General features: G+C 39.1%; 35 protein-coding genes, 7 long non-coding RNA genes and 3 pseudogenes across 74 annotated transcripts in view; 21 read left to right on the top strand and 24 right to left on the bottom strand.

Annotated features, from left to right (window-relative positions):
- LOC146521468 (uncharacterized) overlaps positions 1–3,792 on the bottom strand; it is a 5,820-nt gene extending 2,028 nt beyond the window's left edge. The window contains exons 1-2 of the mRNA XM_085147190.1: positions 3,576–3,792; positions 1–3,358 (exon numbers count right to left, since the gene is read on the bottom strand). The exon at positions 1–3,358 is cut by the window's left edge and continues 1,942 nt beyond it. Coding sequence (XP_085003316.1) covers positions 1–2,672 — 2,672 coding nt within the window. The 5' untranslated portion in view covers positions 2,673–3,358; positions 3,576–3,792. The remainder of the gene's footprint in view (positions 3,359–3,575) is intronic.
- Positions 1–17,312, top strand: part of LOC146521467 (outer mitochondrial transmembrane helix translocase-like) — a 35,135-nt gene extending 17,823 nt beyond the window's left edge. For 2 of the 3 annotated variants that reach the window (XM_085155066.1, XM_085155065.1), the window contains 7 exons: positions 10,619–10,819; positions 12,392–12,498; positions 13,908–13,997; positions 14,373–14,423; positions 15,839–15,963; positions 16,284–16,382; positions 16,495–17,312. In XM_085155066.1, coding sequence (XP_085011192.1) covers positions 10,619–10,819; positions 12,392–12,498; positions 13,908–13,997; positions 14,373–14,423; positions 15,839–15,963; positions 16,284–16,382; positions 16,495–16,657 — 836 coding nt within the window. In that variant the 3' untranslated portion in view covers positions 16,658–17,312. The remainder of the gene's footprint in view (positions 1–10,618; positions 10,820–12,391; positions 12,499–13,907; positions 13,998–14,372; positions 14,424–15,838; positions 15,964–16,283; positions 16,383–16,494) is intronic. The other variant, XM_085155067.1, reaches the window with a different exon arrangement.
- Positions 1–103,731, bottom strand: part of LOC146521463 (programmed cell death 1 ligand 1-like) — a 283,173-nt gene extending 179,442 nt beyond the window's left edge. The window contains exons 1-4 of one of the 4 annotated variants that reach the window (XM_085155109.1): positions 103,312–103,731; positions 100,859–101,212; positions 100,206–100,565; positions 95,777–99,972 (exon numbers count right to left, since the gene is read on the bottom strand). In XM_085155109.1, coding sequence (XP_085011235.1) covers positions 99,791–99,972; positions 100,206–100,565; positions 100,859–101,212; positions 103,312–103,384 — 969 coding nt within the window. In that variant the 5' untranslated portion in view covers positions 103,385–103,731 and the 3' untranslated portion in view covers positions 95,777–99,790. Of the gene's footprint in view, positions 1–62,946; positions 64,056–64,293; positions 64,660–65,091; positions 65,960–95,776; positions 99,973–100,205; positions 100,566–100,858; positions 101,213–103,311 lie in introns of those variants that run through there. The other 3 variants (XM_085155108.1, XM_085155111.1, XM_085155110.1) reach the window with 3 other exon arrangements.
- On the top strand, positions 37,950–119,758 carry LOC146521460 (uncharacterized). Its single transcript, XM_085154926.1, has 13 exons — positions 37,950–40,007; positions 40,092–40,193; positions 40,589–40,702; positions 42,163–42,241; positions 42,404–42,608; positions 42,756–44,559; positions 47,376–47,549; positions 48,534–48,707; positions 48,976–49,149; positions 49,466–49,639; positions 51,245–51,291; positions 51,475–55,941; positions 119,501–119,758. The coding sequence occupies exons 1-12, from the start codon at positions 39,919–39,921 to the stop codon at positions 52,005–52,007; spliced, it is 3,669 nt and encodes a 1,222-aa protein (XP_085011052.1). The 5' UTR covers positions 37,950–39,918; the 3' UTR covers positions 52,008–55,941; positions 119,501–119,758.
- On the bottom strand, positions 60,720–62,584 carry LOC146521466 (uncharacterized). Its single transcript, XR_014873427.1, has 2 exons — positions 62,203–62,584; positions 60,720–61,427 (listed from the first exon to the last, which is right to left on the bottom strand). It is a non-coding gene; the product is annotated as an uncharacterized LOC146521466 (long non-coding RNA).
- Positions 70,356–87,169, top strand: LOC146521465 (outer mitochondrial transmembrane helix translocase-like). Its single transcript, XM_085155100.1, has 11 exons — positions 70,356–71,934; positions 74,555–74,693; positions 75,819–75,914; positions 76,071–76,191; positions 78,022–78,222; positions 79,387–79,493; positions 80,277–80,366; positions 80,882–80,932; positions 82,478–82,602; positions 82,920–83,044; positions 85,061–87,169. The coding sequence occupies exons 2-10, from the start codon at positions 74,571–74,573 to the stop codon at positions 83,041–83,043; spliced, it is 1,038 nt and encodes a 345-aa protein (XP_085011226.1). The 5' UTR covers positions 70,356–71,934; positions 74,555–74,570; the 3' UTR covers position 83,044; positions 85,061–87,169.
- Positions 87,539–88,972, bottom strand: LOC146521464 (uncharacterized). The gene is made up of 2 exons (XM_085155388.1): positions 88,687–88,972; positions 87,539–88,069 (listed from the first exon to the last, which is right to left on the bottom strand). The coding sequence occupies exons 1-2, from the start codon at positions 88,790–88,792 to the stop codon at positions 87,834–87,836; spliced, it is 342 nt and encodes a 113-aa protein (XP_085011514.1). The 5' UTR covers positions 88,793–88,972; the 3' UTR covers positions 87,539–87,833.
- On the bottom strand, positions 103,862–111,066 carry LOC146521462 (low affinity immunoglobulin gamma Fc region receptor III-like). Its single transcript, XM_085155102.1, has 8 exons — positions 110,859–111,066; positions 110,463–110,498; positions 109,683–109,943; positions 109,358–109,603; positions 109,082–109,273; positions 108,536–108,619; positions 106,924–107,007; positions 103,862–105,938 (listed from the first exon to the last, which is right to left on the bottom strand). Exons 1-8 carry the CDS (start codon positions 110,887–110,889, stop codon positions 105,853–105,855), a joined length of 1,020 nt encoding a protein of 339 aa, XP_085011228.1. The 5' UTR covers positions 110,890–111,066; the 3' UTR covers positions 103,862–105,852.
- Positions 111,458–114,738, bottom strand: LOC146521461 (uncharacterized). The gene has a single exon (XM_085155198.1). The coding sequence runs from the start codon at positions 112,329–112,331 to the stop codon at positions 111,582–111,584; it is 750 nt and encodes a 249-aa protein (XP_085011324.1). The 5' UTR covers positions 112,332–114,738; the 3' UTR covers positions 111,458–111,581.
- On the top strand, positions 114,827–136,219 carry LOC146521458 (uncharacterized). Its single transcript, XM_085149052.1, has 6 exons — positions 114,827–114,975; positions 118,412–118,750; positions 119,765–119,927; positions 134,486–134,613; positions 135,304–135,663; positions 135,902–136,219. The coding sequence occupies exons 1-6, from the start codon at positions 114,918–114,920 to the stop codon at positions 136,039–136,041; spliced, it is 1,188 nt and encodes a 395-aa protein (XP_085005178.1). The 5' UTR covers positions 114,827–114,917; the 3' UTR covers positions 136,042–136,219.
- Positions 128,566–130,470, bottom strand: LOC146521459 (lysozyme C-like). The gene is made up of 4 exons (XM_085155379.1): positions 130,253–130,470; positions 129,080–129,238; positions 128,830–128,905; positions 128,566–128,751 (listed from the first exon to the last, which is right to left on the bottom strand). The coding sequence occupies exons 1-4, from the start codon at positions 130,380–130,382 to the stop codon at positions 128,685–128,687; spliced, it is 432 nt and encodes a 143-aa protein (XP_085011505.1). The 5' UTR covers positions 130,383–130,470; the 3' UTR covers positions 128,566–128,684.
- A 7,186-nt stretch (positions 136,220–143,405) lies between the features above and the next one.
- On the top strand, positions 143,406–166,411 carry LOC146521457 (NACHT, LRR and PYD domains-containing protein 3-like). 3 transcript variants are annotated; one of them, XM_085154919.1, is made up of 14 exons: positions 143,406–144,036; positions 144,121–144,222; positions 144,579–144,701; positions 144,797–144,910; positions 146,608–146,686; positions 146,850–147,054; positions 147,201–149,004; positions 151,149–151,322; positions 151,596–151,784; positions 152,055–152,228; positions 152,397–152,570; positions 152,887–153,060; positions 164,814–164,860; positions 165,029–166,411. In XM_085154919.1, the coding sequence occupies exons 1-14, from the start codon at positions 143,948–143,950 to the stop codon at positions 165,568–165,570; spliced, it is 3,990 nt and encodes a 1,329-aa protein (XP_085011045.1). In that variant the 5' UTR covers positions 143,406–143,947; the 3' UTR covers positions 165,571–166,411. The 3 variants fall into 3 exon arrangements, with proteins under 3 accessions (XP_085011045.1, XP_085011043.1, XP_085011044.1); XM_085154917.1 differs by lacking the exon at positions 151,596–151,784 and having other exon boundaries at positions 143,408–144,036; XM_085154918.1 differs by lacking the exons at positions 144,579–144,701; positions 151,596–151,784 and having other exon boundaries at positions 143,409–144,036.
- Positions 166,412–171,518: 5,107 nt separating this feature from the next.
- On the top strand, positions 171,519–173,927 carry LOC146521456 (programmed cell death 1 ligand 1-like). The gene is made up of 2 exons (XM_085155399.1): positions 171,519–171,980; positions 172,693–173,927. Exons 1-2 carry the CDS (start codon positions 171,920–171,922, stop codon positions 173,058–173,060), a joined length of 429 nt encoding a protein of 142 aa, XP_085011525.1. The 5' UTR covers positions 171,519–171,919; the 3' UTR covers positions 173,061–173,927.
- A 5,846-nt stretch (positions 173,928–179,773) lies between these two features.
- Positions 179,774–195,702, top strand: LOC146521455 (protein NLRC3-like). 4 transcript variants are annotated; one of them, XM_085154937.1, is made up of 12 exons: positions 179,957–180,066; positions 180,151–180,252; positions 180,609–180,731; positions 180,827–180,940; positions 182,646–182,724; positions 182,888–183,092; positions 183,240–185,040; positions 189,525–189,698; positions 189,974–190,147; positions 190,416–190,589; positions 193,093–193,139; positions 193,291–195,702. In XM_085154937.1, exons 1-12 carry the CDS (start codon positions 179,978–179,980, stop codon positions 193,818–193,820), a joined length of 3,612 nt encoding a protein of 1,203 aa, XP_085011063.1. In that variant the 5' UTR covers positions 179,957–179,977; the 3' UTR covers positions 193,821–195,702. The 4 variants fall into 4 exon arrangements, with proteins under 4 accessions (XP_085011060.1, XP_085011061.1, XP_085011062.1 ...); XM_085154934.1 differs by lacking the exon at positions 180,609–180,731 and having other exon boundaries at positions 179,774–180,066; positions 193,291–195,700; XM_085154935.1 differs by lacking the exons at positions 180,609–180,731; positions 180,827–180,940 and having other exon boundaries at positions 179,775–180,066; positions 193,291–195,697.
- A 9,977-nt stretch (positions 195,703–205,679) lies between these two features.
- Positions 205,680–208,881, top strand: LOC146521454 (programmed cell death 1 ligand 1-like). The gene is made up of 3 exons (XM_085155381.1): positions 205,680–205,871; positions 206,236–206,363; positions 207,108–208,881. Exons 2-3 carry the CDS (start codon positions 206,303–206,305, stop codon positions 207,473–207,475), a joined length of 429 nt encoding a protein of 142 aa, XP_085011507.1. The 5' UTR covers positions 205,680–205,871; positions 206,236–206,302; the 3' UTR covers positions 207,476–208,881.
- Positions 208,882–212,890: 4,009 nt separating this feature from the next.
- On the top strand, positions 212,891–231,896 carry LOC146521453 (NACHT, LRR and PYD domains-containing protein 3-like). The gene is made up of 13 exons (XM_085154929.1): positions 212,891–213,024; positions 216,279–216,416; positions 216,501–216,602; positions 216,960–217,082; positions 217,178–217,291; positions 218,970–219,048; positions 219,211–219,415; positions 219,563–221,363; positions 227,483–227,656; positions 227,935–228,108; positions 228,377–228,550; positions 231,093–231,139; positions 231,291–231,896. Exons 2-13 carry the CDS (start codon positions 216,328–216,330, stop codon positions 231,818–231,820), a joined length of 3,612 nt encoding a protein of 1,203 aa, XP_085011055.1. The 5' UTR covers positions 212,891–213,024; positions 216,279–216,327; the 3' UTR covers positions 231,821–231,896.
- A 9,434-nt stretch (positions 231,897–241,330) lies between these two features.
- Positions 241,331–245,010, bottom strand: LOC146521452 (uncharacterized). The gene is made up of 3 exons (XM_085155400.1): positions 244,246–245,010; positions 243,839–244,159; positions 241,331–243,082 (listed from the first exon to the last, which is right to left on the bottom strand). Exons 1-3 carry the CDS (start codon positions 244,726–244,728, stop codon positions 243,032–243,034), a joined length of 855 nt encoding a protein of 284 aa, XP_085011526.1. The 5' UTR covers positions 244,729–245,010; the 3' UTR covers positions 241,331–243,031.
- A 15,565-nt stretch (positions 245,011–260,575) lies between these two features.
- On the top strand, positions 260,576–266,241 carry LOC146521451 (B-cell receptor CD22-like). The gene is made up of 5 exons (XM_085155392.1): positions 260,576–260,645; positions 260,795–261,058; positions 261,138–261,646; positions 261,805–261,880; positions 264,663–266,241. The coding sequence occupies exons 2-3, from the start codon at positions 261,037–261,039 to the stop codon at positions 261,467–261,469; spliced, it is 354 nt and encodes a 117-aa protein (XP_085011518.1). The 5' UTR covers positions 260,576–260,645; positions 260,795–261,036; the 3' UTR covers positions 261,470–261,646; positions 261,805–261,880; positions 264,663–266,241.
- Positions 266,242–276,936: 10,695 nt separating this feature from the next.
- On the top strand, positions 276,937–281,953 carry LOC146521450 (Fc receptor-like protein 1). The gene is made up of 5 exons (XM_085149026.1): positions 276,937–277,018; positions 280,770–281,045; positions 281,125–281,370; positions 281,457–281,648; positions 281,763–281,953. The coding sequence occupies exons 1-5, from the start codon at positions 276,937–276,939 to the stop codon at positions 281,897–281,899; spliced, it is 933 nt and encodes a 310-aa protein (XP_085005152.1). The 3' UTR covers positions 281,900–281,953.
- A 6,665-nt stretch (positions 281,954–288,618) lies between these two features.
- LOC146521449 (ICOS ligand-like) lies at positions 288,619–290,170 on the bottom strand. Its single transcript, XM_085155376.1, has 2 exons — positions 290,045–290,170; positions 288,619–289,491 (listed from the first exon to the last, which is right to left on the bottom strand). Exons 1-2 carry the CDS (start codon positions 290,139–290,141, stop codon positions 289,145–289,147), a joined length of 444 nt encoding a protein of 147 aa, XP_085011502.1. The 5' UTR covers positions 290,142–290,170; the 3' UTR covers positions 288,619–289,144.
- Positions 290,171–299,147: 8,977 nt separating this feature from the next.
- On the top strand, positions 299,148–309,402 carry LOC146521448 (uncharacterized; the record flags this gene model as incomplete). Its single annotated transcript, XM_085149015.1, has 5 exons — positions 299,148–299,427; positions 299,507–299,752; positions 299,838–300,055; positions 300,144–300,165; positions 308,867–309,402. Coding segments are annotated over 5 exons (1,302 nt in total), but the record flags the coding sequence as incomplete, so codon positions are not given.
- A 1,853-nt stretch (positions 309,403–311,255) lies between these two features.
- On the top strand, positions 311,256–314,698 carry LOC146521447 (uncharacterized). The gene is made up of 3 exons (XR_014873417.1): positions 311,256–311,450; positions 313,505–313,849; positions 314,246–314,698. It is a non-coding gene; the product is annotated as an uncharacterized LOC146521447 (long non-coding RNA).
- An 8,451-nt stretch (positions 314,699–323,149) lies between these two features.
- LOC146521443 (CXADR-like membrane protein) lies at positions 323,150–336,304 on the bottom strand. 4 transcript variants are annotated; one of them, XR_014873336.1, is made up of 5 exons: positions 336,133–336,304; positions 329,208–329,561; positions 328,740–329,099; positions 324,927–326,131; positions 323,150–324,848 (listed from the first exon to the last, which is right to left on the bottom strand). XR_014873336.1 is itself a non-coding variant. In XM_085155140.1 (5 exons), the coding sequence occupies exons 1-5, from the start codon at positions 336,203–336,205 to the stop codon at positions 324,176–324,178; spliced, it is 849 nt and encodes a 282-aa protein (XP_085011266.1). In that variant the 5' UTR covers positions 336,206–336,303; the 3' UTR covers positions 323,150–324,175. The 4 variants fall into 4 exon arrangements, 3 of the variants coding, with proteins under 3 accessions (XP_085011266.1, XP_085011265.1, XP_085011267.1); XM_085155140.1 differs by having other exon boundaries at positions 323,150–324,193; positions 326,088–326,131; positions 336,133–336,303; XM_085155139.1 differs by having other exon boundaries at positions 323,150–326,131.
- LOC146521446 (uncharacterized) lies at positions 327,082–331,449 on the top strand. Its single transcript, XR_014873400.1, has 2 exons — positions 327,082–327,565; positions 327,981–331,449. It is a non-coding gene; the product is annotated as an uncharacterized LOC146521446 (long non-coding RNA).
- LOC146521445 (uncharacterized) lies at positions 332,993–335,034 on the top strand. Of its 3 annotated transcripts, none has more exons than XR_014873382.1 (3): positions 332,993–333,188; positions 333,803–334,343; positions 334,716–335,034. It is a non-coding gene; the product is annotated as an uncharacterized LOC146521445 (long non-coding RNA). The 3 variants fall into 3 exon arrangements; XR_014873383.1 differs by lacking the exon at positions 332,993–333,188 and having other exon boundaries at positions 333,741–334,011; positions 334,175–334,343; XR_014873381.1 differs by lacking the exon at positions 332,993–333,188 and having other exon boundaries at positions 333,725–334,343.
- Positions 335,177–335,912, bottom strand: LOC146521444 (uncharacterized). The gene is made up of 2 exons (XR_014873439.1): positions 335,800–335,912; positions 335,177–335,732 (listed from the first exon to the last, which is right to left on the bottom strand). It is a non-coding gene; the product is annotated as an uncharacterized LOC146521444 (long non-coding RNA).
- Positions 336,305–336,559: 255 nt separating the features above from the next.
- LOC146521442 (Fc receptor-like protein 4) lies at positions 336,560–342,871 on the top strand. Of its 3 annotated transcripts, XM_085155166.1 has the most exons (6): positions 336,560–338,171; positions 340,757–340,792; positions 341,270–341,530; positions 341,610–341,855; positions 341,930–342,109; positions 342,194–342,871. In XM_085155166.1, exons 1-6 carry the CDS (start codon positions 338,141–338,143, stop codon positions 342,295–342,297), a joined length of 858 nt encoding a protein of 285 aa, XP_085011292.1. In that variant the 5' UTR covers positions 336,560–338,140; the 3' UTR covers positions 342,298–342,871. The 3 variants fall into 3 exon arrangements, with proteins under 3 accessions (XP_085011292.1, XP_085011290.1, XP_085011291.1); XM_085155164.1 differs by lacking the exons at positions 336,560–338,171; positions 340,757–340,792 and having other exon boundaries at positions 341,060–341,530; positions 341,912–342,109; XM_085155165.1 differs by lacking the exons at positions 336,560–338,171; positions 340,757–340,792 and having other exon boundaries at positions 341,116–341,530.
- A 1,118-nt stretch (positions 342,872–343,989) lies between these two features.
- LOC146521438 (uncharacterized) lies at positions 343,990–407,240 on the bottom strand. Of its 2 annotated transcripts, none has more exons than XM_085155271.1 (3): positions 407,032–407,240; positions 346,152–346,499; positions 343,990–346,028 (listed from the first exon to the last, which is right to left on the bottom strand). In XM_085155271.1, the coding sequence occupies exons 1-3, from the start codon at positions 407,081–407,083 to the stop codon at positions 345,859–345,861; spliced, it is 570 nt and encodes a 189-aa protein (XP_085011397.1). In that variant the 5' UTR covers positions 407,084–407,240; the 3' UTR covers positions 343,990–345,858. The 2 variants fall into 2 exon arrangements, with proteins under 2 accessions (XP_085011397.1, XP_085011396.1); XM_085155270.1 differs by lacking the exon at positions 407,032–407,240 and adding an exon at positions 349,595–349,857.
- Positions 357,360–364,902, bottom strand: LOC146521441 (uncharacterized). Its single transcript, XM_085154928.1, has 2 exons — positions 363,932–364,902; positions 357,360–363,255 (listed from the first exon to the last, which is right to left on the bottom strand). Exon 2 carries the CDS (start codon positions 363,230–363,232, stop codon positions 359,591–359,593), a length of 3,642 nt encoding a protein of 1,213 aa, XP_085011054.1. The 5' UTR covers positions 363,233–363,255; positions 363,932–364,902; the 3' UTR covers positions 357,360–359,590.
- On the top strand, positions 369,827–374,043 carry LOC146521440 (uncharacterized). The gene is made up of 2 exons (XR_014873429.1): positions 369,827–373,190; positions 373,278–374,043. It is a non-coding gene; the product is annotated as an uncharacterized LOC146521440 (long non-coding RNA).
- LOC146521439 (interferon-induced protein 44-like) lies at positions 381,083–391,043 on the top strand. Of its 2 annotated transcripts, none has more exons than XM_085155098.1 (8): positions 381,083–381,143; positions 381,235–381,276; positions 381,490–381,523; positions 381,657–381,852; positions 382,467–382,622; positions 382,740–382,911; positions 389,448–389,548; positions 389,649–391,043. In XM_085155098.1, the coding sequence occupies exons 2-8, from the start codon at positions 381,237–381,239 to the stop codon at positions 389,823–389,825; spliced, it is 876 nt and encodes a 291-aa protein (XP_085011224.1). In that variant the 5' UTR covers positions 381,083–381,143; positions 381,235–381,236; the 3' UTR covers positions 389,826–391,043. The 2 variants fall into 2 exon arrangements, with proteins under 2 accessions (XP_085011224.1, XP_085011225.1); XM_085155099.1 differs by having other exon boundaries at positions 381,084–381,143; positions 381,660–381,852.
- A 4,115-nt stretch (positions 407,241–411,355) lies between the features above and the next one.
- Positions 411,356–466,448, bottom strand: LOC146521432 (butyrophilin subfamily 2 member A1-like). 3 transcript variants are annotated; one of them, XM_085155341.1, is made up of 3 exons: positions 465,027–466,448; positions 413,608–413,955; positions 411,356–413,510 (listed from the first exon to the last, which is right to left on the bottom strand). In XM_085155341.1, exons 1-3 carry the CDS (start codon positions 465,100–465,102, stop codon positions 413,398–413,400), a joined length of 537 nt encoding a protein of 178 aa, XP_085011467.1. In that variant the 5' UTR covers positions 465,103–466,448; the 3' UTR covers positions 411,356–413,397. The 3 variants fall into 3 exon arrangements, with proteins under 3 accessions (XP_085011467.1, XP_085011468.1, XP_085011466.1); XM_085155342.1 differs by lacking the exon at positions 465,027–466,448 and adding an exon at positions 420,587–420,665; XM_085155340.1 differs by lacking the exon at positions 465,027–466,448 and adding an exon at positions 414,961–415,760.
- Positions 420,794–421,393, top strand: LOC146521437 (coxsackievirus and adenovirus receptor homolog). The gene has a single exon (XM_085155309.1). It carries the CDS (start codon positions 420,794–420,796, stop codon positions 421,391–421,393), a length of 600 nt encoding a protein of 199 aa, XP_085011435.1.
- Positions 423,389–424,850, top strand: LOC146521436 (coxsackievirus and adenovirus receptor homolog). The gene has a single exon (XM_085155302.1). The coding sequence runs from the start codon at positions 423,404–423,406 to the stop codon at positions 424,007–424,009; it is 606 nt and encodes a 201-aa protein (XP_085011428.1). The 5' UTR covers positions 423,389–423,403; the 3' UTR covers positions 424,010–424,850.
- On the bottom strand, positions 429,206–439,101 carry LOC146521435 (sialoadhesin-like). Of its 3 annotated transcripts, XM_085154974.1 has the most exons (12): positions 438,019–439,101; positions 436,910–436,981; positions 435,194–435,289; positions 435,054–435,086; positions 434,012–434,293; positions 433,573–433,839; positions 432,430–432,735; positions 432,075–432,335; positions 431,210–431,458; positions 430,968–431,030; positions 429,995–430,046; positions 429,206–429,875 (listed from the first exon to the last, which is right to left on the bottom strand). In XM_085154974.1, exons 2-12 carry the CDS (start codon positions 436,953–436,955, stop codon positions 429,827–429,829), a joined length of 1,704 nt encoding a protein of 567 aa, XP_085011100.1. In that variant the 5' UTR covers positions 436,956–436,981; positions 438,019–439,101; the 3' UTR covers positions 429,206–429,826. The 3 variants fall into 3 exon arrangements, with proteins under 3 accessions (XP_085011100.1, XP_085011098.1, XP_085011101.1); XM_085154972.1 differs by lacking the exon at positions 438,019–439,101 and having other exon boundaries at positions 436,910–438,007; XM_085154975.1 differs by lacking the exons at positions 433,573–433,839; positions 438,019–439,101 and having other exon boundaries at positions 436,910–438,008.
- Positions 443,589–447,037, bottom strand: LOC146521434 (low affinity immunoglobulin gamma Fc region receptor II-like). Its single transcript, XM_085147082.1, has 4 exons — positions 446,972–447,037; positions 444,324–444,612; positions 443,999–444,244; positions 443,589–443,930 (listed from the first exon to the last, which is right to left on the bottom strand). Exons 1-4 carry the CDS (start codon positions 447,035–447,037, stop codon positions 443,683–443,685), a joined length of 849 nt encoding a protein of 282 aa, XP_085003208.1. The 3' UTR covers positions 443,589–443,682.
- Positions 450,980–455,929, bottom strand: LOC146521433 (desmocollin 2-like protein; annotated as a pseudogene). The gene is made up of 13 exons (XR_014873319.1): positions 455,537–455,929; positions 455,284–455,374; positions 454,967–455,175; positions 454,762–454,872; positions 454,337–454,492; positions 453,930–454,074; positions 453,687–453,841; positions 453,401–453,535; positions 453,120–453,290; positions 452,865–452,974; positions 452,729–452,796; positions 452,443–452,558; positions 450,980–452,042 (listed from the first exon to the last, which is right to left on the bottom strand). The product of XR_014873319.1 is annotated as a desmocollin 2-like protein (transcript).
- A 1,909-nt stretch (positions 466,449–468,357) lies between the features above and the next one.
- Positions 468,358–471,804, bottom strand: LOC146521431 (nuclear factor 7, brain-like). Its single transcript, XM_085155035.1, has one exon. The coding sequence runs from the start codon at positions 469,825–469,827 to the stop codon at positions 468,436–468,438; it is 1,392 nt and encodes a 463-aa protein (XP_085011161.1). The 5' UTR covers positions 469,828–471,804; the 3' UTR covers positions 468,358–468,435.
- Positions 471,805–475,216: 3,412 nt separating this feature from the next.
- On the bottom strand, positions 475,217–484,435 carry LOC146521430 (desmocollin 2-like protein). 4 transcript variants are annotated; one of them, XM_085154983.1, is made up of 14 exons: positions 481,790–484,435; positions 481,563–481,653; positions 481,248–481,456; positions 481,047–481,154; positions 480,740–480,892; positions 480,313–480,457; positions 480,070–480,224; positions 479,805–479,939; positions 479,456–479,641; positions 479,121–479,311; positions 477,460–477,543; positions 477,301–477,368; positions 477,026–477,141; positions 475,217–476,205 (listed from the first exon to the last, which is right to left on the bottom strand). In XM_085154983.1, the coding sequence occupies exons 1-14, from the start codon at positions 481,826–481,828 to the stop codon at positions 476,194–476,196; spliced, it is 1,692 nt and encodes a 563-aa protein (XP_085011109.1). In that variant the 5' UTR covers positions 481,829–484,435; the 3' UTR covers positions 475,217–476,193. The 4 variants fall into 4 exon arrangements, 3 of the variants coding, with proteins under 3 accessions (XP_085011109.1, XP_085011110.1, XP_085011111.1); XM_085154984.1 differs by lacking the exon at positions 477,460–477,543; XR_014873315.1 differs by lacking the exons at positions 475,217–476,205; positions 477,301–477,368 and having other exon boundaries at positions 477,030–477,141; positions 477,369–477,543.
- A 61-nt stretch (positions 484,436–484,496) lies between these two features.
- LOC146521429 (desmocollin 2-like protein) lies at positions 484,497–492,937 on the bottom strand (annotated as a pseudogene). Its single transcript, XR_014873317.1, has 12 exons — positions 491,689–492,937; positions 491,462–491,552; positions 491,124–491,350; positions 490,941–491,045; positions 490,395–490,679; positions 490,152–490,306; positions 489,895–490,029; positions 489,544–489,729; positions 489,269–489,399; positions 489,133–489,200; positions 488,819–488,934; positions 484,497–488,312 (listed from the first exon to the last, which is right to left on the bottom strand). The product of XR_014873317.1 is annotated as a desmocollin 2-like protein (transcript).
- A 32,355-nt stretch (positions 492,938–525,292) lies between these two features.
- Positions 525,293–527,270, bottom strand: LOC146521428 (uncharacterized). Its single transcript, XM_085155248.1, has 6 exons — positions 527,203–527,270; positions 526,454–526,501; positions 526,178–526,355; positions 525,988–526,086; positions 525,825–525,902; positions 525,293–525,650 (listed from the first exon to the last, which is right to left on the bottom strand). The coding sequence occupies exons 1-6, from the start codon at positions 527,238–527,240 to the stop codon at positions 525,429–525,431; spliced, it is 663 nt and encodes a 220-aa protein (XP_085011374.1). The 5' UTR covers positions 527,241–527,270; the 3' UTR covers positions 525,293–525,428.
- Positions 527,271–527,452: 182 nt separating this feature from the next.
- LOC146521427 (uncharacterized) lies at positions 527,453–529,204 on the bottom strand. The gene is made up of 3 exons (XR_014873430.1): positions 528,147–529,204; positions 527,973–528,020; positions 527,453–527,589 (listed from the first exon to the last, which is right to left on the bottom strand). It is a non-coding gene; the product is annotated as an uncharacterized LOC146521427 (long non-coding RNA).
- A 1,722-nt stretch (positions 529,205–530,926) lies between these two features.
- Positions 530,927–534,583, top strand: LOC146521426 (heat shock 70 kDa protein 12A-like). Of its 3 annotated transcripts, none has more exons than XM_085154976.1 (4): positions 530,927–531,230; positions 531,643–531,867; positions 531,942–532,113; positions 533,476–534,578. In XM_085154976.1, the coding sequence occupies exons 1-4, from the start codon at positions 530,949–530,951 to the stop codon at positions 534,549–534,551; spliced, it is 1,755 nt and encodes a 584-aa protein (XP_085011102.1). In that variant the 5' UTR covers positions 530,927–530,948; the 3' UTR covers positions 534,552–534,578. The 3 variants fall into 3 exon arrangements, with proteins under 3 accessions (XP_085011102.1, XP_085011104.1, XP_085011103.1); XM_085154978.1 differs by having other exon boundaries at positions 531,118–531,230; positions 531,630–531,867; positions 533,476–534,583; XM_085154977.1 differs by having other exon boundaries at positions 531,122–531,234; positions 531,646–531,867; positions 533,476–534,583.
- A 9,826-nt stretch (positions 534,584–544,409) lies between these two features.
- LOC146521425 (uncharacterized) lies at positions 544,410–556,613 on the bottom strand (annotated as a pseudogene). The gene is made up of 3 exons (XR_014873316.1): positions 556,353–556,613; positions 550,031–550,078; positions 544,410–548,671 (listed from the first exon to the last, which is right to left on the bottom strand). The product of XR_014873316.1 is annotated as an uncharacterized LOC146521425 (transcript).
- Positions 556,614–563,010: 6,397 nt separating this feature from the next.
- LOC146521424 (polyunsaturated fatty acid lipoxygenase ALOX15B-like) lies at positions 563,011–573,230 on the bottom strand. Of its 2 annotated transcripts, none has more exons than XM_085154967.1 (15): positions 573,133–573,230; positions 572,801–572,963; positions 571,777–571,975; positions 571,553–571,631; positions 570,909–571,025; positions 570,716–570,819; positions 569,947–570,113; positions 569,634–569,774; positions 567,138–567,341; positions 566,855–566,941; positions 566,601–566,770; positions 566,008–566,129; positions 565,795–565,895; positions 564,267–564,437; positions 563,011–563,996 (listed from the first exon to the last, which is right to left on the bottom strand). In XM_085154967.1, the coding sequence occupies exons 2-15, from the start codon at positions 572,936–572,938 to the stop codon at positions 563,817–563,819; spliced, it is 1,980 nt and encodes a 659-aa protein (XP_085011093.1). In that variant the 5' UTR covers positions 572,939–572,963; positions 573,133–573,230; the 3' UTR covers positions 563,011–563,816. The 2 variants fall into 2 exon arrangements, with proteins under 2 accessions (XP_085011093.1, XP_085011094.1); XM_085154968.1 differs by having other exon boundaries at positions 572,801–572,945; positions 573,133–573,188.
- Positions 573,231–576,716: the final 3,486 nt, after the last annotated feature.

Raw genomic sequence — 576,716 nt, 5'->3', positions numbered from 1 at the left:
CTCTCAGCAAAATCTGATTCCAGGGCTTTTAGAACATCTGTCGCTGATGGAACAGGCAACTCTTTTACTCTGAGCCGATGCACAAAGCTCTGGTTTCCTTGTCTGTCTAGGTGGGGGTTTGATGAGCCAATTATACTCCATCCTAGTTCTGACCTTTGTGCGAAGGGTTCATGCTTGTCACCTATGATGACTTCAAGAGGAGCCAGCGCAGATGGACAGTCATATCCAATCAGGAGCCCTACATCACAATCTTGGAGAGGTGGCAACTTATTTGCCAAGCTTCTGAGATGAGGCCACAGTAATGCTGTCTCCTTCGTTGGGATGTACGACTTATCAACTGGGATAAAGTCGCGGCTATAAGCCTGTTGCAGTTGGATACAACTCTCAGAGTGGAGTCCTCTAACTTGTAAACCATAAACACTCTTACTCGAGATGACTGTGTCAATAGCCGTCATGGTACTGAGTTTCAGTTTTACTGGTTGGACATCCACATTCAGCTTATCAAGTATGTCGTCCAAGACAAATGTTGAGTCACTTTGTGTGTCTAGCAATGCATAGGTGAGTATTTCTCTGTGTGGCTCTTGTACAGAAGACACAAAGACTGGGACAATACTTGAGGTAGCCGAAACGCGTTGTGTTGATGTATGAGACATGACCTTGTGTGTTTCCTGGTTTATAGGTTCTTCCGTGGGAGTGGAGCTATTTGTTACTGCTTCTGCAGGGTTTTGCTTCCTGTTTTCGTGCAGGCAGGTTGGATGACGACGTTCACAAATGTTGCACGTGTGTCGCCTTTTGCAATCTTTGGTGATATGACCTTTTCTTAAACATCCAAAGCAGAGCCGGTTTTCATGGATGAATGCCTTTTTATCTTCAACACTCTTAGCTGCAAAGATGGGACACTTTGAGATTCCATGAGTTTCATTTCTACAAACAGAACAAGGTGATTTTGGTTTACTAATGTTTGTGTCTTGTTTCTCTTGAGCGGAACTCTTTGGTTGCATGTTTGTGTTGAAGACTTTGGCTCTCTTTGGGATTCGATCATCTACAGGTTTGAAATTCATCAACAGTGGAGAAGCTATCGGGTTGCAAGCTATCCGTGCTTCTCTACTCAGGAAGTCTGTGAAGCATGCAAGATTTGGATATGTGCCAGATTTGTCAAGTTCATCTACAACAATTCGACTCCACTTGCGCACGATCCATTCTGGCAGTTTTTTGAGCAATTTGTGATTTTCTTCACAATCGTTTAGGATAGCTAGTCCTTTGACGTGTGGGATTGCTTCAGAGCATCCTTTGAGGAAATCGGCAAACTCTCGTAGCGCTAGTGGGTCATTTGCGCTGATTTTTGGCCATCTCATGAGTTTATCACGAAATGCTTTCTGTACAATGAATGGGTTCCCATATCTGTCCTCTAAGACCTTCCATGCTCCCTTGTATGCATTTTCTGAATCTTGGTAAAAGAAACCTTCTACCGCTTTGCGTGCTTCTCCTGAGAGATAATTTTTCAGATAAAACATCTTCTCGCTTGCTGGAAGGGGTTTTCGGTCAATCAGATTCATGAATGACATTTTCCAATCGGTAAACTGCAAAGGGTCCCCACTGAATGTGGCAGGCTCAGGGACTGGCAAGCGATTCATACTTAATGAGCTAGCGATTGCTTGTGCTAAGCTGACAGACTCCTGGGTCATTGTCATTTCTGGAATTGCTTGGTGGGGTTGGAATGATGCGGCATTTGGATTAATCTGAGGTTCAATTTGCCTTCTGTAGCAAGCAGAGCTAATTTTACTATCAATTTCCCCGTTGTGGTTCTCAAACCCTTCAAGGCTGTTGTACGCCTTCACGCGAGCTATTGCTATAGCAACTTCTTTGTCTGCTTGTAACTGCTGTAGTTTTGCTCTTTCTTGTTCCAACTGTTGTTGCATTTCCACCTCTTTTAGTTTAATTTCTGACAACATTTTTGCCTCTTTGAGTTTCCATTCACTTTCTAACTTGTGAAGATGTGCTTGCTGTGCTCTAATTTCTTCCATAGCCTTTGATTGCTCCAGCTTGGCAGCAAGCTCTGCTTCTGCATCTACTCTACTGCTGCGGGTACAGGATGAACCAGAGTGATGGCTCAATTGCTCTGACAACTCTATAGAGCTTGCAGTTTCCGTTATGCTGTCGCCAAAAACAGACCCATATTCGTTCTTGCTTAACACTTCTCTTACTCTTTCTTTCTCAAGATGGTTATTATATTCCTCATGAACAGTCTTTAGACGGTCACTTATGAGGTTACATACCTCCTTTGTTAGCGTAACACAGGCGTCCATTTTGTTGACAATGTCAGGTGTGGTGTTACTGTTACGCAGGATAGGTTCATACTGTGAACTTACAGCGTCGTGCTTTGCTTCAATGTTTTGTTGCAGTTTATTGAGGTCTTCTGCTGAGCAGAGGGATTTTAGTTTTGTTCTAGTTTCCCTTGCTACGAGCTTCCAAGAGTCATAAGTCTTGTTGAATGATTTTTCACGTTTTCTGATATCGTGCTTTTGCATCTCTAGGCCTTTCTCTGTTAATTTTCTCTCACGTGAGCTAGATTTGCATGGTGCGTTTGTAGGGTTGCTTGTTTCTTCTTCTGGTGAGCTGGATTCACATGGTGCCCTTGTGGGGTTGTCTGTTTGCTCTTCTGGTAGTGACATTTTGTTTCCGTAGCTGCCTTAAGTCGATTATAGCTTTGATTGCCTTACTGCCTGACTATACTTTTAAGCTGTAGTTAATCTTTACCACAGAGTAACGCTGTGTCAAACATTTACTGATTATGGACATTCAAAGGTATGTTTAGTATAAGACAGCAACAACAAATGTTCATAAATTAGTTAATAAGCTTCACCTTTTAAACCTTTTCATAAACAGACATCTTGTGAATTATTATTCAACAAAAAACACATTTTGCTCACCAAGAAACATTAACCAGATTCAAGAATATTATGTGTTGGAAGTCCATAAATTATGGCCTCGTAATATTATTTAAAGAGTTTCTAGTTATGCATTAAGCTTGTGCATGGGTGTAAGCAGTCCCGTGTTTCTTCTTGATAGTCAATGTCTCGTTCAGTATCTGGGGTCCTGAGCTTTAGTATGCGGTTCTTTCTAACCTTGCGAGTGCAGTTTGTGGATGCGAGTGGAATCAGCTGGCTGGTAACAGGTTGGTAGCTGGATCTCTGATGAAATGGTGTCAAGTTCTCTGCAGGGATGGCAGGTCTCTTGCAGTCAAGGAGTTTTCACTGTAGCTGCCCACTTGGAATTACCACTCGTGACGCAGAGAGCTTCGACTGATGCAACTTTATTCTCTCCTCTTTAAACCACCGACAATATGGCACCGTGAAAACTATAAAGATGCACAAACAAATACCATTTAACATTTAAGTAAAAAGTGCAGAAATGTTCACATTTTACCATAGAAAATTATTTTGATTAACTCAAATAGTAACATTGACATAAATCAATAGTTTTTAAACTATTTATGTTACAGCATTTAAAATGAATTAACAACAACCTTTCTGTTTCTTAAATACGTAAACAATCATTTGCATCATTAAACCAACCTCTTTCTGCTTCCAAGGGTGCTAATCATGCTGAACCAGCTAGCCAACCTCCTCCATGCACATCTCTTAGCCAGTCTTTCCACACCACAAACAAATGACATGCATATACAATAAAAAACGAATTCCACCACATTAAGTAAACTTTCAAAGTTATAGCATGTGACAGATAAATAAAATACATAGTTTGCACAAGTATTTTCAAAAAATAAACTTTTTTACTCACTCTGAAGCAACGTGTTTGTCGTTTCGCTGAGAACAGAACAGGAAGTCTGACACAATAAAAGAGGAAGTGCCAATGTACTCTTCAAAATAAAAGCGCAAAGTAAAGTGGTTTTGCCGGCATTTACAAATACCAGTTAAGCAATACGGATTTTTTCAGGTTTCTTCAAATCAGGCATCATCTACATAACTTTATACCCAAGAGAACAGATCTTTTTTTCTCTTCCTGTTTTGAATATATTTGTCAAGCCTTACCATGCAGATCCTGGCCTCAAGGTAATTTCTAGACCTTACAAGGGTTTACAAGAGGTTAAGAAGTTGAACACTATCTACATTAAACAAAAGTGGGAAAGGGAAACAAATATAGCAATTTCAAATGATATCTGGTATCAGCAGTGTGCTTTTCAGTGGAGAATTTCTAGTTCTAATATATGGAGATGTTTTGGTTGGAAGAGTCTTTGTAGGTTTTTTATTACACCTGCACAAAGTAAACATTATTCTAATTACTCTAGTTGCTGGAGAAACTGTGGGGCCCAAGGAATAAAACACTTCCACTTGTTTTGGTCTTGTCCAGTGACCAACACTTTTTGGGTATCGATTCACTCTGAGTTACAGACCATTTTTAGTATGTAACTCCCCTTTAATTGGGATTAATTTTTGTTTGGATATTTATACTCAGTAAATATAGATAAAAAGTCCAAGCTGTTACATGGTATTCTGAGTCTGGCTGCCCGAAAGACTATTACTAAGAAATGGCTAAGTGCGAAAATTCCATCACTAAATGACTGGCACGAGATTGTCTATGGGTTGTTTAAAATGGAAAGAATTACCTTCTCTAACAGATTTCAATATGACACATTTATTGAGATTTGGGATAAATAGAAATATTATCTTTTGTCAAGGAGACCAGATTTTGTTTGAATTTGTGTAACTCTGTACGCCATATTTTTGAATTGCTATGTGTATATATGTGTATGTGTGTATATGTGTATGCATATGTGTGTATGTGATGTATATGTGTGTATACATATATATTAAACCTCTCGAGGCAGGCGTTGCCGATTTGCAACAGTTAAAAACTAACAACCTGATTACCCCACATACATATTTTATGAGTTTTTTTTACTCAGAAGTACCACTGCAGGAATTTTTTTGTTCATTAGCAACAAAACGTAATTTGAGCCTGAGAGGGTTAACTACATGGTACACCCGCTTGTTTCTTTTTGATTACTTGTTTTTTTTTTTGTTTTTATAGGTTGTCTTATAATATGTTCCTTATTTAAAAAATGTATTTTCTTTGTCTCTGGGAAATTCTAAAAAATTAAAAAAAAAAAAAAAAAGAGAGACCCCGCCAACTCAGAGACCAATCACTGTGACCAAAGCAAGACCACGCAGCGCTCTTTGTCTTTTACTTGCAGCAAGGGAAGTCCAGTCAGGGTCTTAGAGCTGTTCACCCTTCACCTGAACTCAGCTGACTTCGAACCTGACTTCCCTTGTTGCCTCTGTTATTGACAACAGCAGTTACACAAATATCTCGTTAGTCATGTGAAAGTTAAGGCACACGTATACGAGCGTGTGTGTGTGTGTGTGTGTGTGTGTGTGTGTGTGTGACATTTCCTGTCACACCATGTATGGCGTGACCTTTTAACGACATCTCCAGTCACTCCATATATGGCGTGACCTATTAATGAACCAACATGCACCAACAGAAGTGAGCAGTCTTGCTAAACTTATAAAAACAGGAACTTGTGTTTTATTATGTGTAATGGAAAATTACAGTGAAGAGGCTACTCACAACATCTTATGCATGCAGTAGAAGCTACAGCCTAATATGGAAAAAACATTTTATCAGTACACATGCAAGCAATGGTTATATATTTTTTTTACACAAATGACAATTTCAAAAGAATCAGCTCTAACAATAACCATCTCACAGATGTAAAATTATGTACAGCTAATTTCCATATAATTGATATTCATTTAGACTATTTTCTTTAATTGTTCTTTCTAAGTTAAGCTCACTATCTTTACTACCTGTTTTTTTTGTAAGGCGGGTTATCTGCTATAAAAAGCCAGACCAGGAAAATCTCCCTCATGTTTTACATGTTTTATCCTCAGTTACTTTGACACAAAGGCATCTGCTGTTATGTTTACACCTCTGATGAAGTGTCAGCTTTGTTTTTATATATAGATATAAAATTTTGGATATGTACTGAAAAGTGATCAGAATTCAAAATTTTCTAACTGAGTCAAAATTGAACTGAATCGAATCCAGTGATGGGAATAACAGCGTTACAAGTAACAGCGTTACTAACGTTATTTTGAGAACTTTTGAGACTGTTGCAGTTAAGGTGCGCTTGGGTGAGAGTGTGTTTGGGTTCACCATATTGTTTAGTGATGGGATTTCCCGCTCTTTTTGGGGAACTGGATCTTTCGGCTCAGCTCACTAATAAGAGCCGGCTCTTTCGGCTCCCAACCGGCTCTTCAGGTTGTTTTGTTGCTTTAATTAATTTATTATTAACAATAATATAAAATTATGTGCAAAAAGAATTACTAATGTAAAAAAAAAGTGGTTTTATTTATATATGTTTATATATACAGTGGGGCAAAAAAGTATTTAGTCAGCCACCGATTGTGCAAGTTCCCCCACTTAAAATGATGACAGAGGTCAGTAATTTGCACCAGAGGTACACTTCAACTGTGAGAGACAGAATGTGAAAAAAAAATCCATGAATTCACATGGTAGGATTTGTAAAGAATTTATTCGTAAATCAGGGTGGAAAATAAGTATTTGGTCAATAACAAAAATACAACTCAATACTTTGTAACATAACCTTTGTTGGCAATAACAGAGGTCAAACGTTTACTATAGGTCTTTACCAGGTTTGCACACACAGTAGCTGGTATTTTGGCCCAGTCCTCCATGCAGATCTTCTCAAGAGCAGTGATGTTTTGGGGCTGTCGCCGAGCAACACGGACTTTCAACTCCCGCCACAGATTTTCTATGGGGTTGAGGTCTGGAGACTGGCTAGGCCACTCCAGGACTTTCAAATGCTTCTTACGGAGCCACTCCTTTGTTGCCCGGGCGGTGTGTTTTGGATCATTGTCATGTTGGAAGACCCAGCCTCGTTTCATCTTCAAAGTTCTCACTGATGGAAGGAGGTTTTGGCTCAAAATCTCACGATACTTGGCCCCATTCATTCTGTCCTTAACACGGATCAGTCGTCCTGTCCCCTTGGCAGAAAAACAGCCCCATAGCATGATGTTTCCACCCCCATGCTTCACAGTAGGTATGGTGTTCTTGGGATGCAACTCAGTATTCTTCTTCCTCCAAACACGACGAGTTGAGTTTATACCAAAAAGTTCTACTTTGGTTTCATCTGACCACATGACATTCTCCCAATCCTCTGCTGTATCATCCATGTGCTCTCTGGCAAACTTCAGACGGGCCTGGACATGCACTGGCTTCAGCAGCGGAACACGTCTGGCACTGCGGGATTTGATTCCCTGCCGTTGTAGTGTGTTACTGATGGTGACCTTTGTTACTTTGGTCCCAGCTCTCTGCAGGTCATTCACCAGGTCCCCCCGTGTGGTTCTGGGATCTTTGCTCACCGTTCTCATGATCATTTTGACCCCACGGGATGAGATCTTGCGTGGAGCCCCAGATCGAGGGAGATTATCAGTGGTCTTGTATGTCTTCCATTTTCTGATGATTGCTCCCACAGTTGATTTTTTCACACCAAGCTGCTTGCCTATTGTAGATTCACTCTTCCCAGTCTGGTGCAGGTCTACAATTCTTTTCCTGGTGTCCTTCGAAAGCTCTTTGGTCTTGGCCATGGCGGAGTTTGGAGTCTGACTGGTTGAGACTGTGGACAGGTGTCTTTTATACAGATGATGAGGTCAAACAGGTGCCATTCATACAGGTAACGAGTGGGGGACAGAAAAGCTTCTTACAGAAGACGTTACAGGTCTGTGAGAGCCAGGGATTTTCCTTGTTTGAGGTGACCAAATACTTATTTTCCACCCTGATTTACGAATAAATTCTTTACAAATCCAACCATGTGAATTCATGGATTTTTTTTTCACATTCTGTCTCTCACAGTTGAAGTGTACCTCTGGTGCAAATTACTGACCTCTGTCATCATTTTAAGTGGGGGAACTTGCACAATCGGTGGCTGACTAAATACTTTTTTGCCCCACTGTAAATATATGATTTGGCCCCTAGAGACAAAACGCATACAAACTCGAAAACAGATTTCTAGCTTTAACTGAACTTCCAAAACAGAGCTACCTAGATCACTTAAATTACACAATTGGAAGCATATGTGTATGGTTTGTGTATTTATACACAAGCACTCATATATATTCAAATAATAAAAAAAAAAAAAGTTCATTTACCTGTTACTACCACACACCAAATCCGTACTTCCTGGCTTGTGAAGCCACTAGGTAACAAAAGCTCAACACTGCGCCTAGCATCCTGGAACACTTCTGTTGACTTTTGTACATGTTTTGGAGTTCGAAGTGAAGCAGAAAAAAAGTGTGAGAGAGAGGGGGAGAGAAAGAAAAGACAAAAAAACGACCGGCTCGCGTCATTCACTTCAAAGATCCGGCTCTAAGACCCGTTTCGTAGCGACCAACACATCACTAATATTGTTTGATTATCTAGGTTGGTATTAGTATCAGTACTGAATGAACAGTATTGAACACTATTAGTGTTACATATTAGTTTACCACTGAACCAAAGTGATTTTACTTGTTTTTATTTGTTTTTTTTTATTTACTAACTAAAGAGAAACTGTTGCATTTTAAATGATTTGCTTGTCTTCTGGTTTATTTACATAGCTCTTATTTTGGGTCATAAGAATCAACAAGGGAAGATCATAAGTAAACTAAATATAGAGACTCAGGCCAGATACATGCAACGGGTGTTACATAAGAAGGAAGGAAAGAAGGAAGAGGTAAAGGATATTTGCTGAAAAGAAGAAGGAGAGAATTTAAATTATACATGCTTCCCTTAGGCAGTGTCATTAGAAGACATACATTTTCACTGCTATGCAGATGACACGCAGCTCTATCTATCCATGAAGCCAGATAACACACACCAATTAGTTAAACTGCAGGAATGTCTTAAAGACATAAAGACCTGGATGGCCACCAACTTTCTTCTTCTTAATTCAGATAAAACTGAGGTTATTGTACTCGGCCCTGAAAATATTAGAAATATGGTATCTAACCAGATTCTTACTCTGGATGGCATTACCTTGGCCTCCAGTAATGCTGTGAGGAACCTTGGAGTCATTTTTGACCAGGATATGTCCTTCAACGCACATATTAAACAAATATGTAAGACTGCGTTCTTCCTTTTGCACAACATCTCTAAAGTTAGAAATATCCTGTCTCAGAGTGACGCTGAAAAACTAGTTCATGCATTTATTACTTCCGGGCTGGACGACTGTAATTCATTATTATCAGGATGTCCTAAAAACTCGCTGAAAAGCCTTCAGCTAATCCAAAATGCTGCAGCAAGAGTACTGGCAGGGACTAGAAAGAGAGAGAATATTTCTCCTGTTTTGGCTTCCCTTCATTGGCTTCCTGTTAAATCCAGAATTGAATTCAAAATCCTGCTCCTCACATACAAGGTCTTAAATAATCAGGCCCCATCTTATCTTAATGAGCTTGTAGTACCATATCACCCTATTAGAGCACTTCGCTCTCGTTCTGCAGGCCTACTTGTTGTTCCTAGAGTATTTAAAAGTAGAATGGGAGGGAGAGCCTTCAGTTTTCAGGCCCCTCTTCTGTGGAACCAGCTTCCAGTTTGGATTCGGGAGACAGACACTATCTCTACTTTTAAGATTAGGCTTCAAACTTTCCTTTTTGCTAAAGCATATAGTTAGGGCTGGACCAGGTGACCCTGAATCCTCCCTTAGTTATGCTGCAATAGATGTAGGCTGCCGGGGATTCCCATGATGCATTGAGTTTTTCCTTTCCAGTCACCTTTCTCACTCACTATGTGTTAATAGACCTCTCTGTATTGAATCATATCTGTTATTAACCTCTGTCTCTCTTCCACAGCATGTCTTTATCCTGTTTTCCTTCTCTCACCCGCAGCAGATGGCCGTCCCTCCCTGAGCCTGGTTCTGCTGGAGGTTTCTTCCTGTTAAAAGGGAGTTTTTCCTTCCCACTGTCGCCAAAGTGCTTGCTCATAGGGGGTCATATGATTGTTGGGCTTTTCTCTGTATCTACTGTACAATATAAAGCGCCTTCAGGCGACTTTTGTTGTGATTTGGAGCTATATAAATAAAATTGAATTGAATTGAATTGAAGAAAGAAAGGTTGGAAACAGAGGGAAAAGAAGGATGCTAGGAAGGGGTCAAAAAGAAGTTTAGTAGAAAGAGCAAGGGAAACGTGTATTTAGAAAATTTAACCAGAAGTAAAATCAGTGTAGAAAACTCATAAAAATATATAATTTCAAGCTCATGTGCTGCCCTATAGTCATTACAGATTTATTATGGGAAAAGGGATGTTTTTGTATTTTTTTGTTGGGTAGTTTGCTTTTTAACAATCAGCAAAATAATATAAAATAAAGTAAGCTTTAAAATAAATAGGGGTAGCCAATCATATTTCTTTGGGGTCTTTAGCAACTGACCTTAAATCTTAAATAATATTTAAGATTTAAGGGGGGAAAAAAGAAGGAAGTAGTGCAGGGAAAATGTTAAGGAAGGAAGAAGGAAAGAAAAATCAGAAATAAAAAAAAATGAAAAATGGGAAGAAGTGACAAACAATATTTTAACCAGTGCATATTCCCATTGTCTTCACAACAGGTGTGCTGCTGTATGGACCCCCAGGATGTGGTAAAACACTCATTGCCAAGGCGACAGCAAAAGAGGCAGGCTTTACTTTCATCAACTTGAAGCCGAGCACGCTGACAGACAAATATTACGGAGAGTCCCAGAGACTGACAGATGCTGTGTTCTCATTGGCATCCAAATTAGCCCCAACGATCATCTTCATTGACGAGATAGGTGAACAGGACACGCACACACACATTAAGTTGACTAAAAGAAACCAAATTTCAGTTGACTACAATCTGATAACATTTAGTGGCAATATTTCCATACTCTACCTTAAAATTTTGAAATAAGAAAATTTTAAACAATGGTATGTGCTTTTTAAATAAACAAAATAGAATATATAAATTAAAAATATAAAGAAACCGATTTTGCTTTTAGTGAACTTGGTCTGCACAACCAGTGCAACGAGAGATGTGAATGTGTTTTAATATTTGGCCTTAATTATATGCATTTTGACAAGTACCATAGAAAATACGTATGGGTGGGTTTTGATGATCGATTTATCAATTAAAATCGATTCTAGCTTGGATGACGTGATATCGATTCATTAAAATCCTGAATTGATTTTTTAATATAAATTTATTTTGCCGAAATGCCAGAATCTCAGGTTAAACCTTCCAAAATTTCAACAACCACCAAACAGCTAAAACAGTAAATGAGAGCAGGTACACGGATTCTGCACAAAGACATAAACACGGATCAGAATCAGTGAGATGTGGCTTTTCTCACCCGACGGCACGGACACGGTCGGGGCTGAAAGCCGACAGCTCGCTGATTCTGATGTTTCGGCGGGTCCGCGCTTTGTGTTCACACCGTTTTTGCGTTTCATCTTGAAGCTGCAGGTTTTATCTCTCTTTAAACAATATTGACTGAACCAGCCGCAAAAGATGATCCAAACTACGCTTCACATAAACATCGTCATGAACTCACTGACTGAACTCACATAGTCATGAATTCCTTTTTACTTTTGCTGATTTGCTTCTACCATGATAAAATCACACTTCATGCGCAGCTCTCTTTCTCTCTCTCACACACACAGTGTACTTCAAGAACAGTTTCCCGTCTAATAATCTGTTTAATTCTGCATTATTCACTTGCTTGTTACGCACAAGTCTACCGTTGTTTACAGCGCTGTCGGTCACTGTTTTTTTCCTTACTTACTTCCGAAAAGAAAACCTAATTTCTGCCGTTCAATACTAAACAAATTTAATCCTTTTAAAATTATGCAAAATTGCAAAACACTTTGCTGTGTCTCTAATAAAACCTCTGTAACTTTGCTCTGCTTCACTTCTGCAGAATCAGCTAATGTTCATATGGTGATCAATGGTTTTCTTTCGTTTTTGATGTGCTGCAGAATATTTTTATAAAATCCCAGGCCAGGAAAATCACCTTCATGTTTTTCTGTGTTTTATCCTCAACTACTTTGACACAAAGGCATCTGCTGTGATGCTCACACCTTTGATAAAGTATCGCACGGGTCAGCTTTCTTTTTATAGATATAAAAATATGGAAATGTACTGATATGTGATCAGAATTATAATATTTCTGAATGTCTGAGGCAAAATTTCCCCGATTCAAATCGAATTGAATCGAATCGTGGATTGAATCGATTCTAGAAATCAGTGACGATACCCAGCCCTAACAATACGCAGGCAAAAAATGTAAACGGAAATTTACACTAAACATTTTCAAACAATGAAATCTGAACTGAAATAATAAAACTATTCTGCGTTTTTTGAACAGATTCATTTCTGAGGAATCGATCCAGCACCGATCATGAAACCACAGCTATGATGAAAGCTCAGTTTATGAGTTTGTGGGATGGACTAGAAACAGACCACCAGTGCCAGGTATGCACACGTCGGAATAGCTAGTATGGAGTCTCAAGAGATTCACTGACTTGTGGATGTGTTATGGAGAGGAATTTGTCTCAAAAGGGTTGCAAATGCGTACAGTGTGATCCACAAGCATAAATTGATTTACAAATGTTTACAGGGATTTGTGTGTAACGTTTGAGGACACGTGAGCGCATGCTTCAATCCACACGCAAATAAGAAGCAATCTGACCACACGTAAAACTATTTTACAAATGCCTACATCTAAACCTGATTAAAAATAGATCATCACCAGTGGATGTCCAAGTTTTACACTGGGACTTGGAAAGAAGCTTACATTTCTGGATCTGTGCAAAGCTGGCAGTGTTAAATTTGTCTCAAAACCCTACCTCATGCAACATGATCTGTGCATATCAGGTGATTCTTCCACAAGTATTTAAGGTTTTATAGGTGAGCAAAATAGATGGTACGTGTAGTTTTAGACATGTTTGTACATCATCACTGATTTCTACCACTAATTCAGTTCGGATTCAAAAGGTCCCGATTCAGGCCAATCAAGTCAATTCAATTTTGACTCAATCAAAAATATTATAGCTATGATCATTTATCTTCAATTCAATTCAATTCAATTTTATTCATATAGCGCCAAATCAAAACAAAAGTCGCCTCAAGGCGCTTTATATTGTGAAGTAGATTGTACAATAATAGATACAGAGAAAAACCCAACAATCATATGACCCCCTATGAGCAAGCACTTTGGCGACAGTGGGAAGGAAAAACTGGAAGAAACCTCCGGCAGAACCAGGCTCAGGGAGGGACGGCCATCTGCTGCGGGTGAGAGAAAGAAAACAGGATAAAAGACATGCTGTGGAAGAGAGACAGAGATTAATAACAGATATGATTCAATACAGAGAGGTCTATTAACACATAGTGAGTGAGAAAGGTGACTGGAAAGGAAAAACTCAATGCATCATGGGAATCCTCAGCAGCCTACGTCTAACGTAAAGCACAGTTTTGATCTACTTTTGCTCCTAGTTCAGTTAATTTTGGTCAGAAATTGATAAAACCCACTGTTTGAGAATCTGATATGGAATCTGTTTACCTGCTCTTTAATTGTTTGCTGTTTTAACTGTTTGGTGGTTGTTAAAATAGTGTAATGTGAGCTTTAAGATGAGATTCTGGCATATCGGATTATTCAAATTAAAATTGATTAGAATTGGGCATTGATTTTATTTCTTTTTTTAAAACCCACTCCTATTTTCAACCCTTTTGAGACATATTTCTCTCTCCATAATGTATGTACTATATGTGAATCCTTAACATAAACAATCAGATGATCGATATACTGTTCTTAGTTTTAAGATGTTTGCCCCTAGAAGTTTCAGCCTCTGTATGTAAAGCTGATTGAAAGTGTACTTTGTCAGGTGATCATTATGGGAGCCACCAATCGTCCTGAGGACATAGACCCTGCCATCTTGAGGAGGATGCCCACCAAGATCCACATCAAGCTGCCTGTATGTCCTTTTCAAAATAAGTCTGAGGGTTTTTTAAACAAAAGAAAGAAAGAAAGAAAGAAAGAAAAAACATGGAAACTGACACCGCAATATACCTTCTGCATTGGTCGCTTTGCTTGGCATGGAAACATCATCACACAGTCATTTCTATTTTTGCCTGCTGTTAAAGCACAGGACTCTCAAGTATTCTCCTGAATGGCAGCTGTACCACTCAGATAATATCACCACATTAGAAGTGATAAGGCAGAGAAGACACCAAACCCAAAGAAAAGCATTGCTACATTTTTTTTTCCCAAGAAGTTTTGTGCTTGTCTAATGATATATCAATAAAATGACAGCAACAGAAATTGTCTGACAGTGTGTTTTTTCATGCAGAACTTTGAGCAGCGCAAGCAGATACTCAGACTGATCCTGAAAAATGAGACGGTAGGTTCACAGCAGAAGGGAAGAAGATGTAACTGGGATATTAATCCTTTTGATCTTACATTATTTTATCAACATGGTTCTTCTTCTCCTCTTTTAATACAGTTAGCACAGGAAGTCGAAGAAAACAGTAAAGAGTGAAGTAAGAGTGAAGAAAAAGAAACAGCTTTAGTGAAGGTTACAAATGATCTTCTTATGACCTCTGACAGTGGACTCATCTCTGTGCTTGTCCTGCTAGACCTTAGTGCAGCGTTCGATTCTGTTGACCATAATATTCTATTAGAGCGATTAGACCATGCTGTAGGTATTACAGGTATTGCGCTGCAGTGGTTTGTATCATATCTGTCTAATAAACTCCAATTTTTTTCATGTAAATGGAGAGTCCTCTTCACACAAGAAAGTTAATTATGGAGTTCCACAGGGTTCAGTGCTAGGACTAATTCTGTTTACATTATGTATGCTTCCCTTAGGCAGTATCATCAGAAGGCATAGCATATGCCTATCTGCTATGTAGATGACACACAGACACTACTACTACTTTTAAGATTAGGCTTAAAACTTTCCTTTTTGCTAAAGCATATATTTAGGGCTGGACCAGTTGACCCTGAATCCTCCCTTAGTTATGCTGCAATAGACATAGGCTGCCGGGGGATTCCCATGATGCATTGAGTTTTTCTTCTTTAATCAGCTTTCTCACTCACTATGTGTTAACAGACCTCTCTGCATTGAATCATACTTGTTATTAGTTTCTGGCTCTCTTTCACAGCATGTGTTTCTTGTTTTCCTCCTCCCTGTTGTTGTGAATTGGCACGGTATAAATGAATTGAATTGAATTGAATTGAAAAAAAAAAAAAGCCATTGAGGGGAAAATGAAAAGGGTCAAGAAATGGAAAACCAGGTATTATAGGGATACAAGGGAGAAAAAGATAGGGGGAGTTGAAGAAAACAAGGAAGCATTAAGGAAGCAACAATGGAAAAATAAGAAAGGGATACAGAGGGAAATATTGGAAAAAGGAATAATGAAAGGGAGAAGAGACTAAAAGGATTAAGAAAAAGACTAAAACAGGGTAGCAGGGAGGAGGGGAGTAAGGAAAAAGGAGAGAATACTGGAAAAAGAAGCTAGGAAAAGGAGAGGTATACAATGAAGGAAGGAAAAATGACATCTATGAAAACGGAGAACAGGGAAAGAGAAATAATAGTAATTAAGGAAAATTAAATGATGGTGTAGGCTCAGTGGTGGAGGGAAATGAAATTAAACCAGTTCTTTCGATTCTTCTACTACACTTATGCAGAGCTATTTCAAATACAGGACAAGAGCTGTCATGTAAAATTCACTTTGTCACACTCTTCTGACAATCAATTCAAGCTCACACCGCTTGATCAGATTTTTTGGAAGTTGATTGATCCCTCATTTGTAGGTGGATCCACTGATTAACCTCAGCCACATCGCCAGGGAAACTGAGGGGTTCTCAGGAAGTGACCTCAAAGAGATTTGTCGTGAGGCAGCAATACTGTGTTTCCGAGAATTCATGGATTCTGACACGTAGGTGTTTGGTATTTCCAAGTTAGAGTGGGTGCAGTGACAGGACGTTTCATATTTTAAAATGCACATAGGTATTATCAATTATTAATAAAATAAACATTCAGAACTGATGATATTAGTTAACTTTTTCATGTTCATTAGGACAAATCATGCACACACTTGCCAGTTAGGTGAAATGTTTTTTTTTTCTTTTTCTTGTGAATCTGACACACCTGTTACTCTCCCAGTGTGGAGGCAGCTTTTATGATTGAACTGAGTGATGCAGATTTGGTATTTGAGTTCAGAAGTTCACTTGCTCTTTGCTGATTTCTTTCTCTCAGCCTTTCAAATCACCGCATCCGTCCAATTAGTCAGAATGACCTCCAAAGAGCTACAAGGAGAATGCAGGAGTCCAGGATTCCTGGTGGCCACGGCACAGTGTTGGATATAATAATTTTTTACCTACATAATATTTCAAAGCATATACATCATTTATACCAAATTTTTGTTGCCTTCCGCTAATCTTTGCTGAATGTTTGATTTCTCCCTCAGTTTTTCAGATGACCCTATTCGTCAGATCAATCAGGATGACCTCCAATCCAACACCACAGGAAGATATGGCATGCTGATGTTGTACATAATCATATTTCAAATCATCATAGTCATTATTTATTTAATTTTTAGGCACACTGAAAAAAATCATCTGTTGAATTAACTTGAATATGTACATCAATTGCACACAATAAGTGTTGGAATTGATATTTTTTGTATTGTCATTTGTGCTTAGAAACATATAATCATTTATGCTTAGATCAGGGCTCTAGATCTAGATCTAGGTCGCATTTGCGACCAATTTGGTTGCAAATGCGACCAAATTTTTCAGTGGTGCAACTAAAGATAAATATTTGGTCGCACCTCTGCGGGTTATAAAAAAATAAATCTCTGCAACTCTCCGTGTGGTCAACAACAGACACATATTATGCCCTATCGTGGACTAAACCAATCAGAGATAGTCAGGGGCGGGACCTCTCTGATTGGCCATGGTCCAGTTGGAAGTGCAGGTGGATTCCACACAAAGACGTAAACACAGAGCGGACCCAACGCATCAGAATCAGCTTTGTCTTTCTCGGCTTTCTCACCCGACGGCCCGAACACGGACACGCTGTCGGAGCTCAGCGATCCTGATGCGTCGGGTCCGCTCTGTGTTTACGTCTTTTTTGCGCTAGATTCTGAGCTGCAGGTTTTGTCTCTCTCCAACCAAAATTCACCGAGCCAGCAGCAAAAGAAGCAGCAAACTACGCTTCACATTTGATCAATGTCGTCATGAATTCCCTCTGACTTTTGCTGTTTTGCTTCCACCACGATAAAAATCACACTTTATGCACAGCTCTCTCTCTCTCTGTACTTCAAGAACAGTTTCCCGTCTCAAATCTCTGTTTTCTGCATTATTACTTCGCTTATTACCCACAGTTTCCCGTCTCAAATCTCTGTTTTCTGCATTATTACTTCGCTTATTACCCACCAGTCTACCGTTGTTTACAGCGCTGTCTTTTTCTTTTTTCACTTAAATGACCTCGGACAAGAAAGACTAATTTCTGCTGTTCAATACTGAAGAAATTTAAACTTCTTAAAATTATGCAAAATTGCAGAATATTTTTAAGGTTATCTGCTATAAAAAGCCAGACCAGGAAAATCTCCTTCATGTTTTCCTGTGTTTTATTCTCAGTTACTTTCACACAAAGGCATCTGCTGTGATGTTCACAATTCTGATGAAGTCTCATGTGTATCAGTACTGATAAATAATCAGAATTATAATATTTCTGACTGTCTGAGGCTAAATTGAATCAAATCAGAACTTTGAGAACCGGTATCGAATGGATTATAGAAATCAGTGATGATACCCAGCCCAAGTGAGCAGCCTAGGCCTGACAGCAGTGGATGTAGCTGTGGGTAATAAGAAAAGATGAAAAGAACTATTGATAACTTTTTTGTTAAGTTAAGGCCTGATCTGTCTGAAATTCATAGCCAGTGCTCTGACACGGTGCCATCAATCTTTGAACGCTGAATAAGCAGCAGTGTATCCAGGAAACACATTATATGCTGCAATAAATGCACTGCCCAAGTGTCCCCTCTCCCCACTGCCTTTCAGCAACAGACAGCGGCAAACAGGTCGTCAGACGAGGCCGAGATGATGATTAAGTTTAACATTTTCTACAATATTGACAAAGCACTTTAAGCACAAGTTTGTTAGTTAATAATTTAGAAATGAATATTGTCTGTATGGACTTCCCCCCCAAAGAAAGTGCACATGTAAAACTGCGGTGTTAAGCGATGCGGTTGAAAAATTTGAGTGCGCCTAACTTTTGTGCCGGTACGCCTAAATTTGTAAAGTTAGGCGTACCGGTGCACCCATGTCAAAAAGTTAGTCTAGAGCCCTGTAGATATATAATCATTTGTGTGCTGATAAAATATCTTGTCCTTATTAGGTCTGATAAGAGTCTGTGTGCACTTGTGTGACATGAGTGGAAGCAGCCTGGACGTTATAATTTCCATTATAGCTGTAGAAACCAGACTGTCTTGTTCGTTATCTCAAAGTGTAAGACTTCACACCTTTAAATGACAATTGAGAGGTCATATGTCTATGTATAGTATGGCTCGACACACACACCCACACACACAGAATACGGACACTGATGTTGTTCGGATATGCGTGCTTAGGAATGTCACGTGTATTTGTAATTGCATATTCTTGAATGATTGCTTGCTGACAATAAAAAGGGTAGCGAAGGAATCAGTCGAAGTTGGTTGAGTTCAGGTGAAGGAATCTTTTCCTCAGCTTTGACTGACTTCCCTCACGAGCCACAAAGACAAAGAGCTCTGTCTTGCCTTGTTTTGCTGTGCAGTTAGTGGTTAGTGTTCCAGCGGGGTTTGTGCCTACACTGTTAGAAAAAACATCTTAAAAAAAACAGTAATATTCTGGCAGCTGGGGCGCCAAAATAATACCGTAAAATAACAGAAAATAACTTGCTCATAAAAATACAGTTATTTCCAGTAATGAAAATACAATTTGTTGCCTTCATTTTACATGGGATTTTGCCTTTTCCAAGTGCTTTTAGACATTAAATTAGGAACATTTTAACGTGATTAAACAATGACATTACCTATAAACAAGGTCAATAAATGTGGCAATATGAATAATAATGCTTAAATTTATAGAAATATGCAGTTAACAGTTGGGTTAAATAACATTATTTGATGTAAAAAAGTTTTCATATTCAATTATATTTGATGTAATACTACATTATACAGCACAAAATAATTTGACTTTTAAAACAAACAAAAAACTAGATATTGGCTTCAAAATTACAATTCACTGTTAATTTTACATAATATCACATGTAAATTTAGATTTTAAGTGTAATTTAACATAAATTTCCTGAATATTTACTGGACTTTGAGAATTAAGTTTGAATTAAGTGTGCTCCCTGTAAGATTGTGGGCTTTATCGGTCACAAAACACCCAAAGAACCCGTATTAAACAAAACCTCTGATTATAATTACATCAAGATTATGTTAATTCTTGATCATATGTTGTATATGAGCCGTTTGTAGATGTTTATTTTACTTATAAGACATGAGACATTGTTTCAAACATTAACATGGATTTTACTGACAAAAAGATGACCCTTCCTGGAACAATCCAAGAACAACTAAAACGTATGCATAAACAAAGGCACGTAGAAAAAAGAATGTAATGCAAATGCACATTTGAGCACAAAAGAAGGGGACACTGCCACCTCGAACGTTCATCTGCCTCCCCACATCTGGAGCAACGAAAAGGGGTATATTTGAGGCACATAACCTGCAGGTTTAGCAGTAGCTCTAGCTTTCTGAAAGTCTCACATCCAGGCATCTGTCGAATGAAAAACAACTTCATTAAGAAGTTGGGACTGGACTGTGTTTTGTTACATTTACAGTGAATCTAAGTGTAGATTGAGCTTGCTTTTGAGTGCGTGTTTGGACATACAGGTCATTGTGGAACAGAAGGGTGATGCAAAGATGTTTGGTTAACCAGTGAGTCTATTGCAAATGCTGTTTCAGGGTAGTGAAACATCTGTGAACATCTACTACTCAAAGGTCTATTTCTATAACTTGACATGAGCATGAATCAAGGATATTTCAGTGACAGCCATCTGAAATGGAAATATTAGTTATTTGTTGATTTATCAATCTACAAATCATCTCAACACTCAAGCATCGCTCATTCTTATGTGTTTTAGCTGCAAATGAAAGGAGATCTGATGATTTGATTTGGATTGCATAACTTTAGATTTCACTGTCTCATCATTCTTATAAAATTGACTGGTGCCGCCTTACCATTGCGAGAATTCCAAGGTTGCTGCCTGGGCTATTGGATAAGAAATGTTTGTGCAGTAGTAAGAGCCAAACATCAGGATAAGTGTGTCGCTGAAGATAGTGATATGGCCATTCACAATTGCCTGGTCCACAGATAACATGAAGTGCTCGGCTGCCAAAGTAGAGTTTCTTGTTGTGTACATGAACAAGAGACAAGGGGACAAAAAAAAGTCCACACATGACTCAAACAACTAACTGCAATGTTACAACTGATGTATATCAATTACATACATTGGCATGCAGTTTGGGCCCTACGGTCAACTACAAGGTGTCCAAACCTTTGCTGTGGGCCTTTCCCTTTTCTCTTTAGCAAAATATGAAAATGATTATATTTAAAATTAAATTAAATGTCATCTATAATCTTAAGCCATTTGAAGATTATTTCATCTTCTACTTGCTTAACTGTTCACATGAACTGAAATTTTGACCATGGGTGCCCAAACATTAACATTAAAGCACCACAACTGTGACAGGTGTAATCTTTTGACATCCGTAAATGCAGCAAAATACTCACCTTTATAGCTTACTGAATAAATCTCAGAACTCACGCTACTAATCTGCAGGGGAAGAAACAAAACGTTATGAATCATGAAACCTGCCAAAATCCAAATACATGTCTGTAATGTACGTTTAAATGTAGTCAAATAATTCGCCTCAGCTGCTTTAGCCCTACTTCCTTTCCACAAAATAGAAGGAAATACTAGCTTACATGTCCATTACATTTTACAGGGCAAAGCTAGCACAGTGGGCTGCTTCTATTTCCTATTTCTCTCACTTCATCACGCAGCACATCTTGGCACGCACACGCTCTCTACAAGAGTGCAGGTGTGTTGCTAGAGTGGAAAAGCTCGCCTATTAGCTCTTAAGTTGCATACTTAATTTCACATTAAGACAAATGCATCAGTGGCAGCTGTCGCCGCAGGCCCCCTAACGGGTATTAGCGGTATAGAAACTATCCGCGTAGCAACTGCTGTGTTTACACGGTCACAGAAAGCTGGAAGTTAACAAATTAGCGACCAACAACTCTGCTAGCCAGCAAGATAGCGGCTGGTCTAGCTGTATACTAACTGCACCTTATACTGACACACGACATCCTTTGCCTTCATAGCTAGGGATTCCATGCCTTTTACCGTCTCCGTAAACTATGAGCCATAGTGGTCAAGCAATTCCAAGTTAAATCTACAGCGCGCTTTCCATTAGAGATGCGTGAATCATGAACGAATCGTTCAATACTCGAGAACCACTTTACTGACTCAAGAATCATGATTCACAAGCCCAACTGACTCACTGACTCATCCCTTTTGCTCTTAGCAAACTAATTTCATTAGTAGAAATATATCTAGCTTATAATTAAAACTGTGAAAAAAAACAAAAGCCAGTTTCAACAGTACATTTCTGAATGTATTTTTACAATCTAAATATGTACAAAAAACATATTGTTGTTTAACTTTGTTTAACTTACCGGTATCAAATCACATCTTAAGTGTGATTTCATAGCAATATTAACACCGTCACTCTCCGTCAGTGATTTAATTGGAATGTTTACGTTTTCTTTTCTCTCTTCTCGTTTTTTTTTTTTTTTTTCCTCTCTTTTCCCCCTCTTGTTTTTATGCTGCTCACCCTCGTCCTTGGTTTCTTTCTTTATTTCTTTCACTGCTTCGATCACCTGCTTCCACACTCTTCCACAAACAACATCATTTATTTCGACACTTACTCACTGCACGATCACGCACAGTCATGCGCTCAACGGCAGCACATTTACATCAGTCAGACAGCGCACACAGACCTACAGGATACACACACTTAAGCCAAGCATACTCATATTAGTAAATATGCAAACACATAGTCAGACTCGGGGAGCATCTCGCCACACATTTTTTCTCTCTCTCCCTCTCCTTATTCATGAACAAGTGATATATTCTCTCCACCTGTCTAAGCGACACACACAGAGTACACCCCTAGTTATGCACAGACATCTATGGGTGCACTAAGATTCGTTACATGGAATGTAAATGGAGCTGGCTCCAGAGAAAAGAGGTTAAAAATATTTAACCAACTCAAAAAACTACAGGCAGATGTTGTCCTTTTACAAGAGACCCACAGACCTCTTAGAGGTTCGAATGAACTTAAAACACCTGAGTTTCCTAATGTGTTCTCAGCCTGTTATAATTCTAGACAAAGGGGAGTAGCAATTTTAATTCATAAAAAAATTAATTTCACAGTACTCGATACAGTTATAGATCCAGAGGGCAGATTCTTAATCATTAAACTATCTATACTTGATAAAAATCTATGTATTGTAAGTGTATATGGTCCAAATGTTGATGATCCCTCATTCTTTCACGGTTTTTTCAGTGCACTCTCTGAACACTTAGATGGCACACTTGTGCTTGGAGGCGACCTCAACCTTGGACTGAATGAAGAAATGGATAGGCTCAATACAGCAGGAACTCAGCGTAATTGGCAGTCCACAAATATAATCAAACAGTATATGAGCGACTTTGGTCTTTGCGATGCATGGCGCTCCCTTCACCCCACCAGTAAGGAATATACTTTTTTCTCACATGTTTATCACTCCTACTCTCGTCTGGATTATTTTTTGGTCAGCAGCTCACTGCTGAGCGACATTTCAGACATTGAGATTCATCCTATAGCTGTCAGCGATCATGCTCCTGTATCTCTAACACTAATGCACAAGAATAATACTATGCCAAGTAAAAACTGGAGATTTAATACATCACTGCTTAATGATGAAGACTTTATTAAATATTTTAAAAAAGAGTGGACTTCATATTTAGACTTTAATGACACTCCCGGAACATCAGCTTCTGTTTTATGGGAAGCAGGGAAAGCTGTGATGAGAGGTAAAATAATTTCTTTCTCATCACATAAAAAGAAAAAAGAAAACAAAAATATTCAGGAATTAGAAAAAAACATCAAATCACTAGAAGAAGCCTACGCGTCCCACCAAGATCAGGAAACATTGAACAAAATACGCAAAACAAAACTAGAATTAAATGAGATAATTGATAGAAAAACAAAATTCTTAGTACAAAGACTACGCTTACAAAATTATGAACATAGTAATAAATCCGGTAAATTTCTAGCAAACCAGTTAAAAATAAATAAAGAAAAAACAACTATATGTGCTGTTCAAGATTCATCTGGGAACACAATATATGAACCGAAACAAATAAACAACATTTTCAGGGATTTCTATAAAACGTTGTATTCACCACAAATAAACCCATCTAAAAAGGAAATTGATCAATTTTTAGACAACATAACTCTCCCAAAATTATTAGAATCTCAAGCAATGGCACTGGATTCGCCACTGACATCAGGTGAACTCCAGGAAGCCCTGATAAATATGTCCAATAATAAGGCTCCAGGTCCAGACGGCTTTCCTGCAGAATTCTACAAAGAATTCTGGACGATTCTAGCACCAGTTTTTTACAGAACGTTGTTAGAAATCAAAGAAAAGGGCAGACTTCCATCAAATATGAATTCTGCAAACATTAATCTCCTGCTAAAACCAGGCAAAGACCCTGTATATCCCTCAAGCTATCGTCCAATATCCCTTATTAATGTAGACCTCAAAATAATCTGCAAAGCTCTCTCGAAGAGACTAGAGAAAATAACCCCCCTCTTAATTCATCCTGACCAAACTGGTTTCATAAAAGGTAGGCACTCATCAACAAATACACGTAGATTACTTAATTTGATAGACTACTCATACAGTAAAAACCTTGAAACTACAATATTTTCCTTAGATGCAGAAAAAGCGTTTGACAGAGTTAACTGGAAATTTCTATTTGCAACTTTACACAAATTTGGTTTTGGATCTTCTTTCATCAACTGGTTAAAAATATTATATAATTCCCCAACAGCTTGTGTCAGAACAAATGACCAGACATCCTCCAGCTTATGTCTCCTGAGGGGCACCAGGCAGGGATGCCCACTCTCCCCTTCACTGTTTGCAATTTTTATCGAACCACTAGCAGCAGCAATTAGACAGAATTCAGCAATTAAGGGCATAAAATGCAAGAACGTAGAACATAAAATCAGCCTTTATGCTGATGATGTGTTACTCTTTCTCCAAAATTCACAAACCAATATCACTGGGGTGATTGAATTGATAAACTCTTTTGCAAGAATATCAGATTACTCAATTAACTGGTCAAAATCTACAGTCCTTCCTATTAATTGCTGCTTCCATAATTCCTCTTCTACTCCACTGCAATCGGGAAATATAAAATATTTAGGTATTAATATTTCTCCCAAGCTTGCAGATCTAACTAAATTAAACCATACCCCACTTTTAAAGAAAGTAGAAGGTGATCTGGCTAGATGGAAATGTCTACCCATATCACTCATGGGAAGGGTTGCTGCTATAAAAATGATGGTATTACCAAAAATAAATTATTTATTCTCAATGATCCCAACTAAACCGCCGCAAGATTGGTTCAGATCTCTAGATTCATATATGTCCAAATTCCTTTGGAAAAATAAGCCCCCACGTATAAGCTTAAAAACACTACAAAAGACCAAGGATAAAGGAGGATTAGAACTACCTAACTTTCAGCACTACTTCTTAGCCAACAGGCTTCAGTTTATCTCAGGATGGCTAAAACATACCCTCTTAGATGAACCTTGGCTAGATGTAGAACAAGCACTTTGCAATAATCTAGAGATTTCAGATCTACCATTTATCAGCTCAAACATCCAACGACATGAATGCTTCAAAAGCATCAACATCAGCTCTTCTCTGACAGCATGGTGGGAGTTTCTGAAGTTGACAGAGTCTTCATTAATCCCATGCAAACGTACACCTATCTGGAACAACCCTGACATATTACAAAACAATAATATGATAAACTTTTCAGATTGGAATGGTAAAGGAATCAAATATGTAGAACATATACTAGAAGGAACAGAATTTATTTCATTTGACAGACTAGTTACACAATATGGGATCAACAAGAAAAGATTTTTAGAATATCAACAAATTAAATCCATAATAAAAAAGAAATTTAAACTGGGTCAAGTTGAACTACAAACACCACCAAGTGTGGTTCAATTTTTTACTCTTAAAACCCCCAAATTACTATCCAAAATATACAGAATGCTTTCTAAAACAGATGAATCAATATCACTTCCTATTGCAAAATGGGAAGCGGATTTATCAGTTAACTTAGACCAAAACTTCTGGTCTCAGATTTGCTTAAAAACCTTTCATCTAATCAGAAATCCCAGTCTTCAATTAATTCAATACAAAATACTACATAGAGTGCACTATACAGGTCATCGGATGTTCAAGATGGGCTTTGCATCTACCAACAACTGCTCACACTGCCAAACCAATTCACCGGACAATTATATCCACGCTCTTTGGTTCTGTCCACCAGTTCAGAAGTTTTGGCGCGAGATATGTGAAGACTTATCAAAGTGTCTGAAATGTAACATTCCAACTTCCCCCTTAGTGTGTTTGTTGGGCAGCTTAGATAATGTCACTTCAGAAAAGAATATAGCCCATATGGTTTTCACTGCTCTATGCATAGCCAAGAAAACAGTCCTCATGAACTGGAAAAATAAAAACAATCTTAATTCTAACCAATATAGAAATTATCTATTAGATTACATTAGTCTTGATACAGCCTCTGCCACCACATCAGATCAATCGCTCTGGGCTCCTCTGATCAGCTCCATCACCTAGTGGGGGTGGGGGGTCATATTTTGGTCTCGCCTTCACTGTTGTGATTGGTGTGGGGGTAGGGTCGGGCTTGGGGCGTCGGGGGGTTCCCCAGGAGCATCTTCCTTGGGGGGCTCAACCCGGGGTAGCGGTCATGGCCAATTAGGGGCTCTGTTGGCTCTTAGGTGACGGCTTCCTCGTGGCTACGTGCAGCGGGGCTAGGGGAGGGTCTGTGCTGACGGACGGGGGTTACTGACCTGGTAGCCTGGCTGCCCCTGGGTGGGTCCGGGACGGGCGTGAGGTTCTGGGGGCGCTCCGGCTCTGGCCTGGGGCCCTGGCCGGGCCTCGGGGGCCTGGGTCCTGGTTGGTGTGTTGCCGGGGTTGTGGGCCGGTGGGTATATGGGGGCCCGCCACTGGCGCAGGGTGCCGCCGGTGCGCCGAGCCAGCTGGGGGGCTCTTCAACTGGTGGGGGGGGGTTGTCACATCTTGCAGGGGCTTTCCTCTCTCAGGAACTCTCTCTGCAAGAGGGGGAGATACAGGAGAGGTGGAGGAAGATCTCAGCCTGGGCGTCTATTGTCTTATGTAGTCTGGAAGATGAGTGGATGATGGGGTGGGTGCAGTTTTCTCTGTTGTGGGGTTGAGTGGACTGCCCCGGGCTCTGTGGGGCCGGGCGGCGCCGCTGCGCTGGGCCCCGGTTCGGATGGGCCTGGGCCCCCCTTCCCTGGTGGGTCGCGGAGTATGGGGGTGCCTACTGGGGTCAGCGGGGGAGCTGGCCCCAGGGAGGGGTCACTTGCTCCTCCCTTCCTTCCCTCCCCATCTCCAGCTGCCTCCCTCTTCCCGCTCCACCACAACCACCCACACATGCAGGGCCTTGGAGTGGGGGTGTGTCACCAGGGTGCAGAGGAGGTAACCCCCCCCCCTCTGTCCCCTTCTGGCTACCTCTGCCTCAATTTTATCCCGCAACTTAGACATTCACATTACTCACATTCTCATTACACATAAATATAGGATCTTGGGGGTGGGCACGCTACACGGAATCCCAATTACCATCAGGGTGTACACCTCACCCCCGGCGTCGTTGCCCACCTCTCAATTTTAAATACACGTAGACATTGAGGGCTAGCAGGAGGGACTATGCGCTTACCTGCTGCTCTCTGGCAGGTAGCTCCATGCCCTCCTGGGTTTTAAACGCACCTTAGAACACACATACATCAACACTACAATGAGCGGGTGGAGGGAGGTTAGGAGTCTTCTCTCACCCTCGTTCTCTGCTTTCTGCTGGAGCAGGGGGGCTGGGAGGAGGAGTTGGCCGTCCGACTGGGGTCCGGAGTGTGGGGCCTCCCTGCTGCTGCGGAGTCGGGGCGGTCTGCTTCTCCCCACTGCAGGGAAAAGGGTAACACAACCTGGGTCTGGGTGCAGTTCCCCCCTCCAGGGGCAAGGGTACCTAGACCCGGTTCGTAGAGTACGCTTGGGGAGTGTGATTGTGTGTACAGCGTCTCTTTATGTCTGTCTCCACGTTGGTTGAGTGTGGAGTAAGTGCATATGAGAGCATGAGGGTGGGAATGGATGTTTGTATCTGTGTGTGCCTGTATGTCTGTGTCTGTATGTCAGGTTGGGTATCAGATGCCACCTCTCTGAGGACAGCTCAGGCCCTCCAAGGTTTGGAGGCCTATCTCCCCCCACCACTTCCCCTGCCGGGGGCGGACTCCCTCAGACGTCGGTGCGTTGGTGGTTCTTTGTGTCCGGGGGTGGGCGTCCGGGTACACACCGGCTCACTCCTTGGCGGCTGCTTATCGGGGCCTGGAGCCTGGGGCTCGCTTGGGCCACTTCGGAGGTGGGGTGCCCCCGGCCTCTCGGCCTGGGGCTCGGTCACTCAGGCACAGCTGGCTGCCGGCGGAGCTCACGGGCACGTCACTGCAGCCCCCCCTGGCTTCTGCTCCGTGGCTGCTGGGTGACCCCTCATCTGGGACTCTCCTCAGCTCTTTCTGGGACAGTGGCACGGCTGCCCCTCTGTTGGTCTTCCTTGGTCTCTTGTGTTCTGGGGGCCTCTGGATGTCTGGGGTTTTGATCTCCTCCATACCTGCTTCATGCCCTGGAGGACGGGGCAGTGGCCCCCCACACCCTCTAGCAGATCATTACATGAGGGAACCTTTTAAGAAAACAAGCGCGTCCATGCTCACAGGTGTACACACGGGTGATCACACACACAAACTACACCCTTTTTGGCTCCTACCTCAATGCACACTGTGCTGTCGATCTTACGTGCTGCACAATAATGTTTAATATTTAGTATTTACTGTCATATTCCCATATATCATTGTGATGTGGTTTATTGTATTACTCTCGTTTTCTTCTGCTTGTTTTCTTTTTTCTTTCTCAACAGGTGATCCAGGTGATCGATATATGTATTTTTTTTTTTTTTTTTTTTTTTTTTTTCTTCTGCTTATTCTGTTGGTTTTTGTTTTTTGCCCTTCTCCCCCGTCCCTCTTCTCAACTGTTTTTCTTCCCCTCTTTCTTTCTCCCTTTTCTTTCCCCCAGTCAAGTCTGTCCCGTATTCAGCAAGTGAAAATAAAATAAAGAATAAAAGGTGAATCAAATGGACCATTACGGCAAAGCTGGGATGGTCAATTTGGTAAAGAAAATCCGTTGGGCATCTTTCTTCGCCTTTAGACAATAATTCTGATGGCAAAAGAACCAAACGGGACAGGCAAAAAAAAAAAAAAAAAAAAAAAAAAAAAAAAAAAAAAAAAACATATTTAAAAAACATATTTAAAAAACAAGTAAATTGTGTTTTATTACATTTACAGTGATGTTGTGTTATTTTACATTTGACATGTAAAATCACATTCTACTTATGTCAATGTAATGATATTTTAGAAAAAACAGTATCAACTGTAAAATATACAGTAAGATATTTTTATATTACTTTTTTACAGTGTTGATAAACCCAACATAAATTGGTCCTTCGATTGCCGGATTCCAAAATCTACATTCACCGAGGAGGTTGTTACGTCCCCTGGCTAGTCTAGGGGGTTGAAGGGACGAACATAAAGGTGGATAGTGAAGGAGGAGCCAAGATGGTAACTTTAAAAGGTTTATTTAATGCTGGTGATGAGACTTGGGTTCAGACTGAGGTATAACTTCAAGGAGAGCCAAGGCCAACATAACAAACAAAACATCCCTGATGTAAAAACAAAAGAAACTTACCTAACTCCAAAGAAAACAAAATATACAACCTACCTAACAACACATAAACAGGAGAAAACAGCGTGTCAAAACAAAAGGCAGCTCTCCCTACAAGCAGTCTGAACATGAAAACAATGCACATACACGTCACAAAGGCATGCAAGCCTGCACAGATATGGCAACCAAAATGGCCAGAGGACACAGAAACACAGCTCCACAGGCCTTAAGTAGTGCTCCGCTGATTAACAATTAGCTGGACTTAGAGCAGCATCCAATCAGGACAGAGGAGGTGGAGCCTAGACAAAACAAAGAGTTAGTAGGGAGAAGGGACATCCTCCTTGGGGATGTAACAAGGGGAACGATGTGCCCAAGTCTGACGTCAGCAAGGACGCATAGGAGCACCTGCAGAAAAGTCCTGCCAGTAAATTCGTGGGCAGGCCGGTGATATAGTGTCTGTTTTCTTCTCCTCGATGAATACTACGGGATCAGAGGCCAATACTGTGCACGAAACAACACAAAGTAAGTTGAAAGAAGGTGACTCTATAACCATGCGAGTGAACAAAGGTTTGAGGAGAGCATGACGGCTCCGTAGCTGCACGGTTTCTCGCGAGCACGAGTGCGTCGGTCGCGCAGTGTGTGTAAAAAGAATTTGTGTGTGCGTGTGTAAAAAAGATTTGTGTGTGGACTTAGCCAAAAAATATGTGTGAAACTCACTCAAGTTTCAAATTACAAGTACAAATTTTGACCCCATTTTTCTTCCTTTCATCTGATTGGCCACTGTCATGTCAATCACAAATTTAACTATCCAATCAGAGAATAGATGATTTAATTTAATCAAAAGGCTAAATTAAACTACAGTTTAACTGCAGTGCAGGCTATTCAAACTGATAATAGCAAGAATAACAGCTATAAAGTGGTTTTAATAATGAAACGTAGGTAGAATGAAAACCATGCCTAGAATGACTAAGATGAAACAAAGTAAACAACTGACACAAACACATATTACATGAAATAGAGAGATGTATAAGGCATATTAAGGTTGTGTCTCCTACTTGGGAAAGGATGAAACTGCAGATCACCTGCAGCCCGTGGTGGATACAAAATAAATATAAATAAAATACTCTAATACATTATTTCTGTTATATAAATCTATAATAGCAAAATTAACAAAATAATAATATCATGAAGGGGCACCTTAGTCGGTTATGAGGTGAGGTGGATAATTGCTAAAAGTAGTCTGCATCAAGCTCATGGTAGCTTGATGCAGACTTGATGGTAGTAACATGACATATGAGATGAAGTACATGATGAAAATAACTAAACTAATCAAGAACATAGAGTCACTTCACCTGCTTGAAAATCTGTCATCTTATTATGAGACATTGTTAAAATATAGGATAAACCTATACAAACAATTAATGTGCTAAACCCTGTGAAGCTGAATTAAATCGATGATCACTTTTAAGCAGTTACACAGAGACGTTTTTAATTTTCAGAGCAGGAACTGCATGAGAACACATCAGAGGAAGGGAAACAGAGCTAATATAGCCTATTTAGCTCAAGAATGCAGCTGTCTGTGAGCATTTTTTAACACTAAACAAGAGTGCAGTTTTTTCTCTCTCACTGATTTGTCTGCAGCAGCAGCTTTTACTTGTATCCTGACTCATGTGTGTGAAGCTTTCATGGCTTTGTAGTAGTCCATATGTAAAATCATCCACTCAGTTTTTGGTGCACTGACCAATGTAACTGTGAATCAGATGTTGCCATTGCCAACACTTTTAGGTGAACATGCTCATACTTAGTTAAGGCAAACTGAGTTGAGTCACCAAGCTGATATTATTTCTTTTGAATGGAAAAATAAATCATGAGTTATGTAAACTATTATTATCTTTAATAACCTATATTTTTTAGCACTCAGTCTGAAGGTGAAATGCTTTATGTTTGTAGCATAACTGATAAAAGGGACCAATAAAACAGTGTATGCAATTTAACACTGTCTGAATACCTCGAAAGAATAGGGCAATAAACCAGATTAATGATTTACAGTAAAGGTCAAGATAGAAATGTAAATCAATTTACTGCTGATTGTATACAGAAACTGCCTTATAAAAGTATTTTCTATATGTATTGAGCTATGACTATGTCATCTGTTACACCTGTGTTTTCTCTTGAGGTAGAGTTCAACAACAGCAACTTTTTTGTTTGTTTGTTTTCTTGGGTTGGAAAGATAGATAAATCAATACATAAATTTGGGATCATACCTGTGGATCACAGTAGCACATAGTAATTAGCCGTAGGCTTTGAAGCACAAGTTTATGCTAAAGTTCAAAGAGAACAAAGAAGAACAGCACCTTGAGTTGTCTTCCTTCCTGGGTTATTTTGGTGGCTGTTGTTCTCTGTGTCATGTGCTGAGTTTTTATGCATTTTGTCTAACTCTTTCTTTGATAAGTTGTCTGAGTAACAATAATTGTTACTTGTGACTGCTGCAGAACACTGATATGTCCCAAAGCTTTAGGATGAAGGCATGAAAAACCACACTTTTATTTAACACCAATAAAAAAAACTTAAATAAGTAATTTATGAAATATATTGTGCACTCGCTAAAATAACTGATGAAACTAACTGTGCTGATGGCAGCGTCACTACACAGAAGTGCAAACCAGGAAGTTAAAATATACATTTAAAATACAGTTAAAAGTAATTTAGTAAAATATCTGTGTTTTATCCTCTTTTTTAACAGTTTTTATAATAATAATGTATTTACTTTTATTTTACCAGGAGGTCCCATTGAGACTGTATGTTTTAGATGATGATAAATGTCTAACATCTCCACAATAAAATGAAAACAGATGTTTTATTGTTATGCCATGATATATCCTGATGCTAATATAATTAGATAGATTGTTAAAGCTCCCTGTTAACTAATGCAAACATGAATTAAACCAGTGGTTCACACGCGCCCATATTTTGCTCCATTGCGGTTTATTTCACACCTCAAACATTTAGTAAGCAATTAAGCAAATACAAGTAATCTGCAATAAATTACAGGTAGTAATAAAATAAACTACTAACTCTTTTACGCTACATTCGCACCTACATTCACATTTTTGAAAACGCAGCTGTTTCGTCCACATGTAAACGGGTGTAGACGAAAACTGAGATTTTTTAAAACTCCTTTTTTTGCATTTACGTGTGGACAAGGTATACAGAGTTCGTCACGCAACGTCAAAGGTATGTGCCTTTTTTCACATCACGCTGTGCGCCACGTTATTGTTTACATGAGATGAATTGGTAGAGACAAAATACCTGCAGATAGTTAATCTGACTATCTGCAGGTTTTACACGCTTACATACACACACGCAGTTACTGTCCCTCCATTTACAAAGGCAGAGGCGTCAAGGTGTGATTATTTTATGTGTAGTTGTTTTTCCCCCTGTGTAATAATATTCAACATTGCAATCAAATCAAAAAATGCCTCTCTGTGCAAAATGGGTTTAAAAACATAAACAGCTGTGGGATACTGTTCGTCCGTGATTTTAACCGGGGGACAAATCATGGCAGGATCAGCCTGATATTATTTGTATCCCGCTGTAACTTTCCTGTATAAAGAGCTAACATCTCTAAAATGTCAGCAGTAGCTAGTCATTACAAGAAGTGTTTGTGGTCTAAAAATCAAGAATGTGGGATACTGTTTGTGATTTGAAGAACCCAGCATGTGCTCCCGACGAAGGGAAAACCAATTCTGCAGGGCAGACCTACCTTGGCGCTTGTGCGGGTGAAGCCAAAGGGAAGATATGCTTCACCATATTTTCCAGTCTTTGGCTTAGAATGAAGTTGGTTTGGAAACATATTCGCTATTCTTCATCTCCTGCTTTGCGTTTCTGTGGGTGCCCTGTGCTAGCAGTGTCCAAGCGTTTAGTCCCCCCCCCCTTTTCATACTGCGACCCCCTGCCATGGCTCTGCGCCCTCCTAGGCGGTGGGCCCCACACTTTGGGAAGGTCTGAATTAAACAATGCAAACAAATGTGTACTTAACAATCCCACCCTTCAAAATAAATAGGAAGAAAAAAGTGTGTAACACAATCCTAAACATTTCTGTTCACTGCTGTTCAAAATGATAACTGTTGATTTCATGTTAACACTAAGTTATTGTTTGAACTATTATGATGAAGTAAAGTTCAAAATTTGACCTTTGCACTAGTTTTTTTGGGGCTTTACAACATTAGTCGAAAAACAACTCAAATAAAGGAAACTCAAACCTGACATGAAGGGAGGTGGAGAGAGTTTGTAACCATATCTGTTCAAACATGAACCTGGAAAGTCCCAGACTTTGACCTGGGAGTCTCCACCGTTTGACCTTAGAACTGAAGAAGCTTCTCGGATGAGAGGTGAAACGTCTTCAAGCAACTTAAAGAAGTCCAGACGCTTTTCTTTGCAAGCTCCTTTGACTACGATGAATTGGATGACTGAGAACCTTCACAGACATAGTGCTTGTGTTATTACGAAACAAGAAGAGTTCCCAGATGGTACAGTGGACACATGTGTGACTCCTGTGATTAAAGCATCTTTCTTTCAGCTTAACGAGTGAACCGTCAGCTCGTTCAAACACACGTTAAAGTCCGTTTGGTCCGTTACTTGATACTTGATACTGTTCATCTGGACGTAGCGTTTTGTGGGAGAAACATTTCGTCACTCATCCAAGTGACTTCTCCAGTCTCAGCTGACTGAACGTTTCCCTAAATCTTATAAACAGTACATTTGCACAATGACTGAAACCAGCCCACTGAAGGAACAATGGGCTGGGAGGTCAGTTCCTTAATCATAATTATGCAAATTCTCATGACCATTGATCAAAACCCACTGATCAATGGCCATGAGTACCATTCACAGAGAGTTGGGTGCAATCACTGCAATCACAGTATTGTAAGATGGAGAAAGATGTACCCTTAGGCCCCCTACTCGATTCAGAGATGGTCTTTCCCTTATTACGTATATTGCCTCCTTGACTCTGCCCTCAAACCATCGTTCCTCCCTGTCCAGGATGTGTACATCCTCATCCTTGAAAGAGTGTCCACTGGCCTGTAGGTGTAAATAGACTGCAGAGTCCTGGCCTGACGAAGTAGCTCTTCTATGTTGTGCCATCCGCTTCGCCAGAGGTTGTTTGGTTTTCCCGATGTATAAATCCCGGCAATCCTCCTGGCACTTAACAGCTACACTACGTTACTCTGTTTGTGTCGGGGGACCTGATACTTGGGGTGGAACAATTTTTGGCGCAGCGTGTTTTGGGGTTAGGGTTAGGGTTAGGGTTAGCCACAGAAACCTGGTGTTTAGAAAAAATGCATCTCAACTGCTCCGATACTCCTGACAGATATGGGCAGTAACGCGTTACTTGGAACAACTGAGGTCAAGGTCACCAGTGTTTGAACTTGTATGAAATTTTTTGTACATATCGAGTTATTGTATTCATTAAGTTGTGTGTCACATTAGTTCAAGCTCAGTGAGTTCACAGAGTTCATTTAACCAAGTTTTATAGTTCCTCTAAATATTAACACGAAGCCTAAACACACAGTGTATTAAAAACTACCTCTGCTTCCTTTGATTGGCTGTTGTTGATGACTTGAGATTTTCTGTGACTGTACGTGATGTCATTTCTAACATCTCCTCCATCAGCTGAAATGAGCCAGAATGAAAAGCGTAATAATTTATTGTGTCATACTGTGAGAAACATATTAGTGAATATTACATCAAAATAATTGACTTTGTAAAACCAAGTCTGAGTCTCACCTTCAGGTTTCCTGTGAACACATGGTCTCCCTAACAGAACCAGTAACACCAGTAAGAACCCTCAGATCGATTTAAGAAATGACAACACAGAGAGAGCAGTGGAGGACAGTGATGGAGGAGAAGTGGATGAAGATGGAGGTGTTGATGTAGGTGGAGGTGTGGATGTAGGTGGAGGTGTGGTGGTGTGTTTGTCTAAAGTAAAGCAAACACAGTCATTAAGTTGTCGTCACATTGTGAATGTTGAAAGCTGCAGAAACACAGACAGGTGAGTGTGTCACCTGTGACAGTGATCCAGCTGGATGGAGACTCTCCATGACCGCTGATGTCACACTTGTAGAGGCCTTCATCAGACCTGGAAACATGCTGGATGGTCATGTGACCTGTAGGCTGCTTCCTGATGAGGGAGCCATCTTTATAGAAAGCAGCTGGGAGGTTGGAGGGAGTGGTCTTTGTTTTACAGAGCAGAGTGACGTCATCTCCCTCCATCACAGGGAGGACAGGACTCTGCAGGATCACTGATCCACCTCAACACAGAGAAGCAAACAAACAAAACAGCCAGTCAGACAAAGTGATTGGTTGTCACTGGCTGGTAGGGCTGGAAATACAACCAGCCAGTGACTCCCTGGGGAGTGGGATGGAGGGAAAAGGTGTGAGTCACTGAAAACAAGGGAAACAGGTGGGGGTTTTTTTCAACCCTACTGACGAAAATTGTCTCCAAAAGAAAACTCCCTGTGGTGGAAGGCTATTAGACCCTGGAGCTGGACCATAAACAGTCACTATGAGACCTCAATAACAGAGTCAACGATTGTTTCTAAAATATGTGGCCCATTGCGCATGGTCAATATTGCCCACATGCAAAAAAACAAAACATTTTCGGACTTAAATTCATGAGACTATAATCAGTGTATTGATTGATATTGTTTATGTCTGGAGGTGTTTTTACCAGAAGTGACCACAGTATGACAGGTAACAGCTGTGGCGTCACCTGGCATTTAAAAACGTGTTGTTACGTTACGTTACGTTACGTTACATTATGTTACGTTACATTACGTTATGACTTTAAAGTGCAACAACAGGCTGTCCTCTGAGTCTGCACAACTGAAAGTTTCAAATCTCTGCATCTGTTTTGTATCTAAAATGGAGGAAATGTGACTATTTGTCACCTGCTCAACCACCACAATTTGTGGTCATATTGTTGATTTCGTTATGGTGTTATACACTCACTGACCACTTTATTAGGAACACCTGTTGAAAATGTTGAACTCTCCTTTTTCTTTAAGTGTAAAACACACATTTCAGTGCAAGTAAAACATCTTCATGTTCTCAGTCCCAAATAAAGTAAAATAACATTTTCAAGGATAAAAGACAAGCAGGAAAACACCAGCTTATTGCAGGCACACCTTCTGGTTATTTATCGAAATAATTTACAAAATCAATTAGTCGTGTCTGTCTGGAGGTCTTTTTTAAGCTCAGTTTTCAGCACCAAGGACATAGGGCAGCACCCTGAGCTTCAGCACCACTGAACCCACAGACTGCCGAGCTGACTCAGAGGTTAGACAGCAACACACACGGATACTCACAAGCTTTAAAACAAAGTTAAACATGTTTAAAACCCTCTAAGATTTCTTCATAACCAAATTGAACTCATTTATTATTAAAAATTCCACTCTCCTGCTGCTCAACCTGCTGTACGTAAGGGCTAAAACAGACAAACAAGAAAGGAAGAGGTATGGACAAGCCTGCACAGACTCTGGTAAATCACAAGACTTGGGGTGCATTTTTCTGGGGGTGGACATAGTAAGCAATAATCCAACCATCTTGATCTCAGGGTGGGAATTGTGTTGGATTTACTTACTCACACCTTGGTGGCTGAAATCAGTGTTTAAATGCAGGAGCATATAAATGACGTGAGTGCACATCATCATCATCATCATCATCATTATTATTACTATTATTATTATTATTATTAGTAGTAGTAGTAGTAGTATTCATACATACATCTTCTTCAGGTTATCTGGGTCCGGGTCGTGGGGGCAGCAATAGGCAGAGAATCATGAAACTCTGTCTCTCCAGCCACCTCCTCGTTTACACAGCAAAAACAACAAATAGTTATAAGTGCAGTTATGTAATTCCATTAAATGTCCGTAAACAAACACAAGATGCTTCGTTAACACAGAGCCATGGCCAACCAAGGAAGCGATACATTTTCTAAAAGCTGAGATCTCACAGATTACAAAACTTCAATTTTCTTGACACTCCAACAAAAATTCACCAAACCAGCTGCAAAAGCAGTTAACGTTATTCTACTGGCACAAATGAGTAAAAAGATGTGTTAGTCTTGCAAATTGGCCAATAGAAGCTGAAACAAATATTTGTAGGCATGTAAATAAAGTAAAATCATTTATGCTGTTAAATACCTAAGAAATTTCAACTGACAGATGGTGCCAAAATGTCCCAAATGGCAAAATGACTGGCTATCTATTCATTAAAAGTGATGTCAATTTCCACTGTTTCACTTCAGCAGCATCAATATTTGCACAGACAATGTTCATATGTTGATTCCTGGATTTCTGGACTTAAATGTGAAGCAAATCATATTTTCAAAGTGGTTTTAAATAAAATAAACAAAACCAAAAATAAATTGTGTGCAGAAAAAAATCGAGAAACTCAAATGTCCCAGCCTCAGTAACTTTGACACAATAATATCTGCTGTAATATTTACAACTCTGATGAACTCTCACCAGTGTTAACTTTATTTTGATACCAAGATTGTTTACACAGAGTTTGTAATTACAGAGAAATACTAATTTTGGACATGTGACTTTCGAGCAGGAAGCTCAGAAAGCCCCTTCGTGCTTAACATGTTTTAAACTCAGCCTGAGCAGTCAGACGGCATATTTGTAAATCAGTACATGAAGGTGTGGCACTCTCACAGTGTTCAGGTGTTATGTTACGCCTCCTTCCAGGGAACAGCTCACCTGTGTGTCCGTGGTTAGTGTCCAGGTGTGGAGTGGAGCTTGTTGTTTGTGTGTGTTTGAAGAAACTGTAAGTTTGCTTTGGTTCCTTATTTAACAGTTTGACAGTTTTTTTCTGCTCTGTGATGTTTGGACCTGATGTTCAGCTATTATATGAAGACAAACTTTAGATCACTCTTGTGTTTGAATACAAATGCACATGAGTATAGATTATTGATTGGCTGGAATCAAACAGTTTGATGAACATTCATTCATGTGACAGTTTCAGCTGCTGCTTACAAATCTGATAACATGGAGAATTTGACGGGCACTGACGAGCAAGATGTTTGTCTTCTAAATGATATGACCACCATTATTTACAGTCAAACTGATGCGATCAGTTTAGCTGCAGGGCAGGTGTGACACAACTATGTTGCACAGCCTCATTGTTCAGGTGTGAGTCAGTGTGAGAGTGTAAATGATGTGTATGTTCTTTAGGGCAGAGTTTTAAGAAGCTGCAGTTAAAAAGAATTCTGTTTGTACATACTGTACAACCAAAAGCTGCATTTAGATAAAGGAAAAGTTGTTAGTTGAGCTCTTCATTCATGTGATTTGTTTTCATTAAACTGACATTTTTTTGTGCTTCAGCTGGAGACACTTTTGTTTTGAAAGTGTTTGGAGTATTTGTTGTTTCTAAAACATGAGCTGGAGTAAATATGATCAGGAATGCTTCTATCCTCCTTTTTGTCTTATTTATATCCTCTCTTTGTGAAAATCTCCCTCCTCTCCTTCCCGCCCCTCTTTCGATCAAAAGTGAAGCACTGACTTGTTCAAGATAGCAGCTCATTTCTGTTTAAATACAACATGCAGCAAATTTGGACTCAAATACTTGGCGTCAACTGAGCACAACGGCATCATGTATAAGTTCTATCTCATGGTACTTTATGTAGCAGTGATACCTGCAGTAAGCAGGACTGAGCCTAAAGGGGGCATGGGGTGTTCTTGACTATATTTATTTCAAGCATTTAGTTACCTTATTTGTAGGGCTGTCAAAGTTAATGCATTAACACGGATTAATCCTTCATCATGATTAATGCAATTAACATTTTTAATGCAATTAACCCATCTGGAGCACAAAATGGACAACCTTTGGACAAACTGCCAAAATGTGTTGACATTTCAGGGATTTTGAGTCATTCTGCGCGCCAAATGGACTAATTGCATTACAGTTTTGGTTCAGGGGTTACCACCATGACAGGCACCAACCATCTTTTGGCCGCAGCTCAGTGGCACGGCTTCAGCAGTAGAGGTGTTGAACATGGTCCATTGACTCAATGTCTCAGTCTCCCTAGGAATGCTGTTGAAGCTCTGCCGAAGGTGTGTGTTGAAGATGTTGTGGACTGGGGTCTCTGCTAGGCGTTCCCAGCCCACCCTCACTACACTACACTGATCAACATATTCACTTTATATTCACTGTGCCTTACAAGAACGTGTGTACAGCATATGAAAAGCTTGAATCTTTGCCTTTTTCACCCTAAATGTGAAACTCAAAAAAAGTATTTTTTTTGTTATGTATCATCCACCCGGCTCATACTCAGTTTTTAATCTGATTTAGTTGTGAGTTCAGAATAATCATACTAGGCGATTTTAACATCTATGTAGATCCTAGAAATGACAGCCTAAACACTGCATTTAATTCATTATTGTAATCAATTGGCTTTTGCCAAAATGAGCGCGCCCACCACTTTAATTTAACTATGAGTTTTACACCCAATGCCTTTTCCTGCACTAAATTCAAAGGTGAGTTTCCAAACATATTAAATGAGTACTACACAGTGGAGTCACCTGATCTTGACAGTTGATGTGCACATGAATGATGTATGTTTCCTCTGCAGGTGAAGGTAGAAAGTGTGTGTGAGCTGATGTGGATGTGAATTCAGCAGCATGGATCAGTGTGAGGACAGAGAGGAGGGAGTCCCTCCCTCTAAAACCGCTCTGTGTGGGGAACATGAGAGCCAGGCCGAAGTTCAGAGGTGAGATGACCATCTCTAACTGTCCATGACTTTTCTTCATGTCACAGCTCAGCACTCACATCACTGCTCCATCATTATCCACAGGAACCAACCTGGACCTCCACCCAGCTGCGTGTCTTTAAAGAGTGACCGGTCTCATGATCATTTCGTTAATTTTAAAGACCAGCAGGCGTCTGCTGCAGAGAGGTGAGCTATTAGTGACATGAACTCCTTGGTGTCAGTTTGGTGTCGTCATGTTGTTTCCTGGCCTCTAAACTGCATCTCAAAGAAGGTCGCTGAGTGAGGAATTCCTTTATTCTATAAAAAAATATCCAACATGTACTGCCAACATGTACCATCAATAGTCCTGTACAGTGTAAATGACTGTGTTTACCTCTGGGTGGCGCTGGGTGGTAGACCTGAATCTGGGCCGCCACCCAGCTGTATGAACACTGTGTTGAATTATGTCATTAATAGATTTCAACAAAAACAGTCATCAAGAAAGATCTAACTTAAAGTCACTATTATAATGTCTAAAATTCTGTCAGCATTTTATTTTATGTGATGAGTCCTTGATTAAAGATTTGTGCTTTAATTATCAGGATCCTTCAGAAACTCAAAACTGAACCTGGGCCCAGCTGTGCGTCCTTAAGGAGTGACCAGTGTAAAAGTGAACCCATTAATTTTAAACTCCAGCAGGAATCTGCTGCAGAGAGGTGAGTTGTTAGTAACATTAACTCTTTGACAACAGATTGATGTTGATGTTGTTATAAACTGCAGTGCAAACATGTCATTCCCTCAATCCTGTTTAAACTGTTTCTTAAAAACAAGCCTTTGGTTTGTCATTGTCCACTTTTTGCCACTTTTCTGAAAATCCATCCAATGAAAATTAAACTATAATAAAAAAAGAAAAAACTAAAGAGAAAGTTCCCTTTTTTACTTTGTGCCTTTTGAAGATCAGTTCATTTTCTGCTCGCTGAACTGTTGACAGAAAGAGAAATATGAAGTTTTTTGTTGTAAATGTTTGGAGACTTCCAGCATCCATCTGTCCACACAGGCTGTGCTGTTTGACTTGCTGAGTTACGTTAGCTGGTGGCTGCTGCAGATAAACAGCTTAAAGTTAGACAAACTTTTAAGGTGGGCAGGAAACCGAGAAAGCTCTAGAGTAAGATGGCCCAGCTGTCAAAGGCAGCATGTGGTAGTAATGACAACCTCTGTAAAGCTGCTTTGTGTATGTGAGCTTTAGTTAAAAGCATTTGGGGGTTTTAATGTTGTGCATTCAGATCAGAGTCATGTTCAGTTGTTGACCCTTGTAGCTCTAAATGAGGCTAGCCAGCAGCTAATGTAGCTCATGCTCAGTGTTGTTGTTTGAGTCTCTAACTGTGCAGCTCTGCTTTTGCAGTCTATGGGGTTTGTGGTACTTGAAGGGTTCAGTTTTAGTGATTGTGTTTGGGTTTTTATGCCAATTTTGATTTCTAGTTGGAGTTGTTAGCTGTAGTCATTTTGAGGCCTATTCCTGCTACAACTGCAGCTCCACATTATTCAGTGTGACACTGCTGCATCCTTTAGGCTCATATACAATCAGCTGCAAATTTATGACCAGGAGGAAATGAGGGTGTGGATAAGGCATTCACAAGCATTGGTCTGACACTGGCAATTTTTTCTAATCTTTACGAAGAAAGACTGAACTAGAGTTGGTTGAAATTCAGATGCTAGATCATGTTCAGATTTCTATCAGACTGCTATAGGTTGGTTGGGAGTTCTCCAACATGTAGGGTGATACAGCTTAAAATGTGATCACAACCAAACACAAGAATTTAAAATTCAGTGTTATTCAAAACAAACTTGAAGACATTTAAGGAATAAAGATTTTGGAGTTTTTTCAAGACTAAACAGAACATAGTGTCACTAATCATGATATGAATGGTAGGACACTTGAATCTGATTTGTATATTTGATTTTCTGTTCATCATTTTATTATCTGAAAGGAAAACTCATACAAGTACAAATGCAAATAAGGCCCATTGCAGAAATGACTATGCCCACATCTTTCACCCACAAATTCCAACAACCAACAGATGATCTAATTCATGTCAAGATGTGTGTGTGTGTTGTTTTTTTGTTTTTATGGTGAACGCTTTTTTTTGTGGATTAAATCTTCATGGCTCCTCCACAGAGTGGACCAGGAGAGCTCAGAGGTTCCCAGTGGCCAGTCTGCCCAGCAGCATCAAACAAACCTGGACTCCATATTTAAGGTCTGTAAATGTACAACAACTACTTTTACATCTATTCTGTTCACAGTCATCTCCATGCTGCTCTTTGTAGATCAGTGGGTTGTCAGTGTGTCCAACACAGATTTGATGTGTGGCTCCATGATTTCAGTCCGGTTGGGTCATTCATAAAGTATTCTGTTGCAGATGCTGGAGGACAACATCATCACTTTTGTGAGGAACGAGCTGCAGAAGATCCAGAAGGTTCTGAGTCCAGATGACCCAGAATGCTTAGAGAGTCAAAGGGAGGAAGATGAACAGAGGAGGAGCAGCAGAGAGGCATTTGTGAAGATCACAGTGGACTTCCTGAGGAGAATGGAGCAGGAGGAGCTGGCTGACCATCTGCAGAGAAGTAAAAGGATTTCTCTAAAGATTTAAGCAGCTGTCTATAACATTAACATTAACTAAAATTTCAAGAGATAAACCAACATGTATTTAAAAAGACCAAGTTCTGATATGGACTATGTAAAAGATGAACTGATATTTTTTCTTTATTCAGAAAGCCTTGCTGAAGTTTGTCATTGTAAACTCAAATCTACTCTGAAGAAGAAGTTCCAGTGTGTGTTTGAGGGGATCGCTAAAGCAGGAAACCCAACCCTTCTGAATCAGATCTACACAGAGCTCTACATCACAGAGGGAGTGACTGCAGAGGTCAATGATGAACATGAGGTCAGACAGATTGAAACAGCATCCAGGAAACCAGACAGACCAGAAACAACAATCAGACAAGAAGACATCTTTAAAGCCTCACCTGGAAGAGATAAACCAATCAGAACAGTGCTGACAAAGGGAGTGGCTGGCATTGGAAAAACAGTCTTAACACAAAAATACACCTTGGACTGGGCTGAAGACAAAGCCAACCAGGACATCCAGTTCATATTTCCATTCACTTTCAGAGAGCTGAATGTGCTGAAAGAGGTAAAGTTCAGCTTGGTGGAACTTGTTCATCACTTCTTTACTGAAACCAAAGAAGCAGGAATCTGCAGCTTGGAAGACTTCCATGTTGTTTTCATCTTTGATGGTCTGGATGAGTGTCGACTTCCTCTGGACTTCCACAAAACTACAATCCTAACTGACCCTAGGAAGTCCACCTCAGTGGATGTGCTGCTGACAAACCTTATCAGGGGGAAACTACTTCCTTCTGCTCACCTCTGGATAACCACACGACCTGCAGCAGCCAGTCAGATCCCTCCACAGTGTGTTGACATCCTGACAGAGGTCAGAGGGTTCACTGACCCACAGAAGGAGGAGTACTTCAGGAAGAGATTTAGCGATGAGGAGGAGGCCAGCAGGATCGTCTCCCACATCAAGACATCACGAAGCCTCCACATCATGTGCCACATCCCAGTCTTCTGCTGGATCACTGCTACAGTTCTGGAGGATGTGCTGAAAACCAGAGAGGAAGGACAGCTGCCCAAGACCCTGACTGAGATGTACATCCACTTCCTGGTGGTTCAGGCCAAAGTGAAGAAGGTCAAGTATGATGAAGGAGCTGAGACAGATCCACACTGGAGTCCAGAGAACAGGAAGATGATTGAGTCTCTGGGGAAACTGGCTTTTGATCAGCTGCAGAAAGGAAACCTGATCTTCTATGAATCAAACCTGACAGAGTGTGGCATCGATATCAGAGCAGCCTCAGTGTACTCAGGAGTGTTCACACAGGTCTTTAAAGAGGAGGGAGGACTGTACCAGGACAAGGTGTTCTGCTTCATCCATCTGAGTGTTCAAGAGTTTCTGGCTGCTCTTCATGTCCATCTGACCTTCATCAACTCTGGACTCAATCTGCTAGAAGAAGAACAGACAACCTCCAAGAAGTCTAATTTTTTTGGGAAAAAGAGAAATTTAAAATCTTTCTACCGGAATGCTGTGGACAAGGCCTTACAGAGCCCATATGGACACCTGGACTTGTTTCTCCGCTTCCTCCTGGGTCTTTCACTGCAGACCAATCAGACTCTCCTACGGGGCCTGCTGACACAGACAGGAAGTAACTCATGGACCAATCAGAAAACACTCCTGTACATCAAGAAGAAGCTCAGTGAGAAACTGAGTGCAGAGAAGAGCATCAATTTGTTCCACTGTCTGAATGAACTGAATGATCGTTCTCTAGTGGAGGAGATCCAACAGTCCCTGAGTTCAGGAAGTCTCTACACAGATAAACTGTCTCCTGCTCATTGCTCAGCTCTGGTCTTCATTTTACTGTCATCAGAAAAAGATCTGGATGTGTTTGACCTGAAGAAATACTCTGCTTCAGAGAAGGCTCTTTTGAGGCTGCTGCCAGTGGTGAAAGCCTCCAACAAAGCTCTGTGAGTCATGTGTTTTGTCCTCCCCCCCCCCCCCCCTTGATTCCTTAAATTCTACTTGACAAGAAAAGAAAATCATCATGTGCAACCTTAGCCTTAAAAAATGAATTGACTTATTGTCAACAGCTGCAGACAAATTTCTTTCTTTTCTGGTTTGTTCTTTTTTTGTATATTTTTCACACTTAAATGTTTTGCGTCATTAAACGAATTGTAATATTAAACAAATATAACTCAAGTAAATGCATAATGCATTTTTAAAATTATGATAGCTTTTATTTTTAATAAATTATATTGGACCTTGTTGGCCCTATATGCAAAAAGTAATCCAAGAAGCACTCTTGAAAACTGGCAATGGCGCTTTCACATTACTGTGGAGGAATTCTGGTTCCTTCTTTGAAGAGATTTTTTTAGCCATTAATTGTTTAAGGACACATCCAAAGAAAAAGTGAGGTAAGTGACAGAAGTGATGGAAAGGAAAATGCTGTAGGTGACATCAGACACATGGGAGTTAGCGGAAAACAAAACAGAATTTTTGCTCAGAATTAAACAAACATTTTTTTAAGCTTCAGTTTTACGTAAGTATACCAAAAAAATTGGCAAATAATTGACCATGTCTGCTTAATCATCTCCTACACGCTGGAGGACGGTGCGGAGAATGTGAGCACTCTCCAAGATTACATTACAGATGCTTCAAAGAGATAATTATGAAGAAGGGTCAATGATGAAGAGCTCTCTAACCGAGAATGAAGAAATGAATGGAGAAAATGAAAAAAATAAAATAAAAGAGACTGTCAGAGATATCCAGCCCATAGTATGAGAGAAAACCTTGTTTTTTCATGTATCCGCACACAATAGGACAACTGTTAAAAACTGTATAAAGACCCATCTGAAGCTTCTGAAGGACACTGTGGAGAACATCAGCTTTGTTCATCATATAGGAACCAAGAAAACTGGTGGCTGGAGACCATGTCCTATTGGAGCGAAATACTGTAATTTCAAACAGGAACAGGCTAAGAGTCACAACAGGGAGCTGAAGGAACATATTTCCATATCCAGGTGGAGGTAATCAGGCTAATGAACTTCTTTCCGCTTTTAGTGATGCTGGGAATTTGGCTGTTGAATATAGATAGTGGCTTCAGTGGAAAACGGATCAGTCATGGAAAACATCAGTGCTGAACTGGAAATATTGTGTGTTAGATATGTGTAAGTTAAATAAACTGAAACGAAAGAGTCACCTGATCCTTGTTTGGGGTCCAAATCATTAACAGACAAACAAACACAAGCCACTGTTCTAGCGACATTTAAAATGAATGTTCTTATATGTGGATATCAGGTCCTTATAGAGCAAAATCAGGTAAAAAGATAATTCTTTGTTTTTACATTCATCAGGTCCCAATCAGCCCAAATAGCAAAGAGAAATTAAAAATGCATGCCATGAAAAAGTTTGGGTCTTAGTCGGTTAACCAGCTTAAAAAACTACCACTGATGTAGATTGCCTAATACTAAGAGAAAGATCATTCCAAAGCTTTGAGGCCACAATAGAGAATGTTTGGTCTCTTCTAAGATTCAGCCACGATTTAGAAACTGAGAGCAACAGCTGCTCAGCTGACCGGAGTGAATGAGGAGGGACATAGTGCTTCAGCAGATCGCACAAATATACAGGCTCCAGACCAATTAAGGATTTAAAAACTAGTAAAATGATGTTAAAATAGATCCTAAATTAAATTGGAAGCCAGTCTAAGGAAGCCAGAACCAGAATAATATCCTCAAATTTTCTTTTACCAGTTAAAAACCATGCCGCAGCATTCTGCTCCAGTTCAGGCATGACAGAGTGCCCTGGCCAGTCCATATTAAAAGGGAGTTGCAGTGTGAGGTTATAAAAGCATGGATGAGAGTTTCCAAGTCATGCCTGGAAAGGCAGGTAAGGCTTAACCTTTGACAGATGTCTGAATCTGTCCACAGGACAACTGTTAGTCGTGTACTGTACAAATCTGGCATATATGGAAAAATGGCAAGAGGAAAGCCATTGTTCACAGAAAGACATGAAGGGTCCTGTTTGCAGTTTGCCAATATACATGTAGGGGACACAGCAAACACGTGGAAGATCTATATAAATAAAATTGAATTGAAATTGAATTGAAATGAATGTGGAAGAAGAAGGTGCTCTGGTCAGACGAGACCAAAGTTGAACTTTGGGCCTAAATGCACATCATCCCCACTGTGAAACATGGTGGTGGCAGCATGATGCTTTGGGGATGCTTTTCTTCAACAGGGACAGGAAGCTGATCAGAGGTAATAGGGAGATGGATGGAAATAAATACAAGAAAACCTGTTGGATGAAGAATATTTTAATGAAAATTAACCTCATTACGTAGTACTAAAATGAACATTTAAGTTAGACAGAAATGGTGATATGATTTATACAAATCAAATACATAAAAATCATGTGGGAATTTCTAAGCCTAGAAGTTCTGACAGTCCCTCAGACAGAGAATGATCTGGGTTCTACATGTGAGTCCAGTATATTAAATAAATGATGACTTTGAAATGTATCTGGCACAATGATCAAGATCAGATGTTAGGTTAAGGAAAGTAAACAGCAGTACATTGTGTCTGTGCGAGCAGGTACTTAACTAGCGTCACAAAATATACCAGCTACTTGCTGGTTTCCATTGAGAGCGTAAAATTGGTTTCATTTTTTCTATTTGTTTCCAACTTAGATTAACTATGAATTGTACTGCATAATAGATTTAGTTTTTTTTATTTAGATTAGACATTAGAATTGTTTGAAGTTATTTTTTTATTTGTTTGTTTTCCAGGCTCAGTGAATGTTTCCTCTCAGAGAGAAGCTGTGAACCTTTATCCTCAGTTCTCAGCTCCCAGTCGTCTAATCTGAGCATGCTGGATGCAAGCAACAACAACCTGCAGGATTCAGGGGTGAAGCTTCTGTCTGTTGGACTGCAGAGTCCACATTGTACACTGGAAACTCTGAGGTCAGATTAAAGGATAGTTGTTTTTCATCAAATTATAATAAAAGAATTGGGACTCAGCTAAAAAAGGTCAAATTAATCTATTTGGTTTTGTAATTCAATAATTTGTATTATTTCTCTTTCGAGTAAATTGCAAAATTTATAATGTGTAAAATTAGATGATCGCAATTCTAGCTGCCTCTGAAACGAAAACGAGTATGGCTAATTGTACTAATTTTTTCACTGAACTATTGGTACATTTTGCATGTAGTGTCTTTGTTTTCTTTATTTTTCAAGACTGGGTGGCTGTTTCCTCTCAGAGAGAAGCTGTGAATATCTGTCCTCAGTTCTTAGCTCTCCGTTCTCTGGGATGAGAGTGCTGGACCTGAATAACAACAACCTACAGGATTCAGGAGTGAAGCTTCTGTCAGCTGCAGCTTCTCACCCCAACCGGTTACAGCAGATTGCCGCCCCTCCCTGAGCCTGATTCTGTCGGAGGTTTCTTCCTGTTAAAAGGGAGTTTTTACTTCCCACTGTCGCCAAAGTGCTGCTCATATGGGGTCATATGATTGTTGGGTTTTTCTCGGTATCTATTATTGTACGATCTACTGTACAATATAACGCGCTTTGAGGCAACTGCTGTTGTGATTTGGCGCTATATAAATAAAATTGAATTGAATTGAATTGCATTGCCAAATCCAAGTTGTACTTGCTACATACTCTGAGGTCAGATCGAAGAATGTTTTATTTTTCATCAAATTATATAAGTTGCAGTTTTATAAAAAGCACAGCAAATAATGGTCACCATCAGCCACCCATTGGTGTAGTTTAGTATTTTTCACATGTTCTAAATTATACTAAATTAACACATTTTTGTCTTTAAAATGAAGCAGTAATAATTCAAGCCTGTCCTGAAATAATAGTAACTGTTATCAAATCTAGTAAGTCGTCATTGCACCATCAATACACTTTAATTTCAGTGTTTTTGTTTATGCATTCATTTTTCAGATTGAGTGCCTGTAACCTCTCAGAGACAAGCTGTGAAGCTCTGTCCACAGTCCTCAGCTCCCAGTCGCCTAGTTTGAGAGAGCTGGATGCAAACAACAACAACCTGCAGGATTCAGGAGTGAAGCTTCTTTCTGTTGGACTACAGAGTCCACATTGTACACTGGAAACTTTGAGGTCAAATCAAGGACTGTTTATTTTTAATTAATGAAATTATTTACAGTAAAAAAAACATCATAGCTACTAATGATCAGTTTCGTCCTTTGTATTTTAGTATTTGTCTTTATTTATTAATCACATTAAATTGCCACAGTTCTGATGTGTTTGAAATAAGGGAATAACAATCCCAGCTAGATATGAAACCTTATTATTATTATAAAATTCCCAACTCTTCAGTACTCTATCTCTTTAAACCCATTTTTGGTCTTTTGCTCTTTATTTCTAGACTGATTGGCTGTAACCTTACAAAGAAAAGCTGTGAAAGTCTGTCTTCAATTCTTAGCTCCCAGCCCTGCAGTCTAAGAGTGCTGGATCTGAGTGATAACAACCTGCATGACTCAGGAGTGGAGATTCTGTCTGCTGGTGTGAGAAGTCCATACTGTAAACTTGAAACTCTCAGGTCAGGATTAAATCGCTTCCACTCAGTATAATATAGAATGTGTATTGCATTACTGAATAAATTACTAATGCTTATAGAATTGTCAGATGTTTTCTTTTCCCTTGGTTGGATTATTAGACACTGAACTGTCTGTAAAGCTTTACCAAGCCAAACAAAAACAGCAGTGTGCTCCAGCAGATGTGACATTTTTTTGTTGCAAGCTGCCACGTGACAGGACATTGTATGAGCATTATGGTTCCTTTAGTTTTTGTCTTCATCTTTCACATCCTTCCCTCCTATGAAGTGTTCAAAGATAGATTGTTTTGTGTGTCTGAAGTCTGTCAGGTTGCCTGATCACAGAAGAAGGCTGTACTTCTCTGGCCACAGCTCTGAGCTCCAACCCCTCCTATCTGAGAGAGCTGGACCTGAGCTACAATCATCTAGGAAACTCAGGAATTAAGCTATTGTCGGCTGGACGGAAGAATCCACGCTGGAGACTGGACATTCTCAGGTATGGAGAGAATGTCTGATAGAGGCAGAAGAGCTGGAAGCATTTCCTGTGTCCTTCACTCTTTTTTGTTTTCAAATGGATGTGACATGAATAATAACACTGAAGAAATATTTTCAGGAACAGAAACACTAATCTATCTGAATGATTAAGATATTAATGTAGGGGAGTTTCCAAGGAGATGTTTTTCACCAGCAATAACTGTCTTTTGCTCTTCACATATTCACAATTTGCATAGATATCTGCATGCTTACCAGTTCAGTCATTTTTAAGAAAAATCCTCTTCTGTTCGACCTGATTCAAATTAGATTAATCTCTCTACAGAAGCATGCCTCTGACGAGGTCAGTCTAGCTTTGTAAAAAGACTGGAAGCAGGGGGAGTTGCTTACCTAGCTTGACCGAAAGTTTAAAAATTAATCATTTGTAAAATGTTAATAAATCTTACTCTAGTAGAACATAACAAGAACAGCATAACAGCATGATAAGTGTTATTGTAAATTTAATTAAGATAAAGAGTGATGGTGAAGATGGACTACATACACAGGAACCTGATTGTGAAATGCTCTGAATTAAATGCTGAGGATTTTGGTGAGTAAGTGATGTAAAGAAGCCTTGAGTGGCCAAAAGGCAAAACTCCAAAATCAGGAAACACAAAGTAGGAACAATTCAATTCAATTCAATTCAGTTTTATTTATGTAGCACCAAATCACAACAACAGTCGCCTTAAGGTGCTTTATATTGTAAGGTAGACCCTACAATAATACAAAATACAAAAACCCAACAATCATATGACCCCTATGAGCAAGCATAGTTGGGGTGAGAGAAAACAGGATAAAGACATGCTGTGGAAGAGAGACAGATATTAATAACAAGTGTCATTCAGCTAAAACAAAGGCTCTCCATCAGAACTTATTGTTTCGGAGGAAAACACGAACACAGTGTACAGTCGAGTCTTAATAGCTTACTTACAACTCAGGCACTCTTTTCGGCTGCAGTGGTTATTATTATTTTTACATGCTTCATACATGCTATGCCTGTAACACTCTGCCTATTGCCTGAATAATAATTTTGAATAATAATTTTTAAAATTATTTCTTCACATCATTATGTGGGCCACAATTAGAGGTGACATGGGCCGCGAGATTGAGACACACATTAGAGCCTCTTAATGTGTGTTTTGTTTGGGTTTCCACCAGCGTGGAATTACCAAAAATAGAGAGGGCATAGCCTAACATATGAAACAGGAAAAGACCACAATGTGATCCATTTATTTCAACAAAGTAATGAATACCAGCTTTTTAAATGGTAACTGTAACAGAATATGTTTACTCATATTTTGTATTTTAAATACGTAACGCCAGTACATGTATTGCGTTACTCCCCAACACTGTTCTTAACTAATATACATCCTACAAAATGTGACAAAATTAAGATACATTTACAGATCCAGAATCAGTCCAAATAATCATGTAAGGATTGAAGTGTGTTTGTGACAATCTTGAACTGCTCGTTCATCGGTGTCTAACAGTATGTGTATGAGAGCCGTGTAATGTCCATGTGTTCATGCTGAAAGAGACTGTGCTGGTCTGATCCCCCTCCTCCCTTCAGGGTGGAGCCTGCTGGAGTCCGATGGTTGAGACCAGGTCTGAGGAAGTGTAAGTGTGTTTTTATGTGATTCATGTGATTCATAAAAACAAAGCGGCACACATTCAGCCATCTTCAAACTGTCACATCACTCATTCACATCTCCTATGTCAGGAGTCATCATCAAAGTGTCAATCAATGAACAGATGATGGATCAATAACTGCAGCTGGATTGTGTTTGTCCTCTCCATCAGATTCCTGTCAACTCACAATCAACACAAACACAGTACACACAAACCTCAAACTGTCTGACAACAACAGGAAGGTGACACATGCTGAGGAGGTTCAATCATATCCTGATCATCCAGACAGATTTGATGTTTATGAACAGCTGCTGTGTAGAGATGGTCTGACTGGTCGCTGTTACTGGGAGGTCGAGTGGACAGGAGACGTTGAGATATCGGTGAGTTCCAGAAAAATCAGAAGGAAAGGAGACAGTACTGACTGTTTGTTTGGATGGAATGATCAGTCCTGGAGTCTCATCTGCTCTGATGATCGTCCTCGTTCTGTCAGGCAAAATAAGACAGAAAGATCCATCTCCTCCTCCTCCTACTCTGTCTCTAACAGAGTAGCGGTGTATGTGAACTGTCCTGCTGGCACTCTGTCCTTCTACAGAGTCTCCTCTGACACTCTGATCCACCTCCACACCTTCAACACCACATTCACTGAAACTCTCTATCCTGGGTTTTGGTTCAGATCTCCTGGTTCATCAGTGTGTCTGTGCTGAGTGGAGTGTAAAGAAAGCCCCCCTATTGGAGAAACACTCTGACTGTTGAGTAGAAAAGGACATTCACAGATCGGTCCCAAAACTACTCCTTTGTTGTAAGCATGATGCTGCTTCACTTTACAGATGGTATTGGCCAGGTGAGTGGTGCCTGGTTTCCACCAGATGTGACTCTTGGTATTGAGGCCAAGAGTCACAATGAGGTCATCCAATCAGTGAATGATTTTTGACATCTTTTGCAAGTCATTCAGTTCTCTTTTGACAAACTGTAGACAGGCTATCATGTGTCTTTTACTGTGGTTGGCTTCCATCTGACCACTCTACCATACAGGCCTTGTTGGTGGAGAGCTTCAGAAATAGTTGTCCTTCTGGAAATCTCTTTTCTCTCCATAGAGCAAGGCTGAAGCTCTGTCAGAGTGACCATTGGATTCTTAGTCTCCTACACTCAGCTCATCTTCTACCATTGCTCACATTGGTTTGGCAGCCAGCTCTAGGAAGAATCCTTCCAGACTTCTATTCACAGATGATGACCACCGCTGTGCTCTCTGGGTCCTTCAGGGCTGCAGAAATTTTCCTTTACTCTTCCCGAGATTTTTTCCTAGATACAGTTCTGTCTCAGTGGACTCTTATCAAGTTGGGAAAGATCTGAGAGATGATAAATAGATGCACCAAAACAGGATGCATGTGAGCTCAATTTTTAGTGCCACAGCAAAGGCTTTACAAACTCGCCTGTGAACAATTAAACGAATCCATTTTGTAATAAGGCTGTAACATGACAATATGTGGAACAAGTGAAGTGCCACTCTGTGGAATGATGATGAACTTCAGTTAAAGCTTACTTCAAATCTCAAAGGTTGATGTTGGACAGCAACAGACAATTAAATAATCAATAAAATATATTCATGTGCTTAAACTCAGACTTTTCCTATTGTCTAATCATATTTGACTCAGAGGGTTTTTTTTTTGTTTTTTTTTAACAGTCACCATCAGCTCACAGTGAAGCAGATCAAAAGTAGATACAAGCACCAACATGTTTGCTTGTCCCACAAAATAAAAAAGCAAAACACACACACAAAAATCATGCTTTATTTATATTAATTAAGTGGATCAAAACACATCAAAAACATCACTCACCACAGGCCATAGTTAACAATGACCATTTTCAAATGTCACAAAAGAACAATACAAGGCTGCCAAATCTCTCATTTGCTGTTGAACAATTCATTTCACATATCCCACATTATAATCTTATCAAAGGTGCAGTGTTCTACTAAAAGTTACAAAACAAGCTTATATAGAGATTACAAGCAATTCTAGAATCAAACTTTTTCAGAGACTCAGCCATAAGGTCATGTATACACTGTCTTACCATTAATGGTAATTCAATATGGAACTTGCAAATGAATCCAACCTTAACCACATAGAGGCAGTCCACCAAATCATCAAGCAATGTAACACTGGCAATCCATACACCTGGACAAGAAACTCTGGCTAGTTCTAAAACTGGATTGTGGCAAAGAAATGCAGAATAAATGCAGTTTATGTCCTCGTCATGTAACCCACAACCTGATCTTTATCCTCTCAAGAATATTTGAGGGTGCCTCAGAGTTTCCCCAACCAGTCTTTAAGTGTTTTATGGAACTGAAGAAAGCATTTGACCGTGTCCATCGAGGTATCCCAACTGCTGTGGGAGTATGGCGTGTCAGCGTTCTGTTCATAGTTTTTATGGAATATTTAAGTGTAGCCAGTGCTGAAGGGTCTTCATTTTGGTGCCCTGAAGATATCAGTATATCTTTTGCTCATTATCTCTTTGTCTTGTGTGTTTTTGTGGCAGCTTTAAGTCACAGTGCTTTACTTTGACAAAAAATTCAAAATGAAATAAAATTCAAAGATTTGTAAATTATATCTAGCAGTACACGTGACACTGAGGTTTCCTCCCACAAAGACATGTCAATGGAAAATGGAACCATGGTTCTGAGGTCTTGCTCTATTTTGAGTTTTAGAGGCTTTTTTAATACAAACTTGATTGAAACGTGTGTCTTGTATAAAAATTGAAGATGAGCAGATGTGTAAGAGAGAGATAGGTTCATGGGTTTGTCGGCTGTTTGTGTGGAGTTGTTCTTTATGTTCACCTCAAATCAACCTGAGTGTCATTTCTCTTTAGTTCTGATCTCACTGCTGACGTCACTCTGCTCTGTAAAACAAAGACCACTCCCTTGACTCTGATCTCTCAGGTTGGACCTTCGATTAGGATAATACATTCTACAATCTTAATAAAAATGTATATATATTTTATTAATATCCATCCATCCACTTGCTTCCGCTTATCCTTTTCAGGGTTTCCCCGTGACCTTTTTAATGTTTTTTGTATAATTATGTGTGTGCAATTTCTTTAGCGCAGCATACTGATCCCATGGATGATTAATATATCTTTTCTTGCCATGAGCTGAAACCACTGCAGTAACAGGTTGAGGAATCAGCCAGTCGATGTCAAAGCAGCAGGAAAAGAGCCGTGCTCACGTCTCACACACAGCTCACATGTGCAGCAATTACCAGGCTTTTAGGCAGGCTTATTAATATTTTTTGTTAATTTTGGATTATTTTAGAAATTAAAGTAAAATCTGGAGAAGATGACATCACGCAGAGTGCCATCAAAATATCAAGTCATCAAAAACAATCAAAAAAAGAAACGGTAGTACAGTCTTTCATTTATGAGGTCAAAGATCTTTCATTAACAATGTTCGTAAATATGTTTTTATTGTGAGGACATGCGCTAATATACAAAGCCAACAGTTTAGCCCCCCTGTTATTGCAGCAAAGATGTAGATCCGTGTTTTTATTGTTTTTCTTGGATTATTGTGTTTAGAACATAAACTAATGTTGTACAGTTTAAAAGTCTGTTACTAATTTAACCCTTTAAAACCAGTTGGAGCAGGCACGCTCTGTTTTGCGTAACTATTTTTAAATCCCGGTAGCTCTGCAACGTTTTCTTTTTGTTTTGCTTTGTTTATTTGTCTCTTTTAATTCTATGTTGTTGTACTTTTTTAACATGTTCAAAATAAAGATTCAATCAATCAATCAATCAATCAAACCACGTGAGCTAGCGCAATAATTTTTTTTGCATATGAAACCTGAGGAGTTGTACTTACATCTTATGCCATCAGCTTGTCCTAGGTCACAGTTTCCTCCCACATATAGCTTTGCAAAAACTGCATAAAAAGCACTTGCAGCAACAAAAACATAATATTCCAGAAACACGCTTTGCCAATCCGATCAGCTGTTCAGAACACTTCCTACATTGGATAAGATGTCAGCGCGAACTATCGCATGTCCGCCATGACCTGCCCGAAACCGGAAGTGACGTCATTTTCGCGGAAATGTAGTTTTTTACCACCCAGGCCTCAATGAGCCTATACTGGTGTTTTTAAAAGTTATGTTTGACTTTATGACTTTGTGTGTCGTTTCTAGGACTCATATTGCACAGCTGGAAATAGTTTATTTTGATGCATATGCTGCTTTTTTGCAAATTTGCACTATAATATTTATTTTCGTTTTTCCTGCAGTATATAAAAATTGGTGTATTTCAAAAATAAAACTATGAAGGTACTTAAAATAAATTTCCAGTGGTGGGAAACTATTTTGTGCAACTTTTTTGTATTTACAGTTTTGAGGGATAAGCCTCTTAAATTTCTCTAACTAGAAATATATGTTTAAAAAAAAACAAAACGATTTTCAATTTTTTTGTAGTTTATTGCACTTTTTTGCAACTTATGTAATTACTATGCACTTAATGCATACATATTATTAAAATCAAGGCTGTAATGGTTGTATTGATGTATAGCAACTTGAAATGCTCCCAAAAATGGCACTACAGCATGTAAAAATATAATATAAGCTCTGGCGGACTTGGTTCTATGGTAGGTCTTAAAGGGTTAATGTTCTGTTGTAGATGTGCAATACATAACTTCACAGTTCATACATAGTAGAAGCATAAAGTATTATATATGCAACATATATATTTCATTCAAATCAGGCACACCTGCATTTTTTGGTACCTATTTCTCTTTAACAAACAAAAGCTCAGCCTCAGGTCCAGATGTATGGTGTGTTGAGAACATTAGAAGTGTCATAACAGAGCAATAGCAGCCCTGATTAGGCCAGCACATGTCTAACGTCTTTTTTTCTTGGTACACATTATTTTATTCTCTCTATGAACCATTTAAAGAAACAGACTGAACATTGTTTTTTAATATAATTAATAATCTTGAGTTGTTTTATTTAAGTTCTGCATGTAAAGCCACAGCATCAACTTCAGTTGGTTTGGCTAATAACAGTGTTCATGTTGTGAGAACCTTTTTTTTACTTATGTTTTCTTGTTTTCTGCAGGATCTCCCTTGCTTTTCTCACATGGTTCTGTGGGTTTCAAAAAGCTCTCAAATGAAAAACTTGATATGTTACAGTTTGGGTGTGGCTAACCAACACATGACACTCTTCAGTGCAGAAAACAATGAACATTGAACCACAGGTGCAGACTAAAAACAGCAGGGGCATCATTCAGTGGCTGTATGATGCACAGGAAAGCTTCAGTACAGGATATGTGTGTGTTTGAAACTGAAGAGTTTGATCTCTTTATTTCTGCACTCACTTAGAAACCAGTGAGCAGCAACTGACATAGTAAATAAATGAATTTTTTATTGATAATCTTTTTGAAATTATCAAAGTAAAAATAAAATAAAAAAACATCCCAAGTAGCTAGTATTGCTTTTCCTGCATATTAAATATCCGAGTGAAGCTTTAAATTGTCTTGAATGAACCAGTGTCTGTTTCAATCTTCTAATAATCCTGGGTGTTACATCAGAGAACCTGCATTATAAATGTAAATATAAACACTTTTACTAGTTTGTCATTGAATTTATTTGTGTTAAAGTTAGGTTTCATGTAACTCATAAGAGAAAGAAGGATTTTCAGAAGTTGAAGATGTTGTGTTACAAATCAGTTCTGTTATAGGATGGCAGTCCTAACAAACTCCAAGGTGATGTAGGACAGTGGGCTGGGTGCATAGTTAAAGGTCTTAGGAGTCCAGCACATGGAGAGGTGGAGGTTTTGTTTCAGGCACCAACTGAATGAGCAGACACTTCCCTTACTTGTGTAGGCCACCAAAACACTCCCTGTAGAGATTACATGACTGAAACTTGGTGAAATATAATCCTGGCATTTCGTTTAACGATTCGATTCTTTATCGATTCTCTTATCGATTCTTTTTAAAAAAGGTCGATTAGCTTAGAACTTTGTTTTATATCTTCTCTTTGAACAAGATAGAAATTTAGGAGTAACATGGCCTTACAAACCCAGCAGTGAGATCTTAAGAGATCCACAGCCTACGGCTCTTCAATGGGGTGTCACAGGGTCCCCAGGAAAAAAAAATTGTAAATGTAAAATAATAAAATAAATATTCTTCTGTAGCAATAACAAAGTATAACATCAATTATTCTGTAGCAATTACACAAGAATATCCAGTAATGTCCCTGCCTACAATTAAACACATTCACTTACCAAAAATCGGAGGCATCTACTGTGGTAAATGGGCCACATTTAAAAAAGCCTTTGACCACAAACTTAGTCACTGCTCGGTGACATTCGTCTATCCTGGCCTGAAAGGAGACGCTACCGGTAGACTGCAGCGACAACTGCCAGCATCTGAGCCAGACTCTGTCTGTCTGTCTCATCATGGTCACTTAAATGCACAGTAATGGCAGGTTTTGTAATAAGGCAGATCGCACTAACATAATATGCACTGTTAGTTGATTATTTACCTGCCGCATTAACGGGAGAGGACGTGCAAACATTACCACTGCTGCTGGGTTGAGATTCACGAGTCCGGAGCGGAATTTAAAACACGACATTCATTTAAGGTTATCGCGTGTTTTGTGAGCAAATGCTTTTGCATATTCGTAGTGTTTCCTCCCTTAAATGAAATATCTACTTTGCAAGTATTGCAAGTTGCCCTGTTGTCATCTGTTCTCGTAAAGTATAACCAAACTTTTGAGCCTTTGAGCCGCTTAGGCGACATGTTTCCTGCCAGGTAAATGACGCTCCACAACGTGGCGACGTCATTCGGGGCGACTGGAATCGATAAGGGAATCGTTTGCAAAAATGGAAAACAATTCCAAGGAATTGAAACAGTGGGAACGGGTTCTCAACAAGAACTGGTTTTCGATACCCATCCCTATTCACAGACCATTAAATTGGTCTTCCTGTTTACACAGACAGGAGGTTGGTAGGATAACCTACTGGAGGCACCTATAAGGTGAAAAATGTTAGTAATAGACTTGAGCATTTAGAGGTGCCGGGCTCTTTATTATAAATGAAAATGCATAAATACATATTAGTACATAGATGTGTCTCATACTGTTGTATGCACGTCTAACATCTCATTTTAAACTAGAAGAACTGCTGCTGCTCCCATCCTCAGGCAGTTCTCCCCTCATCAGCCTCCACCTTTGCTGCTGTATTTTGCTGTAATGCTCACATTTAGAGGCGATCAAGTCAGACAAAGCAGAGTGCTGAATTGCCCAATAAGGAGATGCATCACAGCTACTAATTTAAACAGGGTGTTTCACATTGTATTATATTTATTTCAGTATACTAGCAAAATAGTTTTGGGATAGTCCACATACCATGAAGAGGCCAACTTTGAGTGGGTTTAGAGACTGATGAACTTCTTACAAAGTTCACCAAACAGTGAAAAGTGTATAAGGTTGTTTAGACAAGAAGGATGTCAGTGTCTAACATGTCTTAATAACACCTTTTTCTGAACTCTTTTTTGTTTAAAATGTGTTTTAAAAAAACAAAACCATTTGATCTGTAGTTATGAAAATGTATGTTATTCAAAAACATACACTGCATTATGTTCAAATACTAGCTTGCTAGCCGGTTCTCTTCAGTAGTAAAGTCTAAAGTCTCTAAAGTCTCAAGTAAGATTTTTATTTTTATTTTATGTTATTTTATTTTTAATACAGTTATGTAATGTTCAATTATGCCCAGAATGGCATCTCTTCGTAGTCATCCACACCAATATGCACATTAAAATTCTTTGTGTCAGTGACCTGGAGTAACCCTCTTTTGAGCTGAGGCCATATCTCTGGGCCAATCACAGTTGTTCTAGAATCAGGCTCTCTGCCCTCGGCCAATCAGCACTTCTGTATTTTTTTCTCTGTTTTTTTTTTTTCAGTCTTCTTGATCAGTGTTTTTATCACTGGCAGCACTAGTTGCCATGTTTTGGGTTTTGCCATTCATGAAATTCTTTTTTCTCCTAAAGCTGTCCTGAGGAGTTTCCATGTTTTTTAGATTACCATGACTTGGATGACTGACAACCTACACGGACATATTTCTCCTAAAGCTTTTGTCTTTGTGTCTTTTGAGTGTTTTTTTTTTTTTTTTAATTATTGTATGGTGTAAGCTAGTCGTTCATTCACAAAGTAAACATTACAAGGAGAACTCCCTCATCCCCAAGTCGATTGCTGATAATATTGTGATCAGTCTACAGAAACATATATATATATATATATATATATATATATATATATATTATAAATCATATACTTGCTGGTCCTCTGAGCAACACGAATCTTTGAAAAATATATATTATGAGCTCAGACAGGCCTAAATCTTGATTTTTAAGAAGTGAAAAACAAATAAAACTATAAGATATCCATTGTCAAACAAACAATTTACTCTAGAGCAGTCCTGAAAGTCCTGGATGAAGAAGTAGCATCAGTGAGTGGTTCAAAAGCAGCTGAGTGTTTTTATTTTTTTAAAACCAACTGTTATTTTATACTCTGTGCACAATGACAGCTAAAAAACCCGTAATGATCAGAGAGGACAACAGATTTACTCTGAAGCTCAGCCATCAGTGAGTCATTGTTGAACTTCTTTCTCAAACACTAAAGTCAGGCTCCATTTCTTTCTGTATATTTGAGATTAAAAATAATTTTGATGGTGAAATGACTCATCACAGTCACATTCTCACCACAAACCCAAGTTTGATTTAACAGTGGGGCCCTTTGTTTTTATCACGCGTTCATTCAAAGAGAGCACAGTGTCAGAGGTCAGGGATTAAAGGTTTGGAGGAGGAGAGTGAGGAAAGGGTCAAGGTTAAGCTTAAAAGTGCCATTGAGACTACTTCAGCTAGACAGAGAAGGGACATGTATAAACCTGCAAATGAATTCAGCTTAAATGCTGATGTTAATGTCCCTCAGTGAGGTTTACCAAGTGATTACTTTCCTTTAGTGATGTGTAGATGAGGCCTCGTGAAGCATTTCAGCACATTCCCCAAACTGTATCGACACTGTGTCGACACAGTTTTGCTGTTTTGCTCCATACTGACACCTGCTGGACCTTAAATATCATTACAGGCAACTTACTTGAGACTCACAACAGACACTGATTCAATGACCTAGTCATACTTGTACACTGTAAGGTATTGTACTGTCCATGGAATCATTTTATATCTTCTATATTACACATATTGTAGACATCTTTAAAATATATTATGAATGACATTAAGTGAAAATTAAATAAAAGTATTGTGAATGTAATATTACCCATTTAAATGTAATTGACTCAGAGTTTATTATAAATTTCTATTCAGAAAAACAGGTTTATCCAATGTTTTTGCATTCAGTCTATTGCGTTTTTTTTTTTTTCTTTACACCATTTCCCCAGCTTTGGAAAACTCACAGGAACAGATGAAGCTGGGGAACACAAAAACTGTAAATCCAGGTGGAAAAGGTTCAGATAAGATGTCTTCCTATTCCCTCAGTACGTTACACTCTCTCTCCACAATACTAAGGGGTTGGCAGTCCTTTATAATAATATTCAGGACTGCCTGGTCCAGAGCAGTCTTCCTAGATGCTTGATTTGAAAATAATAAAACACATATTAATTAAAAGAAATGATGATAAAGCTGTTCAGTGTCTATATAGGCCGACCTGTGTTCATTCTCGGTGTGTTTGTCTCCTCATTTTCATGTTTGGCTCTGTAATGCCTAAACACTGAGGAGGTGCTTTTGTTTGTGTAAGAAAGCTCCGCAGAACAGATGCAACATTTAACCTGCATAAAATGAAATAAATCATTTACACTGCAGGTCACATTGCTGTTTTTCCTGTTCTGATAGATTACACTGAAACAAAGACAGACAAACTATTACCTTATTTGCAGTTAAAAGATCAAAATGATCCCACACAGCAGAAACATTTATTTTTCTTTCGGGCTCCATTTTGATATGGAGAGATGTTTATTTTTATTTTAACTTTGGGAGAGTAATTTCGTGTTTTTTTGGTGGCGACTCATTCCGTTGGCAGATACGGATGCGGTACCTTTTAAACACAGTTTGGCGCGTTGGCAATGAGCGATAGTGATGTGCTCATCGATCCTGAAATATCGATTCCTCCGATACCAATCATTTATGTTCTAGAATCGATTCTCACATTAAAAATATCGATATTTTAGTAATTTAGGGTACATTTGTAGTTTATCATTAACAGGAACACAGTGGAAAGAAACTATAACATTCGGATTGTCTACATTCGAAGGAACTACTTCCTCTTCCGCCTTTCATAGTCATGTGTGAAATAAGGCTGTATAAATGTGTCGCAGCCCCTTGGCGCACGCACTCACAAGAATGGCTGAGCGTAATTGGAGTCATGTGCGGACGTAGTTTACCTCCACAAACAGCTGAGACATGGTTTGCGATACATGTGGCAAAAAAGTGAGGTGTTGTGGCAACACCACTGACCTTGTCAAACACCTCAGAGTAAATCATATCACAGAATATGACGTGCCTATGTTGAGGCGAACTGAAGAGGAGTGGACAGGTTCTGCTAGGGACAGACGTCTCTCACGGAGTCCTTTAGTGCAGCAGGCAGGCAAGGTGTTCAAATAGTGCAAAACTTCAGTTTTTTTATTTCTATATGATGAACTCTGTATTATTAAGTGATAAGAATAAGTAATCTGATGTCCTGTAATCATTATGATGCTATAATTTGAGATACAATAAATTAAATGCGTTTTTGTACAAAGTATCAGTATCGGATCAGTATCGTCGATACCACCCTGAATTTTACTTGGTATCGGATCGGAAAGGAAATCAGTGGTATCGCACATCACTAATGAGCGATACAGCAGCTGTATCGATCACGTGACTTTTTCTTAAAGCGACGCACGCACCGATACAGGCATCGCTAGGTGAGCTTGATACAAGCGTTGGTGCGTCATTGTTGCAGGACCCATCACTACTTTCCTTTGAGCGCCTGAATAGGAACTGAGAGGGAAGTTATCTGTAAAACATAAGAGCATGGTACATCACACTTTCTTTAATCATTCTTTTGAAATATATAAAAATGTTACAGTATCTCTTTTTAACTTTTTAATCCTTAATGTGTTTTGATGGAAATAAGTCACCGTTTCCACTTCATGATCCACTTCTTGATGATTCATGATGAAAAGGCAAGACAGTTATACTGAGTAAACATTTGCACAGAAGGACTGTTGCTTATGAGAATGGCATGTCTTTGTAGTGTTTGTAGGTTCTCATTGATGCCGTCATTCAAAACTCAGTGTCAATGACCTGGAGTATAGCCTCACCTCTTTTGAGGTGAGGCTATACCTCTCAGCCAATCAGAGTGTGAATCGGAAACCCAGCCTCCACTTCCTCAGTCAGGTTCTCTGGCTCGTTTTTCATTCAGTGTTTTATGCCTTGGCTTTCTTTATTCTGGTGCACTAACTAAAACGACCCTTGTTCTGATATAAAAGTATCAATATATATATTTACACTAATATAATAATAATAAAAATATTTAACTTGCAACGACACAGATATTAAATCAAATTAAATGTGGACACTTTATGAGCACAAAAACAGAAAAGAAAGGTTGGAGATTGATTTTCTTTAATTTATAGGTTTTATTATATAGGATTTATAAAACAACAATAACAGTCATATCAAGGCATGTGATTTTTGTGGTATAAAAACACTTGTGGAGTAAAAACAGGGATGTGAAGGGGGAGAGCTCTGGTAGAAATAGCATCAACAGATCAGAAAGCTTCTGATAAAAGAAGGTTCATGAGTACAGAAAAAGTTCTGAGTCATCTTCATCATTGCTAACATTACATTCAAAGTGGACATGTGCAGAGGAGGGAATGGGAATATACTGGCGCCAAAGATGTTGAATATGGAGCTGTCAGAGAGGAGGAAAAGACCTCAGAGAAGATTCATGGATGTAGTTTAGGGGGGCATGCAGCAGGAGATGGAGGTAGATGATCCGCTGTGGTGAACAGGAGCAGCTTAAAGAAGGAGATGCTGATGTGCTCTTTAACAGTACAAGTAGTGCTTAGAAAACATCTATAAATAATAGCTACATACAATAAACTTTCAATACTCTGAATTTAAACTATTTAAACTGTAAGTACAGCTCCACCTCACAGCATTCTTTTTCAAATATGAGGATTTCCAGCTGGTGTTCATGAAGCTCATCGAGCAGACAGTTTTTTTTTTGACTGTTTTTCAGCTATTTTACAAATAATGCTGGTATTGAATGTTCAAATTTTAAATCTGAAAATGTTTGCTGGACAGATCGTTGATGTTTTGCACCAAAGAGAAAAGAAAAGTTAAGCAGTTATTTAAATTTTCTTTTCGGATCAATAAATCCTCAGTTTAAGGTCTTTAGCGTGCCTTAAAGAACAGGTTGAAGTCTTTCACAAAGCTGCTGAACACCAAATACACAATGTGATGGATAATTCCAGTCAACACTGAGAGGTTGAAACGCCATTAAGGTGTAAAAACCTCTGAGGCATTTCAAACATGCTACAATGTATTAGGATAATTTCTCTGTTGTCGTTTTCTGTACATCAAAAAACCAACAAGAGCAGTAACAAGAAGCAAAGCAGAAACTAACAGACCAACTTTCAGTATAAAAGATCCATCCTCCTTCCCTCCATCCTTCTTCCCTCCATCCTCCTTCCCTCCATCCTCTGTGTCTCCTCCTGGCTGTCCTGCAGGTGAGAAACAGGTGTGAGGTGTCAGCTGTCAGGTAGGTGATGAGTGAAGAACAGAACAGAATCCATTTCCTCTTCAAACTGCTGTCAGACATTATCTACTGCACTCTGATCACATCACTCAGACCAGCTGCTTTCTACAAAGTCTCATCAACAACATCTTTAGAAACAAACATCAACAACCAGGAAGCAGCTTCACCTCTGATCACACACACACTCAACTCTGCTCACTCACCTGGAGGATCAACAGCTCTCAGGTAGATGATGCTGATGGGGTCAGTCTTCAGATGAGCTCTCTTCCTGCGGCTTGTTCTTCTCTGGACAACACGACACTCGTATGTTCCAGTGTCATTTATCGTCACGCTCGTCAGAATCAAAGACACGTCTCCATCCTTCATCTGTCTGTCCTGCAGATCCACCCGGTTCTTAAAAGATGGATGCTGGTCCTCAGGATCAAACTGCCCATCCCGGTAGGAAAGGACATATTCATCTTCTATATCAGCTCTGCTCCACTCTACAACTATAACGGAGATGCCCTTGTCTGGAGCTTGACATGGCAGAGTGACATTCCCTCCAGACTCAGCTGGGATGACTTTCTGGTCTGAAAGCGGGAACACCATACAAGCAGAGAGGTTAAAGGGATCAAGTGTTCACTTCTACAGCAGAAAATCACAGTGAGGATCAGAGAGAGAGAGAGCACTAGTCTCTGGTTTATAGTGGTTGAATCCTTTAAACCTGACCATCAGACCTAATGCTGACCAAAATCTCCTATACTAAGTACAGAACACAGATGAATGACACTGAGCTCCAAAATAGCTCCTGAAATCTGCAGTAAAACTAATGTAAAAAATACATATTTCAGGCCAAACGAAGTAGTTTCATGAACCTTAATGAAGACTTTTTTTTAGTATGCACTCTAGATATAAGAATGTGTAAAAACAATACAGACAGGAAAGTGTTACGAAGTTTCCTGTCTTTAAACGCCTTTGTGACAGTGTCTTAGAAATATATATATATTTTAAAAAGATATTACCTTTGTTTTCAGCTGTTGCGTGTGAAAAGAGTTGATAAGCACACAGCAGGAAAATCCACACTTGAAATGATCTTCGAGTCATTGTGTGAATGGATTAAAAGCCTCTTGAGGAGTCTTTGTAATGCTGATGCAAAGATGTAGAAGTCAGAGTGTGACTCTATGTTTTGGTATTGTAGTGTTATTAAAGTTCACACACGCTGATCATCAGATGATGTGCTGATTGGTCAAACCCCGTTTGCCTGAAGCTGCTGATGTTAGTGGGCGTGGCTTCCATTTTTTGTACGTGTGGTGTGTTTCTGTGTGATGCCCTCTGGGTCCTGGATTACATCACACACAGTTCACGTTTTATCGCTTGTCTGGACGTCGAGTAAACACCGGCGGTGCACGCGCGGAAATAGCGGAAGTGGGAAACTGATGAAGAGTGAGGCTAGGCTAAAGAATACAACCACTCCACACCAATGACTGTAGAAAACACACGCACACAAAACGTAAACTCGAAGGACTGGAGCTGCTGATCGCTGATCGAACAACTTTAATCTCAGCTGCAGTGGTTTAGTAGAAACCTGCTAATCCCAGACACCACCGTAGAGCTAACGGACAGAGCTAGCTACCGACAGGACAGTAGTTTAGAGGAGTTGGTTATGCTACTGTCTACCGTCGACACAGCGAAGAGTGTACCAGCCGCGGGATCGTAGCCAAACATGGATCCCAAGGCTCTGGTAGTAGTATGGTCAATACCACCCGTTGCTAATGCTATCTCCGAGTCGTTGTATCAGCACGCAGCCGTCATAAACAATCTTCTAAGCATGACTTAGACCAGGTGTCATCAGTGACAGTGAAGGGCCTGCACTGGACCAGACACAGTTTGATAAGTAGATTTGACAACTTTTTAAAATACGTGACACTCTGGCGTGCCAGGAGAACAATGCACAGTACAAATATGCACTGAATGTTCATATTCTTATTACCAAAATGTTGGTATTAATTAAAATCAATACCTCATCTAAAACCAGGGGCGATTTTAGTCAGCAGAAAAGTCAGTTACTTCATTCAAACGCTGAAAATCTTTCAAAATCAATAATTAAATGATGGAGCTGACCTGTTAAATGAATATGATGTAAATAAATAAGTTTTACTCCATCAGTACAACATTCATGCAGACTGTGTGAACATATGTATCTTCAACACGTTCTCACTCCCAAAGTGTAACATTTTACGCTAGGTGACAAATCATCAACATATTACGTTTTCGGCTACCCACCACGTTCCTAAATGAGGACCTCGGAAAAATGAGGAAATGTGAGAACCGTCTGGACTCAATCTACACATGTTTGCTCTTTTTCTTCAAATCGCTTAGAAACACGCTATTTAACGTCATTAAAGTCTTGGTTAAGGTCAGGAATAAGGTTATGGTTAGGGATAAGGTTAGGTTTAGGGCTAGAATACAGGGCTGGAACGTTTATTACCGCGGTAGCGTCATTGCACTGCATTTCAGCCGTAACCCGCCACGTACCATAAAAACGCTGAAGGTCTCCTTTCGCGTTCCTCAGGAACGCCGCGGGACGTGACAAAACTATGGCAACGCCGGTGTTGTGCCAAAGTAGGTATCCCCGACAGAATTTGTTTCCCCTGTGCTGGGAGCACGCAGGAAGTACTGATGTTTTCATTTTGTGAAAAAGTGAAAAATTAGTATCGTTACATTACCATTCAGTTTGAGGGTCACAACAGAAAATTATATATTTATTGCTCACGGGGTATCAGATGAGATTATTTTAATAAACCATTAACGTTTTGGCTGATAACTATTTTTATTCTCCTGTAACTTTACTATATAAAGAGCTAAATCCTCCAAAGTTTCAGGAGTAATGCGTCATAATAAGAAGTGTTTGTGAACAAAAAATCAGCAATGTGGGATACTGTTTGTCTGTGATTTACACAGGGGGAACAAATTGTGACAGGATCAGCCTGATATTATTTGTATCCCACTATAACTTCATTGTATAATGAGCTAACATCTCAAAAATGTCAGGAGTAGTTAGTCATAATAAAAAGTGTTTGTAAACTAAAAATCAACAATGTGGGATACTATTTGTCCGTGATTTGGACAGTCCAGTGTGTGCTCCCGACGCAGGGGAAACAAATTCTGTCAGGGATACCTAGTTTGGCACGACACCGGCATGTTACGTCTCGGGAGTGAGAATGGGCGTTGAATTAGCAACAGCAAAACATGGAAGAGCTGAGTTTGTGTCTCACAAACAGATTTTAGAGATTTTTACTTTGTTATAAGACTGGTGTAAAAAACCACTGTGACGCGTTCACTGACATGTTCTCCTTCTTTCACTTTGCTGTATATAAAGAGAACAGAGAGGCTCTGCTTTGTGCTTCTATTCTCCTCCTGTGTGTTTGTGTGTGCAGAGTTTCTACCAGAGCCAAATGTCATCGACTCCTCACTGAAGTCGTCCACCAGTCCAACCACTGGAATCCAGCTGCTGCTCTCTAACTGGTCCACACAGCAGCTCAGACCTGACACATTCACTGTAAACACACTGGTTTATATTCTGTTTGTTCTCCTCATGAAGTTAAGTACAAGCAGAGCTGAGAGTCGTCTGCTTATCAAACAGCTACACATTTTATAGGAACAGGTTATATGGACAGAAATCTAAAACCTGTGAATCTGAAGTTCAGGAACAGATTTTCCTGCATCTACAGGATGGATCACAAATTACAGTAAAATATTATTTAAAACATCTGCTTCATGACTAAAGTGTTCAGCAGCAAGTTTCCATAAAGAGTAAAGTAAAAAGTGACTCAAATTTCTAAAGCGAGTCAGAACAGACACCATGTTTAAGAAAATCTTTAATGTGCTCATTTAAAGTTTAGAAAAGAATTTCGTACTTTTAATGAATGTGATGTTTGCCTGTAAGCTCTTAAAACTGTCTGTTTCACTGTGCAATGTAATAAACGAAATTAACATGATTTAATTTTTTACATGTGAAGCAGCAGTACAGGTCATTTGTAATCATGTGGTCATGTGGATTTGTTACACACCTTAGTATCATACAAATTCACATTTCAACGTCAAACTGTTATTTTAATAAATGCAAATCATGTTTTTATGTAAACAAAATTCTTTGCAGCACTAATAAACTTCCTTTATGTACAATGTGTTTTCTCACATGAACTCCTGTGATGCATTTTCCTGACATTAAGCTGACATTAAACACCTCAAAAACACTTCTGTTTTAACATTCATTATTTTTTTAATAATTACTATGACACTGGCCTTGAACTATAATGCTGTATTGTGACACATGAACAATAGACTAAACCAGAACTGTTTCTGCAGTATGTAGCCCACTGCACATGCTCATTAGTGTTTGTCTTCACTGAACTTTAAATCACGATGTCACATAAAAACACATCACACTTTCACAAACCTCCATGGATTTAAATTCATAACACTGTAATAAGTCTATTGATTTGGTGTGTTTACATTGGAAGATGTGGTAACAGGTGTGAAGGCACCTGACAGCAGCTGATAGTTCAAATAGTATTTTCTTCTTTAAAGCCTGTTCTTTAATCAGAAGCTGATTTAGCAAAAAAGTTAGTTCTGGATTTAGTTTCAAGTTAGTGCACTGAAGCTCACCCCCTCTTAACCTTCTGACCAATTGTTAATGGAATAAACTGTTCTGTGGCTGCCCTCTACTGGCACTGGCGTGCTACAACACTCTTCAACTCTGAGTCTTCACCACTGAAAATGTAAAAACTCCACTTTATGAATGTGCATCAGCTGTTTTGCATCTGATTTGGAGGAAACTTCATACTAACAAATACAAGTTTTATAAAATGTCTTCTGTAAATCTTTATAGGTTTGTTCACACCTGCTGTTCACAGGTGGTCTCACATCAAGTCCAACCTGCTCAGTGACATCACACAGGATCAGGAGTGCTCAGCTCTTTAAAATAAAAGCCTGCTACACATGAATTTTATAGACACTGAATGCAACAACAAATAAAAGCACAAATTTTTTGATCTATCCATAGTAATGTACATTATTGCCCACTTTATTAGGTACACTTTGCTAGTACTGAGTTGCACTCCCTTTTGCCTTCAGAACTGCCGACCAATGATCAATCCAACATCAAAATATAGTAGAAAGATAGTCTGAAAATATAAGAAATTATTAAACAGAAAAAAACTTCAGTTTACCAGTTGCTGCCCTCTACTGTCCATGAGTCAGAGGGCAGCAAAATACCAAAAAAACAACAACAAAACTCTACAGCCCTCCTCTCGATACAAAGAAACATCAATGTAATATAACTGCATCACTCTACTATTTTATTTGACTGAACGCACAAATATAAACAGTATTTGTGGAATATTAACATTTTCACATAGACGATAAGAATATAAGAGACGATGTATACAACAAATACAACTCTAAGCAGCTGTACCACACTTTAGACCTGACCTGCACTGCTCTAGAAGAACAGCTATTGGACAATAAATAAAAATATAAAAAGCCAGAGAAAAAGCTCAACATTAAACCATTAAAATCCCCCTTTACTGAAGGCATTTACAGCAGAATCTGGAAAGTTGGACCAGCAGCGGGAAACTCGGAGATTGCAGAAGCAGGTTGGTATGAACGTCTGTTCTGTGGATTACGTTTTCTGTTGATCACGAAACTAGCAACAACAACCAGAAGTGCAGCAGAAACTGACAGACCAACGATCACACATGTCATCCAGGGAAGGACGGATGTTGTTTTGCTTTGCTGTGTTTTAATGTGAAGTGTGCTTATTTATTTTTTATATTGCATGTTTTCGTTATATCTTGTGGAGTGTTTTATTTATACTGCATGGTTTGGTTGCATCTGTCAATTTGTCCTGGAGAGACTCCGCCCTTTTTCCCATCCATCCAGCCATCCATCCATTCACTTCCGCTTATCCTTTTCAGGGTCGCGGGGGGCGCTGGAGCCTATCCAAGCTGTCATAGGGCGAGAGGCGGGGTACACCCTGGACAGGTCGCCAGTCTGTCGCAGGGTCAACACACAGGGACAGACAACCATTCGCACTCACACTCATTCGCACATTCACACCAAGTGACAATTTGGATTATCCAATTAACCTATCCCCACAAGCTGCATGTCTTTGGATGGTGGGAGGAAGCCGGAGTGCCCGGAGGGAACCCACGCAAACACGGGGAGAACATGCAAACTCTACACAGAAAGTCAGGACCTTCTTGCTGTGCGGCAACAGTGCTAACCACCGTGTTGCCTTTTTCCCCGTTTTACTAATTTGACACACCTGAGAGGAAAGGGAGTGGTAATTTACAGAGAGTGCTCAGTGACACATAAGACTGGTGGAGCTTGGCGTTGAGGTGTGGGGAAGGTACAGCGCCAGCGACGCGGAGTGAGCGGTTCGACTGCTGCAGCAACAGGAGGCCAGATTACGCGTTTGCGGGAAATTAGAGGCGGCGGACGGGCTGGTGCCGATTGGCGGTTATAAAGAAGCGGCGGGCAGAGTTGAGAGCTCTGCCCACCCGGGATAAGTCTTTTGACTTGTCCCCTTTAATGAATTATAGCTGCCTAAAAGAGTAGTGACTGCCGCTGCCTTCCTTTCTTTAGCGCACCGGGGCGCAGAACGCGGGGAGGAAGGCGAGGACGGCGCCGGGTTTTCCTTTGCACCGTTTCACTGGATTTTTAATTCTTAGTGACTCTTATACCGTGACGGACGCCACTGGACTTTTAATGTTGTGTTTTATTGATTTTTATTGTGTTGTCCCCTGGCCAGGGTTGTTTTAATTCATTTTATGTTTTTAACTATTTAAATATAATAAATTATATTTTAACTATACAGTTTTTAATTCGTGTGCTTTCCCTTGGCGACTCCGCTGCTCTGTCCGTTTGGAGGAAGGTTTCCCTCCTTTAAAAACACTGTGGAAATAAAATCACTCTGATCACATCACTCAGACCAGCTGCTTTCTACAAAGTCTCATCAACAACAAAGCAAATAAAACGAAATAATGCTTAACGGGGCATGCAGCCTCCATCTCCCCATATCCTGCTCTCTGTTGTTAAGAAGCAGCTGTTTTTAAGAATAACATTTTCCATGTCTAAAAATGTGGCTTTTTTTTTTTTTTTTTTTTTTCAGAAAAAGTGCACTTTTTGTCTAAAATTAAAAAGGGCACAAAATAATGAATTCATTTAATGGTTTTCATTTCTATCACACACATTATATTCCATTGCAATATGTTCATGGTAATTATTTTGGGTCATATGATTATTACCGAGGGAGAAGGAGCTGAGTCATGATGGACTGAAAACTGAACTGAAAATCAGTGCAAACAAGTTATTATAGAGGAAGAATAAATTTGGACATTCAATTTTTTTTTTTTTTTACTTAGACAAAAATTAGATGGTAAAACTATTGTTATACTTTGTTTATATTCCTTGATTCACTTTATTCCTCCCGTGTGTTATGTTGTTGTTGTTGAGTCCGTGTCACTTTGAAAAGTGTTCTTGCGTTTTGTTTCTGTTTTATGTTGGTTGTCTGTTGTGCTTTGTATTTAGTTTTACTTTCCTCGTCTCGTTCCTTTGATTCGGTTTAGTTCCCTTGCTATGTTTTCCCGCTGATAAACGAGCAAAAGTAAACCGGCGAACAGCACGAAAGACAGTCTCCTCCTCTCACCACGAAATGCAAATAAGACGAAAGTTGCCGCTTCCCATGCAGTTTGGCACCACCGCAACTCAGCTGTGTCACCACGTGATTTCTCCTAAAACGATTTCTGCTCCTTTACTCTACCTGACTTGTTTGTTGCCGTCGTCGTGTTTTCCTTCTGTAGGTGAGATTTATTTATTTTTTATGAAACAGAAAATATATTTAAATTTTGTTTAAAGTGGTAGCCTATACATTTTTTTAAATATTGATTCAGTATATATGAGTATGTGGATAATGGATGCTTGTGTGGCGGGTTTATGAAGCGCAGGTACTCCGAGATGTGATTCAAAACACGTTGTCACGTTGGCTGATTTAAAGTTTTTGTGCGTTTGACTCCAGCTTCAGGATTTTTTTTTTTCTCAAAGTCCCCCCTGTCTCATATTCCTACTCACTTTGTTTGTGGATGAGGATAGATATGGACTTAGGAAAAGAGGAGAACCTGAGAACGACCTTACAGTTTGACTACACTGTTACTTCGCCACAGCTTGTTGTCTTGGTTTAGCTATAGTGAAGAGAGTCAGTGCCAGTTTTGTGACTGACAGTTAGTTTGAACTAGATCTTAGCTTTATGGAATATGTATTTGTAAAAGTTTCACTTTCAGAATAGCAATCTGTCTCTAACAGGGAATGAAATGTTATAAAAATGCCAATACTTGAGAATTTGTTGTTTGAAAATAATCGTTAATTATGTGAGGATCGTAAGGACTGAATCTCATGAAGATTTTCCCATAAGTCTGTCCAAATGTTGCATTTTTCCAGCTATAAATGAAGTGTTTCTTCAATCTTTGTTGTCCATTCACATAGTACGATATTGAAGGACTGTTGTGTGTTTTTTTTTTTTTTTTTTTTTTCTTCAAACGATGCCAAAGGAAAAATAGCAGTAACAAAGTGACAAAGACTATTACGGTAATTTATTAAAATTACTCGCAACCATGAACTACTCAGACGTTAGCATTCTGTAATGCCAGATGTTTAAGTACTTAGTTACTGTATTTAAGTAGAATTTACAAGGACTTCTGGGATGATTTTCATCTCTTAACCCAATTTTGATCTCAGTTGTCATCCTGGTTAATTATGTTTCACTTTCTTTCCAATGTAAGAAAGTAGAGCTATTTCTTTTTGATTATTATATTATTTTTCTCTGCTCATCTTCAACTTAACTGATTCAGCTCAGTGCCTTTATTAGAATCAAAACTTAGACAAAAACGTTTGGTATTTCTATATACTAATACTATTTTATTATTAACATTTATAGAGCACACTGTTCAGTTAGGTTTGCACAAAAATTGCAGGCGACTTGATGAAACTGTGATTTGGCGCTCTCCATATCTCTCCACAAATAATTGAATTGAATAGAAACGTCCTCCAAGTAGTTAATATGTAAATTAGCTAATTAACGTAAGTTAATATTCAGTTAATATGCGATCCTTTTGAGTAAATTCTCATTATTTTTGAGGAACGACTGGTGGGGTACTCCGGCTTCCTCCCACCGTCCAAAGACATGCAACTTGTGGGCATGGGTTAATTGGATAATCCAAATTCCCACTAGGTGTGAATGTGCGAGTGAAAGTAAGTGCGAATGGTTGTCCCTGTGTGTTGGCACTGCGACGGACTGGCGACCTGTCAAGGGTGTACCCCGCCTCTCGCCCTATGACAGCTGGGATAGGCTCCAGCGCCCCCCGCGACCCTGAAAGAAAGGATAAGCGGAAGTGAATGGATGGATTGGTGGGGCTCACTTCTAAGCACTCAGTGTGAGGAGAGAAGAGTTTTTGGTAATGTCCCCACAGTTTTGAGCCATCCACGTAAACTATCGATTACACACTTCTTCTGATTGATTCTCTCCTCCTAAAAATTAAAACTCCTTGTAGCATCTATCACAACCACAACAAGCACAAGATATGATTTTTCAATTCATGACATTTCCAGTAAATTGTGTGCCATAGACTTTCACATTTGTGCTACTCATTCTCCTCCGGAAAGGGAAACTACTACAAAAGGATATGAATAAGACCAGCCTCAAATTCTCCTGTTCATAACTTGCTGTCACGAAACTGGCACTGTGTCTCTTTAGTAAATCTAAAAGCTTTTTAATGTCAAAATAATTTAAATCTGGACCTAAACATTACTTTAAAATTCAAACCTTTCCAATAAAATATATTTTTCACGGGATATTCTCATTTTAGAAGACACCGGAGTAAAGATATGGAATTTGTAGTCCATGTTTTGCATATTGTAAGTTCAACATAGCCAACATTCAGCATCACATTGTTAGTGATGTTCCAAATTTCAGAGCATTGCTCTTCTCTTTTCTTAATATCAATCTTCCCATCAGCCTTTACTTGACCTCAATGACATTTCCATCAAGATCAAGGAAAAGAGGTTAGGAAGAGGAGATAAGAGGGATGTTTGGAACGCAGCCAGTGTTTTGAAAAATTTGTACTTTGTCAGCTCAACACTGTCAAAATGTCAGTATCAAGTATCCCATCCCCAATTCTGAGTGAGCTTTAGATATTTTTGATTGTTTGCATTGTCTCAGTTTCTTCCTCAGCTTTCTAAAACTCTAGATGATTGGATATTTTTTTTAGACTTCTGTCCTTCATAAAACATTTGTATCCACACAGTAATAACAAGCAGTGAGTCAGAGAGTGTTACGAGGTGGTGAGTTGTTATACTCCTGCTGTTTGTATTCATCTTCTTGATAGCATTTTATACATTAATCCCTGTGTAAACCTGTTTGTGTCTCAGAATCTGTGACGTGACAATGGGACTGAGCTTTGTGCGAGCTGGAGGCATCGCTCTTTTTCTCGGCCTAGGCCAAGGTCTAGGCCAGGGTCTAGGCGTAGGTCTAGGCCTAAGCCTAGGCATCATATACCAGTTATACCAGGTAAGGAATCAGCAGGAGAAGCCTCACAGGCAGGTGAGAGGGGAATCAAGATTTATTGCAACAGGTTTTGTCTTCAGATGTTTTTTCTTGTCTCACCTTAATGTGGATTAATTCTGATTCTTTCTCATGATTTAATCTCAGATTTGCTGATGTGCAGATATTACCTGATAATTTCAGAGAATATATTAATTTTGCCTTTCTTTTCATTTATAAAGATAATGACATTTTTAGAATTATACTTTAAAAATATTTTGATTAATAACTATACAGAACAAGCTTTTGTGCAAACAAGAAAGAAGACAAGAGATTAATGATATAATTTTCCACAGTCAGCAGATGCTCTGAGTAAATCAGTCTGAGCACAAATACCCAAACTGAATGGATTGAAGCTGCTCATAATCAGATCTGCCAGGCAGGTTTTACCGTAGGATGAACATTTCTAACAGGATGTAACCAAAAATCTGTAGGTTCCCGAAATCTGTCTTATCTCCTTTTCCTAACCTTTTTTTTTTCTTTCACCTCGATGAACGCATCAGATGTAAAGGAAGAGGGTAGGAGAATTTGTGAGGACGTAGGCAGTGAGTCCTGCACTGAGTCTGTCGGTTTGATGCTGTGACTGTAGTGATGTGGACACTGTACTGGTCCGTAGTGGTGAAAAGAGAGCTGAGCGTAAAAGCAGAATTTTCAGTTTACTGGCCGATCTACGTCCCTACTTCACCCATGGTGACGAGCTTTGGATAGTGACCAAAAGAACGAAATTGCGGATAAAAGCAGCAACAATGAGCTTTCTTTCTCCGAAGGCTGGCTGGCCTCTCCATTAGAGATGGGGTGAGGAGTTCGGCCATCCGGGAGAAGCTTATTGCTTATTCTCGACTATAATTCTGTCTTTTCTTTATGGTACATTTTAACTATCATCCTGTAGACTATGGCACAACTGCTCTTCCAGTTACTTTTCTTTCCAATCTTCTTAGATTGCCATGACCCAGATGACAGATAACCTACACATACATCTTTAATCCTGAATGTTTCATTTGAGAAAATTGTCTCCTGCTGATGAGGACAGTATGATCCTGACATAGAGCAAAGGCTGAGCCTTTGATTTGTTTCTGCTTTTGTGTTTTTCAGACAACGAGGACAGGTCAAAATAAATCTAAAAATGTTAAACTCTCGGTGTATGAACAGCGCATTGTCACCCACCGGGTTGACCCGCGGACCATGCAGGTAATGCCACTTTACATGTTGTTTAAACTGAAGCTGTAAATATAAACCACAAAGACCTGACAGCACCCAGTACTGACAGAAACAGGAAGTGTGGGGTTTATTTTCGTGCATCAGCACTTGCAGCCAATATCCATCCAGATTTCTTCCTGTGTGCAGATCACATGGAGGGATATCGCAGGTCTGGAGGAGGTGATCAACGAGCTAAAGGAGAAAATGATCTTCCCCGTTCAGAACAGACATCTGTTCAGGGAATCCCGGCTGCTGCAGCCACCCAAAGGTCAGCAGTCATTCACTTTTTTGTTGTTGTTGAGGATTCCCATTAGCATCAGCCTTTGCCTTAGTTATTCTTAGATGGGATACAAAATTGCCTTAATCAGGACACCCACAGAAACTTTAATCAAAATCTACAAAGGATGCACAGCTTTTAACCATTACATTACATCTGTATTAGATATAATCGATCAACAATAGCCATTTCTTGTTTGCTGTAATTTCTATTTTCATTATACTACCATTTAAATTCTTTTACTTTAGTCTGTTTGTAATTGGTTGATTCTCTTCTTGTTTCCCTGTATGTGTGTCCAGAGAAATGGAAGTTTTTGTCACTGTTTATTTAAGGCATACTCATTGTGAATGAGTTTTCAGTTTCCGACAGAGTTTAATGCACCTTATGCTATTGTTTGCTTGTGTGTATTGATTGTGAAAGTATTTGTTTAACAAATAATTAAACTTTCTTTAGTACTCTGGTAACTATAATTGATAGTTTCATTATATCATAGCTTAGCAAATTAGTGTGTCTTGCATGTTGCGTGTTTGCTGTGTACAACTCTTAATACTGTAGGTGCTCTGAAAAAAGCCTCAAATAACAAGTACTTGACTCCCTGATATATGCAGTAAAGGACTAGGGCTCCTGAATGCAGCGTAATCTGTAATAAGAGAACCAGAAGTAAGTTCAGCTAAGAACCCTGGGTGTGTGAATAAGACACAAACAAGAGAAATAGAGCTCATAAATGTATATTTTATAGTGGTGTGGACTTTGTCACTTTGTTAAGGCATATGTTCAGACAGAGGAAAAAAATAAAACTATTACAAACAACAAAAAACATAATAATAATAATAATAATGAAGTTTTTCTCGATTGCTTAAACACTACAACCAATCTTGTGAACCCAAATTTCAAAACCTTAATCCCACTTTCCAAAAAGCATACCCATTTCCCTGAACTATAAACACTATGCCACTGCTTTACCACATGAGTCAGATGTGGTGAACTGTTACTGTAAAACTCTACACACAAATTTGTACATTTGTCAGTGCTGACACCATGTTGTCACTTAGAAAGCACTAGCATTCAGTAATGTTAACTCAAATCAGCACAGCTTTAGCTCAGTTACTACACAATTACAAAGTCAAAATGTATCACACACCAATCAGAAAATTTGATGGACAAAAGGGCCAAAGTCAGCTCATTCAGGTTTGAAACAATGGATCCAAAGACATGCAAAGGAAGAGGTCGAGGAGGAGAAGGAGGTCTAGGACACCAGGGAGAAGGAGGTGGAGGAACATAATTTCATGTTTTTCTGTTTTATCCTCAGTTACTTTGACACAAAGGCTTCTGCTGTGATTCTCACACCCCTGATGAAAACTCACAAGTGTCAGCTTTGTTTTTATGTAGATATATAAAAATATATATATTTCTTAAATCTGTATCTGTAACTTATTGTTAAATAGTCTAGTCTGTTACTGTCTTGGAGCAGCTGCAACCCACATATTTTCCTTAGGGATTAATAAAGTATTCTGATATGTACTAATAAATAATCAGAATTATAATATCTCTCACTGTCTGATTCAACCTGAAATGAATTGAATCTAATCAAACTGAATCAGGAAATGGGATAAATCGGGACCTTGTGAATCAAAATCAAATCAGTCATAGAAATCAGAGCTGATACCAAGCCATATGTGTCCACTGTGTGTGAGAGAGAGATGAGCTTTTGCCATCGATGGGACATTTGAGTCCGTAGGCGAGCAACAAGCTGTTACTTTCATGGTAGTTTGATTTCTAGCAATCAGCAAAATAATACAAAATCCCACTGTCTTCACACAGGTGTGCTGCTGTATGGACCCCCAGGATGTGGTAAAACACTCATCGCCAAGGCAACAGCAAAAGAGGCGGGCTTTGCTTTCATCAACTTGAAGCCGAACACGCTGACAGATAAATGGTACGGAGAGTCCCAGAAACTGACTGCTGCTGTGTTCTCACTGGCCTCCAAACTAGGCCCAACAATCATCTTCATCGACGAGATAGGTGAGCAACACACACACACACACACACACACACACACACACACACACACACACACACACACACACACACACACACACACACACATATACAGTTTATCTCTCTCTGTTAAAGTGGAAATCATTTTGACAAATTAAGTTTGAAAAATAGTTTTTGTTTTTTGTTAAACTGTGTGTTTTGCTTACAATGCCCACTTTATGTCATGAATCGACTGTGTAGTGCAGTAAGGAAAGGATCCAAATGCAGGCCTGTAGGCAGGATGTTAACTCAAAACAGCTTTATTATATACAGTTTTATTAGCTGAAACGAAAATAACCCATCCTTCAAATCCAGGGAAATGAAGGACGCATTTGTCGGCTGCATTTGGAGCGGCTGCATTTGGAGCGGCCTTTGAATTAGGACAGGCTTCATCGCTGGCTTTGAAGTAATCAGCCCTCAAATGTGGCCTCAGGAGGATGCGGCCTAGGTTTTGGGACACAGCTACAGGGACATAGGGCCTTCGCAATAAAACAGGAAATAGAGGAACATGCTGGAGAGGAGAGGGAGCGATGGGACACGAGCGAGAGGAGACATGACGGGGAAACATAGAATGGAACACAAGGAAGGAAACAAGTTGCTCCTAGAGACTCACACAACATATATAAAGACAGACAGAGATGGAGAGCAGCAAAGACAAATAAATAAATAATATATAATCAAGGAGCTAAACAGAAAAACCTTGGCAATATAGGAATTAACTCAAGACTAACTAAAGAAACTTAACCATAAAGTATAACACAAAATAACATGAAAATACAAAAACACAAAACACTGGTTAAAATGAGCCAGGACCATGACACTGTAGGATTATACAATTTAATTGGGAAAGGAAAGAAAACAAAATCCACTTGACTACAACCTGCTAACATTTAGTGGCGATATTTTCCATGTACTACCTTAAAATTTAGAATTTTCTTAAACATAAATTAAACATATAAAGAAACTGATTCTGCTTTCAGTGAATTTGGTCTGCACAAACGGTTCAAAGAGAGATGTGAATGTATTTTAATATTTGGTCTTAACTGTATACATTTTGACAAATACCATAGAAGCAAAAAAAGAGACGAAACATTTTCAAACAATGAAATCCTAACTGAGATGATAAAACTATTCTGTGTGTTTGAACAGATTCCTTTCTGAGGAGTCGATCCAGCAGAGATCATGAAGTCACAGCTATGATGAAGGCTCAGTTTATGAGTTTGTGGGATGGACTCGAAACAGACCACCAGTGCCAGGTATAACTTAGGTTCAATATGGAGTCTTGAGAGACTCACTGAGCTGTGGATGTATTATGGAGAGGAATTTGTCTCAAAAGGGTTGCAAATGCATACAGGGTGATCCGCAAGCATAAATTGATTCACAAATGTTTACAGGAATTTCTGTGTAACGTTTGAGGACTCACTTCCATAGGCCATAAAACAAAACTGTAGTTTTTAGCCATTTTTGCTCCTAGTTCAGTTAAATTTGCATCAACTTTTTGCAGTTTCAGAATAAGATGTTTGCTTTCATGCCAACGGCGTGTACGAGTAAATGATTTGCGTTTTATGTTTACATCTTTTTAGAGAATCAATCAATTTACCTGCTCTTTAATCGTTTGCTCTTCTAACAGTTTGGAGGTTGTTAAAATAGTTTTGTGAGCTTTAAGATGAGATTCTGGCAAAATACATTTATATTTAAAAATTGATTTTAGGATTTAATGAATCAGTATTGGATTATTCAAATTAAAATCAATTATCCATCCATCTATTTGCTTCCACTTATCTTTTTCAGGGTTGCGGGGGGCTTTGGAGCCAGATGTCAGCTGACTCCACACAGAAAGACCCTGACCTAAAATTGATTAGAATTGGGATTTTTTTTTTTTAAAAACCACCCCTATTTGCAACCCTTTTGAACCCAATTTCTCTCCATAATCTATGCAATATATGTGAATCCTGAACATAAACGATCAGATGATCAATAAAATGTTTCTTCGCAGTTTCGGTCTGTATGTAAATCTGATTAAAAGTTTACTTTGTCAGGTGATCATTATGGGAGCCACCAATCGTCCTGAGGACATAGACCCTGCCATCTTGAGGAGGATGCCCACCAAGATCCACATCAAGCTGCCTGTATGTCCTTTTCAAAATAAGTCTGACTGTTTTTTTTAAAAACAAACAAAAAGGATACTGAACGCAGCAGTATACCCTCTGCATTGGTCGGTTTGCGTGCCGTGGCAACATCATCACACATTCATTTCTATTTATCCTGTTAAGGCACAGGATGCTGCGGTATTCTCCTGAATGGCAGGTGTCACCACTCAGATAATAACACCACATTAGAAGGAATAAAGCAGTGAAGACGTCAAACATAAAGAAAAGCATCCCAAGAAGTCTTGTGTTTCTCCAATGATATATCATTAAAATGCAGCAAAAACTGACAAAGCTCTAACACGCATGTCTTCATCTGCGGTGGTGGCCGTGAAACAATGTGCTAGGTTACAAAAACAGAGTGGTGCATGACCAGCTGAAGTGATACCGTAAAGGCGGCATGCACCAGCATATGAGACATAATCTATGGCTCACACCACCGTCAGACAGGGGTGTGTGAGGATAAAACTAGTCTGACAGTGTGTTTGTTTCTGCAGAACATTGAGCAGCGCAAGCAGATACTCAGACTGATCCTGGAGAATGAGACGGTAAGTTCACAGCAGAAGGAAAAAAGTCATGTGACTGAGATATTAATCCTTATGATCTTACATTATTTTACCAACATGGTTCTTCTTCTGCTCTTTTAATGTATTTAGTACATGAAGCCAAAGAAACATTAAATCCACAATAATAAAAATGAGTGAAGAAAAGGAAAGCTTTAGTGAAGGTTACAAATGATCTTCTTATGGCCTCTGACAGTGGACTCATCTCTGTGCTTGTCCTGCTAGACCTTAGTGCAGCGTTCGATACTGTTGACCATAATATCCTATTAGAGCGATTAGAGCACAATGTAGGCATTACAGGTACTGTGCTGCAGTGGTTTGTATCATATCTATCTAATAGACTCCAATTTGTGCATGTAAATGGAGAGTCCTCTTCACACACTGAGGTTAATTATGGAGTTCCACAGGGTTCAGTGCTAGGACCAATTCTGTTTACATTATACATGCTTCCCTTAGGCAGCATCATTAGAAGACATAGCATACATTTTCACTGCTATGCAGATGACACCCAGCTCTATCTGTCCATGAAGCCAGATAACACACACCAATTAGTTAAACTGCAGGAATGTCTTAAAGACATAAAGACCTGGATGGCCTTTAATTTCCTGGCAGAGCCTTCAGTTTTCAGACCCCTTTTCTATTAAACCTTCCAGTTTGGATTCGGGAAACAGACACAATCTCTACTTTTAAGATTAGGCTTCAAACGTTTCTTTTTTGCTAATGCATATAGTTAGGGCTGTATCAGGTGACCCTGAATCCTCCCTTAGTTATGCTGCAGTAGGTGTAGGCTGCTGGGGGATTCCCATGATACATTGAGATTGTCTTCTTCTTCTCACTTAATATGAGAAATTAGGGGTGGGCCTAAAGTCAACACACCTGAATTAAATGAATTAGCTCATTACCAGGCCTCTGGAGGACTTCAAGACACTTTTCCACTCTTAACAGATCAGTTAAGACTGGCATTAAAAAATCACGCTGACTAAAAGAGTTGTTCTCTCATTCTTTTACTGAAGGTAACCATTTCTGACAATTTCAGTTCCTTTTGCAGATTATTCCAGGAGACAGAGGCAGCGTATTTCAAAGCCTAACTCCCAATTGTGTTTTTATTTGTGGGACAATCAATCGTATGATATTGTGAGAACAAGGGCTGTATTGTTATGATTTTTACGCATATAAACACATAAATAAGAGGGAGAGATTTATAGATAAAGACCAACCAATGGGAAAATCTGCAAATATGAGAGAAGAACATGTAGCAGCAGCATACACAGAACAATAATGTAGACGATTTCCATAACCCCTTTAGTTAGTGGGCAGGTGCATTCAGAAAAAGCAGCTCACCATAATCCAATAAAGGTAAAGAAGTTGCACAAATCAAGTGTTTCTCACTTGGAAGGAGAAAAAAGATTGATTTCTAAACTTAGTTTTAGTTTTAACTTAGACACAAACCTTTGCATGTGAGTTTTAAATGGCAAATTCGGATTTACAATGATTCCTAGATTCATTGATAGATTGATTCTGCCTCTGTAGGTGGATCCACTGACTAACCTCAGCCACATCGCCAGGGAAACTGAGGGTTTCTCAGGAAGTGACCTCAAAGAGATTTGTCGTGAGGCAGCACTGCTGTGTGTCCGAGAAATTATGGATTCTGACACGTAGGTGTTTGGTATTTCCAGGTCAGAGTGGGTACAGTGACAGGACGTTAAATGTTTTAAAATGGACATATTGATCAAAGTCAATATTTTGACAAATGGGTATTATCAATTACTAATAAAATAAATATTCTGATGATATTCACTTTTTCATGCTAATTAGGACAAATACAACACACCTGAAAATCATCTTTTTTTTCCCTTTTCACTCTCTCAGTGTGCAGGCATTTTTTATGATTGAACTGAATGATGCAGAGCTACTCTTATAAAGTTCAGAAGTTCACTTGCTGTTTGCTAAACGTCTGATTTCTTTCTCTCAGCCTTTCAGATGACTGCATCCGTCCAATTAGTCAGGATGACCTCCAGAAGGCCACAACAAAGATGAAGGAGTCCAAGAGTCTGGGTGTCCTGACACTGGATGAGACATTGTCATACTATTCATAATGTAATAACTGAAACAACACATAGAAATGAATAAATAAACAAGGGGAACCTAGACTATATAGCTGCTCTTGCAAAAGTAAAATGTGTTTGGAACAACAGCATTCAGATCCCAATTCTGATTCCAAAAGCTTCCAGACAGGAGAGGGTTTAAAAAAAAAAAGATTTTCTAGATATGGCGTTTGGCAGCCCTTTCCTTTGTAGGCAGTGCCTAACTAATGTCATTCAACCTGACCTGCAAGTCTGGAAAATCAACCCAGTCAGCTCAAGAACTGGTTAGCAGAAATCTAATCATTAGCGTACACATGAACACGAATTGTCATGTTTTCCAGGTCAGTCAGCATGAATCTGTGAGCAATATATTTAAATAGGAAGCACGCACAGTATGTACCTAACGTTTCTTGACTTTTGCTTAATACTGCATATATACTTATATATATAAATATATAAGATGGGGCGCACCATAATAAAGGGCCAGGAGTGACAAAATAAATAATGAATTAAATGTTTCATTAATTAATTATAATTTGATTTAATTAATGACACATTAAATTAATTAATAAATTATTTATTTAATTAATTAATAAATTATTAACATTTGACACCAATGACGTCAGACTTTAAGACCGCATTGTTTTAGCCGAGAATTTGGTGGCGTAGTGTTCTGCCTTTTATAACTTAAATTGGATAGTATAGTCGTAAACTGCCCTAGAGCTCCCTCTAGTGGCCGCTTTGTAATATGGGTTTGGTTACTTTGGGAAGGAAAAAAAAATGAGAACGTGAAGAAGAAATACAAGATGGCGGAAAGTGATACCGTAATGTTATTGTTCTAAGCTGATACGGACCTTAAAATGTTGTTGCCTTAGACAAGATATGTCTGTAAGTATGAGTGTAGACAAAATAATTATTATCTTTTGTTTTGTGTAAAAATGGTTCGATAATTTGTACATTTGAAAGTTTTATCTTGTTAGCTTGTACTAAGAGTGTAACAAGCTAGTTTTCAATGTTGGTTAGCTAATACAGTATTTTGTACTTTAAGTTTTACGATGGTCAAAGTGAAGGCAATGGTCAGAGGCCATTCTTCAATAAATCAGCGCAAAAAGGAAATAAGTCTGGTTATTGGAGCATCGTTATCTCGCTGTCTAGCTGGTGAAACTAAGACACTCAGGGCGAGGACAGCATACGTAGTCTTCACATGTCAGGTTGTCAACAGTTTGTTTGCTCCGCTGTTTTTAGCAATGTTGCTAGCTTCGCTAACAGTCAGCTGACAGAGTGTACCGAGCCCACAGCCCCAAATTTCCGCCTGGTCACATGTCTGTGTTTCTGTAACATAAATAACAAGCTGACAATTTCCTACTGACACCGGCGATCAGCTCGACGACCCTCAGTTTACCTGCATACATCCTGTTCACCTGTCAGCTGTTTAACACCTGCTGCTAATTCAGAAATCAAGCCCACGTTACCTGGTGATAGTCACAGTTTAACGTGGGCAGCTGCAGCTTGATATACTGTAATGTTGGTGCAATATTGTGCACAAATTATATAAATGTAATTTGTTTTCTGAGCGCAGAGCTGCTGGAAGTTGTGTTTCCTTCAGAGTGATTGATCAGGGTTAAAGTTGACAAACAGGATTTAGAAGGAGGAGATGGACATTTAGAAAACTACAGAGCACTTTATAAGCGAACCCACTTTATCAGCGGCTGATGTCCAATCACCGGCACAGCTTTAAAACCTTTATCTCTCAGTGTTTAAACACTGGACTTCATTCACTCAGGTTCTGTCTGTCGGGTCACGTTTACTTCACTGTTTTATTTACAACTGAGCAAATTTGTTTTTGCTCAGATTAAAGTTACGTTTCATAACAGCATAGTTTTACTGAAGTTTAATGTCTCACTGGAGCACATGTTAGCCTGAACCATTTACTTTTCTTTATTATAACATGTTCATTTATGCTGGATTTCTTTTTAAACTGTGAATTTTGAATTTAAATTAACATTAAAAACTTTTTTTTTTATACAAGGAGGAAAGAGAAAGTGCAATTCCACTGAGAGGATCAGCATCTGAACCAGCATGTTGATCATGAAGACTCCAGCCTGTAAATGATTAAATCATCTCTTTTTAATATTTATTCAACTGTATTCTAAGCACCAGCTGTCTGTTAGAATTTTTGGAGTTTACTCAAAAATAAAATCAGAGTAACATCTGATTATGTGTGGGGTGGATTTATTTATTTGGTCCTTTAATTGTAAAACACTTGCTACAGACTATGAAACACATCACAGACTTCTGGATCTTAAAAGAAAACTAATACTGCTCATGAATGAGACTAACAGAAACAGCATTAGTGAAGGTTACAAATGATCTTATGGCGTCTGACAGTGGACTCATCTCTGCTTGTCCTGATAGACAGTGCAGCGAACAATACTGTTGACCATAATATTTTATTAAAGTGATTACATGCTATAGGTATAACAGGTACTGTGCTGCAGTTGTTTATATTATTGTCTCGTATCAAATGGAAAAACCCTCTTTTCCACTTCATACGAGACCATTGACCAATTGAACAATCAAACAACTGAATGTGACATGAGCTACGCTACATTAGTTTGACTTCCTTGTCCATTGGAAAGTCACAGCAAAATATGGAGAGTGTCCTCGGCGACCAGAACAAGAACATCACATCAAGAAGGCCCTGAGTAAATGTGGTTATCCCAGCTGGACTTTAGTCAAAGCTTTGATATTTGTGAAAGGCAAGAAGAGCGACCTCGTCAGGCCAGGACTCTGCAGTCTATTTACACCTACAGGTCAGTGGACACTCTTTCAATGATGAGGATGTAACATCCTGGACAGGGAGGAACGCTGGTTTGAGCGCAGAGTCAAGGAGGTTATTTACGTGAAAAGGGAAAGACCATCTCTGAATCGAGGAGGGGGCCTAAGGGTCCATCTGTCACCCTCTTACAATGCTGTGATTGCAGCCATTCCCCAACTCTCTGTGAATGGTACTCATGGCCATTGATCAGTGAGCTTTGATCAGTGGTTGTTGATCAATGGTCATGAGAATTTGTATATTAATAATCAAGGAACTGACCTCACAGCCCATTGTTCCTTCAGTGGGCTGGTTTCTGTCATTGTGCAAATGTACTGTTTATAAGATTGGGGAAACCTGCAGTCAGCTGAGACTGAAGAAGTCACTTGGATTAGTGACAAAAAATTTCTCCCACTGAAAACGTTACATCCAGAGAAGAGAATCAACTTTTTGAGGAGCGGCTGTTTGGTTTCTCCAAGGTAGAGGTCTGAGCATTCCTCGCCACACTGTACAGCATGTACTACGTTGTTAAGTTTGCGTTTGGGAGTTTTGCAAGAACAAACCAGTTTTTGTCTGAGTGTGTTGCTGAGTCTCAAGTACACTGGGATGTCATGCTTGGAGAAGATTCTCCTTAGTTTCTCTGATAAACTTGCTACACAAGGGATGATAATATTGTTCCATTTGTCCTTGTGTTTCTCCTTAGTTCATGTCTGACCTTCTTTTCTGTGTATCTTTGCTGATTTGACTTTTTATCATTTGTTTCAGTTTTTTTCTCTTCATATGTTTATGTTTGTGATAAATTTCATTTTAACTATAGTTCACAAAGCCCTCAACAATTTTTACTTTAGTGCAAATGAAACAAAAAAAACAACCCAGTGTTCCTACACTCACAAAAACTTTGAGTCTTTCATTTGGAAGCCCTGAGGTGCACAACACAGCCTCCTCACTTACCCCTAGATCTGAACTTATCAACTGAGCATTAATGTTCACTCACAGTGACCGCTGTGTTTTATAAATCATCCAGCAGGTGGCAGCACAGGAGCTTCCAGCATCACATGATGTTGGAAATGTCTCAGGAGGTCTAGATTAAAGGCTTGGTGACAATGGAGTGTTAAAAGCTGTGCTGTTGTTGTTAATACTTGAGGTCACATGAGGCTGGTGCTTTCATCGTCTTAATCACAGAAGAAAAAAAATACTGAGGTTTCAGAAAAGCTGCCAGCTGGTCCATTTGGGAGCAAGATGTTGGGATGAATTTGTCTGTTTACAGTTTTCTACAAACCAAAAGAGCAGCAATCACAACAATGAGTACAAGAAGTAAAAAGGAATGAGGCCAGTGTATGTACAGGCAATTCCCGTCACCAATAACTCAGACTGCCCTAAACCTTTAGTAATTAGTATTTCACTTCTTGGATCTGGACTATATGATGTCATGTCAGGAACAAAAGCCCACTCACTTGAGGTGCAGGCAATCAGAAGAATGATTACCTGAAAACAGATGAACTGACTGGCTGCACTAAGCTCCTGTATAAAATAAAACAATACTTCTATTTTGGAAGTTGTGTAAATGCTGCTGCATCCGGGCATGTGTGCATAGATGCAAGTTTTAACTCAGCAGATAACAAAAATTTTCATTGATCAGTGTTTTCATTCATATTTCTCTCTCAAAAAATCTTGAAAGTAAAACTGCTGACAGATCATCTGCAGAGGAATGGCTTATTTGAAGAGTTTCAGTCAGGCTTCAGAGCTCATCACAGCACAGAAACAGCTTTAGTGAAGGTTACAAATGATCTTCTTATGGCCTCTGACAGTGGACCTGAAGAGAGAACCTGCCCTTACATGTTATAATGGAAAACTAATCTTTCAGCTCTGTGGTGCGTATGATTCATGTGTTCATATTTATGGTGACAACTTTAACTTAGGAGCAACCAGGTGGTATCAACTTTCGTGTAAAGATGACGTCCGTCTAACTTAGATGAAGCTGAGGGGGTTACTCACTGAGCGTGTTCATGAGTCCTCCTCCGCTCTCGTGGTGGTGGCTGTTGGAGTCGGTGCTGGTGATGATAGGCATGCTGTGGTTGACTGAGGGTGCCGCGGAAGTACGTTCATCTTCTGAATCGCTGCTGCTGGAGCTGTTGTCGCTGCTGGAGGACGACGAGCTGTTAGAGTCTGAGGAGCTGTCACTGCTGCTCATCTGATCCATGACTCGAGCCTCGGCCATCAGTTCTGGGGGGAAAAAAAAGACAAGGGTGTTAAAATGATCTTGGTTCCCTTTCCAATTTCAAGGGTGGAACATCACCTGTATGTCCCAAGTGTAAAATAAATACAGGCAGTCTTTTATTCCACCTTTTGTCCAGCCCCAGAAATGCAGAAATATCCAAAACAAATATATCAGAAAATGTTCTAATGTCCTCTGCCAGGGAAAGCATGCTACTTTAGTGTATCTCCATAAAACTCTGACAAGCTACAGGTTTATTTTGGATCACATCCAACGTGACTTCATAACTAGAATATGTGTTTGTGAATATGTCTGATATTTCTAGGGATCGGAATCAAGAACTGGTTCTTCTAGAGAATCGGTTCCCAGTAGAGTCCTGGAAATCCTAAGTCTGCCTGTGTATCAATCCCGCTTATCGGCTCTTGCACTCTTGCTACAATCGGCTGATTTCAGTTTGTGTGTTGGAGGAGAAAAATAATGGCGCAGTCTGCAGTGTGGATATGGACATTACTTAGCTAGCCAAGAACTGAGAGTGATGTTAAAGCTGAATGCTCACCCACACTTATAAAAATGATACAGATGTGGATGTCATCAGTTAAACACACCAAGTCTGACTCCATGTTACCTCTCTCGATGTCATCCATTGGGGATGCTGGGGAAGTCTTCTCTTTTGGTGGAGAACTTTTAGTGCTGGCTGGGGTTTTGTTACTGCTGCTGTTATTACTCCTCATCTGCTGGCCCAGACGACTGGTCTGCTGCTCCAGTCGAGAATGAATCTTACTGCTACCCTCAGCCCTTAAAATCCACAAGAACAGGCAAACACGGACACGCAGGAGCTTTTAATACTTTGACAGGACTGTAAAACATGAGCTGTTTCTTTCAGCTCTCTGTAGTTACATCATCAAGTTTTTTTTCTTTTTTAAAAAAATGTTGACAACTAACCTTTCATTAGGGCTGCCACAAACAATTATTTTGATCATCGACTAATCACCGATTATTTTTGCGATTAGTCGACTAATCAGATCATGCATCCATTGGACGTACAACGTACAGCTTAATGCACCTGCAGCATCTGCTCTTACATAACTATCATTAGCTTACAGCTTTAAGATTTTAAGGTGTGTGCTAACTAAAAATAAAGACAAGATGATAAGTGGAGTTTAATAAACTCAGCCGTCTGCTCCTTGCTATCTAGCTTGACGTTTATTCAGCTGTGTAAAAACTATAACTTTAATCTCAGCCAAACCGATTTACTCAGGAATAAATAAAATACTGAAAAAAGACAAACAATAACATTTTTAAGTTATCTAAGTGACTTATATATCATGTTTAACCTAAGCAGAAAAAGACGGCGGTGGGTAAAGAAAGAAAAAAAGAAAAAAAGAAAGAATAAAAAGAAAAAAAGAAGAAAAAAAAAGAAAAGAGCAGAAAGAAGAGACGAAAGAAAAAAAAGAAAGAAAGAAAAAAAAAAAAAAAAAAGACAGTGGACCTGATAGGTTCATAGCATAAACCTATTCGCTGGAATGTTCAAGACAATTCAACTACACAGCAAAAAGCATTGACCACCAAGCAGAGCTCTTTATGATTCTCGTATACGAGGGAGACCAACTGGACAAACGCCGTTCCTTCGCTTGACCCCAGTTGTTCTCGTCCGCTCCCCCGTAACACTGATCTTTTATTGAGGTTACATGAGTATACATAGGTTCATTAACATATGACGTCTACATACAAACAAAGAGTACCTTGCCTGTGCGTTGTGTAAGTGTGTGTGTGTTATCAGTAAGAGCAGATATAACCTCTCTCCTGTCCTTAAGTTGTGTGTGCATGGCAGAGTGCTCTGGGAGGCACACTGAGTCTCCACAGACTACTAAAGATCAAACCTCTACCAACATGACATTGATTATAAAACTCTAAGCATATATGAGTAGATATTTCTAAGCATAAATGACAATCAACAATACAAATCTAACAGGACCCATAATATCAGGTTGTATTTTACTCACATGTGAAGCAACAGTTTAAGAAATGCATTAATAGTCTTCTAGTTTTCTGCTTCTAAGTTCAGCTAAATGAAATATATTTTCAAACCAGATAGTTACTCAGCTGTCAAGTTAAGATGAGATATGGACCATAGACAGGTCAATATTATCACAGGGCATTTGATAAGCATGAAATTCAGCTAAATCTTGTGATAAAGTCACTAAAGATGCAACCGGGAGGTTGTCATAGTGAGCAGTCTGGCAGGCAAGGGTAGGACCCAAACGCAGGAGTCAAAGAAAAGATTAATTTAAAGAGGCAGCTTTTGTTTGCTTTGATAATTAACTAAAACAAAGTAAAAAAACAAACAAACAAACTGCACACCAGTGATAGCCCATTTGAAGATAAAGCTCCGGTGCACACACTGCTTCAGAAAAACTGTGCCGAGCCGTGGCTCGTCCAAACAGAGTCACCTGACATCTGAAGCTTCATTCGGCACGTCACTGCTTCAGTACCCGATTCACTGGTTTATAAGGAATTAAATCATTGGTGGTATTTGTGTGAGAGATAGCGAAACCAGTGTGTCACATAATTAGAGACATGGAGTCAGGAAGAGAGGCCTGTTCCTAAATAAAAAACATCAGAATTCTGCTCCCAGGTCTAAAATGTACATACGAAATAGACTATAAATATAGTTATAAAAGTTATAGTATATCATATATAAATGTACCTTTTGGGTCAGCAACCTTTCTGATGATGAGTGCCATCTAAAATTTCCTCAGAGGTCACTGTGCTATATGATTGCATTAGCAATAAATTTAATAACGCTCTATATTAACAATTACACACTATATAGAATAACTTCATAGAATTCCATTTGATAACTATTCAGCCGTCAGCGAATAGTTATCAGCTGTTTAGAAAGAAAAAAAATACTTTTTATCCATAACAGCAAATGAACTGTACAACAGAAAATGCAAATGTTATTTATGGTCTCCTCACAACAATGATAAGAAAATAAACTGGGCCAATGTGACATGTTAGAGACACATGTTAATATGATCTCTGGTCTCCCACTCAGAGACACAGGTCTCCAAGTGTCCAGCATTCAGATGGCTACCTGAGGACACTCTTCATGTGAGAGAAAATCTGCTCACACAGATATGTAGAGCCAAATACTGTCAATAAGGCCTCTGCAATGTTCTGAAGACAGTTAAACTTGTCAGGTAGTGATGTCCATCAGGTGAAAATGCAGCTCCATGAGCACGCACAGCTGTGGATTCCAGCTGTGTTCGTCTTCTTACAAACCTTGACCCCCACAGAGTCGAGCTTTCCAGTTCAATCAGCTGCATTTCGAAGTCCTCTGTGTCCAGACAGTTAAAGAGAGACAAATCCAGCTGCTCATTAAAGCTTTCTGGTTTGATGAGAAAAGAAAACATTGGTCCACCTGAAAGTCCCGAAAACACATTGTGAATTCTGTCTCGAGTCTATGGATTTCCGTGGTGCTGATGCTGCGCTGAGCGGACAGCATTTGAAGTGTCGGAATGTGGAAATTTCAACATCGCTTGAAAAAACTGCCAGCTAGCAACATCCCTCTCACCAGTAGGCTAAGTGATTTTAGCCAATTACAAGTTGAATATTGTAGTTGGGGTTGTTAGCTAAGATACCGTCATTAAGAAGCGGCACAACTAATGTGTCTATGTGAGCTAATTTGCAATGTTCACCACTGGTCCGGCCATTTATTTTGTAATGCACCTTCTCAGATTAATTTACTGCCTGTCATGCCATCAGGTAACCCTTCCCCCGTTCTATAAGGTTGTGATGTACATTGCTATAGTTTTTTTATTAGTAAAAAAACATCAAAAAGTCACAAGCACATGGAGAACACACAAGGAAGGTTTCCGTCAATGATTTATTATTAAAATTGATATAACATATGCCCCCCCCACCACCACCACCACCACCACCACCACCACCACATGTTTAAAACACCATATAAAACCAGTATCAAACAGAACTGTCACATGATATCAAACACAAGCTGTCAATTGAGCTCTGTAGAGTGGGCAATCATAATCAAGCAGTTCATTATAATTTGTAGAATCAAGCTGTTCTTCATCTATTTGGACACCAGATGTCACCAGAGAGGATTGTGTTGAAAAGCTTCAAGTAATGAACCATTTTTCAATGCAAGCGTCAATGCTTCAGAAAATTTAATTCAGTAAAAACTACAAAACACCTAAAAGAGCAAACAAAAGATATACTTGAACTAAGACACTGGCAACTAAAGCACTCGTTACTGGACATGACCAAGAAACCATGCAACAGACTCTAAGACACAGCTACCACGGAGGAACACAGAGAGACTGAAGAGTTAAATACACATGCAGTAAGTGGTAAGTGAAGCTGGAGGATGAACATCAACTTTTTTCCACTCGATAAAAGTTAACGTGAGGGTTTCTGGTGGTTAGAGACAAATGCAATCGCATAGCAGGATGCTACACACGGACAAAATTTCAGTCAGGAGACCAACTGAGATAATCCATCCACAATACCAGGTTAGTTATTAATGTAGCATCCAGTCGAACTGAGAGGGCCAGAACTGATGGTTGTTGAATGACCTTTATTATTCCTTGCCGTGTATCAGACAACAAACCAACGTAAGAGCTAGACAAACAAATAAAACAATTACCATGTTATTTATGTAACACTATTTTAACCGCTCATTACGCTGGTCTAACCGTTTTCTATTAAACTATATAATACATATTATGCATTTCAGATTGCTCAAATTAAATCATGTACATTACAAACCTTGTTCCCCTGTCAACTGTAGCTAGAACCATTAATTTTTGGTACAATTTAACCATGTTCTTCTCTCCCTTTTCTTCGTTAGCCTTAGTTTTCCGTTTTCTTCCGTCTTTTTTGTACATCAAGTTGGTTACCGTTACATCATTCACTTCCGATCGCACAGGAAGTTACCTGTGGAGTGGAGTGGAGGAAGCGCAGTTTTTGCTTTCCCCATATTGTCACCCGGCATAATTTGCAGATGATAATGCTTGCAGCCACTGCCATATGCTTTCGACCAAAACAGGAGCAGCTTGATGACACCATCAACATGCACTATTGCGGTAGAATGGTATAGTCAAAATCTCTAACGTTGGCCAAATTTATATCGTTTCTACCAAATACCGTTTATACCGCCCACCCCTACTCAGGCCCACTCACAGATACAAGCGACGGATGTTACATCAAAAGGAAACAAAGAAGGGAGACGTAAAGGATATTTGGATATTTGCTGGAAAAAAGGAAGAAAGAGGAAAGAAAGAAAAGGTTGGAAGCAGGGCCTGAAGAAGGACACTAGGAAAAGGTAAAAAAGAAGTTTAGTAGAAAGAGAGCAAGGGATACATGTAGAAAATGTAAATAGATGTAAAATCAGTGTAGAAAACTAATAAAAATATATGATTTTCCAGCACATGTGCAGCCCTATAGTTATTACAGATTTATCATAGGAAAAGTGATTTTTTTGGCGTTTTTATTGTTGGGTAGTTTTATTTCTAACAATCAGCAACATAAGATAAAATAATTAAAGATAAGCTTTAAAACAAATAGGGGCATCCAATCATTTTACTTTGGGGTCTTTAGCTGTCCATGTCAGGAACTGCCTGTAAATAAGATTTAATATAATAGCTAGTATGTTGCCGTTCCTCCTGGGAAGAGGGTGGCATGCTTCGACAGAGTTACAGTCCAGGTCAATCCCTTTGGATCGCAGGAAAGCAGCCACCTGTTGTTCCGTGTAGCTAATGTCAAGCTCTCCAGGTTCCTCATTGCTGTCAGCGGTCACCGCCTGAGCGTATGACCGGGGTTTAATATGGAGTCCAGTGATGATGACGTCGTTTATCCTGGAGTATTGTTCCAGGTCGGCGACCTTACTTTCCAGGTATGCAATCTTTTTATCTTTTTCGGCATTTTGGATGCGGAGGAGCTTTACCTCCTCCACAATTTCAATGATATATTTCTGCTGCAACCTGATAGTGGAAATTTCCTCCATTATGAAGTCAAGAGACTTTTTAATGTCCTCGACTTCCTCAGCTGTCGGTGTCCTCTTCGGCCCCATTTTATCTGGAACACTTCTCTGGCATGTGACTGTTTATCTGTTTGAACAGATGCCACATGGTCCACAAGCATCTCCCATCAGGTGAAGAAGGCCCAGCAGTGAGTATACTTTCTTGAAGAGAGGGAAGGTAGTCAGAACGGAGGGGATCAAACTACCAGAAGGCAACATTGCAGACATAGAGGACATTTACAAGTACCTGGGGATCCTGCAGGCAAATGGGAACCATGAAGAGGCCGCTAGGAAAGCTGCAACCACCAAGTACCTGCAGAGGGTCAGACAAGTCCTGAGGAGTCAGCTGAACGGTAAGAACAAGATCCGGGCTATCAACACCTACGCCCTGCCCGTGATCAGGTACCTTGCTGGGGTAATAGGCTGGCCAAAGGAGGAGATAGAAGCCACTGACATCAAACAAGAAAGCTCCTTACCATGCATGGAGGGTTTCACCCCAAGTCCAGCACCCTGAGGCTGTATGCTAAGCGGAAGGAAGGGGGCCGGGGACTGGTGAGTGTCAGCACCACAGTCCAGGATGAGACAACGAACATCCAAGAATACATCACGAAGATGGCCCCAACTAACAGCGTGCTCAGTGAATACCTCAGGCAGCAGAAACCCAAGAAAGAGGAGGGAGACGAGGAACCATCATGGAAGGACAGGCCCCTGCACGGTATGTACCACCGGCAGATAGAGGAGGTGGCTGATATCCAGAAATCCTACCAGTGGCTGGACAAAGCTGGACTGAAAGACAGCACAGAGGCACTAATCATGGCATCACAAGAACAAGCTCTGAATACAAGATCCATAGAGGCTGGGGTCTATCACACCAGGCAAGACCCCAGGTGCAGGCTGTGTAAAGATGCCCCAGAGACAATCCAGCACATAACAGCAGGGTGCAAGATGATAGCAGGCAAGGCATACATGGAACGCCATAACCAAGTGGCCGGCATAGTGTACAGGAACATCTGTGCCGAGTATAACCTGGAAGTCACGAGGTCAAATTGGGAAATGCCCCCAAGGGTGGTGGAGAATGACCGAGCTAAGATCCTGTGGGACTTCCAGATACAGACGGACAAAATGGTGGTGGCTAACCAACTGGACATAGTGGTGGTAGACAAACAGAAGAAGACGGCCGTAGTGATCGATGTAGCGGTTCTGAATGACAGCAACATCAGAAAGAAGGAACACGAGAAGCTCGAGAAATACCAAGGGCTCAGAGAAGAGCTCAAGAGGATGTGGAGGGTGAAGGTAACGGTGGTCCCCGTGGTAATCGGAGCACTCGGTGCAGTGACTCCCAAGCTAGGCGAGTGGCTCCAGCAGATCCCGGGAACAACAGCGGAGATCTCTGTCCAGAAGAGCGCAGTCCTGGGAACAGCTAAGATACAGCGCAGGACCCTCAAGCTCCCACTGCGCTGTTCCTAGGACCCGAGCTTGAAGGATTGACCGCCCACAGGGGCGAGTGGGGAATTTATTTATTTATTTATTTTTATACATACATATATGTGTGTGTGTGTGTGTGTGTGTGTGTGTGCACAACTATTGAATGCTGAATGCTTTTTAAATGTTTCAGAAATCAAACAAACACATTATTACCAGATTAAAGCAATGAAAATCCTGTCTAAGTTCTTTCTGTATTTCAAATACATCAGTCAAAATAATGCACAGTGATTGATTTTTAAAAATCTGTTAGACTTTTTTTTTATTAAACATATAGAACCACACACACTCAGTTAACACAAATTTCCTGCATTCAGATTTCCGTCTTTCTAATATAATTCATATAAGGTTCTCACAGTTTCATACTTACTCTTAGCAATGTCAGCTAGGGTCCCTAGCCCATAGGCTGATGCTACCATGAAGTATTCTTAGCTGTCTTTTACACCTAAATACAGGTAAGTAGTGCATACAATTAGAAGTATTTAATAGAAATTTGTGATTATTAGATTAGTGTGTAAGAGAAGGAGGACGGATCTGTTGACACTTTCTGCTGTGCTTGTTGTCGTTGCTGCTTTTTTTGTTGTTGGGTTTTTTTTGATGTACAGAAGATATGAACAACAGAGTGGAGATTCACATCATCCTCCTGCTGAACTGCAGATTCAAATGTCTGAGATCTTTCTAAGGCTGAAGTCTGAATCTTCTGCTGCTGAACACAGAGACAGAAAAATCTAAAAACAGACAGCTGTCACTAACGCCCCACAAGGATCCCTGATTTCACTGACACTTCAATCTGAAAAAAAAAGCTTCTTTATTTTTCCTCGTGGCTACAAACAAGCCAATAGCATTATCCGGTGATCAAGATTAAAGCAGCAGCAGCATTACTGACATGTCTCTCAGTGTTCCAGTAAATTGAATATGTTTCCTGCTTCTGTTTGATTGGCTCTTGCTGCATAGGAACACTGAGGACTCTTTCTAATTTGTGCCTCCTTATCTCATCCGTCCTCCTGCCTGTTACCTGAACATCAATCGTTCTCGAGGTCAGAGTTGTTTTTTTTTAACCTCTAGATTAAAAAAGAGTAATAGCTCGAAACCGTGAGGGGAGAAGTCATTTTCAATCCATGGGTTTTTTTTTTCCCATTCTTATAGTTGATCAGACTTCACCATTTCTGCGTGTGAAGATTCAAGTTTCTCTGCTGTCTGCCACATTGACTCATGTTATTTATCTAATTAAAGTAGCCCAGAACATGAAACACAAGCTGGGCTGAAACTATTTATATTGTAGTTGTAATTTAATGTTATTTAATTACAACAGTTTAAATGAAGCTCTGAGACGCTGATGTCTCGTTCTGTTGAGACTGTTTCCTTGACTCCTCTCTCCTTGTGTCCTTTCTGAGCTCTTCAGTGGGCCTTAGACACACTGGAAGAGGGGTTTGTGCAGTCTGATTCTCTGATAACAAACATCACAGTGTGATAAGTTTCAGCATCCAGCGTGTGCTATATGCCCTCTGGTTTAGAAAAGGGACGTAAGCGAGAAAAAGCCTTTTACTGAGTTCAAATACAATTTCTAAATAAATATTGGTCTGATAATGAATAACATGATAACCTGAAGCAAAGCTCAGAGGGTTTGCTGTGTGTTCTTTGGCGATGGTTCAGCAGGATTGCTGTAAGATGATGCAAAAATAAATCTCTGTTAAACAGTCAACAGTCCAGTTTTTTTTATTCCTTTGGTTCTTCAAAGCAGTGAGTTAGTGCATTATATTCACAGGGAGCTTAAAATCAAACAAATAACAGAATTAAACCAGGGAACAAATGAGGTGACACTTCTGCACCAGGCTGAACCCCATAACAGTCGGGTAGTGGTTGATGTAACATTCACAGAAAACGAAAACAGGTTAAGACAGACAGTGCATGAGGGAAACTGCTTTGTAAGTCATAAAATCAGCATATAGCTCCCCCCCCCCCCCCTTCTTCCTTGCACACTTTTCTCCGGAAAACTGGGCAAAAAAAAAAAAGACACCTGGAGGAGAGGTGAGAAACAAACAACAAAATAAATTAAATATAAGTGAAAACCAGCATTTTTACTCTGATACCTGATAGGGTTTCATGTCTGACTTGACAAAAAGACAAACACATGCACAAACAGCAACAGTATTTTTATAAAGATCACAGGATTTATGGCTTCACAGTCTTATAAAACACTCAAGCCAAAGAAAAAAAACATAAATTACTTTGACAAATTGTTGGTTTGCAAACACACACACACAAAAACAAAGTTTCACAAATGTAAAATCTACAACACAGGTTGTTTGTAACACTTCTGATCCCATTTTCCACTGAAAGAAGTTCAAGTACCTGCTGAATGAAATAAATAAACCAATTTGAAAAATACTATGACGTAAGTGGTACTGAGATGTTCCATTTTGTAGAATTTTCCAGTCATGCTGGATTAACTTCAGTTTACATAAAACAAAATTAGTCTTTTTTAGCAAAATTTTACACAGTAAAGACACAAATAACTCTTAATAATGATCTTTACTGTGTAAAGTTTAAAAAGTTATAATATGTTATAAATATTATTTTAAAAAGTTGTTCATGACAGTCAACATGACTGTAAGGTCATGTGTGTCACTTGGAGGTATTTTTCACATCTGTAGCGTTGTCAAAGATGCATCCCCATGCCAAACAAGAAAAAGAGCTTTAAGACTAGGGATGGGTACCATTATCCGGTGCCACGATGGCACCGGTTCTGACATAAACGGTAGTAAGCAGACCGAAAAGCAGCGCACATTTCGGTGCTTTTTTTTTCCTGAGCTGTGATACACTTTAGATTCTAGCCAATCATTTTACGTTTCCGAGGATAGTAGGCGGGTCCAGGTACGTACGTTCTTTTAGAGCAGAGCTACAGATTAAAAATGCCCAAGGCGAAGCGGTCAAAAGTCTGGCTGTACTTCACAGCAAAAGATGCAAACTCAGCAAACTGCAACAAGTGCTTTAAGGTAATACTGTGATACTGTGCAAAGCAGGTAACACCTCAAATCCGATGAAACACCTGGCGACGCATAGCGTTTTTTTTAAAGCCGAAAAATGCGCCGTATTTGATAGCTTGCTGCGAGACCTCACACCGAGCACATCTACCGCGGGTGTGGTGCCTGTTATCGGACCGGAGTTAGCAACATCCCGCAAAAACACAAGGGGTAGAGTCCTGGCCCCTAGCCCTGCCACTGTAGCAGAAATGATGAGGATGATGATGCAGCAGCAGCCGTTCTTCTCTGCGTGAGTAGCTTAATGTTGTTCGTGTGTAATTTACGTTGAGTAGGCTAACCACGTTATTACATTAATGCAAGGTGAACTAGCAAACACCGTCGTAGTTATATGCGGCTGTCTTCTTGTTTGATGGCAGATACTCCCTTCACCCTGGCCAAAAAGGCTAAAATGACCAAAGACCAAAACATGAGAGGTTTTTGGACAAAGTTTGTGTTTTTTCCATTGTTTAAGCACTGCTTCCAACCAAGAATGATACCATATATGCCCTATAGCTGCAGAAAAGGCTAACATTGTTATCTTTTTACAAAAAAAAAACAGCTGAACGTGAGAGGTTTTTAGACCAATTTTGTGTTCTCCATTCTTTAAGTACCGGTTTGAGCACCGTTTAAGCACCGGCACCGTTTCAAAAGTACCGGTTTGGCACCGGTATCGGATAAAACCTAAACGATACCCATCCCTATTTAAGACTGTCAACCACTGCATTGCATCCTAAACCATCACTTTTATCTAAAATATAGATCCATTATATGATGCACAATAGAAGTGATGCATTTTAATTAGCCATTAATTAACCCTCCCCATGTATTTAGACTTTAAGGGGATCTCTGAAAAGCAGAAATCACACATTCCGCACCATTTGCTCTTCTTCTTTTAGAGATCAAATCATTACATACAAGAATAAAGTCACTACCAGTCCCACAAACCCTCCATGTCCTCCTGGCTGACCTGCAGGTGAGAAGAAGGTGTGAGGTGTCAGCTGGTGGTGAGTGAAGAACAGAATCCCCAATAAATCCCAGAAATAAATTCCCTTTAGAAAAACCCTGAAAACCAAATTTCATGATTCCTCAGATCATCTGTTTGTTCCTGTGCTGAGTGACACGATTGGAAATTAGAGAAACAGCAGGAAACTCAGAGCTCAGTTGGAAAACTCTGAGATGTTTCAAACGTGGTGCATTTCAACAGGAGGTTGGTATGAATCCTGATTTTGGTTGCTAATTTTTCTGTAGATCAAAAAAACAGCAACAGCAGCAACAAGAAGCACAGCGGGAACTACCAGACCAACTTTCAGTCCAACAAATGTGCTGGTCTCTCCTCCATCCTCTGTGTCTCTTCCTCCTTGACCTGCAGGTGAGAAACAGGTGTGAGGTGTCAGCTGTCAGGTAGGTGATGAGTGAAGAACAGAACAGAATCCATTTCCTCTTCAAACTGCTGTCAGACATTATCTACTGCACTCTGATCACATCACTCAGACCAGCTGCTTTCTACAAAGTCTCATCAACAACATCTTTAGAAACAAACATCAACAACCAGGAAGCAGCTTCACCTCTGATCACACACACACCCAACTAACTCACCTGGAGGATCAACTTTCAGGTTGATGATGCTGATGAGGTCACCACCCTGATAAGCTCTCTTCTTGCGGTTTGCTCCCATCTTGAAGACCCGACACTCATATGTTCCAGCGTCATTAATCATCACATCCCTCAGAATCAAAGACACGTCTCCATCCTTCATCTGTCTGTCCTGCAGATCCACCCGGTTCTTAAAAGATGGATGCTGGTTGGCTGAATCAAAGTGTCCATCCCGGTACACAAGGACATATTCTGGCTTCAGGTCAGCTCTGCACCACTTTACAACGTTGGTGTTGTTGTTTGGAACTTGGCATGGCAGAGTGATGTTCTTCTGTCCAGGCTTAGCTGAGATGGTTTTCTGGCCTGAAAGATGAAAAACACAGAACAGAGAGGTTAAAGATTTACCTCTTCAACAGCCAATCAGTATGAAGAGCTACAGAGACACATATCAATGAGCTTGAACACAAATTGAAAACAGTTTTAGTTCCATTTCCTCTTCAAACTGCTGTCAGACATTATCTACTGCACTCTGATCACATCACTCAGACCAGCTGCTTTCTACAAAGTCTCATCAACAACATCTTTAGAAACAAACATCAATAACCAGGAAGCAGCTTCACCTCTGATCACACACACACTCAACTCTACTCACTCACCTGGAGGATCAACAACACTCAGTGTGATGCTGCTGACTTTCCATAAGCGTGTTTCTTCCATGAAGACACGACATTTGTATGTTCCATTATCATGAATCGTCACATTGCTCAGAATCAAAGACGCGTCTGCATCCTTCATCTGTCTGTCCTGCAGATCCACCCGGTTCTTAAAAGATTGATGCTGGTTGTCTGGATCAACCATCTTGTTCCGATAAACAAAGATGTCTTCTGCCTTCAGGCCATCTCTGCTCCACTGTAGAACCCTGATGTTGTTGTTTGGAGCTCGGCATGGCAGAGTGACGTTCTGTGCAGCTTCAGCTGTGACAATTGTCGTGTCTGAAAGAGGACACAACACTGAGCAGAGAGGTTAAAGGGATCCAGGTATAACTGTTCACACTGGTCAAACCACCACACAAGTATTAAATGTTCCTTAATATCATAGTTTTACATCTAGTTCCTAATAAACTGAACAACATATGTTATTCTTGACAGTGTTTTCCAATCATGGCAGATGGTAAATTAGTGCTGTTTATCTAAAACAGTTCAATTAAAAAATAACAAATTATTTTTTCAATATAACTTTATACGACTTCTTAAATGCACACAGTAGCGGTTTTTGATACGGGCGACACAGGCGGTTGCCCGGGGCGGCATCGTGGTGGGGGGCGGCATCACGGGCATCGGCAAACCGCCTGTTTAGACAAAGTGAATCTGTGAACTAAGGTGTAGGTCTATTAGGTTAGGTTATGGTGATCCTGGAGTTGGGGGATTTGTGTTCATACTGCAGTCCAAAATTAAAACCAATGGAAGATGGACAAGAAAACTTCAAAGCCATCAGCTGCTCAGTTTAGAAAAAATAGAAAAGAAGAGGAAGAGAAACGAGCAAAAGATACAGGTAAGCAGATGTGTGATTGGATAATGGCAGGTCATCCTGAAACAATCAGAATCAGAATACTTTATTACTAAGGAAATTATGTGAGTTACAGTTGCTCCAACAAAAAGGGTAAAAATAGTAACAGTAACAGACTAAACTCCAAACATTATGTTACAGATTTTAATATTAATTAGTCATTGTCAAGTGTTGATTTGTCCTGTTCTCATTGTATGACGAATTATGATGGCTGTTTGGTAGCCGTTTGCATACTATGCATACTCTCCCTCTCTTCATCTCTTCGTGTGTGTGTTTCTCTGGTGAATTTCGACAACAGTTTTATGTTAATGTACAATCCTTAATATGTTTTATATGTGTGTGTGTGTGTGTGTGGGGGGGGTCAGAGGGAGTGTTCGCCCGGGGCGCCAAAAAGGCTAGGACCGCCACTGAATGCACAGAAACAAATGAATGTAATACACTCCATTTCCACAACAATGCTGACATCAGCAAGTTTTAGTATAGCTCATGAAGTTCTCAGACGACACCGCCATTGTGGGTCGCATGTCGGAGGTAAATGAACTGGAGTACAGGGGGGTCATCAATGACTTTGTCAGCTGTGTGTGAACAGAACCATCTTTGCATCAATGCCAGCAAGACGAAGGAGCTGGTGATTGACTTCAGTAAGAAGCCATCCCCTATTACACCAGTGAACATCCAGGGTTTGGGCATTGAAACGGTGGAGGAGTACAAATACCTGGATGTTCACCTCAATAGCAAACTGGACTGGTCCACGAACACAAATGCACTCTATAAAAAGGGTCTAAGTCGAGACTGACTGTATGAGACTGTACAAGCAGCTCGTTCAGCAGTAGAATTTTTACACCCACAGTGTAGGAAGGAGCGCTACTACAGGTCACTTACTTACTTACTTACTCTGTAACACAGTTTAACATGGTTATCTTACTCATCACCTGTTTAACTGACATATAATATGTTTTTAATTGCTGCTACTCATTCACAGCTTGTTTTACAATGTATATTTCACCAGGAGCATCCATACACCCCCCACACTTGTGTACATGTCTCTGAACATTTTTATCTGTGCATATGAATTTCAGTTGCTTGTGTATATAAGATCACTTTGTGTCTTCCTTCTATATTTTATATTCCTCTTCCTATAAGGAATTAAATTTCTCATTCGTGGGATAATAAAGGTTTATTCTATTCTATGTCCAGCAGGGGTCGTTTTAATGGCTCTAATGACTCACTTTCATCCTGTGCTATACTGTGCAATAAAGCTCTTTTCCTTAAGATTAGGAGAACAGAACAGCCACGAAGATGGTTTCTGTTCTCTTCACAGGAAGCATCATTACTATTTGAATGTACCACTAATAAGTGATCACTTTTATTCTCTGATCAGCAAATGAATGAATGAATAGACGTCAGTAACCTCCTGGCTGGTTATGTAGGTAAAATATGTCAAGTGCTCACTAATAAAAGCAGCAGAAAGCAGCAACAAAAGAGCAGAAAGCAAACGAAGAAGCATGTCATTAAGTAAGAAAGGATTATTAGCACATCTCACCTGCAGAAGTAAACTTCAGGAGGAAGATAGAAAACAAAATCCACAAGTGTGACGCAGTTATCAAAACAGCCATTCCTGAGCATAGATCCGCCGATCACGGCGATGGTTTTTTCGTTTTCTATAAATGATGTTCCAAATTTGTTTTTAATCGGCTAATCTATTGCTAAATTCAGATTTTTACTTAAACGTCTAGCATCTAGAGCTAATGCTGGAATGAATGAAGGGAAGAAAGTCCGTGTTACTTCTTCCGTCAGCCAAGACAGGGGGTGGGACTATAACTTGAATGAAATTGGGTGCTGTTTGATTTTCTACATTCTACATTTTCTACAAGGAATATACAGTCCTACAGTGAATCACAGGTAAACTCTACAGATTTTAATCAGAACCTTGTATAAATGCCATCTTCAGCTTGTCCCAGAACCGTCCATGTTGTTGTCTTAGAGCAGAGCTTCCCAAAGTGTGGGGCATTTTTCTTGTAAAACAAAGGGGGGAGGGGGGAGGCAGCAAAAAAAGTTTGGGAACCGCTGAACAGACTGAGCTTTAACAGGTGAACAGCTTTTATCTTTGTTGTAAGTTCTGGTTAAAAAAAGAGGTTTTATGTCTGAGTTTATTAGAAGTCAGCACATAGCTGTGAGGAAGCCTTTTTAACCTTAAGCACAAATCAGATTGTTATCACTAATTGCTCTGGTAATGAATAACCTGATGACCTGAAGCAAAGCAAAGAGGGTTTGCTGTGTGTTATCTGGCGCTGATTCAGCAGGTTTGTTGTGAAAAGAGGAAAAAATAAATCGCTGTTAAACAGTCAACAGTCTATTTTTTTTTTTTATTATTTTTGTTCTTTACAGTAGAGGGTTAGTGCATCATATTCACAGTAAGATTAAAATCAAACCAAGAACAAGAATTAAACCAGGGAACAAATGAGGCAAAAGTTCTGCATCGGGCTAAACACCATAACAGTCGGGCAGTGTTTGATGTATCATTCACAGAAAATGGTCAGTTAAGTGGAGTGAAGAACACAAAAGACTCCCAAACTTCCTCTTTAAACTTTCCCTCTGCCCTCTTCATTCTGATTTTTCCATTTGTGGTTTTTTTTCCAGAAATAAAAAGAAGAAGAAATAAATGTCCTTTAGAAAAACCCCGAAAATCTGGACATGTTTAACAATAATCATAACTACTGTCATCATTTTCAGTTTGTCCCGAGTGAAAACACTGGAGTAACTGGAGCAGCAGTAAAGCATTTAAACAGGAGGTTGGTATGAATCCTGATTTTACCCTTTATGGTTTCTATGGATCAAAAAACAACAACAGCAGCAACAAGAATCACAGCAGGAACTACCAGACCAGCTATTACTCCAACAGATCGGCTCTTCTCTTGTCCATTTTCAGCTGTGATCGTTTTCTGGTCTGTCTACAGCAGCCAATCAGATTTTACTGGAATTATTAAACCACCACACACTGAGCACAGCTAAATATAAAGTACTGTTTGCTTTGATGAGCATGAAATGTATGGTTAAAGATGATCATACACAGAAATACTGATTTGGACTTCTGGTTTTACTGTTAGACAGTTAATTAAACATAAGTTATGACTTGGATGTTCATTATATTCAGCACCTTTTGTATTTGTTTCAGACCAAATTCACATGCCTACAAGTTTTTGAACTGCACACCTGTAAGCTTGTGTTTGCATTGCTTTGCTGTTGTGTTGAAGAATGACAGTACAGAAGACAGACATTTATTTAAGAGTCCCATGTGTGCTGACCAAACATCATTGCTATCCAAGGCCTATACGGGGCCTGAGTGAATTACAAAGCCAACATCGATGACACTGACTTTCACTCCTCAGCGGAAAAAAAGAATGAAAAGTTTCACAATCTGTCCTTATGTTTCTGCTGCCTCACGTGAACAGACTGAGCTTCAAGAGACAAACAACTTTGTCTTTGTTAAAGAAGTTTTACTAACACATGTTCTTAGTAATTTGTAAGTCAGCATATAACTAATAAGACGCCTGATTTATAAGCCTGTGTTTAAACACAGCTGAAGGTAACACACATCAGATTGTGGTCATTGAATGTTCTGATAATAAATAATGGTGCCACCACCTACAGCAAAGCTCGACGGTTGGCTGTTTGGGAGTCGATCGGCAGGTTAACCATTAGAAGAGACAGACAGACAGCAGCTGAGAGGTGGAGGTTTAATTGCTGTTAAACCTCCACTTGAACAAAAGTTGAAAGGCCAGTCTGACATTCATGTCTGTCTTCACAGCAGTGGATTACTGCAACATATTTACAGGGCAGACTGAAGACTTATTAGAAGAATATATAAAGATAACAAAAGAAAAGAAAAACAACTGGGTATCTCCAACTTGAAAATGATAACTGAATTTAAATGTTTTCAGATCATTATTAGAGTCGGTACCATTCACTGCTTCACTCCCATCATTGGTCCATGGCAGCTGTAAGACTGTAAACATGCACAGGATATGATTAAATAAATAATATAGAGAGGAGAGCAGGGATGTGTTTGGCAGCCAGCTGGACGTCACTGGTCAGACTGGTCACACTGTGGTGTAGGTGTGTGGCTCAGCTTCAGTGAGGAGTAGATGACCGCTGGCTCTGGTGGAAGATCTGAACAAAAACACACAGATTAGAGAAAGTTTAGATGTGTCAGTCTGCCCCAGGGCAGCTGTGGCTACAACTGTAGCTTGCCTCCACCACTGTGTGAATGAGTGTATGAATGGGTGGATGACTGGGTGTGTAAAGCGCTTTGGGGTCCCTAGGTGGGACTAGTAAAAGCGCTATACAAATACAGACCATTTACCATGTCAGGAGTCAAACTACCTCTCCTCTCTGTCCTGTAATAATATTATTCTAGTCTTAATGATCACACCTGATTACACCACTTTCACAGTGATACACAATGGTTAAAAAAAACTATATTTACATAAAACACTTTTTCTCTCAGACCCTGATTTCTCTCCAGCAGCTGTAGATTTCGTGTGTTTAACCTCTTCATATATTTCTAATATTATAATTCATCTTCTGTTATGGTTAGTGATGGGTTTGTCTGGCACAGACCCATCACTGGAACGAGACAATTCTACTAATATGGCAAAAGCAAGACGCAAGTCACCAGAGCTCTTTGTGTCGCTCGTGCACGAGGGAGAGAACTGTGACGAGTGCCGTTCCTTCCGCTCAAACCCCAGTCACTCTCGTCTGCTCCCTTGTAGCACTGCTCTTTATTGTGCTTACATGAATATTCATAGGTTCATTAACATATGACGTCTTACACAGTCATACATGTGAACAAAGAGTACCTTGTCTGTGTGTCGTGTAGGTATGTGTGTGTGTGTCTCTCATGACCTTAAGATGCGTGTGCATGCCAGAGTGCTCTGGGAGGCACACAGAGGCTTTGCAGACTGCTAAGGATCAGTCATCCTATCAATATGCAATCAATTATATAATTCTAAGAATATATGGTTATATATTTCTAAGCATAAATGACAATCCACAATATAAACCTTACAGTAAGACTGATCTGACTTGTGGAGCTGATAACCACCTTCATGTGACCTCACTTCTTTCAGTCAGTATCAAAGTAGAGCAGCTGTACCTCTGTGCCTGCCGTTTGTCCTGATGGTGATTTCTCCATAACTGACGTCATCTGTTGATGAATAAACTGCATGTGGATCAGTCTCTGCAAAACAAAACAAAGTCATGTGACTCACATGAAACTCACCATTTAGGATGAGATAAAAATGGAGTTTTCATGAATTAGAGCTGCAAACATGAGGAGACGGCACGTCCTCCCTTTAACCTGAGGTGACTTTAACACCTCTGCTGAGTTTACCTCTCAAAACAGGAAGTTTAATGACCACAGAGCTGCTTGCGTGTCAACACGATGTAACACTCACATTTTGCAGCTTGTAAAGAAAACCCGTTGCTAAGCCGTGAAACCAAAAAATCCAAGTAATATAAAGTAAGAGGCTTTGATCATCTGATCATCACAGAGCTGAACTGTTCTGTGTTCAAATGCTGCACAGAAAACCGAATGTTTCCGCTTGCCATGAGTCCAGTGGACAAACTTAAGGTGTTGGTATTATGTTAACAGGACTGTCTTTTACATTTCAGATTTTAATGTACACATTGGTCTGTAAGAAGTTGATGTATTATTTATGGCTAGTTATGACATTATTTCCTAGTTTTCGTTGGTGTTCTTATATTTTTTATTTTGGATAATCAGGAAAAGCTAAATTCAAGGTGCTACCCCCAATAAGCTAGCACTCTGACTGTTTTACTTTATCATTAACATAAATTGGTTGCATCATGAAGAGTCTATTATCATGTATATATAGTAATATAAGTTTAGATTTTAGTGGATTTTTCCAGTTGTACACTAGCGATAGTTCTTAATTAAACTTTTCAAAGAAAAACTTGTGGATTTGTAGAAATATCAAAGCGCTAACTAGCTTTTTAAGCTCTGCACCATAGACCTGTAAATCATGCAAAGGCGATCATGGCTCAAAGAGTTGGCAGTTCGTCTTGTAACCGGAAGGTTGCCGGTTCGAGCCCCGGCTCGGACAGTCTCGTTCGTTGTGTCCTTGGGCAAGACACTTCACCTACTGCTTACTGGTGTTGGCCAGAGGGGCCGATGGTGCGATATGGAAGCCTCGCTTCTGTCAGTCTGCCCTGACTGTCGGGCAGCCGTGGCTACAACTGTAGCTGCCTCCACCAGTGTGTGAATGAATAGTGGAATTGTAAAGCGCTTTGAGGGCCCCGAAAAGCGCTATATAAATGCAATCCATTATTACAGCTTTATTACTAAAGCTGACCTGACTGTACATACAGAAAAAAAGATTTGAAGCTTCCAAACCTCAATGACAGACCAGTGTTGTAGGATGGTCAGCTCCAGTTATGACATCCACAAACCTCCAAATCATTCACATGTTATTAATTCAAATTTCAATACAAACACAATAAACTCTTCATTCTGAGAATCAATGTTCACACATGAAAGTGTTACAGCATTTTGTCTGTTCACCAGTAAAATGTTGAAATGTGTTTCCATGTTATTACTTATAATCACTTCTGATTTAGACAAATATGACAGCTTTAAAACAACAGTTATTTCAACATCAGTGATATTTGGAGCTTTATTGTTCAATATTCTGATTTCCGGTGAGCCTCTCTGCCTTAAAATGAATCTAGCAGGAAACGTTCTGTACCTTTAGTCCTCTTTGACCCATATTGGTCATCTGCTGCTGTTCTTCTCACTGATGAGTAGGTGGCTGCTGCTGGAGGATCTCTATCTGCAAAACCAAATAATTCAGTCATAACAGAACTGATGCTGCTGCAATTCCAACATTTGGAACATTAAGATTTATAAATCTATATTCTAATATATTATATATCAATACAAATAGTAACAACATGTAAAAGGATTTCTTTTCTTTTTTAAGTCAGAAAACAGGAAACTGGACGGCAGCATGTTTTTCACATCGAAACTCTTCAACCACAAAGTCTCATGTGTAGCATCACAGTTCACACACAGGAAAACAACAAAAACGTTTACATTTTTGTATATGTTTTTGTATATTTATTAAATGTATACATTTTAAATATATAATGATTCATGTGAAATGGTGAAGTCTAGAATTGTATACAGTTGCTAACTTAATTTAACTTTCAATTAAAATGCAAAGGTTCTCACAAACACAACAAAATTTCCTGTGCATTCTGTGACAATTTAACAGAAGTAATGTGTGTCTCACCTTCAGGTTTCCTCTGAACACATCGTCTCACCAGTACAACCAGCCCAACAAGCAGCAGCCCAAATATGGAGGGAACATACACCATCACAGAGAAAGGAGGAGAGGATCTCTGAGGTGGTGGAGGAGGAGAGGAAAACGAGGAAGAGAGGGCGTGAGTGGAGGCTGATGGAGGAGGAGGAGAGGTGGAGGAACCTGCAAGTACAGAGAGAAACCAGGCTTTGTAATCAGTTTGAGTCACTTTGGGTTTAAAATCTGCAAAATAATCAAAAGACTCACCTGTGACAGTGATCCAGCTGGATGGAGACTCTCCATGACCGCTGATGTCACACTTGTAGAGGCCTTCATCAGACCTGGAAACATGCTGGATGGTCATGTGACCTGTAGGCTGCTTCCTGATGAGGGAGCCATCTTTATAGAAAGCAGCTGTGATGTTGGAGGGAGTGGTCTTTGTTTTACAGAGCAGAGTGACGTCATCTCCCTCCATCACAGGGAGGACAGGACTCTGCAGGATCACTGATCCACCTCAACACAGAGACAAACTACAGCATTTCATCCATTTACACACAGCTTCATCAACACTAACTCCACACACTCAGCTTACCAGCGACTGTCAGGTTAACCATGTTACTGATGGGACCCTCTCTGGACTCACACCAGTAAACTCCACTGTCCAACAGGACGATACTGCTCATGGTACAGGAAGAACCAGTTAATTGTCCCCACTCCTCACACTGAGCCCTTTTTTTTGTGCTTGTGTTTCTTCTCAGAGTCCATCCAGCAGAGCTGTCGTCCTCCTCACAGCTCAGAGAAACAGAATCTTTTTTTAAAAATTGAGAGCTGCTGGGACTCACAGTCAGACGAGCTGTGGGAGAATTTATATTTTTGAACAATAACGTAAAAAATAAATTCTTCCTTAACAAATATTCTATTTGTTAAAAAAAAAAAAACTATAGGTAGGTAGATTCTGTTGTCTTGATGTAGCTCTTCAGTTCACGCCGTATGACATATAGCATTTTGACGTGGGGCTTCTTTCAGTTTGAAACTTTGGGTTCTCTGTGTTCACGCTTATATGACAAACTGAGGAACTTCTTCTACTGTAGTGTTATCTTGACTGGTTGAAACCATTAATATTATTAATAAGGAACAGGAGCAGTATTTTCACTTTCCGAACCACACATTTTTCTAAGGATCTTCTGAATTTTAGAGCAATTTTGCTCACTTCTCTGGACCATTTATTAAAGCTTGACCTCCATAGCAGACACATCTGAGTCTAATCCATCTCTATTCTAGCTCTAGATTTGCTCAGCTTGTGTTAGTTAAAGGTTTTTGGTCTTGCTTTATTGATCCTTATGTTAGTTGGTCACAGAATAAGTTCACTAACCTTGATTTGTTGTGTCACAAAGCAGAAACATCTGAACTGAGGAGAAAACAAAATGATTCATCATGTTTTAGTGATTTATTTTTTTTGCTTTGAACAACAAATGTCAGTTTGTATTAGCTGTGTGCTTTGGAGGAAGAACTGAAAATGCCCTTTGACACAATTCATTGCTGTTTGTCTGCAGCACTAAACGGAAAATCTGAAACCTGAACCTCTAAAATCATCAGAAAACAGCTTAGTTAAAAGACCTTAGTTGGCCATGTGTACTTCTCTGTGCATTATTAAACCACCTTGGTCAGTAAGTAAAAGTAAATATATCTTCCTTTATCTCAGTGCCACTCATTATTAGATTTACTTCAATAAACACATTAAGATTTCAAGACAGCACGTGTTACTTACGGAGGAGCCACTGAAGAGCTGTTTGTCCCATCGTGCCTCACGAAGGTGTGAGATTGTTGTTGTTCCACTGCAGCACTTTAACCTTCCTTCCTCTCACAGCACAGTTTACAGGGTCTGTGGTTTGTCTGCGGCAGTTCTAGAGGGGAAAATGTTTTCTAACTTTTTAGTTTTAAGCTGAGATATGACTCATGAGGTCAAGTAAAGCAATGAACAACAAAGAATGAAAAATACCAGCAGGGAGGCTCACTTTAGACTCACTTGTCTAAAGTGATTTATTTTTTTTTTAAATAAATAAATAATTTAAAGAAAAGCATCTCATAAATGCTCTATCCAATTAAAACTTAAGGTTATGTATATAACCCCGGTTCTCTGAGTAGCATGAGTGAGTGTCTCACTATGGGAACGCCTCCTGCGTGACCTCATCAGAAGCTCAAATACCATTACGCCAGCCCTTACAGGCTGGCTAGGTGACGCCCATGTCAGGAGGGGCCAGTGCCTCCCTATATAATAGGCTGACATAGCGTCAGATGTCATTCAAAACAAGCCCACCTCTTCCTCGCTTCCATAGCAAGGAGGGTGGTCTGGTGAGACACTCACTCATGCTACTCAGAGAACCTTAAGTTCTCTTTCATAGCATTCGTTTCGTGTCTCACTATGGGAGAAATACTGACTCCCGGATTGCCAGACATGCCTGTTAAGAAGACAACTGTCCCCAACAGCACTTCACAGGGGAGAGGCCCCCACCCGGGAAGAACCTGCACTGAGGACTGAATGTGCTAGGTTAGGTGCTGTCACATCTAACCTGTAAAACCTAGCAAATGTATGAGGTGAGGTCCAGCATGTAGCTGCACACACCTCCTGAATAGAAACTCCCCTAAAGAGAGCCCATGAGGTTGCCAGACCTCTAGTGGAATGCGCACGTAAGCCAGCAGGGGGCTGAAGGCCCCTGCTAGTATAGGCCAGGGCAATTGCTCCTACTATCCAATGGGAGAGGCGCTGTTTAGACACAGGCTTTCCCATATGTGGTTTAGCCCAGGACACGAACAGCTGGTCACTTTGTCTGACACTCTGGGTTCGGTCCATGTAAATGCGCAAAGCACGGACTGGACACAAGGTATGCAGCCGCTGTTGCTCCTCTGAGGAGAAAGGCGGTGGGCAAAAGGCCGGCAGTTCTATAGGGGAACATGTGCCGACAACCTTCGGGACAAAGGCAGGGTTGAGCCGCATACTGACCCTCGTATTATCCGAGGAGAACTGAATGCATGACTGATGCACTGAGAGAGCGTGGATCTCTCCCACACGTTTAGCAGAAGCTAAAGTAATTAATAGAGCCATCTTCAAGGACAGAAATTTTAACTCAACCTGTTCCAGGGGTTCAAATGGGCAACAGGAGAGCGCAGCCAATACTGTGGGAAGGTCCCACGATGGAGCCAACGGCCTACACGTAGGCAATTTACTCCGTGCACCCTTCATGAAACGGCATATTAAGGGATGCTGGCCAACAGTCTTTCCCTCAAAACCAATATGGCAGGCTGAAATTGCTTCCAAATACACCTTGATGGTGGAGAAGGCTTTACCCTTATCAATCAGTGCCTGAAGAAACAACAGAATCACAGCCACAGAGCACTGAAAAGGGATGGCCTGTGATTCTAAGCACCAGCTTTCAAACACACGCCACTTGTGCTCATATAGCGTCCTAGTAGACGATGCTCTAGAACACTGAATAGTGTCGATAACACTATGAGGGAGCCCTACCGTGTTCAGGTTAAACCACTCACGGGCCAAGCCCAAGCCCAGGGCCACTGGGGAAAAGCATAGAGGAGGGTTCTCGGCCACTCGTGAGCTAGAGCATCCACCCCGAGTGGAGCTCTCTGATCGTGCAGCGAGTAAAACAGGGGACACTGAGCATTCTCCCTGGATGCATAAACGTCCACGGTTGCCTGACAGAATCGCAGCCAGATCTGCTTCACCACCTCTGGGTGAAGCTTCCAGTCCCCATACACTTTTTGGCTCTTTTCCTCATCTCCTCACCTTATCTATCACTCTCCACTTGCTGTCCATCTGAGAACACACCTGAACACGCATTCAGCTATTATTTAATTATCCACACTTCAAAACTCTTGCACCTAATTGATAATAAAGTAATAATTGAAAATGTTATAGAACCATCCTTACGTGGCATGTCTGTCAGTTTTATATCATGTTTTTTTATATATCATGAGTAATAATTAAAAAAAAAAAATCTGAACACATTAAAACACACACACACAGAAACATTTTATACCTTTTCTAGAATACTGTATATGCTATGGCAACACATTTGCATCACGGTGCTAAAAAAAATACATTAATATAAAATAATGTATATAAAATCATTTTTGTTACACTTCCCACTCTGTGCAGGCAGAAAGTTTATTAAATGTTTAAACTGAAGATACAATAGTTCTGCAGCTGTAAAATTTTGTCATCTTTGAAATATAAATCAATATAATCGGTTTCTTAATGTATTTTCTTTAAAATACTGTAAAAATACCATAACTGTAATATAGTTATGTGGATATGCATATTAGATCGTTTTTAGTCAGATATAAGTCCATATAAGTCCTGAAAACCAGGAAACGCCCTGTAACTTACTTTAAAACTGTTCCCTAAAACAGATTGGACAGAGCTACAGACCCATGACACCCTTACCATGACCACCACACCTGTGCAGGTAATAAAAGGACAGGTAATGTTTATCGCGCTGTTACACACACAGCACGCTCATTTATTTCAATTCATCAGTTCTCACCACACAACTTACCAACGTGTCCATAATAAGCTAATACTGCTGTGTGCTATAGACTACAGTGTACGCTGTACACCTACTTACTGCTTTTGTTGCATCAATGTGTGCCTCTGAGTTCATTTCTGTTTCTCCTACAGCGAAGAGACAACAAGAAAATGCACGCGCTCTTTGCGAGCTCGTTCCCGTCTCGTAATCAGCGCGTTCTGCCGTCAAGGGCGATCATTGGTTAATGGTAGCCATGTGTTTGATACAAGTCAGATCGTTTTATTTAGCAAAACTGTGATTAATAGTAAAATATTATTGTTGAGGGGCACAGACAGGACTCCACACGCACACACACATGTTTTTTAAACAACAGCCTAAAGAAAGGGGCAGTTTGGACACCCATCGGGAAAGGGGCAGGTGCTAAAGCCCCCCCGCACGTGGCTGTTATGGAGAGAGAGCGAGGCTGACATGCTAAAAGCTGCTATTCTGACCTAAATATATGCATTAGTTGTTTAAAAAAAATTTAATAATGTGTTTTTCAAAATGAAATTAATTTTTTCGATTATTAAAACACATAAACGCGTGTTTTCTGCGTTGACCTTACCTGTATGCAGAGAGAAAACGGCACAAACTCTAAGAGCGGTTACATAAAACATGTTTATTTTAATATCATTTCGTTGTTTCTGCCTGTCATCAAGTAGATTTTGGTATCTTTGCCTTCTTCAGTACATGACCCTCTTTTGATTGCACTAAGTATGGTGGTTTTAACCCACTGATAATGCTTTTTTGGTTAGTATGTTTAATTGTTGTATTTTAAAATATAAAATTTAAAGACCATTGTTGGTTGTAATCTAGTTCAAACCAAACTACTCCACTGGATTTAGCTACACTTTGGACAGTGTTTGCATGGTCAGATGCAGGAATTGTACTTCCCCCCCAAAAAAAAGAAATTTACGTCCTCAGAAATGAGGCACAAAAATAACGCCATAGAGCAGCAACACCTGAACATCATCATTGTACCCATCAGGTAAAACATAGGCTACGTTTGTTTTGCTTTGTCCCCACCTGATGACAGCGATATAGTATGATGTGATCCCATAGTAGATTCTTGTTGAATGTGTGTTGTTGTCCAGTTTGGTTCTCTGTTCCCCTTTTTGACTTTGAGCACCCGCCCTCTTCAAACATGTCTGCACCGCCCTGCCAAAGACACACCTCCATTTGCATTTCAAAACAAACAGCTTCTTTCAGTTGGTGCAGATCAACAGTTGCGCAGCTTTCTTGCAGATATGTTGTCCATTGAAGTTTTCCTGTCCCTTCCGATCTTGGTGGGATGTAGATTAGAAGGTGAGTTTGTTTGGGAGACGGTAAGACGAAAAAAGACGAACTCGTGACTGTGTTTTTTAATCAGAATGTAAACATTGATAATGTCATCGTGCATATTGCAATGTTTGCAAGTTAGGACGGAAACAGATGGTGCATGTATGTCTGTGAAGGTTTCAAGCAACCTTTCTTTGCATGATCCTTAAGCTGGGCAGACACTGTGCGATTTTTTCAGTCCAGCATTAGACAGTTGGTGCATGTGTTATTATGCGTGGAATAAAATGTCAGCGAGTTTAAGACTTATTTGACATGCAATGCAGAGCAACATGCAAACTCCCATGTCTCTTAAACACAAGTGAAACATTTGGGCGTGTTTTGTAGTGTAGTTTCAAGCAGATGCAGTTTTTACAGTGTTATGTGGGGAGATTGTCAGGCAGCTGTTTCTGCAGACAGTCAGAGAAAGTCATGCTCACAGTTTAAGGAGCAATATTTTTTCAGTTTCATTTTAAGGTGGCATCGCTCTAACCCCGCAACAGTTTGATCTGATGGGTTCCGCAAAAGCTCTGGCAACAACGCATAAGTCTAGTAGGTACTTCCGTATTTTTAAAAACGCGGCACGCGGCACGCATACTTGGTTGGCTGTAGCTCAGGTGGCAGAGCAGGTCAGCCACTAATCAGAAGGTCAGTGGTTCAATCCCAGGTTGCCTCCTGGCTGCGTGCCAAATATCCTTGGGCAAGATACTAACCCCATGTTTGCCTACTGGTGGTGGTCAGAGGGCCCAGTGGTGGCGCCAGTGTCCGGCAGCCTCGCCTCTGTCAGTGCTCCCCAGGGCAGCTGTGGCTACAACGTAGCTGCCATTGCCAGTGTGTGAATATATGTGTGTGTGAATGGGTGGATGACTGAATGTAGTGTAAAGCGCTTTGGGGTCCTTAGGGACTGAGTAAAGCGCTATACAAATCCAGGCCATTTACCATTTACTTTTTGTAAATGCTTGCTGGTAAAGATAATTAAAACAGTGAATAAAATGTGATTTATTTGAAACAGCCCTGAGTTACTGAAAACATTTCCTCTGGAAACTCTGTATTTAATGAATATCATTTTATGTTTAGGTATTAAAGTGTTTTTTTTTTTTAGCTTGATGCCTCAGTTGCATCTTGGAATCTACAAGGTACTCAATTACATTTGCACAGCAAGAGTTACAGTGGTATAGGCAAGCTGTAATCAAAGAAAAAGAGGCCAGTGCAAGAGAGAGACATGCAGAGACATGCAAGAGTGCGCCTGTGTGCCAAAATAGGGATGTTTGCTAATAACTAAATGGCATGTGCCTCTTACTCTATAATGAATTGTAACAGTTACAAGTGATTGCTGAAATAAAGTTAAATAATAAACAGACTATGTTTTTTCTTTTTCTTTTTTTTACACTCTTACAGCATTTATGTCAGCAGTAGTTCCAAATGGTTTGCTGTTTTTTGATTTTCTTGTTTTTTAAAAAACAATTGAGATCATAATAAAATGCTTATTAGACCTGTCAGTTTTCCTAAAACATTTTGCTTGTGCAATGCAACAGTCTGTCATGCACCGTTTTCTGCACAGTTCTGCATGGAGGTTTTATGAGATCAGTATAATTCCCCAAAGACTCAAAGTCAGAACAGAGAGATGACTTTATTAAAACAGCACAGGTTATCAATAACATCACATGACACACTGTAAAAGTGTTCCCTCTTCTTCAGGGGGCTTATTGATCTTGTGTGTAAATTTGAACAGCTTTTGTTTAGAAGCCAAATAACACATCAGGCATAAAGAATGAAAGCATCTGACGAAATAGCAGCAGGTGAGACCTATAATAACATCAAGAGGAAAAAGAGTTCACCAGGTGCTTACCAGGGGAAATGAATCTGCACCACAAATGCTAGGATCAAAGTACAACAGGAAAGAAATACATTAACCCCATTTTCCACATACTTGTGAGAAATAGGTCATCTGTCAAATAGGATCTGAGTACTTGCCGATACTGACTACAAAAACCGATACTTCTACCACACACACACACAAATGCAATGAATTGGAAGACAGGTTTTATTTTATTCTCTGCCGATAAAAAATAAAATCTTAATAAAATGACCACAAAAAAATTTCAAGTGAAAAATAAGCACTTCTGTTAAATTATTGCAGAGTCTCCACATTGTAATTTAACAAAATATCACTGAACTATTGGCACTGTCTCGAGCTTTCAGAATAATAAATAAACACTTCTGTTTATTTATTATATTTCATATCACAGCTCAAGTATGCTGAGAAGAATCCTATGTTTTCCACAACCGGCATTGGCTGGTCATCTAGAGCATAGGTGTCAAACTCTGGCCCGTGGGCCAAATTTGGCCCGCAGCCTAATTACATTTGGCCCGCGAAGCCATAACAAATTACTATTAGAGCTGGCCTACTGGTATTATACAGCTAATATATATATTGTTTAGTATTAAGCTTTGCTTGTTCCATATTCAGTTTCCCAGCAAAACTTATTTGAGTCCATAAGAAAAGATTCATTCTTATATCTGGAGGAAGATTTTTTTTCAATAAATATTAATGTTAGCCCGCGACTTTGTTCCAGTTTTGAATTTTGGCCCACTGTGTATTTGAGTTTGACACCCCTGATCTAGAGCGATAAAATGAGTCAGAGTCTCTGTTATTTTAACTGCTTGTGGATTTTCTCTTGACATTTTTCTTCGCTTTTCCAAAACCTGAGTTAAAGTTGGCTGTTCCACACTGCTGACATTTTGTTTAGCCTAGCTACAGCAGCCTCCAGTTTTTCTTTTATTATCTGGAGCTGCCAGTCTGACTCGTCTAACCCTGTGCCTGTTTAGCGCGAGATGTCCCCCTAGTGGCCAATCTAAAAAACTACAACAGAAATGACAAGCCACCCTCTGATTGATGAAATAAGTTGGTATCGGTTAACTTTTACGAGTATGAGTACACACACATACAAACATTACATCTTTGAACATATTTGTGGGTGTTTTCTTGTTTGTTTGTTCTACTTGAACACTAAAAGAGCCTTCCAATGAGATGACAGTGCCAGCAGTTGCCCACAGCTCATTTCGGTTTGAGACACCTGGTTTGGAGCAACATGCACATTCTTGCTGGCTTTCTTCATACATTAATCATTAAAGTCTTTGACAGAGTTGCTTCTTTTTACTCTGCCATACATGGTCGCAGGTTTGAGTGGCTCTTGTGAGAAAGTTGTTTTGACAGAATAAGTGGAGGAGAGATGTCATGCTCAAAAAGCTCATGCAGTATAGCAAACAATAGCAGAGGATTTCAAACATCAGAGCTAATCAGAAATATTTCAGTCAAGAGTTTTCTAAATTATTAACACTTTAATCTGCAGTACATCTTAAAGATGTGCAGTAACACATTATTGATGTTTGTTTTTTCTGTTCTCTTTGTGTTTATATCCCCCAGAGCTCAAAGTGAGGCCTGGAGAAGATTCCCTTCTTCAGTGTCAGAGTCCCAGAGGTGACGTCATCATCCTGCTGGAGTGGAGAAGATCTGATCTCAAGTCAGACACCTATGTGTTCTTCTGCCGAAACCAGCGTCCATATGAAGACTACCAGCATGAGTTCTTCAAAGGCCGAGTGGAGCTGAGAGATCCAACCATGAAGGACGGAGACGTTTCAGTGATTCTGAAGAACGTCAGCACCAGCGACACGGGAACATACGAGTGTGAGATTACAGTCAGGAACACAGAAGGTGTCGTGACTGAGACTAAGCACTCTGTCAACCTCACAGTCACAACCTCAGGTGAGTTTGTAGATATATATTCGACTTACAGTGTCCGATCTGTGTGTGATTCTGTGTTTGTAAGGGTGTTGGCGGTGAACTACTCCCAAGCTTAGCCTCTTGGTGGTGAGAAATTGGTCATTAAAAATTGTACCAGCTCTGTCTGATAACTTGTTTCACATTATTATTATTATTGTTATTGTTATTATTATTATTATTAGTAGTAGTAGCTGACTGTAGACATGGGGAGGACACAGTCCAGTGTACTCCTAGTGCCAGTGCCAAGCTCAGAATATTTGAGAGGGTTGTGTCAGGAATTAGACATAAAATATGTGACAAATCAAACATGTAAATCATCAACAATGAGTTTATCATACTGGATCGATTTGGGTTAACACTGACTGCCCTGGTGCTTTTGGCCAAAAAGGTGAAAATGTGCTACTTTTGGCCAAAGACAAAGGAAGAGATGAGGGGGATGGTGTGTTAGGAGGCAGTGAGAGAGAAGGAAAGGCAAGAGTGTGGAGATGAGTGTAGGGACTATGACTGGTAACGAAACAGAGTAGGGTGACATGATGGAGAGAAGGACGGTAGATATACTCTGTAGGAAGGAGACCAGGTGAAAGGAAAGCCAGGCGCAGGTGTATTCAAACGTTTCTACTGTGGTGTAGTCAGAAAGAGAAAGTTGGAGTAGGGGCAATTGTTAATAAAGAAGTTCAAAGGTCATCCAAGGACATGATTGTAAGTCATTACCTTAAAATAAATATGTTTAAGAAACTCAGGAGAAGAACAAAATAAATTCACCTTAGCTGCCGTCGCATATGAGAGGTGAAAGAGTGTTTGAGTGATGAGCTTGAATGACCACAGCAGGTCCACACAATAGTTATTAGCCAAAAATCAGCAGATACAATCAATATGTATTATTCTGATTGTTCTGCATTACTCCCAGCAGCTATATAACTGTTTGAAAATGTGAAAGATGAAGTATTTTCAGCATACTCAGTGGTTAGACTCCTCACACCTGTTTCTACTCTGCAGGTTTCACAAATGAAGACACCAAGGATGGAGGAGACAAGGATGGAAGAGACAGGGATAAGTTGCTTCCTGTCATAATACTTTTTTTAGTTTTTGCTTTCCTTATAATAATAATAATTACTGTTATTTGCATAAGTATCCACAGAAAACAGCACAGAAATTATCTGTAGCTAACAACAATTGTTAAACAGCTGATGTAAATGCCTAAAGTCTGCGTACTCCTGAATGATTGGAGGTTCTGCTGTTCCATAAAAATGTGAATGTGTTTTAAAAGGTGTGATTTTATTAGAACTGCGTGCAGCATCTCTCTTTTCTCACCTTTTAATCACAGATGAGACTTAAATCTCTGTGTTAGTGATCAGAAAATATCAACAAGGCTGCTGTGGATACCATTGTGCATCTTGCACATTATTTTCTTTTCTTTTGTTCAAGGCTTTCTATCCATCCCTGGTGTTAGATTACGAAATTAAAATTGTAAATAAACAAACAAACGAATGGAAAAACCTCTATAAATATAATTAAGAAATCATTTCCTTTACTAAAAAAAAATATATATATATTTGAATTAATAATTAACACGAATAAGATCATATAATCTAATTTGATTATAGTATAACTTAATATTTATTTAAAAATACAAGTCTTAATATGAATGTGTTATTACAGAATAACATACATTATATATATTATACATTATACATTATACATATATAATTACAGAATTATATACAGTATGAATTATGAAATCGTCTATGATTTATGAAAAATATCAAAAACCTGAAATCTCATATAAATTTGGATGATTTTGACATTAAAGATCATCTACTTTGGTACCTCTGGGCTTTTCAGTGCAGCAGTTGTTTTTTGCTTTATTTTGTCCTTTGTACTGGATGCTCTGTGAAAACCTGTTAATGCTCTCTGAGCAGGGACAAGCTGGCACCCCCTACAGTTTAGACTGATCAGATCAAAGATCAGCAGCTATGAAATCACCTACTACCCAATGAGTTTTTGCTGTCCCCTACCTGTCACAGGTAGGGGACAGCAAGAGGGTCTAAAGAGTTTTAATATGTGTCTGATGTCTTTGTGTTTTCATGATCAGTTTCAGCAATGAATGTAAATTCTTAGATGCAATTTTGTAGCTTTATTTTTTTTTCTGTTGGCAGCAACAGATGTTTGAAGTCTGTTTTTATATTTAATCTTGACTCTCAAACTCTTAAACAGCTGAAAGAATAAAATCTAAAACTGTCAGGAGCAGGTTAAGCCTGAACTTACTAAATCCACGCAATGAAGCACAAACTGTGTGTGGCAATGTCACAGGAGTGTGTGTGTGTGTGTGTGTAGTCATTTGGTGATTTATAAATGTAATTGTTCTAATTCTAATTTGTGGAATCAGAGGAGTGTCATCATGGCTAATGTGTGGCTTAACAAGCTGCTCATATAAAACGTGTTCCCCGAGCAGAGAATCTATATATGTAGTGCTTCCAGATTATTTGAAGCTGACATCCAGAACATAACGTCCTCCTGACAGTTTTATTTTTTTTATCCTCTCCCCTGGATTTTAAATAAAACAACAGAATCCAAATCCAAATTTGATATGAACCCAGCAAGTATTGTGCAGGTGTCCTGTTTTTGTTTAAGATGTTAATGCTTATAGAACAATAAAAAGATGTAAAATTTTAAAGTTGTTTGCTGCAAAAAGGAAAAAAAAAGATCAACAAGTAAAGTTGAGTTTAAGAATTTAAATTTATTGCTGATGCTCATTGTTACCATGGCGATTTACTCCAGTAAGAAGCGAGCCACCCATGTAGTACAGAAAACCCAGGTTGACCCTGAAGTTACCTGAATATAAGGCAAAATCCTGCCTTGTATGTTTGCTCCTCACTTTGTGGCCTTCAGAGTTTGAAACACAACCTGCGAGCATTTTATTTTTATTTTATTTTATTTTTTTGTCTTTGTAATTAAAATGTTGATGTTTCACTACATTGTTGTTTCCGTGTTAAACTTCTCTGTTGGTCAGTGGTGGGGTGGTGGCCATTTATCATCCTTTTGATTGTCAGGACATTTATGGACCACGTTTTTTTAATGGCCAACAAACCTCCCTGACAAATATCAAGCACAGAGTGACATGTAAGATTGGACTTGTGTGTCACAATGTCATGTATCATAGAGTAATGCTGTGATGATCGTAGCATCTGTATGTTTGTATGTTTGAGGGGTTGATAATGTGATTGTTTTAGTAGAGATGTTTTTATCCTTTTATCTTTTGTGCATTTGTCTTAAGTAACTTTTAAAAAGTTAAAAATGGTTTCATAATTATAGGGGACAAAAGCCTGATTTAAACCTGATTTTGTCATAAGGTCAATCTGTTTTCTTACCACGTTAATTACACCGTGCATGGTCTGTTCCTCACTCGTAGTGTGCAGTGGCCCGCAAGCCAACCTGTAACTGTCCCTGAGACAGTTAGATAAATGTGTTTTTATAAATAATAAAAAATGTAGCTTTAATTAAAATCTTTTTTAAAGATATGTGATTAAAAATTAAGGTTTTGTTAAAAGTAGTATAAAGTGCAAAGTTTGTTTGAGGTAGAATTTGTGATGGTCACATGACCACAGTTAGCTGAGAGCACAACCCTGGCATTGTGGGCGAGAACTAGCATGGATACAGAGCTACATGCGGCTACAGCCGCAACAGTAATGCTATTCTGCATGCGGTCTAAGAGGCACACACAGTAATGATTTTCATGTATGTTGTATATAAAGTTTCTAATTTACATTAGAAATATGAGGATACTTTTAGTAATATCTTTTATTTTTGTATTTTTCTGTTATGCCAGCTCAAGACTGCTTACAGACTGTGAAAAGGTCTGAGATATTTTCTTTGTGAACTTTGTGTTTTCTTTAGTTTTCATGCTGTCGAAAATAGTAGTAGTTGATGAGTCCAAGTGTGAGAAGAAAGGAGATGTGCTGCCACCTCCTGGCTGTAGTTGAAAAGTGGACATTTTATTCTCTTATTCTCTTGAATTGATCATGAATTAATCATATTCTACAAAAAATATGTTTAGACAAAAAAAAAATGAAATTTTGACTATTAATGTAGATTTTCCTTTCTCCTCTTGAACTTTGACAAAGACAGAAATGATCACCATCTGTTTTTAGCCTCTGATGTACCCGCAGTCCTAACCCTGTGACATCAGAACATGTAATTATTATAGTCTATTTTATAGTCAATAAAACAGTTTGTTTAAAGGTTTGCTGCATTTTGTATAAGTTCATACTAAAATTTAAAAATACAAAACACTAAACCTATCCTGTTATATGTGTATGCAAAAAATACACAGCACCCAAAATATTTCACAGTTCAACAATACTGATCTTTTTATTTAGCAGAACTGTAAATCTAAGGATTAAAAGTAATATTCAAAAAGTAATTTAAAATGCAATTTTATGCAGATTTCAAAAACTCTTTGGTTCTGAAAAAAGTGCAATATCAGCACAAAATAATGTTTATATTCACAACAAGTTGTAGAATGGTCACTTTTTATAATTAAAGCTGAACATAAATAGACATCCAGGGTGGAAAGCAGTACAAATAAATGCAAACACAGCTTCATGACACTCATCTTTTATCAAGATGGATGTCAGTGTACGCTGTTTCCATCACATTTAACCTGAGATTGAATTTTGTGTAATTTCTATACAAAACTTCAACAAGTATGAAAAAGTATTTTTCATAAATATATATTTTTTTCTTTTGAACCACGAAACTGTTAAGCATGCAGCACTGCGTTTTGCAAAGTAAAACTTGAGTCTATGCATCAGACTTAGCAATGACAGATGTCCCAGCTCCATATATCAGTTGTTAAGCTTAACGTGGGAATGCTTTACAAACATTCAGAGATGAACTTACACTTGCTTTACTTTTCTGGGATAGCTTGCTTGGAGATGAAATTGGCGGCATGTAGCGAGGCTCCAAATGCTTTCAGTCTGAAGTAACTACAGACCGCCGACAGGTCTCGAACGCAATAGCTGCTCTATGACATGTCATGTCAAGTTATGTGAGGCGCTTTTGTAATATTTAACCCTTTCACGCATAGTGGACTCAAAGGTTGTTTTTTAGTATTTGTGTCAGTGTTGATGATATGCTTGCACATAAACCACTACATTGGACATTTGTTATATTTGTTACATATATAAAAAATGGAGTTCAAAAATCTTTTTTTTTTTCATGTCTAAAGATGAATTAAAAAAAGGTTGTCGTAATTCATGGATGAAAGGGTTAATGGATAGGCTTACATTTTTCTCCCCGATATCCGATCCAGTAACTTAGGCCAGGATCGGATTGATACCAATACTATATATTAGATCGGTCTATTCCTAGTTGAAACACGGTGTCAGGTTTATATTGTTGAATTGTCATTTATGCTTAGAAACATACAATCATATATGCTTAGAGGTATATAATCAATTGTATAATGATAGAGGTCTGATCCTTAGTAGTCTGCAAAGACACTGTGTGCGTCCCAGAGCACTTTGGCATACACACACATCCTAAAGTCATGAGAGAGGTCATACCTTCTCTCTCTGATTTATGCTATGGGAGGACACCTACTCTGTATCTGTTTAATTATAAGGGCCCTTTGTTTAGGTGGACTGCTGGACTCCTGGCACCGGCTTTTTAAGGAGGCGTTCACAAGGTCATATCTTAATACACACACACACACATACACACACACACACACACATACCTACACGACACACAGACAAGGTATTCTTTGTTCACATGTATGCCTGTGTAAGATGTCATATGTTAATGATAATAATAATAATAATATTCATGTAACCACAATAAAGAGCAGTGCTACGAGGGAGCAGACTGAGAGTGACTGGGGTTCGAGCGGCAGGAACAGCGCTTGTCACAGACGTCTCCCTCGTGCACGAGATCACACAAAGAGCTCTGCCTGGTGTCCAATGCTTTTTGCTGTTGTAGTAGAGTTGTCTTGGCTGTTCCAGCAATAGGTTTGTGCTTGACAGACCTCTCACATGGAACATTAAGAGGCAGCTGTACATCTGACACTGGACATCAGCTACATCACCTTGGTGTAATTTGCCCTCTGATGGCAGCATATTACTGTGTACCTGTGTTGCCGAAGGGCTTGCGGCACTGTTCAGCAATTTTCTTCTGCTTGTAGCACATAGCCAGCTGGTAGTTGAAGGAAGGTAACTGATCGCCCCTTCTCAGTCCTCGTTTAAAGACATCAATATGGGGCGATCGTGGCTCAAGAGTTGGGCGTTCGTCTTGTAATCGGAAGGCTGCCGGTTCGAGCCCCGGCTTGGACAGTCTCGGTCGTTGTGTCCTTGGGCAAGACACTTCACCCGCTGCCTACTGGTGGTGGTCAGAGGGCCCGGTGGCGCCAGTGTCCGGCAGCCTCGCCTCTGTCAGTGCGCCCCAGGGTGGCTGTGGCTACAATGTAGCTGCCATCACCAGTATGTGAATGTGTGTGTGAATGGGTGGGTGACTGGATATGTAAAGCGCTATATAAATACAGGCCATTTATCATTTACAATAGCCTCATCCAGTTGATTCTGAAACACATTTAAAAACACCAATGAGATACATACTAATACACACACACATAAGTTAAAAAACATATATATATGCACACACAAACACACACACACATTTATCGACCAGGAGTCACACCATAGAGGTTTCCCATGATGACTCGAACGACATGGTGAAATTTAAGACTGCCTTCACAGAGGACCTATCATAATGTGTAGCTACACTCAACCATCAGTGCCTCAAGATAGCGTATGTGCTTGACTTACGCTGTAAGGATTTAAAGTGTCTTGCAAGGACCTAGCGAGAAGAAGTTTGGACCAGCCTTGAGGCCCTGTTGCAGGAACAGTGTAAGGATGCTACCACAAAGGAACCAGCAAGGATAAAGAGCCTCCTCGATTCATTATCTTCAGACTCTGATTCAAATGAGGAAGTCCTGATAACAGGGCCCTGAGTTTGTACAAAGCAGCATCAGCCAGACAGACTGCCCGCTGCAGTGGTGGTCCTGGCCCACAAATATTTGTTTAGTCCTGCCACTTATGTCTCATGTGAGAGACTGTTCTCACTTTTAGAGCACATAGTAACAAAACATGTTTGATGATCACTCGGTTTTAGCCTGATGTACAAAATCATTTTAGCTAAGGTTACTCAGAGTTTAAAGGTGAAGCTGGTCATTTTTGTCATTATTACTCAAAGACAATACTATTTGAAAATGTACTTAAAGTACCTAAAATAGCACTTTATTTTTGAGTCTACCCAATTTTGTCCATAGATATTATTTTTTTCTGTTTTGAATTGAGATGCAGTTTAAATGCTTGTGTTAAGTTTCTGTGCAGCACGGTGGCACAGCAAGAAGGTCCTGAGTTCAATTCCACCATTGTCTTTCTGTGTGGAGTTTGCATGTTCTCCCCGTCTTTGCGAGGGTTCTCCCCGGATACTCCGGCTTCCCCCCACAGCCCAACAACATGCAGTTGGTGGGGATAGGTTAATTGATCAATCTGAATTGCCCATAGTTGTGTATGTCTCTGTGTGCTAGCCCGGCGACAGTGTCATGGTTCTAGCTCATTTTGACTCAGCATTTTCATTTGCTTGTATTTTGGTGTTTTTTTCTATATTGTGGTTTATTTTCTGATTCTTTAGTTGTCCTGTTTTGAATATTATAATCCTAAGTTATTCTGGTTAAGACATTTGTTAGGTTTAGTTCAGTGTCTAGTCAGTGCCTGTCATATTTCATTTTTTATTTTGCAGGTCTGTGTCTTATGTTAGTGTATTCAGTTTTGCTTCCCCTTGTCTTGTCATGTCCAACTAATCCCAGCTGTGTTTCCCTCCTGTCTCTTATTCCCTGATTACCCCAGTATGTTTTAAGCCCTGTGTTTTCCCCTGCCTGTTGTCTTGTCCTCCACATTAGCTGTGTCTTCATGTTTTGTCAGGTTATGTCATGAACTCCCAGTTTAGATCATGTTTCTTGTGCTGATGTATTGTGTTTCTAATTTCGTTTTCTGCCAGTGAATAAATACTGCCGCATTTAAGTTAAATATTCCATCTCTGAGTCTTGCTGTTCTTGAAGCAAAGGGCAAATACACCTGCACCCAGTGTTTACAGAACAAATCTGAAATGTACTCAACATGTCCCCTGCTGCTGTGGTAACACCCCTAAGCAGCTTGTTTTGTGTTTCTACCTGAGTGCGAGCATCTGGTAGCCAGGCCTTAATCCATCAGACCAACACGTTCTCACTCCCAACTCGTCAAATGTGTGACGCATGGTCAGGCTCCCTCTGCTTCACTTATTGACGGGCAGGGTACCCCCCTCCCATGGTTACCAAACCCAGACAGGTAAACAAAGCAGATTGATTGGATGGACTCTAAAGTTTTGCAAAGTTTAGTTTTTTGCAAAGCATTCAAAGCTTTATTATTTACTTTACATCAGAAGAGTATAGTTTACCAAATTACAAAACTAGCACAAGACAATAAGCCAATGGAGAAAATATTTATTGAGACTATAGATCAGTTTAGCAGTACAATGCTCAAAGTTTTATTTATTTATTTTATTTTATTTTTTGCACTCAGGCAACCCATGACCTGTTAACCTTCAGAAAGCATGCAGGTTTGAGGTGTTTAGCATGAATTTATTTTTTAGACCTGTAGGCTGTCCATCTATATTTTTACTGTGCAACTGATACCCTTTTAAGAGCCTACTGATAAAACGCCCCCCCCCCACACACACACACACACTCACCTCTCTTCTTTTATGTGCTTGCTGCTCTGTGTGTGAGTGTTGAGACCTAATTGGTGTTTAGACCCCAGTGATTACAATTAACATTTTAGTCAGAATGTGTCATAATAAGACAAGATTAATTTTCTTGCAGTAAAGTGAATGAAAACCAGACTCATAAATGTCCATTTATTGCTTAATTTATATTCTTCAGCTAACCAATAAATGAATCTGCAACTCACCACTAATGCCGAACGTGCTTGAATGTAAGATTTTCTGAATAGTACATTCTTCTTATTTTAATTTAATTGTTGTTATTGTTCTTGTGACTGCAATTAAAAGTAATCTGGGCAAAGCTGTAAATAAAAAAAAAAAATGAGCACAAACCAGAAGTGGTTTTAAGACTAGATGGCCAAAATAATATTGACACAAACATTTCTATCCCCAATGTAGCACATAATGTTTTAAGAGTCATTCGATGATTAGTGAATAATATGTAGTTGCCTCACCGTTAAATGGTAAAAGCACACCTGCACCTTTTAACTCTAGGCAAGCAGAAAATGTTATGTTTCATTGAATTAAGCTGCTTTCCCCTGTTATTGGCAAAAATACTCAGCTGAAAATGATGCGGCTGCCCAGGCTTGCTTTTACATCAAAGTGGAAAAGCAAGCAGTATTGAACTGTGGTTAAAAAAACATAGAGCTGTACAAACAAAGCATATTGATCCAGCATAAAAAGATCCCCAAAGTTTGTAAAAGTTCTAACTAGATAAGTGGACCCAAATACACACAAGGGAAGGGTTAGGTAAGAATAGAAATACAAGCAATGGTGGATTTAGAGTTTTAAAAAAAATAAAGCTGAACAAACAAAACACGTTGTTTGGGCTAAGTTCTGCAAAGTTTCTTGTCTGTTTTTACTTAAGAAAACATCTAATCAAGGACACAAAGCATGCCATATTTACTTATTTATTTAGAACACATGAGACCACATTTTCTAAATTTTTTAAATGAGGAATGAAAAACACTGAAAGAGTAGAGATTTTAACTGATTTTTAATCATTTGGGTCACCCGAAATATTTTCGTTTAAAAGTAGAAACAGAGGAGGATGGAGACAATTTACTATGTCGATGACACCCTTCTGTTTATGTGTTGATTAAAGACGACATCCGGACAAATAGGAGGTGAGATTCTTGCCTTGACAGTGTTTGCGCCAGGCATACCTAAAACCAGATTCAAAGGTCAGTCCAATGAACACAGAACTATCAGTGCATCCCAATCATATAATGATCTGTTCTTACCAGGCTGCGATGCCTTGTTGCGTAACGATACGTTTGGCACAATTGATCGCAGAGGTGACATTATCTGTCAAAAGCTCTGTGGCCGAAGGGGGAAAGAAAAAGGTTAACACTGTGGAATAATAAGGACAACATCTGGGAAAAGTGATTCATAATATATATATATATAAATTATATATATATATATATATATATAATTTATATATTATTTGCAAGATTTTACTGCTGAACATAACCTCAGATCATCACTGACCATCGCAGTCGATGTCGCATCCATTTGCTGATTGAATGCTGCGGTCATTGCACCACCAGCGGCTATTTATCTGAAAGATGCCGAAGTCAGTGGATCCATTACGGTTACGATTTGTTGCCTTTGTGTTATAGTTTGACTCATGTTTGGTCAGGCAAACCCCTGCAGACAGAACAGAAGAGATGGAAATGCAGATCGCCTGAAAGATAAAGGACAAGAGTCCTTTGCACATCCTCAACTAACTACTTCTCACATACTGACACTTTGTTAGAGTCCCTTCCCACAAAGTGTCAGCATGTGAGTATGTAATTTTTTATTTTAATCATATTCCTTATTGACATGCATCAAAAATGATTCATTGGTTCAGATCACACAGATGTCAAAAGCAAGAACAAAACACCTTCACCCCAACTCACTGACTCGCTTACTCTGGAATCTTTTGCACACCATACAAGTGAGCTGTGACGCAGACTGCAAGTTTACAGAGTGGAATATTTTGTAATAAAGAAACCTTCCTCTGTCTGAATTCTTGGCTCTACCTGAGCTGTGAGATACATCTATAACGCCGACGTTAACTCTAAAAAGCAGTGGAATAAAAAGTTGCATCATGATGGTTAGTGGAGGAAAGATTTGTAAGAAGTATGTAAGGATTGATGGAGCTGGTCAGAAAGATGACTTTATGGTCTATGTTTCTATCTCACATTCAATCACTTTTGCTCATGAAACCATGTACAACTTTTTGATCTGATCATTTATAAAATAAACAAACTTGGATTACAAAACAGAGACATTTCTCTTCAGGGTCTTACCAAAAACTCAGAAATTGTTACTGTTGTATTTTCTTTCAAACTGACTTTATGACAACCAGCACCATACATGACATTAATTGAACTCTTACTGATGCCAGAGAACCACTCAGGGAAAAAGCTACGGTAGCATTTTACCTCCTAAACAAACATAGTTTCAAAAACAAAAAGATTTTCGCTTTTACATGGTTGGCCTTACAGTTTTTTCTCATATATAACCTCCAGTTACTTGTGCCAAATATCCATATAAATGGGTAGAGATGAGCCTACTCCTGACTTGTATCCTAGCCAGTTCAATTGTGAACTGCTTATTTTGGTGACCATCCAGGGTTGATCACCTTAGATTGTTTAAGTAAAAGGCTGTACTCACAGTTAGCCAGGCTGACACCACCATAGCCATCCATATCGTTTGCCTTCAGCTCACGGGCCCAGGCACACTTCTCAAAGACTTTAGCACTGGCCACAGTTATCAAAAGCAAGAAAACAAACACACTCCTCATGATGATGTCTGTGCTGTTTCACAGTTGCTGCTGAATATTCTTATTGCTGAAATAGCTCAGCTGAAAAAGCTGTGACTGTCTGGGTTCAGATCAGAGGATCCAAATGCGCAATAAATGATGGGTTACGTAAAAAAGCTGGGTTCATGATTACACAATCCAGAGAGACAAATAAAACCCACTGATTGGGATGAAATGTATTCCAAAGTTCAGGAAAGTTAACAAACAATAAATAAAACCCAATGAAGGCACTGAACCCAAAGAAACACTAAATGAAAAGTCAAAATTACTCATATTCAAGATGCTGCTCCACAGGGTGCACTAATGACAGCTCACTGTGACAGCAAGAATAGGAAAAGGGTTTGTAAGGTGTAGCAGAATTATAACAATGTAATGGCCAGGTATTACATGCTTTTCATTAGAAAACAGATGCCATGGGCCACATTAAAATCAACATGTGATGTTATGAAATAAAAAATGATAAAAACAGGCTCACAGAAAAGGTGACTCATGGAATAAGAGGCCAACAGGGTGTGTGCTTGAGCACCATCTGGGGTCTGTCTGTGCATGTGCCAGCCCACTTTGCTCCTTGAGGTGATGGTCAACTTGTAATACTGGCACACTTTGCAAGGAAAATCAAAAAAAGTTGTTGGACTCCATCTTTACTCTGTAGGTGTAGTGCAACTGAGCTACATCCTTGAGAAAAAAATTATGGACTATTGAGGATAGATAGGTGCCTAGTTTATACTTTATGTATTTGGTTTTGGGGTTTAGTGTAAATTTCTAGTAGTAAAGCATAAGCATGGTAAAGATGACCACTCACAGTTGGTATTCTCATTAAAAATGAAAATCAGTGTTTGATTAGTAATCAGGTTTAGATTGTGTTAGCTTTGTTTCTATTTTTGTTAATGTGTGTTATGCCACAAAATGAGCTATATCACTTATGTTTTGGTCTTAAATAGTATGACCATGTATCAACTGTTTTATATTGTTTCTATAATTTCTAATGTGTAATTAGATTGGCATACATTAATGTATTTTCTTTTTTTTACTTATGTTTCAGCACAACTTCATGCCCAGCTAATCTAAGGAACTTGGAAAGAAAAGCGTCAGAACTTCTTTAAGTTTCATTTCACCTCTCATCCGAGAAGGTTCTTCAATTCTAAGAACAATTGATGGAGAGTCCCAGATTGAAGCCCTATCAGAGTGTTCCCAAACTTTGATAAAGGCAGAGGATGATTACAATCTTTACCTAAACCATATTAGGAAACAGATCCAGGTCAATGCCTCAGCCTCTGTATCACCTCTCTTTTGAGAGATTTACCATGTTTGCTACATTGTTGTGCTTCATTTCACTCATTTTACAGCATCCAGTTTGGGTTAGTTGAGATCTAGGACAGATGATATACGAATCATTTTGGGATGTTTTAAGGGTGAAATGTCCTGCAGGATAATTAAAACATTAATATTGTTTCCCCAGTTATAGCAAGTTCAAATTTATCTAAAAAAACTAACAAAACTGTTGATCAAAGTTTAGTTACCTAACACACGCAGAGACTGTGACGAAACATGTTTCAACATATTTGCTCAAATTGACCCGCACTTAAAATAAACAGCACACTGAATATGATAAACACAAAGTGGCTGCACTCAAATCTGCTGCACTTTCTACTTAATGGGAATCCATTCTATCTGTGATAAGTATGGTTTATGTTAAAGCAACGGCTGGTCATCTCAACAGGCCTTTGAAGGCTGATGGGTAAAAAGGGGATGTTTCATGCCTTGTATGACATTCCTCTTTCTGCATACAAAGATTCCTATGAATATGGTTGGTGTGGAATCACGATTTTTTTCAAGGAGACCAAGAAGAACAAAGAGGGTCAACAGGAGTAAGTGTAGAAAATCAGTGCAGATTATAGGTAAATGGGCTCATAGACATCTATGATATGAAAAGCTGCTACAATAAAACTTAGAATCTTACTTAAGTATTAATAAAAATGTTTTATCATCTATAATGTAAATTTCATGCATTCTTCTGAATCATATCAACAATATTATTGGATTATAATTATTTATTTTTGTGTGTATCATTTTAATGTTTAATGTTTAATGTTAACCCCTGTCTCTCTTCCACAGCATGTCTTTATCCTGTCTTCCTTCTCTCACCCCAACCGGTCGCAGCAGATGGCCCCGCCCCTCCCTGAGCCTGGTTCTGCCGGAGGTTTCTTCCTGTTAAAAGGGAGTTTTTCCTTCCCACTGTCGCCAAAGTGCTTGCTCATAGGGGGTCATATGATTGTTGGGTTTTTCTCTGTATCTATGAAGCGCCTTGAGGCGACTTTTGTTGTGATTTTGTGCTATATAAATAAAATTGAATTGAATTGAATCACGTGTCAGTGTATCAATTTATTAGCAGAGGTCAAACTGGCAAAAAGGAGGCGGAGAGGCAGGAACATAATTGGTCAACTTGCCATTGTGGAAGTCCCTGGCCAGCGTGGTGGCAATGTCACCCTTTGTGCATCCACAGGTAACTGGGGGGTTCTCCACCATCATGGAAACATAACAGAGTAAATACAGATTTTGATCATCAGCATTGTGTCACTGCAACACACACAATTTGTTTGTTTTCCTCAACACATCAGAGTTTAAGAGTTTCAAACATCAGAATAAAATTCTTCTGAGTTCATCCACAACCAGCTTTGTTCTTTTATCAGTGGTACACTGTATAAGCTGTGTTTGATGGAAATGTAATGATACAAGTTACAAATGACAGCATGTGCATCAGCTGAAAAACCAACACTTACCGTTCTCTTACATCCCCTGTGTGGTCTTAAAGGAAATCACTTTAAGTTTTTAATTTCTTTTTCAGCTTTCCATTGTTCCTAATATAATATTTGTTTTTCTTTTCTAATGTATTTATGAGAATATTTAAGTTAATGATTCAGTACAATGTTTCAATTTGACCTCATGGTGGCAGTGTTGTCACACTGGTAAGGTTACGACTGGAACACAGACGAATCTAATAGTGAGCATTGAAGTAAATTTAAATTTAAATTACAGTCTTCAAACCAGAAGTAGTTATCTCTGTTTCCATATGTAATGATCCTTAAAAATATAACCAATCATGAGAATAATGACAAAAAATAATGTAAGAATATAAATAAATAAATGTGTAAATAAAATATATACATAAAAATAAATAAATAAAATATAGATGACAAACTGTTAATAATAAGAGCATCCACAACAGTTATATTCAAAGGCAAAGGAAGGAAATAATTATTATTTATGTTTTTATTATTATCATTGTTGGCAGAATGCTTTTGCCTCAAATCAAGAAGATCCTGTGTTTGAATCCACCATCTTTCAGTGCCTGCACGTTCTCTGTGGGCACTTCAGATTCCTCCACTGTCCAAGACGTCCACTTATTCCATCTAAAGTGTTTGTTTGATGACCACAGTTTCTTTTTCTTTTTTTTAAATTTATGTTGACTCACTGCCAGCACAGAGAAAGGAAGTGAAAATTTAGTGGTTCCTCTTGGTTCCACCTCTTCTCTCTTTGGCTGTTTCATCACATGTTGTACCATCTTTAAATATCTTTTTGTTTTTGTCTGTTATTGACCCAATGAAATATAACTGTCAAACATTCACATTAGGCTGTTTGGTATATAGAACACTTTAACCTCAGACACTTTTTGAAGAAATCTTTGTGTGGAGTGTTTGAGAGTGTCAGAGATCCTTCAGAACAACAGTAAGTGTTTAAAATTACGTCTTTCAGTCTTTTAGGTAATCTGGCAGGTTGACTGAAGTCTGTGAGCTTCAGTCGATTAACACAAACATAAAAAAAAAAAATCACCTCAACCAAGTGTAAATGTACTCAGTTACTCTCCTCTACTCTGATTACAGTCATGTCTGTTTTCTCTGTGTCTGTTTCTGCTTTCTTTGTCTCTCACTATAAATATGTCTGTTTTGTTCTGTGGAGATCAAGAACTGAACCTGTTCTGCTCTTTAATGATGACGCACTTTCTGATCTTCCTGCTGTCCAGCCTATCCTTAAATTTAATCTCATGTAGTCAGATTTTAAAGTCACATTCTATTATTCTGTCACAGGAGATACCAAAGGTTCAGATTTTATGAAAATCAACGTGTCGGATCAGCAGACCTGGACAACATGGACATGTCTGCTGTAACTGCATCGGCTTTGCTGTTTGTCGGTGTCTTCATGTTTGTCTCTGCAGGTGAGATTTATAAGGATGTTTTTATTAAGAGAAATAAACAGTGTCTGCGTTGTTTAAATGTTACTTCTCAAATGTTTATTTTCATATTTCATATTCAGTTTGTTTATGTCTTTGAGGGCATCACGAGTTGTTGTTTGTGTGAACATAAGTGCTTGGTCTGCAATTTGAACCACAGAGACAAAGAACTGTAATGTGTGTGTCAGTGTGATGTGTTGTAGTTCCAATTGTTTTATAATTTAATTATACAGCTACAAATCTTTTTGGTTACAGTGTAAATTTAAGCTGCCTGCATAAAAACAATCCTATTTTTTGTAGATATTGTCATAATATTCAGATGTGCTGATGGGTGGAGGTGGGGTTGCAGTTGCACTGTAATGCATTGGCAGCATTTGCCCTCATGGTGACAATCACAATGAACACTTCATATTTTCTCCCTCTTTTATTTTCACCTACCTCCACCTCTGGAGGCCCGGCAACTCCACCTTATTGCCTCTGGATAACTCAGTATCATAGGCACACTCAATGTCATTAACTGATCCCATGTGTAAAAGACAAAGCCTCACAATAAAGTCATTAATAATTAGGATTCTTGATTAGTGAAAATACACAGCAATAAGGTAACCACAAAAGATCAATAATACAATACAAATAATTCAATAACCTCTCTACTCTGAATTGTTCCTCTTTCAGAGCTGAAAACTATCACAGCTGAGTCTGGACAGGACGTCACACTGACATGTAGAGCTCCGAATGACAACATCATAGTTACAGAGTGGAGCAGAGCCGATCTGGAGATGGAACATGTCCTCTTGTACCGAGATGAACAGTTTGAACCAGATGGTCAGCATCCATCTTTTAAGAACCGGGTGGATCTGCAGGACAGACAGATGAAGGATGGAGACGTGTCTCTGATTCTGAAGAATGTGACGATTAATGACACTGGAACATATGAATGTCGCATCATCAATGGAAGACCAAACCGTGGACGGGTTGCCCTTTTGAAGAACGAACCCATTTGCATCCTTTACCTGAGTGTTGTTGATCCTCCAGGTGAGTGAGTAGAGTTGAGTGTGTGTGTGATCAGAGGTGAAGCTGCTTCCTGGTTGTTGATGTTTGTTTCTAAAGATGTTGTTGATGAGACTTTGTAGAAAGCAGCTGGTCTGAGTGATGTGATCAGAGTGCAGTAGATAATGTCTGACAGCAGTTTGAAGAGGAAATGGATTCTGTTCTGTTCTTCACTCATCACCTACCTGACAGCTGACACCTCACACCTGTTTCTCACCTGCAGGTCAGACAGGAGGAGACACAGAGGATGGATCTGTTGGACTGATAGTTAGTCTGTCTGCGTGTATCTGTCTTGCTGCTCTGGTTCTAGGTTTCTATAGCTACAGGAAACATAAACAACAAAAAGTGGGTATGGTAAAATGATATCAGCAGGAGATATTCTCGGAAAATGTAAAAAACAAAAAAGAAAAGAAAATTCCTGTCAAAGTAAATACTGTGTTGTTTGTTTACTTTTAACCAACATCATTTGGCATAAAACTAAAAGCTTTACAAATCAAGAAATTATTAAAATTCAGTAATCAAAATAGTCAGTATTCTAAATTCAATCGAAGAAAAGAAAAATCCAATAGCGTGATGGTGATTTTCCAGCAGATGTCTTCACTTTCTCTCATTCTGCTGCATCCAGTTAGATGTGTTCAAAGATGCTGGTATGTTTGAAGAATAAAAAACACAATTTTATCGTTAAACCAAACAACATCAGATTAATTTTTGTTTGTTTTTGAACATAGCAGACAGAGATCTCCCCGTGACTCCTCTCATAACCTTCAGCAGAGCAGCTAGAATCCCTGCATTCTCTGCAGTTTTTGTTGTTGTTTCCATTTCTGAAAGCGCTTCAGTTGAATTTCAGTTGAATTTCATACCACATGATAATATTAATCTGCTCTCACAGTTCATTGATTCAAGATCAGTTTATTTTTTTAAAAAAAGATGTTCCTGCAAGTGTTTCACAATAAAAGACTTGTTAAGAAATGAAGCCTTTTTGTACCAGAGTTAGAGGGCTTTTAATTTGTAATCAAGACATACTGAAAAAAATATCATAAATAAAATGAAGTAAAATATTTTCCTTTTCACTATACAGTGGAATAAATAAGTTCTTCCTTAGAGTTTATATTAGACGTATTACAGCCGGATCAGGAAGCAGAGACATTCTTCAGCAATCTCCAAAAGTTGATTCTGTTCATCTGGACGTAGCGTTTTCTGGGAGAAACGTTTCATCACTCATCCAAGTGACTTCTTCAGTCTCAGCTGACTGCAGGTTTCCCCAACCTTATAAACAGTACATTTGCATAATGACTGAAACCAGCCCACTGAAGGAACAATGGGCTGTGAGGTCAGTTCCTAATTAATTAATTCCTCATAATTATGCAAGTGAAGAGGGATGTAACGTCGTACGAGACCATGGTTTAATCTGCCTCCATAATGACATCTTGAAATGTTTCTCCCACTTAAAACGCTACGTCCAGATGAACAGAATCAACTTTTGGAGATTTATTTTCCTGGATTATTGAGCATGCATCAAGACACTCTTCAGCAATCATAGTTTGATTATTCTCCATCCTGAGCACATGTTCACATGACCTTTAATCTCTTTTAAGTTAATTAAAATGTATCCAATATTAAATGTAACACTGCCATTTTATTAGGAACAACACATCAGTGGAATAAATTGTATAGAGCGCTTTGAGTACTCCGGGAGAGTAGAAAAGCGCTATATAAGAATCAGTCCATTTACCATTTACCATCATGTTTTTCATACACAGTATGCTCACTTATAAAACATTGCTAAAAGTTAAACATCGTATTTAAACGGAAACATCTCCCTCTAGTGGCCATATTTAAACATGTGTGAGGATGGTGTTAATGTAAAATGTGAATCATAGTGTTCCAGTCAGTCATCAGTGTGTCTCTGCACAGCTGTAATTAAAATGTGTTCAGAGGGCCTCAGTGTCTGAATGGTTCCAGTTCAGCTCCATAACAGCAGCGTCCCTGGTTTGATTCCTGTGTTTCACATCATATCTGCCTCTCTCACTGAGGGGGACGTAGCTACATGGACATGGATTTGTTCATTAAACCAAACTACAGATCACTGAGAGCAGAGGATAATTTTTCCATGGTTCTTTTTATATATGTGAACTAACAAATGTTTTAATTCTGAAAAATGAAGAATTAAGAAAAAAAAAGTGCTGTGTGAGTATAGGTATTGTTTTTTAAGTTATTTGATGACTTTTATCTATACAATAAATAAAGTTCACATTTATCATGATCACAGTAACAACTTTCCTAGAATCCTTCCTCTGTTTTAGATATTTAATTCATATTATTGTTTAATTTGGTTCATTTTAATCAGATCAAGATGTTGGAGAAGATGTCATCACTGACATCATGTGCAGTGTCATCAACATATCAAACGGTCAGCTACAGCCAATCAGTGTTTTCATATTTTTTTTATAATGTGAGGATATCTGTAAATTTATCCTCACATAATGTATCTTTGAAAAGATTTAAAATATTATAATATTAGTTTCTCCCTCTCCCTTCCCCTGCTTGAGGGGCGTGGGAATAATGAGGAAAATAGGAATGAACCAGCGATTTTAAAATCAAACACTAAAATGGCACCATGGAAACTGGGAGCTCAAAAGGTTTTAACATTAAACGGAAAACGGGAATTTCACCAAGAGAATATCTAGTTTGAATCTTAAGACAGAGTTGTGGTTCAGTGTAAAAATAAAAAGGTTTTATTATTTAAAAAGCTATTTTATTTATTTTATTGTTTTATTTGGGTAATTTTTATCAGATCAAGATGTTGGAGAAGTTCTGATGATCACTGTCATCAATATATCAATATATCAAACTTTCAGCAACAGCCAGTCAGACAAAGTGATTGGTTGTCACTGGATGGTAGGGCTGGAGGGAAAAGGTGTTTTTTTTTTCAACCCTACTGTCTCCAAAAGAAAACTCACTAGGCTATTAGACCCTGGAGCTGGACCATAAACAGTAACTATGAGACCTCAATAACAGACTCAACAACAATTGTTTCTAAAATATGTGGCCCATTGCACATGGTCAGTATTGCCCACATGCAAAAGACCCAAAACATTTTCGGACTTAAATTCATGAGACTATAATCAGTGTATTGGTTGATATTGTTTATGTCTGGAGGTGTTTTTACCAGACGTGACCACAGTATGAAAGGTAACAGCTGTGTCGTCACCTGGCATTTAAAAACCGTGTTGTTTTGTTGTGTTATGTTATGTTATGTTATGTTATGTTATGTTATGTTGCTGGCCACTTTATTAGGAACACCTGTTAAAAACGTTGAACTATCCGTTTTCTTCAAGTGTAAAACACACATTTCAGGGCAAGTAAAACAGCTTCATGTTCTCAGTCCCAAATAAAGTAAAATAACATTTTCAAGGATAAAAGACAAGCAGGAAAACACCAGCTTATTGCAGGCACACCTTTTGGTTATTCATCAAAAGAATTCACAAAATCAATTAGTCGTGTCTGTCTGGAGGTCTTTCTTAAGCTCAGTTTTCAGCACCAAGGACATAGGGCAGCACCCTGAGTTTCAGCACCACTAAGTCCACAGACTGGGGAGCTGACTCAGAGGTTTCTCACACAGGAAACAGCCTCCAGCAGCAGCACAAACAGCAACACACACGGCTACTCACAAGCTTTAAAACAAAGTTAAAACCCTCTAAGATTTCTTCATAACCAAATTGAACTCAGTTATTATTAACGATGATGTTCCACTCTCCTGCTGCTCAACCTGCTGTACCTAAGGGCTAAAACAGACAAACAAGAAGGGAAGAGGTATGGACAAGCCTGCACAGACTCTGGTAAATCACAAGACTTGGGGTGCGTTTTTCTGGGGGTGGACATAGTAAGCAATGATCCAAACATCTTGATCTCAGGGTGGGAATTGTGTTGGATTTACTCACTCACACCTTGGTGGCTGAAATCAGTTTTCAGTTCAGTTTCAGTTTTCAGTTTTATTTGTCATATGCAAGTTGGCACGGGGTCAACATTGCAATGAAATGTGTTTGACGAGCAGCAGTCACTCAGCAGCATGATACAGTAGGAGAAAATATAATAAAATATAATAAAATAAAATAAAATAATAAAAAAAATAGAAAAATAGTAAGGAGCAAAATATTAGAGAGTCATGGTAAAAGAGAAAAGATGACTAAATATATATGTATCTATAAATATAAATATATGTACACTAGTGATTAAATAAGAAAGTCTTGACGAGAAATATGACGGGGGGGCAGATGGGATATTGCACAGGAATGAGCAGCAGAAAATTACAGTATTGCACTTTTAAATATAAATATCAATAACAATAAAGTGAAGTGACCAGTGCAGATTAAACAGAGATCTTGTGAAGCTGCAGGGTAGCTTCTGAGTGCTGTGTTGTGTGTGTTTAAGTGTTGTGGTTGAGGTGTCGTATGGCTTTGTGGTAAAAACTGCAGTTTGGGAAATGAAAAATATGGTATTGTGCCATTTTAATCCTTCGACATTTGTTTGATTTTATTTCTCATTTCTCAGGTCTATGTAACGGATTCAAAAGGGAGAAGATTCCGTTTAATCAGCTGCAACACAAGCTCAGTAATGGAAGTATCGGAAAGTGTGGTATCCACACAAACCTCTGAATCTTAGCTAAAAGCGCATTTAACCCTAACCCAACCACCAAACACAGCGAAAACAACAAATAGTTAAAAGTGCTGTTGTTGTTCCATTAAATGCCCATAAACAAACACAAAGAGCTTTGTTAACACAGAGTCATGGCCAACCAAGGAAGCAATACATTTTCTAAAAGCTGAGACCAAACCAGATTTATTCTCTTGGCTCAAATGATTAAAAAGAGGTATCAGTCATGCAAATCGGCCAATAGAAGCTGAAACAAACATATTAGGCATGTAAATAAAGTAAAATCATTTCTGCTGTTCAATACCTAAGACATTTCAACAGATGGTGCTAAAATGTCCCAAATGGCAAAATGCCTGCCTTCATTAAAAGTGATGTCAATTTCCACTGTTTCACTTCAGCAGCATCAATATTTGCACAGACAATGTTCATATGTTGATTCCTGGATTTCTGGACTTAAATGTGAAGCGAATCATATTTTGAAAGTGGTTATAAACAAAATAAACAAAACCAAAAATAAATTAGATGAGGAAAAAATCAAGATACTCAAATGTCCCAGCCTCAGTAACTTTGACACAATAAAATCTGCTGTAATATTTACACCTCTGATGAACTCTCACCAGTGTTAACTTTATTTTGATACCAAGATTGTTTACACAAAGTTTGTAATTGCAGAGAAATACTCATTTTGGACATGTGACTTTCGAGCAGGAAGCTCAGAAAGCCCCTTCGTGCTTAACATGTTTTAAACTCAGCCTGAGCAGTCAGACGGCATATTTGTAAATCAGTATGAAGGTGTGGCACTCTCACAGTGTTCAGGTGTTATGTTACGCCTCCTTACAGGGAGCAACTCACCTGTGTGTCCGTGTCCGTGTCCAGGTGTGGAGTGGAGCTTGTTGTTCGTGTGTGTTTGAAGAAACTGTAAGTTTGCTTTGGTTCCTTCTTTAATACTTTGACTGTTTTTCTGCTCTGTGATGTTTGGACCTGATGTTCAGCTATTATATCAAGACAAACTTTAGATCACTCTTGTGTTTGAAGACAAATCCACATGAGTATAGATTATTGATTGGCTGGAATCAAACAGTTTGATGAACATTCATTCATGTGACAGTTTCAGCTGCTGCTTACAAATCTAATAACATGGATAATTTGGTCCCACACTGACGGGCACTGACGAGGAAGATGCTTGCCTTCTAAATCATATGACCACTACTATTTACAGTAAAACTGATGCGATCAGTTTAGCTGCAGGGCAGGTGTGACACAACTATGCTGCTAAGCCTCATTGTTCAGGAGTGAGTCAGTGTGAGAGATAAAATGATACGTTTGTTCATTAGGGCAGAGTTTTGAGAAGCTGCAGTTAAAATAAAGAAGATTTGTTTTCATTAAACTGACATTTTTTGTGCTTCAGCTGGAGACACTTTTGTTTTGAAAGTGTTTGGAGTATTTGCTGTTTCTGAAACATGAGCTGGAGTAAATATGATCAGGAATAGTTCTATCCTCCTTTGTCTCTTATTTACATCCTCTGTTTATGAAAATCTCCCTCCTCTCCTTCCCGCCCCTTTTTCCTTCAGAAGTAAGGCGCTGATTTGTTCAAGATAGCAGCTCATTTCTTTTTAAATACAACATACAGCAAATTTGGTCATCAACCAAGCACAATGTGTAAGTTCTACCTCGTGGTACTTTATGTAGCAGTGATATCTGCAGTAAGCAGGACTGAGCCTAAAGGGGGCATGGGGTGTTCTTGACTATATTTATTTCAAGTATTTAGTTACATTATTTTTAGGGCTGTCAAACTTCATGCATTAACACAGATTAATCCTTCATTATGATTAATGCAATTGAAATTTAAAATGCAATTAACCCATCTGGAGCCAGAATGGACAACCTTTGGACAAACTGCAGAAATGTGGTGACATTTCAGGGATTTTGAGTCATTCTGTGCTCCAAATGGACTAATTGCATTTACATTTTCAGTTCAGTTTGGTTTCTCACAAGCGGCAAGAGCTTTCCTTATAAAACGCTGCTGTTGGGTCTGCGTTTCCACAGGCCCCGCTAGTTTAGAAACTTATTCTCGTTAACGACAGAAACAAGGTGAACATCTTTTACTTGCTAGCAAGGCAAGGCTGGTCGGAACCCAAGCTCTTGGAGCTGAACGCTCCTCACTTGTCTCTTAACCAACTTCATCTAAGTAGCCTTCCTCACAGCCTTTTATTTCCATGACACAGTTTACACAACAGTTACTGTACAGCACCACCCACTGTAAACCCCCCCCCCATGCTTACAAAAGACGAGGCACTGTGTGTGCACTTGTAAGCACGTGCGTGTATGTGTATGCATGTGTGAGAACGTGTGTGTGTGTGTGTGTGTGTCTGTGTGAGTATGAGAATGTGTTTGGGTGTGCGTTTGTGTGACCTCCTGCTCACCAAAAGTGTAATAAAAGCAGGAAGCTTACCACACAAGAAACAGAACTTTCAGATAGGATGTGCCTATAAAACACTTCAGCCTCCCCACCAACAGAGTGGCTGGAGAGGTGGTCAGAGACAAAGGAATGTCTTTGATCCTATAGTTTGAACTATGACTTACAAATTTAAGTAACACAACGACAACATTTAACAATTTGACTCCAACAGGTGCTTTTACCGTTTCTTCCAGCAGTAAATATAAACAACGATAGTATTCAGGAAGAAAAATTATTACATATATGTTTTTATTATAACTCTGGTTTTACATGGCCACATTTTACACAACTTAAAAACTGGTATATAGTTTACAGTCCACACTTTTTCCCTCAAATTTTCCGTCTGTCCTGCTCACATCTCCAATGGTTGTCATTAGCATGTCTTTGCAAGCTTTGCTAGCTACAACAACAGTGTCGGCACATGAGGATGCTGTAATAGCTTGTCAATGGTGTTGATTAGCTGCGGATATACAAATGTGAATTACAGTCACCGGTCACTTACTGACTCAAACTACAAAATAGCACAAAATGAATTGTTATGTATTTATTTTAATTTCAATTCAGGTTGGATTTTTTGTTGTTGTTGTGTGCAACGCAGATTTTCTGTGCACGCGCACAGCTTACAGGGAACATTGCTGCTAGGCATTCCCAGCACACCCTCACTACACTACACTGATCAACATATTCACCTTATATTCGCTATGCCTTACAAAAACTTGGATACAGCATACGAAAAGCTTGAATCTTTGCCTCTTGCACCCTAAATGTGAAAGTCAAAAAAACGATTTTATTTGTTATGTATCATGCACCCAGCTAATGCTCAGTTTTTAATCTGATTTAGTGGTGAGTTCAGATAGAGTAATCATACTAGGTGATGTTAACATCCATGTAGATGCCAGAAATGACAGCCTAAACACTGCAATTAATTTATTATTCTGCCAAAATGAGCGGGCCCACCACTTTAATTTAACTATGAGTTTTACACCTGATGCCTTCCTTACACTAAATCCTAAGGTGAGTTTCCAAACATATCAAATGAGTACTACACAGTGGAGTCACCTGATCTTGACAGTTGATGTGCACATGAATGATTTGTGTTTCCTCTGCAGGTGAAGGTAGAAAGTGTGTGTGAACTGATGTGGATGTGAATTCAGCAGCATGGATCAGTGTGAGGACAGAGAGGAGAGAGTACCTCCCTCTGAAACTACTCTGTGTGGGGAACATGAGAGCCAGACCAAAGCTCAGAGGTGAGATGACCATCTTTAACTATCCATGACTTTTCTCCATGTCACAGCTCAGCACTCACATCGCTGCTCCATCATTATCCACAGGAACCAACCTGGACCTCCACCCAGCTGTGTGTCCTTAAAGAGTGACCGGTCTAATGAACATTTCATTAATTTTAAAGACCAGCAGGTGTCTGCTGCAGAGAGGTGAGCTATTAGCGACATAAACTCCTTGATGTCAGTTTGGTGTCTGATTTGATGTTGTTTCCTGGTCTCTAAACTGCATCTCAAAGCAGGTCACTGAGTGAGGAATTGCTTTATTCTATAAAAATGTCCAGCATGTACTCTTGCTGCTCATAGGATCATCAATAGTCCTGCACAGTGTAAATTGCTGTGTTTACCTCTGGGTGGCACTCTGTTTTTACCCTACCATCACTAGTTTAGAGTTTCCTTCTGCTCATGCTCAGCCTGAAAATCAGTTTCTCTTTGGCATGATGAAGGTATTCTAAGTCTTCATCATCTTCTGTGGCTGCAAATGAAAAACAGTTTTTCTCCACTCACAGGCTCAATGGGAGACCATCTGGACCTGGACCTGAACCTGAATCTGGACCGGCACCCAGCTGTATGAACACCACGTTGAATCATGTCATTCATAAATTTCAACAAAAACAGTCATCAAGAAAGATGTAACTTAAAGTCACTATTATAATGTCTAAAATTCTGTCAGCATTTTATTTTGTGTGATGAGTCCTTGATTAAAGATTTGTGCTTCAATTGTCAGGATCCTTCAGAAACTGAAAATTGAACCTGGACCCAGTTGTGTGTCCTTAAGGAGTGACCTGTCTAAAAGTCAACCCATTAATTTTAAACTGCAGGAGGAATCTGCTGCAGAGAGGTGAGTTGTTGGTAACATTAACTCTTTGAGAACAGATTTAACTGCTTGATGTTGTTATAAACTGCAGTGCAACCATGTCATCCCCTCAATCCCGTTTAAACTGTCTCTTAAAAACAAGCATTTGGTTTCTAAACTCCTGAAAATCCACTTCAGCAAACAGGAAATAAAGCTCGTGCTTATGTTTTCTTCCATCAGTCATGTTGTGCTGTATGTTGTAGGACGTTAGAGGAGTTAACACTAACTTTGCTGCACAGATTTCACTTTTACTCATAAAACTCAGAGCATCATAATGACTCAAACACTGGTTATTATTTTAACTTTCAAAAACTAAAGTCAATCTCCCTTTTTTTCACATTTCTGAAAATCCATCAAATAAAAATCAAACTGTAATCTGCTAAAAAAAGGAAAAGATAAAAATAAAGTTTCCTTGTCTTTGTTTGTGCCTCTTGAAGATCAGTTCTACTTCTGCTCACTGAACTGTTGACAGAAAGAGAAATTTGAAGCTTTTTGTTGTAAATGTTTGGAGACTATCATCATCCATGTGTCCACACAGGCTGTGCTGTCTGACTTGCTGAGTTACGTTAGCTGGTGGCTGCTGCAGAGTCCACTGCAGATAAACAGCTTAAAGTTAGACAAACTTTTAAGGTGGGCAGGAAACTGAGAAAGCTCTAGAGTAAGATGGCCGACGTGTCAAACAGCTAAGGCAGCATGTGGTAGTAATGACAACCTCTGTAAAGCTGCTTTGTGTATGTGAGCTTTAGTTAAAAGCATTTGGGAATTTTAATGTTGTGCATTCAGATCAGAGTCATGTTCAGTTGCTGACCCTTGTAGCTCTAAATGAGGCTAGCCAGAAGCTAATGTAGCTCTTGCTCAGTGTAATTGTTTGAGTCTGTAACTGTGCAGCTCTGCTTTTGTAGCCTGTGGGGTTTGTGGTACTTGAAGGGTTCAGTTGTACTGATTGTGTTTTGGTTTGCGTGCCAGTTTTGATTTCTAGTTGGAGTTGTTAGCTGTAGTCATTTTGAGGCCTACTCCTGCTACAACTGCAGCTCCACATTATTCAGTGTGACACAGTTTCATACTGACCTTGGATGCAACACTGCTGCATCATTTAGGCTCATTTACAATCAGCTGCAAATGTCTGATCAGGAGGAAATGACGGTGTGCATAAGGCATTTACAAGCACTGGTCTGACACTGGCAATTTTTATAATCTTTATGAAGAAAGACTGAACTAGAGTTGGTTGAAATTCAGATGTTAGATATTGTTCAGATTTCTATCAGACTGCTCTAGGTTGGCTGGGAGTTCTCCAACATGTAAGATGATACAGCTTAAAATGTGATCAGTGTTATCCAAAACAAACTTGAAGTTAAGGAATAAAGATTTTGGAGTTTTTTCAATACTAAACAGAACATACTGTCATTAATCATGACATGAATGGTAGGACACTTGAATATGATTTGTATATTTGATTTTTTGTTCATAATTTTATTATCTGAAAGGGAAACTCATACAAGTACAAATGCAAATAAGGCCCTGTGCAGAAATGACTATGCCCACACCTTTCACCTAAAAATTCCAACAACCAACAGATGATCTAATTCATGTCAAGATGTGTGTGTTTTTTGTTTGTTTGTTTGTTTGTTTGTTTTATGGTGAAGGCTTTTTATGTGGATCAAATCTTAATGGCTCCTCCACAGAGTGGACCAGGAGAGCTCAGAGGTTCCCAGTGGTCAGTCTGCCCAGCAGCATCAAACAAACCTGGACTCCATATTTATGGTCTGTACATGTACACCAAATACCTTTACATCTACTCTGTTCACAGTCATCTCCATTCTGCTCTTTGTAGACCAGTGAATTTTTCAGTGTGTCCAACACAGATTTGATGTGTGGCTCCATGATTTCAGTCTGATTGGGTCATTCATAAAGTTTTCTGTTGCAGCTGCTGGAGGACAACATCATCACTTTTGTGAGGAATGAGCTGCAGAAGATCCAGAAGGTTCTGAGTCCAGATTACGCAGAATGCTTAGAGAGTCAGAGGGAGGAGGATGAACAGAGGAGGAGCAGCAGCGAGGCATTTGTGAAGATCACAGTGGACTTCCTGAGGAGAATGAAGCAGGAGGAGCTGGCTGACCATCTGCAGAGAAGTAAAAGGATTTCTCTAAAGATTTAAGCTGCTGGTTATAACATTAACATTAACTAAAATTTCAAGAGATAACCCACATGTATTTGAAAAGACCAAGTTCTGATATGGACTATGTAAAAGATGAATTGATATTCTTTCTTTATTCAGAAAGCCTTGCTGAAGTTTGTCATCTTAAACTTAAATCTGAGCTGAAGAAGAAGTTCCAGTGTGTGTTTGAGGGGATCGCTAAAGCAGGAAACCAAACCCCTCTGAATCAGATCTACACAGAGCTCTACATCACAGATGGAGGGACTGCAGAGGTCAATGATGAACATGAGATCAGACAGATTGAAACAGCATCCAGGAAACCAGACAGACCAGAAACAACAATCAGACAAGAAGACATCTTTAAAGCCTCACCTGGAAGAGATGAACCAACCAGAACAGTGCTGACAAAGGGAGTGGCTGGCATTGGGAAAACAGTCCTAACACAGAAATACACCTTGGACTGGGCTGAAGACAAAGTAAACCAGGACATCCAGTTCATATTTCCATTCACTTTCAGAGAGCTGAATGTGCTGAAAGAGGAAACGTTCAGCTTGGTGGAACTTGTTCATCACTTCTTTACTGAAACCAAAGAAGCAGGAATCTGCAGCTTGGAAGACTTCCATGTTCTGTTCATTTTTGATGGTCTGGATGAGTGTCGACTTCCTCTGGACTTCCATAAAACTACAATCCTAACTGACCCTAGGAAGTCCACCTCAGTGGATGTGCTGCTGACAAACCTTATCAGGGGGAAACTGCTTCCCTCTGCTCACCTCTGGATAACCACACGACCTGCAGCAGCCAGTCAGATCCCTCCTAAATGTGTTGGCATGGTGACAGAGGTCAGAGGGTTCACTGACACACAGAAGGAGGAGTACTTCAGGAAGAGATTCAGAGATGAGGAGCAGGCCAGCAGGATCATCTCCCACATCAAGACATCACGAAGCCTCCACATCATGTGCCACATCCCAGTCTTCTGCTGGATCACTGCTACAGTTCTGGAGGATGTGCTGAAAACCAGAGAGGGAGGACAGCTGCCCAAGACCATGACTGATATGTACATCCACTTTCTAGTGGTTCAGGCCAAAGTGAAGAAGGGCAAGTATGATGGAGGAGCTGAAACAGATCCACACTGGAGTCCAGAGAACAGGAAGATGATTGAGTGTCTGGGAAAACTGGCTTTTGATCAGCTGCATAAAGGAAACCTGATCTTCTATGAATCAGACCTGACAGAGTGTGGCATCGATATCAAAGCCGCCTCAGTGTACTCAGGAGTGTTCACCCAGATCTTTAAAGAGGAGAGAGGACTGTACCAGGACAACGTGTTCTGCTTCATCCATCTGAGTGTTCAAGAGTTTCTGGCTGCTCTTCATGTCCATCTGACCTTCATCAACTTTGGCATCAATCTGCTGGAAGAACAACAAACAACCTCCAAGAAGTCTAATTTATTTGGAAAAAAAAGAAATTTTAAATCTTTCTACCAGAGTGCTGTGGACAAGGCCTTACAGAGCCCATGTGGACAGCTGGACTTGTTCCTCCGCTTCCTCCTGGGTCTTTGTCTTCAGACCAATCAGACTCTACTATGGGGCCTGCTGACAAAGACAAGCAGTAACTCACAGACCAATCAGGAAAAAGTCCAGTACATCAAGAAGAAGCTCAGTGAGAATCTGTCTGCAGAGAAAAGCATCAATTTGTTCCACTGTCTGAATGAACTGAATGATCGTTCTCTAGTGGAGGAGATCCAACAGTCCCTGAGTTCAGGAAGTCTCTCCACAGATAAACTGTCTCCTGCTCAGTGGTCAGCTCTGGTCTTCATCTTACTGTCATCAGAAAAAGATCTGGATGTGTTTGACCTGAAGAAATACTCTGCTTCAGAGGAGGCTCTTCTGAGGCTGCTGCCAGTGGTCAAAGCCTCCAACAAAGCTCTGTGAGTCATGTGTTTTGCTTTTTTCCCTTCATCCCTTAAATTCTACTTGACAAGAAAAAAACAACATGTGCAATCTTATCCTTAAAAAATAGATTTTAATGATTGTCAACAGCTGCAGACAGATTTCTTTCTTTTTTGGTTTATTTTTTTTATATTTTTCACACTTAAATATTTTGCGTCATTAAACAAATTGCAATATTAGACAAAAATAACTTAAGTGAATACAAAATGCATTTTTTTAAAGTATGATGGCTTTTATTTCCTAATAAAATATTTTAAAACCGTTTTGGCCCAATATGCAAAAAGTAATCCAAGAAGCACTCTTGAAAACTGGCAATGGCGCTTTCACATTACTGTGGAGGAATTTTGAATCAATCTTCTTTGCAGCCATTAATTGTTTAAGGACACATCCAAAGAAAAAGTGAGGTATGTGACAGAAGTGATAGAAAATAAAATGCTGTAGGTTACGTCAGACCCCAGAGAGTTCGCGGGAAACAAAACAGAATTTTAGCTCAGAATTAAACACTCTCCAAGATTACAGCGACCGATGCTTCACAGAGATAGTTATGAAGAAGGGTGAATGATGAAGAACTCCTTCAAGTCTCTAACCTAGAATGAAGAAAATGAAAAAAATAAAAAAAATAAAAGAGACTGTCATAGATATCCAGCCCATAGTGTGAGAGAAAACCTTGTGTTTTCATATAAATGCACACAGTAATTATTTTACGTGTAGTTGTTTTTTCCTTGTGCAGGTGAAAACCAAAGGGAAGATATGCTTCACCATATTTTCTAGTCTTTGGCTTGGAAGGAAGTTGGTTTGGAAACATATTTGGCGATGCTTCATCTCCTGCTTTGTGTTTGTGTGGAAGCGCTGTCAAAAAACTGTCCATTATGCTAGCAGTGTCCAAGTGTCCTTTTTTTCTTTCTTTCTTTTTTTAAAAAAAATCATACCACGCTCCCCCCTGCGATGACTCTGACAAACACACACAAGCCACTCTTTTATCAAAATTTAAAATAATTGTTCTCATATGTGGATATCAGACTTTGTAGAGCAAAATCAGGTAAAAAGATAATTCTGTTTTTACATTCATCAGGTCCCAATCAGCCCAAATAGCAAAGAGAAATTAAAAATGCATGCCATGAAAGAGTTTGGGTCTTAGCAGGTTAACCAGCTTGAAAAACTACCACTGATGTAGATTGCCTAATATGAAGAGAAAGATCATTCAAAAGCTTTGGGGCCACAATAGAGAATGTTTGGTATCTTCTAAGATTCAGCCACGATTTAGAAACTGAGAGCAACAGCTGCTCAGCTGACCAGAGTGAACGAGGGGGGACATAGGGCTTCAGCAGATCGAACAAATATACAGGCGCCAGACCAATTAAGGACTTAAAAACCAGTAAAGGGATCTTAAAATAGATTCTAAATTCAATTGGAAGCCAGTCTAAGGAGGCCAGAACCAGAATAATATGCTCAAATTTTCTTTTACCAGTTAAAATCCATGCCACAGAATTCAGCTCCAGTTGCAGGCATGACAGAGTGCCCTGGCCAGCCCATATAAAAAGGTGTGTAAAGGTTCAAGGGGCATAAATATTTTTTTCAAGGCACTGTATAACATAAACATGTTGTTAAGTTGATCATGTTTATATTCTAACAGAAAATAAAGAATATTTTAATAAAAATGAACCTCATTATGTAGGACTAAAAAGGAACATTTAAGTTAGACAGAAATGGTGATTTTATTTGCACAGATCAAATACATAAAAATCATGTGAAACTTTGTAAGCCTAGAAGTTCTGACAGTCCCTCAGACAGAGAATGATCTGGGTTTTGCACCAGAGTCCAGTATATTAAATAAATGGCATCAAACTGTATCTGGCGCAATGATCAAGATCAGATGTTATATGAAGGAAAGTAAACAGCAGTGCATTGTGTCTGTGCGAGCAGGTACTTAACTAGCATCACAAAATATACCAGCTACTTGCTGGTTTCCATTGAGAGCGTTACATTGGCTTCATCTGAGCAATTTTTATATTTGTTCCCAACTTAACTATGAATTGTACTGCATAATAGATTTTGTTTTTTTTTATTTAGGTTAGACATTAAAATAGTTTGAAGTTATTTTTTTTATTTGTTTGTTTTCCAGGCTCAGTGAATGTTTCCTCTCAGAGAGAAGCTGTGAAGCTCTGTCCTCAGTCCTCAGCTCCCAGTCGTCTAGTTTGAGAGAGCTGGATGCAAGCAACAACAACCTGCAGGATTCAGGGGTGAAGCTTCTGTCTGTTGGACTGCAGAGTCCACATTGTACACTGGAAACTCTGAGGTCAGATTAAAGGATAGTAGTTTTTCATCAAATTATAATGAAACAATTAAAACTCAGCTAATAAAGGTCAAATTAATGTATTTGGTTTTGTAATTCAGTAATTTGTATTATTTCTCTTTCAAGTAAATTGCCAAATTTCTAATGTTTAAAATTAGATGATCGCAATTCTAGCTGCCTCTGAAACGTGAATGAATATGGCTAATTGTACTAATTTTTTCACTGAACTATTGGTACATTTTGCATCCAGTCTTTTTCATTTCTTTATTTTTCAAGACTGGGTGGCTGTTTCCTCTCAGAGAGAAGCTGTGAATATCTGTCCTCAGTTCTTAGCACTCCGTTCTCTAGTATGAGAGTGCTGGACCTGAATTACAACAAACTCCAGGATTCTGGAGTGAAGCTTCTGTCAGCTGCACTGACAAATCCAAGTTGTATCCTGCAAACTCTGAGGACAGATCAAAGAATGTTTTATTTTTCATCAAATTAAATAATTTGCAGTTTTACAAAAAGCACAGCAAATAATGGTCACCAACAGCAATCCATTAGTGTAGTTTACTATTTTTCACAAGTTTTGAATAATACTATATTAACACATTTCTGATGTGTTTAAAATAAAGCAGTAATAATTCAAGCCTTTCTTGAAATAATAGTAACTGTTATCAAATCTAGTAAGTTGTCATTGCACCATCAATACATTTTAATTTCAGTGTTTTTGTTTTTGTGTTCATTTTTCAGACTGAGTGTTTGTAACCTCTCAGAGAGAAGCTGTGAAGCTCTGTCCTCAGTCCTCAGCTCCCAGTCGTCTAGTTTGAGAGACCTGGATGCCAACAACAACAACCTGCAGGATTCAGGAGTGAAGCTTCTTTCTGTTGGACTGCAGAGTCCACATTGTACACTGGAAACTTTGAGGTCAAATCAAGGACTGTTTATTTTTTTTATCAAATGAAATTATTTACAGTAAAAAAAAATCATAGCTACTAATGATCAGTTTCCTCATTGTATTATAAAACTCCCAACTCTTCAGTACTCTATCAATTCACTTTAAACCCATTTTTTGGTCATTTGCTTTATTTCTAGACTGTTTGGCTGTAACCTCACAAAGAAAAGCTGTGAAAGTCTGTCTTCAATTCTTAGCTCCCAGCCCTGCAGTCTAAGAGTGCTGGATCTGAGTTATAACAACCTGCAAGACTCAGGAGTGGATATTCTGTCTGCTGGAGTGAGAAGTCCATACTGTAAACTAGAAACTCTCAGGTCAGGATTAAATCGCTCCCACTCAGTATCATTTAGAATGTGTATGACATTACTGAATGAGTTACTAATGCTTATAGAATTGTCAGATATTTTAGTTTCCTTTGGTTGGATTATTAGACACTGAACTGTCTGTAAAGCTTTACCAAGGCAAGTAAAAACAGAAGTGTGCTCCGGCAGATGTGATATGGTTTTGGTGCAAGCTGCCACGTGACAGGACATTGTATGAGCATTATGGATCCTTTAGTTTTAGTCTTCATCTTTCACATCCTTCCCTCCTATGAAGTGTTCAAAGATAGATTGTTTTGTGTGTCTGCAGTCTGTCAGGCTGCCTGATCACAGAAGAAGGCTGTACTTCTCTGGCCACAGCTCTGAGATCCAACCCCTCCTATCTGAGAGAGCTGGACCTGAGCTACAATCATCCAGGAAAAATTAGTATGAAGCTGTTGTCGGCTGGACTGAAGGATCCACGCTGGAGACTGGACATTCTCAGGTATGGAGAGAATGTCTGATAGAGGCGGAAGAGCTGGAAACATTTCCTGTGTCCTTCACTCTTTGTTTGTTTTTATATGGATGTGACATGAATAATAACACTAAAGAAATCTTTTCAGGAACAGAAACACTAATCTATCACAATGATTAAGATATTAATGTAGGGGAGTTTCCAAAGAGACATTTTTCACAGGATAACTGTCTTTTGTTCTTCACACATTCACAATTTGCATCAATATCTGCATGTTTAATAGTTCAGTCATTTTAAAGAAAAATCATCTTCTGTTTGACCGGATTCAAATTAGATTAATTAATTAATTAATTAGATTAATCTCTCTATAGAAACATGCCTCTGACAAGATAAGCCTAACTTCATAAAAAGACTGGAAGCAGGGCAAATTGTTTCCCTAGCTTGACCAAAAGTTGAAAAACTAATCATTAGTAAATTGTTAATAAAGCTAACTCTAGTAGAACCTAACAAGAACAGCATAACGCTAAGTGTTATTGTAAATTTAATTAACATAAGGAAGACAGGATAAAGACATGCTGTGGAAGAGAGACAGAGATAAATAACAGATATGATTCAATGCAGAGAGGCCTATTAGCATATAGTGAGTGAGAAAGGTGACTGGAAAGGGAAAAACTCAATGCATCATGGGAATCCCCCAGCAGCCCACAGAAGAGGGACCTGATAACTGAAGGCTGTCCCTCCCATTCTACTTTTAACAACAAGTAACAACAAGTAGGCCTGCAGTGCGAGAGTGAAGTGCTCTAATAGGGTGATATGGTACTACAAGGTCATTAAGATAAGATGGGGCCTGATTATTTAAGACCTTGTATGTGAGGAGCAGGATTTTGAATTCAATTCTGGATTTAACAGGAAGCCAATGAAGGGAAGCCAAAACAGGAGAAATCTGCTCTCTCTTTCTAGTCCCTGTCAGTACTCTTGCTGCAGCATTTTGGATTAACAGAAGGCTTTTGAGAGTTAAAGAGAGAGAGAGTGAGATTTTGTACATCCCGATAATAATGAATTGCAGTAGTCCAGCCTGGAAGTAATAAATGCATGAACTAGTTTTTCAGTGTCACTCTGAGACAGGATATTTCTAATTTAAGAGATATTATGCAAATGGAAGAAAGCAGGCTTACATATGTGTTTTACTTGGCGGGGCAAACTTTTTGTGTCAGCCTCGGTGACTATGTGTCGTCCTCCGCTCCCCTCTTGTGTGTCCCACAGGGCTCAGTTCTAGGCCCCCTCCTCTTCTCTTTATATCTGCTTCCTCTTGGTTCTGTACTGAGAAAGCACGGCATTGGTTTCCACTTTTATGCTGATGACTGTCAGATCTATGTCCCTCTAAAGAAAAAAGGCAGATACCTTACACAGCCATTACTTCAGTGTCTCGATGACACTAAGGCTTGGATGTCTGTTAACTTTTTAAAATTCTATGATAAAAAGACAGAGGTGATGGTTTTTGGTAGCCCCACTGAGACCCCCAATGTGTATGTAGATTCCCTGGCCCAGTATGTTACGCCAACTGTCACAAACCTGGGGGTCAAAGTGGACTGTGATCTGAAGTTTAATAATCAAATTAAGGCAGTGGTAAAATCTAGCTTCTTTCACCTAAGGCAGCTGGCAAAAATAAAGCCAATTCTTTCACGGCAGCACTTTGAGACAGTGATCCACGCCTTTGTTAGCACTCGGCTGGATTACTGTAATGCACTTTATTTTGGGGTCAGCGCATCATATATTAGTCATCTACAGAGGGTGCAAAATGCCGCAGCTCGTCTTTTAACTGGCACTCGAAAGTTTGAGCACATTTCCCCTATTTTAGCTTCACTTCACTGGTTGCCCATTTCTTTTAGGATTCATTTTAAAATTCTTTTACTTTTAAAGCTTTCCATGGCCTCGCCCCATCGTATCTCTCTGAGCTGCTACAGCCTTATACACCCACCTGCTCTCTCAGGAGCAGCTGATCATCTGCTCCTGAAGATATCCAGGACTTGGCGTAAACTTAGAGGAGATCGTACTTTTGCAGTAAAAGCTCCAAAACTGTGGAACGAGCTTCCTTTAGAGATTAGACAGGCCAGTTCTTTATCTGATTTTAAGTCACTCTTGAAAACCCACCTCTTTACCCTGGCTTTTGACACCACATGAGATGTTGGTTTTATTTTTATTTTTATTTCAGTTGATTTTAGGTGATTCGATGCTGTTTTATCTTCTTTTTGTTTTAATATAGGGCTGTTTTAATTTTATGTTTTATGTGTTTTATTTATTTATTTTGCTGTTTTCTGTTATTCTATTGTTTTAACTTATTTTCTGTACAGCGCTTTGTTCCTGTGCTGGGTATTTTAAAGTGCTTCATAAATAAAATTGGATTAGATTTGATTGGGATATGTGCATTGTTTTTGGGGAGGTAGCAGGAGGAGAGAAGCTGCAGAGAGGCGTGTAAGACTGCAACTCTGCTTCCTGGTCCCAACTCTGGATAGTCATATTTTGGGGGGGTTAATAAATTTGTCCATATTTCTAGAAATGAGAGCTGCTCCATCCAAAGTGGGATGGATGCCATCTCTCATAACAAGACCAGGTTTCCTCTAGAAGGTTTGCCAATCTATGAAGCCCACATCGTTTCTGGGACACCACTCAGACAGCCAGCAATTTAAGGAGAACATGCGGCTAAGCATGTCACTCCTGGTCTGATTGGGGAGGGGACCAGAGAAAACTACAGTGTCCGACATTTTTTTTGGCAAAGTTACACATGATTCAATATTGATTTTAGTGACCTCCGATTGACTTAACCGGGTGTCATTACTGCCGGCATGAATTACGATTTTACTGAATTTACGTTTACCCTTAGCCAGCAGTTTTAAATTTCCCTCAGTGTTACCTGCTCTGGCCCCTGGGAGACAATTGACTATGGTTGCTGGCAGGGCTGGACTGGGACAAAAAATCGGCACGGGCATTTTGACTAGAGACTGGCCCACCAAAAATGTGATGTCATTCAGGGGTAAAACCGCAAAGGATTCTGGGAACTTGTGGCAAGCAGTACTAGCGCATGCAGGCTTTCAATTGAACTCAGTTACACAGCGATAAAAAGAAACACAAAAATTGGCAAGAAACTGTTGTATTATTAACTGCAATAGCCGGTGTTGTGCCAAAAAGTGATTGTCTGGCAAAAACTGATTGCTCGTATTTAAATTGCTATAAGTCACTTGTTGGGCTATAATATGTGAAACATATGTCAAATGCATCCGTCATGGATGACATAAAGTCATATTGAGCTACAAACAACATTAGTGTAACAAGGTAGAAGCCGCAATCAGTCTTTGGCAGTGACTTTTATATAACCTTTATTTATGCCGTTAAAAAAAAGTCTAATTAACATTAAAAATGTCTTTTGTAAGAAGTAGTTGGACAGCAGAAATGGCTCAAATATTACAATAGTTCTGTAAAAATATTTAATGTGGGGATAAAGGACCGGATTGGTTATAATGTAAGTACAATAACACAGAGTTGTAAAGATACTTGAAAAAACAGATAATTTTTTAATTCCATATATAGCCCCTTTGTAAATGCTGTTCACCGAAGTCTATTTACCAACATAGATATTACACATAAAAAATACACGCAAACATTGGAAATCAGCTTTTGGCAGGCAATCACTTTTTGCCACTACACCTGTTGCATGACAGCCACGGGAAGCCGACGGGTAAAGAGATCGGTTGTTATCGGATTATGTCGTGGAAATTGTTTAAGCCATGTTTCCGAAGTAACAAAGCCGATGGATGGCCTATAAAATTGCTAAACAAGGGGGAGGGTGCATCCGACCTCCTCGGCTGTAATTGGTCCAGCCCAGAGTCGATCATGACCAATTGGCCAATCCAACACCTTTCATTCATACCCTTCCAAAAAAAAAAAAAAAAAAATCGATCGGCCCATAAAAACAAAAAATCGCCAGCGGCCCACCGGGCAAATGCCTGGTATGCCCGATGGCCAGTCCAGCTATGGTTGCTGGTGTCTCTGGCTCAGACATTGCCAAAGTGTGGGGCCCGCCCCCTAGGTGTGTGTGTGTGGGGGGGGTGCAGAGCCATTGCGGGGGGGTGCGGAAAAGGGGGAGAAAAAAACAAAACGCTTGGACACTGCTAGCACGGGGCGGCCACAGAAACGCAAAGCAGGAGATGAAGCATAGCTGAATATGTTTCCAAACCAACTTGATTTTAAGCCAAAGACTAGAAAATATGGTGAAGCAGATTTTTAGTTCACAAACACTTGTTGTAATGACTAACTACTCCTGACAATTTGGAGATGTTAGCTCTTTATACAGTAAAGTTACAGTGGGATACAAACAATATCAGGCTGACTCTGCCACGATTTGTTCCCCCTGTCTAAATCACGGATTAACAGTATCTCACAGTTGTTTATGTTTTTCAACCCATTTTGCACAGAGAGGCATTTTTTGAAAAATGTATTGATAGCAATGTTGAATATTATTACACAGGAAAAAAAAACTACACGTAAAATAATCACATCGTGACGCCTCTGCCTTTGTAAATAGAGGGACAGTAACTGCGTGTGTGTATAAGCCTGTAAAAACCAAAGACAGTCAGATTAACAGTATTTTGTCTCTATCTGCCATTCTGCAATTCATCTCATGTAAACAATAAGGTGCGCACAGCGTGGTGTGAAAAAAGGCACATACCTTTGACGTTGTGTGACGAACTCTGTATTCCTCGTCCACAGGTAAATGCAAAAAAGGAGTTTTAAAAAATCTCAGTTTTCGGTGATTCGAAACACCGTTTACGTGTGGACGAAACAGCTGCGTTGTCAAAAATACTCGTGTAGGTGTGGATGTAACATAAAAGAGTTAGTCGTTTATTTTATTACTACCTGTAATTTATTGCAGATTACTTGCATTTGCTTAATTGTTTATTAAATGTTTGAGGTGTGAAATAAACCGAAATGGAGCAAAATAAGGGTATGTATGGTTGGAGGATGTGTTTGTGCATGTGCGCGTGAACATGCGGGAGGGGGGGGGGGGGGGGGTGCAACAGTTTTCTTGTAAAACAAAGGGGGCCCAGCAAAAAAAGTTTGGGAACCACTGCTCTAGCTTCACATGTGTCAGAACAGAATTGGCAGTTACCAGAGTTTGATCCCCGGAGGGTGTGTCACCAAGTAGGGAAAAAGACTATGCTTCCTGCTCACCGTCACCCAGCCGTCCTCTTTCCCCAGCTAGCGGGGCCTACGCTACCTTCAGCTGCACCAGCTACAGAGACCTGGTTAGCTAAGGGTGTATCAAGGGTGTGAAGCCGAGTCTCCAATTGAGTAATCCTGGCCTCCAGAGCTGCAAATAGGCTACATTTATTACAAGTATCATTACCGCTAAAGGAGGCCAAGGAGTAACTAAAAATGTGACACAATGAGCAGGAAAGTGCAGGAGGGACAGGTGAAGAGGCCATGCTGCAAGGCTACAAGCTAAGCTAGTGAAACAGTAAAGACAATTAATAAATTGAGTAAATTAGTGAGTGAGTGCACAGAGAGTGTGCTTCGGATGAAGCATGTGAAGATTACACTATGAAATAAGTTATCTAAAAGTTTTTAATTAAATTGCTTTGCAGATAAGCTACACAAAAACACCACTGTGTGTTGGAACAGGAAGTGATACTCTACCGCAGAGAGAGTGAACACCAAGTGACAGAACACAGGACAATATATACACTGCAAGATAACTATGAAAAAAAAAATAGTGCAATTAAATTACACAGATACAAAACGGATAAACTGACTCTGACTGTTTGGAGGGTGGAAGTCTGTTTGTAGTTGAAATCAAATCCACAAACATTGATTTACACAGTCTTGAACTCACAGGAATCTGCCTGATTATCACTGTACGCTACAACACACAAAATGAAAGCTGTTGAACTCCACAGCTAGTTCCACAATGAAGAAGTGCAACTGCTCACTATGTGTGCAATTCCAGTCTATTAAAGAAACAGTACATAGAAATTGAATGAATGGGAAAATACTACTTAACAATAAATGTTACACACGTCTGCCACACCAGATGTGACAGACAAATTTTAAAGGAAAATGAAATTCCCCATTATCTTTTGCTTATCCATACCCATAATAAATAACAAAACAATTCTTAACCAGTGTTGGGAAGGTTACTTTTAAAATTTCCACTACAGATTACAGGATACATGCCTCCAAGTGTATTTTGTAACATATTCCATTACGTTACTCAATGGGAGTAATGTATTCTGAATACTTTGGATTACTTAATATATTATCATGCTTTTTACAACTACATGAATGTACTATTATTGTGTGATTTATTACTATTACTGAAGCTTACTCGCCATACCAATACCAATTAGATTTTTAAATCTTAATAAAAAATGAGTAACAGCAGGTGGACATTAGGTAAGGCTGCACTTTTAGCAGCGATCTTGTATAGAAAGCTATTCCGCGCGTATATCAAACAGGTCCGCGGTTCCGAACTGTAGTAAAGGGACCTCTGGCTAATATGTCGGGTTTCATGTCGGGCTCGTAGCTGAAAACTAGCTTTACTTTGTTGTCTGGGTCAACTTTGCTAACGAGAGACAGAGAGAGGCGTTGAAAGGCTGCTCCAATGGAGCTTATTGTTTCGGAGGAAAACACAACACACAGTGTAAAATTAAATCAAATCAATTTATTTATATAGCACTTTTCACAGGATAAAAACCACAAAGTGCTTCACAGTAATATAAAACAGAAATACATAAAATACATTAATAATAATACACACAGCACAAATCCAATTAAAAGCCAATCTAAATAAATGAGTCTTAAGTTGCTTTTTAAAAGAATAAATACAATCAAGGCAACGTAATGATGGAGCGAGAGCATTCCACAACCTGGGAGCCACCGCTCTAAAAGATCTATCACCTCTTGTTTTGAAATATGTTCGAGGGACTACCAACAGCCTTTGATTAGAAGATCTCAGGCTGCGAGAGGGAGCGTGGGGTTCTAAAAGATCAGAAATGTAAGCAGGGGCATCACAATTCAAAGCTTTAAAAGTCAGTACCAAGATTTTAAAATTAATTCTGAAATGTACTGGAAGCCAGTGTAATGAACGTAACACTGGTGTAATGTGCTCTCTTTTTCGTGTCTTAGTTAAAAGCCTTGCAGCAGCATTCTGGACTACCTGGAGACGGTCAAGATTCCTTTTGCTCAAACAAAGAAAAAGGCTGTTACAATAATCTAAGCTAGAAGAAATAAAAGCATGAATAACCATTTCTAACTCAGATTTAGACAGCAAAGTTCGCAGTTTGGAGATGTTTCTTAGATGAAAGAGGCAATTCCTAATTAACTGGCGAGAGTGTTGTTCTAGGGACGTGGCAGAATCAAACATCACGCCAAGGTACCTGAGGCTTAGGTGAACAGATGAGCCAAGAGAACCAAGATGCTGTTTGATTAGAGATATTTGGTTGTCGGGGGCAATAATTAATCTTTCTGACTTCTCAGAGTTCAACTATAAGTAGTTTTCACCAAGCCACTGCTCAATGGAAGCTAAACATTTAATTAAAGAAGACAGTTTATGGACTTCCATCGGCTTAAAAGAGCAATAGAGCTGAATATCATCAGCATAGAAGTGATAAGACACCTCAGGGAACTGCCTAATTATAAGTCCTAGAGGTAATATGTACAAAAGAAAAAGAATAGGACCCAGAACTGAACCCTGCGGTACCCCACAAGTCAGATCCTTAGAATGTGACATAAACCGATTCGCAAAAACACTAAAAGATCTGTTGGAGAGGTATGACTGAAACCACTTCAAAGCCAGACCGGACACACCGACTACGTCCCAGAGCCTGTTAATCAGAATGGTATGGTCAATGGTGTCAAAGGCAGATGTCAAGTCCAACAAAACCATGACCAAGGATGCTGTGGAGTCAGCTGACATCATAATGTCACTAGAGACTTTAAGTAATGCAGTTTCTGTTGAGTGACTTTTACGGAAACCTGACTGAAATTTGTCATAAATTTCAGTTTTTCTAAAAAAGTGGTAAGTGGATCTGCAACTACTTTTTCCAGAATTTTCGATGATAAGGGAAACTTAGAGATAGGCCTATAATTCTTAAGCTGAGTTGGATCCAAACTGCTCTTTTTTAATATTGTCTCAACAACAGCATGCTTACAGAACATAGGGACCACACCTGTTAAAAGAGAGGCATTGCATATCTCTACAATAGAGGGGCCAATGACAGAGAGAACATTTTTAAACAGCCCAGCAGGTAGAATGTCATTTGCACAAGTGGTAATTTTCATTTTATCCAGCAGGAGTGAAAGGTCATGTATGGTCATTGGGTTAAACACTGACAGTAAATGAGGGGGAGATGGCCCAGAGACACAAACAGATGGTATTGAAGAACCAATGCTCATACGGACATGATCAACTTTATTCACAAAGAAATTCAGAAACTCATCACTCTCAGATATAAATGTCACAGGTACTCGGTGGACCACGGGGGAAACAATAGAGTTTATGGAGTCAAACAGTACCTTGGAATTTCTCTTGCTTGATGATATTAACTGAGAAAAATATCCTGATCTGGCTGTTTTTATGGTTTCATGTAAGGAAACCCAAAGTTCCCTAAGGTGGAGCCTGTGAACTTCGAGTTTGGTTGATTTCCAAAGGCGTTCTACTTTTCTACAGATTCTTTTGACCCTCCTTACATCATCATTTATCCACGGATGAGCTCTTTTTGGGGCAGCAATGACAGATTTCAAAATCTGAATTTAAAATCTCCAAGCAGTGATTATTAAAACACTGTGTAGCAACATCAGCATCAGTGCAGCCACTGATCACATGAGGGTCCAACATATTAGAAAACTTCAAAGCAACATCCTGATTTATGAACCGCTTATGGAACATGAGATTAGAAGGTGGTGCGTACAGTGGGAAGCTAAGACTAAAAGTAACACAGGAATGGTCACTCACTTGTACGTCTTTAACACAGACATTAGTCATGTCTAAGCCAAGAGAAAATACAAGGTCCAAGGTGTGGCCTTTAACATGGGTGGGTCCAGAGACATGCTGAATAAAACTAAAAGAGTCTGTAATGGATAAAAAGTCAGAGGCCATGATACAGCTAAGATCATCCACGTGGAGGTTGAAATCCCCAATCATTAAGACTTTCTCCAGTTTAATAATGGAAGATAAAAAGTCTGTAAAATCTTTAATAAAAACACCAGCGTGGCCGGGAGGGTGGTAAATTAAAACACAATAAAATATATCTGAAGAACCAACCTTAAGAAGTTGTGACTCAAAGGAAGGGAAAAACTCAGAGTCCATAGTCCTGCAAGCGACTGTCTCGGTGAACAGTGACTAGACCACCACCACGACGGTCCAAACGCGGAGTCCCAATGAAGCGACAGCCGACCGGGCAGAGCTCATTAAGGTGGATAAATTCATTCTCCCGCTGCCAAGATTCCGTGAGAAACATGAAGTCCAGACTATTACTGCTAAAAAAAGTCATTCAGTACAAATGATTTGTTGGCTATGGAGCGAGCATTCAGGAGAGCGATCTGAAGCAGAGGTGACAGGCTGACGTCATCAACAGCTGATTGACAGGGAATTGACAGCAGACGGGGAATTGACTTTCAAAGGAAAGAGGACGTAGTCTCCCGGTACCTCTAGCTGTGGAACTGTGGTCTTGTAGAATGATAGGCCAAAGTGAAAACATCCCGCATCTCCAGACAAGACGCCGATCCAGGTAATCGTTCTGTTCGCCCGTGATGAAAAGCCGGGTAGGTGGTAACCGATCGGCCTTATCCGCGTCCTGGAGGGGAACCGGTACCAAATACCGGAGACGTTCTCTACCATGGAGCGGAAGAAATCCCCTCTGTCGGGCGGGTTTCCTTTTAGCCTGGACACCAGACCTACAGCCCCTTCTAGACGATCTCCTTAACCTTGTTTTTGCTCCTGGGTTATTGTTTGGAGCTAAGAACAGGTACCGGTAGTCAGGAGAGGGAGGAGGGCAGACAAACGGCGGAGGAAAAGCCTGGTGGTAGCTCTGCCAGCTGTCAAAAGTATATGCCATACATATTTTGATACTCAACAATGTATGTGAACTGTAGATCCGAGTAGCAATTAGACCTTCATGATATATCACAGATGAGATGACAAGATAAAAAACAATATACTGAAGCAGTCGACAAAAACACGGAGCAGCAACAGCGGCCAAGCCGAACACAGGCGCCATGTTGCAAGCCTCTTCTCAGTCGAGTCTTAATAGCTTACTTACAACTGGGTTCGTCAGGCACTCTTCTTGGCTGCAGTGGTTATTATTATATTTACATGCTTCATATGCCTGTAACACTCTGCCTAGTGCCTTCATATTAAATAATAATTTTTGAAAATATTTCTTCACATCATTATGAGATGCGAGATTGAGACACACATTAGAGCCTCTTAATGTGTGTTTTGTTTGGGTTTCCACCGGCGTGGAATTACCAAAAATAGAGAGGGCATAGCCTAACATATGAAACAGGAAAAGACCGCCGTGTAATCCATTTATTTCAACAAAGTAACTGTATTCTGAATACCAGCTTTTTTAATGGTAACTGTAACGGAATATAGTTACTCATATTTTGTATTTTAAATACGTAATGCAGGTACATGTATTCCGTTACTCCCCAACACTGTTCTTAACTAATATACATCCTACTGTCGGGATGAGAAAATTATTTTACTGTTATTATTCATAACCATTATTATTACGGTTGCATCACTTATGATTTATCATTATCACTTCATTAGAGCATTTCTGGAAACTGTTAATGTTACATTAAAGTCTGTATTTCAGGTGTTAGCTGAATTACATAATAATCTTTCATTGCAGGGGCAGCTGTAATCATGTCATACACATATTGCATTTTTGTGCTAATTAAAGAGTTGAAGCTCGGTCAAGTTAATTAATGGTCTGAAGCTTCGGCTGACGCGATGTTCGACCGATCTATTGAGTAAAGTGACCCACAGCTAATGAAGGATTGCCTACATGCTTACAATTCACCACATATTATATAGAAATAGAATAAAGGCCTGTGTGCCCTCATGTTGCACTGGAGTCTGCCTGGTAACACATGACTCAAACGGAGTCAGGCAGTATGCTTCTGAAATGTCTTTGTTTGTCAAGTAAGGTCATGCACTGAGGTCAGGACACACACAGAGTGCCTGCGCACATACATATGTACTATGTTTTGCTCAAAACTGCAAGTTGTACCTGCATACGTGACAGTTTAATTCCACAGATAAGTGAAGTGAAATAACAGGAAGCATCTGGCGATAGTGAAGGAACAAAGGAAGGAACTGATCTTTTTTAGAATATGTCCTAGGATCTCTGGAAACTTACTGGAACTTATGCTTGTTGATTATCTGCTTGTGACGCACTATTTTAGTATATATATGACACCCCATTTATTGTTCGAAGAAGATCGATGCTGTGTGAGTGATCGTGCTCGGCTTCCCATATGTGTTTTAATAAAATCATTGTTTGACGCACTATGGACCTCCAGTCGTCAAAATCTGAGTAAATTAAGATAAATTTACAGATCCAGAATCAGTCCAGATAATCACGTAAAGATTGAAGTATATTTGTGACAATGTTGGACTGCTCCTTTATCAGTGTCTAACAGTATGTGTATGACAGCCATGTAATGTCCATGTGTTCATGCGTTAAGAGACTGTGCTGGTCTGATCCCCCTCCTCCTTTCAGGGTGGAGCCTGCTGGAGTCCGATGGTTGAAGCCAGGTCTGAGGAAGTGTAAGTGTGTTTTTAATGTGATTCATGAAAACAAAGCAGCACACATATAAGCATCTTCAAACTGTCACATCACTCATTCACATCTCTGATGTCAGGAGTCATCATCAAAGTGTCAATCAATTACTGGATCAGTAACTGCAGCTGGATTGTGTTTGTTCTCTCCATCAGATTCCTGTCAACTCACAATCAACACAAACACAGTACACACAAACCTTAAACTGTCTGACAACAACAGGAAGGTGACACATGCTGAGGAGGTTCAGTCATATCCTGATCATCCAGACAGATTTGATGTTTATGAACAGCTGCTGTGTAGAGATGGTCTGACTGGTCGCTGTTACTGGGAGGTCGAGTGGAGAGGAGACGTTGAGATATCAGTGAGTTCCAGGAAAATCAGAAGGAAAGGAGACAGTACTGACTGTTTGTTTGGATGGAATGATCAGTCCTGGTGTCTCATCTGCTCTGATGATCGTCCTTGTTCTGTCAGGCAAAATAAGACAGAAAAATCCATCTCCTCTTCCTCCTCCTCCTCTTCCTCTGTCTCTAACAGAGTAGCGGTGTATGTGGACTGTCCTGCTGGCACTCTGTCCTTCTACAGAGTCTCCTCTGACACTCTGATCCACCTCCACACCTTCAACACCACATTCACTGAAACTCTCTATCCTGGGTTTTGGTTCAGGTCTCCTGGTTCGTCAGTGTGTCTGTGCTGAGTTGAGTGTAAAGAAAGTCCTCCTGTTGGAGAAACACTCTGACTGTTGAGTAGAAAAGAGCGTGTGCAAACAGGGTGTAACTATTGCAGTGTTTACAGTGTGTTAGATGGAGGAGTTGTACAGGGAGATGGCGACAGGCAGGAATGATTTCCTGTGTCGTTCAGTGATGCTTTTTGGTAATCTCAGTCACTGAACATGCTCCTGTGAGTAGCCAGCATGTCATGCAGCAGGTGGGAGGTGTTATCCAACATTGTCTTTATCTTGGACAACATCCGCCCCTCAGACACCACCCTAACGGAGTCCAGCGCCATCCCCACAACATTACTGGCCTCAACCTGCTGCTCCAGCATGCAACAGCATAGAGGATAGTACTGGCCACAACAGAGATACAACAAGATAAGTGTTTGAGCAGTTATGATATCAGGGACAATCTAGACATGTGTGACAATACTGAACATGTCACATGACACACCTTAGATGTCATGTGATCCACTCTCAGTGCAGAGTGAGATTGGATCACATCCACTCTCACTCTGCACTTTCATCCATGACTTCAACATGTTGAAATGAGCTTTGAAGAAACATTCAGTGAAGTAAAGTTTCCTTCACAGGACTCATGTGAGCACCAGATGAACTTTACAAAGAATCAGTGGGTTTATCTTCTGTTTGAGATCAACTTTTGTCACTTAGAGCCATCTTAAGTCCATTTTTTTCACTTCTCACTCACTAACATCTCATATGATTTCAGATCCCTGCTGTCCCCCACCTGCCCTGTAGTTGGCCTCAATTTGTTTCCACTGTAAAAACAAACAAACAAACAAACAAAAAACAACAACAACAACAAACAGAATGAAATGACCTGAAATCACTTCAATCTGACGTTTAATGAAAACAGTTCAAAGTCAGCAAATCAAATGTTCAAACCGGAAATTTCTCTAATTGTTGAAAAGTTATTTTTTGATTTTTGATGCCAGCAACATGTTTCAAATATTTGGCTCAGGGCTAACAAAAGGCTGCATCCTCATTGGCCGACCTGCCCATGAACCCTTAATATAACCCAGACACTACCATATGCATGTTTGGATATTAACCCACATAGCAGACAGGTCTGGCCTGGATCTGGTGTCAAGCCAGCACTGCTGGCTGACTTCTGGCATGATAAGTGATATGTCATCTAGATATGGGCCAGACCTGGTGTAGATGGACCGTTTATGTGATGGCATGTCACATCTGGCTCGATATTGGTTTGGTTTATGTGGCCCAGGCTCATAGAAAACAGGTCTGGCCCAAATCCAAGCTGGCACTTATGACTGACTGGTGTCATGGCAGGGTGCCACATCAGGCAATGAGGCACTATTCATGTTCCTATTTTCCTATTTTAGTTAGAAGACCCAAATGCCATGTTGCAATACTATATTACTTTTTTGAGAAGAGATTTATTACCAGATATAAACCAGAGTGAATCCCCTCACAGCTCGTGGTGTATCGTTGGTGTTTTGTGTATTTGATAGTGACAGAGATTTGAAATTTAATGAACTGCTTCTTCATCCATGCAGTCTGGCATAAAAGGTAGATTTCCATCTCTACAGGAACATTTTGACATAATCACGCCCAACAAAACTGTCAGTGATGTTACTACTAATGTTTTATGTTTGCAATGCGATGTACTGTAATAATAAGGGATGATGAATAAGGAAAATGTGTTCGGTGATAATCTATGACAGATGTATTAAATTTTACCTGGAGTACAGCTTGTTACCTGCAGTGAAATGGCAGCACTTACAGCCTCTAGTATTTTTGAGTGTGATGCTTTAAACTTGGTACACCAATTTTTTTTTTGGCTCCCTCTCCCATCATTCCTTGCTGAACCTCTTAAGGTCCATCAGGTTAATTGGGAGCATTAGTGCACAGCCACGGAATCTCAGTGAGGTTTTTACCTGGATAAGTAAACGATTAATATAAATAAATAAAAAAAAAAAAAAAAAAAAAAAAAAAAAATATATATATATATATATATATATATATATATATATATATATATATATATATGTGATAAGTGGTGCCTGGTTTCCTCCTGATGTGACTCTTGGTATTGAGGCTAAGAGTCGCATTGAGGTCATCCAGTCAGTGAATGTTTTTGACATCTTTTGCAAGTCATTCAGTTCCCTTTTGACAAACTGTAGACAGGCTATCATGTGTCTTTTACTGAGGTGTGGCTTCCATCTGACCACTCTACCATACAGGCCTTGTTGGTGGAGAGCTTCAGAAATAGTTGTCCTTCTGGAAATCTCTTTTCTCTCCACAGAGCAAGGCAGGAGCTCTGTCAGAGTGACCATTGGATTCTTGGTCACCTACACTCAGCTCAGCTTCTGCCATTGGTCACATTGGTTTGGCAGCCAGCTCTAGGAAGAATCCTTCCAGACTTCTTCTATTCACAGATGATGGCAACCGCTGTGCTCTCTGGGTCTTTCAGTGCTGCAGAAATTTTTCTTTACTCTTCCCCAGATTTTTTCCTAGATACAGTTCTGTCTCAGAAGTCTACATATACTGTAATTCTCTGGACTTCATGGCTTGGTTTGTGCTCTGGCATGCACAGTCAACTATGGGACATTATCAAATCATAACTTATGCAAAATCATCACCAATCAAATGAATTTTCCACAAGTGGACTTTTATCAAGTTGAGAAAGATCTGCGAGATAATCAATAGATGCACCAGGATACATGTGAGCTTTGAGTTTTTAGTGGCACAGCAAAGGCTTTACATACTCGCCTGTGAACAATTACATGAATCTATTTTGTAATAAGGCTGTAACATGACAATATGTGGAACAAGTGAAGTGCTTTGAATACTTTCTGGTTGCTCTGTGTTTTTTGTTTATTGTTTTATCATGTTTAAAATGTTTAAAATTATGTTTTTATATATATGTCAGGTTAAAGTATAAGAATGTACAGAATACATTTGTCAGCAAAATTCAGTCTGTGACCAACAAATATTTAAGTATTGTGTGACTAAAAAGACAAGTACATGTACAGCAAACATATTAAATATGTGTTTATCATTTCCTCAACCTGCGTTTTATAGTTATCTCTGTGTTACAGTGGCACTCTGTAGAATGATGATGAACTTCAGTTAAAGCTTACTTCAAATCTGAAAGGTTGATGTTGGACAGCAACAGACAATTAAATAATCAAAAAAATATATTCATGTGTTTAAACTCAGACTTTCCTATTGTCTAATCATATTTGACTCAGAGGTTGTTTTGTAACGGTCACCATCAGCTCACAGTGAAGCAGATCAAAAGTAGATACAAGCACCAACATGTGTGTTTGTCCCACAAAATAAAAAAGCAAAACACACACACAAAAATCATGCTTTATTAATATTAATTAAGTGGATCAAAGCACATCAAAAATATAACTCACCAAAGGGCATAGTTATCAATGACCATTTTTAAATGTCACAAAAGAACAAAATGAGGCTGCCAAATCTCTCCTTTGCTGTTTATTGTCCATGTTGAATGATTAATTTCACATATCCCACATAACAATTTTATCAAAAGTGCAGTGTTCTACTAAAAGTTACAAAACAAACTTATTTAGAGATTACAAGCAATTCTAGGATCAAACTTTTTCAGGGACGCAGCCATAAGGTCATGTATTAACTGTCTTACCATTAATGGTAAGACAGTGAATAATTCAATATGGAACTGCAGCAAGAGTACTGACAGGGATTAGAAAGAGAGAGCATATTTCTCCTGTTTTGGCTTCCCTTCATTGGCTTCCTGTTAAATCCAGAATTGAATTCAAAATCCTGCTCCTCACATACAAGGTCTTAAATAATCAGGCCCCATCTTATCTTAATGACCTTGTAGTACCATATCACCCTATTAGAGCACTTCGCTCCCACTCTGCAGGCCTACTTGTTGTTCCTAGAGTATTTAAAAGTAGAATGGGAGGCAGAGCCTTCAGTTTTCAGGCCCCTCTTCTGTGGAACCAGCTTCCAGTTTGGATTCAGGAGACAGACACTATCTCTACTTTTAAGATTAGGCTTAAAACGTTCCTTTTTGCTAAAGCATATAGTTAGGGCTGGACCAGGTGACCCTGAATCCTCCCTTAGTTATGCTGCAATAGACGTAGGCTGCCGGGGGATACCCATGATGCATTAAGTTTGTCCATTCCAATCACCTTTCTCACTCACTATGTGTTAATAGACCTCTCTGCATTGAATCATATCTGTTATTAACCTCTGTCTCTCTTCCACAGCATGTCTTTCATCCTGTCTTCCTTCTCTCACCCCAATCGGTCGCAGCAGATGGCCGCCCCTCCCTGAGCCTAGTTCTGCCAGAGGTTTCTTCCTGTTAAAAGGGAGTTTTTCCTTCCCAGTGTCGCCAAAGTGCTTGCTCATAGGGGGTCATATGATTGTTGGGTTTTCCTCTGTATCTTTTATTGTACGATCTACTGTACAATATAAAGCACCTTGAGGCGACTGTTTGTTGTGATTTTGTGCTATATAAATAAAATTGAATTGAATTGAATTTATGTGTCAGTGTATCAATTTATTAGCAGAGGTCAAACTGGCAAAAAGGAGGCAGAGAGGCAGGAACATAATTGGTCAACATGCCATTGTGGAAGTCCCTGGCCATCATGGTGGCAATGTCACCTTTTGTGCAGCCACAGGTAACTGGGGGGTTCTCCACCATCATGGAAACATAACAGAGTAAATACAGATTTTGATCATCAGCATTGTGTCACTGCAACACACACAATTTGTTTGTTTTCCTCAACATGTCAGAGTTTAAGAGTGTCAAACATCAGAATAAAATTATTCTGAGTTGATCCACAACCAGCTTTGTTCTTTTATCAGCGGTACACTGTATAAGCTGTGTTTGATGGAAATGTAATGATACAAGTTACAAATGACAGCATGTGCATCAGCTGAAAAACCAACACTTACCGTTCTCTTACATCCCCTGTGTGTTCTTAAAGGAAATCACTTTAAGGTTTTAATTTCTTTTTCAGCTTTCCATTGTTCCTAATATAATATTTGTTTTTCTTTTCTAATGTATTTATGAGAATATTTAAATTAATGATTCAGTACAATGTTTCAATTTGACCTCATGGTTGGTTGTCACACTGGTAAGGTTACGACTGGAACACAGACGAATCTAATAGTGAGCATTGAAGTAAATTTAGAGATTACAGTCTTCAAACCAGAAGTAGTTATCTCTATTTTCATATGTCATGATCCTTAAAAATATAACCAATCATGAGAATAATGACAAAAATAATGTAAGAATATAAATAAATAAATGTGTAAATAAAATATATACATAAAAATAAATAAATAAAATATAGATGACAAACTGTTAATAATAAGAGCATCCACAACAGTTATATTCAAAGGCAAAGGAAGGAAATAATTATTATTTATGTTTTTATTATTATCATTGTTGGCAGAATGCTTTTGCCTCAAATCAAGAAGATCCTGTGTTTGAATCCACCATCTTTCAGTGCCTGCATGTTCTCTGTGGGCACTTCAGATTCCTCCACTGTCCAAGACGTCCACTTATTCCATCTAAAGTGTTTGTTTGATGACCACAGTTTCTTTTTCTTTTTTTTAAATTTATGTTGACTCACTGCCAGCACAGAGAAAGGAAGTGAAAATTTAGTGGTTCCTCTTGGTTCCACCTCCTCTCTCTTTGGCTGTTCCATCACATGTTGTACCATCTTTAAATATCTTTTTGTTTTTGTCTGTTATTGACCCAATGAAATATAACTGTCAAACATTCACATTAGGCTGTTTGGTATATAGAACACTTTAACCTCAGACACTTTTTGAAGAAATCTTTGTGTGGATTTTTTTCCATCCTGATCGTCAGAAGAGTGTTTGAGAGTGTCAGAGATCCTTCAGAACAACAGTAAGTGTTTAAAATTACGTCTTTCAGTCTTTTAGGTAATCTGACAGGTTGACTGAAGTCTGTAAGCTTCAGTCGATTAACACAAACATAAAAAAAAAAATCACCTCAACCAAGTGTAAATGTACTCAGTTACTCTCCTCTACTCTGATTACAGTCATGTCTGTTTTCTCTGTGTCTGTTTCTGCTTTCTTTGTCTCTCACTATAAATATGTCTGTTTTGTTCTGTGGAGATCATTCAAGAACTGAACCTGTTCTGCTCTTTAATGATGACGCACTTTCTGATCTTCCTGCTGTCCAGCCTATCCTTAAATTTAATCTCATGTAGTCAGATTTTAAAGTCACGTTCTATTATTCTGTCACAGGAGATACCAAAGGTTCAGATTTTATGAAAATCAACGTGTCGGATCAGCAGACCTGGACAACACGGAAATGTCTGCTGTAACTGCATCGGCTTTGCTGTTTGTTGGTGTCTTCATGTTTGTCTCTGCAGGTGAGATTTATAAGGATGTTTTTATTAAGAGAAATAAACAGTGTCTGTGTTGTTTAAATGTTACTTCTCAAATGTTTATTTTCATATTTCATATTCAGTTTGTTTATGTCTTTGAGGGCATCACGATGTTGTTTGTGTGAACATAAGTGCTTGGTCTGCAATTTGAACCACAGAGACAAAGAACTGTAATGTGTGTGTCAGTGTGATGTGTTGTAGTTCCAATTGTCAGTATACAGCTACAAATCTTTTTGGTTACAGTATAAATTTAAGCTATGATACAGCAGCTGCCTGCATAATAACAATCCTATTTTTTGTAGATATTGTCATAATATTCAGATGTGCTGATGGGTGGAGGTGGGGTTACAGTTGCACTGTAATGCATTGGCAGCATTTGCCCTCGTGGTGACAATCACAATGAACACTTCATATTTTCTCCCTCTTTTATTTCCACCTACCTCCACCTCTGGAGGCCCGGCAACTCCACCTTATTGCCTCTGGATAACTCAGTATCATAGGCACACTCAATGCCATTAACTGATCCCATGTGTAAAAGACAAAGCCTCCCAATAAAGTCATTAATAATTAGGATTCTTGATTAGTGAAAGTCACTCAGCATAGCAATAAGGTAACCACAAAAGATCAATAATACAATACATTAAAATAATACAAATAATTCAATAACCTCTCTGCTCTGAATTGTTTCCTCTTTCAGAGCTAAAAACTATGACAGCTGAGTCTGGACAGGACGTCACACTGACATGTAGAGCTCCGAATGACAACATCATAGTTACAGAGTGGAGCAGAGCCGATCTGGAGATGGAACATGTCCTCTTGTACCGAGATGAACAGTTTGATCCAGAAGAGCAGCATCCATCTTTTAAGAACCGGGTGGATCTGCAGGACAGACAGATGAAGGATGGAGACGTGTCTCTGATTCTGAAGAATGTGACGATTAATGACACTGGAACATACGAATGTCGCGTCATCAATGGAAGACCAAACCGTGGACGGGTTGCCCTTTTGAAGAACGAACCCATTTGCATCCTTTACCTGAGTGTTGTTGATCCTCCAGGTGAGTGAGTAGAGTTGAGTGTGTGTGTGATCAGAGGTGAAGCTGCTTCCTGGTTGTTGATGTTTGTTTCTAAAGATGTTGTTGATGAGACTTTGTAGAAAGCAGCTGGTCTGAGTGATGTGATCAGAGTGCAGTAGATAATGTCTGACAGCAGTTTGAAGAGGAAATGGATTCTGTTCTGTTCTTCACTCATCACCTACCTGACAGCTGACACCTCACACCTGTTTCTCACCTGCAGGTCAGACAGGAGGACACACAGAGGATGGATCTTTTGGACTGATAGTTAGTCTGTCTGCTTGTATCTGTCTTGCTGCTCTGGTTCTAGGTTTCTATAGCTACAGGAAACATAAACAACAAAAAGTGGGTATGGTAAAATGATATCAGCAGGAGATATTCTCGGAAAATGTAAAAAACAAAAAAGAAAAGAAAATTCCTGTCAAAGTAAATACTGTGTTGTTTGTTTACTTTTAACCAACATCATTTGGCATAAAACTAAAAGCTTTACAAATCAAGAAATTATTAAAATTCAGTAATCAAAATAGTCAGTATTCTAAATTCAATCGAAGAAAAGAAAAATCCAAAAGAGTGATGGTGATTTTCCAGCAGATGTCTTCACTTTCTCTCATTCTGCTGCATCCAGTTAGATGTGTTCAAAGATGCTGGTATGTTTGAAGAATAAAAAACACAATTTTATCGTTAAACCAAACAACATCAGATTAATTTTTGTTTGTTTTTGAACATAGCAGACAGAGATCTCCCCGTGACTCCTCTCATAACCTTCAGCAGAGCAGCTAGAATCCCTGCATTCTCTGCAGTTTTTGTTGTTGTTGTTTCCGCTTCTGAAAGCGCTTCAGTTGAATTTCAGTTGAATTTCAGTTGAAGAAGATCAAGATGTTGGAGAAGTTCTGATGATCACTGTCATCAACATATCAATATATCAAACCTTCAGCAACAGCCAGTCAGACAAAGTGATTGGTTGTCACTGGCTGGTAGGGCTGGAGGGAAAAGGTGTTTTTTTTTTCAACCCTACTGTCTCCAAAAGAAAACTCACTAGGCTATTAGACCCTGGAGCTGGACCATAAACAGTCACTATGAGACCTCAATAACAGAGTCAACAACAATTGTTTCTAAAATATGTGGCCCATTGCACATGGTCAGTATTGCCCACATGCAAAAGACCCAAAACATTTTCGGACTTAAATTCATGAGACTATAATCAGTGTATTGGTTGATATTGTTTATGTCTGGAGGTGTTTTTACCAGAAGTGACCACAGTATGACAGGTAACAGCTGTGGCGTCACCTGGCATTTAAAAACCGTGTTGTTTTGTTATGTTATGTTATGTTATGTTATGTTATGTTTTGTTATGTTATGTTATGTTATGTTATGTTTTGTTATGTTATGTTATGTTATGTTATGTTATGTTATGTTATGTTATGTTATGTTTTGTTATGTTATGTTATGTTATGTTATGTTATGTTATGTTATGTTATGTTATGTTATGTTTTGTTATGTTATGTTATGTTATGTTATGTTATGTTATGTTATGTTATGTTATGTTATGATATGATATGATATGATATGTTATGTTATGTTATGTTATGTTATGTTATGTTATGTTATGTTTTGTTATGTTATGTTGCTGGCCACTTTATTAGGAACACCTGTTAAAAACGTTGAACTCTCCTTTTTCTTTAAGTGTAAAACACACATTTCAGTGCAAGTAAAACATCTTCATGTTCTCAGTCCCAAATAAAGTAAAATAACATTTTCAAGGATAAAAGACAAGCAGGAAAACACCAGCTTATTGCAGGCACACCTTTTGGTTATTCATCAAAAGAATTCACAAAATCAATTAGTCGTGTCTGTCTGGAGGTCTTTTTTAAGCTCAGTTTTCAGCACCAAGGACATAGAGCAGCACCCTGAATTTCAGCACCACTAAGTCCACAGACTGGGGAGATGACTCAGAGGTTTCTACACACAGGAAACAGCCTCCAGCAGCAGCACAGATAGCAACACACACGGCTACTCACAAGCTTTAAAACAAAGTTAAAACCCGCTAAGATTTCTTCATAACCAAATTGAACTCAGTTATTATTAACGATGATGTTCCACTCTCCTGCTGCTCAACCTGTTGTACCTAAAGGCTAAATCAGACAAACAAGAAGGGAAGAGGTATGGACAAGCCTGCACAGACTCTGGTAAGTCACAAGACTTGGGGTGCATTTTTCTGGGGGTGGACATAGTAAGCAACGATCCAACCATCTTGATCTCAGGGTGGGAATTGTGTTGGATTTACTCACTCACACCCTGGTGGCTGAAATCAGTGTTTAAATGCAAGATCATATAAATGACAAGTGCAGTGCATTATTAGTATTATTTTTATCATTATTATCCATACATACATCTTCTTCAGGTTATCTGGGTCCGGGTCGTGGGGGCAGCAGCCTAAGCAGAGAAGCTCAGAACTCTCTCTCCTTGTTTAACTGACAGCACTTTAAAGTCTGAAGGACGTCTTGTTTTGCTGAATCCTGCTCTTGATGGGACAAATTGTGCATGTGCAGTTTGGGAAATAAAAAATATGGTATTGTGCCATTTTAATCCTTCGACATTTGTTTGATTTTATTTCTCATTTCTCACGTCTATGTAACAGATTCAAAAGGGAGAAGATTCGGTATAATCAGCTGCAATAAAAGCTCAGTAATGGAAGTATCGGAAAGTGGGGTATCCACACAAACCTCTGAATCTCAGCTAAAAGTGCATTTAAACCATTTGTACAACCACCAAACACAGCGAAAACAACAAACAGTTAAAAGTGCTGTTGTTGTTCCATTAAATGCCCATAGACAAACACAAAGAGCTTTGTTAACACAGAGTCATGGCCAACCAAGGAAGTAATACATTTTCTAAAAGCTGAGACCAAACCAAGTTTATTCTCTTGGCTCAAATGATTAAAAAGAGGTATCAGTCATGCAAATCGGCAAGTAGAAGCTGAAACAAACATATTAGGCATGTAAATAAAGTAAAATTATTTCTGCTGTTCAATACCTAAGACATTTCAACAGATGGTGCTAAAATGTCCCAAATGGCAAAATGCCTGCCTTCATTAAAAGTGATGTCAATTTCCACTGTTTCACTTCAGCAGCATCAATATTTGCACAGACAATGTTCATATGTTGATTCCTGGATTTCTGGACTTAAATGTGAAGCGAATCATATTTTCAAAGTCGTTATAAACAAAATAAACAAAACCAAAAATAAATTAGATGAGGAAAAAATCAAGATACTCAAATGTCCCAGCCTCAGTAACTTTGACACAATAAAATCTGCTGTAATATTTACACCTCTGATGAACTCTCACCAGTGTTAACTTTATTTTGATACCAAGATTGTTTACACAAAGTTTGTAATTGCAGAGAAATACTCATTTTGGACATGTGACTTTCAAGCAGGAAGCTCAGAAAGTCCCTTCGTGCTTAACATGTTTTAAAGTCAGCCTGAGCAGTCAGACGGCATATTTGTAAATCAGTACATGAAGGTGTGGCACTCTCACAGTGTTCAGGTGTTATGTTATGCCTCCTTCCAGGGAGCAACTCAACTGTGTGTCCGTGTCCGTGTCCAGGTGTGGAGTGGAGCTTGTTGTTCGTGTGTGTTTGAAGAAATTGTAAGTTTGCTTTGGTTCCTTCTTTAACACTTTGACTGTTTTTCTGCTCTGTGATGTTTGGACCTGATGTTCCGCTATTATATCAAGACAAACTTTAGATCACTCTTGTGTTTGAAGACAAATGCACATGAGTATAGATTATTGATTGGCTGGAATCAAACAGTTTGATGAACATTCATTCATGTGACAGTTTCAGCTGCTGCTTACAAATCTAATAACATGGAGAATTTGGTCCCACACTGATGGGCACTGACGAGGAAGATGCTTGCCTTCTAAATCATATGACCACTACTATTTACAGTAAAACTGATGCGATCAGTTTAGCTGCAGGGCAGGTGTGACACAACTAAGCCTCATTGTTCAGGAGTGAGTCAGTGTGAGAGAGTAAATGATGCATGTTAAGAGATATATTCTAAAACACTTCCTCAGCAGAGGATCAGAGAGGAGAAACACACAGATTTTCTTGCTAGCAAGGGCAGCCTCCTGAGCTCACACACCAAGAGTGAGGCTCCAAGATTCGCAAATGAGAAACTGCCCTGGTCTTTATTTATACTTCAGTGGGTGCTTGTGGTGTGTGTGTGTGTGTGTGTGTCAGAGTGTGACCCCATAAACGACTTCCCTTGACCTGCTGGTCTGGAAAGTCCAACAGTTCATTTATATGTAAAAAAAGGCACTTAGACTAAAACAGATATAACTACGTTAATCCTACCGTAAAACAATAAAACAAGGTACAACCTTTCCCATGCTCCTAGGATGTGGGGGTGAACGCCAGAACACCCTGGAATGTTACAGACCTCCTAGGATGAGACATTCTTTCAACATGCCACCAACTATATACTTCTAAACACAAGTGATTACATGCAGTATTCTACCATATGCAAACTTATATCATTAAAAGATTATACTGACTACTAAGTACAATTTTCCATTAACAATGCATTTGTTCATTAGGGCAGAGTTTTGAGAAGCTGCAGTTAAAATAAAGAAGATTTGTTTTCATTAAACTGACATTTTTTGTGCTTCAGCTGGAGACACTTTTGTTTTGAAAGTGTTTGGAGTATTTGCTGTTTCTGAAACATGAGCTGGAGTAAATATGATCAGGAATGCTTCTATCCTCCCTTGTCTCTTATTTACATCCTCTGTTTATGAAAATCTCCCTCCTCTCCTTCCTGCCCCTTTTTCCTTCAGAAGTAAGGCGCTGATTTGTTCAAGATAGCAGCTCATTTCTTTTTAAATACAACATACAGCAAATTTGGTCATCAACCAAGCACAATGTGTAACTTCTACCTCGTGGTACTTTATGTAGCAGTGATATCTGCAGTAAGCAGGACTGAGCCTAACGGGGGCATGGGGTGTTCTTGACTATATTTATTTCAAGTGTTTAGTTACATTATTTTTAGGGCTGCCAAAGTTAATGCATTAACACAGATTAATCCTTCATCATGATTAATGCAATTAAAATTTAAAATGCAATTAACCCATCTGGAGCACAAAATGGACAACCTTTGGACAAACTGCAGAAATGTGGTGACATTTCAGGGATTTTGAGTCATTCTGTGCTCCAAATGGACTAATTGCATTTAAATTTTCGGTTCAGTTTGGTTGCTCACAGGCGGAAAGAGCTTTCCTTATAAAACGCTGCTGTTGGGTCTGCGTTTCCACAGGCCCCGCTAGCTTAGAAACTTATTCTCGTTAACGACAGAAACAAGATGAACATCCTTTACTTGCTAGCAAGGCAAGGCTGGTGGGAACCCAAGCTCTTTGAGCTGAACGCTCCTCACTTGTCTCCTAACCAACTTAATCTAAGTAGCCTTCCTCACAGCCTTTTATTTCCATGACACAGTTTACACAACAGTTACAGTACACACAAGCACCTCCCACTGTAACCCCCCCCTATGCTTACAAAAGACGAGGCACTGTGTGTGCACTTGTAAGAACGTGCGTGTATGTGTATGCATGTTTGAGAACGTGTGTGTGTGTGTGTCTGTGTGAGTATGAGAATGTGTTTGGGTGTGCGTTTGTGTGACCTCCTGCTCACCAAAAGTGTAATAAAAGCAGGAAGCTTACCACACAAGAAACAGAACTTTCAGATAGGATGTGCCTATAAAACACTTCAGCCTCCCCACCAACAGAGTGGCTGGAGAGGTGGTCAGAGACAAAGGAATGTCTTTGATCCTATAGTTTGAACTATGACTTACAAATTTAAGTAACGCAATGACAATATTTAACAATTTGACTCCAACAGGTACTTTTAACATTTCTTCCAGCAGTAAATATAAACAACGATAGTATTCAGGAAGAAAAATTATTACATATATGTTTTTATTATAACTCTGGTTTTACATGGCCACATTTTACACAACTACAAAACTGGTATATAGTTTACAGTCCACACTTTTTCCGTCAAATTTTCCGTCTGTCGCTCACATCTCCAATGGTTGTCATTAGCGTGTCTTTGCTAGCTTCGCTAGCTACAACACCAGTGTCGGCACATGAGGACGCTGTAATAGCTTGTCAATGGTGTTGATTAGCTGTGGATATACAAATGTGAATTACAGTCACCAGTCACTTACTAACTCACACTACAAAATAGCATAAAATGAATTGTTATGTATTTATTTTAATTTCAATTCAGGTTGGATTTTTTGTTGTTGTGGTGTGCAACGCAGATTTTCTGTGCGCGTACACCGTGTCAGCAGTGCGCAATTGTGCAGGTGCACAGCTTAGAGGGAACATCGCTGCTTGGCGTTCCCAGCACACCCTCACTACACTACACTGATCAACATATTCACTTTATATTCACTATGCCTTACAAAAACTTGGATACAGCATACGAAAAGCTTGAATCTTTGCCTTTTGCACCCTAACTGTGAAACTCAAAAAAATTATTTTATTTGTTATGTATCATGCACCCAGCTCATGCTCAGTTTTTAATCTGATTTAGTGGTGAGTTCAGATAGAATAAGCATACTAGGTGATGTTAACATCCATGCAGATGCTAGAAATGACAGCCTAAACACTGCAATTAATTTATTATTCTGCTAAAATGAGCAAGCCCACCACTTTAATTTAACTATGAGTTTTACACCTGATGCCTTCCTTACACTAAATCCTAAGGTGAGTTTCCAAACATATTAAATGAGTACTACACAGTGGAGTCACCTGATCTTGACAGTTGATGTGCACATGAATGATGTATGTTTCCTCTGCAGGTGAAGATAGAAAGTGTGTGTGAGCTGATGTGGATGTGAATTCAGCAGCATGGATCAGTGTGAGGACAGAGAGGAGAGAGTACCTCCCTCTGAAACTGCTCTGTGTGGGGAACATGAGAGCCAGACCAAAGCTCAGAGGTGAGATGACCACCTTTAACTGTCCATGACTTTTCTCCATGTCACAGCTCAGCACTCACATCGCTGCTCCATCATTATCCACAGGAACCAACCTGGACCTCCACCCAGCTGTGTGTCCTTAAAGAGTGACCAGTCTAATGAACGTTTCATTACTTTTAAAGACCAGCAGGCGTCTGCTGCAGAGAGGTGAGTTATTAGTGACATGAACTCCTTGATGTCAGTTTGGTGTCTGATTTGATGTTGTTTCCTGGTCTCTAAACTGCATCTCAAAGCAGGTCACTGAGTGAGGAATTGCTTTATTCTATAAAAATGTCCAGCATGTACTCTTGCTGCTCATTGGACCATCAATAGTCCTGCACAGTGTAAATTGCTGTGTTTACCTCTGGGTGGCCCTCTGTTATTACACTACCATCACTAGTTTAGAGTTTCCGTCTGCTCATGCTCAGCCTGCAAATCAGTTTCTCTTTGGCATGATGAAGGTATTCTAAGTCTTCATCAGCTTCTGTGGCTGCAAATGAAAAACAGTTTTTCTTCACTCACAGGCTCAATGGGAGACCATCTGGACCTGGACCTGAACCTGAATCTGGACCGGCACCCAGCTGTATGAACACCACGTTGAATCATGTCATTAACAGATTTCAACAAAAACAGTCATCAAGAAAGATGTAACTTAAAGTCACTATTATAATGTCTAAAATTCTGTCAGCATTTTATTTTATGTGATGAATCCTTGATTAAAGATTTGTGCTTTAATTGTCAGGATCCTTCAGAAACTCAAAACTGAACCTGGACCCAGTTGTGTGTCTTTAGGGAGTGACCGGTCTATAAGTCAACCCATGAATTTTAAACTCCAGCAGGAATCGTCTACAGAGAGGTGAGCTGTTAGTAACATGAACTCTTTGAGAACAGATTTAACTGCTTGATCTTGTTGGATATAAACTTCAGTGCAACCATGTCATTCCCTCAATCCCGTTTAAACTGTCTCTTAAAAACAAGCCTTTGGTTTCTAAGCTCCTGAAAATCCACTTCAGCAAACAGGAAATAAAGCTCGTGCTTATGTTTTCTTCCATCAGTCATGTTGTGCTGTATGTTGTAGGACGTTAGAGGAGGTAACACTAACTTTGCTGCAATGATTTTACTTTACTCATAAAACTAAAAGCATCAAAATGACTCGAACACTGGTTATTATTTTAACTTTTAAAAACTAAAGTCAATCTCCACTTTTTGCCGTGTTTTGGAAAATCCATCAAATAAAAATCAAACTATAATCTGCTAAAAAAAAAGGAAAAGCTAAAGAGAAAGTTTCCTCTCTTTGTTTGTGCCTTTTGAAGATCAGTTCATCTTCTGCTCACTGAACTGTTAACAGAAAGAGAAATTTGAAGTTTTTTGTTGTAAATGTTTGGAGACTTCCAGCATCCATCTGTCCACACAGGCTGTGCTGTTTGACTTGCTGAGTTACGTTAGCTGGTGGCTGCTGCAGAGTCCACTGCAGATAAACAGCTTAAAGTTAGACAAACTTTTAAGGTGGGCAGGAAACTGAGAAAGCTCTAGTGTATGATGGCCCAGCTGTCAAAGGCAGCATGTGGTAGTAATGACAACCTCTGTAAAGCTGCTTGGTGTATGTGAGCTTTAGTTAAAAGCATTTGGAGATTTTAATGTTGTGCATTCAGATCAGAGTCATGTTCAGTTGTTGACCATTGTAACTCTAAATGAGGCTAGCCAGCAGCTAATGTAGCTCATGCTCAGTGTTGTTGTTTGAGTCTCTAACTGTGCAGCTCTGCTTTTGCAGCCTGTGGGGTTTGTGGTACTTGAAGGGTTCAGTTGTACTGATTGTGTTTTGGTTTGTGTGCCAGTTATGATTTGTAGTTGGAGTTGTTAGCTGTAGTCATTTTGAGGCCTATTCCTGCTACAACTGCAGCTCCACATTATTCAGTGTGACACTGCTGCATCCTTTAGGCTCATATACAATCAGCTGCAAATTTATGACCAGGAGGAAATGAGGGTGTGGATAAGGCATTCACAAGCATTGGTCTGACACTGGCAATTTTTTCTAATCTTTACGAAGAAAGACTGAACTAGAGTTGGTTGAAATTCAGATGCTAGATCATGTTCAGATTTCTATCAGACTGCTATAGGTTGGTTGGGAGTTCTCCAACGTGTAAGATGATACAGCTTAAAATATGATTACAATCAAACAAAAGGATTTAAAATTCAGTGTTATCCAAAACAAACTTGAAGACATTTAAGGAACAAAGGAATAAAGTTTTTTCAAGACTAAACAGAACATACTGTCATTAATCGTGATATGAATGGTAGGACACTTGAATCTGATTTGTATATTTGATTCTCTGTTCATCATTTTATTATCTGAAAGAGAAACTCATACAAGTACAAATGCAAATAAGGCCCATTGCAGAAATGACTATGCCCACATCTTTCACCCACAAATTCCAACAACCAACAGATGATCTAATTCATGTCAAGATGTGTGTGGTTTTTGTTTTGTTTTTTTGTTTGTTTGTTTGTTTTTATGGTGAAGGCTTTTTTTTGTGGATTAAATCTTCATGGCTCCTCCACAGAGTGGACCAGGAGAGCTCAGAGGTTCCCAGTGGTCAGTCTGCCCAGCAGCATCAAACACACCTGGACTCCATATTTATGGTGTGTACATGTACACCAACTACCTTTACATCTACTCTGTTCACAGTCATCTCCATGCTGCTCTTTGTAGACCAGTGAATTTTTCAGTGTGTCCAACACAGATTTGATGTGTGGCTCCATGATTTCAGTCCGATTGGGTCATTCATAAAGTATTCTGTTGCAGCTGCTGGAGGAAAACATCATCACTTTTGTGAGGAACGAGCTGCAGAAGATCCAGAAGGTTCTGAGTCCAGATGACCCAGAATGCTTAGAGAGTCAGAGGGAGGAAGATGAACAGAGGAGGAGCAGCAGCGAGGCATTTGTGAAGATCACAGTGGACTTCCTGAGGAGAATGAAGCAGGAGGAGCTGGCTGACCATCTGCAGAGAAGTAAAAGGATTTCTCTAAAGATTTAAGCAGCTGTCTATAACATTAACATTAACTAAAATTTCAAGAGATGAACCAACATGTATTTAAAAACACCACGTTCTGATATGGACTATGTAAAAGATGAACTGATATTTTTTCTTTATTCAGAAAGCCTTGCTGAAGTTTGTCATTGTAAACTCAAATCTACTCTGAAGAAGAAGTTCCAGTGTGTGTTTGAGGGGATCGCTAAAGCAGGAAACCCAACCCTTCTGAATCAGATCTACACAGAGCTCTACATCACAGAGGGAGTGACTGCAGAGGTCAATGATGAACATGAGGTCAGACAGATTGAAACAGTATCCAGGAAACCAGACAGACCAGAAACAACAATCAGACAAGAAGACATCTTTAAAGCTTCACCTGGAAAAGATGAACCAATGAGAACAGTGCTGACAAAGGGAGTGTCTGGCATTGGGAAAACAGTCTTAACACAGAAATACACCTTGGACTGGGCTGAAGAAAAAGACAACCAGGACATCCAGTTCATATTTCCATTCACCTTCAGAGAACTGAATGTGCTGAAAGAGGTAAAGTTCAGCCTGGTGGAACTTGTTCATCACTTCTTTACTGAAACCAAAGAAGCAGGAATTTGCAGCTTTGAAGACTTCCAGGTTGTTTTCATCTTTGATGGTCTGGATGAGTGTCGACTTCCTCTGGACTTCCACAAAACTACAATCCTAACTGACCCTAGGAAGTCCACCTCAGTGGATGTGCTGCTGACAAATCTCATCAGGGGGAAACTGCTTCCCTCTGCTCATCTCTGGATAACCACACGACCTGCAGCAGCCAATCAGATCCCTCCTGAATGTGTTGGCATGGTGACAGAGGTCAGAGGGTTCACTGACACACAGAAGGAGGAGTACTTCAGGAAGAGATTCAGAGATGAGGAGCAGGCCAGCAGGATCATCTCCCACATCAAGACATCACGAAGCCTCCATATCATGTGCCACATCCCAGTCTTCTGCTGGATCACTGCTACAGTTCTGGAGGATGTGCTGAAAACCAGAAAGGAAGGACAGCTGCCCAAGACCCTGACTGACATGTACATCCACTTCCTGGTGGTTCAGGCCAAAGTGAAGAAGGTCAAGTATGATGGAAGAGCTGAGACAGATCCACACTGGAGTCAAGAGAGCAAGAACACAATTGAGTCTCTGGGGAAACTGGCTTTTGATCAGCTGCAGAAAGGAAACCTGATCTTCTATGAATCAGACCTGACAGAGTGTGGCATCGATATCACAGCAGCCTCAGTGTACTCAGGAGTGTTCACACAGACCTTTAAAGAGGAGAGAGGACTGTACCAGGACAAGGTGTTCTGCTTCATCCATCTGAGTGTTCAGGAGTTTCTAGCTGCTCTTCATGTCCATCTGACCTTCATCAACTCTGGACTAAATCTGCTGGAAGAACAAACAACCTCCAAGAAGTCTGATTTATTTGGAAAAAAGAGAAATTTAAGATCTTTCTACCGAAATGCTGTGGACAAGGCCTTACAGAGCCCATATGGACAGCTGGACTTGTTCCTCCGCTTCCTCCTGGGTCTTTGTCTTAAGTCCAATCAGACTCTCCTACGGGGCCTGCTGACAAAGACAAGAAGTAACTCACGGACCAATCGGAAAACACTTCAGTACATCAAGACGAAGCTCAGCGAGAAACTGAGTTTAGATAAGAGCATCAATCTGTTCCACTGTTTGAATGAACTGAATGATCGTTCTATAGTAGAGGAGATCCAACAGTCCCTGAGTTCAGGAAGTCTCTCCACAGATGAACTGTCTCCTGCTCAGTGGTCAGCTCTGGTCTTCATCTTACTGTCATCAGAGAAAGATCTGGATGTGTTTGACCTGAAGAAATACTCTGCTTCAGAGGACGCTCTTCTGAGGCTGCTGCCAGTGATCAAAGCCTCCAACAAAGCTCTGTGAGTCATGTGTTTTGCTTTTTTTCCCTTCATCCCTTAAATTCTGTTTTGCGTCATTAAACGAATTGTAATATTAGACAAACATAACTCAAGTGAATACAAAATGCATTTTTTAAATTATGATGGCTTTTATTTCCTAAAAAAATATATTAAACCTTGTTGGCCCTATATGCAAAAAGTAATCCAACATGCACTCTAGAAAACTGGCAATGGTGCTTTCACATTACTGTGGAGGAATTTTGAATCAATCTTTTTCACAGAGTTTTTTTTTTTTTCATTTAGCCATTAATTGTTTAAGGACACATTCAAAGAAAAAGTGAAGTAAGTGACAGAAGTGAATGAAAGGAAAATGCTGTAGGGGACATCAGACACATGAGAGTTTTCGGAAAACAAAACAGAATTTTACCTCAGAATTAAAAAAAACATTTTTAAGCTTCAGTTTTACGTAAGTATACCAAAAAATGAATGAAATGACAAATAATTGACCATTTCTGCTTAATCACCTCCTACACCCTGGAGGTCAGTGAGGAGAATTTGGACACTCTCCAAGATTATATCAGCCGATGCTTCAAAAAGAAAGTTATGAAGAAGGGTGAATGATGAAGAAATCTGTCGAGTCTTTAACTGAGAATGAAAAAATGAATGAAGAAAATGAAAAAAGAAAATTAAAAGAGACTGTCATAGATATCCAGCCCATAGTATGCGAGAAAACCTTGTGTTTTCATGTATCCGCACACCTTAGGACAACAGTTAAAAACTTTATTAAGACTCATCTGAAGCTTCCAAAAGACACTGTGGAGAACATCAGCTTTGATCGAGCCCATTGTCTAGAACCAGGAAAACTGGTGGCTGGAGACCATGTCCTATTGGAGTGAAATACTGTTAATACCGCGGAAGCACTAGCTGGTAGTCGGGCCGTACGCGTGTCTTAATGCAGTTGAACATAATCCACACAGTCCGCTTGTGGTCGAAAAACAAACAGGCAAACATTTATTTCCACAGTGATCCACAAATACAGTGGTCCGTTTGAATGCTCATGTACACTACAAACACGGTAAGAAACTGTTTTTCTCCACAGCTAGTTAAAGCCCCCGTTGCTCCACACTGTCCGTCGCAAACGCTCCCCCCGTGCACAGTTACCGTGTCTTAAAGGAACAGTATGTAAAAATTAAATAAGGCAAGAAAAAATACAATTTAACTGTAAATCTTGCACTAAACAAATTATAAAGTAAAAACTAAAATTCCCCATTATCTTACACTTATCCTTATCCAAAATGATTCAAATTATTAACAAATATACACTAAGAGATGATTATACCTTTATCCTATACAACTGTAATTTCAAACAGGAACAGATTATAAGTCATGGCAGGGAGCTGAAGGAAATGATTTTAGCATGAGGTGGTGCAGCGGGCTCAAGGGCCAGTACCAGGGAAGCTGGGATCCAGGTGGAGGCAATCAGGCTAATTAACTCCTTTCTGCTTTTAGTGATGCCGGGAATTGGGCTGTTGGGAATTGGGCTGTTGAATATGGATAGTGGGTTCAGTGGAAAACTGATCAGTCATGGAAAATGTCAGTGCTGAACTGGAAATATTGTGTTCAAGTTAAATAAACTGAAACGAAAGAGTCACCTGATCATTAATCATTCACAGACAAACACACACAAGCCACTGTTTTATCGAAATTTAAAATAATTGTTCTCATATGTGGATATCAGGCCCTTGTAGAGCAAAATTAGGTAAAAAGATCATTCATTGTTTTTACATTCATCAGGTCCCAATCAGCCCAAATAGTAAAGAAAACCTAAAAATGCATGCCATGAAGAGTTTGGGTCTTATTAAGTTAACCAGCTTAAAAAAACTACCACTGATGTAGATTGCCTAATATGAAGAGAAAGATTATTCCAAAGCTTTGGGGCCACAATAGAGAATGTTTGGTCTCTTCTAGGGCTACGTTCGAACTGCAGGTCTTAATACTCAATTCCGATTTTTTGATCAAATCCGATTTTTTGTCTGCTTGTTCACACTCCAAATAAAATGTGACAGCAAATGCGCTGCTGTGTGAACCCTCAAAGAAGACGTCATACACATTGTGCTCTGTTTAGATCCAGACCAAACAGTATTATTTGACTGATGGCCGTTAATATAAAGACTTGTTTCAGACTTTACATTTCACAATTTTGCTTTAAGTAAAAGAGTTATTTACATATGGTCTAATAATTATTTTTATTCCTGATTTACAGAGGAGCGATGCTTCAAGGGATAGTTGCAGTTTTCTGTCAGAATCTGCAGATTATACAGTACAAATAAAATGTTCACATTTCTCCAACATTGTCTTCCCAACACTTTTACTAACATCTACACTTGATGGCCAGGAAGCGTTTGCGATGTCTTTGCGCTGATAATTGGCGTCTGTCTTGTGTCAATGACGTAAAAGACGGATTTAATGCTATTCTATTCTAAAACATCAGATATGTATCGGATTCAGTACCACATACGAAAGTGACCCAGATCGGATTTGAAAATATCTGATTTGTGCTGTTCACACTGTCATACCGTGATGGGATATGGGTCGGAGAGGGTCAAAAAAGTTGGATTTGATGTTTGATCGTAGCCTAAAATTCAGCCATGATTTAGTAACTGAAAGCAATAGCTGCTCAGCTGACCGGAGTGAAGATCAGACACAAATACAGGCTCCAGACCAATTAAGGATTTAAAAACCAGTAAAAGGATTTCAAAATAGACTCTAAATTCAACTGGAAGCCAGTTTAAGGTGGTCAGAACCAGAATAATATGCTCAAATTTTCTTTTACCAGTTAAAAACCATGTTGCAGCATTCTGCTCCAGTTGCAGGCATGACAGAGTGTTCTGGCACTCATTTAAATGGGAGTTTCAGTAGTCCAAGTGTGAGGTTATAAAAGCAGGGATGAGAGTTTCCAAGTCACGCCTGGAAAGAAATGGCTTAACCTTTGACATATGTGTCTGTGAAGGTTCTCAGTGATCCAGGTCATCATAGTCTAAGGCTACATCCACACTAATGCATTTTTGTTTGAAAATGCATCGTTTTCTCTCTGTTTTGACCTCCTGTCCACACTGAGATGCAGCGTTTTGAAAACGTTTTCGAAAACGAATACATTTGAAGACAGTGCGTTTGCATCACAGTGTGGACAGTGAAAATGGAGACTTTCAAAAACGACGACGGATTTTAGCAATGTGATGTAGTCTTGTGACCAATTAAACAAAAATAGCGGAGGGCATTATACAGCAGTTATTTTTTTTTTTGCTCTCAATTTTGACAGCTCATTTAAAGATTAATATCAGTCTGTACATTCTCCAGATAGCTTTTCTTCAAATTATTTAACTCTTACTCGCTTTTGCACCTTTGTACTTTTGTGTTACTCGCAGCAACAACTTAACCTCATTGTTAGTCCATTTAAAAAAACATTTTGCCGCGACGTTTCAACGAGCCTCAAAGTAAATGAACCGCTGACAGAAATGAGGCAGACTGAATCTTCTTGCACTTCACGCATGCGCAGTACTGGAATGTAAGCATTTTCAGCCGTTTCAATGTGGGCCCACAACTCTGTGAAAACGACTGAAAATGCTAGTGTGGATGCAGTGCGTTTTCAGACGAAAACACCTTTTTCAAATCTATCCGGGACAGTGTGGACGTAGCCTAAGGAGTCTAAGAAAAGCGTCTTTCCAATGTGTGAAAATTAGTGTAGGTCATCCGTTTTCACACCTTTGCTCGTGTGATTAGTTAGAAGATCATTAGACTTTGACAGATGTCCAAATCTGTCCACAGGACAACTGTTAGTCATGTACTGCACAAATATGGTGTATATGGAAGAATGGCAAGAGGAAAGCCATTGTTGACAGAAAGACATGAAAGGTCATTTTTGCAGTTTGCCAGGAACCATGTGGGGGACACAGCAAACATGTGAAAGAACAAGATGCTCTGCTCAGGCGAGACCAAAGTTGAACTTTGGGCCTAAATGCACACCATCCCCACTGTGAAACTCTGGGACTGTGAAATTTCTCTTTCAAGTAAATTGCTAAATTTCTAATGTGTAAAATTAGATAATCCCAATTCTAGCTGCCTCTGAAACAACAATGAATATGGCTAAATATACTATTTTTTTCACTGAACTATTGGTACATTTTGCATCCAGTCTTTTTGCTTTCTTCATTTTTCAAGACTGGGTTTTCTCTCAGAGAGAAGCTGTGAATATTTACAATTTTATAAAAAAGCACAGCAAATTATGGTCACCATTGGCCATCCATTGGTGTAGTTTAGTATTTTTAGTATTTTTCACAAATTCTAAATTATATTAAATTAACAAATTTCTGTTGTATTTAAAATAAAGCAGCAATAATTCAAGCCGGTCCTGAAATAATAGTAACTATTATCAAATCTAGTAAGTCATCATTGCACCATCAATACACTTTAATTTCAGTGTTTTTGTTTATGCGTTCATTTTTCAGACTGAGTGCCTGTAACCTGTCAGAGACAAGCTGTGAAGCTCTGTCCTCAGTCCTCAGCTCCCAGTCGTCTAGTTTGAGAGAGCTGGATGCAAACAACAACAACCTGCAGGATTCAGGAGTGAAGCTTCTTTCTGTTGGACTACAGAGTCCACAGTCTACACTGGAAACTTTGAGGTCAAATTAAGGACTGTTTATTTTTTTATCAAATGAAATTATTTACAGTAAAAAATAAATCATAGCTACTAATGATCAGTTTCATAATTTGTATTTTAGTATTTGTCTTTATTTATCAATCACATTAAATTTGCACAGTTCTGATGTGTTTGAAATAAGGAAATAACAATTCAAGCTAGATATGAAACTTATTATTATTATAAAATTCCCAACTTCAGTACTCTATCAATTCACTTTAAACCCATTTTTTTTGCTCTTTTGCTCTTTATTTCTAGACTGACTGGCTGTAACCTCACAAAGAAAAGCTGTGAAAGTCTGTCTTCAATTCTTAGCTCCCAGCCCTGCAGTCTAAGAGTGCTGGATCTGAGTGATAACAACCTGCATGACTCAGGAGTAGAGATTCTGTCTGCTGGAGTGAGAAGTCCATACTGTAAACTAGAAACTCTCAGGTCAGGATTAAATCGCTCCTACTCAGTATCATTTAGCATGTGTATTACATTACTGAATGAATTACTAATGCTTATAGAATTGTCAGATATTTTAGTTTCCCTTGGCTGGATTATTAGATTCTGAACTGTCTGTAAAGCTTCACCAAGCCAAGCAAAAACAGCAGTGTGCTCCAGCAGATGTAACATCATTTTGGTGCAAGCTGTCACGTGACAGGACATTCTGGACATTATGATTCCTTCAAAGATGGATTGTTTTGTGTGTCTGCAGTCTGTCAGGCTGCCTGATCACAGAGGAAGGCTGTACTTCTCTGGCCACAGCTCTGAGCTCCAACCCCTCCTATCTGAGAGAGCTGGACCTGAGCTACAATCATCCAGGAAACTCGGGAATGAAGCTATTGTCGGCTGGACGGAAGAATCCAGGCTGGAGACTGGACGTTCTCAGGTATGGAGAGAATGTCTGATAGAGGCAGAAGAGCTGGAAGCATTTCCTGTGTCCTTCACTCTTTTTTGTTTTCAAATGGATGTGACATGAATAATAACACTGAAGAAATATTTTCAGGAACAGAAACACTAATCTATCTGAATGATTAAGATATTAATGTAGGGGAGTTTCCAAGGAGATGTTTTTCACCAGCATGCATGTTTATGTGCATGTGCTTCGAGATTTCTGGTAGTTAGAATGACTCAGGGGTGTTGATTCATTTAAACTAACATAGTCATCCTGCTGCAACCAGGTTTCTGTAAGGCAGTAAATCGATTTGTCGATCAATTAAGTCATGTACTAACAGAGACTTGGAGGAGAGAGACCTAATATTTAATAATCCACATTTCACTGTTTTACTCTTTGGTTCAGATGTGGATACTGTATTGCTCTTTCTTTGTAATTGTTTATGTTTAAGTTGTTTGTTGCTGGTTTTTAGTTTGTTTTTTGTGTTTTGGGAGCTGACTCAGTCTCAATGGAGATGGGTCTTTGGGGGCATAACAGGAGGAGAGAAGCTGCAGAGAGGTGTGTAAGACTGCAACTCTGTTTCCTGGTCCCAACTCTGGATAGTCATATTTTGGGGGGGTTAATAAATTTGTCCATATTTCTAGAAATGAGAGCTGCTCCATCCAAAGTGGGATGGATGCCGTCTCTCCTAACAAGACCAGGTTTCCTCCAGAAGGTTTGCCAATTATCTATGAAGCCCACATCGTTTCTGGGACACCACTCAGACAGCCAGCAATTTAAGGAGAACATGCGGCTAAACATGTCACTCCTGGTCTGATTGGGGAGAGGACCAGAGAAAACTACAGAGTCCGACATTGTTTTGGCAAAATTGCACACCGATTCAATATTGATTTTAGTGACCTCCGATTGGGTGTCATTACTGCCGATGTGAATTATGATTTTACTGAATTTACGTTTACCCTTAGCCAGCAGTTTTAAATTTCCTTCAATGTCGCCTGCTCTGGCCCCTGGAAGACAATTGACTATGGTTGCCGGTGTCTCTAGCTTCACATGTAGGAGAACAGAATCACCAATTACCAGGGTTTGACCCCCGGCGGGTGTGTCGCCGAGTGGGGAAAAACGGTTAGACACATGAACAGGTTGGTGGTGTACCTGGGGCTTCTGTTTAGGACTATGCTTCCTCCTCACCGTCACCCAGCCGCCCTCTTTCCCCAGCTGCTTGGGGTCTGCCGGGAAACAGCTAGCGGGGCCTATGCTATCTTCGGCTGCACCAGCTACAGGGGCCTGGCTAGCTATAGGTGAATGAAGGGTGCAGGGTGAAGGGTAAAACATATTTTAAAGGAAATTGAAATTCCCCATTATTTCATGTTTATCCATACCCATAGTAAATAACAAAACAATTCTTAACCAGTGTTGGGAAGATCAATTTCAATTCAATTTTATTTATATAGTGCCAGGTTACTTTTAAAATGTATTCCACTACAGATTAAGGGATACATGCCCCAAAATGTGTTTTGTAGCGTATATTGTTATGTTACTCAATGAGAGTAATGTATTATAAATACTTTGTATTATTTAATATAATATCATGCTTTTTACTACTACGTGAATGTACTATTACTGTGTGATTTATTAATATTACTGAAGGTTACTCACCATACCACCACCAACTAGATTTTTAAATCTTAATATAAAATGAGTAACAGTAGGGCGGACATTAGGTAAGGCTGCTTTTAGCAGTGATCTCGTATAAGAAAACTATTCCGTGCGTATATAAAACAGGTCTGTGGCTACAAACCATAGTAAAGGGACCTCTGTCTAATATGTCGGGTTTTGTGTTGGACTCGTAGCTTTACTTTGTTGTCTGGGTCAACTTTGCTAGTGAGAGACAGAGAGAGGCGTTGAAAGGCTGCTCCAATGGAACTTATTGTTTCAGAGGAAAACACGAACACAGTGTACAGTCAAGTCTTAATAGCTTACTTACAACTGGGCTCCTCAGGCACTCTTCTTGGCTCCAGTGGTTATTATTATATTCACATGCTTCTTACATGCTATGCCTCTAAAACTCTGCCTATTGCCTTAATAATAATTTTGAATAATAATTAAAAAAATATATTTCTTCACATCATTATGTGGGCCGCAAGTAGAGGTGACATGGGCCGCAAGATTGAGACACAGGCATTAGAGGCTCTTAATGTGTGTTTTGTTTGGGTTTCCACCGGCGGCGCGGATAGCCTAACATATGAAAAAGGAAAAGACTGCTGTGTAATCCATTTATTTCAACAAAGTAACTGTATTCTGAATACCACCTTTTTAAATGGTAACTATAACGGAATATAGATACTCATATTTTGTATTTTAAATACGTCACGCCAGTACATATATTCTGTTATGTTGAACCTTTATCAGTGTCGAACAGTATGTGTATGAGAGCCATGAACACCATGTGTTCATGCTGAAAGAGACTGTGCTGGTCTGATCCCCCTCCACCTTTCAGGGTGGAGCCTGCTGGAGTCCAATGGTTGAAACCAGGTCTGAGGAAGTGTAAGTGTGTTTTTAATGTGATTCATGAAAACAAAGCAGCACACATATAAACATCTTCAAACTGTCGCATCACTCATTCACCAAAGTGTCAATCAATGAACAGTTGATGGATCAATAACTGCAGCTGGATTGTGTTTGTTCTCTCCATCAGATTCCTGTCAACTCACAATCGACACAAACACAGTACACACAAACCTCAAACTGTCTGACAACAACAGGAAGGTGACACATGCTGAGGAGGTTCAGTCATATCCTGATCATCCAGACAGATTTGATGTTTATGAACAGCTGCTGTGTAGAGATGGTCTGACTGGTCGCTGTTACTGGGAGGTTGAGTGGACAGGAGACGTTGAGATATCAGTGAGTTCCAGGAAAATCAGAAGGAAAGGAGACAGTACTGACTGTTTGTTTGGATGGAATGATCAGTCCTGGTGTCTCATCTGCTCTGATGATAGTCCTTGTTCTGTCAGGCACAATAAGACAGAAAAATCCTCCTCTTCCTCCTACTCTGTCTCTAACAGAGTAGCGGTGTTTGTGGACTGTCCTGCTGGCACTCTGTCCTTCTACAGATTCTTCTCTGACACTCTGATCCACCTCCACACCTTCAACACCACATTCACTGAAACTCTCTATCCTGGGTTTTGGTTCAGGTCTCCTGGTTCGTCAGTGTGTCTGTGCTGAGTTGAGTGTAAAGAAAGTCCTCCTGTTGGAGAAACACTCTGACTGTTGAGTAGAAAAGAACGTGCTCCTGTGAGTAGCCAACATGTCGTGGAGTGGGTGGGAGGTATTATCCAACATTGTCTTTATCTTGGACAACATCCGCCTCTCAGACAGCACCCTAAGGGAGTCCAGCTCCATCCCCACAACATTACTGGCCTCAACCTGTTGCCCCAGCATGCAACAGCATAGAGGGTAGTACTGGCCACAACAGAGATACAACAAGATAAGTGTTTGAGCAGTTATGATATCAGGGACAATCTAGACATGTGTGACAATACTGAACATGTCACATGACACACCTTAGACGTCATGTGATCCAATCTCACTTTGCACTTTCATTCATGACTTCAACATGTTGAAATGAGCTTTGAAGAAACATTGAGTGAAGTAAAGTTTTCATCACAGGATTCATGTGAGCACCAGATTAACTTTACAAAGAATCAGTGGATTTATCTTCTGTTTTAGATCAACTTTTGTCACTTAGAGCCATCTTAAGTCAATTTTTTCCACTTCTCACTCACTAAAATCTCATATGATTTCAGATCCCTGCTATCCCCCACCTGCCCTGTAGGTGGCCTCAATGTGTCCCCACTGTAAAAAAATAAACAAAAAACAACAACAACAAACAGAATGAAATGACCTGAAATCACTTCAATCTGATGTTTAATGAAAACAGTTCAAAGTTAGCAGATCAAATGTTCAAATCAGAAATTTCTCTAAGTGTTGAAAAGTTATTTTTTGATGCTAGCAACATGTTTCAAATATTGGACTTAGGGCTAACAAAAGGCTGCATCCTCATTGGCCGACCTGCCCATGAACCCTTAATATAACCCAGACACTACCATATGCATGTTTGGATATTAACCCACATAGCAGACAGGTCTGGCCTGGATCTGGTGTCAAGCCGGCACTGCTGGCTGACCTCTGGCATGGTAAGTGGTATGTCATCCAGATATGGGCAGGCCTGGTGTAGATGGCACCGTTTATGTGATGGCATGTCACATCTGGCCCGATTGTGGTTTGGTGTACGTGGCCCAGGCTCATAGAAAACAGGTCTGGTCCAGATCCGGCATCAAGCTGGCATTTCTGACTGTCTGGTGTCATGGCAGGGTGTATGTCAACCAGATGTGGGCCAGGTCTGCCAATGATGGCACTATTTATGTTCCTATTTTCCTATTTTAGTTAGAAGACCCAAATGCCATGTTGCAATACTACTTCACTTTTTTGAGAAGATATTTATTACCAGATATAAACCAGAGTGGATCCCCTCACAGCTCGAGGTGTATCGTTGGTGTTTTGTGTATTTGATAGTGACAGCCAGCTGTTTGGCAGCCAGCTCTAGGAAGAATCCTTCCAGACTTCTTCTATTCACAGATGATGGCAACCGCTGTGCTCTCTGGGTCCTTCAGGGCTGCAGAAATTTTTCTTTACTCTTCCCCAGATTTTTTCCTAGATACAATTCTGTCTCTATATATACTGGAATTCCTTGGACTTCATGGCTTGGTTTGTGCTCTGGCATGCACAGTCAACTATGGGACATTATCAAATCATAATTTATACAAAATCATCGCCAATCAAATGAATTTTTCACAGGTGGACTCTAATCAATTTGGGAAATATCTGAGAGATGATCGTTAGATGCACCAAAACAGGATACATGTGAGCTCAATATTTTGTGCCACAATAAAGGCTGTACATACTCACCTGTGAACAATTAAATGAATGAATTTTGTAATAAGGCTGTAACATGACAATATGTGAAACAAGTGAAGTGCCATGAATACTTTCTGGATGCTCTGTGTGGTTTTGTTTATTGTTTTATCACTTTTAAAAAGTTTAACCTGACATCTATAATAATTTTAAAGTAAAAGAATGTACAGAATACAATTGTCAGCAAAATTTAGTCTGTGATCAACAAATATTTAAATATTGTGAGACTAACAAGAAAAATACATGTACAGCAAATATATTAAATATCTGTTTATCATTTCCTCAACCTGCATTTTATGGTTATCTCTGTGTTGCAGCGCCACTCTGTGGAATGATGGTGAACTTCAGTTAAAGCTTTCTTTAAATCTCAGAGGTTGATGTTGGACTGCAACAGGAAATTAAATCATCAATAAAATATGTGCATGTGTTTAAACTCAGACTTTTCCGATTGTCTAATCATATTTAACTCAGAGTTTTGTTTTTGTTTTGTTTTTTCAGTCACCATCAGCTCACAGTGAAGCAGATCAAAAGTAGATGCAAGCACCAACATGTGTGTTTGTCCCGCAAAATAAAAAAGCAAAACACACACACACAAACCACACTTTATTTATATTTATTTCATAAGCCAACGAAGGATTTTCAGAAGTTGAAGATTTTGTGTTACAAATCAGTTCTGTTATAGGATGGCAGTCCTAACAAACTCCAAGGTGATGTAGGACAGTGGGCACAGGGCATAGTTAAAGGTCTTAGGAGTCCAGCACATGGAGAGGTGGAGGTTTTGTTTCAGGCACCAACTGAATGAGCAGACACTTCCCTTACTTGTGTAGGCCACCAAAACACTCCCTGTAGAGATTACATGACTGAAACTTGGGTGAAATATAATCCTGGCATTGTGTGTGCAGTGAATTACTTGAGAGTTGACTGTGGAAGGAACATATACACTGTTAGCAAGGTCTCTTGTAGGCTCACAGTCATCTTGCTGGGCTTCACAGACCATTAAATTGGTCTCCCTGTTTACAGAGACCGGAGGTTGGTAGGATGACCTACTGGAAGCACCTATAAGGTGAAAAATTTTAGAGCATCTGGCCTCATTTAGAGGTGCCGAGCTCTTTATTATAAATTAAAATGCTTAAATACATATTAGTACATAAATGTGTGCTTGTGTCCCATACTGTTGTATGCATGTCTAACATCTCATTTTAAACTAGAAGAACTGCTGCTGCTCCCATCCTCAGGCAGTTCTCCCCTCATCAGTCTCCACCTTTGCTGCTGTATTTTGCTGTAATGCTCACATTTAGAGGCGATCAAGTCAGACAAAGCAGAGTGCTGCATTGCCCAATAAGGAGATGCATCACAGCTACTAATTTAAACAGGGTGTTTCACATTGTATTATTATTTATTTCAGTATACTAGCAAAATAGTTTTGGGATAGTCCACATACCATGGAGAGGCCAACTTTGAGTGGGTTTAGAGACTGATGAACTTCTTACAAAGTTCACCAAACAGTGAAAAGTGTATAAGGTTGTTTAGACAAGAAGGATGTCAGTGTCTAACATGTCTTAATAACACCTTTTTCTGAACTCTTTTTTGTTTAAAATGTGTTTTAAAAAAACAAAACCATTTGATCTGTAGTTATGAAAATGTATGTTATTCAAAAACATACACTGCATTATGTTCAAATACTAGCTTGCTAGCCAGTTCTCTTCAGTAGTAAAGACTAAAGTCTCTAAGGACTCAAGTAAGATTTTTAATTTTATTTTATGTTATTTAATTTTTAATACAGTTATGTAATGTTCAATTATGCCCAGAAATAGCCATTTCCATTCCTGCAGTGTGGAAAACTTGTTTTCCGACGATGTTTGCTAACCTACAATCCGTCCTGCTCTGTAGTAAAATCACTGACATTTGACCGTCGTGTTGCTCCCATTGAAATGTATACAGCCTATTTAAAATCTAAAACTTATAACTGTCCGCAGCCTGCTGTTGTTACCACTGTCCTGTTTGAAATGGATACTAACTAGCTAACTGACTGAATGCCCATTAACCTCATAACTCCTGTTGTGTGTGTGTGTGTGTGTGTGTGTGTGCGTTTGTGTACAGAGAGACAGCCAGGTTCATAATGGATATAAGGAAGTTTTTTCAAAAAAGGAGCCACATTCAGGTAAAAGTGTAAAATCAAATGATCTGTCAATCAAGGATAATGTTGGATCAGTGTTTCAATATTTATATCTTTTATTAATGTTCATGTGGTTTGGTTATTTGCCTTTTGGTTGAAAGTACACTGAGAGAGGACTTTTCATTAGTGATCTTAATAATATTTTTTTCATATTAATGTAATTTTTCATCTAATTGTATACAATCTATTTGTGTATGATTGTCAGTCCAAAGAGGGAGAGAGGAAAGAGGGGAGAGGAAGAACCAGGTAAGAAAACAGACAGGGAACAGTGACAGGCAGAAACTGTTAAACTGGCAAAGAAAAAAACCCTGATTTTACTCATACTCATATAACATTATAATTGATTGGGGAGATGAAAATTAATGATATATTTTTATGTGTTTCAGCCACAACTCTACTAAAACCTCAGCCAGTAATAGGTAGGCCAACTTTTGGACAGTCCAGTTGTCTGTATGACTGCCGCAGTACGTACATCACATTTGCACACTATCAGAAAGAGCCAAACAGTCCTGGTGGAGTGAGGAGCTGTAAAGAGAAGCAGAAGCTCTGTTTATATTCTAAAAATGTTTTAAGCTTGTTTCAAAGATTCTGTACTGCAGCTTTAAATGTTTTCCAAAAGCACACATACACTTAACTTATCAGTGTTTCTCAAACGTTTTACAGTGTGAGAAAATGTCAAGCTCTCCCAAGGACCACTATGAAAGCATGAAACTCATAAATCTTACAACACAAAATTAGTCTTATTGAATTAGTAAAATTAGTGTCTGCAGTAAAGATTTTTTCATACATTGTATACATTCTACCACACGCAAAGTTGCCTCCATTTTTATCATTTTTTTTTTAATATTTTGTAATAATTTATTCTGTTTTGGGATCATTTCTTTATGTATCTGTATTATATTATACATTCACATTAAAAGTGAATCTCTGTCCAAAAAAATGCACTCAGTTTACTTTTTACTCACTATGAGCATCATTCATTATTCTCCCCCAGTAATTAAGGTTAGGATATGTATTTTTTAAATTCCAATCCATTCTTCTTTTGCAGCATTTAAATAACCTTGATCAGATTTGATGGTTTTGTTACAGACTTTTCAAAAAAGTGTTTTGCTTTTCTTTCACAAATGTGGGATTAAATTGTGTTAAAATGTACAAAACAGTGATGTCATGTTTTGTGTCGAGGACCCAGGCACAGAGAGACTTTATGAATTTAAGAATCTTATGATTTAATAAAGAAATTTGCAGACTTGCACAGAGATGGCAAAACTTTGATGACTGATAACGGAGATGAGGACAACAGACGACGAGGACAGGGAGGAACAGGGGTTTAAATGCACCAAGGAGACAGTCATAGAGAACTCAGGACAACTGGAGATATTTAAGGATGCAGGGAAGAAGTCTTATCGTGATGTGTAACGTTTATCTTGCCTGACTGGGCATCTCTCTGGGTGCTTAGCACCTCCAAAGCTCTGATCCTAGAATCGTCCCTGGTGCTGTACCAGCATCTTCCACTTCATCAGATGAGGAATTGGCTTCTCTTTTAATTAATTCTTCTGAAAAATGTTCCCATCGTCCACCATCTATCATTTCAGTCAGCAGTCAGCTTTTCTTTTGCTTTTGTCCTTAGAAGCTGTTTCCTCACCATCCCCTACTCTTCCAGAATCACTTTGTAATATGTCCTGTACCTAATTTTTGTTCAGTCACAATCCCATGTGTATCTACAGATTCTCTTAAAGGAAATGTTGGTCCACAGCATTAAGCCAAATATTATTATACATGGCAAAAACATGTAAATGCTGCAGTCAAGCACCTGTGATTTGCAAGTGCATTCTTCCTACTAAAAAAATGTGGTGATAAAAATCACAATAATAGCAATGTAGGCACGTCGTTTTCCAGAAGCAAAACTTTTGATTAAGGTCTTCACTGCTGATCTTATCCATTATATCCTGTTTATACTCTTCTGATGTACAGAACTAACAGAAGATTGTACAGTTCCTGTACTGAATAAGTGGGGGCTGAGAAAGACACGACACGACAAATGCTCCGAACTGGCTTAAAGGTGTGTCTGTGCAGGGATGTCATTCATTAAACCAAAAGTTGCGCAAAAGAAATTTGAAAGTATCCTAAACTCCATGAATCATTTTCACCTATTTAACTTTTTGACTCTAATTTTAATATGTATTATTTCTAATTTAATTTCTAATAAATTCAAATAAAAGAAAATGCACATATTTGACTCAGTTTAAAGAATGAATTTAGGAGCAAAAATGTGATTACCTTATCTTTATTTTCTTGCTTAAGGCATGTAAGAACATGAATGTTCTGGTGTACAGACTTTATCTTTTTAAAGTTAAGTTAAGGTTCTTATTTTAAGTCTGTTATATTTAGTGGGAAAACTTTTGCAAATAAAAAAATCTTATCATTTTCCTTTTCTTTTATTCACACTGAATGAAAGATTAAGATCTGTGTTGGCATATGTTTACAATTCTGTATTAAATTTAGTGCATGAAGAGAGCAGGCTGGCTCGTTAAGGAAGCTTTTGAGATCCGTGACCTGACTGAGTGGGTTATAGTGTTAGTGGATTTAAACATGTCATCTATCAGTGAGCAGCATTACTGTTGTGAAGAAGTTTGTTTTAACCTAAACAATGTTTTTCTAAACCTAACCAAAACCTAGTACCAGAGTTCTTCCAGAATGAATTTAAAATTAATTATAAAGGTATGTGCATGTGAAGCATCGTCTCTTTGCTAAGCCTAAAACACATGGAAAATGAGCTCATGTAGTTATTTTTTTGACATTTTTGTGTCCATCTTCCAACTCACGCCTTTGTTCTTCATCTGTCTCTGAGTTTAAAATTGCACGAAAGGGGAGCTTTCAGCAATAAAAATCCCCACCTGCAGACTTTATTCTCAACAAATATTAGTCATGCAACTCTTTCACTTTCTTTTTTTATCGAACGTATTCTGGAAAACATCTGAGCTTTGTAAGATTCCACGGTCTTTGTTTCGACTTGTTCCCTTATCGTTATATCTATCTCAGATGTGTCGTGTCACATGTCGGCAACTTTCACACACTATGTGAATCCCTGCTTTGAAACTTGTGGTCTTTGTTGCTGTGGCTCCTCCACTTCCACTTTGCAGTTATTCATGGACTTGGGTAAACTATGATAGTACCACACTCAAATTCAGTGGGGAGCCTATACAGTGGCTTGCAAAAGTATTCGGCCCCCTTAAACTTTCCCACATTTTGTCACATTACAGCCACAAACATGAATACATTTTATTGTCTATCTCAGAGTTTTCTGTTGACCAAGAGTCAACAGAAAAACAAATATCAAAACCAAAAGATAAAAAATGCATCACATTCGAAACCAAAACCACTGCAGAAAGGATCCAACATTAAAAGAAAATAAATAAATAAAATTATATATATATAAACAGAACTGTACTGTGGATATACATTTTACTGATACTGTCTTTTACTCAATGCATACAAAAGGTCTACACCATGAAAACAAAGTAGAACGATATTAACAAAAATGAATTATATTCATTTAACAATAATAAAAAAATTCCTCCATCCTCAGATTAACATCAAGACTGCCTGTTTGTGCTCAGGAGCAGAAACATTAAAATGTCTACATTCAACATAAGCAGCATTCATTAACAAAACATAAAAATAATAATAATAATCTGTACCACAAAGGTAGATGTTAGACTACAATGACTGATCTCCAAAACATTGTTATAAAAGTACTTTAATTTAAAGACTTTGTCTGATCTTGAAAATAAATGTGTTTTATGTTGAGTTAATTTCTATCAGTGTTCTGTTTTTAGGTCTGTGGATGTGATTCATGTCTGACTGCAGTCATGACATTTGACAAGTTTCACATTTTGACATGAAGCAAAAATCAGACTTTAGAGGAACATTTTAATCAACACTGACACCACAGAATCTCTTCTCTTTATTGGACACAACAGTACAGAAGAAAATATGACTTATCACTTGATTGATTGATGAAGAATTGATGTGTTTGTGAAAACTCAAACCAACCTTTTCTCTTTAGTTCTGATCTCACTGCTGAGCTGCACAACAAACCAAGGTCAGTAACCTTCTTCTGTCACAGTTTAAACCTGATAAATGCTCACTGATATGACCTGATTGGGTTTATGTTTCACAATGTAAAGTACAACAGATCATCAGTTTTTCATTTTAACCCTCACAGCTCGTCTGACTGTGAGTCCCAGCAGCTCTCAGTTCTTTAGAGGAGATTTTGTGACTCTGAGCTGTGAGGAGGACGACAGCTCTGCTGGATGGACTCTGAGGAGAAACACAAGCATAGAAACAAGGACTCAGTGTGGAGATGGGTGGGGAGAAGGAGCTGGTTCTTCATGTAACATCAGATACATCCTCCCATGGGAGAGTGGAGTTTACTGGTGTGAGTCCAGAGAGGGTCCCATCAGTAACATGGTTAACCTGACAGTCACTGGTAAGCTGAGTGTGTGGAGTTAGTGTTGATGAAGCTGTGTGTAAATGGATGAAATGCTGTAGTTTGTCTCTGTGTTGAGGTGGATCAGTGATCCTGCAGAGTCCTGTCCTCCCTGTGATGGAGGGAGATGACGTCACTCTGCTCTGTAAAACAAAGACCACTCCCTCCAACCTCCCAGCTGCTTTCTATAAAGATGGCTCCCTCATCAGGAAGCAGCCTACAGGTCACATGACCATCCAGCATGTTTCCAGGTCTGATGAAGGCCTCTACAAGTGTGACATCAGCGGTCATGGAGAGTCTCCATCCAGCTGGTTCACTGTCACAGGTGACACACTCACCTGTCTGTGTTTCTGCAGCTTTCAACATTCACAATGTGACGACAACTTAATGACTGTGTTTGCATTATTTTAGGGGAACACACCACCACACCTCCACCTACATCCACACCTCCTCCTGGTTCCACCTGTGTCTCTCAATCACTCTTTTCTCTTGTTCTCACTGTGTCAGTTATTAGTTCAGTCTGTGTTTTGGTTCTACTGGTGTTACTGGTTCTGCTAGTGAGACTACAAGTTCAAAGGAAATCTGAACGTGAGCCTGAGCCATTTCTCTTTCAGGTTTTGTTTCTCAGAGTGATATTATGTGAATTATTTTAATGTGATATTCATAAATCATTTAAACACATTCCCACAGTATGATTATGAAACAGTGAATTATTTTGTTGTTTATTTTGGTTCTTTTTATCTGACAGGGGAGAAGTTGGAGATGATGACATCACGTACAGTGACAGAAAAAGTTGAAGTCAACAACAGCCAATGAGAAGAAGCAGAGATAATTTTTAATGCGCTGTGTGTTGAGAGGTCATGTTGATATTCAGAGGAAATATAAAACAGAACTCACTGAGCTTAAACTAATGTGTTAAACATGATTAAACTTTGTGAAACATTCCTTGTAAAATATGTATTGTCCACTTTCATCTTTGTTAAAGATTGAGGAATAACTCCTTGAGTCTGCTTAGCTTGAACCCAAAACACTTTCCCTTATACATGGCTTTTCAACTTAGAAAAAAAAAAAATCTAAATACATCACTTTTATTCTGACCCTCCCAAAACTGTGGAGAATCTAAGTTTGATTCATTCATTTATATTTAAACAGTTTATGATCCAGAGTAACATGAATGGGATGCCAAGCTTCCACTTTAACAGCTTTTTAATCACAAAAACCACACACATACTGAGCATCTTACTTCCTGTCGTCTATGATGGTTTATTTTGTATCCTTTCCACTGTTTTTTTTTTTTAGTTTTTCCTTCCTTGCCTCCTTTCCTTGTGTCTTGGTTCCTCTCACCAGAGATACAACCAGAGAAAGTAACGAAGAAACACAAGGAGAGAGAAGCTGAGATGTTAGACTTTAACACAATCAGACAAACTCACTTCAGAGCCTGATTTTAATTTGACATCAGTTATTTACTTTGAATTCTAACCACTCAGCCTGAAAAGCTTAGGATATAGTTGTCAGCCCACCAGGTGGTCAGGTTTTGGGCAAGATGCCCAACTTTATGAGCACGATAACTCAAGGAGGTCATGTAAGATTTCTTAATCCTATACCATAGGTTTAGTTAGTGAGAAAGAATATCACATAGGCTTCTCATTAGCTGCATCTACTGATAATCTCTGACAATCTGGAATTTGGCAACTTTGACACAATGCATACATGATTTATTTTGCAGGTTTTTCAGTTGTGCAGTATAATATGTAGCTATACTAGCAGCACTGTTTCAATCTTTGACAAAATAACATTCAGAACTTTTTACCAGTTTACATTCAGTGAATTTCCAAAATGATAATAATCCTCTTGCTGGAACTGGATGATGTCATGCCAGTGTGAAGGCGGGCTGGAAAGGTGGACCCAAGAGCGGGACTCACGGAGGCACAGGTGAACTCAAAACCCTTTATTCTTCATTAGCTTTATTCTGGGATTGCAGACTGAACAACGAACTAGTGATGTGTCCTGTGTGTCAAAGCTTTAAAGCCTGTGTCGGGTAATCTCGGGATCTTTTTCCCACAGCTAGAACAAAACATTCCGCCATTCTTCTTCAAACGAAATGCGCTACAGGCAGAGTAACTTCCGGTTCCAAAGACGAACAGCGCGGACATCCAATCAGTGATGTTTCCTGTTGCCGACTGGTACCTACCCTTTCCGGTTTTCTTAGTGTAATTGTGCTTCTCAATTTGTTTTTGTGGTTCTCAATTTTGTTTTTGTGCTTCTTAATTTGATTTTGTGATTCTCAGTTTTGTTTTTGTGCTTCTCAATTTTGTTTTTGTGTTTCTCAATTTTGTTGTTGTGTTTAGCAATTTGTTGGTGTGATTTGCACTTCAGGGCCACCGTAGTACACTGTATAAGCTGTGTTTGATGGAAATGTAAAGATACAGGTTACAAATGACAGCATGTGCATCAGCTGAAAAACCAACACTTACGGTTCTCTTACATCCCCTGTGTGGTCTTAAAGGAAATCACTTTAAGCTTTTAATTTTTTTTTCAGCTTTCCACTGTTCCTAATATAACATATAATTTGTTTTTCTTTTCTAATGTATTTATGAGAATATTTAAGTCAATGATTCAGTACAATGTTTCAAATTGACCTCATGGTGGCAGTGTTGTCACACTGGTAAGGTTACGACTGGAACACAGACGAATCTAATAGTGACCATTGAAGTAAATTTAGAGATTACAGTCTTCAAACCAGAAGTAGTTATCTCTATTTTCATATGTCATGATCCTTAAAAATATAACCAATCATGAGAATAATGACAAAAAATAATGTAAGAATATAAATAAATAAATGTATAAATAAAATATATACATAAATAAATAAATAAAATATAGATGATACACCTTTATTGTTTGGGCATTCACTCAGATAACAAAGCACGATACAACAGCAGTGAATGATATTGTTGCAGACTGATACTGATACAGTCAGAGGCTGCTCATGTGATAAAAAACTCACATGGACACTTTTAATAGGAACACCTGATCTGGTCACAAACAGAAAGCACTCAACAGCAGCTCTGCACTGGATGTTTGGAAACATTTACAAACTGTTAATAATAAGAGCATCCACAACAGTTATATTCAAAGGCAAATGAAGGAAATAATAATTATTTATGTTTTTATTATTATCATTGTTGGGAGAAAGCTTTTGCCTCAAATCAAGAAGATCCTGTGTTTGAATCCACCATCTTTCAGTGCCTGCATGTTCCTGTGGGTACTTCAGATTCCTATCTGTCCAAGACATCCAACTTATTCCATCTAAAGTGTTTGTTTGATGACCACAGTTTCTTCTTCTTTTTTAAAATTTATGTTGATTCACTGCCAGCACAGAGAAAGGAAGTGAAAATTTAGTGGTTCCTCTTGGTTCCACCTCCTCTTTGGCTGTTTCATCACATCTTTAAATATCTTTATGTTTTTGTCTGTTATTGACCCAATGAAATATAACTGTCAAACATTCACATTAGGCTGTTTGGTATATAGAACACTTTAACCTCAGACACTTTTTGAAGAAATCTTTGTGTGGATTTTTTTCCATCCTGATCGTCAGAAGAGTGTTTGAGGGTGTCAGAGATCCTTCAGAACAACAGTAAGTGTTTAAAATTACGTCTTTCAGTCTTTTAGGTAATCTGACAGGTTGACTGAAGTCTGTGAGCTTCAGTCGATTAACACAAACATAAAAAAAAAAAAATCACCTCAACCAAGTGTAAATGTACTCAGTTACTCTCCTCTACTCTGATTACAGTCATGTCTGTTTTCTGTGTGTCTGTTTCTGCTTTCTTTGTCTCTCACTATAAATATGTTTGTTTTGTTCTGTGGTGATCATTCAAGAACTGAACCTGTTCTGCTCTTTAATGATGACGCACTTTCTGATCTTCCTGCTGTCCAGCCTATCCTTAAATTTAATCTCATGTAGTCAGATTTTAAAGTCACGTTCTATTATTCTGTCACAGGAGATACCAAAGGTTCAGATTTTATGAAAATCAACGTGTCGGATCAGCAGACCTGGACAACACGGAAATGTCTGCTGTAACTGCATCGGCTTTGCTGTTTATTGGTGTCTTCATGTTTGTCTCTGCAGGTGAGATTTATAAGGATGTTTTTATTAAGAGAAATAAATACTGCTAAAATAAACATCTCAGATGTTTATTTTATAAACATCTCAGAATAAACATCTCAGATGTTTATTTTCATATTTCATATTCAGTTTGTTTATGTCTTTGAGGGCATCACGAGTTGTTGTTTGTGTGAACATAAGTGCTTGGTCTGCAATTTGAACCACAGAGACAAAGAACTGTAATGTGTGTGTCAGTGTGATGTGTTGTAGTTTCAGGAGTCAGTATACAGCTACAAATCTTTTTGGTTACAGTATAAATTTAAGCTATGATACAGCAGCTGCCTGCATAATAACAATCTTATTTTTTGTAGATATTGTCATAATATTCAGATGTGCTGATGGGTGGAGGTGGGGTTGCAGTTGCACTGTAATGCATTGGCAGCATTTGCCCTCATGGTGACAATCACAATGAACACTTCATATTTTCTCCCTCTTTTATTTTCACCTACCTCCACCTCTGGAGGCCTGGCAACTCCACCTTATTGCCTCTGGATAACTCAGTACCATAGGCACACTCATTAACTGATCCCATGTGTAAAAGACAAAGCCTCCCAATAAAGTCATTAATAATTAGGGTTCTTGATTAGTGAAAAATACACAGTCACTCAGCATAGCAATAAGGTAACCACAAAAGATCAATAATACAATACATTAAAATAATACAAATAATTCAATAACCTCTCTGCTCTGAATTGTTTCCTCTTTCAGAGCAGAAAACTATGACAGCTGAGTCTGGACAGGACGTCACACTGACATGTAGAGCTCCGAATGACAACATCATAGTTACAGAGTGGAGCAGAGCCGATCTGGAGATGGAACATGTCCTCTTGTACCGAGATGAACAGTTTGATCCAGAAGAGCAGCATCCATCTTTTAAGAACCGGGTGGATCTGCAGGACAGACAGATGAAGGATGGAGACGTGTCTCTGATTCTGAAGAATGTAACGATTAATGACACTGGAACATACGAATGTCGCGTCATCAATGGAAGACCAAACCGTGGACGGGTTGCCCTTTTGAAGAACGAACCCATTTGCATCCTTTACCTGAGTGTTGTTGATCCTCCAGGTGAGTGAGTAGAGTTGAGTGTGTGTGTGATCAGAGGTGAAGCTGCTTCCTGGTTGTTGATGTTTGTTTCTAAAGATGTTGTTGATGAGACTTTGTAGAAAGCAGCTGGTCTGAGTGATGTGATCAGAGTGCAGTAGATAATGTCTGACAGCAGTTTGAAGAGGAAATGGATTCTGTTCTGTTCTTCACTCATCACCTACCTGACAGCTGACACCTCACACCTGTTTCTCACCTGCAGGTCACACAGGAGGAGACACAGAGGATGGATCTTTTGGACTGATAGTTAGTCTGTCTGCTTGTATCTGTCTTGCTGCTCTGGTTCTAGGTTTCTATAGCTACAGGAAACATAAACAACAAAAAGCGGGTATGGTAAAATGATATCAGCAGGAGATATTCTCGGAAAATGTAAAAAACAAAAAAGAAAAGAAAATTCCTGTCAAAGTAAATACTGTGTTGTTTGTTTACTTTTAACCAACATCATTTGGCATAAAACTAAAAGCTTTACAAATCAAGAAATCATTAAAATTCAGTAATCAAAATAGTCAGTATTCTAAATTCAATCGAAGAAAAGAAAAATCCAAAAGAGTGATGGTGATTTTCCAGCAGATGTCTTCACTTTCTCTCATTCTGCTGCATCCAGTTAGATGTGTTCAAAGATGCTGGTATGTTTGAAGAATAAAAAACACAATTTTATCGTTAAACCAAACAACATCAGATTAATTTTTGTTTGTTTTTGAACATAGCAGACAGAGATCTCCCCGTGACTCCTCTCATAACCTTCAGCAGAGCAGCTAGAATCCCTGCATTCTCTGCAGTTTTTGTTGTTGTTTCCATTTCTGAAAGCGCTTCAGTTGAATTTCAGTTGAATTTCATACCACATGATAATATTAATCTGCTCTCACAGTTCATTGATTCAAGATCAGTTTATTTTTTTTAAAAAAGATGTTCCTGCAAGTGTTTCACAATAAAAGACTTGTTAAGAAATGAAGCCTTTCTGTACCAGAGTTAGAGGGCTTTTAATTTGTAATCAAGACATACTGAAAAAAATATCATAAATAAAATGAAGTAAAATATTTTCCTTTTCACTATACAGTGGAATAAATAAGTTCTTCCTTAGAGTTTATATTAGACGTATTACAGCCTGATCAGGAAGCAGAGACACTCTTCAGCAATCTCCAGAAGTTGATTCTGTTCATCTGGACGTAGCGTTTTCTGGGAGAAACGTTTCATCACTCATCCAAGTGACTTCTTCAGTCTCAGCTGACTGCAGGTTTCCCCAATCTTATAAACAGTACATTTGCATAATGACTGAAACCAGCCCACTGAAGGAACAATGGGATGTGAGGTCAGTTCCTTAATCATAATTATGCAAGTGAAAAGGGATGTAACGTCGTACGAGACCATGGTTTAATCTGCCTCCATAATGACATCTTGAAATGTTTCTCCCACTTAAAACGCTACGTCCAGATGAACAGAATCAACTTTTGGAGATTTACTTACCTGGATGATTGAGCATGCATCAAGACACTCTTCGGCAATCATAGTTTGATTATTCTCCATCCTGAGCACATGTTCACGTGACTTTTAATCTCTTTTAAGTTAATTAAAATGTATCCAATATTAAATGTAACACTGCCATTTTATTAGGAACAACACATCATGTTTTTCATACACAGTATGCTCACTTATAAAACATTGCTAAAAGTTAAACATCGTATTTAAACGGAAACATCTCCCTCTATTGGCCATATATAAACCATGTGTAAGGATGGTGTTAATGTAAAATGTGAATCATAGTGTTCCAGTCAGTCATCAGTGTGTCTCTGCACAGCTGTAATTAAAATGTGTTCAGAGGGCCTCAGTGTCTGAATGGTTCCAGTTCAGCTCCATAACAGCAGCGTCCCTGGTTTGATTCCTGTGTTTCAGCTCATATCTGCCTCTCTCACTGAGGGGGACGTAACTACATGGACATGGATTTGTTCATTAAACCAAACTACAGATCAGTGAGAGCAGAGGATAATTTTTCCATGCTTCTTTTCATATATGTGACCTAACAAATGTGTTAATTCCGAAAAATGAAGAATTAAGAAAAAAAAAAGTGCTGTGTGACTATAGGTATTGTTTTTTAAGTTATTTGATGACTTGTATCTATACAATGAACAAAGTTCATATTCATCACGATCACAATAACAACTTTCCTAGAATTAATCTCTGTTTTAGATATTTAATTCATATTATTGTTTAATTTGGTTCATTTTAATCAGATCAAGATGTTGGAGAAGATGATGTCATCACTGACATCATGTGCAGTGTCATCAACATATCAAACGGTCAGCTACAGCTAATCAGTGTTTTCATATTTTTTTTATAATGTGAGGATATCTGTAAATATATCCTCACATAATGTATCTTTGAAAAGATTTAAAATATTATAATATTAGTTTCTCCCTCTCCCTTCCCCTGCTTGAGGGGCGTGGGAATAATGAGGAAAATAGGAATGAACCAGCGATTTTAAAATCAAACACTAAAATTGCACCATGGAAACTGGGAGCTCAAAAGGTTTTAACATTAAACGGAAAACCTGAATATCTAGTTTGAATCTTAAGACAGAGTTGTGGTTCAGTGTAAAAATAAAAAATATTATTAACAGTTATTTTATTTATTTTATTATTTTATTTGGGTAATTTTTATCAGATCAAGATGTTGGAGAAGTTCTGATGATCACTGTCATCAACATATCAATATCAACTTTCAGCAACAGCCAATCAGAAAAAGTGATTGGTTGTCACTGGCTGGTAGGGCTGGAAACGCAACCAACCAGTGACCCCTGGGGAGTGGGATGGAGGGAAAAGGTGTGAGTCACTGAAAATGAGGGAAACAGGTGTTTTTTCAACCCTACTGACAAAATTGTCTTCAAAAGAAAACTCCCTGTGGTAGAAGGCTATTAGACCCTGGAGCTGGACCATAAACAGTCACTATGAGACCTCAATAAAAGTTATATATTATATAATATTAAATAATAATAATAACTCAACAACGATTGTTTCTAAAATATGTGGCCCATTGCGGATGGTCAATATTGCCCACATGCAAAAGACCCAAAACATTTTCGGACTTAAATTCATGAGACTATAATCAGTGTATTGATTGATATTGTTTATGTCTGGAGGTGTTTTCACCAGAAGTGACCACAGTATGACAGGTAACAGCTGTGGCGTCACCTGGCATTTAAAAACCGTGTTGTTATTTTATGTTATGTTATGTTATGTTATGTTATGTTGCTGGCCACTTTATTAGGAACACCTGTTAAAAACGTTGAACTATCCTTTTTCTTTAAGTGTAAAACACACATTTCAGTGCAAGTAAAACATCTTCATGTTCTCAGTCCCAAATAAAGTAAAATAACATTTTAACAAAGACAAGCAGGAAAACACCAACTTATTGCAGGCACACCTTTTGGTTATTCATCAAAAGAATTCACAAAATCAATTAGTCGTGTCTGTCTGGAGGTCTTTTTTAAGCTCAGTTTTCAGCACCAAGGACATAGAGCAGCACCCTGAGTTTCAGCACCACTAAGTCCACAGACTGGGGAGCTGACTCAGAGGTTTCTCACACAGGAAACAGCCTCCAGCAGCAGCACAGACAGCAACACACACGGCTACTCACAAGCTTTAAAACAAAGTTAAAACCCTCTAAGATTTCTTCATAACCAAATTGAACTCATTTATTATTAAAAATTCCACTCTCCTGCTGCTCAACCTGTTGTACCTAAGGGCTAAAACAGACAAACAAGAAGGGAAGAGGTATGGACAAGCCTGCACAGACTCTGGTAAATCACAAGACTTGGGGTGCGTTTTTCTGGGGGTGGACATAGTAAGCAACGATCCAAACATCTTGATCTCAGGGTGGGAATTGTGTTGGATTTACTCACACCTTGGTGGCTGAAATCAGTTTTCAGTTCAGTTTCAGTTTTCAGTTTTATTTGTCATATGCAAGTTGGCACGGGGTCAACATTGCAATGAAATGTGTTTGACGAGCAGCAGTCACTCAGCAGCATGATACAGTAGGAGAAAATATAATAAAATATAATAAAATAAAATAAAATAATAAAAAAAATAGAAAAATAGTAAGGAGCTAAATATTAGAGCGACATGGTAAAAGAGAAAAGATGACTAAATATATATGTATCTATAAATATAAATATATGTACACTAGTGATTAAATAAGAAAATCTTGAAAAGAAATATGACGGGAGGGCAGATGGGATATTGCACAGGAATGAGCAGCAGAAAATTACAGTATTGCACTTTTAAATATAAATATCAATAACAATAAAGTGAAGTGACCAGTGCAGATTAAACAGAGATCTTGTGAAGCTGCAGGGTAGCTTCTGAGTGCTGTGTTGTGTGTGTTTAAGTGTTGTGGTTGAGGTGTCGTATGGCTTTGTGGTAAAAACTGCAGTTTGGGAAATGAAAAATATGGTATTGTGCCATTTTAATCCTTCGACATTTGTTTGATTTTATTTCTCATTTCTCACGTCTATGTAACGGATTCAAAAGGGAGAAGATTCTGTTTAATCAGCTGCAACACAAGCTCAGTAATGGAAGTATCGGAAAGTGTGGTATCCACACAAACCTCTGAATCTTAGCTAAAAGCGCATTTAACCCTAACCCAACCACCAAACACAGCGAAAACAACAAATAGTTAAAAGTGCTGTTGTTGTTCCATTAAATGCCCATAAACAAACACAAAGAGCTTTGTTAACACAGAGTCATGGCCAACCAAGGAAGCAATACATTTTCTAAAAGCTGAGACCAAACCAGATTTATTCTCTTGGCTCAAATGATTAAAAAGAGGTATCAGTCATGCAAATCGGCCAATAGAAGCTGAAACAAACATATTAGGCATGTAAATAAAGTAAAATCATTTCTGCTGTTCAATACCTAAGACATTTCAACAGATGGTGCTAAAATGTCCCAAATGGCAAAATGCCTGCCTTCATTAAAAGTGATGTCAATTTCCACTGTTTCACTTCAGCAGCATCAATATTTGCACAGACAATGTTCATATGTTGATTCCTGGATTTCTGGACTTAAATGTGAAGCGAATCATATTTTGAAAGTGGTTATAAACAAAATAAACAAAACCAAAAATAAATTAGATGAGGAAAAAATCAAGATACTCAAATGTCCCAGCCTCAGTAACTTTGACACAATAAAATCTGCTGTAATATTTACACCTCTGATGAACTCTCACCAGTGTTAACTTTATTTTGATACCAAGATTGTTTACACAAAGTTTGTAATTGCAGAGAAATACTCATTTTGGACATGTGACTTTCGAGCAGGAAGCTCAGAAAGCCCCTTCGTGCTTAACATGTTTTAAACTCAGCCTGAGCAGTCAGACGGCATATTTGTAAATCAGTATGAAGGTGTGGCACTCTCACAGTGTTCAGGTGTTATGTTACGCCTCCTTACAGGGAGCAACTCACCTGTGTGTCCGTGTCCGTGTCCAGGTGTGGAGTGGAGCTTGTTGTTCGTGTGTGTTTGAAGAAACTGTAAGTTTGCTTTGGTTCCTTCTTTAATACTTTGACTGTTTTTCTGCTCTGTGATGTTTGGACCTGATGTTCAGCTATTATATCAAGACAAACTTTAGATCACTCTTGTGTTTGAATACAAATGCACATGAGTATAGATTATTGATTGGCTGGAATCAAACAGTTTGATGAACATTCATTCATGTGACAGTTTCAGCTGCTGCTTACAAATCTAATAACATGGATAATTTGGTCCCACACTGACGGGCACTGACGAGGAAGATGCTTGCCTTCTAAATCATATGACCACTACTATTTACAGTAAAACTGATGCGATCAGTTTAGCTGCAGGGCAGGTGTGACACAACTATGCTGCTAAGCCTCATTGTTCAGGAGTGAGTCAGTGTGAGAGAGTAAATGATGCATGTTAAGAGATATATTCTAAAACACTTCCTCAGCAGAGGATCAGAGAGGAGAAACACACAGATTTTCTTGCTAGCAAGGGCAGCCTCCTGAGCTCACACACCAAGAGTGAGGCTCCAAGATTCGCAAATGAGAAACTGCCCCGGTCTTTATTTATACTTCAGTGGGTGCTTGTGGTGTGTGTGTGTGTGTGTGTGTGTGTGTGTGTGTGTCAGAGTGTGACCCCATAAACGACTTCCCTTGACCTGCTGGTCTGGAAAGTCCAACAGTTCATTTATATGTAAAAAAAGGCACTTAGACTAAAACAGATATAACTACGTTAATCCTACCGTAAAACAATAAAACAAGGTACAACCTTTCCCATGCTCCTAGGATGTGGGGGTGAACGCCAGAACACCCTGGAATGTTACAGACCTCCTAGGATGAGACATTCTTTCAATATGCCACCAACTATATACTTCTAAACACAAGTGATTACATGCAGTATTCTACCATATGCAAACTTATATCATCAAAAGATTATACTGACTACTAAGTACAATTTTCCATTAACAATGCATTTGTTCATTAGGGCAGAGTTTTGAGAAGCTGCAGTTAAAATAAAGAAGATTTGTTTTCATTAAACTGACATGTTTTGTGCTTCAGCTGGAGACACTTTTGTTTTGAAAGTGTTTGGAGTATTTGCTGTTTCTGAAACATGAGCTGGAGTAAATATGATCAGGAATGCTTCTATCCTCCCTTGTCTCTTATTTACATCCTCTTTTTATGAAAATCTCCCTCCTCTCCTTCCCGCCCCTTTTTCCTTCAGAACTAAGGCGCTGATTTGTTCAAGATAGCAGCTCATTTCTCTTTAAATACAACATACAGCAAATTTGGTCATCAACCAAGCACAATGTGTAAGTTCTACCTCGTGGTTCTTTATGTAGCAGTGATATCTGCAGTAAGCAGGACTGAGCCTAAAGGGGGCATGGGGTGTTCTTGACTATATTTATTTCAAGTGTTTAGTTACATTATTTTTAGGGGTGTCAAAGTTCATTCATTAACACAGATTAATCCTTCATCATGATTAATGCAATTAAAATTTAAAATGCAATTAACCCATCTGGAGCCAGAATGGACAACCTTTGGACAAACTGCAGAAATGTGATGACATTTCAGGGATTTTGAGTCATTCTGTCCTCCAAATGGACTAATTGCATTTACATTTTCAGTTCAGTTTGGTTTCTCACAGGCGGCAAGAGCTTTCCTTATAAAACGCTGCTGTTGGGTCTGCGTTTCCACAGGCCCCGCTAGTTTAGAAACTTATTCTCGTTAACGACAGAAACAAGGTGAACATCTTTTACTTGCTAGCAAGGCAAGGCTGGTGGGAACCCAAGCTCTTGGAGCTGAATGCTCCTCACTTGTCTCTTAACCAACTTCATCTAAGTAGCCTTCCTCACAGCCTTTTATTTCCATGACACAGTTTACACAACAGTTACAGTACACACAAGCACCACCCACTGTAACCCCCCCATGCTTACAAAAGACGAGGCACTGTGTGTGCACTTGTAAGCACGTGCGTGTATGTGTATGCATGTGTGAGAACATGTGTGTGTGTGTCTGTGTGAGTATGAGAATGTGTTTGGGTGTGCGTATGTGTGACCTCCTGCTCACCAAAAGTGTAATAAAAGCAGGAAGCTTACCACACAAGAAACAGAACTTTCAGATAGGATATAGTAAAACACTTCAGCCTCCCTACCAACAGAGTGGATGGAGAGGTGGTCAGAGACAAAGGAATGTCTTTGATCCTATAGTTTGAACTATGACTTACAAATTTAAGTAACACAATGACAATATTTAACAATTTGACTCCAACAGGTACTTTTAACATTTCTTCCGGCAGTAAATATAAACAACGATAGTATTCAGGAAGAAAAAATATTACATATATTTTTTTATTATAACTCTGGTTTTACATGGCCACATTTTACACAACTACAAAACTGGTATATAGTTTACAGTCCACACTTTTTCCGTCAAATTTTCCATCTGTCGCTCACATCTCCAATGGTTGTCATTAGCGTGTCTTTGCTAACTTTGCTAGCTACTACACCAGTGTCGGCACATGAGGACGCTGTAATAGCTTGTCAATGGTGTTGATTAGCTGCGGATATACAAATGTGAATTGCATCATTGGCTGGAGCAGTAAGTCACCGGTCACTTACTGACTCACACTACAAAATAGCATAAAATGAATTGTTATGTATTTATTTTAATTTCAATTCAGGTTGGATTTTTTGTTGTTGTGGTGTGCAACGCAGATTTTCTGTGCACGTGTCAGCAGTGCGCGATTGTGCACGCGCACAGCTTAGAGGGAACATTGCTGCTTGGCGTTCCCAGCACACCCTCACTACACTACACTGATCAACATATTCACTTTATATTCACTATGCCTTACAAAAACTTGGATACAGCATACGAAAAGCTTGAATCTTTGCCTTTTGTACCCTAACTGTGAAACTCAAAAAAATTATTTTTTTTGTTATGTATCATGCACCCAGCTCATGCTCAGTTTTTAATCTGATTTAGTGGTGAGTTCAGATAGAATAATCATACTAGGTGATGTTAACATCCATGTAGATGCTAGAAATGACAGCCTAAACACTGCAATTAATTTATTATTGAAATCAATTGACTTCTGCCAAAATGAGCGCGCCCACCACTTGAATTTAACTATGAGATTTACACCCGATGCCTTTCCTTACACTAAATCCTAAGGTGAGTTTCCAAACATATCAAATGTGCACTCCACAGTGGAGTCACCTAATCTTGACAGTTGATGTGCACATGAATGATTTGTGTTTCCTCTGCAGGTGAAGGTAGAAAGTGTGTGTGAGCTGATGTGGATGTGAATTCAGCAGCATGGATCAGTGTGAGGACAGAGAGGAGAGAGTCCCTCCCTCTGAAACTGCTCTGTGTGGGGAACATGAGAGCCAGACCAAAGCTCAGAGGTGAGATGACCACCTCTAACTGTCCACGACTTTTCTTCATGTCACAGCTCAGCACTCACATCACTGCTCCATCATTATTCACAGGAACCAACCTGGACCTCCACCCAGCTCTGTGTCTTTAAAGAGTGACTGGTCACATGAACGTTTCTTTGATTTTAAAGACCAGCAGGCGTCTGCTGCAGAGAGGTGAGTTATTAGCGACATAAACTCCTTGATGTCAGTTTGGTGTCTGATTTGATGTTGTTTCCTGGTCTCTAAACTGCATCTCAAAGCAGGTCACTGAGTGAGGAATTCCTTTATTCTATAAAAAATGTCCAACATGTACTCCTGCTGCTCATTGGACCATCAATAGTCCTGCATAGTGTAAATGACTGTGTTTACCTCTGGGTGGCCCTCTGTTTTTACCCTACCATCACTAGTTTAGAGTTTCCTTCTGCTCATGCTCAGCCTGAAAATCAGTTTCTCTTTGGCATGATGAGGGTATTCTAAGTCTTCATCAGCTTCTGTGGCTGCAAATGAAAAACAGTTTTTCTTCACTCACAGGCTCAATGGGAGACCATCTGGACCTGGACCTGAACCTGAATCTGGACCGGCACCCAGCTGTATGAACACCACGTTGAATCATGTCATTAACAGATTTCAACAAAAACAGTCATCAAGAAAGATGTAACTTAAAGTCACTATTATAATGTCTAAAATTCTGTCAGCATTTAATATTATGTGATGCGTCCTTGATTAAAGATTTGTGCTTCAATTGTCAGGATCCTTCAGAAACTCAAAACTGAACCTGGACCCAGCTGTGTGTCCTTAAGGAGTGACCTGTCTAAAAGTCTACCCATGAATTTTAAACTCCAGCAGGAATCGTCTACAGAGAGGTGAGCTGTTAGTAACATGAACTCTTTGAGAACAGATTTAACTGTTTGATCTTGTTGGATATAAACTGCAGTGCAAACATGTCATTCCCTCAATCCCATTTAAACTGTCTCTTAAAAACAAGCCTTTGGTTTCTAAGCTCCTGAAAATCCACTTCAACAAACAGGAAATAAAACTCGTGCTTATGTTTTCTTCCATCAGTCATGTTGTGCTGTATGTTGTAGGACGTTAGAGGAGGTAACACTAACTTTGCTGCAATGATTTTACTTTTACTCATAAAACTCAGAGCATTAAAATGACTCAAACACTGGTTATTATTTTAACTTTTAAAAACTAAAGTCAATCTCCCTTTTTTCCACATTTCTGAAAATCCATCAAATAAAAATCAAACTGTAGTCTGCTAAAAAAAAAAAAAGGAAAAGCTAAAATGAAAGTTTCCTGTCTTCCTTTGTGCCTTTTGAAGATCAGTTCATCTTCTGCTCACTGAACTGTTGACAGAATGAGAAATTTGAAGCTTTTCGTTGTAAATGTTTGGAGACTATCAGCATCCATCTGTCCACACAGGCTGTGCTGTTTGACTTGCTGAGTTATGTTAGCTGGTGGCTGCTGCAGATAAACAGCTTAAAGTTAGACAAACTTTTAAGGTGGGCAGGAAACTGAGAAAGCTCTAGAGTAAGATGGCCCAGCTGTCAAAGGCAGCATGTGGTAGTAATGACAACCTCTGTAAAGCTGCTTTGTGTATGTGAGCTTTAGTTAAAGTCATTTGGGGTTTTTAATGTTGTGCATTCAGATCAGAGTCATGTTCAGTTGTTGACCCTTGTAGCTCTAAATAAGGCTAGCCAGCAGCTAATGTAGCTCTTGCTCAGTGTTGTTGTTTGAGTCTGTAACTGTGCAGCTCTGCTTTTGCAGCCTGTGGGGTTTGTGGTACTTGAAGGGTTCAGTTGTACTGATTGTGTTTTGGTTTGTGTGCCAGTTTTGATTTCTATTTGGTGTTGTTAGCTGTAGTCATTTTGAGGCCTACTCCTGCTACAACTGCAGCTCCACATTATTCAGTATGACACAGTTTCATACTGAACTTAGATGCGACACTGCTGCATCATTTAGGCTCATATACAACCAGCTGCAAATTTATGACCAGGAGGAAATGAGGGTGTGCATAAGGCATTCACAAGCATTGGTCTGACACTGGCAATTTTTTCTAATCTTTATGAAGAAAGACTGAACTAGAGTTGGCTGAATTTCAGATGCTGATCATGTTCAGATTTCTATCAGACTGCTCTAGGTTGGTTGGGAGTTCTCCAACATGTAAGATGATACAGCTTAAAATATAATTACAATCAAACACAAGGATTTAAAATTCAGTGTTATCTAAAACAAACTTGAAGACATTTAAAAAGAACATGCTGTCATTAATCATGATATGAATGGTAGGACACTTGAATCTGATTTGTATATTTGATTTTCCGTTCATCATTTTATTATCTGAAAGGGAAACTCATACAAGTACAAATGCAAATAAGGCTCATTGCAGAAATGACTATGCCCACACCTTCCATCCACAAATTCCAACAACCAACAGATGATCTAATTCATGTCAAGATGTGTTTTGTTTTTGTTTGTTTGTTTGTTTTCATGGTGAAGGATTTTTTTGTGGATTAAATCTTCATGGCTCCTCCACAGAGTGGACCAGGAGAGCTCGGAGGTTCCCAGTAATCAGTCTGCCCAGCAGCATCAAACAAACCTGGACTCTATATTTAAGGTCTGTAAATGTACAACAACTACTTTTACATCTATTCTGTTCACAGTCATCTCCATGCTGCTCTTTGTAGATCAGTGGGTTGTCAGTGTGTCCAACACAGATTTGATGTGTGGCTCCATGATTTCAGTCCGATTGGGTCATTCATAAAGTATTCTGTTGCAGATGCTGGAGGACAACATCATCACTTTTGTGAGAAACGAGCTGCAGAAGATCCAGAAGGTTCTGAGTCCAGATGACCCAGAATGCTTAGAGAGTCAGAGGGAGGAAGATGAACAGAGGAGGAGCAGCAGAGAGGCATTTGTGAAGATCACAGTGGACTTCCTGAGGAGAATGAAGCAGGAGGAGCTGGCTGACCATCTGCAGAGAAGTAAAAGGATTTCTCTAAAGATTTAGGCTGCTGGTTATAACATTAACATTAACTAAAATTTCAAGAGATGAACCAACATGTATTTAAAAAGACCACGTTCTGATATGGACTATGTAAAAGATGAACTGATATTTTTTCTTTATTCAGAAAGCCTTACTGAAGTTTGTCATTGTAAACTCAAATCTACTCTGAAGAAAAAGTTCCAGTGTGTGTTTGAGGGGATTGCTAAAGCAGGAAACCCAACCCTTCTGAATCAGATCTACACAGATCTCTACATCACAGAGGGAGGGACTGCAGAGGTCAATGATGAACATGAGGTCAGACAGATTGAAACAGCATCCAGGAAACCAGACAAACCAGAAACAACAATCAGACAAGAAGACATCTTTAAAGCTTCACCTGGAAAAGATGAACCAATCAGAACAGTGCTGACAAAGGGAGTGTCTGGCATTGGGAAAACAGTCTTAACACAGAAATACACCCTGGACTGGGCTGAAGACAAAGACAACCAGGACATCCAGTTCATATTTCCATTCACTTTCAGAGAGCTGAATGTGCTGAAAGAGGTAAAGTTCAGCTTGGTGGAACTTGTTCATCACTTCTTTACTGAAACCAAAGAAGCAGGAATTTGCAGCTTTGAAGACTTCCAGGTTGTTTTCATCTTTGATGGTCTGGATGAGTGTCGACTTCCTCTGGACTTCCATAAAACTACAATCCTAACTGACCCTAGAAAGTCCACCTCAGTGGATGTGCTGCTGACAAATCTCATCAGGGGGAAACTGCTTCCCTCTGCTCATCTCTGGATAACCACACGACCTGCAGCAGCCAATCAGATCCCTCCTGAATGTGTTGGCATGGTGACAGAGGTCAGAGGGTTCACTGACACACAGAAGGAGGAGTACTTCAGGAAGAGGTTCAGAGATGAGGAGCAGGCCAGCAGGATCATCTCCCACATCAAGACATCACGAAGCCTCCACATCATGTGCCACATCCCAGTCTTCTGCTGGATCACTGCTACAGTTCTGGAGGATGTGCTGAAAACCAGAAAGGAAGGACAGCTGCCCAAGACCCTGACTGAGATGTACATCCACTTCCTGGTGGTTCAGGCCAAAGTGAAGAAGGTCAAGTATGATGGAAGAGCTGAGACAGATCCACACTGGAGTCCAGAGAGCAAGAAGACAATTGAGTCTCTGGGGAAACTGGCTTTTGATCAGCTGCAGAAAGGAAACCTGATCTTCTATGAATCAGACCTGACAGAGTGTGGCATCGATATCAGAGCAGCCTCAGTGTACTCAGGAGTGTTCACACAGACCTTTAAAGAGGAGAGAGGACTGTACCAGGACAAGGTGTTCTGCTTCATCCATCTGAGTGTTCAGGAGTTTCTAGCTGCTCTTCATGTCCATCTGACCTTCATCAACTCTGGACTAAATCTGCTGGAAGAACAAACAACCTCCAAGAAGTCTGATTTATTTGGAAAAAAAAGAAATTTTAAATATTTCTACCGGAGTGCTGTGGACAAGGCCTTACAGAGCCCATATGGACAGCTGGATTTGTTCCTCCGCTTCCTCCTGGGTCTTTGTCTTAAGTCCAATCAGACTCTCCTACGGGGCCTGCTGACAAAGACAAGAAGTAACTCACGGACCAATCGGAAAACACTTCAGTACATCAAGACGAAGCTCAGCGAGAAACTGAGTTTAGATAAGAGCATCAATCTGTTCCACTGTCTGAATGAACTGAATGATCGTTCTATAGTAGAGGAGATCCAACAGTCCCTGAGTTCAGGAAGTCTCTCCACAGATGAACTGTCTCCTGCTCAGTGGTCAGCTCTGGTCTTCATCTTACTGTCATCAGAGAAAGATCTGGATGTGTTTGACCTGAAGAAATACTCTGCTTCAGAGGAGGCTCTTCTGAGGCTGCTGCCAGTGATCAAAGCCTCCAACAAAGCTCTGTGAGTCATGTGTTTTGCTTTTTTTCCCTTCATTAGTGATGTGCGGATCGATCCTGAAATATCGATTCCTCCGATACCAGTCATTTATGTTCTAGAATCGATTCTCACATTAAAATATCGATATTTTAGTAATTTAGGGTTAATTTGTAGTTTATCATTAACAGGAACACATTGGAAAGAAACTATAACATTCGGATTGTCTACATTCAAAGGAACTACTTCCTCTTCCGCCTTTCATAGTCATGTGCGAAATACGGCTGTATAAATGTCTCGCAGCCCTTTGGCGCGCGCACTCACAACAATGGCTGAGCGTAATTGTGCGGACGTATTTTACCTCTGCAAACAGCTGAGTCATGGTTTGCGATACATGTGGCAAAAAAGTGCTCCAAGAGTGAGGTGTTGTGGCCATACTTCCCCAACCTTGAGACCTCAGAATTAGGGAGACATTCAAAAGGGCTGTGGGGGGGGGGGGGGGGGGGGGGGGGGGGGGTGATAAATATATTTTACAGTGTTTATTTATCGGATAAAATACGTTAAATGTCACCGTTAGTATTGGGTGGCCCGGAAACAGCGGGGGTGTCCAAATTCAGAGGCTGCTTCCACCTGAGGACCCAGCCTTCGTGGTCTAAAGAAAGCCGGGTAGTACGTCACAAGCTCCCTCGGTGGAGTGAAACTGCCGTCTGCTCCTTGCTATCTAAAATATAACCGGGCGCTGGCGTAAACCCTCGACCGTCCCACACTTTCTTTAATTAGTTTTCTGTTTGATGTTTATTCAGCTGTGTGAAAACCCCGGAGGAACCCACCCGATGGATTAATAAAGTTAAATTTAATTTAATCTAATCTAATAAATTTAATCTCAGCCAAACCGATTTACTCACGAACAAATAAAACACTGAAAAAGCCAAACAATAACATTTTTACCTTATCAAAGTGACTTATATATCATGTTTAACCCGAGTAGCGAATTGGCTGGGCCGCGCTATGAATTCTGCAATATGGTTTTTCAATTTTGTTGTCCAGGTGGAAATTCGGGAGAATGGTGGCTCCGGGATTCTCCCGGAAAAATCGGGAGGGTTGGCATGTATGGTTGTGGCAACATCACTAACCTTGTCAAACACCTCAGAGTAAATCATATCACAGAATATGAGGCGCGTATGTTGAGGTGAACTGAAGAGGAGGAGAGGGACAGATGCTGCTAGGCCGAGACAGACGTCTCTCACAGAGTCCTTTAGTGCTGCAGGCAGGCAACGTGTTCAAATAGCGCACAACTTCAGTTTTTTATTTCTGTACGATGAACTCTGCATTATTAAGTGATAAGAACAAGTAATCTGATGTCCTGTAATCATTATGATGCTATAATTTGAGATACAATAAATAAAATAAGTTTTTGTACAAAGTATCGGTATCGGATCAGTATCGTCGATACCACCCTGAATATTACTTGGTATCGGATCGGAAAGGAAATCAGTGGTATCGCACATCACTACCCTTCATCCCTTAAATTCTGTTTTGCGTCATTAAACGAATTGTAATATTAGACAAACATAACTCAAGTGAATACAAAATGCATTTTTTAAATTATGATGGCTTTTATTTCCTAAAAAAATATATTAAACCTTGTTGGCCCTATATGCAAAAAGTAATCCAACATGCGCTCTAGAAAACTGGCAATGGTGCTTTCACATTACTGTGGAGGAATTTTGAATCAATCTTTTTCACAGAGTTTTTTTTTTTTTTTTTTCATTTAGCCATTAATTGTTTAAGGACACATTCAAAGAAAAAGTGAAGTAAGTGACAGAAGTGATGGAAAGGAAAATGCTGTAGGTGACATCAGACACATGAGAGTTAGCGGAAAACAAACAGAATTTTAGCTCAGAATTAAACAAACATTTTTTTAAGCTTCAGTTTTACGTAAGTATACCAAAAAATGAATGAAATGACAAATAATTGACCATTTCCTCCTACACCCTGGAGGTCAGTGAGGAGAATTTGGACACTCTCCAAGATTATATCAGCCGATGCTTCAAAAAGAAAGTTATGAAGAAGGGTGAATGATGAAGAAATTTGTCGAGTCTTTAACTGAGAATAAAGAAATGAATGAAGAAAATGAAAAAAGAAAATTAAAAGAGACTGTCATAGATATCCAGCCCATAGTATGAGAGAAAACCTTGTGTTTTCATGTATCCGCACACCATAGGACAACAGTTAAAAACTTTATTAAGACCCATCTGAAGCTTCCAAAGGACACTGTGGAGAACATCAGCTTTGATCGAGCCCATTGTCTAGAACCAGGAAAACTGGTGGCTGGAGACCATGTCCTATTGGAGTGAAATACTGTTAATACCGCGGAAGCACTAGCTGGTAGTCGGGCCGTACGCGTGTCTTAGTGCAGTTGAACATAATCCACACAGTCCGCTTGTGGTCGAAAAACAAACAGGCAAACATTTATTTCCACAGTGATCCACAAATACAGTGATCCGTTTGAATGCTCATGTACACTACAAAAACGGTAAGAAACTGTTTTTCTCCACAGCTAGTTAAAGCCCCCGTTGCTCCACACTGTCCGTTGCAAACGCTCCCCCCGTGCACAGTTACCGTGTCTTAAAGGAACAGTATGTAAAAATTAAATAAGGCAAGAGAAAATACAATTTAACTGTAAATCTTGCACTAAACAAATTATAAAGTAAAAACTGAAATTCCCCATTATCTTACACTTATCCTTATCCAAAATGATTCAAATTATTAACAAATATACACTCTGTGCAATCTGAGTAAACTAAGAGATGATTATACCTTTATCCTATACAACTGTAATTTCAAACAGGAACAGATTATAAGTCATGGCAGGGAGCTGAAGGAAATGATTTTAGCATGAGGTGGTGCAGCGGGCTCAAGGGCCAGTACCAGGGAAGCTGGGATCCAGGTGGAGGCAATCAGGCTAATTAACTCCTTTCTGCTTTTAGTGATGCCGGGAATTGGGCTGTTGGGAATTGGGCTGTTGAATATGGATAGTGGGTTCAGTGGAAAACTGATCAGTCATGGAAAATGTCAGTGCTGAACTGGAAATATTGTGTTCAAGTTAAATAAACTGAAACGAAAGAGTCACCTGATCATCAATCATTCACAGACAAACACACACAAGCCACTGTTTTATCGAAATTTAAAATAATTGTTCTCATATGTGGATATCAGGCCCTTGTAGAGCAAAATTAGGTAAAAAGAACATTCATTGTTTTTACATTCATCAGGTCTCAATCAGCCCAAATAGTAAAGAAAACCTAAAAATGCATGCCATGAAAAGTTTGGGTCTTATTAAGTTAACCAGCTTAAAAAAACTACCACTGATGTAGATTGCCTAATATGAAGAGAAAGATTATTCCAAAGCTTTGGGGCCACAATAGAGAATGTTTGGTCTCTTCTAGGGCTACGTTCGAACTGCAGGTCTTAATACTCAATTCCGATTTTTTGATCAAATCCGATTTTTTGTCTGCTTGTTCACACTCCAAATAAAATGTGACAGCAAATGCGCTGCTGTGTGAACCCTCAAAGAAGACGTCATACACATTGTGCTCTGTTTAGATCCAGACCAAACAGTATTATTTGACTGATGGCCGTTAATATAAAGACTTGTTTCAGACTTTACATTTCACAATTTTGCTTTAAGTAAAAGAGTTATTTACATATGGTCTAATAATTATTTTTATTCCTGATTTACAGAGGAGCGATGCTTCAAGGGATAGTTGCAGTTTTCTGTCAGAATCTGCAGATTATACAGTACAAATAAAATGTTCACATTTCTCCAACATTGTCTTCCCAACACTTTTACTAACATCTACACTTGATGGCCAGGAAGCGTTTGCGATGTCTTTGCGCTGATAATTGGCGTCTGTCTTGTGTCAATGACGTAAAAGACGGATTTAATGCTATTCTATTCTAAAACATCAGATATGTATCGGATTCAGTACCACATATGAAAGTGACCAAGATCGGATTTGAAAATATCTGATTTGTGCTGTTCACACTGTCATACCGTGATGGGATATGGGTCGGAGAGGGTCAAAAAAGTTGGATTTGATGTTTGAACGTAGCCTAAAATTCAGCCATGATTTAGTAACTGAGAGCAATAGCTGCTCAGCTGACCGGAGTGAAGATCAGACACATATACAGGCTCCAGACCAATTAAGGATTTAAAAACCAGTAAAAGGATTTCAAAATAGATTCTAAATTCAACTGGAAGCCAGTTTAAGGACGCCAGAAACAGAATAATATGCTCAAATTTTCCTTTACCAGTTTAAAACCATGTTGCAGCATTCTGCTCCAGTTGCAGGAATGACAGAGTGCTCTGGCACTCTATTAAATGGGAGTTGCAGTAGTCCAAGCATGAGGTTATAAAAGCAGGGATGAGCGTTTCCAAGTCACGCCTGGAAAGAAATGGCTTAACCTTTGACATATGTGTCTGTGAAGGTTCTCAGTGATCCAGGTCATCATAGTCTAAGGCTACATCCACACTAATGCATTTTTGTTTGAAAATGCATCGTTTTCTCTCTGTTTTGACCTCCTGTCCACACTGAGATGCAGCGTTTTGAAAACGTTCTCGAAAACGAATACATTTGAAGACAGTGCATTTGCGTCACAGTGTGGACAGTGAAAATGGAGACTTTCGAAAACGACAACGGATTTTAGCCATGTGATGTAGTCTTGTGACCAATTAAACAAAGATAGTGGAGGGCATTATACAGCAGTTGTTTTTTTTTTTTGCTCTCAATTTTGACAGCTCATTTAAAGATTAATATCAGTCTGTACATTCTCCAGATAGCTTTTCTTCAAATTAATTAACTCTTACTCGCTTTTGCACCTTTGTACTTTTGTGTTACTCGCAGCAACAACTTAACCTCATTGTTAGTCCATTTAAAAAAACATTTTGCCGCGACATTTCAACGAGCCTCAAAGTAAATGAACCGCTGACAGAAATGGGGCAGACTGAATCTTCTTGCACTTCACGTATGCGCAGTACTGGAATGTAAGCATTTTCAGCCGTTTCAATGTGGGCCCACAACTCTGTGAAAACGACTGAAAATGCTAGTGTGGATGCAGTGCGTTTTCAGATGAAAACCCCTTTTTCAAATCTATCCGGGACAGTGTGGACGTAGCCTAAGGAGCCTAAGAAAAGCGTCTTTCCAATGTGTGAAAATTAGTGTAGGTCATCCGTTTTCACACCTTTGCTCATGTGATTAGTTAGAGGATCATTAGGGGGTTCTTTTGTCCCTCTTGGAGGGAACTCCCACAGGGTTTAAATCTGGGACTCTCCACCATTTGACCCCAGAACTGAAGAAGCTTCTTGGATGAGAGGTGAAACGTCTTCAAGCAAATTTCAAGAAGTCCAGACGCTTTTCTTTCCAAGCACCTTAGACTTTGACAGATGTCCAAATCTGTCCACAGGACAACTGTTAGTCATGTACTGCGCAAATATGGTGTATATGGAAGAATGGCAAGAGGAAAGCCATTGTTGACAGAAAGACATGAAAGGTCATTTTTGCAGTTTGCCAGGAACCATGTGGGGGAGACAGCAAAAATGTGAAAGAAGAAGATGCTCTGCTCAGGCGAGACCAAAGTTGAACTTTGGGCCTAAATTCACACCATCCCCACTGTGAAACTCTGGGACTGTGAAATTTCTCTTTCAAGTAAATTGCTAAATTTCTAATGTGTAAAATTAGATAATCCCAATTCTAGCTGCCTCTGAAACAACAATGAATATGGCTAAATATACTATTTTTTTCACTGAACTATTGGTACATTTTGCATCCAGTCTTTTTGCTTTCTTTATTTTTCAAGACTGGGTTTTCTCTCAGAGAGAAGCTGTGAATATTTACAATTTTATAAAAAAGCACAGCAAATTATGGTCACCATTGGCCATCCATTGGTGTAGTTTAGTATTTTTAGTATTTTTCACAAGTTCTAAATTATATTAAATTAACAAATTTCTGTTGTATTTAAAATAAAGCAGCAATAATTCAAGCCGGTCCTGAAATAATAGTAACTATTATCAAATCTAATAAGTCATCATTGCACCATCAATACACTTTAATTTCAGTGTTTTTGTTTATGCGTTCATTTTTCAGACTGAGTGCCTGTAACCTGTCAGAGACAAGCTGTGAAGCTCTGTCCTCAGTCCTCAGCTCCCAGTTGTCTAGTTTGAGAGAGCTGGATGCAAACAACAACAACCTGCAGGATTCAGGAGTGAAGCTTCTTTCTGTTGGACTACAGAGTCCACATTCTACACTGGAAACTTTGAGGTCAAATCAAGGACTGTTTATTTTTTTATCAAATGAAATTATTTACAGTAAAAAATAAATCATAACTACTAATGATCAGTTTCATCATTTGTATTTTAGTATTTGTCTTTATTTATCAATCACATTAAATTGGCACAGTTCTGATGTGTTTGAAATAAGGAAATAACAATTCCAGCTAGATATGAAACTTATTATTATTATAAAATTTCCAACTCTTCAGTACTCTATCAATTTACTTTAAACCCATTTTTTTTTGCTCTTTTGCTCTTTATTTCTAGACTGACTGGCTGTAACCTCACAAAGAAAAGCTGTGAAAGTCTGTCTTCAATTCTTAGCTCCCAGCCCTGCAGTCTAAGAGTGCTGGATCTGAGTGATAACAACCTGCATGACTCAGGAGTAGAGATTCTGTCTGCTGGAGTGAGAAGTCCATACTGCAAACTAGAAACTCTCAGGTCAGGATTAAATCGCTCCTACTCAGTATCATTTAGCATGTGTATTACATTACTGAATGAATTACTAATGCTTATAGAATTGTCAGATATTTTAGTTTCCCTTGGCTGGATTATTAGACTCTGAACTGTCTGTAAAGCTTCACCAAGCCAAGCAAAAACAGCAGTGTGCTCCAGCAGATGTAACATCATTTTGGTGCAAGTTGTCACGTGACAGGACATTCTGGACATTATGATTCCTTCAAAGATGGATTGTTTTGTGTGTCTGCAGTCTGTCAGGCTGCCTGATCACAGAGGAAGGCTGTACTTCTCTGGCCACAGCTCTGAGCTCCAACCCTTCCTATCTGAGAGAGCTGGACCTGAGCTACAATCATCCAGGAAACTCGGGAATGAAGCTATTGTCGGCTGGACGGAAGAATCCACGCTGGAGACTGGACGTTCTCAGGTATGGAGAGAATGTCTGATAGAGGCAGAAGAGCTGGAAGCATTTCCTGTGTCCTTCACTCTTTTTTGTTTTCAAATGGATGTGACATGAATAATAACACTGAAGAAATATTTTCAGGAACAGAAACACTAATCTATCTGAATGATTAAGATATTAATGTAGGGGAGTTTCCAAGGAGATGTTTTTCACCAGCATGCATGTTTATGTGCATGTGCTTCGAGATTTCTGGTAGTTAGAATGACTCAGGGGTGTTGATTCATTTAAACTAACATAGTCATCCTGCTGCAACCAGGTTTCTGTAAGGCAGAGTAAATCGATTTGTCGATCAATTATTAAGTCATGTACTAACAGAGACTTGGAGGAGAGAGACCTAATATTTAATAATCCACATTTCACTGTTTTACTCTTTGGTTCAGATGTGGATACTGTATTGTTCTTTCTTTGTAATTGTTTATGTTTAAGTTGTTTGTTGCTGGTTTTTAGTTTGTTTTTTGTCTTTTTGGGAGCTGACTCAGTCTCAATGGAGATGGGTCTTTGGGGGCATAACAGGAGGAGAGAAGCTGCAGAGAGGTGTGTAAGACTGCCACTCTGTTTCCTGGTCCCAACTCTGGATAGTCATATTTTGGGGGGGTTAATAAATTTGTCCATATTTCTAGAAATGAGAGCTGCTCCATCCAAAGTGGGATGGATGCCGTCTCTCCTAACAAGACCAGGTTTCCTCCAGAAGGTTTGCCAATTATCTATGAAGCCCACATCGTTTCTGGGACACCACTCAGACAGCCAGCAATTTAAGGAGAACATGCGGCTAAACATGTCACTCCTGGTCTGATTGGGGAGGGGACCAGAGAAAACTACAGAGTCCGACATTGTTTTGGCAAAATTGCACACCGATTCAATATTGATTTTAGTGACCTCCGATTGGGTGTCATTACTGCCGATGTGAATTATGATTTTACTGAATTTACGTTTACCCTTAGCCAGCAGTTTTAAATTTCCTTCAATGTTGCCTGCTCTGGCCCCTGGAAGACAATTGACTATGGTTGCCGGTGTCTCTAGCTTCACATGTAGGAGAACAGAATCACCAATTACCAGGGTTTGACCCCCGGCGGGTGTGTCGCCGAGTGGGGAAAAACGGTTAGACACATGAACAGGTTGGTGGTGTACCTGGGGCTTCTGTTTAGGACTATGCTTCCTCCTCACCGTCACCCAGCCGCCCTCTTTCCCCAGCTGCTTGGGGTCTGCCGGGAAACAGCTAGCGGGGCCTATGCTATCTTCGGCTGCACCAGCTACAGGGGCCTGGCTAGCTATAGGTGAATGAAGGGTGCGAAGACGAGTCTCCAGTTTAGTACTTAACAATAAATATTACAAAAAAAACATATTTTAAAGGAAAATGAAATTCCCCATTATTTCATGTTTATCCATACCCATAGTAAATAACAAAACAATTCTTAACCAGTGTTGGGAAGATCAATTTCAATTCAATTTTATTTATATAGCGCCAGGTTACTTTTAAAATGTATTCCACTACAGATTAAGGGATACATGCCCCAAAATGTGTTTTGTAGCGTATATTGTTATGTTACTTAATGAGAGTAATGTATTATAAATACTTTGTATTATTTAATATAATATCATGCTTTTTACTACTACGTGAATGTACTATTACTGTGTGATTTATTAATATTACTGAAGGTTACCCACCATACCACCACCAACTAGATTTTTAAATCTTAATATAAAATGAGTAACAGTAGGGCGGACATTAGGTAAGGCTGCTTTTAGCAGCGATCTCGTATAAGAAAACTATTCCGTGCGTATATAAAACAGGTCTGTGGCTACAAACCATAGTAAAGGGACCTCTGTCTAATATGTCGGGTTTTGTGTTGGACTCGTAGCTTTACTTTGTTGTCTGGGTCAACTTTGCTAGTGAGAGACAGAGAGAGGCGTTGAAAGGCTGCTCCAACGGAACTTATTGTTTCAGAGGAAAACACGAACACAGTGTACAGTCGAGTCTTAATAGCTTACTTACAACTGGGCTCCTCAGGCAGTCTTCTTGGCTCCAGTGGTTATTATTATATTCACATGCTTCTTACATGCTATGCCTGTAACACTCTGCCTATTGCCTTAATAATAATTTTGAATAATAATTAAAAAAATATATTTCTTCACATCATTATGTGGGCCGCAAGTAGAGGTGACATGGGCCGCAAGATTGAGACACAGGCATTAGAGGCTCTTAATGTGTGTTTTGTTTGGGTTTCCACCGGCGGTGCGGATAGCCTAACATATGAAAAAGGAAAAGACCGCTGTGTAATCCATTTATTTCAACAAAGTAACTGTATTCTGAATACCACCTTTTTAAATGGTAACTATAACGGAATATAGATACTCATATTTTGTATTTTAAATACGTCATGCCAGTACATATATTCTGTTATGTTGAACCTTTATCAGTGTCGAACAGTATGTGTATGAGAGCCATGAACACCATGTGTTCATGCTGAAAGAGACTGTGCTGGTCTGATCCCCCTCCACCTTTCAGGGTGGAGCCTGCTGGAGTCCAATGGTTGAAACCAGGTCTGAGGAAGTGTAAGTGTGTTTTTAATGTGATTCATGAAAACAAAGCAGCACACATATAAGCATCTTCAAACTGTCGCATCACTCATTCACTAAAGTGTCAATCAATGAACAGTTGATGGATCAATAACTGCAGCTGGATTGTGTTTGTTCTCTCCATCAGATTCCTGTCAACTCACAATCGACACAAACACAGTACACACAAACCTCAAACTGTCTTACAACAACAGGAAGGTGACACATGCTGAGGAGGTTCAGTCATATCCTGATCATCCAGACAGATTTGATGTTTATAAACAGCTGCTGTGTAGAGATGGTCTGACTGGTCGCTGTTACTGGGAGGTTGAGTGGACAGGAGACGTTGAGATATCAGTGAGTTCCAGGAAAATCAGAAGGAAAGGAGACAGTACTGACTGTTTGTTTGGATGGAATGATCAGTCCTGGTGTCTCATCTGCTCTGATGATCGTCCTTGTTCTGTCAGGCACAATAAGACAGAAAGATCCTCCTCTTCCTCCTACTCTGTCTCTAACAGAGTAGCGGTGTTTGTGGACTGTCCTGCTGGCACTCTGTCCTTCTACAGAGTCTCCTCTGACACTCTGATCCACCTCCACACCTTCAACACCACATTCACTGAAACTCTCTATCCTGGGTTTTGGTTCAGGTCTCCTGGTTCGTCAGTGTGTCTGTGCTGAGTTGAGTGTAAAGAAAGTCCTCCTGTTGGAGAAACACTCTGACTGTTGAGCAGAAAAGAACGTGCTCCTGTGAGTAGCCAACATGTCGTGGAGTGGGTGGGAGGTATTAACCAACATTGTCTTTATCTTGGACAACATCCGCCTCTCAGACAGCACCCTAAGGGAGTCCAGCTCCATCCCCACAACATTACTGGCCTCAACCTGTTGCCCCAGCATGCAACAGCATAGAGGATAGTACTGGCCACAACAGAGATACAACAAGATAAGTGTTTGAGCAGTTATGATATCAGGGACAATCTAGACATGTGTGACAATACTGAACATGTCACATGACACACCTTAGACGTCATGTGATCCAATCTCACTTTGCACTTTCATTCATGACTTCAACATGTTGAAATGAGCTTTGAAGAAACATTGAGTGAAGTAAAGTTTTCATCACAGGATTCATGTGAGCACCAGATGAACTTTACAAAGAATCAGTGGATTTATCTTCTGTTTTAGATCAACTTTTATCATTTAGAGACATCTTAAGTCAATTTTTTCCACTTCTCACTCACTAAAATCTCATATGATTTCAGATCCCTGCTATCCCCCACCTGCCCTGTAGGTGGCCTCAATGTGTCCCCACTGTAAAAAAAAATAAACAAAAAACAACAACAACAACAAACAGAATGAAATGACATGAAATCACTTCAATCTGATGTTTAATGAAAACAGTTCAAAGTTAGCAGATCAAATGTTCAAATCAGAAATTTCTCTAAGTGTTGAAAAGTTATTTTTTGATGCCAGCAACATGTTTCAAATATTGGACTTAGGGCTAACAAAAGGCTGCATCCTCATTGGCCGACCTGCCCATGAACCTTTAATGTAACCCAGACACTACCATATGCATGTTTGGATATTAACCCACATAGCAGACAGGTCTGGCCTGGATCTGGTGTCAAGCCGGCACTGCTGGCTGACTTCTGGCATGGTAAGTGGTATGTCGGATGGTATGCCTTCCGGATGGACCGTTTATGTGATGGCATGTCACATCTGGCCCGATTGTGGTTTGGTGTATGTGGCCCAGGCTCATAGAAAACAGGTCTGGTCCAGATCCGGCATCAAGCTGGCACGTCTGACTGTCTGGTGTCATGGCAGGGTGTTTGTCAACCAGATGTGGGCCAGGTCTGCCAATGATGGCACTATTTATGTTCCTATTTTCCTATTTTAGTTAGAAGACCCAAATGCCATGTTGCAATACTACTTCACTTTTTTGAGAAGATATTTATTACCAGATATAAACCAGAGTGGATCCCCTCACAGCTCGTGGCGTATCGTTGGTGTTTTGTGTATTTGATAGTGACAGCCAGCTGTTTGGCAGCCAGCTCTAGGAAGAATCCTTCCAGACTTCTTCTATTCACAGATGATGGCAACCACTGTGCTCTCTGGGTCCTTCAGGGCTGCAGACATTTTTCTTTACTCTCCCCCAGATTTTTTCCTAGATACAATTCTGTCTCTATATATACTGTAATTCCTTGGACTTCATGGCTTGGTTTGTGCTCTGGCATGCACAGTCAACTATGAGACATTATCAAATCATAATTTATACAAAATCATCACCAATCAAATGAATTTTTCACAGGTGGACTCTAATCAATTTGGGAAATATCTGAGAGATGATTGTTAGATGCACCAAAACAGGATACATGTGAGCTCAATATTTTGTGCCACAATAAAGGCTGTACATACTCACCTGTGAACAATTAAATGAATCCATTTTGTAATAAGGCTGTAACATGACAATATGTGAAACAAGTGAAGTGCCATTAATACTTTCTGGATGCTCTGTGTGGTTTTGTTTATTGTTTTATCACTTTTAAAAAGTTTAAAATTATTATAGATGTCAGGTTAAAGTATAAGAATGTACAGAATACAATTGTCAGCAAAATTTAGTCTGTGATCAACAAATATTTAAATATTGTGAGACTAACAAGAAAAATACATGTACAGCAAATATATTAAATATCTGTTTATCATTTCCTCAACCTGCATTTTATGGTTATCTCTGTGTTGCAGCGCCACTCCGTGGAATGATGGTGAACTTCAGTTAAAGCTTTCTTTAAATCTCAGAGGTTGATGTTTGACTGCAACAGGAAATTAAATCATCAATAAAATATGTTCATGTGTTTAAACTCAGACTTTTCCGATTGTCTAATCATATTTAACTCAGAGTTTTGTTTTTGTTTTGTTTTTTCGGTCACCATCAGCTCACAGTGAAGCAGATCAAAAGTAGACACAACCACCAACATGTGTGTTTGTCCCGCAAAATAAAAAAGCAAAACACACACACACACACAAACCACACTTTATTTATATTTATTTCATAAGCCAACGAAGGATTTTCAGAAGTTGAAGATTTTGTGTTACAAATCAGTTCTGTTATAGGATGGCAGTCCTAACAAACTCCAAGGTGATGTAGGACAGTGGGCACAGGGCATAGTTAAAGGTCTTAGGAGTCCAGCACATGGAGAGGTGGAGGTTTTGTTTCAGGCACCAACTGAACGAGCAGACACTTCCCTTACTTGTGTAGACCACCAAAACACTCCCTGTAGAAATTATATAACTGAGACTTGGGTGAAATATGATCCTGGCATTGTGTGTGCAGTGAATTACTTGAGAGTTGACTGTGGAAGGAACATATATACTGTTAGCAAGGTCACTTGTAGGCTCACAGTCATCTTGTTGGGCTTCACAGACCATTGAATTGGTCTCCCTGTTTACAGAGACCGGAGGTTGGTAGGATGACCTACTGGAAGCACCTATAAGGTGAAAAATTTTAGAGCATCTGGCCTCATTTAGAGGTGCCGGGTTCTTTATTATAAATTAAAATGCATAAATACATATTAGTACATAGATGTGTCCCATACTGTTGTATGCATGTCTAACATCTCATTTTAAACTAGAAGAACTGCTGCTGCTCCCATCCTCAGGCAGTTCTCCCCTCATCAGTCTCCACCTTTGCTGCTGTATTTTGCTGTAATGCTCACATTTAGAGGCGATCAAGTCAGACAAAGCAGAGTGTTTTTTTCAAGTCCACTCAGCCTTAAAAGCTTGGGATATAGTTGTCAGCCCACCAGGTGGTCAGGTGTTGGGCAAGATGCCCAACTTTATGAGCACGATAACTCAAGGAGGTCATGTAAGATTTCTTAATCCTATACCATAGGTTTAGTTAGTGAGAAAGAATATCACATAGGCTTCTCATTAGCTGCATCTACTGATAATCTCTGACAATCTGGAATTTGGCAACTTTGACACAATTCATTCATGATTTATTTTGCAGGTTTTTCAGTTGTGCAGTATAATATGTAGCTATACTAGCAGCACTGTTTCAATCTTTGACAAAATAACGTTCAGAACTTTTTACCAGTTTACATTCAGTGAATTTCCAAAATGATAATAATCCTCTTGCTGGAACTGGATGATGTCATGCCAGTGTGAAGGCGGGCTGGAAAGGAGGACCCAAGAGCGGGACTCACGGAGGCACAGGTGAACTCAAAACCCTGGGCTTTATTCTGGGATTGCAGACTGAACAACGAACTAGTGATGTGTCCTGTGTGTCGAAGCTTTAAAGCCTGTGTCGGGTAATCTCGGGGGCGTTTTTGTGAAGCACATATCGAGGCTCGCTTTGATTACGCAGTGACATTCGAGGCCTCGCGGGCAGTCCGTACCACGTGACTGATTCAGGAACTGGTTTGCCGGTTTGCGCCAGATTCGAAATAAAATGGGCAGCAAAACACAGCTGATTCCTCCATCACATTGTGTTGTGGAATTGGATTACGTACGTGCTACATAGTTACTTGAGCATTTCCTCCCTCGATGGAACCAGCAAGGAAAAGAAAATTTTCCCCGGTCTGGCAACATTTCGATCTCATCTCTCCTAATAAGGTATACACACAGTAATAAATATCACAAATGATAAGTACCATAATATAAATAAATGACACCACAGATCCTATAATCGTATTTCTGTCTTTTGGTTTATTAAAAGGTGAAGTGTTTGCTGTGCTCTAAAGAACTTGGATACAGCAACAACACCTCATCTATGCTGAGGCATTACAGAGCCCTGCATGAGAACAAGGAGACTAACCAAGGTGGACCAAGCTCAGGTGAGTTTTTGTAGGTTTTAAGGATACAGTCATTTGATACATTTATATTCCCCATGTCATTTGTTTATATTTGGGTTGTAATTACTGATATCTGTAATTTTTTTTTTTTATCAGGGGAGAGGAATGATGTGGATGAGGCCTTGCTCAACATGGTAATAGAGGATTTCCAGCCCTTCACTATTGTGGAGAACAGTGGGTTTAGGAAGCTTGTTTAAGCTTTGAACCCTAACTATGTTCTCCCCACAAGGCAGGTGTGTATCTTAAAATATGAAGCATGTTTCCATTTTGCCTTTATTTCCATATTAAGTACTGTACTTTCTTTTGTTTAGGCTTTGAAAGCTATGGTGGATCAAAGATACAAAGAGTCCAAACAAAAAGAAAAACTGACTGTGGCCAAGGTGTCTGCAGTTAGTTTGACATCTGATATGTGGACCTCCATTAACACAGAGGCTTACCTAGCCGTCACCTGCCATTTCATTGACTCTAACACTGCATTGCATTATGTAGTGTTAGGTGTTCAGCACTTCCCTCAAGCACATACTGCTATCAATTTGTCACAAGTAACAGAAGCGCTCATGTCAGAGTGGGGCATTACAGACAAAGTTACATGATGGGGCAGCAAACATGGGTGCTTGTGCTAAGGAGCTTAGTTTGCGTCACAGTAATTGTGTGGCGCATACATTGAATCTAATGGTCAAAAAGCTCTTGATCAAGTAGTAGTACAACTGCTAATGTTTGTTCCATTATTGCATTGCTGCTTTAAGGTGCTGCTGTAGTAACACAGCTTGAATTAATCAGTTTGTGTTGGCTGTTTTCTTAGGAGAGGCTGACAGAGGTGCAGGAGGAAATGGGCCGACCTGCACTGAAGTTAATTCAAGAGTTGGATACATGTTGGAACAGCACAGTCCAAATGCTTCAATGTGTTCATGAGCTCAGGGAACCTATTGGAGCATCGTTAGCTGGCCTGCACACTGATATTTGCCCACTATCCTCTGAACAGTATGAGCTTATGGTAAATGGCCTGTATTTGTATAGTGCTTTACTCGTCCCTAAGGACCCCAAAGCGCTTTACACATTCAGTCATCCACCCATTCACACACACATTTACACACTGGTGATGCCAAGCTACATTGTAGCCACAGTCACCCTGGGGCGCACTGACAGAGGCGAGGCTGCCGGACACTGGCGCAACTGGGCCCTCTGACCACTCTGACCAGTAGGCAACGGGTGAAGTGTTGAAGTGAAGCTTATGGCAGAATGTCTCAAAATACTCTGTAGAGGAAATGGGAGTTGTCCTAACTCCAGAGAGCTCCACCATGGTTGAGTGTCTAAGGAGACAATTAAAGGAGAAGCTCTACACATTGCAGTCAATGAGCATCATGTCACTGGCAACATTGCTGGAGGTTAAGAAAAACAGGCTTCTTAAGCGCCAATAAAGCAATGGATGCCGAGAAGAGACTCATTTTTAAATGTGCTGCTATTTTCCGGCACTTGGCTCCCTCATCAGCAGCCTCATCATCAAAAGCTTCTCAGCCTGTGACTCAATGTATATGAGCACATTTTGATTGTTATATTGTATTTAGTTACTTACATTCTGTTTGTTTTAGGTAGCAAACTGTGACATCGTTTGGATACCACTGTTATGGAGACAAAGACCCCAAATGCTACTGGTGTTGCAACAGCTGAAGTGCAGAAATACCTCCATGAACCAAACATCGACTGGAGAATCCGCTGGAGTACTGGGGTGGACACAAATTTCTTTATTCAAACTTGTATAAACTTGCTGTGGTTTTTCTTGCAACCCCTGCTTCATCTGTGCCCTGTGAAAGGCAGTAGAAATCCTCTCAAAAAAGAGGAACCGACTTAATCCCAGCACTGTGGAAAAGCTGCTATTTTTGAATAAAAAACAAATGAGAACTTCTCCCTAGTGTCATAAGCACTGTTATAAAGTCACAAGCACATTCACATCACAACCCCCCCCCCCCTTGTTTCCATGTACATTCCTGTGTTAAGCTGCCAATGCATTATACACAAACATTAATATAATATTAAATATAACTAATATTTAGAGTTTAGTTATTTGTGTCATGAACATCAGTAATTTCTCTATTTATTCAACTTGAGGCACCACACACTAGTTTGTGTCATTATCCAGATGTACATAAGCATGATTACACAGTTACACAATCATACCAAAACTCTGTCCGGATAGTTTCCAGTTTCTCTTTTGTATCAGACATCTTGAGACAATATCCATAAAAAATAAATAACCATAAAAACAACATATTTATTCAGTTTATAGGTTTACACATCACATCATTATAATCACTGAGCCTGTTTCAGTTGAATCATCCACTTCATGGCGCAGTAGAGCAAATGAATCATCACAATGCTTTGAACCATGAGGCGACTACTTGGATGGAAAGCCTCAGTTCATCATGAGGCTTCATCTCACCATCACTACAAAGAACTAACTAAACTGGAAAGCAAATAAACGAGCCAGCAGGCAAACAGAACACACAGGGTGGTATGAGGATGCACAGACATTAACAACACAATAGAGAGCAAAGTTAACACAGGGCTTATATACACAGGGGAGTAATCAGGGAATGGGAAACAGGAGGGAGACACAGCTGGGAGGGATTAGGGCTAACGAGACAGAAGGCAAGTAAAACTGAACACACTGACATGAGACATGAACCTTCAAAGTAAAACAGGAAACAAGAAACAATTTACAAAGACACAGCCTTGACACTGAACTAAATCTAGAATAAGATAAGATAACCTTTATTAGTCCCACACGTGGGAAATTTGTTTTGTCACAGCAGGAAGTGGACAGTGCAAAAGTTAGAATACAATAAGAATAAATACAGTACACAACTGTACAGAATAGAATAAAAATAAATAAAATACTATATGCAGTAGAATAAAATAGAATAAAATATACAATAGGATAAAAATAGAATACAAATGCTGTATACAACTGAGTAAAAATACAACAATGCCTTTGTTGTGGAGTCTGACAGCAGTGGGGAGGAAAGACCTGCGAAATCTCTCCGTCCCACACCGTGGGTGCCGTAGCCTGCCACTAAAGGAGCTGCTCTGAATAATAATCAAAATAGATCCAGAACATTAATCATAATACAGAAATATACCAAAATGATGATCGAAACGATGGGGAGGGCTCAGACTGTGCTTATTGAACACAATATGGATAAGATCTTGGAGAAGCTCACAGCTCTTCAATGGGAAATTGATAGACCTGGTGACCAGTGACAGACACTCACTCTAAACAAAAACAACCATCATCCTCATGCGTCCTTCTGTGCGTCCTTCTGTGTGTGTTTTACTGTCCAGACGGTCATCCAGTTGTTGTCCACTCAACCCTGAGAACTGAAGACATCATTGATGGATAAACAGCTGTCTGACCGAACAGGCCCAGAGGTACAGCTGCTCTTTATTCACTAAAGAGTTTCACCTGTAATACAAATCAGGTGGAGGGTGGCGGAAGGGAGGGACGTCTCTTTTCACACCTCTGAATATGTGAAAATTACATATTTGCATAACTTAAAAATTACAAATACAGATATCAGTGTCACAGCAAACATCACCCTAACCTGATCTGGAAATGAATTGAATTGCAATATCAAGGCAGGAGAAAAAGCTCTTCACTTCTTCCACCTCCTCACCAAAGGTGGAAGCTGCTCTGTTTTGGTTCTCACCTCTCCACCTAATCTAAAATCAGACTCAATGTAATGTATGTGAATCAGCACCTGAAATCTAAAGCTTACCTTTGATTTGAGATCATGTTCCTGTGGAAAGTTGAATGAGAAACTTAAACAAGTAAAGTAAGTTTTGTCTCTCATCCCTGTTGAATTGATGATGTTTTTGAGCTTCTCCACCTCATAGCTGCAGATCACCCAAAAGTATGTGCAAAGATTCACTGAACCTCATCAATCTCTTTACATGCTGTTCTTACATAAGAAACTTTACTCACGGTTATATATCTGTAAAAGACAAATTCACTGGGATGCAGCACTCAAAACTAGAGTACCTAATCCTTCCTTTTTTCTGGTTGAGGGGCTTCAGTCACTCTAGATTTTGCAAAGATGCAGATGAGGCTGAGACACAGGAGCTGATGTGCATTCAAAGCTGTCCCCAAGCAGCTTCCAGTGTGTTTTTGTATGAGTGTAGCTTACTAGTAAAGTGAGATACAAATGCACAGGGATAAAGAGCATAGCATTGTTGAGAAACAAAGAAAAATCAAAAAAGAGAAAATCCATATTTCCATGTTTCGTCGACATCTCCCAAAGAAAGTGGATTATTATTATTATTGGAACACCCTTTCGTGCATAAAAGCTCGAGGGTGGATAATTTTAAAAGGTGGTTATTTTTTATGAAAAGGTGCTTGCTCTAGGGACATTTTTTAAAGGAAAGTTTCATTGTATTGCTTATTTTTTTCTTTCTTTAACAAGAAAGGTGGATTTAAAAATAATCCACCAAACAGTTTCAGAATCGATGTAGAAAAAAAAGATCCAGACATAAAGAAAGAAAGCGGGGATTCACTTTCTGCAAATGAAAAAACAAAACAAAAAACATTACTTCTCTGAGAGGAGCGATGAAGGGAGTGAAGAGGAAGTTTGAGCTTTCTACCACAAAAAACAGGATCTGAAAAAGTGAATCTAGCAATTTCGTGATTTTAAAAAACAGAACTATATAGCGAAGAAGACAAAGTAGAAAGATGTTAACAAAAATGAAAAATCTTGGCTGTTTAACAACAATCCAAAAATTCCTCCCTCCCCAAATTAAGATAACAGTGTTTAAGTTCTGCTTGATTCTGCTCAGAAGCAGAACAAATTAAATGTCTACAGATAACATCAGCAGCATTCATTAATAATACAGAAATATCAAAATAATAATCTGTACCAAACTGTATGTTGCACTATTCTTTCTACACAAAGGTAAATGTAAGACTGGAATCATTGATTTCAGACACATTGTTCTAAAAACGATTGAAGTTAAAGTTTAATATTAGTAGCAGACCTGCCCGGTGTCTCCATTTGTAAGTGTGCAGTACTGTGTCAGCTGCAGATGGTTTTTCTTTCAGCTGCTCGTTAATGCTTTCATCATTACTCAGACTTTGTTGATGGTGTTGATTTAGCTCAACAACTTTGATGAACAAAGATCAACTAGGGTTTGTTTAGGTATCTTTTAGAAATCCTCTGGTTCTGATAGTCCTAAACTCTCTGGTGAGCTACAAAGGTGCTGAGGCAGGTGCAACCCAGTACCAGCAAGGTATTCCTAATGCAGTGGCCAGCTGGTGTTTGCATGGCGTATAAAGACATCAGTCACAGATATATAAGGTAACCTAAGATTAGCATGTTAAGAATGAGATATAAATGAGAAATATATCAAGTGGAAGTCTGCTGCCATCTACTGGTAATGCAGGAGCGGAGCTGCTGATTTGAATGACAACAAGAAATTTGGAAATGATTTAAAAGTGTCCAAAATATAATATAAAAGGGTAATAATTAAATGAAGTTAAAGTTACTAATAGTGTTAGGTATTATTGATCTTTATTATTATATTCTTATTTATTATCTGCTATTATTATTTTACACCAAAACATATAGCATACTTAAGGTAATAGGGAAATACGGAACCGTAGGAAAATATTATTGTTCTAATGACCATGACATTAGATTGTACTTAAAACTACTTATTATATTACTTATGGTGCATCTCCTTTCAAGTAATATACTTGTAATGTCAAGCGAATTGCCTTGGAATGACATTTAATTGCAGTGTAATTGCAACTTGTTTTTTTTTTTGTTTTTTTTTAAGTATAAAATGTACATGAATCACTCTCAGTCAGGAGCTTGATGCAAGATCTTGACTCATGGGTATGTTTGCATTTGATCTGAAGGCAATTAGGACCACAGTCAAACAAACACAACCAAAAACATAATGACGGTAAAGTAATGGTTAAGCAGAAACACTTTAAGGTCATGGAGTAGCCAGTCCCCAGACGTCACTGCTGTAAAAAATCTGTTGATGGAGCTGAACCATTGAGACGCCAAACGGCAGCCAAGAAACCTAAAGAAGTAAAACAGTTTTTATAAAGAGAAGTGGGCCTAAGAAATGCCTCACCATCTGCTTGAAGAACAAACAAAAATGACTCAATTGTTTTTCTTCTTTTTTCTTGGATTTCTCACCACACGTAAGCAAAAATAAAATAAGAGGATCAAATAATTATTCCCCCCACTGTATACAGTATAAGGGCACATTTGTATAAACACATGAATGAGAGAGTAGGAAGGAGAATGAAAATTTCATTTTTATTCCCTTCTTTAGTTTTTTTTAATTAATTTTGTAAATTTACTGATTATTTATTCAGAAATAGTACTACAAGCATTAAACATAATGCATAACCTTATATTTAATGCTTGTAGTATTATAACCGGTACCTATAATTATAAAAAAAATAATAATTGCCATAAGTATAATAACTTTTATACCAATATTGTTATTACGATATAAATTGCATGAAATCAATAAATCTATACACTAACATCAGAATTAAACAGGTGCTGGGGTGAGTACAGAATATTAAGATGCAGTTAGTGGAAAGAATCCAGTGTTTACATCTGCATGCATGTGTTTGTAAGTTTATACAGTTTGAAGTCAAATGACAGCTGAACATGAAAAAAAAATTAAAAGAGTGCAAAGCTATACACAGTCATGTGGCAGTTAATGGCTTTACTTCCCAGGAAGAAAGATCTTCTTTTAAATCCAATGGCTGGCTGAGGTCTTTCTGTGTGGGGTCTGCATAGTTCTCTCTAGGCTAATGGCATCAGTGGTTGATTGTAGGTATGAATTTTTGTCTGGCTGTGGCTCTGAAACAGACTGATAACCTGTCCATGGTGTACCCTGCCTATTGCACTACAGCATTTGGGTCATGCTCCAGTAATAATATCTTCATGGTACATTTCTAAACATGAACAGGGGAAAAAAGAAAAAGAGAAAACAATAACTTCTTTGTGAATCTATCTTGTCAGGCTTAAAATTCCTCCAGTAAGTGTTGGTGCTCAGAGTTGGACGATCCTATGTCCTGCAAAGAAAAAAAAAAGAAATATGAATACAGTTGCACAATTAAATTAAACAAGATGATTTTGCATTTATGTAATCTAGATTTTGGTTTAGTTTATACTTTCTGTTGTAGATTCAGTTTACACTATATATGCTTCCCCTGGGAAGTATCATTAAATGGGATTTCATACATTTTCAGTACTATGCAGGTGATACCCAGCTTTATCCATCACAATGCTTCATATTGTAAGATAAAGAGTCGATAATAGTGACTGCAAACACAGATTACAAGTTTGTCAAGCTTATAAACAAACTGATTGTAGAGTCTAAGCCTACGCTTGAAACCACTGAGGTGTTCATTGGTAGGGGTGAGGAGATGCCACTGGTATGCATGAACTTGTTAAACTTGTTACAGTCCAGTAACTTCACCCGCACTTATCTTGTCTGTTTAGAATCTTTATTCCATTAGTATGCTTTTTCAATACTAATAATTCCAGCAGTCACAAACTGTTTGCTTCCTCCCAAACAACACCTGCCGCTAATTACTTGTGTGTATCTTAAATAGCTTCCCATAGACGCCCCATATCGTAAAACACAAAAAGTGACCCATAGCGGCATACATAAGGTACCAACCCCCAAACCATGGCTCCTACACTGATGAACAGAGAGAATATAAGAGACAAACATTTAATTCAGTTTGCTTCATAAACACCAGGTCCAACAGCAGTCACCTCCAGTTGTTTATGTAATAAAGACTCTACTGTTTTAGCGTGTTTACCTGTAATTGTGCTGCACCAGCATCTTCCACTTCATCAGATGGTGAATTGGCTTCTCTTTTAATTAGTTCTTCTGCAGCATTGAAAAACTGTTCCCATTGTTCACCATCTATCATTTCAGTCATTAAAACAGTCAGCTTTTCTTTTGCTTTTGTCCTTAGAAGCTCTCTGCGCACCATCCCCTCCTCTTCCAGAATCACTTTGTAATACGTTGTTTTACTGTCCAAGCAATTTGATGTTCTTTTACAGCATTTTCCACATCTAAAATAAGACATGAAAGATGCTAAAACAACGACAAGCAAGAGCAAAGTGTAGCCAATCGTCTGAAAAAGAAACACAATTTTTTGATAACATATTAATATCACAGTTTTAAGCACAGGATGTGTTAAAAGACAGGAAAAACACTGACCTTGGACTTGTTGTTCAGTTCAGTGATGTGTAATCGCTCCTCAAAAGTCAGCTTCCACTTGTCTTTGCAAGGTAACAGTGCCTCTTCGGTTCTGTTAGAGAGATTGCTCAGACAGCAGACATACCAGTCTCCACTGAAAAACAGATATGCAGCCCAGAGCAAACTAACTAAAACTGCCTTTAAAAAGTGACGGATGAAAGAACAGCAAAATTTGCGCCATTTGCCGAATGTCTGGCATTTACCAAATTTTTGACTAACACCATCACTCGTGTATTTACAGATTCTCTTGAAGGAACTGTTGGTCCACAGCATTAAGCCAAATATTATAATAAAAGGCAGAACCAAGTAAATGCTGCAGTCAAGCACCTGTGATTTACAAGTGCATTCAAAGTTTCTGCTAATCAAAATTGTGGTAATAAAAATCACAATAATAGCGATGTAGGGTCGTTTTCCAGAAGCAAAATTTGTGATTAAGGTCTCCATTGCGGAGCTTATCTGCTGTATCCTGCTTAAGATCTCTGAAAATGTACAGAACAGGAGATTGCACAGTTCCTGTTTTCCTGTTAACTTCTGCCAGGTTCAGCCCCACTGAATATTTATGACGCTAAGAAAGCTGAACATGACAGGACATGACATTTCACAATAAGAAGCTCTTTCAAACACTCAGGACTGGCATAAGGTTGTGTCTGAGCAGGGATGTCATTAATTAAAGCAAAGTTGAGCAAAAGAGATATCAAAGTATCCTAAAATAAATTAATCATTTTCACCTATTTAACTTTTCTACTCTAATTTGAATATATATTATTTTTAATGAAAAAAGATGCACATTCTTGACACAGTTTAAAGCATTAATTTAGGAACACAAATGTGATTTTCTTAACTTTATTTTCTTGCTTAAGGCATGTTACAGCAGGAGTGCTCTGGTGTACAGATTTTATCTTTATAAAGTTATGTGTTTTTTTAGATTCTTAAATCTAATCTATTTACTCTGAAAACTTTTGCAAATAAAAAAATCTTGGTTTTTTTTGTTTTTTTCATTCACACTGAAAAAAAGCTTAAGATTTGTGTTGGCATATGTTTACAATTCTGTATTAGATGGTCTAAGCCTGCTCTTGTCCTTTAGTGCATGAACAGAGCAGGTTATGAGCCATGCAGCCAGAACTGCTGGCATGGCTCATTAAGGAAGCCTTAAACATAATCCTTTGACATGACCTGTAACAATGGGTTATACTGTTAGTGAGTGGGATTTAAATTCAATTCAATTCAATTTTATTTATATAGCGCCAAATCACAACAAAAGTTGCCTCAAGGCGTTTTATATTGTACAGTAGATACAGAGAAAAACCCAACAATCATATGACCCCCTATGAGCAAGCACTTTGGCGACAGTTGGGAGGAAAAACTCCCTTTTAACAGGAAGAACCCTCCGGCAGAACCAGGCTCAGGGAGGGGCGGCCATCTGCTGCGACCGGTTGGGGTGAGAGAAGGAAGACAGGATAAAAGACATGCTGTGGAAGAGAGACAGAGGTTAATAACAGATATGATTCAATGCAGAGAAGTCTGTTAACACATAGTGAGTGAGAAAGGTGACTGGAAAGGGAAAACTTAATGCATCATGGGAATCCCCGGCAGCCTACGTCTATTGCTCCATAACTAAGGGAGGATTCACGGTGACCTGGTCCAGCCCTAACTATATGCTTTAGCAAAAAGGAACGTTTGAAGCCTAATCTTAAAAGTAGAGATAGTGTCTGTCTCCTGAATCCAAACTGGAAGCTGGTTCCACAGAAGAGGGGCCTGAAAACTGAAGGCTCTCCCTCCCATTCTACTTTTAAATACTCTAGGAACAACAAGTAGGCCTGCAGAGCGAGAGCGAAGTGCTCTAATAGGGTGATATGGTACTACAAGGTCATTAAGATAAGATGGGGCCTGATTATTTAAGACCTTGTATGTGAGGAGCAGGATTTTGAATTCAATTCTGGATTTAACAGGAAGCCAATGAAGGGAAGCCAATACAGGAGAAATCTGCTCTCTCTTTCTAGTCCCTGTCAGTACTCTTGCTGCAGCATTTTGGATTAACTGAAGGCTTTTCAGGGAGTTTTTGGACATCCTGATAATAATGAATTGCAGTAGTCCAGCCTGGAAGTAATAAATGCATGAACTAGTTTTTCAGCGTCACTCTGAGACAGGATATTTCTAACTTTAGAGATGTTGAGCAAATGGAAGAACGCAGTCTTACATATTTGTTTAATATGTGCGTTGAAGGACATATCCTGGTCAAAAATGACTCCAAGGTTCCTCACAGTGTTACTGGAGGCCAAGGTAATGCCATCCAGAGTAAGAATCTGCTTACCATACCATATTTCTAAGATTTTCAGGGCTGAGTACAATAACCTCAGTTTGATCTGAATTAAGAAGCAGAAAGTTAGCGACCATCCAGGTCTTTATGTCTTTAAGACATTGCTGCAGTTTAACTAATTGGTGTGTGATATCTGGCTTCATGGACAGATAGAGCTGGGTGTCATCTGCATAGCAGTGAAAATGTATGCTGTGTCTTCTAATGATGCTGCCTAAGGGAAGCATGTATAATGTAAACAGAATTGGTCCTAGCACTGAACCCTGTGGAACTCCATAATTAACCTCAGTGTGTGAAGAGGACTCTCCATTTACATGCACAAATTGGAGTCTATTAGATAGATATGATACAAACCACTGCAGTGCAATACCTGTAATACCTACAGCATGTTCTAATCACTCTAATAGGATATTATGGTCAACAGTATCGAATGCAGCACTAAGGTCTAGCAGGACAAGCACAGAGATGAGTCCACTGTCAGAGGCCATAAGAAGATCATTTGTAACCTTCACTAAAGCTGTTTCTGTGCTGTGATGAACTCTGAAACCTGACTGAAACTCTTCAAATAAACCATTCCTCTGCAGATGATCTGTTAGCTGTTTGACAACTACTCTTTCAAGGATTTTTGATATGAAAGGAAGGTTTTGAGATTGGCCTATAATTAGCTAAGACTGCTGGGTCTAGAGATGGCTTTTTGAGTAAAGGTTTAACTACAGCCAGCTTGAAGGCCTGTGATACATAGCCGATTATTAGAGATAGGTTGATCATATTTAAAATTGAAGAATTAATCAATGGCAGGACTTTGAGCAGTTTTGTAGGAATGGGGTCTAAAAGACACGTTGATGGTTTGGAGGAAGTAATTATTGTCGCGCTGACCTAGTAGGTGTGGCTGTTGCTCTTCTCTTCCTCCTCCTGCCCACTACCTGCTCTGTGCTGCTGCTTGTGCATGGCTGCTGATTTAGACCTTGTGCAATCTACAGCTAAGCTGTGTGCACCGCTCCGCCAGGTGAGCTGAATTAGAGCAATCAAGGGCTGGCGTGCCTAGTAGGCCTTAAAATGCATGCAGCAGTCATTTGACCTGAGTGCGACATACTGAGAGGACAGCAAACAAGCAATCCACTTTCCACTGTGAGGAAGACTTTGAACTAGATGGGCTATCGGTAAGCTCTTGGACTCGTATTTGCTGCTTATATGTTTGGGAACTATGGAAGCTCAATTGTGGAGATGTATTTATGTTTGGGAAGTAGTTACTGCATTTAAGTTTAAAAAATTGACATTTAATTTAATTAATACTACTCTCTATTAGAATATTTGCAAACTCTAAAATGTATACTTTGTAAAATTTAATTGTTTATAAAAAGTGTAAATGCATGGTAGACACATTTTGTGTATTTAAGAACCAGTTTATTCCATCTTCCTTGTTTGAAATTACTCAGCTCTGTAATTAAAAAACCAATGAATGTAAAACTAACTTAAACTGGGTTAAATGATAGTCTAGACTAAAGTATTTTGCATTAGCTATGTTAAATGGCTTTACTGAAGTGTATATATTTTTGTTATTTCATTTGTATTCTGTATAATGCATTTAATTTACCTGAATGATTAATGAAATGTTCTTTGTTTTGTGTTGAAAGGTTTTTCACCTACCTACCTACCTACCTACCAGCTATCAAAATAAATTTGAGTGAAATTCAAAGTCTGGTCTTTTTCAAGTGTGGGCACCTCACAGACAGAGAACACTTGACATTATTGAAGTTAACTCAGAAAGATCGATTGGAGAAAAAGAGTCTAACTTAACATCAATGGAACTAAGAGTAGCTGTAGATAATATTACATCTGTGGGATGATTATTGGTAATTTTATCTCTAATGATAAAAATTTTATTTGTGAAGAAGTTCATGAAGTCATTACTAGTTAACGTTAAAGGGATGGTTGGCTCAAAACAGCTCTGACTTTTTGTCAGCCTGGCTACAGTGCTGAAGAGAAACCTGGGGTTGTTCTTATTTTCTTCAATCAGTGATGAGTAGTAAGCTGTTCTGGCTTTGCGGAGGGCTTTCTTATAAAGCAACAAACTATTTCTCCAGGCTAAATGATGATCCTCTAAATTTGTAACACGCCATTTCCTCTCCAGATTACGAGTCATCTGCTTTAGGGTACGTGTTTGAGAATTATACCACGGGGTCAGGTACTTCTGATTAGAGACCTTAGTTTTCACTGGAGCTACAGTATCCAGAGTCGTACGTAGTGAGGAGGTAATTATTAACAAGATAATCGACCTCTGTTGGGGTAGCGTTCAGATAGCTGCTCTGCTCTGTGTTGGTAAAGGGCATTGACGATGATAACAGTGGCTGGATTATATTCTTAAACTTAGTTACAGCGCTTTCAGAAAGACATCTACTTTGATAAAGTCCACTCTCCACTGCTGTGTAATCAATTATTGTAAATGTTATCAAGAAATGATCAGACACGAGAGGGTTTTCAGGAAACACTGTTAAATGTTCAGTTTCTATGCCATATGTTAAAACAAGATCTAGAGTGTGATTAAAGTGGTGGGTGGGTTCTTTTACATTTTGAGAGAAACCAATTGAGTCTAATAACAGATTAAATGCCATGTTGAGGCTGTCATTTTTAGCATCTACATGGATGTTAAAATCACCCACAATTATTTTATCTGAGCTCAGAACTAAATTAGATATAAAGTCTGAGAAATCAGACAAACTCTGTGTAAGGCCCAGGTGGACGATAGATGATAACAAGTAAGACTGGTTTCTGAGTTTTACAGCTGGGGTGGACAATGCTAAGCATCAGGCTTTCAAATGAATTAAAAGTCTGTCTTGGTCTTTCATTGATTAATGGGCTGGTGTGAAAAATTGCTGCCACACCGCCCCCTCGACCTGTGCTTCGAGATTTCTGGTAGTTAGAATGACTCGGGGGTGTTGATTCATTTAAACTAACATAATCATCCTGCTGCAACCAGGTTTCTGTAAGGCAGAGTAAATCAATTTGTGGATCAATTATTAAGTCATGTACTAACAGAGACTTGGAGGAGAGAGACCTAATATTTAATAATCCACATTTCACTGTTTTACTCTTTGGTTCAGATGTGGATACTGTATTGTTCTGTCTTTGTAATTGTTTATGTTTAAGTTGTTTGATGCTAGTTTTTAGTTTGTTTTTTGTCTTTTTGGAAGCAGACACAGTCTCTATGGAGATGGGTTTTTGGGGGGGTAGCAGGAGGAGAGAAGCTGCAGAGAGGCGTGTAAGACTGCAATTGTTCTTTCTAACTGACAGATGTGTGATCTGTCAGTGAACAGCATTACTGTTGTGAAGAAGTTTGTTTTAAATTAAACTATTTTCTAAATCTAAATAAAATCTAGTGCCAGAGTTCTTCCAGAATGGAAGTAAAAAGAAAAAATAAATATAAAACAAAAAGGTTGCATGTGAACAATGATTTCTTTGTTGATAAGCCTAACACAAGGAAAATGAGTACATGTAGTTATTTTTTTTGACAGTATGCCCATCATTCCAACTCACGCCTTTGTTCTTCATCTGTCTCTGAGTTTAACGTTGCATTAAATGGGAGCTTTCAACGATAGAGAGCCACACCTGCAGGCTTCAAAAAATATTAATGATGCAACTCTTTCACTTTCTTTTTTTAATCAAACGGTTTCTGGAAAACATCCAAGCTTTGAAAGATTCCACTGTCTTTGTTTCGACTTGTTCACTTGTTCTCTTATCGTTATATCTCTCTCAGAGTTTTCTGTTGACCGAGAGTCAACATAAAAACAAATAAAAAAACCCAAACCAAAACATAATAAATGCAACACATTTGAACACTGCAGGAAAGATCCAACATTAATGTATGGGTTCATCTGACCAAAAAAATACTGATAAACAAGCAAAACAAACATCTTCTTAGTCTTCATGATCTTTATGTCATGGCTCCCATTTTCCCTAACCATGCTTAATGCTAGAGGAAGTTTGGAACCGTTCTTGAGTGTTGGCAACTTTCACACAATATGTGCGTCAGCGTTTGGCATCCCTGCTGTGAAACTTGTGGTCTTTGTTGCTGTGGCTCCTCTACTTCCACTTTGCAGTTAATCGTGGGTAAACTATGAAAGTACCACACTCAAATTCAGTGAGGAGCCTCTAGATATGGTCACTTAGAATTGCTGCTTCCAGCTTGCTGGTGGTTTCCAGCTGCTGGGAGTCTCCCCTCCAATTGTAGAGTGTTACCAAGAGATTTTCTTTGAAGTGTCCCGAAGAAAGCTGAGCATGTTGTTTCACGTTGCTCTTGCTCTTGATGAGATGAGATGAGATGAGATAGCCTTTATTTGTCAGTTGCAGGTCTTTTGCCCACAACCGAGATGACAGACCTTGCCGACCGTACATACAATACACAAACATCACATTGGGGAGACGGGTCAGGCTAGGTAGCGAGGAAAAAAAACATCGAAATGTGTAACACAAAAGGATAATACAGGAATGCACAGATATCAACACACCATAGCACAATAAACACAGACAAGCAACATGGGAAAGAGTTCCAGTGTTTACATCTGATCTGGGACCGCTGCAATCTTTCGACTGCGCCTCCAACTGACCCAATGTCCACATCAGAGGGGAGGTAAGCGTTGGAGGTGGCGTTGGATCTGGGGTAGGGAGGGTGATGCGTCGGTGAGTGCTTATCAGTATCAGTATATGTATGTGTGTGCGTTTCCATAGTTCAGCTGAGACAGTGTCCTTCGCCCTGCCAGGCTAAGTAAACATTCTTCCAGCCAACCCAGGTGGCTTTGCATGGAATGGGAAGGAACAGACTAAACACAGTCGTTATCAGGGTGTTTTGTTCAGCTCCGGCCTTGCAGCTGGCGCCGAGAGGGTATCCACATGAAGTGATGTTATTTTTTTACTTTAGTGCGAACAGCTCATATGAATTTCAAAGAGGTTCTACAGTCCAACACTGGTCTCTTAATCTCCCGTTGGAGAGCCGCGAGCTTCGCCATACTTGCGTTCTGTGATGTTGTCATTTCTTGTGCTCAAGGAGCCGATTTCAGAGAACTCACGGCAGTGTGCCTCCCCGAGATGTCATCCAATTTTGCGCCCAGAGATGTTATTCCGGGCTAGCCCTTCCGAGATGTATCCAGTCTGCAGTCAGAGATCTTATTCTGAGTATTCACAGCAGCCGTAGCCTCTCCAAGATCTTATCCGTGCTGACTCAATGAGCCCATTTTGAGAAACTCACGCCTCTCCCATCGTTCCAATCCCAGCGGGAAGCCTTGTGGGGGTTTGAACAGCCGGTTCCGCTTTCTTAATTCTTCGATAAGTCAGGGCCAAGCCAGCTCTTGGCGAAGGCGGTCGGACTTTTCTACTCTCCCTTCCATTATCTTTCCTGCTTAGGGTCTTGTGTCCTTGTCTAGTCTTGTCTATTTTGTTTACTTTTTTTTTACTCTTTCCCTGGAACACTCTCTCACAGTCTGTTCTCAAAAACAAACTGATAACAGACTGTGCATAGACTGTTTCTCCCCCCCTCCCCTTCCAAACATCTTTGATGTTTATTCCCTCCCGATGCAGACGGTGGATCAAAGGGGGCCAGCGCATTGCTGCAGGCCCAGATGTACTGTCTACACTGACTGTCTCTCACCTTTTACCCATCCCTATTGCTTGTAATGTGTTTCTATGGTGTATTAAGAGGTTTTTCATGTGCTATGTGCAGAGGTGTTTTTTTCTGTTCTCAAACTGATCTCCTTGTTTGAGCTCAGTCTGGGGGGAGTTATTTTTTTCTCCTTATCTTTCCTCATGTGGTGCATTTTCCATTGTTATACCTCTCTGACCTGTCTTCCCCATGTGATGTTTTTGTGTAATGTATGTATGGTCGGAGGGTAAGACGGCGCCGCCATTGCGTGCAATAGGTCGGCAGCCTTAACATGAAATTTCCCCTTGTGGGACTAATATAGGTATCTTATCTTATCTTATACCTGGTGGACCGGTCTCTAGTCAAAATGCCTGGGCCAATTTTTTGTCCCAGGCCAGCCCTCATACGGACCCAGTACTGGTAATTTTTCTTAAGAGGATGAGGCATTATTTCTGTACCATTCTTTAATTCCAGAGGTTTTTAGGGGTTTTTTTTGCACTTGTTGACTTGTAAAAGCCTATATGACATATTTTATTTCATAATTCATTAACCGAACTGAGAAGGCATCGTTTAAATATGTTAAATATGTTTCTTTAAGCAAGTTCTTCATAACTGAGCTAAGTGTCCTCTTTTTTGGAAATCAAAATATGGTCACCCTAGTCATACCCTCAACAAGCTGTGTGTTTTGCCTCTGTGTTCCCAGTCTCTCGTCTTCAGGTTCCAAATGTTTGTTATTGGCTTTGTGTTTTCAGTTTAGGGTTGTTATTGTGAGATATGTTTGGAGTTTCTGCCACACCACAACAAAGCTGCCTCTTTCCACCCAGTGTTTGGGTCCTCTTCTCCTGCCTGCACACAGCACACCATGACACTTAACACACCATAATAACTTTAATGTTGGCCATATTACATTTACATTACAAAAGTGAGATGACTTTAGTCTCATAAACAACATTAGCTAATTGTTATTTACTAGCTAATCTTAAAATGACTCTTCAGTACAGAAATGAAGCCCAACAATCATGTTTTACAGTCCTGTGGTCTCAGCCTCAGATACTCAACTAATCAAAGTGATGATTAGTAATTAATGACTTTTTTAAAGTAACTTACCCAACACTGAGTGGCACAAACAAATAAACAAAAAACAAAAAGAGAGGTTAGTACGCCCTTAACAATATTTGTCTCTTATGTATAATACATCTGTATATACACTGTCAAAGATACTCGTCTTTGAGTGAAGATTTAAGGTGATAGGAAATATAAATAACTGCAACTTGAATCTTTGACCCAGAGTTCAAGCTCACTGCTGTAATATAGAATAGAGTAGAATAGAATTCAACTTTATTATCATTGCACATGCACAGGTACAGGGCAACGAAATGCAGTTTGCATCCATCCAGAAGTGCTTTAGCCATGATATAGATATATTACAATATATATTAGCAATAATATAGATATGTAAGTATATTACAGAAATGGGTCTATTATGGTATGTTAAAATGTACACAAACAACATATTTCCTTCACTGTCCTTTTGCCCCATCATCAAGTATGTAGCTGAAACCTCCATGGTTGGGTTCATCTTTGATGAAGATGAGAAAGTGTACAGGGCGGAGATAGGGAATTTGACCTGCTGGTGCTCACAAAATAACCTGAAGCTGGACGTCCTTAAAACAAAAGAACTCATAATGGACTTCAGGAGACACAGACAAGTCCACTCCTCTCCTATAATAAATGGTGAACACATCTCCCACAGCTTCTTCTCTTCTTCTCCTGAGCCATTTGGAGTGTTAACAAACACTATCCCCCCACACCCTACAACTATTTCGTTCTGTGCCTCTCGCTTAGTTTTGTGTATATCCCTCCTGATTGTATACATTTCTCCTGTTTGTTATTTATTCCTGCTGTCTAAAATGTTATTTTATTCCACAGTTGGTGTGGAACACCTACTATTTTGTTGGACATGTGCACTGACAATAAATAAAATAATATATTCTTATATTCTAGTCACTTATTCAGTTATTAATGCTGGGGAGCAGACCTGCTCTCTCTCATCTATGAGGTTGGCAAGGGCGTAGATTTGGCATGGACGGAGGGGACATGTCCCCACCAATATCCAGCGATTATTGAATTGTCCCCACCAATAATTTGATCTCTTCGAGTAAAGAAAAACAAAACCTATAGAAAGAAAAAAACGATCTGTTAGCGTCTCATTCAGCGAGCGGTGCAGAAAGAGTTAAATTAGTTCATGTGACAAATATGGCCAATGTGATTGGCTGTGCCTTTCAGGGAGCTCTGTTTAGTTTCAGCAGTGGCAAAGGAGGAGGAGGATGGCAGCAAAAAGGAAGAACCTGGATATAAGAAATTGTTTTTCAAAGAAACCTGTAAGTCACTTAAAGTCAAATTCACTCATATAATGTGTCCGTCACAATAACGTTACAGGCTATGCTAGGACATACATGCCAACACTCCCGATTTTTCCGGGGAATCCCGAATTTCAGTGCCCCTCCCGAAAATCTCCCGGGGCGACCATTCTCCCCAATTTCTCCCGATTTTCCACCCGGACAACAAAACTGAAAACCATATCCCAGACTGGCCCAGCCAATTCCTGTTTCCAACAATGGCTACTATTACTGCAGCTACTTAGTTTTAATATTACTCTTATTACTCTTTCTAGGTCGCAAAATAAACTTTTAACACATTTTCAGGCGAGAATGTAGCTGTGTAAACGTCAAATAACTTAAGCATGTTATTGTTTGGCCTTTTTCAGTGCTTTAGTTGTGTTTTATTTGTTGGTGAGTAAATCGTTTTGGCTGAGATTAAAGTTATTAGATTAAATAAAACTTTATTAATCCCTCGGGAGGATTCCTCTGGGGTTCTCAAACAGCTGAATAGACTGCTGTGTGAAAACAGCACTTTATTCGACCATCTACGCCAGCGTCCGGTTATGTTTTAGACAGCAAGGAGCAGACGGCAGGTGACGTAATTCTGAAGGCTAGACCGTCCAATTTCACAGTCGCTCATTTCCGGTCTACCGGGCTTTCGGAGGACCCGGCCCACTTAGACCACAAAGGTGCTCAGGTGGACGCAGCCTCTGAATTTGGACACCCCCGGCCTGTTTCCGGTTGGACAATAATAACGGTGACATTTAACTTATTTTATCCGATAAATAAACACTGTAAGATTCAAGTTTTTTGTATATATATGTACACGTATACCTCCCCCCAGCGCCTTTGAATGTCTCCCTAATTCTGAGGTCTCAAGGTTGGCAAGTATGTGCTAGGCTTGGTCTACATCAGTCTAAAATTGTATGTAACCATGAATAATGTGATGCCATGTCCACCAGGAGAGACTGGACAATATAGATGTAAAACAAATATGCCAGCAGTTCATTTCAGCTAACGAGAGGAGCAGGCATGTGTTTGTTGTGTGGGGCATGTAGTCCATGTCTGTTGCTGTAACAGTAGTTCATGTTTAGAATAAAACATCCCAGCTCATTGATCTGATAGAGGGCAGTAGTGCCTAAAATGTTGCATAATGTTGCTGAGAGATCTTAGATGAATAGTTTTATGGACAAAACCCACCAGGTCATTCAGTGTTCCCTTAGTGCTAATGTATAAGAGATGTTGGTGTACTTTAACTGAAGTAATGTTGTTAAGTCCTTAAAGTCATATTCTTTTATTGTCATGACTGTATTTGAAGCTATTTTTATTTTTGTATAATTCCTGATTTATATGGAATATGACTGAAGTTAACTAAATTCAAAAATACTTAGTCAGTCATTTGTTTAATAGTAATTTAACATTATATAATTTACATATAAAACTATGAATTGTAATTTCAAATGGTTTAAAAGCACGTAGAATAGCATATGTAGACAAGTATATTTCTCATTTTTTTTAAATCAAGAAGCAAAGACGAAAAGGAAAAATAAAGAAACAGGGTGGAGTTCGGTGGTTGAATCATCCGTCCCCACCAATGCCAAAACCAAATCTACGCCCTTGATCTAGTTCCAGACAAACCTGTCGATCCAGTTCCAGACAAAGCAGCAGTAACCACAGGAATTTAGCTCCAGGCAACAGCAGATGAAAAACACACAGATACAAACTGCAGCACTGAGGTATGAAAAACACTTGATCACTTTTATTCAAGGGCGTAGATTTGGCATGGACGGAAGGGACATGTCCCCACCAATATTCAGCGATCTATCTACAGTGCTGGGGCCAGTATAGAAAGTATACAGCTCATTAATTTCACACAGTTACACTCAAAAGACACACAACAGCTTTTCCACTCTATATTATGTTGACTGAAATTAAATCGTGTATACTAAATGAATATATAAGATGAGATAACCTTTATTAGTCCCACACGTGGGAAATTTGTTTTGTCACAGCAGGAAGTGGACAGTGCAAAAGTTATGAAGCAAAAATTAGAATACAATAAGAATAAATACAGTACACAACTGTACATAATAGAATAAAATAAAATACTATATACAGTAGAATAAAATAGAATAAAATATACAATAAGATAAAAATAGAATACAAATGCTGTATACAACTGAGTAAAAATACAACGATGCCAGAAAAGATTATTGCACATTTGTGGATGTGTGTGTTTGATCAGTTAAAGTCTTTGTTGTGGAGTCTGACAGCAATGGGGAGGAAAGACCTGCGAAATCTCTCCGTCCCACACCGTGGGTGCCGCAGCCACTGAAGGAGCTGCTCAGTGCTGTCAGAGTCTCCTGCATGGGGTGGGAGATGTTGTCCAACAGGGATGACAGCTTAGCCACCATTCTCCTGTCACTCACCACCTCCACTGGGTCCAGAGGGCATCCTAGAACAGAGCTGGCCCTTCGGATCAGCCTGTTCAGTCTCTTCCTGTCCCCAGCAGAGATGCTGCCGCCCCAGCAGACCACACCATAAAAGATAGCAGAGGCCACCACAGAGTCATAGAAGGTCTTCAGGAGTGGGCCCTTCACTCCAAAAGACCTGAGTCTCCGCAGCAGGTACAGCCTGCTCTGCCCTTTCCTGTAGAGGGCGTCTGAGTTATGAGTCCAGTCCAGTCTGTTGTTCAAATGAACACCAAGGTACCTGTAGCTGTCCACAGCCTCAATGTCCATACCTTGGATGTTCAGTGGTTGCAGTGGAGGATGTTTGTGCCTGCAGAAGTCTACCACCAGCTCCTTGGTTTTACTGGCGTTGATCTGGAGGTAGTTCAGCTGGCACCAGTCCACAAAGTCTTGAGTCAGTCCTCTGTACTCCTTGTCGTCCCCATCAGTGATGAGGCCGACTATTACAGAGTCATCAGAGAACTTCTGCAGGAAGCACTGGGTGGAGTTGTGGGAGAAGTCTGCAGTGTAGATGGTGAAGAGGAACGGAGCCAGAACCGTTCCCTGTGGGGCCCCGTACTGCAGACGACCATATAAGGTAACCTAAGATTAGTAGGTTAAGAATGAGATGAAATATATCGAGTTAATTATATCAATCTCTTAACACTTATTCAAACTCTTAACTGAAAATAATTTTATTCAGATCTATAGCTCATATTTATTCCAATCACAGAGCCCTCCGTCACTCCCCTGGTTTAAATGAACACAACATGAGTCATTACAGCTGAAATTATTAGTGGCAGCGTGCATGTGTGCTACTCTGTTTATTTCTTTTATGAAACACAGAGTGAGCTGATACAAACGTCTCCTGACACTCTGCAGGTATTTTACTGACTTGCTGGTCAGACGACTTCTCTGGAGCTCTTTGTCCAGCTCGGGTGTTTCAGCACCAAGGGCAGCGTGCAGCTCTCTGAGCTTCAGCAGCAGAACTGAATCCACAGACTTTAGCAGCAGCACAGGAAGTGACACACACAACTGCTCACATGCTTTTTAAAGGTTCATTTATTATTGTTTGTGTTACATTCATTCATAACCAAATTTGAATTAATCAGATAATCAGTGTTTGACTGCTTCAGTGTGTCACTCAATACTTTATCATTAAAACAGAGATTTGAGGTGTTTTGCTGTTTGAAAAACTACAAACTCATAAACATGTGAGTCAGACTGGACTTGAATCAGCCAAAACCCACAGAGTCTGAAAACTCTCAGTGAACCTTTACATGACTTTGATTCACAGTGGAAGTCTGCTGTCGTCTACTGGTAATGCAGGTGTACTACGGCAGAGCTGCAGATTTGTATCACAATAAGAAACTTGGAAATGGTAAATGGCCTGTATTTGTATAGTGCTTTACTACTCCCTAAGGACCCCAAAGCGCTTTACACATTCAGTCATCCACCCATTCACACACACATTCACACACTGGTGATGGCAGCTACATTGTAGCCACAGCCACCCTGGGGCACACTGACAGAGGCGAGGCTGCCGGACACTGGCGCCACCTCTGACCACCACCAGTAGGCAACGGGTGAAGTGTCTTGCCCACGGACACAACGACCGAGACTGTCGGAGCCGGGGCTCGAACAGGCAACCTTCTGATTGCAAGACGAACTGTCAACTCGTACTGCCACGATCGCCCGAAGTGTCCAAACTATAATATAAAAACAAGTAATATTTAAATGACATTAAAGTTACTAATAATTTTAGTAATCATTGAACTTATTATTATATTCTTTATTTATTTTGTGCTATTATTATTTTAGCACAAAAAAGTATAGCATACTTAAGATCAGTGTTGCTCAAGTTACTTGAAAAAACTCATTAGTAATTAATTACTGATTACTTCTCCATAAAATTAATCCCGTTAATTTACTGATTACTTATTTTCAAAAGTAATTAGTTACTTTGTTACTTTTTAAAAACATGATACACAACCTGAATAAGTAATAAAGCAATAGACCTTTAGCCCATTTCTATTTTTTATGCATAATCCATCATATAAAATGTAATCAAATGAAAGAGTCTCTTTTTAAAATGTGTTTTATTAGTTTGAATCTTTTAACTTCATGCACATTTATTATTATTTATGCACCCCGCTTTTCAGTTATTTATTTGTAAAAAATGTTTGGAATCATGTATGATTTTCGTTCCACTTCTCACGTGTACACCACTTTGTGTTGGTCTTTCATGTGGAATTCCAATAAAATTGATTCATGTTTGTGGCTGTAATGTGACAAAATGTGTCACCCTTGAACAAAAAGTTCAAGGGGGCCAAATACTTTTGCAAGCCACTGTAGATACAGTCACTTAGAATTGCTGCTTCCTGCTTTCTGGTGGTTTCCAGCTGCTGGGAGTCCCCCCTCCAATCGTAGAGTGTCACCAAGATATTTTCTTTAAAAAGTCCTGAAGAAAGCTGCACATGTTGTTTCATGTTTCATTTGACACAGTGACAAAAACAGAGCTGAGAAAATCCACATGTCCATACGTCCTGAACAACGTGAAAACATGTTTGCACAGGTAGTTTCAAGAAAGAAATAGCAGGAGTGCACAGAGCAAGAGGGCGGGGATTCATTTTTTGTAAATGTAAAAAACGTCACATCACTGAGAGGAACGATGGAGGAAACATCTCTGCAATGTCTGCTCAGTAAGTAAAAACCTCTTAAGGTTACCTAAAGTTTATTTTTACAGATTTTTTGAATGTTGATTGATGACAGATGAAAGAAAATGACATAAACAAGAAGTGAAACGGAATTTAAAGAAAGTTTAAAACACAAAGAAGACACATTTAAGCTGTGAAGAGGAAGTTTGAGCGTCTTACACAAAAATAGGATGTGAAAAACTGAATTTAGCAGTTTAGTGATTTTAAAAACAGAACTGTACTGTGGATATACATTTTACTGATACTGTCTTTTACTCAATGCAGACAAAAGGTCTACAGCTCAAAAAAGTAGAACTATATTAACAAAAATGAAAAATCTTGTCTATTTAACAATAATACAGAAATTCCTCCATCCTCAGATGAAGATCAAGATTGCTTGTTTGTGCTCAGGAGCAGAAGAATTAAAATGTCTACATACAACATAAGCAGCATTCATTAACAGAACATAAAAATCTAAATAATAATCTGTACCACAAAGGTAGATGTTAGACTACAATGACTGATCTCTGACACATTGTTATAAAAGTACTTTAATTTAAAGACTTTGTCTCATCTTGAAAATAAATATTTTATGTTGAGTTAATTTTTATCAGTGTTCTGTTTTTAGGTCTGTGGATGTGATTCATGTCTGACTGCAGTCATGACATTTGACAAGTTTCACATTTTGACATGAAGCAAAAATCAGACTTTAGAGGAACATTTTAATCAACACCACAGAATCTCTTCTCTTTATCGGACACAGCAGTACAGAAGAAAATATGACTTATCACTTGATTGATTGATGAAGAATTGATGTGTTTGTGAAAACTCAAACCAACCTTTCCTCTTTAGTTCTGATCTCACTGCTGAGCTGCACAACAAACCAAGGTCAGTAACCTTCTTCTGTCACAGTTTAAACCTGATAACTTCTGTCACAGTTTAAACCTGATAAATGCTCACTGATATGACCTGATTGGGTTCATGTTGCACAATGGAAAGTACAACAGATCATCAGTTTTTCATTTTAACCCTCACAGCTCGTCTGACTGTGAGTCCCAGCAGCTCTCAGTTCTTTAGAGGAGAGTTTGTGTCTCTAAGCTGTGAGGAGGACGACAGCTCTGCTGGATGGACTCTGAGGAGAAACACAAGCAGACGGCAGAGGACTCAGTGTGGAGATGGGTGGGGAAAACCAGTTGGTTCTTCCTGTAACATCAGCGGTCTCCTCTCATGGGACAGTGGAGTTTACTGGTGTGAGTCCAGAGAGGGCCCCATCAGTAACATGGTTAACCTGACAGTCACTGGTAAGCTGAGTGTGTGGAGTTAGTGTTGATGAAGCTGTGTGTAAATGGATGAAATGCTGTAGTTTGTCTCTGTGTTGAGGTGGATCAGTGATCCTGCAGAGTCCTGTCCTCCCTGTGATGGAGGGAGATGACGTCACTCTGCTCTGTAAAACAAAGACCACTCCCTCCAACCTCCCAGCTGCTTTCTATAAAGATGGCTCCCTCATCAGGAAGCAGCCTACAGGTCACATGACCCTCCAGCATGTTTCCAGGTCTGATGAAGGCCTCTACAAGTGTGACATCAGCGGTCATGGAGAGTCTCCATCCAGCTGGATCACTGTCACAGGTGACACACTCACCTGTCTGTGTTTCTGCAGCTTTCAACATTCACAATGTGACGACAACTTAATGACTGTGTTTGCTTTATTTTAGGGGAACACACCACCACACCTCCACCTACATCAACACCTCCACCTGGTTCCACCTGTGTCTCTCAATCACTCTTTTCTCTTGTCCTCACTGTGTCAGTTATTAGTTCAGTCTGTGTTCTTGTTCTTGTGGTGTTACTGGTTCTGCTGGTGAGACTACAAGTTCAAAGGAAAACTGAAAGTGAGTCTGAGCCGTTTCTCTTTCAGGTTTAGTTTCTCAGAGTAAAGTTCTGTAAATTATTTTAACGTCATATTCACAAATTATTTAAACAGTTTCCTGCTGTGATTATGAAACAGTGAAATTACTTTGCTGTTCATTCGGGTTTTTTTATCTGACAGGGGAAGAGTTGGAGATGATGACATCACGTACAGCAAAGCCTCAATTATCAACAACAGCCAATCAGAGGAAGCAGAGGTAGTTTTTAATGTGCTGTGTGTTGAGTGTTCATGTTGATATTCAAAGGAAATATAAAAAAATGGTTAAATGAACTCACTAATTAATTCATTTTGACAGTTTATGATCCAGAGCAACATAAATCAGATGCCGAATTTCCACTTTAAGAGCTTTTTACCATGAAAATACACGCACACACAGATCATCTTACTTCCTGTTGCCTACACTGGTTTATTTTTTATTCTTTACACGGTGAAGATTGTTTGATTTTGTCCACCCTCAGTTTCTTCCTTTAAATCTAACCTCTCTTCCTCTCCTGTTCTGGTTTTTCTGAGTGAAGAAACAGTCCAGTGTTTTCTGTTTGTATTGTTATTCCTTGATTTCATGTGGCATCGTGAGTCTCTTGATGATCGATCCCACTACTAGGCCCAAATTATAAACCTCTGGCACCATTGTTTCTGTTCAGGAGTGCAGGTAAATAACTTTGAGGTGGCATCTTAATCAAAAAGAATAATTTACTGGTCTGTCTTAAGTATTCTGTCTTAAGTCTGTCTTAAGTATTCCTACCTCCTTAGCTCTTTAGATTTTACTGACTTCTAGTTCTTAGGTTTTGGTTCCATGTGTGTACATTGTTGTGTGAGTTCTTGTGCTGTGTTTACCCTCGTGCCGTTATATTTATCTGCCCCCAGCTTCTCTGTGCACTAGTCTTAATAGTCAGTGTGCTCAGTTTTGCATTCTCCTTTTTCATCATGTGTAATTATCCTCAGCTGTGTCTCCCTGCTTCTCCCTCTTTGCCCTGTTGACCTTCTGTATTTATTGTCTGTGCTTGCCTCTGTGCTTTGCTGCATCGTTAACATTCATGCCCTCAGACCTGCCTGTGTGTTTTGGTTCTTGTTCAGTTTCTAGCCCTCCTAGTTTTGTTCTGTTTTTGACTGATGCCTGCAGTAAACCAGTGGTCCTTGAGTTTAAGTTCTGCCTCCAAGAGTCTGCATGTTGGGTCCTTTTCCTGCCTCCCTGCACACGGTCATAACACTTTCATTTCTCTCCCTGTCAAATACAGCAGCTGAACCTTTAGCTACAACACACTGTGAGACAAACTGGTTGTGTGTTTGATGATCTTTGAGTGTTGAACGTTTGTTGAAATGTTACATTTGAAAGAACTTGTCATTTAAAAAAATCCTACTCACTTTATGCTCACACCTCTTCAGTCACTTCAGCCAGATGCTGAAATATCAACCACAATTTATGGGCAGTTTGGTACAGATTATTATTTTGATTTTGGATTTTATGTATTAATAATGAATGGTGCTGATGTTGTCTGTAAACATTTAATTTATCTGCATCCTCACCAACATCAGCTACTTCCTCCTGTTGTTTTCTATGAGCTGACATATGAAGCTAAACTCTCATCACAGTGCTGATGATAGTGTGTTACAAAGTGTGGGGCTGTTTTGTACCTTGTGGTAAAATTAGTGTGTTTTTTCTTCTCCTACTGTTAATAACCAGTGACCAAATATAACCAGAGGGTGATTTTCCAAAGTAGAAAAAATATGATCACATCATCTTTGTGCTACATGAGGAACAATAACTCTGTTCTTTTAACACACATCCTGAACACTAACAGTACATTTAGAAGTTGTGGTATTTGCAGTGATGTCCTCTGTGTGTGTTTTAATGAAACTGAGTTTGTGTCTGGAAGATGTCAGATACATAAACTTCTCTTTGACATAAAGTTTTTATTTTATTCTTCTTCAGACTTTAACCCTTTAAAACTGATCGGAGCGGGCACGCTCTGTTTTGCATAACTATTTTTAAATCCCGGTAGCTCTGCAACCACGTGAGCTAGCGCAATAATTTTTTTTGCATATGAAACCGGAAGAGTTGTACTTACATCTTATGCCATCAGCTTGTCCTCAGTCACAGTTTCCTTCCACATATAGCTTTGCAAAAACTGCATAAAAAGCACTTGCAGCAACAAAAACATAATATTCCAGAAACATGCTTTGCCTATCTGATCAGCTGTTTGTAACACTTCCTACGTTGGAATAGACGTCAGAGCGAACTTTCGCATGTCCGCCATGACCTGCCCGAAACCGAAAGTGACGTCATTTTCGCGGAAATGTAGTTTTTTACCATCAGGGCCTCATGAGCCTATACTGTTGTTTTTAAAAGTTATGTTTGACTTTATGACTTTCTGTGTCGTTTCTGGGATGCTTAGGACTCATATTGCACTGCTGGAAATAGTTTATTTTGATGCACATGCTGCTTTTTTGCAGTATAATATTTATTTTTGTTTTTCCTGCAATATATATAAAATTGGTGTATTTCAAAAATAAAACTATGAAGACACTCAAAATAAATTTCCTGTGGTAGGAAACTATTTTGTGCAACTTTTTTGTATTTACAGTTTTGAGGGATAAGCCTCTTAAATTTCTTTAACTAGAAATATATGTTAAAAAAACAAAAACGATTTTCAATTTTTTTTGTAGTTTATTGCATTTTTTTGCAATTTATGTAATAACTATGCACTTAATGCATACATATTATTAAAATTTGGGCTATAATGGTTGTATTGATGTATATCAACTTGAAATGCTCCCAAAAATGGCACTACAACATGTAAAAATATAATATAAGCTCTGGCGGACTTGGTTCTATGGTAGGTCTTAAAGGGTTAACTGTGATGCTCTGATACTTTCACTAACATTCTCCTGTTGTGTTCATTTACTTTACATAAATATAACAGATTCGTTTGCAGAGCTGCTTATTCTTCTTATGTTGAACTGTGTGTGTTTGTGTTCAGACTTTAAACCAGAGCCAGACGTCGTCTACTCCTCACTGAAGTAGTCCAGCAGTCCAACCACTGACGTCCAGCTGCTGGTCTCTAACTGGTCCACACAGCTGAACAATGTTGATTTGCATATATTCTGTAGTGTCTTCTCATTAAAATATATTCTCAGTGTTTGTATGAGTGTATATAGTATAACTAAAATATGAATGTCATCTGTGCAGCGTTGTCCTGCCTTCTCTGCAACATCAATAAACTTTGCTGTCACATGTTGTTCCTGTCGTGTGGTTCTGTGGGTTTCAGAAGTATTGCTGACGGAAAATGTGAGTTGTGTTTCTAACTGATACACACTTTTATTCAGAGCAGATAAGAAAGAACAGACAAACAATTAAACCTCAACCACCGAGTAAAAACAGCAGGAACATCTTTCAGTGGCTGAAATAACTCCAAACAAATTGTTTGTCTGAAGAGTTGTGTAACAATTTGTGTAAAGTCAGTCAGATTGGTAAGATTTTACTTCACCAAGACTAATATTGAATTAGTTTTAACCCTAAACAGGCACTTTTTCTGTTCACAGCTTTTCTATTTGGGGTTTCTAATGAATGTTAATTAAATCAAAACCTCAACACTAGATTAAATTCAAATCAGTGAGCTGCCTTCATGTACAGTCTGAGGGATTTTCTCATGTGTAAAATTGCTGAAACTATCTCCTCACTCTGTGAGTCACACCTGTTTGTGCTAAAGTGCCCACTAGTGGAAAGTTTCTTTGCATGACATTGTTCTTTAAACATGGCTGCGTGCTGACAGTGCCATCATGCTGGACGAGACGCTTGTGTCGTGGATGTCGCAAGCCAATTTTGACGTCACATCCTACATCAAGTAACACAATCTTTGTGGCGCATTAGCTGGTTGTCACTTCTGGATTTTTATAACTTGGCATGTTGAGCGGCGGGCGCCACAGCTGTGTTTAACTCAAAAGTGTGCAATCATGTCAGTGTTTACCATAATTTTGATGGTATTCCACTACAGGGGGTCAGAGACATGCAGACATACAAAAGTTTGAAAATGGGAAGAAGACATCTTCTCCTAAAGCAGTGCTAAAGTGGCGATATTGTGTTAATGGCAACACCCATTGTTTTGCTACAGTGAGCGACCATTACAGCGAGTATACTGAGGCCTTAGAAGTGTGAGGTGGAGGCAGGTGATGAGATCCTGGTGAGTTTCACAAGTTTTTATTTCAGGTGTGCGATATATGTCACAGATTTGTATTTCACTGGTATGGTTTGAATCATTTTATAGTTTCCATCCTTGCATCATGTGAGGACTGTTAATGGGCTGTTCTTTGTTCCACGCATTATATTTGTATTTATGAGTAAACCTGTTTTATGCTTGTGATAGAACAGCTAAAGAAGATTATAAGAGTTTATGATCGGCCACAGCATCTCACATAGAGTTGTTATGCCTGTGATCAGGATGTCTTTATGCAGGACAGACGTCACAACGTGGTTAAAACAGCAGCTGCACCGTGAACCAACCTCAATGCAGTAAATTTGTAAATCACTGGATGATGAACATTTGTATAAAACATAAAATCAGAACTCTTTATTCTTAACTGCACCTCACCACCTCAAACTGTCCTTTAAAAACACTCTGCATATAAAACCACAGCAGCTCCCCCTGCTTTATCCACTGAGCTGTTAATCGAAGACAAACAGCAAACTCTCATCAAGGTGCTGACAATAATATACAGTATATACAGTGTGAGTCTGTACCTTATGATAAAATATGTTTTTCCTTCTCATATTGTTGAAAATCCACGAGTTCAGACTTTAAACCAGAGCCAGACATTGTCTATTCTTCACTGAAGTAGTCCACCAGTCCAACCACTGACGTCCAGCTGCTGGTCTCAGACTGGTCCACACAGCCCATCAGACCTGAGGAATTTGACTTGTAATATTTATTTGTTTATGAGATGAGATGAGATAGCCTTTATTTGTCAGTTGCAGGTCTTTTGCCCACAACCGAGATGACAGACCTTGCCGACCGTACATACAATACACAAACATCACATTGGGGAGACAGGTCAGGCTAGGTAGCGAGGAAAAAAAAAACATTGAAATGTGTAACACAAAAGGATAATACAGGAATGCACAGATATCAACACACCATAGCACAATAAACACAGACAAGCAATATGGGAAAGAGTTCCAGTGTGTACATCTGATCTGGGACCGCTGCAATCTTTCGACTGCGCCTCCAACTGACCCGATGTCCACATCAGAGGGGAGGTAAGCGTTGGAGGTGGCGTTGGATCCGGGGTAGGGAGGGTGATGCGTCAGTGAGTGCTTATCAGTATCAGTATATGTATGTGTGTGCGTGTCCATAGTTCAGCTGAGACAGTGTCCTTCGCCCTGCCAGGCTAAGTAAACAGTCTTCCAGCCAACCCAGGTGGCTTTGCATGGAATGGGAAGGAACAGACTAAACACAGTCGTTATCAGGGTGTTTTGTTCAGCTCCGGCCTTGTAGCTGGCGCAGAGAGGGTATCCGCATGAAGTGATGTTAATTTTTTACTTTAGTGCAAACAGCTCATATGAATTTCAAAGCAGTTCTACAGTCCAACACTGGTCCCATTGGAGAGCCGCGAGCTTCGCCATACTTGCTTTCTGTGATGTTGTCATTTCTTGTGCTCAAGGAGCCGATTTCTGAGAACTCACGGCAGTGTGCCTCCCCGAGATGTCATCCAATTTTGCGCCCAGAGATGTTATTCCGGGCTAGCCCTTCTGAGATGTATCCAGTCTGCAGTCAGAGATCTTATTCTGAGTATTCACAGCAGCCGTAGCCTCTCCAAGATCTTATCCGTGCTGACTCAATGAGCCCATTTTGAGAAACTCACGCCTCTCCCATCGTTCCAATCCCAGCGGGCAGCCTTGTGGGGGTTTGAACAGCCGGTTCCGCTTTCTTAATTCTTCGATAAATCAGGGCCAAGCCAGCTCCGATCCGCCAGAACCCTGTTACCATGGTTCCGAATAGGTAGATATCTTCAGCACTCAGGCTCACCCAAGCCCAAACTTCTCGTTGAGAAAGGGGTGTCAATTGCATTTAGGGACCAGTTGATCCAATCCATAATTCCTCTTTTAGGTTTTAGAGAACAGACTGTGAGAGAATGTTCCAGGGAAAATACAAAAAAACCCCACGAGACTAGACAAGGACATAAGCAGGGAAGATAAGGGAGAGGAGAAAAAGTGCGTCCGCCTCCTCCGAGAGCCAAAGAATGACAAGTTATATTGGGTAGTGTCCTGTCATTATAATATACACTCTTATAATCACTCTCGGTGTTTGTATAAGTCTGTCTGTATATAGTATAACTACATTAATTAGAATATAAATGTAATGCATTACTTTAAATGTCCTCTGTAACTGTGTTTTGTTCATTTCATTTATAAGCGTGGCACCATGCTGTCACTTCTGCAGCATCAGTAATCTTTGCTCACTTAAGTCGTTCCTGTTGTGTGGTTCTGAGGGTTTTAGAAAAAGCGCTGATTGAAAATTTGTCTCTAACTGATTCACACCTCTACTCAGGAGATAACAAAGAACAGACAAACAGCTTAACCTCGATCACAGACTAAAAACAGCACAAACATCATTCATGGCTAAAAAAAACAAAGTGTGTGTTTTTCTTTTTTGAAGAGTTTAATTCAAGGAAATCAAACTGTAAGAATTTTCTCTCTGGTTAACTTGGTGTAAGTGTCCTCTTTTTGTAGATTTTTACACAGAGTTGATGTGACGATGGCGATTTGTTTTCTGTCCTTGATGCAGTTTACACTTTACCAACACACACTCTGCCTCTCAGTATTATCTCCACTCATTCACTCATCAAGTTGTAGACATCACCATTTTACGTCTCCTTGTACACAAATTGACATCAGTTGATTGTAGCAGGAAAAAAAACACATCTGATATATATTTAATCCATCAATTGTGCAAATGCAAGCAGCAACAACATTTTTATATTATTACTGAATTCAGTACAGTAGTGTGTTGTATTACTACATTTTTTCTAATTTAAACACATTATTTTGGAAGGCATGACACATCAGTAAACCACTTACATCACTGGTCACAGTCAGTGCTGCAGTGGATTTTATTTGTTGTAACACCAACAGTGACCATTAGTACCTAAAATAACATAGACTGGTATCTGGTAACAGAAGTGACCTAAACACAGATGATAGTTTAGGTGTTAACTTGAAATATTCATTATACATTTGGCACCACACAGTGTGTGTGTGTGTGTGTGTGTGTGTGTGTGTGTGTGTGTGTGTGTGTGTGTGCTTCAAGCTTGGTTTAACTGCCATCCCAAGATGAAACCATGATCTGGTGCTGCCACCTACTGACACTGAAGTGCTCTAACAAACTCTCCAGCACTGTCAAGGTTAAGCACAGCATCTGATTTGGGATGCATGCTCATTTTGCTGTGGCAATCTTAAGATTTTTTTTATCAGTCTGTGTCCCCCATAGCTTCATAGAATGCTTGCTGTATTTTTTTTTAATGGGTTCTATTTGCAGTGTTTTAATGATTCAGACAACATATTTCCTTCACTGTTCTTTTGCACCATCACTAATTCCAAGCAGTTTGCAATTTGCTATTTTGTTCTGTGCCTTTCTCTTATTTTTATGTATATTTTTGTATATATCCCTCCTGATTGTATAAATTTATCCTGTTTGTCATTTATTCCTGCTGTCTAATATTTTATTTTATTCCACAGTTGGTGGGGAACACCTACTATTTTGTTGTAAATTGCACTGACTATAAAGGTCTTCTATTGTTCTATTCAAGTCAGTTATTCAGTTAATAACACTGGGGAGCAGACCTGCCCGGTCTCTGTCATTTATCAAGTTGCAGTACTGTGCCAACCGCAGATGTTTTGGGTTTTTTTTTTCAAGGGGGGATTGTGGCTCAAGAATTGGCTGTTCGTCTTGTAATCCAAAGTTTGCTGGTTCGAGCCCCAGCTCGGACAGTCTCGGTCATTGTGTCCTTGAGCAAGACACTTCACCCGTTGGTGGTGGTCAGAGGGCCCAGTGCAGGAGCCTCGCCTCTGTCAGTGTGCCCCAGGGCAGCTGTGGCTACAATGTAGCTTCCCATCACCGGTCTGTGAATGGGTGAATGACTGGATGTGTAAAGCGCTTTGGGGTCCTTAGGGACTAATAAAGCGCTATACAAATACAGGCCATTTATCATTTCTTCCGGCCGCTCTTCAATGTTTTCATTAAAAGGCTTTGCTGATGGTTTTGATTTAGTTTAGCAACTTTGATGAACAACGTTTAACAAGGTTTTGTTTATGTGTCTTATATAGTTCTGATCTCTCTGCTGAGCTACACAGGTGCTGAGGTAGATGCAACCCAGTACCAGCAAGGTGTTCCTAATACAGCAGCCACTTGGTGTTTGTATGGTGTATAAAGACATCAGTCACAGAAAGATAAGAGCCAGTAGGTGGCAGCAGAGGAGCTTCAGTGTGACCAACACATGATGGTTTTCATCTGACCTTTGACCTTCACAGCATCTCCTCTCAGGGTTGCCTACTTCCTGCTTGATACACCTGCTGCTTGTGTCTTCTTTCCTGACTTTTATGTTGTTTACATATATTCTATCTACAGTGCTGGGGCCAGTATAGAAAGTATACAGCTCTTTCACTTCACACAGTTTCACTCAAAAGACACACAACAGCTTTGCCACTCCAAATTATGTTGACTGAAATTAAATCTTCTATATTAAATGAACATATAAGGTAACCTAAGATTAGCATATTGAGAATGAGATGAAATATATTGAGTTAGTTGTATTAACCTCTTAACACTTATTCAAACTCTTAACTGAAAATCATTTTAGTTAGGTGTATAGCTCATGACTAAATGAACACAACGTAAGTCATTAAAGAAAGACAGAGTGAGCTGATACATACGTCTCCTGACTCTCTGCAGGTATTTTACTGGGCTGCTGGTCAGACGACTTCTCTGGAGCTCTTTGTCCAGCTCTGGTGTTTCAGCACCAAGGACAGCGTGCAGCTCTCTGAGCTTCAGCAGCAGAACTGAATCCACAGACTTTAGCAGCAGCACGAGAAGTGACACTCAACTGCTCACATGCTTTTTAAAGGTTCATTTATTATTATTTTTGTTACATTCATTCATAACCAAATTTGACTTCATCAATATTTATGACCTACCGCTCAACCTGCTGTACTCAGCTTTGAGCAGCTGACATGACTTGACAGGAGTCGATGCAAGGTGATGCCACTGTTTTCACATCAGCCTTTCAATGCTGCGATCAGCACACGTGTATTTAATGTTGAATTCATTCTATTTTGTCAGTTTAACACATCCTCTGTCAAAGTGACAAACATTGGGGGAGGTAAAGCTGAACTTTAAAATACAAAATCATCCATTTTGTTCTGTGTTTACACTCACAGGCTTGTAATGAACTTTGCAGGTTTCAGTTTAATTTCGATGTCTTGTAGCAAACTGTAGTTAACGAGAGTCAATAATTAAAGCAGTTTTTGAACAAACATGTGCTCTTCAGGCAGAGCTGGGACCTGATGCATGTTTACATGTTCTCCCTGTGCCTGTGTGGATTATCTCCGGACACTCCAGCTTCCTCCCACAGTCCAAAGACATGCAATTAGTGGGGTTAGGATAAGTCATCATTCTAAATTGCCCATAAGTGTGAATGTGAGTGCGAGTGGTTGTCTTTCCCCTGAAACAGGCAGAAATATGTGGGCCCCAATCTTGTGAAGAGCAACAAGACTAATATTTTACTTGGAAAATGGAAAACAGGTGATCATCGTAATGTGAAAACATACATGGAAATACAAGATATAAGGGAAGAACAGAGTTTCTGTTTCTTAGACTCATTGTTTTAATAGTTTCTACAGTGTTTTAACATTAAATTGTTTTTCACCATAAAGACGTCTGAATGACTGTCATGATCTGGGTGAGTCTGAGTAATTTTCCACAGCATTGGCTCTCCTCACCCGGGTGGAGCCTTCCTCGCTCCTCCCTGCTCTTCACCTGATGGCAATTACTCCAGCAGTATTTATGACCAGCGCTCACAATGAGCCTTCGCCAGATTGTCTGCCTACCATATCGGCGCCTGGATACATCTTGCCAACTCGCCATAATCATGCCTCAGGATTCTGATCTACTGCTGCTGGTACAGCTCACTATCACAAATCACCACCCATACCTGCCTGCCTCCCTGCACTCCCTCATTGCACTCTGTACTCACCCGGATCTAGTCCATATATATATATATATATATATATATATATATATATATATATATATATATATATATATATATATATATATATATATATTATATATCCATCATCTTTTCCTCTGTCTTGCTCTCCTCCATCTTTGTCTTGATCCTTTCCTTGTCCTCCTGGCTTAACTGCAGGTGAGAAACATGTTAAGTGCCAGTTATCAATGTCATGAGTGTGATGTTGTAAATGGGCTTCCATGTATCATTCACGAAGACACAACACTTGCCTCTTCCATCGTTATCATTCACCACATTAGTCAGATTTAAAGACACAATTCCATCCTTCATCTGCGTGTCCTGTAGATATGCCCAGTCCACAACAAATAGAGACTTGTGTGGATCTAACTGCCAATCATCCTGTAGTGCAAGAGTGTTACACACCGTGCTAGTGATATTCTGTAAAGGGTCTGTAAAGTCTAATGTTCTGTAAATGCACTCCAAGTGTTGGGGACCTGAAAAAATATGAACAAAAAGAGGTCAACGGCACTAATAAGGTCAAAATGGAACTTTACAGCCAGAATTCAGTAACAGTAAACATGGCAATAAATAGGATAAAAATAGGAAAATACAAATAGGCATATATAGACACAAACAAAAAGAGAATAAATATGAAAAGAAAAGAAAATTTACTAAGTAAGTAAGAAATATAAAAGTTACAGTAGTCTTAACTATGCAAACTAAAGTGAACTGAGTAAGACTGGTAGATATAAATAGACTGAGCACAGTGCAAAGTGGATGAGTTAATAGTGCAAAACTGAGTGTTCATATGACCTGCATGAGATAACAGTGGGTTATTTCACAGTTTTCAGAGCGACAATATGAGTCCTGCATGAAGGCAGCACTTCGAACAGTTTAAGTTGGGGATGTTAGGAGTCCGCAGAGATCCTAACCCTGGAAGGAAACAAGACTAACATCGATGATCCTCTGCAGACCTGATGAAGCGTTGTAGTCTGGCCCGGTCCTGCTTCGTGGCTGAGCCGAAGCAAACAATACAAACCGGGTAGTGTCCAAAAAAAAACCCGAGCTCTGCAAGCTCTGTAAGCTTTAGCTTACAAGAACTATGTTTAAGAGGCTCTGAAGCTATAAACAGTCAGTTGTTAGTGTTTTTTTTTTTCTTCTCTTTTCAAAATGTCCAGTAAGAACAAGTACAAGCTGCTAATAATACTTAAACTTAAAATATGAAGGACAAAAATATGAAGAAACTTAAAAGTGTCTTGGAATACATCGATGAACTACAACGATGTAGTTGAGTATTGTATTGTATATTAAATGAATATATAAGGTAACCTAAGATTAGCATATTGAGAAAGAGATGAAATATATCAAGTTAATTGTATTAACCTCTTAACTTACTGTCAGCAATTCCGAAATGCAGGATAATGTAACAAAATACAAGTAACATAAAGGTGTTAGTCAAGCTCAGGGGTGACTGTGTATTTATAGTCGCCTGCGGATTGATACAGAAACATCCGATCGATATGTTTCACCTTATTGATCAGGATATTAGAAGATCAGTGTGTAACCCCACAGATTAGAAGTAAATCTGTCTTCCATTACCAAGAAAGAAAAAAAGAAGAAAGTAACGCAAACAAAAAGACCAAGTCTAATTAGTATTTGATATAGGAACTATTTCTCCTTCCGCTGAGGTGTGTGTCCTAGGGATCACTCCACACAGCCGAGGCTTTCACTCAAAATATTAAAACAAAATAAATAAATAAAAAATAAAAATCAATATTTAATTACTTTAGCTGCTGATGGTTTATATAAAAATGCCATTACAGCAGGATTTTAAACATTAAAAGATGAATATTATTCAGCTTTTTTTTAATACACTGCCATGTCTCAGTGACACTCTGTGTCTCAGTGAAATGCAGATTCATTCATGAATTTTCTCGTCCATCTTTAAAAATCTTGGACTTTATGGAGAAATACCAACAGTCACTTTGGTCTTGTGATACTTACAAAATAACTGTAAAATTATAAGTTGAAATTCTTATTTATTTCTTGGTCAAGCAGCAATTGTGACTTTAGGCCTGTCTTCTTAAAATGACATTCCCAACTTAAAAAGATTCTGAGATATGTTTTGAGAGAAATTGAAGAAACTACAGGAACACATCAGGGGTCATTTGATTTCACTTCTGATCTAAATATACCCAATGTATGTTTGCGTGTGTGTTCAGAGTTTTCATCAGACCCAGAGGTCATCTACTCTTTATCTACTCCAACAGTCCAACCATGTTACACAATATGACACATCCATCCATTCTCTTCTATTTATCTTTGTCAGGGTTACACCCTGGACAGATCGCCAGTCTGTCACAGACAGAGACAGACAACCATTCACACTCACATTCACACATTCAAATTTAGTTTCCAATTAACATAACCCCACTAACTGCATGTCTGTGGACTGTGGGATTATATAGGTTATATATATATATATATATATATATATATATATATATATATATATATATATTAGGGGTGCAACGATACTCGTATCGATATCGAACCGTTCGATACAGTGCTTTCGGTTCGGTACGCATATGTATCGAACGATACAACATTTTTAATTTATTTTATCAACTTTCCTTCTGATGATGCTGTCTGTGTTGAGCGCTCAGTGGATCTGCGCTCGACAGTGCAGCCTAGGCGGAGTAGTCGAACACAGATTCACTGAGCGCAGGGCAAGCTAGCGAGACAGAAGCTAGGCTAGTTGCAACATGGCAAATTGAACCTCCCCCACCCTCATTCAGATCTGGCGTTTGGAACTATTTTGGTTTTCATGTGATGTATGACCCTGAAGGTAAGCCTGTCATGGACAAAAGTAAAACAGTATGTTGGATGTGCCAGCAATGCTCAATTGGTGGGAACTAGTGTGTTAGCGCAGTTAGCTCGTTAATGTGTTGACGTCTTCCAGCCCCACTCATGAGGTGATCCGCGGTAGCTCGTTAACGGAGATTTGCCGTGTTGTGACGTTAATGTCATTTCAGATTTACGCTGACAGCACTAGTGGGAACACAACCAATATGACTGCACATTTACTCCGACATCATCCTAGTGCAAAGACAAGTGGAAGCAGAGAAAAACAACAAGCAGCATGCTACAAACTTTACCCGAGTCATTTAGACAGCCGTTAGCACACGATTCTCCTTATGGGGACCTGATATGTTTAATATGCTGCTGAGAATATAGCCCAGAAGAAGCGTATAGTATAGCTTTTATTTTGGAAAGAGACATTTCTCCATAATAAACTCTCTTTTCCAAAGATGAGTGATTCCTCAATCAGATACAGGGCTCGCAAAATCGCTAGCCCGACGGGGCTTTTTTCCAGTCGGGCTACCAAAATCTATCTCTGCCCTGCCCGTCGGCCTATCCTAGGAAGGAAAAATATATGTCAATGCTTTTGCATTCTTTTGGAAATGTAGCTGGGTAATTATGTCATTGGCATCGGCCACTGTCAATATGTGACATACTGAAATCGCGTTTGAATTTGCGCTTGTTTTTTGCTTTCACTTTGCAATCGCGTGAACTGTGTATAGAGAGCGACAGTACTGATTGGTGAGTGATGATAATTTGCGCACCAATTCCTCTGACATCGTCTTATCAATCGTTAGCTTACTATGCAAACATGACAAGTGAAATCTCCCGCAGCTTAAACATGTGAGAGGTTGATCGCGCAGAGAATCGCTGAGCGTTATGTTAGTGCGTGTGTAAAAGCAGCAGGATATATATTTTAGTTCTGCTGAGCCAAATAAGACAGGTCAGCGTGAAGAAGTGACAGCCAAAGAAAAGCTTACCACAAAACGGAAAGGTTATGACAAATCAGACTATAAGGAAAAAAGAAAGTGCAGCTTTATGGTTTCATGGACAAAAGAATTTCTGTGGCTGCAATATGACGAGCTAAATAACCAGGGCTGCACATAAGTGGTCCGCAGGTGCGCATTCGCTGTCAAAATAAAAACCCGCACAAGATAAGAAGTTGCAACGCGTGTTTGCGTACATAAGATTTTCAGGAGGACAGACATTTGTTTAGAACTCTTAAAGATGTCGAAGAAGCTCCTTTAAGCAGTTACTGTGATGTTCCTCCACCTCCAAAGAAATGTCAGAAGGAGTCCGAACCACAAAAGAAGCGCGTATTCTCTGAAAAGTGGTTGCAGGAGGTGAGCTGGCTTCAAACAAATGATGAACGCACAGAGATGTGGTGCAGAATGTGCCGTGAAAATTTAATAAATGACAAATTAATAAAAAGGCATGAACATTTTTTTTGTATCGAAAAAATATCGAACCGTGACACCAAAGTATCGAACCGAACCGAACCGTGAATTTTGTGTATCGTTGCACCCCTAATATATATATATTATGTAGGTTATATGCTCTATTCGCGTTACTTTTATGGTTTTACATTTTGGTGGATAATTTATAAGAGTTTCTGTACATCCACATCACATTAGATTTTCCCAACTGAAAACTCTCACCTGTTTCTCACCTGCAGGTCAAACAAGAAGACGCAGAGTTCTGATGGAGTGATAATTGGTCAGGGGGTTTATATTGCAGCTGTTTTTGTTGTTGGCTTGTTTATCTTTTACATATGCTATAGAACATAGTATATGTTAATATGCTAATATATATATTGTTTAGTATTAAGCTTTGCTTGGCCCCGCCCCTCCCTGAGCCTGGTTCTGCCGGAGGTTTCTTCCTGTTAAAAGGGAGTTTTTCCTTCCCACTGTCGCCAAAGTGCTGCTCATAGGAGGTCATATGATTGTTGGGTTTTTCTCTGTATCTATGAAGCGCCTTGAGGCGACTTTTGTTGTGATTTGGCGCTATATAAATAAAATTGAATTGAATAGAATATGTTTCTAAGCACACATGACAATACAAAAAATATCAATTCCAACATATGGTTCCCATGATTCCGGACCAAAACATGACTCCACCACCTCCTTGCTGACGTCACAGCCTTGTTGGGACATGGTGGCTGTCCACCAACCATCCACCACACCATCCATCTGGACCATCCAGGGTTGCACGGCACTCATCAGTGAACAAGACCGTTTGAAAATTAGTTGCTTGTGAGTATTGGTGGCCGAATAGAAGTTTTATGCACAACTGCAAGTCTCTGGAGGATCCTACACCTTGATGTTCGCAGGGCTCCAGAGTGTAATTATTGCACTTACTCAGCTTCTAACATTCACAGGGTGAGGCACACATACACATTAAGACCTGGAGAGTGTGGAGGAAACTTGAGTACAGTGAACTTGAGTACAGTGTCTTGAACTCACGTTGGCCACGGTGGCCCAGATCTGGTTTGCCAAAGGTGGCCCACACATTGGCCAACACAAGGACAGTGCAGACACACTGGTGGTCCTTTGCTGGCCCATGTGTGGATTACCTCTGGTCTAGGCCACCAATCTTTGCGGTATGTGGGCCATGTGTAAGTTGTGTGCAGCCACGGGCCAGTTGCAAACACATTGCTGGCCCTGTGCTGGCCCAGAACAGTTTCAGCTCTGGCCCCACATGTGCCCCACATGTGAGCTTAATTAAGCCGTGTAATAACAACATGTGCATAATTGTGCAAAAGTAAGATGATGAAACACTGTTCAGACAGTGAATGGACTGATTCTTATATTCCATTTTTCAACTCTCCTAGATTACTCACAGTGCTCCAGACAATGCCACATACACCAATCACATACTTTCTCTTAACTGAGTGCTTTCTAAGTACATTCAGACACATTGACACTCACACTCACAACATGCAGACTGGATGAGCCAAGGATCGAACCGCTAACCTTCCGATCAATAGGTGACCTGGTCTACCGCCTGAGCTACAGCCACCCAGTGGCAAACGCGAGTAAACCCTCACTAGGTTTTGGATAAAGTGTACACTCACAAAACCTGTCAAACCTGCATTTGAAATGTTGGCTAACATAGCAGTATAGTATTGCAACATGGCATTTGGCTCTTCTAACTAAAATAGGAAAATAGGAACATAAATAGTACCATCATTGCCAGACCTGGCCCACATCTGGTTGACATACACTCTGCCATGACACCAGTCAGTCAGAAGTGCCAGCTTGATGCCAGATCCCAGGCAGACCTGTTTTCTATGAGCCTGGGCCACATACACCAAACCACAATCGAGCCAGATATGGCATGCCATCACATAAACAGTGCCATCTATGCCAGGCCTGACCCATATCTGGATGACATAGGTCTTATCATGCGAGAAGTCAGCCAGCAGTGCCGACTTGATACCAGATCTGGGCCAGACCTGCTTGCTATGTGGGTACATGATGCAGGGAAATCGTGACAAAGTCAGAAAACACAGGCAAATAGAAAAATACTGTAAAAACACTCTCAGTGCGTTATGGACAGGGTGGTATGATAAGAGTGAGTTTTTTCACAGTTTTTTGGGGGTAGTGTTTTCAGGAAGTCAGTGGTGGTCAACCTGCATGAAGCCTTTCAGCCATGACAGCATATCAGTGGTTAAAGCAGAGACATGCAGTCAAACGGCATTCCTTCGAGCTCACTTCCTCTTAGATGAACTGCGGTCAGCTACAGGAAGATGCAAATTGTTTCCACGAATCTGCAACACGATCAACACAACCAACGTTTTTTAGATAAAAAAAAAAAAAATCATTAATGATCATTGTTGAGATAAGAATAGTTTGCTCTGTAATGACAAAGACATAATTCTGTCAGTGAAGGCACCATGCGGCCATCTATAATATATTTACATGTTTCTTTGAGTGTGTGGTTTCCTGACTGACTTCAGCCGCTCACAATGGGTTTTTTTTAAGTCAGTGTCAACTAAATTTGTTGGGGCACATGTCTACAGTCACTTAACAGTCAGTTTGACCATTTTAAAGCTTTTTTTCTCTCGTATTTGTTGCAGTCAGACAAAGAAACTTTGCTTCCACTAAAAACCACGACACTTACATCCTGTCACAGAGCAGAGGAGTAGGGTTTGACTTTAACTGACTGTGAACTGGTTAAAGTGTTGACCTGATATCACAGAGAGTAGGATGAAGAAAACATCTCTGCTGTGGCTGCTCAGTAAGTACACTGAAATGATTATATATGAAAATCTGTTGTTTCTTCAGGAACATGCATTCAGGTTGGATTAGAATAGGAGAGCAGTAGATGAGTTTTTATCAAGGACACCAACAAGAAGGAAGAGGGTCAACAGGAAATCAGAATATTTCATAATAGATTAATACAGTGCAGAAAATTGACATGGATACACTGATTTACAGTTTTGTGTACATCACTCATAACATTTAATGTAGTTTAATGTGGTTTGTGTTCAACAGCAATTTAAAAAAAATGTAAAAGGAGCTACTTTCATAAATATCAGAAAGTATTAGTACAAAGATTTCACTATCCGAAAATTAAAATTTCTCAGCTTTTTGTGTGTTTGTATCTTGGTTCTGTATTTTGCACTGTTGACATTTATTTCTTATAGTTTATGGGTCTTTATTTCAGTTTACCTGATACAAGTTCCTTTTGCTGTTATTTCATGCCTGCAGTTCTTTCTGTCCTTGAAGCTTGTTTAGGTTCATTTTGTGTGTTGTGAGTTTGTGGCTTCCTTTTGGTTTAAAGATTGAATTTATATTTGTGCTCCAAAGCCTGTTCATGATGTTAGTTATGCTTTTCTGGTGATTCTGTATTTCTTGTTATATTATTTTAGTTCCTTGACTGTGTGATGACGGGTGTTCCTATTCTGTTCCTTCAGTCTTTCCTCCATGTTTGTATTTTATCTCCAGTTCACATTTGTGAGTCTGTCGTCAGATACTTCCATTTTTATTTTGGTGGTCTTTTGTCTTTTATGTTTCCTATGTAGTTTAATTTCTCTTGTCACATTATTTCTGATTTCTTCCCATCTGTATCCTCTCCCCTCTTAACCCTTAAAAAGGAGATGACATCACTCTCCCATTGTGTCTGCAATGCTGTGTGCTCCTGTGTGCCTTGTTCTAGATTCCTATTTTTGTACCCCTGGCTCCAGCACTGCCTTGTTTTGCTTCTTTATATTTCAAACGACTCCAACATTGTTTTGATTTCATTTTTGTCTTGTGAGTCCAGCATCTTCATCCTTATCCTGCCTGCCACACAAATGTTTAAGGAAATATAGACTTACTGCTCAGTAACTTTATCTATAATAATATAACAATATATAGTAAAAACAAAAACAAACCTTAAAACATATTATGTGGAGTACAATGTTTGAATCCAGAATGTGGCAAAGCCAAAGCAGAAAGCTGTAAAACAAAGAAATAGTTGAATATAGTACAAAGTGTGAAGAATTTCAGTTAACTTGAGTAAATGTACTACTTTACATTGTGTCACTGGTGATATTAACAGATTACCACTATAGTCCAGCACACATGCCTCTGTGTAGGACATGAAACAGGAAACTGTTTTATCCTTTCTCCACTCATCAGTGCACAACTCAGAATAAAAACCCCAAAACATCATATCTGTGGTCTCAAAAGTTTTGATTTGCTTTTACTCCTGTTTTGTTAAATGTCAAACTCAATTCAACCTCAATCCAACCTCTCTTTAGTTCTGATCTCACTGCTGAGCTGCACAACAAACCAAGGTCAGTAACCTTCTTCTGTCACAGTTTAAACCTGACATGAACTAAACCTCACTAAGTGCCTCATCCTTTTTTAATCTTTGTTGTAGCATGACATGACAATCATACAGAAACTGATCACTACAGCCTGATGAATATTCAACCCTCATAAAGTATAAAGGGAGTGTAGTCACATCATTTATTTATGCACATAATATTCCATAAGTCTTCTTCACAGCTCGTCTGACTGTGAGTCCCAGCAGCTCTCAGTTCTTTAAAGGAAAGTTTGTGTCTCTGAGCTGTGAGGAGGACGACAGCTCTGCTGGATGGACTCTGAGGAGAAACACAAGCAGACGGCAGAGGACTCTGTGTGGAGATGGGTGGGGAAAACCAGTTGGTTCTTCCTGTATCATCAGTAACATGTATCAAATAGACAGTGGAGTTTACTGGTGTGAGTCCAGAGAGGGTCCCATCAGTAACATGGTTAACCTGACAGTCACTGGTAAGCTGAGTGTGTGGAGTTAGTGTTGATGAAGCTGTGTGTAAATGGATGAAATGCTGTAGTTTGTCTCTGTGTTGAGGTGGATCAGTGATCCTGCAGAGTCCTGTCCTCCCTGTGATGGAGGGAGATGACGTCACTCTGCTCTGTAAAACAGAGACCACTCCCTCCAACCTCCCAGCTGCTTTCTATAAAGATGGCTCCCTCATCAGGAAGCAGCCTACAGGTCACATGACCATCCAGCATGTTTCCAGGTCTGATGAAGGCCTCTACAAGTGTGACATCAGCGGTCATGGAGAGTCTCCATCCAGCTGGATCACTGTCACAGGTGACACACTCACCTGTCTGTGTTTCTGCAGCTTTCAACATTCACAATGTGACGACAACTTAATGACTGTGTTTGCTTTATTTTAGACAAACACACCACCACACCTCCACCTACATCCACACCTCCACCTACATCAACACCTCCATCTTCATCCACTTCTCCTCCATCACTGTCCTCCACTGCTCTCTCTGTGTTGTCATTTCTTAAATCGATCTGTGGGTTCTTACTGGTGTTACTGGTTCTGTTAGGGAGACCATGTGTTCACAGGAAAACTGAAGGTGAGACTCAGACTTTGTTTTACAAAGTCAATTATTTTGATGTGATATTCACTAATATTTTTCTCACAGCATGAAACAGTAAATCCATGTGCTGTTCATTCTGGCTCATTTCAGCTGATGGAGGAGATGACATCACGTACAGTCACAGAAAATCTCAAGTCATCAACAACAGCCAATCAGAGGAAGCAGAGGTAGTTTTTAACGTGTTTAGGCTTCATGTTATAATTTTAATTTTTATAAAACTTTGTTAAAGGAACTCTGTGAACTCACTGAGCTTAAACTAATGTGTCACACAACTTTATGAATTCAACAACTCACTACGTACAAAAAATCTCATAAAAGTTCAAACATTGGTGACCTTGACCTCAGATTCAGATGTAACGTTGTCTGAAAACCTTTTAATGCAAAATGTCAAAGAGGTCATGTAAGACTTCTTAAACCCATGCCATAGCTGTATTTACTCAGGAAGAATATCACACAGGCCTCTCATACTGATAGATTAGCTGCATCTACTGATAATCTCTGACAATCTGGAATTTGGCAACTTTAGTTCAAATTCGTGCACATTTTATTTTAAAAGTTTCTGAGTGTTGCAGTATAATATGTAGCTATAATAGCAGCACTGTTTCAGTCTTTGACAAAATAACATTCAAAACTTTTTCCCAGTTAACATTCAGTGATTGTTCATAATAATCACTCGCCTGCTGTAAATGGACGGATTAAAAAAAAAGATTTTCATTTCAGCATTAAAGTCTTAAATATCTTTTAACCTGGTAAAAGTTGACCTGGTAGTTCTGTCTTCTAGAACTTGTGCTCTCTGGAGTTGTTGTGCCAGGAGAGATGAAGAGACCAACAGAGAGCAGAGAGCCTGAGAAAGCTGAAAGTTGTGAGACAGGAGAGAGAAAAGGAGTTTTATGCTCAGGCCACTTTCGGCCGGCAGAACAAAGTTGTATGTTGTGAGTTTGTAGGTGACCGTTAATGAATGCTGTTCTCTGCATGTTGGGCTGTGTGTTTTTCAGCCTGTGGTTAGTCCGTTAACAGAAACTAGCAGCTCTGTGGTCGTCATGTTTCCTCTGTCAGATAAAAATACTTCAGCTGCTCAGGTTGTCATGCAGGACTGTTACTGCACAAACAGAATCAAACTTAGATCAGTTCTGCTCACATATATGTCACAGATTTATATTTGAATCATTTTATAGTTTACATGACATCCTGGACCAGTCAGTCTGAGGATCCCTTTAGTTAAAATGTCAAATCATTGATATGATGTTATGAATTATAACTGTTACTTACTACATTGATGCTTTACTGTTATTAAGAATTTTGCAATTAGGCTTCATGTTTACTGTGTACAACAACAACAACAACAACAAAAAAAACATTTGCATCACTTACTTCATATTTAATACTGAAACTTTTTCAAATTCCCCAAAAGTTTCATCTTAATTTAAATTGAACTCACATAAATGAAGCTTTAACTTGAGTTTGTTTCTCCTGTAACCAGTTTAATACTTCAGAAACAATGTCTGCCTCACCGTGTTTAAAAGTGTTTTAAATCCTCTCCCCATTTTGTCAGTTTACTTCACATAAACATAACAGAGTTTCAGAGCTGCTTATTCTTCTCATGTTGAACTTTGTGTGTTTGTGTTCAGACTTTAAACCAGAGCCAGACATCGTCTACTCTTCACTGAAGTAGTCCACCAGTCCAAACACCGATGTCCAGTTGCTGGTCTCTAACTGGTCCACACAGCCCATCAGACCTGAGGAATTTGACTTATAATACTTATTTGTTATATTGTGTTGTGTCTTCACATTATAATGTACACTCTCTGGGGTTGTACAAGTCTGTCTGTATATAGTTTGACTAAAAGTAATTAAAAATATAAATGTAATGCATTACTTTAAATGTCCTCTGTAACTTTGCTGTTTGTTCATTTCATTTCTAAGTGTGGCACCGTGCTGTCGCCTGCTTCCTCTGCAACATCAGTAAACTTAGCTCACATGTCGTTCCTGTTGTGTGGTTCTGTGGGTTTGAGAAAAAGCGCTGATGGAAAATTTGTCTCTAACTGATTCACACCAACAGACAAACAGCTTAACCTCGATCACAGACTAAAAACAGCACGAACATCATTCATGGCTAAAAAGAACAAAGTGTGTTTGTTTGAAGAGTTTTAATTCAAGGAAATCAAATTTGTAAGAATTTTCTCTCTGGTTAACTTGGTGTTAGCGTGCTCTTTTTGTAGATTTTTCTGGTTGACATACCCTGCCATGACACCAGCTGCTATTTACTTTAGCAGCTAATGACTTGTATAAAAATGCTATTACAGCAGCAACATTAAAGTATAACATTAAAAGATGAATATTATTAATCTTTTTTTTTATACACCGCCCCCTAGAGCCTTTTGTATCTCAGTGAAATCCAGATTTATCTATTAATTTTCTCATCCTTTACCTTCTTTTTAAAGCTTTTTCTGGCTGACTTTCAACAGACAAATACAGTCACTTTGGTCTTGTGAGACTTATAAAATTATAAGTCAAAATTCTTATGTATTTCTTGTTCAAGCAGCAGACAACAACAGCAACAGATTTTTTTACATTTTGTATTTTTTTTTATTTTAAACCCCTTATTATATCCACACGTGGGAAATTTTTGTAGTCCTCTGCGTTTTTACCCTTTCATTTAGAGAAGCAGTGGGCAGCTACCAATCCAGCACCCAGGGAGCAGTGTGTAGAGACGGTACCATTCACTTCTGATCTAAATATTCCTTGTGTGTGTGTGCTCAGAGTTTTCATCAGAGCCAGAAGTCAACTAGTCTTCACTGAATCACATCATGTTACACAATATGGCACATCCATCCATTCTCTTCCACTTACCTTGTCAGGATCGCAGGGCTAACACAGAGACAGACAACCATTCACCCTCACATTCAAACATTCAAATTTAGAGTTACTATTTAACCTAACCCCAGGTCTTTGGACTGTGGGAGGAAGCTGTGCACTGTGGGGGGTGGCTGTAGCTCAGGTGGTAGAGCAGGTCATCTACTGATTGGAAGGTTGGTGGTTCGATTCCTGGCTTCCCCTAGTCTGCATGCCAAATATCCTTGGGCAAGATACTAACCCCAAATTGCTCTCCGATGCATTCATCGAAGTATGAATGTGTGTGAATGTTAGCTATAAAGCACTTAGAAAGATGTGCTTGTGCGAATGGGTCTGAATGGGTGAATGCACAAGTTGTGTAAAGCGCTTTGAGTGCTCAGATGAGTAGAAAAGCGCTATATAAGAACCAGTCCATTTGTGCAGTCATCCAGGTAAGTCGATATTCAGATTTAGTCTCAGTAGCTTTTGGACATATTTGTGATCTGCCGGCAGAATTTTATTGATCTGGTAACTGGCGTAAAGCCTGATTTATGGTCATTTTTATTTCAGATATAAAGAAACATATCAGAAATCTTTGCTCAGTATTTGATTTTTAATAACTAAAGATCAGCTGCGAGATAAAGCTGATGGACTTTTTTAAGCTTTTAGTGCTGCAGCTTCTATCTGAGATCTGGATCTGAGCTCAGCTGGTTTGTTCATCTCTCTGGAACTGGATGAGCAGGATTCCAGAGAAATTATGCCCATGGGATCATTGGTAATGCTGCAAACCTTCATCACATTCACTGTTAGAGAAAAAAAAAATCAAACAAACAGAGACATGGTTATTTATGAAAATACAGAGAGAGCCGAGGACATACACAGCATATGAAGAAAAAAACAAGATATTAAAATGTTAAAATTAATATGCTGATTTTCCTCATATGAAGCGCTCTTTCCATCACACTAGCCAAAATGTGGCTGGCACTGACAAACCACGTGATCAAATACATGTTTACATTTTATCATAATGACATTTTTATACTTTTTTCTTTGCATTTACTTAGAAACCTGTGAAGTTTCAATCAATAATATCTTTATTCAGATCCATTTAGATTTACTCCGTTTTTTGGAATAAAATACTAAAATATAACTGAAGAACGGCTGCTGTACCTTTGTGTAAGATTGACACAGCAGTAGCTGTTTTTACCTTTAGTGACATCATCTTTTACGCATTTGTCATCACAGCATTGGAAGATGGTGAAAGATGTACCCTTAGGCCCCCTCCTCGAATCAGAGATGGTCTTTCCCTTTTCACGTAAATGGCCTCCTTGACTCTGCGCTCAAACCAGCAAACTGATCAGTACTGTGAATCCAATCATTGGAAGATTTAAAATCAGTGAATGAAGGCTAGAAACTTTCCACCCGACAGACTTGAGTGAATGTTGCTCTCTCTCTACACAAAACCATGCACATAACAATCACAAAACAGAGGGGAAGAAATAAATGGGAACGTAATTCATGCCATACACTGACATTTGAATAAAGGACGTGTGATAAGTGTGGATCTGTGGATGATTCAAGGCAGTGAAAAGAAAATAATTAAAAAACAAAGAAAACTTTTCTGATGTCACTCAGACAGATTCCTGAGGAAACAGCTCACCTAGAGAGGCTGTGGTCCACTAGAATAAGCAAGAATATTTAAATGTGACTGAGTCCGGTTCACCGTTTGGCCTCCACACTTGAAATTTTAAATCTTCTAATTAAATTCATGAGCTAAAATGTATTCTGTAAATATAAGGTCCAGCTTTAGCTTCCTGAAGAAAAAAAAAAGCATAAAATCTGAATGCAGCTTCTCCGTGTCTGGTTCTGACTCTGGGAACTGATAAAAGACCGGATCCAGATGACCTGAGGGATCTGGAAGGTTCACACTGGGTCAGGAGGTCACTGATGTATTTTGGTCCTAAACCATCAGAACTTTAAAGTCTATCCTCTGACGGACAGGCAGCCAGTGTAAAGACCTCAGAGCTGGACTGATGTGGTCAACTTTTTTGGTCTTAGTGAGGACTCGAGCAGCAGAGCTCTGAATGAGCTGTAGTTGTCTGACTGACTTTTTAGGTAGACCTGTAAAGATGCTGTTACAGTAATCGAGCCTACTAAAGATGAATGCATGATTTTCCAGGTCCTGTTGAGACATCAGATCTTTTATCCTTGATATACTCTTGAGGTGATAGTAAGCTGATTTTGTTATTGTCTTAATATGTTTCTAAGTTTAGGTCTGCATCCATCACCCAAATTTCTCACCTGGTTTGTGGTTTTTATGTGTATAGATTGAAAAACAAGCTTATCTACATTTTTAACATTCAGAATCTGCCTTCAGGCAGTGAGACGTTCTTTCAATTCTTAAAGTTTGAATCATGAGTTTGTTTTGAGAAGAAAAAGATTCTGCAGATACTTTCTGTTCTCTCTGGAAAAACACAGGCTCTGATAAGGAGGACGTTTGTGGAGGTGAAAGTGAAAGTAGCAAAGTTTCTTTGCTACAGACTTTAGTCCAAGAAGATCAGCGATGTCGATCTGACACCACTTCTTAATGGATATTAACATCACATGTTCTACAGACAGGATAACTGATGTAAAACCTTATTTGTGGCTGTTTTATATCAGATTTGTTCATGTTTAAAGAGGAAAAAAGTGATCGAGTGTTTTTCACCCTTCAGTGCTGCAGTTTGTCTTTGTGTGTTTTTCATCTGCTGTTGCCTGGAGCTGAATTCAGGTGGTTTCTGACAGTTTGTCTGGAACTGGGTCGCAGGTTTTTCGCTTGCTCAAAGGGGGTCATGTGATTGTTGAGGTTTTCTCTGGTGGATCTTTATTTTACAATATAAAGCAACTGGAGTCAACCGGTGTTGATATTTGATGGCTATATAAGTATAATTAGATTATTTTAAATTATGTCAACAGCCCAACATCAGACCACTAAAATTTCTAGTAACTGTACAAACGGAAATATCAGAGCTCAGTGTGTATTTATAATGACTGGTTGCCAGTGATGCTTAATTTCTAACAGTGTAGACTTTTCAGACTGAAAGCTGCAGCACGCTCTCTGCAGGGTCAGTTGCTACTTTATAAGTGCATTACTGACATGGCACTGACCTTTATATCCTCTTGTTTACACCCTGCAGTAAAACAGACACAGGAACATGTGGCTAGAAAGTTGAATATAACCTTCTTTTTTTTTTATATAACATAAAAAGTCCACGTCCTACTCTTTGGACATACCTGTGTACATTTTATGTGTAAAAACTCATGTGAAGAATTATTCTACTGCTCTGCTCCATGATTATATACATGTATATACTCTCCAATGTAGTTCCTGGGATCAATGAATAAATGTTGTTCCAGGTTCAACATTGCAAGTGACCAATCACATTGTTGTGTCGTCCCCCTTTTGTGCCTTTGAAAAATACCGCCTTAAAAAAAATCTACTTCACTTGCGAGAAGAGAAACCGCTTCTGTCCGCCGATCCAGGAACTTGAATTCCTTGTATTTCAGGATACTATTCTTTAATAAACAGTGAGCATTATACATATTGTCCTTACAGAGGCGGTTTCTCTTCTCACAAGTGAAGTAGATTTTTTGAAGCAGTTTGTTTTTTCCGAGGTCGCGGATGACGTCAGGAGAAGGTGATTGGTCACTTGCAATGTTGAACCTGGAACAACATTATTTATGATGACGAGGGAAAAACACCAACACGAGGATATCAGATCATCCATATATATATATATACACACTAGACCCTATACTAGTTCTTATGTTACTATGTTTACATATTGTATTTATATCCTTGTCAGTAAATGTTTTTGTATGCACCATCTGAGGAAGTATATTGCTTTAATGTTGTTATGGTAGTGTGATGACAATAAAGAGTCTGAAATTTTTAATCCAGAAATAGTGCTGAAAAGAACAACAAACACAAGACTTTTACTTAAAATATCTTTTTTTAATTAAAAACAAAGCTTAACAAGCACAGTAACTGCTTTGTACACATTTCTCTTAAATAAAAAAATAACAACAAATGGAGCATTTACAGTGTAAATACTGATAGATGCTGCAGTGCACATGAATTGCTCTTAGTCTGGCTCATCACCTGGGACCTGTTTGTCATGGGAGACCCTACCAGGAGCTGAACGCTCCAGACAACTCAGCTCCCAGGATCGTCTGAGCTCACAAACCCCTCCACCACGATAAGGTGGCAATTCAAGGAGGGGGGTGATATAGCCTCTAGGGGAATCCCCTACAGGCCTATCTTACTCAATTAGGTTATAAAGGCAGGTCTTTCAAATAACTGGTACATTAGCTTCTTTATTTCTAAGGAAACATAGCCGTGTCTGTTTATGAAATAAATACAAAAATATTTGTTCTCTTTTTTCTGGATTTTTATAGATACAAAAGGCCACAAAAATCATCACAGCTGAAACTGACAGACCAACGATCAGGCCAACAGATCGACCCTCTCCGAGTGCTCCTGGTGGACCTGCAGGTGAGACACAGGTATGAGGTGTGAGCTGATTTCTACAAAGTCTCATCAACAAGATCAAAATTTAGGAAGCAGCTTCACCTCTGATCACGCACACACTCAACTCTACTCACTCACCTGGAGGAACAACAACACTCAGGTTAATGGTGCTGATGGATTTCCACAAGCGTGTTTCCTCCATGAAGACACGACACTCGTATGTTCCAGCGTCATTAACTGTCACATTGTTCAGAATCAAGGACACGTCTCCATCCTTCATCTGTCTGTCCAGCAGATCCACCCGGTTCTTAAAAGATGGATGCTGGTTGTGAGTGTCAAAGTGCCCGTCCCGACTTAACAGGACATATTCTGTCTTCATGTTGGATTTGCTCCACTCTACAGCTACGATGGAGGTGTTTGAAGCTCGACACGTCAGAATGACGTTCTGTTCACATTCAGCTGTGATGTTTTTGTGGTCTGAAAGAATGAAAACAACAAAAAGTCAACAGTTTGAAAAGTTCAGTGTAGCTTCTCACATCTGCACCACTGATCAGTGAGGTAAGCTACAGAGACACTGCTGAGCTCTGCTCTATCTCATCTTTTATTGACTCACTGACATTAAGAAGCAGTTCAAAATTCAAACTGCCCTCAGATTGCACCGCTCTCTGAGCAGTAGTGGGCTGCGGAACTGCCTGCTAAAACCAAAGTACAATACTGCAGAAAAAAGCAGTGACATGTCACTGTCACACATCTGTCAAACATGTCATACATCTCTGTTTTCCCTTTGGTTAGATTAAAAATAATCAATAGATAACAATAACCATAAAAAATAAAGTTTATAAAAGTCCATTTATCATTTCTCAAATGTAACTAATCTTAAAGAGCATTAAAAATTCACTTACAGCGAAGTAAAAACACCAACTGTGTTACAGAGACTCTGCAGCTTCTAGCAGCAGCAGGCTGTTTTCAGTTTGTTCAATGAGAACAAATAGAAGCTGTTTAACTGTGAATAATAGGTGAATAATCTTACCTTGAGATGCTGCGATGAGGCCCAGAAGCACAGCCACAAAGACTGTGCGTTTGGTGTTCAGCATTTTCTGTGTGCACACAGAAGGTTGCCCTTTCATTAAGAAATTAGGTGCAACGGAGGCACTCTCTGAATCACTCCAAATGTTTTAATAGGCAATGTCTCCTGTTTTAATCCCGTAATTCAGCTACAGGTTTTACAGAAACAAAAACTTGTGACAGTGCAGTAGGTATAACTACACCTTTCTGAATGCACACAGAACCACCAACAGCGTTTCCATGGTGTGTCTGTGGATTTATACACAGCTGTGAATTGACTCCACCTACCGCAGGTGGGCCCTGGCACTTTAGGCCCACCCACTTCAGCCAGGGGCCCAACATAGCATTATCTACATTTGTTTTTTTGTTTTTTTCAAGTATTAAAATAATAAATAATGATCCAAAGACTAATCTGTGTCCCTTTTCTTTAAATAATACTTACAAAATAGAAGAAAAAAAAAACACCACCTTTAGCACTGCCCAACACTCATGTTCAGAGGTTGTTCAGTGGAGCATGAAGAAATTTTGCACATTTTTTTTTTTAAATTTATTCTTTTATAAATGTTGAGATGGATTCAGTATTTTGTGACACATGCATGATATAAGGCTCAGTTTGAGTTTGAGTTTTTCCTGCTGCTTACGACTCACACCTGAAGTCAGTCCTGAGAATTATTAGCTGTAATTAATGGATGTGTGCTTTCTAGCATTTTTATTGAGAGTTTCACACATTTTAAGTTTTAGTTTTTATTGTTTTAATAGTAGAAACCCTGCTCCCTGTGCAGTATGAGAGTAAAGGGCTCATGGTGTCAAGTCACTGAATGCAGTAAATGCAGGTTCTATTGTAAGTGGAAAAACGTTTGGAGCAATAAAAGTGACAATAAACAAAAAAAAAATCTTAATTTTTTCATGTTTTGCATTGAAATTAAAGAGACAACATGTTTATTTTACTCATCATTTCTTCTTGTTATGTTTAAACTGTGCAAAATAAAGGCTTAATCAAATCATCTGTTTCCGTAGCTCAAACCATTCTGGTCTGTACAAGATCAGATATCCGTGAATCCATGGTAGATCTCATTAGTTTGAGATAAATGTGAGTTTAACAGTGAACAGAAGACACTCGATGAGGTGAATGTGCTGCTAACAGGATTGTGTTTAAACATAGGAGCCATCTAAACTTGCACTCAGCTGGTGTTCTCTGGATCACCTCAGTCCAGGTGGTGTTTTTATGGCATCTGATTTATTTTAGCTGCTGAAACATTAGATTTTTTTTAAAAAAATGGAAAAAAAACAAAACAACAACAAAAAAAAAAACCCACACACTTCCCCTATATCCATATGTCCATTTTTTTTTTTTTTTTTTTTTTGTTTATCTCAGACACCTACGTGCTTGTTGGGATCTGTGCAAGTTAAAGTTTAATTTTAATTTTAGTTTTCCTGTTATAAACTGTAGATAAAGAAATTAGATCTCCAGAGTGACACTCAGCTTGTTTGTTCTACATGCAGGACTTTGTTCAGCTGATTCCTGATACTGAATGTAGTTTTATTTATGACTGTGTTTGCAGTGAAGCTGCAGCATGTTCTCTGGATATGCAAGGACTTCCTTAATTTTTTTATGAAGTATATGTCCCATCATTTTATCTAAGGGTACACACTCATGTAAGACATTTTCATTCTTTTATTTTAAATGTCTTTTTCTGTTATTAAAAAAAAGTTCAGCAAAACATGTATTTCTGCACAACTCTCAAAAAAAAAAACCTAACAAAAGCACAACCAATGAAGCATTTACTTATGAACGCTGAAGTGCACATTGCTCTTAGTCTGGCTTGTTACCTGGTACCTGTTTTTTATGGAGGACCCTACCATGTTTTCTGTGTGCATTATTAAATTAGGTCAAACATCCTATCTACAGTAAGTTTCTGCCTACCGTGGGTGGGACCTGGTTCCTTAGATCCATCCATCAATATCCATCCAAACCATTTTCTTCGGTTTTATTTCCAGTTATCAAAACCAATGAAATAACATAAACGTTTTGATTGTTGATTTATTTTAAGTGGGAAAAAAAAGTAAAACACGACCTTTCCCACCTTTTAAATCTGAGTAAAAACTCGTGATGCAGAGGTGGTTCACAGAGTTGTTTTCTTATGTTGTTTTTTTTTTTTTTACTTCGTTAGTACAGTTGCCATGGATGTCATATCTCGTGACAATTGCATTTTGCTTTAGACTTTCACAGTTTTATTTTTATTTATAGTTTCTTTTTTTATTAACAGTAAGAAAGCTTTTCTGAGCCAAGCATATCTGTGGCTGTTTGTATTCTTTTTTCTGAGTTTCTCAGTCTGCATTTTCTGTTTTTAAGAACAGAAACAGTTAATGGTGTTTCTGAGTTATTTTTTTCTGAACCACTTTCTTCTGCACCTCTGTAAACCAACCCAAAAACTGTTATCGTGCATGTATGCAGGCCTTCCAAGTGACCGTTGTATTTTACTGCCTGCAGCCCCAGAGACTAGTGATTCAGACGGAGCCTTTCCACAGACTGAGTACCATGCACCAATTCTTGCTCTTAGAGTGGGCCCACCATGCTTCTCCACCTGAATCTTTTTCTGTGGTGAGGCCTGCTGGATCCCAACCACAGCTTCATTCACTCATTCACTCAGCTTTCATGGAGGTCTGGGTGTCCTGCAGCACAGCACAAGCTGCCAGGAGTCAGCTGTGAGCACTGACCAGCCAGTGCTACCCGAGCTGCCTTAGCTTCAAGCATCCCTCAAATCCTCTCCAGAGCCTTCAGTGCTGCTCGAGCCACCTGAGCCTCAAGACTCTATATGACCTGAGCTCTATCCAGTGTCCCCTGCAACATCTGTATATAAACCTAAGTCCAGGAGTTCAGCATCATCTATTTCTGAGTCCCTCTGCTTCTGCATCTTCATCTCCATCTCCTCCAACTTCACTGCCATCCTTTGACCGAGCCACCAGATCTGTCCTGTTGCCTTTGCTGACACTCGCCTGCGGCTAAACCAGAGGCGTTCTTTTATTATTTTCCTTGTTATGTTTTTACTTTTCTGCCTCTACTTTAAAAGTTTGTGTTCATTGTGCTTTGCTTTTAGTTTTGCTTCCTTTGTCTCTTCGCATGTTTGCCATCAGCCTAATACATAATGTGCTTTTTGTGAAACACACTGTCTCTCTGCACATCAACATTTGAGTCCTCAAACACAAACACTTGGCCTGCACGTCACACAGACCGTGACAAGTTAAAGAAGGTCAATGTTCACATTGTCTATCTGCTCGACAAACCTGTGATTTACAGGAAGGGCATTGCTTATCTGATAACTAATATGAAGCCTCATTTACAACTCTGTTTTTACCACTTGCTGTCTAAAGATCTGCTGAGTGAGGGTTTTTAACTCCTCAGTGGTGTAGTTTGTCTCTGTGTCTTTCACCCTGTGCAGTGATTATCACTTCTATAATAAACTGAAAATCTCAAACTAGATAAACTTATCAGGCTTCACACGCAAATAAAGGACAGCATGAGTAAATCTAGCCGTTAGATACTTTAATGGTATTAAAAATTTGAGTCTTGGGTCACAGTTGAATGGTCAGATAAAAAAAATATTTGAGATATAAAATCTCATCATATTTCATGGAGCCTCAAAGGGAAATGTGATGAGCTGAAGGCGAATTCATACAGTTTATAAAGCAAACCAACATGAATTTGCTTAAGAATGTGATGGCAGATTACTTATGCTAAAGTATTTTATTTCTAATGTATTACAACTTAAAAACTACAATAGTATTCTGTTTGTTCATTTGAATAGTTTCCTAGGAGTGTCACGTCCTGGGTGGCTAACTCAGTGTTTTCTGTTTCGTATCATCAATCTTTGATTTCTTGATGTGTCTTTGTTAGTTCTTGGGCTTTTTCTTTTGTGTTAGTATTGTGCCTCTGAGTTCAGTCTGTGGATTTCCTCTTTTACTTTGAAGGTCTTGTCTCGTGTTAGTATATTCTGTTTTAGTTCTTTCTTGCCCAATTAGTTCCAGCTGTATTGCCACCGGTTCCTTGTTCTGTCATGTTCCTGCCTGTGTATTTATAGTGTGTGTCCTCAAAAAGTGATCAGGAAGAGGCAAAATGTGAACTTAAAAACATTGCTTTATTGAAGGGCTCGGAAGTAATACAAAACAATATCAAAACTAAACTGGGAGAATTCTAAGAATACAGGAAGACACTGGGAAACACATAGCAAGAGGGTAGTGATGGCCCGCTTGAAGCTGACTCTTCGGTGCGTGTGTCAAAAAAATCAACACACTGCTTCAGAAGCACTGTGTCAAAGCTTGATTCGCTTGGCCAGAGTCACGTGATCAGTGACATCCGAAGCTTCATTTAGAGCCTAACTACTTCGGTGTCTGATTCAATGTTTTATAAGGAAGTGAATCATTCGCGGGATTTGTGGAGTGTTTTGATGGTGACAGATAGCGAACCACTGATAATTCCACTGAGAGATTTGAAGCCAGTGAGGAATAGAGGAGGTTCTGTTGTGTGGGAGTATTTTGAGTTGGTTTTGGTCAGTTGGGTGGGTTTTCCAGATTTGTGTTCTGGCTGTTTGCTTTTGTTTTGTGCGTGTTTATTTTATCTTATAATGGGAAAAAACTTAAAATGTCAAAAAATCTGCTTTCATAATATAAATATCATTAAATAACTTTAGAAAAACTTCCACTTGACCCTTTACATGTAATGTTATAAAAATATATATTTTATTGTTTAATTAATCTGAAAATGTTAGTCTGCCAAATGTGCAGCAATTTAATCTATTTATTCTCTTTAGCTAATAGTTTGTAGGGCCCAGGTAGACTGTATAACTGCATCTCTACCAGTTTCTCTGCACTCCAGCCTCCTCTGTGCCATGTGAAGGGATTTCCCTTAAGGCAGGAGAAATTATCTCCACGAAAAGGAACAGGTTCGGCCATCGCACACTAGAACAAATTCTCTTCTTAAATAAAAATGAAAAAGGATTATTTTAATGTTTAATGTTTTTAATTGCAAGTTAATAAGCATTTCCCCTTTCCAGTTCACAATCAATTCTACCCCCAGGTCAAAAATATGTATAGGAGAATTTCCCTAATATAATATTTATAAATATACCCGTCTAGCGATTAATTGCATAAGTGCATGGAGGCAGGACCTCACAGCAGAACCTTACTCCATAATGTGTTGTACATTATTATATGTATGTTATATGTAACATGGTATTTTTCAATTTATTTGATGTATTTGATGTATTTATCAACATCAAGAAGTCACAAGCAAAGAAAGACCAAACCATGGTGCATGTTTAAACAAGGAGAGTTTACTGGTCAAAATTATTTATTGAAGAAAAACAACATTTTTGTCACCCCAAAAAATACACGTTTAAAGCAACACAAAGTGGCCCAATATCAGACAGAATTCCACTCTGCAATCATTATGAAGCAGTCGGTTTTATTTTGTGGATTCAAGCTGCTCTTCATATTTTTGGCCACCAGATGTCACCAGAGAGGACTGTGTTGACAAGCTTCGAGTAATGAACCGTTTTTCAATACATCACTACAAGAGGGTGAACGAACGTTAACGACGCAACCACGAGCACTGGAGGACGCACACTATAAATACACAGACAGGGACAACATGAGGGAATGAGGAACAAGTTGAAACACAGCTGGAACTAATTGGACTAGACAAGGAAGTAAGAAACAAACCTAAACAACCAAGAAGCAGCTTCACCTCTGATCACATACACTGAACTCTACTCACTCACCTGGAGGAACAACAACCAGGTATATGATGCTGATGGATATTAACATTCCTGTTTCTGCCATGAAGACACAACACTTGTATGTTCCAGTGGCATTAATTGTCACATTGTTCAGAGTCAAAGACACATGTCCGTCCATCATCTGTCTGTTCTGCACATTTTAGATGTGTCCTTGATCCAACACAGCTGATTTAAATGGCTAAATGACCTCCTCAACATGTCTTGAAGTTCTCCAGAGGCCTGGTAATGAACTAATCATTTGATTCAGGTGTGTTGACCCAGGGTGAGATCTAAAACCTGCAGGACACCAGCCCTTGAGGCCTAGAGTTGCCTACCCCTGTTGTGCACAATATAACAGAGACTATGCTATGTGACTGTCCTAAACTATAGCAGTAACCAATGTGAGGAAATGGTGAATGTTGCGAATGAATGACAGTCATGATCCATTGGGAGGGATAGGGGGGAGGAGGAGTGTTGAAGGATTAAGTGATGGAGAGGTTCAGCGGAGACTGAGTTCAATGGGGTGACAGCTGTGGCGAAGAAGCTGTTCCTAAACCTTTTGGTTTTAGTCTGAAGGGTCCTGTAGTGCCTTCTAGCAGGGAAGAGCTGGAAGAGTTTATTGGCAGGATGAGAAGAGTCTCTGAGAATGATGCATGCTGTAGACATCTCTTCTTCTGGACATTCTCAAGGGCAGGAAGTGAAGTCCCTTTGATGTGTTGGACAGTTTTCACCATTTTATTGTGGGACACACCTAAAACCTTGCGGTCTGCAAGTGTGTCAAGATGCTCTCTGTTGCACAGTGGTAGAAGTTAATTAATCAGCAGACACGTGGTTCTTCCCCAATGTCCTCAGGAAAAAGGGGCCCTAATGGGCCTTTTTGACCAGGCTGGAGATGCTGGTGTACCAGGACAGATTCTCAGATGTCGAGATATTGAGCATTGATACTGCCCAGTGGTTATGGACATCTATGATGGTAAGAGTGAGTTTTGTAACTTTATGGTGGCTGACAGATTTTGGGGGTAGTGTTTTCAGGAAGTCAGTGTGTGTGGTTTCCTGACTGACTTCAGCCACTTGCAATGTTTCTTTTTTTTTTGTTGTTTGTTTGTTTGTTTTTTTACTCAGTGAAGGCATCACAGTGGTACCCATGTTCCCCTTTATGTCAGCTAATTATGTTGGGGCCCATGTCCGTCAGTTATCAGTCAGTTTGACCATTTTAAAGCTTTTTCCTTTTGTATTTGTTGCAGTCAGACAAAGAAACCGTTGCTTTCAAGAAAAAACACAACAGTGGCATCCTTTCACAGAGGAAGAGGAGGAGGGTTTGACTTTAACTGACTGTGAACTGGTCAAAGTATCGATCTGATATCACTGAGAGGAGGATGAAGAATACATCTCTACTGTGGTTGCTCTGTAAGTACACTTATCTATGAAAATCTGTTTTCTTCATCACAAACATTCAGATTGGATTAGAATAGGAGAGCAGTAGATTCGTTTTTTTATAAAGAACACCAAGAAGAAAGAAGAGGGTCAACAGGAAATCAGAATATTTCATAATAAATTAATACAGTGCAGAAAACTGACATGGATACATTGATTTACAGTTTTGTGTTCAGCCCTCATGTTCAGATTTTTACAGCTTTTTGTGTCCATGTATTTTGGTTCTGTATTTTGTGCTGCTTTCTGTTATTTCTTATGGTTTATGGGTCTTTATTTTAATTTACCTGATACTACTTCCTTTTGCTGTTATTGTATGCCTTCAGTTCTTTAGTCCTGATGCTTGTTTAGGTTCATTTTGTGTGTCGTGTCTTTGTAGCTTCCTTTTGGTCTGTTGAGGATGTTAGCTTTGCTTTTCTGGTGCTTATGAATTTCTTGTTTTATGTGCTTTTAGTTCCTTGACTGTTTGACCTTTTGTGCTCCTATTCTGTTGTCTTTTGTCTCTATCTCAAGTTCACATATGTGAGTCTGTCATCTGGTACTTCCTGATTTTTTTTTTTATTATTTTTTTTTTTGGGGGGGGGGGGGGGGTGTTGGTGGTGTTTTGTCTCTTGTGTGTTGTACGTACGTATGTATGTACACACATACATACGTGTGTGTGTTTAATTTCCCTGTCATCATTATTCCTAATTTCTTCTTCTGATTTATTCCTTATACTCTCCCCTTGTCCGTCATGGTGTCTGCAATGCAGCGGGCTCCTGTGTCTTTTCCTATTTTTTTGGCACTGCCTTGTTTTGCTTTTTTTGTATTTTAAACAACTCAAGTTTTTTAAACTGTTTTAAGTTCATTTCTTGTCTTGTGAGTCCAGCATCTTCATCCTGCCTACCATACAAATGTTTCAATGAAACAGACTGCTCAGTAACTTTATCTATAATATTCTACATATAGTTAAAAACATAAGTTTAAATAAATGGTGTGGAGTACAATGTTTGAATCCAGAATGTGTCAGAGCTAAAGTAGAAAGCTGCAAAACACAGAAATACTTGAATATAGTATGAAGAATTTCCACTAACTACTTGAGTAAATGTACTACTTTACATTGTGTCACTAGTAATATTAACAGATTACCAGCACTCTACTCCAGCAGACAAGCCTCTGTGTAGAACATTAAAGACAAAACTGCTTCATTCTTTCTCCGCTTATCAGTGGACCACTCAGGAAAAAACAAAACAAAAACATGACGTCTGGTGGATTTATTTTTATTGGAGATTATGTATCGGAATTTAAGGAGCAGGAACACGCCTCCAAACACACTTCTTCCGGTTCTCATCTATATAGGTTCCCCCATTTCTGCAAGCTGTCATTCTTGTGTGCGTGCCCCACCTTCCCTCCTTTTTACAATTCTTTAACTTCTTCACTCCTATTTAGTATTAGTATTTAGATCTGCCAGGCCTGGGAGCCATCGCCAGTCCCTTTTGAGGCCTTTCCCAAAGCCCAGCTCAAGTCATGTCCAAGCATTCACCTTTACCTGCTAAAACGCTGCCAAACGTCAAATGAGGATGTGTGCCCAGCTGAACTGCTGTTTTAAATGACACATTTAAATCAACCTGTGTTTCATGTCTCTTTAGTTCTGATCTCACCACTGAGCTGCACAACAAACCAAGGTCAGTAACCTTCTTCTGTCACAGTTTAAACCTGACATGATCTAAACCTCACTAAGTGCCTCGTCCTTTTTTAACCTTTCTTGTAGCATGACATGATAATCATACAGAAACTGATCACTTCAGCCTGATGAATATTTGACCCTCATAAGTATAAGGGAAGTACAGTCACATCATTTATTTTATTTAAATTAAATTACTAAATATCCTCTTCACAGCTCGTCTGACTGTGAGTCCCAGCAGCTCTCAGTTCTTTAAAGGAGACTTTGTGTCTCTGAGCTGTGAGGAGGACGACAGCTCTGCTGGATGGACTCTGAGGAGAAACACAAGCAAACGACAGAGGACTCGGTGTGGAGATGGGTGGGGAAAACCAGCTGGTTCTTCCTGTAATGTTGGTCACATCTACACATGGGAGAGTGGAGTTTACTGGTGTGAGTCCAGAGAGGGTCCCATCAGTAACATGGTTAACCTGACAGTCACTGGTAAGCTGAGTGTGTGGAGTTAGTGTTGATGAAGCTGTGTGTAAATGGATGAAATGCTGTAGTTTGTCTCTGTGTTGAGGTGGATCAGTGATCCTGCAGAGTCCTGTCCTCCCTGTGATGGAGGGAGATGACGTCACTCTGCTCTGTAAAACAAAGACCACTCCCTCCAACCTCCCAGCTGCTTTCTTCAAAGATGGCTCCCTCATCAGGAAGCAGCCTACAGGTCACATGACCATCCAGCATGTTTCCAGGTCTGATGAAGGCCTCTACAAGTGTGACATCAGCGGTCATGGAGAGTCTCCATCCAGCTGGATCACTGTCACAGGTGACACACTCACCTGTCTGTGTTTCTGCAGGTTTAACATTCACAATGTGACGACAACTTAATGACTGTGTTTGCTTTATTTCAGACAAACACACCACCACACCTCCACCTACATCCACACCTCCCCCTACATCAACACCTCCATCTTCATCCACTTCTCCTCCATCACTGTCCTCCACTGCTCTCTCTGTGCTGTCATTTCTTAAATCGATTTGTGGGTTCTTACTGGTGTTACTGGTTCTGTTAGGGAGACCATGTGTTCACAGGAAAACTGAAGGTGAGACTCAGACTTTGTTTTACAAAGTCAATTATTTTGATGTGATATTCACTAATATTTTTCTCACAGCATGAAACAGTAAATCCATGTGCTGTTCATTCTGGCTCATTTCAGCTGATGGAGGAGATGACATCACGTACAGTCACAGAAAATCTCAAGTCATCAACAACAGCCAATCAGAGGAAGCTGAGGTAGTTTTTAACGTGTTTAGGCTTCATGTTATAATTTTAATTTTATAAAACTTTGTTAAAGGAACTCTGTGAACTCACTGAACTTAAACTAATGTGACACACAACTTTATGAATTCAACAACTCACTACGTACAAAAAAAATCTCATACAAGTTCAAACATTGGTGACCTTGACCTCAGATTCAGATGTAAAGTTGTCTGAAAATCTTTTAATGCAAAATGTCAAAGAGGTCATGTAAGACTTCTTAAACCCATGCCATAGCTGTATTTACTCAGGAAGAATATCACACAGGCCTCTCATACTGATAGATTAGCTGCATCTACTGATAATCTCTGACAATCTGGAATTTGGCAACTTTAGTTCAAATTCGTGCACATTTTATTTTAAAAGTTTCTGAGTGTTGCAGTATAATATGTAGCTATAGTAGCAGCACTGTTTCAGTCTTTGACAAAATAACATTCAAAACTTTTTCCCAGTTAACATTCAGTGATTGTTCATAATAATCACTCTCCTGCTGTAAATGGACGGATTAAAAAAAAAGATTTTCATTTCAGCATTAAAGTCTTAAATATCTTTTAACCTGGTAAAAGTTGACCTGGTAGTTCTGTCTTCTAGAACTTGTGCTCTCTGGAGTTGTTGTGCCAGGAGAGATGAAGAGACCAACAGAGAGCAGAGAGCCTGAGAAAGCTGGAAGTTGTGAGACAGGAGAGAGAAAAGGAGTTTTATGCTCAGGCCACTTTCGGCCAGCAGAACAAAGTTGTATGTTGTGAGTTTGTAGGTGACCGTTGATAAATGCTGTTCTCTGCATGTTGGGCTGTGTGTTTTTCAGCCTGTGGTTAGTCCGTTAGCAGAAACTAGCAGCTCTGTGGTCGTCATGTTTCCTCTGTCAGATAAAAATACTTCAGCTGCTCAGGTTGTCATGCAGGACTGTTACTGCACAAACAGAATCACACTTAGATCAGTTCTGCTCACATATATGTCACAGATTTATATTTCAATCATTTTATAGTTTACATGACATCCTGGACCAGTCAGTCTGAGGATCCTTTAGTTAAAATGTCAAATCATTCATATGATGTTATGAATTATAACTGTTACTTACTACATTAATGCTTTACTGTTATTAAGAATTTTGCAATTAGGCTTCATGTTTACTGTGTACAACAACAACAACAACAAAAACAACAACATTTGCATCACTTACTTCATATTTAATACTGAAACTTCTTCAAATTCCCCAAAAGTTTCATCTTAATTTAAATTGAACTCACATAAATGAAGCTTTAACTTGAGTTTGTTTCTCCTGTAACCAGTTTAATACTTCAGAAACAATGTCTGCCTCACCGTGTTTAAAAGTGTTTTAAATCCTCTCCCCATTTTGTCAGTTTACTTCACATAAACATAACAGAGTTTCAGAGCTGCTTATTCTTCTCATGTTGAACTTTGTGTGTTTGTGTTCAGACTTTAAACCAGAGCCAGACATCGTCTACTCTTGACTGAAGTAGTCCACCAGTCCAAACACCGATGTCCAGCTGCTGGTCTCTAACTGGTCCACACAGCCCATCAGACCTGAGGAATTTGACTTGTAATATTTGTTTGTTTATACTGTGTTGTGTCTTCTCATTATAATGTACACTCTCTGGGGTTGTATAAGTCTGTCTGTATATAGTTTGACTAAAAGTAATTAAAAATATAAATGTAATGCGTTACTTTAAATGTCCTCAGTAACTTTGCTGTTTGTTACATTTCATTTCTAAGCGTGGCACCGTGCTGTCGCCTGCTTCCTCAGCAGCATCAGTAAACTTTGCTCTCACATGTTGTTTCTGTTGTGTGGTTCTGTGGGTTTGAGAAAAAGCGCTGATGGAAAATTTGTCTCTAACTGATTCAAACCAACAGACAAACAGCTTAACCTCGGTCACAGACTAAAAACAGCACAAACATCATTCATGGCTAAAAATAACAAAGTGTGTTTGTTTGAAGAGTTTTAATTCAAGGAAATCGAATCTGTAAGAATTTTCTCTCTGGTTAGCTTGGTGTTAGCGTGCTCTTTTTGTAGATTTTTACACAGAGTTGAATTCACGATGGCGATTTGTTTTCTGTCCTTGATGCAGTTTACACTTTACCAACACACACTCAGCCTCTCAGTATTATCTCCACTCATTAAAAGTTGTAGACTTCACCACCATTTTCCTTCTCCCTGCAAACAAACTCACGTCGGCTGATTGTAGCAGGATATTGTATATTAAATGAATATATAAGGTAACCTAAGATTAGCATATTGAGAATGAGATGAAATATATCAAGTTAATTGTATTAACCTCTTAACTTACTGTCAGCAATCCCGAAATGCAGTATAACAAAATACAAGTAACTTAAAGGTGTTAGTCAAGCTCAGGGGTGACTGTGTATTTATAGTTGTCTGTGTATTGATACCGAAACATCCGATCGTCGTGTTTCACCTTATGGATCAGGATATTTGAAGATCGTTGTGTTTCCTCAATGATTTGAAGTAAATCTGTCTTTCATTACCAAGAAAGAAAACAGAAGCAAGTAAAACTACCAAAAAGATCAAGTCTAAGCAATATTTGATATGGGAACTATTTCTCCTTCCGCTTATGTGCGTGTCCCAGGGATCACTCCACAAAACTGGGGCTTTCATTTGAAATATTAAAATAAAATTCATAAATAATAACTAAATAAATAAATAAAATAATAAATAAATAAATTTACTTACTTAAGCTGCTGATGGTTTATATAAAAATGCCTATACAGCAGGATTTTAAACATTAAAAGATCAATATTATTCAACTTTTTTTTTAATACACTGCCCCCTAGAGCCTTTCATGTCTCAGTGAAATACAGATTCATTTATGAATTTTCTCGTCCATCTTTAAAAATCTGTTTCTGATGGACTTTATGAAGAAATACCAACAGTCACTTTGGTCTTGTGATACTTACAAAATAACTGTGAAATTATAACTTGAAATTCTTATTTATTTCTTGGTCAAGCAGCAACTGTGACTTTAGGCTTGTCTTTTTAAAATTATAAAAATATTCCGAGTTATGTTTTGAGAGAAATTGAAGAAACTACTGACCAGCATTTATTCAAGCAGGAACACCTCAGAGATCAATTGATTTCACTTCTGAGCCAGAGGTCATCTACTTTTCATCTACTCCAACAGTCCAACTATGTGACGCTTACATCCATTCTCTTCTATTTATCTTTGTCAGGGTTACACCCTGGACAGATTGCCAGTCTGTCACAGACAGAGACAGACAACCATTCACACTCACATTCACACATTCAAATTTAGAGTTTCCAATTAACATAACCCCACTAACTGCATGTCTGCATGTCTGTGGACTATGGGAGGAAGTTAGAGTACCAATGCAGCCGTGCAGTTTCATTTAAATATGTTGTGTAGATGCAGATAGTCTGTATTCACTTTTAATGTCAGCAGTTTTTGGAAAAATGTGTGATCTGCAGAACTTTACTGAACTGGTAACTGGCATAAAGTCTTATTTAAGGACAATTTTATTTCAGATATAAAGAAACACATCAGAAATGTGTGCTCGGTAATTGATTTCAAATAACTAATGATCAGCTATGAGCTGGTTTGTTCTTCTTTCTGGAACTGGATGAGCAGGATTCCAGTGAAATTACTGTGATCATGGGTAATGCTGCAAAGCTCTATCACGTTTCCACAGAAAAGAAACCAAACATATATCCTCATGAGAAAGAAAGAGAAAGAAAGAAACACAGACAGATTTATGATAAGATCTACAGAGCAAGCCAAGCACGAACACAACATAACATTGATGAGCATTGAAAAAGAGTAATAATGAAATAATGAAACATTTAAATGTTAAAATAAAACCCTTTCTTGCAGAGTGACAAAGAAGCTTTTACCTTTAGTGAGACATTTACACAGGATGTAGGACGTAGTGGAGTGTGGACTGTGCCCGCTGTAGTTGATGTTTTTTTCTTTGAGCGTTTCTTTAATGTTTCCTTTTTCTTTTCGTCACCATTGAAGTCTTGTTGATGGTTTTCATTTGGTTTAGCAGTTTTGCCTGAAGTTAACTCTTTTATTGAAATTCAGTTTTAGTTTTTAATCTGCTTTAACTCTTTTTCAAATGAATGTTTAGTTAATTTCATGGATTCCATAACATGTTTACAGGCACTTACAGGGATTTGTAAAATATCCAGATTTGAGGAAATATAGACAAAATTTGGGTATGATTGATTGTTTTATTTATTCATTCATTTAAATATAAGCAGAATACTGGAGGCAATCAAAACTAACACTCGTTCACAGAGGAAGGCGGAGAAGAATTTTACTGGATGTGACTGAACTGGTCAGAAAAGAAATCAAGGGTCAAGGATCAAGATCACAAGAAGCATGATGGAGAAATCATGTCTGCCATGCCTGCTCTCTCTTTTCTGTGCTTACATTTAATTATCACATCATTTTTGTACTTCCTTGTTTGTATGTGATGTTAGTCTAAGGTTCCCTTATTTATTTATGTATTTATTTATTTATTTATTTACATCTATTTAGATTTATTCATTCTGTCGTTGTTTATTAATATTGTATCTGCTGGAATAAAAGCTAAATATAATTTAAGATAGTTAAAGTGGAGTAGCTGCCGCAATCCCAGTTTTCTGAATGTGCTCTTAGGGTGCTATATTATACACGTGTGTACAGAATTAGGGACATGGTGCTGCAGAGACTGCTGTTGGTTAGTGTTTAGCACTGTTGCCTCACAGTCAGCAGGTTTTGTGGTTTGAATCTATCGAGCCTTTCAATGTGGAGTTTCTCCCTGTGTGGATTCTCTCTGGACACTCCAGCTTCCTCCCACAGTCCAAACACACACGTTACGTTTACAAACTCCTAAAGTGGCTGTATAGCTGTGGATGTGTGCTGACCCTGCCAAATGGATCAGATTCAAGGTTCAAGATTCTTTATTCGTCACATGCATAGTTTTACAAGTACAACATTCAGTGAAATGTCACTCAGATGTCACAACATACCCAACATGTGGCCCATGAGGTGGATCTGTGGCTGAGAAAAAGTAGGCAGATTTAAAGTCAGGTTTAAAACCACTCACTGCTGTTTGGTGTTTTTATGATATTTTTATTTTTTAATTTTTACCATATTTCTCATAGATTTAAGATCTGGGCTGGTTTAATGTAGAAAAAGATTATAGAAACAGTTTCACAACAGCAAAAACAGAATCTATTCTACTTTTGTTGGTTGAACATATCCTCTGTCACACTAATAAACAGCAGAGGTGAAGCTGAACTTTAAACTACAACCGTCTTTGCGTGTGAGAAACAAACTCATCCATAAGTTGTTGAACTGCATGCCAGTGAAACAAACACATTTTTACTGCCTTACAGAGAGATGAATGTTTTTGTATTCCTGACAGTCCTCAATTATTTTATTCTGTCAATACTTTTTAAAAGTAGAACTGATAATGCACACAACCGTACAGGTACATAACAATCGCATAACAGAAGAAAACAGAAATCATGCCACACACTGACATTTGAATAAAGGATCACACATGTCACCTGTATAAGTGTGGATCTGTGGCTGATTCAAGGCAGTGAAAAGAAAATGATTTAAAAACAAAGAAAAGTTTTCCAAGGCCACTCAAACAGATTTCTGATGAAACAGTTCACCCACAGAGGCTTTGATCAAATAAAACAAACAAGAACATTTAAATGTGGCTGAATCATCACTTGGCCTCCACACTTGAAATCTTATACACACTTATTAAATTAATGAGCTACAAATAGTCACAGATTTTAGTCAAAAAGATCAGTATCATCAATTTAACATCGCATGTTCTACAGACACACAAATGATCTAAAACTTTATTTGTTCACGTTTAAAGATCAGCTTGAGGATAAAAGTGATCGGGTGTTTCTGAATTCAGGTGGTTTCTGCCAGTTTGGAACTGGATCAGCAGGTTTTCAGTGAGACCTACAGGAACATGATCACATGCTGCAAACACCGATCACATCACATGTGTTTTTCACCTCGCCAAAGCGCTTTTTCATAGGGGGTCATGTGATTGTTGAGATTTTCACTGTACTATTCTTGGATCTTTACCTTACAATATAAAGCGCCTTGAAGCAACTTATGTTGTGATTTGATGGCTTTACTACGGTGGCCCCTAGAGAAACTCCAAAGCATATACAAGCTCTGAAACACGTGCAAACTCCAAAACACAACGGAAGTGCTCCAGGACACTAGGGGCAGTGTTGAGCTTGATTTGCAAAATAAATGGAAAGTTTGTTGGAAACACATAGTTGGATACCAAAAACACCTGCAAAGATAGAACAACCACACTCATATATATTGCATATATATGCATATATACATATATGCATTACAGATTACTTTTCATATAGCATGCACTACAACAATTCTGTGAAAACGTACCCAACTAAAACAAATGTATTTAAATTACTTACCTTCTCAGTATGCCTGACTCAGTGCCAAAGGTTGCATACGGCTGAACAGACTTCCAGAATCTGGCGGTCAATTGCGCTCTCCTTAAATTATGTTGCTGTCTTATTGGATAAGACTCTAGGTCTTATTATCCAATCATATTTAGTTGTTGTCTTTGAATATATTGCATCATTTCCGGTTGTGGTCAAACATGATTACAATGGTTTTAGTATTCTAATTTAGTCACTTTAAATCAATGCAAGAAAAATGAGTAGTCTCAGTATTGTTTATAATCAAGTAAATGGTACTTTATTTAATCATGTAAGTAAGAGAAACATGAAAGGCTTGTGTAGCATTAACTAAATTCATTTGTGCAAATTCAAAAGCCTGCCAATTCCCATTTTTTTCAGTGTAGAGACCAGTGGTCTGTACTGAACCAAAGGAGATTCAGGACACACAAATGTCTGATATCTGGCAGACTGACGTTTGTTATTAGAGACACCCTCCAAGAATCCTCGACTGAAATCTGATAACTCAGTAACAGGTGTTTCCTACTCATATGTCAAATTAGCCAATCAAAAACAAGCACATACATATGAGCCAATCACGTTTCTGCACTGACTCAGTGGAGGTATACACAACAGTTTCAACTATGACAGATGTTTTGGGGCAGACTGCTGATTTAGTGATTACATACATGCTGTTATGGTTTTCTTGTCATTCATAGAAAAGCACTGTTTCCAGTCAATAAAAACAGCATCTGTCTGCAGCCAGCTGTGTGACAGTCTATAAAAAACAAAGAGATACAATCTCTTCACACAGCTGTGACCATCTGGTGGTTGGAACAACAACCTCTCAAGGAATCCAATCACCAGTTTTAAAATGTTAAATTACACTAATATGAATTCCTCCTATAATTTTCTGAAATGTAACCGAACTAAAAGAGAGTTAAAAATAAATAAATACGAGAAAACACCAAAGTATTAAGAGGCTCAGCAGCTACTAACAACCAGCAGACTGTTTGTAGAAAGTTCAGTCAGAGCAAATAAAGCTGGTTTCTACTTACATTTGGAGCCTGAGACAAGACCCTGGAGTAATAGGAGAACCATGAATATGCACAAGATGTTGGGTGCAGAAAGTCGATATAAGTTACGAACTGCAGCATGAAACATGATGATATACAGAACAGATGCAGAATAGTGTCTGCTGATACTATTTTCTCACCTGTTCCTGAATCAGCACAAACCCACAGAGTCAGAAAACTCTCCTTGAACCTTCAAATGCCTTTGATCCAAAGCGGAAGGCTGCTGCCATCTACTGGTAATGCAGGTGTATTACGGCAGGACTACAAAATAAAAAGATCGAGACTTTAAAAGTCTCTAAATTATAACATAAAAAAGTTAGTCATTAAAATCACTTTATTAGCTACTGATAATTTGATTTATTATTATTTATAATAATGCAGTACAAAATATTCTTTTTCTTTGTTGAACAGTAATACACTGAAAACAACTGAAGTAAAACAATTTCATGTGATTCCTTCATAACCAACTTCAGCTTTAGACATTTAACTTGACTTTTCACGCACAAATTTCTGCCCCTGCTGATGTGTGTGCACAAGGAGGTGCCAACATATACATACATATCCATGTACTTGAACTGTGGTAGAAAGTCAGAGTACCTGCAGAGAACCCATGCAGACACAGAGAGAACGTGCATGAAGATATTCACATAGAAAGACCCCAGTCATGATTTTGCGGTGAGGCAACAAAGTTAACATGTCATCGTGCTGCCTTCATTGCACTTTCTGTTTATTCATTTTTACTCAAGTCCCCAATATTGTTGTTTCTTAAATGCTCAGACACTGTACACATATCTTTTGCTTGATGAATATTGCACATGCTACTTTATTTGACCATTAAACACATTGATATCAGTGTTGTAAAGAAATTACAATTATTAGTCCTTTTCCTACTGTTATCTACACCTGAGACAGAGACTGTTATTCATGCTTTTATTTTATTTCTGTGTCGCGTCCAACAAAGAAAACATAATTTTGAAGTTCGCGGACGACACTGCAGTGATCGGTCGCATCACTGTAGGGGACGAAGAGGCTTATAGGAGAGAGGTGGATGGTCTGGTGTCATGGTGTGAGGACAACAACCTCACCCTCAACACTGACAAGACAAAGGAGATGATAGTGGACACAAGAACAGGAGGCCTCACCCACCCCTGTTTATCCGGGGCCTTGAAGTGGAGAGGGTGAGCAGCTTTAGGTACCTGGGCGTCTACATCTCTGAGGACCTCACCTGGACACTGAACACCACACAGCTGGTCAAGAAGGCTCGGCAGCGGCTGTATTTCCTGAGGAGGCTGAGGAAATTTGGTATGTCGACCAAGATCCTCAGCAGCTTCTACAGCTGCACTGTGGAGAGCACACTGACCAGCTGTATCAGTGCATGGTACAGCAGCACTACTGCTATGGACCGCAAACCCCTGCAGAGAGTGATAACAACTGCGGAGAAGATCATCAGAACTCTGCTGCCCTCTCTGCAGAGCATCTACAATCGCAGAGTCCAGAGGAGAGCTGCCGCCATCCTCAAAGACCCCACACACCCCCAACACAGACTGTTCACACTTCTGCCCTCAAGACGAAGGTTTAGAAATCCAGAACATCCAGACTCACTAACTCCTTCTTCCCCACTGCTGTCAGACTCTTGAACAGCTGACACATTTTGAGTGTTATTTTTTTGCACGTCCGGTCATCTTAACATATTAAGCCAGCATTTTAAGCTATAGCTCTTTTGCACACATTTGTTTCAAATCTCCATATTTTGTCTCCTTTTCTGTCTTCAGCTATTTATTTGTACTATTTGTATTTATATGTTTTTCTATTTCTATTGTAAATATTAATCGGCATCTGTGGTTGGACAGCAAATAATACATTTCATTGCACAAAGAAATGCCTTTCTCTTGTGACACATGACAATAAACAATCTTGAATCTTGAATCTATCCTTGACTACTGTTTCCCAGTCTTCTCCTGCCTCAGTAAACCCTCCCTGCTTTGGCTGCTGTCATGGTCCTGAGTCTGTTGACTCAGTGTTTTGTGTTTCCTTATGCTTTTGTTTATTCGGATTATGTATTCCAATATTATCTGTCATTTGTTAGGTTTCTGTTCTATGCCTGCCCTGGTCCCACCTTCCAGGTTCCCCCTGTCTGCCCATGATGTCATTATGTCTGCTTATGAGTCTGCGTCTGTTAAGTTCTGGGTCTCGTCTGGATCTCTGTGTCTGTCATGTGCTTCCTGTTTTATTTTGTAGGTCTCTGTCTTATGTCAGTGTGTTCAGCTTTGTGCTCTCCCTGGCTCGTCAGTGTAATCAGCATCAGCTGTGTTTCCTCTTCGCTCCGTTCACCTCTTGTATTTAATGTCTGCGTCTTCCGTTACTCGTTGTCACGTCGTATCCTCACGTTAACTGTGTTCCGTCTGCTAGCCTGCGTGTCTGCTTAGTTAGTTTTTTATTCTCAGTTTAGTTAAGTTTATGTTCTGTTACTGCCCAGCAATAAAGCTGAGTGTTTTGAGTTTACGTCTGCCACAGAGTCCTGCTTTTTGGGTCCTTCCTCCCTGCCTGCCTGCACACATGACAGCTGCAGCTTGTGCACAGCGGTGCAGCAAAGCTCCCTACCAGAACCTCCAAGCGCTCAAACCCTGCTAAACTCACTGTGCTGGATCCCCATTAAATTTAGATTTAGTTCTGTGGACTCATTCAAAAAACAGTTGAAATGCTTATTTTTGTAATAATAACATTTGAGTACCAATTTACTGTTTTTGTGTTTTTAAATCTCCAGTGTTTTGGTATCCTTTTAATCCTGTTAAGTTTTTATTTCAAGCACCTATATGACTGTCATAAGACACTTTATCAAGAAATGTAATGTAATAAATGTAATATGTAATACCGGAGGCTACCAGTAGATAGAAGCAGACTTTAAATCTGGATCAAGGTCATTTGAAGATTGAAATGTTTTCAGACTGTTGGGTTTATGCTGAATCATGAAGTGGAAAAGAAGAAGTGCTTCAGAAATCCAGTCTGAGTCACATGTTCATGAGTTTGACATTTATCAAACACAAATCACACAACCTTTAAACGTCCACTGTCCAAAGCCCTCCACACACTCAGCTAACCAGTGACTATGACGTTAACCATGTTAGTGTTTAGTTGCCTGGATGACTGAGCATGGATCAAGACATGTTAGTGACTCTCTGGACTCACACCTGTAAACTCCACTGTCAGGAAACATTGCATTAAAAATAGACCTGATTGTGTGTTATTGTGTGATACTCCATGCTAATAAAAACAATTACACACAAAAAAGTTTGCCTTCATAAGGGAGTGATATGGAGAATCAATGCAATTATAACTCACTGAACAACATGAATAGACACATAGACCTTTCTTTGAGGTGTGGGTGTCATTAGTCACCTTTGAAAAACTGAGTGTCTGAAATATTTGAAATATAAATCATGGCTCCACCTTGTTTGTTGTCATGCTTTTGTTTGTGATTCTTTGGTTAAAGAGAAACCACGGGTCAGAACAAGCTGCTGAAAAAACACATTCACACATTCACATTTAGATACTGAGGATTTTTACTCTTGAAAAAACAACCATCTCATGGATATTTCTCACACTTTTAAAGTGGAAATGTCCTCTGTGACATCTGCATCTCTCTGCTGGACTTTACTTTTTGCTTACCTCCTCTGTGTCTTTGCAGGTGAGACTGAACGTGTTTTAAATGCAACAGGATTTTTCTGTTTTATGAAATAATACCTCATCAAGAATTCTGTTTTGTAATCATTATTAAAAAGTGTGTTTAGGTAGGCTGTGTGACAACAGTTTAAGAGTTAAACCTGAATTGGAACTGAGTCCTGATACAGAGAGCAGACTGAGAGAAAACTGATTTTGTTAACCCTGAGATGAAACTTTTTAAAGAGCGCTAATTAGAACTCAGTTGCAACATGACACTCCGATAGCCCGGGTTTGTCCTCTCCTTCAGATTCATTTGCTTCATTTCCCCATAGATCTGTTATCTGCTAAATCTGCAGAAGTTTAAACCTTTACAAACATTACAGTAATAACTTAACAGAAATTTCTGGGCAAGCTGGTTTCATCTTCAGCTCACAATACAATCTCTACTTTAATCTAACTCTGTGGACAGTAAAGCAACTCTCATTGTGTCAGGAAGTTTCTCTGCACTCAGACATTTGTCAATTGCTGATTTCTGCACAGAGATGGGCAGTAATTCGTTACAGATAACTTTTTGCATTAACTTTGCTGGCAACGATTGAAACAACGGAAGCAATAACAAATACACTGGACCTAAAACAATATGCAGCTGGAATATTTATAGATTTGAAAAAAGAATTTCATACTGTTAATTACTCTACTACTAATACTAATACTACTAAGCAAACTACAGTTTTATGACATAATCCTTTATGCATAATCCCATAATCCATTGTTTAGTGTATTGAGTAATCAGAGCACTACATGCAGTGACTCCCAAGCTAGGCAAGTGGCTCCAGCAGATCCCAGGAACAACATCTGAGATCTTGGAAACCAAATATTAGAGATGTACAAAACCAAGTTTCCAAGAGCATCTCAATCATGAACAAAATTAAGCAGGTTCTAGACTAAATGTCACTCTATGTTCTCTATATTCACTCTAAAATCCATTATCATGCAAAATAATATAATTTCAATATTTTAATATCTTATTCAAAATCTTTTTAACCAGAGAGATGGGGAAACAATTTGAGGGGTAAAGAGAATTTCAAGGAACTACTAGGAAAAGTTTTTGTGTCTCTGTGATATGTTTCTTTGTATTAAACACACTCAGGAAGCAGCTGAACAACTACATGACTGAGCTATAAACATGTGAAGGGGGTAGGAGTACATAAGTGTCACTTCTTCCCACTCATTTTCAAGAACCTGTTGCACGAGAGGACAGTTTTATCCTTCCTGTGCACATGCTCTTAGTACATGGGCATACTGGCTTAAATATACATGATCTTATTTTGCTTATTCGTGATCAAAATAAATGATCAATCAATCAATCAATCAATCAATATCTTAGTATTTCTTGAATATTGAGATCTTGCCTGGTGTGATGGACTCCAGCCTCTATGGATCTTATGCTCAGAGCTTGTTCTCGTGCTGCCATGATTAGTGCCTTTGTGCTCTCTTTCAGTGGTAGGATGTCTTTCCATTAGTAGGAATCCTGGATGTCAGTCACTTCCTCTATCTGCCTGTGGTACATGCACGTCAGTGGCCTTTCCTTGCATGATGGTTCCTTATCTTGCTCCTCTTCTTTCTCGGGTTTCTGCTGTCTCAGATATTCACAAGTATTTGATCAGTTGTGCCCATCTTCTTCATATACTCATGAATGTTTTTTGTTTCATCCTGCAAAGGGCTTCTGAGACTCCTCCTTCCTTTGCTTTGAAATCTACTGTGATTTGCTAACTCCTCAGGACTTGCCTTATTCGCTGCAGGTGTTTAGCGTTGTGGCTTTTCTAGCAGCCTCTTCATGGTTCTCATTTATCTGTGGGATTCAGGCCTGAAGTGCAGTCAGATGGTAACAAAGAGAGGGAAGGTAGCCAGAACTGAAGGCAACATTGGAGACATTGAGGTTATACACATGCATATAGAGACACGCAAGCTAACTCGTTAACTGCTTCTGTACACCTCTGGTCCAGTTTCGATGATCTCACTGTGAAGTAAACAGCTGTAATTAGATCCTTGTAACCTCTGTGTTGTACCTTCTCTCAGACCAGCAAAACATCAAAGCAGGGGTTGGACAGACGGTCACTCTGCCATGTCAAGCTCCAAAAAACAACAAGTCCATCATTGCTGCAGAGTGGAGCAGAGCTGATCTGGGGGATAAATATTTACTTTTGTACTGGAAAGAGAAGTTTGATCCAACCAATCAGCATCCGTCTTTTAAGAACCGGGTGGATCTGCAGGACAGACAGATGAAGGATGGAGACGTGTCTTTGATTCTGAAGGAAGTGACGACTACAGACAGTGGAACATACGAGTGTTGTGTTGTACAGAGAGGAACAAATATGGATGATGAAACCATCAGCACCATCTACCTTAGAGTCGTTGCTCCAGGTAAGACAGTAGATTGTGATATCAGAGGACAGGTTGATTCCCTTATGTGGCTACAGAAACAACTATACAGAGGCCAGAGACAGGACAGATCTATTTTTTCTCAAATGGACATACTAGCTTAAATACAGTAGGCAAAGAGCCACATGTCTACCAATATGCATGGTGCTCAGTGATGATTCATTTTTAATAAGACAAACAATTTCTTAGCAAGAAGCCATGTTTCAAAAAACAAACTACACTACCAATTTGCTGTATCATAGAGCTGTTAGATACACAAGAAAACCATGTGCTTTATATGTGTTTTACATTTTGGTGGATAATTTCTAAGAGTTTCTGTACATCCACATCACATTAGATTTTCCCAACTGAAAACGCTCACTTGTTTCTCACCTGCAGGACAAACAAGAAGACGCAGAGAGGCTGTTTTTGATGGAGCGATAATTGGTCAGGGGGTTTATATTGCAGCTGTTTTTGTTGTTGGCTTGTTTATCTTTTACATATGCTATAGAAGAATGAACCACAGGATAAACTGATGTTCTGAGGACAGACAGAAACTGGCAGTGTGGATAATAGTGGGCCTTTGGTGGTGGCAATACAAATATAGTTAAACAGTAAGTCTGTGTTATAGATGAGCAGAAATGGGTACTCTCACCAAAATGCCAGGTATAATTTATAGTTTATACATTTTCTGTAAGCAATTCTTTGTGCGTTTTTTATTTTCAATAAATCATTCACATGTATTAATGTTGAGTGTCTTTTGATAGTTGTCAGCTTTTTTACTGTGGATATACATAAAATTACTTTTTAAATGTATTTTTTAATTGTCACATAGTGTCATTGTTTCTAATAAAATGTTATGTTTTAGATTATATATTTTATTCAAATTTTAGATCAAAATCATGACAACAGTTGATGCAAGATACTTTATGTTGTAGGACTGGGACCCTACAATAATACAAAGAAAATCCTAACAATCATATGACCCCCTGTGAGTAAGCAATTGGTGACAGTGGGAAGGAGAAACCCACTTAACAGGAAGAAATCTCTGTACACTCTGCACATAGTGGTAGGAGAAGCAGCCAGACACTAAAAGGGTGAACAATGATAGTGAACAGACCAAACTGTTAGTGTCGGGTGCATCAGTGAGATGTGTAATTACATTTCCAGGAAGATTCTCAACAAGTGAGGGTGTTAGTGAGTTGCAGTGTACAAATTTACCAGAATTTGCAGTTACAGTGTAGATTTAACACAGAAATATAAATCCACATGTAACCGACCCAGAGTTTGGGCCGGTAAAACAGATTAAATGTTCCTGCAAAACAGGGAAATGATGAGACAGAGACGACTGGTGAAGTTTCTCTTTGCCTCGCTTCTGCCATATTGGAGAGGAGGACCTATGACCTCGCTATTCTGTCTCACTGAGCAATGCGCCACCCGGAGGCCGGGGGATGCAACTACCTCTTACACATAGTTCACTTCGGTGACAAATCTCTCATTTTTAACAAGTACTACTTCTGATGGGATCACACATTAGTGTGTCACACACAGTTAAATGGAAGACGCCAGCTGCTAATAGATTTCTGACTTAATTTAAAGACAAGTCTGCAAACCTGAGAGGTGTACCAAGAAGCAAAGTCAAGGGGGCAACAAGCTAAACTGGTAAATGGACTGATTTCTCTTCCTATCTACAAGATAGTGAAAAACTAACCCATGTCCTGAACAACCTGTTATGAAAATCTAATTATTTTGAGTACAGGCGACTTCAAATAATAGTGAAGTAAAGATGAGCAAGTCAATCTGCTATTAACATGCTAACAAAATAAACTGAATGTGCTGAACAATGTTTTCTGCATTATATCAGGTTTTGGCATCACATAACTCAGCTGTAATCTCTGTGTCTCAGTACAGACTCTGTTCAGACCTGTGAATCTGAAAGTATTTTTAGAATCAAGGTGGAGTCATGTATGACTTAATCAAATTTGCTAAAGATACTCTACAAATAAACCAGCTGATTGTGAGGAGTTGAGCTGGGAGACACTTACTGAGTTTTGATGGTATGATCCATATCTGATTGGCAGTTAACATCTGCAGCATCCGAATTAGGACATATCACACAGTTGTTTTGTTGTTGTGTATTAAATGTTAAGCACTTGGACCTGATATCCCCTCCTCCTCTTTTGTTATACTGTACTTATTTGTTGTTACCCTACAGTGTCGTGTACTAAGTTTCTGTAGCTAAAATGGGAATGGCTCATGTAACTGTGTCACTCTGCATGACTTTGCTGCTTGTCAGTGTCTTTGTTTTTGTTTCTGTAGATGGGGTTCTGTTAAAAACCAGAGTTCCCCTCTGAGATAAAGCTGAATAAACAGTATCAGCCTAGTTTTCATGTTACATAACAAACATTTAGTTTCACATTTATTCAGTTTCTCTTTCGGTGTGAAAGGGTCATGAGATTGGGTGGTTTATCTGTGAACTTAACCACTTGGTCAGCAGTGCAGTTTTCACCACAGAAACAAAGAAGTGTTAAGCTGCCATTGTAGCCTCGGCAGTGGTCACATCACACAGTTGCAGTCACACACAGTGAGCATAAACATGTCTCAGTGTGATGTGTTTCAGGAGTCAGGATACAGCCATGAAGCTTTTTCTTCATTGTTAAGTTTGTTTTTCAGTGATGTTTTGTCAGATTGACCCTTTTCTTTTCCTTTAGTTTGTCTATTTAAAGATCCCAGACAGCTCATTAATCAATCAGTCATGCCTGAATGAGTTCTCTGAATGTTAAAAGTGTGATCAGGTTAGTTTCTTTTTCTGCGACTTGTTATTAGTTTGACACTTTTCTTTTCTTGTAGCTATTTAAAGAAGTCCAGACTTCGCGTACACTTGCCAGCTCTTTCTGCTTATTCAGAGGCACCTCAAGATGTCTGCAAGCCAACTGAAAGATGAACCTCTTCTGGAAGTCTTGGGTTTGCCCCAGGAGAACTCCTCCTAGTAAACACAGCAAGGTACCTGATCATGGGCAGGGCGTAGGTGTTGATAGCCTGGATCTTATTTTGTTTTCAGCTGATTCCCATTCACCTGTGGGATCCCAGATACTCTGTATCTGCAATGTTGCTTTCTGGTAGTTCAATCCCCTCAGTTCTGACTACCTTCCCTCTCTTTGTTACCATCCGACTACACTTCTCCAGCCCGAACGACATTCCAATGTCATTGCTGTATATCCTGGTAGTGTGGATCAGTGAATCGATGTCTTGTTCACTCTTAGCATACAGCTTGATGTCATCCATGTACAGGAGGTGGCTGACAACTGTTCCATCCTGTAGTCGGTATCCGTAGCCAGTGTTGTCAATGATCTCACTGAGGGGGTTCAGCCCTATGCAGAACAGCAGTAGGGTCAGAGCATCTCCTTGGTAAATTCTGCACTTGATGGTGACTTGTTCTATGGGTTGACCTCTAGTGCTGTTCACCACATCAGTAGGGAAAAAGCACACGGATAATATCAGCCATGGTTCGTACTTCCTGTGTTGTTGGTTGTAATGTTAGATTGCATGATGGGAAGGGAATAACCTGGAGAATGGGCTCTCTTTTTATCGTTTCCCCTCCTGAAAGCAATGTCAGGGATCTCATGTATCTGATATTAACAAATGAAGACGTCAGGCCTGGATAGCCTGGGGTTGATTTACTGTTTACTTGATTTTTCTTTTTTTTTCTTTGTATAAAAGCTCAATAAACTGTGTTTCAAAGACCTCTGATTTTATCCAGAGGATCTTTTCTTGTGTGTGATTTTTCTTTTTTAATTTGGTTTTAATAAGTTGAATCTACAAGTGACATGCCTGACCAAGTTTATCATTTTGGCGCTAGATGTTTGATCTGACATCAAAGGGTGCAGACTGCACACACAGTCTTCATGCTGACTGTAATGTACACTTTGATAGGATTTTGTTTAAAATCAACACAGCCCACAGCCCCTCTGTTAATCTGTAATTCTCACAACATTTTTTCTTCCTTTTTTAAAAAATTAAATTGAGACTTTTGCTGTAAATGTCATAAATAACAGGAGATGGCTGTGCAGGTAAATTCATTTTATAATCCACTTGATTATGGTGATATGGTTTATATACAACATATAAACCATAGTCATATTACAACATTAATCATAGATTACATCTATATATAATCTAGATACTGTTACTCAATATAATCAATGAGCAGAGGTACCCAGGGAGTGTCTGCAGCAGAGCCTTGAAAGTAAACGGCATGAAATACTGCCCTCTTCTGTTCACTGAGGAGGACTGCATCGTGTTTAAGATAAGATAAGATAACCTTTATTAGTCCCACACGTGGGAAATTTGTTTTGTCAAGTGGACAGTGCAAAGTTATATAGCAAAAATGAATAATATGCTGTACACCAGCGGTCTCCAACCTTTTTTGCGCCGCGGACCGGTTTATGCCCGACAATATTTTCACGGACCGGCCTTTAAGGTGTCGCGGATAAATACAACAAAATAAAACTAGTACCGGTACCGAAAAAAAGAAGATTTATTCATAACACACGTGAAAAGACCCAGGAAAACCGAGTTAACGATAAAAACGATAACAAAATAACGCTGAAAACCGATAAAAACCCTGAAAACCATACATTTCACACCTGAGCCTCAACTCTCGCGGCCCAGTACCAAACGATTCACAGACCGGTACCGGTCCGAGGCCCGGGGGTTGGGGACTGCTGCTGTACACAACTGTAGAGAATAGAATAGAACAAAATAAAATACTATATACAGTAGAATAAAATAGAATAAAATATACAATAGGATAAAAATAGAATACAAATGCTGTATACATCTGAGTAAAAATACAACTTTGTCAGAAAAGAGTATTGTACTTAGTCTCATTGCACTTAGTCTTATTGTGTGGGTTTGATCAGCTGCAAAAGTCTTTGTTGTGGAGTCTGACAGCAGTGGGAAATCTCTCCGTCCCACACTGTGGGTGCCACTGAAGGAGCTGCTCAGTGCTGTCAGAGTCTCCTGCATGGGGAGCCACCATTCTCCTGTCACTCACCACCTCCAAAGGGCAGCCTAGAACAGAGCTGGGCCTGCGGATCAACCTGTTCAGTCTCTTCCTATCCCCGGCAGAGATGTTGCCACCCCAGCAGACCACACCATAAAAGATAGCTGAGGCCACCACAGAGTCATAGAAGGTCTTCAGGTGTGAGCCCTCCTCTCCAAAAGACCTGAGTCTGTGCAGCAGGTACAGCCTGCTCTGCCCTTTCCTGCAGAGGGCGTCTGAGAGAGAGAGATATTAGGCCCCTTATGTCAAAATACGTGATTTATGATCCCAACTAAACAAAATATGCCCTAGGAAGTAATAAAGGAAGGCTCTTTTAAGAGAACCGGCTCTTTCGGCTCCGCTCAATAAAAAGAGACAAACAAATCAAAAGAATATATAGAATAATATTTGTTTTTTAAACACCTCTTAAAAACACATACAGTTGTGCTCGTCACTGAGCTGTTTGGCATCTTGTAAACGAGCTGCTTTGTGACATTAATGTAGTAAAAGTTTATTCTAGCGGCTCGACCATGCAGCCCTTTTTTTTTTTTTTGAAGCACCTCTTTTTTGTGCATCTTGAAAACCATATTATATACTAAACACCTCTGTCTGGTTTCCTTTTCATTTTATTGTGGACCTGTTTGTTACTGTTGTCCAGTAATCTGGAATTTCGGAAATCTGTTTTTTTCCTATTTCCATTTTTTCTATTTGTTTTCGTTTTTCCTATTTCCATTGTGATTTGTGTGCTTTTGCAGCATTTGACTTATTGCTGGTGTTTTTTTTTTGTTTTTTTTTTTAAAGTTGCAGTCTGTTTGATGTCTCAGGGCCACCATCGATAACTTATTGTCATAATCAAAGTATGAAAGGACAATGTTTACACCTTGAATCAGAAGGGCTACAACAACATCATGAAAGAATGGATCCATCCTTCCTTTTATTAGCAGTTCAGGCTGATGATAGTCATGGTGCAGAGGTGTGGGCCACTTTGTACCCTTCCTTGAACACGAAAATGAGTTCACTGCACTCAGATTGTCTCAGCAGTGACTTTTTGCGTGGCTCACAATTTTTTTTTTTTGTATGTGTAGGGTTGTCAGGAAGACCGTGACAGGTCAACCTGTATGAATAACTTCAGAAACGTGTCTCCCACACTGATGAATAGAACCAATCACAGTGTTGGTCTTTGTCTAAGTAGGAGAAGTTTGATCAGTTTCTGACAGTAAGTCAGTGGTTAAAGCAGCTTGATTACTGATGCAGTCACTCATCAGAAATCAGACCACCTCCAGCTCACTTCATGTCCGCTGAACCACAGTCATGTACAGAAACATGCAAGTTGTTTCCACAAATCTGCAACACGATCAACACAAGATGGCAATGATAAAATTAATGAAACCCATTGATAATTAATATTGAGATTCTCTCATTTTAAGTAAGAAAAGGTTTCCCTCAAATCTTGGACATGGAGAACTGTCAATGAAGGCGTCTGACAGACACTGACATGTTTTCATGTATTCATTTGTGCAGTTTCCTGACTGATTTCAGCCACTTGCCCACAATTTTTGCTTTGTCTCAGACCATCATAGAGGTACCAATTTGTTTCTGTCCATCTTAATAGATATCAGCCAGCTTAACTATTTAAAGGGTTTTTTCTCATGTTTGTTGCAGACTGACAGGGAAAACTTTGCTTTTACTACAAACCACAACACTGGCATCCTGTCACAGAGGAAGAGGAGGAGGGTTCAAGTTTGAACTGGTCAAAGTGTTAATCTGATATCACTGAGAGTTGGATAAAGAACACATGCAATGATTATCTATAAAAATCTATTGTTTCTTTATCACAAACATCCACTTTGGTGTGGGATCAGAGCAATGTTCCGTCTAAACTGTGCGGGTGCGCAATTGCGCACTGCTGGCACGTCTCTGCGCACAGAAAAAATCGAACCTGAATTGAAATTAAAATTAAAACTTTAACAATTCTGTTTTGCAGTGTTAGTCAGTAAGTGACTGGCTGCCCCCCTGTAGGATTAGAACGATGCCACCATCCCATAGTCCAGCCAATGATGCAATTCACATTTTGTAACAGTTGCTGTTGTAATGCAGTGTATCACCACATGGCGGCGCCTCCCGTCTCATGACTGGTGTGTCAACCCCTTTTTGTTCTTCTTCGCACTCTTCCTGTAATGGATGTAATGGATGTAATGGATGCTCCTGTGTGTACGCAATGTACGTAATGTGTGGTAGAGGTAGCACTTTTATTTTTGATATTCAAAATAAATGAGTACTTTTGGAAAGTCAGAAGCTGTTGCTCATTCGCTATCCACCTGCACACCTCCGCGGCTGGGAGTTTGTGTGTTCGCTCAGACACATGAAAAATTAAAGGGAACATTAGATCAGAGGTGTATTAGATCAGTTTTGATAGAGGAGAGCGAGACAAAGAGTTAACAGGAAATCACAACTAATTAAATACAGTATAGTAAATTGATACAGAAATACTGAATTTTACATTGCTATACAGGAACTATACAGATAGCTGCACAGAAGTTTAAACAGCGTGAAATAACTGTTTTACAAGGTGATGTATTACGACTGGTAAAGTCAGAATTCTGCTTGAATACCATATTTTTCAAACCATAAGGCACATTAAGCAAAACAAAACAGTCAGATAAGTCAGAGTTTACTCAACTCACTCTTCTTGCCTCCTCCACTTCCATACCATTGATTCATTCATGTTGAATTCTCTCACAGCTGTTTTATTCCCATGTTGTTGCAGTATATTAATGACTAACCTGGTATTGTGGATCTCAGTTGTTCTCCTGACTGATGTTTGGTCCATTTACAGCATCCTGCCATGCGATTGCATTTGTCTCTAACCACCAGAAACCCTCACTTTAACTTTTATCGAGTGGAAAAGAGTTAGCATTCATCCAATTGAGATGGTTTTTAACTCTCAGTGATGTTGCAGTGTTTGTTTGACTTTGGGACCTGAAGAAGACTGAGTTTTGGACCCAGTTTACTCTGCGAGCCTCCTGACTGCGGTAACCGTAATGCTCCTGCAATCCATCTTCGTAGCTTACCAAAGTCATACTAAAACATTTTTTGATAGGTTTTGAGCGCCGTGTACCACGTAAAATCGGTTTGAGGTCAGTAAGCGCAACCAGGATTATAAGTGCAGAGAATATAGTAATCATACAAAAGTAATATACCCTAAGAAATACTAACAGAAATTACTCTCCAAAATCATATAGATGATACAGGATCATAATTATTGATTTATGTCGGTTTTATTTTAATGTTGCAGCTTTAGATGGCTGGAACAACTTATATACTGCTCAGTCACTTTATGTATAATAATGTAGCATTACATAGTAATTAAATAAATGGCAGGGAGTACAATGTTTGAATTCAAAATACAGTGGAGCAGAAATAGAAAACTAAAAAATAAATAAATACATCAATACGGTTCAAACATACAGTATGAATTATACTCTATAAGGACTCAAGTACATGTACTACTTTACTTTGTGTCACTGGTGGTATTAACAGATCTACAGCACTCTGTGTAAGATATAGAAGAATAAGCTGTTTCCTGCTTTCTCCACTCATCAGTCTGTAACTCAACTAAACCCATAACGTCTGTGTTCTCCACAGTCTGGTGGTTTTCTGTTTTCTCTGCTGTTTTGTTGAATGTCAAACTCAAACTGACCTCAGTGGCATTTCAATTAAGTTGTGATGTCACAGCTGAGCAGTGCAACAAATCAGGGTCAGTCAATTTAAACCTGACATGAGTTCAGAGATTTGATGCTTTTTAGGCTTTGCTGTAGCATGACATGATAATTATTACAGTAATTGATCACTGAAGCCTAATGATGTGTCGTGTGTGTTGAAGCTCTGAAGAGTGTGTCGGGTAATTTCAGGGGAGTTTTTGTGAAGCGCGTATCGAGGCTCGCTTTGATTACGTATTCAGTGACGCTCGAGGCGTCGCGGGCAGTCCGTACCACGTGACTGATTCAGGAACTGGTTTGCCGGTTTACGCCAGATTCGAAATAAAATGGGCAGAAAAACACAGCTGATTTCCCCATCACATTGTGTTGTTGAATTTGATTACGTACGTGCTACATAGTTGAGCTTCTTCTTCGATGGAACCAGCAAGGAAAAGATTTTTTTAATATCTCATCTCTCCTAATAAAGTATGCACAGAGTAATACATATCACAAATGATAAGAACCATAATATAAATAAACAACACCACAGATCCTATAATCTGATTTCTGTCTTTTAGTTTATTAAAAACTGAAGCACCACACACTAGTTTGTGTCATTATCCAGATGTACATAAGCATGCCAAAACGTTGTCCTGATAGTTTCCACTTTCTTTTGTATCAGACATCTGATGGTGTTGACAAAGTACCCTACTTTCTCTCATAACACGTTTTTCTGACAGAAGCCATCTTGTTTTTCATAATTTGCGTATGGCCTCTACAATCTACCTAAATGAGGCTGTTTTTACAAGAAAAAATAATCAAATCTTGGATTACATCGACTTGACGCACGATTTTAATCACTTAAAAAATATGTAAAAATACATTTTCAATTGCATATTTTGATATTATATAAGGTATTGACTTAAATACTTACATTATACTTACACAATACAAATATTTTACATTACTTTTAATTTTTTTTCTGTATTTTAATATTATCACACCTGCTTCTGGACAATGGATTTTTAAGCTACTGGTTGTACCATTTAAAATAAATATATATTTATAAAAAATGCAAAATCATAGTTTTGTTGTATAAACATTGCCTTGGTTTGTCTTTTAGGCAGTTGGGTTAACACTTGTATGCATATTTTTAACCACAAAATTGGGTTTTATCTGCTGGACATGTTTTGTCCCTTATCTCAAGAATCACTGGTTTATTAAAAAGTGAAGCGCCACACAGTTTGTGTGATTATCCAGATGTACATAAGCATGATTACACAATCATACCAAAACTCTGTCCTGATAGTTTCCACTTTCTCTTTTGTATCAGACATGCTGAGACAATATTCGTAATAAATAACCATGAAAACAATTTATTTATTCAGTTTAGAGGTTTACACATCACATCATTACAATCAAAGAGCCTGTTTCACTTGAATCGTCCACTTGATGGCGCAGTAGAGCAAATGAATCATCACAATGCTTCGAACCATGAGTCGACCAGTTGAATGGAAACCTTCAGTTCATCACGAGGCTTCATCTCACCATCACTAGTAGTCATCATCTAATGACGCCTTTCCTACTTCAGTAGAATGCCAGGACCTAGAAAGGAAGAGGGGAGAGCTTAGTGCAGCAAGAGCAAGCTAGGTAAGGAAGCAGTCTGTACAACAGTGTCTACGGCAGCTTGAAATAAGTTGCATTAATAAGGCCACAAACATCACCGCTAAACCACTGTGTGTGCGTCGTGGTACCCCCGTAACACATCTCTTGCTAAACAGTTTTTGGACTAACTTGTGCTCTGCAGGCAGAGCTTCTTTAGACTGCTAACTGACATGTTAACGGTTTTCTTTATATTGACGCAGAGCCAAAGGTAACACTATGAGTATCTTACATTATTATTATTTTGCCAACAGAGAGATTGTCTGGGGACTATGATGATATTACGCAGGTAACCACTGAACATCAGTTCTGAGCCTGTGCTCCATCAGTTTGATGGTGGCTCTCAGATCCCTGTAATTGAATTACGTGTGCCACTATAATATATATAAATATATATACTATAATACCTGGTTGTTTGTGTAAACTTCGTACAGAAATTTTATTTGTTCTGTCAGCTCACATTCTCTACATGTCAGTCTGAGGGAAAGTGCTGATCCTGATGTTGGTGTGTCAAATTTGTATTTCACTAGTTGACATCACATCCATACCTTTAGAATGTGGTAGTAAACCCATACAAGGTCCTCCCTGCTGCCTCGTACTTGAATCAGAGTTTGATCGATGTCAAGTGATCAATCAATATCAATCACAAGATTTGATATATCAAAAATCCTTGTACATCGAATCAGAGTTTGATTGATGACAAGTGATCTATTGATATCAAATCACAAGATTTGATATATCAAGGATCCTTGGATATCGAATCAGAGTTTGATTGATGACAAGTGATCTATTGATGTCAAATCACAAGATTTGATATATCAATAATCCTTGTACATCGAATCAGAGTTTGATCGATGACAAGTGATCTCCATCCATCCATTCGTATCCGCTTATCCTTTTCAGGGTCGCGGGCGCTGGAGCCTATCCCAGCTGTCATAGGGCGAGAGGCAGGGTACACCACTCTGTCGCAGGGCTAACACACAGGGACAGACAACCATTCGCACTCACATTCACTCACACATATACACCTAGTGGCAATTTGGATTATCCCCACAAGCTGCATGTCTTTGGACGGTGGGAGGAAGCCGGAGTACCCGGAGGGAACCCACGCAAACACGGGGAGAACAAGCAAACTCCACACAGAAAGACCCCCGGACCTTCTTGCTCTGCGGCAACAGTGCTAACCACCATGCCACCGTGCTGCCCTATTGATATCAAATCACAAGATTTGATATATCATATATTTGATATATCAAAATATTGATATATCAAAGATCCTTGTATGACGTCGGAGCGCTTTTGAAAATATGTGGTGTCTTGATAAACTGAGCAGATATTTGAGGTTTACACAGCTACATTCTCGCCTGAAAATATGTTAAACGTTTATTTTGTGACCCAGAAAGAATAATAAGAGTAATTTTAAAACTAACTAGCTGCTGCCATTGTTGTAAACTGAGCAGGGCCGCACTATGAATTCTGGGACACAGTTTCTTCTTCTTCGGGGTTTAACGGCAGCTGGCTTGCTTGTACATGCAGTGCTGCCATCTTCTGTTTCAGTTCATTATTACACTCTTAAATCCTACTACTTATTCCTGCGTCTTTTGGGATCTTACGAAGCTTCAAACGACGCGTCGACTATTAAATTAGTCGTCGATGATTTTGATAGTCGACGTAATCGTGGCAGCCCTAATATCAACGCAGAGATTGTTCAGTAAACTTAATTTGCTACTTCATCACTCGGAGGAGTAGGAAGTGGGGGATTATTTTTGTTCTTTTTTTTACAGATCAAAATAACAGCCACGGGAACTGGTACAAGAAACAAAAGAAAATATATCACTTTATATCTAATGACTCCATCCTCTGTGTCTCCTCCTGTGTGTCCTGCAGGTGAGAAACAGGTGTGAGGTGTCAGCTGTCAGGTAGGTGATGAGTGAAGAACAGAACAGAATCCATTTCCTCTTCAAACTGCTGTCAGACATTATCTACTGCACTCTGATCACATCACTCAGACCAGCTGCTTTCTACAAAGTCTCATCAACAACATCTTTACAAACAAACATCAAGTCTAATGAGCGTCTGAACTTCTTTAAGTTGCTTGAAGACATTTCACCTCTCAACCGAGAAGAGTGTCCCCCCAAAAGGGACATGGACCCCCTAATGATCCTCTACCTAATCACAATAGCCAAGGTGTAAAAACAGGTGTAGGTCACAATCAGCCAAGGTTTCAGGTGAGCTCATTGTGAAATCTAGCCCCATAAGACCCTAGTCCTATTATGAGAGGTCAAAAGGCCCAGGATGTGCGTAGGCGTTAAGGTGTCTGGGAAAGGATCTCAACACTGAATTATAGATGGCAGACAGTTGGTGACAGACAGTTTTTCACTATGGCTGAATGTTAAATTACCGTTTGAAGAGTTGAGTGAGAGATCTGATTTTTGTAGTTTTGTCCATTTTGGAAGTATTTTGTTACTTTTCTGAGTGAATGCCAAAACGGCCTATGGGACTTCTGAATTGATTTGAATTCCTTTTAGATTATTGAACGTGTTGCACAACACATACAATTAAATGTGTGTTGGAAATATTTGATTAACCTTGGATAACGTTTATTACTCTTATTGCTAAATTACTTTACTTTGATGGGACCCATGCAAATGGTTTTCTATAACATTATTTTAAATGAAATTCATTATAAGAATTATGACTTTGGTTATTGGTTTATTGGCTGTTGTATAAAATATGACATTAATTATTTGACTTTTCTATTTATGGATTTATTTTTCAATTGTAATGGCAGTAGAATGCTGTTCTGTTAGACCATGTGTTCTTGGGGAGTAGAAAGCTGCAGACTCTCGCTCACGCTTGCCTGGGAAAATTAGACAAGAGGGGACCGTCTCTAGTGGAAAGTTACTGAGACACTGTTGTTTAGACTAGAATAAGAGAGCTTCTGTAATAAAACTGTCAGGGGCACACCACCAATTTGAGATCTGCGGCAACGTGTCATGCAGGACGCAGCTCCCTTCTAGAAGTAATAAAGTGTTAAATGGTCTACTGAGCAGTGTTTTGTCTTCCATTGGATGCCTCAGAGGAATCAAAAGATCTGTCTATAAATTTCATCTCACCATAAGATACATAATATGTTAAAAGTCCGCTTGTTCACTGTAACTGTTTTAGACTACGTTACCCATGATGCACCTCGATATCTGTACTTCCGGTTGGGAACGTGTTCAGCGCAGTTCTGCACAGATGAGAGGTGTGTCGGAGGAGTAACGTATTTACTTGCGTTCCTGTGTGGGCTAATACTGTGTGCGTGCTTACTATGTGAGTATTGTAAGATGAGAGTGATGCTTGTTTGACTTTATCTGTGTAATACTGTGTAATCTGTGTAAGAAGCTAGTCCCGTTGCTATCGCTAAGATGCGTTTTTCTGGCCTACTACAGGCAGCCTTGTGTTCAGCCCATATTTCATTTCATATACGACTTACTGTCAAGCATTGTGGTTGTAGGTAGATGTAACTACTTACTATGTTTATTCTCTGAATCGTTGTAATCTGCATAGGTCTGGTTTGCCAATTTATATACGAGCCAGAAATTCATTTATGGTCCTAGGGTGCCATCTAGTGGCCATGAGGTTATGGCAGATTGTATAACATTACGCTGGAAACCCACAGTACTGTATAAGGGGTACACTGCTATCCATAGCGGTTAATACAAATGTTTGTTCTTTCTGTTTACAGATGACCACACACACCCATATACACACTCACACCCCCTTTACCTGCATGTGAATCCTGTAATGCAATCGCTTCCCTACCAACGCTATACATCCTGTTGATGTCATCTGCCACCTCCTTATTAAAGTTATTGGAACTACATCACTGTGGAGTACCATTCCTTCTGACCGAGGACGACTCAGTTGAAGCGTGATCGGCAATCAGTGCAAACATACCTTACATAATACATGTATATTTGAGCTCTACTGCTGTTGTTTGTATTTTATCCGCACACTCAGGCTCCGTAGTCGAAGCACTTCTGACTAGCTTATTATCAAGCTGCAGTCAGGCACCCTGATCCTTTACTGCGTTACATTGTGCCATGCGTTTATGAAGTGGCTGTTTGGTTTCTCTAATTTAGAGGTCTGAGCATTCCTCGTTACATTGTACAGTATACACAAAGATTTTAAGTTTGTTGAGTTCTGTCTTCGGGAAGAACCAGTTTTTGTCTGGGTGTGTTGCTGGGTCTGAGGTACACTGGGATGTTCTCCCATCGGGCTTAAGTCTGGGACTCTCCGCCATTTGAACCTAGAACCGAAGAAGCTTCTTGGATGAGAGGTGAAACATCTTTAAGCAACGTAAAGATGTCCAGATGCTTTTCTTTCCGAGCTCCTTAGATTACGATGACCTGGATGACTGAAAACCTTCACAGACAAACAAACATCAACAACCAGGAAGCAGCTTCACCTCTGATCACACACACACTCAACTCTACTCACTCACCTGGAGGAACAACTCTCAGGTTGACAACACTGATGAGGTCACTATCCAGTTTTGCTCTCCTTCTGTGTTTTGCTCCCTTCACGAAGACGCAACACATGTATGTTCCAGTGTCATTAATTGTCACGTTGTTCAGAATCAAAGACACGTCTCCATCCTTTATCTTTCTGTCCTGCAGATCCACTCGGTTCTTAAAAGATTGATGCTGGTCATCTGGAATAAACTTCTGGTCCTGGTAAAAAAATACATTTTCTGTCCCCAGATCAGTTCTGCTCCACTCTATAACCACACTGGGATCGCCGTTGAGGTTTGAAACTTGACATGGCAGAATGACTGTCTGTCCAGCTGTCGTGTTTATCTGGACTGAAGGACAGGAAGCACCACAGAGCAGAGAGGTTAAAAACATAATAGAAAACATCAGCAACTAGGAAGCAGCTCGTTTTTTGATCAAAAACAATTGTAGTAACTCACCAAGAGGAAGAATCTTTAGCTCGATGGTACAGGTGTGCTCTGTTGCTCTCTCCCTCTGGTTTGCTCCTCGCATGACGACATGGCATTCATATGTTCCACTATCAGCAGGCGTCACACTGTTCAGAATCAAAGACACGTCTCCATCCTTCATCTGCTTGTCCTGAAGATCCACCCGATTCTTAAAAAACGGATGCTGATGATCTGGAACGATGTGCCCATCCTGGAACAACAAGGCATAACCTGCCCCCAAATCAGATCTGATCCACTCTACAACTATGATGGGCTTCCGATTGTTGTGAGCTCGACATGGCAGAGTGATGTTCTGTCCAGACTCAGCTGTGATGTTTATCTTGTCTGAAAGAGGAAATAACAGAGAGGTAAAAGTGAGAGAGAGAAAATAGAGATAAAGCTAATGGTATCCATTTAAAAAAATCCAATGTTGCCTTGTTCTCGAGTTACCGCAGTCACAAGATTTTTGGAAAACTTGACTTCTGACCAAGGTCTGGTCAAACTCATCTTCATTCTCACATTCACACAGTTGGTTGTCCAGGCCGCTGCCCACCTGCCTAACCAGTTGACAACAATACCCCATCAGCCTTTTAAAGCTGAGGTATCAGTTTGAAAGTCCTCTTTCTCGAGTTATCTTGTTCACAAGGCTGGGTGTCCCCACCAGCTGCCTTTACCAAAGTTAAAACAGATAAACCCACCCACCCTCAGACCCCAAATTGTGAGGTGTAGGGATGGGTACCGGTATCCGGATTATCGGACCCGGAGTTAGCAACATCCCCCAACAACCCGAAGACAGTCCTGGCCCCTAGCCCTGCCAGTGTAGCAGAAATGATGACGGATGATGATGGCAGCAGCAGCCGTTCTTCTCTGCGTGAGTAGCTTAATGTTGTTTGTGTGTAATTTACGTTGAGTAGGCTAACCACGTTATTACATTAATGCATGTAAGGTGAACTAGCAAACATCATCATAGCTACATTCAGCTGTCTTCTTGTTTGATGGCAGATAATCCCTTCAGCCTGGCCAAAAAGGCTAAAATGACCAAAGAAAAAGTGGGAAACAGTTAAACACGAGAGGTTTTTGCAAAGTTTGTGTTTTTTCCATTGTTTAAGCACTGCTTCAAGCCAAGAGTGATGCCATATATGCCCCATAGCTGCAGAAAAGGCTAACATTGTTATCTTTTTACAAAAAAACAGCTGAACATGAGAGGTTTTTGGACCAATTTTGTGTTCTCCATTCTTTAAGTACCGGTTTGGCACCGGTATCGGATAAAACCTAAACGATACCCATCCCTAGTGAGGTGTGCACAAAGGTAAAGTTAATGCAGACTAGAAATAAGGAGCCTGATGCAAGAGTATAGGTAATGATCATTCCAGGGCAGTGTTTGTGTATTATCTCGAAAGTAAGAGTGACAAGGTGCAAGCAACACAAAAGTTTCTGGCTGATACAGCCCCATATGGGCAGATTAAATGTATCAGATCAGAACAGACTTTATGGAAAAAACTTATCAGACTCTTCTTAGCAAAACTGGGATCAGACATGAGACCTAAGAACCACACACACCACATCAAAAGAGTACTGCTAAGCAAAACTGGCATACACTTTTTGACATGGCCAGATGTATGCTTATAGAGAGAGAGTTACTTAAGGAGTTTGTATGCAGTACAAACAGCAGCTGTGGTGAGCAACAGATGTTTTAACAAACTCACAAAACAGACACCGTAATTGATGCTGACAAGAAGAAAGCCAAACCTTTTCAAGATGCAAAAATTTGGAACAGCATATTATGTTTATAAACAGAACAAGAGAAAACTAGACTCAAGGTGTGCAAAGGGAATGTTAGCTGGAAATGACAAAAATATTTCAACCTACTGGGTCTTTTATCCTAACAGTGGGAAAGTGCTCAGCCACAGACTCGTCATGTCTGTGATGAAAACAACTGTGAGAAGACAAACACAAACTGACATGATGCCATGTGATGAAGATGACTTTGAAATATAAAAGAGGACTAAAAAGACAAAGTTAAAACATGGGTGTAGACTTTGAAGAAACTTTCTCTCACACTGCTTATCTGACCACTATCACGGTATCTATGCAAAGAGCAGTACAATTAAACATGGTTTTACATCAGATGGATGTTAAAACTGCCTATCTACGTGCACCACTAAATTGTGAGACATACATGAAACAACCAGAGAGCTAAAAGGTAGCTGAATCTGATACAAATGAAAGGTTGGTGTAATCCCAGGCACTGATTTGTATATGGGACAGTTGCATGTGGAATAAAAGGAGCAAAAGGTACAGAAGTGTATTTTATGTGTTCATTGTTGCGCGTCATCTGTGTCCTCATGTTTAGCCTGCCGCGGCCATAGGTTGGAGGAGCCGCAACAGTGTGTATGTTGAAAAAGTAACTGTATGGGCTAAAACAATCAGGCAGAAGCTGGAATAAGATGTTACATGAACATATGAGTGGGAACAACTTAGTGCTCCTCAATTTTATGGTTACACATGAACACCAAAGAATGAAAAGGTAATCTTGATAAAATGGGTAAATGACCTGATCATTGACGCCAGCAATAACAACACACTGATTGTTGTGAAGGAAATGTAGGCAGGAAAATTCTAAATGAAAGATTTGGGTAAACTGAAACGTTTCATTGGTGTTGATTTTGACCAGAGAGATAACTATGTGAATATGTCACAGAAAAAAAGAAAAATATGTGGGAAAAAAAAATCCTTGAAAGGTTTAATATGCAAGGTTACAAAGCTAGAGCGACACCTTGTGAGCAAAAACTGAACTACACTGATGGTGTAGAAAAGATGAACGATTTCCAAAGGTACAGAGAGGCCGTCTGATCAGTGCTGCAATAAAACCAGAGTTCTGAGCACATAGTGATACAGATTGTGGGGCTGATGTGACAGACATAATGACACAGCAGAACTGGTTACTGTATAGGCCTGACTGTGAATGATCATTTAATGTAATAGAAAACTAAAAAGCAAACCACTGTTGCATTATCCAGCTGTGAAGCTGAGTACATGGCCTTAGCTACAACTGTACAAGAGAGTATGTACTCATACAGCTGTTCGAAGGTATCGATGGACCTATGCACCACCTAAGGTTTATGAAGACAACCAGGGTGTGATAGCATTGGCAATGAATCCTTTAACCAGACAGAGATGCAAGCGTAGTGACATAAACTATCACTTTATAAGGTCAACTGTAAATGAAAGGAAAATTATTTTGGATAGCTGTCCAATGGATGGGATGGTAAAAGATGTGATGACAAAACCTACAAAAGTTAAGTTGTTTAAATTTGAATGGTTTAGGTTCATACCATGCATAAAAAAGTTTTATATGATACTGGGTGAGAAACCTCGTGTTTTTAGGAGAATAACAAAGTGAGAGCAAGTGGAGGTGTTAGATAAAAATATGCTCTAAACTGTAAGAAGGACATCTTTCTTTAGTATTTTCTAGACACAGACAGTGTTTGAGCTGATGTAGAGAGCATATAAAGGAAAATGGAAACAGCCAATAAAATCATTGTTTGGCATCCCAGATAGCGAGGAGACATTGAACAGATGTTGATTTTCCATCTGAACCATCAGAATCGTCAGGCTTGAAATGTCAACACAAAACCAATGTTGAAACAACATTGAAATACTGATGAAACCTGACACTGACATTGAAATAACATTGATTCACTGTTGTTCTGTCATCGTTGATTGTTGATCTATTTAGAGTTGACAAGGTGAGAACAATCACGTTGAAAAACCATTGATTTATGGTTGAGCGGAAATTAAAGCTGCTACCACTTGGACTATTCCATAGCCCCCCCTCTCACAGTGGTACATCCCTTCAGGTAACCATTGTCTTGTACAGTAGAGCGGGACATTAGATTTACTCTCAGCGGAATTGACCGGAGAAGGCATCAGTTCATGCACTGCACTGGCCTGCACCACGATTAATATAAGGTAAGAATGAATGACTTTTGTTCTATTCTTATTTCCACGGTTGCATTTGAATAACAGTAAAAAACAAACAAACTTGTTAATGTAAAGTTTTGGACAAAATGTGGGAGCCCGAAATTGTGTCTACTTTCATCTTACAATCCGGCAACAAATAAATTGCACTGCGAACAAAGTCAACAAAGAAAACATTTTTGTTTCATACTTTTCCGTTATATTCCCTTACAAAGCTAGCTAGCTAGCTTTAACGGTTCGAGGGTTCCTTTGTTCTTGCCGTCGCCTCGGCGCTTGACCCAGACTTTCGCTCTGTAGTTGCTTTTTAGCATAGTACTACAAAAAATTGTAAATCTGTGATATATGATTGATAAACGTAAAGGTAACTGTATAAATGTGTTCAATGACTTTGTTACTTTTAATGATTGGAGAGCACCCGCTTCGATTCGCACTCAATTCAAACTTTACGTTGCACGCTCACCTAACTTTACGTTGCACGCTCACCTACCTTGCGTTTGCACCTTTTGTCCACTAACAGCTAAAACTGCGTTTTATTATTTATTTATTAGTTTTTTGCCTCTCACTGCTTAAGCCATTAATCTTTCTGGAATTGTTTTTTTAAACAGATGCGACCTCACAAAAGATATTAGCTATGCTGTCAGACCTGACGACAGCTGTTAACGAACTCCGTGAGGAGGTCAGAGCCATCCGCCATCCCTGCTGCAATGAATCGGTAGATGCTGGGGTATTGCCTCTGGATTTGCCCTTGCACAACATTGAGGAGCTAAACAATGCAGAGGCAGCTCTTCAATCATAAGAGGCAAATAAGGCAATGGTAAGTATATAAAGGTTATGTACACTTTGTAACTATAAAGTGTAATAGCTGTCAGATGTGATTTAAATACATAACAACGGCCTGTTGATTAAACACACAAGCACTTGCATACACATTTAAGACATGAGACACGCTAATTCCATCTCTTAAAATGTGTCTATAGGTGAGACGCTTTGCCTTGATTGACACTGGAGGTGCGAGTCCGCCGTGTAATGGCTTATGCCATTACAAACGAGCCTCGGTACTCAACTGGGCAGGGAAAAAAACCAAGGACCAGACAAAGCAAAAAATGGCATTTAAAGATACAGCGCTCTGCAAATGCATATATGGTGGTAAGTTTTACAGTTTTTTTGCTATATTACTTTGTCTTTCTTAATAACAAGACTTTCATGTCCAGTTAATCTGGAGATGGAGTCTTTGGTCTTTGGCTTGTTTAGTCCTCGGGTTGTAGTTGTACAGCCTGAGGACCCCATGTTTATTTTGTTTTAAAGGATACACGGCACACCATGCTAAGACTTATCACTTTTTCCGCTCATAGCTCTTTGGGAATCAAATACGGCAGTTTGCAGATTTACGCCTGGTGACTTTCATGTTTATCAGCCTAGGAGTTTACATACTTTCTCCCTGCTGAAGACAGTTAACAAGAGCTTATTCATGTGCTCTAATTCACTTTTTTTGTTTGTGTGTGTGTATTTTTTTCCTAGATGGCCTGACGCAGCAGTTAGGGGCAAACTCTATGTCCGAGTTTGTCTTTGCACAAGCAGTGCAGAAATGGCTCCGATACGCCCCAGATCGTATGGGTATGGGTGGTGCAGGACGCACATCATGCATCCCCATCCCAGAGTAAAAAATTACAAACTTCTGTGAAACATATAAATGTAAATAGCAAACTGTCTTTTAATAAAGTATTTAGCAAACGAAACATGCCTATTGACCTTTTTTTGTTTATTTTTTTTCTCTGTTACATCACATGCAATGCTTTCTTATTTTAGGATATTAATATTGACATGATACATTGTGAGACATTTGTTGTTGTTTTTTTTATAAAGGGTGTCCAATTTGAGGAATAAGTACAATTATGTGTTTAGGTGGTTTAAGTATTGATGGAAACATGCAGTAGTTTAGTATTGGTTAAAATACCTATAAAGAGGTAGATTTCCAGTCATGATTTAACTGTTGTTTTAATAAAAAGCAACTGTGCGAAAGAGGTGGAAAATCAACACCATAGCTCAACAGTGTTTCAATATCAGAATCTGACATTGTTTCAATGTCAGGTTTCAACATTGATTCAACATCAAAACCTGACGTTGTTTCAACATTAAAAAAGGGTGCAAGAGTGACGTTAGGTCAACGTCACACTTCAACGTTGATTCAATGACGTCGCCTGATATTGACTCAACGTTGTTTCAATGTTTCCTTGCTATCTGGGATGTGACGTGCATGTGGCTGTCAATACAGTTAATAAAGTCTCTCTCTCTCTCTCTCTCTCTCTCTCTTGGGAGCGATGTTAAGTCTAAAAATGGCGGAAGGCTGTTGTGTGTTCATTCCTCCGTAATAATCCTTGGTGCAGTCTCGATATTTACACCAGAATTCCCGCGCATTTCTCCTTCGCTAACACTTTCAAATAAGAAAATATGAATGCTGCAGAAAATCGTTAATGTGGTGATTTATCACACAGAGCGGTAAAACAAAGATTTTAATTACAGTTAATTATTTTAGCACTGAGCGCGCTCTCAGTGCTGCTGTGAAGGCGGCGGCAGCACATCAGCGCTCTGAAACTATTTAAACATAAAAGCTGACTGTCCCACCGCCAAACGTGGAAATCATTCGTCTGCAGAACAAAGTCAGTTGAATGTGACTGATTGAACACATATTCTTGGTGTGTGTTCTGCGTTCTTGTAACTGCGACAGCAGTAGAGTAAGGGCGTTTCCACACCTATGGCTCGTTTACTCTGGTCCCAAACCGAGTTTCTAAACTGGTGGTTTGGTTTGTTTTCACACAGAAAAATCAAAGTGAACTCCAAACAAAATGTGTCACTACAAACAACGTGAACATGTCTGCAAAAGGTTCCGTCAGAACAACATTTAAATGAGATTAGATTAAAACAAACTGTCACTTACCATCGGAGCCTGAGGCGAGAGTCACAGAGAGTATGATCCACGGCACAAATCCTGCGCGGAAGATGTTACACATGTTCTCGGTGACATCTCTATAAACACCAAACAAAGTTTTCAAAGTTTATTCCAAATACAACTGCATGTTTCAGCTTCTGTTTTACAGCGTGCCAGAGGATCAATACCAGGCTGCGGATTGATACTGAAACTTTAGACTTGTAAGTTCCTGCTCTGAACTTGAACTTGCTCAAAACTCAATTTTTAACGTCACTGATTTGAGCTAAAGGTGTATTTTATTATCAAAAGAGGACACAGAAGGAGACGAATACAATACGAAGAAACTCCAGTGTAAAAAATACCTGATATAGGAACTATTTATCCTTCCGCTGAGACGCCTCCTCCTGGGATCACCTCACGGCACGCAGCGGAGTCTTACAAATGCTTTTGTTAGAGTTGCGTCATTTTTTTTTCTATTCCCGTGCGTGCAGTTTGTGACTCACAGTTGTTGTTGTTTTGTTTCGTTTCGTGTAGTTTCGTGTTGTGGGGGGGGGGGGGGGGGGGCTGTGTCAGGAAATTATTGATCAGTGATCAGATTAGTGGTCAACATGCACAAAGTTTTTCAGCCTCAGTGGGAAGTCATTAAAGCAGAGAGGTGCAGTCGATTAAGCAGTATTCACACAACGTCTCAGCTCACTTCCTCTCAGCCAAACCGCTTTCAGCTACAGGAAGATGCAAGCTGTTTCCACGAATCTGCAACACGATCAACACAAGTCACGGTAAGAAAAGTTTGCTCTGTAATCTCAAAGGCATCATACTATCAGTGAAGGCATCGCACAAGTACTGACATGTTTTCATTCATGTGGATTTATTCTCTGCGGCTTCCTGAGTTAATTCAGCCACTCACAATTTGTTTTAACAGTCAATGAAGGCATCAAATTATTCCTTTATAGTTAGTTATCATTCTGTTTGAGAATTTGAACGCTTTCTCAAAGCTTTGTCAAACGAACTATTGCTTTCATTATAACCACAACAACGACAGCATGTCATGGAAGAAGAGGAAGAGGGTTTGAGTGACTTTGAACTGGTCAGCGTTGGTTTGATATTACCGAGAGTGGGATGAAGGACACTGTCCTGTCCTCCCTGTGATGGCGGGAGATGACGTCACTCTGCAAAGACCACTCCCTCCAACCTCCCAGCTGCTTTTTATCAGTGATGGCCAAATGAGGCTTTCTGAAGACCACAGAATGAATGACAAAATAATGACAATAAGTTTATGTCTGTGTAGGTTGTCAGGTCATGGTAATCTAAGGAACCTTGGCTCATGTCAGGGGCGATTTTGGCCCATTTTTGGGGGTGTTTCAGCTTTGCTTTGCTCACTTTCTATGTCATTTTGCTGTAAAATGCACTGTTCTGCTCTTCATATGACACAGTTTGATGAACTCTGTTCTAGTATTCTTTTTCCAAAGGATCTTTTTGAGAGATTTGATTTTAATTAGATCTGAAAAGCTGGACCCACACCGCAATGGTGTGATAATGTTATCATGTTGGCTTCAAAATTTGCAACCCAACCGCTGGGGGTGGCGTGGGGGGTGCAGGGTGTCATCTGACTGTTGTTATTTTCCAGGATTAAAATGTTAAGTGCCTTGAGATGACTTTTGTTGTGATTTGCTGCTATATCACTAAAATTTGATTGAACTGAATTTCACATATTTTAACAGCATTGATTTAAAAAAAATACTTTCCCTTGTTTAAAGATAAAAAAATTAAAAGCTTACAGCAGTTTTACCATTCAGACATTTTGCAGTGCAAACACCAATCCTTTCATCATGTACTGTCTTGTCAAAAAACATAATTTTCCATTTTCATTTTTTTCCACCCACCTATATCAGAATAGGCTGGAAAAAAAAAACCCCAACTACAACAACTAAAAACCACGCAGAGCAACAGGGCGGGGATTAATTTCCTCATGTCCTCAGACTGTAAATGAAAAGGTCTCACATCACCGAGAGGAACGATGGAGGGAACATCTCTACAATGTCTGTTGAGTAAGTAAAAAGCCTTGTTAAGTTACCTAAAGTTTGTTTTTTTTAACAGAAGTTTTGGTGGCTGATCGATGACCGATGAAAGAAAATGACATAAAAGACAAGTGAACCAGAATTTAAAGCACCTTTAAAACACAAAGAAGACACATTTTGGCTGTGAAGAGGAAGTGTGAGCATCTTACCACACAAAACAGGTTGTGAAAAACGGAGTTTAGCAATTTAGTTATTTTTAAAAACCGAACAGTACAGTGAAAATACTTTCTGTGTCTTTTAGACAGTACATACAAAAACTCTACAGTATGAAAACAAAGCAGAAAGATATGAACAAAAATGAAAAATCTTGCTTGTTTAAAAATAATCCAAAAATTCCTCCCTTCCCAGATTAAGATAACAATGTTTAAGCTCTGCTTGATTGATTACTCAGAAGCAGACAAATTAATTGTCTACATACAACATAAACAGCCATCATTAATAATACATCTAATCTAAATAATAATCTGTAACACAAAGGTAAATGTAACCCACATAGAAAAATTGGTATGGCCCAGATCTGGCCCACACAATGTGCTTACACATGGCCCACATACCGCAAAGAATGACGGCCCTTTGGTGACCCAGATCTGGTTTTCCGGGAGGTGGCCCTCACATGGGCCAGCACAAGGTCAGTTGCAGACACTCTGGTCATGTGCTGGCCCAGAACAGTTTCAGCTCTGGCCCTAGATGTCAGCCTAATGTGTACCTTAATCAAGCCGTGTAATAACAACATGTGCCAGAACATAATAGTGCAAATGTAACGTGACAAAACTCCGTTCAGAAAGTGAATGGACTGATTCTTATGTGGCACTTTTCTACTCTCCTGGATTTCTCAAAGTACTCTATACAACATGCCACATTCACCCAACCACACACTTTCTCTAAACTGAGTGCTTCCTAACTACATTCATACACATTCACATTCTTGACATGCAGAACGGAGAAGGCAGGGATCGAACCACTAAACTTCCAAGGAGTAGTTGACCTGCTGAGCTGGGTCTTCTAACTAAAATAGGAATATAAATAGTGCCATCATTGCCAGACCTGGCCCACATCTGGTTGACATACCAGATGGTACAGTGGACACATGTGTGACTCCTGTGATTAAAGCATCTTTCTTTAGGCTTAACGAGTGAACCGTCAGCTCGTTCAAACACACGTTAAAGTCTGTTTGGCTCGACACCACCGAACAGAGGCAGCAATATAACTTAGCTAACATTAACAGTGCAGTGAATCCTGCTTGTGCCGTGATATTCAGGACTGCAAACCGAGCAGCATCACTGACTTTCAGCTCGTTGTGTTTGTGGATATATGACTGACTTTAATTATCCATAAAATCATCTCATTCTCTGTAAGATTAATGTCGACTATTGAACGGCGTATATTTTAAAGTAAAGGCTTTAAAACCAAGCTGACACTTAAAGTACAAACATCGCTAATGTCACATAACTTTGCCGACATGTGGCCAACAGTAATGTTTTAATGTTCTTCATTATTACACATTAGCACATAAATAAGTGACATAATATTCAGTACTTAATTTGGAAAGTTTACTCTTTGGCTGCCCCGCTTTAGCCATCCGCCGTTTTTTTTTTTTTTTTTTTTGGAAAAATATCCACACCCACCACCGCGCTATGAATTGTGGGATATGTGGGGACACGAAGTCTACAATGGACCCAGCCATCAAATTTGGGGGAATGAAGGGCGCATTTGTCAACCGTATTTGTAGTACACTTTGAATTGGGACACCCTTTGTCGCGTCGCTGTGACATAATCGGTCTACATATGCGCACTACGTAGCATGTGGTCGCTGGATTAGGACACAGCTGTTGTTTTAGTTTCACTTTCCCCTGTGGTGTCATCCTGCCAATTTGTATCAGCTGTGTCCCCATGTGTTTCCAGTCCCCTTGTCACCTCCTGTGTATTTATTCTGTGTGTCTCCATTTGTTCCTCATCATGTTGCCTGTGTATCTTCCATTAAGTCGTCATAGTTACACATAGTCATCATAGTCGTGTTTGTTGATTCATAGTTTTCAAGCTGAAGTTTCACAGTCTAGTAGTTTCTCTAGTTTGTTTTTTTGCCTTGATATATGTTCCATGTGTATCAGTCAAAATAAAAGCTCGGCTTTTGTTGGAATTAATTCTGTCTACTCGCCTGTGTCCACACCTGGGTCCTCCACACGCACTCCACAGCAAGACTACAATCACTGATCTCTGACACACTGTTATAAAAATAATTTAAGTTAAAGACTTTGTCTAATCTTGAAAATGAAACATGTTTTATGTAGAGTTTATTTCTATCAGTGTTTGTGTTTAGGTCTGTGGATGTGATTCATGTCTGATTGCAGTCATCGTATTTGACAAATCACAATTTTTACATTTTGACATGAATCATAAACCAGACTTTAGAGGAACATTTTTAATCAACACTAACACCAAAGAATCTCCTCTCTTTATCGGGCACAGCAGTACAGAAGAAAATATCATCACTTGACTGACTCATTGATGAAGAATTGATTTTTTTGTGAAAACTCAAACCAACCTTTTCTCTTTAGTTCTGATCTCGCTGCTGAGCTGCACAACACACCAAGGTCAGTAACCTTCTTCTGTCTGTTTAAATGCTTTAAATGTTTAGTGATGTTTCCCATCAGGACTGAAGCTTTAAAGGCAACAACAACAAAAGCAAGCAATTCATTGCATTAATGGTTGACAAAATTACACCAGATAATGTCGCTGAATACATTCAAAATTCAAATTCAAATTTTATTTGTCACATACAAAAAGAAAAAAAAAAGGTCTATGAATAAGATAGGAAATAAATATGAAAATTAAAAAGGGTAGGAAGCATTCATGCTACCATAGGGCAAGACGCAGGTCACGAGGCTAAAACATAGGTGAGAATGGTTGTCTATCTCTATGAGAAATATAGAATCATTACTTAACTGCATGTCTTTCGGTTGAACCCTTATTGGGTTCATGTTCATGTTTCACAATGGATCTCACATATAAAACTACTTTCTCTTCATCCTGGTATCAAATTAAACAGTTTTACATTTTAACCCTCACAGCTCGTCTGACTGTGAGTCGCAGCAGCTCTCAGTTCTTTAAATATGACTCTGTGACTCTGAGCTGTGAGGAGGACGGCAGCTCTGCTGGATGGACTCTGAGGAGAAACACAAGCAGACAACAGAGGACTCAGTGTGGAGATGGGTGGGGAAAACCAGCTGGTTCTTCCTGTAACATCATACTTTTCTCGTCAGAAAGTGGAGTTTACTGGTGTGAGTCCAGAGAGGGTCCCATCAGTAACATGGTTAACCTGACAGTCACTGGTAAGCTGAGTGTGTGGAGTTAGTGTTGATGAAGCTGTGTGTAAATGGATGAAATGCTGTAGTTTGTCTCTGTGTTGAGGTGGATCAGTGATCCTGCAGAGTCCTGTCCTCCCTGTGATGGAGGGAGATGACGTCACTCTGCTCTGTAAAACAACGACCACTCCCTCCAACATCACAGCTGCTTTCTATAAAGATGGCTCCCTCATCAGGAAGCAGCCTACAGGTCACATGACCATCCAGCATGTTTCCAGGTCTGATGAAGGCCTCTACAAGTGTGACATCAGCGGTCATGGAGAGTCTCCATCCAGCTGGATCACTGTCACAGGTGTGGAGCTTCACTCTGATTTCACCTTTTATTTCATCCACATATTAACTGAACAGGTGGGGTTCTCTCTGCAGGTAGACCTACAACCACATCCTCACCCACCACTTCTACAAATATGCCACCTACCCCTGCTTTGTCCCCTTACTCTTCCACCCTCCATCTTGTGATCAGAGTAGTCTGTCACCTGGTGGTGTTCTGTCCATACTTCATCTCCACTTTCATCGCGGTGTCTCTATATCGACTCAGAGCCAAAGGTAACACCCTGAGTCTCCTCGATAATTTATCATTATCATTTATGATTGCTTTTGTATTATTTCTCTGATGACCTCATGTTACAGAAAATGACCCCACTATCCCCATGGCAACAGCAACCCATGCTGAGCAGAGATTGTGTGAGGAATATGACGATATTGGGGCGGTGACCACTGAGCATCAGTTCTAAGCTCATGCTCCATCTGATGTTCACTGTGATTGAATTACATGTGATATCATAACAACAGCTTTGCTCATGTGAACTTTATGAATAAAGGTTTTCCTTGTTGACATCCTGATGTTGCTTTTTCACATTTTTGTAGTTTTTAAGTTTTATGTTAGTGTCAGTGAGAGGGAAGATATGCAGGCTTGATCTAGAACAGCAAAAGTACATGTAAGCAGTTAACATGACATTCGTGTCTTTAGACTGTGGTAGTGAACCCACACAGGCTCCTGTCTGCTGCCTCGTATGTATGTTTTTCTATGTTAGCCGTCTGTTGTGTGGTTACTCTCAGCTGCAGTACTCGACTTTCAGATCTGTGTTTCTGATCTGGTCGCATTTCCCCACACAACCATGTATAGAGTTTACAGAGAATGGTTTGAAAAGAGAAACCCGATGTTGAACTGTGTTCCAGCTCTGAAGGTGATGACAGTCTGCTTCTCCTCTGTTTTATTTACTTCAACTGAATCAATGAAAACAACCTGAATCACAGACACAGTCCTCAGACAAGGATGGAGACCAAAGTTGAACAAATTTATCTTTTGGATCAGAGATGAGCTTGTCTGAGGTAGAAATGATCAAATAATGAAGGAATAAATGTTCTAAGGTTCCTGTTGAACATGCGATTTCATACTCACTGCCCGTTCTTGTTTCCCTGTGTTTATTATATCTTTAAACCGACCTCATGATGTTTTAGCACTCTTTACTTTTCACTGACTCTCAGCTCCCAGGAGTTCCTCGAAATGTTTGTTATTAACAGTTTTCAGGTGTGAAGTCACAAGCTTTCTTTCTCAATTTTTTTTAAAAAGAAAAAAAATGTGTTTAGGTATTTTTCCCCCTTTTTTTAAATCACAGTTTGCTGCATTAGAATCATTTTATGCAATGTTCTGGTTTGATCTCAAGGTGGCAGTGTTGTTTTACTGCTGTGATAACTGTGTTAAAATGTTAAACTACTACAGTGAAGTAATGACATCTGTGGTTTTTATTATGATCACAGTTATCAAACCGTTTTTTAAGAAGCTTTTCCTAAAGAAGATTTTACAACTTATTTCATCCACATATTCACCTGAAGTGGAAGATTATCTCTGCAGATGGATATACCCCTCCTTTGCCCCCTTACCTCCTCCTCCCCCTTGTAATCAGATTGATCTCTCACCTGGTGGTGCTCTATCCATACTTCATCTCCACTCTTCTTATGGTGTCTTTATATTGACGCAGAGCCAAAGGTCTGAGGATCCCCAATTATTGATCAAGCTCAATTACTTTTAAAGACAATTGATGGATGTATTCCCTACTGTGCATTGACAGGACATATTTAGATATATCCAGGACTGAACAAGAAGCTTATCAGTTCAAAGTTTATGAAATATAGAAATAATCTGGTGCTTCTGAGAAACTGACTCATCCAAACTACAAAGGCTGGACTGTCTATGAGTCAATTACAGCCATCCATCCATCCATCCATCCATTCGCTTCCGCTTATCCTTTTCAGGGTCGCGGGGGGCGCTGGAGCCTATCCCAGCTGTCATAGGGCGAGAGGCAGGGTACACCCTGGACAGGTCGCCAGTCTGTCGCAGGGCCAACACACAGAGACAGACAACCATTCGCACTTACATTCATTCGCACATTCACACCTAGTGACAATTTGGGTTATCCAATTAACCTATCCCCACAATTACAGACATATTAGAGTTAATGTGATTGCGAGTTTATGCTGTTTTTAAGTTTCACTTTCAAAGCTCTCTGGGCTTATTAATCACAAAACAGAAATGGCTGTTCTTTTTAGAAGGGCAACCTCACAGTGTTGACCTTTGACCTCCATAGAGCCACAATGCTCCAGCTGTTTCATTTGTTTGAACTTATCCACATTTGTCCTCCTGCAGATTTACCCCACAACAATTCTACAGTAAAGCTTAAGTTAATCCATTTGTGACACACTCGGTGATCTTTGTCTCTGTGGATGCTGATTTCTCCTCAGTTCTTCCTTTATTAGTGGATAGATTAGAGTTATCAGGAAAAGGTGTTAAAAGGAGTTAAACTTTAATGCTCAACTTATAACACTTCATGCCCTCAAATGTGTTACTGTCATTGCACTAGCATTTATATCCATAGTGTTTCCTGACGCTACAATGAAACTTGAAAATACAATTTTAAACTTGATGTTATATTTTCAGCATTTCTGCTGCCAGCTGTAATAAATATACAGTTGTCAAATAAAATCATGATGACATGATTTTAATAATGTTTTTATGGTTTTAATTCCATTTCTGAGAGCTCAAATAAGCAACAAACACTTTTCACTTTAATCTTTTTACCAAATCAAAGATTAACCATAATCAAAACAATTATTTCCTGTAACATGTCTTTCAATTCATTCAAGAGAAAAAGAATAGTAGCAGTGTGTGAATAGTAAATACAGTTCATGTGAACTGCTCTTAGTCTAGTTCACCACCTGAGACCAGTTTGTCTCAGGAGAACCTACCAGGAGCTGAAGCCTCTAGATAACTCGGCTCCCAGGAACATCTGAGTTCACAAATCCCTCCACCACATTAAGGTGGCAGTTGAGAGACAGGGTCACTTTATTGGTGCACACCTTGGTAACAAAGATGAAAAAGAAACAAATATGTTTTAGTTAATCACAGTATTTCATGGCACATCTTACGTTTGCCATATTTGTCCACACTTCCTTGCAAAAACACTCCAAATACATTAGATTCCAAGGATGTCTCTTGTGCACAGCCCTCCTCACGTCACCCCACAGGATTTGGTTTGCCTACTTTGCTACATGCTGTGTTGCTGTTCTGTGTATTGTGATGAACTGTTTGGCTGTTTATATGACTCTGTTTAATAAACTCTGTTTCAAGAATTCTACTCTTTTCCAGAGGATCTTTTTGAGTGATTTGATTTTAAGTGGATCTAAAATGTGTATCTCCACATCACTGGCTGGATAAGGTTATCATGTTGGCTTCAAAATTTGCAACCCGACGCCATATATATGGAGAATTGGGAAACCAACAGATAAAACACTGAGTCCAGCTTCTTCCTGTTTCTTTGAATCAACTCTAAGTGCTCCTGGTTGACCTGCAGATAAGAAACAGGTGTGAGGTGTCAGATAGGTAATGAGTACAGAACAGAACAGGATCTAGAGCGGGGTTCACGTGATTGGTGCAGACATGTTGACCAGACCAAACTACTGGTTTTTATATTATATAGAAACAGGACTGGTCACCAGGAGCACCGGAACCTTTGTAATCTGAGGATGATTTGGATCATTCAATCGGAGTTTGTTAGCAGTTTAAAGACTGTCCACAAGCACAACTCTCTTATTGGCCTCTTGCTAATTAATTTGCAGTGAATTCTCTTCATTGTGATATGTTGAATATTGTGACAGTCCTAAGCAGCAGGAAGGACAAGAACACAGAGGCTTGGGATGTTGAACTGACCTGAATAATTGTCCCAGTTCACCCGAGCAGAATTCATTGCTGCTTACCAGGTGATTACTTCAAGACAAACTGGTTGTCATCTTCTTCACTAGGATGAGCTGGGATGATGTTCCTGTTTTTTAGGCATCAGAAGAGTAATAACAAGAACAATTAATCCGACTGCAGAAAATCCCAGAGATATCAGCAGTCCATTCTGTCCGACACTGTATCCAGCCTCTTCCTCCTTCCCTCCATCCTCTGTGTGTCCTCCTGTCTGACCTGCAGGTGAGAAACAGGTGTGAGGTGTCAGCTGTCAGGTAGGTGATGAGTGAAGAACAGAACAGAATCCATTTCCTCTTCAAACTGCTGTCAGACATTATCTACTGCACTCTGATCACTCACCTAGTAGTCTAACCTTCAGCCTGATTTCATGCTTGATCTCAGAGGTTTCTTGCCTTCTGTCTTCCACGATGATACAACACTCGTAGGTTCCAGTGTCATTAATGGTGGTGTTGCTCAGGATGATGGACATATCCATATTTTTCATCTGTGGATCTCTCAGCTTCACTCGACCCCTAAAAATCGGATCCTGGAAGTTTTTATGTGGGAGATCATCTCGGTAGAAGAAGACGTATCCATCTGATAGCAGATCAGGTCTTTTCCACGCCAGCAGGATGAGTTTGCCATTTTCTGGACCCTGACACTCCAGCTCAACATTCCTGTAAGGCTCCACATCTATCTCTTGTAGACCTAAACAAAAGATCAGATTATGTTAAGTTTTTTGTGATTTACACTTTTTTCTAGTCAAAAGCAAATCAGACCAAGCATGAGCTCATGAGGAAAATCCACAATATTGTATTGTGGTGTGAAAATCTAAGTACACAGTTACTGCCTTCATGGGAATTCTGAGGGTGCATGTAAGTACCAATCATGTGCTGTTAGTTAAATTGACTTCATTAACCAATAGATTCTGTCAGTTTGCTGTTTTTTGGGGTGTCTGCTAACACAATGTCACAATCTTCCTCAGCAAATTCACCCAAAGTTCAGACAATGCAAATAGGAGTGAACCAAACTTTGTCCACAATTATGTGAGAGACTGATGACTTCACCCAGAAAAGGATAACTTAACTTATTGCAGCTAAAGGCAGTTCGCCAAGCTACTGAAACATTTTTACATGACTGCAAAGAGGCCTGTGAAAACTCAGTTTTTACACATTTTTAAACCTGCACAGTTTGAAACTGCACATTTCAACCCTCATTTCTGCAAGACTTTAGTCTGTATTAGATCTTCTTTACAACACAGAGAAACTTTCTACAAGAATGAAGCACATAGGACTGATATCATCCTTGTACCCTGCTGATAACCTGCCATAGCAACTATCAGTAAGTATTTATCTTTCTCTTTTTTGTTTAAGTTAAGAAAGAATATCATTGTTTTATTTGTGATAAAGGGCTATTTAATCAACCTGATACCAGCTACCTCAAAATACCTTGCTTACCTCAGTTAATTCACATAGTAATGTTTATATGTATATTTATATATATATATATGTTTTTAATGTTTATAAACTTTCCTTTGAAACTGCCATCGACTCAAATGACTACTTGGGATGACTTTCAGTTATAACTATATTATGTAACATCATTGGAGAGGGACTTGCTATTGTTTCACTTTCTCTGGCTGTTTCTGAACTGAAGCTGAGTCAGTGTCCTTTTTAAAATTTGATAGATTTAGTGTCACATGTGCCACTGGCTCACTGTCTGTCCAGCTGCTGAACCATGTTAGCTATGCTCTGCTCATCTCTCTTTTAAAATGACTTCGTTTTAGTTGAATTCCTTCAGTTTCTTGTTTACCACAAATCGTTCAGGCAATTCAGTGGCATTAACCACTTTAATCTTTGAACTGCAAAGAAAATCATTCCCAGGCTTGTTATCACCCATCCAGCCATTGGCAGGAATTTGAAGAGGAAAAACAACACAAGCAACATGCTGACTCATCTATGCATGTTGGAGCAGGTTAAAGGTTTGAGTGGTTTGGCTGTCTACTCTCTACTCTATCACATAGTAGAAATGGTACTCAGCTTTTCTTTCTTTTTCTTTTCTTTTTTGTGATTTTTGTGATTTGAACAACACACAAAAAATCAATTGTACGAAATAATATTTACAAACCAAATGTCATTTAAACACATGGAAACAGTTTCAAACATGACCCACTTGTCATACTGATGGTTTTTTTTTTTTTTTTTGGTTAAAAAGAGACCTTTAAAAAAGTCTTTGTTCACTCACCTACAGACTGCAGTGTGTTACAATGTTACAATGCAAAATCAGAAACAAAAACACGACTTTGACAGAATTCCTCTCACACACTCTAAGGAGTGTCTGTAGTCTGAACGAAACAGAGAAGTTTTAGTGAACAGCTCTGAGAATATGGGAGGAGGAAAGTAGGGCGAGAGTAAGTCTTGTAATTCAAGAAAATTCTGCTTAGATAAAGAGGGGAAAAGAGAAAGCTATGAAAGCTACGTGTAATTGCACCGAAACAGAAGAGCAAAAGCAGGAAGGAAGAGGGCTTTGCTATTTAAGTACCACAAAAAATAAGACCAAGAATGGATTATGCGGAGACTCTACAGTATAACGTGGTGTTGTGGTTCCTCTTTTCTTTGCGATGCTAATCGCTGCACAGAAACACCAGCTGGAGTCCTGTGAAAAACTAAATCCACCCTTAATGCTTCCAAACGAAACTAAGTGTCACTGTGCGCCGGTGTGTTTAAGGAACGGATCCAAATGCAGACCATATAATATATATATATATATATATATATATATATATATATATATATATATATATAAAACATATAATATAGTAAACAGGAACAACCTGATAACAATACAAGAACTTAACATCCTTTCAATATACCTAAGAAATCACAAATATAACAATTAACTCAAAATGCTAGGCTAGGTCACAGATCCCAGCCCCTCAGTCTAAGAGTGTGAGAGGCAGCCAAATAAGATCACAGTCTCTGTTTAATATGTTAAATATTAAAGTTCAGGAAATGAATTCAAGTCACTGCTCCTAAAGTTGGATCTGCAAACCAATGTATCATGGGATTCACTTAATTTTCACAGACCTTCAAGGATGCCTGGAAGGTTTTTACACAAATGAAGCATGCAGATGTTAACCTCGCAACCTGCTTCTAGCCTTAAAGTGTTTTCAGCCTGTTTGGTGTTGAAGCACGTCAAAGGTCAAACGAGATCACCAGACCACAATAACTATGATAATAATTATGGTATTTTGGTTGAGAAGGATGAATAGCAGTATGTAGCAACACATTTATAGTGTGTGCAATGAAAGGAAATGTGATAGACATTTTCTGTTGTTCCTTTGATGTTATCATGTAAGTAACAACATCCAGGCTGTTCAGCTTTCAATGCTTTGTCACTGTGGTATTTTAATGTCTTATTTCATCAGTCTGAAACTTCCTCCTGCTCATGTTTAATTCAACCAGCCTGTTCAGACAATATTAGAGCAATAAAATAAAATATTTTACACAGATATATCATTGCTAGAGAAACAGTCAGTGGAATAAAAATGAAACAAATAACATGCTGACCCCTCGACACAAGTTAGACCGACTTAAACATTTAAGTACCAGATAATCAAAACAGTTCAACATTTTTTTACACTGTTTTCTGGCCTTTCAACCCTGGAAGAACTGATTCAAAATACACTGATATTCAACTAAAACTTTAAAAGTTCAGCAATGCAAAATTGAAATACCATAGATGAAATAAGCTGCACTTACACAAACAAACATGAAACACATTCGATGCTCAGTTTCACTCACATGTAGCGTCACAAATCCCAAACAAAAACAAGATGACTTCAATAGAATCCATCCATGACAAATAGAGAGTTCGTGGCATGACTGTAGTCTGAACTGAACAGAGAGGTTTCATCAACAGCTTTGTCTGTGGGTGGAGGAAAGAGGAGGAGGAATTCTGCTGTCATAGAGGAAGAAGCTTTGACTGCAGTTGTATGATATTAATCTAAGTGGACATGTGTTATAAAGAGTATGGGTTGAGACTAGCATTACAAAACAGCAAAAGAGGGAGACTCTGTTACTTTAACTCTGTTTTTGAGTTGGTGGTGGTCAGAGGCCCCGGTGGCGCCAGTGTCTGGCAGCCTCGCTTCTGTCAGTGCGCCTCGGGGCAGCTGTGGCTACAATGTAGCTGCCATCACCAGTGTGTGAATGTGTGGATGACTGAATGTAGTGTAAAGCGCTTTGGGGTCCTTAGGGACTGAGTAATGTGCTATACAAATACAGGCCATTTATCATTTACTATTTAAAGAAGAGACTGATTATAAAAAATATAGCTGATGTTTTTTGTTGATGTTTTGAAGATTTCAGAGTCATTTAGCCTCAACTCTGAAACATCTCTGAGAAAGGATTCTGGGAAACACTGAAGAGACATGACCGAGGAAGCTGGTTCCGTTTTGTATCCAGAGTGCAGGAAGTGCTTCAATCTGCTGCACAGCTTCCAACCACAAAACCATCATGGCGACTCAGTATTTCTCTGCTGTCTGACAGGGACAGGCCTAAACGGTGATTTAGAGTCGAATGCATTTAATTTCCCCTTCTTATTCACACAATGAATTTTTGCAGTTAACTTTTACTAAATACTAACAGAGGGGATTGGTGATTTGAGCCGAAAATCTTGTTCACTCACCTGCAGATTGGAAAAACACAACCAAAAATGTGACTTTACGAGAATTTATCTCTGGAGAGAAGACTGTCTGTGGTCTGAACCAAACAGAGAAGTTTTTTGCGAGGAGCTCTGAGAACATGGGAGGAGGGAAGGAGGGCGTGAGTAAGTCTTGTAATTTAAAGCACTTCTGCTAAGCAAGAGAGGAGAAAGAGAAAGCAACAGAGATATCACAACTTTTGCACATCTTCCAGATTTATGAAATGGAAATATAAATTCTTGATAATGTAAATACTGGAATAAACCTTTGCTTTGTCCTGTAGGCCTACCTGTTGCCTCAAACAGCCTCCACAGAACACAATAACATCATCTTCATTAGCACACAGACGACTCAGGATCTGATGGTGAACAATAACTTTATACATTTTTTACTGGCCAGCTGTTCCACAAAGATCTCAGGTTCATATTCGTGGAATAGTTTTTAATAATGCAGCTCCATCTGCATCTCAGTCCTCAGGATTTCGTTGATTTTCCTTCAGCCTCAGTTCACTGAACCAAGTTGTGATGCTTCTTTTGTAGTTGTGTGTAAAATTACGTTTGCACATTTACCGCTTTAAAGGGTTCATCAACTCACATCACCAACTCTTGCATTAAGTGATGTGAAAATATTTTACCTTTAAGAATTTAAAATAACAGAAACCAAAATTGTTATTTTTATTTAATTCATTAATTTAGTTTTTCATTCAATTAACATAAGTACATAAAAACACGTTTCTGTGATTCTTGAGATAAGGGACAAAACATGTCCGGCAGATAAAACCCAATTTTGTGGTTAAAAATATGCATACAAGTGTTAACCCAACTGCCTAAAAGACAAACCAAGGCAATGTTTATACAACAAAATAAAAAAACAGTGATCTCCTTTACTTTTCTCTACCTCAGTGGGAAATAGTTTGGTTCTAAATTTTTGAATCTCACCTGCAGAGACAAACACGAGGAGCCCCACAGACAGGAAACAGCAGAGAGATGTAGACATTTCCTTGTTAGTGCTGATGATCCGACACTTGTCCAAAGGCGCTGGTAAATGACTGAACCTCAGTGTAAAGCCTGACTAATTAATTAGGTACTGAAAGTTATTTCCTGTGAAAACAAACACTTCTCTCGCTTATGCGATTGTCTTTGAAAAGGAAGTACGAAATCTGAACTATCGAATCACAACACTAGAACAGCCTCTCGTGACTGATATCTACCTCCAATCAAACTTCCATCCATCAGCCTGCACTAGTGCAATGCGCAGTAGTGAACCTGTGGGACTACCATTTTTGCTTGTACCACTACTGTTTGCGTCTGTGTCTGAGCCGTGCGCCGCCTCCTTCCGTGAACGTGTCGCCGCGGTAATAATAATGTGCGTACGCAATGCAGGCACAGCGCTGTACTGTTAATGACATTGTTTCCCGTTCTACGGAGCAAACAAAGCCTGTTTTATTGTTTCATTTTTTTCTGGCCTTCTCACTTACTTCTGCTTGAACTTGGTGAACGTCTCATTTCCGAGGTAAAGGGAACTTGATGCTTTAGATGTAGTGATCCAGTGAGAAATTCAAGCCATTTATAGGAATATAAAAAGTTATTAAATGCAGTACTGTGAAACAATGTAAAGCATCCTTTCAGAAGAGTGAAGATTATCAGTAACATTTACTCAAGTAAAATTCACTGAAGTTCAACTTAAATATACTTTAATTCTGCTTAACATTCATAGTTAACATATGAAGAGATCAATGGATGCAAAACTAAAGAAAACTAAAACTAAAAAAAGTGAGCGCCCATCAGGAACCACAGTGATAAGTATGACAAAAATAAACTGACAGCTAGAAAACTATTTTTCTTCCTTTCCTGTGCACAATTCCACAGAATGACATTAAGTTTACTTTAGTTTACTTCATTTCTCTGCGCTGGCAGTGATAAACACAAGCAGTGTTTGTGTTCCAGTGATTCTTGAGATAAGGGACAAAACATGTCTGGCAGATAAAATCCAATTTTGGGGTTAAAAATATGCATACAAGTGTTAACCCAACTGCCTAAAAGACAAACCAAGGCAATGTTTATACAACAAAACTATGATTTTGCATTTTTATAAATATATATTTATTTTAAATGGTACAATACATTACCAGTACCTTAAAAATCCATTGTCCAGAAGCAGGTGTGATAATATTAAAATACAGAAAAAAAATTAAAAGTAATGTAAAGTTAAACATCATGGCTCTCGTCACTAAGTATTTAAGTCAATACCTTATATAATATCAAAATATGCAATTGAAAATTTATTTTTACATATTTTTTAAGTGGTTAAAATCGTGTCCAGAGTTTTTGTCAACACCGTCAGATTTTTTCAAAAGTACAGAAAAATCATGAATTATTGTGGGTAGCTTACACTCTGAGGACCCCTTTACCACTTCCTGTTTGATACACATGCCATGAGGTCACTGCTGTGATATTTTTTTTAATTTTAATTTCATTTATTGCACACCTTTCTGATAAAACTCTGTGTCACAACCATAGTGCGTCAACGCCAAAGTCGATGTAATCCAAGATTTAATTATTTTTTCTTGTAAAAATAGCTTAATTTAGGTAGATTGTAGAGGCCATAAGCAAATAATGAAAAACAAGATGGCTTCTGTCAGAAAAACATGTGTTATGAGAGAAAGTAGGGTATTTTGTCAACACCATCAGGATTTTTGTCTGATGGTGTTGACCCTTTTTCTAATGGTGTTGACAAATGTCACAAAAGTGTGCTATTCACCATTTATATTAAGTTATTTTTTACTATTATTTCAGTCATATTACTTCTTGTGTATTTCACTGATATTTCTGCTTCACAGATGTGTCAAATATTATCAAATTTGCCTTATCTTGAATCTCATTGTTTATGTATACATTATCAATCCTGTAGGAAAATGCTTAGTCCTCTGCATTTAACCCATTCACTCAGTGATGCAGTGGGCAGCTACCAATCCAGGATAGCCTCTGTTCATTGGATTTGAACGCCCAACCTTTCGATCATGTGGCATCTACTGAGCTAGCTGTGCCTCGAGAGCTGTTCTTTAAGTGATGATGTATGAATCCTGCTTCCGGGCCCAAACTACTCTGTGTTTATTAAGCCTGTTGTGCTGTTAAAATGTTTTAATGCTTTTTATCTTGTTCTATTACATCTGAACAAGCCCTTAAAAACAGCCAGTGATCACTGTCAGCCTAACCAACGGGAACCCTCACGTTAACTTTTATCAAGTGGAAAAAAGTTAGCGTTCATCCTCCAGCTTCACTGTGTTTATGTTATGCTAACATAGCTGTGTCGCTAGCGATCACGTAGCACATCACTATATACCAGCTAGCCCAACTTCAGTAACCTGACAATAGTCACTGCTGTAACCCTAAAAGTCACTGTTGTTTAGTTTTCTGTCTCCATTTATGTTGGAAGTGGTAGCAGAGCTGGTGTATCATGTTCAGGTGGAAACAAGCAATCTAACTTCTAACTCTGTTAAATTTCATATATTCTGTTTTCATGGATGCCTGGATGTTACACCTGGTAGAGCAGCCACACTGATCATTTTATCAAAGATGAAAGAATTTAGACAGTTTGTAACTCTCAGTGATGCCGCAGAGTTTCTTTGACTTTGGGATCTGCAGTGGAGTTTGGACCTGGAAATGGCTAATGACATCAGACTTAATAGCCGGATAGCATTTCTATTGCTTAATGCATAATTGTGTTGTGAATATTCATCCTTAATCTGTGAAAAAGCATAAGGTTCAGAAAAAATTATAGTAATTACAAAATGGTACATTTCAGGCTAGAATAGCAAAGGCGAACCTGTCAGTAGAGGAACGAAAGAGAAGGAACAGGGATGATAAAAAAAGAAAGAGAGAAAAAATTAACAGCCAGCCTGAGTTGAAGAAAGAGTTTCTCATAAAGGAAAGGGAAAGATGGAGAAATAGAGTGAAAAAGAGAAAAATAAAGAACACCAGTGATCTGAAAGAAAGAGAAAAAAGTCAGAAGAGAAGGTTTTGGAAACAAGCACAGAGAGACAAAAGGAGAGAAAGTCCAGCAGGGTCTAAACACACAACCACAGAGAACTTTAGGAATCAAGGAGTAGTAGGCAGCTACTTGCTGGTGAACTATTAAGATGTAGAACTTGACATGTGCAAAAACAGAATTGTTATGATGTGTCTTGTGATATTACAAAGGTTGTTAAGGTTTAATTGTCATTTTGAAAGAAATAATATCTTGTTTTCTACTAGTGTGTCACCACCGTCAGATTTGTGTCACCACCATCAGCACCTTGTCAACTCCATAATATGGAGTTTTGGTTTATTTCTCTCTTTTGGAGAACCATATAGTTTCCTCCCTCATGATCTTCCAATAAAAATACGTAATCTTCTCAATAAATGTGTAATTTGCATGCTGCTTAATATGATTGTTTCTTATAGAGATTAAATACAAGCTTCTGAAAATATGTATGACTGTAACTCTAATAATAAAAAGCTAAAAACAATCTTACTTTTAAATGTGGTATAATTACTTTGAAAACATATGTGCATAAACAATAGAACAGAGAAGCTGCTAATAGTCAAAATAGCTGAAACAACTTAATTTAAAATACATATTTTTGCCTTTCTTTGTGTCTGACGGTGTTGACAAAAACCTTGCACTTCTCCAGCAAAAACATAAATTATTAAAAAATGTTACACCTGGAAGATTGTACCAAGACATTTTGAGACAGCCAAAACTTTGTGTAACAATTATATGTAAATATGTTTTTGAAAAATCAAAAAATATATTTTAGAAAATTAAAACCTGTTTTGTCCTTAATCTCAGGAATCACTGGTTTCTGTTGCATGCAAAGACCAGGCAGACAGCGTGGTACTGTGTATCTTTACTTTGAAAATATTAATGTGCTGATACATTACTCCGTATCAGCACTAATGTAAAGTATACATTATTTTATAAAAAAATGGATCTTGGGGCCTCTTACATCTAACAATGTTTATGATATCTATAAAAAATATATTTAACATGTGTAGACTTGAGTATCACAAAATTAGTTTTGCTCTCACATGACTTTATTCAGCTGAACACAGTAAATCTCATCTCTAGGTAGCTAACCATAACATCATCGCCTCAACTGCTAAAGATATCGTCTCTTATACTATCTGCTTGATGAAATTATTGAACAGAGATTTTCAAGAGCTTGGAAAAAGTAAAAAAAACAAAAACAAAAAAACCCCCAACAACAACAAAAAACAACAACTGTACTTCTTTATGTTAGAGAAGATATAAAGTGGATAACTGGAAAGCACACCTACACAGACATCAGGAGGGATATTATAATTATGCATCTATCTGTTTTCCCCCACTGCACTGTTTAAACGCAGTGAAATGTCTCTCCCGTGATAACATGCCCCACGTTATCATGCGAATTCATCCATCTGACCTCAGGAATTCGCATGATAAGGTGGGGCCAGGTTTCACAATGAGCTCACCCGAAACTCTGGCTGATTGGGACCCACACCCAGTTTCACACCTTGGCTCAGGCGATTAGAGGATCATCAGGGGGTCCTTTTGTCCCTCTTTGGGGGGGAAACTCCCACCAGGTTTAAATCTGGGACTCTCCACCAATTGACCTTAGAACTGAAGAAGCTTCTCGGATGAAAGGTGAAACGTCTTCAAGTAACTTAAAGAAGTCCAGACGCTTTTCTTTGCAAGCTCCGAAAGCACTGTATCGAACGGTTCAATATTGATACAAGTATTGTTGCACCCCTACTATTTATATATAGATATATCTATATAGATATAGATATATATGTATGTATGTGTGTGTATATATAGAGAGAGTGTAGAGTCTGCAAGAAAAGAATATCACATAAATTAAATTTAAATAGTTAAATGTTGAATTGTAAATAGTTGCAATACATTTTATGTGGGGTGAATAAATAAAAGCATATTTATATAATAAACATGTTGCAGTAAGTATAGGGCTGCTCAGCATGGTTTGGAAAAATAAATTATAAGTATTCCAAGACCCAACTGAAGTGTATTTTATTGGTGTTAGTTTTTGCTACATGGACATTTGAACTTCAGCTTTTTAATAAATTTAAAAGAGAATGTGTTCATGACATAAATAAAATTTTATTTTCTCTGTAGCACTTCATGGATTTCATGTGCAACACACTATTGTTGTTTACACAAAGCATAAAGGTAAAACAAAATATATATAGTGTTATCTTCATTTTAGAGGTCAAAAAGTATTTGCGGCTCCCAGTGTTTTCTTTTCAGTAGAAACCCGCTCTTTGAGTGTTAAAGGTTGCTGACCCCTGATCTTGGGCCATGTCCACACTAATACGTTTTTGTTTGAAAATGCATCTTTTTCTTTCCATTTTGGCCTTCTGTCCACACTGAGACTGTGTTTTTGGTCAAGAAAAACTGAACTTTTTGAAAACTCCAAAGTGGATAAATTTGAAAACACCATTTGAAAGTTGGACTGTGAATACGGAGGCTTTGGAAAACAATTGCATTTTAGTCACATGATGCAATCATGTGATCAACTCAACTAAGATGGCAGAAGGCATTGTACAGCAGTTGTTTTGTTTGCTCTCAATTTTGACAGCCCTGTTAAAGATTAATATCAACTCCACGTCATTGTCAGTCCATTTAAAAAACTCTGCGGTTTTCCTTGACATTTTGCGGTGATGTTTCAAAGAGCAGGAAAGTAAGTAAATAAATGGCAGACAGAAATCTTAAGCATTTCATTGTGGATGAACCTCTTCGGAAACAAATCGAAAACGATAGTGTGGACGCGGAGCGTTTTTAGATGAAAACACCATTTTCAAATCTATCTCCCTCTCCTAGGGAGAATAGGGTTCACTGCCTTCATGTTTATTGCCACTTCTTTTTGATCAGCTGCTGTTTAAGTGAAGGAAAAATAGTAAAATGTGTCTGGAGTTGGGATCATTCAGCATTGCCTTATTTTCACAAAATTATTAAGTTAAGTCGTAAGTGGGTTCTTCATGTCTCAGTGTCATCTGCATATTAGTAAACAATTACAAGTGTAATTGTCACGACGAGTGAGAAGAGCCGTGTGGAAAAATAAAGGAGGATCCAATTGCAGGCAGTCATGAAGATGTCAAGGTGGTTTATTGAACACAAAGCACAGGGAAAAAATGGCAAACGAAAATTAAACTAAACTATACTGGGTACAACTAAACTACTGAATATGAACAAGAACACGAACATGAAGGAGGGTGAGCAGACGACAGTTGACAGCAGGGAGAACACACGGATGAAACATGGAAGATACAAAGACAGACCAGCAACTACAACAACAGAAGACACGACTTAAATACACTCAGAGAACACAAGGAGATTACACACAGGTGGGGAACACAACTGGAAGTAATAAGGGCTAACAAGACAGGGGGAGAAGTAAAACTGAACACGCTGACATCACACATGAACATGACCCTTCAAAGTAAAACAGGAAACAAGACACTTCACTAAGACACGGACTAGACAGAAAGACGGACTTGACACTGAACAAAAACCTACCATAATAATAATAATAATAATAATAATAATAATAATAATAATAATCACAGTATCACAAAGTAATCAGAATATAAATCATAATCCCAAGAAATACCAAAAACATAAGAACTAATCCCTAAACAAGAATAACTGAAACATAGATTATCATAATAATCAATAAAGCATCAGAGAAAGAAAACAAGAAAACAATCCATCATTCAAAAGTAAACCAAAACATACGAACTCAAAATACTGGGTCAAAACGACCCAGAACCATGACAGTAATAGAATCGAATGAATTTGTAGTTATTTTAAGCTGATCAGGTGAAGTAAACCTCAGTTGATCAGCTCAGCCTCTCCTTTATCAACAGGATGGTTCATATCATGTGTTTATACTCTGCTTCATGAATAATGTGCATGTTTCAAGTTATATGGGGAAATAAAAGGATGTCATAAATTTTAATGACTGAAAATGTTCTCTTTGCAATGTTCTCCATGTGTTATTTAGTAGCCAAACAGGAATTTGTTGTTTCATTCTACAAATGTAGACAATCCCAGTCTCACTACTTTCACAGATTTTATTCCAAGCAGCTTGGTCATTTGTTTGGATACATGCGGTTCTTCAGTTCTGTCAAACCATGGAGCATGTTGACGGTCCATGTGGGTCTGTCTCTGTTGCCATTCATTCAGAGTGTGATTTGAAGCTGGAATATCTTGTTTCACCCTGATTAATTCTCATCTCTGACTCTTGGAATGACCATAGCTCGCAAACTGGACTTAATGTTTTGCTTAAAATGGCCACAAATCTGCCAATAAAGTCCCCAGAAAAGTGATGAAGTCAGGGCGATTGTGGCTCAAGAGTTGGGCGTTCGTCTTGTAATCGGAAGGTTGCTGGTTCGAGCCCCCGGCTCCGATAGTCTCAGTCGTTGTGTCCTTGGGCAAGACACTTCACCTGTTGCCTACTGGTGGCGCCAGTGTCCGGCAGCCTCACCTCTGTCAGTGCGCCCCAGGGTGGCTGTGGCTACACTGTAGCTTGCCATCACCAGTGTGTGAATGGGTGGATGACTGTGTATAGTGTAAAGCGCTTTGGGGTCCTTAGGACCAAGTAAAGCGCTATACAAATACAGACCATTTACTTGTATAAAACTGCAAGTCTGGCCATAGTAACAGGTGGGTGATGGTTCTTTGGCTGTCATCCACCAGTCACAAATGATTCAATTTTGACAACGTGTTATTGCAGTTAACTTATTCATCAACTCAGAAACACATTTTCACGTTAAAACATTGTAATAATAAAATGTCAGAATTGCAGTGGCATGGTACACACACACACACACAAAAAAAAAAAAAACATTGCTAAGGTAAAATATTCTAAAAATCGCGTGAATTTAACTTGAGGACAAGGAAACATAGAATTTTGAAATTAATGCCATAGCTGTATGTATTAGGAGGTTCAGGGGTAGGCCAACATTATTTTTGTCCCAGTCTTGAAAATCTGACAGATATTCTTTAGAGTAGCCTTTCTTCGCTTATGTCCCCCCCCCCCAAAAAAAAAAAAAAGCTAACTTGTCTGCATTATTTTTCTACCAATCTTTGAGAAAAAGCCTCCCAGAGAAAACAGTGTGTCTAAGGTATAGACATGAGTCAGGCCTAGACTCTTAAGACACTCAAGTTCATTTAGAATATCAAAGGAAGGATGGCTGGTGAGTTGGTGGCACATCAGAGGATCTCTAGAGCGGATAACAGCCACTGAATGCCTTGAATGGAAAATAAAAGGCAAAAAATACACCAGTGGAACCATGAAGTAGACTAGACTCTCTTCCACTTTTACCTTCCCACCTGTATCTCTGGCTTTGTCCACTTTCTTTATGGCCTCTGTAATGTTTACCTTGAATGACACCAACACTGTGAATCTGGCTATTAAGTGTTTGTCATGCCTGGTGAGTGAATCACTATTGTCTTTGTTGGTGTGCTGTGTTAAGAACCTGTGAGTGACTTCGAGTTGGTCACAGTGAAGCTGAACAGACTTGAGTGCATTTTGCAAATCTTCTAGAGCTCGATTGATGCAGTCTGGACTCTGACTCCTGTTTTGCTGCTTCAAAGATGTAAGAGCACGGTTGTAATATGCAATAGCTCCCCAACAGTGATCCTTCTGAATGGCTTTAGTGTACATGTTGATGCTCTCTTCAAACTTCCCCTTTTCACGCAGGTCATTACCAAAGCTAATGTAGTGGTAGAGGTTTGATGATGGTGATTCTCTCTGTCTGAGTTTCTGCCTTGCTGTGTCCAGATCTGTTTTCAGTCTGCTTTTTAACTCTTCAGTGGAATCTTCTGCATTAAAACTCATTAGTAGCCACACACCCCAAAACTCATTCAGAGCAGACAAATCTGATGTTTCTGGCTTGTTATTGCTGCTTGTGTACAGATCATCCAGTACATCCAGATAATCATTGAAGAGTTCTTCCTTCTTCTTCATGTCTGGGATCTGAAACTCCAAGTAGCTTGATAGCTCATCAGCCACTGAGCGGTCTCTGACCTGTTTAATTATCTTTACTTCCTGCTGTGATGCTCCAGTCAAAATATCCTTCAGTGTTGAAGTCATTTCTGCAGATCCTTCATTATGGTTGCTTTGTTGATATGACCTTAACTGCATCACAAACAGAAGTTGTTTAAGTGGAGTCACATCTGTTAGATTTCTGAATAAAGAAAGAAGTTTCACTCTTAAAACCATTAATTGGAGCAACTCTGAAAGATGACTCAAACAGACAATGAGCTGAGCAGACCCTGGAGATCCTTGTCTAGCAGTGCGGCCGAATGCCTGCGTCTCTACACGAGCATTCTTGGGCAGGAAGGTCTGCACAACAAGCAAACCTCCAGCTTCCTTTACTGTGTCAGAAACCTGAAGGTCTGTTCCACGGCCAGCGAGGTTTGTTGCTATGATCACTTCTCCTGCTTCAAGCTCCTTGGAAATGATCACACTGTTGTCCATGTTGTTGTTTATATAAAGATTTTTGTTCTGGACTCTGTCTCCTAGATTGCGATAAATCATTTTTGCTCGTCTGATGGTTTCACAGATGATGAGCACAGCTCTAGGATCCCTGTATGATGTAGGACTCGTTTGTGCAATGACAGCATCACAGATTTTTTCAGTCCAGTCTTCTTCGTCCCTGAGAACCACACCTTCAACCTCAAACAGCTTTCTACGTTTGAATGAAGGTATCTGACAGGTTTTGATACCATCATAGATTTTTTGTAAAGTCTCAATCTCCTCTTTTTGGCCAAGAGTTCCAGACATCCCGTAGATCTGACTTCCAAACTGGTTTTTGTACTTTTGAAGCAAGCCCACATTAGACATGTAGTTTGTGATGGCTGTCATGTCAGTCATCTTTGACTCATGTTTCATTTCAATAAACTGTTGCAGTCCATCAGTCCACTTCATGTAGTTTTCAACAACCCCTGTGCAGCTGTAGTCCACAGGCACAATTCCATGTTTCTCCATCACATATTCATGGTCCTCTGTCATGACTTGAGCTTTAAATGCATTTTCAATCCAGACTTTTAGTTTAGATTTGACCAGCTCTGAGAAGAAGCCTGGGATGTAGCAGCTGCTTTTAGCTTGGTTAAGTTCACATGGTGTAAAATGAATTGAATTCTTTACTTCCTCTTCTACAGCTCTCACCACACTTTTTTGATCAGAGTACATGTACTGACAGAAGCCACCATCAAGTAAAAGCAGTGACACTCTTCTGCTTTCCACATTTTCACTTTGCTGCTCTTTCTTCAGTTCCTCTATTTCATTGTTATTTATGAGGTGGAGAGCAAACTGGAAAGATGGGAATTTCCTTTCCACCGTTTTAAAGAACTCAGACAGCTCGTTAGCAGTAACACTTTTAGTTATTTCATTTAAGAGGCTCGGGTTCTTTCTCAGGTCCTTGACTGATCCCTTTAACAGTATACCTGTGTCCTCTGCTATCTGACGAATAATGAACTCATCACTATCTTTTTCCATCATGTTCTCTAACACGTGATAAAAAGGAAATTTTGGCCCTACAGTCGCATCTGTGCCAGTTTTCTTGTACTGATTGACAGTGGCCCATATACATGCCAAGAGTGGGTTGAGATGTTGTAAAGCAGGCATGTCACTGCCTATATAGACTACATGATGACCCTTGTCTAGCATCAGGGAATCCACTTCATCCACTACTGCACACTGGAATTTCCTCTGCCCTAATATGTCCAACCTCTGGAAGTGGTGCCGAAGCCAGTCACCAGCAAAGTCTTCTGCAGTGCCATAAACAACTTGGCTCTCATAGCACTTTTTTAGTTCTACATCAGGCCTGTTGCAGTTATAATCAGCAGCGATATTCAACTCTTTATAAAATCCTTCCCATTCTTTAAAATCTCTTTCTGCAAGAACTGATGAACTTGACATGATGTCAACGTTTTCTTTTCTCAGAGCTCGAAAAGCTGCAAACATGGCCACTATGCAAGACTTCCCCTCTCCTGTGCCAACCTGAATCAATCGCCCTGTTTCTGAAAGAGCCATCAGACACCAGCTCACCATCTGTGTCAGTCGTGGCCGAAATGGCTTTCTTGTATTTTTAGTTTTTGTTATACTCACTGCCAAACAGAGAATCTTTAAGATGTTTTTCAAATGACTATTTGGTGAGCTGTCATTACAAAAATTAAGCATGATTTTAGGTCCTGAAACAACAGTTGATTTTTTTTTCATTGGCAAAAGCAGATTTTTTAAGATTGATTTCAGTTCACTCTTCTTTAAGCTGTCATTTTTAATATCACAGTCTTGATGAACTGTTGATACAATATCTCTGACATCATCTAAAATCTTTACATCAACCTGGTTTAACTTCTCTTGGCGGATTTCATCAATGATTTCCTCCAAGGTCTTCTCTCTGTCATTGGCTAAATATTCCTTCAAGGTTTCATCTGTTACAGTTTTGTCTCTGAGTAGTTCCAGAAGTGTTTTTCCATCTTCATCCTTCCAGTCAGAAGTAATAAAGTAAATCTCTATGCAGTGCAACATTTTTATCATCCATGTGAGGAAATGGGAGTTGTTATTTGTTGTTGATTCAAATCGCTTCAAAAGAGCATCAAACAAGTCAGTGACATCCTTTGGGCTCCATTTGATATTTGTAACCAGTCCTTTCAGCTTCTTGAGGAGAATTTCTTTATCATCATCCATTTTCTTAATCAGATAAGAACAATCTGTTCAAAGCAGATTTAAACATTATTTAGAGATTGGTTCTTTGAGTAAGACACAATTTATAAAGATTTCCAAGCAAGCTGCATTTTTTCTCTCGACTGTATTGTTACACTGACAAACACCATCTAACGATATTTGAAAATTGCTTTGTTTCAGTTTCTCTTTTACCTTTTACCTTCTACTGGCACCACTACTAGGGGATTCCCTGCCATGCCTTTACTGTATCTTACTTTTCTTACTTTAAATGAATTTCAATATTCTGGTTAAAATAGAGTAAAAATACTTTTATATTCTTTCTTTGAAGTAAGGCACAATTTATACAAATTTTCAAGCACATTGTATTACACAGTGCACACTACACTACTCAGTAGAAGTTCTTCATCACCATCCATTTTTAAAGGTGTTTGAAAAAGACACTGGTCAAAACAGAGGTAAAATATGTTGAGATTGTTACTTTGAAAATAAAAATACATTGTTTACAAATTTCCAAGCAACCTGCATCTATTCTCTCCACTGTATTACACTGAGAATCACGATCCAACACACACACAAAGTCAGTGTAAAAAAATCAAACATGTACAGATAATATGTTGTGGTGACCCTTTATGACAAGGAAGGAGCAGAAAATACGTTCTTTTACTTATATTTAATGCAGTTTTATTTAAATCTAATACTGACCTGTTGAGATGATGAGAAAAATTGCAGATGATGTATGTTTGTCAAGATGCCTCAGGAGATCTGCTGTCTCTATTTTGGTTCTGTGTTTTTATTTCGCGTCTTTAGTTTCTCTTTCACAAACCCTGCCCTGGCACTGTCACAAGGGAATTTCCTGCCAAGCCTACCCTTATGATTTTCATTTATTGTAATTTGAGACACTTTCTTTGAAGAAGTTATAAAGTGTACTTCTAAAGAGCAAAACAGCGACTGTTCCAACAAGGAATAATTTGATTAATAGTTTTATAATCATTTTAATCAGTTGTCAAGCCAGCCTAAAACTTTCCACTTCACCTTTACTGGATTCACTGCTTGATGCTCAGAAGGGCAGGACTTGAAAGTCAAAAGCAAAACATGTGGGTGTGTCCTGTTTCACTGGAGTCATGGCATGTCTTGGCAAACATCTTTGTCATGGAAAGAATTTGATAGGCATCATTGGTTTTAATCTAGTTTTTCTTTCGTTTCTCTGACAGTCATTCAGTTTCTTGGTAACAAAGTATCTGTCACGGTTTGCAAGGCAAGCCATGTGGGAATTATTAAAGGACCCAAGATGCAGGCACTGCTGATGTGAGTGAGTTTTATTGAGGAGGATGACATACAACAAAACACGATGGTGGCGAGAACAGAACTGACAAAAATTCGAAACTCATGTCTAAAGAAACAAAACAGGAGCCCCAAAGGTCCCAAAACAAAACACGAGAGTCCAAAACCAAAAGGTCATGAAAGAAAATGGAGCCAAGGAACAGTTCACAAATAGTTCAGGAGGTCGGCCAGGGGGCCGATACTACAGGAGTCCGAAAAAGTTCAGTTCAGGAGGCCGACCCGGAGGTAAACAGTACAGGTGTTCAGAATGCAGCGGAGGTGATGCAGGCGAAGCAGATCCGGAGGCCAGCGACGCAGTTAAGGAGGCCATCCACAACGGTGATGATGTCCGGCCAGTGGCCCAGAAAGTGGCCAGCGATGTTACTGATCACACTGAGGGGGTTCAGGCCTATGCAGAACAGCAGTGGGGACAGAGCATCTCCTTGGTAGATCCCGCACTTGATGGTGACTTGTGCTATGGGATGAATTTGGCCTCTAGTGTTGTACGCCACATCCCCATTGAGTTCCTGATGAAGGCTCTTAGGGTCCTGTTGATCTTGTACACTTCTAGGCATTCCAGTATCCAGCTGTGGGGCACTGAGTCATAGGCCTTCTTGTAATCAATCCAGGCAGTGCACAGGTTGGTCAGCCTGGTCTTGCAGTCTCGGCTGACTGTTCTGTCTACCAGTAGCTGGTGTTTTGCGCCTCTGGTATTCATGCCAATCCCTTTCTGTGCCCCGCTCATGTATTGACACATGTACCTGTTCATCTTAGCCGATATGATGGGTGACAGGAGTTTCCATGTAGTACTGAGGCAGGTTATTGGTCAGTAGTTAGATGGGACCGGTCCCTTCTTGGGATTCTTGGGGATCAGGACTGTCCGACCTTCGGTTAGCCATTCTGGGTGACTCTTGTCAACTAGCAGCTGGTTCATTTGTGCTGCCAGATGCTTGTTGAGTGCAGTCAGCTTCTTCAGCCAGTAGGTGTGAACCATGTCGGGGCCTGGTGCTGTCCAACTCTTCATACTAGATGGTTACTGGACCCTGTTCAGGGAGGTTGCAAAGGTCTGCCCTCAGATCCACTAGCCACTGAGCATTACCATTATGGGTTGCGTCCTTCTCCCATATGCTCTTCCAGTATTGCTCCGTCTCCAGCCTTGGTGGTGCTGTTGTCTTATTGTTCCCTTGCCACGAAGAGTAAACCTTTACTGGTTCTGTGGAGAACAGCTGGTTTATTCTCCTGCCTTCTATCTCTCTGGTGTACCTCCTCAAGCAGCTGGCCAAGGCTGTGGATCTTTGCTTGGCAGTTTCCAAGGCCTCAAGTATGGACAGCTTGCTGTATTTTTTATGCACCTTCTTTGTCGCACCTTTCTGCAACTCCGTTAGTTGGCTAACTTCCCTCTGTGCTACTTTGATCTTGCCCTCTAGCCTCCTTCTCCATGGAGGGTACTGTTCCTTGTGGCTGTTCAACTTATAGCCAAGCATCTCACTGATCACTGCTGCTGTATTGTAGATCAGCTTGTTAGTCTCGGTAAGCGTGGCTTTAGGTATCATCCGTAGTGCTGCATTAACATCATGAAGCAAACCTTCTGAGGTTACTTCACGTAATCTTGGTAACCGGCAACCGGGGATCCAGGTTTCAAGCTTGGCCATGATCCTTTCAGGTCAGTTCCTCTCGCACTCAACGATCCTTCTCCTTTTGCACTTGGGGCTTTGTACCCAATCTCGGGTGGGGGTGATGATATCTCCCCCCTGACCTGGCGTCCTTGCTCCCCCTTGCCGTAGTATTTATGTTGTACCTCGTTAATTTCTAGCTGTGAGAGCAGTCCCTTCTTTCGAATGTTGGAACACTGAGCTACTAGTTGTTTCGCCGTCATTGTGAATGTTGGGTAACGAAGAATCCATAGATCCCTCATCCTATTCATGTAACCCCTTCCGCCAGGGTTACTTGCGTAGTAGCATTCCAACAACGCCCTGTTTTTGTGTCTTGCCCACCGATGCCTTCTTGTTCCAGTAGCCCACTTCTCGTCAGGGTGCCCTGGTTCCTCAACACCTGACGTGGACCTTGTTGATCCGGGCGATGTCCGAGCCGTCATGCCTTCATATTTATCTGTCTTATTTATATTTCCTATCACCTTAAATCTTCACTCAAAGACAAGTATCTTTGACAGAGTATATATAGATGTATTATATATAAGAGACAAATATTGTTCATTTAAAATGTTGGCATTACTAAATTTGGCTCAATGCTTACATATATGTGTAAAAAGGAAATTTTACAAGCTGTGATAACTGTGTCTGATAGAATGAAGAGTAGACTGATATAGTAAATATTCCTTTATTGGGTGAGAAAATCATACCATGTCATAACTGCTTTAAGTCATACAGAATAGATGTCAGAGCCTTAAACAGGCCGACTTCTGCTAAATGGGCAGAAAGTGTACAAACACATAACATCCTTATAGAATATGATGTAACACTATAGATCAACTTACCTCAGAATATATAAAGCATATAAACAATTACAGCAATATGATGCAACAAACACAGCAGTACTACTAATCCAAAATACTCAAAGCTTCATAGAACTGAAACAAACATTTATTTTAGGTCCATTCTGCTGCTGATACAAACTTTAGGTTTCCGAACATTAAACTTGTTGCTGCCTTTCATAGTGTTTAACTTGAAGGCCTTGAGTACTTTCTCCCACACTGAAAACACTGGAATGATAAAATTATTTGAACATTACCTAATTATACTGATTTAGGACAGATAATTAGTTATGTTAAACTTTTCTAGCAGTCCTTCACAAACAGGGAACAGTCTGTCTATTCTCTCCATCTGTCAGCTGCGGCTGGCTCTTCCTCCTCCTCTTCCTCACACACTGCTGAGTTTGTCCTGGTGGATCATCAGGGGTGCAAAGCCTCACAGATGATGGGCAGCAGTGGGTCCCTCAGTCTGTCCTCACTCTGGACACTTGCAGTTGTCACACATGGAAATCAAATGTGTTATAAGCTGCAGGATTCAAACAGAAGTGTAACTTATAAATACATGTTCATACTTTTATTACACAATCAGAGAGAAAGAAAAAGAGAGAGAGTGCAGGACAGACAGACAGGTGACAGTCTCAGGGGTATACACTGCTACAAAACAGCACAAGAGAAGGAGGATTTAGTGTTTGTGTTATTATGAGTGCTAAACAAGAGGAGATTCCAGATGGTACAGTGGACACATGTGTGACTCCTGTGATTAAAGCATCTGTCTTTCAGCTTAACGAGTGAACCGTCAGCTCGTTCAAACACACGTTAAAGTCCGTTTGGCTCGACACCACCGAACAGAGGCAGCAATATAACAAAGCTAACATTAACAGTGCAGTGAATCTTGCTTGTGCCGTAATATTAAGGACTGCAAACCGAGCAGCATCACTGACTTTAAGCTTGTTGTGTTTCTGGATATATGACTGACTTTAATTATCCATAAAATCATCACATTCTCTGTAAGATTAATGTCGACTATTGAACGGCGTATATTTTAAAGTAAAGGCTTTAAAACCAAGCTGACACTTAAAGTACAAACATCGCTAATGTCACATAACTTTGCCGACATGTGGCCAACAGTAATGTTTTAATGTTCTTCATTATTAAACATTCGCACATAAATAAGTTACATAATATTCAGTACTTACTTTTGAAAGTTTACTCTTTGGCCGCTCCGCTTCCACCATTTTTTTTTTTTCGGCAAAATTATCCACACCCACCGCCGCACTATGAAGTCTGGGCCACGAAGTCTACACCTCCACATCCTTGAAATTCAGGGAAATGAGGGCCGCATTTCATGCAGCCTTTGAATTGGGACAGACTTTGTCACGTCGCTGTGATGTAATTGGCCTTAAAATGCGGCCTTTAAGGCTGCAGACCCTGAATTGGGATACAGCCGTTGAGGAGGTAATACAGCCATTTGAATTAGCTGTGCTGGATCAAGAACGCAATGTAGCTTGCCATCACCAGTGTGTGAATGTGTGTGTGAATGCGTGGATCGCTGGTTGTGTAAAGTGCTTTGGGGTCCTTAGGGACTAGTAAAGCACTATACAAATACAGGCCATTTACCATAACACATCTAAAACCTGCACAACATCCTTGGGGCCTGGAGATCCCCTGGGCCAGCTTAAAATTTACATTTTACATCTTCGGATTATAAGAGGAAACCCACGCAGGCATGCCTCTGCTGCTCTTCATGCACATTTTTCCATGGACTTCAATTACATCACAGCCTGCAACGTTTCAGGTGACAAAAAAGGCGTTACACATGTGACAAGCATTTTGTACCTAATAAAGTGGCCATAAAGTAGAAACTATAATGTTCTGTTTAAAATTTTGACATTTTTGAAATTTTGTGTCAGTCTGAGTGAGTCCAGTTTATCACCATCTGCTGCTTTTCCCTACTTTTTTTCCTCAGTAACATTGTTCATCTTTCAAAACAAACGTTACATTTTTAATTTTCTTTTAAATCTTAGAAACTTTGCTGAAGAAACAAATGTTTTAGTTTGACCTCTAGATGGCAGTGTTGTCTTAGTGTTACCATAGCCACCTACAGAGGTCTGCAGTAACAGCGTCAATGTGTTGGAGCACTAAAAAACGTGTGTGTGACCTTGATCAGTCATCAGCGTTCCAGTCACAGTGTGGGACACAAACACTATTAAAATATGTTTCATTTGGATTTCACACTTAAGCTTTCCATCCATCCATTTGTTTATCATTTTCAGGGTCACAGGGGGTTGGAGCCTGTCCCATCTGTCTCAGGGCCTAAATGGTCACTTTGTGTTTTCTTTGCTAAATACTTCAATCCTCTACACATGCAGGCCGAAACAGATCTACATGAAATATCGGCTAAGATATATCTGTAAGACAAATGGGAGATAATCATCATCACGTGGTATTTGAGATGGCATCCTGCTTTCTGACGAGTAAATTTACTGTAAAAATTATTTTCCCCAATTGTCTATGAGACTGACCAATAGGAGCAGAAAGTACTCAGCTGAGCCAAACTTTAAGCAGCTGTTACTGAACCCAGCCTCAGTGAGAATGAACTGTTCTGTCCAACACAAGCTTCATGTTGGAAACATCAGCAGGTCTCTTCTCTGACTCAGTCCAGCTGATTATTTGTCCAGATGTTTCTACACTGATGTGTAAAACATCAGTTTCTTGGTTTCAGATTATTATTTATTTGTACCACTTTGTTATTTTCCATTTTAAAGGATTCAATAATTCAATTCAATTCAATTCAATTCCATTTTATTTATATAGCACCAAATCACAACAAATGTCGCCTCAAGGCGCTTCATAGATACAGAGAAAAGCCCAACAATCATATGACCCCCTATGAGCAAGCACTTTGGCGACAGTGGGAAGGAAAAACTCCCTTTTAACAGGAAGAAACCTCCGGCAGAACCAGGCTCAGGGAGGGGCGGCCATCTGCTGCGACCGGTTGGGGTGAGAGAAGGAAGACAGGATAAAAGACATGCTGTGGAAGAGAGACAGAGATTAATAACAGATATGATTCAATACAGAGAGGTCTATTAACACATAGTGAGTGAGAAAGGTGACTGGAAAGGAAAAACTCAATGCATCATGGGAATCCCCCGGCAGCCTACATCTATTGCAGCATGACTAAGGGAGGATTCAGGGTCACCTGGTCCAGCCCTAACTATATGCTTTAGCAAAAAGGAAAGTTTTAAGCCTAATCTTAAAAGTAGAGATAGTGTCTGTCTCCCGAATCCAAACTGGAAGCTGGTTCCACAGAAGAGGGGCCTGAAAACTGAAGGCTCTCCCTCCCATTCTACTTTTAAATACTCTAGGAACAACAAGTAGGCCTGCAGAGTGGGAGAGAAGTGCTCTAATAGGGTAATATGGTACTACAAGGTCATTAAGATAAGATGGGGCCTGATTATTTAAGACCTTGTATGTGAGGAGCAGGATTTTGAATTCAATTCTGGATTTAACAGGAAGCCAATGAAGGGAAGCCAAAACAGGAGAAATATGCTCTCTCTTTCTAGTCCCTGTCAGTACTCTTGCTGCAGCATTTTGGATTAACTGAAGGCTTTTCAGTGAGTTTTTTGGACATCCTGATAATAATGAATTGCAGTAGTCCAGCCTGGAAGTAATAAATGCATGAACTAGTTTTTTAGCATCACTCTGAGACAGGATATTTCTAATTTTAGAGACGTTGCGCAAATGGAAGAATGCAGTCTTACATATTTGTTTAATATGTGCGTTGAAGGACATATCCTGGTCAAAAATGACTCCAAGGTTCCTCACAGTGTTACTGGAGGCCAAGGTAATGCCATCCAGAGTAAGAATCTGGTTAGATACCATATTTCTAAGCTTTTCAGCGCCGAGTACAATGACCTCAGTTTTATCTGAGTTAAGAAGCAGAAAGTTAGTGGCCATCCAAGTCTTTATGTCTTTAAGACATTCCTGCAGTTTAACTAATTGGTGTGTGTTATCTGGCTTTATGGACAGATAGAGCTGGGTGTCATCTGCATAGCAGTGAAAATGTATGCTATGTCTTCTAATGATGCTGCCTAGGGGAAGCATGTATAATGTAAACAGAATTGGTCCTAGCACTGAACCCTGTGGAACTCCATAATTAACCTCAGTGTGTGAAGAGGACTCTCCATTTACATGCACAAATTGGAGTCTATTAGATAGATATGATACAAACCACTGCAGTGCAATACCTGTAATACCTACAGCATGTTCTAATCGCTCTAATAGGATATTATGGTCAACAGTATCGAATGCTGCACTAAGGTCAAGAAGGACAAGCACAGAGATGAGTCCACTGTCAGAGGCCATAAGAAGATCATTTGTAACCTTCACTAAAGCTGTTTCTGTGCTGTGATGAACTCTGAAACCTGACTGAAACTCTTCAAATAAACCATTCCTCTGCAGATGATCTGTTAGCTGTTTGACAACTACTCTTTCAAGGATTTTTGATATGAAAGGAAGGTTGGAGATTGGCCTATAATTAGCTAAGACTGCTGGGTCTAGAGATGGCTTTTTGAGTAAAGGTTTAACTGCAGCCACCTTGAAGGCCTGTGGTACATAGCCGATTATTAGAGATAGGTTGATCATATATAAGATCGAAGAATTAATCAATGGCAGGACTTCTTTGAGCAGTTTTGTAGGAATGGGGTCTAAAAGACACGTTGATGGTTTGGAGGAAGTAATTATTGAAGTTAACTCAGAAAGATCGATTGGAGAAAAAGAGTCTAACTTAACATCAATGGAACTAAGAGTAGCTGTAGATAATATTACATCTGTGGGATGATTATTGGTAATTTTTTCTCTAATGATAAAAATTTTATTTGTGAAGAAGTTCATGAAGTCATCACTAGTTAACGTTAAAGGGATGGTTGGCTCAAAAGAGCTCTGACTTTTTGTCAGCCTGGCTACAGTGCTGAAGAGAAACCTGGGGTTGTTCTTATTTTCTTCAATCAGTGATGAGTAGTAAGCTGTTCTGGCTTTGCGGAGGGCTTTCTTATAAAGCAACAAACTATTTCTCCAGGCTAAATGATGATCCTCTAAATTTGTGACACGCCATTTCCTCTCCAGATTACGAGTCATCTGCTTTATGGTACGTGTTTGAGAATTATACCACGGGGTCAGGTACTTCTGATTAGAGACCTTAGTTTTCACCGGAGCTACAGTATCCAGAGTCGTACGTAGTGAGGAGGTGAAATTATTAACAAGATAATCGACCTCTGTTGGGGTAGCGTTCAGATAGCTGCTCTGCTCTGTGTTGGTACAGGGCATTGACGATGATAACAGTGGCTGGATTATATTCTTAAACTTAGTTACAGCGCTTTCAGAAATACATCTACTTTGATAAAGTCCACTCTCCACTGCTGCGTAATCAATTATTGTAAATGTAAATGTTATCAAGAAATGATCAGACAGGAGAGGGTTTTCAGGAAACACTGTTAAATGTTCAGTTTCTATGCCATATGTTAAAACAAGATCTAGAGTGTGATTAAAGTGGTGGGTGGGTTCTTTTACATTTTGAGAGAAACCAATTGAGTCTAACAACAGATTAAATGCCATGTTGAGGCTGTCATTTTTAGCATCAACATGGATGTTAAAATCACCCACAATAATTATTTTATCTGAGCTCAGAACTAAATTAGATATAAAATCTGAGAAATCAGACAGAAACTCTGTGTAAGGCCCAGGTGGACGATAGATGATAACAAGTAAGACTGGTTTCTGAGTTTCACAGCTGGGGTGGACAATGTTAAGCATCAGGCTTTCAAATGAATTAAAAGTCTGTCTTGGTCTTTCATTAATTAATAGACTGGTGTGAAAAATTGCTGCCAAACCGCCCCCTCGACCTGTGCTTCGAGATTTCTGGTAGTTAGAATGACTCGGGGGTGTTGATTCATTTAAACTAACATAATCATCCTGCTGCAACCAGGTTTCTGTAAGGCAGAGTAAATCAATTTGTTGATCAATTATTAAGTCATGTACTAACAGAGACTTGGAGGAGAGAGACCTAATATTTAATAATCCACATTTCACTGTTTTACTCTTTGGTTCAGATGTGGATACTGTATTGTTCTTTCTTTGTAAATGTTTAAGTTGTTTGTTGCTGGTTTTTAGTTTGTTTTTTGTCTTTTTGGAAGCAGACACAGTCTCTATGGAGATGGGTTTTTGGGGGGGTAGCAGGAGGAGAGAAGCTGCAGAGAGGCGTGTAAGACTGCAACTCTGCTTCCTGGTCCCAACTCTGGATAGTCATGTTTTGAGGGGTTTAATAAATTTGTCGATATTTCTAGAAATGAGAGCTGCTCCATCCAAAGTGGGATGGATGCCATCTCTTCTAACAAGACCAGGTTTCCTCCAGAAGGTTTGCCAATTATCTATGAAGCCCACATCATTTCTGGGACACCACTCAGACAGCCAGCAATTTAAGGAGAACATGCGGCTAAACATGTCACTCCTGGTCTGATTGGGGAGGGGACCAGAGAAAACTACAGAGTCCGACATTGTTTTGGCAAAGTTACACACCGATTCAATATTGATTTTAGTGACCTCCGATTGGCGTAACCAGGTGTCATTACTGCCGACGTGAATTATGATTTTACTGAATTTACGTTTACCCTTAGCCAGCAGTTTTAAATTTCCTTCAATGTCGCCTGCTCTGGCCCCTGGAAGACAATTGACTATGGTTGCCGGTGTCTCTAGCTTCACATGTCTGAGAACAGAATCACCAATTACCAGAGTTTGACCCCCAGCGGGTGTGTCACCGAGTGGGGAAAAACGGTTAGACACATGAACGGGTTGGTGGTGTACCTGGGGCTTCTGTTTAGGACTATGCTTCCTCCTCACCGTTACCCAGCCGCCTTCTTTCCGCAGCTGCTTGGGATTTGCCGGGGAACAGCTAGCGGGGCCTACGCTATCTTCGGCTGCACCAGCTACAGGGGCCTGGCTAGCTAAGGGTGAGAGAAAGGTGCAAAGCCGAGTCTCCAGATCAGTAATCCTGGCCTCCAGAGCTGCAAATATGCTACATTTGTTACAGATATCATTACTGCTAAAGGAGGCCGAGGAGTAACTAATCATCTGACACAATGAGCAAGAAAGTGCAGAAGGGACAGGTGAAGTAGCCATGGTGCTAACGGGTCGGCTACGAGCTAAGCTAGCGAAACAGTACAGAGACAGTGAGTGAATACTTTGGCTATAAATTAGGTAGTGAGTACACAGAAAGTGTGCTTCGGATGAAGCACGTGAAGATTATACTGTGGAAAAAAAGAATGTATTTAAAAGTTGTTAATTAAACTGCTAAGCAAATAAGCTACTCAGAAACACCACTGTGTTTGAGCAGGAACAGGAAGCGATACTATACCACAGAGCGAGCGAACACCAAGTGACAGCGCCACCGACAGGACAGACAATAACTGTCAGATAACCCAGGAAATTACATGAACGTGTCAGTGTGCAGCAGTTATTAGTTTCATTGTGTTCTCTGTTGTGAGTTGTAAAAATTGAAAGCAGAAAATATGGCTGTAAATGATTATTTGTGGATTATGGAATTTACCTTCAACTTAAACCCAAATGTAACTAAAGCAAAGAAGAATAAGACTTTCACATCCTGATGTAAAAGTTGTGTTTTTAAATCAAATAAGAATGTGTGCGACAATTATGATGCACTTCTGCTGAGGGATGCAGGTTGAAGCTTTGAGGGGACTCTTTCATTACTTGTTTAAGATTTTGTTCATGTTTTTAATTCAAAATGTAAAAGAATAAAGAGAATAAATGTGACAATCATCACTTGATTGGTCTGCTTCTGCTTCATGTGTTATTTTTTGTTTTCTTTGTTAGCACCTTTCATGCTTGTTGTCAATTTTAAAATTGTTTTCTGATTTTACAGAAAAACTGCATCAAAGCGAGCACTCCTTGAGATATCTTAGTCTAATAATATCATTTGTGTGATGTTCTGAATGATGTAACTGTATCAATATGTAAAAAATGAGAACTCTGGAAATGGGGGAATGCTTTTCCACACCACTTGATCCACCATCAAGCAAAAAGAAAATAGAATTCTTACTTACTGATTGCAGAACATTTGACCTGTTTCGACAAAAACAGCCTAACTGTCATTCTTTTAGTGTTAACGTAATGACTTTTCCTGAAGTGACCCTAAGCTGAAAACTGAGATTGTTCCAGTCCAGATTTATCCTCTTTCATGGGGCATTGGTGACAGAAGTTAAGGGCTACTTTGACACTGTCATGAGAACTGTGCTGCCACCACATTTGCAGAGGTTGCCCCTGCACATTTTTCCTCTGGAACCCCTGGCACAGACAATTTGTACTCACCCTGATATACATGGCTACGACACAGTATATACCTCTAATACTATATCGCTCTATGCTGATGACATTTTACTATACATAACAAAACCCCAAACTTCCATCCCAGCAATCTTCTCCGTTTTTGACAAATTTGGCAGCTTTGCCGGTTACAAGATCAACTGGGGGAAAAGTGAAGTACTGCCCATCAAATTGGACAGCAATGAGTGGCTTGCATCTCTTCCATTTAAAATAACTTATGAAAAAATTACATATCTGGGCATCACAATAACAAGAAAATATAGTTCCTTAGTGAAAGAAAACCTTCTCCCTCTACTGGAGAGGATAAAAAACAACATCCAGTTTTGGAGGACACTCCCTATCTCATTGATAGGAAGACTGAATTCAATAATGGTAATAATGGTATTTCTCCCGCAATATCTGTATTTGGTCCAAAATATCCCAATTTTTCTGTCCAAATCTTTCTTCAAAAAGCTGGATACCATTATTATGCCATTTATATGGAACTACAAAACACATAGAATAAAAAAAAGAACATCTATGTAAACACGGATCCCTTGGTGGACTTGCACTACCTAACTTTATGCATTACTACTGGGCATCAAATTTAAGAATAATATCCCTTCTACTGGATGATACAGCGTTACTCCCCCATGGTCTGCAGATGGAGGACTGCCTTCCTTACTGTGTTGGTGGAATATTACTTTCTCCTACTCCCTTGACAAATGCATACTATAATTATAACCCAGTGATCCATACCACTTTGCGAATTTGGAAACAAATAGTTAAGCACTTTAAACTGAAACCATTATCAATGAGTATGAGTAGGAGTTACAGCTAACCCCTCTTTCCTTCCATCATGTGCAGTCGGAGCCTTCAACGTGTGGCAGGAATTGGGAATTTGTAAATTAAAAGCCTTATATTCAAATGACACCTTCATGTCATTTCAATAATTAATAGATAGACTTGGACTACCGCGCAGCCATTTTTTTTAGATATCTTCAAATACGAAATTATATCCGCACACATCTGCCGCAGTTTGAAAGCATGTCGTCTGACACCTTGGATAGATGCCTTAGTGATAGGCGGGGGTCCGAACAGATAATTTCATTTTTCTATAACTCAGTACAGGAGATGAGTATACCTTCAACTCATTCAATTAAAGTGGAGTGGGAAAAGGAATTTGGGATTTCCCTACCGGAAGACTTTTGGCAGGAAGTGTTACGTAATATACGCTTTTTATAAATTCCCGTCACTGTTTAATTCAGTATAATTGTACATAGGTTACATTATTCAAAAGAAAGACTTCACAAAATGTACCCAGACTTCTCTCCTCTCTGTGAAAAATGTATGATACATTATGGAAATCTGTTACATAGTTTTGCACTCTGTCCAAGGCTTCAGGGTTTTTGGTGTGACATTTTTACTTACCTGTTTAATATTCTTAAAAACAAGATTGAGCCAAATCCAACAGTAATTATCTTTGGGCTCTCCAAAGAAACACAAAGTTTACAACATTCTCAAAAAAGGTTTATATCATATGCATTGATTATCGCAAAGAAATTGATCCTGCAGCTTTGGAAAGGCAAAGAGGTTCCTGTGCTAAAGATGTGGCTTGCAGAACTTACAAATACTCTTCACCTTGAAAAAATAAGATATACCATGAATGGCAATGTGAAAGATTTTGAACTAATTTGGCATCCTTTACTTGCATATCTTGGGAAAATATACATTTTTGGCAGTCGGGGGATGGGGGCCCATTGAGGGTTTTTTTTCTCTCTTTGTTTATTTGTTTGTTTTGTCTTGTTTTGTTTAGAGAAAAAGGAGGCATAAGTTCTACTAATGTGTAACAACTGTGATACTTGCTTCTAATAAAGGATATATTTACACAAATTTAAAAATAAATAAATAAATATAATTTTTGGTTGGGGAACATACGCACAGCCTGAGAGGGGCACATATGGATGTGCAACAGCTGATGCAGCAAATTTCAGTGTGAAATTCCTACAGGTTTTAAGTTGCAAGGCAAGGATATTTGTCAAATGTCATATTTGTAAATATCAAATTACAGAGTTGCATGCTGCTACCACTCCAAATGCTAACGTAAAACTCTAAACTGGATGTGAAAATGTCCCTGTGGTTTCCAGTTCCTCTACAGAAACTTCAGCAAAGAAGTAAAACAAAGGATGTGGTATAGAAGGGACGCTGACACACTAAAACATTGTGTGTTTGTGGTGTCTGCTGCATCTTCTTGGCTTTTTCGGTTCTCAAACGTATGTTGTGGAAGTTTTCTATTACATAAAGCCTGCAGACGAGCGGTGAGCGGTAGCTAACTTTCTTTAATCCAAACACACAAAGAACAGACAACCAAGCTTGTGGAGAGCCTACATGATCGCGGGGCAGACGGTCAGCAGAGTCTCCCTCAGTCTAGCATGGCTCTCAGTTAAATACCTTCTTCAGGAACAAAAGGCAGAACACAGCTGTTTCACACCTTAAGGTTCACACTCCCTTGCTACCTCCCAGAGTCCTCGAAGAGACAAAAGATTCTTCCTGTGGAGTTGTCTGCTTCCACCCAACTTCCTTACTACACCCCCACCATTTGTCTTACTGGATGAGTGTGAGACTTCTTAAAATCCAGTGGCACCAAGGCATTATACAATAAAATAATGTGATTAATACATAAGTAAAAGAAATTCCTATACACGTATCTCCTATCAGGTGCTTAGTCTGAGCAGAGTTCTTTTTTACCCTCCTTTTTCCTCATGTATTGTGCGCTTTCATTATTTTTCTTACCATCATACGTCGCTCTGGCCTGTATGGTCATATTTCACTGCATGTAACATGTAACTGTAATATTGCTAGTGGCAATTTATCGGCTCAATCAATCAATCAGATTCTTCACTTCCCCATCCACATTTATGCAGCCCAAGATATACAGTAAGAAAACTTCAGCCAGTCTGAGCATCCACTTTCCATAATGCTTTTTGTATGTTTTTGGGAGCTGGCGGGTTCAGAGGGAAGAAGAAGTGAATGCAGGTCTGAAGTTCGCGTGAGAGCGGGTAGTGAATTCAGCATCCTGACGATCTGATAGACGAAGCTGTCTGTCAGTCTGCTGGTTCTAGCCCGGGTGCAGTAGATGTCCAGAAGGGAGAGAAGAGAAGTACCTACAATCCTCTCTGCTGCTCCCATTACCTGTTATAACTTTTTCGGGCAGGACCCAGTGCAGGAGTCATACCACACAGTGACGCAGCATGTGAGGATGCTCTCAAGTATACACTGTGCTCATGTTGTCCATGAAACACAGCACCCAGTGTAAACACGGCAGTAGGAGACATTTGAAACTTGGGCAGAACTAAATTTTGATTCAGAGTAGAAACTTTTTTTCTACTTGGGAAATATTCCAGCATTCAGTCTGATGGTGGAACTCAGGGTATAAATGAATGCTGCCACATTTTTGCCACTTCGATGGATTTTCCTGTCTCTCCTGATCCTCTGTTCAGCTGCTTCTGGAGGTTACATCAGAATTTATTACATTCTGTGTCATATTATTATTATTTTTAAGCCTGTTTAACTAAAATAAAAAATAAGAAATAACGTGTGTCAAATTTTTAACCACTTGTCATCAGCTGATTTCCAGTTGGTGTCAACTGATGCCTGTTTTCTTACCCCTCACAATTTAGCGCCAAACATGTTTTAGTCACAAAAAGATAAAACAAAAAAACCTAAAAATGTAAGTTTAAGTGTTTCTTATAAAAGTGGCATCATGCTGGTGTGTTTTAACTATTGTCTTTGTTTAAAAAAATAAATTAAAAAAAGGAAAAAGATAGAAAAAAATGTGCACACTATATTTTAGCGTATTTTGATAATCTAAACACATGACAATAAATCAGGAAATAAAAAAAATTAACAAACAAATGGGTCAATTAACAGGGAATATGAGATGTTGTAGTTGGCCAATTTTAAATTCTCATCCCAGAGTCCCTTCAAAAAACTCTGGGATAAGAACCCTGCATCTTTTTGCTGTTGTGTAGGCTGCAAGTCCACTTTTTACCTAAACTGTCCTTAATTGTGTTTCAGATTAACTGGCTTTTACATCAAATGGTTGACTTATTCACATTTCTTTATCATGCAATGTCTTGATGCATTCTCAATCATCCAGGGAAGTAAATCTCCAAAAAGTTTATTCTGTTCATCTGGATGTAGCGTTTTGTGGGAGAAACGTTTCATCACTCATCCAAGTGACTTCTTCAGTCTCAGCTGACTGCAGGTTTCCCCAGATCTTATAAACAGTACATTTGCATAATGACTGAAACCAGAAGAAGAAGGAAGAAGAATTGAAGGAACTTTTCACGTAAATGGCCTCCTTGACTCCGCGCTCAAACCAGTGTTCCTCCCTATCCAGGATGTGTACATCATCATCATTGAAAGAGTGTCCACTAGCCTGTAGGTGTAAATAGACGGCAGAGTCCTGGCCTGACGAGGTAGCTCTTCTGTGTTGTGCCATCCGCTTCACCAGAGGTTGTTTGGTTTCCCCGATGTATAAATCCTGGCAATCCTCCTGGCACTTAACAGCTACACTATGTTACTGTTTGTGTCGGGGGACCCGATCCTTGGGGTGGACCAGTTTTCGGCGCAACGTGTTTTGGGGTTTAAAAGTCACAGAGACCCGGTGTTTAGAAAAAATGCGTCTCAACTGTTCCGATACTCCTGACAGATACGGGATCACTACAGGTTTTCACGTAGGCAGCGGTTGTCCTTCTCTCCTGGATTGGCTGGAGCTTTCTTTAGGCGCCTTCCCAGCTTTGACAAAAGTCCAGCTGGGATAACCACATTTACTCAGGGCCTTCTTGATGTGCTGTTCTTCTGCCTTCCTGGCCGCTGTGTCAGTGGGGATGGTGTTCGCTCTGTGTTGTAGCGTCCTGATGACACCCAGTTTGTGTTCCAACATTTCTCCGACAAAACGCTACGTCCAGATGAACAGAATCAACTTTTTAGAGATTTATCATGCAATCTTTAATCTGCTATTTCCAGTTCATGTAAATGCATAAGTGTCGACATTATCTTCAGATAACAATGCAAATTATAATTACAAATGTTTTAATAAAGTTATTATGTGTTTTTTTGACATAAATCACAAGCGACTATCTTTCTTCTGATACCACCAAGCAGCTCAACTAGAGTTTACCTGCATGTTGCTGATTTAGGAAATACATTTGGTGAATATTACAGTAGGCTAAATTAACACTGGTGGCCTAATTTTTAAAAGTAATTATACTTTGTTATCCTTGTGTGAAGCATTTTGTGATCTTTTATCTAGAAAGGCGCTATATAAATTTTTTTTTTACTTACTTATAAGTTTTAAAAAACTAATAATTTGCAGAACCCCTTGTGGGAATACATGACTTTATATGATAGAAGTATATCAAACTCAACCAAATGAAAAACCACAGTTAAAATTTTATCATTTTCCAGAAATCACTAAGACACAGTGACACAGCACACTGTTAGGCTGTAAGATTAAATATTTTCAGTAAACGTGAGAGTGGAAACATCAATATGTTGCTGTTTTCATGTTATCTATAAACAAGATGAAAATGAAAGTAAACTGTGACAAAGGGGAAGTCCTAGAAGTCACATGTTCTGCTAAATTGAAAGAAAAAACAGATTTGCAAGACTTTAAAACTGTAGATAGGTTCACATTCTGCCATTGGGTGGGTTTTTTTTCCAGCAAAGGTAGGTTCATTTTAATCCAAAGCAAAAATGAAATTGTTTATGTAAAGTTTGTAAACTTTGAATTAAATAGAGTAAATACTTTGTGTTTTAGTTATGGGTTCTTCGTCTTCAAAAACAGCTGCTCCATCTCTACGTAAGTTTATTCAAAAGCTATAATCATACGAGTTGTCATCCAATAAAAAATGTACTATACATAAATATTATTTTCTCTTTAAATTGTTTCATCAAAAACAGCTGCTCCATCTCTACGTAAGTTTATTCAAAAGCTATAATCATACGAGTTGTCATCCAATAAAAAATGTACTATACATAAATATTATTTTCTCTTTAAATTGTTTCATGTCAGTTCTTGAAAAACCATGGAGGCAAATTAACTATGGGTGAGTGAAGCTCACAGAAAAAAATACATTTGAATTATTTCCTCTGTTTAGTCAGTAAACTCCCCAGTTGTTCCATGTTAATTATTTTTTTTCCATGTAAGGTGTGAGATAATGCAATATTTCCTTTCCTAAGCAGAGAGAACTCAACTGATCAGCATTTTGTGGAGAACTACAAACCTGAGGTTGAAGAACAAAATCTTAGGATCCTCCTTCATGGTCCAGTTGGAGCTGGAAAATCTAGTTTCATCAATTCTGTAAACAGTGTCTTACAAAAGAGAATACGTTGTGATGCTTTGGTGGCTAACTCTCGTGACTGTTTCACCAAAAAGGTATGGACAGAGTACAACTATGCCAATAACAGTTAATATGTGACTCACTAAATAACTTGTAGGCAGAGCAGTGATCTGGCTTTATCCATGAATGTGCAAGTTGGTGAAAGCTTTTATCTATCTTTTGCTGTCATGTATGCCAAGTTAACATGTGGTGGAGAACTAGAATTAGATAAATGAATGAATGCACCATGTTCCTATCCTATCAGTAGCGTCAATGAGCTAACGTGGAAATAGTTAATTAGTACTAGCTATTACTAGATACAATAGCTATTATTGTCTAATTTTATTAGCCTCTCCTGCCTCACCAGCTCGTGGTACAAATGCCACTTTCTAGTAGTAGTGGCACCTTAGTTTCTCTATCAGATTCACCCCTTGCTCACCACCTCTGGTTTCAAAAGGCCAAAATAATAACTTAAAAAGTCTTTGCCTTGAAGTCTCAGTATGGAATTCCACTAACCCAGCGGTGATGCTGTGTTGGCAACAAGTTATAACAATAACAAGAGCTCAATAGATTGTAAATTTCTTCTGAATTTATAATCATTATGGGACCTGTTTCTGAGAGTGTTTGAATGTTACAATAAATAAATGTATTCTCCATATGTGATCCACAGTATAAAACCTACAAGATCGAAAAGGGAAATGCCTTTTACCCTTTTGTCCTAAATGACATGGTGGGCTTGAAAGACAAAACCAGCACAAGAAACAGAAGGATTCATGTGAAAGATGTCAAACAGGCGCTGAAGGGCCGCATAAAAGATGGTTACGTGGTAGAGTTACTGCATTTTTAAAATTCCGACGTTCAGTTAAAAGAAAAGATTTTCATATTATTTTTGGTAATTCATCATTTTACATTATTTGTTTTATGTTTACTCTTTATCTTTTAGTTCAACCCTGAAAATAAACTGTCAAAAGGCGATAGATACTACAACAGAACTCCAACTGAGAACGACAAAGTGCACGTTTTGGTTTGTGTTGTTAATGCCAACACTGTATCTCTGATGAAAGATGCCACTGTGGAAGCAATACAGGACGTCAGAGATGAAGCCACTGAGCTGGGTGAGCAAAAATCACTACTTCTTCTTTTTACAATGGGAACTAACTGCCTTAAAAAAAATCTAATGTAAGCCATCAGTACTTGTTATTGTTTGTTGCCATTTCAGTGTAAACACCAATCAATAAAGAATAACACTTATTCACATTGTTAAGCTATTAGTCAGTCCTTAATTCCTTCTTTATAAAGTGTTACTCTTTCTTAGTATATAATTTATAAATACAGATAGAAATGTATTAATTAGTAAGCTCATACATAACATATTCATGGTATAATTTCTGAAGTCAAAATATGTGATTAACAAAGTAATTAGATGCAAATTTACATATATAATGACTAAGCTACGAGCTCAATGTATGTGAGTGTGTTAATAGAGAGTTTAGAAATATTTTTTCTAAGTATTTTTAAGTATCTTGCGTGAGCTCGTCAAAATAGAGGATTATTTTTGCCTTATTCAGCATTTATAAGTGAAAATGAAAGTACCTGAAGAATTGAACAAATAAGAGCTATCTTCACAAGAGCAAAATGGCACACAGCACAAAGACATAAAGCATATACAAACAGTATACAAACCTAACCCACCTGAAGAATGTAGGTAGGATCAGAGTGTAAACCAGAGTTTGTAAGATGGGTTTAAGAGAGAGCTACACTGAGCAATTGGAGCCACAGCACATCAGTTCCTTTGCTAAAACACCCACAGTTTCCCCCTGTATATCCTGTACATTATCTCAGCTGTCAATACTATTCCACCAACGTCAGACTCGTATGTGCCACGCAGCAGCTCCAAGTACTTGGTCTTTGGATTCACAGTTATAATCACAGTTCACAAATCACAGTCATTTGGAATTTATCAAATTTTCATGAGTCTCCTCATATTAAAATATTAATATTTTAGTAATTTAGAGTAAATTTGTAGTTTATCATTAACAGGAACACAGTGGAAAGAAACAATAACATTCGGATTGTCTACATTCAAAGGAAGTACTTCCTCTTCCGCCTTTCATAGTTATGTACGAAATACGGCTGTATAAAAGTCTAGCAGCCCCTTGCAACAGCATCTGGCTGCAGCAGCTGGGGAGCGCCATATTGCGACCTCCACACTAACCGGAAACACGTGACCACCACAGTAACCGGAAACACATAAATTCAGTTAAATCGACTTTGACAACGAAAACTAAATTGTGTTTTTGTTACTAGTGATACTGCTGATAAATAAATTTGGTTTTAAGTTGTTTTTTTGACACTCTGGGTTTATTAAAAAAACATCACAATTCATTCAGCTTGTTTGTGGCCAAAAGTGTCCATGTGTTCTGTTTTCTTTTTTTTGCTACTTTTTCTGCATAAAGGTTTTTTCATAAATATAAAGTAGTCATTACTTTTTACATTTTTTATCCTTCAAACACACTTTTCTAGTACAATGCTGTTTCTCAGATTTTTTATTTATTTATTTATTTTGCAGCACATTGCTTGTGCGTCAATCAATCTAGTGCCGTTTGGTACCGGGCCGCGAGAGTTTAGGCTCGGGTGTGTGGTTTTCAGGGTTTTTAATTGTTAAGTCGGGTTCCCTGGGTCTTTTCCATTAACTGTGTTGTGGTCGTGTGTCTTATTTTGAAAGAACTATTTACGCGTTACCATAGCGACCAGAGAGCGTCAAGAAACAGAGAGGAGGACGTTACTCGCAATGTTGTTGGCGTATTTCAGGAGGACGCTGCTCATAAAGTTGCACAATTACACAGCCGAATTCGCGTTTATTATTATATTTTCAAAATACCACCGTTTTTGTCTTAGTTTGCATCATTTTATTTTGTCGTAGCTCGTCGAATTTATATAAATCTGCCCACGAAACGTTTTGCACGGTTTCGTTTTATGATACTGGACTTATGTTTCTATGATGGGTTGAACTTTACGAGTGTTTAAACAAAAGAGAAAAGTGTGAAAATGTTCATGCATGTCTGAGGAAAGTGTATAAAGCATGTAGTGAGGGGTTTTACAGTCTTAAAACATTTTTAATAATTGTAAAAAAATAAAGTTGCCTACTTCGCGTAGCGAATGTAACTCCCGCGATAAACGAGGGACTGCTGTATTATTAATAGTAGAGTCTGGGACATCTAATTGATTAACATCCACATTGATTATCATGCACTATTATTTTTGTTCAAGGAGAGCAAAAACTATAAAACTCTCTCTCAGCTTGTTCGTTGCCAAAAATGGCCACTTTTGTGTATGTTCAAAAAATGCTGTAAAATGTGTATTTATTAAAACATTTATCTACTTTTACCGACTTGACTCTTTAAATTAGCTTCAGTCCTTTTCATCAAAACCAAAATTTTATCTACATTCTTTTTTTACTCTTTAAATGCCAGTTAGGTTATATATAGTACCAGTAACGTTTCAGATAAAAAGGTGATGAAGTCCTAATGGTTTCATAAATCTTCCTATTTATTTTTTTTCATATATAAGCATCGGGGACAAGGCTGTCCTGCAGTTGTTGAGGTTCACTAGTGTTCGCTCTATTTCTTCCAGGATGACTCTTCATTTGTAGGTTTTAGTGGACTCTTAGTACTGTGGAGTGATTTTCATGGGACAAAGGCTTGTATTCCAAGATCTGTGAGACTGTAGAAATGAGCAGCAATTCCCTTCTTGCCATCTTTCCAGAAAAATATGTGATCTGGAAGCTGTTACGCTTACTTACAGCAGCAGCACTTTCTGTACCTGCATAAAGTCCAGGACACATTTACTAACAGTATGTGTTGCTGTATGTGCTGCAGCTTTGAATCTTTTATTAATATATATTTTGTTAATATTTTGGCTATGGTGTGTTGTTATGAAATGCACAAGAGTAAAAGTGTTAGCATGCGGTCAAAGCTAAGTTTGACTGGGAAACTCAAAGCTCAATAGTCTGTATCAACAAAAATTCACTGTAGCCTGTGTAATATTTGATGCGTCATAATTTATTCCAGTCTAACTTGCAAATACATGTTTGCGTTGCAATGTCATGCACAAACACACACAATATTAGATCCTTAAGATCAAACCTGCGTCATTCTTTTGATCCACTGCAGTGTAGTAGTCACAAAAAAAAGAAGTGCAGATCAGAGGGTTGATTCGTAAAATGTCTAAAAATATTATTGATTACAGGATAATACATAAATGTTAATAGCAACTGTAAGCTTTTGACTTTGAAGTTAGAAGTATAAACAATGCTGTTACATTTACACTAATTTTTTTTACTATAAGTATGGACATAAAACAAGCTTATTATAAAATGTTGTTCACTTAATTGGAATTCTGTACACTGAAAAAAAAAACCCAACAACACATAAAAAACACAAACAAACAGCCAGTGCCTTCATCTGTCCATTAAGTGTCAGACATCGCATTGGCCTGTAGTCTCTGCTCGTCAGCACATGTAAAAAGAGCTCCATGTCCTCTGCAAACTGAAAAACAAAGAGGAAGAAGTCCCTCTATACAAAAACACTGCAGATGACAGGCCAGGCAAACATCTGTTGACCTGTTTGAATGCCTCCTCATCATGTCAGCCTTGAAGTTTTTTTTGTAAGGAGACTAAGACCACAGTGAGGGCATTTAATTTTCATGGACTTTCCACAAGCCACAGTTTCATTTAGCACAGAGGGTAGAGCACATGAATGTTCTACCGAAGATTCAGAAAATGATTTAGATGCTGGAGACAAGACATGGAGAGGGAGATGGGGCTCCACGGAGAGTTCAGTGGGGAGCAGTCCTGAATGCTGACATGACAATAATTGACTTGCCATATCCCCACGCTGTATGACTGTCATGTTGCAGACAGGGCAGTGAAAGTGCACCGGCATATCATTATGTCTGTAAGAGAGAAAAAAAAAGAAGAAAAACAACAACATGTAATTTAAATGCAGTTGTATAGAATGCAATCAGTTTATCTAACAATCAGATTGTACATATTAACAAAAATATCCAAGCCATCCTTAATAATGAAAGCAAAATGGTGTGGATCACAAGAGCTGTCAGGAAATGTGGTGAACAAGAAAGAAAATATTTAATGAAAACACACTTTTTTTCTCTTGCTGATGAATGCACTGAACTGTACAATATGAAAAGCAACATTTAAGTCAACAAAGAGACTGCAGAGGTGCTGAAAAGAAGGGCATATTTATAACTTTAACTGTGAGGTATACTTAATACCAACAGACCTTTGAAAGGCAAAGCATTTTTAATGTGTCCATTTATTTGCTCCTCAATCTTTGTCCTAAAAGTAGGGCTGAAAGTGGGGCACAGAGGGCAGTGAAACAGCCAACACGTGGTGCATTCCTGCAATTCTGGCTTGGAGGCAGAATTCCAATTTGATATGTGATATTTGATATCTAAAACAGAGAGAAAAACAGATAAACATCATATACACATTTAAGTTCAGGTTTTAGCAGAAATAACACGTTACAGTTAGCATGTAAGAGATTTGGGGAGAAAATTCTTTACAAAAACACAATTTACAAGACACTTTTATTTGTGACATACGTATCTATTGACATATAACAGATAATTTAACAAAGGCTAACTAAAATCTGGGCAATAAAAAAGCAGAACAGAATGGAATAGAGAATATTAGTATTTATAAATGTATAAATCTCTTTGTGACAAACTTTACAATGTTGATGTAGGTGGAATGAGACACATGAATAAAGCGCAATATGCAGTAAATGGAACAATGTGCCTTGATGTCAGACAGTGAAAAGCAGTGAAGTGAATTTGTTCAATAACAAACAAAAATCTAATCCGTTTGAAAGGGACCACTAAATGCTAGTCAGAGGTGTTAAAAGTGCACACATTCCTTACTTAAGTTTAGATACCTCGGGGGTATGACAGTTGTTGTAACGCTAACAAAGTGCCAACATCAGTGTAAGCAAAGTAGATGATTCCTAGAATTATATAATTATTAACAGCAAATTTATACATGGAAGACTATGTACCAACCTTTACGATCGATTTGCAAGGTTAATGATCCATGCAGGAACGAGACAAAAAAAATAAAAAATCCATGCGGGAACGTATTTCCGCCTACTGTGGAGGTCACGTGTTTCCGGTTAGTGTGGAGGTCCCAATATGGCGCTCCCCAGTGGCTGCAGCCAGACCCTTCTCGCCCCTTGGCGTGCGCACTCACAACAATGGCTGAGCGTAATTGGAGTCATGCGCGGACTTATTTTACCTCCACAAACAGCTGAGACATGGTTTGCGATACATGTGGCAAAAAAGTGCTCCAAGAGTGAGGTGTTGTGGACATAATAGGGAGACACCAGAAGGGCATTATTATTGGCCGGCCCGGGAACAGCGGGGGTGTCCAAATTCAGAGGCTGCTTCCACCTGAGGACCCGGCCTTAGCGGTCTAAAGAAAGCCGGGTAGTAGGTCACGAGCTCCCTCGGTGGAGTGAAACGCTCCCGTCTGCTCCTTGCTATCTAAAATATAACCGGGCACTGACGTAAATTCTCGACCGCCTCACTCTTCTGTTTAATCATTTTTCTGTTTGATGTTTATTCAGCTGAGTGAAAACCCCGGAGGAACCCACCCGAGGGATTAATAAAGTTAAATTTAATTTAATCTAATCTAATAACTTTAATCTCAGCCAAACCGATTTACTCACGAACAAATAAAACACTGAAAACAACAATAACATTTTTAAGTTATCTAAGTGACTTATATATCATGTTTAACCCGAGTAGTGAAAGACCGCGGGGGTTTGAAGACGATGTGTCAGTCGGCTCAGATATTTGAAGTTTACACAGCTACATTCTCACCTGAAAATATGTTTAAAAAAATTTGCAACCCAGAAAGAGAAATGAGAGTAATATTAAAAAAAGTCGCTGCCGTCATTGTTGGAAACTGGAATTGGCTGGGCCGCGCTATGAATTCTGCATATGATTTTTCAATTTTGTTGTCCGGGTGGAAAATCGGGAAAAATTCGGGAGAATGGTGGCTCCAGGAGATTTTCGGGAGGGGCACTGAAATTCGGGATTGTCGGAAAAATCGGGAGGGTTGGCATGTATGGTTGTGGCAACATCATTAACCTTGTAAAACACCTCAGAGTAAATCATATCACAGAATATGACGAGCGTATGTTGAGGTGAACTGAAGAGGAGGAGAGGGACAGGTGCTGCTAGGGCGAGACAGAGTCTCTCATGGAGTCCTTTAGTGCTGCAGGCAGGCAAGGTGTTCAAATAGCGCACAACTTCAGTTTTTTATTTCTATATGATGAACTCTGCATTATTAAGTGATAAGAACAAGTAATCTGATGTCCTGTAATCATTATGATGCTATAATTTGAGATACAATAAATAAAATACGTTTTTGTACAAAGTATCGGTATCGGATCAGTATCGTCGATACCACCCTGAATATTACTTGGTATCGGATCGGAAAGGAAATCAGAGGTATCGCACATCACTACAGATAGAATTGGACCACCGTCTTTTATGTACAACTAGAAGTGTTAGGAAACACTTATCTCACATCACAATCCATTCACCCAATATTTGTATTTTATTTTGTCAGAGATTCCACAAGTGGCAATTTTCACCAAAATTGACGAGGCTTTTCCTGAGATAAATCATGATGTGACAAATGTCTACAGGAGCCAATCTCTGCAGCAAAGGGTACATTATTTTAATAGAACTTTATACAGGAATGCATTATAATTAAACTGTCAAAATAATTCTCATATTTTTTCTATTTCTTGTTTGTTTTTTCATTTAGATTGAGCTGTTCAGCAAAGGTGTGGGCATCCCTATTAACTGTATTTTTCCAGTGAAGAACTACCACTCAGAAAGAGAACTGAATCCTGACATTGATGCTATAATAATGAACGCCATGAGACACATCATTGAAATTGGAAATGACTCCCTCAACAGAAAGTTAAGACCCCAGACCTAGACATCCACTGTACTGAAAGTGTGTTTTTGGTTCAAGTGTTAAAACCATCACAATCATTGTATGTGTTACATTGTGTGTGAGTGAAAAGCATGGTTCCATCAAAAGTCTGAAATCAAGAAATGTAAGGTCTATATTTCCCTGAAAATTTACAAGATGTATTTTAAGACTAGTAGAAAAATAATAATCCTCCAAATTTGTTTTGTAAATGTTTATTATTAAAGTTGTTTTAGTTTCCTGTATTACCAGATGCTCTGTCAAAAGTGGCCTGGAGGCCAGTTAAATAAAGAGAGATCATTACAAAGAATGAACATGATTTGTTGATGTACACAATTTTTATAGAGGTATTTGGCAGACTCCGATGGCCCATCTCGGCAGTGATAGGGATTAGAGCCGGAAAGAAAAGGAGGGCAATCTTACTGTGACTCCTGACCTACAAAGAATGGGACATAAGTGCATTCACAATAATGCACAGCACAAGAAAGCTGGGAAAGGTCTGGTTAGCAAGGGCTAGATCAGCAGAGTACAGAATGAGCCTGCAACGAGGCTTGAGAGATAAAGGGGGCCAGGAGGGTGGAAAGAAACTGAAACAAGATGTGACAACAGCTGGAGCAGAAATAGAGAAGGAGTGTCAGTGATAGGACTGAGATTTGGCAAAGAAGCCAGGAGAGAAGAAGAGCCTGCGTTAATGCTTGGGGCTGCTGAATGCTGACATAACAAAGAGCCTTCAAGAGGCTGAAAATTGTGGGTGAGAAGAGCCTGTGCTAGGCTTACGGGTGTTGATGGCCAACAGAGAGCAGAGGCCTGTGAAAAAGCAGAATGTTGCAAGGGACATGAAAGAGAAGACCCTGACTTGAAGCTCTAGCTGTTGTAGGCTAGGAGGAAGCGCAGAGACAGAATGAGGCTGAGAGTTGGCAGAGCGGGAATAAGAAGGAAGACTTTTAAACCACCACCAAATATAATTAAAACTATTCTGTTTCAGTTCTGGTCATGTCAAATGACTGTCAGGTTTATATTGTTGGATTGTCATTTATGCTTAGAAATATTTACCCATATATGCATAGAGTTTGATTGCATAATGATAGAGGTTTGATCCTTAGCAGTCTGTAAAGACTCTGTGTGCCTTCCAGAGTGCTCTGGCATGCACACACAGATCCTAAGGTCGTACCTTATTTTATTGCTTTATGGTAGGATAAACACATCTATGTCTGTTTTAGTATAAGTGCCCCCCCCCACACACACACACACACACACACCTACACGACACACAGACAAGGTACCCTTTGTTTACGTGTACGCCAATGTAAAATGTCATATTTTACATAACTTATGTACATAACTTATGCATATTCATGTAACCTCAATAAAAGAGCAGTGTTACGAGGGAGCAGACAAGAGCAACTGGGGTCAAGCGAAGGAACGGCACTGTTGTAGTTGAATTAATAATACATTTTATTTGAAGGCGCCCTTCAAAACACTCAAGGTCACTGTACACAGAATAAAAAGCAACATAAAAGCAAGCAGTTTACACAATCATAAAAGCACAAGACATAAACAAATTTAAAATAGCAGAATGAAGAGGTTATATGGGATAAGCTATTTTGAACAAGTGAGTTTTGAGTTGGGACTTAAAGAGAGAGGAGGTAGGGAATTCCAGAGTCGTGGAGCAGAGCAGCTGAAAGCCCTGCTCCCCATGGTGGCAAGACGGGGGGAGGGGACGGAGAGTGAAAGGGAAGAAGTAGATCTGAGACAACGAGATGGGGCGGTGATCTTAACCAGATCAGAAAGATATGGAGGGGAGAGATGATGAATAGCCTTAAATGTGTACAAGAGTATTTTGAAATTGATACGATATTTGACCAGGAGCCAATGAAGCTGCTGCAGGACAGGAGTGATGTGATGGATAGAAGGGGTCCTAGTGATGATACAGGCAGCAGAGTTCTGGATGCGTTGGAGCTTGTGGATGGATTTTTGAGTAAGACCAAAAAGAAGTGAATTACAATAATCAATCCGGGAAGTAACAAGGCTGTGGACAAGAATGGCAGTGGCATGTGGGGTGAGAAAAGGACGAAGACAATTAATGTTGCGCAATTTAAAATATGCGGACTGAGTGACATTATTAATGTTTGAATTGAAAGATAGAGTACTGTCGAGGATGACACCCAAACTTTTCACAGAGGAAGAAACGAAGACCGGCTAGTTATTGATAGTAACAGAGAAACTGTTGAATTGTCTCGTTCCAGCGAGGGGTTGTGCTAGACAGACCCATCAGTGACAAGTGGATAAACTCTCAGGTTATTAATAAATGTATTACAGTCATATAAACAAATGATGAAACACATGGCAGAGACATTGATGGTTTAACAGAGTGTATATGACACTGACAACTCTATTCCCACCAAAGAGGTAAATGGACCAGTTCTTATATAGTGCTTTTCTACTCTATCTGAGCACCCAAAGCACTTTATACAACTAATTTATTCATCCAATCACACAGCACTTTTACTAAGCTGTTAGTGCCTATCTAACATTCATACACATTCACACTCTGATGGATGCATCGGAGAGCAACATGGGGTTAGTATCTTGCATAAGGACTGATGTACTGTGGCTTCATATTATGAAGGTTATCATGGAACACCTCAGACCCCTGGTGAGCAAGTCACATGACTTTTAGCAGTTTGCACACCAGTCCCACTTGGGGGTGGATAATGCAGTGATACATCTGCTGCAGGGAGCGTATTACTCCCTCTATAGACCCAGCATTACAGTTTGTTTAATGTTGTTCGAGTTCTCTAATGCCTTTACTTTAATACGATCCAGCCTGGGCTGCTGAGAAAGAAGTTGGAGGACATGTAGATGGAGGCTCAACTGGCTGACTTCAAGTACATCACAGATATACTAATGTTCTAATGCAAAAACAAACATAATCATTTTATGATTGGAAACCAAACAACCTGATCAGTGGTCTTTGATCACTGGTTGTTGATCAATGGTTATGAGAATTTGCATAATTATGATGAAGGAACTGACCTCACAGCCCATTGTTCCTTCAGTGGGCTGGTTTCAGTCATTATGCAAATGTACTGTTTATAAGATTGGGGAAACCTGCAGTCAGCTGAGACTGAAGAAATCACTTGGATGAGTGACGAAACGTTTGTCCCACTGAAAACGCTATGTCCAAATGAACAGAATCAACTTTTGGAGAGTACGTTTATTCTTATTTTCTTCAATCCGTGATGAATAGTAAGATGTTCTAGCTTACGGAGGGCTTTCTTATAAAGCAACAAATGATTTCTCCACGCTAAATGATGATCTTCTAAATTTGTATTTTGGAAATAACAAGTTATCTGCTTTAGGGTACGTGTTTGTGAATTATACTACAGAGTCAAATACTTCTGATTTGAGGACTTATTTTTCACAGGAGCTACAATATCCAGAGTTGTAAGTAGTGATGTTGAAAGATTTTGAATTATATTACTTTATTATCTTTATTTAACTGTGATAATTGTTTATGTTTAAGCCTTATTTGAATTGCGTAGTGACGCCTGTATATAGCGTGTCAGCAAAAACAAAGTGTCTGCTCAAGTTTAGACAAACACCCACATGTATTGTTTTAACCCACTACAAGATCGTTAATCAACTTGTCCATCTTCGTCTTGCAAGCTTGCATCCTGTGCAGCCTCGTATGCAAGGAGCAGATAAGAAGTTGTTTTTTCCTAACTTGTACTCCACCCATGAGTGTTACGTGAGAGGACAGTATATAATAAACTCTGAGTGAATGCCTGGCGCGCTTTGCCTACACTTTCTGTAGTCGACGGAAAGTGTTAGGCAATCGTCCATGTACATGAATTAACTCTGGGCCTGTGATTCTTTGCGTTTCTGAGGTTTTTCTCCTCACATTTCTTGGTCCTTCGAGCCGGATTTGGAAAAAGCAACTCAATTGTTGTGACGCCAAACCAGAGATCTACGCTGTATCCTGTCGTCATTGGGACCCCGCACCGAGGTTTTTTGACATCCTCCTCCATGGAAGGAGTGGCCGGTGTTCTTATCAGTGGTCCACGACGCTGGGATCCAGTGAAAGACCTCAAACATAGACGGAGAGATCTTGGAAAGGTAAAAGAATCCACTCAATCACACTCGCGTAAAACAGAAATAGGTTTCACCCGCCGAAAGGGTTTGACAGTCTAATCCACTGTACGGATTTTAAAAAATACGTGTAATAAGGTTAACCCACTGTAAGGGTTCATAGGACTAATCCGCCGAAAGGATTGTAAAGTAAAACACGTTAAAGGTCTCACCCGCCGTAAGGGTTTAGTAGTGATCCGCCGTAAAGATCTGCGCGACTGTGTATAAATGTTTGTGTGTCGGAAGTAAGTGATTTTTTTTTACAGCACAGTAAGATGCTGAACTACTTCCTTTGTTACTGTCTTTTTATTTACTGTAAGGAGCTCAAGTACTGGTGACAAAGGGGAAAGGTTGGGTTTCATCCCATAAAACTGGCACCGCTTCATGAGTAGTATGAAGTAGAAGGGTGTGTCAGCAACCACCCCCGCGTCTCGTGCCAGAGACGGCTCTGCAGTTGTGTGATAATGGGTAATCAGCCCACTAAACTCACTGCTGACGAGCAGTGGTTAGAGAAAAATGTCCAGGCGCCGGACAAATGAGTGTTTATACGTGGAGATCAAAGTAGTTTAAAGTAGTTTAAAAAGGGTTGGAAACAGACCCGACTGAATAATGAAAAATAAACGAACGGCAAAATTAAATTACAACTTATCTTTAATGTATTCATACTAATAATAGCGAGGATAACAACCTGTAAACTGGTGTTAATGATAAAATAATATTAATATGAAGAGGCACCTCAGTCAGTTATGATGTGAGGTGGATAATTGTTGAAAGTAATCTGCATTAAGCTTAGGGTTGCTCAAATTCAGCACAATGACATATGAAGTAAAATAGGTAAATATTTTAACTAATTAAGTGCATAGAGGCACTTGACCTGTTTGAAAACCTGTCATCCTGGATGAGACTTTACTGAGATATAGAGCAAACCTATAATAACAACTAATATGCTGAACCCTGTATGAAGCAGCTGAAAACTACATGACGGAGAAGCTGAATTGAATATGAAAGTGCAAGTCTTTGCCACTGTGGGCAAAGCACGCAACCACTGTGTGAGGTTGCGTTTTGGTCTTTTCTGAGCCGATGAGCAAGCTACACATTATCAGATCAGGAGCTGGCTAAGAACTCTTCAAAGAGAGGAAAACAGAACTGTGATAACTGTGATAACTGGAGTGTGCAGCGTTTCCGTGAGCAGTTTTCCTGCATCTTGACTCATGTGTGTAGAGTGTTCATAGCATCATGTTTTTGTTTATTTGTTTTGTTGGGTTGAAAAATAGTTAAATAAACTTGTGATTATATTTATGGATCACAATAGCACATGCCATTGGCCAAATGATTTATTTACGCAGATGAAAAAAGTGAGTGTGAATGTGTCTGACGTCACAGTGTTTTTGTGCGCTGTGTAAAAGTAATTGCCTCTGATTGTGAGAGCGGTGATTCTGCAGGTCACCAGCTATTGTAAAAAAAAAAAAAGAGTAAAAAAGAGACAAAATTTACATTGTAGATGAAAAATAATCATAGGAAAAAGGTTTTGTGTTGATCAGCCAAGAGCAACTACAATCTCATTTTCTGCTTTTAAGAAAGGACTGTTCACAAAAACAGAGAGAGAGAGAATTGTGTGTGTTGGTTAAGCAGTGATAATAATAATGAACATGTTTTAGTTTGTCACTTTCAGGTGACAAGCAGACCTGAATCAATTTTCCACATGCAGCGGTCGGAAGAAAGTTATAGTTTAACATCATTAGAAACATTCAGGCCAGGTTTCTGGCTAACTTATTTACAGCACCATGTGTCTCTCAAACTCACAAGCGAGCTCTCACTCCTCCCTGAAGACAAGCAATGCAGCTCCAAAGAGCAATAACATGGCAGATAAAGAGACAGCAGCAAAGTCCTGGGCAAAGAGTCCCAGCAAGCAGCAGCAGCAGTGTGGACAAACAGCATCAGAGAAGAAGAGCAAACCCATCATCCTGCCTGATTGGATGAATAGCACTGTGTTCCCAACAAGCTGCAAATTCACTGTGCATGTGAAAAGACCTTTTGAGGAGAACTGAGGAGATTGTTGGAGTTTGACATTTGCCACCTTTGGAGAAAATGGCAAGAAGAGACAGTGAAACACAGGACAAAGCTGAAGAAGAACTGCCAGCTATTGGACTGTTGAAGTGGGAGAGGACAAAAGAGTGAGAGTAGGTAGAACACAGAGGAGTGCTGGTGTTTAATCTGGGAAATCAAAATTTGGGTTAGCAAACCTGGGAAAAACAAAACTGACTGCTTAAGTGGGAAAATTGTGAAGGAGTCTGAAACACTGCAAAAAGAAACATACAAAATCACACACACAAGCAGAACATGCATTAACCCTACTAACACAAATACAAGAGAGCTCATGAAGAGTAGACAACATCTTAAGCATGTGAGTCTGTTTATCATCTTGTCCAAGTCACTTAGTGTGATGAGAAGTGATGCAAAGATCAGTGGACTCATAGCACATCAGTTACAAAATGATTAAATAATAGCAGAGAAATGTGTAGGAAAGGCAGCTTTAAGAACATGCCCTGCTGGAGATGCAGCTCCACAGACATTGATTAAAAGGTTTCCCCATGTAACGGTCTGCTAGAGGATGTAGAGAGCCTTAGCCCCGTCCCCCAGGGAATGAAGCAGGCATGGAGGAGATCCAGGCTCCAGACATCCAGAGGCCCCAGAGTGCAAGAGCCCAAGGAGGACCACCGGAGGGGCATCCGTGCCACCCTCCTGGGAAGAGCTGAGGAGAGCCCCAGACGAGGGGTCACCCAGTAGCCACGGAGCAGAAGCCAGTGGGGGCTGCACTGGCGTGCCCGCCGGCTCTGCCGGCTGCCAGCTGTGCCAGAGTGAACTGAGACGCAGGCCGGAAGAGGCGCAGGGCCCCCTACGCCCTGGAAGAGGCCTGACTGAGCAACAGGTGCCAGGCTCCGCCAAGTAGCCACCGGGAGTGAGCTGGTACATACCTGAGAGATCTGTTTTGACCTCCCGTCCACACTTGCTTTCCTCAAGGAAAAATGCAGCGTTTTGAAAACGCTCTCAAAAACGCATACATTTAAAAATGCAGCGGTCCCGTCGCAGTGTGGACACACGAAAATGCAGACTTTCTAAAACAATTATGTATTTTAGTCATGTGATGCAGTCATGTGACCAAATAAACAAAGCTAGCTGAGTGCATTATACAGCGGTTGTTTTGATTGCTCTCAATTTTGACTGACCTAAAAAAGATGAATATCAGTTTGTACATGCTCCAGATAGCTTTTCTTCAAATTCTTTAATTCTCACTTGCTTTTGGTTCCAGGACTGGAACGTAAGAGTTTTCACCCGTTTCAATGTGGACGCACGACTCTGTGAAACTCTTTGACCACCATCGTTATCAGAAACAAATCTCCTCTATGACCCGCAATGAATCCTGGGATATAGTAGGACACGAAGGATACATCGGACCCATCCTTACAATTCGGGGCAAAGTAGGACGGATTTGTCGCCACAATTTGAGCAGTCTTTGAATTCGGACAGCCTTCGTCGCATCGCTGTGACGTCATTATCTCCAAATATGGCATTTTAAGCATCCTTCCCCTGAATTCAGACACAGCTAATACCTGCAGCTCAGAATCTAGTGCAAAAAGATGTAAACACAGAGCTCCGACAGCGTGTCCGTGTACGGGCCGTCGGGTGAGAAAGCCGAGAAAGAGAAAGCTAATTCTGATTGGTCGGGTCTGCTCTGTGTTTACGTCTTTGTGTGGAATCCGTGCACCTGCTCTCATTTGCTGTTTGGTGGTTGTTGAAATAGTTTTGTGAGCTTTAATCTGAGAATCTGCCGTTTCTGGCAAAACACAGTTATATTTAAAAGTAAATTCAGGATTTAATGATTTCGATTTCGCTTTATTCAAGCTACTCACCTCCCTCTTCCACCTGCATTTCAAATTGACCACGGCCAATCAGAGAGGTCCCGCCCCTGACTATCTCTAATTTGTTTAGTCCACCATAGGGGCATAATGTGTGTCTGTTGTTGACTACACGGAGAGTTGCATTTGTGCCCAAATTTGTCGCACTCTAGAGCCCTGCCGTGGACCCAAAATTTCAAAGTTTTGGTCCCCGAGCCACTTAGTTATCACTTTTGCCTGATGGCACGGTGCTCCATCGTGCTGGAAAATGCATTGTTCTTCACCAAACTGTTGTTGGATTGTTGGAAAAAGTTGCTGTTGGAGGGTGTTTTGGTACCATTCTTTATTCATGGCTGTGTTTTGGGCACAATTGTGAGTGAGCCCACTCCCTTGGATGAGAAGCAACCCCACACATGAATGGTCTCAGGATGCTTTACTGTTGGCATGACACATAGCGCTCACCTTTTTTTGTCTGGACAAGCCTTTTTCCAGATGCCCCAAGCAATCGGAAAGAGGCTTCATCAGAGAATATGACTTTGCCCCAGCCCTCAGCAGTCCATTCACCATACTTTCTGCAGAAGATCAATCTGTCCCTGATGTTTTTTTTTTTTTTTGGAGAGAAGTGGCTTCTTTGCTGCCCTTCTTGATACCAGGCAGTCTTCCAAAAGTCTTCTCCTCACTGTGTGTGCAGATGCGCTCACACCTGCCCGCTGCCATTTCTGAGCAAGCTCTGCACTTGCACTTGCATTCCAATCCCGCAGCTGAATCCTCTTTAGGAGACGATCCTGGTGCTTGCTGGACTTTCTTAGACGCCCTGAAGCCTTCTTAACAAGAATTGAACCTCTTTCCTTGAAGTTCTTTATGATCCTATAAATTGTTGATTTAGGTGCAATCTTAGCCACAATATCCTTGCCTGTGAAGCCATTTTATGCAACGCAATGATGGCTGCACACGTTTCTTAAGGCATCCTATGGACTGCTGCATCGCATATTTTGTGATAAAGTGGATGCGTTGACATCACAACACAGTGTGAATGTGGTCGTGATGTGGGAGTGTGAATGGGCTGCCTTGAAACAGACAGACCCCGAAGTTTTGGCTTTCGAGCACATATACAGAAAGCCAGAACGTGCGAACTCTCGAGACGGACTCTTTGGAGGGTACACCAATGCCATGAAACTGTACCACAAGACTACATGTGATGAAAAAATATTTTACTATGACTTTACCTCTATCCCACAGTGCAGTCTAAAAAAGCTTATCCTGTAGGACACCCACAAATCATTTACAACAACTATGACAGGCTAGAAAATTATTTTGGCTTTGTTAAATGCTCAGTACTCCTAACTAGAGGTCTGTTTCACCCAGTCCTTCCCCACAGGTGCCACAGCAAACTGATGTTCCCCCTCTGTAGCATGTGTGCTGAAGAGCAAAACCAACACACTGCACACTGACAGTGGGAGGATGTTGTCAGGAACCTGGGTGAAACAGACCTCTAGATGTGCTACGCCAGACCTTCCCAAAGTGTGGGGCCCGCCCCCTGGGGGGGCGCAGAGCCATTGCAGAGGGGGGGCGCGGTATGAAAAGGAAAAAAACAAAACAAAAAAAACAATGCTTGGACACTGCTAGCACAGGACACCTCCACAAACGCAAATCAGGAGATGAAGCATCGCTGAATATGTTTCCAAACCAACTTCATTCTAAACCAAAGACTAGAAAATATGCTGAAGCATATCTTCAATTCGATCAATTAGACTAGACCTTCCCAAAGTGTGTGGCCCGCCCCCTAGGGGGGGCGCAGAGCCATTGCAGAGGGGGCGCGGTATGAAAAAGGGAGGGGGGTGGACAAAACGCTTAGACACTGCTATCACGGGGCGCCCACAGAAACGCAAAGCAGGAGATGAAGCATAGCTGAATGTGTTTCCAAACCAACTTCATTCTAAGCCCAAAACTAGAAATATGGTGAGTCTTCCCTTTGGCTTCACCTGCACAAGTGCCGAGGTAGGTCTCACCTGCAGAATTGGTTTTCCCTTCATCGGGAGCAGCGCTGGGCTGTTCAAATCACGGACAAACAGTATCCCACATTCTTGATTTTTAGTTCACAAACACTTGTTGTAATGACTAACTACTCCTGACATTTTGGAGATGTTAGCTCTTTATACAGTAAAGTTACAGTGGGATACAAATAATATGAGGCTGATCCTGCCATGATTTGTTCCCCCTGTTCAAATCACGGACAAACAGCATCCAACAGTTGTTTATGTTTTTGAACCCATTTTGCAGAGGGATTGAAAAATGTATTGATAGCAATGTTGAATATTATTACACAGGGAAAAAAACAACTACATGTAAAATAATTACACCGTGACGCCTCTGCCTTTCTAAATTGAGGGACAGTAACTGTGTGTGTATATGTAAGCATGTAAAACCTGCAGATAGTCAGATTAACAGTATTTTATCTCTATCTGCAATTCATCCTTTGATGTCGTCCTTTGATTGTTTATTGATGAAACAATAACGTGGCGCACAGCGTGACGTGAAAAAAGGCACATACCTTTGACGTTGCGTGACGAACTCTGTATTCCTCGTCCACACGTAAACGCAAAAAAGGAGTTTTTAAAAATCTCCGTTCTCGGTGATTCGAAACGCCGTTTACGTGTGGACGAAACAGCTGCGTTTTCAAAAATACCCGCGTAGGTGCGGACGTAGCGTAAAAGAGTTAGTAGTTTAATTTCTTACTGCCTGTAATTTATTGCAGATTACTTGTATTTGCTTAATAAATGTTTGAGGTGTGAAATAAACAGCAATGGAGCAAAATATGGGTGTGTGTGGTTGGAGGATGTGTTCGCAAGGGGGGCGCGAACATTTTCTTGTAAAACAAAGGGGGGCCCAGCAAAAAAAGTTTGGGAACCACCGTGCTATGCTATCCTGCAATAGGTGTAGGCTGCATGGGGGATTCCCATGATGCATTGTGTTTCTTCTTCAGTCACTTTTCTCACTCACTATGTGTTAATAGATCTCTCTGCACTGAATCATACCTGTTATTTATCTCTGGCTGTATTCCACAGCAGCACAGCAAAGGGCCACTGGGTCAGACCTGCTTGCTGTGTGGGAAGTTATCTATGACACAAAGTTCACAAACTGCTGTGTTTAATATTTACTACAGCTGAGCACTTTATCATCCAAAATGAAAACTTATTGCTGCTGTTACATATCCTCCTGAGGACCGAGGAAAAAATGTCTTTCACTTTAACACTTGTCTACTACAGAGGACACAATGAATAGGCTGGGTTTCAGGAGGACATAATCATGACTACGATGACCTGGATGACTGAGAACCTACAGACATAATCATGAAACATGACAGTTATTCTGATTTTCCAGCTTTGCTTTGAAAATCATCACAGGCTCCTTATTCCTGGTATCACTCAGGTATTTCCAGGTAAAGGTGGAGCCTGACAATATTGTGGGTTGAGTGCAGGTGGATGTTTTAGTGAAAACAAAGTCTGAGACACAGTGAGTAATAGAATTTTTTCTCTCAGTTTAAAATGTCATTTCAAATGTTTATGTACTCCTCTGTGCATGTAATCACTAAATCAACAATAAGCTCTCATCTTGTTTGAATCCGAGTTGTATTTGCTGTTAAACATTTCTGATCTTTGAAAATTTTTAAAACCCATCTGAGGGATTAAGGAAGTGTAGTCTTAAACAGAAGCCCCAGGTACACCATCAGCCTGTTTATGTGTCTAACTGCTTTTCCTTTCTCAATGACATGCCTGCAGGGGATCAAACCCCAGTAATCGGTGATTCTGTTCTGAGACATGTGAAGCTAGAGACACCAGCAACCATAGTCAATTGTCTTCCAGGGGCCAGAGCAGGCAAAACTGAGGAAATTTAAAACTGCTGGCTAAAGACAAATGGAAATTCCATAAAACTTTAATTCACATTGGCAGTAATGACACCTGGTTACATCAATCGGATCATTAAATCAATATTGAATCGATGTGTAAATTTGTCAAAACAAACTATGTAGTTTTCTCTGGTGTCTTCCCCAATCGGACCAGGAGTGAAATCTTTATGACATGTTTAGCCGCATGTTCTCCTTAAATTGCTAGCTGTCTGAGTGGTGTCTAAAAAATGATGTGAGCTTTATAAACAATTGGGGAACTTTAAAACAGAGTTAAAAGGGAGTTTTTCCTTTGCACTGTTGCCAAAATGCTTGCTCATAGGGGGTCATATGATTGTTGAGGTTTTCTCAGTTGTTTTATTGTAGGGTCTAGCTTACAATATAAATTCCCTTAAGGGAGATGTTGTTGTGATTTGGCGCTGTATAAATTAATTAGAACTGAATTTAAGTGAACTGAAATTTAAATTGAATTGAATTTGTAAGTAATTATGCCTTCTCCTGAATTTAACTCAGTAAGGGTCCACTGCAGTCTTTAAGGCGTTGGTTGGCTGTCTATAACAAATTCTGTATTCCATACATTTTCTGCACAAAACCACTTTGGTCACCTGTGTTAAACTAAAAATAACACGTACATGCAAAGGTGTGGAGAAGCAGTAAGAAGCAAAGTCAACTAACATTTTTTTCACCTCAATGTGACCTCAATCACCCCATCCTGAAAGGTTGATATCAACCTGAGTGTTGATAGTGTTATCTATGACACAAAGTTCACAAATTGCTGTGTTTATTATTTACTACAGCTGAGCACTTTATCATCCAAAGTTAAAACTTATTGCTGCTGTTACATATCCTCCTGAGGACTGTGGAAAAAAAAATCTTTTACTTTAACACTTGTGTTTATTAACCCTTCTAACAAAATCCACAAAATTTTCCTTGCATTATCATGTTGTTTATTACAAATATTATTTATCGCATTTGATAGATTAGGTGTTTTTGGCAACTTTTTGTTAATAACAGTGTTAATTTTTGACAACAAAAGAGTTTTGTCCATAACATTTTGAAATTACATTGTTTTTCTCTCAGAAATGTGTCACATATGATACAAATGGCATTAAAGGGTTAAGGATGTGCCTGCTCACACGCTAGCTCCTGCGGCCATTGGTATAAAGAACATTTAGCAAGTGCAAAAGCACACATCCTTGAGGAGAGCCAGTGAAGTAGGAATGATACTCGGGCAGTGTGTCATTCACTCTCACCCTCTGAAACCTGTCTGTTAAAAAACAATCTAAAATCCTACACAGCAAATCCAGCATGTCCAAATTAACACTGTCAGATTTGATTTCAACACTATTAAAGTGTCTATATGGGTCCACACCAGAGAGTGTTAATTTAACTCTTTTTGGAGAGTTGGTACGTTAACTCTGATTTAGTGTTAAACACCAAATCTGTCTGGAGTTAATAATTTAACACTTACCAATGCTAACTAGGTGTTAAGAGTTTATATATTAACTCTCAAACAGTATTTTAGTTTAACTACGTAAGAGTTATCTTCTAATTAATTCTAGAAAGTGGGAATTTTCCTGTTCTGTACTTTTAGAAATTTCTTTTGGAAATAAACATTTACTAAAAAGACGCAATGGTTTTTGAAAAACATTTATTCTGAACTGTGCACCACAATTTCAAAACATTTTCTGAAAGATGTAACAGTGTACATGTTCTCACTTTCATTAGAATTTTGAAAAAAAAAATTAGTTGACACTAATTAATGGCACAAATAATCTGGTAATCAATTGCAGCACAGTAAAAAAAAGGAATGCCCTTTGAGCCATTACTCGTGTAACGTATTTTCCCAAAAGACAAGGACACAGGCAACAAGTAATACTGAACTAAATGTAAAACCTCAACCTTTTTCATTTTTACCTAAACCGTGTGCACAAAACTCTGGAGGGATCTAAATGCTAACGTAGAACTCAGTCAGGACATTTACTACTGCTGTTTGCTCGTTTTTTTTATTTTTTATGGGAGATCATTTTCAGGATTCAAGTAGCACCAACATTTTACATTCTAGACATTGTTTTAGGTGTATTTGACCAAAACTTTGACTGAAAATTCACATGCAAGCTTTTTTTCAAGGCTGTGGTATTTGCCCGCAAACAATACCTTTCAGCTAGCTAGCCCCCACTTAAAATGATGACAGAGGTCAGTAATTTGCACCAGAGGTACACTTCAACTGTGAGAGACAGAATGTGAAAAAAAAAATCCATGAATTCACATGGTAGGATTTGTAAAGAATTTATTCGTAAATCAGGGTGGAAAATAAGTATTTGGTCACCTCAAACAAGGAAAATCCCTGGCTCTCACAGACCTGTAACGTCTTCTGTAAGAAGCTTTTCTGTCCCCCACTCGTTACCTGTATGAATGGCACCTGTTTGACCTCATCATCTGTATGAAAGACACCTGTCCACAGCCTCAACCAGTCAGACTCCAAACTCCGCCATGGCCAAGACCAAAGAGCTTTCGAAGGACACCAGGAAAAGAATTGTAGACCTGCACCAGACTGGGAAGAGTGAATCTACAATAGGCAAGCAGCTTGGTGTGAAAAAATCAACTGTGGGAGCAATCATCAGAAAATGGAAGACATACAAGACCACTGATAATCTCCCTCGATCTGGGGCTCCACGCAAGATCTCATCCCGTGGGGTCAAAATGATCATGAGAACGGTGAACAAAGATCCCAGAACCACACGGGGGGACCTGGTGAATGACCTGCAGAGAGCTGGGACCAAAGTAACAAAGGTCACCATCAGTAACACACTACAACGGCAGGGAATCAAATCCCGCAGTGCCAGACGTGTTCCGCTGCTGAAGCCAGTGCATGTCCAGGCCCGTCTGAAGTTTGCCAGAGAGCACATGGATGATACAGCAGAGGATTGGGAGAATGTCATGTGGTCAGATGAAACCAAAGTAGAACTTTTTGGTATAAACTCAACTCGTCGTGTTTGGAGGAAGAAGAATACTGAGTTGCATCCCAAGAACACCATACCTACTGTGAAGCATGGCGGTGGAAACATCATGCTATGGGGCTGTTTTTCTGCCAAGGGGACAGGACGACTGATCTGTGTTAAGGACAGAATGAATGGGGCCAAGTATCGTGAGATTTTGAGCCAAAACCTCCTTCCATCAGTGAGAACTTTGAAGATGAAACGAGGCTGGGTCTTCCAACATGACAATGATCCAAAACACACCGCCCGGGCAACAAAGGAGTGGCTCCGTAAGAAGCATTTGAAAGTCCTGGAGTGGCCTAGCCAGTCTCCAGACCTCAACCCCATAGAAAATCTGTGGCGGGAGTTGAAAGTCCGTGTTGCTCGGCGACAGCCCCAAAACATCACTGCTCTTGAGAAGATCTGCATGGAGGAATGGGCCAAAATACCAGCTACTGTGTGTGCAAACCTGGTAAAGACCTATAGTAAACGTTTGACCTCTGTTATTGCCAACAAAGGTTATGTTACAAAGTATTGAGTTGTATTTTTGTTATTGACCAAATACTTATTTTCCACCCTGATTTACGAATAAATTCTTTACAAATCCTACCATGTGAATTCATGGATTTTTTTTTCACATTCTGTCTCTCACAGTTGAAGTGTACCTCTGGTGCAAATTACTGACCTCTGTCATCATTTTAAGTGGGGGAACTTGCACAATCGGTGGCTGACTAAATACTTTTTTGCCCCACTGTACCTATGATCCATGACTTGCTCCTACATAATGTTTAATGTGTAATCAAAATAGATATCTAATTTTCTTAGCTGATGGCACAATTAGACATTATCAGTATATTTAAATCGACTGATTCTTATACAGTGCTTCTCTACTCGCTCTCTCCCTATTCTTAAGTGCTTACTAATAGACATTCATACAGGTAGCCAGCCAGAATGAAGCTTCAACCTTTAGCTAGCACAATGTGTCACATAGTATCATGATGCAGTATACATTACTCTAAAGTTGTAAATGTTGCCGATAAATTATGCTTATTTTCACAAAATAATGCTGGCATGGGGAACTTTTTTAGTGTACATGATTTTTGCAGATACAGCAACAACTTATAATTGTTTAAGTAACAACTTAAATATATGTATAAGTGCTTAAAGTACAAAGTAAACTTGTGATCAAAAAAGCCTGCAGTCTGCACTTGTTTTTGCTTCTTAAAGTACATTTAAAAAAAGAAAACAAAATGAATATATACAAAATACACATATCCAAATATCTGGGCTCCACACGGTGTCCAAACTGAGCATCCCATCCCAAAATAAAGGTGTATTTTTGTTCTTTAAATTCTTTGCCTGGAGTAAGTATTTTGGATCGATATATTCCACTCAAATTATGACCTCATGTGATGCATGAATTCACAATCTACTTTTGTAATTATATTTCAAGTATTTAAAAATAACAGGAAAATTCAATAAAATTTCATAGGAAAAAAAAAATCTGTTTTACAGTGTATCCAGACCCTGATCACACAGGATACCACAATCTCAATATCAATATAATACTATAATACTATAATAATAATATAATAATCAATATATATACTTATATCATTCCCATGATGCATTGAGTTTTTCCTTTCCAGTCACCTTTCTCACTCACTATGTGTTAACAGACTTCTCTGTATTGAATCATATCTGTTATTAACCTCTGTCTCTCTTCCACAGCATGTCTTTTATCCTGTTTTCCTTCTCTCACCCCAACCGGTCGCAGCAGATGGCCGCCCCTCCCTGAGCCTGGTTCTGCCGGAGGTTTCTTCCTGTTAAAAGGGAGTTTTTCCTTCCCACTGTCGCCAAAGTGCTTGCTCATAGGGGGTCATATGATTTTTGGGTTTTTCTCTGTATCTATGAAGCGCCTTGAGGCGACTTTTGTTGTGATTTGGTGCTATATAAATAAAATTGAATTGAATTGATTTGATTTGAAAGATTGGATATTCCACCTGCTGTGAATGTTTTAATGCAGTACAGTTGTTATTATCATCGGTTGTCACCTCCTGCTTATGACAGTTAAAATAAATAACATTCATATAAGAAATAAAATTGTCTCGTGTAAACTGTATGTGGTGTTAAATAGGCCTATACTACTGTACTTTAATGTCGGTCATAAGGGTGGCACTTCAAGAGCCATATATTTTGTGAGGTGGCACTCATTGTGAAAAGTTTGAGAACCACTGCCATAGATGAAGTAAGCTGCACTTACACAAGCAAACATGAAACATTAGATGCTCAGTTTCACTCACATGTAGCGTCACAAATCCCAAACAAAAACAAGACGACTTCAAGAGAATCCATCCATTACAAATGGAGAGTTCGTGGCATGACTGTAGTCTGAACTGAACAGAGAGGTTTCATCAACAGCTTTGTCTGTGGGTGGAGGAAAGAGGAGGAGGAATTCTGCTGTCATAGAGGAAGAAGCTTTGACTGCAGTTGTATGATATTAATCTAAGTGGACATGTGTTATAAAGAGTATGGGTTGAAACTAGCATTACAAAACAGCAAAAGAGGGAGACTCTGTTACTTTAACTCTGTTTTTGAGTTGGTGGTGGTCAGAGGGCCCGGTGGCGCCAGTGTCTGGCAGCCTCGCCTCTGTCAGCGTGCCTCGGGGCAGCTGTGGATACAATGTAGCTTACCATCACCAGTGTGTGAATGTGTGTGTGAATGGGTGGATGACTGAATGTAGTGTAAAGCACTTTGTGGTACAAATACAAGCCATTTATCATTTATCATTTAAAGAAGAGACTGATTATAAAAAATATAGCTGATGAATTTTGTTGATGTCTTGAATTTCAGAGTCATTTAGCCTCAACTCTGGAACATCTCTGAGAAAGGATTGTGGGAAACACTGAAGAGACATGACCGAGGAAGCTGGTTCTGTTTTGTATCCAGAGTGCAGGAAGTGCTGCAATCTGCTGCACAGCTTCCAGATTCATGAAATGGAAATATAAATTCTTTATTATGTAAATACTGGAATATAGCTTTGCTGTTGTGAAGAACAAAAGTCATGAAGTGGCCTAAGTCCAAACTAAACTTTCTTGATGTGACTGGTTATTGTTGTTGTGACCATGAATAATGAAAAAAAATCCCACATTGAAAGTTTATTTATATACAAGCAAGCACCTGCAAGCAGTGAGGAGGACAAACTCCCTTCATAAATCTATGGTGGAACCAGGCCCAGGGAGGAGAAGCAATCTTGCATGAATATTTGAGGTGGAGAAAAGAAACAAACACAAACAGTGGAAGAGAAAACAGAGACTATCTAGCATAGTTGAGATATGTAAACACCTGCAGAATGAAAAAGTGAAAATGGTGAGTGGAAAATAAATGCTCAGTGCATATAGGGGGAAGTCAGCAGCAGCTTGGTGGATGGGCCTGAAAGCTAAAGCTGAAGGTGAATAGAATTAATGATAAATAAAATGATCAGTAGCTAAACCTCTAGTGTGAATCTTAATGTTGAATTTGTCCTGTAGGCCTCGAACAGCCTTCACAGAACACAATAACATTATCTTCATTAGCACACAGACGACTCAGGATCTGATGGTGAAAAATAATTTTTGACATGTTTTACTGGCCAGGTAACATGTTGTTACCTTCCTTCACATACATAGAATTAGTTTTGGGTTAAAAGTGATTTTTTGATCTGCAGGGCTGACACTTCAGCCCTGCAGATCAAAGTATCGGATTATTTCCTGTCACAGAGTGAGAGACATGGTAAATCCTGGACCTTCACAGGGCTGACACAGAGAGACAAACAACTAGACCAGGCAACAACTAGAACAACTCCAGGCCTCGGCAGCCTGAATCCAATTATTAGTTCATTAGCAGGCCTCTGAAGAACTACAAGACATGTTGAGGAGGTCATTTAGCCATTTAAATTAGCTGTGTTGAATCAAGGACACATCTAAAACCTTGGGGCCTGGAGATCCCCTGGGCTTGCTTATCGTCTTTACATTTTACATCTTTAGATTATAAGAGGAAACCCACACACGCATGCATTTTGCTGCTCTACATGCACATTTTTCCACGAACTCCAATTACATCACAGCTTCACAAGTTTCAGGTGACAAAAACAGGCGTCAAACATGTAACAAGCATCTTATACCTAATAAAGTGGCCACAAAGTAGAAACTATAAAATTCTGTTTATGTTTTTGCACTTGTGTCAGTCTGAGTGAGTCCAGTTTATCACCAGCTGCTGTTTTTCCCTACTTTTTTTCCTCAGTAACATTGTTCATCTTTCAAAACAAACGTTACTTTTTTAATCTTCTTTTGAATCTTACAAACTTTGCAGAAGAAGAAACAAAAATGTTTCAGTTTGATCTCTAGGTGGCAGTGTTGTCTTAGTGTTACCACAGCCACCTACAGAGGTCTGCAGTAACAGTGTCAATATGTTGGAGCCATAAAATAAATATGTGTGTGACTGAAAACTGACCTTGATCAGCCGCCAGCGATCCAGTCAAAGTGTGGGACACAAACACTATTAAAATATGTTTAATTTGGATTTCAGACTTAAGTTTTCCCAAATGTTAAAAATAAAAGAAATAAAAGACATATTACGTGAAATATGTACAATTTTTGACATTGTCAGAAACACCTGTCAGTTTGCACATCCGACTGCTCCCCTACCCATCTCTCAAACACCATCATAAAGTTCGCGGATGACACCACAGTGGTTGGACTCATCTCAAGGGGGGATGAATCGGACTACAGAGATGAGGTTACCAGATTGACTGAGTGGTGTTCAGTTAACAACCTCCAACTGAACACCACGAAAACTAAAGAACTTATTTTGGACTTCAGGAAGGGCAGAGCAGACCCGGCCCCGCTCTACATTCACGGGAACTGTGTGGAGAGGGTACACTCCATGAGGTTTCTGGGCGTGCAGATCTCTGATGATCTCTCCTGGACTGCAAATACCACGGCGGTGGTAAAAAAGGCCCAGCAGCGTCTCCATTTTTTGAGAGTGCTCAGGAGGAACAACCTGGAGGAGAGGCTGCTGGTGACATTCTATAGAGCCACCATAGAGAGCATCCTAGCGTACGGCATAACAACATGGTATGCAGGGTGCTCATTTGCAGACAGGAAAGGACTGCAGAGGGTCATCAACACAGCCCAGAAGATCACTGGCTGCTCTCTGCCCAGCCTGGAGGCCATTGCAAACTCCCGATACCTCAGCAGAGCTGACAATATCATTAAGGACTACTCTCACCCCAGTAATCAACTGTTTGAACTATTACCGTCAGGCCGACGGTACAGGTCACATAAAACCAGGACAAACAGATTCAGGGATAGCTTCTTTCCCAGAGCTATCACCGTAGTAAATAAGCACAAAACAATTAAACCTGCTTAACTATACCATACTTTCCATTGTCACTATATTATGCTGCTATTCATACTATCATTACATTATGCTGCTATTCATACTATCATTATATTATGCTGCTATCCTGTATATATTGTACTTATTTATTGTCTGAGTACTACGGTTGTTTTATTGTACTTTTTATATTTTACATTTATATTTATTTTGCATTTTGCACCAAGGGAGTGGCACTCCAATTTCGTTGTACTTTGTACAATGACAATAAAGGCTATTCTATTCTATTCTACATAAGATTTTAGTCATACTGACAATAATTTAACCCTGTTATATGGTCACTTTGTGTTTTCTTTGCTAAATACTTCAATCCTCTACACATGCAGGCATAAACATCCATTAAAGATCCAGACCTACATGAAATATAGGCTAAGATATATCTGTAAGACAAATGGGAGAAAATCATCATCACGTGGTTGTCAGTGACCCATCATGACTCATGCTTTCGGGTGGATTAAGATATTTGAGATGTACCACCCACTTCTGTCTTCATTCAGTTCGGAGTTCATTAGCATTTCATTCACTTTAGCAGAATCCCTTTCAACCCGAATACTTTTCTCTTTTAAAATTACTCAGACTGCAGCAGTTCATTTGATCGTGTCAACAAAGAGACTCTAAATGTAAGAAGAAAAAAACGACACAATGAAGTGACCATTTTCACATTTACTTTTTATTCTTTTAGTTCAGCTTTCCAAAAACAGTATTAATGCCTGAACATTCATGCAACGTAATCAAAGTAAGCATCCCTTTAAATTGAAGAATTCAATAACATGTTTATTTGCTTTTTATACACACAAGAAACTGTAAAACCCAAAGTGCAAACACAGATAAGAGGGGTCAAAGTTCAACGCCCACTCACACCCCTGCCATCTGACCTCAGGAAATCAAATGATATGGTGGGGTTAGGTTTCACAATGAGCTCATGGGGTGGCTGTAGCTTAGGTAGCAGCCACTAATCAGAAGGTCGGTGGTTCGATCCCAGGCTGCCTCCTGGCTGCATGCCAAATGTCCTTGGGCAAGATACTAACCCAGGGGTCAGCAACCTTTCACATCCAAAGAGCCATTTGGACCCGGTTTCCACGAAAACACTGGGAGCTGCAAATACTTCTTGACATCTAAAATGAAGATAACACTGTATATATATATATATATATGTGAGCCTTGACCTGACTTTTAAAAAGTAATTGCTAAAAAATAGATATTTGCAAAATTCTGCCTAAATATGTATTTTACCTGGTTAATGTGTGTGGCGGGGCGTGGTCTGCAACGCCGCTTCATGGGAGTCGGACGCACCTGAGCGGCACCCGCAATCACGCCTCGCCACCTTAAAGTCTGTGCTCTCTCTGCTGTTGTGTTGTCGGGGGGTGAGCTGAAAAGCTACAGCCAGCTGTATGCGTGCAGCGACCGTGTGTGAAAAGTGGTCAATAAAGAGATGCTGAAAAGCGTGTTCATGCAAACATTGTCGGGTCTGCCGTGACATGTTTACAATGGGACTTCTGCTCCTGAACCTCTGCGCACAGCGTCTGCAAATCGGGGCTGTATGAAGTCACTTTCATCTTTACTCAGGACTGTAAGCTTTGATCTGTGAGTTGTGAGCGGTGTTTGTTTTTAACATAGTTCACTGTGGAGAACAGCTGCTGACATAATGTGGATCCGAAGATCCATAATTGGCCTACCTGGGGTTGAAAGTCTCGATAAATGCACGGCGTTTTGGCGGGTACACCGGCTTCCACCAGTGTGACGCTTATTTTAAGTGATGAAAAAATAATAGAATATAATTGTATTTTTATATTTCAATATCACAATAATCTTCCAATTTAGAACTACAAGTTAAAAAAAAACTAACATAAAAAAAATACACTTCAGTTAAATACTTCTAATTTATTTTCCCAAACCACGCGGAGCCGCACTATAAGGACTAAAGAGCCGCAGTTTGCCGACCCCTGTGCTAACCCCATGTTTGCCTACTGGTGGTGGTCAGAGGGCCCGGTGGCGCCAGCATCCGGCAGCCTCGCCTCTGTCAGTGCGCCCCAGGGTAGCTGTGGCTACAATGTAGCTGCCATCACCAGTGTGTGAATGGGTGAATGACTGAAAGTAGTGTAAAGCGCTTTGGGGTCCTTAGGGACTGAGTAATAAGCTATAGAGATTGAAAATGTGACGTCATTCAGGGGTAAAACCGCAAAGGATTCTGGGAACTCGTGGCAAGAGGTACTAGCGCATGCAGGCTTTCAACTGAAATCAGTTACACAGCAATAAAAAGAAACACAAAAAATGGCAAGAAGCTGTTGTATTATTAACTGCAATAGCCGGTCGCATGACAGCCATGGATAAAGACGGGTAAAGAGATCGGTTGTTATCGGATTACGTCGTTGAAGAGAAAATGTTCAAGTCATGTTTTCGAATGGCCTGGATTGCAGACCAAATATAACGTTTCAGAACACTCCAGCTCACATGTTAGTCTGCTCCAAGCATTTCCATAAAAGGCAGTGTTTTGTAGTAGTTAATACGTCATTTTTCATAACATAATTGGTGATATAGGTTACAAGCAAGTCTGGCGCTGAACAGAAATTGTCACGCTATGCTTCTTTGTTTATAGCGCATAAATAGTGAATTGTCCTGACACAATATTGCGATTCGCTTCTGTTATTACCATGGTACATTGACTACAAACCACTATGTACATGTGAGTGTATTACATTACATTTGAGCAAAAACACCTGTAATAAAACCACACAATCTGAAAATAAGCAAAATGCAGTCTGTTTACTCTGAGCTGAAAGTGGTCTTTCAGAAGATCACAGCAGTTTCCACTCTTGTCAGCTAACAACAGGAAACTGAGCCAACAATTCACACAAGCTTCTAGAAAAAATATTCCACAGTAGATTTAATTTATGTTGCTTGGTCTGAATAATTCCTGCTGCAATAAACGGACACAAAACGAGGTGAAAGACTTTGCACCTTAAATGTTTTAGATGTTTAAAAAACATGTTGAAGATCTTCCATTAAGTACAGTTTGCTTGATGAGAGCTGTCTGGTTCCAGTTTGGCCTCATGGTGGCAGTGTTGCTCTGAACCCCGACTCTGTGCTTGCTCTGAACCCCGACTAAGTGCTTGCTCTGAACCCCGACTCTGTGCTTGCTCTGAACCCCGACTAAGTGCTTGCTCTGAACCCCGACTCTGTGCTTGCTCTGAACCCCGACTCTGTTGCTGCTCTGAACCCCGACTCTGTTGCTGTCAACATTTTTTGTACATAAAAACAGCAACAGCAGCAACAAGAAGTAGACAGAAAATTGACAGAGCAACTTTCCATCCAATAGATCCATCTTCTTCATTTCTTCTTGATCGACCTGCAGGTGAGAAAAGGTTACTTTCTTCAAAATCTCATCAGAGACTTTCAAACAGCTTCACCTCTGATCACACACACACTGAACTCTACTCACTCACCTGGAGGATCAACACTCAGGTCCATGATACAGATAGGCTTGTTCTTAATGACAGTCTTCTTGTGGCTGTGTCCTCTCTGGATGACACGACACTCATATGTTCCACTGTCAGCAATCATCACATCCTTCAGAATCAAAGACACGTCTCCATCCTTCATCTGTCTGTCCTGCAGATCCACCCGCTTCTTAAAAGATGGATGCTGGTCTTCAAGTACAGACCCCTCATCTTCGTACAAGAGGACATACTCATCCAGGTCAGCTCTTCTCCACTCCACAAATATGTTGTTGTTTGCAGCTCGACATGTCAGAGTGACGTTCTGTCCTGACTCAGCTGTGATGTTTTTCTGTTCTGAAAGAGGAAACAACACAGAGCAGAGAGGTTAAAGGTCAAAGTACAACTGTTCACCTGTACAACTTACGAACCTCACTGTTCATCATTGCTCTATTTAAAAAGTTAAGAATTTCTGTCTTATAAAATGTTTCAGCATTTTCAATCAGGATGACTACAGTAACTTTGAGTCATGTTTACAATGCAGACTATAGTGATTTTAATAAAGAACTAAAAGGATTAAACTCTGGTCTCTGTTGATCTGATCGGTGGTATCAGAAGGAAAATGTTGGCTTGTGATTTATTTCACAGAAACACATTATTTTAACTTATTAAAAATATTTTTTAATCAATATAATTTGCTTTGTTATCTGAAGGTAATGTTGACACTTATGCATTTCAGAGAACTGGAAATATCAGATAAAGACTGAGCTAAACAAATGTACAGAGGTCAACCATCTGATGTAAAAACCAGTTAATCTGGAACACCAACATTGACAGCTCAGGTAAAAAGTGACCTTGCAGCCTAGACAAGCTGCAGGGTCACTTTGGTGTTTGGTGCACGCACTGCAGGTGTTTTTGAGGTGAATCGGTGGTAAAAATTTCAAATAGGCCCACTGTGAAATGTCTAATCCTCTGTTAATAAACCTATATGTTTTTTTTTTTATTTATTGCCATGTGTTGAGATTATCCATGTTATTTATCCATATTGTGCACACAATTTCCATTATTATTATTATTATTTTTTTTTATTTATTTATTTACTTTTTAAAAACACAGACAACTGTTGAAAATCCCCCTGGGGTGTAGCTTAAATTGGATGCTTTAATGTTGGGGGGGGGGTCCTTCATGTCTGACTAAAACATGTTTGTCCTATTGCAGCCAACTCAGTTGACACCAATCTGAAATCAGCTGATGAGAAGTGGTGACAAATTTTATACACTTTAACTGAAATAGTCAAACCTTCACTAGATTAAAAACAAAACACTTAAACATGAAACAGAATGTAATAAATTCAGATTTCACCTCCAGAAGCAGCTGAACAGGAGACCAGGAGAGACGGGAAAATCCAGTAAAGTAGCAAAAATGTTGTAGCATTCATCTATGCTGTGAGTTCCACTGATCAGACTGAATGCTGAAATAGTTCCCAAGTAGAAAAAAAGTTTCCACTCTGCACCAAACTCCCGAGGACATTAGTTCAGGCTACGTTTCAAATGCCTTTGAAAACTCCCACCATCTGCTCTTGCTGTATTTGCACTGTGTGACGTGTTTCATGGACAACACAAACACACTTTACACTCCTGAAAAGGGGGGAGGTCTGCTCATGGCCTACACAAACAAGCCTGAGGGTGGATGGTTGCAGGTGGAGCAGTGTAGACAATATTATTTTTTATTCTCATATTTACCAAAGAAAAAATAAACAGCAAACCCTGTACTGATCAATCAGAAACACACACACAGCGAGCTTTATATTATTAAAAGGTTTTAAATAATTAAAATCACAGAAAATATCTGGAATTTATGGGATTTCCCTGAATTCAGTTAAACTCGTTTAGTTTGTTTGTTCTCAGTTCTCGGCACAGATTTAATCCTCAGCCACCGAGTCTCATTACTTTTCAGTCTTAGTTGTTCGTTTATACTACATATACTATTCTGGCAGCAACATACTTTGTTGTTGTGCGTTGCACTGATCTGCAGATGAATCTAAAAAGCTCACCTAAGTTACTTTACCACAAATGCAAAATTAGTTGCATTCCAACTTTATCTTTGTTTATATTCACAAAGCTAATGATCTTTTTCAAACTCACTGTCATGGTTGGCTGTGTGGCAGGCAGGCAGGAGTGGTGGACCCAAAATGCAGGACTCTTAGGAAACGAGAAAGGTAAAACTGAACACACTGACATGAGTCATGAACTTTCAGAATAAAACAGGAAACTAACAGACACAGAGAAGCATGGACAGACAGAGGGAACACAGGCAGGCATGCAACAAACACACTGACACATAGCAAACCTAAACAAAAGACAAGGCAGAATAAACAAAAATATAGAAGAATATAAAGAAACACAAAACACTGAGTCCTCAGACTCAGGACCATGACAGTACCCCCCCCCCCCTCAAGGGCTGGCTCCAGACAGCCCAACAGAAACACAAAAACGTCCAAAAAACAGAAAACAACCCGACCAGGGCGGGCGGCGGGGGCCAAGGAAGGAGGGACCGAGTCCAGAAACAAAACGTGCGTAATTGAGATGGAACATTTTTACAAAAAGTATAGATAAACCCTCCCAACCAGAGGTGGGTCGAGTATCCAAAAATTGTACTCAAGTAAGAGTAGCATTGCTTTAATATATTATTACTCAAGTAACAGTGAAAAGTAGTCTTCAAAAAAGTTACTCGAGTAAGAGTAAAAAAGTACTTGGTGAAAAGACTGTTTGAAATGTCCGATTTATTTTATAAATAAATGCTATCAGACAAACAAAAATAAATAAATATACAAATTTTAGTATTTCCAAAAGGAATATATGTAAAAAGATCAACAAAATAAGGCACAACAATTCTAATTTCAAGATTTCAGATTTTCACAACATTTTTCAAACAAGCTTTTTTCACCAATACCTACAGTAAATAATATAAATATATAAACAGTTCAAACAATTTCCAGTGACAAGATATGCTGTAAACTTTACATTCATTTTGGCTCCAAATGGCTCAGCAGCCTCAGAGAAAACAGAACGAGGCATCTTCAATATATGTTCATACAAGGCAACTTAGTTTACCATAAATTGTATGGGTGTGCATCTGTTTCTGCATATTTAGCAAAAATGTGCCATTTCTTCACTCAGTGAGGTGATGGTTAAGCTTCAGCAGCAGTTTGCTCTCAAGGTTCTTTCTGTGAAGCTGTAACTGTTCAGCAGTGAACAGGAGTTAAGTTTAACAAACTTAAGTTTTCCCAAATGTTAAAAATAAAAGAAATAAAAGACATATTACATGAAATATATACAACTTTTGACATTGTCAGAAACACCTGTCAGTTTGCACATAAGATTTTAGTCATACTGACAATAATTTAACCCTCTTATATGGTCACTTTGTGTTTTCTTTGCTAAATACTTCAATCCTCTACACATGCAGGCATAAACATCCATTAAAGATCCAGACCTACATGAAATATAGGCTAAGATATATCTGTAAGACAAATTTTTTTTATTATTAATCCTTTATTTATCCAGGTAAAAAATCTCATTGAGATTAAAAATCTCATTTCCAAAGTCACATACCACATATATACACGTATATAACATTTAAAATAAATACAAGTTGGAGATAATCATCATCAAGTGGTATTTGATATGTTCCTGTGAGTTGGTAATCTATCTATCCATCCATCATAATCTTGGGCTTTCACTCCCTCACGTTGGACCTGTTACTGTAATCAGAGACAACATGAAGCTCTGATCGAAGAGTGTAGCTGCTACAGCTCTGCCACCACAGTCTGAATCAGGAATAAGGTTTGACAGAGAGCTTCCTCTGTGACAGGATAATATGTTTCTTCTTGTTTCTGCTTTATGTTCACAGAAAATATACTTTACCCCACTAAATATACTTTACCCCATTCACATCCCATTCTCTTGCTCTCCCTCTAATATCAAGTCAACCAATTAGGTTTTGACATAAGATTCACTGATCTTCAGCCCCATCTTATTATCCTCTCCATCTCTGACCTTTCACCCACTTTTAACTAAGACAAAGGTCATTTCATTTCATGCCTTTATTCAGTTCATTAGCATTTCATTCACTTTAGCAGAATCCCTTTAAAACCAATTTTTCCCTTTTAAAACTAGTCAGACTTCAGCAGTTTATTTGTACATGTCAACAAAGACTCTAAATGTAAGAAGAAACAGTAAGATAAGTGACATTTTTCACATTTACTTTTTATTCTTTCAATTCAGCTTTCCAAAAAGTATTAATGCCTGAACATTCACACAATGTAATCAAATAAAGTTTCACTTTACATTTCAGACTGCAATAACCTGTTCACAAACACATTCTTTATTTGCTTTTTACACACACAAGAAACTGTAAAACCCAGAGCGCAAAAACAGAGAGGTTCAGAAAAATCTGTGTCCACAATCAGCGAAGAAGTGTAAAAACTGTTTGAAGGGGAGAAAAGAGGAAAAACTTTGTTAAAAAAACGGAAACATTTTGTAAAACACTTGTCCAATAAGACAAAAAAAAAGTTCGAAAGAGTCGAAAGAGTGTAGAAGTGTAAAACTGTTCAAAAAGGGGAAAAACAGGGGAAATTGTTAAAAAAAATAGCAAAAAGTTGTAAAATGCTGCTCCAAAAAGAGAAACGAGGTTAGAAAAAGTGTAAAAACTGTGTAAAAAACCAAAAACAAGAAAAAACACAACAACACTAAAAACAAAAAAGTGTAAAGTGATTGACCTAAAACAGATAAAATATTAGAAAATGTCCTAAATGAAATCAAAGGTTGAGAAAAGTATAAAAACTGTGTCCACAAAAGTTGAAAAAGTGAAAAAACTACACAGCAAATCCAGCATGTCCAAATTAACACTGTCAGATTTGATTTCAACACCTTTAAAGTGTCTATATGGGTCCACACCAGAGAGTGTTAATTTAACTCTTTTTGGAGAGTTGGTATGTTAACTCTGATTTAGTGTTAAACACCAAATCTGTCTGGAGTTGATAATTTAACACTTGGTGTTAAGAGTTTATATATTAACTCTCAAAGAGTATTTTAGTTTAACTACGTAAGAGTTATCTTCTAATTAATTCTAAAAAGCGGGAATTTTACTGTTCTGAACTTCTAGAAATTTCTTTTGGAAATAAACATTTACTAAAAAGACACAATGGTTTTTGAAAAACATTTATTCTGAACTGTGCACCACAATTTCAAAACATTTTCTGAAAGATGTAACAGTGTACATGTTCTCACTTTCATTAGAATTTCGTTTATCAAAAGGTCTGACATAGGTGAGCTGGTAAATGCAAATAACAGCATTCTCATCACTTATTTCAATAAATACAAAATACAATATGCATGTCCTTCAGTCATCACTTTGTGGAACTTCAACGCACTTCTGCTCTCCCCCATATTCCATCTTCACAAGCATATCCTATGTGGAGATTGAATAAAAATTAGTTGACACTAATTAATGGCACAAATCAATTGCAGCACAGTAAAAAAAAAAAAAAGGAATCCTTTTTGAGCGATTACTTGTGTAAAGTATTTTCCCAAAAGACAAGGACACAGACAACAGGTAATACTGAACTAAATGTAAAACCTCAGCCTTTTTCATTTTTACCTAAACCGTGTGCACAAAGCTCTGGAGGAATCTAAGTGCTAACGTAGAACTCAGTCGGGACTCGGGACGTCTGCTACTGCTGTTTGCTCGTTTTTTATGGGAGATCGTTTTCAGGCTTCAAGTAGCACCATTATACCAACATTTCACATTCTAGACATTGTTTTAAGTGTATTTGACCAAGAAATTTGACTGAAAATTCACATGCAAGCTTTTTTTCAAGGCTGTGGTATTTGCCCGCAAACAATACCTTTCAGCTAGCTAAAACAGAATATTATGCTATCACCGAGCAACATGGCTAATGCCTTTCACACAGCTTTGTCTCAACTCCAAAGAGCCACAGAAGTAAAAGCTAATAACAATAATTGAAACAATCTTTGAAAACATGACTTACCAAGCATGGCAAACAACTCAAATATGTAGAGCAAAATGTTCTGAAACGGCTTCACTTCAGCTTCGATTGGAGCCGTGCTGGGGGCGGAGTCTGTGAATTTACTCTATTGGTGTCATAGCCCCTGTAGGAGTTCAGAGTTAAGAGGTCAAGAGTTAATGTTTCCATTGTAACACCTCCAGATTTGAAATAGAAACACTCATTTTTAACACTCGATTTTAACTACTATCATTTTACACCTCAGAGTTACATTAAAAGAATGTGACTCTACTTAGAGTAAAATTAACTCTAAGACTACTAACACCAAAACATTTAACACTTTTGAATTTGCTGTGTACGTTGAAAAATTGTGAAAAACATCTAAAATCATTGTTAAAAAAAAGGAGGAAAGGTTTAAAAGTCCTGTTAATGTCTCTAGTGTGAGTCCACAAATGCGCCGACATTATTTTGTGACTCTAAACTGACACTGAATACCAAAATTGATATTAACTACAGTGAAACGAGCAAAATTCAATGTAGAAGTAGAACAAGTCTGACTAGACACAGGAAAGTCGATGCATCCACACCAAAGCTGTAGCGCAGTCCAAAATGTTCAAATTCATATCAAAAGTTGAGAAAACTGTAAGAACCATGTCCACAAAAGTTGGAAAAGTGAAAAAACTAGGTTGAAAAACTAAAATCTGTGTGGCAAAACGGGAAGAAAGCTGCCAAAGTCGTGTCTCTGTCTCAGGTGTGGATAAGATTTTTAATTAGGGCCTCTCAGCTAAGACTGAAAACCAAAAATCATATAAACTACAGTGAAATGAGCAAAAGTCAAAGTGGAACCCATCTGAACAGAATTGTGTTTAAGGGATCAGCAGGACTAGAGAACAATACCAGAACAAGTCTGCTGAAGCCCTTAAACACAGCCTCTCAGCGGGTAAAGAGGTTTCAACTTACCGTCAGAGGCTGAAGAAAAACTTGGGCACATAAGAGCCGATGTGTCCACACCGAAGCTGAGAGAGGCTGCTGAAGTGTTTTCAGCTTCATGTGCGGCAAAACAGACAAGCCGCAATTCCCAAAGCTGAGCGGTCCCGAGAAATTTCAGTTTATTAATGTTGCATGTGTGAGCAGCATGTGTGAGACACCTCTTTGCTCTCCGCTCGAATGGCTACACTCAGAATTACGTCACTGTTCGGGGGCGTGCTCTGCGCATGTGTCCTGGCTTGCATTGCTGAAGGCGAGTTCAGCGTTTCTTCACACACACGTGACAAAAAAGTCCCAGCTGAGTCTGGAAACAACGTCACTCTGACATGTCGAGCTCCAAACAACAAGTTCATAGTTGTGAACTGGAGCAGAGCTGATCTGGGAGAAGAATATGTGCTCTTGTACCGGGACGAGCACTTTGATACCACCAAGCAGCATCCATCTTTTAAGAAGCGGGTGGCTCTGCAGGACAGACACATGAAGGATGGAGACGTGTCTTTGATTCTGGAGAATGTGACGACTGCGGATGCTGGAACGTACGAGTGTCGCGTCTTCATGGAAGAAACACGCTCGTGGGAATCTATCTGCACCTCACACCTGTTTCTGCAAGAAGATCAACCAGGAGGACTGAGAGGGGACGGAGTCAGAAGAGGACGTGCTGGACTGATAGCGAGCGCGTCACTTTGTGTTGTGCTTGTTGTTGTTGCTTTTCTGATCTACAGAAAACATGGACAGAGTCAGGATTCAGAGCGTCCTCCTGCTGAACTGCAGACTGTCTGAAATGTCTCAGAGAGTTTTGCAGATGAACTTTGAGTCTCCTGCTGCTGAGCAGAGACAGACAGCATTCAGCAACACTCCACACAGACCACTGATTTCACTCTGACACTACAGGAAGGACTTCATCATCCTGCGGGCTGACGAGTACATTTACTGTAAATATTGTTTCCCCTATTGTCTATGAGACTGACCAATAGGAGCAGAAAGTACTCAGCTGAGCCAAACTTTAAGCAGCTGTTACTGAACCCAGCCTCAGTGAGAATGAACTGTTCTGTCCAACACAAGCTTCATGTTGGAAACATCAGCAGGTCTCTTCTCTGACTCAGTCCAGCTGATTATTTGTCTTTGCAGGCTGATAATCCAGATGTTTCTACACTGATGTGTAAAACATCAGTTTCTTGGTTTCACATTATTATTTATTTGTACCACTTTGTTATTTTCCATTTTAAAGGATTCAATAACTGTCAGATAACCCAGGAAATTACACGAATGTGTCAGTGTGCAGCAGTTATTAGTTTCATTGTGTTCTCTGTTGTGAGTTGTAAAGATTTAAAGCAGAATATATTGTTGTAAATGATTATTTGTGGATTATCAAATTTTCCTTCAAGATAAAGTCAAATGTAACTAAAGTATTAAACAAACTGCAGCAACTCCTTTAGGAATACTAATTTATTAATGCCTGAACATTCACACAATGTAATCAAATAAAATTTCACTTTACATTTCAGACTGCAATAACCTGTTCACAAACACATTCTTTATTTGCTTTTTACACACACAAGAAACTGTAAAACCCAGAGCGCGAAAACAGAGAGGTTCAGGAAAATCTGTGTCCACAATCAGCGAAGAAGTGTAAAAACTGTTTGAAGGGGAGAAAAGAGGAAAAACTTTGTTAAAAAAATGGAAATGTTTTGTAAAACATTTGTCCAATAAGACAAAAAAAAAAAGTTCGAAAGAGTCGAAAGTTCCTGTTCACAAACGTTGAAGAAGTGTAAAACTGTTCAAAAATAGCAAAAAGCTGTAAAATGCTGCTCCAAAAAGAGAAATGAGGTTAGAAAAAGTGTAAAAACTGTAAAAAACCAAAAACAAAACAAAACACAACAACAGTAAAAACAAAAAAGAGTAAAGTGATTGACCTAAAACAGATAAAATATTGGAAAATGTCCTAAATGAAATCAAAGGTTGAGAAAAGTACAAAAACTGTGTCCACAAAAGTTGAAAAAGTGAAAAAACTAGCTTGAAAAATTGTGAAAAACATCTAAAATCATTGTTAAAAAAAAAGGAGGAAAGGTTTAAAAGTCCTGTTAATGTCTCTAGTGTGAGTCCACAAATGCGCCGACATTATTTTGAGACTCTAAAACTGACACTGAATACCAAAATTGATATTAACTACAGTGAAAGGAGCAAAATTCAACGTAGAAGTAGAACAAGTCTGACTAGACACAGGAAAGTCGATGCATCCACACCAAAGCTGTAGCGCAGTCCAAAATGTTCAAATTCATATCAAAAGTTGAGAAAAGTGAAAAAAATAGGTTGAAAAACTAAAATCTGTGTGGCAAAACAAGAAGAAAGCTGCCAAAGTCGTGTCTCTGTCTCTGGTGTGGATACGATTTTTAATTAGGGCCTCTCAGCTAAGACTGAAAACCAAAAATCATATAAACTACAGTGAAACGAGCAAAAGTCAAAGTGGAACCCATCTGAACAGAATTGTGTTTAAGGGATCAGCAGGACTAGAGAACAATACAGAACAAGTCTGCTGAAGCCCTTAAACACAGCCTCTCAGTGGGTAAAGAGTTTTCAACTTACCGTCAGAGGCTGAAGAAAAACTTGGGCACATGAGAGCCGATGTGTCCACACCGAAGCTGAGAGAGGCTGCTGAAGTGTTTTCAGCTTCGTGTGAGGCAAAACAGACAAGCCGCTATTCCCGAAGCTGAGCGTTCCCGAGAAATTTTAGTTTATTAATGTTGCATGTGTGAGCAGCATGTATGAGACACCTCTTTGCTCTCCGCTCGAATGGCTACACTCAGAATTACGTCACTGTTCGGGGGCGTGCTCTGTGCATGTGTCCTGGCTTGCATTGCTGAAGGCGAGTTCAGCGTTTCTTCACACACACGTGACAAAAAAGTCCCAGCTGAGTCTGGAAACAACGTCACTCTGACATGTCGAGCTCCAAACAACAAGTTCATAGTTGTGAACTGGAGCAGAGCTGATCTGGGAGAAGAATATGTGCTCTTGTACCGGGACGAGCACTTTGATACCACCAAGCAGCATCCATCTTTTAAGAAGCGGGTGGCTCTGCAGGACAGACACATGAAGGATGGAGACGTGTCTCTGATTCTGGAGAATGTGACGACTGCGGATGCTGGAACGTACGAGTGTCGCGTCTTCATGGAAGAAACACACTCGTGGGAATCTATCTGCACCTCACACCTGTTTCTGCAAGAAGATCAACCAGGAGGACTGAGAGGGGACGGAGTCAGAAGAGGACGTGCTGGACTGATAGCGAGCGTGTCACTTTGTGTTGTGCTTGTTGTTGTTGTTGTTGCTTTTCTGATCTACAGAAAACATGGACAGAGTCAGGATTCAGAGCGTCCTCCTGCTGAACTGCAGACTGTCTGAAATGTCTCAGAGAGTTTTGCAGATGAACTTTGAGTCTCCTGCTGCTGAGCAGAGACAGACAGCATTCAGCAACACTCCACACAGACCACTGATTTCACTCTGACACTACAGGAAGGACTTCATCATCCTGCGGGCTGACGAGTACATTTACTGTAAATATTGTTTCCCCTATTGTCCATGAGACTGACCAATAGGAGCAGAAAGTACTCAGCTGAGCCAAACTTTAAGCAGCTGTTACTGAACCCAGCCTCAGTGAGAATGAACTGTTCTGTCCAACACAAGCTTCATGTTGGAAACATCAGCAGGTCTCTTCTCTGACTCAGTCCAGCTGATTATTTGTCTTTGCAGGCTGATAATCCAGATGTTTCTACACTAATGTGTAAAACATCAGTTTCTTGGTTTCACATTATTATTTATTTGTACCACTTTGTTATTTTCCATTTTAAAGGATTCAATAACTGTCAGATAACCCAGGAAATTACATGAACGTGTCAGTGTGCAGCAGTTATTAGTTTCATTGTGTTCTCTGTTGTGAGTTGTAAAGATTTAAAGCAGAATATATTGTTGTAAATGATTATTTGTGGATTATCAAATTTTCCTTCAAGATAAAGTCAAATGTAACTGAAGTATTAGACAAACTGCAGCAAGTATCCTTTAGGAATACTAATTTATTAATGCCTGAACATTCACACAATGTAATCAAATAAAGTTTCACTTTACATTTCAGACTGCAATAACCTGTTCACAAACACATTCTTTATTTGCTTTTTACACACACAAGAAACTGTAAAACCCAGAGCGCAAAAACAGAGAGGTTCAGGAAAATCTGTGTCCACAATCAGCGAAGAAGTGTAAAAACTGTTTGAAGGGGAGAAAAGAGGAAAAACTTTGTTAAAAAAACGGAAACATTTTGTAAAACATTTGTCCAATAAGACAAAAAAAAAAAGTTCGAAAGAGTCTAAAGTTTCTGTTCACAAACGGTGAAGAAGTGTAAAACTGTTCAAAAAGGGAAAAACAGGAAAAACTGTTTAAAAATAGCAAAAAGCTGCCAGGAGGAGAGGAGGATGGCAGCACAAAGGAAGAACCTGGATATAAGAAAGTATTTTTCAAAGAAACCTGTAAGTCACTTAAAGTCAAGCTCACTCATAAAATGTGTCAGTCACAATAACGTTACAGGGTATGCTAGGCTTTGGCCCACATCAGTCTAAAATTGTATCTTACCAACGTTTTTTGGAAACTAACTGCACAACATGCAGCACTATTAGTTCTCTCAGTCTCAGAGTAACTTTTCTAATTTTGATTGAAAGTGTCAGAAAAAACGTCAGCCTCGAGCAGCCAGGATATTAGTTTAAAGAGGCTGTTAATATTATATGTCTAACGTTAAAATGTTGGTGACACAATAATTTCATCCTAATGGTACTGACATATTCATAGGGTTCATTTTTTGACATAAAATATCATGAGGTAGTCATGATTTTGCAAATATTCCACCTTGTAGTGCAGTTTGCACTACAATTGTTAGGCTGCTGATGTAAATTGATTGATTAGTTTAGATTTGACAAATAATCTGAATTGACATGTCTCACTTTTTATATGGCACGAATCAATGTGTTATTTTATTTTATCAAGAGGCAATATGTCCTAGTGCAGTCAGAGGGGGAAATCCAGGGCCAAAGGTGAGGCACATCAAGCACATAATAATAATTTTGTGGTAATCTTAGATGAGTAGTTTTATGGACAAAAACCACCAGGTCATTCAGTGTTCCCTTAGTGCTAATGTATAAGAGAAGTTGGTGTACTATAACTAATCTTGTTAAGATAAGATAAGCTTTATTATTGACTGTATTTGAAGCTATTTTTATTTTTGTATGATACCTGATTTATATGGAATATGGCTGAAGTAAACTAAAGTCTAAAATACTTAGTCATTTGTTTAATAGTAATTTAACATTATATAATTCACATATAAAACTATGAATTGTAATTTTAAATGGTTTAATAGCATGTAGAATAGCATATGTAGGCAAGTATATTTCTTCTTTTTTATCAAGTAGCAAAGACAAAAAGGAAAAAAAAAACAATGCGAAAACCAAATCTACGAGTGAAGGTTCTGTCGTTTGGGAGTATTTGAGTTGATTTTGGTCTTTTTAGGTTGGGTTTGCCAGCTTTGTGTTCTTGTTGTTTGTTTTTGTTTACTGCATGTTTATTTTATCTAAAAGCATGAAAAACTTAACATGTCAAAAATCTGCTTTTCATAATATAAATATCGTTATATAACGTTAGAAACACATCCATTTTAGTCTTTACATTGATAAAAATTTTTTATTACATTTAATAAAAACTATATTTTGTTTTTTAAATAATCTTAAAATGGTATTCTACAAATTGTGGAGCAATTTAATTTGTTTATTCTTTCTGGCTGATAGTTTGTGGGACCCAGGAAGACCGTATAACTGCATCTCTACAGTTTCTGTGCACTCCAGCCTCTTCTGTTCCATGTGAGAGGCAGGAGAAATGATCTCCACGAAAAGAAACAGAAAAAATAAAAAAAAGGTTACCTAAATATAATGTTTTTAATTTGCAAGTACATAAGCATTGTCCCTGTTTATTGAAACACGTGCCTATGTACCACAGGCCTTCAAGCTGGCACCTTTTCTTAAAAAGCCATGTCTTGAGTTAGTTGTCTTAGCTAATTATTTTGATTTTTCTATTTTCATTTTTTGGCCTGTTATGTCAGGCAGTGTAGCAATCAGAATTATTGTCTCAAAGCCAAGGAAAAAACCCAACACTGACCATACTGAGCAGGAAAAGGCCATCGGGAAGGATGAAAACTGAAATCAAAAAGAGAACATTGCAATTAATGCCTTCACGCTATGGACACTGTGTTTTACCTGTTATAATGTTATGTTGAATTAACAAATTGCTATTAATAAGTTAAACAGATGTTAATGCAAGAGTTCATCCATGTGTAGAGCTCGTCCACAGCAATGGCAGCACGGTGGCATTTCATCTCTGCTGCCACAATGACATCTAGAGGTGATTTTTCATTCAGATTGTGTTATAGAATTTTTTCACAATCTATACAAAGATTACTCAGAGTTAAAAAAGCTGCAGTCACTTAAGATCATCTATTTCTATTTCTCCACCCCGGAGGGAAGGGTAACATCTCTTGGGTCTGGGTGCCGTTTCCCCCTCTGGGGGTGAGGGTACCTGGACCCGGGGTATAGAGTATGTTTGGGGAGTGTGATTGTGTGTACATGTCCATTTACGTTTATTCCTACGTTGGTGAGTGCTGAGTGTTTGTATATGTGTGCATGAGGGTGGGAATGCATGTCTGTGTCTGTGTGTGCCTGTTTGTCTGTGTCTATATGTCAGGTCGCGTCTTAGACTCCACCTCTCTGGGAACTCCAAGGCCCTCCAAAGTGTGGAGGCCTATCTCCCCTCACCACACTCCCTGCCGGTGACTGATGCCCTCAGGGGTCGGTGCATTGTTGGTTCTTGGTGTCCGGGGCTGGGCGCTCAGGTATGTACCAGCTCACTCCCGGTGGCTACTTGGCGGGGCCTGGCGCCTGCTGCTCGGTCAGGCCTCTTCCGGGGCGCGGAGGGCCCTCGGGCCTCCGGCCTCTGTGCCTGTGGCTTGGTTCACTCTGGCACAGCTGGCTGCCGGCGTGCAGCCCCCTCTAGCTTCTGCCCGGTGGCTACTGGGTGACCCCTCGTCTGGGGATCCTCAGCCCTTCCCATGAAGGTGGCACGGATGCCCCTCCGGTGGTCCTCCTTGGGCTCTTGCACTCTGGGGCCTCTGGATGTCTGGGGCCTGGATCTCCTCCATGCCTGCTTCATGCCCTGGGGGACAGGGCTATGGCTCTCAACATCCTCTTGCACACCATTACATGGGGAAACCATTTGAATACAAGCGCGCCGATCCACACAGGTGTGCACACGGGTGTTCACTGTTCATAGACTTAAATCACACCTTTCTTGGCTGCTGCTTCAAAGCACATTGTGCGCTGTCTGTCCTGCGTGCTGCACAACAACATTCAATATTTAGTATTTACTGCTGTTTACACTTAGCTAGATTAATGCGATGGTGTTGTTTAGTATGTTGCTTTGTTTTGTTTTTTTTGCTTGTTTTCTATTCTTTTTCTCTCAACAGGTGATACCGGAGATATTTTTTTCCCCCCTTTCTCACTGTCCCTCTCCCCTTCTGTTTTTCTTTTCCTTCCTCTTTCTTTCTCCCTTTCCTATCCCTCACTCATGTCTGTCCCGTCTGTAACAACTGAAAATAAAATAAAATAAATAATAAAAACAAAGGTCGATCAAATGGACCAATACGGCAATGCCATGATGATCCATTTGGCAAAATAAATCCATTGGGTATCCTTGTTGGTCTTCAGACAACAATTCTGACGGCTAAAGAACCAAATGGGACAGGCAAAAAAAATAAAAATAAAAAAAATCATCTATTTCAGTTTTTTCTTACTTCATGGGACATCACACTGAGTGATGTCTGAATGACATCTTTTATAAGTCATTTTTGGACATCCAATTTTGGTCCATTGGAAGGGTTGTTTTGTAACACCAGGCAATGTCTTTTTTTCGACATCTGCTGAACATCTAGTGTTGTTGTTGCTACGATCTTGGTTTATGAGTTATTATTGTTCAAATGTAGTGGTTGTGGACGTCTTTTCAATGTCCAACTTAGACTCATTTTAGACATCAGTCTTTTTTTTTATGCTTCTGCATGTATAGGCTCTGTAGACCCATGTTTCCAGAGGGCAGAGGGCATATTTTCTGTACAGTTTTGTGTGATGGAATGCAAGGTGACCAACGGTCATCTACATGATGGGGTGGGCTCTTGAGCAGAATTGTCACCGGCTTCTCACAGACAGTTTTCAGAATCTGCGCATTGACAAAGACTGTCGAGTAGATAGCCCAGTTCACACTTGCACAAACTTGTCTTACTTTCCCTCAGAACTTCTCTCAGAGCAGGATACAGATCACAACGCCAATAACTTCTTTCTTGCAAAGCTTTTCACAATAAAAACAAGATACTTGTAAAAATCATTCATTTTGCTCTTTTAAACTTATGAAATACATTGTTTCATAAGTTTAAAAGAGCAAAAGGAATTTCATTTTTTTCTAAATATTTTAACCATTATTATTATACATTTTAACATGATTTTTTAAATATTTCAACACATTTTAATAAATGACAATTTCAACCTGGTTACAAACAAATAACTTGATTAACTAACATAAACAAACCAGCCAAACAAAAACAGGAAAATGTAAAATAACCAAAACAATTACCCACATGTACTTATTGAATCAATAGGCACATAATTAATCATGTTTGTTTATACATAACCCACATTCATATGCATCATGTTGATAACACCACATTAATGTTAATATTTGTAATTTTTTTTTTTTTTTACAAATTACATTTTTCGATCATGTAAATTCCCTGCACCTTTCATAGACACCCATAACAAAAATACTCAGTTACTCCGTAACAAAATATTACTCAGTTAAAATCCACATGTTGAACATCATATTGACCTTCAAGTTGGGTCACGGTTGGACGTCCAAATTTTGGAACTAGTTTGGTTGTGTATAGATGTACAGAATTATTCTTGGACCGACGGACCCAATAAAGACATGATCTGCAAGTCTAGAGCTGGAATTACTTTTTTCGTGCCATATTTGTAGATAATAGTGTATAGGTCTGTATTTTATGTATTATCTTCAAACAAATTAACAATGGAAAATGCAAAACGTGACTGATATTTGTGTAGCAGAGGAGCAACAGTGGGTTCACAAAAGGATTCTTTTTTGCTTCGCAGCTACAGCTCTCCTCACTGACCTGTAAAACATCCACATAAAGACATAGAAAGTTTTATGATGTCATGATGAGCCAAAACCTGAAATCCTTTAATCAAAAAGCCTTTACATCTCTAATTAAATATAAATAATATACTGTACCATTTCCAGTGTCTTCCATTTTTGTTTGCTGATTCATAGACAGCAGCACTACCTAAAAAAATAAATAAATCCAGCAACAATTATTTTAATGTCATTAGACTGAATAAATAACAACAACTTTTATTGTATAAATAAATCCAGAACTATGCAATATTTTCATACTGTGAGTCTTTTTAAATTAAAATCTTCTTCATTTGGCTGCTCCCTTTAAGAGTCACCACAACACATTATCTGACTCCATCTCAGCCTCCCTGTCATTCTCCACAGTCACACCAACCCTCTACATACTCGACTAGTTATGGATAGATGACACCTTATGCACCTTATCCGCCTTAATGTGTCGATACTGTGTTGGCGATATGTGCTGAATTGTAAAAAACAAAACAAAACCCCCCCAAAACATTTCAGGCTACTGGGATACTGGGATCCCAGATGATCCCAGACTGGAGAAAATCATGTTTTCTCTCTACTTGCATTGTTTAATGGGGGATAACAAGCTAGCACCTCTCCTCTTGGTGATTCGGAAATTGCAGTCAATTTGGCTCGGTCATATGATTTTTTTTAAAGCTATACACACTCAGGAATCTTCTTCTATGGTCTTCTGCTTTACCTCCTCTAGGGCAGCTCTATCTTCAACTTCCTTTGTCCACTATGCCCACTGTCCTCTGCACATATCCAAACCATCTCAGTCTCACCTTCAATCTTCTCTTCCTGAGCTGTCCCTCTGATGTACTCATTTCTACTCTTGTCTATCCTGGTCACTCCCAATGAAAATCTTAATATCCCAAATCACCCCTGACACATTGTCAAACATGTCCTGCTCCACCCTCACACACGTCTCTGTCACTTCTGACTTCCTCCAGCAGAACCACAGTTCCTCTCTTGGCACCATATCATGTCACTTAAAATTTTGACTTGTAATGCAGCCTCAGTCAAAATTAAAAATTTAATAATAACAGATTTAAGTACTGACCAGGATGAAGGGGGCTGTTTTCACTACTTTCACTCTGGCTGAAGATTTCAGGTGGTACAGTAGCTATTGTGATAACAAACATTTAAACAGTATTAAGTGACACTATATGAGACATTCTCCCAAAAAATAGAACAAGATTATTTCGATGCTCATATATATGCTAATATAACAAATGACAACTGAGTTCCTTCTCAAAGATTATGATTATTTAAAAAAAAATCACATTTTTAAATGCTACTCACACTTAACGGTCATGTAACGTGATGGTGACTCTTTTCCTGAGTACTGACACTTGTAGAAACCTTCATCAGACTTTGACACTGCCAAGAAGTTCAGCTCCTCTCGGGAATCATTTTGGATAAGTTTGTCATTGTGATAAAAAGCCACATTGGGAAAGATTTTTTTTCTTCTCAAGTTGCAACTAAGACTAACAAAAGTTCCTTCATTCACAGGATCAACAGGGATCACCATGAGAGGGCCAGAATAAAAGTCTGCAAAACATACAGATGATATTGTTTCAAATGGATCAGCTGGTGCTGGATTTTAGAAAATAAAAAAGAGGGAAAAAACATGTGCAATAATAATTACTGAATGATCAAATGTCTTATAGCTTATAGCTAAATATCTGATATGTGACTTATAAAAATAAAAAATAAAAAAATCATCCTTTCTTTTAGCTCATAGAGCCCTTTCAACTGTCAAGTGTGTACTCTGTCCCAGTGAGATCTGAGATACTATTCAGCCTCAGCTCCAACTTCTCAAACTCCATCTGCTTGTATGGGGAGTACAATTACATCATAATCTTATGGATGGATGGATGGATGGATAGATAGATAGATATTTTGCTCCTTAATTGTTCATTTCAAAAAAGGAAATATGAAATGTGTATTTACTGCTGGTACTTCAAAAATTTTGGTAAATTAATTTATAAAACATGTAATGAAATAAAAAAACAAGAGTATTATGCTGCTGAGTTGAGATTCCACAAATAAAATAATCTTTACATTTCTGCCTCTTTTTCCATGAAAGAATCGCTTAACATACATAGTGATAGAAATATTCATGAAACTAATAACACAAAAGGGAAAAAAAAAACATTCTACAAACCTTGTAAAGTGATGTTGACTGCATTGCTGAACTCTTTTAACATAGACTCACACCAGTACACTCCGTCATCTGAATATCTTGTGTCGATTGTGCATACAGATTCTCCTGACTGCCAAAAGTTGCTACAATATGGCCGGCCATTCTCTGGGAACTTCCTCACTCTCCATGAAGGAGAGTTTCCCTTACAAGTCAGTTTGACAAAGTCATTGCCTAATCTTTGCACTACAGGGCCGACTGTGAGAGACGCTGCTGATGAAGCATCTGAAAAACAATATGGATCAATAAGTGAAAGCTCAGGAAGAACACATAAAAACTAAGCATCATTACAAGTATTGAGAGACAGAAAGAAACTGACCAGCAGACCAGACAAACTTTGGATCGCTGTAGTAGGTGTAGTAGTAGTTGCTTCCTCTTTCTGCTCTGCACACATATGCTGCTGTGCTTGTCTGCCCAGTAATGATGTACGAACTCTGAGCAGTCTTGCTGCCATCAGGTAGCAGCTCATATGTGTAGGGCTCCTCTGTTATTTTATAATAAGGAACAGCTTTATACCAGGAGAAGCTCCATCCTTCAGAAGGATATTCAACCTCACAGTTCAGAGTTACTGAGGCTCCAGGACTGAGCCATGAGGGAGACACAGTGAGGACAGGATGCAGTTTAACTGTTGAAACAAGATTTTTTATTATTACAATTTTTTTTTTAGATTAGGCTTTTTTATTTATGTATTTTTTAAAATATTATTGCTAGACGATGGTTCTGCAAATCAGGCCAGGTTCACTCTGCCCTTTTGAACACTAATCTTATCACTCTAGTTTAGTGTCTGTTTACTTTTGAATAAAAACATTTAAATAACTGGATGAAAACATGTAAATAAATATCACCAAATCTTGACAGTGGAATTACAAACTGTACCACTGTCATACATAATACTAATTTTATTGTTGTCATTTGAACCACACCATGTCACAATAAGCTGTGTGTGGCACACATAAAGTTACACACTGGAGAACACAATAACAGACACTGAGATACAACTGGAAAAACACGACATTTAGATGTGACAGACTGGGAGGGAGTAAAAAAAAAGGGAAATTTGCACAAAGATGCTGAAGACAGAACATGGAGATCAGACAAGGACAGACTAGACATGAAAGAGGGAACCAACATAAAACAAGAAATCCAGTGCTATAGCTACCACATTCAGAAAAAAAAAAAACACATTCTAGAACATACATAATTTATTAACTCTAAGGATAAAGAATCATACGGTCAGAACAAACTCAAAATACTGGGTCATTATTTAATGAATCAATCAAGTGACTGGACTTCTTTAAGTCTCTTGAAGAAACTTAAAGAAGTCGAGTTGCTTTTCTTTCCACGCTCCTTAGATTACCATGTCCTGGATGAATGAGAATCTGCACAGACAAGTTATCGTATGTCTTTTTTTAATGCTAATTTGGATGAAACAGTTTATATGGATGAAAGATGGCTAACTTACATGATACAGTTACTGGAATGACATTACTCCACTGTGTGAAGGAAAGATCTGTTTTGCCTCTGCATTGATAGTCTCCATTGTCATCCCAACCAACATTGTAGAATGTTCTTTCATTGGTTGTATAATATGTGGTAAACCTTTTTGGTCTCCAATCATAGCTCCAGTAAGTTCCTTCACCTCCCTGGATGTCACATCTGACAGTGAATGTTTCACCCATGTATATCTTAGTCCAGTTGGGCTTCAGGGTCAAAATGGCCGTAATAGGAACTGTTCACATAAAATATTAAATTTAAAGAAAAACAGAAGCATTGTCTAATTCAGTCCAATTAAATTTATTTACATAGCGCCAAATGATGCCAACAATTGCATTATATACAAAACTAAGGACAGATCACATAACTTTAACTTCCATGGCTAAGAGATAAATAGCAGAACTTACGAGTGTCTTCAATGATGGCAGCATTACTTTGGTGTGTGATGCTACCTGAATCGCTTCTTCCTCTGCAGTGGTAGATACCTCCTTGTGACACATTAATAGCTTTCTTCCCGTCATATTCTGTCATCGGCTCGTCTTTAGAGCCATATGTGGCAGCTCGGTACCACAAAATGGTCCAGTTGTCAGAGCCCTCCACAAAGCAGCTCAGTGTCACGTTGCCCCCTAGTGGTATCTCATACGTCATTGGTCTCAGTATGGCAGTGGGTGTGTCAAAAGGGTACTTAACTTTTCCAGTAGTATTTAGAGAAAAGCAAAGAGAGAGATATTTATATTAAAAGCTGTTGTTTCAGTTATTTTATCTTCGCAACAAAAACAAAACAGTGTAAAAAAGCAGCATAAAACACAATGTTCAACTTATTCTGCCAAAATAATAACTTGCACTGAAATTGTCCAAATTCGGATGTTAGGGGTATGTATAACTCTGAGTTTGTTAGCTTTCCCTAACACCACATATAACAGTGGCTGTTTTATCATGAGTCCAGCTGGGTCTAGGACCTCAATAAACTGAATATGAACTGTTTACATAAAAATATCCATTTAGGAGATGAAAAAAACAAAACAAAAAAACAACAACGTTGGTTTTTATAACATAACAATAAATACAAATGAGCTAGCTGGGTCACTATTTATGCATGTGTTGTTGTTTGTAAGACAACAACACATGCATAAATAATTATGTAAGCAACTTAAATTTATAGTCTTTATTTTGTACTAGGTTTTTTTCTTCTTTTTATTTCTTCTCATATTTATTCTGCTCAATATTAGAGGCTTTTGGTGTCTTTGTGATAATAGCACACTTTAGCCAGTGTTAAAACTACTCTTCATGCAGCCACAATTTGAGACAAGCTACTCATCGTACAGTACAGGTACATAGAATTAACTGTTACATATGTACAAGATAAATACAGAGAAAATGTAATGCTAATTGTAACTTAGAGTGTGGATAGGTTATATATTATAAAAGAGAAAGAAAACAACTTCTTACCTTGAGCATCATCAGAGAAAAGTGCTGCAAGCTCTGTAGCAAAGATTAAATCAGGACATTATCAAATTAGCAGACAATCAAAATCATTAGACGATGGAAAAAGGGAAGATTTACAAACACACACACACACACACACATACTGGTATGGGTGGTATGCTTTCCCCTTTTCTCAAACACTGCTAGACGAAGTAGTCTTTCCACAGGTCCTGGACTCCTGAATGTATGGCTGCGCTGTTCTAAAAAGTATGGGGAAAAAATGGGTCACTTCAAAGCTCTTACACTCTGTGTGGAAGTTAATAAAATCTAAAACACACCAACTGGACATTTTGAATTTAGGCAAATATGTTGTTCATAAGGTCAAAACAAACAGTTTATAAGGACTTTAAAGGGACAATGATGTCATTTATTAAATCCCACCTCATTGACATAAATGCACCTTTGACATAACTGTGTTACTGGAACAGCAGTATTTTATTGACAAAAAAGTGGTTTTGCTAAACATTGCCAAATCTCGTTTGGCTCTTGGCGAAGGCGGTCACACTTTTTTCCTCTCCTCCTCTCCCTTAGCTTCCCTGCTTAGCCTCTATGTCCTTGTCTAGTCTTGTGTTTTTTGTATTACTTTTCCCTGGAACACTCTCTCACAGTATGTTTCTAAAACCTAAAAGAGAATTATGGATTTGATAAACTGGTCCCTGAATGCTATTGACACCCTTTTCTCAACGAGAAGTCTGGGCTCAGGAGAACCCGAGTGCCCTGGAGGGACTTTCCCTGCCGGATACACGATGGACTGGTGGCAGAAATGGAGAATCGTGTGCCTGGCGGGACTGTCGATCGAAGACACTGAAGATATCTACCTATTTGGAACCATGATAACAGGGTTCTTGCTGATTGGAGCTGGCTTGGCCCTGACTTATCGAAGAATTAAGAAAGCGGAACCGGCTGTTCAAACCCCCACAAGGCTGCCCGTTATACTCAGAATAAGACCTCTGAGCGCAAACTGGATCACATCTTGGAGCAGCTCACTGCGGTCGTGAGTTCTCAGAATCGGCTCTTTGAGCACAAGAATGACAACATCACGGAGGGCAACCTGCATGTGGCGAATAAAGCCTTGATTGATTGATTAAAATATATAAATCAAAATATATTAAAAAATATTGTGAAAATAAAGAAAAAAAAAGTTACTCTGGTTTTACAAAAGCTTTTTTCTTGTTTGAAGAACAGCTGGAGGGCTGTAGTCATAGTTGGTTCTTGTTCCCATCTCCACACAGGATCCTTGGATTTCAGAGTGGTCATTGGGTTCTTGGTCAGTGTTCTCACTAAAGCCAGTCTATGTCAACTGCTCAGTTTGGGCAGCTGAATAGTTCTTACAACTGTCCTATTTGTGCCAAACCTCTTCCATTTGAAAATTATGGAACCATCAGTAGGGCAGAACATTTTCTGCAGCCTTGCACAGAGCTTTGCATTGTAAAAGCTCTATAAAGAGGTGTATGCCTTTCCATATCATGTCTAATCAGTTTTGGTCCACAGGTGTACTCCAGTCAAGCTTTGGAAGCATCTTAGCAATGATCAATTCATTTATTTTATTTCGATTACAATTTATCTTCATGAGATACTGAGAGTAGATTATTAAGAAAAAAATGAAATTGAATAACTCTTGCATCAAGATTCAACATAAAAAGGTAAACAAGGATATATACAAAGAATTAATTATTTGAATTGAATGCAAAACCAACATTTATCTAATAAGAGTCGTCATGTAACTCAATGGAAAGTTAAATCATAAGCCAACCCTCCTGACTCGTTGTTCCTCTTTCCTCTGTAAGAATGCATTCAAAACGACTGGTGCATGTGTTTACCTGAAAGTGCAATGAGAGCAGATAGGAAGAGCAGGGGGTGGAGCATCTTGTAGGGAGACAGCTGAAAGGGAACTATAAGACAACAATGATCGAAACCACTAAATAGAAAGTCAAAGCCACATTCTGAACAGTGCACATTATTTAAAAAATGATAACATGACAACAGACTCAGTGTTTGAACAAAGAAAGTGTAATGATTGTAATTCATCTCTAAAATCTGATTCCTCACACTGATATTTCACACATTTCTCTAGACTGGAAGAGAACTTAATTTGCTATTTTTGTTTTTATTTAATAATCAAATCCAAAGGTTTAAAGCATTCCTCGCCCAGCATATTTACTATAATTTGTCTGTCACACAGTCACTAGATTTTTTTCAGTAAATACCAGACATGTTTCATTTCTGGGATGTAGAGTTTGGAGTTCAACTCAAACATAACCAGCTGTGTGACTGTGATAAACACACTTGTGTTGTGGGTGAAAAGTCACTTCTTGATTCTGCCTCAAACAACAGAATAAAAAAAAAAAAATCAGTTACATTTTTTAAATGAGTCACTTAGTGCAAATCTTTGCAGAGCAAACAATTATTTTTAATACCATCCTAGATTCCTTACAAACAAAACTGGGATTAAGCAACAAAATATGAAAACTAACATAACATAAGATCTACATATACCTTGACTGACTCTGTTAAAAGTCACAGATTAATTTCAGGCAATCGTTAAAATATAATTTTACACAGAGGGATGGAGTTCAGTAAAGTATTTTGTTTTTGCACTCATTTTTGCACTCATTATTTAAAAGTGTTTTTTAAAAAGTTACTTCCTGTTATTTCTCCAGATGACCCCACAGAGCTGCCCTTGGATCTCTGTGTTTTTATTGTTTCGCTTGTGCAGCTTGTTTACAGTCCTAAAACTGATGTGTTTCCAGTAGAACTTTGCAATGTGGATGTAAGTAAGTAGGTAAAGTTTATTTAAATAACACTTTTCACATATATAAAAGTGTCAAAATAAAAGACAATATTGAAAAGAGATTCATGTTAAAACTGAATAAGAATAAATAAAGTACAGGTACTGGTGTGCTGAGGAGTAGATTGCGGCTCATCTTACCTTGGCTCTGATGAAGGCTGCTGTTCAGAAGGCGATCCTGGTGCAGCTGGACAGATTTGTTTGTGAGGACAGCTCTGTTTATGTGCGTCCTCTCCTTTGTTCACGCCCAGGATAGGATGGGTGGAGGTGTAGTTCACAGTTGAGCTGCCTGATGGGAACCTCCCACTGATGATTCATTACGTAAAAACGAGGGCTTGACTGCTCCAATCAGAGAGCATACTTAATTGCACCTCTGCTTAAAAGGGTAGCAACAGAGTTAGCTGGATAACTTCTATAACTCACAGTACTTTGAGTATTGCTAGTGTTTTCTGCAAATATTGCAGCTTCATTTTTCCATTTTAGTTCCTCAGTTCTCATTTTTACCGATCAGTGTTCCTGGTAACTGACTGGAGCATATACAACTGTAGATAAACTCCTCTGAATTGATGGCTGTGACTGGTTAATGTGTGATATTAATTACACATCGCACATTGCCAGATTTCATAGCAATCAACAGATCCTGAAATCCTGCCCAACTAATAAAATGGGTGGGCTTTGGAACATGAGAGGCCTTTTAGGCTACTTTTAGGTTATTGTAAGACTGTGACTTAAGTGTCATTAAAACCATTAAGATTTTGTAATATGTGAAGTCAAAATAAAATAAAATGAAAAAACATCTGCTTTATATGTTACGTCTGATGTTGGTATCATCACAGTTAAAGTGGGATTTGGCAGATTTCCAACCCTTACCCGTATTTTAAGTTTAACCTGCCAAGCACTGTGACGACGTCTGTCAGCATTCTGTCACTCTGAAGATTCTTCAGTGATAAGTCAGCGACGATTCCTGGAGCAGGGGTGCATTCCTTTTACTCACGCTAAAGTGAGCAGTAGCACTGTGTGCATAAATCCTGCTTTTCACCTGCTGTATGTGCAATATATATGTGTGGTATTTATTGAACTTAAAGCAAAGAATATGAAATAAACCATCTGTCAGCCTGGCTGTAGCACAACAGACACTCTGCTACAAATGCCAGTTTGTGCCTCTTTATGAGGTTCATGAGTCCTACAGCTTTGGTGTCACTATTGCAAATAAAGTTAAAAGTAGTTAAGTGACCAACACTAGTGTAATTTACTAAGAACTGCAGTATGTAAAGCCAAAAACCCCCAAACTCTATTGTTGCACTTGATGTGGGTGTGATCATGGGTTAAAGTGTAACTGGTTGCACAGCCAATCGTGGCTGCTTAGGAACTCTTAGCCAGCATAAAGCCAATGTAAAGGGAGAATCTGCCAAATAATAAAATTATTAAAAACTTGTAGATGTTAACAGTTGCACTGCAAACAAATCAGTCAAATCAGAGCCTGATGTTCCACTCCTTGTAACTCGTGTAGTTTTGATGCCAAGCAACTACACATACAGTCATACAGTGCTTTGCAGAACTCTTGAGCCTCCTCTCACTTCTTAATTTCATCTTCAAAACAATTTTTTTTAATTTTTAAAGTGCTCTTGAGTGATATTTATAGGTTTTCTAAAGGTTTTTCAGTTTTTTCTTTGGACATTAGCAGGTTTTTCACTTTGTTCCAGTCCCATCCATGTATCCAGCTATTTTCATAAGACTCTTTCATACAGTTTGGCAGGAAGGTGCATAAGTTGACTCCCAAAGAGCTGAAGACTATCACAGCATAGTGTGCAGGATTTCCTGAAGAACTGAGAAAAACGGACCAGTGGAGGAGAAAAGAATTATCAGGCTTGAAAAACAAATTTAATAAATTCATGTGTAGGCTGGTTCTCAGGAGGATATATAATATAATCTACAACAGAAAATGAAGAAAAAGAAATTAAGAATGTGATCAAGTAAAAGGATGGGACAGAAAATTAATAAAATAAATCTGCCGATATACAAAGAAGCACTTTGAAAGATCTCCAGAAAACCTGTGGAACTACTTATCAACACTACTTGACATAGAGAGGAATGTCTGGCTTCTTGGTAGGAAAAGATGAAGAAGTGACAAGTGAAGGGTGGATCAAGAACACTAAACACTACTGTGCATTTCTTTGCTGTACATTCTTCCTGGGTGAAACATTTGACTTCAGTGCTATGTACTAAAACAAAGTGCAACACGAACTATGTCATGCCAAGCTTGTACACTTTGTCAAGACCTGAGTGGCAGCATTCAGTCACTCAGAGATAAGTCTCAGAGATAAGTCAGTAGTGGCACAGCTCATTCCTGGAATTCAGTTTTCCATCATTTGCTCTATTTTCCTGAAGAGAACAACAGGATGCAAAAGTCTTTCTAATGTTTTCCAAGCAGCCAGATGTTCTAGTAGATTTGTTTAAGTGGTCTTCAGTAATAGTTCTTACCTTGACTTACAGTCCTGACAGTGGTGCTATTTAAAAAAAACAATGTTTGTTGCCACATGAAGAATGCATTGGGGATTCATCAATACTGAAGTTGCATTAAACTAAGGCATGGGGTGCAGCACTGTATCCTGGGAATAGATGAACTACATGTGGTCATTGTGAACTTATAGAGTTTGTCATGATTAGGCTGTGTGCAGGCAGGATGAGGACCCAAACGCAAGCTCACGGAGGCAGGAATGAACTCAAAACACAGTTTTATTGCTGACAGAAGTTAAGGCGATACAAAATAATATGAAACTAAACTGGGAAGTCATAAAGGAACTGACTCACGAGGACCCACACGGAGGGGCACAGAGTCATGACGGAGAACGCAACACTGAACTGAGGGAGACATAAATACACAGAGGGTTAACGAGGGAAGTGGGAGCACACAGGGAACACAGCTGACACAGATAATCGTAACGAGACAAGGCAGGAGTGAACACAACATGACGCATACTGACGAGAGACTGTCAAAGTAAAACAGGAAGTACACGGAGGTTCAGACAGGAGGTGAGAGAGCACGGGGAGAGCCATAAGAGAGACATAAGGGCAGGGGAAAACATGGAATAAAACACAAGGAGGGGAAACGAGGGCTCACAGATACACACAGGGCGTAATCAAATAAGGAACATCTTAACAGAACAACCTAGGAACCAAGGCATGAATAAAGAACAAAATACAAAACACACGACAACTAAGAATACTGGGCCAACATGGCCCAGGACCATGACATTGTTACTCATTATTACGTGTACATTTTTCACCTCAGTACACAGACTCAGATTTCACTCGTTGTCTAAGTAGGCGATCTCACCAGTGAGTTAAACTGTCCAAATGCACAGCAGACATAAACATATTTGTAGGTTGGTTAAAAAATAATAATTTGGACCTCTGTGTAATTTTTGCCTTTCACAATTAATTGGATTTTTTTTTTTCAATAACTCTTTCAATAACAGAGAATAGGCTCCTGTGAGAAACTATGTGCTCAGTATTGCTTCTTGCTTCTTTTCCAGTGGGAGTAATGTTAGTAGATATGTTTCTACAGCAAGAAGACATTAAATTAAACACTTGTAGACTAAACACCTCTTTTGCAATGCACCATGTTTTTGACTTTGTCTGTTGAAGGTCCATCCCATTTTGTTAAGCAGGTAAAGTTTTCAAACTTTAGGATTTATTACAGCTAATTTATGCTGCCTGTAAGATTGCTCAACGTGACAGATTTGGTGGTGAGTCAGTGGAAGGACACACAGATCTCTAAAAGGTAGATAACCTGACTGCCATTAGGTATTAGGAAGAAATTATTGCCAGACAAAAAAAAAACACATTGTGGGTGAGTGGCTGAAGTCAGTTGGGAAACCGCACACGAAATTAAATACATGAAAACATGTCAGTACCTGTAAGATACCTTCATTGGTAGTTCTTTATGTTCACTATTTGATAGCAAACCTTCTGTTTTAATATAAGAGAATTTCAACTTATTAGTTACTTTGATTAAGTTTTGTCTTAGTATTTTCTTGTGTTGCACATTTTTGACACTTTTTTTTTCTACCTAACTGTGGTTCAGCACAGAGGAAGTGAGCTGGAGGTGGTTTGATTACTGATGAGTGACTGCATCAGTAATCAGTCTGCTTTAACCACAGACTTGCTGTTAGAAAAACTGAGACACAGAGACAAAGACCAAAACTGTGACAGGATCTTGCCATCAGTGTGGGAGAAACACATTTCTATAGTCTTTGTTTTAGCCAGAAAACAGGAAACGGTTCATGAAGGTTGACCTGCAGCAGCCTTCCTGCCAACACTACACAGAAAAAAAAGAAACTATGGGCTCAAATTGAGTCATAAATATTTTGTACTTGTAAATCAAATGCATATTTGTGTTTTGTAACCTCGTAAAACAAAATATGTGGCAATTTAATGTTTGTGCGTCTACAGATGAGAATTACAGAGTTACACATTTTTTGCTTAAGGTCTGGTTACAGATACAAAGCAAAAACCTGCATGTAAAACATCTGCGCTCAAGTTTCCTGGCTGCATGTGGCTTTCAACTTAGACGTACAAATTTTGACCTGATTTTTCTTCCTTTCAGCTGATTGGTCAATGTCATCTCAATCAGAAATTTAACAATCCAGAGGGTGCGTTAGGCAGAGTTTTACACGCAGTTTTTTACGAAATATTTATGACCACACTTTGAGCTCATGCAAAACAGACTGTGAGCCACCACAAAGTCACAAAACTATGCAAATTTGTGCAAAATATGATGGACGCCATCTCAAAGAAAATTTTACTCATCTTATACTTAGACTGCAAAACTCTGGGGTTGACATTTTTGCCAGTGTTATGGTACAAAGAGTGCCAAGAAAATATCGCCCACATCTCTACACCATGACCATCATCAACCTGAACTGCTGATAAAAGGAAGGATGGCTCCATGCTTTCATAACATTGTTGTAGCCCATCTGATTCATAGTGTAAACATTGTCATAGATGCTATCCTGCATACTTTGATTGTAACAAGTGCTTATCTGAGTTATTATGAACCTACTGTGCCATCAAAGCAATCTGATCATTCACGTCAGACCTATGACATCAATTAGGAAGTTTCTCCCACAGAACACTGTTTTCTACTTCTGCTTTGTATTTTGATTTACTAAAATATAAATGTTTTAGGGTCCCAGGGGAGTCTAGGTCACAGCTTTGGAAGGTGCTTCAGGTCGAGAGGAGGTTAGGTGTAAGTGGTGGTGCTACAGAAAAAGCTGAGAGCAAACACACCACAAATGGCTAAAACAGAGACACAGTCAAAGTTTCAGTTACACAGAGAAGTGTCAAATGAGAGTCTGCAGGCTGTGATGTACATGAGTCTGTGGAAAACAACACAGGTTGTGTGCATTTACTACCACAGTATATAGATACGGACGTCATGTTAACTGCTGACATGTACTTGTGTTGTTGTTGATCAAGCCTGCCTGGTGCTAACATAAAACCTATAATATAAAAATGTGACACAACAACATCAGGATGTCAACAAGCTCTTTCTGTCATACTGACATGTAAAAAAAAAGCTGACAGAACAATCAAAATGTATTCATAAAGTTCACACAAACAAAGACTCGCATTGTGATGTCACATAAAATTCAGTCACAGTGACCTAAAAACCACATAAGCTCAGAACTGATGCTCAGAGGTCACCGCCGCAATATCATCATAGTCCTCAAACATTCTCTGCTCAGCATTGGCTGCTGTTGCCAAGATGACGGTGGGGTCATTTCCTGTAACATGAGGTCATCAGATATTTTTAAATGAGGCGAAAGCAATTGAGTTCGATAAATAATCAAGGATACTCAGAGTCTTACCTTTGGCTCTGTGTTGATATAAAGACACCAAGAGGAGAGTGGAGATGAAGTATGGACAGAACACCACCAGGTGACAGACCAGCCTGATCACTAGAGGGAGGGTGGTGGAGGAAGGGGACAAAGCAGAGGTAGGGTACATATTTGTAGAGGTGGTGGGCAAGGTTGTGGTTGTAGGTCTCCCTGCAGAGAGTTCTGGTCAGTGAATATATGGAGAAAATAAGAGGTGAAATCAGAGTGAAAATCCTCACCTGTGACAGTGATCCAGCTGGATGGAGACTCTCCATGACCGCCGATGTCACACTTGTAGAGGCCTTCATCAGACCTGGAAACATGCTGGATGGTCATGTGACCTGTAGGCTGCTTCCTGATGAGGGAGCCATCTTTATAGAAAGCAGCTGGGAGGTTGGAGGGAGTGGTCTTTGTTTCACAGAGCAGAGTGACGTCATCTCCCTCCATCACAGGGAGGACAGGACTCTGCAAGATCACTGATCCACCTCAACACAGAGACAAACTACAGCATTTCATCCATTTACACACAGCTTCATCAACACTAACTCCACACACTCAGCTTACCAGTGACTGTCAGGTTAACCATGTTACTGATGGGAGCCTCTCTGGACTCACACCAGTAAACTCCACTGTCAGATGTGTAAATGTAGCTGATGTTACAGGAAGAATCAGCTGCTTCTCCCCAGTCATCTCCACACTGAGTCCTCTGTCTTTTTCTTGTGTTTCTCCTCAGAGTCCATCCAGCAGAGCTGTCGTCCTCCTCACAGCTCAGAGACACGAAGTCTCTAATAAAAAACTGAGAACTGCTGGGACTCACAGTCAGACGAGCTGTGAAGAGAATATTTAGTAATTTCTATTACGTAAAATAAATGATGTGACTCTACTTCCCTTATACCTATGAGGGTTAAATATTTAGCAGGCTGAAGTGATCAGTTTCTGCATGATTGTCATGTCATGCTACAAGAAATCTCAAAAAAGGACGAGGCACTTAGTGAGGTTCAGTTCATGTCAGGTTTAAACTGTGACAGAAGAAGGTTACTGACCTTGGTTTGTTGTGCAGCTCAGCAGTGAGATCAGAACTAAAGAGAAATGACACTCAGGTTGATTTGAGTTTGACATTTAACTAAACAGGAGTAAAAACAAATCCACCAGACTGTGGACAACACAGACGTCATGTTTTTTTTTCCTGAGTTGTGCACTGATGAGAAGAGAAAGGATGAAACAGTTTTCTCTTTCGTGTCCTACACAGAGTGTGCTGGACTATAGTGCTGATAATCTGTTAATATGAGCAGGGACACGGTGTAAAGTAGTACATTTACTCGAGTAGTTAATGGAAATTCTACATACTTTATACTATGTTTAAGCATTTCTTTGTTTTGCACATTTCAACTTCAGCTCAGCAGTTGGTTGGACACATACGCTGGACTCACAACAAGGGAAACAAACTCAAAACAGCTTTAATGCTGAAATTGTTCAAAATACAAAAAACAAAGCAAGGCAGTGCTGGAGCCAGGAGTACAAAACTAGGAATCTAGGGAAAGACACAAAAAACAGGAGCACACTGCATTGCAGGCACGATGACAGACAAGGGGAGAGTATAAAGTTGGGAATAAATCAGGAATAACAAGAACAGGGTGAATTAACTAGATACTTAAGAGACAAAAATCAACCAAAATAAAATAAAACAGGAAGTAACAGATAATAAGCTCACATATGTGAATTTAACATAGAGAGAGAAGACAAACATGGAGGCAAGACTGAAGGAACAGAATAAGAACACAAAAGGCTCGTCATAAAATGTCAAGGAACTAAAAGCATAACAAGAAATTCAGAAGCACCAGAAAAGCAAAACTAACATCTAAACAAAGACTATGGAGCACAAACATAACATCTATCTTAAGACCAAAAAGAAAGCCACAAACCCACAACACACAGAATAAACGAGCATCAGGACAGAAGAACTGAAATAACAGCAAAAAGAACTAGTATCAGGTAAACTGATGTAAAGACCAATGAACCATAAGAAATAATAACAAGCTAAATGTCAACAGTGCAAAATACAGAACCAAGATACAAATACACAAAAAGCTGAGAAATATAAACAGAGGAATTTTACTTTTTGGATAGTGAAATCTTTGTATTAATACCTTCTGATATCTATGAAAGTAGCTTCTTTTAGAATTTTTTAAAATTGCTGTTGAGCACAAACCACATTAAACTACACTAAATGTCATGCATCTGTATGACGGATGTACATAAAACTGTAAATCAGTGTATCCATGTCAATTTTCTGCACTGAATTAATTTATTATGAAATATTCCGATTTCCTGTTGACCCTCTTCCTTCTTTTTGGTGTCCTTGATGAAAACTCATCTACTGCTCTCCTATTCTAATCCAACCTGAATGCATGTTCCTGAAGAAACAACAGATATTCATAGATAATCATTTCAGTGTACTTACTGAGCAGCCACAGCAGAGATGTGTTCTTCATTCTACTCTCTGTGATATCAGGTCAACACTTTAACCAGTTCACAGTCAGTTAAAGTCAAACCGTAATCCTCTGCCCTGTGACAGGATGTAAGTGTTGTGGTTTTTCGTGGAAGCAAAGTTTCTTTTTCTGACTGCAACAAATACGAGAGAAAAAAAGCTTTAAAACGGTAAAACTGACTGTTAAGTGACTGTAGACATGGGCCCCAACAAATTTAGTTAACATAAAGGGGAACAGATCCCTTCACTGACTTAAAAAAAACCAAACAAACATTGTGAGTGGCTGAAGTCAGTCAGGAAACCACACACACACAAATCCCCACCAAAAACATGTAAATAACAAAAGAAAAATGATATTTGCAGATCGTCCGCATGGTGCCTTCACTGACACGATGATATCTTTGTCATTACAGGGCAAACTATTCTTATCTCAATAATGATCATCAATGATTTATTTAATTTTTATCTTAAACGTTGGTTGTGTTGATCGTGTTGTTGATTCGTGGAAACAACTTGCATCTTCCTGTAGCTGACCACAGTTCAGCTGAGAGGAAGTGAGTTGGAGGTGGTACGAATGCAGTTGGACTGATTGCATCTCTCGGCTTTAACCACTGATGTGCTGTCATGGCTGAAAGGCTTCAGGCAGGTTGACCACCACTGACTTCCTGAAAACACTAACCCCAAAAAACTGTGAGCCACCATAAAGTCACAGACTCACTCTTACCATCACAGATGTCCATAATGCACTGAGCAGAATCAACACTCGCAAAGCTGTTGGCCCTGACGACATTCCAATGTGTGCTTCAAGGATGTGCTGAGCAGCTTGCAGAGGTCTTTACCGATATCGTTAACCTGTTAACCATTATCTGTCCTCCAGTTTCCTCGTTAACGTTCGTTCACCTTTTTGCTGTGTGTCTCCCATTGTCTTCCTATATTATTAGAATTCTCCCAGTTTAGTTTTGATATTATTTTGTATTACTTCTGAGCCTGCAACAAAAACAATGTTTTTGAGTTCACGTTTTGCCTCTTTGGGTCCTCTTACCCTGCCTGCACACAGTCAATCCATGACAAAACAGCACGACCACAAGCACTGGAGGACACACTATGGCTGTGTCCCAATTTAGCGACCGCACGCTTGGAGTACGCATTTTGAGACCTATTACATCACAGATGTCCCAATCCGAAGTGTATTCCAAATGCATACTCCAAATGCGCCGTCGATTTCCCCAAATATCAAGCGTGGTCCGGTGCACGCTTCGTACTGTCTCCAGGTTAAAAACAGTGATACACCACCTGCTGTCAGGCCTTCGGGTATCAGGCTTGTGATGTTCTCCTTTATCTTAGTGGACAGAAATTATTTTTTGGAATGGCAAAAATAACTTGTATGGCATCTTATTTGATGCAGAACACCTGGTTGTTTTGAAAATAGTTTGAAATGTTTATTTAAAAAAACACCTTGGCTGCATTTTTAGATAAATAGCTGCAAAAAACTTTGTTTGCAAAACTCAGTAACTTTTTTGAACAAGTAACTAGTAACTTTTTCATTACTTTTTTAAAATTACTTTTTCAAAATGACTTGCCCAACATTGTCATTATATACTGTATTTTGCAGACAAAGAGTTACAGGACTCTCTCCCAGTGCACAGCAGGAACTTCATGCAGACTCATAATAAAGTCAGAGCTTTATATAAAAAACTGTTAAGTGTGTTTTCAAAATTGTAGTTCAAGTTATTTTACATTCCAATAGTGTTAACATACTACACAGGTCATGACATTTTTTTAATTTTCAAGTTCCAGTATCAATTCGCAGCCTAGTATAGAGCCACAGTAGCACAGTTGTTTAATATCAACCACAAAGATTTTGAGCTGCAGCTCATACTCTGTGTGACTTTCGCCTCAGGCTCTGATAGTAGATTTACAGTAATTTAATGTAAGTTAAATATTGTTCTGACAGAACTTATTGCAGCTGACTGTTAGCAGCTGTTAAGCCTGTTAAAAACAGTTATTATACTTTGATATTTGCTCCTTTTTCTTTTTTTAAATTTATTTATTTATGTTACATTTTAGGGATTAGTCTGGATCAAAGCCATCATTATTTAGGTTGTTCTTGATCTATCTTTTGTCTGCATGATTAAATATGGCAAACATTGTCAGTTACTCTTATCTGTCAGCTGTCAAAGTAAGTAAAAAACCAAACAAACAAAAACAAATAGGACTGAAAGAAGACAGTCTATATTGAACTCAGCAAAAAGAGCAATTACCCAACTTTTTGGATATTATATGTCATTACTATTTAACAACATTAAGTTATTTAATTTTAAATATCCACATGGTTAGTAGCGGCAGCTTTATTGCTGGAATTTGTCCACTGTTATACATCAATCTAAAAACTTACACCTGGCAGATGTCGATGGCCCCAGTGCGAGACTACGATGGGACCCCGGGCCCCAGAGAACTGCTACACATCAATCTGAGCTCCCACTACACAACAAAGAGAACCATGCAATGAAATGTAAGTGTCCTGAGGTTAGTACATACCAGCTGCTAGAAAGATAGCTTTGTTTTTATTTAATTCTTATTTTTTTATGCTTGTACTGCACCCAGGCCCCACCCTCCAGCATAAGCAGCTCCAGTTAACAATATCACAGTTGTAAAGTGGGGCTGAGACCATGGACAACAATATTTCCTGACAACCAACATTCATCTATTAGGGTTGTCAGGACATAGTGAATGGTAGATGGACTGATTCTTTTTTTTTTTTTTTTTTTTTTTTTTTTGCCTGTCCCGTTTGGTTCTTTTGCCATCAGAATTATTGTCTAAAGGCGAAGAAAGATGCCCAACGGATTTTCTTTACCAAATTGACCATCCCAGCTTTGCCGTAATGGTCCATTTGATTCACCTTTTATTCTTTATTTTATTTTCACTTGCTGAATACGGGACAGACTTGACTGGGGGAAAGAAAAGGGAGAAAGAAAGAGGGGAAGAAAAACAGTTGAGAAGAGGGACGGGGGAGAAGGGCAAAAAACAAAAACCAACAGAATAAGCAGAAGAAAAAAAAAAAAAAAAAAAAATACATATATCGATCACCTGGATCACCTGTTGAGAAAGAAAAAAGAAAACAAGCAGAAGAAAACGAGAGTAATACAATAAACCACATCACAATGATATATGGGAATATGACAGTAAATACTAAATATTAAACATTATTGTGCAGCACGTAAGATCGACAGCACAGTGTGCATTGAGGTAGGAGCCAAAAAGGGTGTAGTTTGTGTGTGTGATCACCCGTGTGTACACCTGTGAGCATGGACGCGCTTGTTTTCTTAAAAGGTTCCCTCATGTAATGATCTGCTAGAGGGTGTGGGGGGCCACTGCCCCGTCCTCCAGGGCATGAAGCAGGTATGGAGGAGATCAAAACCCCAGACATCCAGAGGCCCCCAGAACACAAGAGACCAAGGAAGACCAACAGAGGGGCAGCCGCGCCACTGTCCCAGAAAGAGCTGAGGAGAGTCCCAGATGAGGGGTCACCCAGCAGCCACGGAGCAGAAGCCAGGGGGGGCTGCAGTGACGTGCCCGTGAGCTCCGCCGGCAGCCAGCTGTGCCTGAGTGACCGAGCCCCAGGCCGAGAGGCCGGGGGCACCCCACCTCCGAAGTGGCCCAAGCGAGCCCCAGGCTCCAGGCCCCGATAAGCAGCCGCCAAGGAGTGAGCCGGTGTGTACCCGGACGCCCACCCCCGGACACAAAGAACCACCAACGCACCGACGTCTGAGGGAGTCCGCCCCCGGCAGGGGAAGTGGTGGGGGGGGGGGGGGGGGGGGGCTATATAAGAATCAGATGGACTGATTCTTATATAGCACTTTTCTACTCTCCCAGAGTACTCAAAACGCTGTATACAACATGCCTCATTCACCCCACTCACACTCCGATGAACTCATCAACTTGGGGTTCGTATCTTACCCAAGGAAATGTGGCATGCAGACCAGTGAAGCCAAGGATCAAACCACCAACCTTCCAATCAGTAGCTGATGTGCTCCACCACCTGAGCCAAAACCACCCCAGACTCAAGCACACATATGTGTGTGTTTGAGTCAGTGTGTGTTTGAGTCAAACACATATGCTGACTGTAATTTGCAACGAATATTTAGGGAAATCAGAGAAAAATACAATTTGCATAATAATTTGGAACACGGTGTAGATCTAGGGACAAACTGTCATGGCTAGATGACTGAGTCATGTGGTGTCTTGTGGGGTGTTCCCATCTGCAGTAGTCGGCATCAACAGTGGTCCAAGGAAGGAACAGTGGTGAAACAGCGACTAATGCACACAGTGAGTTAAAGGTGGTCTGTGTGGTTCTATCGAACAGAAAAGCGACTGTGGCTCAAACTGCCAAAAATATGCTGGTGATGCTGGTTTTGAAAGAAAGGTGTCAGAATGCACGGTGCATCGCAGTTTGTGTTAGGAGGAGGCTAACAAATTTGAGGTATTGACTTGGCCTTTAAATTCCTCAGATCTCAGCTCACCTTCAGAAGTCCAGTGGAGTCTATACCTCAGTGGGTCAGGGCTGTTTGTCAGTAATAACACCAGTGCACCAATTAGATCTGCAGAGGACTGAAGTAATTATAAGCCAAGGATTTGAGATGTTGGAACACTGCACATAGTGTATTATGTGTATGTGGGCTCCACCCTGTGAAACACTAGAGTGCACACAAAACCTGAACACAATAAACAACCATTTTGGATCTGACCTTTATATACAGTACAACCAGAAAAATCACAGGGGAATTTGTTTTGTTTTTTTTAATTACAAATTAACAGATATTGGACAAAAACTTAAACAAATAAACAGTAAAGACTGTAAGTACAAACAGTACTGCTTTTAGTTGTATGGGTACATGTCTGCTTATTGTATGTTTGCTGATTATGCTGTTTTATAACCACGTTCCTTTAAATGTTAAAAAACCACAAGTAACTGCTACAGTAGCAAAAATTAAACACAACTCCTTAATGCTAATGTCAAATAACAACTTAACAACGCAAAATACATATAGGGCATACACTGTCTTTTGACTGGGTTTTTCCTGTGCAGCCAGTTGTATTTAGTTTCAGGCAGTAACACGTTAGTGCTCCAGTTCCACCCTCGTGCAGGTTGTAACAGAGTAACAGACTACTGTTGGAAATGTTTCAACAACCTGACTTACAGTGAGCTCAAACTGCACCCGTCTCATAGTCAGCGAGTTGAAGTTAAACATGGTTACACACAATTTCTGACAATTTCCAGATTAGGAAATTCTGCAGAAGTAAATCAACACTGCTTAAAATAGATTATTATGAAGGTGTAATTTTACATTACATATTTTGAAACATTAGTTAATTGTTATTTTGTTTCATTATGTATTTGTTTTAATTAAAATTTACCCTCCAAAAATAAAGATATCATTCTTTTAGAGAATTGATTGCTGAAGTACGAAGCTCCAAAATATGGCATCTACATAGTTTTTACTGCAAACCACTTTTACTTAACACCCCCCCCCAAAAAAAACAAAAAAAAAAAAAAAAAAAAAACACAACAACATCAACAACAACAAAATAAAGCAACAAGGAGCAATAGCAGATACACACCTGCACCACTTGATTGTTCTTTTTTTACATTGTTACCCCAGTAACAAGCCCAGCATTCAGACCGTGACCTCTGAGTCAGCTACAGAGCCACGTCCCCTGAATGCTGCCCATCTTCTTCTGTTCCCATTTGGAAGACACAGGTAGTTTGTTATTATCACCTGTTAATACTCCCAAGCCTGGATAATAGGAGGAAGCATACAACACTTTCAAAGCTGCTGAGGACATGACTGATGGTCATATATTACACATCGAGCAAACAGATCACCAACAAGTTAGAGAAATAGTATCTTTTTACAAACGTGTTACTCATTAAATTTACATTTATTTAACTGCAGAAAAAGAAACTTCTGCTATCCTATTTTTGAATTTTTATGCAAACTTCTGCAACAAGACATTTTTGTTGGATGTATCAAAAACAAATAAATAATATGTTTGTAATAATAAAACAAAATTCCATGATGTAGATAGTGGCCATTTGATTCTCAGTTATAAAGAAAGACCTGGGACAAGAAGTAAATATGGTTTTCTTGTGAAAAACTGGAAACGGAGACATTGGTTGCACATTACTATCCTTACCATGCTGTCCTCTGGAGCCTCTGTGTTATATTTGAGTGGGATTCCTGCAGTGTCTCCGAAGTCATCAAGCTGCAATTTCTCTCTCTTTTTTAGACAGAAAAATACAAGGAGCAGGACTGCAACAAAAAAAGCAGACATATTCAAAATCAGAACTCACATAGTGCTTTCATGTGTGGTATACCCTACACTATTGTATGCAGCATTGTTGACATCCTAATATGCAATGAGCAAACTACAAGAGAACCCCCATCTAACCCTTACAACTTAATCACAGTGGGAGACTCACAGAACAGTAGGAGCAGGACCACAGGACACAGTATAATCATAATTCCCAGTAGTCCGAAGGACACAGATCTGCAGGAAAAGGTGAATCAGTCATTTTTCCAAGTGTCCAGGCAAACATTTGACACACCCCATCTTACCCATCCCCTCTTTTGACATTGACATTCACAGGGATGGACTGCCACGTGGCACTGCTGCCATTCAGTGATGCTACATTTTGTGCAGTGATCGTCTTCTCATAGTCTAATGGCTGGAAAATAGAAAAGACATTTAAAAGTTTATGAATATAAATCAGTTTTATATAGGCTGACTTTGCATTAAATGTGGTCCATGTAAAAAGCTTCCACCAACATAACTAAATGATAATAATGAATTTAATAATAAGCCAGTCTCACCTTTGAGATGTACAAAAGCCCTTCGTTTGTTTGGGGGTCAGTAACTATCCTGAAATTTCCATTTTCATTTCCTTTAGTAGTGGCAAACTTTGACATCCAGTTCGATGTGTTTATCGAATCTTTATCTTGAACAGGAATTCGAAGTAGTTATTCACTTTCAGTGACATTATACTACAAGAAAAAAAGCATGGGGGTGTTCTTAAGTTGTTGTTTAACTATGTTGGTAAAAAAAAAACAATGTTTTGGTGAAATAAGTAGAAATTCTTTTTTCAAACACTTACAGATGATTTCATGAAGGTTGGTGGATTGTCATTAATATCACTCAGAGCAATTGTTGCTGTCGATGTGGCAAACAGACCATTTGGTGCACCATTCATATCCTGGATTTTTACAGTCACCACATGGTTGTCTTTTAACTTTAAAAGAAATGTTACAAAGTATTATAATAAAAGTATGTTGTAAAGCACTTGCATCATCGATTTCAATGCTATTTTCAATTAAAGTTCACAGGTAAGTTTTCAATTACATAAAGTTCACAGGTATCAGTGATGCAGAGGCAGTGCTCACCTCTCTGTCTAGGGTGTTGGTTGTTGTTGTGATGACACCTGTTTCTGGATGAATTGTAAACATATTTGATCCAGATACGAGTGTATATTTAATCTTCACATGGTCGGTGCCAATTTCGTCTCTGTCAGTTGCACTCACCACTCCCACCACAGTCCCTGTATTGTAACCCATAATCATTTAGAGCAACTGCACTGAAAGTCAAATACCACAGAATCATCTATTACTGTATGTTGTCTTTCTCACCTGCACTACAGTGCTCAGGAACTGTAAACTGTAAAGGACCTACAAACTCCGGGGCATTGTCATTGACATCATCTACAATCACTCTCAGGGGCAATTCCTCGCCTAGCTGCACATTAGTATGCTTGTCAAAAGCACGCACTACAAACTATAGAGGGAAGAAAGAAACATTTGACTAGTTTGATGCGCACAAATATAGAAAGGAGAGGCAGGAACATAACAAGACTCCATATGTGAACTGTGCCAGTTCCAGGTTTGAATGAAAAAATAAATAAACAAACATGCTCAGTAGAGGATCGATTACTATTGTAACTATTTGAATGATTGATAAATCACTCTTTAGGAATCACTGCTGAACATTATTGGAACTCTTTACAAATCTTCTAAATCAGCGTCATCTTCACACTCACATCATATTCTGGGAACTCCTCACGATCCACTGCTTTGAGCAAGAGCAGAGCCCCCGTGTCTCTGTCCAGACTGAACACTCCAGTTGGATACGTATCGACTCCTTCTCCTTCGATAGTATAGTACACATCATGGTATTCTGCAGCGTCTATCACTAACTACATCGCAAACCAAATAAAATCATACATATTAAGGAAGAGAAAAACAAAACAAAAAAAAAAAGATTGTGTTATTCATAATGTGTTTATCATGAAGCAGTCTGCTGTGTGTTCTTTCAGCTCGCAGTGTCATGAAATCAAAAGTGTAAACGGTTTCTGACATGCTGTAGCTAAGATTATCAGATCTGTTGGGGGGACAATATGTATTGACAATAAACATTTTTATAGCATAGTGATAATTAATGATATGAATTATACATTCAATTCACCGTTAAAAGCTCTTCTGGATAGTTCCCTTCATAATTCTCCACTATATTGAATGTCGGACGTCTCCAATCTCTCTGTCTTTTAGAGCGGTTCAGGGAGCCTTGGCCTCGTTGCTGTGACATTCCAAAAAGTTCAGATATGTTAGAAAAAAAAATGCACTGTTCCTGCAGATCTCTACAAAAGCCTCACAATATTCAGTTGTCTTACATGTCTTTTCAGCATTGTACTGCGGACAAGGTGAACTTCCATCTTACTTTCCAGTCCACTATTGTCCTGAGCACACACAGAAAATGTCCGTCCTCTTTCTCCCACTGAGACATACGTTAAAGCTACAACTTCCCCGTTACTTTTTATTGTGAAACTCGGGTCCTTCACAGTTAACCGCGTTGATTTCGCATCACAGCCGACGGTTTCAACTAAAAAGCGAGAAAGAAAAGTTAAAGAGCCATAAAACACAGGACGGTCAGGCTACCATACTTTCTCAAGGAAAAGAAATGTAAAAAAACAAGTAAGCAGAGCGGCACCTTTTGCTACACGGTGTCCAGGTCGAAGTCTTCCAGGTGAATTTACGTAGAGAGATCTCTGGAGAAAGCACGACTCCACACAGGACAGGATCTGGAGGTGAAAGTGAGTCAAACTAACTTTTCATGTTTAAATGTTTTAATGCTTCTGGGTATTAAAATGTTGGTTATGGCAATGAGGAATGACTGAAGTAACAGAAATGAAACACATATTGGTGATGCAGGAGTGCTATAAAACCAAACTAGAAGCAGTTACCTGGGTTAGGCAGATGGTGAATATTAAAAATTTCCACATCTTTAGACGAAAAAAATAAGAGGGATTTTGTCATGCATCCAAGTGTGGAGAGTCCAGTTAGTGTTTAACAGAGTAATAGATGACAAATGTGTCTAGTCTACTCCAGAGCTTTGTCTCCGGTCTGTTCCTTCACTCCTCTATTAATGCAAAAAGGCAGGTTTTTCTCAGATGTCTCTAACTGTCACTATTGGGTGAGTCAGCAGACACACCTTTGATGACACACCCAAGTGTGAAGTGAAGTCCCTTTAGGCCAGGGTAGGGAATGTTAATCCTCGAGAGCCGGTGTCCTGCAGGTTTTAGATCTCACCCTGGGTCACCACACCTGAATCAAATGATTAGTTTATTACCAGGCCTCTGGAGAACTTCAAGACATGTTTAGGAGCTAATTTAGGCATTTAAATCAGCTGTGTTTGATCAAGGACATCTAAAACCTGCAGGACACCGGCTCTTGAGGCCTGGAGTTCCCTACCCCTGCTTTAGGCTGTGCTCTCTGTTGTCTGCTGAGAAAGCCAACGCCCTCAAAGTTGTGTATATTTACATTTTTTTTCCCACCAGCAGGGGGAAACTGTTTTTTACTGCAAGACATTAAACCGCTACCAAATGCTTTACTATTTCCCCTTAAACAGTTTTAGCAGGACTATAAGAGCTACAAATACACATCATTACAGCATGTAGCTTTTTTGTACAAATCCATGCATATAAAGAGAAAACAATATTCTTATGACACTATGGCATTCTGCAGGTAAATGCATTACATGAAATACCGGTGTGTCTGTTTCTTTTTGTCAAGACTTGTCCCAGGTCTACACAGAAAATTGGACATTTCTGTAGGAGGAGCAAACTTGAGCTCCTCTGTGAACGTCACTAGAACTGGAGCTGAACACTCTAGTGGGAGAGGCTGTGCTTGCCACAGCTAAATGCTCACGATCCCTATAAACTGGTCATAAATGTGAATGTGATATTATTCCCTCGATAAAAAAGTGAAAGTTAACTGTTGTCATACTCAGAGTGTTTGCATAATTCAAAGTCTAAACAAGCCTGTGAGTAACAAACCGGTTATTTCAGGTTATTTAGCTGGTCTCACTATTTCTGATTACTTTTCCCTCCACAGTATCCCAGTAAGATTAATCATAACAGATGTTTTTAGATTCTATTGTTGCATTTGCTGAGTTGTGCACTGCTAAAAAATCCTAGAGGTTATCTTTCTCTGGAAGACCCATAAACCATTTTTTAAGCTCTAAGTTAAATTCATAAAATGTACAACATGACTACAAACTTCAATTCTCTGTTAGTTTGAACCAGGAGCGATTCTAGGATCAGAGCTTTGGGGGTGCTGTTGTTAAAGAGGGTCAAAAATGTTTCAACCCAGTTTGTTTTGCAGATTCTGTATAGCAGCTTTAATATAGGGAGAACACAACTTGTTTTTCTCTTTGTTAGTTTAACAGTTTCTGTTGTGCCTGTCACTATTCCCTGTCTGTTTTCTTACCTGGCTCTTCCTGATCTTGTACTTTCTCCTCACGTTCACCTCTTTCCTCTCTACCTCTTTGGACTGACAATCATACACAAATAGATTGTATTCAATTAGATTAAACTGCATTAATATGAAAAAATACCATTAAGATCAGTAATAAAAAGTCCTCTCTCGGTGTATTTTCAACCAAAAGGCAAATAACCGAACTATAAGCACATCTAATAAAAGATATAAATATTGAAACACTGATCCAACATTATTTCGATTTACAGATCATTTGTTCTTACACTTTTACCTGAATGTGGCTTCTTTTTTTGAAAAATAAAAAAAAAAACCTGGCTGTCTCTCTGTACACACATACACAACAGGATTTATAAGGTTAATGGGCATCCAGTCAGTTAGCTAGTTAGTACCTTGGCTTTATGCTTTAAAATAAGCAGCTTCTCTCATCCCATTTCAAACAGGACAGTGGTAACAACAGTAGGCTACGGACAATTTTAAGTTTTTTTTTATTTTAAATAGGCTCTAAAAATTTCAATGGAAGCAAAAGGACGGTTGAATGATTTTACTGCAGAGTAGGTTATCCAACATCGCTCTAGCAGAAAGGGCACCAGGGCCGGAGTAGGGGCGAGGCGAGCTGGAAAAAAATCGTTTTTTGGAGGGGGGAGGGGCATATCTATACTTTAGTTGTTAAAATATTACATCTCAACCAAGTACTGTATGGTTTTTATATTTTTTAGTAGTATGTCACATAAACAGCAAATATTGTATAAAAAAAGTAAGAAATCTTTGGGGATGCTTTGATTCATTTTCAAATGGGCTAAAAACGACCCTGGTTTGAACACATCTGTTACGATTCCACGTAAATGCTGGAGAGCTAAGAGAGGCTGTTGTGAGAATCAGTGTTTTAAAGGAAGTTCAAAATAAGCTTCAAATGCCCTTATACAGGGAGTATAAAAGCTATCTAAGCAGCCATTTCAGTGGTTATGGAAAATACATGTTCAGGTCCCTCACCTGCAAGGTTTCCTACCACTGCTGTGAAAGCACAGACTAGTTTGCATTAGGCAGGTTTTGTGCTTTAAGTGCTTTTTAATGTTGCACTAATACAAATTCTAAGGATTATTCTATGAAATCTCATGTTTTTATTTCATTTCATAACATTTCATCCCAAAGAATACTCTTGCTATCTTCACTTTTAATAAATTATATTTAAATCTGATAACCTACGTTTTCTTTTTCTCCAAAATGAAATAAATATGAATATAATGTAAAAAAAAAAAAAAAAACCTTAAAAATTCATGCAGCCTGCTTTCTGAAACTTTAATTAGGGATTAATCTTATGTTTATTAATATCACATAAGCTAGCTACACATTTTAAATAGTTTATAGTTCCAAATTTGGTATGAACCCTTATTATGATTGAATAAATAGCCAAAGCTACCGTGAAGACATGAAATATGAACAATATGCAAGGGTCAATTCAGCATCTCAGTTTATGCTTCACACATGCTTCACATTAGAAAGTTTCTGGATCCACCCAAACCAGCTTTCTCCACCTTTTGCATGCGTGACAAATAAATCCGCATGTCACGTGTAGGAGAGCAGTATTCTGGTGAAACCATTTGAGGATTAATTCTCTAATGCCCAAATCATTGTTACTAATACCTGGTTTGTTTCTTAAACGGACATTCATGTGGGTGACAGGAAATGACTCGAGACATTCAGCACACCTTTTGTCAGCAATGATAAAATGAGATCAAGTAAAGTGAATTTACATTCGTAGTTTATACGATTATTATTTAAATAAGATTATGTTTTCCAGCTGGCTCGGAGAAAGTGGACGAAAGGTCAATGTCCACAGTCCTGTGTTGTGTGTGCTGACAGATGGAGAGGGAAAATGTTTGCAAGCAACTCAAAGAGGGCAACATTATCATCAGTGCTAAGCTAACAAGTTTAAAAAAAGAAAAAAATCTTCCATTTTCCAAAACTCCACGCAGCACTTTTGACAACAGAAAAATGGATCCAGCCTGAATGTGTATTCTCCACAGTCTAACTGGGAAAATGGCAGGTAAGTCATCCATGAAACAAACAACATAAACAGCTCTTCTGACCATGAAACCTGCTCTAAGCTCTGTCTCCAGTGAGACGTTTTCTGTAGGAGACATGGTCATCATCTCTTTTGTAGTGAGTTTCCCCGTACAAGATAACCCTCAAAAGGGTCTGGCTGTTACTGCGAGAGCTTTACAGATTATTTTATATTTATATTATATTATATTTTATATTTTATATATATATTTTTTGAAAGAGTCTGGTGTTCTTTGTTCACTGCATTTAGGTTTACTCTCCCATGTGCTGTAATTATGTTTCATTCTATTCAGCTGTGTCCTCATGTGTCTCCACTTCCCCTGATCACCTCATGTGTGTATTTAATCCTCAGTCTTGCTGTGTTCAGAGTCGCGTCGTCTGTGTTCTCACCTCCATGTTTTCACGGTCAGTCTTTGCAGTGATCATCATAGTCTCTGAGTCTTCTTAGTTTGTCACAGTATTAGTTTTCCCAGTTTAGTTATAGTCTAGTTTAGTCACGCTATCCCTGCTTTGTTTGTACACTTTGTCTTCAGCCATAATAAAGGCTCGCTTTCTGTTGAGTTCACTCCCGTCTACTCAATTGTGTACGCACCTGGGTCCATCACACACACCACCGCACGGCCTGTCTCCGCAGACCGTGACAGGTGGGAAAAATATCCTCTTTCCATGGTTTTAGCAGGAGACTGATGTTGACTGAATTCGTATTTTCCTTGATTTCCTGCAACATTCTGTGGAATAATGGTGCAGAAGTGTTCAGAATTCTGCTGGAAATCCATCTGGACCTGGAGCCTTATTATTAGGCATATTTCTCAGGTTTAAGGACGCTATGATGAGCGAAATACTCTAAAGCCTGAAATCCTTCAATCAAAAAGCCTCCACATGTCTATCTACTGTTTGAAATTCAAAATATATACTTTACCATTTCCAGTGTCTTCCATTTGTGTTTGCTGATTCATAGACAGCAGCATTACCTAAATTAAAAAAATGAGCAGCAATTATTTTAATGGCATTAGAGCTAATAAACATGGATTATTTGAAGCAAATAGTTGAGAATTCACTTTAGTATTCGAAGTTTTGTTTAACTTTGATATATTTGTCAGTTGGCTGTTTGACTGTTTACCCAGTAACCGATTTTTAAGAACAAGGTGTGGTGGATTTGAATACTGACAGCCATGAGCTGCATGTACATCAAGGTTAATAAAGACTTGATGGCAAAATTAAAATCTTCCTCTTTTGGCTGCACCCTTGAAGAGTAGCCACAACAGATCATCTGACATCTCAGCATATACCTGTTATCCTCCACAGTCACATTGACCCTCTGCATGCTTGAGTTCTAGTTATGGGTAGATGACACCTTTATAGAGTGTCACATTCCCGTTACTGTGTTGACACATTGTTGGCGTGTCACTCGATAGCAACATTAGAAAAAAAATCATTTTAGGCCACTGGGACCCCAGATGATACCAGATTGGAGAAAATGTGTTTTTCTCTGCAGTTTCATTGTGTAGTAAAGGATAAACAAGCCAAAACCAAAGATTGTCTCCTCTCCTCCTGATTCATTAGAAATTGTAATGAATTTGCCTTGGTCGTGTGATTTTTCTTAAGGCAATACAGGCACCGATTAAACTTTTGTGTGGTCTTCCTCCTTTGCTCCTCTCTGGCAGCTCTATCTTCAACTTCCATTGTCCACTACCCCCCCTCTGCACATGTCCATTGTAAAGCTGTCCCACTGATGTAACTGATGTCATTTCTACTCTTGTCTATCCTGGTCACTGTCAATGAAAATCGTAACATCACAAATCACCCCTCAGACTTTCCACCCACTCCACCCAGCCTGCACTCTCGGCTTCACCTCTTTTGTCCATTTGCTTTGGATGTTTGACCCCAGGGATTTAAACCCATCCTCCTTCATGACCTTGCGCGTTCATCTTCCCACACACATTTATTCTGTCTTACTTCAACTGACATTCACTCCTTTTCTCTCCAGAGCATACCTCCACCTCTTCACGCTCTCTTCCACCTGCTCCCAACTGTCACTACAGATCACAGTGTCATCTGCAAACATCATAGTCCACAAAGATTCTTGCCTGACCTCCTCAATCCTTCTGTCCAGCACCACTGCAAACAACAAGGGATTTAAAATATATATATATATATATATATATATATATATATATATATATATAAATCACAAATTTCAAGGAAGAAAAAAACTAGCAAATTGCAAAGCAATGTTTTAAGTCAAGAAATGAATGTTAATTTAGACAAAACAATAAACCAGGGATGAGAAACTCAGTGATGGGATTGTCTATTTTTATAGCTCATTATGAAGTCAGACCCCGACACACTTATACAAGTCCATGGATGTGTTGATGGCACTTTTATTTAACCAACAATGTTCAGTATGGTTTCAGCACAAAGGCATGGGGCACAGACACTCACGCTACGCTGTCTCACCACCAGAGATGGGCAGTAACGCGTTACTGTAATCCGATTACTTTTTTCAAGTACCGAGTAAAGTAAGGGATTACTATTGCAAAAAGGGAATTAGATTACTGTTACTTTCCCGTAAGAACACTGCGTTACTGCGTTACTAAAACCATAATTTTTTGGCGAAAATGTCTCATGACAATGAGAGTATGAGCGTGCAGCGTTTAAAGCGTGGAAGTACTGACTTACTTTGAGTTTGATTCCGTAAAAAGTGACAAAAACATTAGTGTCCGTTGTGCGTGGAAAGAAAACCTTTTTTACAGTGAAAAAACCCTAAACTTCCAAGCAAACACTGAGTGCGCTACTTGTGGATTCTTCCACTGGCCACTGAGGCACACCTGCACCAGGGCAAACCTCTGCCTGCTATACAGGTGTAAATAGAGCAACAGGACCGCTGAGTCTTTGATTTTATTTATTCTCTGCTGTGTTTCACTTGCATCTATTTGAAAGACTGAGTGTAAACAAAAAAAAAATGTGCTGGAATGTGCAGAAAATAGGTTTAAATGTTAAACACATTTCTTCAAGTCAGAGAATGGTGCATATAATTAAATTTTTGCTTGATGCATAAAGTTAAAAGATTAAAACAAATAAAAAGAGACTTTTTCATCTGATTACATTTTGTATGATGGATTATGCAGAAAAAGTAGAATTGGGCTGAAAGATCTATTGTTTTATTACCTATTCAGGTTGTAAATCATGTTTTTAAAAAGTAACTAAGTAACTAATTACTTTTAAAAATAAGTAATCAGTAAAGGATTAATTTTGGGGGGAAGTAATCAGTAATTAGTTTCTGATTACACAGACCAGCTGGAAAAAGCCATTTAAGATTTCAAATAGGCTGCATTTTAGCTGGACGCTGGTATGAATCCTGACTCTGTTGTTGTTTATGTTTTCTGTAGATCATAAAACCAACAACAGCAACAAGAAACAGAGCAAAAACTGAGAGACCAACGATCAGTCCAACAGATCCATCCTCCTTCCCTCCATCCTCCTTCCCTCCATCCTCTGTGTCTCCTCCTGTCTGACCTGCAGGTGAGAAACAGGTGTGAGGTGTCAGCTGTCAGGTAGGTGATGAGTGAAGAACAGAACAGAATCCATTTCCTCTTCAAACTGCTGTCAGACATTATCTACTGCACTCTGATCACATCACTCAGACCAGCTGCTTTCTACAAAGTCTCATCAACAACATCTTTAGAAACAAACATCAACAACCAGGAAGCAGCTTCACCTCTGATCACACACACACTCAACTCTACTCACTCACCTGGAGGATCAACACTCAGGTTGATGATGCTGATAGAGGTATTCTTAATGATGGTGGCTGTGAACTCTGTGGGCGACACGACACTCGTATGTTCCAGTGTCATTAATCGTCACATTCTTCAGAATCAAAGACACGTCTCCATCCTTCATCTGTCTGTCCTGCAGATCCACCCGGTTCTTAAAAGATGGATGCCTGTCTTCAAGTAAAGACCCTTCATCACGGTACAAAAGAATGAGGTTGAAGGCCAAAGTACAAGTGTTCACTTCTACAGCAGCCGATTAAGGTGAGCAACATTTATTACTGTCTTACCTTTCAGTCATTTAAGTAATTTAGAGTAGATGTAATTTAGAATTTTTATAAACCAAAGAGTCAATCAATAAAAAATTAGTCGGCAAATGAAAACAATCTGTAGTTACAGCCTGATGTGTAGTAAAACTGGGCCACCTCCTTCAAGTTCAGCAGTAACACAACACACGCCTGTAAAAATCTCATCAATAAAAGTTTGCTAGAGGAGTTAAGCATTTATGTCTTTAAAATGTTTGAGCATTTTTAATCCAGATCACTACAGTGACTTTGATTCATGTTTATGATGCAAAATTCCAGTTTCTTAGAGCAACACAGTTGCCATGCAATGACAAAATGGCAAATTATCACCATCAGTGTTATTTAAGCCTACTGTAACATTCATCAGATAACATGTATGTGTTTCCTAAATCATCAGCATGCAGGTCAACTCGGGTTGAGCTGCTCGATGGTATCAGATGGAAGATAGTTGCTTGTGATGTCACAGAATTGATTATAACTTTCTTAAAATATTTGTTATAATATTTTGCATTATTATCTGGAGATAATATCGACATCTATGTATTCACATGAACTGGAAATAGCAGATCAAAGATTGCAAAGTAAACAAACGTGAACAAGTAAACCACTGATGTAAAAAAAACAGTTAATCTGGAACACCAACAAAGACAGCTGAGGTAAAAATTGTCATTGACATTGTCATCCCCTATGTAGCCGGTGTATCAGAGAAACTCAGGAGGGTTTTCTCCAAGCATGACATCCCGGTGTACTTCAGACCCAGCAACACGCTCAGACAAAAACTGGTTCACCCGAAAGACAAAACGCCAAAACACAGACTTAACAATGTGGTGTATGCCGTACAGTGCAGCGAGGAATGCCCAGACCTCTACATTGGAGAGACCAAACAGCCACTTCACAAGCGCATGGCACAACACAGAAGAGCCACCTCCACGGGACAAGATTCAGCTGTCCATCTGCATCTTAAGGATAAAGGACACTCTTTCGAGGATGCCAATGTTCACATTTTGGACAGAGAGGACAGATGGTTTGAAAGAGGAGTGAAAGAAGCCATCTATGTCCACTGTAAGCGACCATCTTTGAACAGAGGCGGTGGTTTACGACACCAACTCTCTGCCATCTATAATCCAGTTTTGAGATCCCTTCCCAGACGCCTTAACGCCCACTCACACCCTGGGCCATCTGACCTCAGGAATTCGCATGATAAGGTGGGGCCAGGTTTCACAATGAACTCACCTGAAACTCTGGCTGATTGGGACCCACACCCAGTTCCACACCTTGGCTCAGGCGATTAGAGGATCATCAGGGGGTCCTTTTGTCCCTCTGTGGGGGGAAACTCCCACCAGGTTTATATCTGGGACTCTCCACCATTTGACCTTAGAACTGAAGAAGCCTCTCGGATGAGAGGTGAAACGTCTTCAAGTAACTTAAAGAAGTCCAGACGCTTTTCTTTGCAAGCTCCTTTGACTACGATGACCTGGATGACTGAGAACCTTCACAGACATACTGAGGTAAAAAGTGGACATGCAGCCTACACAACAGAGAAAGGATGCAGGACTTTGTGCACTCACTACAGATGAAAAGTTGACTCTGGAGTAAAGATTTAGAATTTGCCGACTGTAATATCAAATATTCCCTGTGTCATACGTAGTATAAATTGGGAGGGATAAGAAAACAGAAATCAGTTAACAGCAATCTGAAATGAGCTGATGAGAAGTGGTTAAAAATTTGACACACTTAAAATTAAATAGTCAAACATTAACTGAATTACAAACAAAACACTTTAACATGAAACAGAATGTAATAAATTCAGATGTCACCTCCAGAAGCAGCTGAACAGAGGACCAGGAGAAACAGGAAAATCCATGGAAGTGGCAAAAATGTGGCAGCATTCATTTATACATTACATTTAGTTTCACCAATATCAGACTAAATGCTGGAATAAGTTTCCACTCTGAACCAAACTTTACTTCTTTCGTCTGGGGGAAAGGAAAGTACCTGTCCCTTTGCTTGGTTTGATTCATCATTGGTCCCAACCCTTTTGTTTTTTTTTCTCTTGCAAGTATCCATGTTCCTCTACAACATTACCAAACACTGCAACAACCATCTACAATCTTAGAAAGGAAAAATACTATGAAATTTAAAAAAAACCTAAACAAAACAAAAACCAAATAAACAAGAAGCAGTATTGTGGTTTCAGGCAGTGTGGACACACCCACTCCCATCACAGTCGTGAGAATTACCTGATGCCTTAACAGCTATGGTGGCGACATAAGGCCATACTAACCCAAAGACCTAAAACAGCCGAGACCCACAATGAAGATTAAGATCAAGAAGCCAAATTGCACAACCAAAAGAGAACCAAAAAACATCAAAAGATTAAACAGAGGCCAAAAAGTTCATCTCAGACCCACCCTGGCAGAACAAACAGCCACTGCACCACAGAAGCTGAGGGACAACTAACAGACCCAGAGACCAGGAAGCACAGAAGCTCACACAACCAGGACATTGAGACAGGTGCCCAATCACAACGGAGGGAGGCTGATCAAATGACTTTTATCCCAAAGAGTTTTACACGTTCAGTCATCCACCCATTCATACACACATTCACACACTGGTGATGGCAAGCTACATTGTAGCCACAGCCGACCTGGGGCGCACTGACAGAGGCGATCAAAAAGAGAAGGGAAAAGAAAAAAGGAGTTGGCAGGATACACCAACCAACCCCCACTCATCTCCCGTCATATTGCTGCCAACAGTCAAAGACTGTCCCAGCTTCCCACCAAAGGACTAGATTGGGGCTCATCTTACCTTGGCTCTGATGAAGGCTGCTCTTCAAAAGGCGATCCTGGTGCAGCTGGACAGAAATGTCTGCAAGGACAGCTCTGTTTATGTGAGTCCTCACCTTTGTTCACGCCCAGGATAGGATGGGTGAAGGCATCTCAGATCTCAAATCATCATCAGACGTCAGTGTCATCACAGTTAAAGTGGGATTTGGCAGATTTCCAACCCTTACCCGTATTATGAAAAGTTTAACCTGCCAAGCACTGTGACGACCGGAGCGGCAGCATTCTGTCGCTCTGAAGATTCTTCAGTGATAAGTCAGCGACAATTCCTGGAGCAGGGGTGCATTCCTTTTACTCGTGCTAAAGTGAGCAGTAGCGCTGTGTGCATAAACCCTGTTTTTCCTCTGCTGTATGTGCAATATATATGTGTGGTATTTATTGAAGTTAAAGCGAAGAATATGAAATAAACCATCTGTCAGCCTGGCTGTAGCACAACAGACACTCTGCTACGAATGCCAGGTTCATGAGTCCTACAGCTTAGGTTTCACTATTGCAAATAAAGTTAAAAGTCGAACTGCAGTGTGAACTAACCAAGAACTGCAGTTTGTAAAGCCAAAAAAAACCCCTAAAATCGAATGCTGCACTTGATGTGGGTGTGATCATGGGTTAAAGTGGTATGTAACTGGTTGCACGGCCAATCGTGGCTGCTTAGGAGCTCTTATCCAGCATAAAGCCAATGTAATGGGAGAATCTGCCAAATCATAAAATTATTACAAACTGGTAGTTCTCGTTCTGTTAACAGCTACACTGCAAACAAATCAGTCAAATCAGAGCCTGATGTTCCACTCCTTGTAACTCGTGTAGTTTTGATGCCAAGCAACTACACATACAGTCATACAGTGCTTTGCAAAACTCTTGAGCCTCTTCTCACTTCATAATTGTCATCTTCCAAACAGCATTTTTGTAATTTTTAAAGTGCTCTTGAGTGATATTTATAGGCTTTCTAAAGGTTTTTCAGTTTTTTCTTTGGACATTAGCAGGTTTTTCACTTTGTTCCAGTCCCATCCATGTATTCAGCTATTTTCATAAGAATGTTTCATACAGTTTGGCAGGAAGGTGCACAAGTTGACTCCCAAAGAGCTGAAGACTATCACAGCATAGTGTGCAGGATTTCCTTAAGAACTAAGAAAGAGAAAAATGAACCAGTGGAGGAGAAAAGAAGTTTCAGGCTTGAAAACCAAGCCACTTGCTGACTGAGCGAATGAGTAAACTGAACTTGCGTCATTACAAATCATGTAGTGATAGTCAAGTGTGTTTATGCTTGTCTGTGTGGAGAGGATTGATTGGAATTGTGATGATGAAGTTCTCCATTTAGGAAAAAAGCGTGAATTTGTTTGTATATAGAGATATCCATTGTTTAATGTCCCAGGGAATCGAAAAGGAGGTAGAGCTGTCGAGAAATGCTAGGAGCTAACTGGGCACTAACCATGTCATTCAAATATATTAACTGTTGTTGGCAATGGCAGGAAGTGATGTAAGATTCGGGCATGTGTGGTACAGATCAGGTTTCCAGTAAAGATCGGGTAGCTAAATAAATAAAATCAAAGACTCAGCAATCCTGTTGCTCTATTTTCACCTGTTTAGCAGGGGTAGGGCAGGTGGAGGTATGCCCTGGTGGAGGTGTGTTGCAGCGGCCATTGGCAGGATCGAGGAGTTTCTCTGTGAATTTTATATTCCCGTGACACTCGGTGCTTGCTCAGAAGTTTAGGGGTTTTTCACTGTAAAAAGAAGTTTTCTTCTCATGCAGTGAACAGTGGACGCTAATGTTTTTGTCACATTTTAAGGAATCAAACTCAAAGTAAGGTCAGTACTTCCACGCTTTAAACCCTGCACAGTCATACTCTCTCATGCACTCGCTATATCATCCATTTTTGATCTGCACACAGCTGTTGCCATAAACATTTCACTCGCTTGCGTCATTTTATAGAAAATAATAGGCCTTTATGTTCCAGGGATAAAGAGTTTAAACATCAAAGATGATGAAGACAACATTTCCAAATACAAATGTGAAATATATGATTTTATTAGCTGAGCTTTGTACACTTCCAGACTGGTATTTATGAAGGTATTCAACAAGTAATGGAATCTGAATGTGCAGTATTATAATTACTGTGAAGTGGAGTTGCAGCTGGAATTGGCTGTCAGTGGCAGGGCTGAAGGAGCTACCCTGGACAGTCACCTGCCTCCTACTGCGTACTATTCCCTCACTGCTTTACTCTGTTCAGGACAGGTCATGAGAACAGCCCCGCGTCGATCACCCAAGAAACACCCCCCCCCCCCCCCCCCCCCCTAGTAATCTCCAGAAAGAACCAGACTCAGCAACAGCTGCACTTTACCAGATTCAATTCACTGACAGGAAACAAGATTAGAAATAAAATCATCCTTAACTCATCTGCTCCACTGACACTGACACCTTCAACGGCAACACCTTCACTTTACCATTAGTGTAAATGTATGGAATTATTTTATGAGTGAAAGTGTTATTGAAGGTGTGTATGTGTGTGTTAGTGTCAGGATCACAGAACAGCAGCTTTCCATTGTTCCAGTCAAGATTCACACTGATTTTCTGGAACTTCTTCTGGACTGAGAGAGGGGTTTTTGGAGCCAATGGTGAGACTGCGTAGTATTTATCTAATATGTGCCGTATTCCCCATAATCCAGACAGTTTCTCTCCCTTCCTCTCATCAGATTCTGCTAACAGACCCAGTACCCACCCTGTACTGTCTCCAATTTCCACATTCCAGCTGTGAGTCCCTGAGGTAAAGCCCACAGAGCCCAGGATAGAGATGTAATAATCAAACCTCTCTGGATTATCAGGAAACTGCTGCCTCTCTTCTCGTCGTCTCACACTGGTCAGATCTTTAGACAGGATGAGTTGTGGATGAGCTGTGTTTGGGTCCAGAATGAGAGGAGTGTAGGAGACCATGTCGTTCATGTTGTTCCAGATGTTGAAGGTCAGGTTGCCCAGGTGTTTGGCCTGGTCTATCAGAGCTCCTGAGGGCAGCTGTGGATTATCCAGCAGTGAACAGCGCTGGACTCTTTCCACTGCAGACTTGTAGTTGTGCAGTAATAAGACGTCTTCAGTTCTCAGCTCCTCCTCTGTGGCTCTGACTGTGTCTAAAAGAGCTGCTATCTCTCTGCTCAGAGCTTCCATCTTCTCCTTCATCATTCCACTCTTCTGCTCTATTTCCTCCCTCAGTGCAGCCAGCCTGGCCTCCTCTTCCTCTGCTAGAAACTGGTGAAGCTTCTTGAACTGCTCCTTAATCTGCCTCTCTGTGTGTCGGGCCTGGACCTTAATGTGTTTTGCTGTTTTATCAAACTTCACTTGAACTTCTTCACAAATCTTTAACTTCTCCTTTAAGGGCTCCAGAGTTTCCTGTAGTTCCTTCTTGTGTTGTTGTGCAGCCTCATCGATGGGTCTGAATCTGTGGTTGGTGTGTTTTTCTGATGCACAGCAGACAACGCACACTGGCTGCTGATGGTCCAGACAGAAGAGTTTGAATTTTTCAGAGTGCAGACTGCAGAGACCCTCTGGAGCTTTCTGATCTCTCTCCTGTATGAACGACTCACACAGGTTTTTTAAAGCCCGGTTTAAAGGAGGTTCTGGCTTTGAAGACCTTCTCTTACAAATTGGACACTCGTGTGTTGGTCTCTCTTTCCACCATCTCTTCAGACAGTCTTTACAGAAGCTGTGGCTACATGACAGAATAACAGGATCTGTAAAGATCTCCTGACACACTGGACAGCAAAGATCCTCCTCTGATCTGGAAGCCATTCTGTGAGTAAAGCTGAAAACAGCAGATAGGAAGTACAGTCAGTCCTGGCTCCTCTCCCGTCAACAGCTTCAAGCTTGGAGTGTGTTGGAGTTTTCCACTTTTCTGTCCTTTAGCTGGACTCACTCAGAGGAAGCTGATAGTTTTGTCTGAACTCATTTTGATCCTCTGTGTGTCTTTACTAAGAAAGAAGAATAGCTTGTTTCCTGGTTAGAGTCGGTTAAGGGCTGTGGAGAAAAATGTTGTTTCACTTGTAACTCAGGTGTTTCATTCCAGACTTTAAATGTCATTCTGCAAGTAGCTAAAACTATGTAAACTAGTTTTTACAGCTTTTCCTTCACCCATAAACAAGGTTCAAGGATTCAACACATTCGCATCACATGTTAACATGAGGTGGAACAAAATTATGTACACATGGTCCCGGAGTGAAAAGAAACAAAAATAATGAAGAAAAACATTTTTTTAAGTAATAAATAAATAGTTGGGTTTTTTTGTTTTGTTTTTTGAACAAACAGAAATGACAAGTAATAAAACAATACAATAAATAGTACTATAACTAGAGTGCAACAACCCGAGTACCAGTATGGCGTATGGGTATAGAGTGTAGGTATAAATATAGGTGTGAAGAAATACTTTAGCAGCAAAGGGCATGATGACCCGCATTGATAAAGTGATAATAAGTGTCAATAGTGGTTAAGGTGCTACAATATCAGTTCTTGTACATTTATGCATTGAGAAGTGGTGTTTTTGCATTTAATGCTCCTCAGCCTCCTGCATGAGGGGACAAATAGTATGTGTGCTGGGTGAGTGGGGTCCTTCATGATACAGGTGGCCCTCCTCCTGCATCTGGAGATGTATATGTATGTGACTGTTGGGAGGCTGCCTCCATCCACTCTCTGAGCAGCCTTCACCACCCTCTTTAGAGCTTTCCTCTCTGCCATGGTGCAGTTTCCGTGTCACGCATTGATGCCAGAGCACAGAACACTCTCCACCGCACTGCTGTAAAAGGAGATGAGGACTGAGCTCTCATTTCCTGCACGCTTCAACCTCCTCAGGAAGTAGAGCCTCTGGTGAGCTTTACTGATCAGGCTGGAAGTGTTATTTTTCCAGGTGAGGCTGCTATCCAGGTACGTACTCAGGTACTTCTAGCTGGGTACTACTTTGACTACAAATCCTCCGACGTGCAGGTGTGTGTATGTGTTCCCCTCCTGAAGTCCACAATCATCTCCTTCATCTTCTTCTCATTTAAGCAGAGATTGTTTTGCTTGCACCAGTCCTCCAAGAGTTCCACGTCCTTCCTGAAGCTGGTCTCATCATTGTTTGTGATGCAACCAACCACAGCTGTGACGTCCACAAACTTTACAATATGACAGCCTGGATGGTTGGGCGAGCAGTCATATGTAAACAGCATAAACAGGAGGGGACTTGGCACACAGCCCTGAGGGAAGCCAGTGCTGAGGACTCTGGAAGATGAGGAGACATTGTGGATCCTCACAGACTGCAGTCTGTAGTCAGGAAGTCCAGGACTCAGTTACAAAGAGAGGAGCTCAGTCTCAGGGTTAGTAATTTGTCAACAAGTTAGTTGTATTTAAAGAGGGATAGGGTCCTCAAAGTGGGCGTAGAAGCGATTGAGAGTCTCAGGCAGAGAATGGTCCTGGGGCAATGTACATCCCTGGTTTTGTAGTCAGTGTTGCACTTGATACTCCTCCACATACTGTGGGTCCTGGGAAGAAAGATGACCGTGAATCTTCTGTGCGTATGTGGCTTTGGCTCGCTTTACACCTGCAGTTCTCTGCTAACCCCCCTCAGTCTCTGTGCATCACCAGACCTGAAGGTGGCGTCCCTGGTTTCAGCAAGGCACAGACTCCTGCATTAAGCCAGGGTTTCTGGTTTGGATAGCACATCACAGACTTGATGGTGGTAACATCCTCCACACACTTACTAATGTAGCATAGGACAGCAGATGTATACTCATCCAAATCCAGCTTCTCCTTATTCGGAACCATGATAACAGGGTTCTTGCTGATCGGAGCTGGCTTGGCCCTGGCTTATCGGAGAATTAACAAAGCGGAACCGGCTGTTCAAACTGCCCCAAGGCTGCCTGCTGGGATTGAAACGATGGGACGAGGCGCGACTTCTCAGAATGGGCTCACTGAGTGCAGCATGGTTAAGACCTTGGAGAAGCTTACGGCTGCCGTGAATACTCAGAATAACACCTCTGAGCGAAAGTTGGATCACATCTTGGAGCAGCTCACGGCTCTCCAACGCGAGATTGAGAGACTAGTGTCAGAGTGTTAAAGAACAGCTTTGAAATTCTCAAAGACAAATCACCATCATAATGCGGCTATCCCTTTGGCGCAAGCTGTGGGCTCAAGGCTGGAGCTGAACAAAAACTCTCTGATAACGACTGTGTTGAGTCTGTTCCTTCCCATTCCATGCAAGACCACCTGGGTTGGCTGGAAGACTGTTTACTTAGTCTGGCAGAGCGAAGGACACTGTCTCAGCTGAACTATGGACATGCACACACATACATATACACTGATAAGCACTCACTCATCCCCCCTCCACACGCACGAAACACGTACACTGATACGCCCTCACTATCACCTTCCCCACCCCGGATCCAACGCCACCTCCAACACTTGCCTCCCATCCGATGTGGACACCGGTTCAGCTGGAGGCGCAATCGAAGATTGCAGCGGTCCCAGATCAGCTGTACACACTTGAATACTCTCCCAAACTCTAAAATACTTAGTCAGTCATTTGTTTAATAGTAATTTAACATTATATAATTCACATATCAAACTATGAATTGTAATTTTAAATGGTTTAAAAGCAGGTAGAATAGCATATGTAGGCAAGTATATTTCTCTTTTATTTATCTATTTATTTAATTTTCTTTTTTTTTTATCAAGGCAATCATAATGAAGCGCTTTGTTTTATTTTGTAGATTCGAGCTGCTCTTTGTATTTTTGGCCACGAGATGTCACCAGACAGGACTGTGTTTTAAAGCTTCGAGTAATGAACCGGTTTTAGATATGACGTTGAATGCTTCAGAAAGCTTCATTTGGCCATCACTATCATCTGCTATGAAACTTCAGGAGTAGCAGATGACAAGCAGTGGTGACTGTGAGTCACCACTTCCTGCCATTAAAAAGAATCCAGGTGTGAAGCTTCACTTACAAGAACGGGACGGTACAGTCAACTTTTATCCTATGGCAGGGAATCAGTAGTGACAGTCACAGTGTCACTGTGACTGTCACTACTAGCGTCACCTTCACTATACCTGTATGTTTGTAAAATCCATAATAATAAAAATAATAATCCAGTGTGGAGTCTATGCAAGTCTGGCTTACAAGATATAAAATTATTTTACCACTGAAACAAATATGAAGAAAAGTACTGTTTACTCAAAAACAAATTAAACAGATAATCACTTTTAATATTTAAATACCCAGTAAGATAAATCAGTTACAAAATATATATTCATAGAAAATAAATGTTTCCATAATATCTGAAAGTACATATGTGACTCAGTGATGGTGTCCTGCTAATTAATGCCCCAGTACATCAGTGACTTGTGAAAGCTTTGAATTGCAAAGATTAATAATAATAATAATAATAATAATAATAATAAATAAAATGTATTTTTTAAGAAGTTCATTACAACTCATTAAGGGCATTATGTCTCAGCTACACTTCCTCTGATCCTCATCACAAATCTCAGTCCACACAAACAAAGAAATAAAAGAGTTGGTGTTGACACTTCTGTTTGATGCATTTCTGCAGCTCATTCATGATTCACGCTGTGAAAGTTTATCGAGTTTATCGATTATCAACAGGTTTATCTACATAATGTCTGCACGTCATTGCTCGTTGCATCTTTTGTTCTTTGGCATCTTTCTGTTTATGTCTGAAACAGACATAAACAAACTCGTTTAGAAACATGTTTTCTTTAAGTCAGTGTCAAAGGTGCGAAAACTGACTGCTACTAAATGAATATGGAGAGAGCCAGAACTTTATTTTTATTGGTCACCTGAAACCGAAATACGTAGTCAACAACTTATGTGTTCTAATAAGCAGCTTGTCATGTGAAAATCCTCCAGGTACCTTCTGTACAGAGTGTAGAAATAAGTGTCAAAATGATCCAGAAACTATATTCAGAGTCAGAGAGACAATTATTTAGCAAAAAATATCAAAAATCAGAACCATGAAACAGTTTCACAGTTAAAAGGTTTTCATGTGGAGATCAAATTCATTACTGCAATCCTACACCTCCTTCAACTCACCAGCTTTCACTTCCTAACATTTAATATCAGGTTTTCCACATTTCCACATTCCACATCCACAAACATTAGTCCTTTTCCAGATTACCAATTTGTTTTCTTGCATATTCTACTTTATATTATGTACTTTAAAATAACAGAGTTTTAAATCTGTCAAATTTCCACAGAACACAGAGAATTGATTTTTGTTACACTGATTTAAATCCAGTGTCACAACATGCCATCATCAACTAGAGGGCGCTCTAACATAAATAGAGGTTGATCTGTGTGTTTTTTACCTCCAACAACAATTCTTTAATCTGCACCTCTTTCATGAGCCTCATTGTGCTCGTACTAATTTAGACAGACAAGCTGCAAAGTCCCTGCATCTAATTTTTCATCTTAGGTGTAAATAATGTATAATGTCTTCACTTTTTTCCCACCCATTATCACCTAAAATGAATGGTCCGGAAAGAAGAAAACATCCACTTAGCATGAACAGGCCTTGTTGATGTCAGACGACAGAGGAGAATTGCCAGAATGAAAAAGGGACTCAAATAACCAGAAGACCACACAAGTTTTACTCCTGTCAGCTAAGAACAGAAGACGGGAAACACATGTCCTGGTCTAATGAGTCTCTGATGATGATTTCTGTTGTAACCTTGTGTGTGACATGAACGTGAGTAAGGAACAGTGGTGAACCAGGGACTAATGCACGCAGGGAGTGAAGGGTGGTCTGTGTGGTTCCATCAAACAGAAAAGCGACTGTGGCTCAAATTGCCAAAAAGATGCTGGTGATGCTGGTTCTGACAGAAAGGTGTCAGAATGCACGGTGCATCGCAGTTTGTGTTAGGAGGAGGCTAACAAATTTGAGGTATTGACTTGGCCTTTAAATTCCTCAGATCTCAGCTCACCTTCAGAAGTCCAGTGGAGTCTATACCTCAGTAGTTCAGGGCTGTTTGTCAGTAATAACACCAGTGCACCAATTAGGTCTGAAGAGGACTGAAGTAATTATAAGCCAAGGATTTGAAATCTTGGAACACTGCACATAGTGTATTATGTGTATGTGGGCTCCACCCTGTGAAACACTAGAGTGCACACAAAAGCTGAACACAATAAACAACCATTTTGGATCTGACCTTTATATACAGTACAAACAGAAAAATCACAAGGACATTTGTTTTGTTTTTTTTAATTACAAATTAACAGATTTTGGACAAAAACTTAAACAAATAAAAAGTAAAGACTAAAACTACAAACAGTACTGCTTTTAGTTGTATGGGTACATGTCTGCTTATTGTATGTTTGCTGATTATGCTGTTTTATAACCACATTCCTTTAAATGTTAAAAAAACCACAAGTAACTGCTACAGTACCAAAAATTAAACACAACTCCTTAATGTTAATGTCAAATAACAACTTAACAACGCAAAATACATATAGGGTATACACTGTCTTTTGACTGGGTTTTTCCTGTGCAGCCAGTTGTATTTAGTTTCAGGCAGTAACACGTTAGTGCTCCACCCTCATGCAGATTGTAACAGAGTAACAGACTACTGTTGGAAATGTTTCAACAACCTGACTTACAGTGAGCTCAAACTGCACCCGTCTCATAGTCAGCGAGTTGAAGTAAAACATGGTTACACACAATTTCTGCGCCATTTGGAAATTCTGCAGAAGTAAATCAACACTGCTTAAAATAGATTATTATGAAGGTGTAATTTTACAATTGTTATTTTGTTTCATTATGTATTTGTTTTAATGAAAATTTACCCTCCAAAAATAAAGATATAATTTTTTTAGAGAATTGATTGCTGAGGTACAAAGCTCCAAAATATTGCATCTACATAGTTTTTAGTGCAAACCACTTTTGCTTAAAAAAAACAACAAAAAAACGCAACAACATCAACAACAACAAAGTAAAGCAACAAGGAGCAATAGCAGATACACACCTGCACCACTTGATTGTTCTTTTTTTACATTGTTACCCCAGTAACAAGCCCAGCATTCAGACCGTGACCTCTGAGTCAGCTACAGAGCCACGTCCCCTGAATGCTGCCCATCCTCTTCTGTTCTGTTCCCTGTTGTTATTATTCCCTGTTATTACTCCCAAGCCTGGATAATAGGAGGAAGCATACAACACTTTCAAAGCTGCTGAGGACATGACTGAAGGTCATAATATATATATTACACATCGAGCAAACAGATCACCAACAAGTTAGAGAAATAATATCTTTTACAAACTTGTTACTCACTAAATTTACATTTATTTAACTGCAGAAAAAGAAACTTCTGCTATTTTATTTTTGATTTTTTTTTTTTTGCAAAGGTCTGCCACAAGACATTTTTGTTGGATGTATCAAAAACAAACAAATAATATGTTTGTAATAATAAACAACATTGCATGATGGAGATAGTGGCCATTTGATTCCCAATTATAAAGAACAGAGGTTCCCAAGAGCCACTGCAGGGGTGTGTGGTATGAAAAGAAAAAAAAAGAATGCTTGGACACTGCTAGCATAACTGACAGGTTATTGACGGGGCTTCTTATAAAGTTTGTATCTGTCTTGTGTGAAACTTGTATGAAAAGCATACAAGAGTGGAAACAGATATAAGATCCCTTGAAAAATTATATAAATGAAATGTAACTAAACGTAACTACTCCTGAAATTTTGGAGATAATTTGTAATACTTTTGGAGACATAATAAGCCACATGGAAAACATATATAATGATATATATAATAGATATACATATATAATGCCATAATTTGTTCACCCTGTCCAAATCATGAACAAACAGTATCCCACAGTTATTTATGTTTTTAAACCAATTTTTCTTGTAAAACAAAACGGAGAGCTAGCAAGTAAATATGTTTTTTGTTTCTTTTAGAAAAACTGGAAACGGAGACATAGGTTACAAATTACTATCCTTACCATGCTGTCCTCTGGGGCCTCTGTGTTAGATTTGAGTAGGATTCCTCCAGTGTCTCCAGAGTCATTAAGCTGCAATTTCTCTTTTTTTTTTAGACAAAAAAATACAAGGACCAGCACTGCAACAAAAAGCAGGCATATTCAAAATCAGAGCGCTTTCATGTGTGGTATACCCTACACTATTGTATGCAGCATTGTTCACTTCCTAATATGCAATGAGCAAACAACAAGAGAACCCCCATCTAACCCTTACAACTTAATCACAGTGGGATACTCACAAAGCAGTAGGAGGAGGACCACAAGACACAGTATAATCATAATTCCCAGTAGTCCGAAGCACACAGACCTGCAGGAAAAGGTGAATCAGTCATTTTTCCAAGTGTCCAGAAAGCAACCACACCCCATCTTACCCTGTATCCATATGTAACAAGTGTCACCTGGCAGTTTGTTGCTCTCTGCCAGGTGATTGGCTGAAGAGCTGTGAAAAGGTAGTGGGTGTGTGGGGTGAAGTCAACGCTCTTCTTTTTTAGTGTTTTAATAGAAGAATTGATCAAGCCCTAGATCGACTGCGTGCAGGGAAAGTGATCAATATTGTAGGCATATTGAGTGTTTTTTTTAGCTTTGTGATTTTGAATGGTTTCATAAAATTGATATTTTATTGGGTAATATTTTAATCGATAATGTTGTTTGTGTTTTTAAGCTGTGCTGTCTCTGCTGTTCTTATTTCGTTCTTTTGATTGATTTGTAATTTTGTTTTGGTTAGTCCGTCCAGCAGTAAAGGTGGTTATTGATTGGGAGTGAGTCGTGTAATGGCGGACTAACCTCCTTTGTTTTTTGTTTATTTGTTTGTGCCACTTCCCCTTATATCCCAGATTGCAGGTCATTTTTGCAGATTATTTTTGCTATGCTGATATTTACAGTGAGTTATAATAACTCGTACTGCGTACTAGCTAGCATGACAGAGTTTCTATACAGCTGGGTAGGTGCAATGATGTTACCGATAGTGAACTTTATTTTATTCATAAGGTTAGTTATTAGAGTTGCCAGTCGACCCGTAAAAAACACGTAATATTTTTCAGAGAAAATATTTCAGAGAAAATATTATGGGTTTCGCAATGAGCAGTTTGTCCCGTATTTCAGCTAGAATGGAAAAAGACACAAAGCTGAAGTTATTCTGTGTCCTTAGTTTGTCAGCTGCCTCTTATTCTTTTACTCTCCTGTTGCTACTTCAATCATGAAATTGATCAATGATCATCTGATTGGCTTTTCTGATGCAAGTCCCGTCTCTCTTGTTTATCGCCCAATTTGCACCAGAACGGGGAAACCAGCGGATGTCACGCTAAACAACAACAGTACGTTTAAGCTTGATCAGCTGTTGTTATAATTTATTTAATATTAATTTCTAGTATCAGCTGATGTTTGCTGGAGCCACAGCTGTAAAAGCTGCTGGTCATGATGTCAGTTTGGATATGTGGTGAGAGAGAAACATGAAGATGGAACCAGGAGATGTCCTTACTGAATCATCAGAGCTGAACAGGTGATGGAGAAACAGGTTTACCTTTTAGGTGACATGAATGAGTTGAAGGGAAGTTATAAACTGTTTCTGAGAGACAGATAACACCAGGATCCTTTTTTATGTAGCTGACAGCTGGTAACTGTGAAGGTGCGGGTCTAGCAAAGTTTTGGCAGGGGGGACAGGTAGGGTATTAACAGGGAGAGGGGGGCACAAAGAAATACTTTTCTTTATTATTCTCATTTAAAATGTCTGGCTGTTATTAAATAATTATCTGAATCTTACAACCAAAGTTTTTATCTGATGTAAAATGTATAGAAATCATACATATACCAACAATAATGGATTGGATTTATATAGCACTTTTCAAGGCACCCAAAGCGCTTTACAATGCCACTATTCATTCACTCTAACACTCACACACTGGTGTAGGCAAGCTACGGTTGTAGCCACAGCTGCCCTGGGGCAGACTGACAGAAGCGAGGCTGCCATATCGCGCCATCAGCCCCTCTGGCCAAGACTGTACATCGCTGTCACAACAGTGTTTCTTTTCATTCACAGGCTTTATTGCTTTTCCGATAATACCTGTTGGGCGGGTCTCTAGTCAAAATGCCCGGGCTGATCTTTCGTCCCAGTCCAGCCCTAACTGCATCCACTTTTTCAACATTGACATTCACAGGGATGGACTGCCACGTGGAACTGCTGCCATTCAGTGATGCTACATTTTGTGCAGTGATCTGAAGCTGGACATCGTTGGTCTTCTCATAGTCTAATGGCTGGAAAAAAGAAAAACATATTAAAGTTTATAAATATAAATCAGTTTTATATAGGCTGACTTTGCATTAGATGTGGTCCATGCAAAAAGCTTCCACCAACATAACTAAGTGATAATAATTTATTTAATAATAATCCAGTCTCACCTTTGAGATGTACAAAAGCCCTTCGTTTGTTTGGGGGTCAGTAACTATCCTGAAATTTCCATTTTCATTTCCTTTAGTAATGACAAACTGTGACATCCAGTTCGATGTGTTTATCGAATCTTTATCTTGAACAGGAATTCGAAGTAAAAGTTTTTCACTTTCATTTTCTTGCACAGTGACTTTATACTACAAGAAAAAAAAAAAAGGGGGGGGGGGGTTAATTGCTGTTTAATTATGTTAGTAAAAGACAATGTTTTGATGAAATAAGTAGAAAAAAATACCAAAATCAATCGATATGATTTCAGTTATTCAGCCAAATTACAAACTGACACTTCTTTCAAACACTTACAGATGATTTCATGAAGGTTGGTGGATTGTCATTAATATCACTCAGAGCAATATTTGCTGTCGATGTGGCAAACAGACCATTTGGTGCACCATTCATATCCTGGATTTTTACAGTCACCACATGGTTGTCTTTTAACTTTAAAAGAAATGTTACAAAGTATTATAATAAAAATATGTTGTAAAGCACTTGCATCATCGATTTCAATGATGAAAGTTATCAATTATATAAAGTTCACAGGTATCAGTGATGCAGAGGCAGTGCTCACCTCTCTGTCTAGGGTGTTGGTTGTTGTTGTGATGACACCTGTTTCTGGATGAATGGTAAACATGTCTGATCCAGATACGAGTGTATATTTAATCATCACATAGTTGTTGTAAATGTCGTCTCTGTCAGTTGCACTCACCACTCCCACCACAGTCCCTGTATTGTAACCCATAATCATTTAGAGCAACTGCTCTGAAAGTCAAATACCACAGAATCATCTATTACTGTATGTTGTCTTTCTCACCTGCACTACAGTGCTCAGGAACTGTAAAACATAAAGGACCTACAAACTCTGGAGCATTGTCATTGACATCATCTACAATCACTGTCAGGGGTATTTTCTCATCTAGCTCCACATTAGTATGCTTGTCAAAATATATCATCAAAATCTATAGAGGGAAAACAAACAAATGTTTGACTAGGTTAATGCACACAAATATAGAACGAGGAGGCAGGAACATAACAAGACTCCATATGTGAACTGTGCCAGTTCCAGGCTTGAATGAAAAAAGAAATAAAAAAAAAAAAAAGAAATAAACAAACATGCTCAGTAGAGGAACAAACACTCTGTAGCTATTTGAATGATTGATAAATCACCCGTTAAAGATGACTGTGGAACATTATTGGAACTCATTACAAATCTTCTAAATCAGCGTCATCTTCACACTCACATTATATACTGGGAACTCCTCACGATCCACTTTTTTGAGCAAGAACAGATCCCCCGTGTCTGTGTCCATACTGAACACTCCAGTTGGATACGTATCGACTCCTTTTCCTTCAATAAAGTACCAATAACGGCTGTTTGGGGAACCTGACCCCAGCTACAGTAAAAACCAAATAAAATCATACATGTGAAGGAAAAGAAAAAAAAAGGATTCTGTTATTCATAAAGTGTTCACAATCTGATGTGTATTGACAATAAACATTTGTATACCACAGTGATCATAAATTATGAAAATTAAACATTCAATTCACCCTGCCAATTAGTTTCGGATAGTTCCCTTCATCATTCTCCACTACATGCCACGGGGAATAACGAAAACATCTCCTTCTTTTAGAGGGAAGGGAGCTTTGGCCTCGTCGCTGTGACATTCCAACAAGTTTGGACATGTTAGAAAAAAGATGCACTGTTCCTGCTGAGCTGTATAAATGACTCACAATATGCAGTTGCCTTACATGTCTTTTCAAGATGGTACTGTGGACAAGGTGAACTTCCATCTTTCTTTCCAGTCCACTATTGTCCCGAGCAGACACAGAAAATATCCGTCCTCTTTCTCCCACTGAGACAGACGTTAAAGCTACGACTTCTCCGTTACTTTTTATTGTAAAACTCGGGTCCTTCACGGTTAACTGCACTGATTTTGCATCACAGCCGACGGTTTCAACTAAAAAGCGAGAAAGTGAAAGTTAAAAAGAGACATAAAACACAAAACATTCGGCTTACAACACTTTTTCAAACTGAAGAAATAACACAAATACACAGAGCGGCACCTTTTGCTACTTGGTATCCAGGTGGAATCATTTCAGGTACAATTACATAGAGAGATCTCTGGAGAAAGCACGACTCCACACAGGACAGGATCTGGAGGTGAAAGTGAGTTTCAAACTGACTTGTCACATTTAAATGTTTTAATACTTCTGGGGATGACAAAAGTGAGAGAAAGTAAACATGTATCAATCATGTAGGAGTGCTCTAAAACCAAACTAGGAGCACTTACCAGCATTAGGTAGGTGGAGGAAATCAAAACTTTCCCCATTATTGGAAAAAAAAGAAGACTGACTTTGTCCTGCGTCCAAGTGTTGGGAGTCTGGTTAGTGTAAGTGTGTTAACTCAAGAGCTTTGTCTCTTGTCTATTGCTTCACTTCTCTATCAATGTAAAAAGGCAGGCGTTTCTCAGACGGCACACCCAAGCGGAATTTTAAACAAGCAAAGTCACTTCGGGCTGTGCTCGCTGGTGTCTGCTGAGAAACCTCCCTGAAAGTTGCAGATATTCACGTTTTTTTTTCCCCACCAGCAGGGGCAACATATCTATTTTACTGCAAGACATTAAACCGCGACTAAATGCTTTAGTATTTCCCCTTAGCGAGTTTTAGTGGGACTGTAAGAGCTACAAATACACAGAATTAAAGCATGTAGCATTATTTATATAAATCTGTGCACGTATTTGAAGAAATACTGGTCTGTCTGCTTTTTTTGTCAAGACTTGTCTGCAGTAATGAATTAGTCATTGCTCATCAACACTAATACAGTTTCCTAATACAACACATCTACCAGGATTCACAGTTGTGGCCAACCAGCAAACCAACAGTAGTATTAACACTAAGATTTCGCTTAAACCCCACCAAGAATTAACCTTCGACCGAACCAGTTGTCACAAACAACTTTTCTTATTGCCATCTGGAAAAAGTAAAAGAAAGTCAATAATGATAACACTATCTATGCACTTCCTAGCAAAATGTTTTAAATAAGTCAGTGTTTTATAGCTTTTGTCATTGCCAATAAAACCAGCATTTTAAAAAAAAAAACTAATCTGTATGTTGTTAGGTGGGACATGAGCTGTGCTTGTTACTTGTGATCAGTGATATTAACAGCGTTACGAACAACGTTACTTTTTTTCAGTAACGAGTAATCTAACTAGTTACTATTTCTATCTTTACAATGGCGGAACAGTTACTAACAAGAAAATGCATTGCAGTCGCGTTATTGGAGATTATGTATCAGAATTTCAGGAGCAGGACCATGCCTCCAAACTCGCTCCTTCCGGCTGCTTCCGGTTGCTTCCGGTTGTCATCTATATAGGTTCCCCCTTTTCTGCAAACCGTTCATTCTCATTTATGTGCCCCTCCCTCCCTCCTTGTACTCAATTCTTTAACTTCTTCACTCCTATTTAGTATATGGGATCTGCCAGGCCCAGGTGCCGTCGCCAGTCCCCTTCGAGGCCTTCCCCAAACCGCAGCTCAATTCATGTCAAAGCATTCACCTTTACCTACTAAAACGCTGTCAATCCTAAAATGAGGACGTGGGTCCAGGTAGTGAACTACTTTTTAAAACACTGATGGTTGAAGCTGAACAGAAATAGCTGTCTATGTACATAATCTGGGCACTACAGCTTTAAGTAGTTGTGCATGCTCACTTTCTGGCAGATGATCACTTTTTGGCCGAACACCTGGAGCTGGGTGGGGGGGGGAGACTATTGCATGAGTGCTGCTGTTTGACTGAGGATAAATAAAGTAGTCGTGGTAAACCGATCGCATGACCACTTTAAGATGACAAAGCAAAAAGATGATATATAACAGTTTTTCCAATTGTGTTGATAGGCCACGTAAAACCAGAGTCATGATAAACAATATATATACGTGACATCTTTTCCTCACCTTTAATGTCTAAGGACAGCTCTAGCAAGCACTCTCAGCTTATGAGCATAAAAAAAGAAACAAAACAAAGAACACCCGTGTTGGTGGAAAAATGTAAAATGTTGACCAATCAAAAAATGTTATGGCAACATAACATTTGGATGTTTAGGAAGAGGGGGGGATTTAAGGAGTGATGGTGAGAGAGCGACAGAGAGAGCGACAGAGAGAGAGAGTTTGTGAGAGATTTAGTGTGTTTGGAGTGTGTATATGTGGTTGTTACAGTAAAAAAAATGTACCTTTTTCTAATCAGGGTTTATGTTTTTTGTCTGATTTTAGATCAGTTGTGCTAATACAGTATGTCAAAATGAAAACATAACTGTAAATTCAGACATGTGAGGTTGTGCTGAAAAGAATGATATAAGTGAAACCTAAACTGGGACTGAACTAAACAAACAATGACGACAATGACACTCAGCCAGGCCATTGAGTGTTTGCTTTCAGCAGTTCAGGTTCATGCTCATGTCATGTTCAAAGTACTTCACGTTCAAGGTTTTACATTCATCTGTTCAGGTTTCATCTTATGTCTCGTGTCATTGTCTCCATAGTTTGTTTAGCTCATTCCCAGATTAGGTTTCACTTTTGTTTGGCCTCGCCTTGTTTTTCTGTTTTGGTTTTTCCTTTTTTTATCAGCCGTAATAAAGGCTCACTTATTGTTTGATCATTGGTTTATTTCTCCTGTGTTTGCTTTTGGGTCTGCTCCACAAACACATCGGCCATGACGGCCGTGACAATTTTATTTTTCTGGGACTTTTTTTTATACCACTGTGGTTGTGAATCTTACTTCACAGCACAGGTAGTCTAAATCTCAAAAAGCAAAAAGCAAGGTTAGAGAGTGCATTGAAGGTGAAAGTGAGTTTCAAACTGACTTGTCACCTTTAAATGCTTTAATACTTCCTGGCATGACAAAAGTGACAGAAAGTAAACATGTATCAATCATGTAGGATTGCTACATGACCAAACTAGAAGCACTTACCAGCATTAGGTAGGTGGTGGAAATCAAAACTTTCCCCATCTTGGAAAAAAAAAAAAAGACTGACTTTTTCCTGCGTCCAAGTGTTGGGAGTCTGGTTAGTGTAAGTGTGTTAACTCAAGAGCTTTGTCTCTTGTCTATTGCTTCACTTCTCTATCAATGTAAAAAGGCAGGCGTTTCTCAGACGGCACACCCAAGCGGAATTTTAAACAAGCAAAGTCGCTTCGGGCTGTGCTCACTGGTGTCTGCTGAGAAACCTCCCTGAAAGTTGCAGATATTCACGTTTTTTTTCCCCACCAGCAGGTGCAACATATCTATTTTACTGCAAGACATTAAACCGCGACTAAATGCTTTACTATTTCCCCTTAGCGAGTTTTAGTGGGAGCTACAAATACACAGAATTAAAGCATGTAGCATTATTTATATAAATCTGTGAACGTATTTGAAGAAATACTGGTCTGTCTGCTTTTTTTGTCAAGACTTGTCTGCAGTAATGAATTAGTCATTGCTCATTTGGACTAATGCAGTTTCCTAATACAACACATCTACCAGGATTCACAGTTGTGGCCAACCAGCAAACCAACAGTAGTATCAACACTAAGATTTTGCTTAAACCCCACCAAAAACTAACCTTAGACCGAACCAGTTGTCACAAACAATTTTTCTTGTTGCCACCTGGAAAAAGTAAAAGAAGGTCAATAATGATAACACTATCTATGCACTTCCTGGGAAAATGTTTTAAATAAGTCAGTGTTTTATAGCTTTTCTCATTGCCAATAAAGCCAGCATTTACAAAAAAAATTATAATAACAATCTGTATGTTGTTAGGTGGGACATAAGCTGTGCTTGTTACTTGTGATACCACATATAACAACCCATTGTATAGGTTGCTGTGAAAAATATGCATATATGGCACAAAACATCAGGATTGACATTAGAAAGTGATCATGGCTGTCATGACTGGATCATAAATGTTGATAATATAATATACTCAGGTGGCTCAAGCCATATACATTTATTATTTTTTGGAATTTTTGTCTGGGGCCGGGACTGTGACCAGGCGTTTTGAGTTATTTTTTTCTGTTTTTGATTTCCTTATGTTAGATTGCGATTAAGTTCTTGTGTTATAATTCAGTTAGGGAGTAATTGAGTTTCATTCTAGATTTTGTTTCATCTATGTCTCCTGATTTATGAGTCTTTTCCTCTCCTCTATGTAGTCTGTCTTGTCCTCAGTGTTTTTACTTTCAGTTATCTCAGTGCGTTATTCTCTCCCTGTGTTACATTGTCTAAGCTTGTGTTGTCAAGTCTCCATTATGTTTCCTGTTGTATTTTGCAAGTGTTTTTTTTTTTTTTATTATTTTCAGTGGGTTTAGTTTTGCTTCCCCTGTGGCGTCATGTTCATTTGTGTCAGCTGTGTTTCCTCAGGTGTTTCCACTTCCCTCATTACTCTCCTGTATATTTAAGTCCTCTGTCTTCCTCTCCTCCTTGTCATGTCACCATGTCAAGTCAGGTCACTGAGTGTTTGCTTGCAACAGTTCAGGTTCATGCTCATGTCATGTTTGAAGTACTTCACGTCAAGGTTTTACATACACCTGTTGAGTTTTCATCTTATGTCTCGTGTCATTGTCTTCATAGTTTGTTTAGTTCAGTCCCAGTATAGGTTTCACTTTAGTTTCACATGTTTTATTGTTTTTTTTTTTGTTTGTTTGTTTTTAATATCAGCCGTAATAATGGTTTGATCATCAGTTCATTTCTCCTGTGTTTGCTTTTGGGTCTGCTCCACAAACATGCAGGGCATGTTGTGTTTTTGAATCTTACTTCATGGGGTAGGTAGTCTAAATCTCAAAAAGCAACAAGCAAGGTTAGAGAGTGCATTAAAGGAATACCACAGTTATTACTCATGTTTCCTGAGTAGAATATTTCTCATTTCTAACTTTTATTTATTTTTTTAAATATTCAAGTTTATTCAACAAAAAATTATAATGTATTTCAATTGAGATAATCTCCACCTCCCTTTTCAACTTTACTTCCACATACATTGACCTACAGACACCATTCAAACTTTAAAACAAAGCCAAGACATTGAGCCACTCAGCTTGCATGTCTCTTTTCAATATCTTTTATAGCTTTTCCTTCAGTTCCTGTTCAAGTTTCATGTTTTATTCCCACATTTCAGAATTTATAGTAGGTGCCTATATGACGGTATGTTGGCAGTTAATTCCCTGTTTCATTAGTACCTACTTGGATCAACTCTGCGTGGTTTGCAGGGTTTGCCATCAGGTTATAGTACGTGCTCAGCCAGATTTCCAAGTGATCCAAACAGGTACTAAAGTGTGGCACCGTCAGACTGCATGCCACTGATTGGTTGGTCAGTAGCATCATTCGATGAGTCACTAGAGCATCTTGTTCACGAAAATAGCATTTTTGAAATTAGTCAATAAAGGAAATGGTTACAAAAAACTAATTTAAGTTCAGATAGTGGAACATTACACACATTTTAATGCTCAATTTGTTTTTAATTTTTTACTGGGTTTTCACTGTACAGCCAGTTGTATTTAGTTTCAGGCAGTAACACTTTACCTCTCCAGTTCTGCTCTTGTGCAGATTGTAACAGGACTACTGTTGGAAATGTTTCAATAACCTGCACCCATTTGACAGTCAGGGAGTTGAAATAAAACACAGTAACACAGTATTTCTGTGCCATTAGGAAATTCAGCAGGAGTAAATCAACACTGAATAAAATAGATCATTATGAAGGTCTAATTTTACATTACATATTGTGAAATATTAGGCAGTTATTTTCTTTCATTATGTATTTGTTTTACTTCAAATATATCTGCAAAGATGAAAATCAATAACAATAAAAACAAGCAACAAGGCGAAAAAAGAAATGCACTTTCTTACTGCAGACAATGATTTAAATAAAAATAAGAGTAAAACATACCATAGTTGCAACTAACTAATATACAAGCAAACATGAGTAGCTGAATTTCAACCCAAATTAACCAGAACTTCTAGTCCATGAACTAAGAGCTAAAAGGTTCCCTTAAGGTGGTTTTGTAAGTTCTCCCACCAATATCTTGAGTGCAAGCAAAATTGTGCATTTACATATGAAAAAGCAAAACCAGTTTTGGGGTTTTTTTTGTTTTGTTTTTTCCATTTCCCTTAACAGCTTTCTGATTTAATTTAAGTTAATGATAATCAACATTTTATGTGGTATACCCCGAAAACAGCTGGATTTTTATGAGAAATTGCTTTCCAACCAGAAACGTCCCTGCACCAAAGACTCTGCCCTCCAAAAATAAAGATATGATTTATTCTTTTTAGACCTTGAGCTACAAAGCTCCAAAAGATTGCTTGGTAAGGAGCTCCTGTGGTGGAAATGTTGCTAATGCCATACAACACAAAGTATGCACAACTAACAGCATCTGCTTAGTTTTTAGCCCAAACCACTTTAACATTAAAAATACAAACAAAGGAACAACAAAAAACTCACAACAACAATAACAGCAAAGAAATAAAGCAAAAAACAGCAATAGCATATATATATATATATATACATATATATATATACACACACATACTTACCCCGGAAACAAGCTATTCAGACCCAATCTGCATCTTTTACATTTTAAAGTAAACAGCATTAATCTGGAGTGACTGTTTTCGTTTCTTTCTGCAGACCTTTGCAAGAGTTTTTAACTTTCATCCGAATGTGTTCAGAAAGTCATGGTTATCGTTTTCATTATTATCACTGCAGCATCTGATAGAGCCAGTTACACAGCCACGTCCTTAGAACCTTAGAAGTGAATGATATCGTCTGCGTATTGCCCTTTTGTTCCCATTTGGATCAGTTTCTAGAAGACACAGGCAGTTTGTTAATATTCCCTGTTATTACTGATGGTCAGATATTGCACATCGGGCTAACAGATCACCAACAATTTAAAGACCAAATATATTTTACCAAAAGCTGAGAAATGCTGAGGTTTGCACAGGATACTATCCAGACTTAGAGAAAAAGACAATATTACAAATGGGATTTAACTCATGTTTGTAATCATAAAAAAAAAAAAAAAATACCTGATGTATATAGCGACCATTTGTTTTACAGAAAACCTCTACCAACAGGCTGACCAATGGTGTTTGAGGTTTTTCTTTCAAGCCAAGATTAATCATTACACCCTTAACATAAACCATTTAGTGTTTGGTCAGTCTCGAAACGGAGACGACTGATGAGACTTGCTTCAATCAAAGCAAAAGCAGCAATAAAACAAATAAAGCCGAAGGGGGTGGGGGGAAGCAAATATGGTTTCTTTGTGAATAACTGTAAGCTGAGACGGTGCTTCCACATTACTAACCTTACCGTGCTGTCCCCTGGGACGTCTATGTTGGATATGAGTGGGATTCTTCCTGTGTTTCCTGGTTCATTAAGCTGCAATTTCTCTCTCTTTGTTAGACAGAAAAATGCAAGAAGCAGGACTGCAACAAAAAGCAGGCGTGTTCAAAATCAGAAGTCAAAGAGTTCTTTTATGTGTGGTAGGCATCACAAGAATGACCATAGCAGCATTATACACTACACTGGTGTATGCAATAGTGTTCACTTCCTAATATGCAATGAGCAAACTACAAGAGAACCCCTATCTAACCCTTACAACTTAATCACAATGGGAGACTCACAGAGCATCAGGAGCAGGACCACAGGGCACAGCATAGTCATAATTCCCAGTAGTCCAAAGGACACAGAGCTGCAGGAAAAGGTGTATCAGTCATTTTCCAAGAGTCCAGACAAAGGAAACAACCATACCCATCTTACCCTGCATCCACTTTTTCAACATTGACATTCACAGGGATGGACTGCCACGTGGCACTGCTGCCATTCAGTGATGCTACATTTTGTGCAGTGATCTGAAGCTGGACATCGTTGGTCTTCTCATAGTCTAATGGCTGGAAAAAAGAAAATTATATAAAAGTTTATGAATACAAATCAGTTTTATATAGGCTGACTTTGCATTAGATGTGGTCCATGCAAAAAGCTTCCACCAACATAACTAAGTGATAATAATTTATTTAATAATAATCCAGTCTCACCTTTGAGATGTACAAAAGCCCTTCGTTTGTTTGGGGGTCTGCAACTATCCTGAAATTTCCATTTTCATTTCCTTTAGTAATGACAAACTTTGACATCCAGTTCGATGTGTTTATCGAATCTTTATCTTGAACAGGAATTCGAAGTAAAAGTTTTTCACTTTCATTTTCTTGCACATTGACATTATACTACAAGAAAAAAAAAGCGGGGGGGGGGGGGGTTAATTGCCGTTTAATTGTGTTAGTAAAAGACAATGTTTTGATGAAATAAGTAGAAAAAAAATACCAAAATCAATCGATATGATTTCAGTTATTCAGCCAAATTACAAACTGACACTTCTTTCAAACACTTACAGATGATTTCATGAAGGTTGGTGGATTGTCATTAATATCACTCAGAGCAATTATTGCTGTCGATGTGGCAAACAGACCATTTGGTGCACCATTCATATCCTGGATTTTTACAGTCACCACGTGGTTGTCTTTTAACTTTAAAAGAAATGTTACAAAGTATTATAATAAAAATATGTTGTAAAGCACTTGCATCATCTATTTCAATGCGATTTTCAATTAAAGTTCACAGGTATCAGTGATGCAGAGGCAGTGCTCACCTCTCTGTCTAGGGTGTTGGTTGTTGTTGTGATGACACCTGTTTCTGGATGAATGGTAAACATGTCTGATCCAGATACGAGTGTATATTTAATCTTCACATGGTCGGTGCCAATTTCGTCTCTGTCAGTTGCACTCACCACTCCCACCACAGTCCCTGTATTGTAACCCATAATCATTTAGAGCAACTGCACTGAAAGTCAAATACCACAGAATCATCTATTACTGTATGTTGTCTTTCTCACCTGCACTACAGTGCTCAGGAACTGTAAACTGTAAAGGGCCTACGAACTCTGGAGCATTGTCATTGACATCATCTACAATCACTGTCAGGGGCAATTTCTCCTCTATCTCCACATTAGTATGCTTGTCAAAAGCACGCACTACAACTCCTCACGATCCACCTTTTTGGGCAAGAACAGATCCCCCGTGTCTGTGTCCAGACTGAACACTCCAGTTGGATACGTATCGACTCCTTCTCCTTCAATAGTAAAGTACATATCATGGCTTGCTGAGTGATCTGACACCAGCTACAGGAGAATCCAAATAAAATCATAAACAAAAACAAAAAAAAGGATTCTGTTATTCATAACGAGTTTATCATGAAGCAGTCTGCTGTGGGCTCTTTCAGCTCACAGTGTCATGAAATAGATCAAAAGTGTACACAGTTTACAATATGGTACTGTAGCTCAAACACATAACATCAAAGAAAATAATAACATTAATGTCAGCTGAATGTAATCTGAATCAGATCAAATGGGGGGCGTATATAAATTTAACATTCAATTCACCTTCTCAAGGAGTATTGGATAGTTCCCTTCATAATTCTCGACTACAGACATCGGAAAACGACAGGCCCGTCTTTTAGAGCGGTTCAGGGAGCCTTGGCCTCGTCGCTGTGTCATTCCAACAAGTTCAGACATGTTAGATAAAAAAAAAAGGACTGTGCCTTCTGACCTGTATAAACGACTCACAATAGGCAGTTGCCTTACGTGTCTTTTCGGCATTGTACTGCGGACAAGGTGAACTTCCATCTTTCTTTCCCGTTCAGTCTTGTCCTGAGCACACACAGAAAATGTCCGTCCTCCTTCTCCCACTGAGACAGACGTTAAAGCTACGACTGCTCCGTTACTTTTTATTGTGAAACTCGGGTCCTTCACGGTTAACTGCACTGATTTTGCATCACAGCCGACGGTTTCAACTGAAAAGCGAGAAAGTGAAAGATAAAAAGAGACATAAAACACAAAAAATTTGGCTATTCGGCAACACTTTTTCCAAATAGAGGGAATAACACAAATAAACAGAGCGGCACCTTTTGCTACTTGGTATCCAGGTGGAATTATTTCAGGTACAATTACATAGAGAGATCTCAGCAGAAAGCACGACTCCACACAGGACAGGATCTGGAGGTGAAAGTGAGTTTCAAACTGACATGTCACGTTTAAATGTTTTAATACTTCCGGGGATGACAAAAATGACAGAAAGTAAACATGTATCAATCATGTAGGAGTGCTCTAAAACCAAACTAGAAGCACTTACCAGCATTAGGTAGGTGGTGGAAATCAAAATTTTCCCCATCTTAGGAAAAAAAGAAGACTGACTTTGTCCTGCGTCCAAGTGTTGGGAGTCTGGTTAGTTTAAGTGTGTTAACTCAAGAGCTTTGTCTCTTGTCTATTGCTTCACTTCTCTATCAATGTAAAAAGACAGGCGTTTCTCAGACGGCACACCCAAGCGGAATTTTAAACAAGCGAAGTAGCTTCGGGCTGTGCTCGCTGGTGTCTGCTGAGAAACCTCCCTGAAAGTTGCAGATACTCACGTGTTTTCCCCATCAGCAGGGGCAACATATCTATTTTACTGCAAGACATTAAACAGCGACTAAATGCGGTTTAATGTCTGGAAAAAGACATTAAACCTCTAAAACTCTTCCCCTCAAAGAGTTTTAGCGGGCTTATAAGAGCAACAAATACACACAATTAAAGCATGTAGCATTATTTATATCAATCTGTGCATAAAGAGTATAAACAATATTCTTATAACACGTGTACCTGCATGCTACAGGTACACTTATTTGAAGAAATACTGGTCTGTCTGGTTTTTTTTTGTCAAGACTTGTTTGCAGTAATGACTTGGACTTTGCTCATCAGGACTAATAAATATTTATTTTTGTCAATCTGTTGCAACAGATCTACCAGGATTCACAGTTGTGGCCAACCAGCAAACCACCAGTAGTATCACCACCAAGATTTCGCTTAAACCCCACCAAGAATTAACCTTAGACCGAACCAGTTGTCAGAAACAACTTTTCTTATTGCGACCTGGAAAAAGTAAAAGAAAGTTAATAATGATAACACTATCTATACAATTCCTAGAAAAATGTTTTAAATAAGTCAGTGTTTTATAGCTTTTCTAATTGCCAATAAAGCCATTTGAAGATTACACAGCTACATTCTCGCTTGAAAATAACTTTTTCAAAAGTTTATTTTGTGACCCAATCAGAGTAATAATTCAAACTCCGCCACTCTGTGTTTCTCCACCACTGCCTCGTTTGCGTTTTGGACGAAATGGATTCTGGGATACTGCATTTCGTCATTTCGAGCTAATTGGAGACCAAAACAGCCTTACAAGTCTGTGATTGCCTGTTTTTTTGGCACAAATATAACGGTGTACAGAAAGAGTTGAGCACGCACAGGCAGAAATGTTGAGAGCGCGAGCAACACATTGCGAGTGAGCGCAAATGCAAAAACCGAGCGAGAGGGCCTGCTATTGTGTGTGTGTGTGTGGATAATAGAGATTGAAAATGTGATGTCATTCGAGGGTAAAACCGCAAAGAATTCTGGGAACTCGTGGCAAGAGGTACTAGCGCACGCAGGCTTTCAATTGAAATCAGTTACACAGCGATAAAAAGAAACACAAAAAACTGTCAAGAAGCTGTTGTATTATTAACTGCAATAGCCGGTCGCATGACAGCCACGGGAAGCCGACGGGTAAAGAGATCGTTTTTTTTAATCGGATTACGTCGTTGAAGAGAAATTATTCGAGCCATGTTTCTGAAGTAAAAAGAGGCGACGGATGGCCTGGATTGCAGCCATTCAAAGACCAAATATAACGTCCCAGAACACTCCAGCTCACAGGTTAGTCTGCTCCAAGCATTTCCACAAAGGTCAGTGTTTTATAGTAGTTAATACGTCATTTTTCATAACATAATTGGTGATATAGGTTACAAGCAAGTCTGGCGCTGAACAGAAATTGTGGCGCTATGCTATCACTAATTGCCCAGTACGATTACAGCATACAATATTATTGTCACTGCTACATTTCTGTAATGCGAACCAGAAATTATTTCCACTACTAATTAATTACCGTTGAGCTCAAAGGTCCTATTAGTAAACGGTTAACGAATGTGTATTTATGAAGACGATTTGTGAGACTGGTAAACTTATGATACGTATGATGGTCTTTCGTTCTACACGGTGCATTTCAAGGTCCTGTACCCATCCGTCGGTAAACTGTACCGGGGCTTGTTGCAGTGACCTTAAGTTACTAAACTTCATGAGTGTATGCACTCACTCCAAGAACCGTATAATTATAAATATGAGCGTGGTGAAAGTTGGGCAGCACGTCTTTCGCCCCTCTGTGTGCTCGTAAGGGTCTAAACCTTTCACTCCTTTGATTTTTTTCCTCGTATCTTTTCTTTGCCTTTTCATCAAGTCTGTCTTTGTACAGACCGGCATTGTTCTCCTTCGTTTTGTACATAACTTTTTTGGGGGGCAAAGAAAAAGCAAGAAGGTACTGGAACCAGAGAATGAACGTTTTGCGGTGCTGCAAATGCTTGCATTTGATGCGGTACTTTGATTGTTTTGCCACGAGTTACCGGCATGCAATGCGCGAAAGTCACGTGGTCTGTCAATCTCTATAGCAAACACTGAAATACAATGAATGAATTTTGTTCACTCAAATTTGGCTTTTCTTTGCTCAAAATAAATTTCTCCTCAAAAATGCAACACTTGCACCTGCAATTTTTTTTACGTGCGCTCAGAATAGCGGCACAAAAATAAACGCCATACGTAAAAAGTCCAAAACACGTAAAAACACAACAGAAGTGCTCCAGGATGCTAGGCGCAGTGTTGCGCTTTTTTTACCTGGTGGCTACACAAGCCAGGAAGTACCAACGACCGGATTTGGTGTGTGGTAGTGACAGGTAAACAAAGTTTTTTTTTTTAATTATTTGAATATATATGAGTGCTTGTGTATAAATACACAAACAATACACATATGCTTTCAACTGTGTATTTTAAGTGATCTAGGTAGCTCTGTTTTGAAAGTTCAGTTAACGCTAGAAATGTGCTTTGGAGTTTGTATGTGTTTTGTCTCTAGGGGCCACTACATATATTTATATATAAACATATATAAATAAAACCACTTTTTTTTTACATTAGTAATTTGTAACACCCCTTTCAACACTTGGGATACAGATTTAAATGGTTACCTGTGTGTTGGGCCAATAGCTGAGGTTCGACTACTGGAGCAGAGTGGATGACTAATGAAACGCTCTGAGAACTTGGTTTGATCAATTTGTATTCACAATTAAAGAATCTCACAAACATACAATGAAAACAATAACAGTACATGAAAGGAAAAAATGGGCCCAAGTCATGGAAAATAATAAACAAAACACACACAACCCCGGGCGATTTGACTCAGTCTCTCTCTCGTGTCAGCCGACACCCTTAAGTGTGAGTCCAGCAATGAGGATTCTCCTTGCAGGATGTGCAAAGGAGGAATGAAGTGCAAATCTGTCCTACCACTTAAGTAGAGTTTGTACAGTTCACGGTTCGTCCAAAGAATTTAGTTCTCTTCTTAAAACAATCATCTCAAGGATCCTGGAGGGGTGGCTCGCCATCTTTGGACTGGATCGTCACTGAACTGTACTCCCAAGTAAAAAAAAAAACTGACCTGTATAACACAGTCAGAATAACATTCAAAAATCTATATTTAGTCATTTATACATATATCCTTTCTTATGTTTCGTTCATACATACTAACAAATTAGCATTTTACCTTTCCAGTATACAGAAAGAACGACAGAATATTCCAAAACATAGACAATGATAACTTCTTACCAAAGTAACCAATAAAATGGGCTCTCCTGGAGCTTCAAAATGGCGATGGTGCAGCGTTGTAGCACAACTACAAAGAAACATAACCCCATTTTCTTTAAACTGTATTCATCTCACAATGAACACAATTAAGGATTGATATTGGAACATATCAACATCTACAGCATACATATAACTTACAATCTTTACATGCATCATCATAGGAAGCTAACAAACTCTAACATACAGTTTAATCCTTACAATCACACATGTACAGCCACATGGCTAATAGCGATAGCCGCTAGCATGTCATCGTTAGTGGCTTAAACTCACAATATTCTTGTTCACAACAAATTAGCTCACCCAGAAGAATCCGAGCAGTAACAAACTCCTTTCTGGTTAACAACAATTTCCAGATAGTTTATTTCCACCGTACAATCCGACTGAATAAAAGCAACCACGCTTTCAACTAGGAAAAAACGGACTTTTCTTCCTCTTTCCTGATATCCGTAGCTGCTACGCAGTGAACGGCAGGAGGCGGTACTTCCCCCTGTATACTTCAAGGACCATCAGGACATTATAGACATCTTCTATTTTATTAATTCTCAACAAAATAATTTAACTTAATAAAACTTAACAGTGAACTCAAAATACTAACATCACTCATAACACACTAAAACCCTTAGTAACTCTCCAGGGTTACAAATTCCTTTTGTGCATAATTTTATATTATTGTTAATAATAAATTAATAAAAGCAACAAAACAACCTGAAGAGCCGGTTCGGAGCCGAAAGAGCCGGTTCTCTAAAAAGAGCCAGAAATCCCATCACAACAGACTATTAGAACCAGCACTGAGGCCTGTTACATTTATAGTGTTAGAGCAATGGCTGCAACTTACAGCCTTTAAACTAGCGATTAAAATGCTGACAGTAAACTCGTCAGTCCAGATGTTAGCACATTACTTTGTGATACTTAGAGTTAAAACAACTGAGACAGGCTGATTAAAATAACAGCTGTGAGTTGAACATATGAGTGCACAGATTCATTCTCAACTGGACATAAATGATGATCAAAGGTTGTATATATGATGTATTCATCAAATCCCAGCCTCTAACACAGTGCGCTGAATCTCAGCATTGAATTTCCAGTATATTCTAATCAGTGCAATTTAAGCATTCACTGAACCTACAGTATCTACACCTGTGTGGCAAATGTGTGGTAAAGACACGGATAATGAAATGTAATTATTAATACAATACACATCATAAAAAACAAAAGCTGTTTAGTTTAGTACTTTTCTCTGTATGCTCTGTGATTTTAAAGGCCTTAAATTCTGGAATTGATACTGTAAATGATTTTCAAAAACGTCTTAAAGTAGTTAAATCACTGCTGATAGTCTGGTTGTTTATACTTTCACATTTTTGTGTCTGTAGGGCTGTTTGATGACGATTTGGACTCCTCTGGGAGATGAGGACACACCCACATCTGTTCCATACTGGAGCCGTTGATGGTGTCACGGCTCTGAGTCAGCTTTGGGCCATCAGACGCATCTACAGGCACTATCACTGGAAATTTCTCCTCCATCTCCACATTAGTATGCTTGTCAAAAACACGCACCACAATCTATAGAGGGAAGGAAGAAACATTTGACAAGGTGTAATGCTTACATATATAGAAAGGAGAGGCAGGAACGTAACAAGACTTCATATGTGAACTGTGCCAGTTCCAGGTGTGGCCCGGTCATGGGGAATGAGACAGGACACAGGAAATACTCTTTTGTGGGCTTTTTTTTATTCTCCGACTGTACTCGGGGGAGCACAGTTTTAATTCTATAGTTTTGAGTGGAAATGGCAACATTTAACTATTCCACTGGCTCAGCCTAAAACAGTCTTTCAGGGTCTGAGACAACAGTAACTATCATATGTACACATTAATTCACGTTAATTCAGACAGTATAAACAACAGTAGTGACCTGTCAAGAAACAAATGCAAAAAAAGAGAAAACAAAACAAATAAACACATTGTTTGCATCCCACAATTTCACGTTTCAACTGTCAATAAAGTACACTGTAAACTGTCTTTTAGTTTATTAATGGAATGACCCCAGAGAGAATGGTTTGTGAAAATTGAAGAAAAAGTAACAAATCATCCACATAAAAACAGATTTTATGTTCTACACTCTTGCATCGTATGCCCTTAATAATTATAGCCTGTCTAATTGCTGCTGCTAGTGGTTTGATAAAAATTGCAAACAGTGAAGGGGAGAGTGGGCATCCCTGCCTGGTTCCCCTCTGGAGACAAAAACTGGAGGATGTTTGGTCATTCAGCCTGACAGATGCTTTTGGGGAATTATATAAGATTTTTAACCAGTTTATGAAACAGTTTCCAAAACCAGATTTGTGTAGAGTTACAAATAAAAACTTTCCAGTGAACTCTATCCAATGCTTTTCCTGCATCTAGAGACGCTATTGCAGTTTCAGTGCTTTTATTGCATGAACAGTCTATTAAATTAAATAATCTATGTGCATTTTTTAATGAATGGCTCCCTTTTAAGAAACCAGTTTGTCAAGATGTATTGTGAGATGGGTTATCTTCTCTAATCTTTTTAGAGAGCTTTGCAGATTGTTTTAAGATCAACATTAAAGTGGTAGGAAAGTCTTTGCTTTGGTTTTAGCAGGAGAATAATGATGGCTGAATTCATATTTAATGGTAGTCTGCCATATTCGTTGATTTCCTGCAACATTCTGTGTAATAATGGTGCCAGAATTTTCCAGAATTCTGCTGGAAATCTCGACCTGAAACCTTATTATTGGGCATACTTTTCAGGGCTTCCTGGAGTTCACCTGATGTCAGCGATGAACCTAGTGTAATTTCTTGACTGTCACATACCAGCCATACCACTGCACACATCAGACATACAGATGCTGCTCCTGCTTTTCGGGAGTTGTTGTGGTGGAAGGTGGTTCTCCTCTAATTGGCCCACAGTACCTCCAAAACGGTTTCTTGTCATCTCCCTGTCATTTACCCAGTAGTTAGAATTTCTACTGCGGGGTCCTGAATGGTCAAAAGATCCATTCTCATTCATTCAAATAACTTTGATATAGTGGACATAATTAAAATGTCTGCTGCCCTATTCTTGCTCAAAAAAGAACACATTACAGGCCATTGTAAGGCATTTGTCTCATCTTTCATCAGACACTCAGCCTTGCAGACCCACCACAAGTGCTTAGATTTTGTGCTTGATATTCAAGATTTCACCCCAGTTTTGTATTATACGCACATCAATCCCAGTCTATTTGTCACGGCCTGTGGAGACAGAACACAGGTGAGGAGACAGGAGTGAATTTAAACTGAAAGTGAAAGTTTATTATGGCTGATGACATAGAGGTTAAACAAGGCAGGAGCACAGTGACTAAACTAAACTATAACTAAACCGGGAAACTGATACTGCGATACCCTATGAAGACTCAGAAAGTCACCAGGAAACTGTGACTGCTGCCATGATTGTGAGTTGCTCCCTGCTTGTCAATAAAAAGAATGCAGGTGTGAGGCCTCACTCATCAGAGCTGGAAGCTGCATCTGCATCAGGTCTGAAGTCTGAAGAATCATTAAGGACTTCAGACTGTAGTTCGCTACTGCCTCACCTTCACTACTTCTGTATGTATGTAAACTAGAGCATTAGGCAGCAATTCACTTTAAATAATGCATTAATTCTGACCTCTCTAGATTGTTTTGAAGTGTTTAATGACGTTAGCCTGAAAAAAGACATCACACTCACTCTGATCATGATCCCAGCACTCTTCCTGCACAAACAGACAGATAAATGAAAGAGTTGGTTTGTGTGGACATGTCACTTTAAATCTTCTCTGTAGCTCTTACACTTTAGTGTACTGCAGCAGAAAAAAAATGTAATTTAATTTTTGAGTTTATTAGCAGGTGTATCTACTTGACTGCATGCTTCGTTTAAGAAAAAGAGGACATTATGTAAATGTTTGTCCTAAATTCCTTCCGTGTGGTTTGATGCTCATTAAAAAATGATGGATGATCATCTCACAGTCTTATTTTCCTGCTTCATTACTCTTCATGTTTCAAATGCCGGGTCTTTACCTTACAATATAAAGCACCTCTGGGCAACACTTGTTGCAATTTATCACCTTATGATTAAAATTGAACTAAATGGTTAGAAACTTTGCTCTTTAGATGTTTTTAGTGTTTACAAATGTGTGGAGGTATTTTTTTAATAAAAAATTGGAGGATGAGAATTATCTGGTGTAATGTCCCAGTTTGACCTCATGGTGACAGTGTTGTCTCACTGTTACCGATGATACACTAAGGCGAAAAGATGACTGTGAGAGCACTGTTACAGTGTTGGAGCGTGTTTTATGGCCAAAGTTATCAAAGCAATTACTCAAAGATTTTCAAATCAACACATTTATTAATTAAATGTCATTTATTATAACACAACACTGGTGTTAACAGAACTGGTATTAGAATCTGGTATATCTGATGATACAGAGTTGTGTTATTTAGGAAGGGAAGCCCAGTAACAGACTTAGGATTAAAGGTGTTACATCTCATTCACTGAGAAGAAGAATGAAGTGTCTGGTACAACGTACAGGAACATGTCTAAACCCACTTACTTTAAGTGCTTTAAGAACATACAGCAGATTTTTTAACTAATTAAATTTGTTTTTCACAAATAGGAAGTTAATTTGTGTTTAGCTGATTATTTCTTTGTTGTAACAAAGCTTCTTGGCAGTAAATCTTATAGCGTGGACAACCATATAACTTAGAAAATGTAGAATTTAGACGCTATGATTCTTAAAAGTTGGGTATGTTTTGTCAACATATAGCACAGTTTGAAGGTTTAAAATATTGTATGACTTTTAACCTATGACCTCCTTCAAGGTCAAGAGATTGTTCTCAACTATCTGCTATGTTAAAACTTGTTCTCACTGCCAGTGCTTGTATTGACAACATGCATAAAGGGAATGATATATGCGGATCCTAAATACTTTGGACCAACGTCGCATTAAGGTCAAACTTTTATAAAGTCTATTGTATCTTTAAAACTATGTTTAACAATTAATTGCCTTTGTTTGTATTGGAAATGTTTTAGTAAGAAGCACTGGTATATGGGCAGTCTAAACATCACCTTATAGTCTGCATTCAAATTTGACAGTTTTGTTTGACATAACCAGTTTCAATGAAACTGGTTTGGATTATTTGGGGACATGGGTGAACTTACATTACTGCTACTGAGTCACAATGTAATAAGGAAAACAGGGCTAACACAGAGAGCAGAGTGTAAATACAGGACATGATAGAAGAAACTTTGGATCCGTGTTTGAAATTCAAAAATGATTCAAATTACTACGAGTCCCTTCTGCTCCATGATTTTAGTCTGGGTACATAATGGTATTATTTTCAGTATGTATAAGTGTGGAGAACCTGGTGCAAAAATATCACTTTATTAAAAACCAAAGGTGGCTGTGAATGGAAAAGAATCTGCAGTAAAAACATCAGTTCTTCTTACTGATGTGACTGACCTTTAGTTTCTGATTAACATGTATTATGTTTTGGACTGTTTTACTATGTAATAACTACATAACCCTCAGCAGAAAAAGTCCACTTTATAAACCTTCTCAGCAGAGGAAACACTGTTGTTTATCTGTGTGGAGTGGCTCAAGAGTTGGCAGTTTGCCTTGTAATCGGAAGGTTGCCGGTTCGAGCCCCGTCTCGGGGGTTGTGTCCTTGGGCAAGACACTTCACCCGTTGCCTACTGATGGTTTGTTTTATGCACATAATCATTTCGTTTATTAGGTTCATCTTCTGAACATTTTCTACCACTGATTTAATTTATACTTCTGTGCAAGGTAAATATAGTTTTATTTTTAATATTAGATCTTAACATGTTATGCTAAAATTTATTTTCCTCAGTTTACTATCAGACTATTGTCACAGTAAAAATCCAGGTTTTTTTTGGTTTGTTATTTTTGTTTCGTTTTTTAATGTTTGGTGCCCAAATTCGTCACCCATAACCCACAAAGTTTCACTTAGATTAACGTAATATCTTCAGCTGCTATTGCGGCACATCTTTCTCATTGGGTCTTTTTGGACTTAACCAGCATAAATAATTGCTCAATTTCATAACTTATTTAGCACTCAGTTTTTCCTCAAATATCCCGAAAACAGAGGGAAACTGTCGTAATCACAGTAATAATACGTAGATAATAATAATAGACTGCACGATAACTGAACTATCCTCTGTGTCCTGCAAGGGCGTAGCTTTGGTTTTGGCATTGGTGGGGACGGATGATTCAACCATCGAACCCTGCCCTGTTTCTTATTTTTTTCCTTTTTGTCTTTGCTTCTTGATAAAAAAGAGAAATATACTTTCCTACATATGCTATTCTACATGCTTTTAAACCATTTAAAATTACAATTCATAGTTTTATATGTGAATTATATAATGTTAAGTTACTATTAAACAAATGACTGACTAAGTATTTTAGGCTTTAGTTAACTTCAGCCATATTCCATATAAATCAGGTATCATACAAACATAAAAACAGCTTCAAATACAGTCATGACAATAAAAGAATATGACTTTAAGGACTTAACAACATTACTTCAGTTACACCAACATCTCTGACACATTAGCACTAAGGGAACATTGAATGACCTGGTGGTTTTTGTCCATAAAACTACTCATCTAAGTTTACCACAAAGTAAAAGATCTCTCAGCAAAATGATGCAACATTTTAGGCACTATTGCCCCGATTAAATCAGTGAGCTGAGATTTTTTATTCCAAACATGAACTACTGTTACAGCAACAGACATGGACTACTGGTGTCCCACACAACAACTCAATGTCCACTATGTGAAGGAGCCAAACACATGCCTGCTCCTCTCGTTAACTGAGATAAACTGCTGGCATATTGGTTTTACATCTATACTGTCCAGTCTCTCCTGGTGGACACACAGCAGCATTGGTTAATCTCATTTGAGTCATTGTTATCTTTAGCCATCTTTTTAGTCTTCTGAGAGCACTGAAGCTTCTTTCAGCCCCAGTACCTGCGTTTTATCCTCAGATTAAAATTATTATTCTGTGCTTGATGTGCCTCACCTTTGGCCCTGGCTCTTCCCCTCTGAATGCACTAGGACATATTGCCACCTGATAAAATAACACATTGATTTGTGCCATATAAAAAGTGAGACATGTCAATTCAGATTCTTTGTCAAATATACACTAATGAATCAATTTACATCAGCAGCCTAACAATTGTCATGATAATAAATACTATTTAATCTACAGCACCAAATCATCAGTCAGTCACCTGTGACCTCGCCTCCTCACCTCTGAGCTACAACATGGCAGAGCTGCCTCTGTCACCTGATGAATAACAATGAGACATTCCAAATACATGCAGTCACACATGTGCTTCAAATACAGTCATGAACCATCAAGTCATCATCCAACATCACCTGTGATCTTGTGTCACCATTACTCTCTGAGCTTTGTGCTGGTTGGAATATTTGCAAAATCGTGACTACCTCCAGTGGCGGTCCTAGCCTGTTTGGCGCCCTGGGCGAACACTCCCTCTGCCCTAATTTCACCAGAGAAACACACACATACATGAAGAGAGAGAGAGAGTATGCATACTATGCAAACGGCTACCAAAAACCCATCATAATTCGCCATACAACGAGAACAGGACAAATCAAGAACTGACAATGACTAATTAATATTGTGCTGAACACATGCTCTTTTTTACTCTTGAATATTCTCATCAATTTTCTTGATATTTATTTATAATCACCTCTGTTAATCCTTCATATTTATAATTGAGTGATCTGTATATGTTAGTGCTATTTATTAAATGTATAAAATCTGTAACATAATGTATTGTTTGGAGTTTAGTCTGTTACTGTTACTATTTTTACCATTTCTTCTTGGAGCAACTGTAACACACATAATTTCCTTAGGGATTAATAAAGTATTCTGATTCTGATTGTTTCAGGATGACCTGCCATTATCCAATGACACATCTGCTTACCTGCATCTTTTGCTCGTTTCTCCTCCACTTCTTTTCTCTTTTTTCTACACTCCACTGTACACTGTAAAATGTAATATTGAGTTTAATTAAAAAGATTAAATAGGCTGAACTCAATTTTTATCAATTTGTTATTAGAACTCGATTTAAATAAGTTACCAGTACTTTTTATGCAAAAATGCTGATAAACTTTATTTGACTTGTCTTAACTTAGAAAAACTAAATAAGCTGGAAGTTTTGCTTCTCAGTGCGGAAGGATGAAAGATGTGTTTTGAAAATGCCACGTGACTACCGTCCTCCTCCCTCTTGGATCAGTCCTCATGTTCATGGTGCATTTGTTATGCAATATGTTGAGCAAACCTGGAGAAGCATCAGCTCAAGATATTATTGTCATTGCTGTGGATCTTTACCTGATACACTGACTTGGTGAGTAAATGTTTACTCTTATTCAAACTGATTTTGTGGCTTCTCTTAGTTTAGCACCAGGTTTATAATCTTGCTAGCTAGTTAGTGTTAGCCTAGCGTTTCTGCTGCCGCTGGGCTCTTGTTACTTAAAAATTAACACCACAACCTTAAAAACCTTACATAACACTATGTCTGTGAAATTTTCAGTTGATTGTTTGAAATAAAAAAAAGTGAGATAAGAGCCCAGACAAAATTCTTCGGGAGGTGTAGCCGTTAGAGGTAGGGTGGGGTGTGGGGGGTATTTTCAATCCATAGCCATAACCAACTAACTATATATATCACGTTTAACCTGAGTAGCAAAAGACCGCAGGGGGGTTTGAAAACAATAAGCCAGGAGTTAGCTGTGCTCGCGGACTCTATCAAGCCTTGACCTCCCGGTCAGCTATCGCGCTGGTGGATAACAGAGCTCTCTGAAAACATGGAAGCACTTTTGCAAATATGTGATATTTTGATAAATTAAGTAGATATTTGAGCATTACACAGCTACATTCTCGCCTGAAAATATCTTAAAAGGTATAGAAATTAAAAGTTGCACTTTAACCTTTGTGACCTCTCTGCTCTGTCTTGTTTCCTTTTTCAGACCACAACATCGTCACAGCTAAGCCTGGACAGGACATGACTCTGCCATGCAGAGCTCCAAACAACAGCATCAAATTTTTACTGTGGAGCAAACCAGACCTGGGAGATGAATATGCTTTTTTTTATGAAAAAGGGGTCAATGTTACCACCAACCAGCATCCATCTTTTAAGAACCGGGTGGATCTGCAGGACAGACAGATGAAGGATGGAGGCGTGTCTTTGATTCTGAAGGATGTGACGATTAAAGACACTGGAACATACGAGTGTGATGTCCTCCAGAATGGTTTGAAGTTCCTCTGCAACATCTCCCTCAGTGTTGTTGATCCTCCAGGTGAGTGAGTAGAGTTGAGTGTGTGTGTGATCAGAGGTGAAGCTGCTTCCTGGTTGTTGATGTTTGTTTGTAAAGATGTTGTTGATGAGACTTTGTAGAAAGCAGCTGGTCTGAGTGATGTGATCAGAGTGCAGTAGATAATGTCTGACAGCAGTTTGAAGAGGAAATGGATTCTGTTCTGTTCTTCACTCATCACCTACCTGACAGCTGACACCTCACACCTGTTTCTCACCTGCAGGTCAGCCAGGAGGAGACACAGAGATGATGGATTATATGAACTGACAATTGGACTGGGCTTTGCTTTGTCACTTTGTTTTTTTCATTGCTGTTGTTGGGATTTGCACATACTTGTAGATCGTCCCGGGGCCCAGATGAGCATCAGACTCCACAGCAGAGCTACGAGTTGGATCATCTGAGGACATGCTGAAAACGTCAAACATCCATGATGTGGTGATATTTCTCTGATGATCATCATGTTCAGACTCAGACCAACAGTGTGTGTCTGCAGTTTAATCATCTGCAGGCTGAGATTTGTTGACACAAAGTCAAACTGTGTTACAAACATACATGAATTTATGAGCTCTAATCTCAGAGTCAGTGAGTGTTTTTGTGTTGGAGCTTCAGGTTCAGCTGTTTGTAAGAACTTACTTGTTCTGTGAGAGATTAACAACCCAGATCAGAGATCAGCTGTTACACACACTGAATGAAGTGACAACACAAACGCTGTGTGATCTGAGTGTAGATGAAGGTCTGTGGATTATAGACGATCAATAATCTTCCTGATTTCATGTTTCTGTGAACTTTGTGTGTGTTGAATGCACCAGACTGGAAGAAAAACAAAGTGTGTATAGCAACCCTGTCTTTAACTGATGCTGCTTATTTTTGAAGTCAGGTTTCCATCATCTTTTCACTAAATACATAATTGTTTTGAAACTACAGATTAATGGACCTACACAGATATATCTGTCTGATCTTGCACTCTGAAACATTTTACTAAACATTTGTTAGACAACAAATGTAAATATGTGGCACTACTGTTAATTGCCCCCTGGGGATAAATAAAGTCTTTCTGATTCTGATTCTGATTGGACGGGAGGACGCTAGAGGGCGGAAGGCTGGGGGGAAGGAGGATGGAGCTGTTGGACTCAAAGTTGGTCTGTCAGTTTCTGCTGTGCTTCTTGTTGCTGGTGTTGTTGGTTTTGTCATCTACAAAAAGCTAAAACAACAACAGAGTCAGCATTCATGCCATTTTCCAGTTGAAATGCAGCCTTTTTTAAATCTTCCACGTTGAAAGGCTGCTCCAAAGGAACTTATTGTTTCGGAGGAAAACACGAACATGGTGTACAGGTGATTATAATAGCTTACTTACAACTGGGCTCCTCAGGCACTCTTCTTGGCTCCAGTGGTTATTATTATATTCACATGCTTCATACATGCTATGCCTGTAACACTCTGCCTATATCCTTAATAATAATTTTGAATAATAATTTTAAAAAATATTTCTTCACATCATTATGTGGGCCGCAAGTAGAGGTGACATGGGCCGCGAGATTGAGACACAGGCATTAGAGGCTCTTAATGTGTGTTTTGTTTGGGTTTCCACCGGCGTGGAATTACCAAAAATAGAGAGGGCATAGCCTAACATATGAAACAGGAAAAGACCACAGTGTGATCCATTTATTTCAACAAAGTAACTGTATTCTAAAAACCACCTTTTTAAACGGTAACTGTAAATGTAATGTAATGGTAACTGTAACGGAATACAGTTACTCATATTTTGTATTTTAAATACGTAACGCCAGTACATGTATTCTGTTACTCCCCAACACTGTTCTTAACTAATATACATCCTACAAAATGTGAGTAAATTAAGATACATTTACAGATCCAGAATCAGTCCAAATAATCATGTAAAGATTGAAGTGTATTTGTGACAATGTTGAACTGCTCCTTTATCAGTGTCGAACAGTATGTGTATGAGAGCCATGAACACCATGTGTTCATACTGAAAGAGACTGTGCTGGTCTGATCCTCCTCCTCCTTTCAGGGTGGAGCCTGCTGGAGTCCGATGGTTGAAACCAGGTCTGAGGAAGTGTAAGTCTGTTTTTAATGTGATTCATGAAAACGAAGCAGCACACATATAAGTATCTTCAAACTGTCACATCACTCATTCACATATCTGATGCCAGGAGTCATCCTTAAAGTGTCAATCAATGAACAGATGATGGATCAATAACTGCAGCTGGATTGTGTTTGTTCTCTCCATCAGATTCCTGTCAACTCACAATCAACATGAACACAGTACACACAAACCTCAAACTGTCTGACAACAACAGGAAGGTGACACGTGTGGAGGAGGTTCAATCATATCCTGATCATCCAGACAGATTTGATGTTTATGAACAGCTGCTGTGTAGAGATGGTCTGACTGGTCGCTGTTACTGGGAGGTTGAGTGGACAGGAGACGTTGAGATATCGGTGAGTTCCAGAAAAATCAGAAGGAAAGGAGACAGTACTGACTGTTTGTTTGGATGGAATGATCAGTCCTGGAGTCTCATCTGCTCTGATGATCGTTCTCGTTCTGTCAGGCAAAAGGAGACAGAAAGATCCATCTCCTCCTCCTCCAGTAGGCAACCACGATCACCCCCTAACATTTAAATATGAATGTTATTGTATTTCACTGGTAATCTAAGTCTAAAAAAACCAAACAAACTAATATGTAGCTGTGTCATTCATAATACATGTACGAAAAATGACCACATGTTAACATTTTTCCAAACGAAAATGTAATTTTCATAAACATCGCAATAACTTGAAATAAACAAGCACTAAAAAGACAAGAGCCTTTTCCCTTTTAGCTCAAAGCCTTACATACTTGAAGGATAAATGACAAACCAGGAGAGCAAACACAAAAGCTCAGAGTATTTAAAAAAAAAATTTTTAAAAGGCTCGTGGTACTCAGTTACTCTACGTTATCGTGCTTTACTTACACTTTTCAGTTGTAGTTGCTGTCAATAAATAATATTGATTTGAATAATTAATGATTTTAGTACAAGATACTGATGAGTATAGATACATATTTCTCAAATATTTAGATTCAATTTTAAACAAAAATATAACGTACATGCAAAGAAGGTATTCTGTGAACCACATACTGAATTTTTTGTCTGAGATAAATGTAAATAAATACCTTCATTTAACACAAACGTTAACATTTTAGACATTTATTTCAACTTGTTAAACTCAAATAATTACTAAAAGGATATTCCTGCAACACGGACTACACTGCCCATGAGGCTACATTCTTTAGAGCTACACCTGTAACACTCTGCCTATTGCCTTCATATTAAATCATTTTTTAAATAATAATTTTAAAAAATAGTTCTTCACGTCATTATGCTAACCGCAAGTAGAGGTAACATGGGCCGTGAGATTGACACACAGGCATTAGAGTCTCTTAATGTGTGTTTTGTTTGGGTTTCCACTGGCGTGGAACTACCAAAAATAGTGAGGGCATAGCCTAACATATGAAACAGGAAAGGATCACTGTGTAATCCATTTATTTCACCATGCATGCACAGGAGTACGGTGTACATTTTAGGACATCGTCAGGTCTCAAGAAAAAAGTTGTCAGGTATCAGACAAAAAATTGTCAGGAAAAAAAGTTGTCAGGTATCAGAACACAAGGTACCAGACAGAGAGAAAATCTTCCTGCAGGTGGCGGTGTTGTCATGTCCCACCCGAATTGATTTCCAAATACGTCATCAACGTGTGACAGTGGGAGAGCGTAAGGTCATTGACCTCACCGGAGTTTTACCACGGTTCAGGCTCCTAACGACACAAGGTAAGTTTAACTTTTGTTCATATTTTTGCCACAGTTGTGTTATATTAAGTTGCGATTATGTTGTGAAAGTTACATATCAGAGAAGGAAATCTAGTTTTGTACGAAACCAAATCAGTACTATTTTTGTCTGGCTAATTCATTCTAGCTAGCAACAGTGGTGAAACATGATTTTTTGTTTTTTATTCAGAGATGTTTCTGTTTTATTAGAAGACTGTCTCTCCCCAACATCGTCAGACTCATGGCAGTTGCCTGCACTGAGTCCTGCTTTTTGTTGGCAGCTGAATACATTCATGGCGCAACCCTGCAGCAAGTGCTTCACACAGACAGCTGCTACTCTAATAGTCTGTGTTATTGAAGGATTCAGCACTTCTTATGGGTTTTTTTTATACATTTTTAGACAGCGATGAGATCAGCTACACTCTCCACAGAAGCCCAGAGTTACTGTTAATATCAAAAATATAATGCTGTCCTTTGAGATTTTAACATTTAAGTATAATGGATCTAAAACTGTTTAAATCTTTACAGCCTGGTAACATGGAAACTTTAAAAGCAGCAGAAGAAGGTTTCAGTAGTGTAGTCTAATTTGTTATTTTTATTTAATAATAACCCATATTATGTATAACAGCTACATTTACCCTGGAGAGAAACTAGGGAGGGAGACCATCAGGACCAAGTAGGGTTTCCTGGGTCCAGAGGTTTGGAGAAACTTCTTCCCTTTCTTTCATCACAGCTGTCCTGTGCCATAAGTTCTGTTGACCCGCTGAAAGAGGCATCATTTAAGAAACACCAGGAAGACTGAAGCTCATCACATTGATCAAGCAGGACTCATGATCTTCACCAGCAGCTCCCTCACAGGGAAATCTCCTCTGTAGCTCCTCTGTAGGCCCGCCCCAGGAGATGGATAAACCCAGCATTTCATGGAACACTGTGATGGAGACCTTTGGTTTGTGTAATGTTATAAATACTCAGATACTCCCCAGAGGCTCCGGACTTTTACATAAAGATATTATGTTCAGGCCTGTAGAAAGTTATATATTTAAAAATATATGATCCTCTCTGGTTACTCTGGTATGAATAACTCTGAATCACTTTATGGTAAATAACACACTATCTGCAAAAAACTGTGAAAACTGTGACCTTTGACCTTCATCAGGTTTTATTTAATTGTGTTAAAGAAACTCAAACGTGCTCTTCATGCAGCTGAGTACATCAAGTGTTTAAAACAGAAGCTGTGCAGGTCTGAGATACAAACTGAGGTCCTGTTAATGCTGATATATAGTGACACAGTTACATGAGTGATTAATCCTTTTGTTTTTTTTGTCTTTAACTTTATCAATAAAACAGCTGCAGCTTTCACTACAGCACATGTAGTACTTTAACCTTTGTACTGTTTTCATCAGTTCATTTTGCAGTTAACATGTGAACATGTTGGATGATCTGTCTGCTGTCACTGGGTGGTGCTGAGGTCTGAATCTGACGGCAGCTCCTGTAATCACTAAGACAACAGAACCATCAAACTCAGATATAAATTTTATCCCTCAAAATTGAAATAAAGCTGATTCTTCTGTCCTCACACACTCAGGATCTGAAGTTCTTCTCTTACATTTTTTTCAGTATTACAGTACACTACAGTACTTTAATCCATAGTTCCTGATTAATGAGGAGTTACTGAAGTACAAGCTTTAAAAAAAATGGTTACTGTCTTTACAGATGTGGCAAGAGACTGAAAACATGCTGTTGTTTGCACATATTTAATATTCAGCTCTGCACAGGAGCTGCAGCAGGGTGCAGCCTGTTGCTTTTACAGTATAATACTTGTAATGAAAGTACAGTAACAGTAATTAGTGACTGAGTAGCCCGGAGCATTTCTCTTGATTTCTTTAGTTGGTGTAAATTCATTCACCTGCACAGATTAGCTAAACGAACCCTGCCAGCCGAGTCCTCATCTTAGCTAGCTCAGGTCTCAGGACCGAGCTAAGGATGGTAGTTACGGATTAGCTGACAAACACGTTTACAGGCTGTAGAGATTTAAACAGATTTAGTTCCATTACACTTACAGTCTTAAATGTTAAAATCTCAAAGGACAGCATTATATTTTTGATATTAACCCTTTAAGACCTACCATAGAACCAAGTCCGCCAGAGCTTATATTATATTTTTACATGCTGTAGTGCCATTTTTGGGAGCATTTCAAGTTACTATACATCAATACAACCATTACAGCCTAGATTTTAATAATATGTAGGAATTAAGTGCATAGTGATTACATAAATTGCAAAAAAGTGCAATAAACTACAAAAAAATTGAAAATCGTTTTTGTTTTTTTAACATATATTTCTAGTTAGAGAAATTTAAGAGGCTTATCCCTCAAAACTGTAAATACAAAAAAGTTGCACAAAATAGTTTCCCACCACAGGAAATTTATTTTGAGTGCCTTCATAGTTTTATTTTTGAAATACACCAATTTTTATACACTGCAGGAAAAACGAAAATAAATATTATAGTGCAAATTTGCAAAAAAGCAGCATATGCATCAAAATAAACTATTTCCAGCAGTGCAATATGAGTCCTAAGCATCCCAGAAACGACACAGAAAGTCATAAAGTCAAACATAACTTTTAAAAACACCAGTATAGGCTCATTGAGGCCCGGACCGTAAAAAACTACATTTCCGAGAAAATGACGTCACTTCCGGTTTCGGGCAGGTCATGGCGGACATGCGATCGTTCGCGCTGCCGTCTAATCCAATGTAGGAAGTGTTACAAACAGCTGATCAGATCGGCAAAGCGTGTTTCTGGAATATTATGTTTGTGTTGCTGCAAGCGCTTTTTATGCAGTTTTTGCAAAGCTATATGTGGAAGGAAACTGAGACTTAGGACAAGCTGATGGCATAAGATGTAAGTACAACTCCTCTGGTTTCATATGCAAAAAAAATATTGCGCTAGCTCACGTGGTTGCAGAGCTACCGGGATTTAAAAATAGTTACGCAAAACAGAGCGTGCCCGCTCCTACCGGTTTTAAAGGGTTAACAGTAACTCTGGGCTTCTGTGGAGAGTGTAGCTGATCTCATCGCTGTCTAAAAATGTATAAAAAAAACCCCATAAGAAGTGCTGAATCCTTCAATAACACAGACTATTAGAGTAGCAGCTGTCTGTGTGAAGCACTTGCTGCAGGGTTGCGTCATGAATGTATTCAGCTGCCAACAAAAAGCAGGACTCAGTGCAGGCAACTGCCATGAGTCTGACGATGTTGGGGAGAGACAGTCTCCTAATAAAACAGAAACATCTCCGAATAAAAAACAAAAAATCACGTTTCACCACTGTCGTTAGCTAGAATGAATTAGCCAGACATTAGCCTGAACCGCGGTAAAACTCCGGTGAGGTCAATGACCTTACGCTCTCCCACTGTCACACGTTGATGACGTATTTGGAAATCAATTCGGGTGGGACATGACAACACCGCCACCTGCAGGAAGATTTTCTCTCTGTCTGGTACCTTGTGTTCTGATACCTGACAACTTTTTTTCCTGACAATTTTTTGTCTGATACCTGACAACTTTTTTCTTGAGAACTGAGACCTGACAATTTTTTGTCTGATACCTGACAACTTTTTTTCCTGACAATTTTTTGTCTGATACCTGACAACTTTTTTCTTGAGAACTGAGACCTGACAATTTTTTGTCTGATACCTGACAACTTTTTTCTTGAGAACTGAGACCTGACATTTTTTTGTCTGATACCTGACAACTTTTTTCTTGAGAACTGAGACCTGACAATTTTTTTTTGTCTGATACCTGACAACTTTTTTCTTGAGAACTGAGACCTGACAATTTTTTTTGTCTGATACCTGACAACTTTTTTCTTGTGACCTGACGATGTTCTAAAATGTACACCGTACAGGAGACTAGTTGTCCTCTGCAGACTTGGAGAAGCAACACACATGCAGTTTTATAATAACTGTGACATTAACTAAAATGAGTTTTAAAAAAGAACAATGTCTGGGTCAAATTTGAACTTTTTATATTGTGTACAGATGACGTCGAGACAGAATTAATTATTTTGGGCTGCTCTGGGAACAGTAGAGGCCATTTAGACGTCTCAGTTGTGTTCTCACCAGGAGGGCCAGTATTCAACCAGAACTTCTGCCAATACATCTTAGATGAAATGTTGAACGTAGTCATTGTGTGGCTTTTAGGTCTTTAGCTTAGCATGCTCTTTCCTCATCTATTTTAGTGTAGACTTTCTTAACTTGCTCAACCGACTCATACACCATAGGTCAAAAGTTTGGAATCATCTTATCGTTCAATGATTTTTCTTTATCTTCATGACTATTTAGATTCTACTTCAAGGTATCAAAACTATCAATAAACAAATATTGAATCATATAGTAGACAAAAAAGTGTGAAATAACTCAAAACATATTTCATATTTTAGGTTCTTCAAAATAGCCACGATGAGCTTCATGATATGATCACCTGAAATGGTTTTCCAACAATCTCGAAGGAGTTCCCAGAGATGCTGAGCACTTGGCCCTTTGCTGTCACTTTGGGTTCCATTTCATCCCAAACATCTCAACTGTGTTTAATTCAGGTGACTGTATAGGCCAGGCCATCTAGCACAGCAATCCATCACTCTTCTTCTTGGTCGATTACCCCTTACACAGCTTGTGTTTGGGGTCCTGTTAAAAAATAGACAATGGTCCAACTGAACCCTAACCAGATAGGATGGCATGTTACTGCAGGATTCTGTGGTAGCCATGCAGGTTCTGCTGGTTGGTGTTGTTGGTGACATTGTCAACAGTGTCATCAGGATAGCACCATCACACCTCATCCTCCATGCTTCACGGTGGGAATCATGCACATAGACACGCTGGTCTAATGCCCATTCTTTGCTTTTCCTGGTCCAAACAAATTTATTCTGCTTGTTGCTTTTCCTCTTCTTAGCAGCTATTTGACCATAAAGGTCTAATTCGCACAGACTGTCTCCTTTGAACAGTTGATGTAGAGATTTGTCTGCTACTGGAACTCTGTGTGACATTCATCTGCCCTCTAAATTGAGGTGCTGTTAACTTGTGATTTCTGAAGCTGATGGCTCAGATGAATTTATCCTCAGTAGCAGAGGTGACTCTTGATCTTTCTCTCCTCATTCGTTAGTCTTTCATTTGTATGTGCATGTTAGATAGAAAACACTATCCAGTTTTAGTTCTCAGTTATCCGGAGCCTTGGATATCACTGATTATACCATCTGCATTGACCGATTATGGAATTGGATTGGTATCACTGGCATTGCTTTATTTTTTTTTATTGTTTTAATTTTCTAAATTTCTTTTAATATTATTTTCCAATAAACATTCCAGAATTCATTTTAGTAATTGCTTGTCCTTATTAGTGTCAGCCATATATTGAATCCCTTGGGTCCCAGTCTTTGGACGGATTCCATTTTCTTTCTTTATACTACTCGTGGGTCATATATTCGGTTTCAAAGACAATTTCTATCATTGGTATTCAGAAGACACAAAGCTGTATTTTTCAGTTAAGCCAAACAACCTCAACAACCTTGGTGGATGTTTCACTGCCATCAATAAGTAAGTGTCCTCAATTGTTTTTCCTTAATCCTGGCAAAACTGTGCTTCTTGCTTTTGGCATCAGTCCCATCACCAACATCAAATCATTTTCTAAGAACCTTAAAATTTAATTTTTGAGTCTCATTTAGTCTTTTTTAGGAAACCTCACTAAAACCAGAACTTCACTGGCACTCAATAATCTGGAACTGCTAAAACTACTTAAATTTTCTCCCATCTCATTTACTTTAAGTCACTTTTCTCATGGATTTGTAGGGTGTACCCTACATAAAGTCCCTTGAGGCAACTGTTGTTGTGATTTGGTGCTATATAAATAAAATTGAATTGAATTAAACAGATCTCTCAGTCCTCCTTATCCAGTCCTTAGTTCCAGCTAGACTGTTAACAAGAACTAGCAGGCGCTCCTTAAATTTGGAATAGCCTCCCTCAGCCTATCAGGCTGGCTGAATCTGTTTTAAAATACTGCTGAAAACTCAGTTGTATATGTTAGGTTTTAACAAGTATTTTTTGTACATTATCTCAATAGTTTATTTTTGTAAAGCTAATTCCCAAGTCATAGCAAATTTCCCACATGTGGGACTAATAAAGGTTATCTTATCTTATAGATAGCAGTTAAGAATGTGCTCACTCATTCAATGGAGGATGATTCAAAATGTAGTATGGCTGTTTCTGTAACTCTAAATAGTAAGAGCAAACACATAACTGTGGTTTTGCAATAAAAAGATGCAGAATGGTAATGATGGTTTTAACTTTCTGAGAGGAAACAGAAATTAACAGGGTGTGTTTGTAGAAGTGTGTTTCCACATTGCGTGACACGGCCACTCCATTACACCATCAGCTGATCCTGTACTTGATAAAGCTATTTTGAATTTCAAATGTGAAGGCAAATGCCAGTTCAAACTTCTCCCTTCCATCGCAGTCTAATTTGACTGTTGCCTCAGCAATCATGCTTTATGTAAAGTACAAAACAGAGACTTTTCTGAAGGTTTTCTGTGTTTAAAAAAAGTGTTTACATAATACACATTCACTCTGGACAGTTTTCTACCAAGGAAACTTTTAAATAATTTTTTAAAGGTATTCCTTCACCCTCCTTAATCCATATGCCTATATATATATATATATGCCTTAATGCATATGCCTCTTAATGTTTTCCTTTACAGTGTCACAGAACACAAACAAAGACTTATATGAAACTGCAAATCGCCCACTGCTGGTCATTTAAAATAAAGCAGGTGTAAGGCTTCACTTACCAAAGCTCGAAGCTACAACCATCTTTTATCTTGTCTGCACCATGAAATCAGTAGTGACAGTCACAGTGTAAAAGCAGTAAGCTATTGCCAGAGTTCAATGTTTACAACTGTCTCACATTAACTACTTCTGTAGGTTTGTAAAATCCTGTCTAGGCAATAAACTAACTGCATGTTTCGTTTTGATTTTCTCAATAATCCAGTGATACTGACCTCACTGGATTCTCACCTTTTGTTTTGAAGCTCTTAATGTTGTCTGCTTAAAAGAAAACATTGCACTGATGAAGCAGATACTAACTGATAGACTGCATTGTGTTGGTTGGTTGCAAAACTGGCTCTGTTTTCTAAAAGGCAATACCAGTGGACACACACATGCCTCGCTTTCATCTCAGATTTATCTGCTTTATCAGTCTAACCACTCCCCAGATATTTTGGTAGTGCCTGTGGGCAGTTATTGTTTTATTATTCTAGTTATTGGTTGCGACTATATAAATGTGGAGAGAGCCAGTACTTCAGTTTTATTGGTCACCAAGAGCTGAGACCTAAATAAGTAGTCAAAAACTCCTTTATGTGCTCTAATCAGCAGCTTGTCATGTGAAAATCCTGACCACTTTATTAGTTACACACTCTGTTTCTACCAATTGTTCATGCAAATACCTAATCAACCAATGAGTACTCAGTACATTTAAGCATGCAGACATGCTAAAGATGAACCATTAAACTTCAAAGTACCAGAATGGAGAAGAAAAGTTATGTAATTGACTTTGAATGTTGATGTCAGACGGGCTGATCTGAAGCTTGCTGCTGATCTACTGGAATTTTCCCACCCATGATCCCCTAGAGTTTACAGCGAATGGTCTTAAAAGGAGAAAATATTCAGTTAGCACACCAAGAACACACCAGGTTTCACCCCTGTCAGCTGAGAACAGAAAACTACAAACACATGTCCTGGTCTGATGAGTCTCTGATGATGATTTCTGCAGTGACATTCATCATCAGCAGGGTGCAAGATGCTAGCAGGCAAGGCATACATGGAACGCCATAACCAAGTGGCCGGCATAGTGTACAGGAACATCTGTGCCGAGTATAACCTGGAAGTCCCAAGGTCAAAATGGGAAATGCCCCGAAGGGTGGTGGAGAATGACCGAGCTAAGATCCTGCGGGACTTCCAGATACAGACGGACAAAATGGTGGTGGCTAACCAACCGGACATAGTGGTGGTAGACAAACAGAAGAAGACGGCCGTAGTGATCGATGTAGCGGTTCCGAATGACAGCAATATCAGGAAGAAGGAACACGAGAAGCTGGAGAAATACCAAGGGCTCAGAGAAGAGCTCGAGAGGATGTGGAGGGGGAAGGTAACGGTGGTCCCTGTGGTAATCGGAGCACTAGGTGCGGTGACTCCCAAGCTAGGCGAGTGGCTCCAGCAGATCCCGGGAATAACATCGGAGATCTCTGTCCAGAAGAGCGCAGTCCTGGGAACAGCTAAGATACTGCGCAGGACCCTCAAGCTCCCAGGCCTCTGGTAGAGGACCCGAGCTTGAAGGATAAACCGTCCGCAGGGCGTGCTGGGTGTTTGTTTTTTAGTTAAATATATATATATATATTAGGGGTGCAACAATACTCGTATCGATATTGAACTGTTCGATACAGTGCTTTCGGTTCGGTACGCATATGTATCGAACAATACAAAATTTTTAATTTATTTTATCAACTTTCCTTCTGACGGTGCTGTCTGTGTTGAGCGCTCAGTGGATCTGCGCTCGACAGTGCAGCCTAGGCGGAGTAGTCGAACACAGATTCACTGAGCGCAGGGCAAGCTAGCGAGACAGAAGTTAAGCTCTCCTTGCAACATGGCAAATTGAACCTCCTCCACCCTCATTCAGATCTGGCGTTTGGAACTATTTTGGTCTTCATGTGACGTATGACCCTGAAGGTAAGCGCGTCATGGACTAAAGTAAAACAGTATGTTGGATGTGCCAGCAATGCTCAATTACATGGGTGGGAACTAGCGTGTTAGCGCAGTTAGATCGTTAACGTGTTGGCCGTCCAGCCCCACGCACGGGGCAATCCGCGGTAGCTCCCACAGCACTAGTGGGAACACAACGAATATAAGACAACGAAGACAAGTGGAAGCAAACAAAAACAACAAGCACGCATGCTACAAACTTTACCCGAGTCATTTAGACAGCTGTTAGCACATGATTCTCCTTATGGGGACCTGATATGTTTAATATGCTGCTGAGAATATAGCCCAGAAGAAGCGTATAGTATAGCTTTTATTTTGGAAAGAGCCATTTCTCTGTAATAAACTCTCTTTTCCAAAGATGAGTGATTCCTCAATCAGATACAGGGCTCGCAACATTGCTAGCCCGACGTCCCGGGGCTAGCGAATTTTCCAGTCGGGCTACCAAAATCTATCTCTGCCCTGCCCGTCGGCTTATTGTAGGAAGGAAAAATATATGTCAATGCTTTTGCATTCTTTCGCAAATGTAGCTGGCTAATTATGTCATTGGCATCGGTGAGCCACTGTCAATATGTGACTTTTTTTTTTTTTTTTTGGCCTGTCCCATTTGGTTCTTTAGCCGTCAGAATTGTTGTCTGAAGACCAACAAGGATACCCAATGGATTTATTTTGCCAAATGGATCATCATGGCATTGCCGTATTGGTCCATTTGATCGACTTTTGTTTTTATTATTTATTTTATGTTATTTTCAGTTGTTACAGACGGGACAGACATGAGTGAGGGATAGGAAAGGGAGAAAGAAAGAGGAAGGAAAAGAAAAACAGAAGGGGAGAGGGACAGTGAGAAAGGGGGGAAAAAAATATCTCCTGGATCACCTGTTGAGAGAAAAAGAATAGAAAACAAGCAAAAAAAAACAAAGCAACATACTAAACACAACACCATCGCATTAATCTAGCTAAGTGTAAACAGCAGTAAATACTAAATATTGAATGTTGTTGTGCAGCACGCAGGACAGACAGCGCACAATGTGCTTTTAAGTAGCAGCCAAGAAAGGTGTGATTTAAGACTACGAACAGTGAACACCCGTGTGCACACCTGTGTGGGTCGGCGCGCTTGTGTTCAAATGGTTTCCCCATGTAATGGTCTGCAAGAGGATGTAGAGAGCCACAGTCCTGTCCCCCAGGGCATGAAGCAGGCATGGAGGAGATCCAGGCCTCAGACATCCAGAGGCCCCAGAGTGCAAGAGCCCAAGGAGGACCACCGGAGGGGCATCCGTGCCACCTTCATGGGAAGTGCTGAGGATCCCCAGACGAGGGGTCATCCAGTAGCCACCGGGCAGAAGCTAGAGGGGGCTGCACTGGTGTGCCCGCCGGCTCTGCCGGCAGCCAGCTGTGCCAGAGTGAACCGAGCCGCAGGCACAGAGGCTGGAGGCCCGAGGACCATCCGCGCCCCGGAAGAGGCCTGACCGAGCAGCAGGCGCCAGGCCCCGCCAAGTAGCCACCGGGAGTGAGCTGGTACATACCTGAGCGCCTAGCCCCGGACACGAAGAACCAACAATGCACCGACCCCTGAGGGCATCAGTCACCGGCAGGGAGTGTGGTGAGGGGAGATAGGCCTCCACACTTGGAGGGCCTGGGAGTTCCCAGAGAGGTGGAGTCTAAGACCCGACCTGACATATAGACACAGACAAACAGGCACACACAGACACAGACATGCATTCCCACCCTCATGCACACATATACAAACTCTCAGCACTCACCCAACGTAGGGATAGACATAAATGGACATGTACACACAATCACACTCCCCAAACATACTCTATACCCCGGGTCCAGGTATCCTCGCCCCCAGAGGGGGAAACGGCACCCAGACCCAAGAGATGTTACCCTTCCCTCCGGGGTGGAAGCAAGCAGACCGCCCCAGGCTCCACAGCAGCAGGGAGGCCAATCGGACAGCCAGCATCTCTTCCCAGCCCCCCCGCCCAGATGGCTAGTAGAGAACGGGGGTGTGTTAAGACCCCATACCTCCCTCCTCCCGCTCAAGTGTAGTGTTGCTGCGTGTTGCTCTAAAGTGTATTTAAAACAAGGGAGAGGATGGTGCTGCTGCCAGAGAGCAGCAGGTGTTATCACGGCCCCTCCCGAGAACCCTCAATGTCTACATGGATTTAAAATTGAGAGGTGGGCACCGGCGCCAGAGGTAGGTTTGAATACACAGACCGTCTACTGGACGCCGTTAACGTGTCCACCCTCAAGGCCCTATATATATATATATATGTGTGTGTGTGTGTTATGAGAGTGTAAGTAATGTGGATGTCTAAGTTGTGAAATAAAATTGAGGCACAGGTGGCCAGAAGAGGACAGGGGGGGGGGGGGGAATGTCTCCCCTGCACCCTGGTGACACTCCCGCACCCCAAGGCCCTACCTGTGTGGGTGGGTGTGGTGGAGCGGAAAGAGGGAGGTAGCCGGGGATGGGGAGGAAAAGAAGGGAGGGGAGGATGTCCCTCCCTAGGGCCAGCTCCCCCGCTGACCCCAGTAGGCACCCCCGTCCTCTGGTACCCACCAAGGCAAGGGAGCCCAGGCCCATCCAGACCGGGGCCTACGGCAGCAGCACTGCCAAGCCCCACAGGACCCGGGGCAGCCCACCCTACCCCACCGCAGAGGAAACTGTACCCACCCCAACATTCAATCATCTCTCAGACTACACAAGACAACAGACACCCAGGTTAAGTTTATTCTCCACCTCTCCTATGTCTCTCCCCCACCTACAGAGTCGACTCCTGCAAGGATGGAACAACCTCCCTGCCAGTTGAAGAGCCCCCCGGTTAGGCCGATGCACAAGAGGCCCCCTGCGCCAGGGCTGAGCCCCCGTGCACCCACCCGCCCACAGCCTCGGTGACACACCGACGAGGACCGAAGCCCCCAAGGCCCAGCCAGAGCCCCAGCACGGAGGCGAAGCACCCCCGAACCCCAAACCCCCACGCCCGCCCCGGATCCACTCAGGGGCAGCCAGGCCACCAGGCCAGTAACCTACGTCCGCCAGCACAGACCATCCTCCAGCCCCGCTGCACGCAGCCACGAGGAGAACAACCTCTAAGAGCGACCAGAGCCACTAACCAGGTTATGAACACAATCTCCGGGTTAAGCCTTCCAGGGATAACGTCTCTAGGAGTCCTCCAGGTGCCCTAAGCCCATCCCAACCTCCACATCAACCACAATAGCCAAGGTGGGACCAAACCACGACCCCCCACCCCTGCTAGGTGATGGAGCCGATCAAAGGAGCCCAGAGGGATTGATCTAATGTGGTGGCAGAGGCTATATTGAGACTAATGTGATCTATTAGATAGTTTCTATATTGGCTAGAATTAAGATTATTTTATTTTTCCAGTTCATGAGGACCGTTTTCTTGGCGATGCATAGGGCAATAAAAACCATGTGGACTGTATTAGTTTCTGTAGTGACATCATCCAAATTTCCCATAAATATTGAAATCGCGTTTGAATTTGCGCTTGTTTTTTGCTTTCACTTTGCAATCGCGCAAACTGTGTATAGAGAGCGACAGCACTGATTGGTGAGTGATGATAATTTGCGCACCAATTCCTCTGACATCGTCTTATCAATCGTTAGCTTACTATGCAAACATGACAAGTGAAATCTCCTGCAGCAAGCCTAAACATGTGAGAGGTTGATCGCGCAGAGAATCGCTGAGCGTTATGTGAGTGCGTGTGTAAAAGCAGCAGGACATATATTTTAGTTCTGCTGAGCCAAATAAGACAGGTCAGGGTGGAGAAGTGGCAGCCAAAGAAAAGCTTCTTGTTCGCAGTAGTGATGGACAGGCTGAAAGATGAAGTCAGGCAGGAAGCTCGGCGGCTATGTTTGCAGAGGACATTGTGATCTGTAGTTAGTTGAGGGAGATGTAAGAGAGCCTAGAGAGGTAGAGGTATGCTCTGAAGAGAAGAGGTGAAAGGCAGAATACATGTTTGAAGGAGAAGAAGATTGTTAGGACAGTGAAGATGTATTGAGTAGAGGTAGTGACAGTAAATCAGTTTAAATGTATGGAGCGAACCATTCAAAGCAAAGTTCAAAGAAAAGGTGAAGTGTCAGTATAGGCAGGGTGGAGTGAGTGTAGACATGTGTTAGGTAAGATTTGTGACAGGACAGCAGCTAAAGTGAATATTAAAGTTTACCATGAGGCATGCTGTGTGTATGTTTTGGAGATGTGAAACTGATAAAAAGACAGGAGGTGTCTTTTTGAGGTGGCAGAGCTGAGGATTTTAGGGATTGAAGATGAATAGGTCACAGGGACAGCTCAGGCTGGGAAGTCTAAGGGAAAAAGACAGGGAGAGGCAAGGCTGAGATTGCTTAAACAGAAGAGCAGAAAAGGTCCAAAAGAGGGATCTGAAATCTGAAAACACCCTACGAAATGTGTTCATTAATAATACTTGTTTTAGTCTTTTCTATAACCACCTGAATACAGTAAAATATTCATCAAAATTACATGTTTGAACAGATTTGGTATTTATAAGAATATGCTATTACAAAAACACCTCTGTGACCATGTTTATTTTGTTTTATTTTAAGTAATGCACTGTGAAGCAGAACTCTAAATATTTAGTATCACAATTAGCAGCTAAACTTCATAAAATATATTGCAAGCATATGGCTAAAGTACAAAAAAGTGCACCAGTGCTTAGTTTGATTGATTTTTATCCTGTTTGTCTCTGGTGTGTGTGAATCCTGTTTCCTCTGCAGGGTTCATGGTGTCTGTCATTATTTACATTCTCCTCAGTGTGTGTATGATGGTCCTGTCAGGGTTGAGTTTCAGTGTTTTTAAGGCATGCATTTTTCACAGTGGTAGGAAATACTCAAGCTTTTGGTAATTAAGTTTCAAGTGTAGCCACATTTACCCATGATGCAATTCTTTGGCTCGTGCTCCTCAGCTTTATATGAGCATATAGAAAGTGTGCAGTTATATTAAGAAGAAAATAACAAGAAAATAGCAGTAATACTACTACTACTACTACTACTACTAATAATAATAATAATAATAAAACAAAAAAATTCTGAAGTATTAAATATTTCTAGAATTTAAAAATGTATCAATATGTTGTGCTCTTGTAGCTGCATAATTTTTATTATTGTAGAAATGACTATAGATAACCTTTATTTGAACCCAAATCTGTCTGTAAATGAACTCTAATTTGTGTCTAAACTACACAATATACAAGTGTGCATGCTCCTCATGAGCATCTGCCCCACAGGACGTGGAGGATGTCTGTGGAATTATTTATGTTCTCTGTGAGATGTACATGCCATACCTAGCAAGGTGTGCCTAAAAGATTCATTTTGACTTATAAATAAACTATGAAATCCCATGAAGTGCAGAAAACTTCATTAGAATTTGCTTTTTTAAATTTTTTTACTCTGAGGTTTACTTGACACTCAAGAAGCAAAACACAAAGAAGAGACTGCAAATTTTACATGAGCACAAGTTTCCATCAAATTTGAAATTCAAATTATTTGTATTTTACTAAGAAATGTGGGACTGATTTGCCTAACTTATCGTGACCTGACTCTCCTCTGTTCTCCATTTTGAGTCCCTGACTAGTTGTAGTCATAATGTTTATTTGACTTAAGTTCATTTAATGGCAAAAGCAGAATAAACACTTGTGTTTTATATTCAACTTTATTTCTATACAACAGTGTTCTCTTTAGTTTTTGATGCACTTTAATCCTTCCTGTTTAAATGTTGAGGAAATGATGAGCAAAATAAAATCTTAAATATAACAACACCCAACTTGAGGACAGACTGCATTCCCAAACTACACCCTCCACTTTGACCCTTTAACTGAGTTGCCCTGTGTGTTTAACAAACTGCTGACTGTTTAAAACATATCAGCATATTATCAAGATCTGCTGTAAGATTTTGACATCATGACTGCAGCATTTATTTAGATGACTATGTGACACTCGTGACCTTTCATGATGCTCCAGTGTCTCCTCAGCTCCGATTATTGAACTTTTTTGTAGAAAAAACTAAATATTTGATCTTGATTCTGTGTTGAATTTGACCCTCGTGTGGCTGCATTTTGTGACTGAATTATGGGAAAACCGCAGACTGACATGGGAGAGCATCTGGGAACACTTCACCTTGCTAACAGACTATTGTTTGCCCAATGAACTGAATGAATGAACTCAAATAAAAGCAGGCAAGGACCACGTGACATGTTTTGTTTGCTAAATAAATTTCCACCCTAAGCTGTAAAAACAATATTATACCAGCGTCAATACCTATGCTATGAAGGACAACCCACCTTTGACATATGACATTACACATGCTGTTGAGCTTCCACCTTTGCAGCTGGAGCCCCTCTGCAGTTTATCCTTCTGACAGATTAGCACACCCTCACATCCCACTAGGTCTTCTACTCAATTTGTTCTAAAGTCAAATTACAAACACAACAGTGGCCTACTGACGTTAGCACAACTAACAAAGTGTATATTTCTTGATTTTCCTATCTTTTCCTTAAAGGATATCCCAAGTTTTAAAACACACAGGACACTAAGAACGGCCTTTTTACTACAAGTCAAAGTCAAGCATGTTACTTCTTAATAAACCAAGGCAATACAACACGGAGCATGGACTGTCAGCTGTAAACCTCTGTTGTACTTATTTCGGATTGTTTTTGATAATTAAATTATCAGAATAAATTAAAAAAATTAAAAGTATTAACAGAAATTAACAGAAATAATAAACAGATCAAGTTCTCTTTTTTCCCTGACAGAGCAGTACTTTCAAACACATTACAGTCAGTTAAGGGAAAACTTTTTTCTTGAAATTGTGGCAGGGGTGTGGTCTCTGGCCTGCTGTAGTGGAGAGGTGGTGCAGGGAGCTCATGGGGTGGTGATGGGATGGCAGAGGAGACAGGTGTTTATGTTCAATTCAATTTTATTTATACAGCACCAAATCACAACAGTGTAAGGTAGACCTTACAATAATACATACAGACAAAAATCCAACAATCATATGGCCCACTATGAGCAAGCACTTTGGCGACAGTGGGAAGGAAAAACCTCCGGCAGAACCAGGCTCAGGGAGGGGCGGCCATCTGCCGCAACCGGTTGGGGTGAGAGAAGGAAGACAGGATAGAAGACATGCTGAGGAAGAGAGACAGAGATTAATAACAAGTATGATTCAATGCAGAGAAGTCTATTAACACATAGTGAGTGAGAAAGGTGACTGGAAAGGAAAAACTCAATGCATCATGGGAATCCCCCAGCAGCCTACAACTATTCCAGCATAAGTAACTAACTAAGCGTCACTCTGAGACAGGATATTCCTCATTTTAGAGATATTGTGCAAATGGAAGAAAGCAGATCTACATATTTGTTTAATATATGTATTGAAAGACATATCCTGGTCAAAAATGATTACTGTGTTACTGGAGACATAAAAATACTGTAAAAGTACTTCATACTGTAACATAAAAATGCTACAGCATGAAGAGAAAATGGATGCTGCAGAATGTAATATGCCAAACTGATTTTAAAGTGTAAAGTGGTGATAAAGATGGTAGACATTTACTCTGTTCAGGAATGAACTCAGGTGGTGACCTTTAACACCACCTATCATTCACCGACAGTGCAGTCTTGAGATCCCTACCCGGGTGTTTCAACCTCCACTCACCCCTTGCCTCATGTGACTTCAACAACTCAGTCGGGTGGGGCAATATCTTACTAACATTTTACATCTTGGTCCCAGTGACTTTTTCCACTCCTTGGTTCATGTGACAACTCTCATTATCAAAAGTGGGCCAGCGACCCTCAGGACCACCTCCAAGAGGAAAGTCTCCAATATGTTTTTTTTTTTTTTTTTTGTAAATCATCTGTATTTTTCTACCAATTACTCTAAAACCGAAGACGCCTTTTGGATAACAGTTTTCATTAAAAACGCAAAAGTAGTGCAGCGTTCGTCATTTTGATCTCTCAAGGATATATTAAAAAACATGTGCTCATTTTATTTCACAAACTAAGTTAGAGTTCTCTTACTTCTACAAAGATTGTTCTAGAGGTCATCACTCTCACTCATGTCTGGGCCCTGTAATGGGCAAAGACATTAAAGAACATTTGCAGAGTGGCCCTGGCAGAGCGACATGGTAGATTCAGCTCTGATCTCTTGTGGGAAAATGTTCCAAGCATCTTGCCCGGGATGATGATTTATCCAGTCAGGCTGAAGAGGGGGGTTGTTCAAAGCCATTAAGCTGCTCAGCCAGCGGCACTTCGAGACGAAACTTTTCATGCTGTCATCACGAGTTTCACCTTCCTGTCCGTGGAACCCCTGCCATTGAGAATTTATTTAAGTTTACATGACTACAAACAAAATTTATTCAAAAAAGCAGCTGTTGTGTTTAAACACACAGTTTAATATCTTGCAATTGGTTGCCTGTGCCACAAATGCACAGTGTGGTGTATTTACAATGTGTGTAATGTTGTGTCTGTAATTCCAACAAACCTGAGCAGCAGTGTCTTTGAAACTGTAGTAAACAGCAAGCTGAAGGTTCTGAATGGTTAACTTTGTTAATTCATGAACCTGAAACAAATAATGAAACCTGTCATTGATCTTTATCACAGAAGCTTTAGTGATCATGTTTAACACATCCAAAACACATCAGTACCTTCGGAGATGCTGGAGTGTTGTCCGCATTTAGGTTAAATTCTGACTCTATCCGTTTCTTCCTGTTGTGTATTTCCTCTGCCCCATTTTGAAAGGTCTGCTATAATTATCAGGGTGAATGCAAATATTTTTTTATAACAATAAAGCTCATACTACACTCAAATCTCACCTCTTCAGACTATATAATGTACCTGAATCCCAGCTTTGATTTCCTCTGGGTTGCTGTGAGCTGCCTGCAGAAAACCCTTGTTTTTAGCCCAGTCCTTCCACAGCTCTTTATACATCTCTTTCAGTCTGGTTTCATTCACTGGGTTGTTCATGTTTTCAGAGTTCCCCGTCTTTAGCGGAAGATCAATGTCTCCTGCCACTCTGGTAATAATAATAGATAATGTTGAAAGAAAAAAAAAATATGGTGATGTCTGGAGCATTGTACACAGCACTGTTAAATCAATGTTTCTGTACAGTACCTGTCTTTGAATGATCTCAATTCTTCTTCAGTTTCTTTATGTGCAGATCTGTGGAATAGTGTTTGGTAAAAATATTTGATTTGTTTCTGTGCTCCACAGCTCCACAATGTTTTGTTTTGCAAGTGGTTTCAATTTCCTTTATCATCTGAAAAATTGTGAATTAATAATTTGTCATGACCTTTGGAGTCTTTAGTTGCAAAAGAAGCTATTTTAAATAAAACAAATTGGAATAAATCCACCAAACTAACTGTTTGGATATTCAGAGTTCACAAGCATACAGCCACACCAACAGAGGAGTTCCTTAAAGATGAAAACTGGGGAAAATCAAATTTAAAGGCAGCAAGCGGTCATATATGTAAGGGATTTTAATAAAAAAGTTAACACATGAATACCTTGACATAAATGCCATCGCTATGTCTGACAAATTGCCGTGCTCTAACATTAAGGTATAAATACTTGTGTAATTTCTGCAAAATGTAAACAGATAATACCTTGAGAAAGTCTGCTGTCTTCACTTTTATTACATGTCAGTTGCTTAATTATATATATATTTTTAATCTTGAGCACAAGGTAGAAAAGGGGAAAAATGTATCTCTGTGCCAAATATTATGAAGGTCACTGTGATTGAGGAAACACATCCTTCTATTAATAAAATAATAAATAAAATGATAAAAGTTGGCTGTCACCACAGCCTGGATGTGGATTTGAAACATTTTTACGTCTTTCTTTTTGTATTGAAATGTGTTTACCTTTCTTGTTGGAGTTTCTCTTTATAAAACTCTTCCATCGGAGCCAAACTGTTAAAACATAAAAAAAAAAAAAGGTTATTCTTGTAGAGGTTCACTTTCAATTTTCATTCCCCTTTTTATTTTATTATGTTTTTAAAAGCAGATCTCTTAGTAAAATAGCAGTATATATAAAAAAAAAAATCATTCAAAAAGTTTATGGATAAAATTTCAAGTTTAAAATGAACTAATATTAGAACCAGAACCAGAATGATCTGAATAATCATGAACATGTATGTTGAGAGACAGTGAATATAAATACTTTTTATTGGTTGTCTATAAATATTGCAGAAATATAATTACCCTGCATTTTGGAGGCTCACTTTGCTAAATGCTTCCATTTCACCCAAACTATTTAAAAACATAAACAGATTAATCTGTTAAAACACAAGAGATCACAAATTCATTATTAAACACAAATTTCATGTACAATATCAGATAAATAATTTTTTAAAATTAGATTAAACATATAGAAACCAAATCTAACTGTTTAAATGCTACATTTGTCTTTCTTTATAAAGTAAATCTGTTTTGTTTGTTTTCGTAAACCACTGTTACTAAGCTGCATTGCAAAGTTGGTGATCAATCATACCCCTCTGCAATAGAATGCAAAAGTTTTATTTTTTTTTTTTAAAAAAAATAATACTTTAAGCGTAATAATACTTTAATGTAAGTGTAATTATCCAAGTTTAGACAACATACTTTGGTGTTTCGCCAGATTACGCCAACAGTACCTCTCTTTGACTGGATTCAGTTCCCCCTCTTGACGTTTCACCACAGACCTGTGAGAGAAATACAGTATACAGCATGTAAAACAAAGGTCTTGGTGAACAGATTAAAAAAATGAAATAAAAAGAAGAAATGAGAAACTTGAGGCATTTATGAAAGATGAGAAAATAAATGTTTACTTTGCATCTTGAAGTTTTTTTTCCATGTCAGCCAAACTGTTTAAAAACATCATAGAGAGATTATTCACAATACACAATATATTCAGTCAGCTCCATGATTAGAAATAAATCTGTATCTACAGTTATGTATACAAGTCCACCACCTGATTCAGCGTGTAGAACATCCTTTAGCAGCAGTAACCTGCAGAGGTGGTTTCCTGTGTGACTTTATCAGCCAGAAGTCTTGTGCTTTGTTCACCTGCAGCTTTGCAAACCTACACTCTAAAAACTAAAACTGGCATTTACTTAAAATTTTTGAGGCAACACTTTTACACTTAAAAATATTGAGTAGATTGGAAACCAGTCAAATCTGTTCAATATACTTGATCAATTAAATAACTAAAGCTTAAACATATTAAGTTGAAATGAATAATTGTAGTTGTTAAACAAAAAAAAATGAGTAAATAACACTGACATGCTTGGTCAATGTAACTGAAATATAGATGGTCAGTTAATCCAAAATTTTGTTCCATTTACTTAATATTGTAAACTGAACATAATCAAAATTGTACTTTATATTAAATATGGTAAATGGCCTGTATTTGTATAGCACTTTACTTAGTTCCTAAGGAGTCCAAAGCGCTTTACACATTCAGTCATTCACCCATTATTTTATTTCACTGGTAGTCTAAATCTAAAAAAACAAACTAATATGTAGCTGTGTCATTCATAATACATGTACGAAAAATGACCACATGTTAACATTTTTCCAAATGAAAATTACATTTTCATAAACATGGAAATAACTCGAAATAAACAAGCACTAAAAAGACAAGAGCCTTTTCCCTTTTAGCTCAAAGCCTTACATACTTGAAGGATAAATGGCAAACCAGGAGAGCAAACACAAAAGCTCAGAGTATTTAAAAAACAAAATGAACAAAACAATGAAAAGGCTCGTGGTACTCAGTTACTCTACATTATTGTGTTTTCCGTACACTTTTCAGTTGTAGTTGCTGACAATAAATAATATTGATTTGAATAATTAATGATTTTAGTACAAGATACTGATGAGTATACCTATTTCTCAAATATTTAGATTCAATTTTAAACAAAAAGTAGCATTAAGTACATGCAAATAAGGTATTCTGTGGACCACATACTGAATTTTTTGTCTGAGATAAATGTAAATAAATACCTTAATATAACACAAACACAAACTTTAACATTTTAGACATTTATTTCAACTTATCAAACTCAAATAATTACTAAAAGGATATTCAGAGATTTTATCACGATCATCTAACTTATATTTATAGTGATATTTACTAAGCCTCTGAATTACTTTTTAGAGCATTTTGCTATATTCTTTTAGATAGAAGAGGATTTCTCTTATGACCCTTTCAAACACCCATCCTTGTTTAGTCGTTTTCTAATTGTAATGTCATAAATGTTTAACATTTAACTTGATCACGGTAGAGTTCCTGGGTTTGTTGCACAACCTTATAGGTTCTATAGGAAGATTGTCGTGTGGGTTACAGAAACCAAAATTTCAAGACCAACAAACTGCTAAAACCTCCCTTATTGAGGTTAGAGAATTTTGTGTCTTTTGTGAATGCTCACACTTGCTGATGATCGATAATACAGGTCTGCAACCAAAAAACTGCATAGAATTTTTTTGACCGTTTCTTATAGATATTTACTCACTGCAACCGGGAAAATAATTTTTAAAATTTCATCTCATCAGGTTCTCTTGCAAAACTCATGTGTTTTAGTTTAATTAAGCATATAATCAAGCATACCACTCTGCAAAAGACTGCAAGATTTCACAGTTTAAAATAATACTTTAACAATGTAAGTGTTTAGACAGCAGACTTTGATGTTTCACCAGATTATGCCAACAGTACCTCTCTTTGACTGAATTCAGTTCCTCCTCTTGACGTTTCACCACAGACCTGTGAGATAAATATACAGCATGTAAAACAAAAGTCTCAGTGAACAGATTAAAAAGGGATGACATAAAAAGAAGGAATGAGAAACTTGAGGCCTTTATGAAAGATGAGAAAAAAATGTTTACTTTGCATCTTGAAGTTTTTTTCCCATCTCAGCCAAACTGTTTAAAAACATCATAGAGAGATTATTCACAATACACAATACACACACACAAAAAAAAAAAATAGAAGTATTAATTTTAGAGTAATGTTTATTAAACTTTTTAAAAATGTAAAATCTTATGATGAGATGATCATAGCAACATAGATTATAATTCATGCAGTCTATCCTGTGTTCAGCTGTGGAAACCAGGTAAATTTCAAAAATTTCTGATCAGAAACATCAAATGATATAAAAAAGAGTGAATCCTTACCCCTGTGGAGTTCCTGCTCGATAACAACTTCTATTTTGAAGGTAAAGATTAAACAGTGATATCACAGATATTTAGGCAAATGATAAATGTCCAGAGAGGAAAAATACTAAACCTAAGCTGTGCACTTCATACTCTGTCTTACCATTTCAAACTACAGCAGCTGATGAACAAAACTTACATTACATTCAGTCATTTTCATGTTTAAATACTTTTAACTAGTATAAACATTTAAATCTGCCAGTTTATGCAGTGATACAGGTTTATATAATGTATTTACCTGCGGTACTTTTGAATACTCATCGTGATGTCTCCTGTCGTGTGTATTGAAAGTCTTTTTCCAGTCTGACACAAGTATGACTGTACACTGAACTCAACAGACCAGGGGTGGAGTTCACTGAACTCCACCCCCTGGTCTGTTCATAAATACTATGTAGCTCCTGCTCTTCAGCACTGTTTCCACAATGGATAACTCATACATCATAGCGATAGACTTTGGCACTGCGTACAGTGGATATGCTTTCAGTCTGACAAAAAGAGAAGCAGAAACTGAACCTCGTTTAAAATACTGGGGTGAACAGGTTGCACTAAGGACCCCAAAGACTCCGACCTGCATCCTTTTTGATGAGCATGAAAAATTTCTCAACTTTGGTTATGAAGCCCAGTCAACTTATTTTAAAACACGCAGTGATAAAGCCAGAAATAAATTCTTCTTTGAATGCTTCAAGATGTCCCTCTATGGCAAAGTAAGTGTAACAATCTGATTATGTCAATATTCTAATATTATGGGTTAACACTTTCTGCTTTGAGTTGAATGTTTTATAAGTCCTAATAAATAAATAAATATAGCTCTAGCATTTTACTGATCTACCTTACTAATTGTAATATAACTTCAGATGATAGCCACATGAACATAAACACAAGTGCATTAATATTAAACATAAGTATTATCTTTTGGCCAGATCATTTTTGAAAAAGGCTTTTAACAGTATAAATAAAGGATATATAGATAGAGAGATATAGATATATACAACTGAAGCTGTAAATGAAATAATAGGTTTGTAGCTTCTGACATGAGAGTCTAAATCAAGCAATTAACAGCTAACAACACGACAGAAGTCCTTTGTCATGTTATTCATATCCAGTCTGCCATCATAGAAGCTTAACAGTGATGTGAAAATTGAAGCTGCAAATGGAAGATCAATGAAGGCACTGAAGGTGTTCACAGAAGCTCTGAGATACCTGAAGGAGGACGCTCTGAAGTTCATCTCAGAAAATGCTGATGGGAAGCAGTTCATAGCCTCTGACTTCACCTGGGTGGTGACTGTACCTGCCATCTGGGATCCTTCAGCAAAACAGTTCATGAGAGCAGCTGCGACGCAAGTAAAACGACAATAAACAGATGTACTGTACAGCTGTTTTAAAGAGAAAATGACTAATTTACCTTTGATTTATAGGCAGGAATTGTTACCGCAGGAAAGGAAGACAGATTGGTCATTGCACTGGAACCAGAAGCAGCCTCAGTTTGGTGTAAGAAGCTGCCAGCTGATGGTTTTAAAACAGAAAATAACAGCAGAGTCACATTCGAACAGGCTTCAGGAACACAATACATTGTGGTGGACTGTGGAGGTACTCTATGTTTTCATAGTGCAGTTTTTCTTACTTTTTATGTTTTCATGGTTTGAAAGAGGAGTGATAGAAGCCATTTACGCCCACTGTGAATGACCATCTTTGAACAGAGGTGGTGGTTTACGACACCAACTGTCTGCCATCTATAATCCAGTTTTGAGATCCCTTCTCAAACACCTTAACGCCCACTCACATCCTGGGCCATCTGACCTCAGGGAATCACATGATAGGGTGGGGCTAGGTTCATAATGAGTTCACCCGAAACCCTGGCTGATTGTGACCTACACAGGTTTTCAAGAGAACTTCAACGTTCAAAAATAAAAAAAAAACCTGTTCAACAAATAAATGTGCTAATGTTAGCTAGATAACTACTACATGGGGTATGAAGACATTAAAGTAATGTTAGCTTGTCATTGAATAGAATAGAATAGAATAGAATAGAATGCCTTTATTTTCACTATACAGATGTTCAATGAGATAGTCAGTGCAAACAAGTGTGTGTGTGTGTGGGGGGGGGGGGGGATGCACAGTTCTGCATTCTTGCTCATCAAACGTGGTGTTGCATGTGATTTATAGAGGGAAATGGGAAAAAATGGCTGAGTGGAATTGTCTTTATCAGTGCATGTGCGAGTTAAGGGTGGTTAAGGCCTTTTGTAATAAACAATAGGGGGTTAGTGTCCCTGTTGGGGGGACACTCCCATAGGGTTTAAATCTGGGATTCTCCACCATTTGACTCTAGATCTGAAGAAGCTTCTTGAAACTTGTTAGTTGACACCACTTGGGTGGCTGTAGCTCAGGTGGCAGAGCAGGTCAGCCACTAATCAGAAGGTTGGTGGTTCAATCCCAGGCTGCCTCCTGGCTGCATGCCAAATATCCTTGGGCAAGATACTAACCCCATATTTGTCTACTGGTGGTGGTTAGAGGGCCCGGTGGCACCAGCGTCTGGCAGCCTCGCCTCTGTCAGTGCGCCCCAGGGCAGCTGTGGCTACAATGTAGCTTGCCATCCCCAGTGTGTGAATGACTGAATGTAGTGTAAAGCGCTTTGGGGTCCTTAAGGACTAGAAAAGCGCTATACAAATGCAGGCCATTTACCATTTTAACCATTTCACTAGTTGATACCAGATAACTAAATTGATATTGCTCCCAAAATTTAGAGAATCAAATACAGGGAAGTTAAACTAAGAAAATGTGAGTTTGGTGCTGGTGTCCTTACACACTTGTGTATAGTTCTGTGTATCACTCACTGGTGAATACACAGAACTATACACAAGTGTGTAAGGGGCCGTAAAGTCTGCATTTGGGGGGTGGAGGAGAGAATGATTTGTAAAGATGTCACTTGTAATTACTTCCTGTGTGTTGCAGGTGGAACCATTGACATCACTGTTCATGAAGTCCTGGAGGGAGGAGCCCTGAAAGAGCTGCACAAGGCCTCAGGAAATGATCTGGGGGGACAAATTGTGGATAGAAAATTCAAAGAGTTCCTCAAAGAAATCTTCAGTGATAGTTTGTGGGATGAATATGAAAAAGAGCATCCAGGAGAGCTGCAGAAGATGATGTATGAAATATCAATTTTAAAAGAAATTGATGATGATGTTGATATCAGCTGCCCATATAACCTGGGTGAAATGGCAAAAGGAAAGCAGAAAATGGAAACATTTTTTGAATCCCTGAGAGGTGTTTCCTGGAATCAAGGAGCCATCAAAATCTCAAAAGAGAAAGTACGATCTTTCTTTGCTGAGAGTCTGAATGGCATCACCAAGAGCCTCAGAGAAATCCTGAAGAAAGATTTCAGGATTGAGTACATTCTGTTAGTCGGAGGCTACGCTAGAAGCCTGATTCTGCGTCAGCATATTACCCATCACTTTGGTGATCAGTGTAAAGTTCTGTGTCCTTCTCATCCTCAAGAACCAATCATGAAGGGAGCTGTGCTGTTTGGAAGAAACCCAGCATTGGTGGCATCTCGAATAAGTGCCTTTACTTACGGGGTTTCTTTGACTCTTAGGTTTGATGCATCCAATCATAGGGCAGACAAGAGATACACAAACAAAGAGGGCGAGTGGTGTAGTGATATTTTCTGTGTACTGGTGAAGGAAAACGAGGAAGTGGGCTGGGATAAAACCAGTGAGTACAACTGCACTCCAATAGAAAGAGATCAGACAGCGGTTACCTTTGCATTTTATCGCACAGAGAGAAATATCCAAGGTCTAATGTATGTGGATGAGTGGGGAGTAGAGAACATTGGTTCTATTATTCTTGAGTCACCTCACACAGCACGCGGCATGAATCGTGAAATCAAACTACAAATCAAGTTTGGTGCCACAGAAATGACGGTCACAGCCATAGATGTAGATTCAGGTTCAACCGTTAAAACTGAGCTCGACTTCATGGCTAAATCAAAGAGATTGTTCAGAAACCACGTGGCAGAAGTGATTTCCTGAAACATCAGGAAATCACTTTCCTTGCTTAGACTGCTGCCCCCGCGACCCGGCCCCGGATAAAGCAGATGAAGATGGATGGATGGATCAGACAAACAAATAAATATATTGATGTTAGAGTCACTGCTGTCCTTAAGCTATAATAGGTACTCTAACAGTTTATTTTCTGTATCACACAAGTAGTGAAAACATCTTTCTTCTTATGAGATTTAATGAGAACCAGTGTGCAGTTACACTGAAGTTTATTAAAGCATTTTTTTTTATTACCATTAAAAATGTACAAATCATACTTACAGCCAACAAGTGTGTGTGTGTGTGTGGGGGGGGGGGGGGGGGGGAGTGCACAGTTCTGCATTCTTGCTCATCAAACTTGGTGTTGCATGTTAGTGATTTATAAAGGGAAATGGGAAATAAATGGCTGCATGGAATTGTCTTTATCAGTGCATGTGTGAGGTAAGGATGTTTATGGCCTTTGGTAATAACCAATAGGGGTTCCGTGTCCCTCTTGGGGGACTCTCCCATAGGGTTTAAATCTGGGACTCTCCACCATTTGACTCCAGATCTGAAGAAGCTTCTTGAAACTTAGAGAATTCCAGACACTTTTCTTTCCATTTACATTCTACTTATACAATGATGTTTTATGCCAAAGTTTACAGGAGTTCAGATAATTTAAGTTTATCAATGCATTATTGATACAATGAAGATAATTTAGGCAGAACACATCTTCCACATCTCTTGTGTTTTGGATATTTATTTATGTTAGCCTGAGAGGATGAAACTAAAATCATGCAGGTCTCACAGTTAAAACATTGAATCGACCAGTGTTAGTTGATACCATTGGTTGATACCAGATAACTAAATTGATATTGCTCCCAAAATTTAGAGAATCAAATACAGGGAAGTTAAACTAAGAAAACATGAGTTTGGTGCTGGTGTCCTTACACACTTGTGTATAGTTCTGTGTATTCACCAGTGAGTGATAAAGGCCGTAAAGTCTGGAAGCATTTTTGCTTTATTACCATTAAATTATTACCATTAAAAATGTACAGATCATTCTTACAGCCATTTAAAGCAGACACGGACTTCCCCAAGACATCAAACTATATAAATAAAACTTGTGTATAATTCAATCCACCTTGACACACCTGGAATTTTGATTTCTCTTTTTCTTTTCTTCATAAAAATGCTAAACTGTACCTTAATGTCCAAAGACTTTGCTTATTTTAAATCCTTCAAAATGTATAATTTTTAATATTTTTATTAGAGTATGGTTCCTGTATATATATTTTACAATCTACCCAGTGAGTCAATAATTCTTAAATAATTTAACCAAAATTACATAGAACAAAATTTAAATAATGTTATTGAGAAGTTATTTTGAAGTATTACTTCTATTACTTTAATTTGAATGATAATTGGGACATAAAAAGTTACATTTATCCAATCTGGGGGAAAAAAATGTTGCTGTTTTTTCTTCCAAAATAAGTGTGAAAATGTTTTTTCCCCTTGGAAGGTCACAGTTACTGCTATCAGTGCTCATTGCTAATACCTAATAATAATTAGGCCCTGTATCATAATGATCCTGTACAACACCCATTATTGCTTGTTTGACCACAATAAAGGGCTTTAATGTGTTGTTTTAAAGTCATTGTTCAATAAAATATTTTATTTTTTTAAGTTATGAACATGTTTCTTCCTGTAAGGAAATTAGTTGTCTTCATAACCTGTGGACTCATCGCATTCCCTTGTATATGAGGTGGAGTAGGAGGGTCTTCGTCCACTTCCAGTAACAATAACAAACTAATTTCTTGGTTAGTTTTGTAAATCACCAAAATGACCAATCATGGAACTGTGTCCTGCCCAGTAAGCACTCTGTTTATACTTACTGTGAAAACATTGTTATCTGTTTGCTAGGTGAGGGGGTATCAGATTATCTGCACAATGAGTTATATGCCATTAGCATGTTTTTATGAATTAAAATGAATGAATAAATGTTGAAAACTTTCCAATTGACCAACAGTTGCTGCAGGCTGTGGGTGGAGCCCAACCCTCCACCTCTCTCATTTCTTGTAAAACAAAACTTACTGCTTTACTTTCGTTTTCTCTGTGAGGTTTTTTTTTTTTTTTCATACTCAGTGACTTATAAATACACTATCCATGAACTGCAAAAAGCTCCAGTAGAATTTTGTTGTTGTTGTTCTGAGGTAATCTTGGCACTGAAGCTCCACACAACACAAAGAAGAGACAGTAAATATGAGCAGAAACTTTCCATCAAATTTGAAATTCAAATCTTTCATGTTTTACTAAGATATGTGGTACAGATTTGCCTGACCGGACTCCTCCACTCCCAATTTGTAGTGTCTGATTAGTCGTAGTCAAAATGTTTATTTAACTTACGTGCATTTAACTTCAAAAGCAGAATAAACACTTATGTTTTCTATTCAGTTGCACTTATACACAGCAGTTTTCTCTTCAGTTTGTGATGCTTTGTAATCTTTGCTGTTTAGAAGTTAAGATAATCTCTAATATAACAACACCCAACCTGTGGACAGACTGTGTTACTAAACCACACCCTCCACTTGGGCCATTTCATCTTACTCAGTTCATTGTCCTTGTTAAACCATGTTTAACTGAGATCTCCTGTGAGTTTAACAAACTGTCGACTGTTTAAAACATATCAACATAGTATCAAGCTCTGCTGTAAGATACATCATGACTGCAGCATTCGTTCACATGATGATGTGTCACTCATTAGTCATGCTGACTGTCTGTTCTGATGGTGAGATGGTTTCTTATTGCCTCTCTTTTCATGATGCTCCAGTGTTACCTCTGCTCTGATTAAGTCACTTTTTTGCAGAAACATTTCTGAGAATAACTAAATATTTAATCTTTATCTGTGTTGAATTTGTTACTTATGTGGTTGCAGTTTGTGACTCTGAGCTATAGGAAAACAGCAGACTGACACGTGAGAGCCACTGGGAACATTTCACACTTCTTGCAAACAGACTATTGTTTGCCCAATAAAGAGAGAATAAATTAACTCAAACAAAATCAGGCGAAGACCAGATGACATGTATTGTTTGCTAAATAAAACAGAATGATGTGGGATAAAATTTCTACCCTGAGCTGTAAAAACAATATTTTACCAGCATCAAATTTCACTGCTCTGAAGGATGTTTAAATCATTCTCATTGATCTCTCTGATCCCTTTGTTACTCAGCTGGAAAAAATAAACACTATTGACTCCAAAACACTTGTGATACTCCTTTACTCAAACCTCTGTGCAAAGGGATAATGTAAAAAGCAGATCTGAGGGTCAGTGCCTCAGTCCTACACATACGCTGTGTCCCATTTCGGGGTATGCACGCTTGAAGTACGCATTTTAAGTGCGGTTACGTCACCGCCACGCGACGACGGCTGTCCCAATTCGAAGTGTACTTCAAATACATACTCCAAATGCGCCGTCAATTTCCCCAAATACCAAGCGTGGTCCGGTGCACGCTTCGTGGTCCCATATATCCCACAATTCATAGCGCGGCGGTGGGTGTGGATAATTTTGCCGCAAAATACGGCAGAAGGGAGCGGCCGAAAAGTGAACTGTCAAAAGTAAGTACTGAATATGACGTCACTTATTCATGTGCGAATGTTTAATAATGAAGAACATTAAAACATTGTTGTTGGCCACATGTCGGCAAAGTTATGTGACACTAGTGATGTTTGTACTTTCAGCATTAACTTGGTTTTAAAGCCTCTACCTCTAAATATACATATAGTCGACCTTAATCTTACAGAGAATCTGATGATTTTATGGATAATTAAAGTCAGTCATATATCCACAAACACAACAAGCTGAAAGTCAGTGATATATATATATATATATATATATATATATATATATATATATATATATATATATATATATATACACATATATCATAATAATCTGACAATACTATAATATTGGCCATATTATATTTACATTACCATAGTGAGATGACTTTAGTCTCATGAACAACATTAACTAATTGTTATTTGCTAACTAATCTTAAATAACTGTTCAGTACAGAAATGAAGCCCAACAATCATGTTTTACAGTCCTGTGGTCTCAGCCTCAGATACTCAACTAATCAAAGTGATGTCAGAACAAAAATGAATGGCCAACAAAACAATTTTCTCCTTCATTTCTGTCACACAAAGCTGTATGTAACGTGTCTCGCGGTTAGTATCATGGTTGCTAGGCAACCTGAACAGCGTGACGAAGCATAGACCGTCCCATTTCACAAGCCTCTCACTTCCGCACTTCTCGTACTTATAGTACGCACCGTACGTAGTACGCGTAGTGCGCGTAGTGCGCGTACTTCAAGCGTGCAGACCCTGAAATGGGACACAAATTTAATTTGCAATCAGAGGCAGAGGCAGACATTTGAAACACCCGGGGCTTAGCCCTAAAGGGTAGTATGCATGTGGGATTTATTTATTTACTCATTTATTTATTTATTTTTATATACATATTTTTTTTTTTTTTTGGGGGGGGGGGGGGGGGGGGGGGTAGAAATGACTGAAAGATTAATTGCCTCTGTTTTGAGTGTTGTTCAAAAAAGAATGACTTCATATGGAAAAATATATATCACATCTGCAGGACACCTTAAAGAAAAAGGTTAGCTAGATCATTTCCCAGGCAACATCAGTAGCTCCGTAACCCTGCAAAAGATGTCAGTGTGTTTTGTATATTAAGTTTGCTTAAGACCTGGCTCTGCCTGGACCCTGCATACACACCATCATGGCCTGGGAAACAAGACCTGGAAGTGAAATTAAACTTCAAACTTGTAAACAATTGTATCATAAGAGTAATAAAGCATTCAGCATCAAAGACAAGTATCATGTGCATGTTTTCTCAAATCAATAAACCACAATTATTGTCATAATTCGCCCCAGACATGGATCATCCCATGTGTTTAGTCAACATTAACGTAATCAGTGACTTCCCTTAAGCAAAGTCACTCCACTCATTTATCTTTACAAGCTCAATAGTGGCCAGCTAATGAGCCCCATATTAAACTATTCCATAAACACTGCACCTCTCATTTGTTTTCTCATGCCACTTGTCTGTCTCTGCTGAACCCTCTACATGCACTCAAAAAAACATTAGAAAAACACACATGGACAATTCTGGTGGTCAGGCGCAGGTCAAGAGGTTCCAGGTGTGCTATATAAAGACCATAAAGTTAGCCATCCGCAACTGTGAAAAGGAGTGGCACTGGGTTGTCTCACATTTCATTCTGATTGTCAAAGTAACCTTCACATTTTCCCAATGACACAGTGTAATAGCATCACCAACTCATAACCTGTAAACACAGTTTTCTTCACACATAAACCCAGAAATCCTGTGGTAGAAAAAACATCAACCAGTTGTGTCCTGTTATAAATCACATGATTATCTCTCTGCTGTAGAAAAGAGAATGTAAATGTTAGTGCTGCGCAGGTGTATACACACTTTCTCGCAGTGATCTCTGTGAGCAACACAAGGTAGTGAATAACACCCCTGGTAGATTCACAGACACAGAAAGTGGCATTTAAAAGGTTAAATCGTTACGGCCCAAAGCTCACGCAAACTAGGATGTTGCTGTCATCTTTCTGCTCCTGTAAAAAGAAACACACATAGATTCATCCACACCTTTGTCAGGTGGGGGTTAACTTCGCACAGTGGTGTCACATCAGTCAAGTCTTGTTAGCTTTTGTCAGCTTTTACCAGTCAGTCAGTTTTTTTTATTTTCATTCATTCATCCTTTCTTTTCTGATAGCGGAAAATCGCCTTTTGTTTCCACCCTAAGCAAAATGACGTCATTTCAAAAAGAAGAATTTTAGACTGGATTTCCTCGCTGAATCCTTTTTCGGCAGGGACTCATTTTCTAATTGTCCCAGATAAGTGACTTTCTCCTGAGCCCATTTTAATGTGGAGAAACTCACTTGCAACAGTTTTCCTGACGAAGTGTCGCATAGTGCTTTCGTTCTAATCATGCAGATCTGCTCAAACGACAGAGATTATCTGAGAAGTCTGGGCTCGGGTGAGCCTGACTGCTGAAGATATCTACCTATTCGGAACCATGATAACAGGGTTCTTGCTGATCGGAGCTGGCTTGGCCCTGACTTATCGCAGAATTAAGGAAGCGGAACCGGCTGTTCAAACCCCCACAAGGCTGCCCGCTGGGATTGAAATGATGGGACGAGGCGTGAGTTTCTCAAAATGGGCTCATTGAGTGCAGCACTGAGAAGATCTTGGAGAACGCACGGCTGCCGTGAATACTCAGAACAAGACCTCTGAGTGAAAAACTGGTTTACATCTGGAGGGGCTAGCTCGAATAACACCCTTGAGCGCAAATTCGATCACATCTTGGGGAAGTGCACTGCAGTCGTGAGTTCTCAGAACCTGCTCTTTGAGCAAAAAGAATGACAACATCACGGAGTGTAAGTTTGGATAACATCATAGAAAGCTCACGGCTCTCCAACAGGAGATTGAGAGACCAGTGTTGGACTGTTAGAACAGCTTTGAAATTCATATGAGTTGTTCGAACTAAAGTAAAAACCATCATCACTTCATGTGGAGACCCCTTTGGCGCCAGCTGTGGGCTCAAGGCTGGAGCTGAACAACAACACCCTGATAACGACTGTGTTTAGACTGTTTCCCCCATTCCATGCAAGGCCACCCGGGTTGTCTGAAAGACTGTTTACTTAGCGTGGCGGGGCGAAGGACACTGTCTCAGCTGAACTCTGGACACACACACACATACATATACACTAATATGCACACACTGATCCCCCCTCCCTTTCCAAACGCCTTCGATGCTTGTGCCCTATCGGGGAAGATGGCGGTCGACTGGACCAGCGCAGACATGCTGCAGGACCGGATGCGCTGTCTACACCGGCTCTCTTACCCTTTACCCACCCCTGTTACTTGTCTTGTGTTTCTATGGTGTATTGATAGTCATGTGCTTTTTGTGCTGAGGTGTTTTTTCTGTTATCAAACTGTTCTCCCACTAGGAGCTCAGTCTGAGTGGGGTTTTTTTTCTCCTCCTCTTACCTCATGTTATGTATTTTCATTGTTTTTTTTCCTATCAGCCTACCGTTCTGACATGTCTCCCCAATGTGATGTTTATGTAAAGTTGGTCAGAAGGTTCCTTTGTAAGTGCGCATGCACCATTAGCGTGCTGCCTGCTGTAACCCTAATTTCCTTCGGGATTAATAAAGTATTCTGATTCTGATTCTGATCAAACAAAACTTTCAATGCACTGTGAAAGTATCAAAATAAAAAGGCCTTGTTAAGTCATGACACATGCTCCTCGTCTCAGGAGGGTAAATCATACCAAACCTAATTGGTTGGCACAACTTTGCAACAAAAGAAAAAACATCAACTAGATTAATTCGAAACCATCCATCAGCCACACAACACACAACATAAGCCTAAGTTTTTTATTAGCTATGAGTTTAATCCCCAGGTCTGTGCTCTTCACTCATTTAGGCCACACACCCATTTTATTCAGTTTTCCTTTTCCCCCGTCATCATAAAACATGTGACATGTTTTTATGTACTTCACAAAAGAAGTTTGTTCTTATGTATTCAGAGTTGTGTATCTGGGTGCAGGATTCACTCGCACATCAGACCAAGAAACTCAGTGTTTTAGAGTCTCCACTCTAACAAACTCCAACACATCTCATTCATTCGTGCTAGAATTCAGTCACTTTTCCTTAATCTAAGAACGATCAACTAATTTGCATATCAGCTATTAACCCACTAAGATAACAGGACAACAGAAATGCATGTTCAAATAGAATTTCCCTCATACAGTAAATTACTTGTGCTGCATCAATCAAGCAGAAAGCATCTCCCAATTTACTATATCAACAACTAAATTTATTGTCTGATCACTGGTTGGTCAAACCAGAATCTTTTTTCCCACAAAAATTAAACTGTTGTCCTGCAACCTAGAGAGTTAATTGTCAGCATTGGATAAATTCAGCATTTGATAACAAGTGTCTGTTAAATTGACACTATTTTAACACTGATGAGAGATACAAGCTAATTTTCATTGCATGTGTGTTTGTGTTATTAGGCAGGTTTAATGCATGTCTGTGGAGCTGCATATCCAGCAGAGCATGTTCTTAAAGCTGCCTGTCCTACACATTTCTCTGCTATTATACTACTTTGCTATGAGTCCACTGGTCTTTGCATCACTTTGCATCACACGAAGTGACTTGGACAAGATGATAAAAAGACTCACATGCTCAAGATGCTGCCTAATCTTCATGAGCTCTCTTGTATTTGTGTTAGTAGGGTTAATGCATGTTCTGCTTGTGTGTGTGATTTTGTATGTTTCTTTTTGCAGTGTTTCAGACTCCTTCACAATTTTCCCACTTAAGCAGTCAGTTTTCTTTTTCCCAGGTTTGCTAACCCAAATTTTGATTTCCCACATTAAAGAACAGCACTCCTCTGTGTTCTCACCTACTCTCACTCTGTTGTCCTCTCCCACTTCAACAGTACAATAGCAGGCAGTTCTCTTTCAGCTTTGTCCTGTATTCTTCACAGTCTCTTCTTGCCATTTTACTCCAAAAGTGGCAAATGTCAAACTCCAACAGTCTCCTCAAAAGTCCTCTTCACATGCACAGTGAATTTGCAGCTTGTTGAAAGTGCAGTGCCATTTATCCAATCAGTTAGGATGATGGGTTTGCTCTTCTTCTCTGATGCTGTTTGTCCACACTGCTGCTGCTTGCTGGATCTCTCTGCTCAGGACTTTGCTGCTGTCGCTTTATCTGCCATATTATTGCTCTTTGGAACTGCATTCCTTGTCTTCAGAGAGGAGTGAGAGTTCGCTTGTGAGGTTGAGGGACACATGGCGCTGTAAACAATTCAGCCAGAAACTTGGCCTGAACGTTTCCAATGATGTTAACCTATAACTTTCTTCTGACCGCTGCATGTCAAAAATTGATTCAGGTCTGCTTTTCATCTGAAAGTGACAAAACTAAGACATTTTCATTATTATTATCACTTCTTAACCAACACACATCTCTCTCGCTCTCTGTTTTTTTGTTAACCCTTTAAAACCGGTCAGAGCGGGCTCCGTTTTGCGCAACTACTTTTAAATCCCGGTAGCACTACAACCACGTGAGCTAGCGCAATCATTTTTTTTATATGAAACCGGAGGTGTTGTACTTACATCTTATGCCATCAGCTTGTCCTAGGTCAAGGTTTCCTTCCACATATAACTTTGCAAAAACTGCATAAAAAGCACTTGCAGCAACAAAAACATAATATTCCAGAAACACGCTTTGCCGATCCGATCAGCTGTTCATAACACTTCCTACATTGGAATAGACGTCAGCGTGAACTATCGCATGTCCGCCATGACCTGCCCGAAAGCGGAAGTGACGTCATTTTCGCAGAAATGTAGTTTTTTACCATCAAGTTCTCATGAGCCTATACTGGTGTTTTTAAAAGTTATGTTTGACTTCATGACTTTCTGTGTCGTTTCTGGGATGCTTAGGACTCATATTGCACTGCTGGAAATAGTTTATTTTGATGCATATGCTGCTTTTTTGCAAATTTGCAGTATAATATTTATTTTCATTTTTCCTGCAGTGTATAAAAATTGGTGTATTTCAAAAATAAAACTATGAAGACACTCAAAATAAATTTCCTGTGGTGGGAAACTATTTTGTGCAACTTTTTTGTATTTACAGTTTTGAGGGATAAGCCTCTTAAATTGCTTTAACTAGAAATATATGTTAAAAAAACAAAAAAGATTTTTAATTTCTTTGTAGTTTATTGCACTTTTTTGCAATTTATGTAATTACTATGCATTTAATGTATACATATTATTAAAACTTAGGCTGTAATGGTTGTATTGATGTATAGCAACTTGAAATGCTCCCAAAAATGGCACTACAACATGTAAAAATATAATATAAGCTCTGGCGGACTTGGTTCTATGGTAGGTCTTAAAGGGTTAAGACATAAATCTAGCTTTGGTGTGTTGACTCATGGGACTGTCCATGCGTCAAGAGGAGGGGTCCAGAATTAACATGAAACAATGTTTCCTATAACATGAAACAATGTTTTCATGTTGACATATGCTAAGTATAAAAATGTTTGCATTGACACTGTCAGACATGAGGTGATCATAACTGGGAACTTTTCTAGCATAAATGTCAAAGGGCATTGTTTTAGATGTTTTTACCTTACAAGTTTATAAGCATTCTCCCTTTCCAGTTCACAGTCAAGTCTACCCCAAGATCAAAAATATGTATGAGAAATTTGACCTAATATATCTGTGAAGGTTCTGACCTAATATAATATTATTTATAAACATTAATGTCCAGTGGTTGAAGTGGAGTCAGGAACTCACAACAGAAGCATACTCTATAGTGTGTCGTACATTCATTTATGTATATGATATGTGTTTTTTGTTTATTGTGTTTCCCAACACCAAGAAGTCACAAGCAAAGAAAGAGATCACCATGGCACATGTTTGAAAAGGAAAGTTGATTGATCAAATGTATTTATTAAACAAAGAGTCATAATTGTTTTACCCCCTAAAGAATACATGTTCAAAGCAACACAAGGGTGGCTCAATATCAGACAGAATTGTGAACTCCACTCTGTAGAGTGGGCAGTCATAATCAAGCATTCATTTTTTAGTCAAGCTGCTGTTCATATTTTTGGCCAGCAGATGTCACCAGAGAGGACTGTGTTGAAAAGCTTTGAGTGATTAACTGTTTTTTTTTTAAAGACAAACTTCAATGTTTCAAAAAACTTTGTTTGGCCGTCACTACTTTTGCGCAAAAAGTATTTTCATCTAGATGGATGAAGACAGATTCACTCTTACCTTTCCAAGACGACTGTGAAGCAAACCACATGTGTGCTTTTCTGTGGTTTAAAAACTCATGTGATCTTGTGATAGTGCAAGTCTTTAAGGCAACTAACCACTCTTGTTAGAGTGCATCAAGTCACATCAACAAGAATACATTTAAGAAGTGCTAAGCTGGTGAATTTCATGCAGATTGTGTATTTCATTACATTCACCTTAGAAACATAAATTTCTTTTGGTTCAAATTACATGTTAGACTCTTGCAAACGCAGTAACCAACCAGTTTATCCTAAAAGTCCCATCACAAAAAAGTTTTTATTAGACCATTTCTCTCTTTTCAAAGTTATTTTTGAATCCCAACAATGATTCATGCTTTTTGATGAAAATTTATGATGCGAGTCAGAAACCAGGAAACCAGACAAATGTGTATGTGGAATCTTTTTTATTGATAAAACCACCACATGCTTAACAGTTCATCATATAGAAAGGTAGAAAACCATTAGACAAAAGGCTCCACTACCTGTGGTGCCAGGCTTGCTGTGTCACTGTCCCCATTTCCTTACCAGACCCCCACCATCTGTCTAACTGCTTAAATAGGGTATGAGGCAGACATGCTAAAACAATTACTTAAAATTACTAATATACAATGTGGTCAACACATAGATGAAAGAAATTCTAATACATGTTACATGCTAAAACAGTGAGAAAAATAGAAGCCAGTTTAAAAACAAGAAAATATAGGTTACATAGATTTAGTTTTTTGTTTTGTTTTGTTTATTTCTTTGATTTTGTAAATGCTAGGCAGCTTCAAAAGATTACACTGGTTCTAATTGCAGATATGTTGTTTAAAATAGTGATAAACTGTCTCAGAGTCTGAGACTTGTATAAGGATAACTTGTTTGGTTTTCTATTTGGAGTCAGGCTAATTCTAAAGAGTCATTTTAAAGCTAAATGAAAAGTATTTCATTTTATTTTCTTGTTTATCCCTTAAGGACCCACAGTGACACTGGTGTCACTGCCCCTTTACACTTAGAGAATTGGTTATATATGAGTCATTTGATATAAGACCCCCGTAATTTTCATGAAAGTAGAAATAGGTCTGGGCTCTTAAGGGTTAATATACAAGAAAAAAGCCTTTCAGTGATACCTAGCCTATATAATCCATTTTAAATGCTCTGCTCTACAACCTTACCTTAACGTTTAAACAAAAACCTAAGCCTGCCGTAACTCCCTTTCCAAAATTAAGTGCTACACATCGCCAACAGCTCCACATTTTCTTCCTCTGTACCTGGACAGAACCTAAGGACTGCACACTAGCAGCACCTGTTGCTGTTGTATTGTTGATCCAAGTCTTTGGATAACGCTCATTGATTTTAAATGAATATTATACGCATTTAAAGAAGCATGGAATTTGTGCTACCTAGATATTTGGTAGATGGATATATATTATTTGTTAGATATTTCTACCTAGATTTGATTTAGTACAGTAGATATCTCCAGATACAGTTTTATTACAGATTTAATGTTTTTTTTTTTCATTTCTGATACAGTGTTATGTGCCCCATGTTAATTCAGACAGATATAATACAATAAACATCTAAATTACATCTGTACATCACAAACATATTTATTTTGAAGCCTAGACATTAGTGTAAACTTTGTTGTCATTGTTTTTTGAGAAGATTTTACATAGACTTACATAAGCATACTTTACTCCACTTCGAACTATTTCGTTGACCAGATTTGCCTTCCTCTTCAGCGTCCGCAACTTTTCTGTGTCGCCTTTCTCCTTCATCTTCTCAATCAGGAAGTCCAAGTGGACATAAGTGGACACTGAATCTACTTTCAAGGCAATTTCATTCAGTCTTTCAACATGCTGGCAGGCCATGTCAATCCACTTTGCTTTATCTGCTTCAAGGTTTTCTATTTCTTTTTGAAGATCATCCAAAAGGCTTGATGCATCCACAGATGCTGCTTTGCTCTTTTCAAACTTTTCCTTCACATCTATTAGAGTTTTCTGAACTTTCTTTGTCTTTGTAACATAGATGTATTTTTCTTTAATGTGAGCGGATGCAAGACACTTCCTGGTACAAGCAGTGCAGCGCCCATCTTTTATGACCTCACAGTGTTCAGGTTTCCAGGCCATTGTGCATCCAGGGTAGTGACAGTTCTCCTCACAGAATGTGCAGCAGACAGCTCCTTCAAAAAAAAGCAGCCCCCACATTCCACCGTTAATAAGCTCTTTGTCTTTGTATGGCTCATTGACTTCTACTTCAAACTCTTTATTCATCTTCATCTCTTGTTCATATTTCTTCAGAGCTTGCTGAGTCTGTTTGAGTTCTGCCTGTTTTAGTGCAATTAACATGAGGCGGTCTTGCAGGTTTTGGATGCAGGCTGTTAGTCTGATGTGTTCCTTCATAACTTCCACAGTTGTCTCCAGTTTTTGAGGTGTGATATTTTCTAGAAGGTCTGTAAACTGTCTCATTCCTTGTGCTGAAATTTCATGAGCATGCTGCAAGTTCTCTCTTTCCTTAGTTCGATCTTGATTCTGGCAGTTATCAAACAGAAAGTGAAGAGGTACATTTTTTTTTATTTCTGGCACATTTAATGTTTGCAGCTTCAAGAGCTTGAAGGACATTCATAGGTGTGACTCCATTTGAATATGTAATGAGGGTAACAATGTTTTTCTCCAAGTCTTTTCCAAACAGAGACATCACTGAATTCAAGATGTACACAAGGCGGTCATTAAGTCTACATTCACTTGCCTTCACCACCAGACCCACCACATCAATTTCATAAAATCCTTCCTGAGAGCGAAATAAGTCAAACAATCTTTGACTGACGATGACGTCATGTTCGATCCCTTGGGTGTTTCCATATCCAGGAGTATCAATAATGGTCAGAGAGTAAGGCAGAGTTTTATTTTCAAAATCAAAGACCTCATACAGAATCACATCTGATGTCTGACTCTGAAACTGACTTTGATTATTGTCAACTACGATCTGAAACCAGACTTCATCCTCCCACTTCACTCCCATGGTGTAGTTTACCAGAGCGTTGATCAGACTAGATTTTCCTGCTCCTGTTTCTCCTACAAGTAAGATGGTTTTATTTGGCTTGCCTGGATTTTTTTTGCCAAAGGTAACTCTTCTTAAAGTGCCAACTATGTCAGTCGTTGTTGTCAGCTGGTAACAACTCGGAGATCCTTTTTTGATCAAATCACATTTTGAGATGATGCTCTTTAGTTTTGATGACTGCATAGCCCTGCCATAAAACAAATACAGTAGACTTTAAGAGTGATTAAATTTAATGTGTATTTCTTATTAGCAAATTGCTAAACTTGATTTTAAAACAAATGTGCAATGAGCAGAGCTTTTAATCCATCCATCCATTTTCTGCCACTTATCTGGGTGGGACAGTAGTCTAAGCAGAGAAGCCCAAGTCAGCTGAAAGATATAATCTCTCAAGTTGGATTTGGCCTGGGGTGGGTCCTCTTAGAAGGACATGCCTGAAACACTTCAAAACACCAGGTACCTAAGACTCCAAGACCAGACTAACCAACCTGTGCACTGCCTGGATTGACTACAAGAAGGCCTATGACTCAATGCCCCACACATGGATCATGGAATGCCTAGAGCTGTACAAGATCAACCTTAAAAGCCTTCATTAGTAACTCAATGGAATGTGTCAGACAACACTGGAGGCAAACTTCAAATCAATAGCATAAATCACCATAAGGCTTGAATCAGTAAGACAATCATCTCTCTATTTTAGTAGGTCGTCGGAGCTGAAAGGATGCGCAGTGGAGTACTGAGCTCTGAGTAGAAGATCCATAGAGGCTGTCGTCTAGCATACCAGGCAAGACCCCAGGTGCAGGCTGTGTAAAGGTGCCCTTGACTGTGATAATCCAGCACATAATAGCAGGGTCCAAGATGCTAGCAGGCAGGGCATGCATGGAACACCATAATTAAGTGTCCAATATACAGGAACATCTGTGCCGAGTATGGCCTCGAAGTCCCAAGATCAAAAGTCTATTTTGATCCCAAAATCTTATTTTGACCTTTGGAAAATAAGATTATACTTTCTTTTTTGATAAATCATACAGTTAGGGCTGGATCCAGTGACAGTGAATCTTCACTTCATTATCCTTTAATAGGTCTAAGCTGCTGGGGAATACCTACAATGCAGAGTGTTCTTCGCTCACCCTTTTTCACTCATAATGTGTTTATACACAACTTTGTATTTAATCATTAGTTAATGATTCTTCCCCTCACCCCAAATGAATCACAGAGGACAGTGTCCCTCCATGAGACTGGTTCTGCTGCAGTTTCTTCGTGTTAAAACGAAGTTTTTCCTTCCCACTGTTGTCAAAGAGCTTGCTCATAGTTCATTCATGCACATTCACGCTCTTGACACGCAGACTGGAGGAGCCAGGGATCAAAGTACTAACCTTGTGATCAGTAAGTGACCTGCTCTACCTCCTGAGCTACAGCCATTACCATGAGTGATAAACATGAGTAAACTCTCACTAGACAGACAAGTGGTAGAAAATGAATCGATTGATGAACATATAGCAATGAATTTTATTATGGATCAGTGGTTAATTATTTTAATATGACTTACTTTGCCATGATAAAAACTCGAGATCAAGCTTTAAACTGTGACGAAGGCCTGAAGAGAAAAGAGAAAAAAGTTTAGTAAACTGGTGGTTTCCTTGACTTAGCAAAGTCAGCCTATTAGTTTCTGTGATAGAGTATAATTTACAAAATTGGAATATTATTCTTCATAACAGTTGGTATTTCATCATTTCTGAATTTTACTGTAGTCCGACATTTATCAATATGTGTTGCAATGTCACACAGTGAAAAAAAAAGAAAACATGTTTGTTTTGCAGAAAAATTCAAGCGAGTAAAGTTTTGGTGCTGCCACAGTAATATGTTTTACTTTTAAAAAATTTGAGCATCCACATAAAATGGAGACATTTACAAAATAATAATTTACAACCTGAGGTCTGAAAAAGTTGGAATGATGTGTTAAATCTAAAATCTAAACAGAATTCAATGATTTGCAAATCTCATAAACACAGAAAATATACAAAATATTTCAACTGAGAAAATGTGCCATTTTAAGAGCAAATATTTGCTCATTTTGAATTTGATTAAAAAAATGGAAACAACAAAAGACTAGATGAAATGTGTTAAAAAGAAACATCTGGAAGACAATTTTTCCACAGCATGCACATCTATAAACAACAATTTTACAATAATGTTCATAAATGAAATTGCTAAGGCTTTGAATGTCTCGACATACAAACAAATACAAACATACAATTCTCCGTGTGCAAGGGACAAGGCTGGAAATTAATACTGAATGGACGTGCTCTTAAGTCCCTTTAGCAGCACTGTATTAAAATAGGAATTTTCATGAATGTGCACAGCTCGGATTGACATTTTACTTTTGTTATACTGTTTTGTTTTGTGCACATAAGTAGTCCGCAGGTGCGCATTCGCTGTCAAAATAAAAGATGCGCACCAGATAAGAAGTTGCAACGCGCGTTTGCGTACATAAGATTTTCTGGAGGAGGACAGACATTTATTTAAAACTCAAAGATGCCGAAGAAGCAAGCTCCTTTAAGCAATTACTTTGGTGTTCCTCCACCTCCAGAAAAATGTCAGAAGGAGTCCGAACCGCAAAAGAAGCGCGTATTCTCGGAAAAGTGTTTGCAGGAGGTGAGCTGGCTTCAAACAAATGATGAACGCACAGAGATGTGGTGCAGAATGTGCCATGAAAATCATACTCTAGCAGACAAAAACAGTGCCTTTTATATGTACGCAAATATGCGTTACATCTTCTTATCTGGTGTGCGTCTTTTATTTTGCGAATGCGCACCTGCAGACCACTTATGTGCACCCCTGTCTATAAAGTTATTATATTTTTAATTCTAATGATTCTGTCATAAAAATTATTGCATGGACTTTCAGCGTGGTCAGTGTTGAGCCATTCAGTCATTCAGTGAGTCTGTCTCTTATGTTCTGTTCATAAGAGACAGACTGTTCTCTATTCTCTCTCTCTATGTGACAAGAGTTCATTGTGAGAACCGTACTCTCAACCATTCACACTTGCAGGTTAAAGCTTCCTCATGCACAGAAGCCAAATGTGAACATGATACAGAAACACAGCTGCAGTGACTGACCCGACACACTGTATCATACTGAGGACTGTTTATTGCAAATCACATCTCTGCCACATCTTCTCTGGATCAAAGATCATTTAAAATGGAGTCCAAGAATTGCAAAGTGGAAAAGTCAGAGGAATCAAAATTTGAAATTCTTTTTTGGAAAACATGGATGCTGTGTCCTCTGGCTTCTTATCAGTGGTCACTTCATAGCCTGCATCTCTGATGGCTTTAGAGCAGTGATTCTTAACCAATAGGCCGCGAGCCACACCTTGAGGGCCACAAAAGAATTTGAGCTTTACACCTGTAAAAGGGCTGTGGGACATCAGAAGTTATCAATTGAAGACACCAGGGACTACTGTTATACATAAAAACCTCAGTTACAATACAGCTTCCTACCACTTTGTGGGAGTTGTTAAATCAGCCTCAATAAGTAAGCAAAAGAAGACACTCTGCCCGCTGTTTGCAGTTAGCAAAATATGGAGAAGTTCTTAATACGCAAAAATGAAGATGAAGTGTGACAACCCCTCTCCCAAAAGGAAAAGTTTTTGCACAAGTACAACCTTGACTTCTTGAAATATGGGTTTGTGAACGGAGAAAACGAGGCAGACCTGAGAGTCCAATGTGTGGGGTGTAGACTATTGCCATCCAACGAAGCATTGAAGCCTTCAAAATTAAAAATGGCATCTTGAAACCAAACATCCCACACTTGCAAGAAAGCTGGTGAAATATTTCAAGAGAAAAGTAAACGGACTGCAGTTGCAGAAACGGTCTGTTGTGTCACTGACTGGTAACTCTAAATGTGCTTTAAAAGCTAGCTACCTCATATCCAGATTTGTGGCACAAAGTAGAACGTTTTTGCTACAGTGGAAGAGTTGATTTTGCATGCTGCTGTACATGTGCATCAGATAACTGGAGAGGCTGCTGCAAAAAAGCTAGCAACTGGCCATCCCACTCTCAAATGACACTGTGAGACACTGAATCAAGGACTTGGCCTTAGACATACAGCATCAGCTTTTGGAAAGAATAAAAAGTAGTCAGTTTTCCCCTTGGCAAGTAGACAATTCCAGTGATGTCACAAATGGTGCATTACTGCTGGTTTTTGTTCATTATCGCTGAGATCTTAACCCCTCAGGTGAGTCTGTCTGTCAGCACCTTTCACAACTGACAGAAAATCTGATTAATATTTCCTTCAGGATCCCAGAGAAGGACATTTGTGGATGTTTGACACATTTTCTGTGGATCCCACTGAAAATGATGTTGCTATACTCTCAGATCTGGTTCCCACTGACAGCTCTCTAAAGTTGCAGTGGGGCAAACCTGACCTGGGCTCCTTCTGGATTGCTGTCTCAAAGGATTACCCATGTCTGGCACTGAGAGCTGTGAAACCTTTTTTCCCATTCACAATCAGGATCAAAATTGGGATTTTCATTGTGGCCACAACCAAGACCAAAGACCAAAACAGACTCAAAGCAACACTGGAAGCTACTCTGAGAATGAGCCTTTCCCCCATTCCACCCAGACTGATCTGATCGTGTCTCAGAGGCTCAAAAAATGGACTGTTGTGACTGTTTGTTGTCATTTGTTCTCATTTGGTCATTTGTCTCAAATATAAAGAGTAACTTCTGGTTCTGCCAATGAAAAAAGGTTTACTGCTGAAGCAACTTTCAGATTCACTCACAGTTCATGAGGATATATTTTAATTTGCACTTTTTTTTAAATTTATAACAGTTTATTTATCTAATTAGAAATTTATTTTGAATGTATTTATTTTATCACCACATTTTTTTATCCAATTTGTATTTTTTTACTTTTTTTCTTTTCTTTTTTGCTGCAGTAAAATCTAATTAATTGTCTTTGTGTCATTAAGCCTGACTTGAACCTTTCAATTTCTATTTGCAATTTGATTTGTTCCATGAATTGTTAACCTGTTTGGCATTTTGTCTTATGTGCAGTTTCACATACACATAAAAAATAAATGTCTTTGTTATTATTACATTGTATCATGTCATCATCATGTTTATTTGACAAGGTTTTAGCTGTTAAAACGATGTAGATTTGATTTAGTTATTAAATATAAATCAAACCAAAAGCAACATCAATTTATACAATACAGTGTTAATATCTCAATCAATCCCAGGCCACTTTGTAGTGGAAAAGGTGGGCCTCGACGTAAAAAGGTTAACAAACCCTGCTTTAGGGCAATACATGTTCCCATCCAGGAAATTCTTCCATATTTCAGCAAGACAGTGCTAAATAGTGCTAAACGGTGTAATACATCTATTCCAGATCTATTCCAAGACAAACAGTTTTAGGTTGTTTTCTGAGCACCAGCAGGACAAATTTCTACCTTTGCCCTATACATACCCAACCATGTTGGTGTCATCAGAATACTTGAGTTGGTTGTATGGATTAGTGTACAGTTATAGGTGTACAGGACGTAAAAAATACAAAAAGGTGCACAGTAGTTGGGAGTGCTATGCTGCTGCATACGGCGAAACACCCCACCATATTAAATGGGAAAGACAATTCAATAGTAATATTCATTCGTATGGTTAACAAATTCTACAGGCCTGGCTTTCTGGGGCCTAGTGGACCATAAGTGAACAGTTTTTGGTAATGTCAAATACAGATAAATAAAGGCGTGAAACAGGATCATATCAAAATTCAGCCGATTTTTTGTGGTTTATAAATGATATAAACCAATGCCAAAAGGAAACTAACTACAACCTAAACTGAGAAAAAACTAATACTAAACACAGAACACTAAGAACATGGTAAAATGGAACATGGAAAAAGAAAAGTACAGAACTTGACAAGCACAAAGGGAAAACAGACACCATATATACACAAGAAGGTGATTAGGAGGTAACACAGCTGGGATGAATTAGATAATGATACAGGGGAAGCAAAACTGAACACATTGAACACAGGATGAGAGACTATCAAAATAAAACAGGAAACACACTGAGATGCAGTGTCATGGTCCCTGTAGCTGTGTCCCAATCCAGAGACTGCACGCTTCGCGGACTACGTGGAGCAGGTACTACATGGGGCAGGTACTACGAAGTGCGAGAAGGGTGGAAGTGAGAGGCTTGTGAAGTGGAATGGTCTGGCCTTCGTCAGGCTGCTCAGGTTACCTAGCAACCATTATACTGTCCGCATAAAACGTTTCATACAACTGTGTTTGACAGAAATGAAGGAGAATTTTTTTTTTTTTTTGTTAACACAGGCTTCATGGCTTTTCCTATAATACCTGGTGGGGTAGTCTCTAGTCAAAATGCCCGGGCCCATTTTTTCTCCCAGTCCAGCCCTGCAATAAAGTATTATATTGTATCATATTCCAGAGTAAAGTGTAGAGTATTAGAGGTAATGTCTTCATAATTTATCTAGTGCTGCATCCTTTCTAGTGCACATTTTGATTAAATCACTGCCACAAGCTCAATTACCACATTTCATCTGTAAATACTAACAATCTGGAAGATGTTAGTTAAAGTCCTGAACCTCTTGATATTCAAGCCTTTGAATAAAAACAAATGCTGTTGTGACAGTGAGGCACCCTGTCTTGTTGGCATATATGTATGATTTCTATACATTTTACACCAGATGACCACTTTAGTTGTAAGATTCAGATAATTATTTATTAAAAGCTAGATATTTTAAATGAGAATTAGAAAGAAAAGTATTTCTTTGTGCCCACCTCTTCCTGTTAATGCCCTACCTGGCCCCCCTGGCAAAACTTAGATCCGCACCTGCACAGCTATCAGCTGTCAGCTACATAAAAAAGGATCCTGGTGTTATTTTTCTCTCAGAAACAGTTCATAATGTCACCTTAAAGGTAAACCTGTTTCTCCATCACCTGTTCAGCTCTGATGATTCAGTAAGGACATCTCCTGGTTTCATCTTCATGTTTCCCTCTCACCACATATCCAAACCCACATCATGACCAGCAGCTTTTACAGCTGTGGCTCCAGCAAACATCAACTGATACTAGAAATTAATATTAAATAAATTCTAAAAACAGCTGATCAAGCTTAAACGTGCTGCTGTTGTTTAACGTGACATCAGCTGGTTTCCTTATTATGGTGCAAAGTGAGCGATAAACAAACAAGAGAGAACAGCCAGTCAGCTGATCATTGATCAGTTTGATTGAAGTAGCAACAGGAGAGGGAGGGGGAGAGAATGACAGAAGAAGCTGTGCAGCATAAAGACAGAATAACTCCAGCTTTGTGTCTGTTTTTCATTCTAGCTGAAGTACGGGACAAATCACATTCCTTTTCACCTAAATACCATTTTCTTCAGAGCCGTTGCCCAAGAAAGGTGGGAGGGTGCAGCCGACCTCATCGGCTGTAATTGGTCCAGCCCATAGTCGATCATGACCAATTGTCCAATCCACTACCTTTCATTGTTTATAACATTAAAAAAATAAAAATAAAATAAAAACAAAAAATCATCATCGGCAAAATGGGCAAATGGCTTGTATGCCCAATGTCCAGTCTAGCTGTGCTTTATTGTCCTAATAGGGACAATAAAGCAATAATGTGCTGTGCTACCACAGAAGCTGTCGTTAAGGAGTCAAAAAAAAAAAAAAAACCCACAATACATAAATGGATTGATACATAAAGAAAACAAAAAATGAATTACATTTATTTGTAGTAAAAACAGTATGTACAGTTTTGGATTAAGTTTATCAGAATAAAAAACGGGAAATAGACTGATTTTCTTTAATCAGTTGGAAGATGTCCTCATTGTAACATGAACTGCTCTTACCTGTGTTGTTTTCAGGAAGCTCTGGTAGGACTGAGGAGGAAAGAGCAGAGAGGAGTTTGTGTGCAGAGGTTTTATACTCCATCAGAGGAGGGCGGGATTCTGTGGTCACATGATTTCAAAGAAACAAGAATAATTTTTTTCAAGCCATTCAAACATAAATACAACTGAACCAAAGATTTTGCTCAAAGTTTAGACAAAAACAGGAACACCAAATAAAGATTTTTAAACATTGCATTTGCAGCAGTGGCTTAATAATCAATAATTAAGATGGTTAGTAGTGTATACAAGTCTTTTTTGTTTGCACAATATCACTGAAACAAATTAACTATCCCCTCTACTACTTCACTAACCTGATCAATGTCCCAGAAGTTTAACAGACTTAATGCTATACTCTGATTTTAAAGAGGTCCGTTGACTATTATTTCATTTTTTTTAAACAAAATCACATTTTAAACATTTAGAAAGATCTCATTGTACTTTACAGTGTGATTAGCTCATTGAGTAATCTAAACAGTAAACTTAAATAAAACATTTTCACTGTGTGGTTTTGGTCATTGCATATATGCCTTTAAGTCTATAAATGATGGAGTAAAAATGCAACTTTTTGTGCAAAAAAATACATATAAATGTAACAATACCCATCATCATTGTGATTATTAGTTAATAAAAGCAGAAGCAGTGCTAACAACCACACAATGTTTAAATGTGATATTGTGCAAAGAATGCCCACGAATCAGCATTTTGTTTTTACCACTTCCCAGAATTGCTGGCAGGAAATGTTTTCGAGTTCTGTGTCTGCTTCAAAAATGGTATAAAAACCTCCAAGTTTTAAGGAAGTGAAGGAAAACACGATTTTCATAATTTCATAAAGTTTTTGCTTTATGACTCATTCTGGTTAAGATGGTGAAATACATAGTCTCCTGGCTCTTATGAAATATGTGAATTATTTTGTGAAATATGAAATACATCAAGTTTTAACATGCAGTATTTGTTTTTTGTTTTAGTTTTTGTCCATGTTTGCTCTCCTTCTCTGACAGAATAATCAACTGTAGTATTTAATCAAATGGGTAAGAAATGACAACTATGATAGCTCATGGTTATATAGAGATCAAAATCAACTCCAAAACATTTTAATTACATATCTCACCTTCTTACTGTTCTCAATTAAAACTAAATACATAACTACCCAATTACACATAGTGCACCTCTGACAGCCTGGGGGAAAGCAAAGGAAATCACAAAATCATCACTATCTCTTTTTTATTTATTTATTTTTAATTTATTATTTTAGATTTATCAAGACATCACATATTTGCAAAAGTGCTCTGACATTCTCTGAGATGCCTGTTACCCACTAGCTGACCGCACAGCTGGACTGGCCATTGGGCATACTGTGCATTTGCCCGGTGAGCCGATGGTGATTTTTCATTTTTATGTTTTTTTTGTTTGTTTGTGTAACGGTATAAACAATTAAAGGTGGTGGATTAGCCAATTGGTCATGATCAACTCTGGGCTGGACCAATTACAATACATCCGTATTGATGTGAAAAAGAACGCAATTCGTTCAGCTAGAATGAAAAAAAAAAGTTTAAAATTTTAAAAAAGTTTAAAAAAATGTTTAACCCGAGTGACCACCCGTTCAGCTGGTGGGTAACAGCCATCTCCGAAAACATTAGAGCGCTTATGGAAATATGTGATGTCTCGATAAATCGAGCAGATAGATCAAGTGAGGGACATACACAGGTTTTATTTACAAAAATACTTAAGATGGATGGATGCTGAGAATGAGGGATGTTTGGCAGATTGGACCGGCAGGGAACATCACTGTGAATTAACACAGGAGAATCCACAGAGAGAAGACTGATGTCACAGAAATATTTTGCTCAGTGACACTTACCTTTAGCTTACAGTTTGTGTGTTTGTATTTGTTGAGTTGAGAGAAATTACAGATAATTCTGTAAAAATGCTGAGAGTACAAGTGAAGGTTTTTAGAAAAATAAGTACAAATACCTAAAAGGTCTACTTGAGTACAGTCACAGAGTGTTTGTGCTCCTTTACTTCCCAACTCTGTGTATCAAAAATGTCCAGCCAACAGTGATACAGTAACTATACAACACTATCATTTTGAAAAATCCTACCTCCAAATGGACAGATTCAATCTTTTTGGAATTTACTTACTAGAACAATTGAGCATGCATCAAAACATCATGTTAAATATCTGTCCCACCACCTTATTATGTTGTTATTATTATGTTGTTATATGTTGTTATATTATATGAATTAAGCATTTCTGAAGTTAAAAGGGGGTTCAAGCCAGTACCAGAAAGGTGCCAGCCTTTCAGCTGTCAGAGATGATTAGTGAAGACTGTTTCCATGAGAAAGACACAATGAGAAAAATGTTCAAATGTTAACATGCGCACAGACGCACGCACACACGCACACACACGCGCACGCACACACACACACACACACACACACACACACACACACAGTAAAACCCTAAACAGTATCTTGGATATGTGGCTTGCATTTTCTTAATTTTTACTTCAGTAATAAGGTTAAATTTTACTGCAGTTGTTAATGTCTTGAAAAGATCTATTTTTGTACAAATGCAGTTTATTTAATGTCTAAGTCAGACAGACTTCCAACCACAGTTTGTCTTGTCTAGTTTTCGTTCTGCTGTTTTTCCCTGTTGTGGCTTCTGTGACACGCAGCTTCTATGGCATTGCATGTCTGTAAGTCATTTGGACAGAAGACATTCTGGTGGGTCATATAGTTTCTGTTCTGCTACTTTTTTGCTGTGGCTGAAACAACATAATCACAGCACGTAACTCATACACACATTTATAAGAACTTAATGGACATTTAAAAGTACTTATTCTGTCAGGGAAAACAAGGCAAACAGTGCTTGTCTTAAAAAAATAGCTTCTCACTTGTCCAGGTGAACCGCCCTTCTTTTAATTACTGTCATCTTGTCGATGCTGTTGCCTGTGGTCTATGGAAAAGGCTAACTGTCTACCACTTATTTGTTGTTTTTGAAGGGAAAATCCTTAACCTGTTAATGGTTTCAGCTTTTGAAGCTGAGAGGACATGTTTTCTGGTTACATTTATATTGTAGATAAACCTCTGGTCTTTGACAGGAGATTGACAAGCTGTCATGGTCTCCACGTCACCCTGTTTTTTGTTATTGTTTTTGTCTCTCCCTATCTCCTCTCTTCTGTCTGCCTGGGCGGAGCTCATCTTGGGCTCCTGCCCTTGGCCCACGCACCTGGTCTAATCAACCACCTGCCACTCATCTGTCTAAATTGCAGAGCCACGATTTAAGATGGCGGCTCAGTGTGCCTCATTGCTGGATCATTGGCTGTGTCCCAATTCAGTGATCGCACGTTCCGAAGTACGGGCACTTCGCGTACTATGTACTATAAGTACGAGAAGTGCGGAAGTGAGAGGCTTGTGAAATGGGACGGTCTAGCCTTTGTCACGCTGCTCAGGTTGCAACCATGATACTAACTGTGAGAAACGTTACAAACAGCTTTGTTTGACAGAAATGAAGGAGAAAAATGTTTTTTTGTTCATTCATTTTTTATGACATCACTTTGTTGAGTATCTGAGGCTGAGACCACAGGACTGTAAAACATGATAGTTGGGCTTCATTTCTGTACTGAACAGTCATTTCAAGATTAGTTATAATATGGCCAATATTATATTTATTGTCAGATTATTATGATATATTACAGCAGTGAGCTTGAACTCTGTGTCAAAGATTCAAGTTGCAGTTATTTATATTTCCTATCACCTTAAATCTTCACTCAAAGACAAGTATCTGTGGCAGTGTAGGGGAGAGCGGGGTAAGTTGTCACACTGTTCATAACTCCAACACTAGAGGCTCTATCTCAAAAATGAAATAGCCACTTTGTGTGACTTCTTCTTCTATAGTCAACCTCCTGTTCACATGTGGTCAAGACTGCTCTAATCTGAGGTGAGCACATCTTTTTTATTTTTTTGACCTAAAAGGAAAAATAAATCACTTTAAATTTTCTTCAGTACAACTTTGTTAGGTATAGATGTTACAAATTATTATTTTACACAAAATAGAGGAGACATTAACGTGTCTTTTGATACTTCAGCTGATGTGCTATGTTGAGCTAACCCTGACATTTAGCCAAAATTAGCATAAATGTCAGTTTGGGGCAAGTTGTCTCATTAACTTTGGGGCAAGTCGTCACATGTGACAACTTGCGTCAGTGGAAATGAAGAGCACCTGCTGCTACTTCCTCTTTTATACCCTCCATTGTGTTCCCTGGGTCCTAAAGCCTTCCCCATTACATATGTGTGCATTACTTACATAATATCAGTATGCCATGGATTTTATGACTCCTCTGTTGTTCTTTTCTCAAAGAAAAGACAGAAAACTTCATAATATGTGAAGTTACAGCACAGCTGTAAATGTGTGCTTCTTTTTTCAGTCAGGGTGCTTTCAGAGCATCTACACTAGCTCATATTCTCAAGTACAATCAGTAAGTGTACATTTGAGACTCCGATCGAGTCGTGCTTAGATCATGTGAACTATTAATGGACCTTTTCTTGTATTATGCATAGAACTTATGCAAATCAGTTGTAATTTATTTGAACAAATCTACGGAGAAGCAACTCCTTTTTAGCTTCTGTGATGAAAATATACTTCGTACACCTTAAACTAGATGTTAGTGTTGTCAAAGTTAACATGTCTCATGTTACCATCTTGTATTTCTAAAACTCAGCTTCGGCGTATGCCCTGTAGACTCTCAGATGGCAACACCAATGATCTAGATATTCACAAATTCCATTAGGCCTTCTTTAACGTCTTAAGTATTGTTGTTTTTATGTTTTACATAAAAAAAACCTTCAAATTTATATATTTTAAAATGAAAGCAAAGTGAATTGGAAATATATTTTTCTTTTCTGATGTTGCTGCAACAATCTCAAATCCTAATTATTCTGGGATATTTATTGTCAAACTATGCGATTTTCCAAATGTGTGTGGAGTAAAATGACCATTCTCTGATGATGCAAATGTTGTGACCAAGAATCATTCATGATTAACAACAGAAACTGTTTCACTAGCAGAAACAGTCTGTCTTATAGTTCTCACACATTACCATTAGTTTTACAAACACATTCTTCTTCATGTCTGATTACGTGGTTTTTATAAAACTGAATTTCAATAGTACAAGTAGCGTCTAATTTTTCTTTGCTCTCCAGTACAAATGCAAGAATTTTGCAGGCTTTATTGAAACTGTCACAATTTAACACTCAATGCCAAAAGCCAGGATATTCCAAGTTTCTAAGAAATAATTCATATATTATCAGCTCTGAAAATCCCTTTTTTAAAGTAATGTAGAACATGATCTCTCTCACTCTCTGTGTCTCTAAAAAACCCCAACAAACTGGCAATCCCCATAAACAAGGGGAGTAGTTCATGGCTCTTTATCTGCTGCAACACCATGCAAAACATGTATGTTAGACTCTTTTACCAGACCGTGTTGTTAGCCCCAACCTCCATCCCGCAGGCTGTCAAATGTGAGTCCCTTGTGTTTTTACCACCAGACTAAGTTTGTAGTCCTATCTACTAATATTATTTTATTATAGCACAAGGTTCAGTTAGGTTACTACTTTGACTTTCTTACTTTGAGCACAATTCTGAGCCCATACTTTGTCAAACTTTTACTCAAGTATTTTTGACACTAGCAGCTATACTTCTACTTAAGTAAAACATGCCTGCACTTTTGCCACCTCAGTTGCCACTCTTCTCGAGTTTGTAGAACTTTTTACATGGACACTTTGCGGGTTTACGTGTTATCCCTGATCACAGTAAAGAAGTTAACTTTCTTGACATAAAAGTAACCAAAAAAGGAAAATCTTCTCTTTACTGCAAAGCTTGCTGATTGGAAAACATTGTGTCATGCTGGAAGTTTTCATCCTATCCACCTCCAGAAAAAAGTTTACCTGTAAGCCAACACATTAGACTTCAACAAATTTGTGAAATTCCTGAACAATATTCAATTCAATTCAATTCAGTCATTATGCAAATGTACTGTTTATAAGGTTGAGGAAACCTGCAGTCAGCTGAGACTGAAGAAGTCACCTGGATTAGTGACGAAACATTTCTCCCACTGAAAATGAGAAGAACAGAATCAACTTTTGGGAATTTACTTACCTGTATGATTGAGCATGTATCAAGATACCATGGCCAATGTTTGCCAATGTTCAGATATTGTTACAATGGTCACTGTGTAGTTGTAGTACAACTGAGGAAAAAAAAAATTAATGAACATGAGATTCAGTCTTATTGTGCTTCAGTTGTCATGTAACGATACTCACTAAGGTCATTTATGTGCGTTCTGACAATGAGATGCTGGTTATGATGGGGAGAGACTGATGAGTTTGTTTCTTTGTTGAGGAAGGAGCTGGAAAAAAGCTCATGATATGTGCCTCTTAATTTTATTACACAGATGCCGGATTTAGGATCATACCTCTCCCTGAGAGGTGAAACCTGCCAGACCAGGGGGGGACACAGACAGAGATGAAACTAGCACCATTTATTGCTCAATAATCAACTATTAGAAAAAAAGAAGAACTGTCAGAAAGTTATTTATGAAGTCACACAGAATGAAAACAGTGCTTTAACCTTTGAGTTTAATGTTAAAATCATGTGATCATAATGTGGCAGTTACACAGTATTTTGTCCTCATCACATAATTTCAGAGATTATTAAATGAAACAATATATTTCAGGGGTATGCTATTGTCTCCATTTCTCTTTGTGAATCTTGTTTAAAAGTATGTCAATATTTGGTATAGATTCATTCCACATCAAGGTAGATGAATTCATTTATCAGTGTAAACTAAACATGCAGCACAATGCCAAAAAAGTGGAAAATAATTCTAGTGGAAAGGAAAAAAATAAAAATAAAAATTAGAAATCCAGAAGACTGCAAAGAATCCCATTCTTAAAAACCTCAATATGGAAGCTTCATAACAATTTGTATAGTTTCCCTGTTAGTTAATCTGAAGTTAAATATTACATAAAACAAAAGCTAAATATATAGAATCAGATTCCCCCACTGAAAACAATACATCCAGATAAACAGAATGAACTTTTTGGGTTTTCCTTATCTGGATGATTGAGCATGCATCAAGACATATAGAATCAGTTACACACTTATCCCTCTGGCCCATTTTCTAAATATTAAACACACCCACAGCAATAGTATTTTTTAAAAAAGTATTAATTCATGTGTCAAAACAAAAGAAAAGAAAACATGACTGCAAAGACCCTGTTCATAAAAAACATGTTAGTCACATCTATTTTTAATTTCCCTGTTCATTGATAAGCTAAGAAATAGTTTTTCTTTTTCTTTCACTGTACCCTACTTTTCTTTTTTATTAATATGAAGCTGAAGGAGGGTAAGACGCCCTCTAATATTCAGATGGACACGCTGTTTTCAATGAACTTTGGATCCAGGTATGTGTATGGCAGGTCCAGTCTCTTGTTTCGGTCTTCAATTTCTGCACTCAGTTTTCCCAGGTCATCTTGAAATTGTTTTATACTCTTGAGAGGAACCTTCTCAGTGAAGTGCTCTTCAGGGTAGTTGCCAAGAAAGACCTGATGAGATTGATAAGAGAAACATTTAGTTATTTTGATAGACTATAATAAACTAATTTACTACGTAGGAAATTTGTCTTGGACAAACAGTGCTCTACATAGCTGTTAATAGTGATTAAACATAGACTTTTAACATAAAATAGCATAATTTGACCACAGGGTGATCATTATAGGAGATAATTTATGCTGTACTGTCTAATCTATGTTTCACAAAATGGACATAGCTTATATTGTATGTTCTCAGTTTTGAAGTCTTATCAGAGCACTTACGCAGTCAGCTGATGACTTGCTCAGTTGCCACATGGTACCCATGCCATGAACTGTTGTGTTAACATCGGGGAATGTGTTCAGCATTGTGGTTCTGGTGGCTTCCCCCTTTTTGGTTGGTGGGGGAAGCTGCATGGTGGTAGGATAGTTGGGCATCCAGGCACCAAAGTCATACTGCATTGACAAAATATTGGATAGGTCATTTACAGACATTAATATGAGGAGTATTACAGTATGAGTTTAGTAACCTTGATTTTAACACAGCACATTTTTCTGTGTTTTTGATCTAGGGATGGTAAAATCAGTCAGTCTTTCGTTTAGAGAGAAACATTTCAAATACTATGCTATAAAACATTATACAGACATTATATAGCGCCTCTGCGCTTGATGAACTAACTTCATAATCCACTGACTTCTCATTTTATGTTACCATTTCAATGTCAGTATCAGCTTTATTGAAACAGCACATTACCAGCACATTACCAGTACATTTTTATAGTTTTGAACCTGTCTTGACCAGCAGCTTTGACAACCTGAATGTAAACACATACATACTATACTATGTTATTTAAAAAAAAATGTATAGTTTGTAAGGGGGGAATTTTAGAAAACATAAAAAGATGAAGCACAAATAAAGCACAAAAGCCTCCTGCAGAGCCCCAAGCCACGCAGGATCACAAACCCAAGGGAGCCACAACCACGCCAGAACATCTGGACATGTGCCCCAGAACCACCAAGTACAATACCCAGGAGGCAAAGGAGGAGCTACCTCCTACCTTCTATGACCCTGTCCTACAGAGACCAAGCTTCAGCAAGCTCCAGACTACACACACACACACCCATCCATGTCAAATTACCCATAAACTTGATGTGCTTAACATAAACGATAACAATGCCAAAGCTTTTGCACATCTCAGTATACACACATCTAAAGTATCTGAAGTTCTTCAGTTTGTTAATGTTTATTACCATTTTATTTCTTTTCATGTCAGTTTATAAGTCCACTCTTAAACAGAGGGATGTTTAACAAAATACTCACATGCATAATAATGTAATTTTCCAAATATATGTTACGTTGCAGTAATCCAAAGACAAAAAACCCACTGGATTTTTGCCAAAGGAATCAGAGTGATACTATCTTTCTGTAAAGGATGAGCAGGAATAAAACTTGAATGGAAGGACTTTGGAAAAATAGGCTAATATAAAAACTGACCTTCATTTGATCAGAAAGACAGACAGACACTTTGACAAGGGAGAGACTAAAGCTATAAAAACACACAAGAGGAAATCATGGAGCAAAACATAAATCATTGTCAAACAAAAGGAATTTATTTAAAAAAAATCCTGAATAGTGAGAACATAACACAACATAACAATAATTTGTTAGCTGCTAATGGGCTTGTATAAACTACCTGACAAGCATCAAAGTTTAGTGGAATTTATCCGTCCAGGATTCATCCATGAATGCAGGACAAGGAAACTGTAGAATGTGATCAAACACTGATAATCATAGTAAATTAGAAGACTTCACCTGTCCAGTGTTGACAGCTGAGTGCTGGGCTGAGCAAGTGAAGATCACCATGGTGACAAACTTGACCATCTCGTCCACAGTGTTGAATTTCTGTGGAATTCCTGTTGATCATAGTGAAAAAACTCTATTACATCAACGTACACCAGTTGCATTCTGATAAGATGCAGCATCTATATTATCATTATGAAGTGTGATACTTTATTGAAAGGTCACCTGTCTCTTCTTTGGAAAGGAATCCATGTTCATAAATATCATAAATCCATTTATTCACTTCAGAGTCTTTCTGGACCTCAGCATCAGACTTGTAGTAGTGGCCCAGCACTCCCAGGACAAACCTTTGATAAATGATAACATGCAGTCAGTCACGCTCATGGCTGCATTCTAGTTATATATGATTAGTTCTTTATTTTGTAGTTCTTTTTTTAATGACTTTTTCTATACTTGACAGACATAGTGGAAAACAGGGAACAGGAAAAGGTAAGATTTAACAAAAATTATTCTCTCATTATTGAGGTTTACGGTTTGTGTGTAAACAATCAAACTACAGGAGCACCTCAGATCTACTGGATAATCAATAACCCATTGTAAAATAGTTTTTTTTCCACTATTACCTGTAGCAACAGCATAAAAGTAACTTTGGAGTGACATAAGAGTATCAAATTCAGCAAATAATATGATGGGTTTTCTAGAGTTGACCAAAATTGCAAAGAATTATTTATCAGTGTGTGTGTGTGTGGAGCATGGTGCTGGAATAAAGTTATTTTACAGTTTTTCATATGTTTTTTCAGACAGAGTGGTAATAGAACCTATGTATGATTCTCCAAAGCCTGAGTCCATCATCCCTGTAGTAGAAGTGCCGCACATCTTTCAGGCCACGCATTGAAATATCATCTGGGATGCAGAGTGAGCTGTAGGTCAGTGAGGCCAGCGATCTCTGCAGGATTGTGAAGGCACCCTCTCCACCTGAAGCTGCAAACTACACAACAGTCAAATCTCAGTGAGAAATAAATACTTTATGTGGCACTGAAAAACATGTTTAAGTGTGTTTGTTTTATCATACCTTAGTGAAAATTCCATCCTTATTTACAAGATGCTCCCGAGCTAAGGAGTTGATTTGAAGAGTGTAACGAGTGTGAGGCTTGAGAAGCTGACAGAAAGAGGGAAAGTCACGAGTAAAACCTTTTTTTCTTCCCTCATGTTATATATTCACATGTTCTGATTTTGTGCAAACATTCTTTAAAGAGAAATAAGTTAAAATGATGATGTCAAGGTCACAAGTAAGGATACTTTCTACTTTCTTACCTCAAAGGAAATTGACATATGTCTGAAACATAAAGATTTACCTTGTAGAGAGGATGCACCATGGGCAGATTGCGCAGTAGGGAGAGTGTAAAAACCTCAGCCAGCAGGTGAGTGCGGAGCAGGTGAGCATTAAGTTCATACAGGTTAAAATCTGCACTTCTCACAAAGATCTTAGCCAACAACCAGTCGTACGTATAATCAGTAGGAAGAAAGATGGGGTTGTCGTCTGCTGGTTGCTGCTTCAGCTGCAGGAGAAGAAACAAATGTGTATCCATGCATTTGATTTAGTACCAGTATTGATCAATAACCATCAAGCCTCTTTTGTAAATATTGCTTATTTATTGTAGGCTTGTAACTGATGCATGTTTGTCTCTTGTCATGAGAGTATCAACAACAGTGACAAATAATGAGACATTATACCTTTACATCCAAAGCTGTATCTGATATGAACAGGGGAAAGTCGCCAAAAGAGAATAAGCCGGTTAATAAGTAGTGTTGAAGTGCATGACATGAGTGCTAGCATGGTGAGTAAAATGTTGTCTGGAAGAAAGAAAAGAAAAACATGCCTACACTGCATTTTCTTTCTTTGAGGAAGCAAATGGAATGTCCTTTTATAGTGGGAACAGAGGACCCTGTCACAGTCCCTCAGTCCCCTGAGCTGCTTGTTACAGGCTTTGTTTTATCTCTGTCTCTCTCTCTCCTTTCTCCGTGCTTGTGTGTCTGTTTGTGGGTGGAACTCAACGAGAGCTCCTCCCTCTGGCTTCACGCACCTGTAGAAATCAACCCCCTGTCACAGATGATCTCATCAGGAAGTCACTACTTAAGGTGGTGGCTGAGAGTCAATACATGCTACCTATCACTAAGTGCATATACCACTCTAGTGTTTATGCTGTAAATAAAGGCACTAAACTTGAACGCTCTGAATCCTGACTTTGAGTCCACCCCACCCAGTTTTCTTGACAGAACCGGTAAGTTATCTGTCTGTTTCCAAATATCATGAACTAACCATGGCGAAATTTGTGCCACAGACCTAACTTTACAACTCTAACTGCCTAATCATACTTTCCTTGCACAGTAACATTATTTTTATCAGGTCATATATGGGTGAAATTCTCATTTGTCGTTAGATTGACAAATTTCTTCCCCAGCTAACTTGTGTATACTGTGAAATGGTACTGGTTTCTAATCCATTAGTAAATTATGTAATGGGACAATGCAAATATGTATAACTAACATTTCCTTTCTCCAGTAACAACCATGATCTAGGCAGTTAACCAGATGACTGTAATTTAGTAACACAGCATGTTCCTGACCAGAGATGGGAAAAAAACTGTAATCCAATTACTTTTTTTCAAGTAACGAGTAATGTAAGGGATTAGAATTGCAAAAAAGTAATTTGATTACTGTTACTTTCCCGTAAGCATGCTGCGTTACTGCGTTACTGCATTACTAAACCATGATATTGTTTGTGAGAGTGTCTCGCGACAATGACGTATAAGCGTGTGACGTCCGTGGCAGCAATGGATGTGTGCAAATCAACAATGGATAATATGGAGTGCAGGAGAGAGTACGACCACGCAGCGTTTAAAGCGTGGAAGTGCTCACTTCAAGTTTTATTCCGTAAAAAGTGACACAAACATTAGCGTCTGCTGTTCACTCTGCGTGGGAAGAAAACTTTTTTCTACAGCGAAAAATTAAACTTCAAATCTGAGCGAGCAGCGAGCACGCTGCCACGGGAATGTGAAATTCACAGAGAAAGCCCCGGATCCCCCCACTGACATGACCGCTGTGGCACCGGGCAAACCTCCACCTGCCCCACTCCTGCTAAACAGGTGAAAACAGATTTAAGAGTGACAGGAGTTAGTGCCGCTGAAGCTTTGATGTTATTTCTTTTTTGCTGTGTTTTACTTGCATCTATTTGAAAGAGTGAGTGTAAACACAAAACATAATTTTATTTTTTATGCTGGAAATAGGTTTAAATTAAATTAAACTTTTCTATTTGAGTGCATTTTATATGATGGATTTTGCAGGAGAAATAGAATTGGGCTGAAAGGTCTATTGCTTTATTACGTATTCAGGTTGTGCATCATGTTTTGAAAAAGCAACAAAGTAATAAGTAACTAATTACTTTTGAAAATAAGTAATCAGTAATGTAACAGGATTACTTTTTTGGAGAAGTAATCAGTAATAAGTAACTAATTACTTTTTCCAAGTAACTTGAACAATACGGTTCATGACAATGACAACTTTATCACGACTAAGTGAAGCTTGTGGTCATTTCACTGGCACTAGGGTATGCAGTATATGCCCTGCCTTTTTAGCTGATAAACATACATGACACAGAGAACATACAACAGAAGAACATTATGGAGGAGGGCAGCCTGTGGTTAATTTTGCTTCGAATAGAAAACTCAAGCTAGGTGTAAACACAAGCAATTAAAGTACCACAAGCATCATTGTGCTTATATTCAGAAGGGAGATGTTTTGTATCTTAATGTGAAGGAAAGTTCTGTAGATCAACTTGTAGCTAAACTCACCTGAATAGCAATTGGTTTCAATTTACCATCAGTTTCCCAGAGTAGGACGAGGGGGGCCATCAAGTACTGTTTTTTCTCATTGATGGTGTTTGTTTGGATTCCATCCAAAAGTTTGTAGTCACACAGGAAGATGTTGCCCTTCTGTTTGAAATTTTATAAACAAGATAAATTGTTTGGCCTCACACATGCAGACATTATGTGAAAATTTTAACATTAACATGTTAATACAATCACATGGCCATCCATGCAGGTAAGACAAACCAGATACATGATACACTTAGTCTGCTTTATTTCAGGAGAATCACACAGTTACCTCCATTTCATCTGTCAATTTATTCTGACCATCAGGGAAGACCAGGTCCTCAGCAACAGGAAAGTTCTTGGGCAGTTCTACACAACGTTGGATCATCAGGGGGTTTACGCCATTCAGAAATTGGTAGCCAAAGAAATCATCTTCCATCCAGTTTTGAATGACATATTCTGTAAAAATAACATATTATTTTACTGTGGGGCCACACAAAAAGGAAAATATGCTTGCTGAAAACTGGTACACATTTTTTACATTTGCAGAAAATCTACTTATGATTATTTATTTCATTTCTTTTTTGTTTCTTTTGGTGAAATAATGGAAACTTTCCATATAAGTGGGAAACCACTCTTTAGTGATTTTCAGCTGCTTCTCTCTGGTCGTTGGTATAAAGTGCCTGCAGTGAAGCCCAAGAGACGTAGAGTGTCTTTTGTACCTGCTGCTATTATGATGGCTGCCATCAGTACTGCACATTGCACTTTGTTGATGATAAAGTTTGGGCTGTTCTCTCTGGCTTTGTTTGTTTGTTTGTTTGTTTGTTTGTTTTGTTTCTGTGTATGGACATACTGCAAATCATTTTCCCATTGGGGGCAATAAAGTTACCGCTGACCAATAAACAATTCAACACTAAGTAAAATCTGGGAAAAAATTTGTAGTAAACTCTGTGATCTACTGATAGACTGGAGAGTTGAAGGCAATGTCATATCGGGATTTGAAAGCTTTTGGACATGCACTAAAAAGAAATTCTGAACTTACAACAATGAGAGTTCTTTACCTGATATCTTATTGTCATGGACGTGAAAAAGATAACGTATATCCTCCATAGAAGTAAATCTTTTCTTACACTCAAGTAGTTCTGCAAGTTCCAGCTCTACTGTTCTAGAAAACAAAGGCACAGTAACTTTTTTCAGATGCATGCTTAATCATGTCAATAAATGTATACACAGATGAATGAAAAATAACTTTACCCTGTTATGTAATTGTAGTCCAACTCTGCTCCCTTGGTTACAGAGAAGCGGTCATCATCGGGCAGTAAAGTGTCTGTCCTAATGCAATGGGGAATTTCCTCTTTATATATATCCCAGCTAAGACAGAAAATAACAGGGGTAAGGAACTTAGTGAGTCTAGATTACTAATGCATCTGCAATCTGAGTAGAGAATACAAACATAAATATAATTAAAATTTTAGAGGTGCTCAGATCAACATTCAGAAAATTCCCATGACTCTCAGGTGATCTGCACCATTTGCTTGGAGGTAGAAAGCAAGGAAAGGTTTGTTAAAATAGTGATAAATAGAGTATATCTTTTTGAATCTGAAAACAAACAAAGACACCAATGTTCTTGAAGAATAAATGTCACATCATTTTGATATTTGTGAAAATTCATCTCAAGTATTTAGAAATCACTCCACAGGCTGTGAGAGAATAGGGAAAGGGTTCTCTTTTCAAGTTGAAGTACAACCTGTTCAGAAGCTAATAATGAAATAACGGTCCAAAAAATTGCACAGCGCATATTTAAGAGGTTACTAAATACTGGCATTTGTGGGAGAGTATTTTGGGTTTCCTTATTCTTTGAGTAAAGAAATGTTATAATAAAACCTTGAACTTCTTACCGATACACACTCTGTTCCCACTCCAGCTCCTGCTGCCGACTGTACCCACCAGGAAGAGGGTTACCATCATCAATTTTTGCTTAAAAGATGAAAGAAAAATGGCATGTTCAAACTCATTTCAAATACTGTATTGGTTGGAATTTGCTCCATCCTAATTATAGTTTTGTGTTATTATTTTATATCTTGAACTACATACATGATGTCAGACAAACATGTCTACAAACCTGTCCCCTCTCTGAAGTAGTGCACCTTGCTGTCAGTGATCCAGTGATAAATTGGAAAGCTGTAGGTCTTATCCATAGGGGAAGTGACTTCCACCTTGGCAGGATACCATGAGCTTTGGACTAAAAACTCCTTTTTCTCGAGCTGTATGAGCACCAGATCTCCAAGGAGGGTTGGGCAGGACACAGTTGCCCGTGCTTTCTGGAATATTAATGATAGAATGTCTCTGAAAAATCTACACGAGATCAAGATCATCATAAAAAACTAAACAAAACAATCCTAGGCTGCATCCTCCAATCCAGTCTCCTGGCAGTTTGTGAAAAAGTCACAATTTACTTTAATCTATTGATTTGTGTTGCTGAGCATACATTTGATTTGTGTTTATTGTATTTTTTGCATGTCTATGACCAAGACTTTAAATCAGTTAGCTCTCATGAGTATTGATTCATGTCTTCTTATAAAAAGCAAGAAAAGCAGCCCTTGAAAATTCAAAAAAAAAATTGGTGGAGGAGCAAATCAATGTTTTTCATGCCAGAGACCCAAGTTTGACGCATGAGTTTTCATATATTATTATTATTATTATTTGATTATATTAAAATATGTATTAATGATCATGGTTTGTTTTAAAATACAATGGTTGCCATGTCTTTCAAAGTTTTCTATTCATGGGACCTTTTTGCTTTTTCTACACCAAATACTTATGGCAGATACAAATTATACTTGCTACTGAAAAACATTACTTAAAAATGCTTGCTCCTGATAGCATTTTGTTTATACAGTTTGTCTTTTTAAACTCTTTCTTTGCATGAATATGGTAAAACTGTAAGTATTGAAATTAGAAAATTTCATAATGTCTCATAAAATTCTGAATTCATGTCATCAATTAAACAGTACACGTGTAAAAAACACAAATACAACCATTCAAAAATGGCATATAAAATATAATGGGGTCACTAGCTCATATTAGCCACAAAAATAACTTTGTTATTTGGGGGTTAAACATGGAAAAAGATATTTCAGGCTTACTTGTCCTCTCCGGTAGACTGATCTGAAATCTATGAATTCACTCTCCCCTGCTGTGCCGACAAGCTTCATGAAGACTTTATTGAGAGTACCAGCAAATGCTAGATCTCCAGTGAACAAGACCACTTCATAATCGCCCATTTTCACTCTTGAAAGTGCAAAATTCCTGATGAGAAGAGAATTTTAATAACTATTCACAGTACTGATTAAATAAAAATGATAATGGCAGAAAATATACTGTAAGAAATAATTATTAAATTATTAATTGCACTTGTTTTGAATGATTGAAAATTAACCCTTGCCTTCTAAGCTCCTTTTTCGAAATAAGATCTTACCTTTGCTAGTGAGACCAAGATGGTACTTTGAAGCTCTGCTCCGTGGGTATGAAAAATCAACACTTGATGTACCTCTTTATATACAGTTTTTGTGGGGGAAAACCAAGTGAAAGAGACAATCTGGGCGTTACCGAGACTTCACATAATTCTAATGAAACACTAATAAATCCAGGAGCTCTAAAATGGATGAGAATATCTGGCACAAAAAAAAACTGTGAGTTCTCAGGAACTGACTTAGTATTTGTTGTACCAGTCCCAAAACTGATAAACAAACTGTCAGTTATGTGGGGGTTTTTTCTCACGTAAGAGGATTTCAGGTCATGCACGTTAGGATGCACCAGCTCCAGATGTGAAGGCATTAAGCCACAAAGTTGGGTAGTTACGGTTTTTGAGTTTAACATGTAACATTTTAGGTAAAAAAAAAATAGAAATTGGATTCAAATCCAGGACCTCTTATAGCTTCTATTAAAATTTAGATTTTAAAGAGGACATGAGGCTTAGGGTCCAAACTTTTTTACACTGAGCATTTCAAACCACACCAAAGAAACATGTGACCTCTTGTCATGGATAGATCATCTGAGATGCTCTTTTAGCAGATGTTTGGTCCATTTTCAGTGTCATCTTCCTGCCATGGCATTTGTCTCTGCCAACTTTTCCAGTTTACATTTTTTTTCACTTATCTTTATAAATCTTTCAGTCACAACATGTTATATCATCTTTAGATAGGAACAAACTTAACAACTTGCTAGTAACTTTTAATTCAATGAAACCTCACAAATAATCTTAGATGGATATCATACATGTTGATGCTAATCTGTATTATAATACCTGGGAAAATGGCCACACTGGTCGTTTTAGTAGCACTGAAACGAATGTGAAAGCATTTTACCTCTCAGCGGCACCTCAGTTTCCGTAAGTTTTAGAAAATAGATAATGATGTCACTTCCCTTTTGTCTCCTAGTTTTGTCTTTGTGTCTTGTGTCAGCATCTCCTGTGGAAGTCAGTTTTGCCTCCATGTTTATTGACCTCTGTGTTCCAGTAATGTTCCTGTTTAGTTCTCCCAAGTTCATACGTCTTAGTCACTTGTCCTGTGTGCATTATGTAGGTGCCAGACGTCTGCTTTATATTTTTATTTACGATTAAGTTCATGTTTGTTTTATATTTCATAGATTCATTACGTAAGTCATCTTTTCATGATTAATAAAAATGAAAATATATGTTGTGTTTACATAAAGTAATGATATGTCACTGTTTGGGATTAGAACCTAGAAAGGGGTGCCTATCAGTTTAAGCATGTAGGTGCAATAGCATCATGAAACCCTGTGTGAGGGGGAAGGGGAGGATTATGGACGGAGAGGTTAGGAGTCTCATGGTTTTCTTACCAAGTGCACAGGTAATTTTGGATAACTGCTTTTTTTTAACTTCCATGCTTATTTAGGAAGGAGTTCCTTGCTACATCTTCAGTTTGTAATAAATAAACAATCTTCAAATCATAAGGCAACTGGAAGCATTTCTTTTGGAAACCAGGAACACAGGTCAGCCATAGACTCCTTTTTTGAACTTGGTTTATTGGAAATTACCCTACATACACATTATGTTCACCTTTTGTTCTCCAGTGTCTTTAGTGTTGTTAGTTTCAGCTGTGTGTCCACCTGTTGCCTTTTTCTCAGCAACCTGTGTGTGTATATATAGTGTCTCAGGCTCCCTTTGTCTTTTGTCATGTTTTGCTTCTTGTTGTGTCTTGCCATGAATTCCTTATAGTTTCCAAGTTTTCTAGTTCCTTCCTTGACTGAGTTTTTGTGTTTTGTATAAGTGAGTTTCTAAGCATCAGCAATAAAGCTGCCTCCTTTAGTTCATCCCTTGTCTCAGAGTCTCGTATCGGGTCCTACTCTGTCTGACAAACATCTGTACCTCAAAAAAACTCGCAAACTCTTCAATTTAATGCAGCTTTCCCACATTAGTAAGTATAACATGGTAAATTAAGGTGTGGTATGTAACCATGGTCAGATATCGTAAGGTGTTGTGTTTTGTGTTCGTGTTTTGACTTAGGCAGCATTTGTCCTTCTTTCCTGGATTGGCAGAAGCTGAACCTGCAGTCAGCTGAGACTAAAGAAATCACTTGGGTGATGATGAAACGTTTCTCCCAATGATAACGCTACATCCAGATGAACAGAATCAGCCTTTTGGGATCTACTTACCTGGATGATTAAGCATGCATCAAGACACACTATTATTTGTTCTGTCTGGATTTGTACTTGTGTAGATTTTATTTCTGTATTTGTAATCTAGTAACTTTCTGCTCAGTAGAATTAAAAAAAACCACACAAAATAAACAGGGCTAAAGATCAATTGGCTGTCATGATTACTGATCTTATTTCACATTATATTCATTACAGTGAATTCTTTGAGTCATGATCATCAGTACCAAAAATGCACTGCCCGCTTCCTAATTTCTTATTTTTTTGGATGTTTAGCACAACAACAACAACAACAACAACAAAAAGGCGCTCACTCAGGAAACACACAGTCGCAGAGAGCGTGTCGTCCTGTAACCATGGCAACCATAATGCTGCCGCCTGGAACAACATAACATGCACGTTTAACGTAGCTGTTAAACAAAACCCAAACAGTCCTGACCTGTGAAAATATGAAACAGGAAAAAATCACAGTGTAATCCATTTATTTCAACAAAGTAACTGTATTCTAAATACCACCTTTTTAAACGGTAACTGTAACGGAATACAGTTACTCATATTTTGTATTTTAAATACGTAACGGCGGTACATGTATTCCGTTACTTCCCAACACTGGTTATGTGTTTGTATACATTATATCCAGTTTGACCCATTTAGCAGATGTCAGCCTGTTTAAGGCTCTGATATCAATTCTGTATGACTTAAAGCACTCATGACATGGTATGATTTTTTTACCCAATAAAGGATTATTTAATATATCAGTCTACTCTTCATTTTATGAGAAACAGTTCTCACATCTCATACATTTTCTTTTTACACATATATGTAAGCCAAATTTAGTAACGCCAACATATAAAACAAACAATATTTGTCTCTTATATATAAAATACATCCATATATACACTTTCAAAGATACTTGTCTTTGAGAGAAGATTTAAGGTGAAAGGAAATTTACATAAATGCATCTTGAATCTTTACTGAAGCTCAGTATTTGACAGAGTTCAAGCCCACTGCTGTAATATACTAATCTAATAATAAATATAATATTGCCCATATAATATTTACTAAATTGGGACACAGCCCTTGTTACACATAGCTGATGTGTCAAATCTTATTTGAAAATTTACACTGGTCACTAGACATTATTATAAACACTGTACAGAACACATGAGAAGGGATTATGTAATATATATTTATGTTTGTATATTTACACATTAAGATGAAACCAGCTGAAATAGCAGACGTTTTATTAGGAAATAAATTGTTTTGTAAACTTTGCATATCTGTAACAAATTAGTAGAATCATTCCTCCACCTGCATCTAACAGTGCTTACAACTCCCAGCCAACATTTATATGTGGTGTCGTGGTTCTTTTGATTTGGAAGGAAA

Source organism: Neolamprologus multifasciatus, chromosome 3, assembly GCF_963576455.1.
Source record: "Neolamprologus multifasciatus chromosome 3, fNeoMul1.2, whole genome shotgun sequence".
Classification (NCBI taxonomy): Eukaryota; Metazoa; Chordata; class Actinopteri; order Cichliformes; family Cichlidae; genus Neolamprologus; species Neolamprologus multifasciatus.
Note: the sequence above shows the minus strand (reverse complement) of the source record. Positions and strands in the feature narration are given on the sequence as shown.

Excerpts from the sequence above, each read along its gene's own strand:
- LOC146521424 (XM_085154967.1), bottom strand. The coding sequence starts at position 572,938 with ATGGGCGATTATGAAGTGGTCTTGTTCACTGGAGATCTAGCATTTGCT. Across the intron at positions 571,976-572,800 it reads CAGTCTACCGGAGAGGACAA|AAAGCACGGGCAACTGTGTC; the intron begins GTAAGCCTGAAA and ends TTAATATTCCAG. Across the intron at positions 565,896-566,007 it reads CCTTTCCAAAGAAGAGACAG|GAATTCCACAGAAATTCAAC; the intron begins GTGACCTTTCAA and ends TATGATCAACAG.
- LOC146521455 (XM_085154937.1), top strand. The coding sequence starts at position 179,978 with ATGGATCAGTGTGAGGACAGAGAGGAGAGAGTACCTCCCTCTGAAACT. Across the intron at positions 180,067-180,150 it reads AGCCAGACCAAAGCTCAGAG|GAACCAACCTGGACCTCCAC; the intron begins GTGAGATGACCA and ends CATTATCCACAG. Across the intron at positions 185,041-189,524 it reads AAAGCCTCCAACAAAGCTCT|ACTGAGTGCCTGTAACCTGT; the intron begins GTGAGTCATGTG and ends TTCATTTTTCAG.
- LOC146521451 (XM_085155392.1), top strand. The coding sequence starts at position 261,037 with ATGGTTAACCTGACAGTCACTG. Across the intron at positions 261,059-261,137 it reads GGTTAACCTGACAGTCACTG|GTGGATCAGTGATCCTGCAG; the intron begins GTAAGCTGAGTG and ends CTCTGTGTTGAG.
- LOC146521452 (XM_085155400.1), bottom strand. The coding sequence starts at position 244,728 with ATGGAGACCTTAATCACAAATTTTGCTTCTGGAAAACGACCCTACATC. Across the intron at positions 244,160-244,245 it reads AACTGAACAACAAGTCCAAG|ACGATTGGCTACACTTTGCT; the intron begins GTCAGTGTTTTT and ends TTTCTTTTTCAG. Across the intron at positions 243,083-243,838 it reads CTGGTGCAGCACAATTACAG|GACATAGGATCGTCCAACTC; the intron begins GTAAACACGCTA and ends TTTTCTTTGCAG.
- LOC146521459 (XM_085155379.1), bottom strand. The coding sequence starts at position 130,382 with ATGAGGAGTGTGTTTGTTTTCTTGCTTTTGATAACTGTGGCCAGTGCT. Across the intron at positions 129,239-130,252 it reads TGGTGTCAGCCTGGCTAACT|GGGTTTGCCTGACCAAACAT; the intron begins GTGAGTACAGCC and ends TTCTGTCTGCAG. Across the intron at positions 128,752-128,829 it reads CAACAAGGCATCGCAGCCTG|GTATGCCTGGCGCAAACACT; the intron begins GTAAGAACAGAT and ends ATCTGGTTTTAG.
- LOC146521450 (XM_085149026.1), top strand. The coding sequence starts at position 276,937 with ATGGTGGCTGTCCACCAACCATCCACCACACCATCCATCTGGACCATC. Across the intron at positions 277,019-280,769 it reads ACTCATCAGTGAACAAGACC|TCTTCTTCACAGCTCGTCTG; the intron begins GTTTGAAAATTA and ends ATATTCCATAAG. Across the intron at positions 281,371-281,456 it reads CAGCTGGATCACTGTCACAG|ACAAACACACCACCACACCT; the intron begins GTGACACACTCA and ends GCTTTATTTTAG.
- LOC146521453 (XM_085154929.1), top strand. The coding sequence starts at position 216,328 with ATGGATCAGTGTGAGGACAGAGAGGAGAGAGTCCCTCCCTCTGAAACT. Across the intron at positions 219,416-219,562 it reads GGCTGACCATCTGCAGAGAA|AAAGCCTTACTGAAGTTTGT; the intron begins GTAAAAGGATTT and ends TTCTTTATTCAG. Across the intron at positions 227,657-227,934 it reads TCTACACTGGAAACTTTGAG|ACTGACTGGCTGTAACCTCA; the intron begins GTCAAATCAAGG and ends CTTTATTTCTAG.
- LOC146521457 (XM_085154919.1), top strand. The coding sequence starts at position 143,948 with ATGGATCAGTGTGAGGACAGAGAGGAGAGAGTACCTCCCTCTGAAACT. Across the intron at positions 146,687-146,849 it reads ACCTGGACTCCATATTTATG|CTGCTGGAGGACAACATCAT; the intron begins GTCTGTACATGT and ends TTTCTGTTGCAG. Across the intron at positions 153,061-164,813 it reads TGGAGACTGGACATTCTCAG|GGTGGAGCCTGCTGGAGTCC; the intron begins GTATGGAGAGAA and ends TCCTCCTTTCAG.
- LOC146521432 (XM_085155341.1), bottom strand. The coding sequence starts at position 465,102 with ATGAATGCTGCCACATTTTTGCCACTTCCATGGATTTTCCTGTTTCTC. Across the intron at positions 413,956-465,026 it reads CTGTTCAGCTGCTTCTGGAG|AACAGAAAAACATCACAGCT; the intron begins GTGACATCTGAA and ends TTCCTCTTTCAG. Across the intron at positions 413,511-413,607 it reads CCTGAGTGTTGATCCTCCAG|GTCGATCAAGAAGAAATGAA; the intron begins GTGAGTGAGTAG and ends TCTCACCTGCAG.
- LOC146521436 (XM_085155302.1), top strand. The coding sequence starts at position 423,404 with ATGGCTACACTCAGAATTACGTCACTGTTCGGGGGCGTGCTCTGTGCA.
- LOC146521428 (XM_085155248.1), bottom strand. The coding sequence starts at position 527,240 with ATGGAAGAGTTTTATAAAGAGAAACTCCAACAAGAAAG. Across the intron at positions 526,087-526,177 it reads AAATCAAAGCTGGGATTCAG|CAGACCTTTCAAAATGGGGC; the intron begins GTACATTATATA and ends TGATAATTATAG. Across the intron at positions 525,903-525,987 it reads ACACTCCAGCATCTCCGAAG|GTTCATGAATTAACAAAGTT; the intron begins GTACTGATGTGT and ends TATTTGTTTCAG.
- LOC146521458 (XM_085149052.1), top strand. The coding sequence starts at position 114,918 with ATGTTGTCCATTGAAGTTTTCCTGTCCCTTCCGATCTTGGTGGGATGT. Across the intron at positions 114,976-118,411 it reads GGTGGGATGTAGATTAGAAG|AGCTCAAAGTGAGGCCTGGA; the intron begins GTGAGTTTGTTT and ends TATATCCCCCAG. Across the intron at positions 135,664-135,901 it reads GAGTGTTGTTGATCCTCCAG|GTCAGACAGGAGGAGACACA; the intron begins GTGAGTGAGTAG and ends TCTCACCTGCAG.
- LOC146521442 (XM_085155164.1), top strand. The coding sequence starts at position 341,194 with ATGGATCTCACATATAAAACTACTTTCTCTTCATCCTGGTATCAAATT. Across the intron at positions 341,531-341,609 it reads GGTTAACCTGACAGTCACTG|GTGGATCAGTGATCCTGCAG; the intron begins GTAAGCTGAGTG and ends CTCTGTGTTGAG. Across the intron at positions 341,856-341,911 it reads CAGCTGGATCACTGTCACAG|GTGGGGTTCTCTCTGCAGGT; the intron begins GTGTGGAGCTTC and ends TTAACTGAACAG.
- LOC146521434 (XM_085147082.1), bottom strand. The coding sequence starts at position 447,037 with ATGTCGTCAGGGCCAACAGCTTTGCGAGTGTTGATTCTGCTCAGTGCA. Across the intron at positions 444,613-446,971 it reads CATTATGGACATCTGTGATG|AAATTACTAAATATTCTCTT; the intron begins GTAAGAGTGAGT and ends TTTACGTAATAG. Across the intron at positions 443,931-443,998 it reads CAGCTGGATCACTGTCACAG|GGAGACCTACAACCACAACC; the intron begins GTGAGGATTTTC and ends AACTCTCTGCAG.
- LOC146521438 (XM_085155270.1), bottom strand. The coding sequence starts at position 349,706 with ATGAAACCTCTCTGTTCAGTTCAGACTACAGTCATGCCACGAACTCTC. Across the intron at positions 346,500-349,594 it reads TGGGATTTGTGACGCTACAT|GTCTACAAGAGATAGATGTG; the intron begins GTGAGTGAAACT and ends TCTTTTGTTTAG. Across the intron at positions 346,029-346,151 it reads GCTGAAGGTTAGACTACTAG|GTCAGACAGGAGGACACACA; the intron begins GTGAGTGATCAG and ends TCTCACCTGCAG.
- LOC146521430 (XM_085154983.1), bottom strand. The coding sequence starts at position 481,828 with ATGGGGAAAGTTTTGATTTCCTCCACCTACCTAATGCTG. Across the intron at positions 479,312-479,455 it reads GGCTTTTGTACATCTCAAAG|CCATTAGACTATGAGAAGAC; the intron begins GTGAGACTGGAT and ends TCTTTTTTCCAG. Across the intron at positions 477,369-477,459 it reads AGAGAGCAACAAACTGCCAG|GTCTGTGTGCTTCGGACTAC; the intron begins GTGACACTTGTT and ends CTTTTCCTGCAG.
- LOC146521437 (XM_085155309.1), top strand. The coding sequence starts at position 420,794 with ATGGCTACACTCAGAATTACGTCACTGTTCGGGGGCGTGCTCTGCGCA.
- LOC146521456 (XM_085155399.1), top strand. The coding sequence starts at position 171,920 with ATGTCTGCTGTAACTGCATCGGCTTTGCTGTTTGTTGGTGTCTTCATG. Across the intron at positions 171,981-172,692 it reads CTTCATGTTTGTCTCTGCAG|AGCTAAAAACTATGACAGCT; the intron begins GTGAGATTTATA and ends TTCCTCTTTCAG.
- LOC146521449 (XM_085155376.1), bottom strand. The coding sequence starts at position 290,141 with ATGAAAGGGCAACCTTCTGTGTGCACACAGAAAATGCTGAACACCAAA. Across the intron at positions 289,492-290,044 it reads CCTCATCGCAGCATCTCAAG|ACCACAAAAACATCACAGCT; the intron begins GTAAGATTATTC and ends TCATTCTTTCAG.
- LOC146521435 (XM_085154972.1), bottom strand. The coding sequence starts at position 437,117 with ATGAATTACAATCATTACACTTTCTTTGTTCAAACACTGAGTCTGTTG. Across the intron at positions 435,290-436,909 it reads TGCTCTCATTGCACTTTCAG|AACAGCGCAGCCATACATTC; the intron begins GTAAACACATGC and ends CATACTTTTTAG. Across the intron at positions 432,336-432,429 it reads AAAGTTTGTCTGGTCTGCTG|ATGCTTCATCAGCAGCGTCT; the intron begins GTCAGTTTCTTT and ends ATTGTTTTTCAG.
- LOC146521441 (XM_085154928.1), bottom strand. The coding sequence starts at position 363,232 with ATGGATGATGATAAAGAAATTCTCCTCAAGAAGCTGAAAGGACTGGTT.
- LOC146521439 (XM_085155098.1), top strand. The coding sequence starts at position 381,237 with ATGGGTTCTTCGTCTTCAAAAACAGCTGCTCCATCTCTAC. Across the intron at positions 382,623-382,739 it reads GCATAAAAGATGGTTACGTG|TTCAACCCTGAAAATAAACT; the intron begins GTAGAGTTACTG and ends TTTATCTTTTAG. Across the intron at positions 382,912-389,447 it reads AGATGAAGCCACTGAGCTGG|AGATTCCACAAGTGGCAATT; the intron begins GTGAGCAAAAAT and ends TTATTTTGTCAG.
- LOC146521460 (XM_085154926.1), top strand. The coding sequence starts at position 39,919 with ATGGATCAGTGTGAGGACAGAGAGGAGGGAGTCCCTCCCTCTAAAACC. Across the intron at positions 40,008-40,091 it reads AGCCAGGCCGAAGTTCAGAG|GAACCAACCTGGACCTCCAC; the intron begins GTGAGATGACCA and ends CATTATCCACAG. Across the intron at positions 40,703-42,162 it reads CAGGAATCTGCTGCAGAGAG|AGTGGACCAGGAGAGCTCAG; the intron begins GTGAGTTGTTAG and ends GCTCCTCCACAG.
- LOC146521454 (XM_085155381.1), top strand. The coding sequence starts at position 206,303 with ATGTCTGCTGTAACTGCATCGGCTTTGCTGTTTATTGGTGTCTTCATG. Across the intron at positions 206,364-207,107 it reads CTTCATGTTTGTCTCTGCAG|AGCAGAAAACTATGACAGCT; the intron begins GTGAGATTTATA and ends TTCCTCTTTCAG.
- LOC146521465 (XM_085155100.1), top strand. The coding sequence starts at position 74,571 with ATGGGACTGAGCTTTGTGCGAGCTGGAGGCATCGCTCTTTTTCTCGGC. Across the intron at positions 74,694-75,818 it reads TCATATACCAGTTATACCAG|ACAACGAGGACAGGTCAAAA; the intron begins GTAAGGAATCAG and ends TGTGTTTTTCAG. Across the intron at positions 80,367-80,881 it reads AGATCCACATCAAGCTGCCT|AACATTGAGCAGCGCAAGCA; the intron begins GTATGTCCTTTT and ends TTGTTTCTGCAG.
- LOC146521426 (XM_085154976.1), top strand. The coding sequence starts at position 530,949 with ATGGATAACTCATACATCATAGCGATAGACTTTGGCACTGCGTACAGT. Across the intron at positions 531,231-531,642 it reads AGATGTCCCTCTATGGCAAA|AAGCTTAACAGTGATGTGAA; the intron begins GTAAGTGTAACA and ends CTGCCATCATAG. Across the intron at positions 531,868-531,941 it reads TGAGAGCAGCTGCGACGCAA|GCAGGAATTGTTACCGCAGG; the intron begins GTAAAACGACAA and ends TTTGATTTATAG.
- LOC146521443 (XM_085155139.1), bottom strand. The coding sequence starts at position 336,205 with ATGTGTAACATCTTCCGCGCAGGATTTGTGCCGTGGATCATACTCTCT. Across the intron at positions 329,562-336,132 it reads TCTCGCCTCAGGCTCCGATG|ACAAGATAAACATCACAGCT; the intron begins GTAAGTGACAGT and ends TTCCTCTTTCAG. Across the intron at positions 329,100-329,207 it reads GCTAAAGATTCTTCCTCTTG|TCCAGATAAACACGACAGCT; the intron begins GTGAGTTACTAC and ends CCTGTCCTTCAG.
- LOC146521461 (XM_085155198.1), bottom strand. The coding sequence starts at position 112,331 with ATGAAGGGTGCACGGAGTAAATTGCCTACGTGTAGGCCGTTGGCTCCA.
- LOC146521431 (XM_085155035.1), bottom strand. The coding sequence starts at position 469,827 with ATGGCTTCCAGATCAGAGGAGGATCTTTGCTGTCCAGTGTGTCAGGAG.
- LOC146521464 (XM_085155388.1), bottom strand. The coding sequence starts at position 88,792 with ATGAGGAGTAATAACAGCAGCAGTAACAAAACCCCAGCCAGCACTAAA. Across the intron at positions 88,070-88,686 it reads AATGGATGACATCGAGAGAG|AACTGATGGCCGAGGCTCGA; the intron begins GTAACATGGAGT and ends TTTTCCCCCCAG.
- LOC146521462 (XM_085155102.1), bottom strand. The coding sequence starts at position 110,889 with ATGGGACAAACAGCTCTTCAGTGGCTCCTCC. Across the intron at positions 109,274-109,357 it reads CAGCTGGATCACTGTCACAG|GTTCCTCCACCTCTCCTCCT; the intron begins GTGAGTCTTTTG and ends CTGTACTTGCAG. Across the intron at positions 105,939-106,923 it reads GACAAACGGCAGGCACAGAG|ATCTTCCACCAGAGCCAGCG; the intron begins GTACAGCTGCTC and ends GTTTTTGTTCAG.